The sequence below is a fragment of the Hemitrygon akajei genome, chromosome 2 (assembly GCF_048418815.1).
Source record: "Hemitrygon akajei chromosome 2, sHemAka1.3, whole genome shotgun sequence".
NCBI lineage: Eukaryota > Metazoa > Chordata > Chondrichthyes > Myliobatiformes > Dasyatidae > Hemitrygon > Hemitrygon akajei.
The window spans coordinates 53,652,744-54,223,783 of NC_133125.1; the positions used below are offsets into that span (position 1 = coordinate 53,652,744).

Consider the following 571,040-nt stretch of genomic DNA (forward strand, 5'->3'; position numbering starts at 1 on the left):
AGCCTTTTCCAGCGACTCCTTTAGCATGTGGGCTACCGTTTCTTGCAGCGATTCCATCTCCATTGCTATTGTTTGCTTAATTAGTATAGCTACTTCCTCAGATGAATCGCTAGCTTGGTGTTGTCTGCTGGTATCTTGTTTCCTGGTTGAGTTTGAATCTTTTTTTGAGGCCATGTCTTTAGTAAGATCTTTCTCCAACTCAACCTTGTACTAAGACCATCTATGAGCCCTAAAGAACTTGAAAAAGGAGGGTTATATGTCAGCGCTGAGTGCCGTGTTGCCATCTTGCCTCGTGCCTCACTGGAAGTCAATCGGAATACTTTTAAAATTTTTAATAAACTCCCAGCCCTTATTTGGAGAAAGTATCCTCTGTGGCTGAGAATCAGGAGGAAAAATTATCAAGCGAGTGGGGTAGCGGAGCGAAGGATGGCAATTTATTTTATACAATTCAGTCATGACTTCCCGGTATTTCCTTCTTTCAGCAAAAATCTCAGGAGGAAAATCTTCCACTATACGAATTTCAATTGAATTGTAGATCAGTTTCCTTCTTTTTCTAGACTCTCGGAGTATGGCTTCTTTGGTTGTATAATAATGGAAGCAAAATATGAGTGGTCTTGGACGAAGTTCCGATGAATGCCGAGATCTCGGAATTCTGTGCGCTCTGTTGAGGACAGGATTCGCTTCAAGGATCTCACTAAAAAGTGAATACAGCATATCAGAGAAGAACTTTAACAGGTTACCAGCTTCAGTATTTTCAGGCAAACCCAATATACGTAAATTCCTCCAGCGTGCTCTGCTGTCTAAATCATCATTTTCCCCTCGTTTTTGATAATTCCAAGGTATCTTCATTAATTTTCTTTTCCATAGATAACATTTTCAATTCCTTTTCATTGATAGTTTGCCTGAATCGTTTCTGTTCCCTCTCAATTTGATGGGTAGTCTGTTTGAGCGTCTGCAATTGAAAGTCCAAATTCTTCAGAGATTCTTGAATAGTAAAGATGGATTTTTCAGGCTTCCCTTTAGTATCCGTCAGTTTATCAATCTTAATGTTAAGTGAACCAAATTCAGATTTCATATCTTGTATTGAAGAGAATATTACTGCTAAAGTAACAGGTTCCTCCGACTTCTTTATTTGTTCCGTTTCCGGAAAAGTCTTGCCGCTTCTCAATTCAATACCAGATCGACTTCCTGCCATCATAATTAAGTCATAAATCCTTCAATAGAAATAATGAATCTTCAAACTTAAAATGAATCTATCAGTGGAATGTAAGATATAAAAAAAAAGTGGAACCGCGATAGAAACGCGTCTCACTCCATTCGCTGCAAAATGGAGTCTGCATCGCTTCTCAAAGTTGTCCTGGATACTACAGAGGCTAGTGCCCATGATGGAGCTGACTAAGTTTACAACTCTCTGTGGCTTATTTCAATCCTGTGCAGTAGCTCCGCATACCAGATAGTGATTCAACCAGTTAGAGTACTCTCCATGGTACATCTGTAGAAATTTGTAAGTGTCTTCGGTAACGTACCCAATCTCCTCAAACTCCTAATGAAATATAGCTGCTGTCGTGCCTTCTCTATAGCTGCATCAATATGTTGGGGCCCAGGATAGATCCTCAGAGAATTTGGCACCCACAAACTTAAAATTGCTCACTCTTTCCACTTCTGATTCCTCTATGAGGACTGATGTGTGTTCCCTCAATTTACCCTTTTGTTCTTTGGTCTTACTGACGTTGACTGCAAGGTTCTTGTTGTGACACTACTTAACTAGCTGATATATCTTACTTCTGTATGTCATCTCGTCACTATCGGAAACTCTGCTAACAATAGCAGAATCACAGAAATGGAGTGAGCATAGAAGTCCTTACTCAATGTATGCCTGGAGGTAGACATTGTTGAGCACATGGAGGTAGATCCTGTGTGCTCAATGCCCAGTAAAGGGGAGCAGGAGACCTGGGAGGGCCACTATTAGAAAGCTTGATAGAAGATTAGGGTTGTCAACACTCGGACCAATGTTGGTGCTATCCACATACCTTGGGTATAGTTCGTTAAGGAGGTGGGTTTTACAAATATACTGATCTTTTTATCCTGTCCTGATCATGTTTGGACAGAATTAATTGAGTATGTTAAGCAATTATTTATAAGAGCTGTGGTTTTAAGTATATACACTCACCAACAAAATGTTGTGAATGTAACTTGACAAGGCATGAAGAGATAGTTGCCTAAAGTGAGAGATTAACAAGACCAGGAACAGGAGAATCAATATTTCAGCACTGACCATTTAAAGTGTGTCTGTTAAGGCCAAGATTATTTGGGTAAGATTATTTGTTAATTGTTACATTACTTGAGAATTAAAAACTTCTTAACAACTACCACCTGTGGAACCAGAGGAGCCAACACACTTGACCACTGTTATATCACCAACATGAACACTTACTGTGCCATCCCACGGCCGCAATTTGTAAAGTCCAATTGCCTGGTTGTACTTCTACTCCCAACGTTCGCACAGAGACTAAAGACCACAAGACCAGTGGTGAGAACCAAGAGGTATGGTCAAGGGAGGACGAGTAGCACTTACAGGACTGCTTTGTATCGGTGGACTGGACAACATTCAGGGATTCATCTTTGAAGTTACATGAATAAACCACAGTTGTCATGGCATTTTTTCAAGACCCGTGTGGATGAGTGTGTGCCTTTGAGAACATATTGGACACACCCAAACCAAAAGCCATGGATGAACCAGGGGATTCATATTCTTCTGAGGGTTAGGTTTGTGGCAGAGAAGACTAGTGATCCAGAACGATACAAGACAACCAGGTACAACCTATGGAAGGCTATTTTAAGAGTGAAAAACCAATTCTGATTGAAGTTAGAGATGGAATCAAATTCATATTAGTCCTGTTAGGGTTTGTAGGCCATTATTTCCTACAAGGTGAAACCTAATAACCTGAATCGCTGTAATACTTCACTCTCGATGAGTTCAATGAATTTTATGCACTCTTTGAAAGGGAGAGTAAAACTACACCTGCAGGAATCCCTGCAGCATCTGGTGACCCTGTGATCTTTATCTTAGAAGCTGATGTCAGAACATCTCTCAAATGGATGAACACTGCCAAGTTGGGGCACTAGAAACCTGTGCCAACCAACTGGCAGAGTCTTCAAGGACATTTTCAGTCTCTCACTGCTGTAGTCAGAGGTTCACACCTGCTTCAAAAGTGCGATAATCATACCAGTGCCCATGAAGAGCTGGGGTAATGATATACTCCCAACCGCACCAGCTTCTGGGGTTTAGATGCTCTAACTCTCTGGAATATGGATAGCTGGCACGGCCCCTTTAATGATTCAGGACTGACCTGCTAATTGCCAGCTATGTTTTGACACCAGGATTGCAATATTTAAGGAACATCTGAATGGAGGTCCAGTGCTCATTTGTCAGCTCTACTTGGATTATCATCTGGCGACAAGTTTAGTATTCTGTTCTCGTTTCAGTCAGAAGTGGACCCAGTGGGGTATCAGAGTCTCTTGTTCGCTGTGGCCAGCCACTGTGAGAGGATTTCTAGGTAGAGCCTGGAGATACGTTACCTCCAGGTTGCCGTGTGCCAACTTTTGCAAGGGGGAGGCCAGAATCACTCAGGTGAGGCTTTGCTCTGCAGAGCAAATACATACTTTGACCCTGGAGAGATTCAGCCGAGACATGGGTTCTTGCAGCAGCTTCCTCACTCACTTCTCACTGGTGTTCAAACTCCAGCTGTCTCGTTTCACTTCAGAGTGTGGAAAGGTGGCCTTCGTTATCTCTCTCCTGACAGGGGGAGCCCTGGCCTGGGCCACCGCACATTGGGAACAGAGGTCGGAGGTAATGGAGGAATTTATGCCCGTCATCAGGAAGGTGTTCCATCATCCCACCGGAACAAGCCGAGTCTCGGACTGGCTGATGATGTGTCAGGGCAGATGGTCAGTGGCTGAATACGCTATCGAGTTTCAGACTTTGGCCCAAGAGAGTGGCTGGAACGGAGAAGCCTTGGCCAATCTATATCGCCATGAACTCTGGATGTCCTTGCTTTGGGAGAGCCATCACAGGATTTGTGGTTTCTGATCAACCTGTCCATCCACCTTGATAATCCTCTGGCAGAGCGAAGTTGGGACTACATCAAGAGTTCAAATAGGGGTAGCCCAAGCCAGGCCTCCCTCAACACATTGTAGTTCAACTCCCTGATCTTGGACACTGACCAGCCCATAGCCTGTTGAGCCTATGGAAATCGGCTGCACAAGACTCTCCGCCGATGGCATGTCCTGGTGTCGGAGGTGAGATGGCTGCTATTACTGCAGGGAAGCAGGTAACCTGTGGGCTGAATGTCTGAAGCTCCAGCCATTGGAGGAACTGCTAGGACTGGTTAATGTTGGGGGGACTGTGACAGTAGCCACCACCACTCTCAACCCCACAGCTTCTGGTGTCACACTGAAGGCTGAGATCCCCTGGGGTAAGAACTGAAGAGAGCTCCCTGCTTTTGTGGACTCTGGAGGAGCTGGTAATTTCTTGGACTTGGGGAACACACGTCGGCTCAACATAATGCTGCAGGAGTTAAGCCAGTCCATGCCCGCAACTGTCCTGGATGGCTGTCCACTAGGTTCTGGGCAGATCCAGCAGCAGATATTGGTTTCGTGGATGAGGATTGAGGATCATGTGGAGGACATTAGTTTCTACATCATCAATCTGCCTCTCATTCCCATGACTTTTGGACACCCTTAGCTGTCCTAGCATAAACCTTCCATGTACTGGAAGGAAGGAAGGATCATGATTGGTCCAGTCTTTGCAAAAGGGTATGTTTCCAACATGGTGTTCTGACCCCCAGACTCTCCCGAGACAAATGACCGACCAGGGAACAGACTTCAGTTCGAGGTAACCTGAAGCCTTCTGGAGACCCAGTCCTGCTCTTGAGAACAGACAAACTGGCTCTGGCCAACAAGACTATGCGAGTCCCAACTCTGTCTAGTCGCGGGCGTGCAGAGCTAGGGGGATCTCTGATTCAGGAGCAAACCAAGGAGATGCCCAAGCAGTCTGGAACTCTTAACAGCTCAGCCTAAGGTATTCAGTCACCAGGTCCTGACTACAGGAAAGACTGCTAAAGACTGCTAAACACAGAACCTTGGAGTCTGGTTCCTGGGGCACAAGGGTCACTTCTAATATCTCATTGGCATCGTCTGAGGATATGGACGATGATTTGGACTCTGATTTGTCCACTGTTTCAATGAAAGAGTCTAGTGAACCTAGGGAGGAGACTGAAGTCTGCCGAATCACCTCTGCCACCCAAGGAGCCTCAAGGATAGTCCTCAAAGAAAGGTTTGCAGTTAATTGAAACACCAAAACCAGGGTAAATCCCTTCCATCTACAAGGAGTTGGAAGAGGCCTTCAGCAAGAGAATGGCCTCAACTCTTCCACTGCACTGACCCTAAGACTGCGCTATAGATCCACTGCCCTGGTTCTTGACCTTCACGGGGTCGACTGTACCCACACTCATGCCCAGAGAGAAGTGCCAAGGAGGAATATGTAAAGGAGGCTCCTGCCATGGGATTCATTTGGCCCTCTACCTCACCAGCCGGTCAGAGATTGGCCACAACCATCCAATGTGAAACAGCTTCAGCTCAGTGGCGGCTCCGCTTACAGCTCCAACGAAGAGATCCATGTGCCCTTTAGATTGGGCTACCGAAGCAGAGGCTGCTTTCGCAGAGCTCAAACAGTGGCTCATGACAGCTCCCATTTTGGTTGTACCTAACCCGGACCTTCCCTTCCTCATGGAGGTGGATGCCTTGGGCGTCGGAGTGGGTTCAGTGCTGTTTCAATCGACACCTTTAGACAATAAACTGCACCCATGTTCATCCTTCTCCAGGCAGCTACCCCCGGCAGAGGTGAGGTATGACATCGGGAAAAGAGAATGGCTCACAGTCAATTTGGCTTCAGAGGAATGGCATCACTGGCTTGAGGGGGCCTAGAACCCTTTTATCGTTTAGACAGAGCACAAGAACCTGGCTTATATTCAAGTGGCTAAGAGACTGAATTCCTGGCAGGCCAGGTGGTTTCTTTTCTTTAACTGCTGTAATTTTGTCCTGACCTATCGACCGGGGTCAACGAGAAAATAAGCCAGATACCTCGTCCTGTCAGTTTGATGAACCCGAACGAGAGAAGCAGCCTACCACTATTTTCCCCAAGTCAAGGAGGTAGCACCATTTCATTGGGGAATTGACACACCTGTTCGCAAGGTCCAGGCACAAGCAGAGATTCTCAAGAACGGTACTGTGGGTCGGCTGTTCGTCTCAAATTCCGTCCAGTATCGGGTACTTCAGTGAGTATATACATCGAGAATGACCGCGCACCCAGGGGTTGCCAGGACCCCCACGTTCATCAAGAAAAGATACTGGTGGCTTGGAGTGGCGAGAGAGATCCAACAATATTTGCAAACGTGTGAGGTATGTGCTCAGAACAAGGAACCCCACACCCAATCTCAAGGGCTCCTTCACCCTCTGCCTGTTCTGGACAGACCGTGGGCGCACATCTTTACAGTATTCGTTGCACGGGATGTATCCATTCAAATGCCAATTTGGCTATTCTCTATTACTCTGCCCTGAACAGAGTTGGGGTACCTGTGGCTAAAGATCTCCTCTGATGCTACAAGCAGAAATGGATGAGTGCAAGGGAGATTTTGTTGGCCTCTACCTGGAAGGCTGAAGTAAAAGCTAACCACAAGAGAAGACAAGAACCAGATCTGCAGCCTGGGCAATAGGCTGATTGTCTACCCAGGAACTGCCTCGCTGGGTGGAGTCTAGGAAATTGATGCCCAAGTTCATTGGACCCTTTAAGGTTCTCAAAAAAAGTAAATCTGTTGGCTTACACCTTGCAGCTCCCCAAGACCCTCAAGATCATCCCATTTTCCATATTTCCAAATTAAAACCTGTGAAAACCAGCCTTTTAGCCCCACCACCATCAGTCCTGCCACCTCCCAGGTTTGTCAATGGGGAATAGGCCTTCATCATGAGAAGAACTTTGGGTTCACAAGCTTGGATAGACTACCATCTGTGGCAGAGAAGGTCGAAAGTGTTCTGCACCAGGTCTTCAGGATCCATGGCTTTCCGGTGGCCATTGTGTTGGATCGCGGTCCACAATTCACATTGTGGACCTGGGAAGGATTCGGACCTGAGGAATGGCGCTGGGTTCCTGTAAGGGTCATCTTGGACTCAGCTCTCGTCCACAACCACCATCACTACCTCTGAGCAACTAGTGCTGTCAGGAGTCGGCCATAGGGGAGGCGACCGGTTACAATGCACATCGAGACATGCCATCTTCCAGGGTTTGGATGCTCTAACTCTCCAGAATATGGCATGGCCACTAAGGATTCAGCGCCATCCCGCTATTTGGCAGCCATGTTTTGGCACCAGGATTTCAATATTCGGAAGCTCAGTGCTGAATCATCGGCTCTACTTGGATTACTGCCTAGCATCTCATTTAATATTCTGTTCTCATTTGAGTATTGCATCATGTCTCAATTCCAGCCTCAGATACTCGAGCACTTGGGTCCAACCATCCTTGCCTAGGTCGCTTGTCACACAGGGTAAGCTGCCACAATGACTGTTGCAGAGCTGCTCTCACATTTACTGCGATTGAGAGGTTGGTCATGGCCAGAGTCAATTCTTGCCTAAGCAAGGAACTGGATCTGCTGCAATTTGCCTATTGCCACAGTAAGTCTACAGATGATGCAATATCACTGGTTCTCCACTCAACCTTGGATCACCTGGACAATAACAACAATGATATCAGGCTGTTGTTTATTGATTACAACTCAGTGTTCAACATCATCATACTCTCAATACTTATCAATTTCATCCAAAACACGTGCCTCTGTACCTCCCTCTGCAAATGGATCCTTGACTTCCTCAATCGAGAGACCAAAGTCAGTGCAGATCAGAAATAACATCTCCTCCTCAGTGATATCAACACTAGTGCAACTCAAGCATAAGTGCACACTCATGACTGTGTGGCCAGGCACAGCTCAACCACCATCTATAACTTTGCCAATGGCACACCAATTGTTGACAACATTTCAGACGTGATGAGGTGGACTGCAGGAGTGAGAAAGATCAGCTGGTTGAATGGTGTTGAAATAACAACCTTACACTCAACCAAGGAATGGATCATGGACTTCAGGAAGAGGAAATCAAAGGAAAACACACCAGTCCTTAGAGGGATCAACAGTGGAATGGGTGAGTAGTTTCATGTTCCTGGTGTCAACATCTCTGAAGTTCTATTCTGGGCTCAACATACTAATGCAATCGCAGAGAAAGCATGACAGTGGCTATATTTCATTAGGAGTTTGTGGAGACTTGTTATGTCATCAAAGACTTCTACAAATGTTTACAGCTGTACCATGGAGAGCATTCCAACTGGGGCATCGCCATCTGCAATGGAGGACCGCTGCACAAGATCAGAAAAAGTTGCAGAAAACCGCAAACTTAACCAATTCCATCATGAGTCCTAGACCCCACCCCCGGCATCAAGGACATCTTCGAAAGGCGATGCCTCAAAATGTCAGCACCCATCACTAAGGACCCTTGCACCCAGGATATGCCCTCTACTCATTGCTAGCACCAAGGTGGTCACATGGGAGCCTGAAGACACACACTCAATGGTTTAGGAACAGCTTCTTCCTCTCTGAAAGGAGAATGAACCCATGTATACTATCTCACTTATTTTTACTTTCTCTTTGCACTACTTATTTAATTATATATATATTTATTTCTTGTTGTAATTTATAGTTTTTTATTATTATGTATTGCAATATACTGTTGCCATAAAACAACAATTTCATGACATGCTGCTAGAGGTTAGCATGACGCTATTATAGCCGGGGTGTCGGAGTTCAGAGTTCATATCAAGCGTCCTCTGTAAGGAGTTTGTACGTTCTCCCTGTGGGATACATGGCTTTTCTCCAGGTGCTCCGGTTTCTTTCCACAGTCCAAAGATGTACCGGTTAGTAAGTTGTAAATTGACCTGTAATTAGGATAGGGTTAAAGTGGGGTTGCTGGGCGGCATGGTTCAAAGGGCAGATTCTGTGCTGTATTGCCAAATAAATAAATAAACAATAAACCTGACTCTGTTTCTGTTGGCTGGGAAGATTCATATGATTTGTAGTTTACAAGGTAAGAGCATAGGTCTGGTGGTGCCAATAAAGATCACAAATATGATAAGATCATTCTTATCAGAATTGTTTTATAACAGCTATTTATATCAATTGAATAACACAGGACTCAGTCGGGATTTGTTTATGACCCACTGTGTGGCCAGCAATCTCAGTAGTTATAGGGGGTGAGTATTTCTAAGAATGGTACCCACACTTACATCTCTTTAGGTCAATGACAAAGTACCAGAAAACACGGCGGAGAGCTGAATGATCCAGCCTTCTAAAGGAAGGCCTGAGCCAGCCCACAGGATGTTTTAGATCTGTGGATTGCAGTGGGATTGACCGACCCAGTGATAGTACCATGGGCTGGTGAGATAGGCCAGAAGAGGGAGAAGTTGTTATGTAGCTGTAGTAAATGCAGCTACTGCGATGTCACAGAAGTCTTGCTCTGTGTGCTGTAACCAGGGCACCCAGCGACAAATTGCCAGAATTGACATAGAAGGGGAAAGGAGATAATTTATTACAGGTGGCTTCTCAGGCCATATTTGGCAGTGGTGTCCTAACAACATCATAATACCATAAGACATAAGAGCAAAATTAGGCCTTTCGGTCCTAAAATGGGAGGAAGGTGCAAGTGTCACCCACCATGCAGGCAGAAACCACAGTAGTACGCTCTCTGTTCAAGTTGACTGCCGACCAGATTATAGAGCTGGTGAGGATGGCATCCAGGACAGAGAAATGGCTGGCAGCAGCCTCCTTTGCCAGTAGTGGTCACCCATGCATATATACCATACAAGAGGTTTATTAGGGGGCCAGCAATGTGAAATGTTAGTGGACACGTGGTCGTTAGTATCGATAATTGATCTACCTGTCCATGGCTGGAGAGGTGATTTACGTTACCAATGCAAGAGGTGAAGTCATGAGAGAGAGTTAAGTCAGCCTCAGATCATTGAGATAGAGGGAGTGCAGCTTCCTGCGGATTTTTGTGTGTGCCCAAACAGTAAGGGTCCTATACTGGGGATAGACATGCTAAGTAAGGCAGGTGATATTGTTACGAACCCCGTAACTGGGTTACTTACCAGCAAAGATAGAGACATCTGTTGGAGTCTGGTGATACTATTTTAACAGTATTTATTAGTAAAAATACACAAAAATAATATCAATGCAAATATACAGATAATATACGTCGTCACTACTAAACCTAAAAGTGCGGGTATAATAATAATCAATAAGAAATAAGCTCTATCGTTGTCTAGGGGATAATGAATTGTCCGATGGAAATATAAAGTTCGCTGCAGTTCACACAAGCTGCCATCTTTTGGTTGTCGCAGTGTTGCAATTGTTGGAGAGAGAGAGAGAGATAGAGAAAAACTTGCCGACTTTCCTTTATGATTTTGATCCATCAGGTGTCTCGTTGTCGTGGCCGTTCAAGTGTGACCTCTCCTTTAGCTAAAGCGTTCTTCTGTGATGAGCCCGCCACCCAGGCAAGGGAGGATGCACACGAGCTCCCACCGGCTTTCGCTATAAAACGCTGTCACGGGATTTCTAGCGTTTCTCCTGGTGCGTCTAAAGGGGAGTTTCCCCAGACCCGTCTTTTATCCTCACTCACGGGGTCTCAGATGTCAATCAGGTTGGGATGATGCAATCCCTCAACCAGACCACTCTGATTGTCCCCTGAGGGGTTTCAATGAATAGTACAGTACTCAATACACAATTCCTTCTCCAAGGGATAATGGCAGTAATCAGTGGTTCCGTTCCGCGTTTGTTAGGAGACATTCCAAACCTTGTGTATTCTGTGTCCCTCTCTCTCTCATTTCCTGGGTCTCAGACTCGAAATAATAGTGATCTTGTGGTACTCAAAAAGGAGGGGGCGACTTTGTACCCTTCGGCCCCTTAGAGTTGCTCCACCTTTGTAACAATATAGACTTAGGAAAGGGAGTAATAACATGGACAAGACAGGGACAGAAAACATGTGTGATCCTCTGAACAGTGAACATGGCTCACAGTAAGACAGCAGCCCCAAGCACAGACAGCAGACAGGACAGCGTGTGTGTGTGAATTATGTCAGGGGCCAAACACAATCAAGAACTGTTAAAGCAGTGCAGCTGCCTGCAGAGGTAGCAGCATGAAAGGACACACCAGAAAGGGAAGAGAAAGCAGCAGAAAGGGATTGAGTAGTGGCCACCATCCTTTTTAACACCAAAATCCCCTAACTCGGCCTTAGTGAAAGGCAAGATCAACCCCAGATCAATTAGTTACACGCATGTGCACCAAGGCAGAAAAGACCGGAAGTAAAACCCCGCAACCCAGAAGTAGAAATAATGCATAAACACCAGGGGTACCCACCCTTTTTTTGCACCGCGGACTGGTTTAATATTGATAATATTCTTGCGGACCAGCCGACCGGGGCGGGGGGGGGGGGGTGTTAAACACAACCGGGTTCCCCATGAACATTCGGTGTGGTGAAGAGGTTCAGAGGCGGCGCTCATCTGTCCGCACACCAGGCCAGCAGCAATGGCACTTCCCGCTGGCCACGCTCCGGGCCAGTAACGTCGGCACTTCCCGCCAGCCGCACACCAGGCCAGCAGCAATGGCACTTCCTGCTGGCCACGCTCCGGGCCAGTAATGTCGGCACTTCCCACCAGCCGCGCTCCAGGCTAGTAGCGTCAGAGGTTCTCGCCGGCTGCGCAAGGCGAACACTGGCACGAGGGTGTCACTGCGATTAGGCGACTGATGACCTCGTGTGGGTTCAAGTTCAACAGACGCCGTGACAGGGATCGAGGAAAGATGCAGCTGACTCATATTGTTTCCTCGTGGCCCGGTGGTTAGGGACCACTGAAGTACACTGTGTAGTGTGGGGGAGCTACGCGCATGCGCACTGGGCAGAAAAAACGGAACTAAAACCCCGCAACCCGGAAACAATCTCTCAACAGTGTTTGTGTATTTCTTTTTCTTTTTTTTTGGGATCTGCTGGGAAAGCCTCAAAGATCGACCAGTCAATCACGATCGATGGGTTGGCGACCACTAGGATTGAGCGTGCAAACCCAAGGGCAAAGAGAGAAAAGTAGACAGAAATTACAAGTGTGGAGGAAGAAATCACCAGTGAATTGAGTATAATTATATGGGGATGTGAAGGACCATTGTAACCAGGTTAATACGCTGAGTGGCCAAGCGACAATGGTTGGAGAGTCCCTGAGGGAGATAAGATAGTCCTCCCACACTAGGTGGCCAGGTCATGGTAAGCACGATGCCTGAAAAGACAGGGTTTGCTCCCAGGTGGATAGGACTACAGCTGGTGCTCCAGACAAATGACCCCAGTATTTGTCTGCAGACCAGGCACAGCAGCCAGTGGAAACACTAGATTTAGGCTAAATGATTTGAGTCACCTTCTTTGTCATCCTCACAGACAGAGGGGATCAAATCTACCCAGTAACAATGTCAGCACAGTGAACTTACGTGCTGATGAACACCAGCCTGTTGCTTCACATCTGACCACTCCTGATTAAAGCAGATCTGCGGATGAAAGAGAATGGGGACGCGAGTGCAGAAGACACAGAGGGAGCGTATCAGCATGACATGAACAGCATGTAGAAGTATAATGTTAACTGTACTTTGTTTTGCCTGGATTCAATGTCCTTATGCTATGAAGTGAAAAAGCAGAGTCCAGTTTTGAATTGATAATACATCTATAGATATAATAAATTATTGGATGGACAATGCTCAATCTTAGCTGACAGAACTGTGGCCTGCTTCAACCTTGTTCTGATAATGGATTCACAAGGAATTAGTTACTGCCTGTTACATCACTGTGTTTAGGGCAGCAATAAAAGTCCTTCATCTCCATCTGTCCTCGGCCATCTGCTCTATGGTGCTTCAGGTGTGATTCAGGGTCCTCATTCCTGCCTCTGTGGTATGGTGCCAAGTTGTCTTTGGTCTCCCATGTTTCCTCCACCCTTCAACGGTCCAATAAGGTGCTGTCTTAATGATGGAGTTGGCCTTTCTTTTCACCACATGCCCAATCCATCTCCAACTTTTCCTCAGAATGATTGTGACCATGTCCTCTTGGTGACACTGAAGGAATAGAGCGTAGTTGGATATCTTTCTTGGCCAGAAACTATGGCGTATGGGATGACGAGAGCTTGACAGCTCTGCAATGCACCAGCATTCTGACCCATACAAGCATGTGGTCAGAACACAGCTCTGTTGTAGCTTCAACTTGGTATTGTCGCTGTACTTGGTTGATCCCCAAGTGTTGCTCATTGATCTGAAGACGTTTCTAACTTTGTTGAGTCTACACTGGATGTCGTCCTTGGTCCCACCATTCCGCAGAATGATGGTGCCCAGGTAGGTGAATCTGTCGGTGCTGGATAAGTTGATGCCATCTGCTTTGATGGGGGGAGGAGACTCTGCATTGAGGGTCATGGTCTCAGTCTCTCTCTGGTTGACTCTAACCTCACCAACAAAGGTACACAGGCACTGAGTTTTCTCATCCCTTTGTTGGTCTGTATGTGATAGTAATGCAAGGTCATCCGCAGAGTCAAGGTCTTCCAAAGTAGAGAATAGACATCACCTAATGCCTCTCTGCTTATCTGTTTGCCTCATGTGTTACGTACCCGTGGGTATCTTGTGCATGTCACATGACCATGATGTAAATGAGGCTATGCTGGGCATGAGGTAATGGTCTTATGATGGTGCAGTGACGTCATTTTCCCACCAGTGAGAGGTCATGTGATAGTATTTTTTCAGCAGGGTAAAAAAGAAGAACCCCTCCCTGTGATGTGGGGCAGTTCGTGGTTGAATTCGTTCAGTGACTCTGTTTTGCTGTGTATTCGATGTTATGACGTAGTTTTGTTTTAAAGTGGAGTTTTACTTTCTGCCTTAAGTCTCAAAGGTTATTGCCAGCAGTTCTGAAAATCACTGCCAGTTCAGTCAAGTGGAGAGTGAAGATTTATTGAAGTTTGGGAAGCTGAAGAATCGAGGAAAGTTGGTGTTGTCAGCTGTAAAGCAGGTTCGACCTTTATTTAATCTTTGTACGAAGAATTAGTAACTTGTGTCCATGATAACTCCTGCTTTGCCAAAAAAGAGCAGAAAGAGTTGGATGGAGAGTTTCGTCAAGGAAAGGTCAGTGCCTTTAAGCTGTTTTATTTCCTTCAATCATAAATCCCTTGGCAAAGCATACTTCAGCTGGGATCAGCAGTAACATCGCAAAAGAGAATTTATTACCTCAAGAAAAGTCTCTCCTAAGTGACTGTGTAAAACATTTGGACTTTCACAGTACTACTTCTAAGAACTGTTTTTGCATTATCGCTTTAAGAACTGTTCAAGCTGTTGTATCGCAGCCGACTTCCAGTTAAGTTAGTCATTTGTTTACTTTTGGGTTTTTTTTTAGCAATGTTTAATAAATGTTTTATTTGTTAATTAAAAAAAACCTGTCTCATTTATATATTCATTGTTGTTGGATCATAACATTTGGGGGCTCATCCGGGATCTGAATCCATTTTTGAGTTTAAATGCTTGTTTGATTTTTGATCGGTGTTTTGGAAAAGGGGAATACTCGATTCTTTTATTTGATTGGCTTGTGAGTAGTATTTGGCAACAATGAATATTGACGACTTCCTGGAATCGCCAGTTTCAGAGTTATTAGCAAAGGCGAGAAAGAGTGATGTGTTTGAGATTGCTAGCAGGTTGGAACTTGGTATTTCGAAAGATACAACAAAGCCTGTAATTTAGAGAAAAATCGCGGAACACTTTATAGAGTCGGGTGTTTTCAATGTATCAATTTTAAATAAGTTTCCTGTGAGTAAAGCTGCGACTCAGTTACACTTGGAACAAGAAACGTTAGAAAAGCTTAAAGTAGAAGCTGAATTAAAACAGAAGGAATTACAAGCTAACTTGGAATTAAGTCGATTAGAAGCTGAAAATAAAAAGAAACAATTGGAAGCTGATTTGGAATTAAGTCAATTAGTGATGGCGGAATTAAAGTTTGAGAGTCAGTCTCCTGGTTCTAAAAAAACATTTGTTGTTAGTCAGGAAATTAAATTGGTCCCTCCTTTTAATGAAACAGAAGTAGAGAAATATTTTCAACATTTTGAAACTGTTGCTCTGATTTCAGTGGCCAAAAGAGAAATGGTCAGTGTTGTTACAGAGTGTAATTAAAGGCAAAGCACAAGAAGTTTATACAGCCTTAACTGCTGAGCAAGCACTTGATTATGATACTGTGAAACTGCACATATTGAAAGCGTATGAGTTAGTCCCAGAAGCATGTAGTGAAAGATTTACAAATTTGAAGATATCTGTGGAGAAAACTTATGTGGAATTTGCCTATGATAAAGCTGTGTGTTTTGAGAATTGGGTTTCTTCTAAAAATGTAAATGGGGACTATAATAAATTGAAAGAGCTGATTTTAACGGAGGAATTTAAAAGGAGCATCCCTGTTGAAGTAAAGACATACTTAAATGAGAGAGATACTGCTACATTGCAGGACTCTGCTAAATTAGCTGATGAGTATGCTTTAAACCATAAGAATAAATTTCCTCAGGGCAGAACTTTTAAAAGGAAAAATAACACAGAGACTCAAGGTAAACCAGAAATTAAATCAGAAGTTGGTGAGAAAGGTAAGGAGGAAGGAAAACCTGTTAAGGAAAGACAGTTTGGTCCCATTTGTAATTATTGTAAGAAACCTGGTCATGTAATAGCTAACTGCTTCCGATTGAAAAGGAAGATGGAAGCAGTCCCAGATGCTTGTGTGCAACATATTGAAACACCTGTAAATCCACAGCGTTTGATGAACACAAATGAAGTTTTGTTAGAGTCTGACCAAGTTAGGAAGGGATATGATCATTTTATAACTGAAGGGTTTGTATCCTTGAAAGAAAGATCTACTCCGGTGCCAATAAAAATCCTTAGGGATACTGGAGCTTCTCAATCACTGATGCATTAAGGTTTAATGATGAGTCTGACACTGGTGAGGTAAATTATATACGAGGTTTTGGGCGTGCGCTTATGCCTGTACATCTGCACAAAGTAAATTTAAAGTCCGGGTTAGTTACAGGACTTGTTAAAATAGGACTACAACCTAGCTTACCTGTGAATGATATTTCTTTATTGTTAGGAAATGATTTGGCAGGTGGACAAGTTTTTCCTGAAGTGCATTTGCCAATAGAGTCAGAGGAACCACGGATGGATTCTAACACAGATTCTTCCTGTGTTGTAACTCGAGCTATGGCTAAAAAGATTGATGTGCAGAATGAGGTTGTTACCCATGATTGTTCAACTCAGGATTCGAGTTTTGAGGATGCGTCAGAAACTTTCTTACCTTCATTGTTTGAACAAGATTCTTGGAGTAAGTCTGACCATGAAGATTTGTCTCTGTCTCAGAAGATGATAGCAGAGCAGAATAGAGACCCTGAGATTATCAAATTAAAAGAACAAGCTCTTCCAGACAGTGAAATTGATAAGGTGCCAGTAGGATATTACTTTGAGAAAGGAGTGTTGATGAGGAAGTGGAGACTGCCTACAATTCTTGCAAGTGATGAATGGAATGTTGTTCACCGGGTAGTTGTTCCTAAAGTTTATCGAAATGAGATTTTAACTTTAGCCCAAAGAGTGCCCTTAGGTGGACATCAAGGGGTAAGGAAAACTGTGGACAAGATTTTAAAACATTTTTACTGGCCTGGTTTAAGAAAAGATGTGGCGATGTTTTGCAGAATGTGTCATACTTGCCAAATTGTGGGTAAACCAAATCAAGTTACACCAGTGGCTCCATTGCAACCTATTCCAGCATTCAGTGAACCGTTTACTAAAATTATTATAGATTGTGTAGGTCCATTACCAAAAACAAATACTGTTTATCAGTACTTGCTGACTATCATGTGCACTGCGTCTAGGTTTCCAGAGGCAGTACCACTTAGGAATATAACAACTAAAATGGTAATAAAGACTCTTATAAATTTTTTTACGTATTTTGGGTTACCTAAGGAAATGAAATTACTGCCCTGATCAGATTGTATGTCTGGATTGTTTCAACAGATAGTTTATAAATTGGGAGCTAAGCAAATCACTTCGTCTGCATATCTTCCAGAATCGCAAGGTGCCTTGGAGAGGTTTCATTCTACCCTCAAGTCTATGATTAGGACGTGTTGTGTGGAAAATGAAAGAGATTGGGATGAGGGTATTAATTTACTTCTATTTGTAGTAAAGGAGTCGGTACAGGAATCCTTAGGTTTCAGTCCAATTGAACTTGTATTTGGGCATAGAGTTAGAGGACCTTTAGCCTTATTAAAAGGATTAATAAAGAGGTACTCACTTATTTGTTGGACAATGTTTTAAAATTTAAAGACAGATTACATAAAGCTTGTAGCTTAACCAGGGAAAATTTTAAATTGGCTCAGGAGAAAATGAAATCCTGGTACGATAAAGAAGCTGGGATGAGGACGTTTAAGCCTGGAGATAAGGTGCTGGTTCTTTTCTCAGTGCAAACAAGTCCTTTACAAGCTAAATTTCACTGTCCTTATGAAATTGTGTCTAAAATCAATGATGTGGATTATGTGATTAAAAACTCCAGATCATACAAGGCCAACTCAACTTTGCCATATAAATATGATAAAACCATATTATGAGAAACAGTCTGCTACTATGACTGTTGTGGTCAATAATAATGAGTCTGATCTCACGAGGAACATAACAGATGATTCATCGAAACTCACTCTGAACCCAACATTGTTTCTGTCAGGTTACCAAACTCAACCATTTTGGAAAATATTGATGAGAAATTAGCACATTTACAGCCAGAGCAGAAGCAGCAGATGAAGCAATTAATTTTTAAATATAAGGATTTGTTTCCAGACATTCCTAGAACCACAGAAGCTTCACATCATGTAGATGTGGAGAAGCCAAACCCATTAAACAACATCCATATAGGATGAACATGGAAAAATGTGAACTTGCTGAGAAATAAATTAAATATATGTTACAGAATAATAATATTAGATCTTCTAACTCGAATTAGAGTTCACCTTGTGTTATGATGCCTAAATCAGACGGTAGTATTAGGTTTTGTACGGACTAGAGGAAGGTGAATGCTGTGATGAAAACAGATGCATATCCAATTCCTAGAGCAGATGATTGTGTAGATAAAGTGGGAAAAACAAAGTTCCTTACAGAGATTGATTTATTGAAAGGGTATTGGTGTTTTCCATTAATGGATAGAGGTAGAGAGATTTCTGCATTTGTAACTCCATCTGGGTTATATGAATATAATGTTCTTCCATTTGGGATGACGAGTGCCCCAGGTACTTTCCAGCGGATGATTAACACTGTGATTCAGGGATTAAAAGTGTTATGAACCCCGTAACTGGGTCACTTACCAGCAAAGATAAAGAGGTCCATTGAAGTCTGATGGTACTATTTTTAACAGTATTTATTAGTAAAAATACACAGAAATAATATCAATGCAAACATACAGATAATATACATCATCAATACTAAATCTAAAAGTGCGGGTATAATAATAATCAATAAGAAATAAGCTCTATCGTTGTCTAGGGGATAATGTATTGTCCGATGGAAATATAAAAGTCACTCAGTTCATGCAGGCTGCAGCCTTGGTTGGAGAGAGAGAGAGAGATTTTTGAGAAACTTGCCAATTTCTTTTATGATTTTGATCCGTTGGAGTCTCGTTAGTGTGGCCGTTCACTTGTGGCCTCTCCTTTAGCTAAGCCATTCTTCCATGATGAGCCTGCCACCCTGGCAAGGGAGGATGCACACACAAGCCCTCACCGGCGTTCTCTATAAAACGCTGTCACTGGATTTCCAGCGTTTCTCCTGGTGCGTCTAAAGGGGTTGTTCCCCAGACCCCTCTTTTATCCTTACTCACGGGGTCTCAGATGTCAATCAGGTTGGGATGATGCAATCTCTCAACCAGCCCACTCTGGTCGTCCCCTGAGGGCTTCAATGAATAGTACAGTACTCAATACACAATTCTGTCTCCAAGAGACAATAGCCGTTATATCAGGGGTTTTTGTTTCGCTGAGGCCAGGACACATTCCAAAACCTTGTGGATTCTCTCTCATTTCCTGGGTCCCAGACCCGAATTAATAGCGATCTTGCGATTCTCAAAAAGGAGGGGGTGACTTTGTACCCTTCGGCCCCTCAGAGTTGTGGCACATTCATAACAAAAGATACAGATGCTTATATTGATGATTTAGTGATAGGGAATGATACTTGGGAAGCACACATTACTGCAGTGGAGAAATTATTTGAAAGGCTTTCAAAAAGCTAGCTTAACTATTAAAATAGCTAAAAGTGAATTCGAACATACCACTGTAACTTACCTTGGTTATGTTGTGGGTCAAGGTAAGGTAGCTCCTGTTCAGGCAAAAGTTCAGGCAATTTTAGTGACCCCTACTCCAACTGGGAAAAAAACTCACATAAGATTCCTGGGAATGGTAGGATATTACTGAAGATTTTGTAAGAATTTTGCTAATATTGCCCTTCCATTAACTAATCTCTTGAAGAAGAATGAAAAGTTTGTGTGGACAGTGCCTTGTCAAGAAGCATTTGAAAAATTGAAAACTATGATATGTCAACAACCTGTGCTCAAGGCACCTGACTTTGAAAAACCTTTTTCATTAGCTGTAGATGCTAGTGATGAGGCTGCAGGAGCAGTATTAATGCAAAGGGATGAGGGTGATGAGGTTGATCGTCCCATAGCTTACTTTTCTAAGAAATTTAATAAGCATCAAAGAAACTATTCGACAATAGAAAAAGAATTGTTATCTCTTGTTTTGGCCTTAGAACATTTTGATGTGTATGTTGGTACAACTCAAAAGCCACTCATCGTCAACACCGACCATAATCCACTAGTGTTTCTGAGTAAGATGAAAAACAAAAATAGAAGGTTATTAAATTGGAATTTAATGTTACAGGAGTACAATATTTTGATAACTCATATTAAAGGTAAAGATAAAGTGCTGATTGTCTATCTTGATGTTGAATTACAATGTAGTTCTTTTTAATGGAGTGATACTTTAACACTTGTAACACTCCTGTGTAATAATTTGTAATGTGCTGTATGATAATACTATGTATACTGTGTATGTTGTAAATTTTATACATTTGTATTTTTTTCTTTTGTAAATAATTAATTGTTAAAATTTTGTTCATGACAGACCAAAATTTTTTTTTGGAGGGAAGTGTTACGTACCCATGAGTATCTTGTGCCTGTCACATGACCATGATGTAATTGAGGCTATGCTGGGCATGAGGTAATGGTCTTGTGATGGTGGAGTGATGTCATTTTCCCTGCCAGTGAGAGATCTTGAGATAGTTTTTTTTTCAAAAAGGGTATAAAAGGAGAACCCCTCCCAGTGACGTGGGGCAGTTCGTGGTTGAATTCGTTCAGTGACTCTGTTTTGCTGCATATTCGATGTTATGACACAGTTTTGTTTTAAAGTGGAGTTTTACTTTCTGCCTTAAGTCTCAAAGGTTATTGCCGGCAGTTCTGAAAATCACTACCAGTTCAGTCGAGTGGAGAGTGAAGATTTATCGAAGTTTGGGAAGCTGAAGAATCGAGGAAAGTTGGTGTTGTTGGCTGTAAAGCAGGTTTGACCTTTATTTAATCTTCATAAGAGGAATTAGTAACTTGGGTCCATGATAAATCCTGCTTTGCCAAAAAAGAGCAGAAAGAGTTGGATGCAGTGTTTCGTCAAGGAAAGGTCAGTGCCTTTAAGCCATTTTATTTCCTTCAATCGTAAATCCCTTGGCAAAGCATACTTCAACTGGGATCAGCAGTAACGTCGCAAAAGAGAATTTATTACCTCAAGGAAAGTCTCTCTTAAGCGACTGTGTAAAACACTTGGACTTTCGCAGTACTTCTTCTAAGAACTGTTTTTGCATTATCGCTTTAAGAACTGTTCAAGCTGTCGTATCGCAGCCGACTTCAGGTTAAGTTAGTTGTTTGTTTACTTTTGGGATTTTTTTAAGCAGTGTTTAATAAATGTTTTATTTGTTATAAAAAAAACCCTGTCTCATTTATATATTCATTGTTGCTGGATCATAACACATGACCCAGTCAATCACCAGGTTAAATGATGTATCGCCTGACTCCTGTCTTAACTTCAAAGCACAAATTACAGTCTCCACTTGTGCAGGTGAAGTTAGCACAGAGACTCTGGATAAGCTGGGCAATTTTGGAAGGGATCCTGTATGATCTGAGAATTTGCTTAATGCTCTCCCTGTGGATGGGATTAAAAGCCTTTTCAAAGTCCACAAAATTCACATAGCATTGTCTTTGCCACTCTGTGTACTGTTCTATGATGTTATGCAGTGTGAAGATCTGGTCGACAGGGTCTCTGTGTCTCTTGAAGCCAGCTTGCTCTTTCCGCAAGCACACACCAACAGCATCTGTAGTGCATGGGGCAATAACTTTGGTGAGAATCTTGCTGGGCACTGACAGAGGTGTGATGTCACACCAGTTGTTGCAATCACTTCGTGCTCCTTTCTTGGGGATCCTAATAATAATTCCCTTTGTCCAGTTCCTGGGTACTTGTCCCTGTTCCCAGATTATAGTAAACAGTGGTTGCAGAATTGCTGCTGAAACATTTGGTTCGGCTTTCATCATTTCAATGATCAAATGGTTATTTTTTGGAGCTTTGCTCTTCTTTAATGATCTCATCACAACAACAACCTGTTTTCTCTTGCATGGATCTGTATTGACATCGATGCCCTTGGTTGCCTCTTTTATGTCAGATTCTTCATTCGGTGATAGTCTATTAAGTAGTTCTCTGACGTACTCCATCCATTGTTCTTCTTGCTGTTCCGCAGTTGTCAAAAGCAGACCATTGTTATCTCTCATGGGACCACTGGATCTGGCCTGGAACTTTCCGCATACTAATTTTGAAATCTTGTATTTACAGTATTTTCCTGATCACCTTGATTGGCTGCTGCTTCTGTCTCCTCTGCAAGGTCTTCCATGTAGACTCTCTTATCCTTTCTTACAAGTCTCTTCACTTTTTTGTTAGCTTCAGTGTATGCTGGTTGAAGTTTCATCTTAACTTGTCTTGACTTTGCATCTAACACTTTTCTTCTCAATTTTCTGTCTTTCTAAGGCTGTCTGTGTTTCCCGTTGTATCGATTCTTTGTTCTTCTTTCCAGCTCTGTATCCTAGATATGCCGTGCTGCTCCCCTTGAAGACTGAGGCAATCCATTTCCACATTGCATTGTTTACTGACACATCCTCGTCAGGGTCTTGAAAGGTCTGGAATCTGCTCTTAAGCTGAATGGTGAAGGCTGATCTCACACTGGTGTCCTTGAGCTTTTCAACATGAAAACATCTTTGTTCATGTCTTCTGGTCCCAGTGCTTCTCAGCTTGAGTTTCATCACTGCTATAACAAGGTGATGATCACATCCTCTATCTCTCCTCTCTTCTCCATTACACCCTGCAAGGACAGTCTCCACGTACCATTAATTATTAAATGGTCCATCGGGTTCTTGTCACATCCACTGGGTGAGCACCACGTCAGTTTGTGGATTTCATGGTGTGGAAAGAGGATCCCTCCTGTGACCCGATTGTTCATGCCACAGAGCTCCACTGGTCTTGCACCATCGTTATACATATTCCATGTCCATGCGTGCCCATGACCCTAGTGAAGTGGGAGTTGTTACTTCCCATTTTGGTGATTAGATCTCCCATGATGATGATTATGTCATGGCGTGGTGTTAACTCTACGTCTCATTGCAGCTGTTCTTTAAATATATCCTTTTCTTCAATGTCACTATCGTTAGTTGGAGTATAGCACTGGATGACACTCATGGTCACTTGCTTCCCTTTCAGCCTGACTTTCTTCAGCCTACTGGGGCTTGGTTTCCTCTCCAGCAAGCACTTCTCAATGTCTTTCTTCAAAATCTACACCATCATAATACTGAGCATCTTCCCTTCCTGAGTATAAAACTGTTCCACCAGTTGCTGCCTGTAGTATGCCAGATGGACATCTGCTTTCACTGGCTCCCAGTATTTGAAGGTTACACCAACACATGTACATGGATCATACATTCCAAAAATCAATTTTGGTCTTAGTCTTGGCAGTGTTCAAGCCAAGAAGCTTCCTCTTGGCTTTCACTACTGTCCGTCATGCAAATTCCGAGTGGAGACTCAGGAATACTGTTGCACACAGGTATAGGATTCTTCATTGCTGTTTCTGTAACAATTTTTTTGACCAGATGGAGTTATTAACCCTGAGCTAAAACCCTGTACCTGGAAAACCGGTGGACCACTCTTAGCCTGTCCTCTGCCCTGTTTGGCATGGGTGACCCCACAAGGAGTTAAAACACAAGGCCCTGACTCCAGCCCACACAACTCTTTGGGTCATTGAGGTACACAAGCCTCCAAACCCTACAAGGTTGTGGTCCTCCTGGAGGACTTGGGAATTGAAAGTTCACTACATACCCAAGCTTTTAGTCACAGTGCTGAACATTCAGTAGAGTATAAAGAGATTATTGGTAAATTAGTTTATTTTCACATGAGGCAATACATGGGAAAATAACAGAATGTAGAATAAAGTGTTACAGTTACAGAGAAGACAATAAGACCATCATTATGTGCCATATTGTATGATGTGGGAAATCATGTTCTTTCCAAGACCATGATTGTTCTTGGCAAATTTTTCTACAGAAGTGGGTTGCCATTGCCTTCTGAGTAGTGTCTTTACAAGACGGGCAACCCCAGCTATTATCGATGCTCTTCAGAGATTATCTGCCTGGCATCACTGGTCGCATAACCAGGATTTGTGATGTGTACCAGCTGTTCGTACGACCATCCAGCACCAGCTCCCATGGCTTCAGATGACCCCAATCAGGGGTCAAAACAGGTGCTACACCTCGCCTGAGGGTGACCTACAGGCTAGCAGAGGGAAGGAGCACCTTACACCTCCTTTTGGTAGGGACACATCTTGACCCTGCCAGCCAAGATAAAGTGCAGGGTCATAATGAGGTAAATGAAGAAGAATACACAGTAACATGGGCTGCGGATTGCTCATAAGGGATGGTGAGTGTGATTTATTTCATGAAGCAAATAATTTGTGCCAATTATCAGTATCAGATTTATTATCACTTGCATGTGACGTGAAATTTGTTAAATTAGCAGCAGCAGTTCCCTGGGGACAAGTGCAGAGAGACAGGGGTGTAAAATGAGTGTAGAAGCAAAAAGTAGTAAGGTGAAAAGTAAAAATTGCAGGCAGACAAATCCAGGACAAAAATCAAAAAGGGCTACTTTTCAATATAATTGTTTAAGGGCTAAGAGTGTTGTAAAAACAAGTCTGAAGGCTTTGTGTGTCAATGCGAGGAGCATTCGTAACAAGGTGGATGAATTGAATGTGCAGATAGTTATTAATGAATATGATATAGTTGGGATCACAGAGACATGGCTCCAGGGTGACCAAGGATGGGAGCTCAACATCCAGAGATATTCAATATTCAGGAGGGATAGACAGGAAAGAAAAGGAGGTGGGGTAGCGTTGCTGGTTAGAGAGGAGATTAACGCAATAGAAAGGAAGGACATTAGCCTGGAGGATGTGGAATCAATATAGGTAGAGCTGCATAAGGGGCAGAAAACGCTGGTGGGAGTTGTGTACAGGCCACCTAACAGTAGTAGTGAGGTTGGGGATGGCATTAAACAGGAAGTTAGAAATGCGTGCAATAAAGGAACAGCAGTTATAATGGGTGACTTCAATCTAGGTATAGATTGAGTGAACCAAATTGGTAAGGGTGCTGAGGAAGAGGATTTCTTGGAATGTATGCGGGATGGTTTTCTGAACCAACAGGTTGAGGAACCAACTAGAGAGCAGGCCATTCTAGATTGGGTATTGAGCAATGAGGAAGAGTTACTTAGCAATCTTGTCGTGCGAGGCCCCTTGGGTAAGAGTGACCATAATATGGTGGAATTCTTCATTAAGATGGAGAGTGACATAGTTAATTCAGAAACAAAGGTTCTGAACTTAAAGAACAGTAACTTTGAAGGTATGAGACGTGAATTAGCTAAGATAGACTGGCAAATGATACTTAAAGGGTTGACGGTGGATTTGCAATGGCAAGCATTTAAAGATCACATGGATGAACTACAACAATTGTTCATCCCAGTTTGGCAAAAGAATAAACCAGGGAAGGTAGTGCACCCGTGGCTGACAAGGGAAATTAGGGATAGTATCAAGTCCAAAGAAGAAACATACAAATTAGCCAGAAAAAGTGGCACACCTGAGGACTGGGAGAAATTCAGAGTCCAGCAGAGGAGGACAAAGTGCTTAATTAGGAAAGGGAAAAAAGATTATGAAAGAAAGCTGGCAAGGAATATAAAAACTGACTGTAAAAGCTTTTATAGATATGTGAAAAGAAAAAGATTGGTTAAGACAAATGTCGGTCCCTTACAGTCAGAAACAGGTGAATTGATCATGGGGAACAAGGACATGGCAGACCAATTGAATAACTACTTTGATTCTGTCTTCACTAAGGAGGACATAAATAATCTTCCAGAAATAGTAGGGGACCGAGGGTCTAGTGAGATGGAGGAACTGAGGGAAATACATGTTAGTAGGGAAGTGGTGTTAGGTAAATTGAAGGGATTAAAGGCAGATAAATCCCCAGGACCAGATGGTCTGCATTCCAGAGTGCTTAAGGAAGTAGCCCAAGAAATAGTGGATGCATTAGTGATAATTTTTCAAAACTTAGATTCTGGATTAGTTCCTGAGGATTGGAGGGTGGCTAATGTAACCCCACTTTTTAAAAAAGGAGGGAGAGAGAAACCGGGGAATTATAGACCAGTTAGCCTGACATCGGTGGTGGGGGAAATGCTAGAGTCAGTTATCAAAGATGTGATAACAGCACATTTGGAAAGAAGGGAAATCATCGGACAAAGTCAGCATAGATTTGTGAAAGGAAAATCATGTTTGACAAATGTTATAGAATTTTTTGAGGATGTAACTAGTAGAGTAGATGGGGAGAACCAGTGGATGTGGTATATGTGGATTTTCAAAAGGCTTTTGACAAGGTCCCACACAGGAGATTAGTGTGCAAACTTAAAGCACATGTTATTGGGGGTATGGTATTGAAATGAATAGAGAATTGGTTGGCAGACAGGAAGCAAAGAGTGGATATAAACGGGACCTTTTCAGAATGGCAGGCAGTGACTAGTGGGGTACTGCAAGGCTCAGTGCTGGGACCCCAGTTGTTTACAATATATATTAATGATTTAGATGAGGGAATTAAATGCAGCATCTCCAAGTTTGCGGATGACACGAAGCTGGGCTGTGAGGAGGATGCTAAGAGGATGCAGGGTGACTTGGATAGGTTAGGTGAGTGGGCAAATTCATGGCAGATGCAATTTAATGTGGATAAATGTGAGGTTATCCACTTTGGTGGCAAGAACAGGAAAACAGATTATTATCTGAATGGTGGCCGATTAGGAAAAGGGGAGGTGCAACGAGACCTGGGTGTCATTGTACACCAGTCATTGAAAGTGTGCATGCAGGTACAGCAGGTGTTGAAAAAGGCAAATGGCATGTTGGCACTCATAGCAAGAGGATTCAAGTACAGGAGCAGGGAGGTTCTACTGCAGTTGTATAAGGCCTTAGTGAGACCACATCTGGAGTATTGTGTGCAGTTTTGTTCCCCTAATCTGAGGAAAGACATTCTTGCCATAGAGGGAGTACAAAGAAGGTTCATCAGATTGATTCCTGGGATGGCAGGACTTTCATATGAAGAAAGACTGGATCAACTGGGCTTATAGTCACTGGACTTTAGAAGATTAAGGGGGGATCTTATTGAAAAGTATAAAATTCTAAAGGGATTGGACAGGCTAGATGCAGGAAGATTGTTCCTGATGTTGGGGAAGTCCAGAACGAGGGGTCGCAGTTTAAGGATAAAGTGGAAGCCTTTTAGGACTGAGATGAGGAGAAACTTCTTCACACAGAGAGTGGTGAATCTGTGGAATTCTCTGCCACAGGAAACAGTTGAGGCCAGTTCGTTGGCTATATTTAAGAGGGAGTTAGATATGGCCCTTGTGGCTTAAGGGATCAGGGTGTATGGAGAGAAAGCAGGTACAGGGTTCTGAGTTGGATGATCAGCCATGATCATACTGAATGGTGGTGTAGGCTTAAAGGGCCGAATGGCCTACTCCTGCACCTGTTCTCTATGTTTCTAATGTAATACACAATCTAGCAGAGAAAAATAAAATAATATAAAAATATTAAACAATTAAATCAATTATGAATATTGAATAGATTTTTTAAATGTGCAAAAACAGAAATACTGTATATTAAAAAAAAGTGAGGTAGTGTCCAAAAATTCAATGTCCAATTAGGAATTGGATGGCAGAGGGGAAGAAGCTGTTCCTGAATCGCTGAGTGTGTGCCTTCAGGCTTCTGTACCTCCTACTGATGGTAACAGTGAGAAAAGAACATGCCCTGCATGCTGGAAGTCCTTACTAATGGACGCTATCTTTCTGAGACACCGCTCCCTAAAGATGTCCTTGGTACTTTGATGGAGCTGACACAATTTACAACCTTCTGCAGCTTCTGTTACAAATTATATTTGTATTATGGCATTTAATATTCACTTTCAGCCTTAATACCATTGTTCACATATAAAGTACATTCTTTGTCATCAACCACAACTGGGATCCTCAGAAAGAAGCTACATTAAAGCATCATGGCTAGATTTATCTCCAGATGTTACATCAGCCAGTGGTCATTGGCACAGGAGGCAGAGCTTTCCATTCCCGTGACCAGGGTTCAATTCTGATATCTGATGCCATCAGTGCAGAGTTTGCACAAACTCTTGGAGCTTAGGCATTCTGTTTTCCCCTCAAATCTTAGAAGAGAATGTGTAGGTGGAAGGTAAATTAGCTAGTGTAAATTCTCCCTAGTTGAAAGAAAGAATAAAATGGGCTTGGGTTGGATTAGGGTGCATGGGCAGTTGATGGTTGGCATGGAAGAGTCTAGTTCCTTGCTCTGTCTCTATATACAGTGGCATGCAAAAGTTTGGGCACCCCAGTCAAAATTTCTGTTACTGTGAATAGCTAAGTGAGTAAAAGATTACCTGATTTCCAAAAGGCATAAAGTTAAAGATGACACATTTCTTTAATATTTTAACCAAGATTACTTTTGTATTCCCATCTTTTAGAGTTTCAAAATAACAAAAAAGGACAAGGGCCCGAAGCAAAGTTTGGGCACTCTGCATGGTCAGTACTTAGTAACACCCCCTTTGGCAAGTATCACAGCTTGTAAACACTTTCTGTAGCCAGCTAAGAGTCTTTCAATTGTTGTTTGGGGGATTTTTGCCCATTCTTCCTTGCAAAAGGCTTCTAGTTCTGTGAGATTCTTGGGCTGTCTTGCATGCACTGCTCTTTTGAGGTCTATCCACAGATTTTCAATGATGTTTAGGTCAGAGGACTGTGAGGGCCATGGCAAAACCTTCAGCTTGCGCCTCTTGAGGTAGTCCATTGTGGATTTTGAGGTGTGTTTAGGATCATTATCCTGCTGTAGAAGTCATCCTCTTTTCATCGTCGGCTTTTTTTTTACAGACGGTGTGATGTTTGCTTCCAGAATTTGCTGGTATTTAATTGAATTCATTTTTCCCTCTACCAGTGAAATGTTCCCCGTGCCACTGGCTGCAGCACAAGCCCACAAGCATGATCAATTTACTCTCATTGCTTAACAGTTGGAGAGGTGTTCTTTTTATGAAATTCTGCACCCTTTTTTCTCCAAACATACCTTTGCTCATTGCAGTCAAAATGTTCTATTTTAATCCATCAGTCCACAGGACTTGTTTCCAAAATGCATCAGGCTTGTTTAGATGTTCCTTTGCAAACTTCCAACACTGAATTTTGTGGTGAGGATGCAGGAAAGGTTGTCTTCTGATGACTCTTCCATGAAGGTCATATTTGTGCAGGTGTTGCTGCACAGTAGAACAGTGCACCACCACTCCAGAGTCTGCTAAATCTTCCTGAACGTTTTTTGCAGTCAAATGAGGGTTTTGATTTGCCTTTCTAGCAATCCTACTAGCAGTTCTCTCGGAAAGTTTTCTTGGTCTTCCAAACCTCAACTTGACCTCCACTGTTCCTGTTAACTGCCATTTCTTAATTACATTACGAACTCAGTAAACAGCTACCTGAAAACGCTTTGCTATCTTCTTCTAGCCTTCTTGCTTTGTGGGCATCATTTATTTTAATTTTCAGAGTGCTAGGCAGCTGCTTAGAGGAAACATGGCTGCTGATTGTTGGGACAAGGTTTGAGGAGTCAGGGTATTTATAAAGCTTTGAAATTGCATCACCTGGCCTTTCCTAACGATGACTATGAACAAGCCACAGCCCTAACAAGCTAATTAAGGTCTGAGACCTTAGTAAAAGTTATCTGACAGCTCAAATCTCTTGGGGTGCCCAAACTTTTGCATTGTGCTCCTTTCCTTTTTTCCACTCTAAAATTGTACAGAACAAAAATAATACACTAATCTTGCTTAAAATGTTGAAAAGAATGTTTCATCTTTAACTTTATGACTTTTTGCAGATCAGTTCATTTTCTACTTACTTAACTATTCACAGCAACAGAAATTTTGACCAGGGGTGCCCAAACTTTTGCATGGCACTGTATATATTCTTAAAAATCCCTCTTTCCTGCAGATTTTATCACAGCAAAGGAGGTGGTCATTTTGGATGTAGGCTCACTGGGCAATCCCACTCTCAATGAAACAGAAAGCAATTGCTTCCATGGATGTCCCTAGGTGCCACTAGTTCCAACCCACACAGCAGCTGCCAAGAATGGAAGCAGTTTGCAGGACTTTGTACTTGTGCTATTCCCAGATATATGGTGGCAGAACGTAGCGATAGTAAGTCATTGAAAGATTCCAAAATCAAGATCTGCTGGCTCTCTTCCCCCACTGGCCCCCATCTAACCAAAACACCTCTGTAGTTTAACATGTACCAGGCACCCTGTTTACTCCACTCATTAAGTCTGCCCAAACTGGGTATTTGGCCAAATGGCTTGTTTTAACAACAGGTCAAGGAGTAGCCATTATATAATCAGAGTGAGATACCCTTGCAGGATAAGCATGTCTTAGTTACCTGTGAAATAACCTACTGTCTAGTTGCAGGTCAGGCAGAATGATCTGTTGACATCTGGCAATAGTAGCAAGGTGGTTGAAGAGTCTCCTGTTCTGGGATAGGTCATGGATTTAGAGAATTTGGAAATATTCAGTGGGAAATGGAGCAGGCCGGGGTATCTTGGTGAATGGAGGGTGATCAATCAGTGGTTGAAGGCAGGTGGGGAAGAACAGGGCATCTCTGGGGCAGAGCAAGCAGCTAAAGATTGGGGAATGGTGGATCATGGGATAGGGACAAGGGCAAAGACAAGACAGATGAAGATTATATTCTTGCGTCCACATGTGTGGTTTACGGCTGATCAGCAGCAGCTGGTTCCAATCACCTTCGTATGCCAGATGGTGCATAATGGCGATCTCGAAAGTAACATCACTTGAAGGAATGTTTGATCGTCAAATTATGTAAATTGGAAAATAGAGGCTAAATGCTAAATTGGATAAAAGATTTTTAAATTGGTAGACCCATCAAGGTGCGAGGAGGTGATCAATGTTAAGTAAACAAATTATGGAAAATGGAACCCCTCAGGGAAGTATTACTAGTCCATTATTATTGGCTACAATGATAAATGATATATTTTCTAATATAAATAGTAGTATTGGAGTATCAGTATTTGTGGATGATGGTCCACAAATGTATATATTTGAAAAAATATATACATGTGGAAAAGGGCTGGGAATGTTGAATGTATAATACAGAAACTTCAGGAGGAATTAGTTAAGGTGGAAAATTGAGCAGTAAAATGAGGATTCAGATTTTCAGCAGAAAAATCTAAAAATAATGTTTTTTTTATTAGTAAGAAGATAGAACAACACTTTAAAACTTTATGGTATAGAATTTGAAAATGTAGATACCTTTAAATTTTCAGGAATATAATTCCTAAATACAGGATGTAATTCAAAGACAAGCACTAAGGTTAATCAGTGGGGCAATCAGGACAACACCAGTGGTGGCAGTGCAGGTGGAGTTGGGAGAGATGCCTCTGGACGACAGCTTGTGTTAACATATTGAGCTAACCTACAAAAGCCTGGAGGAAATCACCTAACTAAACAGGTTTTAGATCATAGCTGGGAAAAGGAAAGAAAAGAATTCAAAGTTTTGCATGGACTATTGAAGGAAAAGCAGAAAGGACGGGAATTAGTAATTGTGGAGAAAACAATGAGATGAGGAGAGAACAGGAAGACATCTTTATAATATCCAGAAAGAAGTGGGATGGTCAAGGAGTACAGGAGACAGCAGGATGGAGGAGGATATAATATTGAGGTGTGGGCATGGGTTTAAATAGTATATTGTTTTAAAGAAGAAACACAATAATGGGAGGTGTGACTACTGTAATCAACAAGAAACAATCGAGCATGTACTGATGCAGACATAAATCAAGAGGGGATGGTTGATTTTAAAGTTAAAATTATCCCAGAAAGATATTATCCTTAAGAACATAGGTCTTTTTCATAGAAATTAAGTAAATATATAGGATTTAGATATCCTGACCCACACTCTAGTTCAGAAGATGGTGGTAATGCACCATAAAACCTCAGAAGATCATCACTCAGAACCAGTGATGAAGTCATTGAGTCAGAGGACAACTCAAGGAGGAGCACAGAGGTCTGACTGCCAAATTTTCCACCACCTTCTGGATTTGCTTTGCAATTTTACAACCAAGGAATGCTTAGGTCAGTCAAATCCTGATTCTGGCCCTTGTACACTCAGGGAAATTGCACGGGTAGAGAACAATTATTGTGCATAATACTGGTAGCCTGTTTAGCAGATGTTGCAGTCCCTTTCCTCTTCAAGTCATGACTAAGTAACTAAGAGAGGTGAGATTGTGTTCTAATTTTCCTACAACTATGGAGCGATGTCATCAACTACCTTAAACCATGCTCCCAAACGGTTTCTCTTTAATTAGTCCTGCTGACATACCTTTCACCAAGATTGTTCCCTTCAAAAGCTGTTCTTTCCACAAAGGTATTATTGAATGTATTTTCACCACTTAAACTCACTTTTACCCCAGGAATACAATCTCCAGTTATCATCACAGCTGAAAGATAAAGTGAGGCATGCTCCAGAAAGCAGAATATTCAACTGGGTGTAATCAGTTAAATTGCCCCTCCATCTCACTTGGGATAGAGGAGGAGTCAGTGTGAATGGAAGAAGTGAGACAAATGACAAATAGCGGCATATGCAATTTTATTCTGTTACAAAGTATTAAAATAAACTTTTTGACCAGACAGCAGCATTTCAATACAATGATCATCTCAATGCGATTTTGAATAAACCAGAAAAGTGTAGGTAATTTTGTTAACAGTACAAGACCAGTTTTGAAGATTCCACCTTGTTGATTAAGAAACCAGCTTTGGTTGCACTTAAAACATGTTCTGTTTCACTAGCCTTTATGCTAGTAATTAAATACTGATAAAACACATTAAACTGAATTTATGGCTTCTGCAATCAATCATTTTGGAAGGTTGGATTCTCAAAATTCATGATTTGCTGGGTCTTCTTTTGCCAATCCCGCCATTTAAAGTAGCCAGTCGCAACAGCCATGGTTACCAACACTAAAAAAAAATGAAGAGTCACTATAAGTTAATGGAATATATTCACTGATTGAGATGGTTAAATTCATTCTTCAGTTATGGGTACCCCTAAAACTACGTTATGTACTTTTTTGGCCAAATAACTGTTGTAGAAAATTGGATTTAAAAACTGCAGTGCCATTTCACACAATAGAAGACAGTGAGTGACTAGGATTTGATGTTTTCCCCTCTTGAAATACTTACGAATAACAAGAACAATCCAACCGGCACCAGAGCCATTCGTGGGTTTGTGCTCGAGGATAGCACTTGAATTTTTACCTGTTATGAATAGATAGCACAACTGAAATTTTGGTAATTTAGCAAGCCAGCAACTATAAAGGGCCCACAGGTCATTTGGAGTGAAAAGCCACATAAAATTAAAGTTTTACATAATGAGTATTGTACAGCTTAGAGCTCGAAATTTAAAAGCTGTGATTTAAAGCCTGAATCATAACAGCTTCTCATTACAAGTTCAAATGCTCTCACAAGAGCAAGTTCAGTAAGCATTACCTTCAGGCCACGTCACTGCCTTATGAAAATTAGAAGGCAACTGTTTTGAAGTAACAGAGGACAAGGCAGGCAGTGTTGTAGTTTCTGCAACAGTTACATTTTGTTTTGCTGTAAAGAAACAAACATTAAAATTAGTAAATACTGAAGTCGTGACCAGGCTGTCACAGCTGGAAAGAAAAAAAAACACACAATTGTGAGTATTTCTCATATGGTCAGGCAGCATCTAGAGGTGTCTGTGCAGTAAGGGTGGTAATAAAAATTGGTTAATCTTTCAATAATATAAAGGAAAAGTTTACAAAAATGTGGTAAGTAGGAGAAATAAGTTGAACGATGCAAATTCAGCATGTGGCTGAAAGCTCCATCACCCAAAATAAAACTGAAATTATAGAGGAAAGGACAAATATTGGATTAGTGAAGTCCTAGAAAAAAATCTGTACAAAGCCAGAAATACTAGGGAAATGGAATTCTTGCTGAAAGCGGAGATGCTGGTCAACACCCCAGTGAAATATTGGTTTGTAATTTAGATCAGTCTAACCAATTTGGTCTGGAGAGAGAAAAGACTTGGAGAAGACTCAACAGGCCAAATGGCCTGATTCTGGTCCTACGTTCTATGGTCTAAAACCTACAGAGGTGTTCTGCACCTTGTTTGAAGGGCAGTCAAGGGACCAGATAGAAGTGAAAAGTGACAGCAAGGTGCAGTGAAACCAGGTTCTGCAGGGCTGGAAACACAATGTAGGGATGAGTAGAAAAAATGCCAACAGTCAGGAGTCTTTCCTTGCCTCTCCCCTCAATTGCCACTTTAAACAGATCCTCTGCATTTCCATCATCTTCAAAGTGATGCTCCCTCTCTTTCTGGCATTCCAAAGGGAACGGCCCCTCCACCCTTCCATCTTGGCCAACATCTGCTCGTTACCTTTTACCATCCCGGGATCTGCATGAAGCAGCCGCTCACTTGCACTTCAATGTGCTTCACTCAGTGCTCAGTGGTTTCTTGTACATATGAGAAAGCAAGTGCTGACAGAACTCATTTGTAAATCACCTACATTCAGGCAGCCTGGCTTGCACCAGTGCCAGCATCTCCCCGTTTATCCATCCCCTTTTATACAGTGTGGCCCCTCTAAACAGGTCGGCCAAAATCAACAAACCTTCACTACACCCTGGGAGCACTTGTGGACACCACATCATAACCTTGTTTTCTACTCTCTTCCTCCTCTGCAACTTAGCATTTTCAGGTTGTAATGAACGTCAATTGACTAGTGTTCAGTTGCCTGACCATCGTTGCTTGCTTTTTAAAAAAACTGGATTATAGCATCTGACTTTTTTGTTTATTCAACAGCTTCTATTTTGTAACTAGGGAATATTCTGGAGTTATTGATTATGGAAGACATCAAACAAGAATAAGTCTTCAGCTCTTAATGTATATAGTAAATTGCAAGCATTAAATTGAAGTTAGAAACAGATATTTGGAAAGAAACAATACTGTCCGTGGAGCATAGGCACATTCCATTCCCATTCAAAGGCATGAAAAAGGTTTGTATTGGTGTCAAATCTAGGAACTATACTCTGACATGCCCTGTTGACACAAATATTGACACATTTCAATACTGTCTAACCAGTACTAGGACAAATAGTAACTTATTTGTTTTTTGTCAATTTTAAGCTGAAACTCTCCCTTCACTTTTTTTCTAACTGTACATTACTTAATTATCCTCTGCATTTGCTTTATTGAAGCAAACATCTATTTACCTTTTTCCTGTGAATATATTTAATTTCCTGTTCAATAAATGGCAGACACATTGGTTAATTAACTCAATTTGAAAGACCGTCCTCCTGAAGTTGAGTACCTACTGAACACAGACTTTACAGATAATGAATTTATATTGCAGAGTCATTACTATGAACGACATACATTTCATACCTCTTCTACACAGCCATCCATTCAGCTCCAGCTCTTTTCCAACTGGACACACGCATGTATATTTCTGTGACCAGCTATTAAACCAAGGAGCAGGGAGGCACATGAATTCACAGCCCTCTTTCTTTTTTATGCCACACCAATTTTTACCTATGAGCAGAAATTACAAAGCCTTACGTACAAAGTGAACTATAATTAAAGCAACATTTGCAGTGCACGTGCTCTTGTCAGATCAGCAGTTAACACTTCATACATTAGCAATGTGAGCCAAACCGTGCCATCTTTTACTGGGTTCCATTTGGAATCACTACATTCAGCTAGTCAAAGTACCTAATTTCCAAAGGTGCAAGGATCAGAAGATTCTTCAAGTTGCCTTGGACCCTAGCCCAAGCAACATTTGTTTGAGGATCAATGTTTGTGGGCATTACATTAAGAGGCAAGAATTATGGCCTCAAACGTAAGTTTGTTCCTTAAAAACCAATCATTTGCAACTGGCAGCACGCCAATACTTTAGGCTCAGAGATGTTTTGGGTCAAGGCATCTATGTTACTAGGATGCTGCCACAACCAAGACTCAATCTGTAAAGGCCAAGGCTGGCTATTCCATTCAGACTGGATAAATGCAGGCCCCAAATACAAAGGTAGTACAACATAACTGACCACTGACCTTTCCCAACGTTCAATGTTTAATACTAAAAAGCTAAAGTTGCATAAATTCAGTTTTTAATACCAGGTTAGGATAAATAGATATAATCCCATAAGCAAGACCTATGGCACAGGATGGATACCGTCAGGGCTAGATTTGTATATTAGAGTTGGATTAGCAAGATAGTGGATTACACTTGCTTTCTCAGCACAAATGTTTGGTTACTTGATTAAAACATTACAAACAAGATAATATCTGCAGATGCTGGAAATCCAAGGAACACACACAAAATGCTGGAGGAACTCAGCAGGCCAGGCAGCATCTATGGAAAAGAGTAAACAGTCCACGTTTTGGGCCGAGACCCTTCAGCAGGATCCTCGTCTCCCTCTGGTGCTCCTCCCTCCTTTTCTTTCTTTCAGGCCTTCTGTCCTCTGCTATCAGACTCCCTTTCTCCAGCCCTGTATCTCTTTCACCAATCAACCTCCCAGCTCTTTACTGCACCCAACCCCCCACCAGTTTCACCTATTACCTTGTGTTTCTCACTCCCCTCCCCCAACTTTCAAATCTATTCATCTCTTTTTCTTCAGTCCCTCTAAAGGGTTTCCACCCAAAACATCAACTGTCCATAGATGCTGTCTGGCCTGCTGAGTACCTCCAGCATTTTGTGTGTGTTCATTAAAACATTAACTGCTGGCTATTTTGGTGCCCTCATAGAAAGTTCATTCCATGGTCAACACCAGCAATTCTTGATGCAATTCTGCAACTCATTAGCAAATAGACATTCAAATCAATTTAGCAAAAATAAAGCCATTATGGCAATGAGATGGAGGAGTGCATTGTAAGTGTTCAGCTGTAATATTAACCCAAATGTAGATAATGTTTGTGCCCTGTGGGACAACTCCATTGTAATAAAATAGGTGAATAATTGGCAGAATGAATTTTCTGATACACAAAACCATGATAAAGATTAAATCATACCAAGTGGTTGTAATAGCTCACTGTAGACAATAATGTCCCGAGGTTCATGAAGGTTGGAAACCAGAACCACCACATTATCCCTTGCGTACTTGTCAAATTTATAGACTGCTTTAGTCGCCTTATCAGTCCAGAAGACAGTATCCTAGAACAGATCATTTAAACTCATACAGCAGCCTATTTAATTTTATCACTACACAGAATGTGCATTGATTTTATTCAGGAAGCAAATTATAATGTACAATTTAAATATTATCTTTCTCTGGTTTATCAAATAATTGTCATTGGTCTGTTTAAATATTGAAATTACATCATTTAATATATTGAACCAGTGGAAATCTTAAAGTTAAATTATTGTACTACGAGTGAAGTCAGTCTAAACTGGAGCCTTGTGAATATTAATTATTCAAAGAAATAGAACGTTTTACCTCAAATGCAGCAACAGCAGTAGGATGAACGAGGAACTCTAGTGACCGGAGCACTGTTCTTCTATCCTGACCATTTAAATCTACACTTGATAACATGTGCATCTTTGAATCAACCCAATACAAACGGCTTTTCACAAGATCTGTGGACAAAGGTTGAATGACTATACTATTCTAGCACAGGGCACGCGTTTCCTGAAAGTCATTCTTACCAAGTGTAATGCCAGATGGCCACTGAATCTCTGCGGTGACAAGTTGCTGGCGGTCAGCACCATTCATTCCTGCTTTTTCAATCATTGCTGGTTCACCACAGTCTGACCAGTAAACAAACCTTAAAGGACCAAAACCAAGTCAAAAGGCTTGAACTTTGACTGTCAAATGTGAATATTAACACTAACTTCAGTTTTGCACAAGGTACTGGGAATTCTGATCATGCAAACATTTTCTTCTTAATACAGCATATCTACAATTGGTAAAAAAAACCGCAAACATAAACTCAATGTGATATCACAGCCCTAGAAATATGCCATATTTAAATTCTCTCAAAGTTTTCTTTCTTCCCTCAAATGTTAATGATACTTCCTTTAAATCAGTCAGAAGAAAATCTACAGCTAGAGATAATCTCATTTGCTCAGAATGATTAAATCCTATAGCATAGCTAAAGCAATTTGAATATTCAGACATGAACATGTCAAACTACAGGAAAAGTTCCAATCCAAGTTTATAGTAGAGTGGAAATACTGAGGTGCCATAGGCTAAACTATAATAGAAAAGCACAGTCCTTCAAGCCTGCTTTGCCATTTTTCTACAATAATTTTAAAATCCCTCCATTCCCTTATACAGTTGCATAAAAATATTCCATACCCAGTTCGTGGATCAACTGCTATAGAAACTGGCTCCTTCAAATCTGTGTCAAAAAGAACTTTCTTTTTGCTTCCATCAAATGTAGCCACAGATATCGTCTTGTCACCTCGATCAGTCCAATAGATATGCTTGTAGATCCAATCCACTGCCATTCCTCCAGGGGATCCGGAAACCTTAATTTGGGAAATCAAAGTTGCATGTTCCCATTCATCCAAGGACACACTGCACAAAAAATGCAGATTGTAGTCTCATTAATTTTGTGTATACACCCCATTACTTTGAACGATTTTGTACAACTACAAACAAATGAGAAGCTAGATTTGAGTAGCTCTAGTTGAAGAATGAATGCTTACTGTAGCTATTAAATCAATTGACAATCCATTGAAATAATAAAATGGGGCCTCATCTAACATCGTATCACTAAGATAATGTTATTTTAATATTAAAGATTTTAGTAGTTCATATCAGGAAATGGAATTTGAACCCATCTTTAAACCAAAGCAAGTTGATTTATGGACTTAAAATTAATATCCAAACCATTCACAAAGTTGGCAAAACCAGTAGCCAAGAAACTCTTTGAGTCAATTGGTAAATTAGAAGGTGGGAGTTTTACTGTGTGCATTTCAATCTACTTTCATTCTCAGACATTAGACTGAATTGATGATTAGCTTCTCACTCAGTGATTTTTTTGTTAAGGATTGTTTTGTAACCAGGTAGAACGATTAATACATCCCATATTTGAAAGGCTTCATAACAGGCAGGAAATAAGTAAATTTAATGATGTAAACAACTTAAATTTAAAAGAAAAAAATAATTAAATTTAAACAATTTAAAGCAAAGTTTTATTTAAAACCTACTTACTGCAGATTTTGGGAGGTTAAATCTTCCTGCAGTTAACAAACATTCAAACATTTAAGCAAAATTATTTGAAATCAATGCAAAATAGTTACCCAAGAATAATTTGCTGTGCCAGGTCAACCCAGAAGATTCTCTGCTCTGCAACATCAGCATCCACTGCGATCGCATTTCCTGGCTGCAGAGGTAAGTGGGTGTACTCCTGGTGATGCAGCCCAAGCCTCCTGATATCATGGTGATTCGTGAAGATCAAGAAAGACTCCTTTCCTGTAAGATTTAGAAGAAATTGCAAACAGTCATCAAGCTGCAAAGACAGTTTCCTTTCATTATTACATAGTTATGCAGGTCTAGTGTGCAGTACACAACTGGAGCAAATTTTTGAAATGGAATCAAACTTAAGTGCATTTCTTATATCAAGATGAATTTGTACAGCTTTAGCAAACAGAGGCCAATGAAAACTCCACTGACATTTGCAGGCCTCTATTCACCCCCCCCCCCCCCCAACGGATTTCTTCTTGGAAATTAACAGAAGGAAAGGGTCAGAGGAAAATTAGCACAGGTTTTCTTTGGACACAAGAGCAGAATTAGGCCATTCAGCCCATTGAGTCTTTTCCTCCATTCCATCATGGCTGATCCTGGATCCCACTTAACCCCATATACCTGCCTTCTCACCATATCCTTTGATGCCTTGACCGATCAGGAAGCAGTCAACTTCCACCTTAAATATACACACGAACTTGGCTTCCACCATAGTCTGTGGCAGAGCATTCCATAGATTTACTACTCTCTGGCTAAAAATATTCCTCCTTACCTCTGACCTTGAGGGGCAACCCTTTATTTTGAGGTGGCGCCGTCTAGTTCTGGATACCCCCACCATAGGGAACATCCTCTCCACATCCACCCTATCTAGTCCTTTCAACATTCGGTAGCTTCCCCCTGCATCTTCTAAACTCCAGTGAGTACAGGCCCAAAGCTGCCAAACGCTCCTCATACATTAACCCCTCCATTCCTGGAATCATCCTTGTGAACCTCCTCTGGACTCTCTCCAATGATAACACATCCTTTCTGAGATATGGGACCCAAAACTGTTGACAACACTCCAAGTGCGGCCTGACTGATGTCTTGTAAAGATTCAGCATTATCTCCTTGCTTTTATATTCTATTCCCCTTGAAATAAATGCTAACATTGCATTTGCCTTCTTTATCACAGACTCAACCTGTAAATTAACTTTCTGGGATTCTTGCACGAGAACTCGTCCCTCTGCACCTCTGATGTTTGAACCTTCTCCCCATTTAGATAATAGTTCACGCTACTGTTCCTTTTATCAAAATTCATTATCATACATTTCCCAACACTGTATTCCATCTGCCACTTTTTGCCCATTCTTCCAATTTGTCTAAGTCCTGCTGCAATCACATTGCTTCCTCAGCACTATCTACCACTCCACATATCTTCGTATCATCTACAGACTTTGCCACAAAACCATTAATTCCATTTTCTAAATCATTGGCAAACAACGTGAAAAGCAGTGGTCCCAATACTGACCTCTGAGGAACACCACTAATCACCGGCAGCCAAAGAGAAAAGGCCCCTTTTATTCCCACTCGCTGCCTCCTGCCTGTCAGCCATTCTGCTATCCTTGCCAGCATCTTTCCTGTAATGCCATAGGATCTTATCTTGTTCAGCAGCCTCATCAAACCTTAACAAACGCCTTCTGAAAATCCAAGAAAATAACATCCACTACCTCTCCTTTGTCCACCCTGCATGATACGTCCTCAAAGAACTCCAACAGATTTGTTAGGCAAGATTTCCCTTTACAGAAATCATGCCGACTTTGACTTATTTTATCATTAGTCTCCAGGTACCTCAAAACCTCATCCTTAATTATAGACCCCAACAATTTCCCAACCTCTGAGGTTAGGCTAACTGACCCATAATTTCCTTTCTTTTGCCTTCCTCCCTTCTTAAAGAATGGAGTGACATTTGCAATCTTCCAGTCCTCCAGGGCCACATCAGGATCAAGTGATTCTTGGAAGATCATGACCAATGCAATCATTATCTCTTCCTTTTAGGAATCTGGGACATAGTCCATCTGGCCCAGGTGACTTATCCACCTTAAGACCTATCAGTTTGCCTAGCACTTTTTCTTTGTAATAGCAATGGCACTCCCTCCTGCTCCCTGACACTCACGGACCTCTGGCACACTCTTCCACAGTAAAAGCAGATACAAGGTACCCATTAAGTTCATCTGCCATTTCTTTGTTCCCCATTTTACCTCACCAGCATCACTTTCCAGTGGTCCAATATCAACTCTCACCTCCCTTTTACTCTTTATATAACTGAAAAACTTCTGGTATCCTGCTTTACATTATTGGATAGTCTGCCCTCATATTTCATCTTTCCCTTCTAAAAGCTTTTTTTAAGTTGCCTTTTGTTGGATTTTAAAAGCCTCCCAATCATCCAACTTTCCACTCACTTTTGCTACTTTATATGCCCTTTTCTTGGCTTTTATACAGTCCTTAACCTCCTTTGTTAGCTACAGTCGCTTACCCCTGCCATTTGAGAACTTCTGTAGGACAAATCAATCCTACACCTTGTGAACTATTCCCAGATACTTCAGCCATCTCTGATCCTCCATCATCTCTGCCAGTATCCTCCTGGGCAAGCTCTTCTCTATGCCTCTGTAATTCCCTTTATTCCATTGCGATACAGATACATGTGAGTTATGTTTCTCCCTCTCAAATTGCAGTATGAATTCAATCATATTATGATCGCGGCTTCCATTACGTTAAGCCCCCTAATAAAACCTGGTTTATTACACAACACCCAATCTTACAACCTGTTAGGCTACAGTTTAGCCATAAATAGAAAGTTCATGAATAGGAAGAGTTGGTGCAAAGTTACACGTTCCCACTTTTGTTTCTAGAATACATCTGTTCTCTCTAAACTAAACAATTGCTTTCATTACAAAGCATCCTGACAGACCAGCAGCCATGCTCCCTTTGAAAGCATACAGTGCGGCAGCTAGCAAGGGAGAATTTGAAGTCCCAGACTGAAGGAAGTGCTACATTATGCAGAGCATTCTATTGGAAACTTGAAAGCATGTATTTGCAAAGCAAGTTTGCTTGCTAACATCTGCTCCTTCTGCTACAACATGCAGGGTTTCCCAGTAGCCATACATTTTAATTCTACTTCCCATTCTCCTTCCAGCATGTCGGTCCATGGCCTCCTCTACTGCTGGAATGAGGCCACCACCACATTTGAGGAACAAAACCTCATATTCCACCTGGGGAAGTTCCAACCTGATGGCATGAACATTGAATTCTCTAACTTCAGGTAATTTTGTCTTCTCCCCCTTCTCTCTGTTCCATTCCCCATTCTGGCTCCCCTCTTAGCCCTTCCCTTCTCCTCACCTGCCAAACACCTACCTCTGGTGTCCCTCCTCTTTCCCTTTCTCCCAAGGTCAACTCTTCTCTCCTATCAGTCCTCTTCAGACCTTTACCTTTTCTATCACTTCCCAGCTTCTCACTTCATCTCCCCCTTCCCTACCCACCTGGCTTCACCTATCACCTGACAACTTGTACTCCTTCCTCTCCCCATAGCTTATTCTGGCTTCTCTCCCTTCCTCTCCAGCCCCAATGATGGGTCTCAGCCTGAAATGTTGACAGCCTGACCTGCTGAGTTCCTCCAGCATTGTTTATCATTCCCTCTCCCCTCTCCTCCCTCCATCCCTGGATTTACAGCACATGCAGAATCTTTTATGTCGGATATTAATCAACATTGTGTTCCTGGAAAGCCTCAAACTTTCAACATGACTCAGGCACAAATAGAATGGTGATGCCTGATTAATGGGACAAACAATACTCATGACAAAACCTGGACTGGAGACATATGACTATTTTTACCATGCCTTCAGAATGAACAGCTTCATGAATCCAAATATGTTGCCTGATAATCTGTAATCAATCATCTATGGCAGAGGTCAGTCAAAACATCTATATCCAGCTATACCATTTAAAAAGTAAATTCACCTATTGACTTGCAAACCAAATTAGCTGGATCCATATAATATCCTTCATAACATTCACACTTGTAGCTTCCATCCCAGTTAATACAAAGTTGACTGCAAGTTTCAGGATACTTGCATTCATCGATATCTAAAAATAAATTACATTATCTTAATTATCTTCCCTTATATACTATGGCCTACTCATAAACAAAACAGTCTAACTTACCTTTACATGTCATACCAACCAATTCAAAACCAAAAGGGCAATCGCATTCATAGCCAAAGACAAGGTCCTGACAGATGTGCGAACAACCTCCATTGTTTGACAAGCACTCATTCACATCTGGAGGGAATAAGAAGTGGGAACTCCATTTAGGATTACTCCCAAACCAGAATTGCAAGAATGGATGAAATTCCGATGCAAAAATCTTGCATCTGTACAAGTAGCATTATTCCAATTGATTCTCACACAGCAAAGTCAGAACTACTGTTTGACTGTATGCACCTTTAGAAATTCGATCCACAAAATACTTGCAAGGAATTTCCAAGTTTTCAAAGATGTGCTCAAATTCAACTTACACATTACCCAACTATGACATTCTCAGATTTTATTTTAAGTTAACTATTCCTAAAATTGAAAAGAACATCAAACTGCAAAATCATTAATATCCATTAACACTAAAGACCATCACTTAATAGAATTTAACATTTTGTGTATTGATATCCTTGTGGTTAAGAATTTAGTATCAACTGAAGGTGGTTAAGTGCAAGCACTTTCTCTCAAAACTGATTTGATGCTACCCCTGTTCATTTCATGTGGGACTCAAACCTGGTAAGACTGCAGAAAACCAAGCCAGAGCTGGATTAAAGCTGCTTCATCCACATGGGTACTCTAACAGAACTATTTCGTTGGAGGGAAGGAAAAAGGTGAAATTTAGCTGTTGGGTAAAGTACTGATTATGGCATGTTAGCCATTTGGGAATGGTTCATCCACAGGATCAAATCAGCTGAAATACATTTTGTTTACATGTGAAGGCGAGAACATTTTCCAATATTCCCCTGGGCTTTCACTCAATTTTAAACTTATTCCAAGACTTTCAGAAACAACATGTAGAACAACCTCAAGTAATCTTCAGGCTTTAAAAGTCCCTGTAGCAATCTGATGCAAGCATCGAGTACTTACACAAAGTATTGTCCTTTGAGGTACTATTTACCACTCGATAATACCAATAATGGACATAATTTCATCAGATACAAAGCTCAAGCAGGATATGCTTTGATGAAAAACAAAACTGATTTCTTGTTTTTAAATCAGTTTGTGATTAAAACAATACAATATTTGAAGATCATTACTGAAGTTAATGTTGATAAATCCTGAAGGACTATTGTTGGCATTATTGATCTTCCTTCAGGGATGAAAGTGAGGAAGGACAGAAAGCCACTAAATATTGGCTGTATTGCAACATTATCCCATCAGGAAACAGCATTTCCAGTTTCTCCATATAGACGTAATGACTGGATTAGTCACTTCGTTACAACGGTGGAGCCAAATGCAATCCTCTCCAAGACCCCGTGAAAGCAATACAACTGACAAATTGTTTCATTTGATTCCAGTTACGGGGGAAGGTTAAAAACTCCTAACTCTATTTAAATAAAAAGACCAAACTTGGATCAGATTAACCTCCAGCATTCTGCCAAATGTACTTACTACATTTTCCCAAGAGTTCATCACTCCAATCTTTGCAGTCCTGATGTTTATCACAGACTTGCACAATCTTTATGCATTCTCCACTTTGACACTTGAAGTCCATGGGCCCCGCACACTCCTCAGCTATCAAAACAAAAGTACAAGCAGTTTGAATGCTTCAAGTTCCTGAGGTCTGTGTGACAGTATAATTAAGCACTCACCCTTTTCACATGTGAGTTCATCACTACCATCAGCACAATCAGTAATTCCATTACATCGACTACTTCCAGTGATACATTTACCATCGCTACATTCAAAGTGATCTGGTCTGCAGGTCCGGGGAGCTGGAGAAAGAGGAAACCATGATCATGTATTACAACCACAAGTCTGCTCTTCCAATTCATCAAAGTTGACTATTTGCCATGCCATCCAATCAACACTTTTGTTCAAACTGCAGAATTGCTTACTTTATGATTATATGGGCAAAATTAAAAAATCTGTAGAAGTTAATTTTATTTCTTTTTATTTATTTAGAGAAACAGCACAGTAACAGGCCCTTCCAGCCCAACGAGCCTGCATCGCCCATTTACACCCATGTGATCAATTAACCTACTATCCCACGTCTTTGTAACTTGCAAGGAAACCTATGTGGTAATGGGGAGGATGCACAGATTCCTTACAGACAGCGGTGAAATGGAATCTGGGTCACTGGCACAATTAACTCCTATTGTCAGCCAGAAAGAACTAAAATCTACAAATAGTAAATAGGAATGAGGCAATGGCTGTGGAAACAGCCAAAGCAAAAGTCTTTGTTCTTGCCATGCGATTGAAGGAATGGAGGCAGCCATTTTGACAGATTGTTCTTGCTGCCATTTTGTGATACATTTGCTGAACTGATTCTTGCTCAGGGATAATTTAATCAGAGCAGTTTAATGTGGACACAGGAGTTTCTGCTCATGGTTTTCTAAATCTGAGACCATTTTCAGATAAAAAGCTCTTCATTATGTAAAACTGCAAGCTTGTAGAAGGAGTAGCTTGTGATCTGCTCAACTGGGCCCAGTGGTTGAATTGGTTTCAATCATTCTGAGATGGGAAGAACCAACAACATTACCTAAGCTGAAGGAGGGAGCCATAAAGCCATACTGCTCGTACCCTTGGACCATGTCCAATGAGAAGCTGACATCGGCCTGTCAGATGAGCTTGAGACAACAAAATGGAAAGATAACAGATCAATTTGATAAGGGAAAGAATAAGAGGGGAGGATTTTTGGGTGCAAAGGCAATAACAACTCTGTGGAGACCAACCACCGCAGAAGTGGTCACCCTGTGTCAGAAATGTGGAGTTTACATTGCGATCAAGAATAACACTTCACCAGCATAGACTCCTTTTCCCGGCCACTACCTTTTCTATTCTTTGTTCCTGGTGGACCAGGGAAACATAGTGGGTGTGCACACAGGTAACATACTTTTGCAAGTTCATGTGCTTTCTAAACTGAGCCTATGAAGGTACTTGTCAGTAAATATAGATTCTCCACGTGCTTAGCTGACCACAACTGTTGAAGTTTAACACTCGTAACACTATGCTACCATGCCACCCAGTATCTAGAATCTTCTTCAGGTAAACCTAACTTAGGGCATTCTGGAGTCAAAATTTAAATCCATTGTAGCTAATGAGACACTTAGCTCATCCTACCAGAAGCTCTGAATGCCATTTCCTTCCTGCCATTAACAGCTTGCACTTGTCATGATTTCTAAATAGTATTAGAATTTGCGTACAATTGCAAGTAGCAACACGTTAAAGGGTCCCACACAAGGGAAATCCAATCCAACTTTCTCATAGCATTTGCTATCACTTATACCAGCCTACTGCCTGTCAGTTATACCTCTCCTCAGCATACTGTCCTTCTGCAGACTGCTAAATGGGCCCTGAGGACCTCTGGTAGTATAGAGCACAGGGCCTGTCCCAGAACACTAAATTTTCTGAAGGCAATCTGGGGATGGAATTTCACTTCCAGCCAAAGTTATTTTTTAGATTTAAGATATTACAGTATCTGGTGTTTCTATATTGGAGCTGTGAAACCGAAGTGATATTGTTCCAATGTTATCTAAACTTGCTTTCTCCTTTGCTTTCCAATCCACTAGCCAGGAAACCCCACACTTCAGTGGGATCTCAGGTCTAGGCTATGACTGTGAGCTAAAAGACCTGTTCCTCCGTATATTGTTCTATGTTTATACCTGTTCCACCTGGAGTCCAACAATAGAGAAATGTGAGTAATGTTGCAAGCTTAGACTTTCCTGCAAATGGCTGAGTACAAGCACTTTAAGAACAATGGTGACCACCAGCAAGATTCAAGCTAGTATTGCATTGAAGCCATGGCCCACACAAATTGATAATACAAGGAAAAGATGCCTATGTTTGCTTTCAGGCATAGTTAAAATATAGAACTCACAGCATGGGGATAGGCCAATCTGCTCACAATGTTAACCCTGATTAGAAATCAAATACCCAACAAAACTAATCCCTTCTGCCTGCATAATGTCCATATCTCTCCTTATCCAACGCAATCCTGTGTCTAAGAGCATCTTGAATGCTATCCAATTAGCTCACAGTCATAGCCTAGACCTGAGATCCCACTGAAATGTGGGGTTTCCTGGCTAGTGGATTGGAAAGCAAAGGAGAAAGCAAGTTTAGATAACATTGGAACAATATCATTTCAGTTTCACAGCTCTGATATAGAAATGCCAACAGACAGTGCATTCCAGACACCCACCACCATGTAAAATATACATGCACCACAGACCTTAGACCTTCTCCCCTCTCAACCAACTGAATTCCCTCTGGTGCTAGACATACAAGTTAATCATTCTCATTTCTGCTTTTATACATCATGCATTGACCATTTGCAAACTGGAATCAGGAGACTCACAACCTGTGATATGTTCCATACTGGGCTACTGAACAACACTGCTTATGACTGCAATTCAAGAGTCTACAAGGACTGGAAATCATCCGCTAAGACTTGACGAATAATGTACAGTGCATGAATATGCAATTATATCACGTGGCATTTCAAGTAAACTTGGTTACTCTAAAGCAGGTCAAAAGTTTACTGAATAATCAATTTGCTAATTAGAAGCCAGTGAAAAATTTTAGCCCAATGACCCTTTTCCTGGAAATGGAGCAAAACTAGACATCATGGTCACCCCCCCCCCCTTTTCCAAATTGGGGGCTTTTCTTTTTCAAGTACCTTACTGACATTTCTTTGTATGATCTCTAGGACGGCACAGAATCTCACCTGTACGAAGTCTTCACCCTGTGTAACCATCTGATAAAGAACGGAAGATTGGCAACGTGCAAGGCTTGCACACTTGAAATGAGTTTTACACATGACTGTTCCACAAATAATCCAGGTGTACATATTTGGTGATAATTTTTAATATTTCCACTTCGTGGCAAAGGCAATATGCATCAGGACAAATGTAGAAAAGTCACTTACGACAGCTGGCTTCATCACTTCCATCCTTGCAGTCAGTATCCCCATCACAGCACCATTGGAAATGGATGCATTCACCTGAACCACACTGGAATTCATTTGGAGGACAAGTGACGAATGGAGCCTCTGTGTGACCACAGGTAGCTGGAGATTCATCAGATTGGTCAATACAATCAACACTGTGGTCACATACCCAATTCAGGGACATACACTCTGAAGAATTAAGGCACCGGAACTCATGTGGGCCACAGACTGGTGGAGAGCAGCCTTCTTCATCACTTCTGTCACCACAGTCATCTTCACCATTACATGCAAATTCCTTGGAAATGCTTCTGTGATTAGCACAAGTGAACTCTGATGGACTGCAATTAATTTCATCTGGAAAAAGAGGTTGAAGTCACACTTGAAGACTGCAGACGACAAATATACTTCACAATTCTAGCCAAGCCCATTCCTCCATTTACATACTACTTCATCTCCAAGCTGCTTTGTTGGCAAGATCTCAGCTCAAAGAATGAATATCTGCAGCTTGGGAGACAGAGGCATCAACAATTCCATTCTAACCCCAGTCACAACAGCTTGCCTTTTAAAAAAAACATGACTAGGTCCCTATTCTAAACCACAGGGTAAGCTGACAAATCTTGCCAAATACTTGTGATTTCTTTTCTCATTTTTGCAACCCAGGAAGATCAACATTCCAAAATTAGAGGTAGAACGAGCCTCTCCTTGATAAAGAATCAAATTTATGCTCTGCTAACTCAAATGAAAGAACATTGTTAATTAGATTTTAAAGGTATAAAGGCAGTGATTGCAAACCTATGGCACGTGTGCCCAAGATGACACGCACTCAGCATGCAGTGCTGCCCCTTGATTCTTTATAAACCCCACTCATAATAAAAGATACTACTCTGTCCTCACTCAAGAGTTTTCCTCGTTTTCCTAAACTAGGCAGACAGGCAACTCCACTCTCGGTATACTAGTAGTCAAAGGCAATTTCATTATTCCCAGCGTGTTTCAGCATGCAAGCAGCCGGTGTAAAAAGACTACTTCACAGCGTTCTTATGAAATGCAGATTCAAATATTGATTGAAATTCCTTCGACTTCTAACAAGTGCTTCTAATTACTAAATGAAATGTACAAAGTTATAAAATGGCCGACCTGATGATGGAGCTAATTGCTCAACAACACGATAATGAGCAATCGGCAGCTGTGAACCCACAAATAAGCAGTGAGATTTGCTAACTAGAAATGTTTCAGGAAAGACGTAACAGATATATTATGATTATCTTTACTGCCAAATGAAGCAGGAAATGATTTATTTAAACAACCTGAGAGCTGTGAGATGTTTTCACAGGTAATGTCTCACGTCAAATTGGCACCAGCTAGATGGCTGTGAGAAAATGTATGTTGGATGATTCGTTTTGAAATCCTCTCAGGCCTGGTGTACACATCAGTATTGGGAATATAAATAGTTGCAATAACAATATTATTTAGAAATGTTACATTTCAGTTGCTTTATTAAAAGATTAATAATTTTTGAACAGGTTTTCTAAAATGCTTCAATTATTTCAATCTATCTCTGTTATAAAACAGAAAGATACAGCACAGGAAAAGGTCCTGTGGCCCACAACGCTGTGCTGTTTCAATTAAATTAGTAATTATGTGGATTTAACCTAACTAACCTCTCTGCCTACACAATGTCCATATCCTTCCATAATCCTCACATTCATGTACCTATCTAAAATATATCTCTTGAAAGTCTCTAATATATCTGCCTCTACCACCACCACAGACAGCACAGTCCAGGCACCCAACTTTCTGTAAAAACTTGTCCCTCAAACCTTCTTTGAAATTACCCCATCTCACCTTAAATGCATGCCTTCTGGGATTAGGCATTTCAACCCTGTGAAAAAAATACTGTCTGTCTACTCTATCGATGCTTCTTATGAGCTTATAAATCTCTGTCAGATCTCCCCTCAGCCTCCTCTGTTCCAGAGAAAACAACACAAGTTTGTCTAACCTCTTGTCATTCTTCCTACTCTAAGCAGGATTCTGGTAAGCCTCTTTGGCACCCTCGCCAAACCCCCGACATCCTTCCTACAATGGGGAAACCAGGACTGTATGCAATTCTCCCAATGCAGCCCAACTAAAGTTTTAAGTTGCCACATAACTTCCTGAGTTTTGAATTCAATGTCTTGACTTATAAAGGCAAGCATTCCATGTGTCTTCTTATCTACCTTAGCATCCCATGTAGTTGCCTTTAGGGAGCTATGAACTTGGGCTCCAAGATCCCTCTGTTTTTCAAAATCGTTAAGAGTCTTGCCCTTAACAGTGACTATCTCTTCACATTTCACCTAATAAAGTTAAGTTTGTCTGAGTTAAACTTCATCTGCCATTTTTCTGCCCACAGCTGCAACTGATCTATATCCCATTCTCTTCATTGCCAGTCTCCTATAGTATCCATTCCACCACCAATCTTTGTATCACGTGCAGACTTACTAACCCACTCATCTACATTTTCATCCAGGTCAATACAGTATGTAGGGGGTTTTTTTTTGTTACTGCATATGTTGATCAAAATGGCTTCCTTGTTTTGTTAAAAGTAGGAATGCTTTTTTGTTAAGATAAGTGCTTTCTCTCGCAGTTTGTTTGGGTTTAGAATTTACTGATAACGAGAATTGTATTCATTTGTTAACCAATTGGGATTAATGTTATTCTCTCTCTTCTGAGTCTGTTATTGTTAGCGGCCTTTTGGGGAGTCGGCGCGAGGGGTGAGAGAGAGAGGACGTGATGCTGTAAGCTGGGTGACGGAATGGACCCCGAGTGGGGGGCTGAGACCAGGAGGTTCGGCGAGGAAAGGAGACGAAGACAGACGTGCCGGGGGTGCTTGGTTGATCACTTCGGGTAGTCCTGAGCTGTGAGTCGAGGAGGTCTGAGGGGATCGAGTGGTGCCAGAAGACTTCATTAATTGAGCTCCAACGGTTGTGCATGAAGTGGTTTGGACTTTGATAAGTTTGGCACCTTTTCTTTATTTTCTTTTCCTTCATATATACTGTATTGTTATTAATCACTTAGTTTTAGTAATCTCTATAAAGTGTAATCATTTAATCGCATGCGGTGTACTGTCTCTTGGTTGGCAGGGTGGGGACATCACACAGCATCCACACAAGCTGATTACCCACTTTGGCAGGGCCGAAGGCTGCTCCCCCTAGACGAAAGCGAGCTGAGCGAGCCTGAGGCTAGCCAGGGGGCTACAAGTATATCTACATCACAAACAGCAGAGTCCCAGTACAGATCCCTGCAGAGCACCACTAATCACAGATCTCCAGCTAGAATAAGACCCTGACCATTACCTTCTATCTTCTATGTGCAAGCCGGTTCTGAATTCAAATGGCCAAGTCACCATAGACTCCAGGAATCTTAATTTTCTGGATAAGCCTCCTATGAGGGATCTTGTCAAATGCCAAAAATAACATCCACAGCTCTACCTTCCATCACCTTCGTCAAAAAACTCAATCAAGCTGGTAAGACACTACTTGCCCCACACAATGCCGTGCTGGCTTTTCCTAATTAGGCCATGGTTCTCCAAATGCAAATAATTCCTGTCCCTAGTAATTCTCTCCAGTAACTTCTCTACCACTGATGTGAGACTCACCAGTCTATAGTTTCCCTATAGACAGAACATAGGAATAACATTAGCCACATTCTAGTCTTCTTGGACCTTGCCTGTGGCCAGAAAGGACACAAGAAAATGATCAAGGCTCCAGCAATCTCTTCTCTTGCCACTGTCAATAATGGGGGTATATCCAATCAGGCCTGAGGGATTTAGCCACCTTAATGCTCCTTAAGAAACCAACACTACCCCCCCCCCTTTACTTTGAAATGCCCAAGCATATTAATACACTTGGCACTGATCTCCCCATCCTCCACTTCCTTCTCCTTGGTAAATATTGATGTAAAATACTCGTTAGGAACCTCATCCACATCTTCTGCATTCAAGCAAATGTACACCCTTTTATCCTTGAGTAGTCCTATCCTCTTCCTAGTTATCCTCTTTATTTATATTTCAAATGTTTTAGACCTACTTGCCAACTAATTTTCATGGCCCCTCCTAGCTTTCCCAACTCCCTTCTTGAATTATTTTCTGGCTTTTTTTTTGTTGATATAATCCTCAAGGGCTCTTTGATTCTAGTTTAAGGTTTACATACTTTTCCTTTTTCTTCTTGGCTAAATTCATCACCTCTCTCAACATCCAACATTCTCAGACCTTGCCATTCTTGTCCTTCCTTCTGACTGGAAGATATCTGTCTTGTATTTTATGCAGCGCTCCATAAACACCTTCCGTGTGTTGGATGTGGACTTGTCCAAAAACAGCTATTCCCAGTTAACTCTCCCTAGTTCCTGCCTCATGATCTTGTAATTAGTCCCTGGTCCCTGCTCCAATTTAATAATTTCCTGCAAGGTCCATACATATCTTTAGGAATCTTAGAACTTGAGGAGTTGTGCTCACTGTTCCATAACTGCTCACCCACTGACAGGCTGGTCACCTGGCCAGGCTCATTACCCCACACCAGGTCCAGTACAGCCCCCTCCTCTTGTGGGACTATCTACATACTGAATTAAGAAACCCTCCTGGATACCCCTAAAAAACCTGACCCATTCGAAACCTCTTTCAGTCAGAAGGCCCCGATTTATATTGGGGACATTGAAGTCCCCCATGACAACAACTCTATTGTTTTTACAACATTCCTTAATCTGTCTACATAACTGTTTATTAGTTATTGGGGGAGGGGCTGTAGTGCAATCACATCAGAATGATTACATCCTTCCTACTTTTGAGTTCTACCCATATAGGCTCAAGTGGACAAGCCCTAAATTATGTCCTCTTTATGTGCAGCTGTGATATCGTCCCTGATTAGTGCAACTCAGAATGATGTTTAATAACACCGGCATATATCGTGAAATTTGTTGTTTTGTGGTAGCAGTACATTGCAATGCATAATGATGACTATAAATTACAATAATTATATATAAATAAATAAATAGTGCAAAAGCAGGGGAAAATACTGAGATATTGTTCATATGTTCATTGTCCATTTAGAAATCTGATGGTGGCGGGGAAGAAGCTGTCCCTGAAATGTTAAGTGTGTGTCTTCAGGCTTCTGTACCTCCTTGATAGTAGCCATATGAAGGCATGTCTTGGGTGACAGGGCTCCTTAATGATGGATGCCACGTTTCTGAGGCATCGCCTTTTGAAGAGGTCTTGGATGCCGGGGAGGCTGGTGCCCATGATGGAGCTGGCTGAGCTTACAACTTTCTGCAGCTTTTTCTGATCCTGTGCAGTGGGCTCTCCATACCAGACAGTGATGCAACCAGTTAGAATGCTTTCCACTGTATATCTATAGGAATTTGTGAGTGCCTTTGATGATATACCAATTCTTCTCAAACTCCTAATGAAAAATAGCTACTGTTGTACCTTCTTTGTAATTGCATCAATATGTTGGGCCCAGGATATATCCTCAGAGATGTTGACAGCAAGGAACTTGAAACTGTTCACCCTTTCCACTTCTGACCCCTCGATGAGGACTGGTGTGTGCTCCCTTCCTTTTCCCTTGCTGAAGTCCACTATCAATTCCCTTGTCTACTGACTTATGCTGCAACACCACTCAACCAGCTGATCTATCTCACTCCTGTATGCCTCATCGTCACCATCTGAAATTCTGCCAACAATAGTTGTGTCATTGGCAAATTTATAGATGGCTTTTGAACTATGCCTAACCACAGAAGCCAGGGTGTAGAGAGAGAGTAGAACAGTGGGCTAAGCATACATCCTTGAGGTATGACAGTGTTGACTGTCAGTGAGGAAGGGAACGTTACTTTTGATCCACACAGACTGTGGTCTCCCAGTGAGGAAGTCAAGGATCCAGTTGCAGAGGGAGGTACAGAGGACCGGGTTTTGGAGTTTCTTGACTAGAACTGAGAGTATGATTGTGTTGAACGCTGAGCTGTAGTCAATGAACAGCAGCCCAACACTAAGCATCCATTCCTGTCCATCTCTCAATCAATTCTCTACAATGGCCACAACATCACAGACCCATGTACCGATCCATGCTCTAAGTTTATCACCTTTCTCTCTAGCACTCCCGGAATTAAAATACACACACTTCAAACCATCTATCCTATCATATCCATTAGTTTGGTCCTGCCTGCTTTTACTGGCCCTGACATTTCTCTTCCTTTCCATCCCTCCACTGTGACCTGGTGGGCTGGTTTCCATCCTCCTGCCATGCTAGTTGAAACCCTTCCAGGCAGCACCAGTGAACCTCCCAGGCAGGGTATTTGTTCCCCTCCAGTTCAGGTGCAACTCATCCCTCTTGTACAAGTCACCTCTTCCCCGGAAGAGGTTCCAATGATCCAAGAACCTGAAACTCTGCCCCCTGCACCAGTTCCTTAGCCACTCATCATCTGTACTATCATCTTATTCCTGCCCAGTCTAGCACGTGGGAACCAGGAATGATCCAGAGGTGACTAACTTTGAGGTCCTGCTCTTCAGCTTCTTTCCTAAATCTTTACCCTCAATGCACAGGACCTCTTCCCCTTTGGTGACAATCCATAACATCACCTCTGGCTGCTCGTCCTCTCCCTTCAGAATATTCTGCAGCCACACTAAGACATCCTGCACCCTAGCACCTGGAAGACAACACACTAGCCTGGCCTCTCTGGTGTGGCCATGGTATCTCCTGTCCGTTCCCCTAACTATTGAGTTCCCTATCACTATCACTCTGCCTGACTTTGCCCTTTCCTGCTGAGCCTTCAAGCAGGCTACAGTGCCACTGGCTGCTGCTGCTGCTGCTGTGCCCTGTTAGGTTAATACCCCCCGTTAGCAGTATCCAAAGGGGTATGCTTGTTGCTAAGAAGAATGGCCACAGGGAAATCCCACACTAACTGTTTATTCCCCCTACTTCTCTTGATGGTCACTCTTCTACTATCTGAAGTCTGCACTCTGGGTGAGAAGTTGCATCTATGAGGCTTTCAGCCTCCCGGTTGGTCGTGAGTACATCCAGCTCCAGCTCCCCGACCAGGTCAGTGAGGAGTCAGAGTCATGTGCACTTCCCACAGACGTAGTCACTAGGGAGACGGTTCGGTAACCTGAAATCCCACATCTTACAGGAGGAATATTCCACCACCCTATCTCCACTGAATTAAGAACTAGAGCCTCACGGACAAAGAAGAAAGCTTACCTGCTCTTACCCATGCCTTCTCTGAAACCTTTAATTTCACACTCACTTAATTCACCTTCTCAGCTTCTCACCAAGCTTGTTATACCTTTCGCTCCAACTTCTCAAACGCCAGTTCCACAATCAAAGAAAATGTTAACAAGTGACTCAGCACCCTTAGTCTCTGCTTGTTATCACCAAAGCCTCCCACTCTTAACACTGGCCCACTCACACAATGGCCACTCTGCTTACAGCTCACTTCTTTTTATTGGCTCAAATAAAACTCACTCTCGACGAGACCTGTTGTTTTCAAATGGCAAAGAACATTGGAAAAATGTTGGTCTTTCACTCGTTACTTCAAATTCTGACTCGTTTCTGATGAGGTTTGTTCTTTTCAAACGTTCTTATGTTTCTGCCCTGTAACAATATCACTTCTTCACTTGCTACTTCAAATTATACTTACAAATTGTAAAACAATAAACAATGCACATCCCTTTTCTTTTAAAAAGGTCTGTAAGCATTGTTATCAATTCATTAATCAATGATAATCTGCTCAAAATTACCGGAGAATTTTTAAAAGATTATCACATTTGATCACGTGCTCTCAAAAAATTTGCCACTTCTGCAATCCGGCCTTCAGAGGTGATGTTAGTCAACTCACGTTAGGCAACAGACTAATGGTACATTTAATTGAAGTTTAACAAAGTATTTTACACCAGTATCAAATCTACCACCACATTACATGGAATCCGCTGGTAGACAGCAAAAAAACTTTCAGGACAACTTTACCATCCGTCACACCCAGTGTCAGAATTCTTGACCTGTGCTATACAGAAGATATCTCCAATTTGGTATATTTACCAGGGCTGGCAATGGGGAAAGCAACCTGAACTAATTTGCAGGTGTTGGTCTGATCTGGTCAATTACTGCAGAACAGGAGGAGCTTAGGAGAATTAATGGCGACTAACAGCGACTCCTTTGCTTGCGTCTACAAAAACAGCTCTCCTTCTATCTTTAATATCTCTGTTTTTCCCTATCAGGGTTCTTTTGAAGACCCTGACCTGGACTTGCATGCCGACTACAGTTCTTTACAGGAATGGGACCTGCTCTCCGGGTTTTACGACTGGCTGATATTCAGCACGCCAAGGGTGTGACCTAAGAGCTTCACTCTCCTTCGGAGATCCAAGATTTTGTGGCTCTGGAGACAGGGGGTATTGAGGGTGGCTGTCCTGGCAGGAGATCGGCATGTCATGGGAGTCGGATGATCTAAGGCTGTGTGCCCGGAGACCCGAGCTCTTTTGGCACAGAGCTCGGAAAAAGTGACGCAATGGACTTTTAACATCGTAAACCAGTGAGTTGTTTGTTATGTCTCCACCCTCATTGTGAAATGGAGACATCTCTTTCTCCCTTATTAGTGAGAGAGAGAGAGCGAGAGCCTGTGGTATGTCAAATACCGGGTGAACGAGCTGTCTTTGGCGTACTGCAAGTCTGTGTCTTTGCTGTTGCTTTTGCTGAATGCTTGAGTGACTGATGCTTTTTTTGCTTCCCCCTTGTGAAGGGGGAAGAAGGGATCACTGCTTGCTGCCCTTACGTACGGGAGGGAGGGGAACTGGGGGGATGACTTTGGGGTTCTAACATTTAACTGTCATTCATTCTTTAGGGGCACTCTATTTTTCGTGGATGGTTGCAAAGAAAAAGCATTTCAGGGTTTAAATTGTATACATTTCTCTGAAATTAAATGTACCTCTGAAACCTTTGGAGATTTGTAAGTACTGGACCAAGGAGAATTTAATAGTGTTTCAGGCAACAGCAGATCACCAGATTTAATCCAAATCCTTAACTTCATAATGAAACTTCCAGTAAATGAAACAGAATCCTTTCCAGTTTCTCTTTCCCATCACCAAAATGACTATTTTATGCATAATATAACTTAGCAAGATGATGGCTTACAAATACTCTTTAGCACCAATTGTCCAAATACATTTAAAGTTTAGCAGCTTTGCTACAAAACAAAGCTAGAGAAGGAAGTTATGCATTGGACTGGCAACCCAGCAAGGATGCTTCTTTCTTCCCAACTGCCCCCATTAACCCTGTCCCACACCCTAATTTTAAGTGAACCTTTAAAAAAGTTTCAAAATTCCCTACCCATCCGGTTTCCAGACTGTTCTTATACGGATATTAAGGCATTAAGAACTCCAGCAAACTACTAAGACTAGTCAATTTAAAGGTGGGTAATAAATGTCAAAAATTGTCAGAAATTCCCATGGCCTCAGAATATATTTAAAGCTATAAAAGGCCATTTTCTATTTATTCCCAAAAGCTCTGGAATGTTAACTTAACAGTTTAATTTCAAATAGCACCATGTGTAAACAAGGGCACTTACAATTCAATTATGCTACAGAAAAACATTATATTGTATCTGTTTTCAATTGTACAACCTGCGTTTTCAATAGAACAAACTGACGATAATAGGGAGTGGACCAAGTGAAGAGATCTGCACTCAGAATTTCCATTATCAACCTACCACAGCTTTCTTCATCACTGCCATCATCACAGTCTTCTACTCCATTGCATTTCCAGGAAACCGGAATACATTGAAGGAAATCAAAGCCACATTTTATTTCATTAGTGGGGCAATTTCTCAGATCTGAAATAAGAAACCAGATTTCAGATAAAGTATTTTTGAACAATTTAGTTTAAGCGCATTGTACCAATGATACTTCTTTGACAAATATTGTCTTTTTTTAAAAAAAAAACACAAGAGACTCCTGAATAAATCAGAACCAAAATCCAGGAGCCCAGAATTCTAAGAATAACCATTTCTGCAATTGAATCAACTATATGATTCTAATCTGCAAAGTATCATAAAAAATGAATAAACATTCCATGTTTTAACACAATATTGAGTAGTCAGAAGTTGAAGCTATAGAAGATGAAATGACCAAATAGCATAATGGGAAATGCACCAAGCTATTCTAGTACACAAAACCAAGCTTCCCAAATTAGATTCTTCATTTAGGTCAGTTTAAAAATGAGCAAACAAGTAACAATAATTGTCAGATATACAGACAGTAGAGGAAAATGTCAAAGTGAACCATCACGAGGTCTTTTTTTTGACAAATCTCAAACTTTTAAAAGTCACCTTGGCAACACATACTTAAAATAAATTTGTTTGTAACTATATTAGGAAAGACTTTTAAAAACAATGCAGAATCCATACAATATAAAATACTCACAACAAACATCATAACTTTCATCAGATCCATCACGACAATCATTTGTACCATCACACTGCCACCTACTTGGTATACATTGCCCATCTTCACACTTAAATTCAGTTGAGCCACAATTAGCTTTGGCTAAGATAAATGCAAGCAGATTAAACATTATCCAACAGAACTAGAAGTAAAATCTTACTTGAATACAATTAATTCAAGTGCTTAGATCCAAGTAACTATTGGTTAATTTACATTCGTGAATCTTCAACCTAGTTAACCACACCTTTCCCCATCCCAATGGTTTATTCCACTAGTTGTAGCAATAATTAAATAATCTAAGGCTTAAAGGAAAAATTGTAAATTAGATTTAACTTTATAGTTTTCAATTTCTCAAGCAGTTTGTTCAGCAAGAGATTTGTAAGTACTGGACCAAGGAGAATCTAATAGTGTTTCAGGCAAGAGCAGATCACCAGATTTAATCCAAATCCTTAATTTCATAATGAAACTTCCAGTAAATGAAACAGAATCCTTTCCAGTTTCTCTTTCCCATCACTGAAACGACTACATTATGCATAATATAACTTAGCACAAGATGATGGTCATCAACATAGCTAAATAGGATGGATATAATGTTGCAATACTGAACCATTAAACATGCTTCAACAACAGCAATACCAAGTGGCCAAGCGGATCCTGTGGTGATTAGACCAATGATCTGACTTGCTTCAATCTGGCAGATTAAACTGGTCCATAAAAATTGAGCTAATGCTACTTGTTAAAATTCAATATCTCCTTTTGAAACTACTTTATTGTATTTGTGAAATAAACAATTGGTCACACTGGTTCAATTCACACCAAGTAAAAATTAGACAAAATCGAATGACTTACACTGAATGTGGATAAGTTAACTTGCTCAGGTTATGAACATTGGTTCTCCTGCCTTCATGGTGGTGAACAAGTCTGATTCATTCCACCAGCAGCTCTCATTTGGGTAAAACAAAAGACCTATCAGCCCACCAAGAGATATCCCGGAAGGCTTTGTGACTGTTGTTAAGCAGGTTGACAGTATTGTTCAGAAGGCGTATGGTATGTTGGCCTTCATCAACTGTAGGATTGAGTTCAAGAGCCGTAAGGTGATATTACAGCTATACAAGACCTTGGTCAGACCCCACTTGGAGTTTTGTGTTCAGTTCTGGTCACCTCATTACAGGAAGGATGTGGATGCTATAGGGAGAGTGCAGAGGAGATTTACAAGGATATTGCCCGGATTGGAGAGCATGCCTTATGAGAATAGGCTGAGTGAACCTGGCCTTTTCTCCTTGGAGTGACAGAAGATGAGAGATGGACTGATAGAGGTGTATAAAATGATGAGAGGCTTTGATCGTGTGGATAGCCAGAGGCTTTTTCCCAGGCTGAAATGGCTAATACGGGGGCATAGTTTAAAGGTGCTTGGAAGTAGGTACAAGGGGGATGTCAGAGGTAAGTTTTTCAGACAGAGTGGTGGGTGCGTGGAATGCACTGCCAGTGAAGGTGGTAGAGGCGGATACAATAGGGTCTTTTAAGAGACTCTTAGATAGGTACATGGAGCTTAGAAAAATAGAGGGCTATGCAGTAAGGAAATTCCCGGCAACTTCTAGAGTAGGTTACATGGTCGGCACAACATTGTGAGTCGAAGCGCCTGTAATGTGCTGTAGGTTTTCTATGTTTCTATGTTCTATCTGTCCAGTGACCTCAGACATACATCACCGCTGAGATCCATTTCAAGGGCCTCAACAGGAAGCAAAACTAGGGGTAGTATTTTCATCTTGTACCAAACCATGACCATCTAAAAACTGAAGATAGCTGCTGCAAAAAAGGACACTAATTGCTGCTATTTCCTGATGATTCCAGGAAGGGAACATCCATTCCAATCCCATTGCCAGGTCTTAAAGGTGTATTACCAGAGGTGGATTCCCCAGTGCAACAATGGAATTCCAGCTCCACTTCCAAACTCAAAACAGAGCCCAAACATAGATACATGTTCCAGGATTCCAGAAGGTCCACAAATTTAGGACTTGTTACTTTGGAGTGGCTGACTGCTCCCCCTAGGGCTATCAACCACAACTACCATAACTCAAAACGCCATTAGGAAAACCTTCCATGGCTTCCATCTCACCAAAGTGGGGCCACAAATTTTGAAAGTGACGTGCATTCAAAAATTCACTTTAAGTGGACAAGTTTTCTATCACCAGCCCTGTTATTAACAGCATTTAGGAAGCTGGTGCTAACTTGTTATTTGACAATTTACAAGTCTTGGACTGGAAGTGCCTTTATGAAAGGTCTGAAAGTCACTTTATCACACCTGTAACTTCATCTTTTTCAGAATTCACAAAGAGTGGTTGAGGACAGTATGCCTTTTAAAATCAGTTTTGTTTCTAGATACATTGAGCAGTGAAAGAGGGGTTCCACAGGCAGTTGCAGAAGACCAAACTAGTTTCATACCTGTTGTGCAGTTCTGTCCATTCTGCAACTCCATCCCAAATGGACACGCACAGGTAAACTTTGGAGAGTGATTGTCTTTCTGAGGAGCTGGCAGACACATATATTTGCATCCTCCATTCTTCAAGTTTACATTACACCAATCTCTACCTGCAATATTTACAAAGGTCAATTGGGAAATGTCGTAGTAGTGATTTTAGTCTGCAATTGGAATTAAACATTTGTTTGCCATGCAGTGGACAAATTATTCCTTAAAAGCAACTACTATAGATGTGGCCAGCAGACTTCAAGGTAAAAGTACGATGGCTTCAGACCCAGAGCTGAGTAGAACACTACTTGGATAATGTGAACTTCATGGAATAGACCAGCTGTAACAAAGAAAATATTCTATTCATGTGGAAGAATAGCCAATAGTTGATATTTATTTTACAAGCTAGCTGAATTCAAAGAACCTGTGCTCATGAAAACATCCCAGTGGAAGACATCACAGCACTTCTGCAATCACTTTGCCAATTCTTTCTGCAGAGGACCACAGCGAAGTGCTGGATAGTTCAGTGGGACAGTACAAAGGGAGGGGAAGCCTGCAGTAGTGCCTCGAATTCAGCACCAGTACAGAGGCCCAGAATAGTGGCAGGTCAGGGAGTGGAGATTTGACTGGACATACACCAGAACTTCTGGTTTATATTAATTTCTCTCGAGAAATAAAATTCTCAGGGTGGAAACACTGCCCCTGTCCTCCAAGCAGCATTGCCTTCATGCTTGACCATTAAACAGTCAGTAATTACCCCCATTGTTAGATTAGGTTGGCTGCTGAATTAGAAGATAATATAATGGATTAACATTCTCCAGTAACAAGCATATTGTGGCTACAAATTCAGCACCTGTTTCCTACGAGTTTGATTTCACATTTCATGCTAGATTAGTTGCAACTGGAAGATTAGCAGGAGGAACTCAAGATCATTTTCTCCTCAAATGGTAAGTATTTGTATTAAAGAAAAATGTCCAGGTGGCCCAAAGGTTTAACATTTAGTATGAAGTCGTGTTTGAAAGGGAAGGAATAGGCATTTATAGAATTTTTTTGTATAAAAGTGACTGGACCAGGGCAACCCAAACTACCTTATTCTGGTGATTAACCAGCTTATTCTGTATTTCAATAATAACCAGTTAGGTACCCTGAATAAATCTTTGATTCTATCAAATTACTATAGAATTAAAGGATTTACTGATTTGACCAGTTTACCTTTAGAGACACAGAATGTGTGATATAATTTGTGCTTTACAAGGCAAACACATTTTAAAGAAGTCAGAAGATTTCTAATCTATGACTGATAAACTATAAATGATCTGTGGAAAGCAACTTGAGAATTAACATTGGTTTTGCTTTGAAAAAGTTTTCATTTGTTAGACATCCTACCTGCCGGCTGTGCTAGTTCATGATAGACAATTATATCATGAGCTTCCTTAAGGTTGGAGATTAAAGTCATTAGATTCTCTCCTGTAAATTTGTTAGCTCCATAAATAGCATTATTCTCCCAATTAGTCCAGAAGATTGAGTCCTGAAATGTGATTTGAAAGTTAGGGTTAGCCAAATGCAATGAATATTCATGATGCTTCACCTTTTCTAACAGTTTTCTGCGCTTTTGAATGGGCACCTCAAAATTCTTATGGGCTTGCTGGGTATCCACAACTTGCCTTACTTAAGATGAAACCATTAATTACTCAAGTGAGAAACGACAGTCACAGGCAATCTAAAACAACCAACAAATTGAACTGCAGGTTAGGCAGCAGCTGTGGAAATACTTACCAACTTAAGTTGAAGACTGATCAAGTATTTTCAGATTTTTTTTGAATTTCAAGCTGCAAATAATGCACCTAAAAGACTAATGATTATTATCTCCCCACTGTATTGGAACAGTTTCATTAATATATGACTATACACATGCTCCTGTATCAAAGTACTAATTTCTACTGGAGTCTGTTGCTTCCTGTACAAGCTGCTCAATTTACTATACCACCCGTCCTCAGCCAACTCTGTTTTAAAAGCTTTACTTCGGTTTTTACATACCTCAAACAAGGACACACCAAAAGGATAACCAAGAAATCTATGTGAAGACAACACAGTTCTTCTATCTTCTCCAAACACGTCTATACTTGACAGTGTGTGCAGCTTGGAGTCAACCCAATAGAGTCGGTTTTTCACAAGATCTGTGGGTGTTGAATTGAACAAACCAGGCTCCAACTTTTGTAAACTCAAGTCTACATTCATACATACAAATTTACTCACCGAGTGTAATGGCATTTGGCCATTGGATGTCTGTGGTCACGAGGAGCTTGCGATCAATACCATTCATTCCTGCTTTTTCAATTACTGCTGGTTCACCCCGGTCTGACCAATACATATACCTTAATGTTTAAAGTGCCAAAAAGAGCACATCAAATCATGCTTGACAACTGAACACATTAGAAGAAAGTACTAATTGTGGTATCCAGAATAACAATTTTTTCCCCACACCTCCAGTGGACTTGCCAACAGGCCCCTTTCAATCACTTATCGTCACCTGCACTTCAAAATGTCTAAAGGTTGCAAAAATCAAATCAACACTTGCACGCTTATAATGCAAAATGTCTCAGCTCAATCTTTCTAAAAAAAAATTCCAATCTAAATCAAGATTACATTCCCTAGCTCAGCATGACTTGAATAGAATGGAATTAATTTGACCTTTATTCAAAACGTGTCAAGATGTGTCTTGGTAGAATCAGCTGCGGAAAACTCAAAACTGCATGCTGTTCTTTTAACTGTACTTCAAAGAGGCAGTGTTATGGAATAAGGACAAATTTATTTGGTTGAAGTTGGGAATGGATGCATTCTTGTTAAAGGGGTAATTAGATTTAATAGTTAAAGCACAGGCAACCATTTGGTGAATCATGCTTATACCAGTGAGAGCAATCTAATTAGTTCCCCTCAACCTTGTACTGTTCTGAGAAGTCTCATATACTTTACCAGCTTAATTGATAGTACCAAATCTGCCTCCAGTCCCACCCCTGCAGCGCACTGCATCACAATGATTCAGCCCTCAAGTTTTAGCCAATCAGCTTCATTCTATCTCCTGAATGTCTTTCACTATATTCTTCAATTAACCACCTCAAATCACCTTCCAACCTCCTGTTCCAAGAGGAGTTAGTTAGTTAGCTGCTGACTGTTATGCCACTGGCACATAGGACAGCAATGAAGGTCCTCTATCTCTGTCTGTCCTTGGCCATCTTCTCTATCGTGCCCCAGGAGTGGTTCAGAGTCCTCATTCCTGCCTCTGTGGTACAACGCCAAGTTGTCTTTGGTCTCTTCCATCCTTCAGGGGGCCAATGAAGTGCTGTCTTGATGATGGAGTTGGCCTCTCTCCTCAAAACTTGCTCAATCCATCTCCAACGTTTCCTCATAATGATTGTAGCCATGTCCACTTTGGGACACCGAGGGAGTAGGGTGTGGTTGGAGATCTTCCTTGGCCAGAAAATACAGATGATTTTTTGGAGGCTTATGGTGTGGAATGGCAAGGTCATTTACCGTCATGCGCTAGTATTCTGACCTGTACAAGGGTACGGGCAGAATACAGCTTCGCCTTTGTGTAATCACTGTACTTGGCCGATCTCCATATGTTGCTCATCGATCTGAAGATGATTCTAGCTTTGCTGAGTCTGCACTAGATGTCGTCTTTGGTCCCACCATCCTGCCGAATGATGCTGCCCAGGCAGGTGAATCTGCCAGTGCTGGGTAATTTGATGCCATATGTCTTGACAGGAGGAGATGGCTCACGAGGGTCATGGTCTCAATCTCTCTCTGACAGACCCTGAGTCCAACCTGTCCACAGGTGCAGAGTTTTCTCTTGTCTATGCTGGCACGTACGTGAAAGTAATGTGAGGTCCTCCGCAAAGCCAAGGTTTTCTAAAGTAGAGAACAGAGTCCACCTAAAGCATCTCTGCTTATCTTCCGTATTTTGCCTCATAACCCAGTCAATCACTAGGTTAAATAATATCACCGACATCACACAGCCTTGCCTGACCCATCTTGACTTCAAAGCTCAAATTGCAGTCCCCAACTGTGCAGGTGAAGTTAGTGTGGTGCTAACACTACCTCCGAGTGCAGCTGTTCAGAGACAACGTCCTTCACTTCAATGTTACTTTCATTAGTTGGAGCACAACAGTGGATCACAGTTATGTTCTCTTGCTTCCCTTTCAGCCTGACTCTCATCAGCCAACTGTTGATTGGTTTCCACTCCAGCAAGCAATTCTCAATACCTCTCTTTACAATCATGATGCTGACTATCATCCCTTCCCAAGCATAAAATTGTTTCACCAGTAGGCAGCCAGACCCTGTCCATCTGTGCCACCTTGCCAGTGTTGTACATGGTTCGTACATTCCAAAGAACAACTTTGGTCTTTATCTTGGTGGTGTTCAGGGCATCCATCATCGTGCTGGTAGCTTCTTCTCGGTTTTTACGACTGTCAGTCATACAAACCCTAGGTGGAGACTCAGGAATACCGTCACACTCAGATATAGGATTCTTCATTGCCATTTCTGTAACAATTTTTTTTGACCAGTAGGGTTGTTAGCCCTGAGATGAACCATCAAACCTGGAAGACCGGTGGATCACTCTTAGTCTGACCTCCATCCTTTGACCTGTTTGGCATGAGTGACCCTACCAAGAGTCAAAGCGCGAGGCCCTGACTCCTGCCAACACAGCTCTCTGGGTCATTGAGAAAAACAAGCCTCCAAACCCAATGACAAGTTTGTGGTTCTCCTGGAGGTCCAAAAGGGAGAAACCTTGGCAAATTTCTTCTGCACTCAAACCTTACTTCCAATGCTCAGCAATAGACTATACTTGTGCCTAAGCTAGCAGATAAAAAAACAACACTCCAGGTACTGAATTTGAAAACAAACACTGGAAATGCACAAATCAGGTGGCAGCTGTGGAAAGAGATCTGGTGCAGGGGCTTGATACAAAATATTAACCATTCCCTTTTCTACAGATCCACTCAACCTTTCCTAATATTCTGCATGAAATAGACTGAGTGTCTTATACAAAGTTTGATGACGTTCCATTCCTCTTGCACTCTGACTCTATTTATAACCCTGGATCTGGTATGCTTTCACTGTTTTATTAACTTGCTTTGCCATTTTCAAAAAAACTGCACACAAAAGCATGCAAATGCAAACCTTCATAAGCAAAAAGGCTGTATGGTCATGACAAAAGAAAGGTTCTTGTGCTATTAGAACTGGAGAAATGGTGATACTTAGAATGAAGCAAAAACCACTAGAGAAAATCAGATGGTCAGGCAGCATCTATGGAGGAAAGGGCAGTGAACAGTGGAATGAAACACTTCATGTGGACTGAAAGATCGGGGGAGGGGGTGGTGGACAGCCAGTATCAAGGTAGTGAGAGGGAAGGGGTGGAGCAAGAACTAGCAAGTGATACGTGGAGCCAGGCAAGGGTTAGCAGGAAGATGGAGGATGGAAGAATGGAAAAAAGCAGAGACCTAGAGATTATAGGTGGAGGGAAACGGCTGCAGATGGAATCTGAACAGAATGTGGACCATGCACCCTAAACGAGGTGGGTAAGGGAGTGAGAAGAATGGGCGAGGCAGATGGAGGGCAAAAAAAAGCTGATAGATGTCCTTGCAAGGAGACCTTGCCCACGCCCAGGATTACGGCTGCACAGGTGGAAGGTCAACTGAGGAAGATCTGTACCAGCAAGGCGGCTGGACCGGATGGAGTATCCCCACGAGTACTGAGGGCCTGTGCGACTGAGCTGGGAGAACCCCTACAGCGCATCTTCAACATGAGCCTGGAGCAGAGAAGAGTACCCAGACAGTGGAAAACATCCTGTATTGTCCCGGTACTGAAGAAACCACAACCAAAGGAGTTGAATGACTTCAGACCTGTTGCCTTGACGTCGCACGTGATGAAGACCATGGAGCGGCTGATAATACAGAATCTGAGGCCACAAACCAGGCACGCCTGGGATCCTCTTCAGTTTGCGTATAAGGAGAAGGTGGGAGTGAAGGATGCTATCATGTATTTGCTGCACAAATCCCTCTCTCACCTGGATGGGGTCAGTGGTGCTGTGAGGATTACATTCCTGGACTTCTCTAGTGCCTTTAACACCATCCAGCCCAAGATCTTAAGGCACAAACTAACGGAGATGGGAGTAGACTCTCACATGGTGGATTGGATAGTGGACTACTTGACAGATAGACCTCAGTATGTGCGGTTGGGAGACTGTAGGTCTGACACGTTGGTCAGCAGCACAGGAGCGCCGCAGGGGACCGTGCTCTCTCCGGTCCTGTTCACCCTGTACACGTCAGACTTACAATATAACTCGGAGTCCTGCCATGAGCAGAAGTTCGCTGATGACACAGCCATAATGGGGTGTGTCAGGAATGGACAGGAGGAAGAGTATAGGAAGCTGATACAGGACTTTGTGATATGGTGCAACTCAAACTACCTGCGTCTCAATATCACCAAGACCAAGGAGATGGTGGTGGACTTTAGGAGATCTAGGCCTCATATGGAGCCAGTGATCATTAATGGAGAATGTGTGGAGCAGGTTAAGACCTACAAGTATCTGAGAGTGCAGTTAGATGAGAAGCTAGACTGGACTGCCAACACAGATGCCTTGTGCAGGAAGGCACAGAGTCGACTGTACTTCCTTAGAAGGTTGGCGTCATTCAATGTCTGCAGTGAGATGCTGAAGATGTTCTATAGGTCAGTTGTTGAGAGCGCCCTCTTCTTTGTGGTGGCGTGTTGGGGAGGCAGCATTAAGAAGAGGAACGCCTCACGTCTTAATAAGCTGGTAAGGAAGGCGGGCTCTGTCGTGGGCAAAGTACTGGAGAGTATAACATCGGTAGCAGAGCGAAGGGCGCTGAGTAGGCTACAGTCAATCATGGAAAACCCTGAACATCCTCTACATAGCACCATCCAGAGACAGATAAGCAGTTTCAGCGACAGGTTGCTATCGATGCAATGCTCCTCAGACAGGATGAAGAGATCAATACTCCCCAATGCCATTCGGCTTTACAATTCAACCGCCAGGAGTAAGATATGTTAAAGTGCTGGGGTTAGGACTCAATGTATTTAAGTAAACTACTTAAGAACTTTTTAAAAGCTATTTATTAATGCTTTTTGAGAGGGTGATTTTAGATGCATATCATATTTTTACTGAGTTAAGTATTGTATGTAATTAGTTTTGCTACAGTAAGTGTATGGGACATTGGAAAAAATGTTGAATTTCCCCATGGGGATGAATAAAGTATCTATCTACCTATCTATATAGGAGGAATGGGTAGATCATGAGGGGAGAGGAAAAGGGACAGGATCCTAAATTAGGGAATTCACTGTATTATGTCTAGTTTTGACAGGTGGAATATGAGATACTGTTCCTCTTAGAATACTTATAATAAACATTTTGTAATAAACATGGTAAAATTCTTCACCTTAGTGACAAAAATGTATCCAGAAATTGGGGCAAAAAGTGAGCTAGAAAGTGAGAATGCAGCGGACAATAACTTCTATTACAAACATAACAATACAAGTGTGGAAAAACAATTGTAGATGTGAACTGTACAGAAAAAGCATCTATGTTTATCAAATTAAAAACATTCCAGGTCAAAATTGGACCAGATGACTATTCAAGTGTGCAGATGGGTTACAGTACGTTAAAAGTAAGCTTCATACCCGGACAGTGGATCAACTGCTATAGAGGCTGGCTCCCTCAAGTTACTGTCAAACAGAGTCTTCATTTGTCTTCCATCATAGTTTGCTACGGATATAGTTCTGGCACCCATATCAGTCCAGTATATGTTGTTGTAAATCCAGTCCACTGCAATTCCCACATGAATGCGTATGTTGTTAATTATTCTGGAAATATCACGGTTGCCTTTGTTGCTGTCCATTAGCATACTGCAATAGTAAATGATCAGATAGGTATTTTGTGGCAAACAAAAAAAAATTACAAAATATTCAAGATGTCATTCATCCACCAATTTTGCTTCATTATTAATGCACAAAGGTAGTGGATTAGTAAAACCAAATTGTTTGCTTCACTGTGCAGTAAGCACCATTGAAAATTCTCCCTAGTTCAGTTTACATAATAAGAAAGATCAAAACACGTTATAGTCAAATACAGAACTTCACCAACTGATCTCATTGAAAATCCTATCAAAACAGTTTTACTATTATCACAAAAGGTGAAACATCAAAATGCCAAATCCAACATAAACTCCCAACAATTTCGGTCACAGAGTATTCAATACCAGTTCAGAATTTGTTCAATCAGCTCAAGTAATTTGGATAGCTACATGAAGATAAAACTAGCATTGATTTTACCTAAAGATTGCACGCTCTCCCATGTCAGCCCAGAAGATTCTCTTCTCTGCAATATCAGCATCGAGTGCAACAACATTTCTCAGGTGTGCAAGCACTGGCTCATACTCTTTGTGATGCAGACCAAGTTTCCTGATATCATGGCGATTGGTGAAGATTAGGTAAGGTTCTTCTCCTACAAAGGAACAGTGGCTCTTTGAAAGATGGAAAAAATATCCTATTGCAAGCTTCAATACATGATACTCCTCTTCAGACAAAATGTTTCCTCCTTTGAGAATATAGAGCAAACCAACTCAAATAGAAATCAGTGAAATGACTAATGTCATTAGGCCCTTTGTCCATTTTACTCCAAATCAGACGATAAAATTGCAGATTAACCACACATTACTGTGAATAGTGCCCAGGGTTTTCATTCACATTATTCTTTTGCTATTATAGACTAAAGTACCCATCAAGCAATTGAATCATGTCACACATCCCTCAAAAGCCACTTTGGTGGATAAAAGCTCAATTGCAAACAGCTTGGGCACATTTGCAAAGGAAGCCAGTTCTTGTTTTCACAGTCTTTCAAATTCAATGTACTGAAGTGTCAATCCATGCTTAACTGAATCAGAATACAATGGCTGAACAAAACATGTATAAATCAATTGGCTATTTAAAGTCAAACCTAATTAGATCAATATTGACTTTATTGGAGGCATAGTAGATTTCAAGTACATTCTCAGTGGAGATGCCTATTTGTACAAATTTGTGCAGCAAATTCAGATAAATTGCTGCAACTTGGTCAGAAATGACACTAGTAGGCCAAGAAGACTAGACATTATAGGAGGCTACAATTCAGTTCCCAACTATGGATTGACCAGTTTTATTTCTAGAGTCAGCTCTAGGTTACACTACAGGAATGAAATGGATTTGCTGCTAGTTAACGAGCACTTTCTCCCGGATCGGTGCATTAAGGCCGTACATGAATCCAGAGAAAGTAATGAGTGAGCACAATAGTTTTAAGTGTAGTAGATCACTCAGTGTCATCATTGGATTGTATCACTAATCTGCATCGGGGAGAGGAGATTTCCATGCAATGTTTAGACAAAGGCAAATGAAACCTCTTGCCCACTGAGAATCATTCATCAAGGACTACACAAATGGACATATCAGAGATTCATAAATGATGCACAAAAAGGATCGGAAGCAATGACTTCTGATCACTGGAATAAGCAACAGATCATTGGACATTTGCTACTGCTTGTCCCATTTCAAAAGTTGAATAGGATTGAGGAAATGAAATCTACCTAATGTTCCTACATACGTTGTCAAATAGTCCAAGTGACTGGCTTACAAATACAATTAGGGAATAAAGATTATTCAATAGATGACAAATGCAATGAAATAAGTTAAAGCAAAATTTTGTTTGGGCTGCAATAGAACTAGTGTAAATTCTTAACTGATAAAATTTTCCTGAGAGGAATGAAACTGCACCCCAGGAACAGTCCAACGTAAGAGATAGTACTTCAGAATTCAGATAGATGTTAACTTTGATTAAGGATGTGTGCACTATATTCAAGGCCAAGATATGATCCTGGGAACAGGAAAATAAATACAAAAATAAAACAGAATCAATCATCAACTTAATGAATGAGCCATGGCTTTCTACATGTTATAGAAACAGATCCCACTATACATCACTTTTGCTACCAAATTCATACTGTAGGTGAAACATGAAAAACATATCGACTGAATCACTCAAGAATGTCCTGTTAAAAAAAGGAGAAATTGTACAATTATCCAATACTCCCAATGTAGCCTCCTGTATATTGGCGATACCCGGTGTAGACTGGGAGACCGCTTCGCTGAGTGCCTACGATCCATCCGCCAGAAAAAGCGGGATCTTCCAGTGGCCACCTGTTTTAATTCCTCTTCCCATTCTGATAAGTCAGCCCATGGCCTCCTCTACTGTTGTGATGAGGCCACACTCAGGTTGGAGAAGCAATACCTTATATTCCAGCAGGGTAGCCTCCAACCTGATGACAGCAATTTCTCAAACTTCTGGTAATGAATCCCCACCCCACTTCAGCATTCCCCTTTCCCTCCACATGTATGAGGAGCTGCAGAAAATAAAGCTACCTCAATAACAGAATACCCACGTTCAAAATACAGCATCCAAAAAGCAGCAAGTACTGCTTAACTCCAACATCATCCAAATCAAACTAAAGTTTCTGCTCCCTTTGGGAAATACTGCACAAGCAGCATTTCAATTACTGCTAATCTCCATCAACTGCATTATCTCAGTGCTCAGTAATTAAATTCAAAATTGAGCAAATCAACACAATGAAAAATAGCAAAGTTTTCATGAGTTGACTGGACTGATATTTGGAAAGCATCTGTGTAATATTTATGCACTAGATGAGTTCTGAAGGGGAGTTGCAGGTGTCTTAGCACAAGCCAGCAAATGTCAGGGAGACAGAAGACAAATATCTAGGTCATTTAGCAGGATGTAATGCATGGCTAACTCAGATTTCTAAAATTTCACCTCACAGATTTGGAAATTGTACATCAAGATTGCAGAGGACAGTCAGTGAGCAGACACACTTAGTTAGCATTTCAGCAGGCAAATATGATTAAAGTACAATACAAGTGAAATTGGAATCAGCATTAAAATTATTAAAACTCAGTGTCTGTTAGGTAGTAAGTCCTCCAAACTATGCGACATTGTTTGTGGATACTTTAATGAGACTGGTTCTCAAATGCCTGAAACTTGATTCCATTGTTGATAAGGCTTCGGAAAAGACAATCGTAGAGCTATGGTGAAATTTTGAAAGCAACTTCTAAATTTATATTTCCAATTATCCAAATCCCAGTGTTGCTCAGTTTTATGTCACAATTGCAAAGTTGCCAACATTTTGCCGTCATTACCACCTCAATGAGTCAGAGGTGGTACAAACAAAATGGGGGAAAAATACCAACTGAACTTCACTGTTGGGGAAGTGCAAGATCATCCAGCTGGAAGTCAAGCATAGGCCACTCAAACCATCAATATAAATCAACTCTTGAAGAACAATCCAGTAAGTTCATGTCTGGCCCATTTATGCAAAGGTATCCAATGACCTGAGGCTACAACACTATTAGGCACTGCATTCCAAACCTAAACAATGACTGAAAACACAAAAATACAACTGCAGATGCTGTGGATCAAAGAATACGTACACAATGCTGGAAGAACTCCTCTTTTCTCATGGATGCTGCCTGGCCTGCTGAGTTCTTCCAGCATTGTGTACGTATTCCCTAAACAATGACTGGTTGTTTGTCAATCATACAGAACATGAACCTGTCCTTTCAGTCAAACCAAGCATCCTATTTACCAACAGCCAAGCAGCAACTCATCTATTCATATGCTCATCTGTATACTATTCGAATGGCAAGTACCTGCCTCAGTTACATTCAAGGATTTAAGGTTCCAGCCAGTCTCCAGATGATTAAAACACATTTTCCTCAGATCTCCTCTAAACCTTTCCCCACTCTCCTCCCCCCCCCCCCCCCCACAACCCCACACACTTACTGCAAAGACGCTCTATAGTTTGAGGTCTTGTTTTGGGGAACGATTCCTACTCTACCACATCCAAGTACTTAAATTTTGTATACCTAAAAATGACCTTCTGGTCCTTTCCAACACCTTAAAATCGCATCCTGTTGATTGGGGGGTTGGGGGGAGGGAGTTGAAATGTGTGGGGATTTGGGCAGAGTGCTACCAACTCAATTTATAAGCTAGCCATTGGGGAATCCTGCACTGGTACTCCCAAGTCCCAATTTACCTCTCATTTCTGAACTCCCTCCCCATTTACAAAATAGTCTACACCTTCTTTCCTTCTACCAAAGTGCACGACCATAAACTTCCCGATAATGTATTTCTTTGCCCATTTTCCTAATCTACCCAAATCCTTCTGCAGACCGCCACCTTCCTCAACACCACCTACCTCTCCACTTACCTCTGTATCATCTGCAAACTTAGCCACAAAGCCACCAATTCTGTCATCCAGATCATTGACATAACGTGAAAAGAAGCTGTCCCAGCACCACCTTCAGAACACAATTAGTCACTGACAGCCAATCAGAAAAGGCTCCTTTTATTCACCCTCTTTGCCTCCTGCCAGTCAGCCAATCTTCTATTCATGCCAGTATCTTTCCTGTAATGCCATAGGCTCTTAGGTAATGCAGTCTCATTGCAGCACCTTATCAAAGGACTCCTGAAGAACCAAGTGAACATCTACTGCCTCACCTTTGCCTGTCCGGCCTGTTATTTTCTCAAAAGAATTTTCAACAGATTTATTAGGCAAGATTTCCATATGCTGACCAGCCTATTTTATGACCTGCCTCCAAGTAGCCTTGGACGGATGCACATTGCTGACTCACTAGAACAAAGGCAAATTAAAATTGAGCTTACTTTCTTTTAGAAATCCAAGTATGAGCTTAGTTAAAATACTGACAGTGACTAGGCAGAGATAAAATGGGAATCTTCTGTGGTGGAATCTCAAATTAAAACTGTGTCTATGTCTTTTGAATCAATTTGAGGCACAAGTGGAAACCAGAAAACCTCTATTCAAAAAAGACATAGAATGATTTTTAAAAGAGTACGTGCTATCAGAATAAAAATTAAATAAAGTTGGTGTACAAATGAGCTATGATGTAATTGATTATGGAAAGTTTCAAGGGTCAACTGGTATTCCTGTTCCATCATTTGTTGGGTCTAATTAAATGGTGGCCAGTTTACATTAACGTGCATCCCTCACCCATATTTCTTTCTTCCCACCAGTCCTAAGCTCGTAGTTTCTTATGAACTGGTGTTTTTAAAAACTAGTAGTGTAAGAAGATAAATGACTTATGGCAAATTAATTTCATCAGTTCCATCTCTGCAGTCAGTATCTCCATCACAAAACCAATGACTGTGGATGCATTCGCCTGAACCACACTGAATCTCATTTGGAGGACAAGTCAATGGAGGAAGAATGTGTTTGCACTGGTCCAAAGATTCATCAGACTGATCAGCACAATCAGCATTAGTATCACATACCCAACTCAGCGGGATACATTCTGAACTATTGCAGTGAAATTCGTGTGGGCCACAGGAAGGTGGAGCACAGCCTTTTTCATCACTTCCATCGCCACAGTCATCTTCACCATTACATACAAATGTCTTGGATATGCATCGGCCATCAGAGCAGATCAACTCTGTTGGACTGCAGGTGAGGATGCCTAGAATGATTTTTAAAGTGCCATTTTATCCTGGAGTAATTCACAATTAGAACAATGAGTACAACAAAGCCATTACATTGCTAATCAGAGAAATAAGAGATTCGGCTGATGCTGGAAATCTTGAGCAATACACACAAAGTACTGGAGGAACTTAGTAAATCAGGCGTATCTATGGAGAAAATGAACAGTCTTAGTTTTGGGCCAAGACTGTTTATTTGCTTGCTATTTGGATTCATGCACCATATTTTACACTTTGGCACCAGCAGAACACCGCTTCGTTCTGCTGTATTCATGTAGGGCAAAATGATAATTGAACTTGAATTTAATTTTGATTTTAATTTGATCAGGACTTCTATAAATGCTGTCTGGCCTGCCGAATTTCTCCAGCACTGAGTGTTACATTGCTAATCCCTTCCCCACCTTCTCTCCTACTGAAACTCTGCAACTTTTTCCCAGTTCTGGGAACGTCAAAGGGCAAAATCATCGACTGCTTCCCTTTCCACTGATATTGCCTTACTCCATTCTTTTGTTACAGATTTCCAGTCTCTGCATTTGCTTTACCATTTACATTGCTCAAGATCTTCAATGAGATATTTACACAATTCTGCAGACACTATTAGAAGCCAAACATGGTTTTATTCCAAGTCTTTACCACAGTTCTCTTCATCACTGCCATTACCACAATCCTTTTGTCCATCACATTTCCAAGAGATAGGAATACATTGATGTGGTCCAGGGCCACAGCTGATTTCATGCATTTGGCAAAGTTCTGCATCTAAAATAAAGTCAAAGTGCATGAACAGGTACCTCAGAAAGATAAAGCAATTTGCTTTATACAACTATGCTAATGGCTGAAGGAAGCTTCCAAGTGAGTAAAGAAGCCAATCCATTACCCCTCACAGAAAAAAAATACTAGACATTTGATGAAAGCTGATTTCTGATTTGAAAATCTTATTCAAAGACTAGTGGAAGGTTGTTCTCTACCCACATCCCTTCCTGGCCATCTTTCCTCAGTCATTTCCTGGAGGCAGTAGTTTATGCACATGCCATGCACATCTTAGCTGTGCCCAATGGACTCAACACTTCAATATTTTCAATGTTCAGCAACACCCTGCTATCTATTCATGGAAACAAGTCCTTCCCCCCACCCACAAGCAATTATTACTTCCATTTCCAAAATGAGCCTCCTCTTTGCCTCTAAAGTAACTTCACTCCAAATCTGCAGAATACTAGTCTGAATGAACAATGGCAGTTGTTAACCCCAGATTCGGTGGGCTGTGTTAGTCTAGGGAAAAACACTCTCCAGCCCGCCAAAATTATGAAAGCTCATTTGTGTGGATGCTGCGTGATGTTTTCCCGTTACAAATCAGTACCAAGAATTAACAAACAGTAAACCATATGCAATTAAACGATTTACCTTTATAACTCTTAATTTGACTAGAGGGTTAGTAAAGAAAACAGAAAGGGCCCATTTTAATGAAATAGTCTAATGTGCACGTTGGACCTCACAGCTTTCCCGTCCGTTTGTTCGCTATCAATTTCCCTTGGGCCTAGTTAACTCCCGACCCCATTCCAAGTCCATTCCACCCTGCAGTCTATGACCTTTCCGTTCTGGCATCTTCTCTGCATCTTCCACCGAACAAAAGCCACCCGAATACTTTCTCTCAGACCCACAAGAAAGAAACCACATGTCTTCCATTAGATGGCGCACATTCCAAAGCCCCGTTATCTCTAGTCATAACCCAAACACTACAAAGAAACCATTACATTAGGAGTGAAACCTTACAGAGTGTTACACTCTCCCCCCACCAAATTTAGTCCTCGTGACATTGAGATAATCCGCCAACCCTTCGTGTAAAACACAAAGTCCAACCCAGGTGTAAAAGGCAGTGATATAGTTCCACAAAGCAGTAGGGACCACACTCTGTTCTCCTGGTGCCTATCCGGTGGTTGTCTCCTGATTCTGTGACACCTCCATACCCCCTCATCTACCTGTAACATGCTGTAAGGTTTCACTGCTAATGTAATGGCCTCTCTGTAATGCTCCACTACTAATGTAATGGTTTCTCTGTAGTAGCAATGTCTGGGTAATGACTAGAGATAACGGGGTTTTGGAATGTGGGGGCTATCCAACAAGAGAAATGTTGTTCTTTCTTGTGAGTCTGGAAGAGATTTTCGTGGTCTTTTGCCAGGGAGAGACAAGGAGAGAAGATGTGAATGGGGGGAGTTGGTAGACCGCCAGACGGAGTGGACTTGGAGCAAAGGTCTGAGGATTAGCGACAATCAGAGGAGATTGATGGTGGACAATCAGCTTATCAGTGAGCTCCAACATTTGCACATTTGACTGTTTCATGAGAAGGGGCCTTTTTCTTTTTTTGTTTTCTTTACTAACCATAGTCAAATTAAGAATTATAAAGCTCAACCGTTTAATTGTATGTTGTGTAATGTTTGTTATTTCGGGGTACAGATTTGTAACAGGGGACACATCGCGCAGCATCCACCCAAACGAGATTTCTTAAGTTTGGCTGGGTTGGGAGCTATCACCCCCTATATTAAGATGCTGCTGAAGTGAGATTTACATACCTCTTCATGTTCCGACACTACTGGGGATGCTTCTGGTCTACCTGGCGAGGCCTCCCCTGACCTATCACTCATGCCCACCTGCAACTCAGACCCCTCTGTCCCTTGGCTAAGCCCAGCTTCATCCCTTGCAGGGTCCCGCTGCAACCCAGACTGTCCACCCATAGCACCCCACCCCACCACCGATTTCAACTGAGTCAGCGGTTGGGAGTCTCATTGTTCAGCCCCTCATGCACACGTCGGGACAAAGCAGCTGCATCAATGTTCCTGCTTCCCAGCCGGTACTTCAGGCTGAAATCATAGGCAAACAACACCGCCAACCACCAATGGCCTATGGCATCCAATTTCACCGAGGTCAGGATATAAGTTAGGAGGTTGTTGTCCGTCCTCACCTCAGACTTAGCACTACAGAAGTAGTCACTCAACTCATCCACCAGAGCCCATTTCAACGCCAGAAGCTCCAACTTGTGTGTGGGACAGTTTTTCGTAGAGGGCGACAGACTCCGCTGACAAACTCATCAGTCCGCACCTGATGCCCTGATCCCGATACAAGATGTCCCCTAAGCCTGGCATCCAAATGTAGAACACACGGCAATCAGGGGTCTGAAAAGCCAGCACCGGCAGCTGGGTCAGCATCTCCTTCAGTGACTGAAAGGCCTCTTCACAATTCACATCCCACCTCTGTCCAAAGGGTTCCGATGGGCTAAGATACTTTCCACTCTCCTGTCCTTTTTCCCCCTTGCTTTCTTCCCCAAGGGAGGGTCACTGCACTGAAGCTGATTCAAAGGGTGACTCACTTTCGCATAGCCCTTTACGAATCCCCACTAGTAACCACAGAACCCAAGGAACGAGCACAGAGCGCTCACAGTCTGGGGCCTTGGCCGGGTGGTCACTGCCTCAATCTTAGCAGGATTGATAACTACTCCATACCATGAGACTATGTGCCCTATATAGCTAACAGACGCTTGGCAGAACTGGCACTTGTCCCGGGAAAGTTTTAACCCTTCAGCTTTCAGGTGGGTCCAGCACCTTCAGCAGCCTCACTTCATGTTCTTCCAAGGTGGACCCAAACACTATGAGGTCATCCAGATACACCAATACTTCAAACAAGTTCATATCCCCCACCATCTTCTCCATGATCCACTGGAAGGTTGCAGGGGCTCCCGAGATGCCCTGGGGCATCCTTTCAAACTGGAAAAATCCCAGTGGACATACAAATGCCGTCTTCTCTTTGTCAGCCTCACTCATGAGGATCTGGTAATATCCACCCCTCAAGTCCAGCACACTGAACCACTTCACACCACTCAGACAGGCCAGTGCATCTTCAATCCTCGGGACAGTATACTGGTCAGGGACGGTGCGCCTGTTCAGCGTCCTATAGTCTACACACATCCGTACCTTCCCATTCTTCTTCCTGGCCTCTACTATTGGGGACGCATAGGGGCTTCGGGACTCAGTGATGATCCCAGCTTCCTTCAACTTGCACAAATGCTGCCAAACGTCTTCCACTTCTGCAGGGGCCAGTCGCCGCGACCTCTCTCTGAATGGGGTTTCCTTGGTCACCTGGATAGTGTGACGCGTGCTCTTGGAACAACCCACATCAAACTCTTCAGCAGAAATGACACCTTCCAGCCTCAACATCTTCTCTACCAACCTCCTCTTCCAACCCACAGGAACTGGGGAGTCCCTGAAGTTGAATGACTCAGTGGTCAACTTTGCCCCTTTTTTCAATAGTTTCTCCCCGGCTTGTCTCACAGGGACACTAGACATTACCTTCACCGGGAACAAATGCGCCAGGGGTATCCCCCGCTTGAAGGTGACCTCCCTCTTCATAGTGTTCCTGACAATCACTGCCATCCTGCTCACTTGTACAACCGAGGGCTTCTGCAGTTCGGGTCTCACCTGTAACCCAGCAGGAAATCCTAACACCCTCTCATGGTCTTCCAGAGCATCCACTAAAGGGGCCTCACCCTCAGGCACTCTGGGAAACTTGGGGGTCCCCATCACTCTCGCTACTTCCCCAGGCTGTAACACTACTGTCTTCGACTGGGTGAACCACACAGTCCCTCGTCTAAAGTCGGTATCCGGCCTGATGCAGCCACGCCCTTCCTCAAAAGCAGCTCGAAACTCCGGGTGCAGGGACAATGTTCCCAGAAAGCTCTCTCCAGTCTTCTCCTTGTAGGCCCCCATCAGCCTCTTCACAAGAGGGGTGTTGGTCCCCACCAGGATTGAAACGCCACCCGTCTCAACGGGGTCCAGACAAACCAGCACCAATGTATCAAGGACCTCAGACTCTCCCACATCGGCCTCCGAGAACTCCAGTTTCACTGACAATTAACCGTCGTATGGATACTCACCAGCACCAAGACCCCAGATCTCCAGTGCATTGAATGGTGTCAATGGTAAATGTGTTAGATATCGGTTGTAAAATGAACAGAATAGCAACGTGACTTGTGACCTGGTGTCGAGTATGGCTTTAGTATAAATACTTTCTATCCAAAGCGATACACGGGAGCATGGACCCCACTGAGCCTTCAAGAATTGGGCCTTTCGCTTTCGGGGTTCCTTGGTACATTGCTGGGAATGTGCTCCCCCAGAGACACCAGGCCGTCCCCTCACTGGGTCTCCTCTAAGTTTTCCCAATGACTCTCTCTGCTGAGGTACCTAGGGCTCACTCCCCTTCTTGCATGACACTGGCTGCCTGCAGCACTCAGCATTGTTCATCCCCTTGGGGAATCCACCACCCCCCCATCAGCTCCATCATATGGGGAGTCACTCCTGCTGATAATAGCCGCAACAATTAAGCTCTCAACTGGGTCACAATCTCCTCTACCGCTCCCCGGGGCCAGCTATCCTCGGTTACTTCACCGCAGGGGACCGGTACTGAGGCCTGTACCATGCTGACTGAGGCCTCCCGCACTTCCGACACAATCTCCTCCTCTCGTACTTCTCTGATCAATTCAACAAAGGGACAGTCGGAGACCCCACGCAATCAGGTCCTGGGACTGGGCGCCCTTTGCTATCTGGTCCATTCTTAACTGAACCACCCCAGCCGCCTGAATGACCCCTCTGTGCCGCAAACAATTTAGATGCCTCTCTAGCCGAAAAATGCAGGCAGAAAGCTTCTCCTTCCACATGTTCTGAAATGCCTTTTCCATTGCCCCCATATAAGCTTTAGATACAGGGTACCGGAACTTCATGGCTCTCACCATGTCAGCAGCCCGCCCACTCAAACTTTCAACCAATCTCTGTCGCTTTACGTCATCCGAGCACTCCTACTCATCTAACAACTGACAGGTCTGCTCCGCCCAAGTCTCATACTCCTCCTCCCCTTTAGGGGTGAGCATTATTCCAGAGAATAGGAGGAGCCTACCATAGCTGGGTCTTTGAACCTGGCCATTTTTTCCATTTATTCGCCAGAGAGGCAAGGACGGATACTAACTCAGAATTCTCACTCTTCCCTGGGGGACGGGGACTAATTAGACATTCCAAATCCGACCACTCCTTCCCCTCATGCCTCAGAAATGACAGAACCTTGTCTTTGAAGTCAGCTACGGGAAACCCAACTTGTGATTTGGCCCACTCCGCTCTTGTTACGTCAGCGCTTGTACGCAGTAAAATGAGGTCTGTGCCCGCCATTTTATCAAACCTCTGCCTTACAATTTTAACAGTACTTAATAGGCGAATTAACAATTCCTCCGGAGTACAAATATCTACCCGACTCAATACACACGCATTAGTTACCGGTAACCTCTGTGGATGAACACCACCACTCCACTCCGACAGAATCCATACTAGCACAGGTTTAAAACACACATCCCACTGATTCAATGCTCAGGGCAATCACACAGCATCCAATGAGATCAATCACAGAGCGATACCCCCACAATTGTAACCCCCAGGATCGCTGGGCTACTCGCTCCATCTCCTCTCCAGTCTGAGCCTCTTTGTTCAGTTACCCAATTGGAAAATGCACCAAAATGCTCCCCAAATTTCTCCAGCAAAACTTCTAAAATCTATTTCTGAACAAGCTTGGTTGCTGTCGGAAATTCCTTGTGGCCATTTGCCCCAGCACCAGGACGTTACACTGGAGTGCCAAGGGAATGTTTTACTACACTTGAATTTTGAACTTTACCATTTTTAATGCAAAATAGCAGCTTGCACACAATAGTAATACACACAACGTGCTGGAGGAGCTCAGCAGTCAGGGGTATCTAATGATAGGGAATAAACTGTCAACAGTTCAGGCCAAGACTTTTCAGCAGGTGCACAACAGTTCCAGGTACAAAATCTAATTAGTCTAACCTGACAGTGCCAAATGTTTTGACTAATCATTGGAAGCAATTGTTATGTTACAGCTGCAGTTATCACTTCATTGGCTGGATGAGATTCCCTTCTTTGTATCATGAACAGAACCAGGCAGCACAAGAACAGATCTTCTGATAAATGAAGTCTTTGCCATGATGCAAATTTAAACTAATCCCATCTTCCTGAACATTGTCCGTACCCCTCCATTCCCATAACTGCTAGTGTTCTTGTCTGGTTCCATTTTTAATGGTTATTGTATCTGCTTCAACCACTTTCCCTGGTGGCATGTTCCAGGTACTTAACACGAAAATAAAACCTGCCATACACATCCTTACAACTTTTTACCCTCTCACCCCTAATTGGAGCCACTGGTATTTGGCACTTTTTACCCTAACCAATGAATCTCAATTTTACATCCTCTCTGCTCATCCTTCAGCCCCTGACCCTCCAGAGAAAGTGATCAAAAGGGACTGTAGCACTGACTGCAATGATCAATACTTTGCAGTTAGCAGCAATGTGGCTTTCACTACTAAAAGGAGTCTTCCCCACATTATGGCTTTGTATGTTATAATACCACAGGGGTTTTCTTTGAGTAGAGAATGTACTTTTGGTGTTCTTTTGCTATAGGTTCGAGAAAATGGAATAGATAGGTCGCCCAAGCTTTGCTCACAGCTATTTTGGAGATGTTAAGATCACAATCTAGTCAAAGCCAAACTATTTCATACAAATTTAGCTATGGATATGGATAGGACATCCTCATTACTGTGAAGAAACAAAGTAATCTACGCAATAGTAAGAGGACAATTGCCTGATGCAAGGTAACAAAGGGAGACTTGATAGGAGGTTTGGAGGTTTTCAAAGTTATGAACATAAATAGGATAGACAGCCAGGATCTTTTGCTCTAGGTACATAGGTATGTCAAGTACCAGAATTTATGCTTTATGTTTGGTTGGGGGGGGGGGGGGTGGTGGTAATGGTGATGTGAGTGTATTTTTTTTTAAAGAAACTCAGAGTGGTAGGTGCCTGGAGTGAGTTACTAGTGGTAGTAGTGGAAACAGGGATTCAAGCGGCTCTTAGATAGACAAGTGAATACAAAAAATGAGGAATACTGATGATATACAGGAAGAGGACATTTAATATAAATTAGCATCAAGAACAGCAAAACGTGAGCCTGTAAAACAAGAGTGGATAAGAGTTCAAATTATCACAAATAGGTATCATACCAACAACCTCTTGGTAAAGAACAGGTACCCCCCCCCTAAGGTTTGGTTAAATCTTCAGTTGTCAGTAAATTACTGATATACCTTTTCTACAGTATTGTCCATTTTCCAGCATCATTCCAGAAGGACACATACAGGTTGATTTTTCTGAATTGCTGCTAATTTGAGGTGCAGGCATACACATGTATTCACAAGGGGTATTTTTTGAATCCACTTTACACCAGTTTCTTCCTGTAAAGCAAAATCAATCGATCACTTAGACTTACAATACATTACAAACTGAATCTTACATTTTCAGTCTTCAATATTATTAGCTGCTGATACTAGCTGCAACATTTCAGGAAGCTTATTGTTGGTTGTAACAGATGATATGTAACATTTGACTAACTCAGTCAATTCATTTCCAATTCAACACTGTATCAGCAAGTGATATTGTGCATGCCTATTGTTATTTATAACCAGTATTACAATAAAAAGGAACATGTTCTCTTGCAGATCCATAACTAAGAAGCATTAAAATTTGACAAATTAGGACAGCAATATTTTGTGGGCCAGAAGATGACTTCCCTAAACTACTCAAAAATCAAAGTATCAATTCTCTTATTGGGTACAAAATTAAAAACTTGCCTGATGGCTGCATTACTTCATGATAGACAATAAGATCTTGCGGTCTATCCAGATTAGAGATCACAGTTGTAAGATCTTCTCCACTGAACTTGTTGGCTTTATAGATGGCTTCATTCATCCCATCAATCCAAAAGACAGTGTCCTGGAGCAGAAAAGTTGGAATTGGATCACTGACACATGTACGAGGGCACTGTGAACAATTGGTTTCATACCACCCATACAGATCATTTGATTACAACAGTGCATTGAGATAGTAAAAGGGAAAATAACAACATGGAATGAAGTGTTGTAGTGACAGAGAAAGCGCAGTGCAGGCAGGCAATAAGATGCAAGGTCATAATGAGGTAGATGAGGAGGTCAAGAGCCCATCTCATCATGCTAGGGAACCATTCAATAGAATCATAACACCACTGTCCTTGAGCCTGGGCACTTGCTTTCTGGTTCTTGCCTCTTCTGTCTGATGGGAGAGGGGAGAAGGGAAAATATCTGGGATGGGTGGGGCCATTGGCTGCTTTCCTGGGGCAGTGAGAAGTGTAGTCATAGCCCATGGGGAGGAGGCTAGTCTGTATGATATCCACAACTCTGCAATTTCTTGTGGTCTCAGGCAGAGCGGTTGCCGTACCAAGCCATGATACATCCAGATTGGAGGCTTTATCAGTCATTGCAAAATGCATGATTTAAGATATCAGGTGACCCCTAATAACCACATGTTTTTGTGGGCAATAGGTATAAATTCATACAATAACGTAAATATGCAGATCAATATCAGAACACTCAGGTCCCAAAATAGTGGAGTGGCCACCAATTAATAAAAACAGAGTTCACATCTGGAGGAACCAAGCTGCCGTTCAAGTCCAGGGAGGTTTCATCCAAATAAGAATGTGGTATTGGTGTTTCTTGTAGAACAGATAATCCAACAGCTTTAAGCACCATTTCTGCCTAGAAACTACAAAATGCAAATATCTTCACCTAGAAATAGTTTTCAAACATGAAGTTAAAATTGCACACTCTTGAAAAGGCTAAAATTAGCCTTTGAAACAAATCTTGCAAGATCTAGAACTGAAACACTGGGCTCTGGGTATCTTAGTTCAGTAATCATGCTTTCTATGTAAAAGAATATAACATTAGCAACATTACTGTAAAGTCCAGACCCTGGCCTGGAAAAGTGTGGCCTTTGAAGTATTCTAACTTAACATCCAAAATATGGCATTTCTTGGCTTTGAGATTTTGAAAGTAACATTGTTCTACCAACCAAGTATCACAATGTCAACACATACATTGACATTGAAGAGCAGCACAGTAGTGAAGTGGTTAGCACAATGCTTTACAGTACAGGTGACTCAGGTTCAATTCCCATTGCTGCCTGCAAGGAATTTGTACATTCTCCCCATGACTGTGTGGATTTCCTCCAGGTGCTCCAGTTTCCTCCCACAGTCCAAAGTCTTACCAGATGGTAGGGTAATTGGTCATTGTAAACTGCCGATGATGAGGCTAGGGTTATATCAGCAGATTGCTGGGTGGCATAGCTCGAAGGGCCAGAGGGGTCTGCTCCACACTGTATCTCAATAAATAAATAAACATCTTCACCGATGGAAAGTTAATCAGCCAGTGTGATTATGGCAATGTAACCCAATCAAACTTAGTTTGTTATTGTTCCATCTATAGAGCAAAAGTACTTCCATCATTTGCAGAAAGATTAGCCATCATGTAGAAAATGTTGCTCCAATTGCACAGCAAGGTTTGAGGCTCAAAAGCTTTCTATAAGTTGTACAGACATTTTGTACATGTTACAAAATGATGCCTTTCAAACCATTTTACTTCTGCAGATTTCTAACATTCAAACTTACTTGAAAAACAGAAAGTGACAAAGGATGAGCAAGGAATTCACGCAAATGCAGAACCGTGATTCTATCCCGACCACTCAGGTCAATGCTTGACAACGTATGAAGCTTGGAATCAACCCAATAAAGGCGGCCTTTCACAAGATCTGAGGTTGGGGGAGCAAGAGCACATCAGTTGAGATTCACTGGCATATTTCAAAACTCAAAATGGTTTCATAGAGATACTCACCGAGTGCTATGTCATTTGGCCACTCAATCTCCTTGGTAACCAGGAGCTGTCGATTATCACCATTCATTCCTGCTTTTTCTATCTTTGCTGATTCACCACAGTCCGACCAGTAAACAAACCTAGAAAGCAGCAAGCGGATGGAGCTACATTGAAACACCAAGCCATCAAATTTGAAAAGGCTCACCTCACTTCGACTCACTTACATACATCACATTAAGAGCTGGCTACTCCACCACTGGTGTGTTCTAATAAGATCATTTTCATACTAACCAGATACCTACTGTATGTTCAAAGTGTAAAAATACTGCTTCTACCACCAGAGAAAGGGAAATCTAAACAATTGTGAAGAATTGCCTTTTAAATTTGTGACCTTTTATTTTTAAAAACACCACAGGACTGTAAGATTGGTTTAAGATGGCACTGGTGATGCCCAGCAACTACCCATCAGTGGCAAAATACAAAACAAAAAACCTACTAAACACCTTATTAATAATAATCACCACTAACAATAGAGAGGCATGCAGAGGCGAGGCTGGGCAAGTGGAGGCAGAGGCATGAGTGAGGAAAGCCCTGATATCTGATTGATTTTAACACTGGGCCGAGTTCGGAAGGTCGGGTACAGGCTGAACCATGGCGGCAGAGCCCAGGCCCCAGGGCTGTCTGAGAACAAGGAATGTCGTGATGTTTGGGTGATTTAAGCACCGGGCCAGATCGAAAAGGTCAGGGTGTCAGAACTGGAGGTGAGAGATGGTCTGGCTCTGCTCGCTGCTCCATGATGTTTACTCAGCTCTGCGCTGAACTGAGGCTGTGGCCTGCTCTGCCTGCAGTGATGCCTGGCGCACGCATCTGTGGTCCCGTGATGTCTCCTCGGGTGTATGATGAATTGAGGCTGTGGTTTGCTCCAGCTGCAGTTGATGCCTGGCTTCATGTTTTTTTTTGCAAAAATTCAGTTCTGAATGCTATCTACTTAGTTATTGTTTGCACAATTTTCCTTCTCTCTGCACATTGGAAGTTCGACATTGGATTTTTTTTAATGGGTTCTTTTTGGGTTTCTTTGTTTTGTGACTGTCTATAAGATCAATCTCAAAGTTGTATAGCGTACACATACTTGGATAATAAATGTACTTTGAACTTTGATAAGGCCTAAGTCACAAGAGCACAATTAGGCCATTCGGCCTATTGAGTATAGTCTGTCATTCAATCATGGCTGATTTATTTTCCACTAACATTCAATCTCCTGCAATCTTTGAAACTCTTAGTAATCAAGAACTTATCAACCTCTGCTTTAAATAATACCCAATGACTTGGCTTCCACAGCAATGAATTCCACAGATTCACCACCCTCCAGCTGAAGAAATTTCTCGTGTTTTAAAAGGGATATCCTTTTATTCTAGGGCTCTACTCTCTGGTCCTAGACTTTCCCACTATTGGCAACATCCTCCCCACCTCCACTCTATTTAGGCCTTTCAATATTCAATAGGTTTCAATAAGAACCCCCTGAACTCTGGCAAGTACAAGCCCAGTGTCATTAAATGCTTCTTAAATGTTAACACTTTCATTCTCAGGTCATTCTTGAAAACCTCCTCTGAACTCTCTAATGATGGCACATTGTTTCTTAGATATGGGATCCAAGACTGCGCAGTACTCCAAATATGGTCAGATCAATGCCCCAAAAACCTCAGCGTTACATCCTCGTTTAATTCTAATCCTCTCGAGATGAATGGTATCATTAAGTCTGCCTTCCTTACTATAACTTAACTTGCAAGTTAACCTTTAGAGAATCCTGTACTACGGTTTCCAAGTCCCTTTTGCACCTCTGATTTCTCAATCCACTCCCCATTAAAAAAAATTGTCTACACTTTTATTCCTTCTATCAAAGTGCGTGAGCATACACGTCCTTACACTGTATTCCATCTGCCACTACTTTGCCCATTATCCTAATCTGTCGTAATCCTTCTGCAGCCTCCCTGTTTCGCCAACACTTCCTGCCCCTCCATCTATCTTTGTATTATCCTCACACTTGGCCACGATGCCATCAACTCCGACATCCAGGTGACAACCTTCGTGAAAAGTAGCATATCCAACAGCAACCCCTGCAGAACACCACTGGGCACAGACAGGCAAGTGGAAAAGGCTCCCTCTATTCCCACTCTTTGCCACCTGTCGGTCAGCCAATCTTCCTGTCCATGAGGATTATCTTTCCCGTAATACCATCTTGTTTAATAGCCTTGTGTGCAACACCTTGTCAAAGGCCTTTTGAAAATTCAAAAAGCTTCTGAGAAGGTCTTTTCCAGGTAAGATTTCCCTGTTTGGAAACCACATTGACTTCAGCCTCTATGTACCTTGCAACTTCATCCTTAATAATAAATACTGTGGCACTCCTTAATGATACTGTGACAGCCCGCCTCTGCATTTCTAATGACTAGCACTGTTTATTGTTCTTGTGTTAAAATGCTTTTGTGGGATTATTGGGGGAGGGAAGGGAGTTCCAGTTCATTTACTGTTACATTTTAGCTTGGGTTATTGATGCACCATCAACAACTCCTGGAGACGTGAGGCGAGATATAGGCTTTTATTGGCTGGAAGAAAGAACAAGCAGCAATTGACCACCACACTGCATCCTGGAGACTGAGGCCGGGGCGGAGTCCCCAATCGCCTTTATACCGGGGTCCGTGGGAGGAGCCACAGGAGCAGTCAGCGGGGGGGGGCGTGTCCAGACAGGTATATGTAGTTCACCACAGTTATACAGTTATTCGCTTATGTATTTGTGAGTCACCCTGAATGTAACCGGGGTATGCGATGGTCACCTCCCCTGTCTGTTTGAGACTGGTTGTGTTCTCTCTCCGGGCCACAGTGCCTGGTGCTCACACTCTGTTGGGAGAAAGGTTCAGTCCTAAATGACCTCCACTTCACTGTAATTGTTGCCCTGTACAAGAGCAAAGGGGATAAATCAGATTGCTCAAACTACAGGAGCGTTACTCTGCTGTCCACCGCCGGGATGAACCTCTCCAGAACTCTCCTGGACAGAACCATCCTTTCCAGTGCTGAACGCAACCTCAGAGAGAGTCAGTGTGGATTTAGAGTGAACAGACGCACATCCAACACGGTCTTCGTCCTGGCCAGATACAGGAGAAGGGCTGTGAACAGAACGTGGGACTGTACATGGTGTTCATTGACCTGACCAAGGCCTTTGGTACAGTCAATCGCGATGGTCTCTGGAAGATTCTGTCAAAGCTCAGCTGTCCCCCTAAATTCCTCACTATCCTGCAGCAGCTCCATGAAGGCCAAAGCAGTCAGGTAAAACACAACAATGACTGTCTGACCCATTCCCCATCAGTACCGGCGTGAAACAAGGCCATGTTTTGGTACCAATACTCTTTGCCATCTTTTCCAGCATGATGCTGTGGGAAGCGAAGGAAACCCCCTCGGAGAGCATCTAGATTCGGTTTCACACTGATGGAAATATCTTCAATCTCTGCCGACTTCTCACCCGATTGCAAGAGCCCATTCTTGAGCTACTCTATGCGGTTGACTGCGCTCTTCTCACGCACACCAAAGGTGCTACAGGCTGCAGTCACTCAGTTTGCCAAGGCTACAAGGGCTTTCGGGTTAACAGTCAGTCTGAAGAAAACAATAATCCTCCATCAGAAGCCCCCTCATGACGTTTATAACTCACCTCAGATCACCAATGACTACCACCCTCTCACCACAGTTGAGCAGTTCACCTACCTGGGCAGTGTTATCTCCAACAATGCTACAGTAGTAAGGGACATTGATAATCTACACAATGGGCAGCTGTGCTTTCCGGCGCCTACAGAAACATGTGGAAGAACCAACAGCTGCATGTCCACAAAAAAATCAAGTATACAGGACAGCCGTCATCACAGCCTGCTATTCAGCTGTGAAGCCTGAGTCTTGTACCGCAAGCAAATCTGGTTGCTCGAGCACCTCCATCAGCGCTGGTTCAGCTCCATCATGGGTGTCAGCTGGCAGGATCGTGTCTCCGACAATGAAGTCCTGAGAAGGCCCAACCTCCAAGCATAGAAGCCACTTTGCTGCCCAGGCAGCTCCGCTGGTCAGGCCACGTGTCTGGTACGGACAACTCCAGGTTACCGAAAGCAGTACTCTACAGAGAACTCTCTCAGGCCAAGAGAGATCCTGATCCCCGCAAAAGAGGTACAAAGACCAATTTAAGCAGCAGCTCTCTCAGGTAAATATCAAAGTCAATGAGTGGGAGCAGCTGGCTTGAGAGAGAGACCACTGGAGAACACTGATCCACAGAGCAGCCAAGAATTTTGAGGAATTCTGAAGAGGAGATGCAGGAAGGATCCTACTACCCAAATGTCCACATCTGCGCTGTTCCCGTGTCCCTACTACTCCAGAGTCTGCAGATCCAGAATTGGCCTCTACAGTCACCAACGATCGTGCTGTCACTCCTGAGGACTCTTCTTCCCTCCTGATCTTCACAAGTGAAGAACCAGCCATTAGTCTTCTGGAAACATTTGAGAACCTAGTGATTTTTGAAAAACCACAGGCAGGGGCAGTAAAACAAACTGATCTGGGAACACAGGTCCATAATTTATTGAAAGTGGTGTTGCAGCTTGAAAGGGTCATAAAGAAAGCTTTTGGCAAATTGGCCTTCATAAATCAAACTACTGAGTACAGGAGATGGGATGTTATGTTGAAGTTGTATAAGGCAGGGGTGAGGCCTAATTTGGAGTTTTGTTTGCAATTTTGGTCTCCTGCCTACCAGAAAGATGTCAATAAGGTTGAAAGAGTACAGAGAAAAGTTACAAAGATGGTGCTGGGTCTGAAATATCCAAGTTACATGGAAAGATAGAATAGGTTAGGAATTTTACCCTTGGAATGTACATAGAAGATTGAGAAGAGATTTGATAGGGGTATATAAAAATTATGAGGGGTACAGGTAAGGTAAGTGCAAGTAGGCTTTTTCCACTGAGGTTGGGTTGGAATATATTAAGAGGTCACGGGTTAAGGGTGAAAGGTGAATTTTTAACTATGGTCCCAGTGCAGGTCGATGGGAATAGGCAGTTTAAATGGTTCATCGTGGACTAGATGGGCCAAAGGGCCAGTTTCTGTGTTGTACTTTTCAATGATTATCACTGCTAATGCCTTCACAACCTCTGAAGTTGTTTCTTTTAAAACCTGGGGTGCAGTCCATCTGGGTCCAGGTGACCATCTACCTTCAGGTCTTTCAGCATCTTCTCCCTGGTGACTGTGACTAGACTCACCATTTTCCCCAGACACTCAACTTCCAGTATACTGATAGTGTAGAATGATCCAAAACATTATTCAGTTTGTTCACTATTTCCAATTCCCCCATTACTACATCTCCTCTTCTATATTATTGGCTACTTTAATCCAATTTTTAATCTTTTCTCTCCTTCTTGCTTGTTTTAGTTGCAATTTATTAGTTTTTAAAAGCTCTCTAATCATATAGCTTCCCATTATTTTTTGTTATATGGTGTGAACACAGATTTGTACTGTTGGCAACAGCATTAGGTTTATCCTACTTGACAAACACTTATGTTACACTATTACTGTGAGCTACAATTTGGAAGTGGAAACACTCAAGTGAAGATATCAGTTTATCGTATGGCTAATGAACAATAAAAAGCAGGTTAAGCTTTTCAAAAGCCCATTCCAGGCAGATTTGCATTTAGGAAAACAAATACTGCCTCTACTGTTTCTGACTTCAATATATTTCAAGAGGATATTCATGCCTTCCCCATTTTTGCATGAATCTAGTTCTACACTGATCAATGCGGAGTAGAGGTCGAGGAAGTTAAAATCCAGCGGACAAAAATATTCATGTATAAACATTATTGCATGTTCTACTGTATGTACAAGCACAAATTGAGGAAAAAGTCTGTACCCTGATAGTGGATCAACTGCAACAGAACCTGGCTCCTTCAAGTCAGTATCAATGAGGGTCAATCTTTTGCTTCCATCAAATAAGGCTGCAGATATTGTCTTTGAACCACGGTCAGTCCAGTACAGGTGCTTGTAAACCCAGTCCACAGCAATCGCTATAGGGAAGTCTATATCCTTGAGGACCTTGGAAACAACAACTCTGTTGATGGATGCACTACAACAGGATTAAGTGATATAAATATATTGCACCAAATCAGAACATATTCAATAAATGAACACAGTTGTTTTGTCTACAGCACAAGGTGTCTGATATAATTCAGCAAATTGTGGAAACTTCAAAGTTGATGTTGTGGCTTATACCCAATTTAATTTCTGTACTTGAAGATCAAAACATTAGTGTTAAGGATAAAATTAAATTAGTCACCATTCTTAATCTGAAATTCAACACCCGTTACATATTAAACAGTGTTTCATTCACTCAGACTGATCCACTTGTCGGTTCAATATTTTGGAAGACAAGTTGCAGTGTTAGTTATGGATTCAATGGTTTAGTTACCTGAAGACAGCCTGCTGATCCAAGTCAGCCCAGAAAATTAACTGTCCTGCAATATCAGCATCCAGTGCCACAGCATTTCTCAGCTGCACTGCCAACTGTGTGTACTTTTGGTGATGCAGACCTAGCTTCCTGATGTCATGGTGATTTGTGAAGATCAAATATGGCTCTTTCCCTGTGGATCATTAGAAATAATTGACCCAGAAGAACTAAATTTGGAAGCAATACAAGCCAATATCCTGACAAGCCCATTAGGAATAGGTTAAACAGCATTTTGTCTAGTAGTGAAGGCTACTCACAGTATATAGTTCATTTCAAGTATACCAGATATTGTCCTTACTGTACTCCCAAAATCAGAAATCAGTATCTTTCTTGTTTAATGGCAACGTTAATCTGCCTTCAGTACAAAGAATAATTCAGGAATTTCTGACACTAAGCTACAAATTTCAGTACAAACTTGAGGTTAATAAGTTCATTTATTAAGACTGTGTCAGTCCCAGTGAACTACATAATCAAAGTTCACAATGTGAATGACTTCTTGCAACTTTCTTCTGATGCAGAAGGTGCATTTAGGCATGCACCATTTCCTGCTCATTCTGATTTCCCTGAAAACTAGTTACCAAAATTCATCCTATTCAAGGAAAATTGTTTAAGATAGATTTTGACTCCTCCACTTGTGGGAGGAAATACAATAATGCCTCGTGGAACATGGCATTACCGATCTGTTACTTTAAGTTCATTGATTTAAACTGTACCAACACAAATAAAACTACACAGAACTGGATTACTGGTGTAAACACATTACTCACATCTGGTTAAGTATCCATAGCTAGAAGAAAATTATAATGATAAATTTAAATATTGTTTAAAAGTTTTTAAGTTTTAAAGCCACTTAAATGTTGAGCTCAAGTTGTACTTGCCAACTGCTTTGCAAATCCCAGTGGCCGGATCCATTTGATATCCTTGGTGACATTCACATTTGTAACTTCCTTCCAAATTGATGCAAATTTGACTACATGTTGCAAGATTTTGACATTCATCAACATCTGAAGAAAAGTAAAAATCATTTCATTCTTTAGCTGATTGATTTTGCTGTAACCTGCTTAGAAACTCAACCTACCTACACAGTTCCTTTCAACTAGCTGAAATCCTGCAGGACATCCACATTTGTATCCAATTAGGAGATCGATGCAGATATGAGAACAACCTCCATTGTTCATTAAACATTCATTTACATCTGTAGGAACAAGAAAGCCAAGTAACTATACACTTGCTCCTAATGCAATGTGCATTTACACTAGACTTTTCACAAAAGTTACTGCATGCGAATTTCAGCATCAACAGAAATTACATTTATTTTACCATACAGCATGGAGTAGGCCTTCTGGCCCTTCAAGAAACCCAATTAACCCTAACCTAATCATGGGAAAATTAAAATGACCAACTAACCTAGCAGGTATGTCTTTGGACTGTGTGAAGAAACCAGAGGACTCGAGAGAAAACCCATGCATTCCGTAGGGAGATATAGAAAGACTTCCCACAGAATGGTGCCAGAACTGAACTCTGGAAAACCCTGAGCTGTAATAGAGTCGCTTGAACCACTACGTTACCGTGGTGCCCTGCCACACACAAAAATAACTTTGTTTAAGTTACATAATTAGTAAGATAATCAATTCAGCCAAACCAAATATTAGAACTTAGGAGGATGATGCCTTACGGTGACTCCTTTGGTTCCATCTCTGGAAAGAGCTCTATTTCTATCTTTGATATCTCTTTTCTTCCCCCTTTCAAGGTTCTTATGAAGATCCTGACCTGGAGTTACACGCTGACTTTGGTTCTTTGCGGAAATGGGACCCACTGTCAGGGCCTCAGGACCATTCGCTTTTCGATATGCCATGATGCGGCCTGGAAGACTAGCGTGCCTTCAGAGTGCCAGATCACCATGGCTCAGGAGGTGGGCAGATTCAAGGCCGGTGCCGCTGCTGGATGCGTCGTGGGAGACGGAAAATCATAAGCAGCGATCTAGCTGCTGGCTGTGTACCCAGAGACCCGAGTTCTTTGGGCAGCGAGTTTGGAAAAAGCGACACAACAGATTTTAAACATTGTAAATCAGCGAGTTGCTTGTTATGCCTCCCCTCTCGCTGTGAAACAGGGACACCTCTTTTTCCATTATTAGGGAGACAGAGAGCCTGTGGTATGCCGAATTACCGGGTGAACGAGTACTCTTTGGGGTACTGCAAGTCGGTGTCTTTATTGATGGTTTGCTGCACACTTGAGTGATCGGTGGGGGGTGCTGATGCTTTTTTGCTGGTGGGGGAGGGTTCATTGCTTTGCTGCTGCTCATGTGTGGGAGGGGGAGCTGGGGGGGGCTTTTGGGGTTCTAATGTTTAACTGTCATTCATTCTTTGGGGTACTCCTCTGTTTTCATGGATGTTGGTGAAGAAAAAGAATTTCAGGATGTATACTGTATACATTTCTCTGACATTAAATGTACCTATTGAGCCTATTGAACTCATTTTCTCTAGATTAGACTTTAAAGCCATAAACATGAGAAAATCTGCAGATGCTGGAAATCCAAGAAGCACACACAAAATAGTGGAGGAACTCAGCAGGCCAGGGAGCATCTATAGAAAAGAGTACAGTTGGCGTTTCAGGCCGAGACCCTTCTTCAGGGCTGGAAAAGAAGGGGAAAGACACCAGCATAAAAAGGTGGGAGAAGGGGAAGGAAGACAATATAGAAGGTGATAGGTGAAGCTGGGTGGGTGGGAAAGCTAAAGGGCTGGAGAGGAAGGAATCTGATAGGAGTGGAGAGTGGACTACGGGAGAAAGGGGAGGAGACCGGGCATTGGGGGGAGCTCGGAGAGTATTCAACATAGCTGACAAAACTCTGGAGGAACTTGGCCGGCCAGGCAGCATCCACGGAAAAGAGTAAACAGCTGACGTTTCGGGCCGAGTCCCTTCACCAGGCCTGGAAAAACAAAGGCAAATGTCTAAAGAGTATGAAGGTGAGGGAGGGGTGGATATACAAGGTGGTTGGTGATAGGTGATTCCAGGAGAGGGAGGGGAACAGGTGAAGTAAAGAGATAAAAGGGTCACTTCCGGTAATTACCCTACCCTCTTTCACCTTCCCCTTTCTTCCATTGTCTTCAACCATTTCCTATCAGATTCCCCCTTCTCCAGCCCATTACCTCTTTCACCAACCGACTTCCTACTCTTTACTTAACCCTCCCCCCTCCGGGTTTCCCCTATCACCATGTATTTCTTCTTCCCCTCCCCCACTTTCTTACTCTGATTTCATTTTTTCTCAAGCCCTCATGCAGAGTCTTGGCCCAAAACACCAAACGTTTAGTCTGTCCATAGATGCTGCCTAACCTGCTGCGGTCCTCCAGCATTTTGTGTCTGTAAATGCTTGGATAATCTCCAACCTCCCCCAGTGCTCCTCCTCCTTCCCTTTCTCCTATGGTCCACTCTTATCTCCTTTACCTTTCCCATCTACATGGCTTCACCTATCACCTCCTAGCTATCCTCTTCCCCTTCCCCTACTTCTTATGCTTCTGCCTTCCTGCTTCCTTTCCAGTCATGAAGAAGGGTCTCGGCCCAAAATGTCAACTATTTACTCTTTTCCATAGATGCTGCCTGGTCTGCTGAGTTCCTCCGACATTTTGTGTGCGTGGCTTAGATTTTGAAGTACTTACTACATCCTTTAGAGGGTTCATCACTCCAGTCCTTGCAGTCTTGGTGTCGATTACACACTTGAGACACATCTATGCATTCTCCACTTTGACATCTGAAGTCATTTGATCCTGTGCAATCTAATATTAAGAGATTATCTAAATTTCAAGCCATTAATAAACTTAAACATTAGCTGATACTTTAGTGAATCAGCAACCTACCATTCTTGCAGATGGCTTCATCACTACCGTCAGGGCAGTCCCTAAATCCATTACACAGTTTACTTTGATGGACACAGTCACCGCTACCACATCTGAAATCATCTGGTCTGCATGTGAGCGAAGCTGGAATCAAAATGCAGTATTTGTAAAATCAATTCCTGCCGAGCATTGGGCTAGCATTTTAGGTACATAATTTGAACAGTTTAATAGCTGGCTGAAAATTTAGTTGCAGTAGATCTGAAAAGGATTTAGATTTTGGTCTTAAGCTGGATTTCATCTTTGTGGTTTCAAATGGACATGGTACAAGAATGCATGATGATAGGTATAGTCTACCTGGTCTCTCAAAGCCAGCACCACCATGTAACATTGCCACTACATATTCTGGCCTCAGCTCTCTTGTGCCATTCAAAGTACTGTAACCCTCAATTCCTTGACCTTTCATACATCTTCACCTTGAATACATCTACAATCCACCACCATCAGGGTAGAGTTCCAAAGATCTACCACTATCTGGTGCTCATTAAGCTTGTGCATCCACAAAACTTGAGAATGAGAAAGTTTTAGTTTAAAAAGTTAATTTAGAAAAATCGCTGGTTTACATTTGAGGTATAATTGATCAATTCCAGAGCACAGACCTGTAGAAATTGCAGCTTAGCTTTGGCATTGATGAACATTGAGAAGATTTTAGTTAAAAATCAGATTTATAAATACAAGGCTGGTATAAGGAAAAAAAGTATCAACTAAATTGTACTTGCAATGTATTGTGGCTGGGTGGGATAGCTCCAGATAGTTCACCTCACTGACTAGGACCAAGTTTACAAAATGAAACCTTACTGGAAAATAAACTTCAAAAGTAAAGTGGTCTAGAGTGACTTTTCCACGGAGTTCATGAATTTCAACAGTTATTCAGTAACAAGACAATTTTTGCTCCTGGGATGTTATTTTTGAAGTTCCCTTAGCAGAAAACAAGAAGTTGTACATCAAAAGTGACTGGGCAATTGGAATAAAAATTTAACGCATGCAGATACACTGCCAATACAAACCCAGATTAGAATGAGAGATGCAATGTAGAACCGGGAACATGGAATAGTATATCATAGCAGTAGAAGGGTTGGCTCACGACTGATCATGATGCACACCTAAACTACGCCTATCTGTCTGCATGTGCTATAGTTCCCTCTGTTCTCTAGCTCTTCATATGCCCATCCAAATGAGCCTTAAATGTTGCTATTTATCTGCTTCCACCACCTCCTCTGGAAGTGTTTCAGTACAGATTACTACAGAACCCTTGCAAATCACCCTTAAAGTAAAAAGATTAGCTTTATTTGCTACATGCACATTGAAACATGCAGTGAAATGTACTGTTTGCATCAACGACCAACACAGCAAAGTATGCAGGGGGCAGCCCATAGGTGTTGCATGCATCCAATGCCAACAAAGCATGCCCACAATTTATTAATCCTAACTTGTATGCCTCCTACATGTGAGAGGAAGCTGGAGAACCCAGAGGAAACCAATGCCGTTATGGGGAGGATGTGCAAACTCCTCACAGACAGAGGCGAGAACTGAATCCCAATCTCACAGTTGGTGGTGTAAAACGTAACGGTAACTCCTACGCTCCCGTGTCGCCCAATTAACGACACTTCCAATCCATGCAGTGGGAAAGAATATGACAAGTGAAATATAATTAAAATCATAATCATCCAGATATTCACAGAGAATGAATGTTGAGAAATGTTGCTCAAGTGGACACGAGTCACATTATACACAAGTCACTGAAAACTCACATTCCAAGTGAAGATTACTGACTGTTGGAGCAATTTGTACTGACATTTTATCAGGTTTTGTTCAGAAGGACCTGTGCTTTTGTGCAATTTATTCTCCTGCCCCAAAGTACAAATGAAAAACCGTGATGGATGCTTAACTGTATTCTCTAGGGTTAAAGAAAGAGGGATGATTCCATTGAAAAAAAAGAATTCTTACAGGGCTCAGAAAGGATGTAGGATGTTTCCCTGGTTTTGTTTCTAGAGAGATTAATGGTGGGGGCGGGGGCGGTGATGAGGTGAGGGTAGATTACAGAAGCATTTTCTAGAGTGGTGAATTTTTGGAATTCACATTTGCTGAGGATATTGATGCCTCAGTCAGAGTTCAGTTTTGGTAGATCTCTGCATAGAAGGGAATCGAAGGCTGTGCAGATAATGCAGGAAAATGGAGCCAATCACAAGCCTGAAAGGCAGAGCACAGGCTTAAAAGAAAGACGCCCACCCTGCCTTGTTTATTATGTTAGAGATTGAATCAAAATGTCTAATGTGAAGTATGATGTATGATGTACATGGGCTGGAAATTCACAGGTTCATGAAAGGAGTTCTGACAAGTAATGTGAAAATTGCTCTCCACAGATATTGCATGACCGGAGTAATTTAAGCATTGTTTAAATTACAGTAAATTAGAGAGTTTAACAGGAGGGCAAAGAGATAATGCACACACTGGAAATGAGCCAAGTGCATACGAAAATGAATAAATATACATAATGCAGCTAACTAGTGACAGCAATAACAGCTGTATTTTAAAAGGCAAACATCACAGCACAAATGGAGAATCAGAAATCCAGAGTAACAATTAATGTGTAGGCATAAATTAATCATTTGAATTGAAAGGTTCTGTAAAATCTCAACTGTTCCAATTTAATCAGATATCACAAACTTGTAGAAATCCAGATATCATTTCAGGAACTGTAACTGCTGACTGCCATTAAAGGGTACCTATCAACAATAAGTATATCAAGTTTACTGTTTTAAATTAATTTAGTTTTATACGGAGATACAGCACAGAATACCTTCTGGCCTACCAAGTCATGTTGCCCGGCAACTCACTTATTTAACCCCTAGCCTAATTACAGGACAATTTAGAATGACTAATTAACCTATTGACCAGTACATCTTTGGACTGTGGGAGGAAACCCACGCACATAAGGGAGGAACATATGAACATTTTACAGAGGACGCCGCGACTAAACCCTGAATTCCAACTCCTCGAGCTGTAATCGTGTCGCACTAATCACTGCGCTATTATAGCACCCTCGGTGGGAAACTAGCTTTTGCTCGTTCTTGACGAGATTAAGAGTTAAGCATTCATTACCTCCCCTCACCCCAACAATGACCTACCCCTGTGAAGCTTGTTCCCTAGCAGCCTCTGCTTTAGGATTATTAACAGATCTCCTGCATCATGTTATTCTCAGCACTTCAGTCAAAATGACCACATCCTTCTACACAGAGACAACCACAACCAACTTAAGTCGATGGTACATGGCGTGAAGACAGAGTTACTTAACACAATTGATTTCATCACTTCCATCTTGGCAGTCTGTATCACCATCACACTGCCACTTACTATGAATGCATTGACCAGAACCACAATGGAAATCACCAGGACAGCAAACCATAGGAGGAAGGGCAATATGCCCACAGCATTCAGGAGATTCATCGGATTGATCACTGCAATCAGCATTGGTGTCACATACCCAGCTCACGGGAATACACTGAGAACTATTGCACCGAAACTCATGTGGGCCACACTTGGAAGGAACACAACTCCTTTCGTCACTTCCATCACCACAGTCATCTTCACCATTGCACATGAATGATATCAAAATGCATTTGCCACTGGAGCAAGTAAATTCTTTTTGACTACATGTAAGGTTGTCTAGAACAAGACAAGGTAGATAATTTAGTTTGCTTGATAGGCTTAAGATCACGGCAAGAAGTCTTCCAAATCTCGCATCTTTTCTTCAAATTTTCACAGTATTAAATTTGAAGTTTGTCCTTTGGAAGAGATTAAGTGGACAACAGGGAAGAAGTGCTTTTCCTAGTTGCAAAATGTAAAGAGTGGTAACAAAGGACTGCAGATATTAGAATTTGGAGCAAAAAAAAACACAAACCACTGGAGGAAAACTGAGGACCAAGCAGCATCTGTGAGGGAAATGGACGGTCAACATTTCAAGTCTCAAGTGGTGTAGGGGCCTAGGACTTAAATTTCTGCAATTTATGAAATCTGCTGATGACAATTACAGGTGGCAGAGTTAGCTGTGAGAGGACACAAGGCTATAAAATCAAGAGGTACAAAGCTACACAGGTGTTGGAAACAATACTGGAAATGCCCAGATCAAGATGTTCAGTACTCTCATTATAGGTTTCCAACATTTTTTTCTAACTACTCAACCAGACGGAATCAATGATAAACTTTAAACAACCGTGATATGACCTCATCACAAAACTTCCCCACACCAGTGAATTTTCCTCACTTTGATACGAGGGCCATCGAGCTGAAACGTGACCATTTTTTCTCCAGATGCATTCTGACTTGTACAAGTTAGAGAGGGCAATGGTGAAAGGAGTGTGAGATGGAAAAGTAAAAAATTAATGAACAGAGCAGTATATATTAAATTGTCAAGATTGCAGGACTTGTGCTGTGCAGGAAGATAAGATGTCAAAGGGCATGGTTTGCAGAAGTAGTTTCTAAATTGGTATACCTAATAATCTTGACGGCAGGCAAATGTTATGTAGAGGGGATATACATAAAAATATAAATTATTTGCTTCTAAAAGCATTTGAGAGAATGCATTCTGCACAGGGCTTATTTGAGAATGGATGCTGATCTATAGGAAGGAGCACAAGAGTAGACTAATAGTTGGAATGTGTGGTAATCTTCCATTCACTGAAGATCAAGGCAACTTGACTGAAACAAAATCCCAAAGGAAATTGGCAAATGTGGAGTGCATGCTCTATTAATATGGTTACTATTCAAAACGAAAATGGCACCTGCTTTAGACAAGCCAGGCAGTCTCAAGGGTCACAAGCCTGCTTTATAAAGCACTGGTGAGGCCTCACTTGGATTATTGTGAGCAGTTTGGGGCCCTCATCTTAGAGAGGACAAGCTGAAACTGGAGAGGGTTCAAAGAAGGATCAAAAAATAATTCCAGGACTGAATGGTTTCTCATATGAAGAGCGTTTGATGGCTCTGGGATGGTATCCACTGACATTCAGAAGAATGGGGGGTGGGGGTGACCTCATTGAAACCTGTCGAATGGTGAAAGGCCTCGATAGAGTGGATGTGGAGGGGACGTTTCCTATGGTGGTAGAGTCGAAGACCAAATGACACAGCCTCAGAATAGAGGGGTGTCCTTTCAGAAAGGAGGTGAGGAAGAAGTTCTTTAGCCAGAGAGTGGTGAATCTGTGGAATTCGTTGCTACAGGCAGTTGAGTTGGCCAAGTTGTTATGTATATTTAAGGAAGAGGTTGATAGATTCCTGACTGGTCAGGGCATGAAGAGATATGGGGAGAAGGCAGGAGATTGGGGTTGAGAGGAAACCTGGATCAGCCGTGATGAAGTGGAGGTGCAGACTCAATGGGCCAAATGGACGAATTCTGCTCCTATATTTTATGGTCTAAGTCTCTGGAACCAGTCTTCAAAATGGATAAGTACGCAGAGTACAGAAAATTTAAGGCAAACAAAGGTAAATTTGTAATAAACTGAGGTAGGGTAGAGGGATGGGGTATTTCTGGAGTAGCAGGAACACATAGTGAAGATCAGTCAGATCAGCCATGTTTTTACTGTTACGTATTCGGGCAACAATAATACAGATGAGTTAGGCAAGGGGTTTTATAACGAATAACACGTTTATTAAACACTGATAACAAACCCCCTTCAAATGTAAACAAACCCAAACAATGGTCCGAGCTCAGCTGCTGGCAGCTGCTCAAACAGTCCTTAATAGCATTGCAGTCCCAAACAGTCTTTAAAGCGGTATTGAAAAGAACTCAGCTCTTTAAAGCGATATGCCGAAAGAAAACAGCATTTTAAAACGACATGCCTACAGTTCAAAAGCTCACGGTACTTTTAAAAGGAGAGACTTTTTAAAACGATGTAAATTCTCTTCCACGTCGATGTCCTTCGATTCCCAGCGTCGAACTCCCACGTCGAATTTTATTAAATATAACAACTTAAAGTGACTGACCTTCCTTCCACAATATTCTCAATCTCCCGCTTTTTCCAGCGGAGACTATCGTGAGAATAGTAAACGAAATCCTTCCGAATGAGGATCACACAAGGTCGAAGTCAATCCATCGAAAATCGATTCTTCTCTTCACTCTCCATTAGCAAAGAAACCGTTGGCTCTGACCTTTTAAACTTTAGGCATTATATAAAACTTCATTTTTAACTAAACTGCGTCATCACATTAAATCACACAGTAACATGAAGTCATCTTGGCAAATCCAGCCACGAACTGCCCCACCTGACAGGGTGGGTCTTCCTTTTATACCCTGTAGAAAAAACCTGTCACATGACCTCTACTGGCGGGAAAATGACATCACTCCACCATTACCTCATGTCCAGTATAACTTCAACCCCAGTCACGTGACAAGGGTACCACTGTCACGTGTCACGGGTACGTAACACCTCCCTCCAAAAAAAAACATTTTTGGTCTGTCAAGAACAAAAATTTTTAACAATTACTTACAAGAAAAAAAACAAATGTATAAATTATATAACATACACAATATACAATACAGTAGGAGTGTTACAATAAAAAAAAACCACTCCAAAAAAAAACATTGTACATTCAACATCGAGATAGACAATCAGCAACCACATTATCTTTACCTTTAATATGAGTTATCACAATATTGTACTCTTGTAACATCAAACTCCAATTTAACAATCTTCTGTTTTTGTTTTTCAGCTTACTCAGAAAAACCAACGGATTATGATCAGTGTAAACAATAAGTGGTTTTTGAGTTGTACCAACATATACCTCAAAATATTCCAAAGCTAAAACAAGAGATAACAATTCTTTCTCTATTGTTGAATAGTTTCTTTGATGCTTATTAAATTTCTTAGAAAAGTAAGCTACTGGATGATCAACCTCATCACCCTCATTCCTTTGCATCAATACTGCTCCCGCAGCTTCATCACTAGCATCTACAGCTAATGAAAAAGGTTTTTCAAAGTCAGGTGCCTTAAGCACAGGTTGTTCACATATCATTGTTTTCAATTTTTCAAATGCTTCCTGACAAAACACTGTCCACACAAACTTTACATTCTTCTGCAGAAGGTTAGTTAATGGAAGGGCAACATTAGCAAAATTCTTACAAAATTTTCGATAATATCCTACCATTCCCAAAAACCTTCTGAGAGTTTTTTTCCCCGTCGGAGTGGGAATTTCCAAAATTGCCTGAACTTTTGCCTGAACAGGAGCTACCTTACCTTGACCCACAACATAACCAAGGTAAGTCACAGTAGCATGTCCAAATTCACTCTTGGCTAAATTAATAGTCAAGTTAGCTTTTGAAAGCTTTTCAAACAATTTCTCCACCGCAATAATGTGTGCTTCCCAAGTATCATTTCCTGTCACTAAATCATCAATATAAGCATCAGTATCTTTCAAACCCTGAATCACAGAATTAATCATCCTCTGAAAAGTACCTGGGGCATTCTTCATCCCAAATGGAAGAACATTATACTCATATAACCCAGATGGAGTTACAAATGCAGAAATCTCTCTACCTCTGTCCGTTAGTGGAACACACCAATACCCTTTCAATAAATCAATCTTTGTAAGGAACTTTGCTTTTCCAACCTTATCTACACAATCATCCACTCTAGGAATTGGATATGCATCTGTTTTCGTTACAGCATTCACCTTTCTATAGTCCGTACAAAACCTAATACTACCATCAGGTTTTGGCACCATAACACATGGCGAACTCCAATTCGAGTTAGAATGTCTAATAATATCATTCTCTAACATGTATTCAATTTCTTTCTCAGCAAGTTCACATTTTTCCATGTTCATTCTATATGGATGTTGTTTAATAGGTTTGGCATCTCCAACATCTACATCATGTGAAGCTATAGTAGTCCTTCTCGGAACATCTGGAAACAAATCCTTATACTTAAAAATCAATTCCTTCATCTGTTGTTTCTGCTCTAGCTGTAAATGTGCTAATTTCTCATCCATATTTTCCAAAATAGTCGAATTAGGTAACCTAACAGAAACAATGTTAGATTTAGAATGAAAGTCAGATGAATCATCTATCATGTTCCCAGTTAAATCCAACTCATTCTCCCTAACCACAACAGTCACAGTATCAGATTGTTTCTCAAAATATGGTTTAATCATATTTATGTGGCAAAGTTGTGTTGACCTTCTACGATCTGGAGTTTTTATTACATAATCCACATCATTAACTCTAGACACAATTTCATAAGGTCCATGAAATCTAGCTTGTAAAGGATTTGTCTGCACTGGGAAAAAAACCAACACCTTATCTCCAGGCTTAAACATCCTCATCCTAGCTTCCTTATCATACCAAGTTTTCATTTTCTCCTGAGCCAACTTTAAATTTTCCTTGGCTAAGCTACAAGCTTTATGTAACCTGTCCTTAAATTTCAAAACATAATCCAACAAATTAGTATGCACTTCCTTACTAATCCACTGTTCCTTCAATAAAGCTAAAGGTCCTCTAACTCTATGTCCAAACACAAGTTCAAATGGACTAAACCCTAAAGATTCCTGTACCGATTCCCTTACTGCAAATAAAAGTAAGTTTATACTCTCATCCCAGTCACCTTCATTCTCCACACAATATGTCCTAATCATATTCTTGAGAGTAGAATGAAACCTCTCCAAAGCACCTTGCGATTCTGGATGGTATGCAGACGAAATAATTTGCTTAGCTCCCAATTTATAAACTATCTGTTGAAACAATCCAGACATAAAATTACTACCTTGATCAGTTTGTATTTCCTTAGGCAATCCAAAATAAGTAAAGAATTTTATAAGAGCCTTCGTCACAGTTTTAGCTTTTATATTCCTAAGTGGTACTGCCTCTGGAAACCTAGACGAAGTACACATGATAGTCAACAAATACTGATAACCAGTTTTTGTCTTTGGTAATGGACCAACACAATCTACAATAACTTTAGAAAACGGTTCACCGAATGCTGGAATAGGTTGTAATGGAGCTACTGGTGTAACCTGATTTGTTTACCCACAATTTGACAAGTATGGCACGTCTTACAAAACATCGCCACATCTTTTCTTAGACCAGGCCAGTAAAAATGTTTTAAAATCTTGTCCACAGTTTTCCTTACCCCTTGATGTCCACCTAAAGGCACACTATGAGCTAAAGTCAAAATCTCATTCTGATAAACTTTAGGAACAACCACCTGATAAACAACATTCCATTCCTCACTTGCAGGAATTGTAGGCGACCTCCACTTCCTCATCAACACTCCTTTTTCCAAATAATATCCTACTGACACCTTCTCAATTTCACTACCTAGTAAAGCTTGTTCCCTTAATTTTACAATCTCAGGATCTCTATTCTGCTCTGCTATCATCTCCTTCCGAGACAGAGATAAATCTTCATAGTCAGACTTACTCCCAGAACCTTGTTCAAACAACGAAGGTAAGAAAGTTTCTGACACATCCTCAAAACTCAAATCCTGAGTTGAACAGTCATGAGTAACAACCTCATTCTGCACATCAATTTTTTTAGTCATAGCTCTAGTCACAACACAAGAAAAATCTGTGTTAGAATTCACCTCAGGTACCTCTGATTCCATTGTCAAATGCACTTCAGGAAAAACTTGTCCACCTGCCAAGTCATTACCTAACAATAAAGAAATACCCTTCACAGGTAAGCTATGCTGTAATCCTACCTTAACAAATCCTGTAACTAACCCTGACTTTAAATTTACTTCATGTAAACGTACAGGCATAAAATCACTTCCAACACCTCTTATGTAATTTACCTCACCAGTATCACTCTCTTCATTAAACTTCAACACACTATCTAACATCAGTGATTGAGAAGCTCCAGTATCCCTAAGAATTTTTATTGGCACCAGAGTAGATCCTTCTTTCAAGGATACAAACCCTTCAGTTATAAAATGATCATATCCCTTTCTAACTTTGTCAGACTCTAACAAATCCTCATTTGTATTTACCAAACCCTGTAACTTTACAGGTGCTTCAGTATGTTGCACACAAGCATCCGGAACTGCTTCCTTCTCTTTCTTTTTCAATTTGAAACAGTTAGCTATTACATGGCCAGGCTTCTTACAATAGTTACAAATAAGACCAAACTGTCTTTCCTTCACAGGTTTTCCTTCCTCCTTACCTCTCTCATTAACCTCTAATTTAATTTCTGATTTACCTGGAGTCTCCATATTATTTTTCCTCTTGAAAATTCTACCCTGAGGAAATTTATTCTTATGGATTAAAACATACTCATCAGCTAATCTAGCACAGTCCTGCAATTTATCAGTATCCCTCTCATTTAAGTAGGTCCTTACTTCAACAGGAATGCTTCTTTTAAATTCCTCCATCAAAATCAGCTCTTTCAAAGTATCATAGTCCTCATTTACATTTTTAGAAGAAACCCATCTCTCAAAACACATAGCTTTATCATAGGCAAATTCCACATAAGTCTTTTCCACAGACTTTTTCAAACTCCTGAATCTTTCCCTGTACGCTTCTGGGACCAATTCATACGATTTGAGAATATTTTCTTTCACAATATCGTAATCTAATGCTTGTGCAGCAGTTAAAGCTGTGTAAACGTGTCTTGCCTTGCCTTTGATTACACTCTGTAATAACACTGACCATTTATCTTTCGGCCACTCTGACATCCGAGCAATAGTTTCAAAATGTTGAAAATATCTCTCCACTTCTGTTTCACTAAATGGAGGGACCAATTTAATTTCTTGGCTAGCAACAAACGGTTTTTTAGAATCAGAAGACTGTTCTACAGACCTTAATTTCTCCATTGCATATTCAAAATCTCTTTGCTTTTGTTCAGCTTCCAATTTACACCTTTCTAACATCATTTGTTCAATTTGCAACTGCATCTCCAGATTACTTATTGGAAACGATTCTAAAATCGATTCTTCAAAATGACCCGAAGCCACAAAATGTGATGCGATCTTTCTCTGTATTACAGCTTTTGACGTAGTTGGCAAAATCCCTTTAAGATGCAACCGATTAGCAAGTTCAGAGACTTCAGTTTTTTTCGCCTTCGCTAACAAATCCGCGACTGGCGAATCCAGAAACTCATCAATATTCATCGTTGCCGAATATCACTCACAAGCCAATCAAACAAAAAAAAAATCGAGCAATCCCCGTTACCAAAACACCGATTCAAAATTCAAAAAACTTTTTAAAATCAAATAATTCAATCCCGGACGAGCCCCCATAATTATGTTACGTATTCGGGCAACAATAATACAGATGAGTTAGGCAAGGGGTTTTATAACGAATAACACGTTTATTAAACACTGATAACAAACCCCCTTCAAATGTAAACAAACCCAAACAATGGTCCGAGCTCAGCTGCTGGCAGCTGCTCAAACAGTCCTTAATAGCGTTGCAGTCCCAAACAGTCTTTAAAGCGGTATTGAAAAGAACTCAGCTCTTTAAAGCGATATGCCGAAAGAAAACAGCATTTTAAAACGACATGCCGACAGTTCAAAAGCTCACGGTACTTTTAAAAGGAGAGACTTTTTAAAACGATGTAAATTCTCTTCCACGTCGATGTCCTTCGATTCCCAGCGTCGAACTCCCACGTCGAATTTTATTAAATATAACAACTTAAAGTGACTGACCTTCCTTCCACAATATTCTCAATCTCCAGCTTTTTCCAGCGGAGACTATCGTGAGAATAGTAAACAAAATCCTTCCGAATGAGGATCACACAAGGTCGAAGTCAATCCATCGAAAATCGATTCTTCTCTTCACTCTCCATTAGCAAAGAAACCGTTGGCTCTGACCTTTTAAACTTTAGGCATTATATAAAACTTCATTTTTAACTAAACTGCGTCATCACATTAAATCACACAGTAACATGAAGTCATCTTGGCAAATCCAGCCACGAACTGCCCCACCTGACAGGGTGGGTCTTCCTTTTATACCCTGTAGAAAAAACCTGTCACATGACCTCTACTGGCGGGAAAATGACATCACTCCACCATTACCTCATGTCCAGTATAACTTCAACCCCAGTCACGTGACAAGGGTACCACTGTCACGTGTCACGGGTACGTAACATTACAAATGGCAAGACAGGCAAGATCAGTGGCTTCCTCCAACTCCCAATTCATATGTTCATGTTCCACATTATCCTCAAGAAAATGCACAAGTTGTAAGGCTTGTTTTATTTTGACTGCATGCCCCACTTAGATTAATCTTCCCACTGTTCTCATCTTTTTCCTATCATTCTTTCAGGTATTCCTTCACAACCCAAGTACAAACATCCGCTGAAAGACTAATTGTGCATACTTTCTTAAAATGAAAATCTAACAGCAGCAGATCTTTGCAAACCAAAAGTGGTCAAGTTAACTTCATCAACTGAATTTGCACTTAACAGGTTAATCCATAAGCTGATATGCTTCCAAGAGGAAGAAATCTGATTAAATTGATTTCATTTATTGTGGCAATGCACAGCTTAGCAATGCTTTGTTAAAACTATTAGTATTACTTGCGTACATGTTACATATCTACCATTCTTGCCTCTTTAAAACACAGGATGCACTGATTTGATGATCTTCAAAGATTGATAGCTTATTAAACTTTTTTCCCTCCAAGGTGTTTTTCACTCAGACTTGCAGGCCAAGGTTCAAGTTGGTGTCAGGGTGAAGATTGAAAGGCAGTAGTTTCAACTTACCACAATTCTCTTCATCACTGCCTGAAATGCAATCCCTTTCACCGTCACATTTCCAGTGAACAGGAATACACTGAAGCCAATCAGTGCCACAGCTGATTTCATTCATCCGACAGGTTCTTTTGTCTAAAACGACAAGGCAGTTAGTTCAGATTCCAGAAGTGTACAATTCTGGCACAGTTAAGAACAAACTCATTCTGACCAAGGGATCCAGACCCAAAATATCAACCATTTCTTTCCCCAGGTGCTGCCTAACCCGCTGAGTGTTTCCAATATTTTGTTTTTAATAACACATATAGCTTGCTGATATTAACCAGAAGACTCACCCAACATTGTCACTATGAGGTTCTTCCATCAGAGGAAAAGACCAACTTAGGGGAAAGACTACAATCTTGGGCAGTTTATCGAATTTCAACTGGACCTGGATAAGGCTGCATTTTGGTAATAATATTTTTAATTTTCATTCTTTTGCTATTTAAAAACCTGGTATGTTTATTGCTAGTTTACAACATTATCCAAGTAAAACTTGCATTCAGTTTTATTAATTTGTAGTTTTTACTGTGCTTAAAAATTCAAATCAAAACTTATCCCATTTCACGGCAAACAGAGAAACCTTAAGAATTCCAAGCAGAACTTTAAACAATTGTTTGAAACTGCAAAATGCTCCCTTTGTTCTAAACCAAGTGAATTTAAGACTATGGTATCATCCAGAAACATGTTCAATGTTTTTAAAGGGGATAAACTACCTTTAAACCCACCAGGCAAATGTCAGTGACACATTTATCAAGTTGGGAGTTGAGCAGCAGCCGGGAAAATCCAAGTTAAATGCAATTGGCCTAACGATTTTGTAAAAGAATGATTCCCAGGAGCTTTTAAAGTGGACAATTTGCTCAATGTTTGGAAAACAAATGAATTTAGAGTACTCAAGACAAATACAAAGCTATAGAAATGTGATTACACAATATAGATAAAATCAAAAACTTACGACAGGTTTCGGGGGCCTCGTCAGACCCGTCTTCGCAGTCAGCACTGCCATCACACTGCCATTTACTGGGTATACATTGTCCATCAAGACAGGTGAAATCAGTCTTATGACAGGAAGCATTAGCTAGGAAAACAAATTTAATTCAAACAGTATTTAATAAGTCGTGTTTACTCAATTCAGCTGGCTGTTGGAAGTACCAGACTGATATTGCTAAATCTAATTTTTGATGGATACAATTACATTTGGCCTCAGTAAATGTTCTGCTGAAAATTTAATGATTGCCTTAGGTAATCATTCTCTTTTATTAAGCCAAAGATTTGGGGATTGGGGAAGATGAGGACAGAATAAAATAGAACATCCTTCTCATAACAATTGCACTAAAAAAACCCTTTAGATTCAAGTCATTGCTCCATCAGCAGCTTTTGAATTTACTAAAGTCTGGAAGAGAAAAGTCTAAAATTGAGCAAAAAAATAAAGCAGGTGTGGTGGAACCAGTGAGCCGGCTAATGGCGGCCGACAAGTTCTGCTTTTGCTTCTGGCCAGTGCTGGCAACATCAAGTTGAACCTGAGTTTTATCATCTACAGCTCTGAGTGCCTGGACCATTGATAAGGTAGAAGCTATATTTATACCCATAACAAACCACACAGAATACAAATACCTGGGGCATCTGGAAGAGCAACTGTTTTGGCGACCATTCAAAACCACCCACTCTGTTTCCTCCATAATGCAATGAACCTCATTTTCCCCAGCTTCTCTAGGCTCCTGTGCAGATTGCCTGTTTGGCCAGATACTTCTAACAACCGATACTTCACTTGAAGGATGATTGAGCAAATACTACAGGACACTGGGAAGTTAGTTCCCTTCATTTTTACCAACTTAAGATGGTGTTGTAAAGCTTTGGAGTTTTGGAGTTACTCAGCATGGAAACAGATCCTAAACCAGCCCAGCTCCCATAAACCAACCAAGCTGCACAACTGAGCTCAATACCTGTTCCATATCCCTCTCAGCCTTTCCAAATAATGTACCTGGCCAAATGTCTTTTCTCATTGTATCTGCCTCTACCATCTTCTCCAGCAGTTCTTTCCATACGTACACCATCACCTGTGAAACAAGTTCCACCTCAAATGCCTCCATGAATCTTTCCACTCTCACTTTTGCCCATGTCCTGTAGCGTTGGACTACCCTACCCAAGGGAAATGCCTGGGGCATTTAGAAAGTTCACCCGTCAGCCTCTTGCATTCCACAGAACCGAGTCCAAGCCTATCCAGCCTCACAACTCCAAACCTCGTCACGGCAGTATCCCCATATCATTTTTTTTTTGCACCTTTCAGTGTAATGACATCCTTCCTTTGGCAGGGTGACCAGAAACGCACTCGGCACTCCAAACGTGGAGTTACCAATGTCCTGTACAACTGTAACATGATGTCCAACTCCTGTACTCAATATCCTGACTAAAGAGGACCAAGTGCCTTTTTCAACACCCTGGCTACCAATGTCATCACTTTCAAAGAATTATGGAAATGTTCTACAACTCTCCATTTACGTTGCAAGTCCTGCCCTGGTTTTTCATACCAATGTGCCACACCGCACATCAGAGTCAAACTCTGGAACTTCAGAACACTGGCCTAGTTGATCAAGATGCTGCATTCATCTTAGATAACCCCACACAGGCTCTGTAATTACTTCCTAGACACATTTGAACAAGCCCCAAAGATGTATTGATCTTTATGTATTTTAAGACCTCCATGCCTCCTCTAATGTATACTCTTTTCAAGGTATCACTAACTTGGAGTCCCCCTCGTATCAATGACTTTCACTGGTAATACAGACAAATATTGATTAGGATCTCAACCCCCATTTCCTGTGGCTCCAAGCCGATTACCTTGTTTATCTTTAAGGAGCCCTATTCTCTCCCTAGTTATTTGCTTGGCCTCAATGCATTAGAAAATACAAAAAAAAAAGCATTACTTTACATTATCTGCCAAAACCATTTTGTGCTCCTTTTTGCCCTACCCCAATGATTTTCCTTGCATTCCACTCCTACATTCTAAACTCAAAGGATTCACTTGATCCCCAGCTGTCCATACCTGACACACACTCAGTGGCCACTTTATTAGGTACCTCCTGTAGGTTCAATGTGTTGTGTGTTCAGAGATGCTCTCAGCACACCATTGCTATAACTGTGGGTATCTGAGTTACCGTCACCTTTCTGTCAGCCTGAACTGGTCTGGCCATTCCCCTCTGACTTCTCATTAACAATACGTTTTTGCCCAGAGAACTGCCACTCACTGGATGTCTTTGTTTCTCACACCATTCTCTGTAAACTCGAGAGACTGTTTTGTGTGCAAATACCAGGAGATCAGTGGTTACTGAGATAGACAAACTACCCTGTCTGTCACCAGCAATCATTCCACAGTCAAAGTCATTTGATCACATTTTTCCACATTCTGATGTTTGGTCTGATCAACAACTGAACCTCGTGACCATGTCTGCATGCTTCTATGCATTAAAGTCCTGCCGCATGATTGATTGATTAAATATTTGCATTAATGAGAAGATCTGCCAGGCGATGCTGAGGATGTTCTATGAGTCTGTGGTGGCCAGTGCTATCATGTTTGCTGTTGTGTACTGGGGCAGCAGGCTGAGGGCAGCAGACACCAACAGAATCAACAAACTCATTCGTAAGGCCAGTGATGTTGTGGGGGTGGAACTGGACTCTCTGACAGTGGTGTCTGAAATGAGGATGCTGTCCAAGTTGCATGCTATCTTGGACAATGTCTCCCATTCAATCTATAATGTACTGGTTAGGCACAGGAGTACATTCAGCCAGAGACTCATTCCACCGAGATGTAACACTGAGCGTCATTGGAAGTCATTTCTTCCTGTGGCCATCAAACTCCTCCCTCGGAGTGTCAGACACCCTGAGCCAATAGGCTAGTCCTGGACTTACTTCCACTTGGAATAATTTACTTATCATTATTTAATTATTTATGGTTTTATATTGCTATATTTCTACACTATTCTTGGTTGGTGCGACTGTAACGAAACCCAATTTCCCTCGGGATCAATAAAGTATGTCTGTCTGTACCTAATAAAGTGGCCACAAAAAGTACGTCAAAGATTAATCCTTTTCCAAAATTAAATATCCTGTGAAACATTACTGCATCCAAAATCTTTCTCGTGGCTATTTCAATCACATGCCACTGAGGCATTTGCTCGATTCAATTGTGTACCTCCGGAAGTAAAGATATTCAGTATCTAGCAGGTTTAATAATCAATACAATAGCTGTTGGAATTAAATTGAAAAGGTAATTAAAGATGGAATAAGTGAAATATTCAACTAAGAATGACTTTACAGGAATAGTGTCATGGAACTGAAAATATATGATATAAAATCTTAAAAATGAAATCACTCAACTAACACAAATCAGTTCGTTCACACCTAATCTCATTGGGCCAATGACCCATTAATCTACTTCTTACAAATCTTTTCCAATTAAGCTTGAGCTTAAGATCTAATTCATTGTAACAGTTTCCAAAATCTTTACAAATACTTCTGCACCAAGTTTCTCCAGATGCAACAGTGCGCGTTTCAGAACAGTTTACCTGCATTACACTCCCTTTCGTTCTCCACATCCATTCCAGACGGACACACACAAGTGGATTTGGGGAACTGATCAGTGTGTGGAGCAGGGAGGCACAGGTACTTACAACCTCCATTTTTCAGCTTTTCATTGCACCGATTTTTGCCTGTATGAGCACGGAGAAATTTCAAAGTCAGTAATTTGGGAAATTTCAGAGTAGACCTTGGTAGAAGCAATTACTTATTTATGACAGCACACCATTATAATGGTGAAGATTTTCTCAAATTTACTGACATCGCGACGTTCAGTTCCATTTATCTGACGCAGGGGTTCAAACTTGTCAGCTATTGCTGGGTGATTAAATGGAGTAAAAAAAAAGATAATTGGGATAGCAGTTTTTGAATTGATTATTAGACATTGTGCTTTGAATAAACCAAGCCTAAGACTATTACAACAGCAGTGCTATGATTCAATGCATCCCGGTTAGTAACTTTATAGAAAAGGTGCCAGTCACACTGTGTGTCTTACCAGATGGCTGCAATAATGGATGAAATACAAAGACATCTTGAGGTTGATTAAGGTTGGAAACTAGAGTCTCCACATCTTCTCCTGTATATTTATTGGCTCCATAGATGGCTGCATTCATTTCATCAGTCCAGAATACACGATCCTGAAATGTGCGAAAAAAAATACGACGGGGGAAAGAGTAAGTGGAATCAGCTGAGTAACAGAATTCTCAGGAGTTTAAGATAACTTCTTGCAATAAGCAAACTTGAGAGTACAGATGTAGATCAAAGCGCTCCGCTGAAGACCATCTCAAGCACTTACACTCAAGATGAGAGCTAAAGTTTCCATCCAAGGGCAAACCTGGCTGATCACACAGGTTATAGGCCCTGACCTTTGTAAGACTTTGTGCTTAAAATTATTCTTAACCCATTTGGGAACTCAGCTGGGGGCCACATTATTCATTTATCTTCATGGTTTCCAATGCAGAGCTTAAAGGAAGACGGTTATTTCTTCAGTGGTTTGATCGCGGCACGACTGCGCAAGTGCGTGGACATCAGCCAGTGAGAACAGCGAGGTGTTTAAAAGGAGACACCTTATAGAGCGGGATTCCGAGTAGAGGGAGACAGAGTAGAAAGGCTTTGGCTCAACGAGGCTTTGGTGATAATGGGAGCTATAGGTAGGTAGTCACACTGGGACCTGGGGAGACAGATTAAATGGTTAATAGTCAGGAGAAGGAAGGGCAGGAGTCAGATGCTAGGGAGCACCCCTGTGGCTGTACCCCTTGACAATAAATACTCCTGCTTGAGTACTGTTGGGGAGTGGGGGGGACAGCCCACTGGGGGGGAAGCACAGTGGTCGTGCTTCTGGCACAGAGTCTGAGCCTGTGGCTCAGATGGGTAGGGAAAGGAAGAGGATGGCAGCAGTGATGGGGGACTCTGTAGTTAGGGGGTCAGACGGGCGATTCTGTGGACGCAGGAAAGAAGCACGGATGGTAGTTTGCCTCCCAGGTGTCAGGGTCCTGGATGTTTCTGATCGTGTCCACGATATCTTGAAGTGGGTAGTCTTCAAAATGAAGTGGGAAGGTGAACAGCCAGAGGCTGTGGCACATATTGGTACCAATGACATAGGGAAGAGGTCCTGAAAGCAGACTACGGGGAGTTAGGAAGGAAGTTGAGAAGCAGGACCTCAAAAGGTAGTAATCTCGGGATTACTGCCTGTGCCATGTGACAGTGAGTATAGGAATAGAGTGAGGTGGAGGATAAATGTGTGGCTGAGAGATTGGAGCAGGAGGTAGGGATTCAGATTTCTGGATTATTGGGACCTCTTTTGGGGCGTGTGTGACCTGTACAAAAAGGACAGGTTGCACTTGAATCCCAGGGGGACCAATATCCTGGCGGGGAGGTTTGCTAAGGCTACTGGGGGGAGTTTCAACCAGGATAGCTGGGGGGTGGGAATCAAACTGAAGAGACGGAGGAAGAGACTTAATGTTTAGGGGATACTTGCATGGAGTTCTACATTGGTACATTCCAATGAGACAGGGAAAGGATGGTAGGGTACAGGAACTGTGGTGTACAAAGGCTGTTGTAAATCTGGTCAAGAAGAAAAGAAGAGCTTATGAAAGGTTATAAGATTATAAGGCTAGCAGGAAGGATCTTAAGAAAGAAATTATGAAAGCCAGAAGGGGCCAAGAGAAGACCTTAGCAGACAGGATTAAGCAAAACCCCAAAGCATTCTACAAGTACATGAAGAGCAAGAGGATAAGATGTGAGAGAATAGGACCAATCAAGTGTTACAGTGGAAAAGTGTGTATGGAACAGGAGGAGATAGCAGAGGTACTTAACGCATACTTTGCTTCAGTATTCACTATGGAAATGAATCTAGGCAATTATAGGGATGATTTACAGTGGACTGAAAAGCTTGAGCATGTAGGTATTAAGAAAGAGGATGTGCTGGAGTTTTTGGAAGGCATCAAGTTAGGTAAGTCATTGGGACTGGACCAGATGAAAAGAACCCCAGGCTACTGTGGGAAGTGAGTGAGGAGATTGCTGAGCCTCTGGCAATGATATTTGCATCATCAATGGGGACGGGAGAGGGACGGTTAAGTTTCTGGAGGACTGAAGGGTTGCAGATGTTGTTCCATTATTCAAGAAAGAGAGCAGAGATAGCCAAGGAAATTATAGACCAGTGAGCCTTACTTCAGTGGTTGGTAAGTTGATGGAGAAGAACCTGAGAGGCAGGATTTATGAACATTTGGAGAGGTATAATATGATTAGGAATAGTCAGCATGGCTTTGTCAAAGGCAGGTCGTGCCTTACCAGACTGATTGAATTTTTTGAGGATGTGACTAAACAAATTGATGAAGGTAGAGCAGTAGAGGCAGCGTATATGGGTTTCAGCAAAGCATTTGACAAAGTACCCCATGCAAGGCTTATAGAGAAAGTAAGGAGGCATGGGATCCAAGAAGACATTAGTTTGTGGATCCAGAACTGGCTTGCCACAGAAGGCAAAGAGTGTTTGTAGACAGGTCATATTCTGCCTGGAGGTCAGCCACCAGTGATGCCTTAGGGATCTGTTCTGGGACCCCTAGTCTTCGTGATTTTTATAAGTGACCTGGATAAGGAAGTGGAGGGATGGGTTAGTAAATTTGCTGATGCCATAAAGGTTGGAGGTGTTGTGGATAGTGTGGAGGCCTGGCAGAGGTTACAGCGGGACATTAACAGGATACCAAACTGGGCTGAGAAGTGGCATATGGAGTTCCACCCAGGTAAGTGTGAGTTGTTTCATTTTGGTAGGTCAAATATTATGGCAGAATATAGTATTAATGGTAAGACTCTTGGCAGTGTGGAGGATCAGAGAGATCCTGGAGTCAGAATCCAGAGGACACTCAAAGCTGCTGTGCAGGTTGACTCTGTGGTTAAGAAAGCATACGGTGCATTGGCCTTCATCAATCATGGGAGTGAGTTTAGGAGCCGAGAGGTAACGTTGCAGCTATATAGGACCCTGGTCAGACCCCACTTGGAGTACTGTGCTCAGTTCTGGTCACTTCACTATAGGAAGGACATGGAAACCATAGAAAGGGTGCAGAGGAGATTTACAAGGCTGTTGCCTGGATTGGGGAGTATGCCTTATGAGAATAGGTTGAGTGAACTTGGCCTTTTTTCCTTGGAGTGACAAAGGATGCCAAGTGACCTGATAGAGATGTATAAGATAATGAGAGGTATTGACTGTGGATAGTCAGAGGCTCTTTCCCAGGGCTGAAATGGCTAGCACGAGAGGGCACAGCTTTAAGGTGCTTGGAAGCAGGTACAGAGGAGATGTCAGGGGCAAGTTGTGTTTTTTATGCAGAGAGTGGTGAGTGCATGGAATGGGCTGCCGGCGATGGTGGTGAAGGTAGATACGATAGGGTCTTTTAAGAGACTCCTGGACAGGTACATGGAGCTCAGATAAATAGAGGGCTATGGGTAACCCTAGGTAATTTCTAAAGTAAGGACATGTTCGGCACAGCTTTGTTTCTATGAGATTGTATCACCAAACTCTGCTACTAACTCGCTTGGGATGAGCCTTTGATACCACAAGCAATCATTAATGATTGGATAACACAGCTCAATATCAGCCCTTTCTATGAAATTGTAGTCCTGACCCATGAACTTGAGAGCACAGCTGCAATCTGCAGGCTTCTGGTCTACATTTTACTCCGTGATACAAGTTTCACGGAGAGACCCTAAACCACAACTCATATTGCACCAAGTTGCTTGTTTTCAAAGTAATATTTCTAAATTCCTACAGAAAATGTCCCAGACCTCAAAGAGTAGTGATTAATTTATAGCAGGAATTTGGTGCATTCTTACTGCATCCTCAAATTTTAGTTAATATAAAAATATTGCACTAAATTTTGTACAATTGCAGCAGGATAACTTTTTGAACTATGTTCCAATTATTCACTTCGGAGTATAAGCGAAGAGTAATAATACTTGCTCTTTAGTGAACAATTTGCAAATTATTAGATTAGTGGCAAGACTAAACTTTATTGACACAAGTAAATAAGCTTAAATCTTAACAGACTGACCGGCTCTGGAGTTCAGGTTCTCAGAGGCGTTGATGCAATCTGAAGCGTCAGCCATACAGCACAGAAACAGGCCCTTGAGCCCATCTTATCCATTCTAACCATCAAGTACACATTTACATTAATCTCAGACTACCAGATGATTTTCCCACCCAAATTATATTTAAACCTAAACCGTAAACAATGAAATAAATTAAAATTGGACTATTTGGTCAAGGACTTTTTACCTCAAATACTGCAACAGCACAAGGATGAGCAAGGAATTCCAAGGAGAAAAGCACTGTTCTTCTGTTTTGTCCATTGAAGTTAATATATGATAATGAGTGCAGTTTGGAGTCAACCCAATAAAGAGAACTTTTCACAAGATCTGTAGAGAAGCAAATTATTAACCATGTGCCAAAAGGGAAATGCAAGAAAGAAAACTACATGCCCACTTACCAAGTGCAATGCCATTTGGAGATTCAATCTCTGTATTAACCAGAAGCTGCCTGCTAATGCCATTCATACCAGCATTTTCTATCGTCGGAGGTACTCCTAGATCCGACCAGTAAATAAACCTTGCAAAGCAAAATAATGTAAAACAAATCATCTTTAAAATTAATCAAGACAAATGCATTATATATGGAACACCAAACTGATTGCTCATTGTCCAATTTTCAATATTCCTGGCATCAAGCGAAATTAAATCATTTTGTAGACTGCCCACTACAATTTCAGCCTTGTAGCTTTTTGTTCTTGAAAGCAAGAGTTTAGTTCCATCAGAATCAGAAAAAGGTTGAGGTCTGTGGACCTACACAGCCCAGGGAACTTTTATCTAGTCTAGCTGAACACAAGAGAGAGCCATTGTAATCAAACCATTAAAACAACGCCACACTGTTTAGCAGGAAAGGAAACATTTGATTTTGATCTTCAAGGTAGGCCATCATAAAACACACACTTAGATCAACATTTACCAATAACCTCATGAATTTGCCATACAAAATTTGGAAATAAATAAACATCTTTGAAAACAAAGTGATCAAATGTGGAGTGGTGAGGGAGTGGGCTTAAGAACTTTTTAAAAGCTATTATTAATGCTTTTTGAAATAGTGATTTAGATGCATATCATATTTTTTTTACTGAGTTAAGTATTGTATGTAATTAGTTTTGCTACAACAAGTGTATGGGACATTGGAAAAAAAAGTTGAATTTCCCCATGGGGATGAATAAAGTATCTATCTATCTATCTATCTATCAAAAGGGAATTAGAAGTGTTGGACAAACTGTGTTGAATAACCTATATGCTCATCCCCCAAAAAATTAAAGGTTAAATTAGTTGCATTGTTTAGTATTCCTTCGTTTCTTACAACCACAGCCGCCCATTCCAAAATGGATCCAATAAGAGATACGAGTGACAGTTAAATAGTAGAATAAATAAAAAACAATGTTAAGATTCTGTACCCCATCAATGGATCAACTGCCACAGATGCTGGCTCCCTCAGGCCAGTTTCAAAGAGGACCTTCCTTTTGGTTCCATTGAAAGTAGCCACAGATATAGTTTTAGATACATCATCAGTCCAGTAGATATGTTTATAGATCCAATCCACTGCAATTCCATTTGAATTGTTTACATCTTTAAGGATCCTTGAAACATCAAGAATTTTCTTCTCACGCATGGACAAGCTGAGGATGGTTTGGAGAAATAACACAACACATGACATTAAGTTGTTTTAATTGTGCGAGTATTAAGTTCTGAAATTGCTCAGGATTAGTACCACGCCAGAAAAGTTAAACTATCCACTTTCCAAATGAATACTTTAACAAGTGTGAAAGAAAAGGAACATTTGAAGCTAAGTTTGCAGCATGGTAATCTGCAGTAGTATTGAGGATTCATTACCTGAAGATAGCCTGCTGGCCCTTGTCAGCCCAAAATATTCTCCCCTCTGCAACATCAGCGTCCAGTGCCACAGCATTTCTCAGCTGTGCAGCAATTTGGGTGTACTCCTGGTGATGTAGTCCCAGCTTGTGGATGTCATGGTGATTTGTGAAGATCAAATAAGGCTCTTTGCCTAGAAGGGATTGCATTTAAATTGCTTTTTGTTAAAAGAAAGGATAAATGCAAGGGAAATTCAGTACAGCTGTTCCATCTGGGCTACTTTCTGGTCTCTTGAATTCAAGAATTTCAGGCAAGTATCAGGAGAAGCCATCTCCATTGCAAGTTTTTCTGTCTTTATCTCTTGACTGGTACTGTCTAGTTTATAGGGAATTTCAGTATTCACCTGTGATTTCAGGAACAGCCTGACCAGCATCTGCCAGCTTTAACACATTGTTTCTCTAACTGACCTCAGCCTATTGACCAGATCACTCCATAAACATCTAGACCATCTTAGTGACCCTGGTCTTGCCCTAAAAGAAGTTTTTCCTTTGTTCCATCCATCTCACTTTGCTGCAAGCTTGTTTTTTTCCCCACTTCCCCAGTTCAAATCAAGTGTCTTCAATCTGAAACACCTTCCGCAGATGCTGCCCAACCTGTGGTATGCTTCCAGTGGATGCAGTTTTGATTCCTGCACGTCTTCAGTGAAAAAACAGATACCAAAAATATATTGTTGACAGAAACAAGGACAATTTGAAGGACATTTTTAGATACCCAGGTTTGATGCATTAAACAGCATAGATTGCTTGAGAGGAAAAATCTATCCCCTGACTAAACGTACATGATGGTCAATGAAGTTACCTTCTCATTAACCATATATCCAAGAGCTCAAATCCCTCTTCAGCCTTGTCCCTCACCCCTATGCCTCAGTCCACGACCAGCAATCTTCAAACTTTGTTCTATTCAAAGTTCTTCCTTAGAATGAAGTTTTTCCCACTTATTCTGGTAGCAAAGAAAGTGCTGAACCTTCAAGAATTAGAACCATGTTCTGATAAAACAACTGGGAAATTTCAGGAACTTTTGATTAACAGCCCATACATGGCCTCCTCTACTGCCATGATGAGGCCAAACTCAGGTTAGAGGAGCAACACCTCATATACCGTCTGGGTAGTCTCCAGCCCCTTGGTATGAACATCGAATTCTCCAACTTCCGGTAATTCCCTCCCTCTCCCTTCCTTCCCCCTTCCCACTTTCACTTTGTCTCCTCTTCTAGCTACCTATCGCCTCTCTCATGACTCTGCCTTCTTCTACTACCCATAGTGCTTTCCCCTTACATTCCTTCTTCACCTTTCCTGCCTATCCCCTCCCTGCTTCCCCTCCCCCACCCCTTGATCTTTCCTCTGATTGGTTTTCCACCCTCCCCCCACCTTCTTTATGGGGCCCCTGCCCCCTCCTTCTTCAGTCCTGACGAAGGGTCTCGGCCCGAAACGTTGACTGCTCATTTCAACGGATGCTGTCCGACCTGCTGAGTTCATCCAGCTTGTTTGTACGAGCTAATTTTATGCCACTGCCCAAGTGCAGTTCAGCAAGATTTCCTGGAATAAATGCATGAACCAGTGCAACATAGTTTATTATATTATGGATTAGAACTATTTTCCAACACCCTACAGAAAAAGAAACTACATGCCAAAATTCAATACATTACTAGAATTTCCACCGCATTTGCCTCCAGTACCTGCTGTTCCAAAGTTCCTATTCTTTGTCCTCTTCCTTGATTACCAATAGCTACTAACTAAACCAAGATTAAAATGCAATACAGCTTTTAGATTCTAGCACAGCTTCAAGCACCTGAGATGAACTGTTTCTTACACTTCAAGCGCAGCCTGTTGAAGGGCTGTTTTAAATCGGAAGAATCCCAAGTTAGTGATATATCAGTGCAGCAAGTAACAAATGTTACCCAGATAATCACACTGGTTTTACTCTTGCTGTCAAGTTCAATTCAGCTCATTGTATCTCAGTCAAATTCTATTTTCCAAGTTCATAGTTTGAAGCAGAAACTGGTTGCAGTGATGTATTTGTGAAGTGCCTGAATACACATCAAAGGCTGTAAACTCCACTTCATGCAGATAGGAATTATCCAAACACCAGAAAATCTGCAGATGCTGGAAATCCAAAGCAACACAAAATGCTGGAGGAACTCAGCAGGCAAGGTAGCAACTGTCATAGAAACATAGAAAAAATACAGCACAATACAGGCCCTTCGGCCCACAAAGCTGTGCCGAACACGTCCCAACCTTAGAACCATCTAAGTTTTATCCATAGCCCTCTATTTTTCTAAGCTCCACGTAGCCATCCAGGGGTCTCTTGAAAGATCCTATTGTTTCTGCCTCCACCACTGCCACCGGCAGCCCATTCCACACACTCACCACTCTCTGCGTAAAAAACATACCCCTGACGTCTCCTCTGTACCTACTTCCAAACACCTTAAAACTGTGCCCTCTTGTCTAGCCATTTCAGCCCTGGGGAAAAGCCTCTGACTATCCACACGATCAGTGACTCTCATTGTCTTCTTCATTTCTATCAGGTCACCTCTCATTCGTCGTCACTCCAAAGAAAAACGGCTGAGTTCACTCGACCTATTCTCATAAGGCATGTTCCCCAATCCAGGCAACATCCTTGTAAATCTCCTCTGCACCCTTTCTATGGTTTCCACATCCTTCCTGTAGTGAGGCGACCAGAACTGAGCACGGTACTCCAAGTGGGGTCTGACCAGGGTCCTATATAGCTGCAACATTACCTCTCGGCTCTTAAGTTCAATCCCACGATTGATGAAGGCCAATGCACTGTATGTCTTCTTAACCACAGAGTCAACCTGCACAGCTGCTTTGAGTGTCCTATGGACTCAGACCCCAAGATCCCTCTGATCCTCCACACTGTCAAGTGTCTTACCATTAATGTTACTTTCTACCATCATATTTTACCTACCAAAATGAACCATCCCACACTTATCTGGGTTGAATTCCATCTGCCACTTCTCAGCCCAGTTTTGCATCCTATCAATGCCCTGTTGTAACCTCTGACAGCCCACCACACTATCCACAACACACCCAACCTTTGTGTCATCAGCAAATTTACTAACTCATCCCTCCACTTCCTCATCCAGGTAATTTATAAAAATCTCAAAGAGTAGGGGGTCCCAGAACAGATCCCTGAGGCACTCCACTGGTGACTGACCTCCATGCAGAATATGACCCGTCTACAACCACTCTTTGTCTTCTGTGGGCAAGTCAGTTCTGGATCCACAAAGCAATGTCCCCTTGGATCCCATGCCTCCTTACTTTCTCAGTAAGCCTTGCAAGGGGTACCTCATGAAATGCCTTGCTAAAATCCATACACACTACAGCTACGGCTCAACCTTCATCAATGTGTTTAGTCACATCCTCAAAAAATTCAATCAGGCTCAGAATGCACAACCTGCCCTTTACAAAACCGTGCTGAGTATTCCTAATCATATTATGCCTCTCCAAATGTTCATAAATCCTGTCTCTCAGGTTCTTCTCCATCAACTTACCAACCACTGAAGTAAGACTCACTGGTCTATAATTTCCTGGGCTATCCCTACTCCCTTTCTTGAATAAGGGAACAACCTCTGCAACCCTTCAATCATCTGGAACCTCTTCCATCCTCATTGATGATAGAAAGATCATTGCCAGAGACTCAGCAATCTAACTTCCTTGCTTCCCACAGTAGCCTGGGGTACATCCCTTCCTGTCCCGGTGACTTCTCCAACTTGATCCTTCTCAAAAACTCCAGCACATCCTCTTTCTTAATATTTGCATTCTCAAGCTTTTCAGTCCACTGCAAGTCATCCCTACAATCACCAAGATCCTTTTCCATAGCAAATACTAAAGCAAAGCACTCATTAAGTATCTCAGCTATTTCCTCTGGTTCCATACACACTTTTCCACTGTTACGCTTGATTGGCCCTATTCTCTAACATCTTATCCTCTTGCTCTTCACATACTTGTAGAATACCTTGGGGTTTTCCTTAATCTTGTCCACCAATGGCCCCTTCTGGCTCTCCTAATTTCTTTCTTAAGCTCTTTCCTGCTAGCCTTGTAATCTTCAAGATTCCTATCATTACCTAGTTTTTTGAACCTTTTGTAAGCTTTTCTTTTCTTCTTGATGAGATTTACAACAGCCTTTGTGCACCATGGATTTTGTACCCTACCATTCTTTCCATGTCTCATTGGAACGTACCTACTCAGAACCCCACACAGATATCCCCTGAACATTTGCTACAGTTGTTCTGTACATTTCCCTGAGAATATCTGTTTCCAATTTATGCTTCATTTTTCAATACCAGATCAAGTACAGCCTCTCCTCTTGTAGGCTTATCTACATATTGTGTCAAGAAACCTTCCTGAACATACCTAACAAACTTCATCCCATCTAAACTCCTCACTCCAGGGAGATGCCAAACAATATTTGGGAAATAAACATCTCCCATCATAACAACCCTGTTAATATTACTCCTTTCCAGAATCTGTCTCTCTATCTGCACCTCAATGTCCCTGTTACTATTGGGTGGTTTATAAAAAACACCCAGTAGTTACTGACCCCTTCCTATTCCTAACTTCCACCCACAGAGACTCTGTAGACAACCCTTCCATGACTTCCTCTTTTTCTGCAGCCATGACACTATCTCTGGTCAACAATGCCACAGCCCCACCTCTTTTGCCTCCCTCCCTGTCCTTTCTGAAACATCTAAAGCCTGGCACTTGAAGTAGCCATTCTTGCCCCTGCACCATCCAAGTCTCCGTAATGGCCACAACATTATAATTCCAAGTGCTGATCCACGCTCTAAGCTCATCCTCTTTATTCATGATACTCCTCGCATTAAAATAGACACATCTCAAACCATCAGTCTGAGTGTGTCCCTTCTCTATCAACTGCCTATCCTCCCTCTTGCACTGTCTCCAAGCTTTCTCTATTTGTGAGCCAACCTCCCTTTCCTCCGTCACTTCAGTTCAATTCCCACCCCTCAGCAATTCTAGTTTAAACTCTCCCAAATAGCCTTAGCAAACCTTCCCGCCAGGATATTGGTCCCCCTGGGATTCAAGTGCAACCCGTCCTTTTTGTACAGGTCACATCTGCCCCAGAAGAGGTCCCAATGATCCAGAAATTTGAATCCCTGCCCCCTGCTCCAATCCCTCAGCCACGCATTTATCATTCTTTTCCTATACTCACTGTCACGTGGCACAGGCAGTAATCCCGAGATTACTACCTTTGAGGTCCTGCTTCTCAACTTCTTTCCTAACTCCCTGTAGTCTGTTTTCAGGACCTCCTCCCTTTTCCTACCTGTCGTTGGTACCAATATGTATGACGACCTCTGGCTGTTCTCCTTCCCACTTCAGGATATTATGGACATGATTAGAAACACCCCAGACCCTGGGAGGCAAACTACCATCCGCGTTTCTTTCCTGCATCCATAGAATACCCTATCTGACCACCTAACTAGATAGCCCCCATCACTGTTGCCATCCTCTTCCTTTCCCTACCCTCTGAGCCACAGGGCCAGACTCTGTGCCAGAGGCGCGACAACTGTTTCTTCCCCCAGGTAGGCCGTCTCCCTTGACAGTACTCAAACAGGAGTACTTATTGTTAAGGGGGACAGCTACTGGGGTACTCTCTAGTACCTGCTTCTTGCCCTTCCCTCTCCTGTTACCCACTTCGCTGTCTCCTGTGGTCCTGGGCTGACTAGCTGCCTATAAACTCCTCTCTATCACCTCCTCACTCTCCCTGACCAGACGAAGATTACCAAGCTGCATCTCCACTTCCTTAACGTAGTCTCTAAGGAGCTGCAGCTCGACACACTTGGTGCAGATATGGTTGTCCAGGAGGGCAGGAGTCTCCAGGATCTCCCACATCTGACAACGAACACAGAAAACCAGCCTCACATACATACTGTCTTTATTTTAAACGGATAATCTACCTCGCCTCGACCCTTTATTGCCAAAGCCTTCCTACTCTGTCTCCCTCTACTCTGACGCCTGCTCTGTAATCTATCTTCCTTTTAAACTCTTCCCACTGTTCTCACTGGCCGACCGCCACGTGCTTGCGCAGTTGTCCTCCCGTTCAAACTACTGAAGGAACTTGATGAAGGGTCTCAGCCCAGAAGGTTGACTGTTTACTCTTTTCCGTCGGTGCTATCTGCTCTGCTGAGCTCCTCCAGTATTTTGTGTGTGTTGCTTTGGAACTATCCAAGGCCATTTCCCAAGCTCCAATGACTGCAGAAGTGGGGGCTAGTTAAAACCCAACAGTACTCGCCTCCTACTGCCTTGCAGACTTGATTAACTGGATCCATGCGATAGCCTGCAAAGCATCCACATTTGTAGCTTCCTTTTAAATTAATACAAACTTGACTGCAGATGCCAGGATTTTGACACTCATTAGTATCTGAAAAATTAAACACAAGCTTTTTAAAATTGTTAACCTTTGATTTGAAGCTGACTGTTTAAACCAGACTGGGTTCTTTTGCTAACAATTCCAATACACAAAGTTCAGATAGTTTTTCAAGATGCCTATTAACTGTCAGATCACTTTAGGTAACTTGCTTCAATCCAATACATGGAAACATATTCAACAGGATCAAATACAAAATTCCATCTTCCAATTGGACCATTCCGATTGCCAGGTGAAAGTGACTGGCTTACAAAAGACTGCAGGACTGTTTCGAATGCATGGACTGGAACATATTCAAGGAGGCAGTTATCTACAATCATCACCTCAACACTGGTGAATATCTGGGATCGGTGACTGTCCACATAGGCAAATGCATAGAGGATGTTGCCGTGATCAAGCACTACACTGCCAGGGCAAACCAGAAACTTTAGCTGACCACACTGTTTAGGAACTGAGACGCTGACTTCAGATTGAGGGTTAGGATGGCTCTCAGGTCAGCAAGAGCCGTACTCTCATGTGCCATCAAGGCAAAGCGAGAATACTCACAGAAAATTTACAGACACCTTTATAACACCAGGGACATGCGGCACATGCAGGAAGGTACGAATCCCTAACAGACTCTATCCACCCTGCATGTTAACCACAGCGATGCCTCCCTTCCTGATGGGCTGAATGCCTTCAATGCATGAATAGATGCAACAAATGATGTGACATTGAGGAAATGCCCCTCCCCCAGAGGGGGAGTGGTTGCAGCTGAGGTGATGAGGATCCTAGCCATGCAAAGCTGCTGGGCCGGACAACGTACCTGGTCAGGTGTTGAGGGATTGTGCGGCCCAACAGACATCTTTAGCATCTCTTTGCAACGGTCCACCGTTCCTGCAAGCTTCATGCTCTAGAGAGCGACAGTCACTGGCTAAATTATTACCACCCAGTGACAATGACCTCAACAATCATGAGGTGCTTTGAGTGGCTGGTAATGGAGCCTTTAAAATCCCACCGTCTGGCTACATTGGACCCTTTTCGGTTCACCTACCACTCAAACCGATGCACTGTTGATGCCATAGCCTCGGCCCTCCACTCCACCCTGTGCTACCTAGAAAACAATGCTTCATACACCAGAACCTTGGTATCGACTTCAGCTCGGCGTTTACCATGATCATCTATCAGAGGCTGGTTCGTAAACTGTCCTTGCTGGCTCTAAACACTCCTCTCTGTAACTGGATCTTGGACTATTTGACAGAAAGACCCTAGTCAGTGCGAGCTGGCAGCAACATCTGAAGATCCATCTGGTGCTCCCAGGGCTGTGCGCTCAGTCGCTGCTGATTCACCACTGCACTGCCAGTTCCAGCTCAAACCGCAGCCAAGTTTGCTGTTGACACAACAGTGGCTGGCTTCACCAGCAACAATACGTCGGCACACAGAGAGTAGGGAAAGAAATATGTGAGAACAACTACCCGAATGTCAAAGTGGACAAGACAAAAGAGACAATCGTGGACTTCAGTAAGGTACCGATTGACCACACTCCGTTGCACATCAATGGCTCTGCCGTGGAGAGAGTGAAGAGCACAACGTTTCTTGGTGTGCACAAAACGGACGATCTAAACTGCAGCCACAACATCTCCTCATTCATCAGGAAGGCAGAGCAGTGTCTACACTTTTTGAGGAGATTGAGGTGTGCACCCCTCTATATTCTACCAACTTTCTATGGGAACACCATCAAGGTTGTCCTGTCGTGTGGTACAGACGCTGCAAAGCATTGGCCCACAAGACCCTACAAAGGGTAATGAAAACTGCCAAGAGGATCACCCTACTGCCTACTTGTGATAGTTACCAAATGCCGTGAATACAAAGGGCTGAAGCATCGTTGAGAATCCCCTACCACGCATCCCACAATCTCCTTGACCTACTCCTGTCAGGATGGAGGTACAGGAGCATCAAGAACAGAACTGGCAGTCTGGGAAACAACTTCTTCCTTCAGGCTGATTGATGAATGGATACCCTGCCAACACCATGGACTGTACGCTGTTTACTGTACTGCTTACATGTGCTGAATGTGATACATGTTTTATGGGTGCACCATGGACCAGAGGAATGTTGTTTCGATTGGCTGAATGTATGTATAGTCAAATGGCATCAAACTTGAACTTGAAAAGGTGCCTTATTTGGTTGCAAATTCAAGAATTTTGACCGCCTGCAACTGCCATTGCCCTCAGTGGACAGCACAAGTTGAGGTGCTATTCAAACCCTCGGCATGTGGCAAAACTGATTCTTCCAGATAATTTCATTATAGCATGTTGGATCAAGAGGCAGGAAATCAGCCACTCTGGCAACATTTGGCTTGTTCTAGTAGATAGAGCTTTATGGCTTCTGTAGTAGCATTTCTGCTTAATGGCAGTCTTCCAATTTTAGTGAAGTCTGATGAACAGCCAAGGCTGTAGCCATTTACTATTGGATGTGAATATTGCCTGGTAGTAGGAATAGTCAGAGCACCTGCCCCCAGATCACCTCCTAATAACTATATTTGCCAAAAAGTTATATTAAAAATATCATCTTGTGCTGTGAATACAATGTAGAAACTATTAACACACCTGCACAGATTTTTCCATCAATCAACTCAAAGCCAGCAGGGCAATCACATTCATAGCCTAGGACCAGATCTCTGCAGATATGGGAGCAACCACCATTGTTCACCAAGCATTCATTTAGATCTGCGAAAACATAATGAGTTCATTTCACAGCCCAACTACCTTCACACAGGGTGATCAGTATTTTGCCAAAGAGTTCAAGCACAGGACAACTACAAACCAGAGTTTGTCACCATCTTGGTGAATCTACACATTTGCATTGAAGATTATAAATAATTTTGAGAGGTGGCCCATTTCAATCCTTCCTGTAGCCTTGCTAAAGATACTCTACAAGTAGAGGCCACATGATTGCTACAAATGACCTTGTTCAATTCCTGTAGTTTCTTCAAGTGTGCCGACTATACATTCACACCAATTGCACTGCTAATTTGAACCATTAATTGGTGGACTGAAAAGACAGTTTTTTTTTCCCCCAATCTTTTTATTTGTATTAAAAATATAATGAACAAAATACAGTTAATATATTAATAAAGGGATTACAAACATACAAATTCCCATTACACATGAAGGAATACATAAGCAATGAATACAGTATAAATAAGTTTTCCCAAAACATGAACCATATAGTATATATATGAACAAGGTAAATCTAGATATTTCATAATATATAATATATAAAAAAAAGAAAAATAAAAAAATATATATGCAAAATTACTAACCTACTAATCTAATATCTAAGGGAAAAAAAAGAAAACAAAAGAGAAAAAACTAGAGAAAAAGAAAAAAAAGGGCTGTTTATAGTATCTCACAAGAATACATAAACATCAATGTCGTCATCTCCGATCCTCTCAACATACATACAATTAAAGCTGAAAAAACCAATAAGCTTGGCACAGGGCCATATTACATCATATGAAAATATTGAATAAATGGTCTCTATATCTTTTCAAATTTAATAGAAGTATCAAATACAGCACTTCTAATTTTTTCTAAATTTAGACATATCATAGTTTGAGAAAGCCAATGAAATACCGTGGGAGGATTAATTTCCTTCCAATTCAACAAAATAGATCTTCTAGCCATCAAAGTGAGAAAAGCAATCATTCGACAGGCGGAAGGAGATAAATGGAGTGAGTCCATCATCGGTAAACCAAAAATTGCGGTAATAGGATGGGGTTGTAAATCGATGTTCAGTACCGCAGAGATGATATCAAAAATATCTTTCCAATATTTTTTCAAAAGCGGACATGACCAAAACATATGAGTTAAAGACGCAATTTCTAATTGACATCTGTCACAAATAGGGTTTATATAAGAATAAAAATGAGCTAATTTATCCTTGGACATATGGGCCCTATGTACAACCTTAAATTGTATTAATGAATGTTTGGCACATGTAGATGATGTATTAACTAATTGAAGAATTTTATCCCAATTCTCAATAGGAATAATAAGATTGAGCTCTCTTTCCCAATTATTTTTGGTCTTATCAAAGGGCACTGAACGTATCTTCATAATTATATTATAAAGTTTTGATATAAGCCCTTTTTGAAAAGGGTTTAATTCAAACAAACTCTCCAAAATATCTGAAGACACAAAATTTGGAAACGTAGGAAGTACCGTACTTAAAAAATGCCTAACCTGTAAGTATCTAAAAAAATGATATCTAGGCAAATTATATTTATTAGATAATTGCTCAAAAGACATAAAACAATTGTCCAAAAATAAGTCGGAAAATCTTAATAAACCCTTCGTTTTCCAAGCCGAAAAAGCTTGATCTATAATTGAGGGATGGAAAAAACAATTAGCTACAATAGGACTATTTAAAATGAATTGAGTCAACCCGAAAAATTTCCGAAATTGAAACCATATACGAAAGGTATATTTAACTATCGGGTTGTCAATTCGTTTCGGCAATTTAGAAAGAGCAAAAGGGAGAGATGTCCCTAAAATAGAACCCAGAGCATAACCTGATACCGATTTAGTTTCCTGACTCACCCAATGAGGGCCAAAAGGACCATCCCATTCTTTCAACCAACATAACAAATATCTAATATTAACTGCCCAATAATAAAATCTGAAATTAGGTAATGCCAATCCACCTTCCTTCTTTGTCTTCTGTAAGTATGTTTTACCTAACCTGGGATTTTTATTCTGCCATATATATGAGGAAATTTTTGAATCAACATTAGTAAAAAAGGATTTCGGAATAAAAATTGGTACCGCTTGTAAAATATATAAAAATTTAGGTAAAATAACCATCTTAATAGCATTAATCCTACCTATCAGAGATAAAGATAATGGTGACCACTTAGTAAACAATCCTTTAATCTGATCAATTAAGGGTAGAAAATTAAACCCAAATAATTCTTTATGGTTTTTTGTGATTTTAATCCCTAAGTAAGTAAAAGAATCATTAACTAATTTAAAAGGTAAAATATCATAGCTTGGGACCTGTCTATTCAAAGGAAACAATTCACTCTTATTAAGATTTAACTTATACCCAGAAAACTCACTAAATTGAGCCAACAATGATAAGACTGCTGGAATAGATTTCTCAGGGTTAGAGATGAATAATAATAAATCATCTGCGTACAAAGATACCTTATGAATATCTGTTCCACGATTAATACCCAAAATATCCTGTGATTCTCCGATGGTAATTGCCAAAGTTTCTAAAGTGATGTTAAATAGTAATGGACTAAGAGGACAACCTTGTCTAGTGCCCCGAAATAAACGAAAAAATGGAGATCTTTGATTATTAGTAAACACCGAGGCTACTGGAGTTTGATAAATCAGTTTAATCCAAGAAGTAAAGGTCGGACTGAAATTAAACTTCTCCAGCACATAAAATAAGTAAGGCCATTCAACTCTATCAAATGCTTTCTCTGCATCTAATGAAATAACACATTCTGAAGTGTTATGTGAAGGAGTATAAACAATATTCAGTAATCTCCTAATATTGAAAAAAGAATAGCGATTTTTAATAAAACCGGTTTGGTCTTCCGAAATAATTTGGGGTAATACCTTCTCCAACCTGGAAGCCAGTAACTTGGAAAAGATCTTAGAATCCATATTCAATAAAGATATTGGTCTATAAGATGCACAGTCAGTAGGGTCTTTGTCTTTCTTCAGTATTAAGGAAATGGAAGCTCTATAAAAAGATTGTGGCAAATTCCCCAATCTAATTGCTTCTTCAAAAACCTTGCATAGCCAAGGAGAGAGAGTAGCAGAAAAACATTTAAAAAATTCTACTGTATACCCATCTGGACCTGGTGCTTTCCCTGAATTCATTGAGGAAATAACCCCTTTAATTTCCGCATCCGTGAATGGAGTATCTAATACTGAAAGATCATCGGATGATAATTTTGGAAAATTCAATTTCCCAAGAAAATCACACATGGTATTATGATCCTGAGGGAATTCAGATTGATACAGGGAGGTATAAAAGTCTTGAAAAGACTTATTTATCTCATCATGGTTAACTGTCAAATCCCCATTCTGCTGACGAACCTTAGCGATTTGACGTTTAACCCAAACATTCTTCAGCTGACTAGCTAACAGTTTTCCCGATTTATCACTATGTATATAAAAATCAGATCTGGTTTTCATTAATTGATTTTCAATCGGAGATGTAAGTAATAAACTATGTTCCATTTGGAGTTCAACCCTCTGTTTGTAAAGCTCCCTACTAGGAGTAGTCGAATATTTCTTGTCAATCTCCTTAATTTTATCAACCAATAAAAGAGTTTCCTTCTTAATGCGTTTTCTCAGACCAACAGAGTAAGAAATAATCTGTCCACGTATATACGCTTTAAAGGTGTCCCAAAGTATTCCGCAAGAAATATCTTCTGTGGAATTAGTTGAAAAGAAGAAATCGATCTGCTCCTTCATAAATTTAATAAAGTCCGGCTCTTGCAATAAGGTAGAGTTAAATTGCCATTGTCTAGCACTTAATGCTGTATCCGTAAAATTAATAGAAAGTTTTAATGGAGCATGGTCAGAAATAGCTATAATATCATAATTACAACCAATTACCGATGGAATAAAACAAGAGTCAATAAAAAAATAATCAATTCTCGAATAGGAGTGATAAACATGTGAGAAAAAGGAAAACTCCTTATCATTAGGATGACGAAATCTCCAGATATCAAAAACTCCATTATCAGTCAAAAAGGAGTTAATACAAGTGGCCGACTTATTGGGTAAAGTCTGAATAGATGTAGATTTGTCCATCAAAGGATTTAGACAACAATTAAAGTCACCACCCATTATTAACTTATATTCATTTAAATTAGGTAAAGAAGTAAATAAGGACTTAAAAAAGTCAGGACAATCCACATTTGGAGCATAAACATTAACCATAGCAACCTTTTTATTACAAAGTAAACCCGTAATTAACAAAAATCTACCATTCGGATCCGAAAGGATATCATGTTGAACAAATGCAATAGAGGAGTCAATAAAAATTGAAACTCCCTTAACTTTGGCATTCGAATTCGAATGGTACTGTTGACCCCGCCAAGACCTAAAAAAGCGATATTTGTCCTCCTTCCTCACATGAGTTTCTTGTACAAAAATGAAATGAGCATTAAGTCTTTGGAATACTTTAAAAATCTTCTTTCGTTTAATCGGATGGTTTAAACCATTAGTATTCCAAGACACAAAGTTAATGGTTTGAGCCATGGTTCTAAAGTCATCCCTTTGGTATAGAAAGGGTTAACCATATTATAAACTCATGCACCCGGAAGAGGAACAAAAATAAAGAGCGGACCCGGAAGTGACGACATCGTAGACATATTTGTAGTTCAAGAACAGCCCGAGTGAAAAAACTAAAACAAATTGATAAAAGAAAAATAAAAAAGGAAAACAGACCAACCCCCACCCCCACATGAAAAAGAAAAAAAGCCAAAATATGGCTAAAAAAGGAAAAAATGAGACTAAATCTACCCCCATATCAGCGGCAGACCACTCCGTGTTTAAAGGATATATGAAAAAAAACCACCCCAACTTTAAGAATTATGATCGCAATACTAAAATCTGCGCTTCTTAATATGCTTAGTTGTAAAAAAAAGAGTATAATCACTAAAAGTTTACAAATCGGGTTATAACCCAAACAAATCAAGAAGTACTTAAACTATGATAAGCGATGCATTATAGGAAGAAGACGAAAAAAGAAACAATAACGCCATCTTAAACAAAACCAAGAATATTTTGCAAAAAACTACCATCTTGATAATAAAAAAAATTCCCTTCGAAAGGTTAAAAATATACCTTCAAGGGAACAAAAATAGTAGTCAAAAATATGGTATAGTGGTTAACGTGTATGAGACAGAGCGATTAATATAACGAAAGCACACTTTAACTTAAATATGAAGTGTAGGATAACCCTACACCAATAGCCAGAGACTAACCCTGGTTTAAGGAATCGAAAACCATCTTTCACGATCAGAATCACTCATTTATTAGGGAGTAGTGTCTATAGCAGTAGGGAAGTTCTCCTCCAAATACTTTTTCGCTTCAAAAGTCGAAAGGAAAACCAGACGAGGAGCGTTCGGCGGTGAGATCCTGAGCTTCGCCGGGTATAAGAGCGCAGGTTTTAGATTTTTCTCATAACATTCAGTCATCAGAGGTTTAAAAAGAAGCCTTTTCTTCATAATTTCAGAACTAAAATCTTCCACCAAATGGAAATAGTAATTTTGAAATCTAATCATCCCAGCCCTCCGAGCCTCACGAATGAGTTGTTCTTTGTCGTGTACATAGTGAAACCGGACAATTACCACCGGAGGTTTGGCTGAAGTACTCGATGAACGACTCCAAATTCTATGTGCTCGGTCAAGTACCGGGGGGTTCTCTGGAAAGACCGACGGAAACGCATCTTTTAAAAATTGAGCAAAATATTTCGAAGGACCGCCTTTTTCTATGCCATCTGGGAGACCAAGTATGCGTAGGTTCTGTCTTCTGGACCGATTCTCCAAATCGACACTCTTGGCTTTAAGTGTTTCCACCAGTTTAATGGTCGAAATTAAATCCTGTTGTAATTTTTCAATTGTCAAATCTCGTTTCCGAGCTTCTTCTTGCAAAGACGCGATAAGAAGTTGTTGCTGGTTAATTACTGAATCCGTCTTAACCATATAATCTTGAAAAGCCTTTATTTCTTGTTTAAAAACTTGATGTTGTTCCTCAAATTTTCTATCCAAAACCTCCATAAGCAGTTCATAAGTTAACTCAGTGCGTTGCGGTTGAGCTAGCTTCTTTCCATTACCGTTCGGGTTTCGCCCCGGTTCTCGTCCTTTGGATCTAAGAGCCATTTCTGTTTGCATATCTTCAAGAATTCACAATAAAATCTTAACGATAAGCCCGAGAAAGTAGCAAGAATCTTTTGGTGTAGGTAACAATAAGTTGAATAAGGGTGATCAAAGGTTAAAAAAAGTAAAGGTTATGGAGCGGATCTGAAACAGTACTCACTCCATGAGCGTCTCCCGCTGTTATCCAGTTTTGTTTGATTCTCAAGGCAACTCCAGCAGGTGACACTGGCCCAAAGATCGTGCACATGAAAATGACCGCAATGTTAACTCATATCATTTATAATTAATTAGACAATGACCTTAAAGAGATTACTTGGTTCAATTCCTAACATTGTTCTTTTTGGCAACAATACCAAGATGTCCTCATGTCAGAGACAAAATATATTCAACGTCTGACAGCCAGATAGTTGCCGTTTCTAACTTCACAATCTCAATAAGCCCCCAGTAAAATTACATCTCTTTGCCATTACATTTCTCCCAGGGAAAGCCACACTGCCCACATTTGACCCCATACCTTTTACTTCACCTGAGACTCTACCTTTTAGGAATATTAGACTCAATAAAATTGAGAGGGAAGGAAGATCTGGAAATTACAATCATTGCATGCAATTTTTTTTAGCTCAAAAAATTAATCTTATTTATTTATTGAAATACAGCACAGAATAGGCCCTTCCCCCTTCGAATCATGCTGCCCAGCAACCCCTGATTTAACCCTAGCCCAATCACGGGACAATTTACAATGGCCAATTTATCCACTAACTGGTATGTCTTAGACTGTGGGAGGAAACTGGAACAGATGGAGAAAATTCACAGATTCCACAGACTCCTTAAAGATGACATTAGAATTGAACTCTGAACTCTGACGTCGCAAGCTGTAACAGCATTGTGCTAACCACCATGCTACCATGGGAAATCAGAATAAAATAAAACACCAAAATGCAGCAAGGGTGATAAAGCTGCTTCCAAATTCAGTGACAGAACATGAAAGTTTTTGCTCTTAATATAAAGTACTAATTACCTGGTAAAATAATGCAATTTAAAATGGGATTTTACTGCTTTGCAAATTAAGTTTTGTGCTCCAGTATATGGTGTTTGAAGTGCAGTTACCAAAATCAATAGTTTAGTCAAGAAAAATAAAAGGTAATGATAGCTTCTATAAGGCAAATGCTAGCAGAGAGTAGGAGTAAACAGTCCCCATAACTGAAACTGCAGCCAGAATTGGCAATAATCAGCATACACAAGTCATGTTTGAGCTATAATCTACAACTATGTAGAGAGCAAGACAAAGCTAATCTTTTCTGAAGACCAAAATGTTGAAAACAAGAACAATAACAGGACTCAAGAATGAGCCTTGAAAGAACAGCAGTTAAGTAAGCAAGAGTGTTAAGGAGGCAGAGATATACAAAGTAGATACTTGAGCAATGTGAATAATAGGATAAGATGATAGGTGAAGGAGAAATGAACTGTTTTCTTGTATGCTGAATAGATTGTTGGTGGAGCCTAAAGTATTAACTTCTGATTTTCAGAATTAAGCAGAAAACAAAAAAGTAACAATCAAAAAAGAATGCAGAATCCAAAAACTAAGTGTAACAAAATTCATGATTAGGCAACATCTGTGGAACGACAAACATTTCAGATCGAAGTATAATTAACCAAGTATTTTCACCAGATAGAGAACACCAGTAATGTTGAAATTAGGAGAGCCAGATATTTTTGCTACAGGGCAACTACAGGAAAGATAGTTTCAGGACTTTTAGTGCAGAAGGTGACGTATGGAGATTCTGGGAGAATATGTAACAATTGTGTAAAGATACTCACGGCATAGCTTGAGGGGCTCGTCACTCCAGTCCTTGCAATCAGGATGCTGATTACACACTTTGATTTGATCTATGCACTCGCCACTTTGACATCTGAAGTCATTGGCTCCTGCGCATTCTTGAGAAAGAAAAGCAGGTCATAAAATTTCTAGTGACGTGCATTAAGTCCCACCTATTTGAATTCTATACTTGCCATTTTTGCAGTCCAGTTCATCCCTGCCATCAAGGCAGTCTTTAAATCCATTACACTGCTTGCTTTTTGAAATGCAATTGCCATTGCCACATTGCAAGGAACCTGGTCGGCACATCCGAGAAGCTAGAAAGACAACAGCCTGCATTCATGCTGGTTAACAGAAGGCAACCTTGCATCCAATTTTCCCCATTTCCAAGGCACAACAAACCTGCTCAATTTCTACTGAAAATGCACGGTTCCTTTTATATTGCCCCCGCCGTTTAATCTAGGTCAGATCGACATTTTCCTTATGAGACCAACTGCAACAAATTGTAAGTTACCACAGCTCTGATTATCTTTTATATCGAAAGTAATGAGAGGCTGATCTTTAGAACTAGATTTGATCACCGAGCATGTGCCATCATTTTAAGACAGACTAGTACTAAATTTGCTTAAAACAACTGCAGTACCAGCCCAATAATCTATAAAAGCAAAAGAAAAGACGAGTAATTCCTTCCTACATGCCCTATGGCCTCTTGTGCAGTTACATCACCTCTCAATCTTCCACTCCAGTGTACCCACCCATCCATCCTTTTTATTGTCCAGAGTGGAGGACTTCCAATATCTTCAGTAGATTTATTTAATCCTCATCATCATACCTCTGTGAAACTGCAGCCAGAAATCTGCTTTATACCTCCTTTGAACCATCAAGACATGCAAATGGATATGATTTTGGAAATGCATAAGACCTTAATTAAGGGCAGGATTCGTCCTTCAGATTTATTCCATCATTATGATCGTGTGGGCCTCACTGTCTACTATCCAATGCAATAACTTTTATCCTTTATGTCTCAAGGATCTACACACCTGTGTTTTGAGCTACAAAGAAACTCAAGTCAGTCTTAAGCGGGTGTCCTTTCAATTCTGCATCTCCCTAGTTCTACAGTCTTATGATGCATCACCCTCTACCCCCAACTACCCTATGAAGATCTCGCAATTCTGTTTTAATCAAGTCACCTCTCACATGATACTCCAGAGAATACAAGCCCTGCCCATACAACCTGTCAAGTTAACCTACCCATCCTAAGTACAAGCCCAGTAAATATTTTCCAAACTGCTTCCAACACATGACTATCTTCCAAAGGGATCAGAGCTCAATGTGTATTAGATTCCCTCAGGGAATAAACTGTTTATTACAACACTGAGGAAGCCAGTCCATCCATCAAGCCTACAATGGCTTCCGGTAGAAAAAATCCCATCAGGAACCGGGGTTGATCCCAAACTTGGACTACGTAGAGTTTGCACACTTCTGCCAGATGCTCAGATTTCTTCTGACAAACACATGCTAGAATATAAAAAGGGCAATTTATGGTCAGTTAGCATAGAGAACCAAAAATAAAAATGCCAGGCATTGAGGAATTACCAAGGGGTACAAGAAGGTGAAACTGCTCTGCTGGGAGTCAGTATGGGTTGTATCATCAAATGATGGGAATAATCTGCAGCTACAGTGATATTATATCTCTCAGCTTTGCATTCACTGAGAATGGAATTAGATTAATTCCTTTGTTTCATTCTTGCTTCTATTTCTGGATCGTTCTAACCAAATGCACTTATTTAGTGACAGCAAATAATGGTATTATAACACAATCTTAAAAAAAAGCTTTGATCCTTCACACCCTGGTCAATTGCATTCAGAACAACTACAAGTACTTACAGCAGCTGACTTCATCACTTTCATCTTTACAGTCTACATCACCATCACAGTACCATCTAATGTGGATGCATTCACCCGAGGCACAATGGAAGTCATTAGGAGAGCAGGTTTTAAGTGAAGGAATATGTCCACACTGTGCTGGGGATTCATCGGATTGGATTGATCAGCACAATCAACATCAAGATGGCGGCGCGACGACGCAGGGCGCAGCGGCCACTCCAGTAAGGAATATCCGTTATCTGTAAGTAGGGGCCGTGCACAATCCTGATTTGATTGAGACGGATGTGTGAAGCACGGAGGAACATCTGGCGAAACTTCTGACATGCCTGTGCTGCTGACGCTGCTACTGAGCGATCGGAGAGATCTCCAGAGAGGAAGGCCCCGAATCCTCGGCTTTGCCTGTTGCTTGGTGGCCGGAGCCGGGGTTGAAGCACTCGGCAGAGATGGTGCTCGGTGCTCGGTGTCGGAGGGCTGGTCGGAGGCACGAAGTTGTCGGAAGTTTTCGGACGGACTCACAGTTGCCACGTTGGAGGTTTCTTCCTTCTGCCATCTGCGTGAGATGATGGGCTATCTGGGACTTTGAGACTTTTTTTTACCGTGCCCATGGTCTGCTCTTATCAAATTATGGTATTGCTTTGCACTGTTGTAACTGTATGTTATAATTATGTGGTTTTTTTGGTCAGTTAGTCTTGGTCTGTCTTGTGTTTATGTGATATCATACTGGAGGAACATTGAATTTCCCCTTGGGGATGAATAAAGTATCTATCTATCATCTATCTATCTATCTACCCAACTGAAAGGAATGCATTCTGAACTGTTACAGTGAAACTCATGTGGACCACAGGAAAACGAAGGGCAGTTACTTTCGTCACTGCCATCACCACAGTCATCTTTGCCATTACACACAAATGCCATGGAAGTACACCTGCCAGTGGAGCAAGTGAACTCTTCTGCACTGCAAGACGGAGTGCCTGAAAAATATCGAACGTTTATTGTAAATGTTTCTACATAACTAAATTTCTTTACAGAAGTCTTCAAGAACCTTAAAATTTCAAAGGCCAATTTGAAAACATTTTAAACTGCTGATACCAGCTACAAGAATTCAGTTTGAGCTCCATATTAGTAAAGACTGAAGAGATAGCTGAGGATCAGAGACTGACTTTTTTGAGAATAAGAGGACAATTAGTGCATCACAAGGGATCTTGGGGTCCAAATCCATAGTAGTCACAGAGGTATATAGGGTGGTAAAGGCAGTGCTTTCATTGATCAGGGCACTGCCTACAAAAGTCAGGAAGTTATGTGCCACTGAACAAAATGTTAGAATGTATTTTGCAATATTGCCTTGCAGTTCTGGATGCCCAATTATAGTTAGGATGGAGGCTTTGAAAAAGGTACTGAAGTGTGTTATGCCCACAGCCCCCTCCTTTGTGAGAATCGCAAGAGCACTAGTGGGTTGGGTCAAAGGACCCAGGAAATGAGGGAGAGACGTGCAAATTGCCTCGTTCCCCGGCGATGTAAAGTCACGCGACATTGGCCATTGTCTCTTGGAGACACATTTGTGGATTGGGGACTATGCTACCTGCAAGCCCTCGGGCAAAGTGGGCTGGTTGAGAGAGAGATTGCATCACCCCCAACCTGATTGACATCCCCTCCCCTGCGAGTCAAGATAAAAGAGGGGCTGTAGAGACGGCCCCTCAGATGCACCAGAAGAAACGCTAGCGATCCCGTAATAGCGGGAAGCCATTTGAAGGAAGCCACGTGCGTTCGGTTCCCTTGCCTGGGAGCCGGTGGCGGGTACCACAGAAACGATTTTCTTGAACTAACAACGGGGAACCAGCCCCCCCGACTCAACGGATTGGCCTCATCAAAAGACCCGGGCAAGTTTCTTTTCTCACAAATCTCTCTCTCTCCAACAAGTGAAAACCCAGCAGTCCCCAAAGGCTGAAGCCTGCAGGAACTGAGTGACTTTTATATTTCCATCGGACAATATATTATCCCCTAGACAAACGATAGAGCTATTTCTTATTGATGATTGTTACTATACCCGCGCTTTTAGATTGAGTATTGACGTTGTATATTATCTGAATGTTTGTATTAATCTTATTTTTGTGCCCCTTTATAAATAAAGACTTTTAAAAATAGTACCATCAGACTTCAACGGACCTCTCTATCTTTGCTGGTAAGTGACCCAGTTACGGGGTACGTAACAAGTGGTTTACCAGGACATTGCCCAGATCAGGTGGGCATTAACTGTAATTAAGTTCACAAACTTGTGTTTTTTTTCCCTGGAGGCCACAGGGCGGCCTAATAGAAGTTCATAAAATTATGAGTGATGTACTGTAGATAGGTTAGATGAAATCCATGATAGAAATGTCAAATATTAAAGGATGCACAGTCAGAGAAGGGGAAAATTAAAAGGACACCTACAGACATATCTTTGCACAGGCTGCTAGGAGTAGTGGTGGATGATAGTGGTGTTTAAGAGATTTGGGTAGACAAATATGCAGGAAGTAGAGGAATAAGTATCTTGTGTGAGCAGCAGAGATTTAGTTTAATTTGGTATTGTGTTCGGCATGGACAGTGGGCCAAATGGCCCATTCCTGCACTGTACTGACCCAAGTTCTATGGCAAAGAAACAGTCCAGTGCTATCTTGGGGACAGGGGCCCAAAATTCATGCCCAATTTTCAAGATGATGGAGAAATCACGAGCTATGATAAACTTATAGGGAAATCATATGCTGACAAGAAGAATTAAAGCTGGTGCAATGCACAACTTATTATCAAAAATAAGAAAATTAGGATTCAAGTTACTTGACACGACTTCAGATGTTCTATTTATTTACCACAGTGCTCCTCATCATATCCGGTTTCACAGCCCTTTGCGCTGTCACACTTCCAGGATACTGGGATACACACAAGTGATCCAGGGCCACAGTGGATTTCATTAATAGCACAGGCACTCATGTCTAAAGAAAGCGCAACAAAACACAAACGTGGATTTATCAGGCAAGGATATTCTTAGACGTGCTGTCAGAGGAATTTTTAATTTGATCTCCTTAACCACTACTGCAACCTTCAAAATTTCATCACACCAATCTGTTTTCCTGAGCTTTTTGCTCCCAAGTACTAGTCAAGCAGACTTAAAATTCATACTGGAAATTTCAAACTAATTGAAGAACCTCACTAAATGTCTTTCTCTCATCATAGATACTATGTTGATTAAAGCTGGTCAGCAGTGTGAAAGTAGAAGTCATCAGCTGCTACCAAACATTCTTTTATTTCCCTTGAAAATCCGGTGACCAAGCAAATAACCCCAGGAGTCAGTCGAAGATGGCACCAAGCTGTGACATCTGTTGATTCACACCTCAGAATTAGTTGTGTTTTTAAAACCTTGGTTAATTCTTAATTTTTTGATTCATAAGAATGGTTTGAGGGACAGACAAGAGTTAGGGGTCAGGTTCATTTTCGGAAAAGGGATGTGGGGGAATTAGAGATCAGGACAAAGCCTAAGTCCCCACTCTGTGATTGAAGACACTGACATGGTCGGACTTGTGGTCAGATGGTGGACCAGCAAAAAGGCAGAGAGTTGAGAACCCATGCCCACTGTCAGCAGGTTCCAGAGTTGGAATTCTGTGTGGGCAGGAGCTCTGATGATCCCCTGGATTTATGAATCTGAGAGTTTGGAGTTCAAGGCCTGGTTTTTGGTGATCAGCATGTCCTAGGATCAATGTACAGTCGGCCCTCCTTATCCGCGAGGGATTGCTTCCAGGATCTCTGAGGGTACCAAAAAAACACGGATGCTCAAGTCCCTTATTTAAAATGGCATAGTATTTGCATATAACCGTCGCACATCCTCCCGTATACTTTAAGTCATCTCTAGATTACTTATAGAACCTAATACAATGTAAATAGTTGTTATACTGTAATGTTTAGGGAATAATGACAAGAAAAAAATGTATATGCTCCTCTTTCTCACAACACAAGCAACGAACGAACGAGATGCGAGGCGAACAATAATCAAACAATGAGTAAAGCTTGTAATACCTGTACAGTGTTTGTTACACTGTCTTGTTTAGGGAATAAGGACGCTTTGGAGAAGGCTCAATAATGCTAAAGTCAGGAACTGTGGAGGTTGAAGGCTGAGGATCTTCAAGACTTCAGAATTGTAGATGCTTTAGTTAGAAACATTGTTATAGGAAGCTGTCTCTTATTTTTCTTTGCATCATCAAACAAATCTTGCAAGGTAGCCTTTCTCTTCTATGAGTTTCTTAAGCTCCTCTGGGAACACTGCTGTGGCCTCGGCATTAGCCAGCTTTACATAGCCAGTCAGCCATTCCTTACTAGCCTTAAGTTCTTCTCTTTCGCTCTCATCAACCCCGTCACAGTAGTGCTCATAGAAAGTAGGAGCTTTTTCCATGTATAATTTGGCCATCAACAGGGATATGCTTCCGTGACATGTCCTCTAGCCACACAACTTGGCGAGAGATAGCACTTTACGCTCCCTCTTAGCCTTTGAGGAATTGCTTTGATCACGTAATTGCTTTTTAGGAGGCATTTTTTCCACAGGAACAAAGTAGCAAATGAACGAGACGCGAGACGAACAATGCTCAAACAACAAGTGCTGGAAGAACACTTCCGGATTTTCTCAATTCGCGGTTGGTTGAATTCGTGCATGTGGAACTCGTGGATAAGGAGGGCCGACTGTACTGGACTGAGGCCCAAGGACAAATTGGAGGCCCAGAATCCGAGGACTTTTGGCTGGAGGAAAGTCTGTGAATCTCTGCAAGTCTGTCGGGGATGATGAAGTCTGGTGTCTGCAGGCTTGTCCACCGAAGGCTTTTTAAAGGACTATGTATGTGTGCGGGTGGGAGATAGGGATGGGCTTGTTTTTGCTGTGTTGTTTATTGCTTCTTGTGTTCTGTGGTGCCCTGCTGAGCATTTGTGAACGTGCTACGTTGGCACTGGAATTTGCAGCAGCACTTGTGGGCTGTGGTTGTGGTCCGGTGCACTAGTTGTTAATGCAAATGGCACATTTCCGTATATTTCAATGTGCACTTGACAAATAAATTTGAATCTTGAGTCATGGAGTCCTAGAGCCCAGAAGCAGGCTCTTCAGCTCAAATGGCCTATGCCAATCAAGATTCGTGTCTAAGCTAGTCCCAATTGTCCCGTATCCCTCCAACCATATACCTTTTCAATATTGTTCATGTACCTGCCCCAACCACTTCCCACGGTAGCTCATTCTATATATTCTTATCCCTCAGGTTCCTATTAAATCTCTCCCATCTCCGCAAAGTGGAGTCAGAGTAGGGGCCCCAATAAACATTAGAAGATAAACCTTAAGGATCAACTGTTCAAGACAGCTTGGAAAGGGTTTAAAGCTTATCTAACTTCAAATGAATTACACAAAGGACTAATGAAATCCAGTTTCCTTGTAAAGAGTGTATTGATCCACTTAGTGTTCAATTGTGAACCTCTATTGAGATATCGAGGAGATACTAGCGGCAAAGTGCTGGAATTTCATCAGAACCGTCTTCACAATCGACATCACCATCACACTTCCATTTACCAGGTAAGCACTGGCCATTATGACATACAAAGTCTGATATTCTACAGGTGAGAGTTGAAGCTGATAAGATGAAACAGTCTATTAAAATAATGCTCTGGATAAAACATTATTGTGTTTAACTAACTTACAAGTAGGCAGGTAACTGCCCTAAGTACCTTTTCTGAACCAATTTTCATCTCTGTTCTTAGTTAGCTGCTATTAGTTAGCCTATTTGCTTCCTAAATTTTATGGAAAATTTAATGTTTATTTTCTATCCAGCAATTCATACCAGGGTAGCTCATATTTTGCCAAACACCCAAACAAAAACAGGCTTTAAAGCAGAAATCTGGTAAGACAAATGCTTACCTCAACTTGATAGACAAGGCTACACAAGATATTTACACTCTGGTCCATGCACTTCAAAGTGCTTGAAATGAATAAATAAATTTTAATATGTACTAATTAAGTATGATTTGTTGTATGAAATATGAATCTGAGTGGCTGAAGTTGAGAACAACAGAATTCACTTTAAACCAACTTCACATATTTTGCAGCACCGGAACCACCGTTTAGGACTCCCTGCAGAGTTTTCATTAGCATCTACAACTATTCAGAATAGATAGCACATCTTGCAATGAGAATTGGGCTATTGTTTTCTCCCCCCCCCCCCCCCCCCACAAATTGTATTCTCTTGCACCAATTATACTAAATAGACAAAGATCTCATCAATTAAACTGCCTTTTCCAGAGGCATTTGGCAAGTGTTCTCATCTGATTTCACTTCAAGATTTTGGAACCATTTTGCTCATATACATTAATAAAGTTCTTACATAAATTCTCTATTTTAAAAAAGAAGCTTTTCCAAATGCTGTGGTGTTTGCAGAGACCAGTATCAAGTAAATTAGGGATATCTACAAAGTGAAGATTCTGCTCCAAAGCGAACATCACACAGATTTCAGTCTTGGTCTCATGGTTGATTCCTAACAAGTGGAAATTCTGAAATAATAAAATAACTAGTGTTAAGTACACACTGGGTGGAAGTTTGCTCAAAGCATTCTCTCCCTGAAAAAGGATTAGAGCCTTCCCGGCGCATATGAGGAATAAACTCTTCTCTGGCTTCCAGCCAGTGCAACTATCAATTATAACCAATGTTTTGATGACAAACTCTGCTGCCTTCATTAGAGAGAAGAAGCTATTCATCATTCTCTCCCTGTCTACAATTTGACGTGGGACAGTGCCTGACAATTGAGCAGTGTTCACATTGGACTGAAGTTGAGCTCCGGACATGGTTTGCAATGACCAGCAGTCAATTAAACCTGCAAGTTGTGTCAGCTTCTCAGCCAGATATTTGTATTTGCTGAATCAAGTTTAATCATCCTTGATACTGAAATATAACCAACTATGAAAGCCACTGTTTATTGCACCTGAATCTCTTGTTTAAAAGAGCCTGGTTCATATTTCAACTCAATCTTACAGCAATTCTCTATGCATTTCCCTTGCTGTCCAAGTGGAAACCAAATTATAATACCCAATGACATGCATACTAATTGTAGTATTTACCACTGATACATTGTTTTCCATCTTCGAATAATTGCATACCATCTGAACAAACACAGGTGAATTTAGTCAAATTAATACTGCTCTGAGGAGCAGGGAGACACAGGTATTCACAGCCTCCATTAACATTGTCATTGCACCAGTTTCTGCCTGTTGAAAACAAAATTTCAATAGACTAATGTTATGAGAGCCTCTGATGTATATTGGAATTAAAATCAGTGCAATTGATAGAATTGAGAAAACAGGGCTTCCAATTAAACAAAATTGGAAGTTTACACACTTTACAAAGCCTAATTTACAAAATATAAATCAGCATTACCAAGATTCTATTTCAATTAGAAACCATATTAGTCCTTTGTCAATATAAGAAGACCCATTGATTATCTTTCAGCAATTTATGGCATGCAGAAAGGGAGGTTCAAGGGCAAAACATTCTAAATATTATAAATCTGAAGTGTAATACCATGCTATCGACAATTTAATGTCATATTTCAGTTTTATCAAGCAGCATGCAAGAATTGGGAGTATACCACAAACAGCTGACAACATTATTTAAATTCTGAGTTCAAATTTATTACCTGATGGCTGAATTAAATCGTGGTAAACAATAATATCATGAGGTTCATCAAGATTGGAGGCCAAAGGTACTACATCAGCTCCTGTGAACTTGTTGGCACTATAGATTTTTTCATTCTCGTTATCAATCCAAAAGACACGATCCTGAAAACAAATCCCATTTGGAATCAAACCACATTTGAGTGACCACCACTAAAGCAATAAAAATTACAGCAATACATACTCAGTCAATATCCCTTAGAATCAGAATTAAAACAGAATATTTTTATATGAAGTACTTGCAACTTTCTCATCCACAGTCAAACTCCAAGAATATCCAACAGCCCCTTACATATTTACTAGGTATATTTCAGTTGTCCAGTGATATTTTCAAACATTCCATACATCTCCAAGTAATGCACTTAATGGCCCATGACTTTGAAATACTACCACTTCCACTGTCACATTGAAAGATTGAAATCCAGCATTAGCATCATCACATCTTGGTTTTGGGTCTAAACATAGAAGAATGACAAAATTGCACACCAGCTTAACTTTGAATAAGAATTATTCTTGACTCTTCGTGAGACTCCAAACATCAATTTTATGTGTTTTACAGGCACTGGTCTCAGAGATAGCTAGATCATACTGGATTTAGTTTGGTGATGGACTTAACAATGAAGTCACTGCACCAACGCAGCTGCCAATCAAAAATCAGTATTGCCTCAGAATTGAGGCAAAAGCTTTTATGCATAGTTCTCCACTGCCAGCACTGAAATGGGCCAGAAACGTTAACTAATCCAGTTTACACAAATGATGAAGCCCAACATGAATATACTGGAGGCAGTGCCTGGGCCAGAACAGCGGACAGTTTCATATGGAACTGCCAGTTCTGTCCTATGTAATTATATTCTGCAGGAGTGCTCATATTCATAAGTCAATGATATGTAGATCAATAATGGTAACCAATTTAGTTACAGCCCAAGATCACAGAACACTCTGTAACAAAAGCACTGTCGCTATCTTACCTCAAACACAGATATAGCAAGAGGATGGCCAAGGAATTCTTCAGATTGCAATACATTTCTTCTATCCTGACCATTCAGATCCACGCTCGATAACATGTGCAATTTTGAATCAACCCAATAGAGGCGCCTTTTCACGAAGTCTAAGGAAGAATTAGGTGATGTATGAGGTTTTATTCACTTCACAGAATGAAAGTTCAGTTATCCACTTACCCAGTGCAACACCATTTGGCCACTGAATCTCTCTGGTAACCAACAGCTGGCGGGCAGCACCATTCATTCCTGCTTTCTCAATCTTTGCTGGCTCGCCCCAGTCTGACCAGAATATAAACCTTTCAATCCAAAGCAAGAACCAGCTTTTAATTAACAAAGTCTGCTTGGTTGCAGAGACTGTTCTTATGCTGTTACACAGCCACTACATTATAGTAAGAAAATAATCTAACACGCACTTCTAGTTGGTCAAGTTATCCATGCATGAAACATGCTCTCTTCTTCATTAAATTCATAAAGCAAGAGCCTATATGCAAACCAACGTGTTTTTATCCCCAAAAATATCTCAGACTGAAGCAATTCTACATCAGTCAGAAGCCTCCAAATTTGTTTTATTCAGAAAATATCATAAAAGTTTAGTTATCCACCTACCCAATGCTACTCCATTTGTCAACTGACTCTCTGGTAACCAACAACTGGCTACCAAATCTGCTTGCCCTCATTTAAAACGTGCAGTTCAGGATTCTGACAAAAGTTATTAGTACTGCTATCATTTTAACTACAAGTTATTTAACTACCCTGCATGTTTAATTTCCAACTGATCCTAAACACATTGTATTGGTATGTGGATAATCATTGAAAATTACCCAGACAGTGGATCAACAACTATGGATGCTGGTTCCTTCAGATCAGTTTGAAAAAGAATCTTCCTTTTTTTCCCATCAAAGTTAGCCACGGAGAGTGTTTTAGTGCCTGCATCTGTCCAATAAATGTTCTTGTAGATCCAGTCAATAGCAATTCCCACAGGGATTTTTACATCCTTAATAGCTCTGGCGACCGTCTTTTTACCATCGTGCTCATCCAATGATTTACTGCAAAAAGAAAAGTGGTTACAGTAATATACTTTAGAAGTATTCAAAATACATAAGCAGTTAAAACAAGCTAGCTGTTGCATTAATAGTCAAGTTGGAAGCAATAATTATGTTGTAGAAAGCAAGTATAAAATAGGCTGCTAGTTGAAAATAGAGGGGGAAAAGTTCTTCCATTGATAAATAAGGATTTATCCGAGGACAGATTTGTCCTATTTATGTTCATCCATCAGCATAATAGGACATTCATGAAGTAAACAGCTCGAAGTCTGAAAACTGTTAACTAGATTAATTAGATGCATGGCTGAGGAATAAACTGCACATAGAAAGGGCAGTTGCAAATTAAGTGATAGGCGTCAGTTTGCACAGGCACAATTCTTTTTTAGAGACACCATTGTAACTCGCTCTTCAGCCCAAAGAGCCCCATTGTCCAATTACACCCATCAGACCAACCAACCTACTAACCTGTACGTCTGTGGAATGTGAGAGGAAACCCATGTGGTCACATCAGTAACAAAGAGACTCCTTACAATCACAGAATTGAACCCAAACGCATGCGTTGTGACGACACACTATCCATTATGTTAGCCCTTGTAGAGGGGTGGAGAAGGAAAAAGACTGGGGAGATTGCAAACTATCTATGAAGAACACAGATCACTATACAGGTAGTCCCCGAGTTACGAACGTCCGACTTATGAACAACTCGTACCTACGAACCGAGAAAGGAGAACGCCGTCCTCCATTTTAAGTCAAATCGCAACACCGTCCACCATTTTAAGTCGTTGCTGTTGACACTGTGTTGAGTGTGTAAGTTTGTATTTGGCTTAAATTTTTCTTAGCAAGATTCACCCTGAACCCTGACTCCTCCCCCTTTCCGGTTGGCTGGTGGCGCAGTAAGATCAGCGCCAGGCTCGAGAATGGAGGTTTCCGAGTTCCATCCAGTGACAGATCACTTCCAAGCGCGCTCTCCATCCGTGCTGGGTTGATGTTGAGCTTGCAACTCGACCTCGTAAAAAAAAAAACACTGCCACCTCCAGTTTACATTCCCATGCGGAATATTGTGGAGGATGAAATACCCAAACCCAGCACAACCCCCACTTGTCCCATTTAACCTGTCTCAATGCGGTCAGTGGACTTTAGGACCTGGGGAATTCAGTGCGGTGGTCCTTAGGACCTGACGGAGCTCAGGAGCCGGTGAAGCTCGAGACCCCCCCCCCCCCCCCCCCCCCCCCGTTGACTAGGGCTCTTGTGATTCTCACAAAGGAGGGGGCCGAGGTCATAACACAGTCAATGATCAGAACAACTTTAAAGAATAAAGTGAGAATAATGGAGCATAGAACCATAGAACATTACATTACAGCACAGAAACAGGCCTTTTGGCCCTTCTTGGCTGTGCTGAACCATTTCTCTGCCTAGTCCCACTGACCTGCACCTGGACCATATCCCTCCAAACCCCTCTCATCTATATACCTGTCCAAGTTTTTCTTAAATGTCAATAGTGAGCCCGCATTTACCACTTCATCTGGCAGCTCATTCCACACTCCCACCACTCTGTGTGTGAAGAAGCCTCCCCTAATGTTCCCTTTAAACTTTTCCCCCTTCACCCTTAACCCATGTCCTCTTTTTTTTTCTCCTCTAGCGTCAGTGGAAAAAGCCTGCTTACATTCACTCTATCTATACCCATCATAATTTTATATACCTCTATCAAATCTCCCCTCATTCTTCGACACACCAGGAAATAAAGTCCTAGCCTATTCAGCCTTTCTCTGTAACTCAGTTTCTCAAGTCCCAGCAACATCCTTGTAAATCTTCACTGCACTCTTTCAACCTTATTACTATCCTTCCTGTAACTCAGTGACCAAAACTGCACATGGTACTCCAAATTCAGTCTCACCAATGCCTTATACAACCTAACCATAACATTCCAACTCTTATACTCAATACTTTGATTTATAAAGGTCAATGTACCAAAAGCTTTCTTTACTACCCTATCTACCTGTGACGCCACTTTTAGGGAATTTTGTATCTGTATTCCCAGATCCCTCTGTTCTTCTGCATTCCTCAGTGCCCTACCATTTACCTTGTATGTTCTACCTTGGTTTTTCCTTCCAAAGTGCAATAACTCACACTTGTCTGTACTAAACTCTACCTCCATTTTTCAGCCCATTTTTCGAGCTGGTCCAAATCCCTCTGCAGGCTTTGAGAACCTTCCTCACTGTCCACTACACCTCCAATCTTTGTAACATCAGCAAATTTGAAGATCCAGTTTACCACATTATCATCCAGATCATTGATATAAATGACAAATAACAATGGACCCAGCACTGATCCCTGTGGCACACCACTAGTCACAGGCCTCCACTCAGAGAAGCAATCCTCCACTACCACTCTCTGACTTCTCCCATTGAGCCAATGTCTAATCCAATTTACTACCTCACCATGTATACCTAGCGACTGAATCTTCCTAACTAATCTCCCATGCGGGACCTTGTCTAAGGCCTTACTGAAGTCCATGTAGACAACATCCACTGCCTTCCCTTCATCCACTTTCCTGGTAACCTCCTCGAAAAACTCTAACAGATTTGTTAAACATGACCTACCAAACACAAAGCCATGTTGACTCTCCCTAATAAGTCCCTGTCTATCTAAATACTTGTAGATCCTATCTCTTAGTACTCCTTCCAATAATTTACCTACTACCGACATCAAACTTACCGGCCTATAATTTCCCGGATTACTTTTAGAGCCTTTTTTAAACAACAGATCAACATGAGTTATCCTCCAATCCTCCAGTACCTCACCCATAGATACTGACATTTTAAATATATCTGCCAGAGCCCCTGCAATTTCAACACTAGTCTCCTTCAAGGTCCGAGGGAATACCCTGTCAGTTCCTGGGGATTTATCTACTCTGATTTTCCTCAAGATAGCAAGCACCTCCTCCTCTTCAATCTTTATAGGTTCCATGACCTCACTACTTGCTTGCCTTATTTCCATTGACTCCATGCCAGTTTCCTTAGTAAATACAGATGCAAAAAAACCATTTAAGATCTCCCCCATTTATTTTGGTTCCATACGTAGACGACCACTCTGATCTTCAAGAGGGCCAATTTTATCCCTTAGTGTCCTTTTGCTCTTAGTATACCTGTAGAACCTCTTTGGATTATCCTTCACCTTGACTGCCAAAGCTACCTCATGTCTTCTTTTAGCCCTCCTGATTTCTTTCTTAAGTTTTTTTTTTGCACTTTTTATACATCTCAAGTACCTTATTTGCTCCCTGTTTCCTATACATGTCATACATTTCTCTCTTCTTCTTTATCAGAGTTCCAATATCCCTAGAGAACTAAGGTTCCTTATTCTTATTCACTTTGCCTTTAATCCTGACAGGAACATACAAACTCTGCACTCTCAAAATTTCTCCTTTGAAGGCCTCCCACTTACCAATGACATCTTTGCCAGAGAACAACCTGTCCCAAACCACACTTTTTAAATCCTTTCTCATTTCTTCAAATTTGGCCTTTTTCCAGTTTAGAACCTCAACCCAAGGACCAGATTTATCTTTATCCATGATCAAGTTGAAACTAATGGTGTTATGATCACTGGAATCAAAGTGTTCCCCTACACACACTTCCGTCACCTGACCTAACTAGTTTCCTAATAGGAGATCTAATATTGCATCCTCCCTAGTCGGTACCTCTATATATTGATTTAGAAAACTTTCCTGGACACATTTTACAAACTCTAACCTATCTAGACCTTTAACATTATGGGAGTCCCAATCAATATGTGGAAAATTAAAATCCCCTACTATCACAACTTTGTTTCCTGCAGTTGTCTGCTATCTCTCTGCAGATTTGCTCCTCCAATTCTCGCTGACTATTGGGTGGTCCATAATACAACCCCACTAATGTGGTCATACCTTTCCAGTTTCTCAGCTCCACCTATATGGCCTCAGTAGACAAGCCCTCTAATCTGTCCTGCCTGAGCACTGCTGTAACATTTTCCGACTAGCAATGCCAACCCTCCCACCCTTCATCCCTCTGCCTCTATCACGTCTGAAACATCAGAACCCTGGAACATTAAGCTGCCAGTCCTGCCCCTCCTGTAGCCAAGTTTCACTAATGGCTACAATGTCATAATTCCACGTGTCAATCCACACCCTCAGCTCGTCAGCCTTCCCCACAATACTCCTCGCACTAAAATAGACACACCTCAGGAGATTATTACCAACACACACAACCCTTCTATTTGTGACTTTGCATGAACCGTTAAGATAATTTATTTTCACCCCTGCTCAACTATCTACTCTGGCACTCTGGTTCCCATCCCCCTGCAAATCTAGTTTAACCCCCCCCCCCCCCCCACCACCAATAGCACTAACAAACCTCCCTGCAAGGAACACAAAAATACAACTGCAGATGCTGTGGATCAAAAGAATCCCCTATCTCTATTACTGGGCTTCGGCCTCTCTTCCCCCCCCATTCCTGATGAAGGGTCTCAGCCCGAAACGTTGGCTGCTCTTTGCTCACGGATGCTGCCTGACCTGCTGAGTTCTTCCAGCATTGTGTACGTACCTGCAAGGATATTGGTCCCCTGTAAATCAGGTGTAACCGGTCTCTCTTGTACAGGTCCCACCTGCCCCAGAAGAGGTCCCAATGATCCTGAAATCTGAAATCCTGCCCCCTACATCAGTTCCTCAGCCATGTGTTCATCCTCCAGAGCGTCCTATTCTTACCCTCACTGGAACGTGGCACAGGGAGCAATCCTGGGATTACCACCCTTGAGGTCCTGCTTTTTAACTTCCTACCAAGCTCTCTATACTCAGTCTTCAGGACCTCCTCACTCTTCCTTCCTACGTCATTGGTACCGATGTGTACCATGACATCTGGCTGCTCACCCTCCCATTTCAGAATGCTGTGCACGTGATCAGAGACATCCCTGACCCTGGGAGGCAACAAATCATCCGGGAGTCTCTGTCGTGACCACAGAACCTCCTGTCTGTACCTCTAACTATTAAGTCCCCTATCACTAGCACTCTCCTCTTCTTCATGAGCATGTGAAAGGCCCTGCCCCGATGAAAGCTACAATTATTACTAAGCAACACAGTGGTTTAATTATTGAAATAGATATGTTTCTTAAGTGTTTTATACGCATAGAAAGGTAAAATATATACTATATACTAAGACAAACGTTTGACTAAGTGATGCTAAACAATACCGGATGTACTTGTTCCGACTTGCGTACAAATCTGACTTAAAGACAGACTCAGGATCGGAACTTGATCGTAACCCAGGGACTGCCTGTATACATTTAGGGGACAAAACCAGGTTACAATTTTCCAAAACGTGTTTATTGAGAATTGGAATATTGGGTACAGTTTTGGTACCCTGTCATAGGAAAGATGTCATTAAGCTGGAAAGAGTGCACTGGTTTATGAGAATATTCCTGGCATTCAATGGGCTGAATTATAGGAAAAGTTTGGGCAGGTTGGGGCTTTACTACATTGAGCATAACAGAATGACGTTCAGTCTTGTAGATGTATACAAAATTATGAGGGGCACAGATAAGGAGAATGACCCCTACAGAGAAAGGGAATTGAAACTAGAGGGCACATGTACAAGGTGAGGGAGAAGACATAAGAAGTTCAAAGGACATTTATCATCAAAGTACATATATGTCACCATATACAACCCTGAGATTCATTTTTTTGCAGGCATACTCAGTAAATCCAAGAACTACAACAGAATCAATGACTGCACCCAACAAGGTAAACGAACAACGAAAGTGGAATAGACAATAAACTGTACAAAGACAGTAGAAAAAAATAATTAGTAAATGATAAATAGTCCTTGAAAGTGAGTCCATAGGTTGTGGGAACAGCTTAGTGATGAGGCAAGTGATCCCCACTTGTCCAAGAGCCTGATGATTGAGGGGTAACAATTGTTCCTGAACAGGTGGTGAGAGTCCTGAAGCTCCTGTATCTTCTTCCAGATGCCAGCAGTGAGTGGAGAGCATGGCCTGGGTGGAGGGGGTCCCTGATAACGGATGCTGCTTTCCTGCAACAGCACTCCATGTAGGCATGCTCAATGGAGTGGACGACTTTACTGCTGATGGACTAGGCCATATCTACTACTTTTTTTTAAAAGGATTTTCCATTTAAAGGCATTGGTGTTTCTATACCAGGCTGTGATCAACCAGTCAACATACTCTCCACCACACATCTGTAAATGTTGGTCAAAGTATTAGCTGTCATGCTGAATCTCCGCAAACTTCCAAAGAAGAGGTGCTGCTGTGCTTTCTTCATAATTGTACTTATGTGCCGGGCCCAGGACAGATCCACTGAAATGATAACACCGAGGAATTTAAAGTTGAAATCCCTTCCACCTCTGATCCTCTGATGAGGACTGGCTCATGGACCTCTGGTTTCCTCCTCCTGAAGTCAATAATCATCTCTCCTTTGTCTTGCTGACACTAAGTGAGACGTTGTTGTGGCACCACTCAGCCAGATTTTCAATCTCCCTCCCACACGTTGATTCTCACCACCTTTGATTTGGAAAACGATAGGGATGGCATCAGAAAACTTAAATATGACATTGGACCTCCGCTTAGCCACACAGTCATAAGTATAAAGTGTTACGCCCGTGGCCCCCTCCTTTTTGAGAATGGCAGGATCGCTATTGATTCGAGTCAGGAGACCCAGGAAATGAGAGAAAGACATGCAGAACCCACAAAGAGTTTGGAATGTGTCCTGGCCTCCGAAAGGCGGAACCATTGATAACAGCTATTGTCTCTTGGAGACAGACTTGTGTATTGCATCCTGCACGATGCATCGAAGCCCCCAGGCAATGAACCGAGGGGGGGGGGGGGTTTGGTGGAGGGATTGCATCATCCCACCCTGATTGACATCTGAGACCCTGTGAGTCAGGATAAAAGAGGATCTGAGGAACAGCCCCTTCAGACGCACCCGAAGAAATGCTAGAACTCCTGTAACAGCGTACCAGCGAAAGCCAGTGGAACCAGCCCACGTGCGTCCTTTTCCATTTGCCTCGGAATTGGTGGATCTTGCCACGGAAGCACAGCTTTAGCTAACCTCGAAGGGGAAATCAGTCCCCCAACGACTCTCAAAGGATTGACATAATAAAAGGAATGGGCAAGTTAAACCTCCGTCTTTCTCTCCAACCAAAAAGCTGCAGCTTGAATGAACTACAGTGACTTTTATATTTCCATCGGACAATACATTATCCCCTAGACAACGATAGAGCTATTTCTTATTGATTATTATTATACCCGCGCTTTTAGATTTAGTATTGATGAAGTATATTATCTGTATGTTTGCATTGATATTATTTTGTGTATGTTTATCAATAAATACTGTAAAAAAATAGTACCATCAGACTTCAACGGACCTCTCTATCTTTGCTGGTAAGTGACCCAGTTACGGGGTACGTAACAAAAGTAACAAGAGCAAGGGGATAAGCTGACGGAGATTGTGAAGAAGATGTTGTTGCCAATCCAGATTGACTGGAGTCTGCGAGTGAGGAAATTGAGGATCCAATTGCACAAAGGAGTATTGAGGCCAGAGTTTTGAAGCTTATTGATTAGTTTTGAGGGGATGATCATATTGAACGCTGAGCTATAGTCGATATAGAGCATCCTGAAGTATGCATCTTTACTGCTCATATGTTCTAATGAAGAGCCAATGGAATGGCATCTGCTGTGGTCCTGTTGTAGGAAACAGGTAGGAAAACTGAAACGGATCTAAGTTGCTTCTCAGGCAGGAGTTGATGTGTTTCATCACCAACCTCTCAAAACACTTCATCACTGTGGATGTAAGGACTACTGGACGATACTCATTAAGGCAGGTTACAATGTTCTTCTGAGGCACCAGTTTGATTGAGGCTATTGGAGTATAAAAGTATAAATCCTAAGACTACTATTTGCTATGCATGTACCCAATTTAGTAGGAGAATGAAATCCTAAAAATGTAGAAGACAATGGTGTGTTAATGAGAGGTAGCTAAGAGATGTAGATTAGAACATGATTAAGTCAATTGGTAGAAACAATGGTGGCAAGATGTACATGTGGTACATGTGATACGCAACTATAGACCGATTACATATGCTAATGCAACTGGACCAGGAGATTGCTATAAAAAATGCTGTGTCCGAGGATCGGTGGGCAATCAGCGACTAGCTCAATGACTGTCTCAGCTTTGATTTGCAAATTAAAGTTTAACCCTTCTTGAAGAATCTTCTGCATCTCTTGGTCATTTGTGGGGCACGGCAAACCACGACAAGGCCTGCTTGAAGCAGGTGGGTACCCAAGACTGCCAAAGTGAGAAATGAAAGATATTGGTGAACACTCCAGTCAGTTGATCAGTACAGGTCTTTAGTACACAGCCAGGTACCCCATCTGGGCTGGATGCTTTCTCTCTCCAGAAGGATGCTCTCACATCAGCCTCAGAGACTGAAATCACAGTGTCATCAGGGCTGGGGGAGTTACTGAAGGTGCCTCCATGTTTTGATGGTCAAAACAAACATAGGAAAGGCTTAGATGGGCATTCTGATGATCATGGACAGGTTGAGCTAGAGTACAGCACAGAAACAGGCCCAATAACTGCCTACAGTTATACTTCATGATTCAAACTACAAATGTGATAGAACTGGACTCCTGCTTATCACAGGTGTTACTTACTATTTTCTCTTCCAGAAATTTTTACCTGAATATTGCTTGATATACCAAATCAGCCCAGAAGATTTTCCGAGTTCCAATGTCAACATCAAGTGCTACAGTGTTTCTTAACTGGTCAACAACTTGAGTGTATTCCAAATGCTTCAGTCCAATTTTCCTGATGTCATGGCCGTTGACAAAAATTAAAGTAGGTTCATCCCCTGTTTTAGAAAGAAACAAAAGCTACTCTCTCAGGGCTCCACAAGTTTAGATAACAGATAAAATACAGGAAGTTGCTGGTTTCTACTTTCTGAAGAGACCAATGTTACTAATAGAATCCCTTGTTCTTCCATACCCTACTCATCTTTGAGCGAGGATACAAAAGTGGGAAATTCATTTTATGAAAGGCAACACATGGCAGAAAAAGGAAGTCACTAAAATCTTTTACATAAATATATCCTTTTATGTCTGTCCAAACGGTGCATTAGATCCGGGATATTTTGTTTGTCTGCTATAAGATACAAATTCCAAGTTTTGTTCATTGGGTATACTACTTTACAAAGGATTCGGGCACCCAAGGAGACAAGATATTAACTAGACAGCTTATCTATAATAACGTTTCTAATGATGCAGAACCTGCTACCAAATCTACTAACCCATGTTAAGTGACGAGACATAATGGGATTTCATTGCCATCAGATTGTTCCTTCAGTTCAAAGGGTTCGGACTATACCCACTTAAGCTCTGATCGGACTGGAGTTGAAAATAATTCTAGCATTACTTCCTTAGACTAGAAGTGGAGAGGCCAATTTGTAGTAAGATGGCTTCAAAACTAAAAGGCTATCTAATTAATGAAGAATGAAATGAAACATTATTTTATCTAGGGAAAGTCAAGGCACCACATCGATGCTATGTGGAAAGTTAGTGGATAATTTGGCATGAAGAAAATAAAAACAGCAGTTCACTGTCCCACTTGGCTGGAGATGTTCTGCAAAATAAGTTCAAAATAGTCATTTAAGTGACACTTAACACGGTACGTACCTTGAGCCTTGCAACTCCCACTGAGTGGATCCAGATTATATCCTTTGTGACACTCACATTTAAAGCTCCCCTTTAAGTTGACACAGATTTGACTGCAGATCTCCAGATTCTGACATTCATCAACATCTGCAGGACAGAGAAAAACAAATACTTCATACTTATGTTCATGCTAATTTCCAAGGAGACAGTCAACTTGACTTGCCTGCACAAGAGTTTCTGCCAAGCAGTTCAAAGCCAGGAGGACAGTCACATTGATAACCAATGGGAAGATCTCTGCAGATGTGAGAACAGCCACCATTGCTCATCAAGCATTCATTCAAATCTGTAAAGAAAAAGAGTTTAATAGATTTATACTATAAAAATTAATTAGCAAACTTGAAGCAGAGAATCACACTGTGGAGACAAGGCTGATCTGGGATCATTTCCAACAGGCAGAACCATACTGGAACTAAGAGTCAGCCAAGAATCTTCTTTGCCCAGAGGTACTGAATTTTTGAAGTTCTCTACCATTGCAGTTCTGAGATATGTAAAATTGATTTTATGGATAGTGCAAATATAGGGTTAGTCCTGGACAAAATGGTCAAGAAACCAAGATCAGCAATTATCCTAATAAACACTGTAGGCACAAGGGGAAATATTTCATCCTCCTCCCATTTCTTGTATTCCTAAAATTAGAGTAGCCATTAGCCATCTGCATTTCATTAGGGAAAACACACTTTAAATAAATTTAATATTGTGATTATTCAAATAGGATCTTGACATTCATGTTGAATTTATTGTTGACTGCAGGTACAACACTGCCTTTGTAAGCTGTTTACAGTGAGAATTTATAATAAAATTGGGAAAAGACAAGATTTTAAACAGAATAACTGAGGAATAGTTCAAAAATAAATGTAACAAATCCAATTTGTTAGTAAAGCAAGCAAACTGACACACACACAATTTCACATTTAAATGAGGAATAGAGTTTCTGACTTAGGAAATGTCATGGAGACTCCATTTTGCAGCAAATGGAGTGAGATGTGTTTTATCGCGGCTCTGCTTTTTTATATATTCTACATTCCACTGACAGACTCGTTTTAAGTCTGAAGATTTATTACTTTTGTTGAAGGATTTATGATTTAATTACGATGGCCGGAAGTTGATCTGGCATTGAATTGAGAAGCTGCAAGACCTTTCCTGAAACAGAACAAACTGAACAAATAAAGAAATCGGAGGAATCCTGTTACTCTAGCAGAAATATTCTCCTCAATAAAAGATATGAAGTTTGAATTTGGATCGCTTAACACCAAGATCGATAAGCTGACGGATACTAATGGGAAGCTCGAAAAATCCATTTTTAATGTTCAAGAATCTCTGCAAAATTTGGACTTTCAATTTCAGACGCTCAAGCAGACTACTCATCGAATTGAGAGGGAACAGGAACAATTCAGGCAAACTATTAATGAACAAGAACTGAAGATGTCATCTATGGAAAAGAAAATTAATGAAGTTACCTTGGAATTATCAAGAACAAAGAAAAAAATGATTGATTTAGACAGCAGAGCAAGTTGGAGTAATTTACGTATATTAGGTTTGCCTGAAAATACTGAAACTGGTGACCTGTTAAAGTCCTTCTCAGATATGCTGTATTCACTTTTTAGTGAGGTACTTGAAGCAAGCCCTGTACTCGACAGGGTCCACAGAATTCCAGGATTTTGGCGTTCACCTGAATTACATACCCGGCCAATTGTACTTTGTTTGCGTTATTATACAACCAAAGAAGCTCTACTCTGGGAGGCTAGAAAAAGAGGGAAAATAATCTACAAGTCAACTGAAATTCATATAGTCGAAGATTTTGCTCCTGAGATTTTTGCCAAAAGGAGGAAATATTGGGAAGTGATGATAGAAATGTATTAAAAAAATGCCGTCAATCGCTTCGCTATCCTGCGCGGCTGGTAATTGTACCTCCTTATTCTCAGCCACAGAGGATTTTCTCCCCTGACGAAGGGTGGGAGTTTATTAAGAACTTCAAAGTTAAGCCGACTGTAACCTGAATAGGTAATTTTGACTTATGAGATGTTCACAGATGCTTTGAGGAAAGTCTATTCCATGCTTTATGGATGTCCATATGGGTTTTGGCTGATTTAATTCTTCTCTTTATGTGTTAATAATTACTATATATTCATAGTTGCTTTGAAGGAAACCCGTTTCATATTATGGATGTCCGCACAGAACCTGGTCTGAATTATTTTTTCTCTATCTTTTCGCTTGTCTTAACATTAATATAGTTTTAGGTTTGAGATATATATATATATTTACTTACTTTTTTGTACGACTTGTAAGTTTTTTTAAAAAGCAAGAACTTCAGTTGCAATATTATTTGCTTGGATTTATTCTTTTTTGAATATGTGGTTAATATACTTCAGATGAAGTTAAGATGGCCGTTGCCAGTTACGTTTTTATTATTGTTAGACATAACACTACAGTATTTGAAATTTGTTTATCTCATTTATTATGGCTAGAATCAGTGGGATAAATATTACATTTTTTTAATATAGCTGCAAAATAGAGGATGGGGTCGGGGCCATTAGGTTTAGCATGCAACTTTCTGATTGGTTGCTTCTTTCTTTTGGGCTTTGGGGGAGGGGAGAGCTATTAGAATAGGGTTTTTTTCGACTGGGCGGTTCTAATGAGGTTACATTTTCTCTCAATTATGTCGTCACTTCTGGTCAAATCAGTGCTGTTTTTTTCTTTTGGATTAGTGTGCGCTTGCGCAATAGCTTTTTTTATAAAACTTTAAATTAAATCTTAAACATGGATCCTAATAAAATTAATATAATCTCTTGGAACCTGAATGGCATGAATCATCCTATTAAGCATAAAAAGATTTTTTAAAAATTATAAACACTTAATGCGGATATTATTTTTGCGCAAGAAACTCATGTACGGAGACAGGATGAAGATCGCTTTTTCAAATTCTGGAAGGATTATAACTATAAGGATGTATCCAGAGATACCGGCCACGTGACAGATGCACTGCCACCTGGCTAGTCGGAGGACACACCACATGCCAATCAACATTTGGTCCCTCCCAGCTAATCAATGCACACCTAAATTATTGGTCACCTTAATTGGATTATCTCACCCAGCCCCATGCTATAAAAGGTGAGACTTGTGTCTGGCTCGGCCTCTCTTACAGACCACCTCATTGAAGGTAAGTGCATTGATTTATGTTTGAAAAGGTCTATCGTTTGTCCTGGTAAGGGAGCCACAGCTATCCAAGGTCAAGGGGGATAGCTGTCGTAGTGCTTTTCCCTTGTTCTTTGTTTGTGTAACCTTACCCTGTCCCCACACCACTTCCTGTGTATTGTAGTTGCTTGTGTTGACCCGACTTCCCCTTGTAAATAAATTCCTTATTATTAAAACTGTGTGTGTCCAGGCCTCTACTGTTGAGACTCAAAGAACCAGTTATTTTCCATCACAACGAAGATAATAATAATAATAATTATTATTATTATTATTATTATTATTATATATTATTTATATCACCTTATCGACAAATAAAGTTAGAGGGGTATCTATTTTTGTTAACTCTAAAATCCCTTTTGTACATATTAATACTACTACTGATACAATTGGAAGATATTTAATTGTCACTGGTTTATTACGTGGTCAAAAGGTAGCTTTGGTTCGTGTATACGCACCTAATTCAGACAGTCCTGAATTTTCTAAGAAGTTCTTTTCTGAGATACCGAATCTGAATGAATACAAGGTGATTATGGGCGGTGATTTTAACTGTTGTCTAAACCCGGCGATTGACAGGTCATCAACCAATCTGTCGCTTCCTAATAAAGTGGCGGCCTGTATTAATTCTCCTCTACTAGAATATGGCCTGGTCGATATCTGGAGATATAAACACCCTAATGACAAAGATTTTTCTTTTTTCTCACACATTCATCATAAATACTCAAGAATTTATTACTTTTTTCTTTTAGATACACAGTTGCTACACTCCGTTGTTGAGTGTGCGTATGACATCATTGCGCTGTTGGATTATGCGCCTGTGAAATTAACCCTGAAGCTCTCTGACAGTCTTTTGAAAATGTCACAGTGGAGATTGAATCCCGTATTGTTACAGGATCCAACCTTTGTTAGTTTTATCAAGGAGCAAATTTCTATATTTTTCAAACTTAATACAACTGAATGAATGTCAAATTTGGTTATATGGGATACGATGAAATCCTTTATCAGGTGACAGATAATTTCATATTCAGCAGCTTTAAGAAGGAAAACCAAAGCAGAACTTTTAGTGATTACTAATAAAATTAGAGAGATAAAGCGTATTCAGTAAGACCTACTGAAGATCTATATAAGGGTTGAACTTCAAACACAATATGATTTGCTTTTGACCTTTCCCATCGAGCAGCAAATTTTTAAATCCAGAAGTCTATTTTATATACATGGTGACAAATCAGGTAAACTGTTGGATGGTCAGTTAAAGGCAAACATGTTCAGAAGGCAGATTTTGAAAATACACAGACCAGATAGAACTGAAACAATAGACCCTTATGAAATTAATAACATATTTATGGATTTCTATTCCAATCTTTATCAATCTGAATTCCCTGACAATACTATTATTATGAACAGATTTTTGCAAAAATTAAATATACCTAAAATTTTGATCCAAGATATTGATACACTAGATGCACCTATTAAACAAGAGGAAATAACTAAGGCTATATCCTCTATGCAACTAGGGAAAGCTCCGGGACCAGATGGATAGAGTGTGGAATTTTATAAGACTTTCAATGAAATGCTTACACCACATCTTTGTCAAACTTTCACTGATTCTATATCTTCTGGGAATCTTCTGAAAACTTTTAATGAGGCGTTAATTTCATTGATTCCTAAAAAAGGAAAAGATCTATCTGAATGTGCATCCTATTGACCTATCTCCTTATTGAATGTGGATTTTAAAATTCTCTGTAAGATTTTAGCCAATAGACTTGAGAATGTTTTGCCTACTGTTATCTCAAATGATCAAACTGGATTTATTAAAAATAGGTATTCACATTTTAATATTCGAAGATTGTTAAATATTATTTATTCCCCCTCAGTTAAAGAATCTGAATGTATTCTGTCTCTGGATGCAGAGAAAGCTTTTGACAGGGTGGAATGGCCTTATTTGTTCCAGGTTTTGAGGAGGTTTAATTTTGGTCCGGGATGTATTTCCTGGATCAAACTGATTTATCAAGCTCCGATGGCTGCAGTTATAACCAATAATCAAGAATTTCCTTATTTTAGACTATATAGAGGAACCCATCAGGGTTGTCCTCTCAGTCCTTTATTACTTAATTTGGCTTTAGAACCACTTGATATTGCTCTTAGGGACTCTAATTCTGTTCAGGGTATTAAGAGAGGGGATAAACTACATAAGGTTTTGTTATATGCGGATGATTTATTAGTTTACATTTCAGACCCTAGGAAATCTATTCCCTCTATGCTAGCCATATTTACTGAATTTAGTATTTTCTCTGGATATAAATTAAATTTTCACAAAAGTAAATTATTTCCCATTATTAATTACTCTGATTGTTATGATCAAATACCTTTTAATATTGCTAAAAATTATTTTACCTATCTTGGTATTAAAATTACTAAAAATTTTAAAGACTTATACAAGTTTAATTTCCTTCTTCTAATTGAATATACACAACAAAAGTTTTCCAGATTATTGCCTATGATGATGTCATTAATTGGTCGAATATATGCTATAAATTTAATGGTAATTTTACAAAAATTTTTTATATATGTTTCAAGCAGTTCCATCCTTTGTCCCAAAAACGTTCTTTGACAGAATAGATTCTATGATCCTGTCATACATTTGGAATAATAAAAGTTCTAGCGTGCCAAAATCTTTATTGCAAAAATTAAAAAAAGATGGTGTTACCAAATTTTAGATTTTGTTATTGGGCAATTAATATTCATTACATCACCTTTTGGATTTACGATATAGATAATCAGGACTGTCCTTCATGGTTAGAATTGGAGGAGAACTCGGTAAGGGGGTTTTCTTTGGCTTCTTTACTGGGGGCTCCTCTTCCTTTTTTGTTCTCTGGGATAGGTAGACAAGGTCTTAGTCCTATTGTTAAACATACATTAAAAATTTGGTTTCAGTTTCGCAGATTTTTTGACTTAAATAACTTTCTTCTCTCTAGTTACATCCATTTTAACTTTTTTTTAAACCATTAATTCTGGATAAGGCTTTTTTAACATGGAAAACTAAGGGAATAAAAACTTTCTTAGATTTATTTTTAGAGGATTGTTTAATGTCCTTTTCGCAGTTAGTAGATAAATATGATATATCTAATGCACTATTTTTAGATACTTACAAGTTAGGAATTTTTTTACATGATTTCTTACCGAATTATCCATTTGTTCATTTACCAAATATGATAGATGCTATTTTTCAGCTCAAACCATTTCAAAAAGGATTGATAGCTATTATAAATAAACGCTTAATGAACTCACGTATGATACCTAATGATAAGGTTAATCGTGCTTGGGAAATGGAACTTCAGGACTCGCTTTCAGATGACCAATGGAATAAAATTTACTATTTAGTTAACAATTCATCTATCTGCACCCGTCACTCCTTGATTCAGTTCAAGGTAGTGCACAGGGCACATATGTCAAAAGATAAACTAGTGCATATTTTTTCTAAAATAGATCCCACTTGCGACAGATGCAACACTGAGGTGGCTACTCTAACTCGTATGTTTTGGTCTTGTATAAAGTTAAATAGTTTTTGGAGAGATGTTTTTAGAACGTTATCAAAAGTCATAGGTGTAGACATACAACCCAATTCACTTACTGCAATCTTTGGGATCACTCTGAAGGAAGCAGGAAGTGTTCCTGCTTCCACTCAACATGTGACAGCCTTTTCAACTTTATTGGCTAGGAGAGCCAATATAATTTTTTTAAATCAATAAAAAAAAGATTGAAAATGAAAAAAGGAAGTGTCATTAGGTACAAATTGCAGAATGGTTGGAAAAGGAATTAGAATTTCAAGGAACACTAGAGATTGAAGGCTTCAGGGCAAGAAAATGTTGATCTTCTAAATACACATTGGTGGAATAGAGCAAGCAGCTAGAGAGCTCATCCATTTTCAAAACATGTTGACATTTATTGCAACTTCTCAAATGTAAGAGCCACCTTTACAAGCCAAAGTCACTTACTACATTTATCACGTGGTTCATCACTCCAGTCCTTGCAATCTTGTTGCTGGTTACACAGTTTGGATGCATTTATGCATTCTCCGCTTTGGCATCTGAAATTAAAAGGGCCTGCACAGTCTGGAACTGGAAGGAGGAAGAGGTTTTATTTATAAATGAGTTGAAGCAAGGAATTAAAAGATAGTCAGAAAATAAATCACATACTTACTCTTGCAGTCAAATTCATCACTGCCATCCGGGCAATCCTTAAAACCATCACATTGCTTGCTTTCAGGAATACAGCTACCGCCACATTTAAAATAATCAGGCTTACAGATCTTAAGTGCTGAAATGAAAATTAAATTTAAAGATTAGGGACAAAACGCATCTTGTCTTTAAGATGCCTTTTTTAATACTTAATTTGAATATAAGGGACATTACAATATATCTAGAACATTCTCAAACAAAGTCAAAACTGAGGATCTTTTTCAAATAGATACTGTAATTTAAAAAATTGACATAGAAATAAAATCAATACAATTTAACACATTGTTTCTGGTGTGTCATATCTGAATATACTTCACGATATCAACTTTATCAATTTGTTAAATCCAGCTGTTCCACTCTACGCATGTAAAATGCTCCTGAAACAAAAACTGCATTTTAAAAATGATGGAAAAGTATTTTAAAAATGTATTTTAAGTAGTACAGACAATGTTTCGGGCCAAGACTCTCCGGTCCTACCAAAGGGTCTCAGCCTAAAATGGTGACTGTATTTTGTCCCCATAGGTGCTGCCTGGCCTGCTGAGTTCCGCCAGCATTTTGTGTGTGCTGCTTGGATTTCCAGCATCTGCAGGTTTTCTCTTGTTAGTGATGTTAAAAATTACTGTATATTTAACTTAAAAGGATCAAGTGCACTTACAACAATTGGCTTCATCACTTCCATCTTTGCAGTCACTATCACCATCGCAGGACCACAGATGATGAATGCATTCTCCAGAATCACACTGGAAGTCTGTAGGAGAACTGTAGGCAGCACATGCCCACAACGGTCTGGAGATTCATCCGACTGGTCAGCACAATCTGTGTGCCTATCACACAACCAGCTGAGGGGGATGCATTCAGAACTATTGCAGCGAAACTCATGGGAGCCACAGGAGTGTGGAATACAGCTGCCTTCATCACTTCCATCGCCACAGTCATCTACACCATTGCAGACAAATGTTTTGGAAACACATCTGCCACTGGAGCAAGTGAATGTATCTGGATGACAAACCAGGTCACCTGAAAAAATAACAATGAATTACAAGATGTGCAATTTAGAACAACGCTTCTGCTTGAAGTCTTGAATCATCGCCAATGTTCTGTGGTCTGCAGAACATTCTTCCAAAAATTCTATTTACCTAGTTCATTCTATTTACCCAAGGAGATCTGCTCTGTAATCCTGACCGCAGTTTACACACCAACAGTGGCCAGGTATATTCAAGTGCTCACAATACTGCCAAATGCCATCTCCAAACAAGAAACAGTCCATCCTGAAGCATTTTAAACCACAGTCGAAGACTTCAATCAAGCTTATTTGAAGAAAACCTTGTCCAATTACCATCATCACTAGAGGTCCTGACGTACTACACCACTGTTATACTAAGATAAGGAATGCCTACCGTTCCTTGCCCACACAGATACAGGCGGAGGCTACAGAGCAAAGCTCCTGAGATCAGAACAACAAGGAGGTGCTGCTGGGGTCGGAGGAGTGGTCACAGAATTGCTTTGTCGGTGGACTCAGCCGTGATCAAACACTCATTTAGAGATCTGAATAAAATTGCCATGGTTGTAATGCAGTTTATTAAAACAGCTGTAGATGAGTGTGTCCCCACTAAATCATTCAAAGTTTTCCCCAGTCAGAACCCCTAGTTGAAAAATGAGATTCAATATTTGCTGAGAGCCAGATTAGAGGTTTTCCAGGTGTAGAGACCAAAAAAGTTACAAGGGGTCCAGGTACAATCGCTGGAAAGCCAACTTACGAGTGAAGTGGAAACTCAGACTAGACTTGAATCAATAAAGGATGCTTGGCAGTTGTGGCAGGGCTTGAATACTATCACCTCTTATAAAGTTAAATCAAGTGACATGGGAGACAACAGGACTTCACTTCAAGATGAACTCAATGCTTTGTATGCTCACTTGACCATCAGAACGTGGAGGAACCATCACAAATTCCCACATCCACCAATAATAAGATTTCAGAGTCTGAAGCTGACATGCGGGCTGTTTTCAAGAGGGTGAACCCACGAAAAGCAATTAGACCTGATGTGCTACCAAGCCACATACTAAAGACCTGTGCTAATCAACTGGCTGGTGCAGTCACTGAGATCTTTACCCTCTCAATGCAGCAGTGTGTGCTATCCACCTGCTTCAATCAGAAGAGAACGGCGATCTGCCTCAATGATTATTGTCCAGTAACACTTACATCCACAGTGACGAAGTGTTTTGAGAGGTTGGTGATGAAACATATCAGCCCCTGCCAGAGAGGTGACTTGTGTCCACTCCAATTTACCTACTAGAGAAACAGGTCAACAGTAGATGCCATCTCATTGGCTCTTCACTCAACCCTGGAAAATCTGAACAGCAAAGGTGCACACATCAGGATGTTCCTTATTAGCTACAAATTAGCATTCAATACCATCATACCCTTAAAACTAATCAATAAGCTCCAAGACCCTACCTCAATACCTCCTTGTGCAATTGAATCCTGGATTTCCTCATTTGCAAACACCAGCCAGTTCAGACTGGCAACAGCACCTCCTCCATGATCCTGATCAGTATGTGCACCAAACAGCTGTGTGCTTAGCCCCCTGATCTACTCATGACTGTATGGCCAAGCACAGTTCTGATGCCATATTCAAGTTTGCTGACAACACCACTGTTGTGGGCCAAATCAAAGCATATAGGAGGGGAGACTGAAAATCTGGCTAAGTGGTGTCATAACAATAACCTCTCACTCAATGTCAGTGAGACCAAGGAACTGATTATAGACTTCAGGAGAGGGAAACCAGAGGTCATTAGAGGATAAGAGGTGGAGAGGGTCAGCAACTTCAAATTCCTTGGTGCTACTATTTTGAGGACCCATCTTGGGCCCAGCACACAAGTGCAATTACAAAGAAAGCATGGCAATACCTCTTCTTCCTTAAGAGTTTGCGGAGATTTGGCATGACATCTAAAACTTGGGCAAACCTCTATAGATGTGTAGTGGAGAGTGTATTGACTGGCTGTGTTACACTGTGGTATGGAAATACCAATGTCCTTGAACAGAAAATCCTACAAAAAGCAGAATATTCAGTTCAATACATCATGGTAAAGCCGTCCCAAACATTGAGCACATCTACATGAAATGCTGTCGTAGGAAAGCAGCATCCATCATTGGAGATCCCCACCACTCAGGACATGCGCTCTTCTCAATAGTGCCATCAGGAAGAAGGCACAAGAGCCTTAAGACTCATACCACCAGGTACAGAAACAATTACTACCCCTCAGCCATCAGGTTTTTGAACAAAAGGGGATAACCACTCACCTTCAATGGTCCCATCATTGAAATATTCCCCCAACCAATGGACTCACTTTCGAGGATTTTTCATCTCAGATCCTCTATATGTATTACTATTTATATTTCCATTTGCACTGTTTGTGGTCATTGAACACCATAGTTGGTTGATCTTTCATTGATTCTGTTACAGCTTCTATTCCATAAATTTAAACATAGAAAACTTACAGCACAAGACAGGCCCACAGCTCACTATTTTTCTAAGCTCCATGTACCTATCCAGGAGCCTCTTAAAAGACCCTATCGTATCCACCTCCACCACCATCGCTGGTAGCCCATTCCATGCACTCACTACACTGTGTTTATATTAAAAAAAACTTACCCCTGACATCTCCTCTGTATCTACTTCCAACTACCTTAAAACTGTGCCCTCTTGTGTTAGCCATTTCAGCTCTGGGGAAAAAGCCTCTGAATATCCACCTGATCAATGCCTCTCATCACCTTATACACCTCTATCAGGTAACCTCTCATCCTTCATCACTCCAAGGAGAAAAGGCCAAATTCACTCAACCTATTCTCATAAGGCATGATCCCCAATCCAGGCAACATCCTTATAAATCTCCTCTGCACCCTTTCTATAGTTTCCACATCCTTCCTATAGTAAGGTGATCAGAACTGAGAACAGTACTCCAAGTGGGGCCTGACCAGGGTCCTATATAGTTGCAACATTACCACTCAGCTCTTAAACTCAATCCCACTGTTGATGAAGGCCAATGCACCGTATGCTTTCTTAACCATAGAGTCAACCTGCACAGCAGCTTTGAGTGTCCTATGGACTCGGACCCCAAGATCTCTCTGATCCTCCACACTGCCAGGAGTCTTGCCATTAATACTATATTTTGCCATCACATTTGACCATATTTGTTGAGTACGCCTACAAGAAAATGACTCTCAGGATTAGATGGTGACATACATGTACTTTGACTATAACATTTACTTTGAACTTATTCTAAGAATCTTTAATATCTTCTAGCTTGAATTTGAATACAGCAATGTTTTATGAAGTTTGATCACAGGTACCATCACCAACTCAGAACACAAAATGAAGAGCTATGCAGCAAGTTAGTTACAAATGGCAAATCTAGTCTCTCGAGACATACCTGGACTCCTCTCCTATATGCTGATTCGTCATTCTTTGCTATTACAAAATAAGTCTTGAACCAAGTATCAAACATATCTACAATCTTTAGCACCATCTCATTTCCATTAGAATGGATTGCACTGTACAGGTCTAGAACAGTGCATTTCAATTAGTAACCATTTCTTCCCAGAACAGATGCATAACCAAATGAAGAGCAAGTTTCAGAAGGCATCTATTGAGTTAAATGTGATTAGTAATTTAACTTCCCCTTTCAAGGTGTAATTACAGGGGATCAAAACTGAAGGAAAATTTAGCTCAAATGGATTACAAAGTGGTTCAATCTATGGAGGCAGAAACAGAGCATACTCAAAGGGAACAAGTGTGCTTGCAAACATAACACAGCCAGACACAGGTGCAGCAAGCAAAAAAGGCAACAAATGATACCTTAGCCTTTACAATGGAATTTGAATGTAGCAGTAGGGGTAAATATGGTAATAACATAGGATCTTGGTGAGACCACACTGGAGCATTGTCCCAAGAGAGTAGGCTTGTACACTCCAGATTTTAAAAGAATGAGAGGAAATATTCAATATACAAATTCCTTATAGGTCTTAAGTTGTCTTGAATGTAGGGAAGGCAATACCACTAGCTGAATCATTTACATCACAGTCACAGAAATGATGAGACTGTGATGAAGCTTTAGAAGTCACTGGAGGGTAGTGGAGGCTCAGTTAGCAAATACATTTAAAAAACAGTTTGAAAGACTTCTGGATATGAAGGGAGTCGAGGGATGGGGCCAAGATTTTTGGCCAAAATGTTGAAGGATAAAGTAGGGCCAAAGGGCCTAAAATGTGCGCCCTTTTCTCAGGCTTTGGCCCCCTAGTTGCATCACTCAGGTTTCATCAGCTTCCAGGTCAATTAGACTAGTCTATGATTCCTATTGTGATCCAAGCTCCAATTCACCCATAGTTAATGCTCCCATAAAACAACTGTATCCAACTTCACTTCTGTAAGGAAAGAGTTCATATTAAACCCCCCCCCCCATGAGCAAAATGCAACTCAAAATGGTGTCAACTTGGAATGCTTCGAGAACGAACGGAAATACTGCTTAAAAACTTCGAGAATAGATAATGGTGTAAAAAAAAAACATGTTGTTCTGCAAAACCTTCTGTTTTTGTCTTTAATGCCTTGGCTGAAGGTCACAAGAGAATAACTACAGCCTGGTGCTGTGGTTACGTTAGGTGTTGAAAGGCATAAAAGGGGCAACTTTTCTCTGCAAGTTGAAGTCTTCTTGCGGGTTGGATCAGGACCCAGCACTGAGAGAAAGAGGAGATTATAGGAAGCTGTCGGCCACATTAGTTCAGTTAAGCCATAAGCTTGTAAGTATTATTTTATTTCCGTTTGTGTTTTATTCTTTGTATTAATCTAATAACGTAATTTCGTCTAACTGTTAACGCCTCCTTTGTTGCTGAATTAGTAAAGAAATAAAATATATTTCAAAATATTCGGTTACTTCAGAAAGAAAATGAGACCCGAATCACCTTGCCACTAGGGTAAAGACTAACTTCCCAGCAGCCTATTCTCACTTTCTTTCACTCAACAAGTCAAATTGAGGAATAGATTAGGAGTCAGCTTACCAAGAAGCTACCACCAGTACAAGAGGTTAAAGTGCAGGCTGGGTGCATGTATTTCTTCTAGAAAGACTCATCAATTGATATGTTCTTTAGATTATGCATCGTGCTGGCACCTATTTATTCTATTGACTTACTGACTTTGGAGTAGAGCGTTTGCAACTTATTTTGAAAACAAAGGGCAAGTTACATTGCCTACAAATAGGGTAATATGGTTACCATGGCCATCAAAGTTCATCGAAAAATTATAAGGTGTCTAAAGCGCCGTTTACAAGAAAATGTTACAATCTAATATTCACTTGCGACTCCATTGGAATAAATGGCTTTTCCCGCCGCCGATATTGTTTAAGCTAATTTCCTCTAGGCTGACGCCACTACCAGTTAGAAACAAAAATGACACTACTTACCATTTACACAGTTGGGCAAATGGGAACAAGCTGCCAGCAGCAATATAACCAACCGAAATGAAATCACGTCGCTGCTTTCACCTGAAGCAGGAATCCAAAAGCGGGAGCCCATAGCCAAGGGCAATATAGACTGTTTCTGCCTCTATTTCCCCATTCGGAAAACACATCTAAACAGAAAAACACAAACCACCGGTTTTTATCAATTTTCTTTTCGATCGTAACAACCATCCATTGGTCGTTGCGCGCCTCAAATCCCGATTTGTTGAGCAATGACTCTGTCACGCACCCTATCCGTATCGTTATTTCCATTGGATATCGTACACGTTGGGAATTTGCTGCAGCGATTTGCTGCAGGAACCCGAGCGAGCCAGGCAGCAACGGGGGCAGGAATAAGGTTTTCATAACCACTTGATGAAAACTAATGGATTAATTTTCGTCACTGGTCTCGTCCCTAATTTTAAGAATTCCTCCGATGTTAACTGATTTTTCATCTTTTACCTATTGGATGGAACGAAAATATTTCTCTCGGTGACTAGGTTTCAATGTGGAGCTTAAAGTTACATGATTGAAAATGTCAGTGTCTCGGTTATAGATAAGTAAGTTTCCAAATTGCACGGAACTATTTTGTGGAAATGGTTTGGGAATGTAGCATCGAATGCGTTCATTCTTTTGAATCATTGTATTCTAATGCTTTATCACATGCTGTTTGTAGTTAACCAGATAGACAGATGAGTTTTAAACGAGTAATGGATGTTTACAGTTTGTTAGGTGATACTGTATGTACTTAGTGAAATGAAATCTAAAATCTTAAGTATTATGCCTTAGATTTTTTTGAGAGTATGAAATTAAATAATTAGTGAAATTTTCAAATTGGACCCTAGATTTACCTAGAAAAATCTATTAACGATTTGAATGAGCATTTCAGCAGCAAATGGGCTGAATGAAGAAGATTCAGATGATGGTATAGATGCCAAATCATGAAGACAAAGTAGAGCCATGCCACCAAGTGAACAGTCTCCATCAGATCCTGCCCCTCAGCACTGTAAATATTTATACATTGCAGTTTGTAGTGGGGACCAAACAAAAAAGTGTGGAAATACACCCTATCCTCGTTACACGCGGGGGATACCTTCCTTGCAGTCGATGTATAATGTGAAAATGCGTAATGTGAATAATTGTTTAAATGGAGAAAATAGGGATGCGTTCCGGAGGGCTTCCTAAATATGTTTTATCTATAATTTATTCACATTTTCATCCCAATACGACACAAAAGCAGTACAAGACAAAATTCGTATTATATTTAATCAATTTAAGGTAATATTCAACGTAATAAATCATTGAATGTTAACATACTAGGGTGTACAGTACGCACCAGGTGTGTTCGCTCCAGGAGATGAGTGGGTGTTGGGATCATATCAAGCATAGCAAGGGGTGAAGAAAGACTCACAGAACTCTGAGAACTGCCGGCAGCAGGAGATGACACCGGTTTGAAGAAAGTGGTGAGGGTTGTTTGCTTGGCAGCATTTTGTTTTTCAGCATAAATTTGCTTGTAGGGAAGAAGGGTTGACGGCAGGGAACGACTGAAATGCTGACTCCCTTCTAAACTTGGGTCCACGTCCATCGGCATTTGTACCAAGGGTTCCGACTTCCACCATTCGTACACTCCCGGGATTTTCAAAATCGTCTATTGCTTGCAGCATCTGAAATAGTTCGCCGTAAAAAAAATACACCTTGAACATGGATCACACCTTGGTCGAGTGGCTGAATCAGCGATGATGTGTTAGGCGGCAGGAAACGCACTGTTATGTTGGGATGAATGCTGCCCAAATGTTTAGGATGGGCTGGCGCATTGTCAAGCAACAAAAGAACTTTAAAGGCAAGATTCTGTTCCCGGCAGTAGCGGCCCAGAGCTGTGTTACCTTCAGCTGATGCCGTGCTGTTTATAATTTCCAACTTGTATTCAAGTGTTAAAGCGGTTCTCTGCCGCTCGATTGATGGCCCAGGACATGACATCGGACGCTTAGGAGGCACAGTTAAACATTTCAAGCACAAAATCACTGTGCTGTAGGTAAAACCAAAAAAAACCAAAAAGAGCGCAAGATCGCGCATCCACAGCTTGCCAAAACCAAAGCGGGACTGGTGGGAGTGAGATAGTGAGGCGCGCGCACGTGACTTGTATTGGCAGAAAAGCAGTGCTCCTCTCGCAACTTTGAGTTTTGGACGCATATAAGGAGACGTTGGTAGAAATAGGTTCCCTGCATTACTGTGAATCCGCATAGTTGGAAGACGCATATAACGAGGATAGTGTGTATATCTCTAACCCTGAAGTCTTTATACATTTGTATTTTTTGTCAAATGTAATGTGACAAAATGGAACCTATGAAATCCCAGGATGCTTTGCTGGTTTGGATGGGAGGTTACAAGTCTGTGTGTGTTTTGTGACAAGTGATAAGTGCCGTAGGACTCTGGTATCTCCTTCCCGATGTTTCCAGCAAGAAGAGATCAATGGCCTGGGTGGTGGGGGTCCTTCATCATGGATGCTGCTTTCTTATAGCAGCAGTATTTGCAGATGTACACAATGGTGTGGAGGGTTTTGCTGTGATGAATTGGCCTGTATCCACCACTTATTGTAGGCTTTCCCATTCTTGTGTACTGGTGTGTCCATACCAGGCCATGATGTAATCACTCCACTGTGCTTCTGTAGAAGATCTTTTAACTTACTCTAATCTAATCATTCCCTTCCTCATAGCTGTCCTTTTTTCATTCATCCATCTAGCTGGAGGAAATTCTGCCAGATAAGCAAAGTAATAAATTAGCATGTGCTAAGGAAGCAAAAAGCAGTAGAATGAGACGTCATTTGGATAAATGTGAATATTAATGTGTTTTCTAATGGCAATAGTGTTGAGATGTTGGGTACGAATGCAATTAACAAGCATGACAAATGCTGCAGAGGAACTATGAATAATAAAGAATGATAGTTCTCCACAGTCACAGAACACACATGAACTCTAGAATATAGGAGCACAAGTAGGACATCTGGCCCCTCAAACCTAGCTTGTCATTCAATATGATCTTTGTTGATTGTTACTGTGCCAGTTTCCCATGGCCTTTAAGTTGTCAATCTTTCAAATATTTATCTGACTCCACCTTAAATATATCTAATGATCCGATCTCTATCACACTCTGAAGTAGAGAATTCCAGAGATCCATTACCCTCTGCAAGAAGAATGTTCAATACACCTCACTTATCAATGACCAGCTCCTTGTAACTGTGTCCCTTGGTTCATGGTTCTTCAATTAATTAAAACATTTTAGGGCTTGCCCTGTCGAGCTCCCTCAGGATCTGAAAAATAACTCATCCTTTATTCTTTTTATCTCTGTGGAGTACTGACTCAAACTGTCTCACTTCTCTTGACTGGACAGCCCTCTCATGCCAGGCATTAGCCTGGTGAATCTCCTTTGGATTATCTCCAGTGCTATGATATTTTCTTTCAGGAATATTTTGCTCATGTCAGAGGTAGATAAAATTTGAGGCCATTGGTTTAGGGTAAGGAGGAAAGGATTTAGAGGGGAGAGGGATCCTTTTTTCACCCAAAAAGTGGCAAGTGCCTGGAATGCCATTTTTGAGAGTTGATTGAAATTGGATTGCTGAGTTTACTTAAGGAATGTCTAGATGAGCCCTTGAATTGTTTAAGCACAGAGAGCTGTGGACCAAGTACTGAGAAATGGGATTAATACAGAAGGGTGCCCACTCGTTGGTCTGGTTGAGTTGGGTCAAATGCCTTATTTCAATGTTGTACAGTTCTATGATTATATGTAGCACCTTGTCAAATGACTTTTTAAAATCAAAATACACTACATCTACAGGTTACCCTTCTATTAAGTTCCCCTGTCATATCCTTAAAGAATTTGGGCAAAAAATGCCTACCTTTCATTACAGTATATCGACTAGGTTTTATTATGTACAGATTTTCTAAATGATTATGTATTTCCTCTTTGATTATTGATTCTAGCATTTTGCTAATAAAAGCTGTTAAAGTTACTAGTCAATAGTTCCCTGCCTTCTGTCATCCTCTCTTTCCATTCTTCTGGTGCTGTCCCGGAAATTAGCGAGTTTTGAAAATGTTCAATGACATGCAGTTTAATTTGAGATTCAGATTGAGTGCTTCAGTATAAAATTGTCCAGAACTCTCTTTTGTACCCTCTAGGAAGATCCTGGACAGAGAGCACAAACTTCATAGAAGTAAAATTTTCACGTACTTTGGAGGAGAATGGGAGAGTGGTATCACATGGAATTAATTTAATTAGCTGAAGATCAGTATTTGTGATGCTGAGGACTTCAAAAGTAAGTAGTGTCTCCCCGGGTCATTTCAGGATAGAGGTGGATGCAGACACATCGGTCTTATCCTCTGCACACATGCTACATTCTACCATTATGAAAGATGAGATACTTGTGATGACGTTACGTTCCAATAGTTGTTTAACAGCTAACATTCTGACCAGATGTAGCAAGTCTGCAAGGCTTTACTCCAATTTGATGGTTTTTGGGATTGCTTACTTCCTTTTATATGACTTCAACTCTTCCGCACATTTGTTCTCAATTTGCAATTCGATGGCTCCTCAGTTTTGATCCTGATACGCGCATTTACATTTTCCATTTTCCATCATACATTGGATTGGAATTTGACTGAGCCTGATGTTGGGAGTTGTTCTCAGCTGGAAGGGGAGCAGAGATAGCAGGAAGAGATGACGAAGATGGAAGTAGTGAACGGGAGGTGGTATTGGGTGATAGGAGTTGTAGGGAGGAAGGCGAATGGCAAGTTTCTGAGAAACAGAAACGTAAGTGGTGAATTGGGGATTGTAGTGGCTTATCATCCAGTGATGAAGGCAAGTAGGCAGGATTTAAATAAAAGAAGGAAGGAAGCGATTAAGGTTTTGTTGGTTTTTAAATGTGGACCTGTATGTGATATCAGTCCAATTAGATTAACTAAGGATTTCAAAATTGCATTAGGTGATATTGTGGGTGCAAGATCTTTAAGAGATTGGACACTCGATGTTTTGTAAAGATAGTAAGCAATGTGACAAAGCTTTAGGGTTAGAAGCTGAGGGAGGAAGGAAAATAACACTAAAGAACCACATTGAATGACAGAAATTCTGCAGATGCCAGAGATCCAAACAACACACACAAAATGCTGGAGCACCTCAGCAGGCCAGGCAGCATCGATGGAAAAGAGTAAACAGTTGAAGTTTCAGGCCAAAACCCTTCTTCAAGACTGGAAAGGAAGGGGAGAAGTCAGAGTAAGGAGGTGGGGGAGAAGGGGCAGAAGTACAAGGTGGCAAGTGCCAGGTGAAACCGGAGGAGGGAGAGGGGGTGAAGTAAAGAGCTGGGAAGTTGATGAAATAGATAAAGGGCTGGAGAAGGGGGAATCTGATAGCAGAAGATAGAAGACCAAGGAAGAAAGGGAAGGAGGAGAGCCATCAGAGGGAGGTGATGGGTAGGTAAGGAGATAAGGTGAGAGAGGGAAACAGGAATGGGGAAATGGTGAAGTAGGGGGAGATGTCAATTACCGGAATTTCGAGAAATTGATGTTCATGCCATCAGGTTGGCGCTACCCTAATGGAATAAAAGGTATTGCTACAGGGAGATCCCATTGTTCTGATGGACAGAGTGTAGGTGCTCGGTGAAGCGGTCTAACAATCTTCATCCAGTCTCCCTGATATACAGGAGACCACATTGGGAGCACTGGACAGTAGACCCACAGGTGAAGTGTTGCCTCAACAGGAAGGACTGTTTGGGGCCCTGAATGGTAGTGAAGGAGGAGGTGTAGGAGCAGGTGTGGCACTTGTTCTGCTTGCAAGGATAAGTACCAGGAGGGAGATCAGTGGGATGGAACGAGTGGACAAGGGCGTCACATAGGAAGTGATCCCTATGGAAAGCGGAAAGTGAAGGGGGATGGAAAGATGTGCTTTGTGGTGGGGTCCCAATGAAGATGGCGGAAGTTACAGAGAATTATGGCTGGACGCGAAGGCTAGTGTGGTGGGTGAGGACAGGAAGAATCCTATCCCTGTTGTGGTGGCGGGATGATAGGGTTAAGGTAAATGTGCACAAAATGGAAGAGATGCGGGTGAGGGCAGCATTGATAATGGAGGAAGGGAAGGAGGAGGACGCATCATTAGTTTGGGAATGAAAAGCTTCATCCTGAGAGCAGATGTGCAGAGATGGAGGAACTGAGAAAAGGGGGATGGCATTTTTACAAGTGACAGGGTGGAAAGAGGTATAATCTAGGTAGCTGTGAGAATCAGTGGGTTTATAAAAGATATCAGTAGGTAGACTGATATCCAGAGAGGGAGAGAGAAAGATCTAGAAAGGGAGGGAGGTCTTGGAAAGGAGGGCTATTAATGGTTTTTCTAATGTTACAATGGAATAGAGTGCCGATTACTCCACTGTAATACTGAAATGTCTGACATTAGCTTCTCTTACTTAGATTTCAGGGTGAATTCGATCATATTATGATCATGTCCCCTAAGGGTTTTTTTTTTACCTTAAGTTCTCTAATCAATTCAGTTCATTGCGCAACACCCAATCCACAATAGCTGATCCCCTAGTGAGCTCAACCATGAGCTGCTCTAAAACGCTTTCTTGTCGACATTCTAGAAAATCCCCGTCCTGAAATCTAGCACCAACCTGATTTTCCCAATCTACCTGCATATTGAAATCCCCCATGACCTTTGTAACATTGTCCTTTTGGCATGCATTTTCTATCTCCCATTGTAATTTGTAGACCACATCCTTACTACTGTTTGGGAGTCTGTATACATTTTTCTTTCTTCATTTCACAGCTACCCAGAGAAGAAGAATTTCAGAGTTGTATACTTTGACAATAAGTGAACCTTTGAACCTTCTGAGGTGAAGAATATTCAATTGAATTCAAGATATTTTGTGACAGGAAGATATGTTAGGGTGAGAATATCAATTACTAAGGAGCATGAAATAGAGAATGGGGCTTCACAGGGGAGTGTGTGTAGCCCACTCCTCTTTAACATTATGATTAATGATATTTAATAAAATGTTGCTCAGACATTTCCAATCATTATATGCTGATGAAGTTGCATTGTGGAAAAGAGGCAGGAATTTAAACTAGTTAGGAAAATAAAGACAGCTATTAATGATGTGAAGGAATGGGGATGTCAGTAGGGGTTTAAACTTTCTTTTGCAAAGACTCAAGTTATTTGTTTTCTAAAAGGAACATTACACCCACAATTGATCTCAAGTTATACAGTAAGCCTCCTAAACAAGAGTCAATGGTAAAGTTTCTGGGTATGTGGATGGACATAAGGCTAACATGGATGGTGTATGTGAATAAAATTCTATAAAAGTCTTTAAAAAAAAACCTTAGTACACTCAGCTACTTAATTGGCTGTGATTGGTCACCTAAATAAATGTATCTTGCTATGATCAGATCTATCTTTGATGACGAGTGTATTGCTTATGGGGTCAACTTCACCAGCGGTCTTAAAGCCCCTAGATAAAGTTCAAGCTTAAGCATTGAGATCATGTTGTTGTGCTATTAAATCATTTCCCAATTTTGGCATTATTGGTAGAAATGAGTGAATTACCTTTACATTTCTGCAAGTTACAGGGTTATAAGCAATGATTTATAGGATTAACACAAGAGGACATAAAGTTGATCATCCAATATTGGCAACATTAGTAGAATATTGGGAGCACCACATTTGTAAGGTCTTCAGTTTTGGCTGGATGGGAATAGACACAAAATCTTGTTTTTTTTTTAAAAGTGTGGAATATGGTCCCAGTATTTTGCTCTCTGCCAGTCATTCACGGTTTTTCCCTTTGCCCGTGGTTGATTTAAGCCTTCAAGAAAAGATCAAGGTGAGGAGTGATTGTTTATCAGTGGCACAGGAGGTTCAGCAATATATGCAAGGCAAACACGGATTTTTACACATCTACACAGATAGTTCAAAGAATCCAATCACAGGTCAATCAGTTGTTTTTGTTTATGTTTTAGGAGACTACTAAGAAAAGATTATCAAAGTATCAGTATTCATGTCTGATATGGTTGCTATCATTTTAGCCCTGGAATGGGTCAAAGAATTATACCCTGATTATGGACTTCTGTGCTCTGATTTGTTCTTTCTCAGTCTTGACATCTATTAAAACAGGCATTTCAATTTGTAGGCCAGACATTCTACATCTATTGAGTCTGCAGGGTCTTGGCTTACGTATCCATTTCTTTTGGATGCCCTTGCTGGGATCGAAGGAAACAAGGTGTCAGCTCTCACCAAGATATCACTAAAAATTAAGGATTTAAATGTTGTGGTGCCTTTGCATGAAGGGGAGGTGAAAGCCATAATTAAAAAGTTGGGATTAGGGAAAGAAGGACCTAATTCATATAACATTCTGAGAATGACGAGAGCTCAACTGGAAAATGGGGATAATAGGAGGAAAGAAGTCATACTTACACATTTACATACTGGACACACTAGGCTGAATAATTCCTTGTTCAGAATTAATATGCATGATACAGGAACTTGTAAGGAGTGCACTTGTCAAGAAATGGTGCAGCACATATTTGAATGCAGATCCTATGAGATGCAAAGGAAACTTTTAATTGTTAAATTGAGACCTTAGGTACAGACAGTTTAACATAGATATTTTGTTTCTCCCAGCCACATCAGTGGGTATAACGTACATTAAATTGTTGACCTTTTGTGTCAAGACTCTGCATCAGTTCTGATACCAGGTTTTCAACAATTCTTCTGCCCCCCACCATCCCTGCCAACAAGATGTCAATGTGCTTGAGATCCTAGCGTTTACAGTATTGGATCTACAGTAGACAAACTTCACTGTGTGACAACTCCCAAGAAAACTACAGGGAGCAATACCAGTCACCAAATATTACCTTAATCAACCATCCTAAAACTTTGACTTCATCAAATAAGGCGAGACTGTGAAATGTCCTTCTCGAATTCAGCTGCCTTTAGGAATGCCACTCCATATTCATTTGTTTCATGATGACATGCAAACCATAATACTAAACAGTGGGTCTATAACAGTATCAAAAATTGGTTAAATCAGTTATTTTATTACCCCAGCACTTCACTCAATCTTTCCTGCTGCAACATGGTGCCTCAACTCCAACAAGCTTCCCATGCAAGAGTAAGGATAATTTTCAGAATTAAGGAGAACCTATTTGATGTTCAGTGACCACAATCCAGAATGAAGGCCGAGCTGCAATATGCAGTTAGTTACTGCCCGTTACGCCGCTGGTGTTTAGGGCAGCAATGAAGGTCCTCCATCTCTGGCAATATACAGATAACCATGTTCAGAGGCCAAGCTCCAAGACACAGCTGACTCAAAGCATACTAGAAGATAGCTCCTACATATCTGCAAGACCAACCTGCCTTTGCTGCACTATTCTAATCTCTAACAAAAAAAGTAAGTAAACCTACAGATACAGAAATGAAGGTCAAGGAAAATGAGCCACACTCTACACATTTAAACAAATGGTAGTTTTGAAATATTTGCATGATTGGTTGAACTAAATACATTGTCTTGACTGTACAAAACAGGTTCATAGTCATAAGACACAGGAGCAAAATTAGGACATTCAGTCTGTTGAGTCTGTTTCACCATTCCAGCATGGCTGATCCTGGATCCCACTCAATCCCATTCCCTCTGATGCCCTGACCGATCAGCAACTTCCACCTTAAATATAATCATAGACTTAGCCTCCACTGCAGTCTATGGCAGAGCATTCTACAGATTCACTGCTCAGTTTAAAAAAGTTCCTCCTTACCCCTGTTCCAAAAGGTCACCCCTCAATTTTGAGGCTATGTTCTTAAGTTCTGTATACCCCCACCACAGTGAACATCCTCTCCACATCCACCATATCTAGTCAATGTTCGGTAGGTTTCAATGAGATCTTCTAAACTCCCCCCCCCCCATGCTAAATTCCAGTGAGTACAGGCCCAAAGCTGCCAAACGCTTTCGTATGTTAACCCCTTCATTCCCCTTCTGAACCCTGTCTAATGACATCACACATTTTCTAAGATATGGACCCCCAAAACTGTTGACAATACTCCAAGTGCAGCCTGTGTCTTATAAAGCCTCAGCATTATCTCCTTGCTTTTATATTCTATTCCCCTTGAAATAAATATCAACATTGCATTTGCCTTCTTTACCAAACTCAACCTGTAAATTAAGCTCCTGGGAGTTTTGCACAAGTCCCTCTGCTCCTCTGATATTTGCACCTTCTCTCCATTTAAATAATGTTCATTTAGTTATATTTATATATTTTATATTTATATTTATATTTATATATTGTTATGACCCCAGCCCCCTCCTTCCTGAGAATCACAAGATCGCTATTAATTTGGGTCTTGGACCCAGGAAATGAGAGACAATGCAACGGATTTTGACCATTGTTTCTTGGAGACACCCTTGTGGATAGCGACTCTATACTACGTGCCAGCTATCAGGGCTACATGGACACCCTTGGGCAATGTGGGGTGGGGATTGTATCACCCTACCTTGATTGACATCTACAACTCAAGATAAAAAGGGGACTGCAGGAGGCAGTACCCCAGCGACGCACCAGAAGGAGACACCATTGCTCATCGCTCCCGTGATGACGGGAAGCTATTCGGAAGCCACGTGTGGTTCGTTCCCCTAGCCTGGGGAACGAGTGGCTGATAACACCGAAAAGGACTTCGAACTGACAACGGGGAACCCACGTTCCCGATTCAACGATTTGAGTCCAAAAGGCTGGCAAGTTTATTTTCTCACCAAAAATTCTCTCTCTCTCCAACACGTGAAACCCAGCGGTCCCCAAAAGGCTAAAAGCCTGCATGAACTCCAGAGACTTTGATATTTCCATCGGACAATATTTTTACCCCTAGACAAACGATAGAGCTACTTCTTATTGTTGATTATTACTATACCCGCACTTTAGATTGAGTATTGACGACGTATATTATCTGAATGTTTGTATTAACCTTACTTTTGTGCCCCTTTCTAAATAAAAATGTTTAAAAATAGTACCATCAGACTTCAGCGGACCTCTCTATTTTTGCTGGTAAGTGACCCAGTTATGGGGTTCATAAAAACATATTCATTTATATATATTCATTCACTATTGTTCATTTTACCAAAATGCATTATCATAGATTTCCTAACACTGTATTCCACCTGCCACTTTTTTTGCTCATTCTTCCACTTTGTCCAAGTCCTGCTGCAATTGCATTGCTTCCACGGCACTACCTACCCCTCCAACTATCTTCATATAATCCACAAACCTTGCCACAAAGCTATCAATTCCATTATCCAAATCAATGACAAACAATGTGAAAAGCAGTGGTCCCAAAACTGACCCCTGAGGAACACCACTAGTCACTGGCAGCCAAAATCCATGTATTTCCAGATATGCTTTTTAGCTTAATACTTGTGATTAATTCCAAGTGAAATAAAAAAACAGCTATGTATCAGGTGTTCAAAATCCCTAATGTATAAAAACAAAAGACAGTGGAGTGTATTTAAGACAAATAATTACAATACTGAAAGAACATAATATTCTTAAATTATATAAATATTAAAAATGCTGCATGACATTTGTAGATTTATTATTTTTATTGACAAGTTTAAAATACACTTCTCTGACATATTGATAGATCAAAACTTTCACAAGCAATTACAATGAGAAAATGCAAGGAAACCGGTAACAAAATTATAACCACAATTTGAATTCAAACTATTAAAGAAATCACCATAAATGTACCATCACCCTCATACATTCAAGCTACATTTAATTTTAGTATTGCCAAGGTTCTTTCCTAAATAACTGTTCAAATTTGTACTGTATTTTTAAAAAAGAGGGTCTTTTTGAGTTCAAGTGGAAAAGTGATCTGCTCTATTTTTTTCTGATAATGAAGAACAGGCATCAAAGACTCAAGACAAGTGAAGTTTCCTGTTACACGATACATTAATTCTGTGTAACTTTTTACACAAAGCTTAAAAATAATTCACAAGGAAGTCACAAAATACATCTTTACAATTTTTTCATAAGATGACCTTTAATCTTGAGCTCAATAGTGGCAATACAAAATAACATTTTCAGGATTCCTCATTAAGTTTCCTAATCTTGCTAAATTTTTAATTAGTGCTTAAATGAACACAGACAAAAAAAAGTTTACCCTTTACAACTGAATTAGATTTTATTTGCCTTGGGCAATCAGTTACACCAAAGACATTGTGCAAAGAAAGCAAGAATTAAGTACACTTAAGGAAAAGCTTATTACCAGCACTGGTTGCAAAACAATATTTTCAAAACAAATTAACTAAAAAGGGATGTGCATATGAAGCAAATTTTCCACTTGAATTATATTTGTCAGAATTTAAAGCTGTGGAGACATTGACCCTCAAGACAACAAAACTGTCATTTTAATGTATATATAAACTGATACAATTCAAAAGCAATTTTTTACTCATTTTTGACAAGCTTAAAGCAAATATATGGTGATGCAAACAGATGTATAGCTATGAAATCATTTCCTTCGCTCATGCTTACATAAAACTAAAGATTATACAGTCGGCCCTCCTTATCTGCAAGGGATTGGTTCCGGGACCCCTCACGGATATCAAAATTCACGGATGCTCAAGTCCCTTATTCAACCTGTCTCAATGTGGTGGATCTTCAGACCCAGTGGAACCACAGACCTGTCTCAGTGCGGTGGACATTAGGACCCGGCACCAGAGCTCTGAATCCTCAGTGTTTCTGTTCACAAAAATAATCATGATCGAAAATAAAGTGGAAATAATTAAGCGATCGGAAGAGGTGAAACACCATCAGTCATTGGAAAAGCGTTAGGCTACGTCGGTCAATGATCGGAACAATTTTATAAGATAAAGTGAGAAATGCCCTGCCCGATGAAATCTACAATTATTACTAAACAACGCAGTGGTTTAATTATTGGGTTTTGGGGTTTTGGGGTTTTGAGTTTTTGATCCTGCACATCAACCCACCACAGATGGAGAGTGCACTCAAAAGTGGTCTGTCACTGGCTCACACTCGGGAACGGTTCCCGAGCCCAGCGCTGAAACATTCATTAAGTGTTTTATATGCATAGAAAGGTAAAATATATACTATATACTAAGACAAACGTTTGACTAACTGACGCTAAATAATACTGGGTGTACATGTTCTGACTTACTTAGTAAGAGAACATCCGATTTTTTTCGATCCCGATCCACGATAACCCGCACACATCCTCCTGTATACTTTAAATCATCTCTAGATTACTTATAATACCTAATACAATGTAAATACTATGTAAAATTGTTGTTATACTGCATTGTTTAGGGAATAATGACAAGAAAAAAAGTCTCTACATGCTCAAACAACAACTGCTAGAAGAGCACTTCCAGGTTTTCGCGATTCGCGGTTGGTTGAATTCACGGATAAGGAGGGCCGACTGTATACTGTTCTACTAACAGATTTACTTTTCAATAAAAAGACAATCCAAGGAAGTGAGAAGTAGGGAAGGAGAAATTATAAGTAGCTGTGCAACAAAACAGTTGGTAAAGTTACTGAAACAAAGATTTGTCCATGAAGCAATTCACATTCTTGTTATTAGTTCATTCATCTTCACTTCCACTGATATCAGATTGGTCCTGAGGAAGAGAAAAAAGACCGAGTTTTACATTTTCATACAATTGAAAACACTTGTATATCAGATTAATCTTGATACATTTGGCATAATATTCATCTGATTAAAAAAAATACATGCAACTTCTGAGATCAGAATACCCACCATCACGTGCAACCAATTCTTTGAGACTTAGTTAGCAATATAGTTCCCATCCCAAATTATTCATAAAATGATTCATTGCTGCTTACATCAAATTGTAGTAGAATGTTTTAAAAGAATTGAGGTGTTAAAGTTCATTCCATCTGAGAAAAGCAAATTACTAAATATCTTTTTACCAGAATATTTATAGTTCAGAATTATAGGAAAGACAAGCTATTTTCAAAGATGAAACCTTCCACAAAGGTGATAGAATAGGAGCTTTTGATTACTTTAGTCTTGTTGAATTTTTAAAAAAATAAATGTATATAATACATTTCTTTCATTCAATGTGACTAGATCTTAACCTTGAACTGATAAGTTAATTCCATTTCTTTCTGCACTGATGTTGCCTGATCAGACAGCATTTTCAGCTTGTGGTAGATTAGTACAGTCGTTTCCCAAATATGATGTGGAGAAACCAGGATTACTGATAGCAGTGTTAATATTTTGCCGCTTTATAAGTTGCAATTCGTGTCCTTATGACCATGAGTTGGTTCTTATATTATTACCATCACACTGTTATGCACGACACTTTGGAAATACACAGAGGGAGTAAAACATGTACACAGACAAATTATAACATCTATCCTTTATAAAAATTTGTGACCTTGAGAGTATTTACAAGCACATTCTGGCAGAAAAATCTGACACATTGTTCTGCCAGGAGGAAGGCCAATCTTAATAGAGGATCCAAACCTTTCTCGAAACGATTGCTCTTTTACAGCCTAAATTCCAACAGAATGCAAATTCAGTTTGATGTCACCAATGCCTCATTTGCAGCCTGTGAATCTAGGACCAGTCTAAAAAAATACTGAAAAGAACTTTTTGGTACGTATTTCTAAAGCTAATATAAATTTTCCTCACTCTTTTATAATAACAAAAAATTAAAGCCACTTTATTAAATGTAATCCTCTTATTGCTAATAATCCAAAAAAGTTATTGTTATAGGATGTGCCATTATTTGTTCAAGCCTCCAATGATGGGAATATTAAAGAAAACTTGACTTTAACAATACACAACAATAGACTAAGTCATGTGTAACAGGTCAAGCTGTACAGTATACGTTTTCAAGTCAGAAGCTTCAATGCAATTGGTAAAAAATGGAATCACTTAATTTACAAATTTTGACAATGGACTGTGAATGGGTGGGGGGTGGGGGGAAGAGCAGGATAACAGAGAAAAAAATATACCAAGCAGACAGACACCATTCAGGAAAACTTCCTTTTATGGAGTAAATAATCTTAGTGGTCATTTTATAATGGCTCAACTGAAGATACCTAGATTATATAGAAATAGTTTGCACAGTGAACATTTCTAAATTTCAAAATGCCTTTCAAGCAAAATTCTACAATAATAAATCACTCTAATCGAAAACTTATTGTTTTCTTGGTCATCATCACTAATGACGGGCTTGATTTTAGTACGAACCAGCCGTTTCCTACTTTTTCCTTTCTCACGACTTTTGTCACTGTCCTTTTGACCAAGTTTTATTTTAACTTTGACTGATTTTACTGCATTATACAGAAAATTATATTTATTCTTGAAGTTCCAGTCTATTTTTATTAAAAAGTGTTTAATAAATAATATGCACACATGACTTAAAGATGTTCTCAGCTTTATTTCCCAAATAGTACTCAATGAGCTGAGCAAGACAATTTTTGGTGAGAAGATTGAGAAGAGTCACAATGAATTAGAGAGCACAATTCTAAAGGGGCTTAAAAAAAAAACTGAATTATCTATGGTTTTTTATGTACTGTTGAGGAAAGGCCTGGCAATCTACTTCTATATCTTCGCATGAAAACCCTATGGACAACTACACTCTGTATAGGGTTGCCATGAGTCAACAACTCAATGGCACTCACAACAATATATGTACTGTATGCTTAACAGAAAATACAGCCAGGAGGAGCCTCATGTTCATTCAGATTACCTCACTCTTACTGTGCTCATAAACCTCTATGAACTACTGGTTCAGGCTATGCATGATTATCGGTGCAACACTCTAGGGAAGGAGAGGCTTGGCAGATCAAGCACTACAGACACAAAATTAATGTGATGGCAGAAGATCCAAATAAAACTAGAGGATTCCCCCCCCCCCCAACACACCATCACATAGGAATTGTTTAGGTGACCAGGGAATTGTCCAGGGAGTAGAGGAGACAGATTCAGTTGTAGTTTTGGCAGAGGGATGAGTGGTGGTAATAATCTGAATGATCTTAAATAGATTTGGTGTAGACCTCATGGGCTAAATGGCAGCCTCCGGTATTTTAACCATTCTGTAAATTCTATCAACTGATGGTCAGTCAGCACCACCACGCACCAAATTGCCTCCAAGACTTTTGTCACACCAGCCAATGAAATCAACTGGTTGTGAAAAGAAACTGAACCTCATGTGAGCAACCCTGATGACCTTTCAGCAACTTGTTGTTGTCAAAGGCCTTTAAACTACCGTTAAATATCTTTTATAAATCAAAAGCATTTAAAAACAATTCAAAGCGATATAAATAATTGAACTAAAAATAATGTTTAACTTAAAAATGAACACTGGAAATGAATTAAAATCAAAGAAAATTAAACAAACGACTTACATTTCTTAAGTCTGTGACCTCAGAAAATGTATGGGGCTACAATGCTTTTCTCATCCCTGGTATAAAGCAGATATGACAATACATCTGGCCCAACAGATCAGTATACCAGTGCCAGCCATCCCTTACTAGCCTTAAACAACTCCCTTCCTCTCGCTCACAACACAAGTAGCGAACGACTGAGACAAGGTGAACAATGCTTGACTTCTGGGATTTCCCAATCTGCGGTTGGTTGAATCCACGCACGCAGAACCCGAGGATAAAGAGGGCCAACTGTATACAAAATTTGAGTATAGATAAGGTAAGCACAAATAGGTTTTTTTCCACTGAGAGACTGGAACTAGAGGTCATTGGTTAAGGGTGAAGGGTGAAACACTTAAGGGGAATTTCACCCCGAGGGAGGTGATAGTGTTGAATCAGCTCTCAGCAGAAATGAATGTGGGTTCATTTTCAGCATTCAGGAAACTTGGGTAAATAAAATAGATGGGTGATGGTTCAAGTTCAGGATCAGATTGAAGGGATTTAGGCACAATAATAGTTTGGCATGGACCAGATGGGCCTGTTTCTGTTCTGTGGTGCTCTATGACTTTTAAGACCAACCCTGATGCAGGAATTGACCACAGTTATCGCTGTATCAATATCTACCAGCTTCTGCTTGAAGCAGGCTGAAGCTTTTATAAACAAAAGGAAACGTTAACATTGCAGAAGTCAGCTAGCATTTACACTCACCTTACGTTTTGTCACCACTTGAAGCATGAAGAGCAATCGCTGCTCAACATCGATGTGTCGTATCAAAGTCAGTACCAACTGAATGGAAAGCACTCAGACCGTGCTGTCTCCCCAGGGAGCAACTCCATTACATCCATTTTCACATTTTCTAGGAACTTACTTTCACATACAATCAACTCCTGATCGCCTTTGCCATGAACCTACCAGGGAAGGTTCCAGTAGCCAACTAATCTACAATATTATGGCAGGAATCTCACATGACCAGAGTGAAGTGTGCATGGCCCTTAGTATAATCAAAATCAAACCCAGTTCCTTGGGGCAGAAGGGCAACAGCTCTACCTGCTGTAACATCTCATGAACGGGCATTCTAACAGAATGGCCTGACAGTCAATACTTCAAAGCCAACCCTAAGAGACAAAGAGATGCCCAGCTCTTGTATCGGCATTGCAACCTACCACAATTCTCTTCGTCTCCACCATTATTACAATCTTGTTCACCATCACATCTCCAGGACACAGGGATACACTGAGTAGATCCAGGGTTGTAGCTGATTTCATTGACATGGCAAGTTCTCATGTCTATAGCCTTTTTTAAAATATTCTATCATTAGGAAATAAATTTTAAAACTGCAGGCAAAATAAGCAAGTGTGTTATACAAACAACCATTAACTAAGTCCTCAATTAAAAAGATTTGCAAAACACTCCATTGGTCAAGCAGCACTTGTCGAGACAAACTTGACACTTCTGGTATAATATCTTTTAGAACCCTTTACAGTCAATGACAGCTTGGAAACAGGCTCTTAATTCAGTTGTTTTTAAATACTAATACTATTCCAGCCAATTTTATTCTCCTCACGTTTCCATTGCCCTACCCAGAATGCAACATATATTTACACACCAGTTAATCTGTGCAATCACAAGGGTGTAAAACTCCATGGAAAGGTCAGAATGAACCCTGGCTGGAGGTGTGGCTCTTCTCTTCCTCCCTCACCTTCAGGTTTCAGGACTGCAGTACAAGACAGTCTTCTGTGCTATGGTGGAAACAGATAATGACATCTGCACAGCAGCTTGATTTGCATTACAGTAAACACAAAGTACACTGCAGATGTTGTGGTCAAAGGAACATGAACAACAAGCCGGAGAAACTCAGCAGGTCGGGCAGAATCCGCGGAAACGACGAGTCAACGTTTTATGCCGAGATCCTTCGTCAGGACAGGACTGACGAAGGGTCTCGGCCCGAAACGTTGACTACTCGTTTCCGCTGATGTTGCCTTACCAGCTGAGTCCATCCAGCTTGTTGTGCTTGTTGATTTGCAGTATAATGGCCCACAAAAGACATGCTGCTGAAGGTCACATGAGCAACTAATCTAATTTTAAACACCCATAATGATAGACGTGTACAAGCATTGCCAACATTTAATTTTTTGGCAATAAAGTATCCTGTTCCAATTGAGAATCCCCAAATGTATTAGAACTGAGTTTCATGAACCAACTTAGAGCAGAAACACTAACCCAAGTAGTTGAAATTCCAGACCTCTTAATCCAGAGTTGACTATGACTACATCCCCAGATCTAGTAGATTCAGCTCAATACTCACGACACACTTCTGGACTTTCATCTGATCCATCTGCACAGTCAGCTTCCCCATCACATTTCCACTTTCCAGCCACACAACGTCCATCACGGCATGTGAACTGAGAACTACCACAGGTTTTATTACCTAAGAAAATAGAATCCAGATTAGTACAAGACCCTGGGAAGATTAAACGTGTAAGTGTTCTTTAAGCAACTGGATTATGCCAAAGTCACCTGTTTGTACACAAGGAACTCTATGGAAGTTTGGTAAAAACCTAGGTTTTCTACATCCTTAAAAAAATTTAATTTTCGGCCAAATTTTATTCATTGGATTAAATTACTTTATTTATTTCCCTCCGCTCGGGTCCTTATTAATCTTCAGAATTCTAAACCCTATAAACTCCAACGTGGAACTAGACAAGGTTGTCCTTTGAGCCCTCTGCTTTTTGATTTGGCATTAGAGCCCTTAGCAATTGCTTTTCCAGAGTCTAAAGAGATTACTGGTATTTTAAGGAGAGGTACCATTCATAAAGTGTCCCCTCACCCCACCTTTTTCCATCCTGGCACGTTCTCCCTTCCTATCCAGACTTGAAGGGTCTCAGCCTGAAACATCAATTGTTTATTCATTTCCATAGATGCTGTTCCTCCAGTATTTAATGTGTTGCTTTAGATCGCCAACATCTACAGAATTTTCCGTGCTTGCAAGTCTACAACTAATTGTTCTTATACCTTACATATAGCAAAACCAAAGTAAAACACAAATACTGTGATCTTTTAATCTAAACACAGTATTGCAGGTGGAGACTGAAAGCCTGTTGTTGTTGTTCAACAGCTGATTCAGGTGTTCTCCCAATGTTGCTGTTGTTTCCCTGCACACATTATTATTTCATTATTAACACTATACAATAATTTTCACCATTAAGCACATGTGTGATGTACAAGTGTCAGACAAGGACTACTTACTGGTGGCATGCAAATTCAGAGTTGTGCATGGGGATCTCAAGCCATCTCATTATATATTCCAAAATCCAAAAAATAAAATTAAGTCCGAAACACTTTAGGCCCCAGGCATTTCAGAGATAATAGGTACTCAACCTGTACTTCCTAACCAGAGACGTTTCTTGGCTGGTCCTTTCCATGTCGCTCACTTTCACATGGTCCGCCCAAAACCTCATTACGACCTCCAAGTTTCATGACATATTATATTGGTTATTTGTGCAAGACCAGGGTGAGCTACCTCAACAACTATTGCTCACATCTACTGTGATGAAGCACTTTGAGGGATAGTGATGGCTCAAATTTACTACCTGAGCAAGGACCTGGAGCTGCTGTCATTTTCCTGCTACCAGAACAGATCTATAGTAGACAAAAATCTGACTTGTGTAAGGAGTTTCTCCTTCTATGTTACTGCTGAGGCTAATAAAATGGCTTCTTTGTTACGTCAAAATTAAAAATACTTCTTTGTTATGTTAACTGGTGAGAGAGCTTTCTCTCGCAGCTTGTTTGGGTTGTATTACTGATAAGGAGAATTGTATTCATTTGTTAACCAATTGGGATAGCTGTTAGTCTTTCTTGTGGTCTCTGTGTGCTAGTGTTGCGTGAGCTTTTGGGGGGGAATGCGTGGGGGGTTTAGACAGAGAAGGCGCGATGCTGTAAGCTGGGCGACAGAACAGACACCGAGCGGGAGTCCGAGGCCCAGTGTTTTCGGCGAGGACAGATTCGTGTGGAGCGTCTGGTCGACCACAGTTGTTGGTCCCAGGCGGCGGGTCGAGGAGGTCTGAGGGGATTGAATGGTGCCAAGAAGACTTCGTTAACTGAGCTCCAACGGTTGTGCACGAAGTGGTTGAACTTTGATAAGTTTGGCGCCTTTCACGTTTTCCTTTTATATTGTATCTTTATTAAGTACATAGTTCCAGTAAGATCTATAAACTGTAATCATTTAATCACATATGGTGTACTGTGTGTTATTTGGCGAGGTGGGGACATCACACAGTGTCTACACAAGCTGATTACCCAGTTTGGAGAGGCCGAAGTCTGCTCCCCCTAGACGGAAGCGAGCTGAGTGAGCCTGAGGCTTACCGGGGACTACACTGTGGGGGCTTATCCAGGATTGGATTCTGTGGAAGCTGTGTGATCGTCCTCTTTGAATAATGCATGCTGCGCGGATGGAAAGCTGGTGTGCCTCTGTGCGATTGGAAATAACTTCTCTTCCCTGATAATCACAGGTACACGTCAGGGACTGTGCTTCACCTACCATTCTGCACGTTACTGTAAAACTAGGCAAAGCTCAGACACCAGCTATAGATTTGCTGTTGACACCACCCCTGCTGGCAGAATCCCAGTTAGGGGGTGTACAGGGGTGAGATGAGCAGCTGGTTGAGTGGGGTCACAACAACCTTGCACTCAATGACAGAAAGAGCAAGGAACTGATTGTGGATTTCAGGACAAGGAAGTCGGAAGAACACGAGAATCCTCAATGGGTGAAAAAGGTCAGCAGCTTCAGCATAGAATGTTACAGCACAGTACAGGCCCTTCAGCCCATAATGTTCTGCCAAACCTTTACCCTACTCCAAGGTCTAATTCTTTCCTCCCACATAGGCCTTCATTTCTCTATCACCCATGTGTCCGAGTCGTAAATTTCTGTAATGTCCCCACCTCCACCTGACAGCATAAAAACTGACCTCCCCACCAGACTTGCCTCCTGTCACCTTAAAATGTCTGTCCAGAATTCCATTCAAATATTCCCAAAATAACCTGCACATTTCCATCCTGCATTCCCCCCCTTTGTCCCAGTACATCTGTTCCCAATTCACACTCCCAAGTTCCTCTCTAATTGCATCACGATGTCCCCATATTGTCTATTCCTATTCCTACGCCAAAGGTCAGGGAGTTGTGGTCACCGTCTCTGATATAGTCACCCAGAGAGATCTGACACCTGACCAGGTTCACTGTCTCGTGCCAGGCCATTCTGGATCTGGTTAGCAAATTTCTACAGGTGCACAGTGGACAGCGTTCTGACTGGTTGTATGGAGGCTTCAACGCACAGCATCAAAAGAGGCTGCACAGTCGCAGACTCAGCCACCTCTGTTGTGATCGCACACCTCCCTACCAAAGAGGAAATCTTCAAAAGGTGCTGCCTCAAGAAGGCAGCATCCACCCTTAAGGAGCCTCACCACTCAAGAAATGCCCTCTTCTCATTGCTACCATCTGCAAGGTACAGGAGCCTGAAGACCCACACTCAACATTTTAACAACTAACACACCACCATCAGATTTCTAAACAGTCCATGAACACCATCTCCCCATTTCTGTTCTGCACTGTTTTTAAAATGGTAACTCACTGTATTTTTGTCTTCACTACTGCCACAAAACAACAAATTTTACAGTGTCAGTGATAATAAACCCGATTCTCATTTACAAACTAGGCCATCCCAACTGTACCCCTCACCCTGCTATTTTGAAGGACTTGTATTTGTTTCTCCAACACTTGCATATTTTCCTGGTCATCTACCCCACTCAGCAGTGTTTTGGGGAGGGGGCGAGCACCTTCACTTTGCTGCCAGCTTTATTCCCATTGCAACATTCATGGGACTGTTCAATCCTCAGTTTCTGGTCTACACCTTCAGCTCTTCATGAAGTCCCATACGAAGGACTGAAGGAACTGCCCTAAAGCAGGAAGGATTGACCTTTAACCCCTTCCACAATCTGGGAATGGGAAACATTTCTGGCAGGCTAAGCAGCTGCTCACTTGTGAAGTGCATGGAGAATCATTGCCTGCAAAATGATGAATCATTTGATGTACAAGGGAAAGCCTCCATTTGTCTTTATCAATTCTTTAGCCACTGGCCTTAGGTTGCCGGCATCCTAATTTTTCAAGTGTCATTATAATCCTCAGCAACTTCAAATAATCAGCCTTTCTTTATACCGACAATCACGTGGGAATGTAGTTAATTGAGCAAGTGAATTTTATTTATATGCTAACTAGTGGTCTGAGTTAAGTACTCGTTATTTGCAAACGGCACCGAAACAGTCAAAGGGAATCAAGATGGCCTAATTTACCTACAGCAATTGTATTCCACAACAAGGAATTGCCCAGGGAGCGGGTTGTGTCCGAGGGTCTGTTTGTACACAGTGCAAAAATATTAAATTGAAGGTCATTAATGCTTTTGGCAAATCTAAAATGCAGTTCTTACTTTAAGTGCTGTTTCGCGCCAAATGTGAATTCAGGGGAAAACGCCAGCCTGAAGTATATGCACAGGCCATGCTTCAATAAAAATCCCTGGAGGAAGTGTGGCACTGAGAGTTACCATTGGACGATTAGTACAATTCGCTGACCAATCGCTTTCTGAGGCGGGTCTGCGGTTCAAGGCATCAAATAACAGAAGCAGGAATCGAGACCAACACGGTAACCTTCACTGTGTAGCGGTTTGCTACACCATAAGTGGGACACTAGACTAGAATGACATGTTCCGCCTCCCAGCCTGTACTGACCCATATTTCACAAATATTCACTCCAGCCAAGAAATCTAAGGCCTCAACCCTTTTATTTCAAGAGACAGTCGCGACGCGTTTGAAGCTACAATTACAAGGTCAAAAGTGAGGCAAGCCTCACGTTCAGGGCAAATACTTTAAAGTTTAACGCTCCAATTGAGCCATCTATTGTTATCAAAAAGCAAACCATGCACAAAGCAAAACGAGACCCCACGCGTTTACATTAACTACACTCAGAAGTTGCTGAAAGGGCAGGTGGAGGGGCAAACCAGTGAAGGGGTTTCATTTACTCCCTTGCGCCTTACTGCGAAGAAAGACCTGAATGTCATCAATGACACACCGACATCAAGTCCACTGTAGCAACTTCAACATGTGCACTGGTTCATTCACCTCTTATACCTGCGACTAATTAGGAACCCAATCTATTCATTGGACATCGCAACGCTGGCGAGGGCTTGCATCATACCGCTCAGGTTAGGGAGCAGGCACACCTCATGGATTTGCACAGCAGCCTAATTTGCATTACAGTAAACACAAAGTACACTGCAGATGTTGTGGTCAAAGGAACATGAACAACAAGCCGGAGAAACTCAGCAGGTCAGGCAGCATCCGTGGAAACGAACAGTCAACGTTTCGGGACGAGAACCTTCGTCAGGACAGGACTGACGAAGGGTCTCGGCCCGAAACGTTGACTACTCGTTTCCGCGGATGTTGCCTGACCAACTGAGTCCCTCCAGCTTGTTGTGCTTGTTGATTTGCAGCATAATGGCCCAAAAAAGACATGCTGCTGAAGGTCACATGAGCAACTAATTTTAAACACCCATAATGATAGAAGTGTACAAGCATTGCCAACATTTAATTTTTTGGCAATAAAGTTGCCAAAATTCTCATCCAATTGAGAATCCCCAAATGTATTAGACCTGAGTTTCATGAACCAACTTAGAGCAGAAACACTAACCCAAGTAGTTGAAATTCCAGACCTCTTAATCCAGAGTTGACTATGACTACATCCCCATATCTAGTAGATTCAGCTCAATACTCACGACACACTTCTGGACTTTCATCTGATCCATCTGCACAGTCAGCAACCCCATCACATTTCCGCTTTCCAGTCACACAACGTCCATCACGGCATGTGAACTGAGAGCTACCACAGGTTTTATTACCTAAGAAAATAGAATCCAGATTAGTACAAGACCCTGGGAAGATTAAACGTGTAAGTGTTCTTTAAGCAACTGGATTATGCCAAAGTCACCTGTTTGTACACAAGGAACTCTATGGAAGTTTGGTAAAAACCTAGGTTTTCTACATCCTTAGAAAAATTAAATTTGGACCAAATTTTATTCATTGGATTAAATTACTTTATTTATTTCCCTCCGCTCAGGTCCTTATTAATCTTCAGAATTCTAAACCCTATAAACTCCAACGTGGAACTAGACAAAGTTGTCCTTTGAGCCCTCTGCTTTTTGATTTGGCATTAGAGCCCTCAGCAGTTGCTTTTCCAGAGTCTAAAGAGATTACTGGTATTTTAAGGAGAGGTACCATTCATAAAGTGTCCCCTCACCCCACCTTTTAACATCCTGGCACGTTCTCCCTTCCTATCCAGACTTGAAGGGTCTCAGCCTGAAACATCAATTGTTTATTCATTTCCATAGATGCTGTTCCTCCAGTATTTTATGTGTTGCTTTAGATCGCCAACATCTACAGAATTTTCCGTGCTTGCAAGTCTACAACTAATTGTTCTTATACCTTACATATAGCAAAACCAAAGTAAAACACAAATACTGTGATCTTTTAATCTAAACACAGTATTGCAGGTGGAGACTGAAAGCCTGTTGTTGTTGTTCAACAGCTGATTCAGGTGTTCTCCCAATGTTGCTGTTGTTTCCCTGCACACATTATAATTTCATTATTAACACTATACAATAATTTTCACCATTAAGTACATGTGTGATGTACAAGTGTCAGACAAAGACTACTTACTGGTGGCATGCAGATTCAGAGTTGTGCATGGGGATCTCAAGCCATCTCATTATATATTCCAAACTCCAAAAAATAAAATTAAGTCCGAAACACTTTAGGCCCCAGGCATTTCAGAGATAATAGGTACTCAACCTGTACTTCCTAACCAGAGACGTTTCTTGGCTGGTCCTTTCCATGTCGCTCACTTTCACGTGGTCCGCCCAAAACCTCCTTACGACCTCCAAGTTTTATGACATATTATACTGGTTATTTGTGCAAGACCAGGGTGAGCTACCTCAAGAACTATTGCTCACATCTACTGTGATGAAGCACTTTGAGGAATAGTGATGGCTCAAATTCACTACCTGAACAAGAACCTGGAGCTGTTGTAATTTGCCCACCACCACAAAAGATCTATAGCAGACAAAAATCTGACTTGTGTAAGGAGTTTCTCCTTCTATGTTACTGCTGAGGCTAATAAAATGGCTTCTTTGTTACGTCAACATTAAAAATGCTTCTTTGTTATGTTAACTGGTGAGAGAGCTATCTCTCGCAGCTTGTTTGGGTTGTATTACTGATAAGGAGAATTGTATTCATTTGTTAACCTATTGGGATAGCTGTTAGTCTTTCTTGTGGTCTCTGTGAGCTAGTGTTGCATGAGCTTTTGGGGGGGAAAGACGTGGGGGGATTTAGAGAGAGAAGGCGCGATGCTGTAAGCTGGGCGACGGAACGGAAGTCGAGCGGGAGTCCGAGGCCCAGTGTTTTCGGCGAGGACAGATTCGTGTGGAGTGTCTGGTCGACCACTGTTGTTGGTCCCAGGCGGCGGGTCGAGGAGGTCTGAGGGGATTGAATGGTGCCAAGAAGACTTCGTTAACTGAGCTCCAACGGTTGTGCACGAAGTGGTTGAACTTTGATAAGTTTTGCGCCTTTTACGTTTTCCTTTTATATTGTACCTCTATTAAGTACATAGTTCCAGTAAGATATATAAAGTGTAATCATTTAATCGCATATGGTGTACTGTGTGTTTTTGGGCGAGGCGGGGACATCACACAGCATCTACACAAGCTGATTACCCAGTTTGGTGGGGCCGAAGCCTGCTCCCCCTAGACGGAAGCGAGCTGAGTGAGCCTGAGGCTTACCGGGGACTACACTGTGGGGGCTTATCCAGGATTGGATTCTGTGGAAGCTGTGTGATCGCCCTCTTTGAATTATGCATGCTGCAGGGATGGAAAGCTGGTGTGCCTCTGTGCGATTGGAAATAACTTCTCTTCCCTGATAATCACAGGTACACGTCAAGGACTGTGCTTCACCTACCATTCTGAACGTTACTGTAAAGCCAGGCAAATCTCAGACACCAGCTATAAATTTCCTGTTGACACCACCCCTGCTGGCAGAATCCCAGGTAGGGGGTGTACAGGGCTGAGATGAGCAGCTGGTTGAGTGGGGTCACAACAACCTTGCACTCAATGACAGAAAGAGCAAGGAACTGATTGTGGATTTCAGGACAAGGAAGTCGGAAGAACACGAGAATCCTCAATGGGCGAAAAAGGTCAGTAGCTTCAGCATAGAATGTTACAGCACAGTACAGGCCCTTCAGCCCATAATGTTCTGCCAAACCTTCACCCTACTCCAAGGTCTAATTCTTTCCTCCCACATAGGCCTTCATTTATCTATCACCCATGTGTCCAAGAGTCGTAAATGTCTGTAATGTTCCCACCTCCACCTGACAGCATAAAAACTGTCCTCCCCCCCAGACTTGCCTCCTGTCACCTTAAAATGTCTGTCCAGAATTCCATGGAAGTATTCCCAAAATAACCTGCACATTTCCATCCTGCATTCCCTCTTTGTCGCAGTACATCTGTTCCCAATTCACACTCCCACGTTCCTCTCTAATTGCATCACGATGTCCCCATATTGTCTATTCCTATTCCCACGGCAAAGGTCAGGGAGTTGTGGTCACCGTCTCTGATATAGTCACCCAGAGAGATCTGACACCTGACCAGGTTCACTGTCTCGTGCCAGGCCATTCTGGATCTGGTTAGCAAGTTTCTACAGGTGCACAGTGGACAGCGTTCTGACTGGTTGTATGGAGACTTCAACGCACAGCATCGAAAGAGGCTGCAGAGTCACAGACTCAGCCACCTCTGTTGTGATCACACACCTCCCTATCAAAGAGGAAATCTTCAAAAGGTGCTGCCTCAAGAAGGCAGCATCCACCATTAAGGAGCCTCACCACTCAAGAAATGCCCTCTTCTCATTGCTACCAACTGCAAGGTACAGGAGCCTGAAGACCCACACTCAACATTTTAACAGCTAACACACCACCATCAGAATTCTAAAGAGTCCATGAACACCATCTCCCCATTTCTGTTCTGCACTGTTTTTAAAATGGTAACTCACTGTATTTTTGCCTTTACTACTGCCACAAAACAACAGATTTTACAGTGTCAGTGATAATAAACCCGATTCTCATTTACAAACTTGGCCATCCCAACTGTACCGCTCACCCTGCTATTTTGAAGGACTTGTATAGTTTCTCCAACACTTGCATATTTTCCTGGTCATCTACCCCACTCAGCAGTGTTTTGGGAGGGGGCGAGCCCCTTCACTTTGCTGCCAGCTTTATTCCCATTGCAACATTCATGGGATTGTTCAATCCTCAGTTTCTGGTCTACACCTTCAGCTCTTCATGAAGTCCCATACGATGGACTGAAGGAACTGCCCTAAAGCAGCAAGGATTGACCTTTAACCCCTTCCACAATCTGGGAATGGGGAACATTTCTGGCAGGCTAAGCAGCTGCTCACTTGTGAAGTGCATGGAGAATCATTGCCTGCAAAATGATGATTCATTTGATGTACAAGGGAAAGCCTCCATTTGTCTTTATCAATTCTTTAGCCATTGGCCTTAGGTTGCCGGCATCCTAATTTTTCAAGTGTCATTATAATCCTCAGCAACTTCAAATAATCAGCCTTTCTTTATACCGACAATCACGTGGGAATATAGTTAATTGAGCAAGTGAACTTTTATTTACATGCTAACTAGTGGTCTGAGTTAAGTACTCATTATTTGCAACCAGCACCGAAACAGTCAAAGGGAATGAAGATGGCCTAATTTACCTACAGAAATTGTATTCCGCAACAAAGAATTGCCCAGGGAGCGGGTTGTGTCCGAGGGTCTGTTTGTACACAGTGCAAAAATGTTAACATGAAGGTCATTAATGATTTTTGGCAAATCTAAAATGTAGTTCTTACTTTAAGTGCCGTTTGACGCGAAACGGGAATTCAGGGGAAAACGCCAGCATGAAGTTTATGCACAGGCCATGCTTCAATAAAAATCCCTGGAGGAAGTGCGGCACCGAGAGTTACCATTGGACAGTTAGTACAATTCGCTGACCAATCGCTTTCAGAGGCGGGTCTGCAGTTCAAGGCATCAAATAACAGAAGCGGGAATCGAGTCCAACATGGTAACATTCACGGTGTAGCGGTTTGCTACACCACAAGTGGGACACTAGACTAGAATGGCATGTTCCGCCTCCCTGCCTGTACTGACCCATATTTCACAAATATTCACTCCAGCCAAGAAATCTAAGGCCTCAACCCTTTTATTTCAAGAGACAGTCGCGACGCGTTTGAAGCTACAATTACAAGGTCAAAAGTGAGGCAAGCCTCACGTTCAGGGCAAATACTTAAAAGTTTAACGCTCCAATTGAGCCATCTATTGTTATCAAAAAGCAAACCATGCACAAAGCAAAACGAGACCTCACGCGTTTACATTAACTACACTCAGAAGTTGCTGAAAAGGCAGGTGGAGGGGCAAACCAGTGAAGGGGTTTCATTTACTCCCTTGCGCCTTACTGCGAAGAAAGACCTGAATGTGATCAATGGCACACCGACATCAAGTCCACTGTCGCATCTTCAACATGTGCACTGGTTCATTCACATCTTATACCTGCGACTAATTAGGAACCCAATCTATTCATTGGACATCGCAACGCTGGCGAGGGCTTGCATCATACCGCTCAGGTTAGGGAGCAGGCACACCTCATGGATTTGCACAGCAGCCTGATTTGCATTACAGTAAACACAAAGTACACTGCAGATGTTGTGGTCAAAGGAACATGAACAACAAGCCGGAGAAACTCAGCAGGTCAGGCAGCATCCGTGGAAACGAACAGTCAATGTTTCAGGCCGAGACCCTTCGTCAGGACAGGACTGACGAAGGGTCTCGGCCCGAAACGTTGACTACTCGTTTCTACGGATGTTGCCTTACCAGCTGAGTCCCTCCAGCTTGTTGTGCTTGTTGATTTGCAGTATAATGGCCCAGTAAATACATGCTGCTGAAGGTCACATGAGCAACTAATCTAGTTTTAAACACCCATAATGATAGAAGTGTACAAGCATTGCCAACATTTAATTCTTTGGCAATAAAGTATCCTGTTCCAATTGAGAATCCCCAAATGTATTAGAATTGAGTTTCATGAACCGACTTAGAGCAGAAGCACTAACCCAAGTAGTTGAAATTCCAGACCTCTTAATCCAGAGTTGACTATGACTACCTCCCCAGATCTAGTAGATTCAGCTCAATACTCACGACACAGTTCTGGACTTTCATCTGATCCATCTGCACAGTCAGCATCCCCATCGCATTTCCACTTTCCAGCCACACAACGTCTATCACGGCATGTGAACTCAGAACTACCACAGGTTTTATTACCTAAGAAAATAGAATCCAGATTAGTACAAGACCCTGGGAGGATTAAACATGTAAGTGTTCTTTAAGCAACTGGATTATGCCAAAGTCACCTGTTTGTACAAAAGGAACTCTATGGAAGTTTGGTAAAAACCTAGGTTTTCTACATCCTTAGAAAAATTTAATTTTCGACCAAATTTTATTCATTGGATTAAATTACTTTATTTATTTCCCTCTGCTCAGGTCCTTATTAATCTTCAGAATTCTAAACCCTATAAACTCCAACGTGGAACTAGACAAGGTTGTCTTTTGAGCCCTCTGCTTTTTGATTTGGCATTAGAGCCCTTAGCAATTGCTTTTCCAGAGTCTAAAGAGATTACTGGTATTTGAAGGAGAGGTACCATTCATAAAGTGTCCCCTCACCCCACCTTTTTCCATCCTGGCATGTTCTCCCTTCCTATCCAGACTTGATGGGTCTCAGCCTGAAACATCAATTGTTTATTCATTTCCATAGATGCTGTTCCTCCAGTATTTTATGTGTTGCTTTAGATCGCCAACATCTACAGAATTTTCTGTGCTTGCAAGTCTCCAACTAATTGTTCTTATACCTTACATATAGCAAAACCAAAGTAAAACACAAATACTGTGATCTTTTAATCTAAACACAGTATTGCAGGTGGAGACTGAAAGCCTGTTGTTGTTGTTCAACAGCTGATTCAGGTGTTCTCCCAATGTTGCTGTTGTTTCCCTGCACACATTATAATTTCATTACTAACAGTATACAATAATTTTCACCATTAAGTACATGTGTGATGTACAAGTGTCAGACAAGGACTACTTACTGGTGGCATGCAAATTCAGAGTTGTGCATGGGGATCTCAAGCCATCTCATTATATATTCCAAAATCCAAAAAATAAAATTAAGTCCAAAACACTTTAGGCCCCAGGCATTTCAGAGATAATAGGTACTCAACCTGTACTTCCTAACCAGAGACGTTTCTTGGCTGGTCCTTTCCATGTCGCTCACTTTCACGTGGTCCGCCCAAAACCTCCTTACCTCCAAGTTTCATGACATATTATATTGGTTATTTGTGCAAGACCAGGGTGAGCTACCTCAACAACTATTGCTCACATCTACTGTGATGAAGCACTTTGAGGGATAGTGATGGCTCAAATTTACTAACTGAGCAAGGACCTGGAGCTGCTGTCATTTTCCTGCCACCACAACAGATCTATAGCAGACAAAAATCTGACTTGTGTAAGGAGTTTCTCCTTCTATGTTACTGCTGAGGCTAAGAAATTGGCTTCTTTGTTACGTCAAAATTAAAAATGCTTCTTTGTTATGTTAACTGGTGAGAGAGCTTTCTCTCGCAGCTTGTTTGGGTTGTATTACTGATAAGGAGAATTGTATTCATTTGTTAACCAATTGGGATAGCTGTTAGTCTTTCTTTGGTCTCTGTGAGCTAGTGTTACGTGAGCTTTTGGTGGGGGAAGACGTGGGGGGATTTAGAGAGAGAAGGCGCGATGCTGTAAGCTGGGTGACGGAACGGACGCCGAGCGGGAGTCCGAGGCCCAGTGTTTTCGGCGAGGACAGATTCGTGTGGAGTGTCTGGTCGACCACTGTTGTTGGTCCCAGGCGGCGGGTCGAGGAGGTCTGAGGGGATTGAATGGTGCCAAGAAGACTTCGTTAACTGAGCTCCAATGGTTGTGCACGAAGTGGTTGAACTTTGATAAGTTTGGCGCCTTTTACGTTTTCCTTTTATATTGTATCTCTATTAAGTACATAGTTCCAGTAAGATCTATAAAGTCTAATCATTTAATCGCATATGGTGTACTGTGTGTTATTTGGCGAGGTGGGGACATCACATAGCGTCTACACAAGCTGATTACACAGTTTGGAGAGACCGAAGTCTGCTCCCCCTAGACGGAGCGAGCTGAGTGAGCCTGAGGCTTACCGGGGACTACACTGTGGGGGCTTATCCAGGATTGGATTCTGTGGAAGCTGTGTGATCACCCTCTTGCATGCTGAGGGGATGGAAAGCTGGTGTGCCTCTGAGCGATTGGAAATAACTTCTCTTCCCGGATAATCACAGGTATACGGCAAGGACTGTGCTTCACCTACCATTCTGCACGTTACTGTAAAGCCAGGCAAAGCTCAGACACCAGCTATAAATTTGCTGTTGACACCACCCCTGCTGGCAGAATCTCAGTTAGGGGGTATACAGGGGTTAAATGGGGCAGCTGATTGAGTGAGGTCACAACAACCTTGCACTCAATGACAGTAAGAGCAAGGAACTGATTGTGGATTTCAGGACAAGGAAGTCGGAAGAACACGAGAATCCTCAATGGGTGAAAAAGGTCAGCAGCTTCAGCATAGAATGTTACAGCACAGTACAGGCCCTTCAGCCCATAATGTTCTGCCAAACCTTTACCCTACTCCAAGGTCTAATTCTTTCCTCCCACATAGGCATTCATTGTTCTATCACCCATGTGTCCGAGTTGTAAATGTCTGTAATGTCCCCACCTCCACCTGACAGCATCAAAACTGACCTCCGCCTCAGACTTGCCTCCTGTCACCTTAAAATGTCTGTCCAGAATTCCATGCAAGATTCCGTAAATAACCTGGACATTTCCATCATGCATTTCCCCCCTTTGTCCCAGTACATTTGTTCCCAATTCACACTCCCAAGTTCCTCTCTAATTGCATCACGATGTCCCCATATTGTCTATTCCTATTCCCACGGCAAAGGTCAGGGAGTTGTGGTCACCGTCTCTGATATAGTCACCCAGAGAGATCTGACACCTGACCAGGTTCACTGTCTTGTGCCAGGCCATTCTGGATCTGGTTAGCAAATTTCTACAGGTGCACAGTGGACAGCGTTCTGACTGGTTGTATGGAGGCTTCAACGCACAGCATCGAAAGAGGCTGCAGAGTCACAGACTCAGCCACCTCTGTTGTGATCACACACCTCCATACCAAAGAGGAAATCTTCAAAAGGTGCTGCCTCAAGAAGGCGGCATCCACCCTTAATGAGCCTCACCACTCAAGAAATGCCCTCTTCTCATTGCTACCATCTGCAAGGTACAGGAGCCTGAAGACCCACACTCAACATTTTAACAGCTAACACACCACCATCAGATTTCTAAAGAGTCCATTAACACCATCTCCCCATTTCTGTTCTGCACTGTTTTTAAAATGGTAACTCAGTTTTTTTGTCTTTACTACTGCCACAGAACAACAGATTTTACAGTGTCAGTGATAATAAACCCGATTCTCATTTACAAACTTGGCCATCCCAACTGTACCCCTCACCCTGCTATTTTGAAGGACTTGTATTTGTTTCTCCAACACTTGCATATTTTCCTGGTCATCTACCCCACTCAGCAGTGTTTTGGGGAGGGGGCGAGCCCCTTCACTTTGCTGCCAGCTTTATTCCCATTGCAACATTCATGGGACTGTTCAATCCTCAGTTTCTGGTCTACACCTTCAGCTCTTCATGAAGTCCCATACGAAGGACTGAAGGAACTGCCCTAAAGCAGCAAAGATTGACCTTTAACCCCTTCCACAATCTGGGAATGGGGAACATTTCTGGCAGGCTAAGCAGCTGCTCACTTGTGAAGTGCATGGAGAATCATTGCCCGCAAAATGATGATTCATTTGATGTACAAGGGAAAGCCTCCATTTGTCTTTATCAATTCTTTAGCCATTGCCCTTAGGTTGCCGGCATCCTAATTTTTCAAGTGTCATTATAATCCTCAGCAACTTCAAATAATCAGCCTTTCTTTATACCGACAATCACGCGGGAATGTAGTTAATTGAGCAAGTGAACTTTTATTTACATGCTAACTAGTGGTCTGAGTTAAGTACTCGTTATTTGCAAACGGCACTGAAACAGTCAAAGGGAACGAAGATGGCCTAATTTACCTACAGAAATTGTATTCCGCAACAAAGAATTGCCCAGGCAGTGGGTTGTGTCCGAGCATCTGTTTGTACAGAGTACAAAATGTTAACGTGAAGGTCATTAATGATTTTTGGCAAATCTAAAATATAGTTCTTACTTTAAGTGCCGTTTCACGCGAAATGGGAATTCAGGGGAAAACGCCAGCATGAAGTTTATGCACAGGCCATGCTTCAATAAAAATCCCTGGAGGAAGTGTGGCACCGAGAGTTACCATTGGACGGTTAGTACAATTCACTGACCAATCGCTTTCAGAGGCGGGTCTGCAGTTCAAGGCATCAAATAACAGAAGCAGGAATCGACTCCAACACTGTAACCTTCACTGTGTAGCGGTTTGCTACACCACAAGTGGGACACTAGACTAGAATGGCATGTTCCGCCTCCCAGCCTGTACTGACCCATATTTCACAAATATTCACTCCAGCCAAGAAATCTAAGGCCTCAACCCTTTTATTTCAAGAGACAGTCGCGACGCGTTTGAAGCTACAATTACAAGGTCAAAAGTGAGGCAAGCCTCACGTTCAGGGCAAATACTTAAAAGTTTAACGCTCCAATTGAGCCATCTATTGTTATCAAAAAGCAAACCATGCACAAAGCAAAACGAGACCTCACGCGTTTACATTAACTACACTCAGAAGTTGCTGAAAAGGCAGGTGGAGGGGCAAACCAGTGAAGGGGTTTCATTTACTCCCTTGCGCCTTACTGCGAAGAAAGACCTGAATGTGATCAATGGCACACCTACTTCAAGTCCACTGTAGCAACTTCAACATGTGCACTGGTTCATTCACGTCTTATACCTGCGACTAATTAGGAACCCAATCTATTCATTGGACATCGCAACGCTGGCGAGGGCTTGCATCATACCGCTCAGGTTAGGGAGCAGGCACACCTCATGGATTTGCACAGCAGCCTGATTTGCATTACAGTAAACACAAAGTACACTGCAGATGTTGTGGTCAAAGGAACATGAACAACAAGCCGGAGAAACTCAGCAGGTCAGGCAGCATCCGTGGAAACGAAGAGTCAACGTTTCAGGCCGAGACCCTTCGTCAGGACAGGACTGACGAAGGGTCTCGGCCCGAAACGTTGACTACTCGTTTCTACGGATGTTGCCTTACCAGCTGAGACCGTACAGCTTGTTGTGCTTGTTGATTTGCAGTATAATGGCCCACAAAAGACATGCTGCTGAAGGTCACATGAGCAACTAATCTAGTTTTAAACACTCATAATGATAGAAGTGTACAAGCATTGCCAACATTTAATTCTTTGGCAATAAAGTATCCTGTTCCAATTGAGAATCCCCAAATGTATTAGAATTGAGTTTCATGAACCGACTTAGAGCAGAAGCACTAACCCAAGTAGTTGAAATTCCAGACCTCTTAATCCAGAGTTGACTATGACTACATCCCCAGATCTAGTAGATTCAGCTCAATACTCACGACACACTTCTGGACTTTCATCTGATCCATCTGCACAGTCAGCATCCCCATCGCATTTCCACTTTCCAGCCACACAACGTCCATCACGGCATGTGAACTGAGAACTACCACAGGTTTTATTACCTAAGAAAATAGAATCCAGATTAGTACAAGACCCTGGGAGGATTAAACATGTAAGTGTTCTTTAAGCAACTGGATTATGCCAAAGTCACCTGTTTGTACACAAGGAACTCTATGGAAGTTTGGTAAAAACCTAGGTTTTCTACATCCTTAGAAACATTTAATTTTCGACCAAATTTTATTCATTGGATTAAATTACTTTATTTATTTCCCTCTGATCAGGTCCTTATTAATCTTCAGAATTCTAAACCCTATAAACTCCAACGTGGAACTAGACAAGGTTGTCTTTTGAGCCCTCTGCTTTTTGATTTGGCATTAGAGCCCTTAGCAATTGCTTTTCCAGAGTCTAAAGAGATTACTGGTATTTGAAGGAGAGGTATCATTCATAAAGTGTCCCCTCACCCCACCTTTTTCCATCCTGGCATGTTCTCCCTTCCTATCCAGACTTGAAGGGTCTCAGCCTGAAACATCAATTGTTTATTCATTTCCATAGATGCTGTTCCTCCAGTATTTTATGTGTTGCTTTAGATCGCCAACATCTACAGAATTTTCCGTGCTTGCAAGTCTACAACTAATTGTTCTTATACCTTACATATAGCAAAACCAAAGTAAAACACAAATACTGTGATCTTTTAATCTAAACACAGTATTGCAGGTGGAGACTGAAAGCCTGTTGTTGTTGTTCAACAGCTGATTCAGGTGTTCTCCCAATGTTGCTGTTGTTTCCCTGCACACATTATAATTTCATTATTAACACTATACAATAATTTTCACCATTAAGTACATGTGTGATGTACAAGTGTCAGACAAGGACTACTTACTGGTGGCATGCAAATTCAGAGTTGTGCATGGGGATCTCAAGCCATCTCATTATATATTCCAAAATCCAAAAAATAAAATTAAGTCCAATACACTTTAGGCCCAGGCATTTCAGAGATAATGGGTTCTCAACCTGTACTTCCTAACCAGAGACGTTTCTTGGCTGGTTCTTTCCATGTCGCTCACTTTCACGTGGTCCGCCCAAAACCTCCTTACCTCCAAGTTTCATTACATATTATATTGGTTATTTGTGCAAGACCAGGGTGAGCTACCTCAACAACTATTGCTCACATCTACTGTGATGAAGCACTTTGAGGGATAGTGATGGCTCAAATTTACTACCTGAGCAAGGACCTGGAGCTGCTGTCATTTTCCTGCCACCAGAACAGATCTATAGAAGACAAAAATCTGACTTGTGTAAGGAGTTTCTCCTTCTATGTTACTGCTGAGTCTAAGAAATTGGCTTCTTTGTTACGTCAACATTAAAAATGCTTCTTTGTTATGTTAACTGGTGAGAGAGCTTTCTCTCGCAGCTTGTTTGGGTTGTATTACTGATAACGAGAATTGTATTCATTTGTTAACCAATTGGGATAGCTGTTAGTCTTTCTTGTGGTCTCTGTGAGCTAGTGTTGCGTGAGCTTTTGGGGGGAAGGCGTGGGGGGTTTAGACAGAGAAGGCGCGATGCTGTAAGCTGGGCGACAGAACGGACACCGAGCGGGAGTCCGAGGCCCAGTGTTTTCAGTGAGGACAGATTCGTGTGGAGTGTCTGGTCGACTACTGTTGTTGGTCCCAGGCAACGAGTCGAGGAGGTCTGAAGGGGATTGAATGGTGCCAAGAAGAGTTTGTTAACTGAGCTCCAACGGTTGTGCACGAAGTGGTTGAACTTTGATAAGTTTGGCGCCTTTTACGTTTTCCTTTTATATTGTATCTCTATTAAGTACATAGTTCCAGTAAGATCTATAAAGTCTAATCATTTAATCGCATATGGTGTACTGTCTGTTATTTGGCGTGGTGGGGACATCACACAGCATCTACACAAGCTGATTACCCAGTTTGGAGAGGCCGAAGTCTGCTCCCCCTAGACGGAAGCGAGCTGAGTGAGCCTGAGGCTTACCGGGGACTACACTGTGGGGGCTTATCCAGGATTGGATTCTGTGGAAGCTGTGTGATCACCCTCTTTGAATTATGCATGCTGAGGGGATGGAAAGCTGGTGTGCCTCTGAGCGATTGGAAATAACTTCTCTTCCCTGATAATCACAGGTACACGGCAAGGACTGTGCTTCACCTACCATTCTGCACGTTACTGTAAAGCCAGGCAAAGCTCAGACAAATTTGCTGTTGACACCACCCCTCCTGGTAGAATCCCAGTTAGGGGGTGTACAGGGGTGAGATGAGCAGCTGGTTGAGTGGGGTCACAACAACCTTGCACTCAATGACAGAAAGAGCAAGGAACTGATTGTAGATTTCAGGACAAGGAAGTCGGAAGAAAACGAGAATCCTCAATGGGTGAAAAAGGTCAACAGCTTCAGCATAGAATGTTACAGCACAGTACAGGCCCATCAGCCCATAATGTTCTGCCAAACCTTTACCCTACTCCAAGGTCTAATTCTTTCCTCCCACATAGGCCTTCATTGTTCTATCACCCATGTGTCCAAGAGTCGTAAATGTCTGTAATGTCCCCACTTCCACCTGACAGCATAAAAACTGACCTCCCCACCAGACTTGCCTCCTGTCACCTTAAAATGTCTGTCCAGAATTCCATGCAAGATTCCCTAAATAACCTGGACATTTCCATCATGCATTTCCCCTTTTCTCCCAGTGCATTTGTTCCCAATTCACACTCCCAAGTTCCTCTCTAATTGCATCACGATGTCCCCATATTGTCTATTCCTATTCCTACGCCAAAGGTCAGGGAGTTGTGGTCACCGTCTCTGATATAGTCACCCAGAGAGATCTGACACCTGACCAGGTTCACTGTCTCGTGCCAGGCCATTCTGGATCTGGTTAGCAAATTTCTACAGGTGCACAGTGGACAGCGTTCTGACTGGTTGTATGGAGGCTTCAATGCACAGCATCGAAAGAGGCTGCACAGTCGCAGACTCAGCCACCTCTGTTGTGATCACACACCTCCCTACCAAAGAGGAAATCTTCAAAAGGTGCTGCCTCAAGAAGGCAGCATCCACCCTTAAGGAGCCTCACCACTCAAGAAATGCCCTCTTCTCATTGCTACCATCTGCAAGGTACAGGAGCCTGAAGACCCACACTCAACATTTTAACAACTAACACACCACCATCAGATTTCTAAACAGTCCATGAACACCATCTCCCCATTTCTGTTCTGCACTGTTTTTAAATGGTAACTCACTGTATTTTTGACTTCACTATTGCCACAGAACAACAGATTTTACAGTGTCAGTGATAATAAACCCGATTCTCATTTACAAACTAGGCCATCCCAACTGTACCCCTCACCCTGCTATTTTGAAGGACTTGTATTTGTTTCTCCAACACTTGCATATTTTCCTGGTCATCTACCCCACTCAGCAGTGTTTTGGGGAGGGGGCGAGCACCTTCACTTTGCTGCCAGCTTTATTCCCATTGCAACATTCATGGGACTGTTCAATCCTCAGTTTCTGGTCTACACCTTCAGCTCTTCATGAAGTCCCATACGAAGGACTGAAGGAACTGCCCTAAAGCAGCAAGGATTGACCTTTAACCCCTTCCACAATCTGGGAATGGGAAACATTTCTGGCAGGCTAAGCAGCTGCTCACTTGTGAAGTGCACGGAGAATCATTGCCTGCAAAATGATGAATCATTTGATGTACAAGGGAAAGCCTCCATTTGTCTTTATCAATTCTTTAGCCATTGGCCTTAGGTTGCCGGCATCCTAATCTTTCAAGTGTCATTATAATCCTCAGCAACTTCAAATAATCAGCCTTTCTTTATACCGACAATCACGCGGGAATATAGTTAATTGAGCAAGTGAACTTTTATTTACATGCTAACTAGTGGTCTGAGTTAAGTACTCGTTATTTGCAACCAGCACCTAAACAGTCAAAGGGAACGAAGATGGCCTAATTTATCTACAGCAATTGTATTCCGCAACAAAGAATTGCCCAGGGAGCGGGTTGTGTCTGAGGGTCTGTTTGTACACAGTGCAAAAATGTTAACGTGAAGGTCATTAATGATTTTTGGCAAATCTAAAAGGTAGTTCTTACTTTAAGTGCCGTTTCACGCGAAATGGGAATTCAGGGGAAAACGCCAGCATGAAGTTTATGCACAGGCCATGCTTCAATAAAAATCCCTGGAGGAAGTGCGGCACCGAGAGTTACCATTGGACAGTTAGTACAATTCGCTGACCAATCGCTTTCAGAGGCGGGGCTATGGTTCAAGGCATCAAATAACAGAAGCAGGAATCGAGTCCAACACGGTAACCTTCACGGTGTAGCGGTTTGCTACACCACAAGTGGGACACTAGACTAGAATGGCATGTTCCGCCTCCCAGCCTGTACTGACCCATATTTCACAAATATTCACTCCAGCCAAGAAATCTAAGGCCTCAACCCTTTTATTTCAAGAGACAGTCGCGACGCGTTTGAAGCTACAATTACAAGGTCAAAAGTGAGGCAAGCCTCACGTTCAGGGCAAATACTTAAAAGTTTAACGCTCCAATTGAGCCATCTATTGTTATCAAAAAGCAAACCATGCACAAAGCAAAACGAGACCCCACGCTTTTACATTAACTACACTCAGAAGTTGCTGAAAAGGCAGGTGGAGGGGCAAACCAGTGAAGGGGTTTCATTTACTCCCTTGCGCCTTACTGCGAAGAAAGACCTGAATGTGATCAATGGCACACCGACATCAAGTCCACTGTCGCATCTTCAACATGTGCACTGGTTCATTCACGTCTTATACCTGTGACTAATTAGGAACCAATCTATTCATTGGACATCGCAACGCTGGCGAGGGCTTGCATCATACCGCTCAGGTTAGGGAGCAGGCACACCTCATGGATTTGCACAGCAGCCTGATTTGCATTACAGTAAACACAAAGTACACTGCAGATGTTGTGGTCAAAGGAACATGAACAACAAGCCGGAGAAACTCAGCAGGTCGGGCAGCATCCGTGGAAACGAACAGTCAACGTTTCGGGACGAGAACCTTCGTCAGGACAGGACTGACGAAGGGTCTCGGCCCGAAACGTTGACTACTCGTTTCCGCGGATGTTGCCTGACCAACTGAGTCCCTCCAGCTTGTTGTGCTTGTTGATTTGCAGTATAATGGCCCAAAAAAGACATGCTGCTGAAGGTCACATGAACAACTAATCTAATTTTAAACACCCATAATGATAGAAGTGCACAAGCATTGCCAACATTTAATTTTTTGGCAATAAATTATCCTGTTCCAATTGAGAATCCCCAAATGTATTAGACCTGAGTTTCATGAACCAACTTAGAGCAGAAACACTAACCCAAGTAGTTGAAATTCCAGACCTCTTAATCCAGAGTTGACTATCACTACATCCCCATATCTAGTAGATTCAGCTCAATACTCACGACACACTTCTGGACTTTCATCTGATCCATCTGCACAGTCAGCAACCCCATCACATTTCCGCTTTCCAGTCACACAACGTCCATCACGGCATGTGAACTGAGAGCTACCACAGGTTTTATTACCTAAGAAAATAGAATCCAGATTAGTACAAGACCCTGGGAAGATTAAACGTGTAAGTGTTCTTTAAGCAACTGGATTATGCCAAAGTCACCTGTTTGTACACAAGGAACTCTATGGAAGTTTGGTAAAAACCTAGGTTTTCTACATCCTTAGAAAAATTAAATTTGGACCAAATTTTATTCATTGGATTAAATTACTTTATTTATTTCCCTCCGCTCAGGTCCTTATTAATCTTCAGAATTCTAAACCCTATAAACTCCAACGTGGAACTAGACAAAGTTGTCCTTTGAGCCCTCTGCTTTTTGATTTGGCATTAGAGCCCTCAGCAGTTGCTTTTCCAGAGTCTAAAGAGATTACTGGTATTTTAAGGAGAGGTACCATTCATAAAGTGTCCCCTCACCCCACCTTTTACCATCCTGGCACGTTCTCCCTTCCTATCCAGACTTGAAGGGTCTCAGCCTGAAACATCAATTGTTTATTCATTTCCATAGATGCTGTTCCTCCAGTATTTTATGTGTTGCTTTAGATCGCCAACATCTACAGAAATTTCCGTGCTTGCAAGTCTACAACTAATTGTTCTTATACCTTACATATAGCAAAACCAAAGTAAAACACAAATACTGTGATCTTTTAATCTAAACACAGTATTGCAGGTGGAGACTGAAAGCCTGTTGTTGTTGTTCAACAGCTGATTCAGGTGTTCTCCCAATGTTGCTGTTGTTTCCCTGCACACATTATAATTTCATTATTAACAGTATACAATAATTTTCACCATTAAGTACATGTGTGATGTACAAGTGTCAGACAAGGACTACTTACTGGTGGCATGCAAATTCAGAGTTGTGCATGGGGATCTCAAGCCATCTCATTATATATTCCAAAATCCAAAAAATAAAATTAAGTCCGAAACACTTTAGGCCCCAGGCATTTCAGAGATAATAGGTACTCAACCTGTACTTCCTAACCAGAGACGTTTCTTGGCTGGTCCTTTCCATGTCGCTCACTTTCACGTGGTCCGCCCAAAACCTCCTTACGACCTCCAAGTTTTATGACATATTATACTGGTTATTTGTGCAAGACCAGGGTGAGCTACCTCAACAACTATTGCTCACATCTACTGTGATGAAGCACTTTGAGGGATAGTGATGGCTCAAATTCACTACCTGAACAAGAACCTGGAGCTGTTGTAATTTGCCCGCCACCACAACAGATCTATAGCAGACAAAAATCTGACTTGTGTAAGGAGTTTCTCCTTCTATGTTACTGCTGAGGCTAATAAAATGGCTTCTTTGTTACGTCAACATTAAAAATGCTTCTTTGTTATGTTAACTGGTGAGAGAGCTTTCTCTCACAGCTTGTTTGGTTTGTATTACTGATAAGGAGAATTGTATTCATTTGTTAACCTATTGGGATAGCTGTTAGTCTTTCTTGTGGTCTCTGTGTGCTAGTGTTGCGTGAGCTTTTGGTGGGGGAAGACGTGGGGGGATTTAGAGAGAGAAGGCGCGATGCTGTAAGCTGAGCGACGGAACGGACGTCGAGCAGGAGTCCGAGGCCCAGTGTTTTCGGCGAGGACAGATTCGTGTGGAGCATCTGGTCGACCACTGTTGTTGGTCCCAGGCGGCGGGTCGAGGAGGTCTGAGGGGATTGAATGGTGCCAAGAAGACTTCGTTAACTGAGCTCCAACGGTTGTGCACGAAGTGGTTGAACTTTGATAAGTTTTGCGCCTTTTACGTTTTCCTTTTATATTGTACCTCTATTAAGTACATAGTTCCAGTAAGATATATAAAGTGTAATCATTTAATCGCATATGGTGTACTGTGTGTTTTTGGGCGAGGCGGGGACATCACACAGCATCTACACAAGCTGATTACCCAGTTTGGTGGGGCCGAAGGCTGCTCCCCCTAGACGGTAGCGAGCTGAGTGAGCCTGAGGCTTACCGGGGACTACACTGTGGGGGCTTATCCAGGATTGGATTCTGTGGAAGCTGTGTGATCGCCCTCTTTAAATTATGCATGCTGCGGGTATGGAAAGCTGGTGTGCCTCTGTGCGATTGGAAATAACTTCTCTTCCCTGATAATCACAGGTACACGTCAAGGACTGTGCTTCACCTACCATTCTGAACGTTACTGTAAAGCCAGGCAAATCTCAGACAACAGCTATAAATTTCCTGTTGACAAAACCGCTGCTGGTAGAATCCCAGTTAGGGGGTGTACAGGGGTGAGATGAGCAGCTGGTTGAGTGGGGTCACAACAACCTTGCACTCAATGACAGAAAGAGCAAGGAACTGATTGTGGATTTCAGGACAAGGAAGTCGGAAGAACACGAGAATCCTCAATGGGTGAAAAAGATCAGCAGCTTCAGCATAGAATGTTACAGCACAGAACAGGCCCTTCAGCCCATAATGTTCTGCCAAACCTTCACCCTACTCCAAGGTCTAATTCTTTCCGCCCACATAGGCCTTCATTGTTCTATCACCCATGTGTCCAAGAGTCGTAAATGTCTGTAATGTTCCCACCTCCACCTGACAGCATAAAAACTGACCACCCCCCCAGACTTGCCTCCTGTCACCTTAAAATGTCTGTCCAGAATTCCATGCAAGTATTCCCAAAATAACCTGCACATTTCCATCCTGCATTCCCTCTTTGTCGCAGTACATCTGTTCCCAATTCACACTCCCACGTTCCTCTCTAATTGCATCACGATGTCCCCATATTGTCTATTCCTATTCCCACGGCAAAGGTCAGGGAGTTGTGGTCACCGTCTCTGATATAGTCACCCAGAGAGATCTGACACCTGACCAGGTTCACTGTCTCGTGCCAGGCCATTCTGGATCTGGTTAGCAAATTTCTACAGGTGCACAGTGGACAGCGTTCTGACTGGTTGTATGGAGGCTTCAACGCACAGCATCGAAAGAGGCTGCAGAGAGTCACAAGCTCAGCCAGCTCCGTTATGATCACACACCTCCCTACCAAAGAGGAAATCTTCAAAAGGTGCTGCCTCAAGAAAGCAGCATCCACCCTTAAGGAGCCTCACCACTCAAGAAATGCCCTGTTCTCATTGCTACCATCTGCAAGGTACAGGAGCCTGAAGACCCACACTCAACATTTTAACAGCTAACACACCACCATCAGAATTCTAAAGAGTCCATGAACACCATCTCCCCATTTCTGTTTTGCACTGTTTTTAAAATGGTAACTCACTGTATTTTTGTCTTCACTACTGCCACAAAACAACAGATTTTACAGTGTCAGTGATAATATACCCGATTCTCATTTACAAACTTGGCCATCCCAACTGTACCCGTCACCCTGCTATTTTGAAGGACTTGTATAGTTTCTCCAACACTTGCATATTTTCCTGGTCATCTACCCAACTCAGCAGTGTTTTGGGGAGGGGGCGAGCACCTTCACTTTGCTGCCAGCTTTATTCCCATTGCAACATTCATGGGATTGTTCAATCCTCAGTTTCTGGTCTACACCTTCAGCTCTTCATGAAGTCCCATACGAAGGACTGAAGGAACTGCCCTAAAACAGCAAGGATTGACCTTTAACCCCTTCCACAATCTGGGAATGGGAAACATTTCTGGCAGGCTAAGCAGCTGCTCACTTGTGAAGTGCATGGAGAATCATTGCCTGCAAAATGATGATTCATTTGATGTACAAGGGAAAGCCTCCATTTGTCTTTATCAATTCTTTAGCCATTGGCCTTAGGTTGCCGGCATCCTAATTTTTCAAGTGTCATTATAATCCTCAGCAACTTCAAATAATCAGCCTTTCTTTATACCGACAATCACGTGGGAATGTAGTTAATTGAGCAAGTGAACTTTTATTTACATGCTAACTAGTGGTCTGAGTTAAGTACTCGTTATTTGCAACCGGCACTGAAACAGTCAAAGGGAATGAAGATGGCCTAATTTACCTACAGAAATTGTATTCCGCAACAAAGAATTGCCCAGGCAGTGGGTTGTGTCCGAGCATCTGTTTGTACAGAGTACAAAATGTTAACGTGAAGGTCATTAATGATTTTTGGCAAATCTAAAATGTAGTTCTTACTTTAAGTGCCGTTTCACGCGAAATGGGATTTCAGGGGATAACGCCAGCATGAAGTTTATACACAGGCCATGCTTCAATAAAAATCCCTGGAGGAAGTGTGGCACCGAGAGTTACCATTGGACGGTTAGTACAATTCACTGACCAATCGCTTTCAGAGGCGGGTCTGCGGTTCAAGGCATCAAATAACAGAAGCGGGAATCGAGTCCAACACAGTAACCTTCACTGTGTAGCGGTTTGCTACACCACAAGTGGGACACTAGACTAGAATGGCATGTTCCGCCTCCCTGCCTGTACTGACCCATATTTCACAAATATTCACTCCAGCCAAGAAATCTAAGGCCTCAACCCTTTTATTTCAAGAGACAGTCGCGACGCGTTTGAAGCTACAATTACAAGGTCAAATGTGAGGCAAGCCTCAAGTTCAGGGCAAATACTTAAAAGTTTAACGCTCCAATTGAGCCATCTATTGTTATCAAAAAGCAAACCATGCACAAAGCAAAACGAAACCCCACGCGTTTACATTAACTACACTCAGAAGTTGCTGAAAGGGCAGGTGGAGGGGCAAACCAGTGAAGGGGTTTCATTTACTCCCTTGCGCCTTACTGCGAAGAAAGACCTGAATGTCATCAATGGCACACCGACATCAAGTCCACTGTCGCATCTTCAACATGTGCACTGGTTCATTCACGTCTTATACCTGCGACTAATTAGGAACCCAATCTATTCATTGGACATCGCAACGCTGGCGAGGGCTTGCATCATACCGCTCAGGTTAGGGAGCAGGCACACCTCATGGATTTGCACAGCAGCCTGATTTGCATTACAGTAAACACAAAGTACACTGCAGATGTTGTGGTCAAAGGAACATGAACAACAAGCCGGAGAAACTCAGCAGGTCAGGCAGCATCCGTGGAAACGAACAGTCAATGTTTCAGGCCGAGACCCTTCGTCAGGACAGGACTGACGAAGGGTCTCGGCCCGAAACGTTGACTACTCGTTTCTACGGATGTTGCCTTACCAGCTGAGTCCCTCCAGCTTGTTGTGCTTGTTGATTTGCAGTATAATGGCCCAGTAAATACATGCTGCTGAAGGTCACATGAGCAACTGATCTAGTTTTAAACACCCATAATGATAGAAGTGTACAAGCATTGCCAACATTTAATTCTTTGGCAATAAAGTATCCTGTTCCAATTGAGAATCCCCAAATGTATTAGAATTGAGTTTCATGAACCGACTTAGAGCAGAAGCACTAACCCAAGTAGTTGAAATTCCAGACCTCTTAATCCAGAGTTGACTATGACTACATCCCCAGATCTAGTAGATTCAGCTCAATACTCACGACACACTTCTGGACTTTCATCTGATCCATCTGCACAGTCAGCATCCCCATCGCATTTCCACTTTCCAGCCACACAACGTCCATCACGGCATGTGAACTCAGAACTACCACAGGTTTTATTACCTAATAAAATAGAATCCAGATTAGTACAAGACCCTGGGAGGATTAAACATGTAAGTGTTCTTTAAGCAACTGGATTATGCCAAAGTCACCTGTTTATACACAAGGAACTCTATGGAAGTTTGGTAAAAACCTAGGTTTTCTACATCCTTAGAAAAATTTAATTTTCGACCAAATTTTATTCATTGGATTAAATTACTTTATTTATTTCCCTCCGCTCGGGTCCTTATTAATCTTCAGAATTCTAAACCCTATAAACTCCAACGTGGAACTAGACAAGGTTGTCCTTTGAGCCCTCTGCTTTTTGATTTGGCATTAGAGCCCTTAGCAATTGCTTTTCCAGAGTCTAAAGAGATTACTGGTATTTGAAGGAGAGGTACCATTCATAAAGTGTCCCCTCACCCCACCTTTTTCCATCCTGGCACATTCTCCCTTCCTATCCAGACTTGATGGGTCTCAACCTGAAACATCAATTGTTTATTCATTTCCATAGATGCTGTTCCTCCAGTATTTTATGTGTTGCTTTAGATCGCCAACATCTACAGAAATTTCCGTGCTTGCAAGTCTACAACTAATTGTTCTTATACCTTACATATAGCAAAACCAAAGTAAAACACAAATACTGTGCTTTTAATCAAAACACAATATTGCAGGTGGAGACTGAAAGCCTGTTGTTGTTGTTCAACAGCTGATTCAGGTGTTCTCCCAATGTTGCTGTTGTTTCCCTGCACACATTATTATTTCATTATTAACACTATACAATAATTTACACCATTAAGTACATGTGTGATGTACAAGTGTCAGACAAGGACTACTTACTGGTGGCATGCAAATTCAGAGTTGTGCATGGGGATCTCAAGCCATCTCATTATATATTCCAAAATCCAAAAAATAAAATTAAGTCCGAAACACTTTAGGCCCCAGGCATTTCAGAGATAATAGGTACTCAACCTATACTTCCTAACCAGAGACGTTTCTTGGCTGGTCCTTTCCATGTCGCTCACTTTCACGTGGTCCGCCCAAAACCTCCTTACCTCCAAGTTTCATGACATATTATACTGGTTATTTGTGCAAGACCAGGGTGAGCTACCTCAACAACTATTGCTCACATCTACTGTGATGAAGCACTTTGAGGGATTGTGATGGCTCAAATTTACTACCTGAGCAAGGACCTGGAGCTGCTGTCATTTTCCTGCCACCACAACAGATCTATAGCAGACAAAAATCTGACTTGTGTAAGGAGTTTCTCCTTCTATGTTACTGCTGAGGCTAAGAAATTGGCTTCTTTGTTACGTCAACATTAAAAATGCTTCTTTGTTATGTTAACTGGTGAGAGAGCTTTCTCTCGCAGCTTGTTTGGGTTGTATTACTGATAAGGAGAATTGTATTCATTTGTTAACCAATTGGGATAGCTGTTAGTCTTTCTTGTGGTCTCTGTGTGCTAGTGTTGCGTGAGCTTTTGGGGGGGAATGCGTGGGGGGTTTAGACAGAGAAGGCACGATGCTGTAAGCTGGGTGACGGAACGGACGCCGAGCGGGAGTCCGAGGCCCAGTGTTTTCGGCGAGGACAGATTCGTGTGGAGTGTCTGGTCGACCACTGTTGTTGGTCCCAGGCGGCGGGTCGAGGAGGTCTGAGGGGATTGAATGGTGCCAAGAAGACTTCGTTAACTGAGCTCCAATGGTTGTGCACGAAGTGGTTGAACTTTGATAAGTTTGGCGCCTTTTACGTTTTCCTTTTATATTGTATCTCTATTAAGTACATAGTTCCAGTAAGATCTATAAAGTCTAATCATTTAATCGCATATGGTGTACTGTGTGTTATTTGGCGAGGTGGGGACATCACACAGCGTCTACACAAGCTGATTACACAGTTTGGAGAGACCGAAGTCTGCTCCCCCTAGACGGAGCGAGCTGAGTGAGCCTGAGGCTTACCGGGGACTACACATTGGGGGCTTATCCAGGATTGGATTCTGTGGAAGCTGTATGATCACCCTCTTTGAATTATGCATGCTGAGGGGATGGAAAGCTGGTGTGCCTCTGTGCGATTGGAAATAACTTCTCTTCCCTGAGAGTCACAGGTACACGGCAAGAACTGTGCTTCACCTACCATTCTGAACGTTACTGTAAAGCCAGGCAAAGCTCAGACACCAGCTATAAATTTGCTGTTGACACCACCCCTGCTGGCAGAATCTCAGTTAGGGGGTGTACAGGGGTGAGATGAGCAGCTGGTTGAGTGGGGTCACAACAACCTTGCACTCAATGACAGAAAGAGCAAGGAACTGATTGTGGATTTCAGGACAAGGAAGTCGGAAGAACACGAGAATCCTCAATGGGTGAAAAAGGTCAGCAGCTTCAGCATAGAATGTTACAGCACAGTACAGGCCCTTCAGCCCATAATGTTCTGCCAAACCTTTACCCTACTCCAAGGTCTAATTCTTTCCTCCCACATAGGCATTCATTTTTCTATCACCCATGTGTCCGAGTTGTAAATGTCTGTAATGTCCCCACCTCCACCTGACAGCATCAAAACTGACCTCCGCCTCAGACTTGCCTCCTGTCACCTTAAAATGTCTGTCCAGAATTCCATGCAAGATTCCGTAAATAACCTGGACATTTCCATCATGCATTTCCCCCCTTTGTCCCAGTACATTTGTTCCCAATTCACACACCCAAGTTCCTCTCTAATTGCATCACGATGTCCCCATATTGTCTATTCCTATTCCCACGGCAAAGGTCAGGGAGTTGTGGTCACCGTCTCTGATATAGTCACCCAGAGAGATCTGACACCTGACCAGGTTCACTGTCTTGTGCCAGGCCATTCTGGATCTGGTTAGCAAATTTCTACAGGTGCACAGTGGACAGCGTTCTGACTGGTTGTATGGAGGCTTCAACGCACAGCATCGAAAGAGGCTGCAGAGTCACAGACTCAGCCACCTCTGTTGTGATCACACACCTCCATACCAAAGAGGAAATCTTCAAAAGGTGCTGCCTCAAGAAGGCGGCATCCACCCTTAATGAGCCTCACCACTCAAGAAATGCCCTCTTCTCATTGCTACCATCTGCAAGGTACAGGAGCCTGAAGACCCACACTCAACATTTTAACAGCTAACACAACACCATCAGATTTCTAAACAGTCCATGAACACCATCTCCCCATTTCTGTTCTGCACTGTTTTTAAAATGGAAACTAATTGTATTTTTGTCTTCACTACTGCCACAAAACAACAAATTTTACAGTGTCAGTGACAATAAACCTGATTCTCATTTACAAACTTGGCCATCCCAACTGTACCCCTCACCCTGCTATTTTGAAGGACTTGTATTTGTTTCTCCAACACTTGCATATTTTCCTGGTCATCTACCCCACTCAGCAGTGTTTTGGGGAGGGGACGAGCACCTTCACTTTGCTGCCAGCTTTATTCCCATTGCAACATTCATGGGACTGTTCAATCCTCAGTTTCTGGTCTACACCTTCAGCTCTTCATGAAGTCCCATACGAAGGACTGAAGGAACTGCCCTAAAGCAGCAAGGATTGACCTTTAACCCCTTCCACAATCTGGGAATGGGAAACATTTCTGGCAGGCTAAGCAGCTGCTCACTTGTGAAGTGCATGGAGAATCATTGCCTGCAAAATGATGATTCATTTGATGTACAAGGGAAAGCCTCCATTTGTCTTTATCAATTCTTTAGCCATTGCCCTTAGGTTGCCGGCATCCTAATTTTTCAAGTGTCATTATAATCCTCAGCAACTTCAAATAATCAGCCTTTCTTTATACCGACAATCACGTGGGAATGTAGTTAATTGAGCAAGTGAACTTTTATTTACATGCTAACTAGTGGTCTGAGTTAAGTACTCGTTATTTGCAACCGGCACCGAAACAGTCAAAGGGAACGAAGATGGCCTAATTTACCTACAGAAATTGTATTCCGCAACAAAGAATTGCCCAGGGAGCGGGTTGTGTCCGAGCATCTGTTTGTACAGAGTGCAAAAATGTTAACGTGAAGGTCATTAATGATTTTTGGCAAATCTAAAAGGTAGTTCTTACTTTACGTGCCGTTTCACGCGAAATGGGAATTCAGGGGAAAACGCCAGCATGAAGTTTATGCACAGGCCATGCTTCAATAAAAATCCCTGGAGGAAGTGTGGCACTGAGAGTTACCATTGGACGGTTAGTACAATTCGCTGACCAATCGCTTTCAGAGGCGGGTCTGCGGTTCAAGGCATCAAATAACAGAAGCAGGAATCGAGTCCAACATGGTAACATTCACGGTGTAGCGGTTTGCTACACCACAAGTGGGACACTAGACTAGAATGGCATGTTCCGCCTCCCTGCCTGTACTGACCCATATTTCACAAATATTCACTCCAGCCAAGAAATCCAAGGCCTCAACCCTTTTATTTCAAGAGCCAGTCGCGACGCGTTTGAAGCTACAATTACAAGGTCAAAAGTGAGGCAAGCCTCAAGTTCAGGGCAAATACTTAAAAGTTTAACGCTCCAATTGTTATCAAAAAGCAAACCATGCGCAAAGCAAAACGAGACCCCACGCGTTTACATTAACTACACTCAGAAGTTGCTGAAAGGGCAGGTGGAGGGGCAAACCAGTGAAGGGGTTTCATTTACTCCCTTGCGCCTTACTGCGAAGAAAGACCTGAATGTCATCAATGGCACACCGACATCAAGTCCACTGTAGCAACTTCAACATGTGCACTGGTTCATTCACGTCTTATACCTGCGACTAATTAGGAACCAATCTATTCATTGGACATTGCAAAGCTGGCGAGGGCTTGCATCATACCGCTCAGGTTAGGGAGCAGGCACACCTCATGGATTTGCACAGCGGCCTGATTTGCATTATAGTAAACACAAAGTACACTGCAGATGTTGTGGTCAAAGGAACATGAACAACAAGCCGGAGAAACTCAGCAGGTCAGGCAGCATCCGTGGAAACGAACAGTCAACGTTTCAGGCCAAGACCCTTCGTCAGGACAGGACTGACGATGACCAGATCTAGTAGATTCAGCTCAATACTCACGACACACTTCTGGACTTTCATCTGATCCATCCGCACAGTCAGCTTCCCCATCACATTTCTGCTTTCCAGGCAAACAACGTCCATCACGGCATGTGAACTCAGAACTTGCACAGGTTTTATTACCTAAGAAAATAGAAACCAGATTAGTACAGGACCCTGGGAGGATTAAATGTGTAAGTGTCATTTAAGCAACTGGATTATGCCAAAGTCACCTGTTTGTACACAAGGAACTCTATGGAAGTTTGGTAAAAACCTAGGTTTTCTACATCCTTAGAAACATTTAATTTTCAACCAAATTTTATTCATTGGATTAAATTACTTTATTTATTTCCCTCCGCTCGGGTCCTTATTAATCTTCAGAATTCTAAACCCTATAAACTCCAACGTGGAACTAGACAAGGTTGTCCTTTGAGCCCTCTGCTTTTTGATTTGGCATTCGAGCCCTCAGCAATTGCTTTTCCAGAGTCTAAAGAGATTACTGGTATTTTAAGGAGAGGTACCATTCATAAAGTGTCCCCTCAACCCACCTTTCTCCATCCTGGCACGTTCTCCCTTCCTATCCAGACTTGATGGGTCTCAGCCTGAAACATCAATTGTTTATTCATTTCCATAGATGTTGATCCTCCAGTATTTTATGTGTTGCTTTAGATCGCCAACATCTACAGAAGTTTCCGTGCTTGCAAGTCTACAACTAATTGTTCTTATACCTTACATATAGCAAAACCAAAGTAAAACGCAAATACTGTGATCTTTTAATCTAAACACAGTATTGCAAGTGGAGACTGAAAGCCTGTTGTTGTTGTTCAACAGCTGATTCAGGTGTTCTCCCAATGTTGCTGTTGTTTCCCTGCACACATTATTATTTCATTATTAACACTATACAATAATTTTCACCATTAAGTACATGTGTGATGTACAAGTGTCAGACAAGGTCTACTTACTGGTGGCATGCAAATTCAGAGTTGTGCATGGGGATCTCAAGCCATCTCATTATATATTCCAAAATCCAAAAAATAAAATTAAGTCCGAAACACTTTAGGCCCCAGGCATTTCAGAGATAATAGGTACTCAACCTATACTTCCTAACCAGAGACGTTTCTTGGCTGGTCCTTTCCATGTCGCTCACTTTCACGTGGTCCGCCCAAAACCTCCTTACCTCCAAGTTTCATGACATATTATATTGGTTATTTGTGCAAGACCAGGGTGAGCTACCTCAACAACTATTGCTCACATCTACTGTGATGAAGCACTTTGAGGGATTGTGATGGCTCAAATTTACTACCTGAGCAAGGACCTGGAGCTGCTGTCATTTTCCTGCCACCACAACAGATCTATAGCAGACAAAAATCTGACTTGTGTAAGGAGTTTCTCCTTCTATGTTACTGCTGAGGCTAAGAAATTGGCTTCTTTGTTACGTCAACATTAAAAATGCTTCTTTGTTATGTTAACTGGTGAGAGAGCTTTCTCTCGCAGCTTGTTTGGGTTGTATTACTGATAAGGAGAATTGTATTCATTTGTTAACCTATTGGGATAGCTGTTAGTCTTTCTTGTGGTCTCTGTGTGCTAGTGTTGCGTGAGCTTTTGGGGGGGAATGCGTGGGGGGTTTAGACAGAGAAGGCGCGATGCTGTAAGCTGGGTGACGGAACGGACGCCGAGCGGGAGTCCGAGGCCCAGTGTTTTCGGCGAGGACAGATTCGTGTGGAGTGTCTGGTCGACCACTGTTGTTGGTCCCAGGCGGCGGGTCGAGGAGGTCTGAGGGGATTGAATGGTGCCAAGAAGACTTCGTTAACTGAGCTCCAATGGTTGTGCACGAAGTGGTTGAACTTTGATAAGTTTGGCGCCTTTTACGTTTTCCTTTTATATTGTATCTCTATTAAGTACATAGTTCCAGTAAGATCTATAAAGTGTAATCATTTAATCGCATATGGTGTACTGTGTGTTATTTGGCGAGGTGGGGACATCACACAGCGTCTACACAAGCTGATTACACAGTTTGGAGAGACCGAAGTCTGCTCCCCCTAGACGGAAGCGAGCTGAGTGAGCCTGAGGCTTACCGGGGACTACACATTGGGGGCTTATCCAGGATTGGATTCTGTGGAAGCTGTGTGATCACCCTCTTTGAATTATGCATGCTGAGGGGATGGAAAGCTGGTGTGCCTCTGTGCGATTGGAAATAACTTCTCTTCCCTGAGAGTCACAGGTACACGGCAAGAACTGTGCTTCACCTACCATTCTGAACGTTACTGTAAAGCCAGGCAAAGCTCAGACACCAGCTATAAATTTGCTGTTGACACCACCCCTGCTGGCAGAATCTCAGTTAGGGGGTGTACAGGGGTGAGATGAGCAGCTGGTTGAGTGGGGTCACAACAACCTTGCACTCAATGACAGAAAGAGCAAGGAACTGATTGTGGATTTCAGGACAAGGAAGTCGGAAGAACACGAGAATCCTCAATGGGTGAAAAAGGTCAGCAGCTTCAGCATAGAATGTTACAGCACAGTACAGGCCCTTCAGCCCATAATGTTCTGCCAAACCTTTACCCTACTCCAAGGTCTAATTCTTTCCTCCCACATAGGCCTTCATTGTTCTATCACCCATGTGTCCGAGTTGTAAATGTCTGTAATGTCCCCACCTCCACCTGACAGCATCAAAACTGACCTCCGCCTCAGACTTGCCTCCTGTCACCTTAAAATGTCTGTCCAGAATTCCATGCAAGATTCCCTAAATAACCTGGACATTTCCATCATGCATTTCCCCCCTTTGTCCCAGTACATTTGTTCCCAATTCACACTCCCAAGTTCCTCTCTAATTGCATCACGATGTCCCCATATTGTCTATTCCTATTCCCACGGCAAAGGTCAGGGAGTTGTGGTCACCGTCTCTGATATAGTCACCCAGAGAGATCTGACACCTGACCAGGTTCACTGTCTCGTGCCAGGCCATTCTGGATCTGGTTAGCAAATTTCTACAGGTGCACAGTGGACAGCGTTCTGACTGGTTGTATGGAGGCTTCAACGCACAGCATCGAAAGAGGCTGCAGAGTCACAGACTCAGCCACCTCTGTTGTGATCACACACCTCCATACCAAAGAGGAAATCTTCAAAAGGTGCTGCCTCAAGAAGGCGGCATCCACCCTTAATGAGCCTCACCACTCAAGAAATGCCCTCTTCTCATTGCTACCATCTGCAAGGTACAGGAGCCTGAAGACCCACACTCAACATTTTAACAGCTAACACAACACCATCAGATTTCTAAACAGTCCATGAACACCATCTCCCCATTTCTGTTCTGCACTGTTTTTAAAATGGAAACTAATTGTATTTTTGTCTTCACTACTGCCACAGAACAACAAATTTTACAGTGTCAGTGATAATAAACCCGATTCTCATTTACAAACTAGGCCATCCCAACTGTACCCCTCACCCTGCTATTTTGAAGGACTTGTATTTGTTTCTCCAACACTTGCATATTTTCCTGGACATCTACCCCACTCAGCAGTGTTTTGGGGAGGGGGCGAGCACCTTCACTTTGCTGCCAGCTTTATTCCCATTGCAACATTCATGGGACTGTTCAATCCTCAGTTTCTGGTCTACACCTTCAGCTCTTCATGAAGTCCCATACGAAGGACTGAAGGAACTGCCCTAAAGCAGCAAGGATTGACCTTTAACCCCTTCCACAATCTGGGAATGGGAAACATTTCTGGCAGGCTAAGCAGCTGCTCACTTGTGAAGTGCATGGAGAATCATTGCCTGCAAAATGATGATTCATTTGATGTACAAGGGAAAGCCTCCATTTGTCTTTATCAATTCTTTAGCCATTGCCCTTAGGTTGCCGGCATCCTAATTTTTCAAGTGTCATTATAATCCTCAGCAACTTCAAATAATCAGCCTTTCTTTATACCGACAATCACGTGGGAATGTAGTTAATTGAGCAAGTGAACTTTTATTTACATGCTAACTAGTGGTCTGAGTTAAGTACTCGTTATTTGCAACCGGCACCGAAACAGTCAAAGGGAACGAAGATGGCCTAATTTACCTACAGAAATTGTATTCCGCAACAAAGAATTGCCCAGGGAGCGGGTTGTGTCCGAGCATCTGTTTGTACAGAGTGCAAAAATGTTAACGTGAAGGTCATTAATGATTTTTGGCCAATCTAAAAGGTAGTTCTTACTTTACGTGCCGTTTCACGCGAAATGGGAATTCAGGGGAAAACGCCAGCATGAAGTTTATGCACAGGCCATGCTTCAATAAAAATCCCTGGAGGAAGTGTGGCACTGAGAGTTACCATTGGACGGTTAGTACAATTCGCTGACCAATCGCTTTCAGAGGCGGGTCTGCGGTTCAAGGCATCAAATAACAGAAGCAGGAATCGAGTCCAACATGGTAACATTCACGGTGTAGCGGTTTGCTACACCACAAGTGGGACACTAGACTAGAATGGCATGTTCCGCCTCCCTGCCTGTACTGACCCATATTTCACAAATATTCACTCCAGCCAAGAAATCTAAGGCCTCAACCCTTTTATTTCAAGAGCCAGTCGCGACGCGTTTGAAGCTACAATTACAAGGTCAAAAGTGAGGCAAGCCTCAAGTTCAGGGCAAATACTTAAAAGTTTAACGCTCCAATTGTTATCAAAAAGCAAACCATGCGCAAAGCAAAACGAGACCCCACGCGTTTACATTAACTACACTCAGAAGTTGCTGAAAGGGCAGGTGGAGGGGCAAACCAGTGAAGGGGTTTCATTTACTCCCTTGCGCCTTACTGCGAAGAAAGACCTGAATGTCATCAATGGCACACCGACATCAAGTCCACTGTAGCAACTTCAACATGTGCACTGGTTCATTCACCTCTTATACCTGCGACTAATTAGGAACCCAATCTATTCATTGGACATTGCAAAGCTGGCGAGGGCTTGCATCATACCGCTCAGGTTAGGGAGCAGGCACACCTCATGGATTTGCACAGCGGCCTGATTTGCATTATAGTAAACACAAAGTACACTGCAGATGTTGTGGTCAAAGGAACATGAACAACAAGCCGGAGAAACTCAGCAGGTCAGGCAGCATCCGTGGAAACGAACAGTCAACGTTTCAGGCCAAGACCCTTCGTCAGGACAGGACTGACGATGACCAGATCTAGTAGATTCAGCTCAATACTCACGACACACTTCTGGACTTTCATCTGATCCATCCGCACAGTCAGCTTCCCCATCACATTTCAGCTTTCCAGGCAAACAACGTCCATCACGGCATGTGAACTCAGAACTTGCACAGGTTTTATTACCTAAGAAAATAGAAACCAGATTAGTACAGGACCCTGGGAGGATTAAATGTGTAAGTGTCATTTAAGCAACTGGATTATGCCAAAGTCACCTGTTTGTACACAAGGAACTCTATGGAAGTTTGGTAAAAACCTAGGTTTTCTACATCCTTAGAAACATTTAATTTTCAACCAAATTTTATTCATTGGATTAAATTACTTTATTTATTTCCCTCCGCTCGGGTCCTTATTAATCTTCAGAATTCTAAACCCTATAAACTCCAACGTGGAACTAGACAAGGTTGTCCTTTGAGCCCTCTGCTTTTTGATTTGGCATTCGAGCCCTCAGCAATTGCTTTTCCAGAGTCTAAAGAGATTACTGGTATTTTAAGGAGAGGTACCATTCATAAAGTGTCCCCTCAACCCACCTTTCTCCATCCTGGCACGTTCTCCCTTCCTATCCAGACTTGATGGGTCTCAGCCTGAAACATCAATTGTTTATTCATTTCCATAGATGTTGATCCTCCAGTATTTTATGTGTTGCTTTAGATCGCCAACATCTACAGAAGTTTCCGTGCTTGCAAGTCTACAACTAATTGTTCTTATACCTTACATATAGCAAAACCAAAGTAAAATGCAAATACTGTGATCTTTTAATCTAAACACAGTATTGCAAGTGGAGACTGAAAGCCTGTTGTTGTTGTTCAACAGCTGATTCAGGTGTTCTCCCAATGTTGCTGTTGTTTCCCTGCACACATTATTATTTCATTATTAACACTATACAATAATTTTCACCATTAAGTACATGTGTGATGTACAAGTGTCAGACAACGACTACTTACTGGTGGCATGCAAATTCAGAGTTGTGCATGGGGATCTCAAGCCATCTCATTATATATTCCAAAATCCAAAAAATAAAATTAAGTCCGAAACACTTTAGGCCCCAGGCATTTCAGAGATAATAGGTACTCAACCTGTACTTCCTAACCAGAGACGTTTCTTGGCTGGTCCTTTCCATGTCGCTCACTTTCACGTGGTCCGCCCAAAACCTCCTTACCTCCAAGTTTCATGACATATTATATTGGTTATTTGTGCAAGACCAGGGTGAGCTACCTCAACAACTATTGCTCACATCTACTGTGATGAAGCACTTTGAGGGATTGTGATGGCTCAAATTTACTACCTGAGCAAGGACCTGGAGCTGCTGTCATTTTCCTGCCACCACAACAGATCTATAGCAGACAAAAATCTGACTTGTGTAAGGAGTTTCTCCTTCTATGTTACTGCTGAGGCTAAGAAATTGGCTTCTTTGTTACGTCAACATTAAAAATGCTTCTTTGTTATGTTAACTGGTGAGAGAGCTTTCTCTCGCAGCTTGTTTGGGTTGTATTACTGATAAGGAGAATTGTATTCATTTGTTAACCTATTGGGATAGCTGTTAGTCTTTCTTGTGGTCTCTGTGTGCTAGTGTTGCGTGAGCTTTTGGGGGGGAATGCGTGGGGGGTTTAGACAGAGAAGGCGCGATGCTGTAAGCTGGGTGACGGAACGGACGCCGAGCGGGAGTCCGAGGCCCAGTGTTTTCGGCGAGGACAGATTCGTGTGGAGTGTCTGGTCGACCACTGTTGTTGGTCCCAGGCGGCGGGTCGAGGAGGTCTGAGGGGATTGAATGGTGCCAAGAAGACTTCGTTAACTGAGCTCCAATGGTTGTGCACGAAGTGGTTGAACTTTGATAAGTTTGGCGCCTTTTACGTTTTCCTTTTATATTGTATCTCTATTAAGTACATAGTTCCAGTAAGATCTATAAAGTGTAATCATTTAATCGCATATGGTGTACTGTGTGTTATTTGGCGAGGTGGGGACATCACACAGCATCTACACAAGCTGATTACACAGTTTGGAGAGACCGAAGTCTGCTCCCCCTAGACGGAGCGAGCTGAGTGAGCCTGAGGCTTACCGGGGACTACACATTGGGGGCTTATCCAGGATTGGATTCTGTGGAAGCTGTGTGATCACCCTCTTTGAATTATGCATGCTGAGGGGATGGAAAGCTGGTGTGCCTCTGTGCGATTGGAAATAACTTCTCTTCCCTGAGAGTCACAGGTACACGGCAAGAACTGTGCTTCACCTACCATTCTGAACGTTACTGTAAAGCCAGGCAAAGCTCAGACACCAGCTATAAATTTGCTGTTGACACCACCCCTGCTGGCAGAATCTCAGTTAGGGGGTGTACAGGGGTGAGATGAGCAGCTGGTTGAGTGGGGTCACAACAACCTTGCACTCAATGACAGAAAGAGCAAGGAACTGATTGTGGATTTCAGGACAAGGAAGTCGGAAGAACACGAGAATCCTCAATGGGTGAAAAAGGTCAGCAGCTTCAGCATAGAATGTTACAGCACAGTACAGGCCCTTCAGCCCATAATGTTCTGCCAAACCTTTACCCTACTCCAAGGTCTAATTCTTTCCTCCCACATAGGCATTCATTGTTCTATCACCCATGTGTCCGAGTTGTAAATGTCTGTAATGTCCCCACCTCCACCTGACAGCATCAAAACTGACCTCCCCACCAGACTTGCCTCCTGTCACCTTAAAATGTCTGTCCAGAATTCCATGCAAGATTCCGTAAATAACCTGGACATTTCCATCATGCATTTCCCCCCTTTGTCCCAGTACATTTGTTCCCAATTCACACTCCCAAGTTCCTCTCTAATTGCATCACGATGTCCCCATATTGTCTATTCCTATTCCCACGGCAAAGGTCAGGGAGTTGTGGTCACCGTCTCTGATATAGTCACCCAGAGAGATCTGACACCTGACCAGGTTCACTGTCTTGTGCCAGGCCATTCTGGATCTGGTTAGCAAATTTCTACAGGTGCACAGTGGACAGCGTTCTGACTGGTTGTATGGAGGCTTCAACGCACAGCATCGAAAGAGGCTGCAGAGTCACAGACTCAGCCACCTCTGTTGTGATCACACACCTCCATACCAAAGAGGAAATCTTCAAAAGGTGCTGCCTCAAGAAGGCGGCATCCACCCTTAATGAGCCTCACCACTCAAGAAATGCCCTCTTCTCATTGCTACCATCTGCAAGGTACAGGAGCCTGAAGACCCACACTCAACATTTTAACAGCTAACACAACACCATCAGATTTCTAAACAGTCCATGAACACCATCTCCCCATTTCTGTTCTGCACTGTTTTTAAAATGGAAACTAATTGTATTTTTGTCTTCACTACTGCCACAGAACAACAGATTTTACAGTGTCAGTGACAATAAACCTGATTCTCATTTACAAACTTGGCCATCCCAACTGTACCCCTCACCCTGCTATTTTGAAGGACTTGTATTTGTTTCTCCAACACTTGCATATTTTCCTGGTCATCTACCCCACTCAGCAGTGTTTTGGGGAGGGGACGAGCACCTTCACTTTGCTGCCAGCTTTATTCCCATTGCAACATTCATGGGACTGTTCAATCCTCAGTTTCTGGTCTACACCTTCAGCTCTTCATGAAGTCCCATACGAAGGACTGAAGGAACTGCCCTAAAGCAGCAAGGATTGACCTTTAACCCCTTCCACAATCTGGGAATGGGAAACATTTCTGGCAGGCTAAGCAGCTGCTCACTTGTGAAGTGCATGGAGAATCATTGCCTGCAAAATGATGATTCATTTGATGTACAAGGGAAAGCCTCCATTTGTCTTTATCAATTCTTTAGCCATTGCCCTTAGGTTGCCGGCATCCTAATTTTTCAAGTGTCATTATAATCCTCAGCAACTTCAAATAATCAGCCTTTCTTTATACCGACAATCACGTGGGAATGTAGTTAATTGAGCAAGTGAACTTTTATTTACATGCTAACTAGTGGTCTGAGTTAAGTACTCGTTATTTGCAACCGGCACCGAAACAGTCAAAGGGAACGAAGATGGCCTAATTTACCTACAGAAATTGTATTCCGCAACAAAGAATTGCCCAGGGAGCGGGTTGTGTCCGAGCATCTGTTTGTACAGAGTGCAAAAATGTTAACGTGAAGGTCATTAATGATTTTTGGCCAATCTAAAAGGTAGTTCTTACTTTACGTGCCGTTTCACGCGAAATGGGAATTCAGGGGAAAACGCCAGCATGAAGTTTATGCACAGGCCATGCTTCAATAAAAATCCCTGGAGGAAGTGTGGCACTGAGAGTTACCATTGGACGGTTAGTACAATTCGCTGACCAATCGCTTTCAGAGGCGGGTCTGCGGTTCAAGGCATCAAATAACAGAAGCAGGAATCGAGTCCAACATGGTAACATTCACGGTGTAGCGGTTTGCTACACCACAAGTGGGACACTAGACTAGAATGGCATGTTCCGCCTCCCTGCCTGTACTGACCCATATTTCACAAATATTCACTCCAGCCAAGAAATCTAAGGCCTCAACCCTTTTATTTCAAGAGCCAGTCGCGACGCGTTTGAAGCTACAATTACAAGGTCAAAAGTGAGGCAAGCCTCAAGTTCAGGGCTAATACTTAAAAGTTTAACGCTCCAATTGTTATCAAAAAGCAAACCATGCGCAAAGCAAAACGAGACCCCACGCGTTTACATTAACTACACTCAGAAGTTGCTGAAAGGGCAGGTGGAGGGGCAAACCAGTGAAGGGGTTTCATTTACTCCCTTGCGCCTTACTGCGAAGAAAGACCTGAATGTCATCAATGGCACACCGACATCAAGTCCACTGTAGCATCTTCAACATGTGCACTGGTTCATTCACGTCTTATACCTGTGACTAATTAGGAACCAATCTATTCATTGGACATTGCAAAGCTGGCGAGGGCTTGCATCATACCGCTCAGGTTAGGGAGCAGGCACACCTCATGGATTTGCACAGCGGCCTGATTTGCATTATAGTAAACACAAAGTACACTGCAGATGTTGTGGTCAAAGGAACATGAACAACAAGCCGGAGAAACTCAGCAGGTCAGGCAGCATCCGTGGAAACGAACAGTCAACGTTTCAGGCCAAGACCCTTCGTCAGGACAGGACTGACGATGACCAGATCTAGTAGATTCAGCTCAATACTCACGACACACTTCTGGACTTTCATCTGATCCATCCGCACAGTCAGCATCCCCATCACATTTCTGCTTTCCAGGCAAACAACGTCCATCACGGCATGTGAACTCAGAACTTGCACAGGTTTTATTACCTAAGAAAATAGAAACCAGATTAGTACAGGACCCTGGGAGGATTAAATGTGTAAGTGTCATTTAAGCAACTGGATTATGCCAAAGTCACCTGTTTGTACACAAGGAACTCTATGGAAGTTTGGTAAAAACCTAGGTTTTCTACATCCTTAGAAACATTTAATTTTCAACCAAATTTTATTCATTGGATTAAATTACTTTATTTATTTCCCTCCGCTCGGGTCCTTATTAATCTTCAGAATTCTAAACCCTATAAACTCCAACGTGGAACTAGACAAGGTTGTCCTTTGAGCCCTCTGCTTTTTGATTTGGCATTCGAGCCCTCAGCAATTGCTTTTCCAGAGTCTAAAGAGATTACTGGTATTTTAAGGAGAGGTACCATTCATAAAGTGTCCCCTCAACCCACCTTTCTCCATCCTGGCACGTTCTCCCTTCCTATCCAGACTTGATGGGTCTCAGCCTGAAACATCAATTGTTTATTCATTTCCATAGATGTTGATCCTCCAGTATTTTATGTGTTGCTTTAGATCGCCAACATCTACAGAAGTTTCCGTGCTTGCAAGTCTACAACTAATTGTTCTTATACCTTACATATAGCAAAACCAAAGTAAAACGCAAATACTGTGATCTTTTAATCTAAACACAGTATTGCAAGTGGAGACTGAAAGCCTGTTGTTGTTGTTCAACAGCTGATTCAGGTGTTCTCCCAATGTTGCTGTTGTTTCCCTGCACACATTATTATTTCATTATTAACACTATACAATAATTTTCACCATTAAGTACATGTGTGATGTACAAGTGTCAGACAAGGACTACTTACTGGTGGCATGCAAATTCAGAGTTGTGCATGGGGATCTCAAGCCATCTCATTATATATTCCAAAATCCAAAAAATAAAATTAAGTCCGAAACACTTTAGGCCCCAGGCATTTCAGAGATAATAGGTACTCAACCTATACTTCCTAACCAGAGACGTTTCTTGGCTGGTCCTTTCCATGTCGCTCACTTTCACGTGGTCCGCCCAAAACCTCCTTACCTCCAAGTTTCATGACATATTATATTGGTTATTTGTGCAAGACCAGGGTGAGCTACCTCAACAACTATTGCTCACATCTACTGTGATGAAGCACTTTGAGGGATTGTGATGGCTCAAATTTACTACCTGAGCAAGGACCTGGAGCTGCTGTCATTTTCCTGCCACCACAACAGATCTATAGCAGACAAAAATCTGACTTGTGTAAGGAGTTTCTCCTTCTATGTTACTGCTGAGGCTAAGAAATTGGCTTCTTTGTTACGTCAACATTAAAAATGCTTCTTTGTTATGTTAACTGGTGAGAGAGCTTTCTCTCGCAGCTTGTTTGGGTTGTATTACTGATAAGGAGAATTGTATTCATTTGTTAACCTATTGGGATAGCTGTTAGTCTTTCTTGTGGTCTCTGTGTGCTAGTGTTGCGTGAGCTTTTGGGGGGGAATGCGTGGGGGGTTTAGACAGAGAAGGCGCGATGCTGTAAGCTGGGTGACGGAACGGACGCCGAGCGGGAGTCCGAGGCCCAGTGTTTTCGGCGAGGACAGATTCGTGTGGAGTGTCTGGTCGACCACTGTTGTTGGTCCCAGGCGGCGGGTCGAGGAGGTCTGAGGGGATTGAATGGTGCCAAGAAGACTTCGTTAACTGAGCTCCAATGGTTGTGCACGAAGTGGTTGAACTTTGATAAGTTTGGCGCCTTTTACGTTTTCCTTTTATATTGTATCTCTATTAAGTACATAGTTCCAGTAAGATCTATAAAGTGTAATCATTTAATCGCATATGGTGTACTGTGTGTTATTTGGCGAGGTGGGGACATCACACAGCGTCTACACAAGCTGATTACACAGTTTGGAGAGACCGAAGTCTGCTCCCCCTAGACGGAGCGAGCTGAGTGAGCCTGAGGCTTACCGGGGACTACACATTGGGGGCTTATCCAGGATTGGATTCTGTGGAAGCTGTGTGATCACCCTCTTTGAATTATGCATGCTGAGGGGATGGAAAGCTGGTGTGCCTCTGTGCGATTGGAAATAACTTCTCTTCCCTGAGAGTCACAGGTACACGGCAAGAACTGTGCTTCACCTACCATTCTGAACGTTACTGTAAAGCCAGGCAAAGCTCAGACACCAGCTATAAATTTGCTGTTGACACCACCCCTGCTGGCAGAATCTCAGTTAGGGGGTGTACAGGGGTGAGATGAGCAGCTGGTTGAGTGGGGTCACAACAACCTTGCACTCAATGACAGAAAGAGCAAGGAACTGATTGTGGATTTCAGGACAAGGAAGTCGGAAGAACACGAGAATCCTCAATGGGTGAAAAAGGTCAGCAGCTTCAGCATAGAATGTTACAGCACAGTACAGGCCCTTCAGCCCATAATGTTCTGCCAAACCTTTACCCTACTCCAAGGTCTAATTCTTTCCTCCCACATAGGCCTTCATTGTTCTATCACCCATGTGTCCGAGTTGTAAATGTCTGTAATGTCCCCACCTCCACCTGACAGCATCAAAACTGACCTCCGCCTCAGACTTGCCTCCTGTCACCTTAAAATGTCTGTCCAGAATTCCATGCAAGATTCCGTAAATAACCTGGACATTTCCATCATGCATTTCCCCCCTTTGTCCCAGTACATTTGTTCCCAATTCACACTCCCAAGTTCCTCTCTAATTGCATCACGATGTCCCCATATTGTCTATTCCTATTCCCACGGCAAAGGTCAGGGAGTTGTGGTCACCGTCTCTGATATAGTCACCCAGAGAGATCTGACACCTGACCAGGTTCACTGTCTTGTGCCAGGCCATTCTGGATCTGGTTAGCAAATTTCTACAGGTGCACAGTGGACAGCGTTCTGACTGGTTGTATGGAGGCTTCAACGCACAGCATCGAAAGAGGCTGCAGAGTCACAGACTCAGCCACCTCTGTTGTGATCACACACCTCCATACCAAAGAGGAAATCTTCAAAAGGTGCTGCCTCAAGAAGGCGGCATCCACCCTTAATGAGCCTCACCACTCAAGAAATGCCCTCTTCTCATTGCTACCATCTGCAAGGTACAGGAGCCTGAAGACCCACACTCAACATTTTAACAGCTAACACAACACCATCAGATTTCTAAACAGTCCATGAACACCATCTCCCCATTTCTGTTCTGCACTGTTTTTAAAATGGAAACTAATTGTATTTTTGTCTTCACTACTGCCACAAAACAACAAATTTTACAGTGTCAGTGACAATAAACCTGATTCTCATTTACAAACTTGGCCATCCCAACTGTACCCCTCACCCTGCTATTTTGAAGGACTTGTATTTGTTTCTCCAACACTTGCATATTTTCCTGGTCATCTACCCCACTCAGCAGTGTTTTGGGGAGGGGGCGAGCACCTTCACTTTGCTGCCAGCTTTATTCCCATTGCAACATTCATGGGACTGTTCAATCCTCAGGTTCTGGTCTACACCTTCAGCTCTTCATGAAGTCCCATACGAAGGACTGAAGGAACTGCCCTAAAGCAGCAAGGATTGACCTTTAACCCCTTCCACAATCTGGGAATGGGAAACATTTCTGGCAGGCTAAGCAGCTGCTCACTTGTGAAGTGCATGGAGAATCATTGCCTGCAAAATGATGATTCATTTGATGTACAAGGGAAAGCCTCCATTTGTCTTTATCAATTCTTTAGCCATTGCCCTTAGGTTGCCGGCATCCTAATTTTTCAAGTGTCATTATAATCCTCAGCAACTTCAAATAATCAGCCTTTCTTTATACCGACAATCACGTGGGAATGTAGTTAATTGAGCAAGTGAACTTTTATTTACATGCTAACTAGTGGTCTGAGTTAAGTACTCGTTATTTGCAACCGGCACCGAAACAGTCAAAGGGAACGAAGATGGCCTAATTTACCTACAGAAATTGTATTCCGCAACAAAGAATTGCCCAGGGAGCGGGTTGTGTCCGAGCATCTGTTTGTACAGAGTGCAAAAATGTTAACGTGAAGGTCATTAATGATTTTTGGCAAATCTAAAAGGTAGTTCTTACTTTACGTGCCGTTTCACGCGAAATGGGAATTCAGGGGAAAACGCCAGCATGAAGTTTATGCACAGGCCATGCTTCAATAAAAATCCCTGGAGGAAGTGTGGCACTGAGAGTTACCATTGGACGGTTAGTACAATTCGCTGACCAATCGCTTTCAGAGGCGGGTCTGCGGTTCAAGGCATCAAATAACAGAAGCAGGAATCGAGTCCAACATGGTAACATTCACGGTGTAGCGGTTTGCTACACCACAAGTGGGACACTAGACTAGAATGGCATGTTCCGCCTCCCTGCCTGTACTGACCCATATTTCACAAATATTCACTCCAGCCAAGAAATCTAAGGCCTCAACCCTTTTATTTCAAGAGCCAGTCGCGACGCGTTTGAAGCTACAATTACAAGGTCAAAAGTGAGGCAAGCCTCAAGTTCAGGGCTAATACTTAAAAGTTTAACGCTCCAATTGTTATCAAAAAGCAAACCATGCGCAAAGCAAAACGAGACCCCACGCGTTTACATTAACTACACTCAGAAGTTGCTGAAAGGGCAGGTGGAGGGGCAAACCAGTGAAGGGGTTTCATTTACTCCCTTGCGCCTTACTGCGAAGAAAGACCTGAATGTCATCAATGGCACACCGACATCAAGTCCACTGTAGCAACTTCAACATGTGCACTGGTTCATTCACCTCTTATACCTGCGACTAATTAGGAACCAATCTATTCATTGGACATTGCAAAGCTGGCGAGGGCTTGCATCATACCGCTCAGGTTAGGGAGCAGGCACACCTCATGGATTTGCACAGCGGCCTGATTTGCATTATAGTAAACACAAAGTACACTGCAGATGTTGTGGTCAAAGGAACATGAACAACAAGCCGGAGAAACTCAGCAGGTCAGGCAGCATCCGTGGAAACGAACAGTCAACGTTTCAGGCCAAGACCCTTCGTCAGGACAGGACTGACGATGACCAGATCTAGTAGATTCAGCTCAATACTCACGACACACTTCTGGACTTTCATCTGATCCATCCGCACAGTCAGCTTCCCCATCACATTTCTGCTTTCCAGGCAAACAACGTCCATCACGGCATGTGAACTCAGAACTTGCACAGGTTTTATTACCTAAGAAAATAGAAACCAGATTAGTACAGGACCCTGGGAGGATTAAATGTGTAAGTGTCATTTAAGCAACTGGATTATGCCAAAGTCACCTGTTTGTACACAAGGAACTCTATGGAAGTTTGGTAAAAACCTAGGTTTTCTACATCCTTAGAAACATTTAATTTTCAACCAAATTTTATTCATTGGATTAAATTACTTTATTTATTTCCCTCCGCTCGGGTCCTTATTAATCTTCAGAATTCTAAACCCTATAAACTCCAACGTGGAACTAGACAAGGTTGTCCTTTGAGCCCTCTGCTTTTTGATTTGGCATTCGAGCCCTCAGCAATTGCTTTTCCAGAGTCTAAAGAGATTACTGGTATTTTAAGGAGAGGTACCATTCATAAAGTGTCCCCTCAACCCACCTTTCTCCATCCTGGCACGTTCTCCCTTCCTATCCAGACTTGATGGGTCTCAGCCTGAAACATCAATTGTTTATTCATTTCCATAGATGTTGATCCTCCAGTATTTTATGTGTTGCTTTAGATCGCCAACATCTACAGAAGTTTCCGTGCTTGCAAGTCTACAACTAATTGTTCTTATACCTTACATATAGCAAAACCAAAGTAAAACGCAAATACTGTGATCTTTTAATCTAAACACAGTATTGCAAGTGGAGACTGAAAGCCTGTTGTTGTTGTTCAACAGCTGATTCAGGTGTTCTCCCAATGTTGCTGTTGTTTCCCTGCACACATTATTATTTCATTATTAACAGTATACAATAATTTTCACCATTAAGTACATGTGTGATGTACAAGTGTCAGACAACGACTACTTACTGGTGGCATGCAAATTCAGAGTTGTGCATGGGGATCTCAAGCCATCTCATTATATATTCCAAAATCCAAAAAATAAAATTAAGTCCGAAACACTTTAGGCCCCAGGCATTTCAGAGATAATAGGTACTCAACCTATACTTCCTAACCAGAGACGTTTCTTGGCTGGTCCTTTCCATGTCGCTCACTTTCACGTGGTCCGCCCAAAACCTCCTTACCTCCAAGTTTCATGACATATTATATTGGTTATTTGTGCAAGACCAGGGTGAGCTACCTCAACAACTATTGCTCACATCTACTGTGATGAAGCACTTTGAGGGATTGTGATGGCTCAAATTTACTACCTGAGCAAGGACCTGGAGCTGCTGTCATTTTCCTGCCACCACAACAGATCTATAGCAGACAAAAATCTGACTTGTGTAAGGAGTTTCTCCTTCTATGTTACTGCTGAGGCTAAGAAATTGGCTTCTTTGTTACGTCAACATTAAAAATGCTTCTTTGTTATGTTAACTGGTGAGAGAGCTTTCTCTCGCAGCTTGTTTGGGTTGTATTACTGATAAGGAGAATTGTATTCATTTGTTAACCAATTGGGATAGCTGTTAGTCTTTCTTGTGGTCTCTGTGTGCTAGTGTTGCGTGAGCTTTTGGGGGGGAATGCGTGGGGGGTTTAGACAGAGAAGGCGCGATGCTGTAAGCTGGGTGACGGAACGGACGCCGAGCGGGAGTCCGAGGCCCAGTGTTTTCGGCGAGGACAGATTCGTGTGGAGTGTCTGGTCGACCACTGTTGTTGGTCCCAGGCGGCGGGTCGAGGAGGTCTGAGGGGATTGAATGGTGCCAAGAAGACTTCGTTAACTGAGCTCCAATGGTTGTGCACGAAGTGGTTGAACTTTGATAAGTTTGGCGCCTTTTACGTTTTCCTTTTATATTGTATCTCTATTAAGTACATAGTTCCAGTAAGATCTATAAAGTGTAATCATTTAATCGCATATGGTGTACTGTGTGTTATTTGGCGAGGTGGGGACATCACACAGCGTCTACACAAGCTGATTACACAGTTTGGAGAGACCGAAGTCTGCTCCCCCTAGACGGAGCGAGCTGAGTGAGCCTGAGGCTTACCGGGGACTACACATTGGGGGCTTATCCAGGATTGGATTCTGTGGAAGCTGTGTGATCACCCTCTTTGAATTATGCATGCTGAGGGGATGGAAAGCTGGTGTGCCTCTGTGCGATTGGAAATAACTTCTCTTCCCTGAGAGTCACAGGTACACGGCAAGAACTGTGCTTCACCTACCATTCTGAACGTTACTGTAAAGCCAGGCAAAGCTCAGACACCAGCTATAAATTTGCTGTTGACACCACCCCTGCTGGCAGAATCTCAGTTAGGGGGTGTACAGGGGTGAGATGAGCAGCTGGTTGAGTGGGGTCACAACAACCTTGCACTCAATGACAGAAAGAGCAAGGAACTGATTGTGGATTTCAGGACAAGGAAGTCGGAAGAACACGAGAATCCTCAATGGGTGAAAAAGGTCAGCAGCTTCAGCATAGAATGTTACAGCACAGTACAGGCCCTTCAGCCCATAATGTTCTGCCAAACCTTTACCCTACTCCAAGGTCTAATTCTTTCCTCCCACATAGGCCTTCATTGTTCTATCACCCATGTGTCCGAGTTGTAAATGTCTGTAATGTCCCCACCTCCACCTGACAGCATCAAAACTGACCTCCCCACCAGACTTGCCTCCTGTCACCTTAAAATGTCTGTCCAGAATTCCATGCAAGATTCCGTAAATAACCTGGACATTTCCATCATGCATTTCCCCCCTTTGTCCCAGTACATTTGTTCCCAATTCACACTCCCAAGTTCCTCTCTAATTGCATCACGATGTCCCCATATTGTCTATTCCTATTCCCACGGCAAAGGTCAGGGAGTTGTGGTCACCGTCTCTGATATAGTCACCCAGAGAGATCTGACACCTGACCAGGTTCACTGTCTTGTGCCAGGCCATTCTGGATCTGGTTAGCAAATTTCTACAGGTGCACAGTGGACAGCGTTCTGACTGGTTGTATGGAGGCTTCAACGCACAGCATCGAAAGAGGCTGCAGAGTCACAGACTCAGCCACCTCTGTTGTGATCACACACCTCCATACCAAAGAGGAAATCTTCAAAAGGTGCTGCCTCAAGAAGGCGGCATCCACCCTTAATGAGCCTCACCACTCAAGAAATGCCCTCTTCTCATTGCTACCATCTGCAAGGTACAGGAGCCTGAAGACCCACACTCAACATTTTAACAGCTAACACAACACCATCAGATTTCTAAACAGTCCATGAACACCATCTCCCCATTTCTGTTCTGCACTGTTTTTAAAATGGAAACTAATTGTATTTTTGTCTTCACTACTGCCACAAAACAACAAATTTTACAGTGTCAGTGATAATAAACCCGATTCTCATTTACAAACTTGGCCATCCCAACTGTACCCCTCACCCTGCTATTTTGAAGGACTTGTATTTGTTTCTCCAACACTTGCATATTTTCCTGGACATCTACCCCACTCAGCAGTGTTTTGGGGAGGGGGCGAGCACCTTCACTTTGCTGCCAGCTTTATTCCCATTGCAACATTCATGGGACTGTTCAATCCTCAAGTTCTGGTCTACACCTTCAGCTCTTCATGAAGTCCCATACGAAGGACTGAAGGAACTGCCCTAAAGCAGCAAGGATTGACCTTTAACCCCTTCCACAATCTGGGAATGGGAAACATTTCTGGCAGGCTAAGCAGCTGCTCACTTGTGAAGTGCATGGAGAATCATTGCCTGCAAAATGATGATTCATTTGATGTACAAGGGAAAGCCTCCATTTGTCTTTATCAATTCTTTAGCCATTGCCCTTAGGTTGCCGGCATCCTAATTTTTCAAGTGTCATTATAATCCTCAGCAACTTCAAATAATCAGCCTTTCTTTATACCGACAATCACGTGGGAATGTAGTTAATTGAGCAAGTGAACTTTTATTTACATGCTAACTAGTGGTCTGAGTTAAGTACTCGTTATTTGCAACCGGCACCGAAACAGTCAAAGGGAACGAAGATGGCCTAATTTACCTACAGAAATTGTATTCCGCAACAAAGAATTGCCCAGGGAGCGGGTTGTGTCCGAGCATCTGTTTGTACAGAGTGCAAAAATGTTAACGTGAAGGTCATTAATGATTTTTGGCAAATCTAAAAGGTAGTTCTTACTTTACGTGCCGTTTCACGCGAAATGGGAATTCAGGGGAAAACGCCAGCATGAAGTTTATGCACAGGCCATGCTTCAATAAAAATCCCTGGAGGAAGTGTGGCACTGAGAGTTACCATTGGACGGTTAGTACAATTCGCTGACCAATCGCTTTCAGAGGCGGGTCTGCGGTTCAAGGCATCAAATAACAGAAGCAGGAATCGAGTCCAACATGGTAACATTCACGGTGTAGCGGTTTGCTACACCACAAGTGGGACACTAGACTAGAATGGCATGTTCCGCCTCCCTGCCTGTACTGACCCATATTTCACAAATATTCACTCCAGCCAAGAAATCTAAGGCCTCAACCCTTTTATTTCAAGAGCCAGTCGCGACGCGTTTGAAGCTACAATTACAAGGTCAAAAGTGAGGCAAGCCTCAAGTTCAGGGCAAATACTTAAAAGTTTAACGCTCCAATTGTTATCAAAAAGCAAACCATGCGCAAAGCAAAACGAGACCCCACGCGTTTACATTAACTACACTCAGAAGTTGCTGAAAGGGCAGGTGGAGGGGCAAACCAGTGAAGGGGTTTCATTTACTCCCTTGCGCCTTACTGCGAAGAAAGACCTGAATGTCATCAATGGCACACCGACATCAAGTCCACTGTAGCATCTTCAACATGTGCACTGGTTCATTCACGTCTTATACCTGCGACTAATTAGGAACCCAATCTATTCATTGGACATTGCAAAGCTGGCGAGGGCTTGCATCATACCGCTCAGGTTAGGGAGCAGGCACACCTCATGGATTTGCACAGCGGCCTGATTTGCATTATAGTAAACACAAAGTACACTGCAGATGTTGTGGTCAAAGGAACATGAACAACAAGCCGGAGAAACTCAGCAGGTCAGGCAGCATCCGTGGAAACGAACAGTCAACGTTTCAGGCCAAGACCCTTCGTCAGGACAGGACTGACGATGACCAGATCTAGTAGATTCAGCTCAATACTCACGACACACTTCTGGACTTTCATCTGATCCATCCGCACAGTCAGCTTCCCCATCACATTTCCGCTTTCCAGGCAAACAACGTCCATCACGGCATGTGAACTCAGAACTTGCACAGGTTTTATTACCTAAGAAAATAGAATCCAGATTAGTACAGGACCCTGGGAGGATTAAACGTGTAAGTGTTATTTAAGCAACTGGATTATGCCAAAGTCACCTGTTTGTACACAAGGAACTCTATGGAAGTTTGGTAAAAACCTAGGTTTTCTACATCCTTAGAAACATTTAATTTTCAACCAAATTTTATTCATTGGATTAAATTACTTTATTTATTTCCCTCCGCTCGGGTCCTTATTAATCTTCAGAATTCTAAACCCTATAAACTCCAACGTGGAACTAGACAAGGTTGTCCTTTGAGCCCTCTGCTTTTTGATTTGGCATTCGAGCCCTCAGCAATTGCTTTTCCAGAGTCTAAAGAGATTACTGGTATTTTAAGGAGAGGTACCATTCATAAAGTGTCCCCTCAACCCACCTTTCTCCATCCTGGCACGTTCTCCCTTCCTATCCAGACTTGATGGGTCTCAGCCTGAAACATCAATTGTTTATTCATTTCCATAGATGTTGATCCTCCAGTATTTTATGTGTTGCTTTAGATCGCCAACATCTACAGAAGTTTCCGTGCTTGCAAGTCTACAACTAATTGTTCTTATACCTTACATATAGCAAAACCAAAGTAAAACGCAAATACTGTGATCTTTTAATCTAAACACAGTATTGCAAGTGGAGACTGAAAGCCTGTTGTTGTTGTTCAACAGCTGATTCAGGTGTTCTCCCAATGTTGCTGTTGTTTCCCTGCACACATTATTATTTCATTATTAACAGTATACAATAATTTTCACCATTAAGTACATGTGTGATGTACAAGTGTCAGACAACGACTACTTACTGGTGGCATGCAAATTCAGAGTTGTGCATGGGGATCTCAAGCCATCTCATTATATATTCCAAAATCCAAAAAATAAAATTAAGTCCGAAACACTTTAGGCCCCAGGCATTTCAGAGATAATAGGTACTCAACCTATACTTCCTAACCAGAGACGTTTCTTGGCTGGTCCTTTCCATGTCGCTCACTTTCACGTGGTCCGCCCAAAACCTCCTTACCTCCAAGTTTCATGACATATTATATTGGTTATTTGTGCAAGACCAGGGTGAGCTACCTCAACAACTATTGCTCACATCTACTGTGATGAAGCACTTTGATGGATTGTGATGGCTCAAATTTACTACCTGAGCAAGGACCTGGAGCTGCTGTCATTTTCCTGCCACCACAACAGATCTATAGCAGACAAAAATCTGACTTGTGTAAGGAGTTTCTCCTTCTATGTTACTGCTGAGGCTAAGAAATTGGCTTCTTTGTTACGTCAACATTAAAAATGCTTCTTTGTTATGTTAACTGGTGAGAGAGCTTTCTCTCGCAGCTTGTTTGGGTTGTATTACTGATAAGGAGAATTGTATTCATTTGTTAACCAATTGGGATAGCTGTTAGTCTTTCTTGTGGTCTCTGTGTGCTAGTGTTGCGTGAGCTTTTGGGGGGGAATGCGTGGGGGGTTTAGACAGAGAAGGCGCGATGCTGTAAGCTGGGCGACAGAACAGACACTGAGCGGGAGTCCGAGGCCCAGTGTTTTCGGCGAGGACAGATTCGTGTGGAGCGTCTGGACGACCACTGCTGTTGGTCCCAGGCAGCGGGTCGAGGAGGTCTGAGGGGATTGAATGGTGCCAAGAAGACTTCGTTAACTGAGCTCCAATGGTTGTGCACGAAGTGGTTGAACTTTGATAAGTTTGGCGCCTTTTACGTTTTCCTTTTATATTGTATCTCTATTAAGTACATAGTTCCAGTAAGATATATAAAGTCTAATCATTTAATCGCATATGGTGTACTGTCTGTTATTTGGCGTGGTGGGGACATCACACAGCATCTACACAAGCTGATTACCCAGTTTGGAGAGGCCGAAGGCTGCTCCCCCTAGACGGAAGCGAGCTGAGTGAGCCTGAGGCTTACCGGGGACTACACTGTGGGGGCTTATCCAGGATTGGATTCTGTGGAAGCTGTGTGATCGCCCTCTTTGAATTATGCATGCTGCGGGTATGGAAAGCTGGTGTGCCTCTGTGCGATTGGAAATAACTTCTCTTCCCGGATAATCACAGGTACACGTCAAGGACTGTGCTTCACCTACCATTCTGCACGTTACTGTAAAGCCAGGCAAAGCTCAGACACCAGCTATAAATTTGCTGTTGACACCACCCCTGCTGGCAGAATCTCAGTTAGGGGGTATACAGGGGTTAAATGGGGCAGCTGATTGAGTGAGGTCACAACAACCTTGCACTCAATGACAGTAAGAGCAAGGAACTGATTGTGGATTTCAGGACAAGGAAGTCGGAAGAACACGAGAATCCTCAATGGGTGAAAAAGGTCAGCAGCTTCAGCATAGAATGTTACAGCACAGTACAGGCCCTTCAGCCCATAATGTTCTGCCAAACCTTTACCCTACTCCAAGATCTAATTCTTTCCTCCCACATAGGCATTCATTGTTCTATCACCCATGTGTCCAAGAGTCGTAAATGTCTGTAATGTCCCCACCTCCACCTGACAGCATAAAAACTGACATCCCCACCAGACTTGCCTCCTGTCACCTTAAAATGTCTGTCCAGAATTCCATGCAAGTATTCCCAAAATAACCTGCACATTTCCATCAAGCATTCCCTCTTTGTCCCAGTACATCTGTTCCCAATTCACACTCCCAAGTTCCTGTCTAATTGCATCACGATGTCCCCATATTGTCTATTCCTACGGCAAAGGTCAGGGCTTTGTGGTCACTGTCTCTGATATAGTCACCCAGAGAGATCTGACACCTGACCAGGTTCACTGTCTCGTGCCAGGCCATTCTGGATCTGGTTAGCAAGTTTCTACAGGTGCACAGTGGACAGCGTTCTGACTGGTTGTATGGAGGCTTCAACGCACAGCATCAAAAGAGGCTGCAGAGAGTCACAAGCTCAGCCAGCTCCGTTATGATCACACACCTCCCTACCAAAGAGGAAATCTTCAAAAGGTGCTGCCTCAAGAAAGCAGCATCCACCCTTAAGGAGCCTCACCACTCAAGAACTGCCCTCTTCTCATTGCTACCATCTGCAAGGTACAGGAGCCTGAAGACCCACACTCAACATTTTAACAGCTAACACACCACCATCAGATTTCTAAAGAGTCCATTAACACCATCTCCCCATTTCTGTTCTGCACTGTTTTTAAAATGGTAACTCAGTTTTTTTTGTCTTTACTACTGCCACAGAACAACAGATTTTACAGTGTCAGTGACAATAAACCTGATTCTCATTTACAAACTAGGCCATCCCAACTGTACCCCTCACCCTGCTATTTTGAAGGACTTGTATTTGTTTCTCCAACACTTGCATATTTTCCTGGACATCTACCCCACTCAGCAGTGTTTTGGGGAGGGGGCGAGCACCTTCACTTTGCTGCCAGCTTTATTCCCATTGCAACATTCATGGGACTGTTCAATCCTCAGTTTCTGGTCTACACCTTCAGCTCTTCATGAAGTCCCATACGAAGGACTGAAGGAACTGCCCTAAAACAGCAAGGATTGACCTTTAACCCCTTCCACAATCTGGGAATGGGAAACATTTCTGGCAGGCTAAGCAGCTGCTCACTTGTGAAGTGCATGGAGAATCATTGCCTGCAAAATGATGATTCATTTGATGTACAAGGGAAAGCCTCCATTTGTCTTTATCAATTCTTTAGCCATTGCCCTTAGGTTGCCGGCATCCTAATTTTTCAAGTGTCATTATAATCCTCAGCAACGTCAAATAATCAGCCTTTCTTTATACCGACAATCACGTGGGAATATAGTTAATTGAGCAAGTGAACTTTTATTTACATGCTAACTAGTGGTCTGAGTTAAGTTCTCGTTATTTGCAAACGGCACCGAAACAGTCAAAGGGAACGAAGATGGCCTAATTTACCTACAGAAATTGTATTCCGCAACAAAGAATTGCCCAGGCAGTGGGTTGTGTCCAAGGGTCTGTTTGTACAGAGTGCAAAAATATTAACGTGAAGGTCATTAATGATTTTTGGCAAATCTAAAAGGTAGTTCTTACTTTAAGTGCCGTTTCACGCGAAATGGGAATTCAGGGGAAAACGCCAGCATGAAGTTTATGCACAGGCCATGCTTCAATAAAAATCCCTGGAGGAAGTGCGGCACCGAGAGTTACCATTGGACGGTTAGTACAATTCGCTGACCAATCGCTTTCAGAGGCGGGTCTGCGGTTCAAGGCATCAAATAACAGAAGCAGGAATTGAGTCCAACATGGTAACATTCACGGTGTAGCGGTTTGCTACACCATAAGTGGGACACTAGACTAGAATGGCATGTTCCGCCTCCCTGCCTGTACTGACCCATATTTCACAAATATTCACTCCAGCCAAGAAATCTAAGCCCTCAACCCTTTTATTTCAAGAGACAGTCGCGACGCGTTTGAAGCTACAATTACAAGGTCAAAAGTGAGGCAAGCCTCAAATTCAGGGCAAATACTTAAAAGTTTAACGCTCCAATTGAGCCATCTATTGTTATCAAAAAGCAAACCATGCACAAAGCAAAACGAGACCTCACGCGTTTACATTAACTACACTCAGAAGTTGCTGAAAGGGCAGGTGGAGGGGCAAACCAGTGAAGGGGTTTCATTTACTCCCTTGCGCCTTACTGCGAAGAAAGACCTGAATGTGATCAATGGCACACCGACATCAAGTCCACTGTAGCAACTTCAACATGTGCACTGGTTCATTCACGTCTTATACCTGTGACTAATTAGGAACCAATCTATTCATTGGACGTGGCAAAGCTGGCGAGGGCTTGCATCATACCGCTCAGGTTAGGGAGCAGGCACACCTCATGGATTTGCACAGCAGCCTGATTTGCATTACAGTAAACACAAAGTACACTACAGATGTTGTGGTCAAAGGAACATGAACAACAAGCCGGAGAAACTCAGCAGGTCGGGCAGAATCCGCGGAAACGACGAGTCAACGTTTTATGCTGAGACCCTTCGTCAGGACAGGACTGACGAAGGGTCTCGGCCCGAAACGTTGACTATTCGTTTCCGCGGATGTTGCCTTACCAGCTGAGTCCCTCCAGCTTGTTGTGCTTGTTGATTTGCAGTATAATGGCCCAGAAAATACATGCTGCTAACGGTCACATTACCAACTAATCTAATTTTAAACACCCATAATGATAGAAGTGTACAAGCATTGCCAACATTTAATTTTTTGGCAATAATCTATCCTGTTCCAATTGAGAATCCCCAAATGTATTAGAACTGAGTTTCATGAAACAACTTAGAGCAGAAACACTAACCCAAGTAGTTGAAAATCCAGACCTCATAATCCAGAGTTGACTATGACTACATCCCCAGATCTAGTAGATTCAGCTCAATACTCACGACACACTTCTGGACTTTCATCTGATCCATCTGCACAGTCAGCATCCCCATCACATTGCCACCTTCCAGGCAAACAACGTCCATCACGGCATGTGAACTCAGAACTTCCACAGGTTTTATTACCTAAGAAAATAGAATCCAGATTAGTACAAGACCCTGGGAGGATTAAACGTGTAAGTGTTCTTTAAGCAACTGGATTTTGCCAAAGTCGCCTGTTTGTACACAAGGAACTCTATGGAAGTTTGGTAAAAACCTAGGTTTTCTACATCCTTAAAAAAATTTAATTTTCGGCCAAATTTTATTCATTGGATTAAATTACTTTATTTATTTCCCTCTGCTCAGGTCCTTATTAATCTTCAGAATTCTAAACCCTATAAACTCCAACGTGGAACTAGACAAGGTTGTCCTTTGAGCCCTCTGCTTTCTGATTTGGCATTAGAGCCCTTAGTAATTGCTTTTCCAGAGTCTAAAGAGATTACTGGTATTTGAAGGAGAGGTACCATTCATAAAGTGTCCCCTCAACCCACCATTTTCCATCCTGGCACGTTCTCCCTTCCTATCCAGACTTGATGGGTCTCAGCCTGAAACATCAATTGTTTATTCATTTCCATAGATGCTGATCCTCCAGTATTTTATGTGTTGCTTTAGATCACCAACATCTACAGAAATTTCCGTGCTTGCAAATCTACAACTAATTGTTCTTATACCTCACATATAGCAAAACCAAAGTAAAACACAAATACTGTGATCTTTTCATCTAAACACAGTATTGCAAGTGGAGACTGAAAGCCTGTTGTTGTTGTTCAACAGCTGATTCAGGTGTTCTACCAATGTTGCTGTTGTTATGCTGCACACATTATAATTTCATTATTAACAGTATACAATAATTTTCACCATTAAGTACATGTGTGATGTACAAGTGTCAGACAAGGACTACTTACTGGTGGCATGCAAATTCAGAGCTGTGCATGGGGATCTCAAGCCATCTCATTATATATTCTAAAATCCAAAAAATAAAATTAAGTCCGAAACACTTTAGGCCCCAGGCATTTCAGAGATAATAGGTACTCAACCTGTACTTCCTAACCAGAGACGTTTCTTGGTTGGTCCTTTCCATGTTGCTCACTTTCACGTTGTCCGCCCAAAACCTCCTTACCTCCAAGTTTCATGACATAATATATTGGTTATTTGTGCAAGACCAGGGTGAGCTACCTCAACAACTATTGCTCACATCTACTGTGATGAAGCACTTTGAGGGATTGTGATGGCTCAAATTTACTACCTGAGCAAGGACCTGGAGCTGCAGTCATTTTCCTGCCACCACAACAGATCTATAGAAGAGAAAAATCTGACTTGTGTAAGGAGTTTCTCCTTCTATGTTACTGCTGAGGCTAAGAAATTGGCTTCTTTGTTACGTCAAAATTAAAAATGCTTCTTTGTTATGTTAACTGGTGAGAGAGCTTTCTCTCGCAGCTTGTTTGGGTTGTATTACTGATAAGGAGAATTGTATTCATTTGTTAACCAATTGGGATAGCTGTTAGTCTTTCTTGTGGTCTCTGTGAGCTAGTGTTGCGTGAGCTTTTGGTGGGGGAAGACGTGGGGGGATTTAGAGAGAGAAGGCGCGATGCTGTAAGCTGGGCGACGGAACGGACGCCGAGCGGGAGTCCGAGGCCCAGTGTTTTCGGCGAGGACAGATTCGTGTGGAGCGTCTGGTCAACCACTGTTGTTGGTCCCAGGCGGCGGGTCGAGGAGGTCTGAGGGGATTGAGTGGTGCCAAGAAGACTTCGTTAACTGAGCTCCAACGGTTGTGCACGAAGTGGTTGAAGTTTCATAAGTTTGGCGTCTTTTACGTTTTCCTTTTATATTGTATCTCTATTAAGTATATAGTTCCAGTAAGATATATAAAGTGTAATCATTTAATCACATATGGTGTACTGTGTGTTATTTGGCGTGGTGGGGACATCACACAGCATCTACACAAGCTGATTACCCAGTTTGGAGAGGCCGAAGGCTGCTCCCCCTAGACGGAAGCGAGCTGAGTGAGCCTGAGGCTTACCGGGGACTACACTGTGGGGGCTTATCCAGGATTGGATTCTGTGGAAGCTGTGTGATCGTCCTCTTTGAATTATGCATGCTGCGGGTATGGAAAGCTGGTGTGCCTCTGTGCGATTGGAAATAACTTCTCTTACCTGATAATCACAGGCACACGTCAAGGACTGTGCTTCACCTACCATTCTGCACGTTACTGTAAAACTAGGCAAAGCTCAGACACCAGCTATAAATTTGCTGTTGAAACCACAGCTGCTGGTAGAATCTCAGTTAGGGGGTGTACAGGGGTGAGATGGAGCAGCTGGTTGAGTGGGGTCACAACAACCTTGCACTCAATGACAGAAAGAGCAAGGAACTGATTGTGGATTTCAGGACAAGGAAGTCGGAAGAACACGAGAATCCTCAATGGGTGAAAAAGGTCAGCAGTTTCAGCATAGAATGTTACAGCACAGTACAGGCCCTTCAGCCCATAATGTTCAGAAAAACCTTTACCCTACTCCAAGGCCTAATTCTTTCCGCCCACATAGGCCTTCATTTTTCTATCACCCATGTGTCCAAGAGTCGTAAATGTCTGTAATGTCCCCACCTCCACCTGACAGCATAAAAACTGACCTCCCCCCCCAGACTTGCCTCCTGTCACCTTAAAATGTCTGTCCAGAATTCCATGCAAGTATTCCCTAAATAATCTGCACATTTCCATCATACATTCCCCACTTTGTCCCATTACATCTGTTCGCAATTCACACTCCCAAGTTCCAGTCTAATTGCATCACGATGTCCCCATATCGTCTATTCCCAAGGGAAAGGTCAGGGAGTTGTGGTCACCGTCTCTGATATAGTCACCCAGAGAGATCTGACACCTGACCAGGTTCACTCTTTCCTGCCAGGCCATTCTGGATCTGGTTAGCAAATTTCTACAGGTGCACAGTGGACAGCGTTCTGACTGGTTGTATGGAGGCTTCAACGCACAGCATCGAAAGAGGCTGCAGAGTCACAGACTCAGCCACCTCTGTTGTGATCACACACCTCCCTACCAAAGAGGAAATCTTCAAAAGGTGCTGCCTCAAGAAAGCAGCATCCACCCTTAAGGAGCCTCACCACTCAAGAAATGCCCTCTTCTCATTGCTACCATCTGCAAGGTACAGGAGCCTGAAGACCCACACTCAACATTTTAACAACTAACACACCACCATCACATTTCTAAACAGTCTATGAGCACCATCTCCCCATTTCTGTTCTGCACTGTTTTAAAATGGTAACTCACTGTATTTTTGTCTTCACTACTGCCACAGAACAACAGATTTTACAGTGTCAGTGATAATAAACCCGATTCTCATTTACAAACTTGGCCATCCCAACTGTACCCCTCACCCTGCTATTTTGAAGGACTTGTATTTGTTTCTCCAACACTTGCATATTTTCCTGGACATCTACCCCACTCAGCAGTGTTTTGGGGAGGGGGCGAGCACCTTCACTTTGCTGCCAGCTTTATTCCCATTGCAACATTCATGGGACTGTTCAATCCTCAGTTTCTGGTCTACACCTTCAGCTCTTCATGAAGTCCCATACGAAGGACTGAAGGAACTGCCCTAAAACAGCAAGGATTGACCTTTAACCCCTTCCACAATCTGGGAATGGGAAACATTTCTGGCAGGCTAAGCAGCTGCTCACTTGTGAAGTGCATGGAGAATCATTGCCTGCAAAATGATGATTCATTTGATGTACAAGGGAAAGCCTCCATTTGTCTTTATCAATTCTTTAGCCATTGCCCTTAGGTTGCCGGCATCCTAATTTTTCAAGTGTCATTATAATCCTCAGCAACTTCAAATAATCAGCCTTTCTTTATACCGACAATCACGTGGGAATGTAGTTAATTGAGCAAGTGAACTTTTATTTACATGCTAACTAGTGGTCTGAGTTAAGTACTCGTTATTTGCAACCAGCACCTAAACAGTCAAAGGGAACGAAGATGGCCTAATTTATCTACAGCAATTGTATTCCGCAACAAAGAATTGCCCAGGGAGTGGGTTGTGTCCGAGGGTCTGTTTGTACAGAGTACAAAATGTTAACGTGAAGGTCATTAATGATTTTTGGCAAATCTAAAAGGTAGTTCTTACTTTAAGTGCCATTTCACGTGAAATGGGAATTCAGGGGAAAACGCCAGCATGAAGTTTATGCACAGGCCATGCTTCAATAAAAATCCCTGGAGGAAGTGCGGCACTGAGAGTTACCATTGGACGGTTAATTCAATTCGCTGACCGATCGCTTTCAGAGGCGGGTCTGCGGTTCAAGGCATCAAATAACAGAAGCAGGAATCGAGTCCAGCACGGTAACCTTCACTGTGTAGGGTTTGCTACACCACAAGTGGGACACTAGACTAGAATGGCATGTTCCGCCTCCCTGCCTGTACTGACCCATATTTCACAAATATTCACTCCAGCCAAGAAATCTAAGGCCTCAACCCTTTTATTTCAAGAGACAGTCGCGACGCGTTTGAAGCTACAATTACAAGGTCAAAAGTGAGGCAAGCCTCAAGTTCAGGGCAAATACTTAAAAGTTTAACGCTCCAATTGTTATCAAAAAGCAAACCATGCACAAAGCAAAACGAGACCTCACGCGTTTACATTAACTACACTCAGAAGTTGCTGAAAGGGCAGGTGGAGGGGCAAACCAGTGAAGAGGTTTCATTTACTCCCTTGCACCTTACTGCGAAGAAAGACCTGAATGTCATCAATGGCACACCGACATCAAGTCCACTGTAGCAACTTCAACATGTGCACTGGTTCATTCACGTCTTATACCTGCGACTAATTAGGAACCCAATCTATTCATTGGACATTGCAAAGCTGGCGAGGGCTTGCATCATACCGCTCAGGTTAGGGAGCAGGCACACCTCATGGATTTGCACAGCGGCCTGATTTGCATTATAGTAAACACAAAGTACACTGCAGATGTTGTGGTCAAAGGAACATGAACAACAAGCCGGAGAAACTCAGCAGGTCAGGCAGCATCCGTGGAAACGAACAGTCAACGTTTCAGGCCAAGACCCTTCGTCAGGACAGGACTGACGATGACCAGATCTAGTAGATTCAGCTCAATACTCACGACACACTTCTGGACTTTCATCTGATCCATCCGCACAGTCAGCTTCCCCATCACATTTCCGCTTTCCAGGCAAACAACGTCCATCACGGCATGTGAACTCAGAACTTGCACAGGTTTTATTACCTAAGAAAATAGAATCCAGATTAGTACAGGACCCTGGGAGGATTAAACGTGTAAGTGTTATTTAAGCAACTGGATTATGCCAAAGTCACCTGTTTGTACACAAGGAACTCTATGGAAGTTTGGTAAAAACCTAGGTTTTCTACATCCTTAGAAACATTTAATTTTCGACCAAATTTTATTCATTGGATTAAATTACTTTATTTATTTCCCTCCGCTCGGGTCCTTATTAATCTTCAGAATTCTAAACCCTATAAACTCCAACGTGGAACTAGACAAGGTTGTCCTTTGAGCCCTCTGCTTTTTGATTTGGCATTAGAGCCCTCAGCAATTGCTTTTCCAGAGTCTAAAGAGATTACTGGTATTTTAAGGAGAGGTACCATTCATAAAGTGTCCCCTCAACCCACCTTTCTCCATCCTGGCACGTTCTCCCTTCCTATCCAGACTTGATGGGTCTCAGCCTGAAACATCAATTGTTTATTCATTTCCATAGATGCTGATCCTCCAGTATTTTATGTGTTGCTTTAGATCGCCAACATCTACAGAAATTTCCGTGCTTGCAAGTCTACAACAAATTGTTCTTATACCTTACATATAGCAAAACCAAAGTAAAACACAAATACTGTCATCTTTTAATCTAAACACAGTATTGCAAGTGGAGACTGAAAGCCTGTTGTTGTTGTTCAACAGCTGATTCAGGTGTTCTCCCAATGTTGCTGTTGTTTCCCTGCACACATTATTATTTCATTATTAACACTATACAATAATTTTCACCATTAAGTACATGTGTGATGTACAAGTGTCAGACAACGACTACTTACTGGTGGCATGCAAATTCAGAGTTGTGCATGGGGATCTCAAGCCATCTCATTATATATTCCAAAATCCAAAAAATAAAATTAAGTCCGAAACACTTTAGGCCCCAGGCATTTCAGAGATAATAGGTACTCAACCTATACTTCCTAACCAGAGACGTTTCTTGGCTGGTCCTTTCCATGTCGCTCACTTTCACGTGGTCCGCCCAAAACCTCCTTACCTCCAAGTTTCATGACATATTATATTGGTTATTTGTGCAAGACCAGGGTGAGCTACCTCAACAACTATTGCTCACATCTACTGTGATGAAGCACTTTGAGGGATTGTGATGGCTCAAATTTACTACCTGAGCAAGGACCTGGAGCTGCTGTCATTTTCCTGCCACCACAACAGATCTATAGCAGACAAAAATCTGACTTGTGTAAGGAGTTTCTCCTTCTATGTTACAGCTGAGGCTAAGAAATTGGCTTCTTTATTACGTCAAAATTAAAAATGCTTCTTTGTTATGTTAACTGGTGAGAGAGCTTTCTCTCGCAGCTTGTTTGGGTTGTATTACTGATAAGGAGAATTGTATTCATTTGTTAACCAATTGGGATAGCTGTTAGTCTTTCTTGTGGTCTCTGTGAGCTAGTGTTGCGTGAGCTTTTGGGGGGGAATGCGTGGGGGGTTTAGACAGAGAAGGCGCGATGCTGTAAGCTGGGCGACAGAACGGACACTGAGCGGGAGTCCGAGGCCCAGTGTTTTCGGCGAGGACAGATTCGTGTGGAGCGTCTGGTCGACCACTGTTGTTGGTCCCAGGCGGCCGGTCGAGGAGCTCTGAGGGGATTGAATGGTGCCAAGAAGACTTCGTTAACTGAGCTCCAATGGTTGTGCACGAAGTGGTTGAACTTTGATAAGTTTGGCGCCTTTTACGTTTTCCTTTTATATTGTATCTCTATTAAGTACATAGTTCCAGTAAGATATATAAAGTCTAATCATTTAATCGCATATGGTGTACTGTCTGTTATTTGGTGTGGTGGGGACATCACACAGCATCTACACAAGCTGATTACCCAGTTTGGAGAGACCGAAGGCTGCTCCCCCTAGACGGAAGCGAGCTGAGTGAGCCTGAGGCTTACCGGGGACTACACTGTGGGGGCTTATCCAGGATTGGATTCTGTGGAAGCTGTGTGATCGCCCTCTTTGTATTATGCATGCTGCGGGTATGGAAAGCTGGTGTGCCTCTGTGCGATTGGAAATAACTTCTCTTCCCGGATAATCACAGGTACACGTCAAGGACTGTGCTTCACCTACCATTCTGCACGTTACTGTAAAGCCAGGCAAAGCTCAGACACCAGCTATAAATTTGCTGTTGACACCACCCCTGCTGGCAGAATCTCAGTTAGGGGGTATACAGGGGTTAAATGGGGCAGCTGATTGAGTGAGGTCACAACAACCTTGCACTCAATGACAGTAAGAGCAAGGAACTGATTGTGGATTTCAGGACAAGGAAGTCGGAAGAACACGAGAATCCTCAATGGGTGAAAAAGGTCAGCAGCTTCAGCATAGAATGTTACAGCACAGTACAGGCCCTTCAGCCCATAATGTTCTGCCAAACCTTTACCCTACTCCAAGGTCTAATTCTTTCCTCCCACATAGGCATTCATTGTTCTATCACCCATGTGTCCAAGAGTCGTAAATGTCTGTAATGTCCCCACCTCCACCTGACAGCATCAAAACTGACCTCCGCCTCAGACTTGCCTCCTGTCACCTTAAAATGTCTGTCCAGAATTCCATGCAAGATTCCCTAAATAACGTGGACATTTCCATCATGCATTTCCCCTTTTCTCCCAGTGCATTTGTTCCCAATTCACACTCCCAAGTTCCTCTCTAACTGCTTCACGATGTCCCCATTTTGTCTATTCCTATTCCTACACCAAAGGTCAGGGCTTTGTGGTCACTGTCTCTGATATAGTCACCCAGAGAGATCTGACACCTGACCAGGTTCACTGTCTTGTGCCAGGCCATTCTGGATCTGGTTAGCAAATTTCTACAGGTGCACAGTGGACAGCGTTCTGACTGGTTGTATGGAGGCTTCAACGCACAGCATCGAAAGAGGCTGCAGAGAGTCACAAGCTCAGCCAGCTCCGTTATGATCACACACCTCCCTACCAAAGAGGAAATCTTCAAAAGGTGCTGCCTCAAGAAGGCAGCATCCACCCTTAAGGAGCCTCACCACTCAAGAACTGCCCTCTTCTCATTGCTACCATCTGCAAGGTACAGGAGCCTGAAGACCCACACTCAACATTTTAACAGCTAACACACCACCATCAGATTTCTAAAGAGTCCATTAACACCATCTCCCCATTTCTGTTCTGCACTGTTTTTAAAATGGTAACTCACTGTATTTTTGTCTTCACTACTGTCACAAAACAACAAATTTTACAGTGTCAGTGACAATAAACCTGATTCTCATTTATAAACTTGGCCATCCCAACTGTACCCCCCACCCTGCTATTTTGAAGGACTTGTATTTGTTTCTCCAACACTTGCATATTTTCCTGGTCATCTACCCCACTCAGCAGTGTTTTGGGGAGGGGGCGAGCACCTTCACTTTGCTGCCAGCTTTATTCCCATTGCAACATTCATGGGATTGTTCAATCCTCAGTTTCTGGTCTACACCTTCAGCTCTTCATGAAGTCCCATACGAAGGACTGAAGGAACTGCCCGAAAGCAGCAAGGATTGACCTTTAACCCCTTCCACAATCTGGGAATGGGAAACATTTCTGGCAGGCTAAGCAGCTGCTCACTTGTGAAGTGCATGGAGAATCATTGCCTGCAAAATGATGAATCATTTGATGTACAAGGGAAAGCCTCCATTTGTCTTTATTAATTCTTTAGCCATTGCCCTTAGGTTGCCGGCATCCTAATTTTTCAAGTGTCATTATAATCCTCAGCAACTTCAAATAATCAGCCTTTCTTTATACCGACAATCACGTGGGAATATAGTTAATTGAGCAAGTGAACTTTTATTTACATGCTAACTAGTGGTCTGAGTTAAGTACTCGTTATTTGCAAACGGCACCGAAACAGTCAAAGGGAACGAAGATGGCCTAATTTACCTACAGAAATTGTATTCCGCAACAAAGAATTGCCCAGGGAGCGGGTTGTGTCCGAGGGTCTGTTTGTACAGAGTGCAAAAATATTAACGTGAAGGTCATTAATGATTTTTGGCAAATCTAAAAGGTAGTTCTTACTTTAAGTGCCATTTCACGTGAAATGGGAATTCAGGGGAAAACGCCAGCATGACGTTTATGCACAGGCCATGCTTCAATAAAAATCCCTGGAGGAAGTGCGGCACCGAGAGTTACCATTGGACGGTTAGTACAATTCGCTGACCAATCACTTTCCAAGACGGGTCTGCGGTTCAAGGCATCAAATAACAGAAGCAGGAATCAAGACCAACACGGTAACATTCACGGTGTAGCGGTTTGCTACATCATAAGTGGGACACTAGACTAGAATGGCATGTTCCGCCTCCCAGCCTGTACTGACCCATATTTCACAAATATTCACTCCAGCCAAGAAATCTAAGGCCTCAACCCTTTTACTTCAAGAGACAGTCGCGACGCGTTTGAAGCTACAATTACAAGGTCAAAAGTGAGACAAGCCTCAAGTTCAGGGCAAATACTTAAAAGTTTAACGCTCCAATTGAGCCATCTATTGTTATCAAAAAGCAAACCATGCACAAAGCAAAACGAGACCCCACACGTTTACATTAACTACACTCAGAAGTTGCTGAAAGGGCAGGTGGAGGGGCAAACCAGTGAAGAGGTTTCATTTACTCCCTTGCGCCTTACTGCGAAGAAAGACCTGAATGTCATCAATGGCACACCGACATCAAGTCCACTGTCGCAACTTCAACATGTGCACTGGTTCATTCACGTCTTATACCTGCGACTAATTAGGAACCCAATCTATTCATTGGACGTGGCAAAGCTGGCGAGGGCTTGCATCATACCGCTCAGGTTAGGGAGCAGGCACACCTCATGGATTTGCACAGCAGCCTGATTTGCATTACAGTAAACACAAAGTACACTGCAGATGTTGTGGTCAAAGGAACATGAACAACAAGCCGGAGAAACTCAGCAGGTCGGGCAGAATCCGCGGAAACGACGAGTCAACGTTTTATGCTGAGACTCTTCGTCAGGACAGGACTGACGAAGGGTCTCGGCCCGAAACGTTGACTATTCGTTTCCGCGGATGTTGCCTTACCAGCTGAGTCCCTCCAGCTTGTTGTGCTTGTTGATTTGCAGTATAATGGCCCAGAAAATACATGCTGCTAACGGTCACATTACCAACTAATCTAATTTTAAACACCCATAATGATAGAAGTGTACAAGCATTGCCAACATTTAATTTTTTGGCAATAATCTATCCTGTTCCAATTGAGAATCCCCAAATGTATTAGAACTGAGTTTCATGAAACAACTTAGAGCAGAAACACTAACCCAAGTAGTTGAAATTCCAGACCTCATAATCCAGAGTTGACTATGACTACATCCCCAGATCTAGTAGATTCAGCTCAATACTCACGACACACTTCTGGACTTTCATCTGATCCATCTGCACAGTCAGCATCCCCATCACATTGCCACCTTCCAGGCAAACAACGTCCATCACGGCATGTGAACTGAGAACTTCCACAGGTTTTATTACCTAAGAAAATAGAATCCAGATTAGTACAAGACCCTGGGAGGATTAAACGTGTAAGTGTTCTTTAAGCAACTGGATTATGCCAAAGTCGCCTGTTTGTACACAAGGAACTCTATGGAAGTTTGGTAAAAACCTAGGTTTTCTACATCCTTAAAAAAATTTAATTTTCGGCCAAATTTTATTCATTGGATTAAATTACTTTATTTATTTCCCTCTGCTCAGGTCCTTATTAATCTTCAGAATTCTAAACCCTATAAACTCCAACGTGGAACTAGACAAGGTTGTCCTTTGAGCCCTCTGCTTTCTGATTTGGCATTAGAGCCCTTAGTAATTGCTTTTCCAGAGTCTAAAGAGATTACTGGTATTTGAAGGAGAGGTACCATTCATAAAGTGTCCCCTCAACCCACCATTTTCCATCCTGGCACGTTCTCCCTTCCTATCCAGACTTGATGGGTCTCAGCCTGAAACATCAATTGTTTATTCATTTCCATAGATGCTGATCCTCCAGTATTTTATGTGTTGCTTTAGATCGCCAACATCTACAGAAATTTCCGTGCTTGCAAGTCTACAACTAATTGGTCTTATACCTTACATATAGCAAAACCAAAGTAAAACACATATACTGTCATCTTTTCATCTAAACACAGTATTGCAAGTGGAGACTGAAAGCCTGTTGTTGTTGTTCAACAGCTGATTCAGGTGTTCTCCCAATGTTGCTGTTGTTTCCCTGCACACATTATAATTTCATTACTAAGAGTATACAATAATTTTCACCATTAAGTACATGTGTGATGTACAAGTGTCAGACAACGACTACTTACTGGTGGCATGCAAATTCAGAGTTGTGCATGGGGATCTCAAGCCATCTCATTATATATTCCAAAATCCAAAAAATAAAATTAAGTCCAAAACACTTTAGGCCCCAGGCATTTCAGAGATAATAGGTACTCAACCTATACTTCCTAACCAGAGACGTTTCTTGGCTGGTCCTTTCCATGTCGCTCACTTTCACGTGGTCCGCCCAAAACCTCCTTACCTCCAAGTTTCATGACATATTATATTGGTTATTTGTGCAAGACCAGGGTGAGCTACCTCAACAACTATTGCTCACATCTACTGTGATGAAGCACTTTGAGGGATTGTGATGGCTCAAATTTACTACCTGAGCAAGGACCTGGAGCTGCTGTCATTTTCCTGCCACCACAACAGATCTATAGCAGACAAAAATCTGACTTGTGTAAGGAGTTTCTCCTTCTATGTTACTGCTGAGGCTAAGAAATTGGCTTCTTTGTTACATCAAAATTAAAAATGCTTCTTTGTTATGTTAACTGGTGAGAGAGCTTTCTCTCGCAGCTTGTTTGGGTTGTATTACTGATAAGGAGAATTGTATTCATTTGTTAACCAATTGGGATAGCTGTTAGTCTTTCTTGTGGTCTCTGTGTGCTAGTGTTGCGTGAGCTTTTGGGGGGGGAAGGCGTGGGGGGTTTAGACAGAGATGGCGCGATGCTGTAAGCTGGGCGACAGAACAGACACTGAGCGGGAGTCCGTGGCCCAGTGTTTTCGGCGAGGACAGATTCGTGTGGAGCGTCTGGTCGACCACAGTTGTTGGTCCCAGGCGGCGGGTCGAGGAGGTCTGAGGGAATTGAATGGTGCCAAGAAGACTTCGTTAACTGAGCTCTAATGGTTGTGCACGAAGTGGTTGAACTTTGATAAGTTTGGCGCCTTTTACATTTTCCTTTTATATTGTATCTCTATTAAGTACATAGTTCCAGTAAGATATATAAAGTCTAATCAATTAATCGCATATGGTGTACTGTCTGTTATTTGGTGTGGTGGGGACATCACACAGCATCTACACAAGCTGATTACCCAGTTTGGAGAGGCCGAAGGCTGCTCCCCCTAGACGGAAGCGAGCTGAGTGAGCCTGAGGCTTACCGGGGACTACACTGTGGGGGCTTATCCAGGATTGGATTCTGTGGAAGCTGTGTGATCGCCCTCTTTGAATTATGCATGCTGCGGGTATGGAAAGCTGGTGTGCCTCTGAGCGATTGGAAATAACTTCTCTTCCCGGATAATCACAGGTACACGTCAAGGACTGTGCTTCACCTACCATTCTGCATGTTACTGTAAAGCCAGGCAAAGCTCAGACACCAGCTATAAATTTGCTGTTGACACCACCCCTGCTGGCAGAATCTCAGTTAGGGGGTATACAGGGGTTAAATGGGGCAGCTGATTGAGTGAGGTCACAACAACCTTGCACTCAATGACAGTAAGAGCAAGGAACTGATTGTGGATTTCAGGACAAGGAAGTCGGAAGAACACGAGAATCCTCAATGGGTGAAAAAGGTCAGCAGCTTCAGCATAGAATGTTACAGCACAGTACAGGCCCTTCAGCCCATAATGTTCTGCCAAACCTTTACCCTACTCCAAGGTCTAATTCTTTCCTCCCACATAGGCATTCATTGTTCTATCACCCATGTGTCCGAGTTGTAAATGTCTGTAATGTCCCCACCTCCACCTGACAGCATCAAAACTGACCTCCCCACCAGACTTGCCTCCTGTCACCTTAAAATGTCTGTCCAGAATTCCATGCAAGATTCCGTAAATAACCTGGACATTTCCATCATGCATTTCCCCCCTTTGTCCCAGTACATTTGTTCCCAATTCACACTCCCAAGTTCCTCTCTAATTGCATCACGATGTCCCCATATTGTCTATTCCTATTCCTACGCCAAAGGTCAGGGCTTTGTGGTCACTGTCTCTGATATAGTCACCCAGAGAGATCTGACACCTGACCAGGTTCACTGTCTCGTGCCAGGCCATTCTGGATCTGGTTAGCAAATTTCTACAGGTGCACAGTGGACAGCGTTCTGACTGGTTGTATGGAGGCTTCAACGCACAGCATCGAAAGAGGCTGCAGAGAGTCACAAGCTCAGCCAGCTCCGTTATGATCACACACCTCCCTACCAAAGAGGAAATCTTCAAAAGGTGCTGCCTCAAGAAGGCGGCATCCACCCTTAAGGAGCCTCACCACTCAAGAACTGCCCTCTTCTCATTGCTACCATCTGCAAGGTACAGGAGCCTGAAGACCCACACTCAACATTTTAACAGCTAACACAACACCATCAGATTTCTAAAGAGTCCATGAACACCATCTCCCCATTTCTGTTCTGCACTGTTTTTAAAATGGTAACTCAGTTTTTTTGTCTTCACTACTGCCACAGAACAACAGATTTTACAGTGTCAGTGATAATAAACCTGATTCTCATTTACAAACTTGGCCATCCCAACTGTACCCCTTCACCCTGCTATTTTGAAGGACTTGTATAGGTTCTCCAACACTTGCATATTTTCCTGGTCATCTACCCCACTCAGCAGGGTTTTGGGGAGGGGGCGAGCACCTTCACTTTGCTGCCAGCTTTATTCCCATTGCAACATTCATGGGATTGTTCAATCCTCAGTTTCTGGTCTACACCTTCAGCTCTTCATGAAGTCCCATATGAAGGACTGAAGGAACTGCCCTAAAGCAGCAAGGATTGACCTTTAACCCCTTCCACAATCTGGGAATGGGAAACATTTCTGGCAGGCTAAGCAGCTGCTCACTTGTGAAGTGCATGGAGAATCATTGCCTGCAAAATGATGATTCATTTGATGTACAAGGGAAAGCCTCCATTTGTCTTTATCAATTCTTTAGCCATTGCCCTTAGGTTGCCGGCATCCTAATTTTTCAAGTGTCATTATAATCCTCAGCAACTTCAAATAATCAGCCTTTCTTTATACCGACAATCACGTGGGAATGTAGTTAACTGAGCAAGTGAACTTTTATTTACATGCTAACTAGTGGTCTGAGTTAAGTACTCGTTATTTGCAAACGGCACCGAAACAGTCAAAGGGAACGAAGATGGCCTAATTTACCTACAGCAATTGTATTCCGCAACAAAGAATTGCCCAGGGAGCGGGTTGTGTCCGAGGGTCTGTTTGTACACACTGCAAAAATGTTAACGTGAAGGTCATTAATGATTTTTGGCAAATCTAAAAGGTAGTTCTTACTTTAAGTGCCATTTCACGTGAAATGGGAATTCAGGGGAAAACGCCAGCATGAAGTTTATGCACAGGCCATGCTTCAATAAAAATCCCTGGAGGAAGTGCGGCACCGAGAGTTACCGTTGGACGGTTAGTACAATTCGCTGACCAATCACTTTCAGAGGTGGGTCTGCGGTTCAAGGCATCAAATAACAGAAGCAGGAATCGAGTCCAACACGGTAACCTTCACTGTGTAGCGGTTTGCTACACCATAAGTGGGACACTAGACTAGAATGGCATGTTCCGCCTCCCAGCCTGTACTGACCCATATTTCACAAATATTCACTCCAGCCAAGAAATCTAAGGCCTCAACCCTTTTATTTCAAGAGACAGTCGCGACGCGTTTGAAGCTACAATTACAAGGTCAAAAGTGAGGCAAGCCTCAAGTTCAGGGAAAATACTTAAAAGTTTAACGCTCCAATTGAGCCATCTATTGTTATCAAAAAGCAAACCATGCACAAAGCAAAACGAGACCCCACGCGTTTACATTAACTACACTCAGAAGTTGCTGAAAGGGCAGGTGGAGGGGCAAACCAGTGAAGGGGTTTCATTTACTCCCTTGCGCCTTACTGCGAAGAAAGACCTGAATGTCATCAATGGCACACCGACATCAAGTCCACTGTCGCATCTTCAACATGTGCACTGGTTCATTCACGTCTTATACCTGCGACTAATTAGGAACCCAATCTATTCATTGGACGTGGCAAAGCTGGCGAGGGCTTGCATCATACCCCTCAGGTTAGGGAGCAGGCACACCTCATGGATTTGCACAGCAGCCTGATTTGCATTACAGTAAACACAAAGTACACTGCAGATGTTGTGGTCAAAGGAACATGAACAACAAGCCGGAGAAACTCAGCAGGTCAGGCAGCATCCGTGGAAACGAACAGTCAACGTTTCGGGACGAGAACCTTCGTCAGGACAGGACTGACGAAGGGTCTCGGCCCGAAACGTTAACTATTCGTTTCCGCGGATGTTGCCTTACCAGCTGAGTCCCTCCAGCTTGTTGTGTTTGTTGATTTGCAGTATAATGGCCCAGAAAATACATGCTGCTAACGGTCACATTACCAACTAATCTAATTTTAAACACCCATAATGATAGAAGTGTACAAGCATTGCCAACATTTAATTTTTTGGCAATAATCTATCCTGTTCCAATTGAGAATCCCCAAATGTATTAGAACTGAGTTTCATGAAACAACTTAGAGCAGAAACACTAACCCAAGTAGTTGAAATTCCAGACCTCATAATCCAGAGTTGACTATGACTACATCCCCAGATCTAGTAGATTCAGCTCAATACTCACGACACACTTCTGGACTTTCATCTGATCCATCTGCACAGTCAGCATCCCCATCACATTGCCACCTTCCAGGCACACAACGTCCATCACGGCATGTGAACTGAGAACTTCCACAGGTTTTATTACCTAAGAAAATAGAATCCAGATTAGTACAAGACCCTGGGAGGATTAAACGTGTAAGTGCTCTTTAAGCAACTGGATTATGCCAAAGTCGCCTGTTTGTACACAAGGAACTCTATGGAAGTTTGGTAAAAACCTGGGTTTTCTACATACTTAAAAAAATTTAATTTTCGGCCAAATTTTATTCATTGGATTAAATTACTTTATTTATTTCCCTCCGCTCAGGTCCTTATTAATCTTCAGAATTCTAAACCCTATAAACTCCAACGTGGAACTAGACAAGGTTGTCCTTTGAGCTCTCTGCTTTCTGATTTGGCATTAGAGCCCTTAGCAATTGCTTTTCCAGAGTCTAAAGAGATTACTGGTATTTGAAGGAGAGGTACCATTCATAAAGTGTCCCCTCAACCCACCATTTTCCATCCTGGCACGTTCTCCCTTCCTATCCAGACTTGATGGGTCTCAGCCTGAAACATCAATTGTTTATTCATTTCCATAGATGCTGTTCCTCCAGTATTTTATGTGTTGCTTTAGATCGCCAACATCTACAGAATTCGGTGTTGACACCACCCCTGCTGGCAGAATCTCAGTTAGGGGGTGTACAGGGGTTAAATGGAGCAGCTGATTGAGTGGTGTCACAACAACCTTGCACTCATTGACAGAAAGAGCAAGGAACTGATTGTGGATTTCAGGACAAGGAAGTCGGAAGAACACGAGAATCCTCAATGGGTGAAAAAGGTCAGCAGCTTCAGCATAGAATGTTACAGCACAGTACAGGCCCTTCAGCCCATAATGTTCTGCCAAACCTTTACCCTACTCCAAGGTCTAATTCTTTCCTCCCACATAGGCCTTCATTGTTCTATCTCCCATGTGTCCAAGAGTCGTAAATGTCTGTAATGTCCCCACCTCCACCTGACAGCATAAAAACTGACATCCCCACCAGACTTGCCTCCTGTCACCTTAAAATGTCTGTCCAGAATTCCATGCAAGTATTCCCAAAATAACCTGCACATTTCCATCAAGCATTCCCTCTTTGTCCCAGTACATCTGTTCCCAATTCACACTCCCAAGTTCCTGTCTAATTGCATCACGATGTCCCCATATTGTCTATTCCTACGGCAAAGGTCAGGGCTTTGTGGTCACTGTCTCTGATATAGTCACCCAGAGAGATCTGACACCTGACCAGGTTCACTGTCTCGTGCCAGGCCATTCTGGATCTGGTTAGCAAATTTCTACAGGTGCACAGTGGACAGCGTTCTGACTGGTTGTATGGAGGCTTCAATGCACAGCATCGAAAGAGGCTGCAGAGTCGCAGACTCAGCCACCTCTGTTGTGATCACACACCTCCCTACCAAAGAGGAAATCTTCAAAAGGTGCTGCCTCAAGAAGGCAGCATCCACCCTTAAGGAGCCTCACCACTCAAGAAATGCCCTCTTCTCTTTCTTTCTTTCTTTTCAAATCTTTTTATTAATTTTTAAAAAAAACAGAAGAAAAATATTATTACAAGACATTTGAGAGTACATAATAGATTAATTGACATTCAAATATATATTGATCAATACATAGAATCTCTCAAACTCATATTATAATATCAATGATTTAAGAGAAAAAAAACCCCCAAAAAAAAAACAACAACAACTAAATAAAAAAGAAACTAACCAACATGGGCAATCGCATAATGTTATATATATACACAGTAGTGCCTATGACTCCCAACCTCCATCCATACAATTCAGGATAGTGACAATAAGGTTCAGGATCAGACCGTTTAATTCATATGAAAATGCTGAATAAATGGTCTCCAAGTTTCCTCAAATTTAACTGAAGAATCAAAAACCACACTTCTAATTTTTTCTAAACTTAAACAGGAAATAGTTTGGGAAAACCACTGAAATACAGTTGGAGGGTTAGTTTCTTTCCAATTCAGTAAAATGGATCTTCTAGCCATTAGTGTAACAAATGCAATCATTCGTTGGGATGAAGCGGATAAACACTTATTATCTATCATTGGTAGGCCAAAAATTGCAGTAAAAGGATGTGGTTGGAGATTAATATTTAAAACTCTTGAAATAATATTAAAAATATCTTTCCAATATTTTTGTAAACAAGGACAAGACCAAAACATATGAGTCAACGAAGCTATATCAGAATGACATCTATCACAGGTTGAATTAACATACGAATAAAATCGAGCAAGTTTATCTTTAGACATGTGAGCTCTATGTACAACCTTAAATTGTATTAGAGCATGTTTAGCACAGATAGAGGATGAGTTTACCAATAATAAAATTTTTTCCCATTGCTCAATAGATATAGGGCAATGCAGTTCTTCCTGCCATTCCTTCTTAATTTTTTCTGATATATCTGGTTGTAGATTCATAATCATATTATAAATGATAGCAACTAAGCCCTTTTGACAAGGATTAAGAGCTAAAATTCTTTCTGTAATGTCCAATGGACATACTTTCGAAAAAGACTTTAGTTCATTATATAAAAAATTTCTAACTTGTAGATATCTAAAAAAATGGGTTTTAGATAAATTATATTTATTAGATAACTGTTCGAAGGACATAATGTTATCATCCAAAAACAGATCACGAAAACATGTTATACCTTTTGTTTTCCATTAAAAAAAGGCTTGATCTATGGAAGATGGTCGAAAAAAGTAATTAGATGTTATAGGACTTGACAGTATAAACTTATTCAAACCAAAAAATTTACGAAATTGAAACCAGATTCGTAATGTATACTTGACTATAGGATTAGTTATCTGTTTATTCATTTTAAATAACGAAAAGGGAAGTGAAGATCCTAAGATTGAAATCAATGAGAAATCTTGCACAGATTTACATTCCAAATTTACCCATTGTGGGCCAGCAACTGTAGTCAATTCTTGTATCCAAAATATCAAATACCGTATATTAACTGCCCAATAGTAAAATCTTAAATTTGGTAGAGCCAAGCCGCCCTCCTTCTTTGGCTTCTGTAAATATTTTTAGCTAACCTAGGATTTTTGTTCTGCCACAAATACGAAGATATTTTAGAATCAACTATATCAAAGAAAGATTTAGGAATAAAAATTGGTAATGCTTGAAATAGATATAGAAATTTAGGTAGTATCATCATCTTAATGGCATTAATTCTACCTACCAAAGACAAAGATAGTGGGGACCACCTATTAGCAAGTTGCTTAATTTGATCTATTAAAGGCAAAAAATTAGTTTTAAATAAATCTTTATGTTTTTTAGTAATTTTAATACCTAAATAAGTAAAATAGTCTGTGACAATTCTATATGGTACCCGATTATAAATTGAAGTGTGCATATTTAATGGAAAAAGTTCACTCTTATTAAAATTCAATTTATATCCAGAAAAGTTACTAAATTGAGCAAGCAAAGAAGAAATAGCAGGAATAGATCTTTCAGGATCAGATATATATAATAACAAATCATCCGCATATAATGATACCTTATACATCGTCTCCCCACGGGTAATACCTAAAATATTGGGTGATTCACGAATAGCTATAGCCAAGGGTTCCAAAGCAATGTCAAATAATAAAGGGCTTAAAGGACAACCTTGCCTTGTACCCCGAAATAACTGAAAAAAAGGGGATCTTTGATTATTAGTGAAAACCGAAGCTAAAGGTTTCTGATATATTAATTTAATCCATGATATAAATTTTGAACTAAAGTTAAAATGTTGCAAAGTATTAAATAAATATGACCATTCGACTCTATCAAATGCTTTTTCGGCATCTAAGGAAATGACACATTCTGGGATTTTAGATGAAGAAGTATAAGCGATATTAATTAATTTTCTAATATTAAAAGATGAATAACGATTTTTAATAAATCCAGTCTGATCCTCAGAAATAATCCGAGGCAATATATTTTCTAATCTAATAGCCAAAATTTTACTAAAAATCTTAAAATCCATATTCAGCAAAGATATAGGCCGATAAGATGCACATTCAGTGGGGTCTTTATCTTTTTTAAGAATTAAGGAAATAGAAGCTTCATAAAAAGATTGTGGTAGTTTACCTATACTTAATGCATCTTTAAAAATTTTACAAAGCCAAGGAGAAAGTATAGAAGAAAAGGATTTAAAAAATTCTGCAGAAAAACCATCTGGGCCCGAAGCTTTACCCGAGTTCATTAAGAAAATAGCCTTTTCTATTTCAGACTCCGTAATAGGTGTGTCCAAAAATACACTATCCTCAACAGTTACTTTTGGAATATTCAATTTCCTTAAAAATTCACTCATTATAGAAGAGTCTTTAGTACATTCTGATTGATATAAAGAATTATAAAAATCTTGAAAGGCTTTATTTATCTCTTTATGATCAATCGTCAGAGTACCATCTTGTTTACGAATCTTAGTAATTTGTCGCTTATCCGAAACAATTTTCAATTGGTTAGCTAGTAATTTACCAGACTTATCTCCATATGTATAAAATTGAGCTTTCGATTTAATTAACTGACTTTCAATCGAAGAGGTTAATAATAAACTATGCTCCATTTGAAGTTCCACCCTTTCTTTATAAAGTTCTTTACTAGGGGTCAATGCGTAAATCTTATCAATTGCCTTAATTTTATCAACTAATGTTGATATTTTAGAATTAGTTCGTTTCCTAACTCCGGCAGAATATGAAATAATCTGTCCACGAATATATGCCTTAAAAGTATCCCACAGAATTCCACTAGAGATGTCTGCTGTAGAATTTATTGAGAAAAACAAATCAATTTGCTGTTTAATAAAGTTAACAAAGTCAGAGTCCTGCAGTAAAACAGGATTAAACCTCCAACTTTTAGTACTAATATATGAATCCGTCACCTTAATAGATAACTTCAAAGGTGCATGATCAGATATAGCAATAGAGTCATATTTGCAATCCATAACATCTGTAAGTAAATGCTGATCAATGAAAAAGTAATCAATCCTTGAGTAATTATGATGCACATGGGAAAAGTATGAGAACTCTTTATCATTAGGGTGTAGAAAACGCCAAATTTCACAGATAGCTGAATCAATCATAAAAGAATTAATAAGAGAAGCCGATTTGTTCGGAAAAGTTTGAATGGGCTTGGATCTATCCATCAAAGGGTTTAAACAACAATTAAAATCCCCGCCCATTATCAATCTGTATTGATTCAGATTAGGAAAGGATGTAAATAAGCATTTAAAAAATTCAGGACAGTCAGTATTTGGAGCATAAACATTAACTAAAACAACTTTTTGATTAAAAAGTAAACCAGTAATAAGCAAAAATCTACCTTGCGGGTCTGAAATTGTTTCGTGATGTATAAAAGCAGTTGATGAGTCTATAAAAATAGAAACACCTCTCACTTTGGCTTGCGAATTTGAGTGATACTGTTGGCCCTTCCAAAACCTAAACAACCTCTGACTATCCACCTTCCTTACATGAGTCTCTTGTACAAAAATAACATTCGCATTCATTCTATGGAATACTTTGAATACTTTTTTCCGTTTGATCGGATGATTTAAACCATTAGTATTCCAAGAAACAAAGTTAATAGTCTTATCCATATTGACAATACATATTACAGTTAACATATAGGTTTGAAAGAAAAGTGAACTCATGAACCCGGAAGGGGGAAGTAAGTTCAAAGGGAAGCCGGAAGTCACAGCACCGCAGCCATTTTTGTAGTTTCATATAAGCCCATGAAATAAAACTAAGCAAAAAGCAAGCAGAAAAGAGAAAAAAAAGAAAAATCTCCCTCCCACCACCCTCAAGACCCCAGGAAAAAAGCCAAACAGAGGCAAGCGAGCGATCTAATACTAAAATTACCCCCTTGTCTCAAGACGGCAACTCAAACGTAACAAAGTTAAAAAAAATACAAACAACCCACATTATAAAAAAAGGGTTGATATAGCAAAAATTAAAATATAAAATTAATGTTATAAATGTATATAAACAAAAGGGTTAAAAAAAATTAAAACAATAAATGAAAGTTTAACACTTTCAAACAGATCAAAACAGTTATGACGCTACAAACACTGGAGTCTGTCGGGAAGAAGAAACGCCATTTTATTTTTTCCAAATCTTAATATTCAAATGCTAAAAATGTAAAAAAAAGAGCGTAAATCGATTAAAAAAAGAAAAAAAAAATAACCCTAATAGGTCATTTTCAACACTAATCGATTAATAGTATTTAAAAATATAAAATCAGAATAAGCCCGGTAGAAAAAAGAGAGCTTTAACCGTATATAAGAAATACATGTGAACCGTATCAAAAAAAAAACCCAAACGTCAATCTATAACAGATCCAAATCTATAGGCTAAATTACATTGATCAGCCCGATCAAATGTCATTGTTCCAGGAAACCTTGAGCATCCGCTGGCGATTTAAACAGCCGAAAAGATCCATCTTGAAGGGTGACTCTCAGGTGTGCTGGAAACAGCAACGCTTGCTTGTAGCCTTTCTGGTGAAAATTCGACATAACCGATCTGAAAGCCAGCCTAGCCCGTAGTACTTCGGGGCTATAGTCCTCCAGAATGCGAAAATTAAAATTTTGATAGGTTATCATACCTTTTTTACGAGCCGCACGAATCAGCCGTTCTTTGATATGAGGATAATGGATCCTGAGAATTATATGCCGTGGTTTCAGACTTGAATCTGCCCGATATCTAGAGACTCTGTGAGCCCGATCGATTATCAGGGGGTTATCCAGGACTTCTTCGCCCAGGACATCCACTAGAAATTTGGAGAAGAAAACGGTCAGATCACCGCTTTCAAATTTTTCCGGGATCCCAATTAACCGAAGATTTTGTCTTCGAGAACGATTTTCCAAATCAGTAATTTTAACTTTATAACGATCCATCTGTTGGATCGTCGAAGTTTGCTCTTCTTGCATTTTTTCGATTATACGATCCTTCTTACGAGCAGCTTCTTCAAGAACCAAAATGCTTGCTTGTTGTTCTTTTGATTCCCATGAAAGGGTCAGGAACTTTTCTTCGAGTGATCTCAAACGATCGTCATACTGTGAAAATCTTCCAAGTAATTTTTTCTCCAGCTCATCAAATTTAGCTTCTATAAACTTCACAACAACTTCTAAAGTTAACGGTTCTCTCGTCTGTTTCGGTTCTTTTGCTTTAGACATTTCAGCAAGTTGAGAATAATTCAAATAGTTTAAAAAAAATTCTACATGTTTAGACCCCTTTAAAATAAGTTTAAGGGGTGTTTGTAGGTTAAAAAAACGTAAAAGGTTTGGAGCAAAGCCTAGATGCGGTTTACTCCATGAGCGCCATCTTGAGACTCCGCCCTCTTCTCATTGCTACCATCTGCAAGGTACAGGAGCCTGAAGACCCACACTCAACATTTTAACAGCTAACACAACACCATCAGATTTCTAAACAGTCCATGAACACCATCTCCCCATTTCTGTTCTGCACTGTTTTTAAAATGGTAACTCAGTTTCTTTGTCTTCACTACTGCCACAGAACAACAGATTTTACAGTGTCAGTGATAATAAACCCGATTCTCATTTACAAACTTGGCCATCCCAACTGTACCCCTCACCCTGCTATTTTGAAGGACTTGTATAGTTTCTCCAACACTTGCATATTTTCCTGGTCATCTACCCCACTCAGCAGTGTTTTGGGGAGGGGGCGAGCACCTTCACTTTGCTGCCAGCTTTATTCCCATTGCAACATTCATGGGATTGTTCAATCCTCAGTTTCTGGTCTACATCTTCTGCTCTTCATGAAGTCCCATACGAAGGACTGAAGGAACTGCCCTAAAGCAGCAAGGATTGACCTTTAACCCCTTCCACAATCTGGGAATGGGAAACATTTCTGGCAGGCTAAGCAGCTGCTCACTTGTGAAGTGCATGGAGAATCATTGCCTGCAAAATGATGATTCATTTGATGTACAAGGGAAAGCCTCCATTTGTCTTTATCAATTCTTTAGCCATTGCCCTTAGGTTGCCGGCATCCTAATTTTTCAAGTGTCATTATAATCCTCAGCAACTTCAAATAATCAGCCTTTCTTTATACCGACCATCACGTGGGAATGTAGTTAATTTAGCAAGTGAACTTTTATTTACATGCTAACTAGTGGTCTGAATTAAGTACTCGTTATTTGCAACCGGCACCAAAACAGTCAAAGAGAATGAAGAAGCCCTAATTTACCTACAGAAATTGTATTCCGCAACAAAGAATTGCCCAGGCAGTGGGTTGTGGCCGAGGGTCTGTTTGTACAGAGTGCAAGAATATTAACGTGAAGGTCATTAATGAAATTTTGGCAATGCTTCAATAAAAATCCCTGGAGGAAGTGCGGCACCGAGAGTTACCATTGGACGGTTAGTACAATTCGCTGACCAATCGCTTTCAGAGGCGGGTCTGCGGTTCAAGGCATCAAATAACAGAAGCGGGAATCGAGTCCAACACGGTAACCTTCACTGTGTAGCGGTTTGCTACACCACAAGTGGGACACTAGACTAGAATGGCATGTTCCGCCTCTCAGCCTGTACTGACCCATATTTCACAAATTTTCGCTCCAGCCAATAAATCTAAGGCCTCAACCCTTTTTATTTCAAGAGATAGTCGCGACGCGTTTGAAGCTACAATTACAAGGTTAAAAGTGAGGCAAGCCTCAAGTTCAGGGCAAATACTTAAAAGTTTAACGCTCCAATTGAGCCATCTATTGTTATCAAAAAGCAAACCATGCACAAAGCAAAACGAAACTCCACGCGTTTACATTAACTACACTCAGAATTATTCCACTAACTGAGTGAAAAACATTAGACAATTACTCATGAATAAATCTGAAAAAGTTACTATTCCTTTAGTTTTCCAAATTGAGAAGGTCTGATCAAAAATTGAAGGTTTAAAGAAATAATTAAGAATAGATTTTACTAGAAAGAACAAAATTATTAAAGTCAAAGGATCTATGAAATTGAAACCAATTTTTAAATGTATGCTTAATAATATGATTATTATTCCAATTGAATGATCTCAAAAATTGCTGTAAGTAAATTCAGTTGTAGATCCAAATTCAAAACTTGGATTTGTCATCTTGTCGTGGTGGAGAAGCTTGTGTGGTCCTGAGATCCCAAGAGCGATGCCGTCTGGAGCTATGCTCCTGGTAGGGTCACCCATGGGGGTGAGGTCCCAGATAAAAAACAATCCAAACAAAACCTCAACAGTGGAACAGGTGGATGAAGTTTCTTCAAACTTAACGGCTGTGAAGGCGGATGAAGTCTGCAACAAATCCATCAGCTCCAATCGTCGTGGTTTCCATGCCATTGGAATCAGTTGGTTGATCTGTGAAGTATCGTGTGCTTCTTGGAGTGAAACATCAAGTACACGTTAAACAAATACACGCACCGGCGTCTTCACTCCGTAATAGATCAGTGGAATGAAGACCATCATCCTCGAACTCGAGGGATAGCCACGACGACAACGAATAGGATTAAGGTCTTGACTACCATTCTTAGAAAGCAAAAAAGGAAGAAGAGCTTGCAGTAAACAGGCCAAAGAATACCCCTTCACCGAGTTTTTCTCCAAATCCACCTATAAGGGACTGTCACGTATATTTGAAAAATGAATCCAAAAAGAGACATAATGAATGTTAATTGCCCAGTAGCACAATCTAAAGTTTGGCAAATCCATACCACCGTACTTGTTTAATTTCTGCAATAAAGGTTAACTCAATCTAGGATTTCTATTATTCTAAATAAAAGATAAAATTTTAGAATCCATTCTGTCAAAAAACAGGTTAGCAACAAAAAGAGGGGATTGCTTGGAATACATATAAAAACTTTGGTAACACTATCATTTTAATAGCATTAATACGGCCAATTAATAATAATGTCATAAGTGACCATTTTCCCCACCAGTGAGAGGTCATGTGATGGCCTATTTCAACAGGTATAAAACAAGGAAGACTTGCTGTGACGCAGGAGTTCCCGTTGGGACGTCGGATAAATTACTACGTTATGCTGCGTATTCATCTCATGATGCAGTTTTCTTTTAAAGTGGAGTTTTACTTCCTATCTTAAGTCTCAAAGGTTATCGCCGGCAGATTCGCCACAACACTGCCAGTATTATCCAGTCGGAGACTGAAGAATTTATTGAAGTATGGAAAACCCAAAGGATTGATAAACATTGGTGTTGTCGGCAGTAATACAGGATCGACTTTATTGAATCCTCGCTCAGAAGGTAGTAACCTGCATTTGAGATAGCCCCCTGCATTGTGAAAGCAGAAAGGGTTGGACGCAGCGGTTTGCCAAGAAAAACTTCAGTTCCTTTAAACCGTTTTTATTTCCTTCGTCACAAGTCCTTCAGGCAAGGCATATTTCAGCTGCGATCAGCAGCAACGTCACATCGTCAAGGAATTCGTTACTTCAGGAAAGTCTCTCCTAATTGACTGTGTAAATCATTTGGTCTTTTACATTTACCACTTTTAAGAACAGTGTTCGCAATTATCGCTTTAAGAACTGTTCGAGTTGCCGTTGTTACGTAACCTCGTAACCAGGTAACTTACCAGCAAAGATAGCAGGATCAGCTGAGTCGGATGCTACTATTTTCAAACGTTTTATTCAAAAAGGGGCACAAACGTATGGTTAATACAAAACATTCAGATCATATACATCGTCAAAACTCAATCTAAAACACCGGTGTAATAATAATCAATCAGAAATAAGCTCTATAGTTGTCTAGGGGGTAATACTGAGTCCAATTGAAATATAAAGAGTCACTCAGAAGTCTGCAGGCTTTTCCCTTTTGGGAACCGCTGGGGTTTCACGTTGTGGAGAGAGAGAGATGGTTGAGAAAGGATAAACACTTGCCCATTGTCTTTACAGAGCAAATCCTTGGAATCAGGGGAGCAGGCTTCCCCGTTGTTAGTTAAAAGCGGTCTTCCGATGGTTCTAGCCACAGATTCAAAATTTGGAATCTAACGCACGTGGCTTCCTTCAAAATGGCTTCCCGCTCCCACGGGAATCGGTATCGTGCTTCCTTGGTGTCTCCTTGGTGCGTCTGAGGGTTGTCCCCCCCTCAGACCCTCCTTTATACTTCTTCACGGGATCGCAGGTGTCAATCAGGTTGCAGGTGATGCGATCTCTCTCTCAACCAGCCCACTTTGCCTGAGGGCTTTTCACGTGGTCTTCATGAGACAATAGTCAATATCGCCTTTATTCTGCTTCTCGGGAGAACGTGGTCTTCCACACGTCTCTCTCTCTCTTGGGTCAGTTGACCCCCCCCTTGACTAGGGCTCTTGCGATTCTCACAAAGGAGGGGGCCGAGGTCATAACACTGTATAGCAGGTAACTTCCGGTTAAGTTAGTAGTTTGTTTTCTTTTGATTTGTCGTTGAGCTGAGTTTACATAAATGTTTCTTTGTTTATAAAAACCTGTCTCAATTCTATATTCATTGTTGCCACATCATAACAATACCTAGAACCTTATTGGAGACCGGAAGAGCAATAGCAAGAGGTTCTAAAGCCAGGTTGAATAACAACGGACTAAGAGGACAACCCTGCCGGATACCTCTATATAACCTAAAATAAGAGGATTTTTTTTTAAATTAGTTTTTTTTATACATTTTCTACATAGCTACAGATTAAAAAAAACCCGGATCAAAATGAAGAACATTGATACAGTGCAAAAATAAACATACAATAATAATATGATACAAAGAAAGATAATTGAGAAAGCACCCAAATTGAAGTCATGTAAAATTAGTATCCTCCCCAAGCCCCGCAACAAAAAAAAAAACTCCAGACCAACCACAACACAATATAGAGAATATAAATCAGGACAATCAAACCCCCAAAACTGTAAATACGCTTAGCAACAGAAGATATTAATGCCTACTACAAAAATAAAAGAGCTGAAAGCAAGGGACTGAAAAAATACCTTAGTTAAGAGGAAGGTTATGAAAGTACTCAATAAAAGGTCCCCAGACCTTATGGAACTTTAAATCCGAAATAAGGACTGAATAATGAATTTTTTCAAGGTCTAAGCAGGCCATAATATCGTTAAGTCATTGAGCATGTGTGGGCGGGGCAACATCTCTCCATCTAAGGAGGATTAAACATCTAGCCAGGAGAGAGGCAAAAGATAATATTCGACACTTAGTCGAACTCAGACGTAAATCTGTCTCACCCCAGAAACCGAACAAAGCAATTAAAGGGTTAGGTTCTAGGTGGTGATTCAGAATATACGATAACGTTATGAAGACATCTTTCCAAAATTTCTCCAAGCTAGGACAAAACCAGTACATATGAATGAGAGAGGCCTCGCCCCTTTTGCATTTATCACAAAGCGGACTGATGTTAGGGTAAAATCGAGATAATTTAGATTTAGACATATGGGCTCTATGAACAATCTTAAACTGTAAAGGGCAATGGCAAGCACAAAGAGAGGTTGAATTAACCGATTTGAGAACTGAGTCCCAAGTCTCATCGGATAAAGAGGTATTTAAATCATGCTTCCATGCCATTTTAATTTTATCCACAGGGGCACATCGTAGGGCTGCTAATTTATCATGAATAAATGATATTAAACCTTTACCTAGTGGATTAATAGAAAGAAATAAGTCCATAACATTTTTCTCAGGCATTTCAGGGAAGTTAGGGATTAAAGGAGTAATAAAGTGTCTAATTTGGAGATATCTAAAAAAATGAGCATTAGGCAGATTGAACTTAGCAGAGAGCTGTTGAAAAGAGGCGAAGCGATTATCAATAAAAAGATCTTCAAAATGTCTAATGCCCTTCCTATACCAATCATGGAAGGCTGAGTCATACGTAGTAGGTAAAAAAAGGTGATTATGTAAGATAGGGCTAGAAAAGGAAAAACCATGGAAACCATAAAATTTCCTAAACTGAGCCCATATACGCAAAGTGTGTCTGACAAGAGGATTAACTATTAATCTGGACAAACTACTAGGGAGTACAGAGCCGAGAAGTGCAGAGATAGATAATTCTTTAGTGGAGCTCAACTCCATTGCCACCCAATTAGGGCACTCGGGTTGGCCATGGAAAAAAGACCAAAAGGTAGCACAACGTATATTGGCTGCCCAATAATATAACCGAAAGTTAGGTAAAGCCATGCCACCCTCTTTTTTAGATTTTTGGAGATAAACTTTGTTAATTCTAGAGCGCTTATTCTTCCACAGATATGACAAAATAATAGAGTCTAAGGAATCAAAAAAAGATTTAGGAATAAAAATTGGAATTGATTGAAATAAATATAGAAGTTTAGGGAGAACATACATTTTAACAACATTAATACGACCTACCAAAGACATAGATAGAGGTGATCATTGTAACAGACTCTGTTTAATAGTATATGAAATATTGGGAAAATTTTCACGAAAGAGATCTTTAAACTTCCTTGTGACTGTAATCCCAAGATAAGTAAATTGATTGTGGACTACTTTAAAAGGGAGATCACAAAATGTTAATTCTTGTGCTTCTTTAATAATTGGGAAAAGTTCGCTCTTATGTAAATTAAGTTTATATCCAGAGAACTGGCTAAACTGGTCAAGAAGTGAAAACATTGGCGGTAAGGATGTAGATGGATTTGAAAGAAAAAGTAATAAGTCATCAGCATAAATAGAAACTTTATGCTCAACACCCCCTCTCCAAATCCCGGTCAGTTCAGGACAATTTCGAAAAGCTATCGCCAAAGGTTCTATAGCCAAATCAAAGAGAAAGGGACTTAAAGGGCATCCCTGACGGGTGCCACGTTTGAGGTTAAATAACTGGGATTTCTGAGAATTAGTTAAAACAGAGGCAGTAGGACACAAATACAGCAATTTGATCCAAGAAGAGGGACGCCTCACGTCTTAATAAGCTGGTAAGGAAGGCGGGCTCTGTCGTGGGCAAAGTACTGGAGAGTTTAACATCGGTAGCTGAGCGAAGGGCGCTGAGTAGGCTACGGTCAATTATGGATAACTCTGAACATCCTCTATATAGCACCATCCAGAGACAGAGAAGCAGTTTCAGCGACAGGTTACTATCGATGCAATGCTCTTCAGACAGGATGAAGAGGTCAATACTCCCCAATGCCATTAGGCTTTACAATTCTACCGCCAGGACTTAAGAACTTTTTAAAAGCTATTATTAATGCTTTTGAGATAGTGATTTAGATGCATATCATATTTTTTTTTTACTGAGTTAAGTATTGTATGTAATTAGTTTTGCTACAACAAGTGTATGGGACATTGGAAAAAAAGTTGGAATTTCCCCATGGGGATGAATAAAGTATCTATCTATCTATCTATCTAAGAGATAAAACTTTGACCGAAGTCAAATTTTTCTAAAACTGCAAAAAGGTAGTTCCACTCTATACGATCAAATGCTTTCTCCACATCAAGGGAAATAACACATTCAGGAATCCCAGTTGGAGGTGAATATAAAATGTTAAATAAACGCCGAATGTTAAAAAAAGGAAGACGGTTTTTAATAAAACCAGTTTGATCATCAGAAATAATAGAGGGAATAACAGTTTCTAATCTATAAGCCAAAACTTTGGCCAAGAGTTTAACATCAACATTAAGCAATGAAATCGGCCTATACGCAGAACACTCTGTTGGGTCTTTACCCTTTTTAAATAAAAGAATAATAGAAGCCTCATTAAAAGAGGGTGGCAATTTGCCGTAGTTAAACGAATCAGATAATACTGAAAGTAACTGAGGGGAGAGAAGTGAAGAGAATGATTTATAAAATTCTATGGGGAACCCGTCAGGTCCAGGAGATTTCCCTGAGGACAATGCAGAAATTGCAGAAGATATTTCTTCTGATGATATAGGCGCATTAAGTTTGGCTTTAAAATCAGATGAAAGTGAAGGAATATTCAGATTATTTAAAAAATGATCGATAAAGATATTGTCATTCAAAGATTCAGAGGAATAAAGTCGAGAATATAAATTTTTAAATGCGTCATTGATTTCTAAGTGATCCGATGTAAGGTCTCCATTCTCCTTCCAGATCTTTGTAATATGTTGTTTGGCTTTGGAATGCCTCAGCTGATTGGCTAGAAATTTACCAGATTTGTCACCATGAATATAAAAACGACTCTTACTTTCAAGAAGTTGGCGTTCGACAGTTTGAGTGGACAGAAGATTAAATTTAGTTTGAAGTTCTACACGTTTCTTGTATAGTTCAGGATTCTTAGTTTGAGCATACAGTTGATCCAATTCTTTAATCTGATTAATGAGGTCTAATCGATCTGCACAGGACTTTCTATTAAGATTTGTTGTATAAGAGATTATTTGACCCCTCAGATATGCTTTCATGGCATCCCAGACAATCTGGGATGACACTTCAGGTGATGTATTGGTGATAAAATAAAAGGTTACCTGATCCTTGATAAATTTTAGAAAATCATCATCCAATAGTAAAGTCGAGTCAAACCGCCAGTATTTATTCCTCTGAGGAAGGCCAAGAAAATTTAAAGACAGAGTAATTGGGGCATGGTCAGAGATTAGTATACTCTGATAATCACAAGAATAGACAAATGGAATGAGTTGATAGTCGAGTAAGAAGTAGTCAATTCTAGTAAAGGTATGGTGAACATGTGAAAAAAAAGAATAATCTCTCTCAGTAGGATGAAGGAAACGCCATATATCAGAGATACCATAATTAGAAAGAAACGATTGAATAGCTGAGGCAGATTTAGTAGGTGGTCTAGTAACAGAGGACGATCGATCTAAACTAGGATCTAACCAACAATTGAAATCACCACCCAGTATAAGAGAGTATGAGTTTAAGTCTGGTAGTGAGGAGAAAAAACGTTCAAAAAAATTAACATCATCAAAATTGGGGGCATACAGGTTTGCTAGTACAACTTTAGTATTATATAGTTTACCAGAAACAATAACAAAACGGCCATTTGTATCAGATATCTTATTATGGAGTTCAAAAGGAATATTTGAGTTAATAAGGATGGAGACCCCCCCCCCCTTAGCTTTGGCAGCAAAGGATGAATGAAAATGCTGACCTGCCCACTTTGACAAAAGCTGGGAGTTATCAGAACAACGAATATGAGTTTCTTGAAGGAAAGCAATGTCCGCTTTGAGTTGTTTAATATGTGAAAAGACCTTCCTTCTTTTAACAGGGTGATTCAATCCCTTTACATTCCAGCTCACAAATTTAAGTGTATTAACCATTATTAATTGTTAGTGCGTAGAAGGCAGCAGGCATATAAAAAGTCAAGCAGTACAATAACAGTCTGGGAGCAAAAATGTAAACATAGATTCATAGAATCAAAACAGAAACATGTCCTGAGTAACAGAGGAAAGCAAAGGAAACAGTGAGTGGCGTTGGAACTGGAGAACTCACCCCACCCTCCCAACCCAAAACTAGACGGCTACCAAAAAAAGCAGCTAGCTCTACCAAAACAATTAACCCAAGTATGACTTCCAGTTCTGTGTCGTTAACAACAGTTCCATATAAATACTATAGCAAATGGTAACTAGTTTATGCACTAGAAAACATAACAAATAGGAACAGCTTCAGCAGAAGTGTGAGACTTAATACAAAGAAAATCAAAAGAAAACCAAAACTAACTTACCCACGAAAAATTATAGAAGATTAAAAGAAAAAAAAGGGGAAGGAGAAAAGAGGGAAATTATAGATTCGAAAAGAGCACTTATCAACCATTTACAGAAAAAAAAGCAAAACTTAAACTATGAATCAACCAACAGGGAGGCCTTCAATAAAAACTCCCAACCTCCAAAATAAGTTAAAGTCAATTGTAGATCTCTATAGATAAAGTTATACAAAAATACAATAGATTGCACAAGTACAAACTAAACGTCCGCAGGGAAACATTAAACTCGGATTATCTATTTAGAAAAAATGCACCAAGTCCAGGGAGAGATTGTCCACAGCCCTTAGAGTCTCAATAGATAATGTCTGAATTATTCAAGTACAGTCTGAGTCAGGAAAAAAAATAGCTTTACTACGAGAGGTACTTATCCACCATTTTAGAAGGTCAGACCAGGTTCCTGAGATGACGGGATAGCCGGAAGACTTCCAACAAATGCCTCAGCATCCTTCACTGATTTAAACCACTTATATTCTCCAGTAGTAAGCGTAATTCGCAGGTCGGCTGGATTGCGAAGAGAGGGTCTAAAACCACGATCAAAAAGCACTTTCATTACACCTTTAAACTCAGCACGCATCTTCAGAACCTGGAGGGCAAAATCCTCCTCAAAACAAATGACTGTATTTTGAAAAGCAAAAGTACCTCTGCGGCGTGCCTCCATAATTAAACGGTTTTTCACCTGGTATTGATGAAAGCACAAAATTACCGGCCGTGGGCGGGAACCCAGAGTTGCACAGGGAACGTAGATCCTCTGTGCTCTTTCAAGCTCAGGTGGAGTCGGAAGAAATTCTTTCCCAAAAATCTCACAGAGAAAATTGGAAAAAAATTTCACGGGAGAGCCCTGTTTGGTGGCCTCTGGCAAACCAAGAATTCGTAGATTGCAACGTCTGCTACGGTTTTCAAGATCCACCATTTTGGAAAAAAGCTTACAAATCTGCTGCTCTAGGCTGGAGCAGAGGGTTTCCAGATATTGGACACGGCGTTTTAGATCTTCAGAAGTTGAGTCGATGCAAGATAAATGTTCGGCATGTTCGTCCACTCTAGCGTCGATCCGATCCAATTTGACATCCAGCTGGTTGAAAGAAGTTCTAAATTCCTTTAAAATATCTTGTCGATGCTGTTCCAAAGCAGCGAGAATGTCAACTGGTAAAGCCGTAGAAATTTCTTTTTTCCCGGATTTAGTACTTTTGTTAGACATTATAAGATATATGTGTTCGCAGGCAAGGAAGAGAAACCTAATAAAATACCTAACTAAGGTTTAAGAAGGAGACATATAGTGCAAAGGTAGGGAAAATGACGGAGCAAAAGTTCGGAACAGCTAAACAGTCGCCATCTTGCTGGAAGACCCCAAAGTTGCCGTATAGCAGGTAACTTCCGGTTAAGTTAGTAGTTTGTTTTCTTTTGATTTGTCGTTGAGCTGAGTTTACATAAATGTTTCTTTGTTTATAAAAAACCTGTCTCAATTCTATATTCATTGTTGCCACTTCATAACAATACCTAGACCTTTGCTGGAGAACAGAATAGCAATAGCAAGAGGTTCTAAAGCCAGGTTGAATAACAACGGACTAAGAGGACAACCCTGCCGGATACCTCTATATAACCTAAAATAAGAGGATTTTTGAATATTAGTTATAACTGCCATGATAGCGGCTTGATAAATCAGCTTAATCCAAGAAATAAAACCTGGACCAAAATTATACCTTTCTAAAACCTGAAATAAATAGGGTCATTCTACCCTATCAAAGGCTTTCTCCGTATCAAGAGAAACAACACATTCACATTCTTTAGATGGAGAGGAGTGAATGATGTTCAATAATCTCCGAATATTAAAATATGAATATCTATTCTTAACAAATCCAGTTTGATCCCTACATTCTCAAGCCAATTAGCCAAACTCTTAGAAAGAATTTTAGAATCTACATTTAATAAGGAAATTGGTCTGTAAGAGGTACATTCAAATCAATCTTTTCCTTTTTTGGGTATTAATGAAATTGATGCCTCATAAAAAGTTTTTGGGTCAGCTCAGGAAAATATCAGGTTATAAAATTAATGTAAAGAAAACTCAGGTTATGTCCCGAAATTATACAGCATCCAAAAAATTGCAGGATACATATGATCTTAAGTGGGAAGCTAAATCATTAAAATATTTAGAAATAACCCTGCCAATGTTCTCACAGGCAAATTATGAGCCATTAGCATCAGAGATAAAAAGCAGATATACATAGATGGAATCTTATCCCCGTTTTAAGTTTAAATTCAAGGATAAATATCATAAAAGTGAATATTCTCCCTTGGCTGCTTTACTTTTTACGGAATTTACCTTTGGAGGTAGTCGATAATCAATTTAGGGAATGGGACAAATGGATTTCCCGCTTTATCTGGCAAGGAAAGAAACCTAGAATCTGATTTAACACCTTACAGTTAGGAAAGGAAGGAGGAGGTATGGCACTTCCTTGCTTGAGAAATTATTTTTATGCTTCACAGATAAACCCTCTGTTATATCGGTGTAATGGGGAATACAAGGCTAGATGGAAGGAAGTAGAATTTGGATCGTTTGACAGCTTTCCTCTACAGGCCTCAACTGCAGACAAAGGATTGAAGGCACAATTGGAAAAGATTAAAAACAGGTGGATAAATCTCACATTAAAAGTATGGCAGAAGATGATTAATTTATGCAGAATTTACAACATGTTAAAACTTTTTAGATGGTGTGCTTATGATACCAAATTCTTTCCCAGCTGAGGATATAAAAGGTTTGAACTATGGATAAAGAAAGGTCTTACAACCTACCTGTCATTCACACATAAAAATGCATTACAAAGTTTTCAATCCTTGCAGGACAAACACGGCCTAGAACACAACGATTTTGTTTGGTACAACACTACTTTTACCAGAGTTGTAGATGTACAGACATATCAACAGCAGAATTAGAAATTTTCAAGATACAGCTCAATACCAAGTAAATCAATTTCTTGATTATATAAAGCCCTCTCTCATGCCAAAAGTGAAAACACATTGTAAATTAAAGTGAAGTGGGAGAAAGAAGCAGGGTTGGTACTTTCAGAGGAGGTTTGGGGGAACATGTGCAACTTTCAGTGGTCTTCAACTAACTCTTTGGTTTGTAGAGAACATCACTGGAAAAATATTGTAAGATACTTCAAGACCCCATACCAGGAAAAAAAAGACACAAACGTGGTGTGTTGGAGAAGATGTGGCTTCAAGGAGGCAATTCATTACCATGTTTTCTGGAATTGCCCTAAATTAAGTTTTTATTGGAAAGGTATTCACAGAACATTAGTTAAGGTATTTAAGATACAGATACCTCTGGACCTTGTGACTCTCTATTTGGGGCATGTATTATTTTAGGAACAGAAGAACAGTTTTCATCTTCCCCACAGATTTTTTGCACAAAAATAATATCAATTGAAATGTTTTCAATTTATTAAAGATCTTTCTACACTGAATAGGTTGATTCAAGCCATTCAGGTTCCAGGAATTTATATTAATTTCCTAAACTAAACTAATAGTTTAGAAACCTAAACTAATAGCCCCACCCTTCTCCCCCCAAAGCCAGAAAAAAACCATTCAATAGGCGGACAGCACGCTAAACTAAACACCCTAATCCCTTTGTCTCTAAAAGGCAGATTCTTTTTTTAAAAAACTTAAATGCTGACACCACTGACTAAAGACACATCAGATACGTAGAGAAAAAAAAATTGAGAAATTCAAAATATTATATTATGTCTAACAGAGGTTAAATCATCGTTAACAGTGGCCATCTTATATTTGTTTAATAAAAATTATTCATATAGTCAAAAAAAAGTAACCAAATCATATATGACTAATATTAAACTCTTCAGATCCTAGAAGAAAGCAGAAGAAAAAAAATAAAACCACCAAACGATATCTGGACCAACAAAAACGTAAATGAAACTTTCACCGATTCAGCTGTAGACGACTCTCAGCTGAAGAATAAATACAGTATTATGTCTAATAGACGTTAGCACGTAATTAACAGCGGCCATCTTAAATTCATTTAATAAAAAATTAATCATATATTCAGAAAAGTTAGGTTCAAGCAAATAATATGTTATGACTTATGTTGAGTTCATACAAATCTTAAAAAAAGAAAAAATACAAGAATAAAAGTGATGGCTATATAGACATGGAACATAGAATAAACTTTCAACAATTCAACTGCACATGATTATCAGCTAAGGATTAAATGTTGGAGTTGCTTGCAAAACAGTCTTGAACTCGTTGAGAAATTCCTCAGGAGAATAAAGATGTTTTGGACGAGTGGTAGGCGGAAAAATTATCATCCGGGTGGGATAGCACAGAGAGGGATGACAGTTTTTCTTATACAGTTCTGCCATCGCTTCCTGATATTTAATTCTTTCTGCATAACTTCTGGGGCAAAATCTTCAACTATACGGAACTCCACACCGTTGTAAGTTAACTTCCCCTGCTTCCTGGCATCTCGAAGAATTGCTTCTTTAGTAGCAAAATAGTGCAGACACAGAATCACCGCACGCGGTTTCATCTCAACCGATGGCTTGATGCCGGGGATTCGGTGAGCTCTGTCTATTAACGGAGAGGTGTCGAGTACCTCACAAAAAGGTGAGTATAACATGCTCGTTAAAGACTTTAAATGCTCACCGGTTTCCATATATCCGCAGCGCTTCTGTTCACGAAAATAATCACAATCACAATTGAAAATAAAGTGGAAGTAATAAAGCGATCGGAAAGAGGTGAAACGCCATCGGTCATCGGAAAAGTATTAGGCTACAGTCGGTCAACGATCGGAACAATTTTAATGGAGTATGTGAAAGGCCTGCCCTGATGAAAGCTACAATTATTACTAAGCAACGCAGTAGTTTAATTATTGAAATACATGCGTTTCTTAAGTGTTTTATATGCACAGAAAGGTAAAATGTATACTATATACAAAGTTAAACGTTTGACTAACTGATGCAAAATAGTACCGGATGTACCTGTTCTGACTTCAAATCCGTTTTAAAGACAGACTCAGGAACGGAACTCGTTCATAACCCGGGGACTGCCTGTACTTTTAAATCATCTCTGGATTACTTATAGTACCTAATACAATGCAAGTGCTATGTAAATATTTATACTGTATTGTTTAGGGAATAATGACAAGAAAAAATAGTTTGCACATGCTCAAATACCGAGTGCTGGAGGGAGCACCTCCGGGTTTTCCCAATCCGCGGTTCGCTGAATCCGCACATGCCGAACCCGCGGATAAGGAAGGCCAACTGTATATGTAAATTCATCCTTCGGCTTCTGCTTTCCAGATCGACCGTTTTCTTTTTAGATCTTGATAATTCCGACAAAACCTCAGCAATTCCTTTTTCCATGGTAGAGAACTTTAATTCCTGCTCTTTTATCACTTGATGTATTGTCTCCTGTTGTCTTCCGATTTTATTAGTATCCATTTAAGCATTTGATAATGAAATTCCAGATTCCTCAAAGATTCCTGGACGGCAGAAACAGTTTTTTCAAGGTTTTCATAAGCAACTGTCAGTTTATTAATTTTAGAATCCACCATTCCAATTTTGGTATTAGTATCTTGCATCAGTAAGAACATTCTTTCAGGAGTATAGGATTCTTCTACCTCCCTTGTAAATTCATTTTGTTCAGTTTCAGAAACAATTTTGCCACGTCTTAATTCCTTTCCAGTTGGGTTCCAGCCATCATAATTAAATCATAAATCCTTCACTAAAATAATGAATCTTCAAAGATTAAATAAAAGTAGCAGTGTAAATTACATTGTAAAAAGACAGAGAAGAGCCAACAAGCATCATACTCCGTGAGCTGCCCAGAAGAAGCTGCCCGTTATTCGATTTCTGATTCTGATTCTAAACATGATTTTTTAAATGTTATGGGAACCCGTTCTGAGTTATTTTCATAATCCTTGAATTGTGATTAAAGTATGGATCTCAGCCATTATTATTATTATATTATATGGTATGGTTTTTTTCCCTCTTTTTTCCCACTAACCAGCTCATTTTGGTAGTGGGGGTAGACTTTTTAATAAAATACAATTATTCTACTTTATTTCATTTCATATTTCAATCTTTTTTTCTACATGATTGATTTGGAATATGGGATACTGTGATCACATTACTGTGATTAAATGTTCATACTGTATTCCTATGAATTTTGTATTTGTAAGTGGAGCAGCTATTGTGGGAGTGGACCAGTGTTAGAGTGGGGGCTACAGCAAGAACAGGCAGAGGCTCCAAGTTTCTAGTATTTCTTTTCTCCCTTTGTCTAATAGTATATAATTAATGCATTAAGAGTAGATCTAGGGTTAATGGTATGTTCTTTGTGTGAGACGTGGTGACTCTGAGAGACTGCCAGTCTCCCTGATACTACACATAAAGTGCATCAGGCTGCAGCTCCTTCGAGATTGTGCCAAGGAAGACGTTTGGCTCACACGGGAGAATGAGGTAATAGATAGGAGCTACAGGGAGGTCGTCACCCCACAAGTTGCAGGAGGCAGGTAGCTGGGTGACTGTTAGGAGAGTGAAAGGGAATAGACAGCCAGTGCAGAGTGTACCTGTGGCCATTACCCGCAATAATAAGTACACTGCTTTGGGTAAGTACAGGTGTCTCTCGTTTTACTGAACGTTCACTTTACGACACCTCACTGTTACGAAAGACCTACATTAGTTACCTGTGTTTGCTAACAGAAGTTTTCTTCACTGTTACGAAAAAAGGCAGTGTGCGCGCTGAGCAGCCAAGCTCCTCCCTCGGAACTGCATTCTAGCCGGCATTGCTTAATCACGAGTCTGTGAGCATCTGTGCTTTATCTCGATTTATTTTGTGCATCCGTTAGCAAGATGAGTTCTAAGGTACCGGAAAAGCCTAAAAGAGCTTGTAAGGGTGTTAACACTCAGCGTAAAACTAGACATAATTAAGCGTTTCGATCGTGGTGAACAAAGTAAGGACATAGTGAATTTGGCTAAGGAGGCTGGGTTTGTAGAAGTTAACGTAGATGATGTTGAAGAGTTTTTGGCATTCCATGACCAAGAACTGACAGATGATGAGCTGATGAGATTGCAGAAGGAAAGAATAACAATCAAAACCGAACACAGTAGCGAACGGCCCGAAAGTGAAGTCATTCAGGAACTGAACGTGAAGCAATTGTATGAGATTTTCACTGCAATTGACAATGCTTCAATGATTGCAGAAAAGTATGACTTTAATTTTGAAAGGTTACGTAGGTTTAGGGCAGGTTTGCAGGATGGTTTGAGTGCTTACAAAGAAATGTATGATAGAAAAATATGCGAGGCTAAGCAGTCAAGCATACTGTCGTTTTTCAAGCCTTCCACATCAGCCACAGCAGACGACAAACCTGGACCTTCAACATCGAGGCAGGCAACACAGAAGAAGGTGACTTGCCTGCCCTGATGGAAACAGACGACGGTGAGATGACAGCCCAGTCTCCTCTACCTCCCACCACCCCAACCTCTGACGACTCAGCCTAACGCACCAGTGTGCTCGCTATCTTCCCGATATCAGTAAGTGAAACTACAGTGGACATACATTATTTCTACTTTATATAGGCTGTGTGTTTTTATGTGTTATTTGGTATGGTTTGGCAGCTTCATAGCTTAAAGGTTACTGGAGGGATTGCTTCTGCCGAGAGCTCTTGCGCCGAGTGTTTCTGTCGAGAGATTTTCACTACGGTGGACAGTGCGGCAATGATTGCAGAAAAGTGTTCCTACTTTTTATAGGCTGTGTATTTATCATATCATTTCTGCTTTTATTGTATGTTACCGTTAATTTAGGTTTTATGTGCTATTTGGTATGATTTGGTAGGTTATTTTTTGGGTCTGCGAATGCGAACAAATTTTTCCCATATAAATAAATGGTAAATTTTTCTTCACTTTACGACATTCCGGCTTACAAACTGTTTCATAGGTACACTCTACCCTCGGATAGAGGGGGAAACCTGTATACTGCTTTGGATTACTTTATGGGGGGGTGGTGGGGTCAACCTACCAGGGAAGCTGCAATAATCGGGCCTCCGGTACTGGGTCTGACTCTGTGGCTCACAAGGGAAAGGGGTGGGGAAGACATGCTGTAGTGATAAGGGATTCTATAGTTAGAGGAGAGGCAGGAGATTCTGTGAATGTGAAAGAGACACCTAGATGCCAGGGTCAGGGATGTCTCAGATTGGGTCCAAAGCATTCTAAAGGGCAAGGGTGAGCCGCTGGAAGTTGTAGTATGTATTGGTACCTAAGACATCGGAAGGAAAAGGGATGAGGTCCTGAAGAGAAAATATAGTTAGGTGGAAATGGTGAAAACAAGACCTCGAGGGTAGTAATCTCTGGATTGCTGCCTGTGCTACATGCCAGTGAGGGCATGATTAGGATGATTTGGCTGAGGAATTGGTGCAGGGGACAGGGTTTCAGATTTCTGGATCATTGGGATCTCTTCTGGGGAAAGTATGGCTTGCACAGAAAGGACATGTTACACCTGAACTCAAGGGGCACTAATATTCCTATGGGCAGGTTTGCTAGAGCTGTTGGGGAGGGTGTAAACTAATTTGACAGGGGATGGGAACTGGAGTGACAAGGCTGAGGATGGAGCAACTGCTCTACAGGTAGATGCAGTGTGCAGTGAGACTGAGGAAGAACAGGCAGATGATAAGGCAAAATTGCCATCAGTGGGAGGAGTTGAAGTATTATATGGGGTAAAATTGAAAAGGATGATGAATACAGCATATATTTGAATGCACATAGTACACAGAATAAGGTAGATGATCTTGTAAAGCAGTCAGAGATTGGCAGGTATTACATTGTGGGCATCACTAAGTAATGGCTGAAAGAAGATTATAGTTGGGAAGTTAACATCAAAAGGATACACCTTATAATCACAAGGACAGAAGGTAGTCAGAGAGAGAGGCGCGGTGTTATGATCCGGTCCGGAGCCCGCATTCCGGGTCTTGATCCGGTCCATGGACTCCGGGACTTGTAGCCATCCCTCCTTTCACCCCTGAGCCAATAGTCACACCTGTGGATCATCGTGGCTTGTTGGGACGCAAGGAGGCGTACCTGATGCACATCGGCTGGCAGTGTATATAGGGGGCTCTGGGACTGAGTCTAGGTGGTGGTGGTGGGGTCTCCTTACAGGTAGCCACAAAAAGAAAGCCAACTGAACCATTTTTAAAAAAACGCCCGTCAAACACCCAAAGTGCAGTAAAAAAAAAAACAAATTTGTGCAAACAAAAGCAAGTAACATTAAGAACTGAAGTTCATGGAAGTGAGTCCAGGGCCACGAAGCCAATCATCACTGCAGGCAATTCAAGAGCCTGTCTGGTGCAGGCCTTGGCTTCAGTTGAGCACAGGGACAAGTAAACCTCATGGAGCAGTGAGCCCTACCCCGGCCCATCCCTCGCCTTCAGCCTCAACACTGATCTTTTCAATCTGGCCCGGTGTTTAAATCAGCTGAACAGCAGGTTGATCCTTACTCTCGAACCCGAGCCTTGCCGCTTCAATAAGCTCTCAGGCCCGGAACCTGCTGCCTCAGTTTGGGTCATACCCAATCTTCCCAATTCAGCCCAGTGCTTAAAACAGTCAAACTTCAGCTTATTCCTCACTCTAGCCTAGCCCCACCTCCTCAACACCGCCTCACGCCAGCTCTACCGCTTTGAGTCACTTCCAAGTTCCCTCCTGCAGCCAAACATTGGCTCATTCCCCGTTCTCAGGCCCAGGCTCTGCCACCGTGGTTTGGCCCATATACGCCACACTACAACCATCCTGCGACTTTGAGACTTCGGTTCACGCTGCAGAAGTGCCAGGTTGCACAGGTGGTTCAAAAGCTCATCTACAAAAGGGAAGACACAGGCTATTGATTGCAGTGATCGTTTTCAAGAAAAAGGGTGATTAATGAAGTATTTAATAGTTGTGCTTGCTGTCAGCAAGTCTGTACTGCTGAAGCTCAACATCTTAAATTTGGACTTGGATTGTGAAAACTGGCAAAGATGTGGCAGAAAGAATAGTGTCGAGAAGTGTATGGTCATACACTTTAGTAGAAAGCACAAAGTTGTAGACCATTTCTAAACAGGGAGAAAGTAAAATCCAGAGGAGCAATGGAGTCCTTGGAACAAGATTCCCTAAAGGTTAACTTGCAGCTTCAGTCGGTGGTGAGGAAGGCAAATGCAATCTTGACATTCATTCCAAGAGGACTAGAATACAAGAGCAAGGATGAAATGCTGAGGCTTTAAGGCATTGGTCTGACCGCACTTGGAGCATTATGAGCAGTGTTGGGCCCTTTATCCAAAAAAAGGATCTGCTGGCATTGGAGAGGGTCCAGAGGTGGTTCAGGAGAGTGATTCTGCAATGAAAGGGTTAACATATGAGGACTGTTTCATGGCTCTGGGCCTGTACTTGCTGGAGTTTAGAAGAACAAGGGGGACCTAATTAAACCTTATTGAATATTGAAAGGGCTCGATAGAGTGGGCGCAGAGAGCATGTTTTCTATACGGGGGAGTCTCAGACCAGAAGACAGCCTCAGAATAGAGGGACGTCCATTAGAACAAAAACAAGGAGGAATTTCTTTAGCCAAAGAATGGTTAATCTGTAGAATTCTTTGTCGGACTGCCGTGGAGGCCAAGTCATTGTTAAACTGGAGGTTAATAGGTTCGTCATTAGGAATAATAATGAGTTTTGATGGAATAGCAGAGCAGACACGATGGGCTGAACAGTCTAATTCTGCTGCTATGCCTTAGTGCCAGTAACATTATACTGCCTTATATCAACGTGCTCCTTGCATTTCATGTCAAACCGTCAATCTTCAGGCCACGCATCTCGGACTTTTGCTAATATTATTTTGTGACGCATGTCTTGGATTGTAACTACAAGAGCTGCATGTGACTATATGTACCATGTTTTGCACCTTGGTCCTACAGGAACATTGTTTCGTTTAGTTGTCATACATGCATAAGGTTGAGTGACAATAAATATGAACTTCAGTATTAAAGTTTTGTATTAAAAGGATCAGTTTGCATAGAAGTATCTCACAGTATCAATTGGAAACAAACATTAGAATATCAATAGCTTCAAACTGAGAGTCTCAGTACAATGCCCAGCACAAAAAGTGAACCAATCATTTACAGACTTACCACAGGAACTTTCGTCACTTCCATCACTACAATCTTCATCACCATCACATTTCCACATCGTGGGGATGCAACGGCCATTTCTGCACTGAAATGCCCCTGACTTACAGGATACTTTCGAGCCTTGTAAGAAAGAAGGTACACACTATAATTAAACATCTAATTCAACGAAAACAAGTGCTGACCTTAGCATTATTTTTTGTACCGCAGGCCACTTGATCACTTTATTGTTGCTCATTTTAATGCACTTAAATTCTTAATAACTAGGCATTATTCATAAACTTGTGCATTCGCTGATAAAAGCACATTTGCATTAAGACATGCTCTATATAACAAATGCAAGTAGAGAAAGGAAATTAATTCTTATTAATTGGTAATTAATCTCAAACTGGAGTTAGAACATGCTGACAGCTCCTAACCACCCCGGAAATTGGGGTCCACTTGCAGCAAGCACCATAAAGTAATCAGATGGCAGCTTTGCCAGTCAGTTCCATAATGTCCCAAGGGGACAGAAACACTGACCTCATCCCTCTTGTGTTAGCATCAGTGGAGTCCCTCATTTGGAGGCAACTTCATATCCATTAGAAGTTACAATGAATTAAAACAAATTTGTTTTGAATTGAAATATTTACATCCTTCCCCTACACAAGGAGCAGAAATCTTTACGTTTCAGCTCCGTCTAAATGTGCAATCTATAGTAATTTGTAATAAATAGTATGTACAACAGGACAGTCAATACAGCATAGAAATACAGTTGTATCAGCGTTTTACACCTACACCTAACATCAAATGAAGATGTTTGGAAATAATGGAAAAAGCGAGTCATCAGGTTAATGGGGCAGGGACCATGCTGCCATCACTAGCAGTTTAGTCATTGATTGCCCACTACACCACCCCAAATATGCCAGAGCAAGGCCAACAAGGCACTGTAGCCCAGTTCCCAAACAGTAGCACTATACACATTCTGTAAGAAGCTAACATGACATGGGTTGGGTCCAGCTTGACCAGGCCAGACGGCCAACAGACTTGGTCACTTTAAGGCAATCGAAGGGAAATAAACTGGTAGACAGGCATCAGGAAATTTTTGCAAATGAAATTCAAAATGGAGATTGGCAAAGTTATTAGCTACCAACTGCCTGGAGCTGCAAAAAAAAACGAAAACCTGAACTGAGACATAGCACAATAAATATCTTAAGTCAGTGATAGAAACTCAGGTTATTTCGAAGCAAACTGTTGCTGTTTTAAACTTTAAAAGCCAGCTCATTCTGGTACAGCCTAGGAAAGCCAAATTCAATAGTTTTACTTAAAATAGTTCAAATAACTGTACTGTGTTTCAAAGGATTGGGTCCATTGGAATACTGAAAGAAGGTTAAAGCCAGAGAAGAGGGAGAGTTAAAGCAGTTATCCTTGCAGACTGAGGTGTTCTCAGAAACAGCACTACTTTGGTTTCAGACCTGTTCTAAACCCCCTGCCAGTGGGGTTTCTATTGATACTACAGGTTAAGTACACCCTTATCCAAAATTACACAATCCGACAACCTCTGGAATCTGAAATTTTTGAGCGCTGGACATGGTGTCACAAATGGAAAATACCACAAGGCACTGGGAAGGTTAACCACCGATGCGCAGATCTCTGCACATTAGACAGCTCTGAGAAGCGTCTTCACATGTAATGAACACAAGTTAATGAAATCATTTTCAGAAAAATTGCACAAGATGAAAAAAGTAAGATCTTGATCGTGTATTGAAAGTATGGATTTAGCAGTGAGGTGAAAATATGCCACATAACAGTCTGCTGATCATGAAACGAGCAGGTTTATCACAATGAACTGAAAATTGAAAGTAATTATAAATATTCAGCAGGCTGGATGCAGAAATTTAAGACATGACATTAATTTTTTTAAAGATTTAAAAAAATTTTTAAAGCTGAAGCACTGCTGATCATGAAGATGCAGAAATTCATTTGTCTTGGCAAACTCATCATCACTGATTATAATTGAACACCAGAACAAGTCTACAGTTATCTTGACTACACTTCTTCCCACCGCCTCCTGTAAAATGCTTTTCCCTTTTCTTAGTTCCTGCATCTCTGCCACATCTGGTCCTCTTGTCCTTAACCACCATCCCATGAGTCTCTGCATTGAACACACAATTCTCTTCAACTTCCACCACTGGGATCCTACCACCAAACATCTTTATCTCCTCCCTCTCTCCACTGTCCAGAGATTGCTCCCTCTGTGATTCCCTTGTCCATTTGTCCCTCTCCACTAATCCCCCTCCCGGGACTTATCCCTGCAAGTAGCTAGAAGTGCCACATCTGCCCATTCACCTCCTCCCTCACCTGCATTCAGGGCAACAAACAGTCCTTCCACGTGAGGCAACACTTCACCTGCAAATCTGCTGAGATCATCTATTGTGTCCAGTGCTCAATGTGACCTCCTATACATTGGTGAGACCTGTCGTAAATTGGGGGACTGCTTCGTCGAGCACCTCTGCTCCATCTGCCAAATTATCTTGTCAGAAATAGAATTGGAATTAAAATATTTGGCCAAGGTATAGACATGTCAGCCCATGGCCTCCTTGTGCTAAGATGAAGCCACCATCAGGCTGAAGCAGCAACACCTTATATTCTACCTGAATAGCTTCCAACCTGATGGCATGAATATCGATTTCACCTACCAGTAAAAAAAAATCAACTCCCTCTGCCTCCCCTTTTCTTCTATTCCCCCTCTGGCCTCTTATCTCTTCTCACCTGAGTCCCCACCCTCCTTCCCTTTCCCCTCTCTTATTAGACTCCTTCCTCTTCAGACATTTAGTTTTCCTAACCACCTTGCTGGATGCTGTTCCTCCAGTATTTTATGTGTTGCTTTAGATTTCCAGCATCTTCAGAATTTCTCGTGCTTGCAAGTCTACAACTAATTGTTTTTATACCTTACATATTGCAAAACCTAAGTAAAACAAATACTGTGATCTTTTAATCTAAACACAGTATTGTAGGTGGAGACTGAAAGCCTGTTGTTGTTCAACAGCTGATTCAGGTGTTCTCACAATGTTGCTGTTGTTTCCCTGCACACATTATAATTTCATTATTAACAGTATACAATAATTTTCACCATTAAGTACATGTGTGATGTACAAGTCTCAGACAAAGACTACTTACTGGTCGCACGCAAATTCAGAGTTCTGCATGGTAATCCCAAGTCATCTCATTATATATTCCAAGATCCAAAAAAAATTAAGTCCAAAATACTTTAGGCCCCAGGCATTTCAGAGATAATGGGTACTCACCTGTACTTCCTAACCAGAGACGTTACTTGGCTGGTCCTTTCCATGTCACTCACTTTCACGTGGTCCGCCCAAAACCTCCTTACGACCTCCAAGTTTCATGACATATTATATTGGTTATTTGTGCAAGACCAGGGTGAGCTACCTCAACAACTATTGCTCACATCTACTGTGATGAAGCACTTTGAGGAATAGTCAATGGGTGAAAAATGTCAGCAGCTTCAACACAGAACGTTACAGCACAGTACAGGCCCTTCAGCCCATGATGTTCTGCCAAACCTTTAACCTACACCAAGGTCTAATTCTTTACTCCCACATAGGCAACCCACATCAGTTGCCTCTGTACGCTCCAGTATTTATTTTTTCTTACTTTTAAGTTCTCTTGCACGAGAGCCAACAGCTGTCGATCATTTTAAGTTTTTCTAGTCTGCAACTACACAAATGCGCACTTTTACGGCAAGATTCCACACCAAACACATCGCTTGTTTTCGGTAGATGTGTCCTGCGCATGCGCAGGAGGAGGAGATTCACCAAAATCTCCGTTTCAATGTGGATAGAGATATTTTCAAAAACGCATAGTGTGGACGCCTATTGAAACCAGCATTTTCAAAATTATCCGGTCTAGGGTGGATGTACTCTGAGAATCCCCAAATGTATTAAAACTGAGTTTCGTGAACCAGCTTAGAGCAGAAACACTAACCCAAGTACAGTCGGCCCTCCTTACCCGTGAGGGGTTGGTTCCGGGACCCATCGCGGATACCAAAAAACACGGATGCTCAAGTCCCTTATTTAACCTGTCTCAGTGCAGTGGACATCAGGACCCGGTGCCAGAGCTCTGAATCCGCAGTGTTTCTGTTCACGAAAATAATCATGATCATGATTGAAAATAAGGTGGAAATAATAAAGCAATTGGAAAGAGGTGAAATGCCATCGGTCATTGGGAAAGTGTTAGGCTACGTCGGTCAACGATCGGAACAAATTTAAAGGATAAACTGAGAAAGGCTCCGCCCCGTTGAAAGCGACAATTATTGCTAAGCCACACAATGGTTTAATTATTGGGTTCTGGGGTTTTGGGTTTTTCATCCTCCATATCAACCCGGCACGGTGGAGAGTGCATGCTGCAGCAGTCTGTCACACGATAGAACTCGGGAAATTCCGTTCCCGAGCCCGGCACTGAAACATACGTTAGGTGTATTATATGCATAGAAAGCTAAAATATATACTATATACTAAGACAAACATTTGACTAACTGATGCTAAATAATACCGGATGTACCTGTTCCGACATACTTAGTAAGAGAACTTGCTATTTTTTTTCGATCCTGATCTCGTTAACCCATGCACATCCTCCCGTATACTTTAAATCATCACTATATTACTTATAATACCTAATACAATGTAAATGCTTTGTAAAATAGTTGTTATACTGCATTGTTTAGGGAATAATGACAAGAAAAAAAGTCTGTACATGCTCGAACAACAAGTCCTGGAAGAACACTTCCCAGTATTCGCGATTCACGGTTGGTTGAATTCGCGCATGCAGTTTTCGCGGATAAGGAGGGCTGACTGTAGTTGAAATTCCAGACCAGAGTTTGGAGTTGAGCCTTAATCCAGAGTTGACTATGACTACATCCCCAGATCTAGTAGATTCAGCTCAATACTCACGACACTCTTCTGGACTTTCATCTGATCCATCTGCACAGTCAGCATCCCCATCACATTTCCACTTTCCAGGCAAACAACGTCCATCACGGCATGTGAACTGAGAACTACCACAGGTTTTATTACCTAAGAAAATAGAATCCAGATTAGTACAAGACCCTGGGAGGATTAAACGTGTAAGTGTTCTTTAAGCAACTGGATTATGCCAAAGTCACCTGTTTGTACACAAGGAATTATATGGAAGTTTGGTAAAAACCTAGGTTTTCTACATCCTTAGAAAAATTTAATTTTGGACCAAATTTTATTCATTGGATTAAATTACTTTATTTCCCTCCGCTCGGGTCCATATTAATCTTCAGAATTCTAAACCCTATGAACTCCAACGTGGAACTAGACAAGGTTGTCTTTTGAGCCCTCTGCTTTTTGATTTGGCATTAGAGCCCTTAGCAATTGCTTTTCCAGAGTCTAAAGAGATTACTGGTATTTTACGGAGAGGTACCATTCATAAAGTGTCCCCTCACCCCACCTTTTTCCATCCTGGCACGTTCTCCCTTCCTATCCAGACTTGAAGGGTCTCAGCCTGAAACATCAACTGTTTATTCATTTCCATAGATGCTGTTTCTCCAGTATTTTATGTATTGCTTTAGATTGCCAACATTTCTGTGCTTGCAAGTCTACAACTAATTGTTCTTATACCTTACATATAGCAAAACTCAAGTAAAACACAAATATTGTGATCTTTTAATCTAAACACAGTATTGGAGGTGGAGACTGAAAGCCTGCTGATGTTGTTCAACAGCTGATCAGGTGTTCTCTCTATGTTGCTGTTGTTACCCTGCACACATTATAATTTCATTATTAACAGTATACAATAATTTTCACCATTAAGTACATGTGCGACGTACAAGTGTCAGACAAAGACTACTTACTGGTCGCACGCAAATTCAGAGTTGTGCATGGTGATCCCAAGCCATATATTCCAAAATCCAAAAAATAAAAATAAGTCCGAAACACTTTAGGCCCCAGGCATTTCAGAAATAATGGGTCCTCAACCTGTACTTCCAAACCAGAGACATTTCTTGGCTGGTCCTTTCCATGTTGCTCACTTTCACGTGGTCCGCCCAAAACCTCCTTACGACCTCCAAGTTTCATGACATATTATATTCGTTATTTGTGCAAGACCAGGTTGAGCTACCTCAACAACTATTGCTCACATCTACTGTGACGAAGCACTTTAAGGGGTAGTCATGGCTCAAATTTACTACCTGAACAAGAACCTGGAGCTGTTGTAATTTGCCCGCCACCACAACAGATCTATAGCAGACAAAAATCTGACTTGATCTCCACTCAGCGTTGGATCATCTGTACAACAATATCTACATTAGGCTGCTGTTTAATCCACTACAGTTTGCTATTCAACACCATCACCCCCTCAGTACTCAACAAGCTTCAAAATCTGGGCCTCTGTATCGCCCCCCCCCCCCACCCCCAGACTCCTGAAACTGGATCCTTGACTTCCTCAGAGAGCAGTCAGTGCAGATTAGTAATAACATCTCTTCCCTGATAATCACAGGCACACCTCAAGGACTGTGCTTCACCTACCATTCTACACATTACTGTACAACCAGGCAAAGCTCAGACAACAGCTATAAATTTCCTGTTGACACCACCCCTGCTGGTAGAATCCCAGTTAGGGGGTGTACAGGGGTGAGATGAGCAGCTGGTTGAGTGGGGTCACAACAACCTTGCACTCAATGACAGAAAGAGCAAGGAACTGATTGTGGATTTCAGGACAAGGAAGTCAGAAGAACACGAGAATCCTCAATGGGTGAAAAAGGTCAGCAGCTTCAGCATAGAATGTTACAGCACAGTACAGGCCCTTCAGCCCATAATGTTCTGCCAAACCTTTACCCTACTCCAAGGTCTAATTGTTTCCTCCCACATAGGCCTTCATTGTTCTATCACCCATGTGTCCGAGTTGTAAATGTCTGTAATGTCCCCACCTCCACCTGACAGCATAAAAACTGACCTCCGCCTCAGACTTGCCTCCTGTCACCTTAAAATGTCTGTCCAGAATTCCATGCAAGATTCCCTAAATAACCTGCACATTTCCATCATGCATTTCCCCCCTTTGTCCCAGTACATTTGTTCCCAATTCACACTCCCAAGTTCCTCTCTAATTGCATCACGATGTCCCCATATTGTCTATTCCTATTCCCACGGCAAAGGTCAGGGAGTTGTGGTCACCGTCTCTGATATAGTCACCCAGAGAGATCTGACACCTGACCAGGTTCACTGTCTCGTGCCAGGCCATTCTGGATCTGGTTAGCAAATTTCTACAGGTGCACAGTGGACAGCGTTCTGACTGGTTGTATGGAGGCTTCAACGCACAGCATCGAAAGAGGCTGCAGAGTCGCCGACTCAGCCACCTCTGTTGTGATCACACACCTCCCTACCAAAGAGGAAATCTTCAAAAGGTGCTGCCTCAAGAAGGCGGCATCCACCCTTAATGAGCCTCACCACTCAAGAAATGCCCTCTTCTCATTGCTACCATCTGCAAGGTACAGGAGCCTGAAGACCCACACTCAACATTTTAACAGCTAACACAACACCATCAGAATTCTAAACAGTCCATGAACAGCATCTCCCCATTTCTGTTCTGCACTGTTTTTAAATGGTAAATCACTGTATTTTTGTCTTCACTACTGTCACAAAACAACAAATTTTACAGTGTTAGTGACAATAAACCTGATTCTCATTTACAAACTTGGCCATCCCAACTGTACCCCTCACCCTGCTATTTTGAAGGACTTGTATTTGTTTCTCCAACACTTGCATATTTTCCTGGACATCTACCCCACTCAGCAGTGTTTTGGGGAGGGGGCGAGCACCTTCACTTTGCTGCCAGCTTTATTCCCATTGCAACATTCATGGGACTGTTCAATCCTCAGTTTCTGGTTTACACCTTCAGCTCTTCATGAAGTCCCATACGAAGGACTGAAGGAACTGCCCTAAAGCAGCAAGGATTGACCTTTAACCCCTTCCACAATCTGGGAATGGGAAACATTTCTGGCAGGCTAAGCAGCTGCTCACTTGTGAAGTGCATGGAGAATCATTGCCTGCAAAATGATGATTCATTTGATGTACAAGGGAAAGCCTCCATTTGTCTTTATCAATTCTTTAGCCATTGCCCTTAGGTTGCCGGCATCCTAATCTTTCAAGTGTCATTATAATCCTCAGCAACTTCAAATAATCAGCCTTTCTTTATACCGACAATCACGTGGGAATATAGTTAATTGAGCAAGTGAACTTTTATTTACATGCTAACTAGTGGTCTGAGTTAAGTACTCGTTATTTGCAACCGGCACCAAAACAGTCAAAGGGAATGAAGATGGCCTAATTTACCTACAGCAATTGTATTCCGCAACAAAGAATTGCCCAGGGAGCGGGTTGTGGCCGAGGGTCTGTTTGTACAGAGTGCAAAAATATTAAAGTGAAGGTCATTAATGAAATTTTGGCAATGCTTCAATAAAAATCCCTGGAGGAAGTGCGGCACCGAGAGTTACCATTGGACGGTTAGTACAATTCGCTGACCAATCGCTTTCAGAGGCGGGTATGCGGTTCAAGGCATCAAATAACAGAAGCAGGAATCGAGTCCAACACGGTAACCTTCACTGTGTAGCGGTTTGCTACACCACAAGTGGGACACTAGACTAGAATGGCATGTTCCGCCTCCCAGCCTGTACTGACCCATATTTCACAAATTTTCACTCCAGCCAAGAAATATAAGGCCTCAACCCTTTTATTTCAAGAGCCAGTCGCGACGCGTTTGAAGCTACAATTACAAGGTCAAAAGTGAGGCAAGCCTCACGTTCAGGGCAAATACTTAAAAGTTTAATGCTCCAATTGTTATCAAAAAGCAAACCATGCGCAAAGCAAAACGAAACTCCATGCGTTGACATTACTTTAACTACACTCAGAATTATTCCACTAACTGAGTGAAAAACATTAGACAATTACTCATGAATAAATCTGAAAAAGTTACTATTCCTTTAGTTTTCCAAATTGAGAAGGTCTGATCAAAAATTGAAGGTTTAAAGAAATAATTAAGAATAGATTTTACTAGAAAGAACAAAATTATTAAAGTCAAAGGATCTATGAAATTGAAACCAATTTTTAAATGTATGCTTAATAATATGATTATTATTCCAATTGAATGATCTCAAAAATTGCTGTAAGTAAATTCAGTTGTAGATCCAAATTCAAAACTTGGATTTGTCATCTTGTCGTGGTGGAGAAGCTTGTGTGGTCCTGAGATCCCAAGAGCGATGCCGTCTGGAGCTATGCTCCTGGTAGGGTCACCCATGGGGGTGAGGTCCCAGATAAAAAACAATCCAAACAAAACCTCAACAGTGGAACAGGTGGATGAAGTTTCTTCAAACTTAACGGCTGTGAAGGCGGATGAAGTCTGCAACAAATCCATCAGCTCCAATCGTCGTGGTTTCCATGCCATTGGAATCAGTTGGTTGATCTGTGAAGTATCGTGTGCTTCTTGGAGTGAAACATCAAGTACACGTTAAACAAATACACGCACCGGCGTCTTCACTCCGTAATAGATCAGTGGAATGAAGACCATCATCCTCGAACTCGAGGGATAGCCACGACGACAACGAATAGGATTAAGGTCTTGACTACCATTCTTAGAAAGCAAAAAAGGAAGAAGAGCTTGCAGTAAACAGGCCAAAGAATACCCCTTCACCGAGTTTTTCTCCAAATCCACCTATAAGGGACTGTCACGTATATTTGAAAAATGAATCCAAAAAGAGACATAATGAATGTTAATTGCCCAGTAGCACAATCTAAAGTTTGGCAAATCCATACCACCGTACTTGTTTAATTTCTGCAATAAAGGTTAACTCAATCTAGGATTTCTATTATTCTAAATAAAAGATAAAATTTTAGAATCCATTCTGTCAAAAAACAGGTTAGCAACAAAAAGAGGGGATTGCTTGGAATACATATAAAAACTTTGGTAACACTATCATTTTAATAGCATTAATACGGCCAATTAATAATAATGTCATAAGTGACCATTTTCCCCACCAGTGAGAGGTCATGTGATGGCCTATTTCAACAGGTATAAAACAAGGAAGACTTGCTGTGACGCAGGAGTTCCCGTTGGGACGTCGGATAAATTACTACGTTATGCTGCGTATTCATCTCATGATGCAGTTTTCTTTTAAAGTGGAGTTTTACTTCCTATCTTAAGTCTCAAAGGTTATCGCCGGCAGATTCGCCACAACACTGCCAGTATTATCCAGTCGGAGACTGAAGAATTTATTGAAGTATGGAAAACCCAAAGGATTGATAAACATTGGTGTTGTCGGCAGTAATACAGGATCGACTTTATTGAATCCTCGCTCAGAAGGTAGTAACCTGCATTTGAGATAGCCCCCTGCATTGTGAAAGCAGAAAGGGTTGGACGCAGCGGTTTGCCAAGAAAAACTTCAGTTCCTTTAAACCGTTTTTATTTCCTTCGTCACAAGTCCTTCAGGCAAGGCATATTTCAGCTGCGATCAGCAGCAACGTCACATCGTCGAGGAATTCGTTACTTCAGGAAAGTCTCTCCTAATTGACTGTGTAAATCATTTGGTCTTTTACATTTACCACTTTTAAGAACAGTGTTCGCAATTATCGCTTTAAGAACTGTTCGAGTTGCCGTTGTTACGTAACCTCGTAACCAGGTAACTTACCAGCAAAGATAGCAGGATCAGCTGAGTCGGATGCTACTATTTTCAAACGTTTTATTCAAAAAGGGGCACAAACGTATGGTTAATACAAAACATTCAGATCATATACATCGTCAAAACTCAATCTAAAACACCGGTGTAATAATAATCAATCAGAAATAAGCTCTATAGTTGTCTAGGGGGTAATACTGAGTCCAATTGAAATATAAAGAGTCACTCAGAAGTCTGCAGGCTTTTCCCTTTTGGGAACCGCTGGGGTTTCACGTTGTGGAGAGAGAGAGATGGTTGAGAAAGGATAAACACTTGCCCGTTGTCTTTACAGAGCAAATCCTTGGAATCAGGGGAGCAGGCTTCCCCGTTGTTAGTTAAAAGCGGTCTTCCGATGGTTCTAGCCACAGATTCAAAATTTGGAATCTAACGCACGTGGCTTCCTTCAAAATGGCTTCCCGCTCCCACGGGAATCGGTATCGTGCTTCCTTGGTGTCTCCTTGGTGCGTCTGAGGGTTGTCCCCCCCTCAGACCCTCCTTTATACTTCTTCACGGGATCGCAGGTGTCAATCAGGTTGCAGGTGATGCGATCTCTCTCTCAACCAGCCCACTTTGCCCGAGGGCTTTTCACGTGGTCTTCATGAGACAATAGTCAATATCGCCTTTATTCTGCTTCTCGGGAGAACGTGGTCTTTCACACGTCTCTCTCTCTCTTGGGTCAGTTGACCCCCCCTTGACTAGGGCTCTTGCGATTCTCACAAAGGAGGGGGCCGAGGTCATAACACCGTATAGCAGGTAACTTCCGGTTAAGTTAGTAGTTTGTTTTCTTTTGATTTGTCGTTGAGCTGAGTTTACATAAATGTTTCTTTGTTTATAAAAACCTGTCTCAATTCTATATTCATTGTTGCCACATCATAACAATACCTAGAACCTTATTGGAGACCGGAAGAGCAATAGCAAGAGGTTCTAAAGCCAGGTTGAATAACAACGGACTAAGAGGACAACCCTGCCGGATACCTCTATATAACCTAAAATAAGAGGATTTTTTTTTAAATTAGTTTTTTTTATACATTTTCTACATAGCTACAGATTAAAAAAAACCCGGATCAAAATGAAGAACATTGATACAGTGCAAAAATAAACATACAATAATAATATGATACAAAGAAAGATAATTGAGAAAGCACCCAAATTGAAGACATGTAATATTAGTATCCTCCCCAAGCCCCGCAACAAAAAAAAAACTCCAGACCAACCACAACACAATATAGAGAATATAAATCAGGACAATCAAACCCCCAAAACTGTAAATATGCTTAGCAACAGAAGATATTAATGCCTACTACAAAAATAAAGGAGCTGAAAGCAAGGGACTGAAAAAATACCTTAGTTAAGAGGAAGGTTATGAAAGTACTCAATAAAAGGTCCCCAGACCTTATGGAACTTTAAATCTGAATTAAGGACTGAATAATGAATTTTTTCAAGGTCTAAGCAGGCCATAATATCGTTAAGCCATTGAGCATGTGTGGGCGGGGCAACATCTCTCCATCTAAGGAGGATTAAACATCTAGCCAGGAGAGAGGCAAAAGATAATATTCGACACTTAGTCGAACTCAGACGTAAATCTGTCTCACCCCAGAAACCGAACAAAGCAATTAAAGGGTTAGGTTCTAGGTGGTGATTCAGAATATACGATAACGTTATGAAGACATCTTTCCAAAATTTCTCCAAGCTAGGACAAAACCAGTACATATGAATGAGAGAGGCCTCGCCCCTTTTGCATTTATCACAAAGCGGACTGATGTTAGGGTAAAATCGAGATAATTTAGATTTAGACATATGGGCTCTATGAACAATCTTAAACTGTAAAGGGCAATGGCAAGCACAAAGAGAGGTTGAATTAACCGATTTGAGAACTGAGTCCCAAGTCTCATCGGATAAAGAGGTATTTAAATCATGCTTCCATGCCATTTTAATTTTATCCACAGGGGCACATCGTAGGGCTGCTAATTTATCATGAATAAATGATATTAAACCTTTACCTAGTGGATTAATAGAAAGAAATAAGTCCATAACATTTTTCTCAGGCATTTCAGGGAAGTTAGGGATTAAAGGAGTAATAAAGTGTCTAATTTGGAGATATCTAAAAAAATGAGCATTAGGCAGATTGAACTTAGCAGAGAGCTGTTGAAAAGAGGCGAAGCGATTATCAATAAAAAGATCTTCAAAATGTCTAATGCCCTTCCTATACCAATCATGGAAGGCTGAGTCATACGTAGTAGGTAAAAAAAGGTGATTATGTAAGATAGGGCTAGAAAAGGAAAAACCATGGAAACCATAAAATTTCCTAAACTGAGCCCATATACGCAAAGTGTGTCTGACAAGAGGATTAACTATTAATCTGGACAAACTACTAGGGAGTACAGAGCCGAGAAGTGCAGAGATAGATAATTCTTTAGTGGAGCTCAACTCCATTGCCACCCAATTAGGGCACTCGGGTTGGCCATGGAAAAAAGACCAAAAGGTAGCACAACGTATATTGGCTGCCCAATAATATAACCGAAAGTTAGGTAAAGCCATGCCACCCTCTTTTTTAGATTTTTGGAGATAAACTTTGTTAATTCTAGAGCGCTTATTCTTCCACAGATATGACAAAATAATAGAGTCTAAGGAATCAAAAAAAGATTTAGGAATAAAAATTGGGATTGATTGAAATAAATATAAAAGTTTAGGGAGAACATACATTTTAACAACATTAATACGACCTACCAAAGACATAGATAGAGGTGACCATTGTAACAGACTCTGTTTAATAGTATATGAAATATTGGGAAAATTTTCACGAAAGAGATCTTTAAACTTCCTTGTGACTGTAATCCCAAGATAAGTAAATTGATTGTGGACTACTTTAAAAGGGAGATCACGAAATGTTAATTCTTGTGCTTCTTTAATAATTGGGAAAAGTTCGCTCTTATGTAAATTAAGTTTATATCCAGAGAACTGGCTAAACTGGTCAAGAAGTGAAAACATTGGCGGTAAGGATGTAGACGGATTTGAAAGAAAAAATAATAAGTCATCAGCATAAAGAGAAACTTTATGCTCAACACCCCCTCTCCAAATCCCGGTCAGTTCAGGACAATTTCGAAAAGCTATCGCCAAAGGTTCTATAGCCAAATCAAAGAGAAAGGGACTTAAAGGGCATCCCTGACGGGTGCCACGTTTGAGGTTAAATAACTGGGATTTCTGAGAATTAGTTAAAACAGAGGCAGTAGGACACAAATACAGCAATTTGATCCAAGAAGAGGGACGCCTCACGTCTTAATAAGCTGGTAAGGAAGGCGGGCTCTGTCGTGGGCAAAGTACTGGAGAGTTTAACATCGGTAGCTGAGCGAAGGGCGCTGAGTAGGCTACGGTCAATTATGGAAAACTCTGAACATCCTCTACATAGCACCATCCAGAGACAGAGAAGCAGTTTCAGCGACAGGTTACTATCGATGCAATGCTCCTCAGACAGGATGAAGAGGTCAATACTCCCCAATGCCATTAGGCTTTACAATTCTACCGCCAGGACTTAAGAACTTTTTAAAAGCTATTATTAATGCTTTTGAGATAGTGATTTAGATGCATATCATATTTTTTTTTACTGAGTTAAGTATTGTATGTAATTAGTTTTGCTACAACAAGTGTATGGGACATTGGAAAAAAAGTTGGAATTTCCCCATGGGGATGAATAAAGTATCTATCTATCTATCTAAGAGATAAAACTTTGACCGAAGTCAAATTTTTCTAAAACTGCAAAAAGGTAGTTCCACTCTATACGATCAAATGCTTTCTCCACATCAAGGGAAATAACACATTCAGGAATCCCAGTTGGAGGTGAATATAAAATGTTAAATAAACGCCGAATGTTAAAAAAAGGAAGACGGTTTTTAATAAAACCAGTTTGATCATCAGAAATAATAGAGGGAATAACAGTTTCTAATCTATAAGCCAAAACTTTGGCCAAGAGTTTAACATCAACATTAAGCAATGAAATCGGCCTATATGCAGAACACTCTGTTGGGTCTTTACCCTTTTAAAATAAAAGAATAATAGAAGCCTCATTAAAAGAGGGTGGCAATTTGCCGTAGTTAAACGAATCAGATAATACTGAAAGTAACTGAGGGGAGAGAAGTGAAGAGAATGATTTATAAAATTCTATGGGGAACCCGTCAGGTCCAGGAGATTTCCCTGAGGACAATGCAGAAATTGCAGAAGATATTTCTTCTGATGATATAGGCGCATTAAGTTTGGCTTTAAAATCAGATGAAAGTGAAGGAATATTCAGATTATTTAAAAAATGATCGATAAAGATATTGTCATTCAAAGATTCAGAGGAATAAAGTCGAGAATAGAAATTTTTAAATGCGTCATTGATTTCTAAGTGATCCGATGTAAGGTCTCCATTCTCCTTCCGGATCTTTGTAATATGTTGTTTGGCTTTGGAATGCCTCAGCTGATTGGCTAGAAATTTACCAGATTTGTCACCATGAATATAAAAACGACTCTTACTTTCAAGAAGTTGGCGTTCGACAGTTTGAGTGGACAGAAGATTAAATTTAGTTTGAAGTTCTACACGTTTCTTGTATAGTTCAGGATTCTTAGTTTGAGCATACAGTTGATCCAATTCTTTAATCTGATTAATGAGGTCTAATCGATCTGCACAGGACTTTCTATTAAGATTTGTTGTATAAGAGATTATTTGACCCCTCAGATATGCTTTCATGGCATCCCAGACAATCTGGGATGACACTTCAGGTGATGTATTGGTGATAAAATAAAAGGTTACCTGATCCTTGATAAATTTTAGAAAATCATCATCCAATAGTAAAGTCGAGTCAAACCGCCAGTATTTATTCCTCTGAGGAAGGCCAAGAAAATTTAAAGACAGAGTAATTGGGGCATGGTCAGAGATTAGTATACTCTGATAATCACAAGAATAGACAAATGGAATGAGTTGATAGTCGAGTAAGAAGTAGTCAATTCTAGTAAAGGTATGGTGAACATGTGAAAAAAAAGAATAATCTCTCTCAGTAGGATGAAGGAAACGCCATATATCAGAGATACCATAATTAGAAAGAAACGATTGAATAGCTGAGGCAGATTTAGTAGGTGGTCTAGTAACAGAGGACGATCGATCTAAACTAGGATCTAACCAACAATTGAAATCACCACCCAGTATAAGAGAGTATGAGTTTAAGTCTGGTAGTGAGGAGAAAAAACGTTCAAAAAAATTAACATCATCAAAATTGGGGGCATACAGGTTTGCTAGTACAACTTTAGTATTATATAGTTTACCAGAAACAATAACAAAACGGCCATTTGTATCAGATATCTTATTATGGAGTTCAAAAGGAATATTTGAGTTAATAAGGATGGAGACCCCCCCCCCCTTAGCTTTGGCAGCAAAGGATGAATGAAAATGCTGACCTGCCCACTTTGACAAAAGCTGGGAGTTATCAGAACAACGAATATGAGTTTCTTGAAGGAAAGCAATGTCCGCTTTGAGTTGTTTAATATGTGAAAAGACCTTCCTTCTTTTAACAGGGTGATTCAATCCCTTTACATTCCAGCTCACAAATTTAAGTGTATTAACCATTATTAATTGTTAGTGCGTAGAAGGCAGCAGGCATATAAAAAGTCAAGCAGTACAATAACAGTCTGGGAGCAAAAATGTAAACATAGATTCATAGAATCAAAACAGAAACATGTCCTGAGTAACAGAGGAAAGCAAAGGAAACAGTGAGTGGCGTTGGAACTGGAGAACTCACCCCACCCTCCCAACCCAAAACTAGACGGCTACCAAAAAAAGCAGCTAGCTCTACCAAAACAATTAACCCAAGTATGACTTCCAGTTCTGTGTCGTTAACAACAGTTCCATATAAATACTATAGCAAATGGTAACTAGTTTATGCACTAGAAAACATAACAAATAGGAACAGCTTCAGCAGAAGTGTGAGACTTAATACAAAGAAAATCAAAAGAAAACCAAAACTAACTTACCCACGAAAAATTATAGAAGATTAAAAGAAAAAAAAGGGGAAGGAGAAAAGAGGGAAATTATAGATTCGAAAAGAGCACTTATCAACCATTTACAGAAAAAAAAGCAAAACTTAAACTATGAATCAACCAACAGGGAGGCCTTCAATAAAAACTCCCAACCTCCAAAATAAGTTAAAGTCAATTGTAGATCTCTATAGATAAAGTTATACAAAAATACAATAGATTGCACAAGTACAAACTAAACGTCCGCAGGGAAACATTAAACTCGGATTATCTATTTAGAAAAAATGCACCAAGTCCAGGGAGAGATTGTCCACAGCCCTTAGAGTCTCAATAGATAATGTCTGAATTATTCAAGTACAGTCTGAGTCAGGAAAAAAAATAGCTTTACTACGAGAGGTACTTATCCACCATTTTAGAAGGTCAGACCAGGTTCCTGAGATGACGGGATAGCCGGAAGACTTCCAACAAATGCCTCAGCATCCTTCACTGATTTAAACCACTTATATTCTCCAGTAGTAAGCGTAATTCGCAGGTCGGCTGGATTGCGAAGAGAGGGTCTAAAACCACGATCAAAAAGCACTTTCATTACACCTTTAAACTCAGCACGCATCTTCAGAACCTGGAGGGCAAAATCCTCCTCAAAACAAATGACTGTATTTTGAAAAGCAAAAGTACCTCTGCGGCGTGCCTCCATAATCAAACGGTTTTTCACCTGGTATTGATGAAAGCACAAAATTACCGGCCGTGGGCGGGAACCCAGAGTTGCACAGGGAACGTAGATCCTCTGTGCTCTTTCAAGCTCAGGTGGAGTCGGAAGAAATTCTTTCCCAAAAATCTCACAGAGAAAATTGGAAAAAAATTTCACGGGAGAGCCCTGTTTGGTGGCCTCTGGCAAACCAAGAATTCGTAGATTGCAACGTCTGCTACGGTTTTCAAGATCCACCATTTTGGAAAAAAGCTTACAAATCTGCTGCTCTAGGCTGGAGCAGAGGGTTTCCAGATATTGGACACGGCGTTTTAGATCTTCAGAAGTTGAGTCGATGCAAGATAAATGTTCGGCATGTTCGTCCACTCTAGCGTCGATCCGATCCAATTTGACATCCAGCTGGTTGAAAGAAGTTCTAAATTCCTTTAAAATATCTTGTCGATGCTGTTCCAAAGCAGCGAGAATGTCAACTGGTAAAGCCGTAGAAATTTCTTTTTTCCCGGATTTAGTACTTTTGTTAGACATTATAAGATATATGTGTTCGCAGGCAAGGAAGAGAAACCTAATAAAATACCTAACTAAGGTTTAAGAAGGAGACATATAGTGCAAAGGTAGGGAAAATGACGGAGCAAAAGTTCGGAACAGCTAAACAGTCGCCATCTTGCTGGAAGACCCCAAAGTTGCCGTATAGCAGGTAACTTCCGGTTAAGTTAGTAGTTTGTTTTCTTTTGATTTGTCGTTGAGCTGAGTTTACATAAATGTTTCTTTGTTTATAAAAAACCTGTCTCAATTCTATATTCATTGTTGCCACTTCATAACAATACCTAGACCTTTGCTGGAGAACAGAATAGCAATAGCAAGAGGTTCTAAAGCCAGGTTGAATAACAACGGACTAAGAGGACAACCCTGCCGGATACCTCTATATAACCTAAAATAAGAGGATTTTTGAATATTAGTTATAACTGCCATGATAGCGGCTTGATAAATCAGCTTAATCCAAGAAATAAAACCTGGACCAAAATTATACCTTTCTAAAACCTGAAATAAATAGGGTCATTCTACCCTATCAAAGGCTTTCTCCGTATCAAGAGAAACAACACATTCACATTCTTTAGATGGAGAGGAGTGAATGATGTTCAATAATCTCCGAATATTAAAATATGAATATCTATTCTTAACAAATCCAGTTTGATCCCTACATTCTCAAGCCAATTAGCCAAACTCTTAGAAAGAATTTTAGAATCTACATTTAATAAGGAAATTGGTCTGTAAGAGGTACATTCAAATCAATCTTTTCCTTTTTTGGGTATTAATGAAATTGATGCCTCATAAAAAGTTTTTGGGTCAGCTCAGGAAAATATCAGGTTATAAAATTAATGTAAAGAAAACTCAGGTTATGTCCCGAAATTATACAGCATCCAAAAAATTGCAGGATACATATGATCTTAAGTGGGAAGCTAAATCATTAAAATATTTAGAAATAACCCTGCCAATGTTCTCACAGGCAAATTATGAGCCATTAGCATCAGAGATAAAAAGCAGATATACATAGATGGAATCTTATCCCCGTTTTAAGTTTAAATTCAAGGATAAATATCATAAAAGTGAATATTCTCCCTTGGCTGCTTTACTTTTTACGGAATTTACCTTTGGAGGTAGTCGATAATCAATTTAGGGAATGGGACAAATGGATTTCCCGCTTTATCTGGCAAGGAAAGAAACCTAGAATCTGATTTAACACCTTACAGTTAGGAAAGGAAGGAGGAGGTATGGCACTTCCTTGCTTGAGAAATTATTTTTATGCTTCACAGATAAACCCTCTGTTATATCGGTGTAATGGGGAATACAAGGCTAGATGGAAGGAAGTAGAATTTGGATCGTTTGACAGCTTTCCTCTACAGGCCTCAACTGCAGACAAAGGATTGAAGGCACAATTGGAAAAGATTAAAAACAGGTGGATAAATCTCACATTAAAAGTATGGCAGAAGATGATTAATTTATGCAGAATTTACAACATGTTAAAACTTTTTAGATGGTGTGCTTATGATACCAAATTCTTTCCCAGCTGAGGATATAAAAGGTTTGAACTATGGATAAAGAAAGGTCTTACAACCTACCTGTCATTCACACATAAAAATGCATTACAAAGTTTTCAATCCTTGCAGGACAAACACGGCCTAGAACACAACGATTTTGTTTGGTACAACACTACTTTTACCAGAGTTGTAGATGTACAGACATATCAACAGCAGAATTAGAAATTTTCAAGATACAGCTCAATACCAAGTAAATCAATTTCTTGATTATATAAAGCCCTCTCTCATGCCAAAAGTGAAAACACATTGTAAATTAAAGTGAAGTGGGAGAAAGAAGCAGGGTTGGTACTTTCAGAGGAGGTTTGGGGGAACATGTGCAACTTTCAGTGGTCTTCAACTAACTCTTTGGTTTGTAGAGAACATCACTGGAAAAATATTGTAAGATACTTCAAGACCCCATACCAGGAAAAAAAAGACACAAACGTGGTGTGTTGGAGAAGATGTGGCTTCAAGGAGGCAATTCATTACCATGTTTTCTGGAATTGCCCTAAATTAAGTTTTTATTGGAAAGGTATTCACAGAACATTAGTTAAGGTATTTAAGATACAGATACCTCTGGACCTTGTGACTCTCTATTTGGGGCATGTATTATTTTAGGAACAGAAGAACAGTTTTCATCTTCCCCACAGATTTTTTGCACAAAAATAATATCAATTGAAATGTTTTCAATTTATTAAAGATCTTTCTACACTGAATAGGTTGATTCAAGCCATTCAGGTTCCAGGAATTTATATTAATTTCCTAAACTAAACTAATAGTTTAGAAACCTAAACTAATAGCCCCACCCTTCTCCCCCCAAAGCCAGAAAAAAACCATTCAATAGGCGGACAGCACGCTAAACTAAACACCCTAATCCCTTTGTCTCTAAAAGGCAGATTCTTTTTTTAAAAAACTTAAATGCTGACACCACTGACTAAAGACACATCAGATACGTAGAGAAAAAAAAATTGAGAAATTCAAAATATTATATTATGTCTAACAGAGGTTAAATCATCGTTAACAGTGGCCATCTTATATTTGTTTAATAAAAATTATTCATATAGTCAAAAAAAAGTAACCAAATCATATATGACTAATATTAAACTCTTCAGATCCTAGAAGAAAGCAGAAGAAAAAAAATAAAACCACCAAACGATATCTGGACCAACAAAAACGTAAATGAAACTTTCACCGATTCAGCTGTAGACGACTCTCAGCTGAAGAATAAATACAGTATTATGTCTAATAGACGTTAGCACGTAATTAACAGTGGCCATCTTAAATTCATTTAATAAAAAATTAATCATATATTCAGAAAAGTTAGGTTCAAGCAAATAATATGTTACGACTTATGTTGAGTTCATACAAATCTTAAAAAAAGAAAAAAATACAAGAATAAAAGTGATGGCTATATAGACATGGAACATAGAATAAACTTTCAACAATTCAACTGCACATGATTATCAGCTAAGGATTAAATGTTGGAGTTGCTTGCAAAACAGTCTTGAACTCGTTGAGAAATTCCTCAGGAGAATAAAGATGTTTTGGAGGAGTGGTAGGCGGAAAAATTATCATCCGGGTGGGATAGCACAGAGAGGGATGACAGTTTTTCTTATACAGTTCTGCCATCGCTTCCCGATATATAATTCTTTCTGCATAACTTCTGGGGCAAAATCTTCAACTATACGGAACTCCACACCATTGTAAGTTAACTTCCCCTGCTTCCTGGCATCTCGAAGAATTGCTTCTTTAGTAGCAAAATAGTGCAGACACAGAATCACCACACGCGGTTTCATCTCAACCGATGGCTTGATGACGGGGATTCGGTGAGCTCTGTCTATTAACGGAGAGGTTTCGAGTACCTCACAAAAAGGTGAATATAACATGCTCGTTAAAGACTTTAAATGCTCACCGGTTTCCATATATCCGCAGTGCTTCTGTTCACGAAAATAATCACAATCACAATTGAAAATAAAGTGGAAGTAATAAAGTGATCGGAAAGAGGTGAAACGCCATCGGTCATTGGAAAAGTATTAGGCTACAGTCGGTCAACGATCGGAACAATTTTAATGGAGTATGTGAAAGACCTGCCCTGATGAAAGCTACAATTATTACTAAGCAACGCAGTCGTTTAATTATTGAAATACATGCATTTCTTAAGTGTTTTATATGCACAGAAAGGTAAAATGTATACTATATACAAAGTCAAACGTTTGACTAACTGATGCAAAATAGTACCGGATGTACCTGTTCTGACTTCAAATCCGATTTAAAGACAGACTCAGGAACGGAACTCGTTCATAACCCGGGGACTGCCTGTACTTTTAAATCATCTCTGGATTACTTATAGTACCTAATACAATGCAAGTGCTATGTAAATATTTATACTGTATTGTTTAGGGAATAATGACAAGAAAAAATAGTTTGCACATGCTCAAATACCGAGTGCTGGAAGGAGCACCTCCGGGTTTTCCCAATCCGCGGTTCGTTGAATCTGCACATGCCGAACCCGCGGATAAGGAAGGCCAACTGTATATGTAAATTCATCCTTCGGCTTCTGCTTTCCAGATCGACCGTTTTCTTTTTAGATCTTGATAATTCCGACAAAACCTCAGCAATTCCTTTTTCCATGGTAGAGAACTTTAATTCCTGCTCTTTTATCACTTGATGTATTGTCTCCTGTTGTCTTCCGAATTTATTAGTATCCATTTAAGCATTTGATATTGAGATTCCAGATTCCTCAAAGATTTCTGGACGGCAGAAACAGTTTTTTCAAACTTTTCATAAGCAACTGTCAGTTTATTAATTTTAGAATCCACCATTCCAATTTTGGTATTAGTATCTTGCATCAGTAAGAACATTCTTTCAGGAGTATAGGATTCTTCTACCTCCCTTGTAAATTCATTTTGTTCAGTTTCAGAAACAATTTTGCCACGTCTTAATTCCTTTCCAGTTGGGTTCCAGCCATCATAATTAAATCATAAATCCTTCACTAAAATAATGAATCTTCAAAGATTAAATAAAAGTAGCAGTGTAAATTACATTGTAAAAAGACAGAAGAGCCAACAAGCATCATACTCCGTGAGCTGCCCAGAAGAAGCTGCCCGTTATTCGATTTCTGATTCTGATTCTAAACATGATTTTTTAATGTTATGGGAACCCGTTCTGAGTTATTTTCATAATCCTTGAATTGTGATTAAAGTATGGATCTCAGCCATTATTATTATTATATTATATGGTATGGTTTTTTTCCCTCTTTTTTTCCCACTAACCAGCTCATTTTGGTAGTGGGGGTAGACTTTTTAATAAAATACAATTATTCTACTTTATTTCATTTCATATTTCAATCTTTTTTTCTACATGATTGATTTGGAATATGGGATACTGTGATCACATTACTGTGATTAAATGTTCATACTGTATTCCTATGAATTTTGTATTTGTAAGTGGAGCAGCTATTGTGGGAGTGGGCCAGTGTTAGAGTGGGGGCTACAGCAAGAACAGGCAGAGGCTCCAAGTTTCTAGTATTTCTTTTCTCCCTTTGTCCAATAGTATATAATTAATGCATTAAGAGTAGATCTAGGGTTAATGGTATGTTCTTTGTGTGAGACGTGGTGACTCTGAGAGACTGCCAGTCTCCCTGATACTACACATAAAGTGCATCAGGCTGCAGCTCCTTCGAGATTGTGCCAAGGAAGACGTTTGGCTCACACGGGAGAATGAGGTGATAGATAGGAGCTACAGGGAGGTCGTCACCCCACAAGTAGCAGGAGGCAGGTAGCTGGGTGACTGTTAGGAGAGTGAAAGGGAATAGACAGCCAGTGCAGAGTGTACCTGTGGCCATTACCCGCTTTGGGTAAGTACAGGTGTCTCTCGTTTTATGACACCTCACTGTTACGAAAGACCTACATTAGTTACCTGTGTTTGCTAACAGAAGTTTTCTTCACTGTTACAAAAAAAGGCAGTGCGCGCGCTGAGCAGCCAAGCTCCTCCCTCGGAACTGCATTCTAGCCGGCATTGCTTAAACACGTGTCTGTGAGCATCTGTGCTTTATCTCGATTTATTTTGTGCATCCGTTAGCAAGATGAGTTCTAAGGTACCGGAAAAGCCTAAAAGAGCTTGTAAGGGTGTTAACACTCAGCGTAAAACTAGACATAATTAAGCGTTTCGATCGTGGTGAACAAAGTAAGGACATAGTGAATTTGGCTAAGGAGGCTGGGTTTGTAGAAGTTAACATAGATGATGTTGAAGAGTTTTTGGCATTCCATGACCAAGAACTGACAGATGATGAGCTGATGCGATTGCAGGAGGAAAGGATAACAATCAAAACCGAACACAGTAGCGAACGGCCCGAAAGTGAAGTCATTCAGGAACTGAACGTGAAGCAATTGTATGAGATTTTCACTGCAATTGACAATGCTTCAATGATTGCTGAAAAGTATGACTTTAATTTTGAAAGGGTGCGTAGGCTTAGGGCATACTTGCAGGATGTTTTGAGTGCTTACAAAGAACTGTATGATAGAAAAATGCGCGAGGCTAAGCAGTCAAGCATACTGTCGTTTTTCAAGCCTTCCACATCAGCCACAGCAGACGACAAACCTCGACCTTCAACATCGAGGCAGGCAACACAGAAGAAGGTGACTTGCCTGCCCTGATGGAAACAGACAACGGTGAGATGACACCCCAGACTCCTCTACCTCCCACCACCCCAACCTCTGACGACTCAGCCTAACGCACCAGTGTGCTCGCTATCTTCCCGATATCAGTAAGTGAAACTACAGTGGACATACATTATTTCTACTTTATATAGGCTGTGTGTTTTTATGTGTTATTTGGTATGGTTTGGCAGCTTCATAGCTTAAAGGTTACTGGAGGGACTGCTTCTGCCGAGAGCTCTTGCGCCGAGTGTTTCTGTCGAGAGATTTTCACTACGGTGGACAGTGCGGCAATGATTGCAGAAAAGTGTTTCTACTTTTTATAGGCTGTGTATTTATCATATCATTTCTGCTTTTATTGTATGTTACTGTTAATTTAGGTTTTATGTGTTATTTGGTATGATTTGGTAGGTTATTTTTTGGGTCTGCGAATGCGAACAAATTTTTCCCATATAAATAAATGGTAAATTTTTCTTCACTTTACGACATTCCGGCTTACGAACTGTTTCATAGGTACACTCTACCCTCGGATAGAGGGGGAAACCTGTATACTGCTTTGGATTACTTTATGGGGGGGGTGGGGTCAACCTACCAGGGAAGCTGCAATAATCGGGCCTCCGGTACTGGGTCTGACTCTGTGGCTCACAAGGGAAGGGGGTGGGGAAGACATGCTGTAGTGATAAGGGATTCTATAGTTAGAGGAGAGGCAGGAGATTCTGTGAATGTGAAAGAGACACCTAGATGCCAGGGTCAGGGATGTCTCAGATTGGGTCCAAAGCATTCTAAAGGGCAAGGGTGAGCCGCTGGAAGTTGTACTATGTATTGGTACCTAAGACATCGGAAGGAAAAGGGATGAGGTCCTGAAGAGAAAATATAGTTTGGTGGAAATGGTGAAAACAAGACCTCGAGGGTAGTAATCTCTGGATTGCTGCCTGTGCTACATGCCAGTGAGGGCATGATTAGGATGATTTGGCTGAGGAATTGGTGCAGGGGACAGGGTTTCAGATTTCTGGATCATTGGGATCTCTTCTGGGGAAAGTATGGCTTGTACAGAAAGGACATGTTACACCTGAACTCAAGGGGCACTAATATTCCTATGGGCAGGTTTGCTAGAGCTGTTGGGGAGGGTGTAAACTAATTTGACAGGGGATGGGAACTGGAGTGACAAGGCTGAGGATGGAGCAACTGCTCTACAGGTAGATGCAGTGTGCAGTGAGACTGAGGAAGAACAGGCAGATGATAAGGCAAAATTGCCATCAGTGGGAGGAGTTGAAGTATTATATGGGGTAAAATTGAAAAGGATGATGAATACAGCATATATTTGAATGCACATAGTACACAGAATAAGGTAGATGATCTTGTAAAGCAGTCAGAGATTGGCAGGTATTACATTGTGGGCATCACCAAGTAATGGCTGAAAGAAGATTATAGTTGGGAAGTTAACATCAAAAGGATACACCTTATAATCACAAGGACAGAAGGTAGTCAGAGAGAGAGGCGCGGTGTTATGATCCGGTCCGGAGCCCGCATTCCGGGTCTTGATCCGGTCCATGGACTCCGGGACTTGTAGCCATCCCTCCTTTCACCCCTGAGCCAATAGTCACACCTGTGGATCATCGTGGCTTGTTGGGACGCAAGGAGGCGTACCTGATGCACATCGGCTGGCAGTGTATATAGGGGGCTCTGGGACTGAGTCTAGGTGGTGGTGGTGGGGTCTCCTTACAGGTAGCCACAAAAAGAAAACCAACTGAACCATTTTTAAAAAAACGCCCGTCAAACACCCAAAGTGCAGTAAAAAAAAACAAATTTGTGCAAACAAAAGCAAGTAACATTAAGAACTGAAGTTCATGGAAGTGAGTCCAGGGCCACGAAGCCAGTCATCACTGCAGGCAATTCAAGAGCCTGTCTGGTGCAGGCCTTGGCTTCAGTTGAGCACAGGGACAAGTAAACCTCATGGAGCAGTGAGCCCTACCCCGGCCCATCCCTCGCCTTCAGCCTCAACACTGATCTTTTCAATCTGGCCCGGTGTTTAAATCAGCTGAACAGCAGGTTGATCCTTACTCTCGAACCAGAGCCTTGCCGCTTCAATAAGCTCTCAGGCCCGGAACCTGCTGCCTCAGTTTGGGTCATACCCAATCTTCCCAATTCAGCCCAGTGCTTAAAACAGTCAAACTTCAGCTTATTCCTCACTCAAGCCTAGCCCCACCTCCTCAACACCGCCTCACGCCAGCTCTACCGCTTTGAGTCACCTCCAAGTTCCCTCCTGCAGCCAAACATTGGCTCATTCCCCGTTCTCGGGCCCAGGCTCTGCCACCGTGGTTTGGCCCATATACGCCACACTACAACCATCCTGCGACTTTGAGACTTCAGTTCACGCTGCAGAAGTGCCAGGTTGCACAGGTGGTTCAAAAGCTCATCTCCAAAAGGGAAGACACAGGCTATTGATTGCAGTGATCGTTTTCAAGAAAAAGGGTGATTAATGAAGTATTTAATAGTTGTGCTTGCTGTCAGCAAGTCTGTGCTGCTGAAGCTCAACATCTTAAATTTGGACTTGGATTGGGAAAACGGGCAAAGATGTGGCAGAAAGAATAGTGTCGAGAAGTGTATGGTCATGCACTTTAGTAGAAAGCACAAAGTTGTAGACCATTTCTAAACAGGGAGAAAGTAAAATCCAGAGGAGCAATGGAGTCCTTGGAACAAGATTCCCTAAAGGTTAACTTGCAGCTTCAGTCGGTGGTGAGGAAGGCAAATGCAATCTTGACATTCATTCCAAGAGGACTAGAATACAAGAGCAAGGATAAAATGCTGAGGCTTTAAGGCATTGGTCTGACCGCACTTGGAGCATTATGAGCAGTGTTGGGCCCTTTATCCAAATAAGGATCTGCTGGCATTGGAGAGGGTCCAGAGGTAGTTCAGGAGAGTGATTCTGCAATGAAAGGGTTAACACATGAGGACTGTTTCATGGCTCTGGGCCTGTACTTGCTGGAGTTTAGAAGAACAAGGGGGACCTAATTAAACCTTATTGAATATTGAAAGGGCTCGATAGAGTGGGCGCAGAGAGCATGTTTTCTATACGGGGGAGTCTCAGACCAGAAGACAGCCTCAGAATAGAGGGACGTCCATTAGAACAAAAACAAGGAGGAATTTCTTTAGCCAAAGAATGGTTAATCTGTAGAATTCTTTGTCGGACCGCCGTGGAGGCCAAGTCATTGTTAAACTGGAGGTTAATAGGTTCTTCATTAGGAATAATAATGAGTCTTGATGGAATAGCAGAGCAGACGCGATGGGCTGAACAGTCTAATTCTGCTGCTATGCCTTAGTGCCAGTAACATTATACTGCCTTATATCAACGTGCTCCTTGCATTTCATGTCAAACCGTCAATCTTCAGGCCACGCATCTCGGACTTTTGCTAATATTATTTTGTGACGCATGTCTTGGATTGTAACTACAAGAGTTGCATGTGACTATATGTACCATGTTTTGCACCTTGGTCCTACAGGAACATTGTTTCATTTAGTTGTCATACATGCATAAGGTTGAGTGACAATAAATATGAACTTCAGTATTAAAGTTTTGTATTAAAAGGATCAGTTTGCATAGAAGTATCTCACAGTATCAATTGGAAACAAATATTAGAATATCAATAGCTTCAAACTGAGAGTCTCAATACAATGCCCAGCACAAAAAGTGAACCACTCGTTTACAGACTTACCACAGGAACTTTCGTCACTTCCATCACTACAATCTTCATCACCATCACATTTCCACATCGCGGGGATGCAACAGCCATTTCTGCACTGAAATGCCCCTGACTTACAGGATACTTTCGAGCCTTGTAAGAAAGAAGGTACACACTATAATTAAACATCTAATTCAACGAAAACAAGTGCTGACCTTAGCATTATTTTTTGTACCGCAGGCCACTTGATCACTTTATTGTTGCTCATTTTAATGCACTTAAATTCTTAATAACTAGGCATTATTCATAAACTTGTGCGTTCGCTGATAAAAGCTCATTTGCATTAAGACATGCTCTATATAACAAATGCAAGTAGAGAAAGGAAATTAATTCTTATTAATTGGTAATTAATCTCAAACTGGCTCTAGAACATGCTGACAGCTCCTAACCACCCCGGAAATTGGGGTCCACTTGCAGCAAGCACCATAAAGTAATCAGATGGCAGCTTTGCCAGTCAGTTCCATAATGTCCCAAGGGGACAGAAACACTGACCTCATCCCTCTTGTGTTAGCATCAGTGGAGTCCCTCATTTGTACACAACTTTATATCATATAACCATATAACAATTATAGCACGGAAACAGGCCATCTCGGCCCTTCTAGTCCGTGCCGAACGCTTACTCTCACCTAGTCCCACTGACCCTGGTGTATGTGTTTAAAAGCTGGTGTAGTATGTTAGAGTCCAAAAAAAAAGATCCTGTACCAACTTGTTTTTAGCCGCTGGTAAAAAACTTTTAAGAGGGGAGGTGTCATGACCTCAGCCCCCTCCTTCAAGAGAATCGCAAGATCGCTATTAATTCGGGTCTTGGACCCAGGAAATGAGAGACAATGCCACGGAGTTGACCATTGTTCTTAGAGGCACCTGTGTGAATTGCAACTCTATAGTACGTGCCAGATATCAGGGACATGGACACCCTCGGGCAATGTGGTGTGGGGATGGCCTCACCCTACCTTGATTGACATTTACAAATCTTGCCAGCCATGATAAAAAGGAGACTGCTGGAGGCGGTACTCTAGCGACGCACTAGACGGACACCATCGCTCATCCCTCTCGTAATAACGGGAAGCTGCTCGGAAGCCACGTGTGATTTGGATCCCCTAGCTAGGGAATCAAGTGGCTAATAACCCCGAAAAGGATTTTGGACTGACAACGAGGAACTCCCGTTCTCGATCTCACGCTTTGAGTCCAGAAGGCTGGCAAGTTTATTTTCTCTATCCAACCCGTGAACACGCAGCGGTCCCTCAAGCGGCAAAAAGCATCCATGAACTGGCGAGACTTTTATATTTCAATTGGACAAATCGTTCAACCCCTAGACAACGATAGAGCTCATTTTTGATTGATTATTACTACACCTATGCTTTAGATTGAGTTTTGACAGTGTATATGATCTGAATGTTTTGTATTAACCATACGTTTGTGCCCCTTTATAAATAAAACGTTTGAAAATAGTAGCACCAGGCTCAGCGGACCCATCTATCTTTGCAGGTACATTACCCGGTTACTGGGGAATGTAACAAGTGGGTTGCTCGTCCCGGATTTGAAACAAAAGGGGAGGTTCAGTGAATCGGGCTGTAAGTCCAAACTTAAATCTGGTTACGCAGGCAGCCAGACAGGAAACCAGCAAAGATGGATGTGGGTGAATTTATGAGAAACCCGACGGTAGAGGCGCTAGGGACGGCTACCAAATCTGACTTGGTAAATCTGGCAAAGGGGTTAGACCTCGCAGAGGTGAGGTCTTCAATGAAAAAGCAGGAAGTGCGAGGGGTCATAAATCAGTATTACATTGAAAAGGAGGTGTTTGCAGCGGAGGATTTGGAAAATATCCCCGAAAAGAGATTAGCGAGTGGGACAGATCAGGTAGAGTTGGAGAAAGTAAGGTTGGAACATGATCTTAAAGTAAAGCAGCTAGAAGCAGCTGCAAAGGAAAAGGAACGGGCTGAGGAACGAGCTGCAAAGGAAAAGGAAAAGGAAAGGGAGCAGGTGTTCAAACTAAAGGAATTAGAGATGAAACAGGGTCATGAGCTCCAGCTAAAGCAGCTAGAAGCAGAAGCAGAAGAGAAAGAGAAACAAAGGAGCCATGAATTGGAGCTGGACAGGCGAAGGCAAGAGCGAAGAGCTCAAGGGGAAGAGAGAGAGGAGGGGTTTGATGTTAGTCGGGCGTTGAGGTTGGTCCCCCCCTTCGAGGAGACGGATGTTGATAGTTATTTCTTGCTTTTTGAAAAGGTGGCAGTGAATCAGAAGTGGCCCAGAGAGCAGTGGGTGGCGTTGTTACAAAGTGTGTTACGAGGGAAAGCACAGCGGGCATATGCCGCGTTGCCCCCAGAAGGGGAAGGGAATTATGATCAAGTAAAGGAGGCCATTCTCCGAGGTTATGAGTTAGTACCTGAGGCGTATAGACAAAGGTTCCGAAATTTAAGGAAAGGGTGGAATCAAACGTATACCGAGCTAGCCCATGAGAAGGGTGTGCTCTTGGACCGTTGGTGCACCGCGGAAAAGGTGGCCGAGAATTATGGGCGTATCAGGGAGTTATTTTTGATTGAGGAATTTAAAGGTTGTGTTCCGGAAGAGATCCGAATGTATTTAAATGAGAGGACGAATCAGTCCATCTCAGAAATTGCTAGGTTCGCAGATGAATATGCCCTAACCCACAAGACAAAGTTTTCCTCGCCAAAAAGTTACCCGAGAGACCATCGGAATGGTAGGGAAAGTCCGCCGGCGGAGGCGGAGATCCCGCCGGGAGCTAGCAGAAAAAGTGAGGATAACAGACAGGAAACCTGGAGATTTCCTGGTTTAACCTGTTTTAATTGTGGAAAGGTGGGTCATATTGCATCTAAATGCTTTGCTCAGAGAAAGGAGCCAGAGAGAGAGAGAGCAGCGATCCCTATTGGGTGTGCAGTGGTAATCAGAAAATCGGCAAGAGGGTCCCAGGGGAGCAGAGAGCGCGAGGGGTCGGAGATTTATCTGTCACACGGAACCGTGTCTGTGAGGAAGGGGGACCCGCCAATTCCCGTACGGATTTGGAGAGACACGGGGGCGGAGCTATCATTAATTAGCCGTAACGTATTACAATTCGGACCTCCGACGGGCGAGGTAGCCCTGAGAGGAATAGGAAAAGGGACAGAAAGGGTGTCTTTGCGTAGGGTCATTTTGGATTGTGAGCTGGTGTATGGATCAGTTGAAATGGGGGTGCCATCAGAATTCCCGAGAACTGACGTGGATGTCCTCCTTGGGAATGATTTAGCAGGAGGAAAAGTTTGGTCGGCCATGACTATGACCCGCCGACCGGTGCGTGTTGAGGCCCCGCCCATAGAGTCCCCGAGCTATCCCGCATGCGCGGACACTCGCAGCCTGTCGAGAGCGGCAGCTGAGAACAGGAGCAGCTTAAAATTGGTTCAGACGTTTTTACCGACCCTGTGCCACGAGGGTTTCGAGGGCGGTAGAACGAGGAATAGTAACGTAAAAGGGGGTAAGGGAGAGAAGGTAGATCCTCCCTTAGCGAAGAGAAAGGTCCTAGAGGTAGGAAACAAAGATGAGAAACAGATAAAGCTGTTAAAAGGTCCAGAATTGGACATGGATGATCTGTATGGGGTGGCAGCCCTGTTTGAAGAAGTTGAGAGTTATAAAGGTGTTCCCGATTATGAGATGAGGGCAGTCCTAGATGAAAAGGATGCCATTACCTTGAAGAAGTCTGCTGGGTTGGCAGATGGGGTTGTTTCAGCCCGTGGGGTTGAGGTTACTCCGGAAGTGAGTTGCCCAGAGCGTAACTGGGAGGATCAGGGGAATTTAGAATTTGAAAAGGGTACGGGTATTGAAAGCCTGGAAGAGGCCAATGCTCCGTTTGAGTGTGTCCAAGATGGGGATGCACGTGGTCCTGAACCTAGTCACGGAGCTCAGAAGAAGTCTGAGGTGTTTGACTCAGCTGGACGAGACGGCCGTCCTTTTGGATCAGATAGACTTGGTTCGGGAAAGATGGTTGTGCTGAAGGGAGTGTTCAGAGTTAATGTGGAGTTTACGAATGGGGAGATAACTGTTGTTGTGGAGGAGAACAGAAAATCTGTAGTTCCCAAATCGAAAGGGAAAAAGTTCAAGTCTAGATTGATGCCTGCGCATCGATTACAGGTTGATTTGGAATGTAAAGGGGCCTCACACGTTATTGTTATTCGAGAAAGCGCTGTGAGGAAGCCGAAATTTAAATGCGGCCGGAGAAAAAGGTTCGAACTAAAACACATCAGCCTGTATGGTCTTGACAAAAGGGTTAACTACCTGTGTAGCATTAAGGAATTGGGCAGAAATTCCCATGATGGACTAGGTTGGGGACACGGAGTTAAGAGGATAACCCTCGAGGATAGGAAAGGCGGGAGAGTACCTCGCCAAATTACTCAAGTTCCCCACGGGGGGACTCCCCGGGAAAGAGAAGAGGGTTAATAGAAATTGTCATTTTTAAACAGCGACGCCGGTTGTACGGGTTTGCGCCCAAGCCGGTGACTAATAAAGACAACCCTTTGGAGACCTGCCGGTGAAATAACACGACTGAAACGATTAGTATTTGTATAAACTTTTGTAGATGCACCGAAGCTAGGATCACACCTCCTTAGTTGTGTTGCTGAAGAAAATAGATAAAAATAGGTGGTTATTGAGCTGAAGTTTGGTGCTACCAGACTTTAGTACGGTACGTGATGTTAAGATATTAAAGAAAGGGGCATTGTAATTGTTACCTGTTTAGATACTGACTGGAATGTATAACGGTAGTACTCTGTGAAGAGAAAAGCTGGTGTAGTATGTTAGAGTCCAAAAAAAAAGATCCTGTACCAACTTGTTTTTAGCCGCTGGTAAAAAACTTTTAAGAGGGGAGGTGTCATGACCTCAGCCCCCTCCTTCAAGAGAATCGCAAGATCGCTATTAATTCGGGTCTTGGACCCAGGAAATGAGAGACAATGCCACGGAGTTGACCATTGTTCTTAGAGGCACCTGTGTGAATTGCAACTCTATAGTACGTGCCAGATATCAGGGACATGGACACCCTCGGGCAATGTGGTGTGGGGATGGTCTCACCCTACCTTGATTGACATTTACAAATCTTGCCAGCCATGATAAAAAGGAGACTGCTGGAGGCGGTACTCTAGCGACGCACTAGACGGACACCATCGCTCATCCCTCTTGTAATAACGGGAAGCTGCTCGGAAGCCACGTGTGATTTGGATCCCCTAGCTAGGGAATCGAGTGGCTAATAAGTCTGAAAAGGATTTCGGACTGACAACGAGGAACTCCCGTTCTCAATCTCACGCTTTGAGTCCAGAAGGCTGGCAAGTTTATTTTCTCTATCCAACCCGTGAACACGCAGCGGTCCCTCAAGCGGCAAAAAGCATCCATGAACTGGCGAGACTTTTATATTTCAATTGGACAAATCGTTCAACCCCTAGACAACGATAGAGCTCATTTTTGATTGATTATTACCGCACCTATGCTTTAGATTGAGTTTTGACGGTGTATATGATCTGAATGTTTTGTATTAACCATACGTTTGTGCCCCTTTATAAATAAAACGTTTGAAAATAGTAGCACCAGGCTCAGCGGACCCAACTATCTTTGCAGGTACATTACCCGGTTACTGGGGAACGTAACAAGGGGCATCAGGAAATTTTGGCAAATGAAATTCAAAATGGAGATTGGCAAAGTTATTAGCTACCAACTGCCTGGAGCTGCAAAAAAAAATGAAAACCTGAACTGAGACATAGCACAATAAATATCTTAAGTCAGTGATAGAAACTCAGGTTATGTCGAAGCAAACTGTTGCTGTTATAAACTTTAAAAGCCAGCTCATTCTGGTACAGCTTAGGAAAGCCAAATTCAATAGTTTTACTTAAAATAATTCAAATAACTGTACTGTGTTTCAAAGGATTGGGTCCATTGGAATACTGAAAGAAGGTTAAAGCCAGAGAAGAGGGAGAGTTAAAGCAGTTATCCTTGCAGACTGAGGTGTTCTCAGAAACAGCACTACTTTGGTTTCAGACCTGTTCTAAACCCCCTGCCAGTGGGGTTTCTATTGATACTACAGGTTAAGTACACCCTTATCCAAAATTACACAATCCGACAACCTCTGGAATCTGAAATTTTTGAGCGCTGGACATGGTGTCACAAATGGAAAATACCACACGGCACTGGGAAGGTTAACCACCGATGTGCAGATCTCTGCACATTAGACAGCTCTGAGAAGCGTATTCACATGTAATGAACACAAGTTAATGAAATCTTTTTCAGAAAAACTGCACAAGATGAAAAAATTAAGATCTTGATCGTGTATTGAAAGTATGGATTTAGCAGTGGGGTGAAAATATGCCACATAACAGTCTGCTGATCATGAAACAAGCAGGTTTATCACAATGAACTGAAAATTGAAAGTAATTATAAATATTCAGCAGGCTGGATGCAGCAATTTAAAAGACATGACATTACATTTTGAAAGATTTTACAAAATTTTTTAAAGCTAAAGCACTGCTGATCATGAAGATACAGAAATTCATTGATCTTGACAAACTCATCATCACTGATTAAAATTGAACACCAGAAAAAGTCTACAGTTATCTTGACTATACTTCTTCCCACCTTCTCCTGTAAAATGCTTTTCCCTTTTCTTAGTTCCTGCATCTCTGCCACATATAACCATATAACCATATAACAATCACAGCACGGAAACAGGCCATTCCGGCCCTCCTAGTCCGTGCCGAACTCTTAATCTCACCTAGTCCCACCTACCCACACTCAGCCCATAACCCTCCACTCCTTTCCTGTCCATATACCTATCCAATTTTACCTTAAATGACACAACTGAACTGGCCTCTACTACTTCTACAGGAAGCTCATTCCACACAGCTATCACTCTCTGAGTAAAGAAATACCCCTTCGTGTTTCCCTTAAACTTTTGTCCCCTAACTCTCAAATCATGTCCTCTCGTTTGAATCTCCCCTACTCTCAATGGAAACAGCCTATTCACGTCAACTCTATCTATCCCTCTCAACATTTTAAATACCTCGATCAAATCCCCCCTCAACCTTCTACGCTCCAATGAATAGAGACCTAACTTGTTCAACCTTTCTCTGTAACTTAAGTGCTGAAACCCAGGTAACATCCTAGTAAATCGTCTCTGCACTCTCTCTAATTTATTGATATCTTTCCTATAATTCGGTGACCAGAACTGTACACAATATTCCAGATTTGGCCTTACCAATGCCTTGTACAATTTTAACATTACATCCCAACTTCTGTACTCAATGCTCTGATTTATAAAGGCCAGCGTTCCAAAAGCCTTCTTCACCACCCTATCTACATGAGACTCCACCTTCAGGGAACTATGCACTGTTATTCCTAGATCTCTCTGTTCCACTGCATTCCTCAATGCCCTACCATTTACCCTGTATGTTCTATTTGGATTATTCCTGCCAAAATGTAGAACCTCACACTTCTCAGCATTAAACTCCATCTGCCAACGTTCAGCCCATTCTTCTAACCGGCATAAATCTCCCTGCAAGCTTTGAAAACCCACCTCATTATCCACAACACCTCCTACCTTAGTATCATCAGCATACTTACTAATCCAATTTACCACCCCATCATCCAGATCATTTATGTATATTACAAACAACATTGGGCCCAAAACAGATCCCTGAGGCACCCTGCTAGTCACCGGCCTCCATCCCGATAAACAATTATCCACCACTACTCTCTGGCATCTCCCATCTAGCCACTGTTGAATCCATTTTATTACTCCAGCATTAATACCTAACGACTGAACCTTCTTAACTAACCTTCCATGTGGAACTTTGTCAAAGGCCTTGCTGAAGTCCATATAGACTACATCCACTGCCTTACCCTCGTCAACATTCCTCGTAACTACTTCAAAAAATTCAATAAGGTTTGTCAAACATGACCTTCCACGCACAAATCCATGCTGGCTACTCCTAATCAGATCCTGTCTATCCAGATAATTATAAATACTATCTCTAAGAATACTTTCCATTAATTTACCCACCACTGATGTCAAACTGACAGGTCTATAATTGCCAGGCTTACTTCTAGAACCCTTTTTAAACAATGGAACCACATGAGCAATATGCCAATCCTCCGGCACAATCCCCGTTTCTAATGACATCTGAAAGATCTCCGTCAGAGCTCCTGCTATCTCTACACAAACTTCCCTCAAGGTCCTGGGGAATATCCTGGCCCTCTTGTCCTTAACTATCATCCCATGAGCCTCTGCGTCCAACACACAATTCTCTTCAACTTCCACCATTGGGATCCTACCACCAAACATCTTTATCTCCTCCCTCTCTCCACTTCCCAGATATTGCTCCCTCTGTGATTCCCTTGTCCATTCCTCCCTCCCCACTAATCTACCTCCCTGGACTTACCCCTGCAAGTAGCTAGAAGTGCCGCATCTGCCCATTCACCTCCTCCCTCACCTGCATTCAGGGCAAAAAACAGTCCTTTCACGTGAGGCAACACTTCACCTGCAAATCTGCTGAGATCATCTATTGTGCCCAGTGCTCAATGTGACCTCCTACACATTGGTGAGACCTGTCGTAAATTGGGGCAATGCTTCGTCGATCACCTCTGCTCCATCTGTGCTTCACCTATCATTCTACACATTACTGTACAGCTAGGCAAAGTTCAGACACCATCCATAAATTTGCTGTTGACACCACCCCTGATGGCAGAATCTCAGATGTCAGGTAGGGAATGTACAGGGGTGAGATGGAGCAGCTGATTGAGTTCCAGTCTAATTGCATCACGATGTCCCCATATTGTCTATTCCTACGGCAAAGGTCAGGGAGTTGTGGTCACCGTCTCTGATATAGTCACCCAGAGAGATCTGACACCTGACCAGGTTCACTGTCTCGTGCCAGGCCATTCTGGATCTGGTTAGCAAATTTCTACAGGTGCACAGTGGACAGCGTTCTGACTGGTTGTATGGAGGCTTCAACGCACAGCATCGAAAGAGGCTGCAGAGTCGCAGACTCAGCCACCTCTGTTGTGATTACACACCTCCCTACCAAAGAGGAAATCTTCAAAAGGTGCTGCCTCAAGAAGGCAGCATCCACCCTTAAGGAGCCTCACCACTCAAGAAATGCCCTCTTCTCATTGCTACCATCTGCAAGGTACAGGTGCCTGAAGACCCACACTCAACATTTTAACAGCTAACACACCACCATCACATTTCTAAAGAGTCCATGAACACCATCTCCCCATTTCTGTTCTGCAGTTTTTAAAATGGTAATTCACTGTATTTTTGTCTTCACTACTGCCACAGAACAACAGATTTTACAGTGTCAGTGATAATAAACCTGATTCTCATTTACAAACTAGGCCATCCCAACTGTACCCCTCACCCTGCTATTTTGAAGGACTTGTATTTGTTTCTCCAACACTTGCATATTTTCCTGGTCATCTACCCCACTCAGCAGTGTTTTGGGGAGGGGGCGAGCACCTTCACTTTGCTGCCAGCTTTATTCCCATTGCAACATTCATGGGACTGTTCAATCCTCAGTTTCTGGTCTACACCTTCAGCTCTTCATGAAGTCCCATACGAAGGACTGAAGGAACTGCCCTAAAGCAGCAAGGATTGACCTTTAACCCCTTCCACAATCTGGGAATGGGAAACATTTCTGGCAGGCTAAGCAGCTGCTCACTTGTGAAGTGCATGGAGAATCATTGCCTGCAAAATGATGATTCATTTGATGTACAAGGGAAAGCCTCCATTTGTCTTTATCAATTCTTTAGCCATTGATGCACCATCAATAACTCACGCTGAGACGTAGGAAACGAGGTATCGGCTTTTATTGACTGGAAGAATGAACAACACTACATCCTGGGGAATGAGGCAGGGCAACAGGTCACAGTCGCCTTTATACAGGGGTCTGTGGGAGGAGCCACAGGAGCAGCCCAGACAGGTATATCTAGTTCACCACAGCCATTGGCCTTAGGTTGCCGGCATCCTAATTTTTCAAGTGTCATTATAATCCTCAGCAACTTCAAATAATTAGCCTTTCTTTATACCGACAATCACGTGGGAATGTAGTTAATTGAGCAAGTGAACTTTTATTTACATGCGAACTAGTGGTCTGAGTTAAGTACTCGTTATTTGCAACCGGCACCGAAACAGTCAAAAGGGAACGAAGATGGCCTAATTTACCTACAGCAATTGTATTCCGCAACAAAGAATTGCCCAGGCAGTGGGTTGTGTCCGAGGGTCTGTTTGTACACACTGCAAAAATATTAAAGTGAAGGTCATTAATGATGTTTGGCAATGCTTCAATAAAAATCCCTGGAGGAAGTGCGGCACCGAGAGTTACCATTGGACGGTTAGTACAATTCGCTGACCAATCACTTTCCAAGACGGGTCTGCGGTTCAAGGCATCAAATAACAGAAGCAGGAATCGAGTCCAACACGGTAACCTTCACTGTGTAGCGGTTTGCTACACCACAAGTGGGACACTAGACTAGAATGGCATGTTCCGCCTCCCAGCCTGTACTGACCCATATTTCACAAATATTCACTCCAGCCAAGAAATCTAAGGCCTCAACCCTTTTATTTCAAGAGACAGTCGCGACGCGTTTGAAGCTACAATTACAAGGTTAAAAGTGAGGCAAGCCTCAAGTTCAGGGCAAATACTTAAAAGTTTAATGCTCCAATTGTTATCAAAAAGCAAACCATGCGCAAAGCAAAACGAGACCTCACGCGTTTACATTAACTACACTCAGAAGTTGCTGAAAGGGCAGGTGGAGGGGCAAACCAGTGAAGAGGTTTCATTTACTCCCTTGCACCTTACTGTGAAGAAAGACCTGAATGTCATCAATGGCACACCGACATCAAGTCCACTGTCGCATCTTCAACATGTGCACTGGTTCATTCACGTCTTATACCTGTGACTAATTAGGAACCCAATCTATTCATTGGACATCGCAACGCTGGCGAGGGCTTGCATCATACCGCTCAGGTTAGGGAGCAGGCACACCTCATGGATTTGCCTTTCAGACTTGCTAAGTTTCCCAAATAACCAGGACAGACAATTCCAAGTTAAAAGAGGTGGTATAAACGTCAGCAGGTGGGAACCATTACAATAATGTGCACGGTACTAAGAAATACATTAAAATTCGAGCATCTTAATCTAGGATTGAAATCAGCAATTTTTTTTAGAATGTTTTGTAAATGTATTTAAAATTGACATTTAACATGGTCTCGCGGTTCCCCATTTCGGTCCAACAATTATCAGTATCTTATTTATTCTAAAAGCTTTCCCGCACGATTATACGCAGCTTTATATTAAAAAAAGTAACAAGCGATTGTCAGTCAAAAGTAAACGAACGCAAGAAATGTGTACAAGCCCTCGAGACTGTTACAACAAAGACCATTTCAGATGTGCAGTCCGTCACGACCACAAATCACTCAACATTACGGCTTCAAAAGGGAACATGAAAACAGCACGAACCGTTCAGATCCACTCGTTCATGCCAATTTCTAAAGACTATTCTTTCCTTCTCCTGTGGATACGATACTGCCACCTGCGTCAGGTGACGGAGGTATGTGTCGGGGAGCACTTCGGGTCCAGTGATCACAATGCCATTAGTTTCAACATAATTATGGAGAAGGATAGGTCTGGACCCAGGGTTAAGATTTTTGATTGGAGAAAGGCTAACTTTGAGGAGATGCGAAAGGATTTAGAAGGAGTGGATTGGGACAATTTGTTTTATGGGAAGTATGTAATAGAGAAATGGAGGTCATTTAAAGGTGAAATTTTGAGGGTACAGGATCTTTATGTTCCTGTCAGGTTGAAAGGAAAGGTTAAAAGTTTGCGAGAACCATGGTATTCGAGGGATATTGGAAACTTGGTCCGGAAAAAGAGAGAGATCTGCAATAAATCTAGGCAAAATGGAGTAAATGAGGTGCTCGAGGAATATAAAGAATGGTAAAAAGAAGCTTAAGAAAGAAATTAGAAAAGCTAAAAGATGATAGGAGGTTGCTTTGGCAAGTAAGGTGAAACTAAATCCAAAGGGATTCTACAGTTATATTAATAGCAACAGGATAGTGAGGGATAAAGTTGGTCCTTAGAGAATCAAAGTGGACAATGGAGTCACTTACCGTCTTTACAGTAACCACTCGCTCAGCTCCAAGATAATGGAGTCACTTACCATTTACTTGTCTGCACCGATAGGAACACGCTGCCAACAGCAGCAAAACCACACGAACAGGAATCATCTCACCGCCTTCCGCCGGCCGAAAGCTAGCCTTTGCTCTCTAATGGTAGGGGGGGGGGGGGGGGGGGGAAATATTAGGTGTATGTGTGTGTGTGTGTGTGTGTGTGTGTGTGTGTGTGGGAGTTTTTTTTAATCCCTCGCTCTATCGGCAAACAGAAGATAGACAGCCACGCCAGAATGACGCAGGGACGTGCTCTTATATCATCCTTAAATGCATTCCCTCTGCTCTCTGGAACAACTGGTTGGTCGGTGTGTGTCTCCTAACCTAATTACATTGTTAAATAACTGCATGGCAAACCCAGACTTGTCGATACTGCTGCTTGGAAACCGGCTGATAATAATCGATTTAGCCGAACGTATTCCGTCCCTCGCACCTTTTCGCTTTTGTTGGTTAATGGCTCTTAGTGCCAATGTGTAATGTACTTGGCGAAGGGGGTTCACTATACAGTTATACCTCACCGTCCTTCTGATTGCGTGCAGCTCGGAGGTAGGTGAAAGTAAAAAGTTTATCTGCATTCCGATAGTCCACAGGTTTGGCCAAGAGGAACAAAATTATTTGTAATGACTAAAGTTATCTCGTGTCTACCTATGATTAGCAAAACCAGGCTGTATTGTCCATTCTATTTGATGTTGAGAGAGGTAGAAAGCCATCTTGTGGAACGGCTGCAGCCCATGTGAACGTGCCCCATTTTGCAACGGTGCGGGTAAACTCCAGTACCCTAACCCGCCGATGGTGAAGGAACAGCAACTGAGTGGTGTGTTATCCAGGATAAGGAAGTGACTATGAAATTATGAAGTGTTCTGTTCCTTTTACCTTGACTTGGGTGGCCGAGGTTGTGGGTCTTATGAACAAATCTCAGTGAATTGTGGTCCGTCTTGCCAAATTATGGACTGCAGACGCAGCTAGTCAGTCCCGGATCAGGCAATGTTTGAGGTGTTGGCTGGGGGTGGGTACTCTTCTATACTTGATGAATACGATCTTTTTGAATGTTGCTAGAGCTGCATTTACCCAGGCAAGTGGAAAAGTTATCCACTATATACTAATCTGCAGGTAATCCAGGGAGTCAAAAGGTAAACTTAGAAGGTATCTACATTATACACAAATTCTAACCTGTTGTAGCCACCCTATTTACTTAGCTGGTCAGTAAAGCTATTGCTAAAAGATGACTATCCCCCCCCCCACTTCTCCATCCATATAACCCCCCCATGAGAGACATAGTGGTGCACCAAATAGAGATGCTGCCTCACAGATCCATTGACCCAGGTTCAGTCCTGACCTCTCATGCTAATTGTGTGGTATTTGCATATTCTCGCTCTGACCCTGTAATGCATTTCCCAAGGTACTCCAGTCTTCCCCCCCCCCCCCAAAACGTACAGGTTGGTAAATTACTTGGTGACTGTAAATTTCTTTTACTATGTTTGATTAGGGAGCCTAAGGTAAAGGAACACATAGGAGGCAGTGATCATAATTCACCCTGCAGTTTGAAAGAGAAGGTAAAGTCAGATCTATCAGTATTATAGTGCAGTAAAGGGAATTAAAGAGGCATGAGAGAGGAGCTGGTCAAATTTGATTGGAAGGGGACATTAGCAGGGCTAATGGTAGAACAGCAACAACTGGAATTTCTGGAGGCAATTCAGAAAGTGCAGATAGATGCATTCCGAAGATAAAGTATTCTAAAGGGAGGATGAGGTAACTGTGGCTGACAAAAGAAGTTATAGACAGGATAAAAACAAAAGGGAGGGCATATAATACAGCAAAAATTAGTGGGAATGTAGAAGATTGGGAAGCATTTATAAAATAAAGGAATAGGAGAGAAGAGATGAAATATGAAGGTAAGTTAGCCAATACTATCAAAGAGGTTACCAAAAGGTTTTTCAGAAATATAAAGAGTAAAAGAGAGCCAAGAGTGGATATTGGACCATTGAAAAATGATGCTGGAGAGTTAATAATGAGGGACAAAGTAGTGGCAGATGAAGTTAAGACTACTACAGTCTTCACTGTTGAAGACACTAGCAGTATGCCAGATAATCAAGAGTGTTAGAGGGCAGAAATGAGTATTATTGAGGAGAAGTTGCTTGAGAAGCTGAAAGGTCTGAAGGTAGAAAAGTCATCAGGACCTGATAGACCACACCCCAGGGTTCTGAAAGAAGTCAATCAAGAGATTGTGGAGGTATTGGTAATGATCTTTCAAGAATGACTTGATTTTGGAATAGTTCTGGAGGACTGGAAAATTGCAAATGTCACTGCACTCTTTAAGGAAGGGAGGCAGAAGAAAGGAAATTATAGGCCAGTTAGCCTGATGTCCATGGTTGGGAAAATGTTGCCGTGCATTATTGAGGTTTTGGGGTACTTTGAGGCACATGATAAAGCAAGTCAAAGAGGGCATGGTTTCCTTAAGGGGAAATCTTGCCTGACAAATCTGCTGGAACCCTTTGAGGAAATAACAGGCAGAATAGACAAAGGAGAGTCAGTGAATATTGTTTACCTGGATTCTCAGAGGGCCTTTGACAAGATGCCATACATGAGGCTGCTTAACAAGATAAGAACCCATGATATTACAAGACAGATATTAGAATGGATAGATGATTTGCTGACTGGCAGGGGGCAGAGTCGGAATAAAGGGGGGCCTATTCTGATTGGCTTCCAGAGACTACTAGTGTGTGCAGGGGTTGGTACTGGGACTGCTTTTTTCACGTTATATGCCAGCAATTTCAATGACGGAATTGATGGTTTCGTGACCAAGTTTGCAAACGGTAGAAAGATCGGTGGAGGGGCAGGTAGTGTTGAGGAAGCAGGGTGTCTACAGAAGGACCTAGATAGATTAGGAGAATGGGCAAAGAAGTGGCAGATAGAATATAGTGTAGGAAAGTGTATGGTCAGGCACTTCGGTAGAAGGAATAAAGGTTTAGACTATTTTCTAAACTGGGAGCAAATTCAAAAATCAGAGGTGCAAAGGGACTTGGGAGTCCTTGTGCAGGATTCCCTAAAGTTTAACTTGCAAGCTGGGTTGGTGGTAAGGAAGGCAAATGCAATGTTAGCATGCATTTCGAGAGGACTAGAATACAAGAGCAAGGATGTGATGCTGAGGCTTTGTAAGCATTGGTCAGACCATATTTGGAATATTGTGAGCAGTTTTGGGTCCCTTATCTAAGAAAAGTGAAAGATGTGGTGGCACTGGCAAGGGCCCAGAGGACATTCATGAGAATGATTCCGGGAATGGAAGGGTTAACATATGAGGAGCATTTGATGACTCTGGGCCTGTAGTTGCTTGAACTTAGAAGAATGGTGGTGGGGGGGGGAGAAGATCTCATTGAAACTTACTGCATATTGAAAGGCTTAGTTAGCGTGGATGCGGAGAGGATGTTTCCTATAGTAAATGAGCCTCTGAATAGAGGGAAGTCCATTTAGAACAGAGATAAGAAGGAATTTCTTTAGCAAGAGGGTGGTGAATCTGTGGAATTATTTGCTGTAGAAGTCTGTGGAGACCAAGTCTTTGAGTACATTTAAAGCGGTGGTGGTTAGTAAGGGTGTCAAAGGTTACAGGAAGAAGGCAGGAGAATGGTGTTAGAAGGATATGATGGAATAGTGGAGCAGACTCAAATTGGCTGAGTGGCCTAATTCTGATCCTATGTCTTTTGGTCTTGTGGTTTTATGTTGGTGAGCAGTAGAGTCTGGTGGAGAGAGGTGGGGATTTGAGAATGTGGGGAGAATGAAATGAGTTGCAGGAGGAATAGTGCATTGGTACTACTTCATACACCCATGGCAGTTCCATCAACTTTGCATCTAACTTCCACCCTTCTCTTAAATTCACTTACATTTCTTGTATTAAATTAAGCGTCTTGGATTTCCAGCATCTGCAGACTTTCCCTTGTTTGTGCTTAAATTCACTTGGTCCATCTCTGACACCTCCCTCTCCTTTCTCAATCTGTCTGCCTCCATCTCTAGAGACAAACTGTCAACTGACATCTTTTATAAACTTACTGATTCCCATGGTTAACTTGACTGTACCTCTTCCCACCCTGTCACCTACATATATTTAAAAAAGAAGGGCTATTCACATTCTCAGTTCCTTCTACTCTGCTGCACCTTTTGCCAGATGTGGCTTTCCATTTCAGGACATTGGAGATATCCACCATCTTCAAAGAAGGGGTTCTCCTCTGTCCACCATTGATGCTGCCCTCACCCGCATCTCCTCATTTCCCATTCATCCACGCTCACGCCATCTTTCCACCGCCTTAACTGTTATACAGTTCCTCTTGTCCTTGACCTCCATCCCATGACCACTGCATCCAACACATCATTCTCCATCCACCATCTCCCAAGGGATCACACCACTAAACATATTTTTACCTCCCACCCCACCCCCCAGCTTTCCGCAAAGACTGCTTCCTCTGCAATTTCCTTGTCCGTTCATCCTTCTCTGCTAATCTCCCTCCCATTGCAAGTGGCCTACACCTGCCCATACATCCCCTCTCTCACCTCCATTCAGGGCCCCAAACAGTCCTTCCAGGTGAGGCAACATTTTGCCTGCGAATCTGCTGGGGCTGCCTATTGTTTCCGGTGCTCCCGAAGCAGCCTTCCCTACATTGGTGAGATCTGTTGTAAATTGGGGAACAACTTCATCAAACACCTTCCCAGAGGCCAAATGTTTTTATTCCCATTCCACCATTTCGATCCATGGCCTCCTCTTGTGCCAAATGAGGCCCCCCTCAGGGTGGAGGAGCAACAGCTTTCATTCTGTCCGGGTAGTCTCCAACCTGACAGCATGAGTATTGATTTCTCCTTCTGGTTAAAAAAAAATCCCCCCTCCCTCCACCCTTCCTGTATTCCCCACTGTGACCTTTTTCATCTCCTCACCTGCCAATCACCTTCCACCCCCCCCCCCCCCCAGGTCATTTCCTCATTCCCTTTCTCTCATGGTCCACTCTCCTTTCCTATCAGATTCCTTCTTCTCCAGCCCTTGACCTTTCCCACCAACCTGGCTTCACCTATCACCTTCCAACCCGTCCTCCTTCCCCTCCCCCTCCCCCCAGCCTTTTTATTCTGGCATCTTCCCCCTTCCCTCTCAGTCCTGAAGAAGTGTTGACAGTTTATTCATTCCTATAGATGCTGCCTGACATGCTGAGCTCCTCCAGCATTTTGTGCATGTTGTGTAACCATGGATACCTTGTAAATTGAATGGGATGAAGGGCTTATTTCCATGCTGTTATCTCTCTGTGAAACCCTTCCACCTCCCCCAGAATGTTCAAGCTGGAGATTTGAAATTGGAATCTAGTAAAATGTTAAAGGAGCTGCCTGATTTGTGTTCATTCAATGTCTTTTCCCACTCATTAGCCCAAACCGAAGCTTTATCCAGATCTTGTTGCACGTAGGCAGACTTCAACATTTAAGCTCTTTCTGAGAAATTTAGAAGTCTCTGATTACGAAGGTAAATTCCCGTATCCTACTGCCAAAGTGGCCGTGCTTCTGAAGGTAAACTTGTGAGTGGTAAAGTCATTCAAGTGGTGGTTGAGCCTGAAGGCTGATTTATATTTGCGCGTTGCATCTACACTGTAGGTACCGCGTACCCTACGCCATACCTACACTGTACCCTACACCGTAGGGTGATGTGCACCTCTATAGAAAAGTTACTCACTCATCGCAGTGACGCAGACCGCAACAACTGTGATTGGTCCACTTGGTAGCATTGCATTTCCTCTTACACATTTCCAGTTGCTTCTTTTCTGCCATGTCTGTACACCGATGCGAAATAGATGAACCAAGTTGTCAAATCTACCTGCCAACATGCGAAAATGTTTGAAATGCATTTCCTCGTCCATCTCTCTCACAAAGAAACTCAACACAGTGGCATAGAAACCCCACCGCCAACTAGCGTTTTGGCACACACCAACGCATGCTCGCTATGGCGTAGAGCAACGTAGAAATGAAAATCGGGGTTACGGCACAGCCCGTATGCACAAGTATAAATCAGCCTCAAGATTTTGCCCTGAGGGCTTTTTTCTGGTGGCGTCATCATCGAGAATGGCAGCTTAAGTCACTAGCTCCTCTGGAAAAACGCGTATTAAGCCCCGTTAACCCATCAAATATAATATTTTTCAAAAAACATTTGAACTAAAAAGAGGGGCAAGAATGGGGAAAAGGAATGGAAATAAAAAAAGCGACACTGTGGAGCCTGCGGCAGAGAGGAGTGCAGCGAGCGGCTCTCCAACCCGACCGCGTGCTAGCAAGGTGGACGCTGGGCCTCGTTCAGGTGAAGTGGCGAATATCTTCGAAATCCTGAAAGAAATAATGGAGGTCCAGAAAGATATAAAGCAGCAGCTCCGTGATATTAAGTCAGAGCTCGCCAGTGTCAATCAAAAAATAGCGGTGGCAGAGATTCAAATTGAGAAGGTGGAAGATCACATTCAAAACGTGGAACAGATACTGAGTAAGACAATAAAAATATTACATCACCAAGAAGGTAAACTGCTTGACCTGGAGGGAAGATCACGGCGGAAAAATATCAGAATTTACAATGTTCCCGAATGAGCGGAGGGCTCATCTATGATGGAGTTTGTCAGAGAGTTACAGCGGGACGCGCTGGATCTTCCCCCAGCTATGAAGCAGGGAGTCAAAAGAGTCCATTGCACGCTCATCCCGAAACCTACCCGGGATAGAAAGCCACACTCAATAATAATTAAATTCGTTCGGTACAGCACCAAGGCAGAGATTCTACGAAGGGCCTGGGGTAAGAAGAGAGTGTTTTTTGATGGTAAATTAATATATTTCGACCAAGATTACCCCCCCCCCCCGCGGTCCTGCAGAAACGCAAATAATACTCTGAAGTAAAGTGAGTACTAAAGCAAAATAAGATTAGATTTCAAACTCCGTACCTGCTAAGCTTCGAGTGTTTTATGACAACGGGACGCGGTTGTACCAGACAGTGGAAGAGGCGACTACAGACATGAAGGCCAGAGGGTTGCCCGTCAGCATGACCAAAACGAGGGAAAGCCTGGCTGAGGAATTATCCCGCTCGGCTTGGGAAATAGTGCGAGAAACAAGAAGGCAGGAGACAGGAGAAGGCTGAGAGAAACATATCAGGAAGAGACCGGGAGTTTCCCAAATACAGTCTTCACCCCCTTTAGAAGAGCCATAATGTTTGGCTAACTTTAAAAATGTTGAGAAGCTAAACGGAAGCAAAAGTACACGGTGAAATACCTATCTAGAGAAATACATTATAATGTGGATTTTATATTACTTAATTGTTATTCTTTATTTGCTCACTTACTCCTTTTACCCCACCAAAATGAGAATATATATATATATATATGCATTTATGTGTATGTATGTAATAAATGTGTGTGTGTGTGTATATATATTTGTGTGTGTATATATAGGAGTACACAGGGAAATCTTTTCTGTGTAATGGATTTGTTCACTGACTTTTATGAATACTGAGATGGGGGCCCTCAACTCACAAGTAGGAGGGGTTATCTCCCACAGCTAGACATTTCCTCTAGCTCAACGCAGGGTCATCTACTAGAGACCTCAGCCTTGGAATCACATGTTCATTGCCATTTTATTATTATTTGCGTTTCTTGGTTTTTATTTGTTCAGGGAGTAGATCGATTAAGTTTTATTCTAATTTCAATGATACATTGACAGATAAATACAGATGGCTAAGGACAAGGTAAAATTCATTTCATTTCATGTAAATGGGCTATTAAATCCAATCAAACATAAGAGAATTTTATCCAAAATGGAAAAAGAACAAGCCCATGCAGTATATTTACAGGAAACTCATTGAAGTGATAATGAGCATAAAAAACTAAAGAGAATGGGCTTCACTAATCGGTTTTTCTCTTTATATAAATCAGGACATAGGAGAGGAGTTGCTATTCTTATCTCAAGTAAGCTAAATTTTGAAAAAGTATTTGAAATGGGAGATAAAGAGGGCACATATATTCTGGTAAGGGGGAATATAGATGGAAATTTAGTTACTCTATTGAATATATACGCACCCCTGGGAAGTGATATTGGTTTCTTTCAGAAAATTACTGATATTATGGTAACAAAAACAGAAGGTCTCCTGATATGTGGGGGAGACTTAAATTTACAATTACAACCAAACTTGGGTTTTTCTATTGGAAGAGTCTATGAAAAAATCTTTAGATAAGAAAGTTAATACACTTTTTGAGGATGTTGGTTTAATTGATATATGAAGGGACCTTTTCCCTGACAGAAGGGATTACACTCATTATTCTGCTTCACATTCTGTATAGACAAGAACAGACTATTTCATAACATTTGGAAAAGACAAAGACAAAATAAACACCTGTGGAATTGGGACAATAGATGTAAGTGACCATGTACCTATATATTCATCTGTTGATTTTGACTTACAACCAAAGAATACTATTTGGAAACTAAATTCAAGTCTACTCAATGATCCGTACTTTAAAGAACAAATTAAAAAAAGAAATTGGTCTCTACTTAGAATTTAATGATAATGGAGAGGTTTCACCTCCCATTTTATGGGATACTCTGAAGGTGGTCTTAAGAAGGAAAATTATAGTGATATCTTCATATAAGAAAAAAATAAGGAATAAAACATTAGAGGAATTACAAAATAGGCTGAAATAACTAGAGACAAAACACAAATTGAATTTGGCACAGGATACATTAGGGGAAATTAAAAGAATTAGGAATGAAATAAATAGTTTGGCTATGTTGAATTTCCCCATGGGGATGAATAAAGTATCTATCTATCTATCTATGCAAGAAATCAGGAAAAACTTGCTGTTTCTGAAACAGAGACATTATGAAAGTGGATCGAAATCTATGAAAATACTGGCTTGGAAATTGAAAAAAAAGATAGCAGAAAATACAATTCATAGAATTGGGGACTCGAGCAAAAATGATTTTAAAAAAAATAAGCTAAGTGAAATTCAAGAAGCTTTTCAAGTGTTTTACAAAACAGGGGAAGCATAACCCAAATTGACACCTTCTTGAATTCTCTAGAGTTACCCACTTTAAGTGAAGAAGAAAATAGAATGATGACTGCTGACATAACTGAAGTTGAATTAAAAGCTGCAATTAGTAGGCTTAAATTAAGCAAGTCACCAAGATCAGATGGATATACGGCAGAGTGGCGCAAAGAACTTAAAAATAAATTAATTCCTGTTTTACTCCCCACACTGAACTGAGCTCTAAAAAAGGCACAAATGCCACCCAGTTGGAAGGAAGCGATAATCTCAACTATACCAAAAGGAGGCAATGATAAAATGGAATGCGGGTCATTTAGATCAATATCTGTTCTTAATGTGGATTATAGATGATTTACCTCCATCATGGCCAAACGACTAGAGGAGTTTCTACCCATACTGATACGTAATGATCAGACAGGTTTTATATGACAACGCCAGACTCAAGACAATATACGAAGGACACTTCACATTATGGATCATATACAAAAAAAAAATAAAATCGAAGCAATAGTGATAAGCGTAGACGCTGAAAAAGCATTTGATTCAGTTAATTGAAATTTTCTTTACAGAGTTTTACATAGATTTGGTTTCCAAGACACAATTATTAAAACTATACAGACACTATATGACAATCCTACTGCTAGGATTAAAATCAATGGATATTTATGAAATAGTCTTACCCTAGAAAGGGGCATGAGACAGGGTTGTGCATGGTCACCACTAATCTTCGCATTATATCTGGAACCATTAGCTCAATACATCAGACAAAATGAAGATATCAGGGGAATTACTATTAAAGGGACAGAGCATAAATTGGCTTGTTATGCGGATGACATTTTGATCTATCTAGGGTAACCAACATACTCTTTACCTAAATTGATGCAATCCTTTGAACAATATGGTCAATTATTAGGATACAAGATCAACATAGATAAAACCCAATTACATACATATTACTATAGCCCACCAAGAGAAATTGAAAGTTGGTACCGCTGGGCATGGCACACAGAGTCTTTCAAATATTTGGGCATCATTATGCCAAAAGATTTGGCAAAATTATCAGAATGTAATTATCAGCCTTTATATTAAAAAATTAAGGAAGTTGTGGCAAGATGGAACCCAATTCCTTTTTTCAGTCTCAGTTCAAGGATTGAGTCTATTAAAGTGAATATACTGCCCAGACTGTTATATCTCTTTCAGACCCTACCAATAGAGATTAATCAAAATCAATTCAATGAATGGAACAAGAGCTATCAAGGTATATTTGGCAGGGTAAAAGGCCTAGAGTTCATCTCAAAACTTTGCAATTAGCAAAGGAAAAGGGGGGATGGGGCCTACCTTCTCTTAGAGATTATTATTTTGCAGCACAGTTGAGAACTATGATGTGTTGGTGCAACCCATCATATGACACTCAATAGAAAAACATTGAGGAGCGGGTACTTCCCATCCCCGTAGAAGCAATTTTGGCTGATAATAACTATTGATAATCCATGGGTGAAATTGACTCTTAAAATATGGAAAACTACTATAAAAGGATATAATCTAGAGGGAGATATTGCAATTCTTAAATGGTGTGCATATGACTCGGATTTTACACCAAATAAATTGGATGCTAGATTTAAGGACTGGACAGCTAAAGGAATAACAGTTCTTTGCAACATAATGAAAGAAGGAAGACTGTTCAGTTTTGAAATGCTTAAAGAGAAACACTTATTAGAAAAACAAGATTTTTATCGGTATTTACAGATGCGACAATATGGGGTTTTCAAATCTTAAAACACATTCAACTTCATATATTAAAACAAAATGGGAGAAGGAAGGAGGGATAATTATATCTGAGGAAGAATGGACAACAATATGGAGGTATCAATGGAAGTATACCAGTTCACAGAAATGGAGGGAGTTTGGATGGAAAAGCTTGATAAGATATTTTATTACACCCTCTCAGAAATCCCATTATGATAGTAACCTCTCTGCTGGAGAAATTGTGGAAATCAAAACGCAAATCATTATCATATTTTTTGGGACTGCCCTGTTATCAAAAACTATTGGAGGGGGATACACAATGCCCTACAAGACATCTTTAAATATGGAATACCCTTAGAGAGTAAGACCATATATTTTGGATATATACCTCAAGAATGGTTGAAAAGAGATAAATATTTAATGAATATACTGTTGGTGGCTGGTAAAAAGACTCTTACTAGGAAATGGTTATCACAGGAGAGCCCAACTTTAAATACATGGATGGAAATTACAATGGACATTTACAAAATGGAGAAGATAACAGCATCTGTTAATCATAAGCTGGAACAATTTGATTCATACTGGGAAAAATGGTTTAACTACGTAATGCCTCATAGGCCTGATTTTATTCCGACAAATCAATGAATCTGTTGGTAAAAAAAAGATCACTCCCTACTTTTACATAGTTCTTTCCTTTTGCTTGTTTTTTCTTTCCACTCTTTTCTATAAGTGTATACCCCAGATAAATACTTTGTGGATATTTGTGATATATATGATTATATGATATATATGTACAATGTCTGAAACACATCTTATGGAAATGTTTGATGATGAACTTCAATAAAAAAATAAATTACAAAAAAAAAGATTTTGCCCTGAGGAACTCATATCCTCAAAAAATTACTAACTTCAAAAAACCTCCATCAGTTTCCCTCCTTACTTGGTGCATGAAATGTGACTCTGTGACCTTTTAGTGGTCATTGGTTACACAAATAGGAAGAGATAACGTTGAACGTACAGGTGACCCCAATTTATGTGTATTACCCAATTGTCATTTCCCTTGTAAAATTACAGTGAAGTACAGTAATCAGTATTCAGTGCAAAGGTCGCCTAGTCATAACAAAAGGGAAGAGCCTCCCAGCCGTGCTAATTTAAGGGATTATCCAATTATTCACAGATCTATTTTGGAATCATAGGGTCTGGAGTTCATTCCTTTCTGATGATAGAAATCTGCAGTTACAGTGCTGTGTTTGTTTCTTTACTTCTAATGGGAGCGGTGGTGGAATTCTCCTTGCGTGCAGGGGTAAAGGAGATAATGTAACTGAAAATGTGTGGAAGATCCCTGGCTAGGCGAGCTGAATGCTGTACCAAGAGGAATATATTAATCTCTCTGGCTATGCATCTAGGGCTATGGCCATGGTTTCTCAAGCCAGCTGAGCTGATATAAGAAAGGTGGAGGGACAGTCTCACATTTGGAGGTCAAGTATGTTTGAGCCTGAGGAAGAGATAGTATGAGGTGGTTTGTGAGAATATAGACATGAAGTTGTGGTTATCTTCTCTAATGCTGGCCACTATATCGTCTCCAAATATCTGAATGAGAAAGGGAGGAGGAACAGGGGGGTGTTTGAGTAGACAAAAAGAGAGTTATGAGTGAATGTGTGTGTCCAATAATGATAATTATGTGAGAAGGCTGTGTGTTTGCATATTATTGCTCATGGTGGCTGAAAATAAAAGCTGTTTCAATTAAATTAAGTCATGAATGTGCATTCAGTTAATCAATTAATCACTTAATCAGAGCCTGGACTGACACTTTGCCCTATTGTCCTGTTTATCATTTATTGTAATGCCTGCACTGTTTTTGTACACTTTACGCAGTCCTGTGTAGGTCTGTAGTCTAGTGTAGCTTTCTTCATGTTTTTTTACGTTGTTCAGTCTAGTTTTTGTACTGTGTCATGTAACACCATGGTCCTGAAAAACATTCTGTCATTTTTACTATGTACTGTACCAGTAGTTATGGTCGAAATGACAATAAAAGTGACTTAACTTGACTTCCTGCAGAGACCTCTGACAGCTTTGCCTGCATTGATCTTTCTGACCATCTGGTCCCAGTGGCCATTATTAGAGTCTGGCTGGCATTCACCCAATCCCTTCCGCTAAGACTTTGAGATGTGTTGATTAATGAGTTTTGTTTTATCTTGCCCTGCTGCTGTAATATGCTTCCCAAGATGCACAGTGACCTCCAATAGCTTTAGATCTCCAATAGTGATAGTATTCAGTACCCATCTCCTCTTTCAGGAGAAGTAGTCAGTGACGAACATCCTTACGAATGGTCTTGACCCAAGATGTCAACCTTCCATTTCTCTCCATTGGTGCTGCCTGTTCTGCTAAGTTCCTCCAGTACTTTGTGAGTTGTTGTAGATTTTCCAGCACCTGCAGGCTTTCTTGTGTCTCGTTTCCACTGCAAAGTCTCTTCAAGGTACACCTACACTGAAGAAGATTTCCTTCTCTTTTTGACAGGGGTTCTGTGAGATGTGCTCTCACTGCCCCCCCCCCCCCCCCGGTGAGTAATGCTGTTCTTCGACTCTTTGACCATGTCCTCACCTAGACTCGCTTCTACAGTCATGTGTCCTTCCTGGGCGCTTGTCTCCACCACCATGTTGTGCTATCTGGCTTCCGGGCCTCCCAGTTTGTCTTCAGCAAGGAATCCATGTACTTGTGTTCCACTGACGGCACCTCTCTCTGCCACTCCTTCTGCGATCCTGATGAAGGCTCTCAACCCAAAATATCAACTGCCCATTTCCCTCTATAGATGCTACTTGACCTACTGAGTTCCTCCAACATTTTGTGTGTTGCTTCAGATTTCCAGCATCCACAGTTTTCCTTGTGTTTCCATAGAGATTCTGCAGTTAAACTAATTACAATGAACTCTTGCAGGTGAAAATATGGAAAGGTTCACAATCACCCTCTGCACTGCACGTATGTTTGCACAAAATACAAATGAAAACCTTGCATGATCATCGTAAGGAGAATTGTCAGAGATCCCCCACTAAGGGTCATTTTGGCTCATGCTTTCATGGGCTACTGGGGTACAACCTCTATAAAATATCTGATGCAATGTAAATAAATTTGAAGTCTTTGATCTCAAAATCCACCAGGAGAAACATAAAATTTCATTGTTTAATGCAGTCTTGAAGAGTAAGTTTGCTCTGACAATAGTACTTAAATAAAATTAACAATATCTCAATGCCTCGAACATAAAATGATTGCTGATATAGTGAAAAAATAATTTCATGGCAACAGCCATAGGCAAATAATTTACTTGTTAGTTCTGTCTTCATTTACCCATTCTCTTTATCTAGAAATAATATTTCAAATTTACTAACACTCATTGAAGATCTTGTGTCATATAAAGACCTTGGTTTGGACAGTCTTCTCTAAAAACACACTTCATCAAGTAGAAGGCAGTGTTGTGATTTTGGTCTACATTATCTCCTGTGTCTTGATGACCATATCTTGATACAACCCTCGTAGTGCAAATGCAGCTTTATATTGGCTGAGTTGTAGAGTCATAGTAAAGTACAGCATAGAAACAGGCCATTCAGCCCAACTAGTCTGTGCTGGACCATTTAAACTGTCTACTCCCATCAACCAGAACCACAGCCCTCCATACCCCTTAACATCCATACACCTATCCAAATTTCTCATAAATGTTGAGACTGAAATGTGTAAGAAACTACAGGTGCAGGGTAACTGAAGATTTAAAAAAAGATAAAATACTGGAAATACCAGAGTGAGGAAAAGATAGAAAACAAATATGGTTTAAGTTCCAGAAGAGGAAGAGTGATAGAGAGAACGTGAAGGATGGAGACCAGGAGAGACTGAACAATGGTGGTGGTGAGGACTTATTAAATGCAGGTGGCTTGTTTGATGAGAGCCGAAAAACAAAATAAAATGAATGAGGACAGGGAAATGACGGCAATCAGTGCAGAAAATGTGAGATACAGAGGGCAGCAATTGATGTAAATCTGAAATAAAAGAGAATGCTGGAAATGCCCAGCGGATTGGTCACCCAATCTGCATTTGATTTCTCTGATGTATAGGAGACCATATTGTGAGTACAGAAACAGGTCTTTAGACCTATCCGGCTCATACCAACCAAGATGCCCAACTAACCTAGTCCCATGTATCAGAGTTTCACCCATTAAACTTCTACAGCTATCCTTTCCATGTACCAGTCCAATTACTTTTCAAAAACACTCAGTGATGTTCACAAAATTGGAAAATGTACAAGTACTGCTTCGCTGGCAGGAAATTAGGGTCCCCATACAGTAGGAGAGATGTTCTGTATCCTGCAGGAAGGTGCTGCAAGAAGGGAAGTGGTTGATGAAGATGGAAGACAGAACCATGATGCCATAGAGTCAAAGAAAAGTACAGCATAGAAACAGGCCCTTTGGCCCATCCTGTCCATGCAGACCTATTTAAGCTGCCTACTTCCATTGACCTGCACTGTGACCATATCCCTACCATCCATGTACCAATCCAAAATTCTCTTAAACATTGAAATCAAGCTTGCATGGAGTACCTGTGCTGGCAGCTCATTCCGCACTCTCACGATCCACTGAGTGAAGAAGTTTCCCCTCATGTTCCCTTTAAACTTTTCAACTTTCACCCTTAACCCATGACCTCTGGTTGTAGTCCCACCCAGCCTCAATGTAAAAAGCCTGCTTGCATTTACCCTATCTATACCCCTCCCAATTTTATATACCTCTTATCAAATCTTCCAATCTTTGATGTTCCAAGGAATATAATCCTAAGGAATATAGTCCCTTCAGAATGCTAAAAGAGAGGAAAAGAGTGATTGGTAGAGGAATTGCAATGAAATTGGCAGAAATTGCAGGGGATGTTTTGTTGAATATGGAGATAGAGGGTTTGAAGGTGAAGTGATGATTCACCTTGATTTCTTCATACACTAACTGTAGTCAGAGCATTGAACACTGAGTGATTAAAAATTCTTGTAGGATCCATAGAAAACCCAGAAAAATGATTTAAATTCCACTTATGCACTTCTGCAGCTCTTTCATCAGTTACGTAGATGATTGAAACACTGCTTTGTCAATTGTATCTAAATGCAAGATTGTGTTGATCTTTATCATTGCACAAAGGCAAACAGACAACTTGTTAGCCTTTTGATTGTAGCTGTATCCGCCTACTGGCTTTTTATGCTTTATGTACTACAGGAAGGATGTGGTAGCAGGAAGTGTGCAGAAGAGATTCACCAGGATGTTGCCTGGAATGGAGGGCTTTAGTTATAGAGAGAGAATAGATAGGTTGGGTTTATTCTTGGTGGAATTCAGGTGAGAAGCGACCTTGTAGAGCTTCATAAAATAATGAGAGGCATCGATAAGGTAGATAGAGTGTTTTTGCTGGAGTTGGGTGTGTCAGGAATGGACAGGAGGAGGAGTATAGGAAACTGATACAGGACTTTGTAATATGGTGCAACTCAAACTACCTGCGTCTCAATATCACCAAGACCAAGGAGATGGTGGTGGACTTTAGGAGATCTAGGCCTCATATGGAGCCAGTGATCATTAATGGAGAATGTGTGGAGCAGGTTAAGACCTACAAGTATCTGGGAGTACAGTTAGACGAGAAGCTAGACTGGACTGCCAACACAGATGCCTTGTGCAGGAAGGCACAGAGTCGACTGTACTTCCTTAGAAGGTTGGCGTCATTCAATGTCTGTAGTGAGATGCTGAAGATGTTCTATAGGTCAGTTGTGGAGAGCGCCCTCTTCTTTGTGGTGGCGTGTTGGGGAGGAAGCATTAAGAAGAGGGACGCCCCACGTCTTAATAAGCTGGTAAGGAAGGCGGGCTCTGTCGTGGGCAAAGTACTGGAGAGTTTAACATCGGTAGCTGAGCGAAGGGCGCTGAGTAGGCTACGGTCAATTATGGAAAACTCTGAACATCCTCTACATAGCACCATCCAGAGACAGAGAAGCAGTTTCAGCGACAGGTTACTATCGATGCAATGCTCCTCAGACAGGATGAAGAGGTCAATACTCCCCAATGCCATTAGGCTTTACAATTCAACCGCCAGGACTTAAGAACTTTTTAAAAGCTATTATTAATGCTTTTGAGATAGTGATTTAGATGCATATCATATTTTTTACTGAGTTAAGTATTGTATGTTATTAGTTTTGCTACAACAAGTGTATGGGACATTGGAAAAAAAAAAGTTGAATTTCCCCATGGGGATGAATAAAGTATCTATCTATCTATCTATCTAAGACAGGAGGGCATGGATTAAGGTGGAGGGGAGAAAGTTAAAGGAGATCTGAGGGTGCTGATTGAGGGAATGAGCTGCCGGAGGAAGTGATAGTGACAGATATACTTTTAATGTTAGAAAGGAATTTGGACAGGAGATAGGTGGAGAGATATGAGCCTAATGCAGGCAAAATAGATTAGAATGGATAAGCATCACTGTCAGCATTGTACAGTTTAGGCTAAAGGGTCTATCAACCACATATGGATTTGATATTTGTGAGGTCTTCACTGATCATAAATTTAGAGGGAGAGAGATATATAAACTCATTGGTTGTCAGGACTACAGGAAAAACGATGCCACTTAAAACACTCCTGCAAGGGGTTAGGAAATCCCACATGCTTTCCTGTCCTTTTTGTCACCTGGATCCTGTCCACATCAGAAATGAAGCAAAGTGAATTATTTTGCAGGTATTACACACTTAAGCAAGAAATATGAAATTATTTGAAGAGCTTGGTGATTAATGATAATATAAAAAAGGGTTAAGATGAAGTTTGGGGGAAAGATATTATGTAATTGTGTTGTGAACTGAATAATGTTTGATATTCCTATTTCAGCTTGTGATTTGATTACTTATGTTTGGTTTATTGAAAATGAACAGTGAAATCACAATACAGAATATGGAATCCCACACTGAATATGAAAATTGATCTGCCCGCACATCCTGATGTGGATCTAGTGTAAGAGGCAGAAGTGAGTTGTGTAGGGTTAAGAAACTGAGGCTTGAGACCACGAAAGGAAGATCTCTGAGGAAGTGAAGCCCTTGATGGTCTTGGAGACGACAGCTTGATCCTAACCTCTTTACCATGGATCTATCTATCCATCCACACAAACATCCTCCAGTTCCACTCTACAAACACAATCATCAGCGTGGTGACCATGGTTTCAGATTGAACAAGTTTTCCTTCAGTTCCATTCATTAAAGTGGGATGGGATGGCTATGAGCCCAAGCTACAGTGGATACATGGAACAATCCATGTGGTGCTTCCGTTTCTCATAAAGAACTCGGCATTTTCATTGCATCCTGCACCTGTGTCCATCTGATCCATTGCTGAGTCTTCCATTCCCTATTTTCATCTCTCTGTCTCTATCTCAGGGTATAGGATATTCGCAAACATCCGTTAAACGCCAACATTCTCCCATTGCTTTATTGACAGTACTGGCTCCTGTAAGGACTCCATTCCATTCTCCCCCTTGCTCTTTTTCCATTGTATCTGCTCTGCTGATGAAACTTCCCACATGGGTGCTTCTTAACTATAGCTTTTCTCATACCTTTTTTCTAATGGACATAGTCCTTAAACCTATCTCACCTATATTTTGCTCCTCTGATCTCACATTCTATACTGGACAGAGCAAGTGAAGAGTTCCCCTAGTTCTCACCTCCACCAGCCTCTGCATTCGATGAATCATTATTTGGAATTTCCATCACCTTCTGTGAGATTCCACCACCAAGTCTTCCCCTCCCTGATTAGTATTCCAAAAGAGCCACTCTCCTTTATGACTCCCTGATGTATTCTTCTATTTTCAGTGATCACTCCCCTTCTTGTGACAGTTTTCACACTGATGCACCATCAATAACTCTCTGAGACGTGAGGCGAGATATCGGCTTTTATTGACTGGAAGAAACAGCAAGCAGTAGTTGACCACCATACTACATCCTGGAGACCGCAGGCAGGGCTCAGGCCTCAATCGCCTTTATACTGGGGTCAGTGGGAGGAGCCACAGGAGCAGTCAGCGGGGGGGGCGTGTCCAGACAGGTATATGTAGTTCACCACACACACGTAACCACAGGAAATGCAATCGTGCCCTATTGCTCAGAATCCAGGAGGACCAACACAGTTCTTTCAGGTGGAGAACTGGTTTACTCGCACTTCTGTCATCACTCAGTGCTCATGATATGTTCTCCTCTACGCTGGATACTGTTGGCCATGGGAGGAGGATGCGAATCCACAATCCTTGTGATTAGTTGTGTCCAACAAGGATCAAAAGTGAGATTTTTACAGTTTGTAATATGGATTGATTGACTTGGATGTTCGATAAGTTTGCTGATGACACAGAGATTGTCAGCAGAAAGATAGTGATGCATTGGTGAAAAGAGGGGACAAGTAGCAGTGGAGTTTAATTCAGACAGATGTGAGGTGATGCATTTTGGGAGGACTCGAGGTGAGGAGATGCACCGTGAATGCTATGGTCTTGGGGAGCAATGAAGAACAGAGGGACCCTGGAATACATCCATTGATCCTTTAAAAGTGGCAACACAGATACGTAATGTGGTTCGGTAACTAGTGACCTGAAGCACTTTGGAGCACTCAATGTTTTAAGAACTGCTCCTTCCCTACCGCCATCAGATTTCAGAATGGACAATGAACTCATGTACACTACCTCACCTTCTTTTGGCACTATTTAGTGTGTGTATATATTTTTTTAATTATGATTCATAGTTTTTTTTTGTGTATTGCAATGTACTACTGCCGCAAAACAACATTTTTCACGACACTTGCCAGTAATATTAAATCTGATTCTGTAGCTAGTGTGATTTGATGTTGGGCATTTAATTATTTGGTTTTTATTAATGGTATATATTCAGAGGTGTGCAGTGCCTAGACGCTTATATCGTCCACTTATCAATATGTCCTGGACTCCCAACATGAGGCTTAATTACCATTTTTTCTTCACCTTCACTCACAGGAAAATTTTAAACTTTTATTTTCCTTGACCCTAGAGAGATTTTTGCACACTGGACCTCAGCACAAAGATCTCACGCATTCAGCACCAATCCCAATGTAAATTTGCTAAATTCGCCCAGTCTGAAGGTCAATGATAAAGCAGTTTCATAATCAATTCAAGGTTAGCTTTTGGCACTGCACTGAGTACATAAAATGCAGTTGTTGAGTTTACTTTATATCAGATGTTCCATGCCAATTATAAGTCATCTGATGTACTTTCATCTGTGTTTTCAGAACCAAAATCAACTGAAGCACCAATTGACAGGAGAGAACAGGGAATGAGTGAAAGTATTAAGTCAATTTAGCACCAGATTTTCTCAGCTCTAGATGTGTTCTTGAGATTTTGAATGGATGTTTGATGGCATCATTGGCCTCTCCTGGACTTGGAGTTCTATCATCCAGGCATCACGGGAATAATTCTGTTGCTGTGCTAAATTTAGAAAAAAGCAAACTTTCATAGGCCCATTCCACAAACAGCATCACTATTTTGCTGCCTAGCTTTATTGTGATAACACTGGGCAGCAAATTTTTTTCGAAGTTTTGCTTCCTCACATTTTTTTTGGCTTATGATAAATTGCTTGAAGCTGAACACAAATATAATTTCATACTATTTGTATCATTTTGGAGTTTGGAGAAACAAAAATGAACTTTTATTGAATATAATGCATCTAATTACTAATGGTGCAGACACTTTTCAATAGTTTAACTAAGCTAAAAATGTTTTGTTGATGATTTTCATTTGTACTCAGTGTCTGAGGTTTCTTGCTCAAGTGTCCAACAATATTCAGCCAGCATTGTCTTGGTGAAACCTTTCACCGAAATCATCACTGACAGCACCAGGATTTGCAGGGAAGAAGTCTAAATGGAAAGCAGAAAATGAATCTTTCATGATCTGCTGAACTTCATGGTTTTGTATGCTTGAAGCATGTTGTCAACCAGCTGCACATAGTTTGGTGCTCTGAAGTTGCCAAGAAAATTTGTAACAACATTGATGGCCTTCCATGTGATTTTTCTCCAGCCCCACTAGAAGTTCTTCGAATTGCCTGTCATTGATGTCCTGTTTGTTTTGTGGATGAACAAAAATGCCTTCCTTAACCTTGGCATCAGTTATTCTGAGAAATTTCTAAATCAGAAATCGAAACCCTTCATGGAAATTTACAGGTTTTAAAAACCTCCCCTGTCATGCAGCATTTGGCATGCCCGGACAAAATAGAAAAAATTTCAGCTTGCATTGTGGGCAACATTTTACTACTTCTTCATAATTTCAGTTCTTGACAAGAAATCCTGCTCCCATAGCCTGCTTGTTTCAAGCATGGGATGAATATCACTCCAGTGATACATTTCATAAATGAGAGAGGTTTTAAAACCAAGCTGTTTAGTTAATGTAGAGAGAGCCCAAAATGAATTGTACTGCCAATGCACTCAAGCAGAATTTCAACCCAAACTATACTCATATATTGTATCAATTTGTAATAACTTTTACGTTGAGCAGAAGGTAAGGCTTTGGAGTTATTAATCTTTTGGCTGAATACACGGGAAGAAATGCAGCTTTATTTGCTGAGCCTGTGGATTAAGTGCTGCTGTGGTAGCGTTTTCTTTTGATTTGCTGATCCTGTCTCTCAACCCCTCCTCCGTCTCACGAAGGTGAGGTGAGGATGTATGGGGGGGGGGGGGGGGAGGGTTTTCTTCGGTATTCACTAAGGAGAAGGATATTGAATTGTGTAAAGTAAGGGAAACGAGTAGGTTAGTTATTGCAACTATGATGAATAAAGAAGAGGTAGTACTGGCACTTTTAAAGAATATAAAAGCGGATAAATCTCCAAGTCCTGACAGGATCTTCCCTAGGACCTTGAGGGAAGTTAATATAGAAATAGCAGGGGCTCTGACAGAAATATTTCAAATGTCATTAGAGATGGGGATGGTGCCGGAGGATTGGTGTATTGCTCATGTGGTTCCATTGTTTAAAAAGGGTTCTAAGAGTAAACCTAGCAATTATCGGCCTGTAAGTTTGACGTCAGTGTTGGGTAAGTTAATGGAAAGTATTCTTAGAGATGGTATATATACAAACGTTTGTAATTATCTGGATAGGCAGGGTCTGATTAGGAACAGTCAACATGGATTTGTGCGTGAAAGGTCATGTCTGACAAATCTTATTGAATTTTTTGAAGAGATTACAAGTAAAGTTGATGAGGGTAAAGCAGTGGATGTTGTCTACATGGACTTCAGTAAGGCCTTTGACAAGTTTCCACTCGAAAGGTTAGTTAGGAAGGTTCAATCATTCGGTATTAATATTGAAGTAGTAAAATGGATTCAACAGTGGCTGAATGGGAGATGCCAGAGAGTAGTGGTGGATAACTGTTTGTCAGGTTGGAGGTCGGTGACTAGCTGTGTGCCTCAGGGATCAGCACTGGGTCCAATGTTGTTTGTCATATACATTAATGATCTGGATGATGGGGTGGTAAATTGGATTCGTAAGTATGTAGATGATACTAAGGTAGGTGGCATTGTGGATAATGAAGTAGGTTTTCAAAGCTTGCAGAGAGATTTAGGCCAGTTAGAAGAGTGGGCTGAAAGATGGCAGATGGAGTTTAATGCTGATAAGTGTGAGGTGCTACAATTTGGTAGGAATAATCCAAATAGGACATACATGGTAAATGGTTAGGGCATTGAGGAATGCAGTAGAACAGTGTGATCTAGGAATAATGGTGCATAGTTCCCTGAAGGTGGAATCTCATGTGGATAGGGTGGTGAAGAAAGCTTTGGGTATGCTGGCCTCTATAAATCAGAGGATTGAGTATAGGAGTTGGGATGTAATGTTAAAATTGTACAAGGCATTGGTGAGGCCAAATTTGGAGTATTGTGTACAGTTCTGGTCACCGAATTATAGGAAAGATGTCAACAAAATAGAGAGAGTACAGAAGAGAATTACTAGAATGTTACCTGGGATTCAGCACCTAAGTTACAGGGAAAGGTTGAACAAGATAGGTCTTTATTCTTCGGAGCGTAGAAGGTTAAGGGGGGACTTGATCGAGGTATTTAAAATTATGAGGAGGATAGATAGAGTTGATATGGATCGGCTTTTTCCATTGAGAGCAGGGGAGATTCAAACAAGAGGACATGAGTTCAGAGTTAAGGGACAAATGTTTAGGGGTAACACAAGGGGGAACTTCTCTACTCAGAGAGTGGTAGCTGTGTGGAATGAGCTTCCAGTAGAAGTGGTAGAGGCAGGTTCGATTTTGTCATTTTAAAAAAGGTTGGATAGGTATATGGACAGGAAAGGAATGGAGGGTTATGGGCTGAGTGCAGATAAGTTGGACTAGGTGAGAGTAAGCGTTCAGCACAGACTAGAAGGGCCGAGATGGCCTGTTTCCATGCTGTAATTGTTTTATGGTTATATGGGTGGTGGTAAAATAACATTGTATAATCAACTGGGAACACATTTGAAAAACGTGAGCCAGACAGAAACTACATCAATAGCGTAGTTCCATTTATAGGGACTTCTGAAACTAGGTTATTCTCAATAATGGATTGAAAATCTGACACCTTGAAAGTGCTTGCCCAGTTATATATTTAAAATGAACTTGTCTCTGGATTCACAATAGAGGAGTTAGTTTGAGAAATGGATAACAAGTTCTTTAAAAGTCCCTCTAGTCCGACCCACCCTTCACTCAGTACAAGAAGTGTGTGGCCTGTGGTCATGTGGATTGTGGATGGGTAACACAAGTTGGGGTCCCTGGTTCTTTTCTCCCCCCCCCCCCCCGCTTTTTGTGGAGAGAAAGTTCTACCTGACTCCCTACTCCACTGATCTCCCTCCTGGCACTTACCTCTGTGACCATGACAAGTGCTACACCTGCCCATACACCTACTCCCGCAGGGTCCCAAAATGTCCTTCCAGATGAGGTGGCATTTCCTGCGAGTCTCTCGGTGTAGCCTCCACTACATTGGTGAGACCCGGCTTAGATTGGAGGATTAGTTCGCCAAGTATCTTTCTGCCGGAAAAAGCAGGATCTCTTTTTAAAAATTTTTTTTTATTGAGTTTTCAAATGGTTACAGAAAGAAAAAAAATTGTCAACCCTTCCCCCCCTCCCCCCTAACATATCCCTATAGAAAGAGGGGGGGGAAAGAGAGAAAAGAAAATAGAAAGAAAGAAAGAATGCCTGGATATCCGAAGATCCCCACATGCTCCATGGAGTTCATAATAGCTTTAGTATATATATTTATTTCTTTCCCCAGATAACCAGTAATTTTATCTTCAGAGCACCTATATATTTAATCCTATCTTTTGTAAATAAGGGCGCCAAATTTTCAGAAATATTTCATATTTATCTCTTAAATTATAAGTATTTTTTTCAAGTGGAATACAGCTAAAAATTTCATTCTTCCAACAATCTATACTTAAGTATGAATCCGATTTCCAAGTAACTACAATAGCCTTTTTGGCTACTGCCAATGCAATTTTTATGAATTCTTTCTGATATTTATTCAATTTGGGTTTCGGTTTTATCCCTTCAATGTCGCATAGTAAAAATAATGTTGGGTTATGTGGAAGTTGTGTTCCAATAATTTGTTCCAGTAAAACTCTTAAATTTGTCCAAAAAGGTTGAATTTTAAAACAAGAACAAGTAGAATGTAAAAAAGTACCAATTTCTTGATTACATCGGAAACATTGATCAGATAAATTTGGGTTTAATTTATTTATTTTTTGTGGTGTAATATATAATTGATGTAAAAAATTATATTGCGCTAATCTTAACCGGACATTTGTTGTATTTGTCATACTGTCAAGACGTAGTCTTGACCAACTTGTTTCTTCAATTTTAATATTCAAATCAGTTTCCCATTTTTGTCTTGATTTATGAATTCCTTGTTTAATTGCCTGTTTCTGAATCAAACCATACATACAAGAAATAATTTTTTTAATTTTTCCTTTTTGAATTAAAGTTTCTATTTCATTAGGTTTCGGCAATAACATTGTTTGACCCAGTTTATTGTTTGGTATTTTATATTTATTCTTTAATTGATCAAATGACATTAATATACCTCCTTCAAAACAGTCTCCTATATATCTAATCCCTTTTTGAAACCAGTTGTATAAAAGTTGGTTTAACATTGTAAAAGGAATAAGTTTATTTTGAATTAAAGGTCTCTTTGCTAATAAAGATTTCTTTATCTCATCGTCAACATTTATCTTATTCCATAAATCAATCAAATGTTTTAATATAGGAGATTCTTTCTTTTCCCGTATCCATTTAGATTCCCACTTATATATAAAATCTTCTGGTATGTTTTCTCCTATTTTGTCTAATTCTATTCTAATCCATGCTGGCTTATCTTCATCAAAAAAAGATGCAATAAATCTAAGTTGATTTGCTTTATAATAATTCTTAAAGTTTGGAAGTTGTAACCCTCCTAAATCAAATTTCCATGTCAATTTTTCCAACGATATTCTTGACATCTTACCTTTCCAAAGGAACTTCCTCACACATTTATTTAACTCTTGAAAAAACTTCTGCGGTAATTGTATTGGTAATGTTTGGAATAAATATTGTAATCTAGGGAATATATTCATTTTTCCAGCATTTACTCTACCTACTAATGTTATTGGTAACATCATCCATTTATCAAGATCTTCTTGAATTTTTTTCAATAATGGTAAATAATTTAATTTATATAAATTCTTTATATCAAAAAAGCAGGATCTCTTGACTTCTCATTCCCATTCCAACGTGTCTGTCCATGGCCTTCTCTACTGCGACAATGAGGTCAAACTTGGACTGGAAGAGAAACACCTCGTATTCTGCATGGGAAACCCCCAACTTCATGGCATAAACGTCAATTTCTCTAACTTCTGGTAAATACTCTCCTCTATTTGCATTCCCACCCCCTTCTCTATTTTTCTATTCTTTATTCTGATTACCCTATCTTTTCCTCTGCCCTCATGACCTGTCCATTACCTCCTTTGGTTTTCCACTTCCTTCCCTTACTCCATGGTCCATTGTCCTCCCCTATTAGATCCCTCCTCCTTCATCCCTTTATCTCATCCACCTATCACCTTCCAGCTTATTGCATTACTTCCCCCTTCTCCAACCCCCCCCCCCCCCCAACCGTCCCAGTCACCTAGCCTTTCCCATCATCCCCTGGCTTGTACCCCTCTCCCCAGCTCCTCACCCTTCCTTTCCTGTCCTGATGAAGGGTCTTTGATGAAACATTGGCTGTTTATTCCCCTTCATAGACGGTGCCTGACCTGCTGAGTTCCTCCAGCATTTTGTGTGTGTTTGTTGCTCAAAATTTCCAGCATGTACAGAATCTCATGTGTGTAACTGATCAAGACATTGGCTTATCACAGCTGATTGTGGCTGTACATTCAGAGACAGGTCATTGATCCTGAGCTAGAGATATTCCCAATTTAATGCCAACTTCCATGAGAACTCCACCTCATCTTTAGTCCCTTTTAACCATGTACTTCTGAATATAACTACTAAAATGTTTAGCAAACAGGGGAGTAAATCATTCTGAACCCAGACAAATAGGGCTTACAAAATAACAATTTTAAGAAATAACAACACTTGCACAAAGACTTAAGCAAGTCCTATTCATTTTTCCAATTATTCCTCATTATGCTGTTTTCCACTAGATTTGAGATATGAAATAGTGATTCAACCAAGAAATATGGCCATGATATTAAACTCCACTTAAAATAATAAAATATTTGTGGATTTACTTGAGTGGTCTCAAACGTTTCACCTCAGTTGAGACGTCCTGGTGGCAGTAATGATATCAACTGTAATGGCTATCTATTGGCCCTGAACTTGTTGCACACCGGAAAATAAATAAGGGGATAAGATGTTGGGGTGTACTCTTGAGTTAGGGTATATAACAAATATTAATTTCAACTACAGCCATTCTGCATATTTGAATGTGGATTCCAGACTGAATTTAAAATGCAGCTCAGAACAATGGGCTTCCAGGAGCTGCAGGTTGGAGTCAACTGCAAACAAAGAAATCCTCCACTTAGACCTCAAATGCTTACGTATACATTAATGCAGCCTAGAGTGGGAGGGAATTAACATTCATTTTGGGAGTCTGGAGTGTTGGTGCGAAGAAGGTGTTTGAAAATTACAGTATATGTAATTCAAAGGAAGTACTGTAGATACATTGTAACTATAGAATTGTGTTTTGATCTTCAGCATATAAAAATATCATGTAATATTGGTTAAAGGAGATCTCTTCTTCCAAGAGTGCCACAAATTCTGAATAAAAACTTTTATATCCACTAGCTTCAGTGTCTCTCTGGTGACTTTGCTCACAGTTACAACAGAAGGTTTTATTGGTTGGACCAACAAAGAGCTCCCACGATACACTTAACGGAATTAATCTCCTTTTGTGCTGTAAAATTCAATGATTTAATGATGTGCAGTTCAGTCCCAGTTTGCTTGCTGGAAAACAACAAGATCTCTGGCATATTTCTATAGAAGTTGAAGTTCCTTCTGTAACGAGTTACAGTATATAACCATTTGATCAATTCACTAATACAACAGCATTGGTGATCCACATCTTTCTACAGGAGAAACTTTGCTATTATCCCATCACATGAGAGAGCATACTAGGTTGGTAAAATCTTGCAGGTGAATGCAAGTGATCGTTCATTATGTCAGATCAGACGCAAAATTATTGTCAAGTTATTAATTTAAAATAAGTTATCAAAACAAATAACTTCCAGAGCACATGAAATAATGTCTACACACTTTTATCATTATGCCTACTTATGATGTGTAGAAGTTAGGTTACGTAACGCCATGTTTTTAAGTGATCCACTTTAAATAAAAAGTAAAACATTAATGGAAATCAATGACTTACTGCAGAGATTGTGAAGTCAGCAAATATTTTTCTTGGGTCCTTTGAGCATTCTAACTCTGGAGGACCCTGTTCATGTGGACGGGTTTTGAATGACAGACTGTCTGTGCCTGGATACCACCCCTGGGGTTTGCACCCCTGCATGGGTCACTGGTTACTTCTACAGATGCAGGATTTCAGTAAGTTTTCAACAGCTCGATTAATAACAAAGAAATGTCTACAATGTACGACCTGAAATTTTTGTACTCCATAGATATCCATGAAGATAGAAGAGTGCCCCAAAGAATGAGGGCAATGGTATATATAATTATCTGGATAGACAGGGTCTGATTAGGAATAGTCAGCATAGATTTGTGTGTGGAAGGTCATGTTTGACAAATCTTATTGAATTTTTCGAAGAGGTTATGAGGAAAATTGACGAGGGTAAGGCAATGGATGTTGTCTATATGGACTTCAGTAAGGTCTTTGACAAGGTTCCACACGGAAGGTTAGTTAGGAAGGTTCAATCGTTGGGTATGAATATTGAAGTAGTAAAATGGATTCAACAGTGGCTGGATGGCAGATGCCAGAGAATAGTGGTGGATAACTGTTTGTCAGGTTGGAGGCCGGTAACTAGCTGTGTGCCTCAGGGATCTGTATTGGGTCCAATGTTGTTTGTCATATACATTAATGATCTGGATGATGGGGTGGTAAATTGGATTAGTAAGTATGCAGATGATACTAAGGTAGGTGGCGTTGTGGATAATGAAGTAGATTTTCAAAGCTTGCAGAGAGATTTAGGCCAGTTGGAAGAGTGGGCTGAACGCTGGCAGATGCAGTTTAATGCTGATAAATGTGAGGTGCTACATTTTGGTAGGACTAATCCAAATAGGACATACATCGTAAATGGTAGGGTGTTGAAGAATGCAGTAGAACAGAGTGATCTAGGAATAATGGTGCATAGTTCCCTGAAGGTGGAATCTCATGTGGATAGGGTGGTGAACAAAGCTTTTGGTATGCTGGCCTTTATAAATCAGAGCATTGAGTATAGGAGTTGGGATGTAATGTTAAGATTGTACAAGACATTGGTAAGGCTGAATTTGGAGTATTGTGTACAGTTCTGGTCACCAAAATATAGGAAAGATATCAACAAAATGGAGAGAGTCAGAGAAGATTTACCAGAATGTTACCTGGGTTTCAGCACCTAAGTTACAGGGAAAGGCTGAATAAGTTGGGTCTTTGTTCTTTGGAGCGTAGAAGGTTGAGGGGGGACTTGATAGAGGTATTTAAAATTGAGGGGGATAGATAGAGTTGACGTGGATAGGCTTTTTCCATTGAGAGTTGGGGAGATTCAAACAAGAGGACCTGATTTGAGAGTTAGGGGGCAAATGTTTAACGGTAGCACGAGGTGGAATTTCTTTACTCAGAGAGTGGTAGCTGTGTGGAACGAGCTTCCAGTAGAAGTGGTAGAGGTAGGTTCAGTATTGTCATTTAATCCATAATTGGATAGGTATATGGACAGGAAAGGAATGGAGGGTTATGGTCTGAGTGCGGGCCAATGGGACTAGGTGAGAGTAAGCGTCGGCACGGACTAGAAGGGCCGAGATGGTGTGTTTCCGTCCTGTAATTGTTATATGGTTATATGGTTAATGAGTTACAGTAAAAGATCATGAGAACCCTGCAGCACCCTCCACTCACCTCTCCCACACACAAGCAGCAGCTTTGCCCCACCCACTTCAGGGAAAAAAAGCATCAGCACCAAGCAAGTAATAGCAAAGCCCCCAAGAAAGATAAAAAAAAATCCAATTGTTCACTTGGCCATTTGACATGCCACAGTTTCTCTCCCTCATCTCTCTCCCCTTCTGCCCAATAAAGGGACAGAGAGGTTACAGCCATTCACAGCGAGAGGGGAGACCTAAACAAAAAATAACTCACTGATTGACAATATTAAAGTCTCCTGCATCCCCTCCCCAGTTCTGACTCCAGAATAGGCAACAGACTCTCCCCCACCAATGAGAAAGAGAGCAATCGGTTTGCTGAGTACAGAGCCCCCAACAGCTGATCCACTGTTCCTGATGTTCCCTTTTCTCCTGTAGCGATTCTGTTGGCAGCACCAGCATAGAGTCGGCCTGTCCACGGGGCCATGAAGCCTCAGAACATCGAAGGTACACTCGTCTTCTAGACCATGTCCTTGGGATATCAAAAAACGGCCCGTTATGAGCCCCCGGGAGTAGGTCGTACTACCACAAAGTACCAAGGTCTGAGTGTAAGTCTAGGTCAGGGTTTCCACCAGAAATCCATCCACCTTGAAAAGGAGAAGGAGAGACATTTGAAGGTAGAAATTAAGCTGCTTCTGCAGATAAGCTTGAAGGTGTCACTGAAATCACACTGAAAAGTCTCACAAGGCAGATGGGAGAAGCTATGATGGCTCTTAACAATGTGTGTTGGGTTTGCTAATGTACAACTTAAAGCAGATTTCCATGGGTAGGTTCCTTGGTATTGATGCTAACTGAATTGAGGGTGGGTTTTCAGAAAGTAAAAGTAAATTTCATTCCTCGTCCCTCCTCTGGGCACCTCCAAGCCCTCTGTGGTGCTTACCCAGACACCCCAAGCTCACAGTCCTGATTTGACCTCCTTCCATTGCCCCATTCTACAAATGCCCCTTTAAAACACCTTTTAGTGTTCCATTTCCCAGGGTCACTTCAAATTTACCAGGGACTCTTTTCTGCTTTCCTTTTAAACTCAACAGTGGCCTTTGCCCCACATTTACTCTAAACTTGCCAGGACCCTTTTCCTATGTGTTTAACTCTCCCCTGGGTCCTGTTCATCCTGCTCACCTGAAACTCATCAGGGACATTCTTCCTACTCTACCTTTTAACTTACTGGGTTCACTGGAGAATTTGTTATACTACCATGTAATAAAAAAAAATAAAAATGTGTTGATATATTGCCATCCAGTAGCCCTGAAAATTTGCCAACTTGGCATCACCAATGGTCCAAATATTCTAGGCTAACAGCATTTTACTGTAGTTGCTACCTTAAGGAGATGAATTTCTAGGCAGATTCTTTTTACAATTAGGGTCGTAGAATGCAAAAGCAAAAACTGAAGATGAATTTATGCAAAATACTATGTTGTAGAGTATGCTGTGGCATTGAAGGCATTCTAATACAGGAAGGTTATGAGAGCCTAAAAGATGTTCACTATTAGGTTCACAAAGTTGCCACCAGGGATAGTTGTAAGAAATCCTCAAGCTATTGGGTCTATTACATCTGCAGTGGCTAAAGCTTTAGAGATTTAAGAGTCCTGATTAAGGATCTCGGCTGAAATATCAACTGCCTCACTTGCTGAGTTCCTCCAGCACTTTGTCTGTGTGAGTGAGAGTTGCTGGAAATTTAATAGGGAGTTAAAACTGTGAAAGATTTGATAAAGTGACAAAGGAAGGGCCATTTTCTTTGGCTGAGGAAAAAGAAATAGGGAGTTATAAATTTGAAATCCTCACAAAGATAATGAGGAAAGTCTTTGGAAGACATTTCTTTCCCTAGAAGAATGCTGGAGTACGGTTTACTTTGCTTCAGGGAATGGTTGAGGGAGGAGGTCACTATAGGGAGCAAATTAGGAGAAAACAATCCTGTGACTCATTAAAAATTTAACAGCTTTCGAAAATAATACCCAGGAAAAGAGAGATTATTTTTCTTAACCACTTTCATATCATAGCAGTTAATAGCAGTTTGTGGGGAAAAACAATCTTGTTACAATTTCTGTCATAAATCACTTGAAGTTATCATGGTTTAAAATAGTTAAGCACATTTCCATTAGGGAATCAATGATAACATTCTTGTGTTCTCAGCTGACCTGCGCTGCAAGTAACTACTGCTTGTCAAATCACATCACTGCACAATTGTAAAGGATTGGTCTTGCTAGGAATGTGAGACTTGTGCAAATAAAAGACATTTCTGAAATTGGCAACTGTCCCTTTATAGAACATTTTATACAGTCAATATTTGCGTGTTGAAACCTACCGAGCTGCAAAACTATTGCTGAATAATACAAATATGTTCTCAACATTTTAATTAACAGCCTCCGTATTGAGAACAACACTGCACTGGGTACAGTCTGTTGTTTTAAAATTATTGTGACTGTTGCCATTGATTTTTCTAAAAAGTTATTCCTGTTGATCGCATTTGATGACGTCCATGATAATCACGTTACTTGAGAGCAACCAGAGTGTTGAACCTTGTCCTACTGATTGCACAATTCTTCTGAAAGGCTGAGTTATGTGTACTGTGGCCTAGACCGTTTAAAGTTGGAATTTAGTTGGTATAAATAGTTCCTGATTTTATTTACCATTATGTGGCCTTGGGCCAGGTGGCTTTTGTTAGTTATATTATGCTATTTGAGCTTCGAAAAGGAACCCATGAAAATTATTTTAATCAACATTTTTAAATAATTTCCAAGATATTATAAATAAATGGTGGAAAATCTACCTTATTCCGTTGTTATTTGTCATCTATATCAATGATCTGGATGATAATGTGGTAAATTGGATCAGCAAATTTGCTGATGTTACAAAGATTGGATGTGTTTTGGTCAGTGAGGAAGGTTTTCAAAGTTTGCAGAGGGATTTGGACCAGCTGGAAAAACGGGCTGAAAAATGGCAGATAGAGTTTAATACAGACAAGTGTGAGGTATTGCACTTTGGAAGGACAAACCAAGGTAGAACATACAAGGTTCTGAGAAGTGCAGTAGAACAAAGGGATCTGGGAATACAGATACAAAATTCCCTAAAAGTGGCATCACAGGTAGATAGGGTCATAAAGAGAGCTTTTGGTACATTGCCCTTATAAATCAAAGTATTGAGTATAAGAGTTGGAATGTTATGGTGAGGTTGTATAAGGCATTGGTGAGGCATTGGCCAAATTTGGAGTATTGTGTGCAGTTTTGGTCACCTAATTACAGGAAGGATATTAATAAGGTTGAAAGAGTGCAGAGAAGGTTTACAAGGATGTTGCTGGGACTTGAGAAACTGAGTTAAAGAGAAAGTTTGAATAGGTTAGGACTTAACTCCCTGGAGCGTAGATGAATGAGGGGAGACTTGATAGAGGTATGTAAAATTATGGTGAGTATAGATAGAGTGAATGCAAGCAGGCCTTTTCCACTGAGGCTAGGGGAGAAAAAAACCAGAGGACATGGGTTAAGGGTGAAGGGGAAACAGTTTAAAGGGAACAGATGAAGTGGTAAATGCGGGCTCACTTTTAACATTTAAGAAAAACTTGGACGGGTACATGCATGAGAGGTGTATGTAGGGATATGGGCTGGATGCAGGTCAGTGGGACCAGGCAGAAAAATGGTTCGGCACAGCCAAGAAGGGCCAAAAGGCCTTTTTCTGTGCTGTAATGTTCTATGGTTTTAACAGTGAACTTGGATATTGGAATTAGGTGTAGCATTGGCCAGTGGCAAGGAAAATCTATAATAAACCTTAACACCAACATCAGTATTCTGTGTTGCAATGGCCTGACTTACTAGCTTGAATTTTATGGCTGGTAAAACAAAAAAAATGACAAGTGTTTTCCAACTTGCAACTGATAGCAAATTTCAGATTTCCACACTTGCACAATTTAATATGGAAATTATATAGCTTCTTTTCATGATTTTCACTCTATTATATGCCACATATGGATCTACAGTTGAGAGGGTGAGTAGTTACAAGTTCCTCAGTACCTTACCTGGACTTGCAAATTAACCTTTAGAGAATCCTGCATGAGGACTCCCAAGTCCCTTTGCACCTTGGATTTTTTGAATTTTCTACCAGTTTAGAAAACAGCCTATGTTTATGTTCCTTCTGCCAAAGTGCCCGACCATACACTTCTCAACACTGTATTCCATCTGCCACTTTCTTGCCCATTCTCCTAATCTAAGTCCTTTTGCTGACTCCCTGATTCCTCAACACTATCTGCCCCTCCACCTATAATCCTATCGACCGCAAACCTGGCCACAAAGCCATCAACTCCATTATTCAAATCATTGACATGCAACGTTGAAAGAAGAAAATATTGAGGCATCAACCGCTCGACGTGCCATGTTTTAAAATGTTTCGGGAAGATGGATAGTTGAAGAGCTGCACAAGTCAAGTACGGACAGTGAAGGTGTTAAATACATTGGAGATTGTCATTACCTCATCTTAATGGATAACTCTGTGAGTGAGACTGTCAGGGAAGTTGCAGCTTGCACATTCACAATGACTTTTATGGAAACGATCAGTGATTATTCCAAGGAAAAATGCCTGTAAGGTTCTTAAGTCTCTGTGGCAATGAGGACCAACATTCTATCAATAGATTTCCCTGGATATTTGTATTCATTTTGATAACAGCATGTGGTCTTGGCTGCCAATTATCAACTGCATGATCTGGCAAAAATGACTCTGCAAATGCTTTAGTTATTTGAACATCATGCTGGTATCATGATCAAATCAGCAAGATGAAAGATTTTCCAGAGAACATACAGTTAATATATGTAAGCTCAATCACAAATGGATGGATTGCCAAAGGGTTTAGAGATGAATTTTAAAGAATAGATTTTTCTTTATTGATAAATGGTCTTTTTCTTTTATCTCTCCTGAAAGGGTCACATGGCTGTGACAGGAAATGGTAATGAAGCAACATGGAAGAAGGAGGTGCCCCAACATCATGACGCTCCTGGTTTGATGAACCTTGGCAGGTTTTATGGTCCAGCTAAAGATTTTTTGCCTGCCACTTTTATATGTGCATAACTTGCATTGTAAAGATGGCCTTTGGAACAGGAACAGTTGCTATATTCTCCCTTGTCAGGCATTCAAACTTCTTCCTCCCGATGGATTGGTCATGTTGAATTAAGCACTTTTTATATTTTGTGTTTCAAAATTTTGTCAATCAGGAATTGTTTGATCTTGTGCATATTTGTACCATGGTTGGCTATGAAATTCAGGCAAAAGTGTAAAAATAACAACCATATTTTTATAGTGCCCCAAAATTCTGCAAGAAGAGGAATTCTGAAGCAGGTTCAACAAGCATACTTCATCGTCTTGAATGTAAAAAATTAAAGGATCCAAAAAGACTTGGTTATTTCCTCTCTGTTTTGCTGGATCTGTTTTACACTTTCTACTTAGCGCAGTTGAAATAAATTGGGATTTCACACTACTGCAGAACAATCCCATTCTCACTACTGCCATCAGGAAGAAGGTACAGGAGTCTCACAACTCTCACATCCAGGTTTAGGAACAGTTATTACCCCTCAACCATCAAGGTCTTGAAACAGTGGGGATAACTTTATTCACCCCATCACCGAACTGTCCCCACAACCTATGGGCTCACTTTCAAGGACTCATTAACTCATGTTCTCGATATTTATTGCTTATTTATTTATATTTTATTTATTCTCTTTTGTATCTGCACAGTTTGATGTCTTTTACACATTGTTTATCCACCTGTTGGGTGCTGTCTTTCATTGCCTCTATCATGGTCCTTTGATTTACTGAGTATGCCCGCAAAAAAACGATTCTTGGAGTTGACATATATGTACTTTGATAATAAATTTACTTTGAACTTTGATAAACACCCATCTCTATATTTTAGGACACAACATTGTTAGAGCAGAACCATGTCTCCTAAAGGCAGGAATACTTTCTCCAGCTATTCCTAACATTCCAGATTCTGTAAGAAATAATCTATAATTTGTTTGCCATCTGAAAAAAATCTATTTTGTGCACCATGCCATTGATGGTCTTTTTTTGTACCATGACATCACTTTATACAGACTATATATTTTAGACCTTAAAACCAATCTGCACACAACCACTGTGGGTTGGTTTCAGTTTGTTATTTTCAGACGATTATTTTGAAATTACAGTTTAAAATGTACATCTGTAGATTGCATCACGTTTATTTTCAAACTTAGGCTAAAAATATAATGTGAGTGTTTTATATTTTACATAAGTATATTCAACAACTCTGACTGCAGTGGGCACTGCCAAACTTTGAGACCCACCTAAAACTCTTGCCACTCTTTCAAAATCTCAACAGTCAAGAAGTCATCTTGATGATTTGTAAAAAAAAACACCAAATCTTTCATCTCACCTTTCAGCACCCAGAAAATGGCAGGATAGACTCCTTCTCCGATGCTGGGGATCATCGTCAAATAGCTTCCATGGTGCCCTCCTGCCTTCCTGCTTGGTCAAACTATGTAGAGGAGTTGTGTCACCTGTTTTATTTGAAAGGTGAGAGAAGTTGTTCCTGAAAAACAGGTATAGTGATGCATTTATGAAATTGTCAGAGAATTGAGCCAGTCAAAAAAACTCAAATATGTCATCAAGCACATCCTAAAAATATTTTCAATGTTTCATTATAAGAGCACAAGACATACTGTAGGAGCAGAACTAGGCCACTTGGCCCATTGAATCTGCTGCAACAACTGATTATGGCTGATTCATATTCCCTCTCAATTCCTGTCTTCTCCCCGTAACATTTGACGCCCTTATAAATTCAAGAACCTATCAACCTCTGCATTAGCCTCTAGGGCTGCCTGTGGCAAGGAACTTGACAGATTCCCCACCCTCTGGCTAAAGAAATTCCTCCTCGTTTCTGTTCAAAAGAGGCATCGTCCTATTCTGAGGCTGTGCCCTTTTGTCCTCGGTCCTCGATTGGAAAAACATCCTCTCCCTGTCCATCGGGTCCAGGTTTTTCAATGTCATATGTTAATTGGTGGCATTTATATTTAGCAGTATTTTTATATATTTATATGGAAATAAACAACAATAACAGAATTAAAGCCTTTCAGCTTAGCTTTCAGACACATTAATACTCTGCATTATATCTATCTCCAGTCAGAGCCACTTTCTGCTCCCCTCAGCGCTCTGAGTTCCTTATTCTTCACCTGGTCTTTGAACATCCACCATTAAACAGAAAGACTATCACTGAGATTTACCTTCTGTGTTTCCATTGCCCAGCCAACGTATATGTGGCCATTCAGTTCTAATATACCCAAATCTCCACACAATATTTTTCTGATTCCTCTGCAGAGTTTTTTTTTTAGCTTTTTAGGAAGTAAAAGCAAAATACTGCAGTTGTTGGAAATCCAGCATTAAAGAAGCATAATTAATGATACTAGACCTGAAATATTAGTTCTATTTGCCTCGCAGTGGGCACCGTCTGGCCTGCTGTATTTTCAGCTTGCATTTCAAAAGGCTTTTGTTTTATATAATGACAGACATGATGAACAATGGACCGCCCCTCACTGGCTGGCATTGGAGTTTAACAGTACAAGGTGACCATTTCAATACTGCTCCAGCCTACAGTCCTCTCAGTGGATAAGAAGGGTAACGTGGCTAAGAATTCTCTTCATAAACAGGTAGTTTATTAAAGGTTAGGACATTCTTCTTTGGGATTGTCAAAGTTGTTGTAGTGTAATTTATTTATATCAAAGACAGAATACTCATTAATTGTAAAATGTTTGAGATATACAGGGCAATCATTATTTTTATTATTAATTTGTACTTTGCAATTACTGCCCAAAATTATAATCTCAAGAAAAATCACTATATTACAAAGTTGCATGGCAATTTAATTATAATTTTTATTTATTTAATGTGACACAGCACAGGATACACCTTCTGGTCCTTTGAGCCATGCCACCCAGCAATCCCCGGATCCAATCCTAGCCTAACCACGGAACAATTTACAATGTCCAATTAACCTACAATCAGTACACCTCTGTACTGTAGGGGGAAACCAGAGCACCCAGAGGACCCACGCACTCACGGGGAAAACGTACAAACTCCTTACAGACAGCAGTGGGAATCGAACATAGGTCGCAAGTACTGTAAAGCCAAGTGTACTGGCCAAGTGGTTAAGGTGTTGGTCTAGTGATCTGAAGGTCGCTATTTCAAGCCTCAGCTAAGGTAGCGTGTTTTGTCTTTGAGCAAGGCACTTAACCACACATTGCTCCGCAACATCACCGGTGCCAAACTGTATTGGCCCTTACCCTTCCCTTGGACAACATCGGTGGTGTGGAGAGGGGAGACTTGCAGCTTGGGCAACTGCCGGTCTCCCATACAACCCTGCCCAGGAAACTTTCCAAGGCACAAATCTATGGTTTCTCGAGACTAATGGATGCCTATTTAACCACTGCTATTATGCCGCCCCATGAAGCAAATTTTATGAAGTAAACTATTTCACTGCAGGACATTTATATGTGCAGCCATTATTCAGGCTTGGGAGGGTGTTGAAAAGTTAAGCCAAACTGCTTGACCTTCAGCCCTCCATTTTGAATGTAAAAAAGATTCTTGTTGTTTTTAACTGGAACAGCAACTGAAATAAGTGTAAAAAGGAAGGGTTTGCCCAGACAAGTGTTGACTAACTTTAGAAGTGTGGTCCGTTTGTCCTTCTGGAGATATACTGTTTAATTTTGCTCCACATAATATAACAACTTAGGTACAAAGTATCATGTAGGTATAACTTTTTTTTAAAGCCGACTAACTAAATTTGACTATTGGCCAAAATACACAGAGGCAAGTTAAAAACCTTTTAAGTTCAAGTCCATCTTTTTCATTAGAAAGTTTTTGACGAGAACAGGCTATTTGACCCAACAAAGCTTGCCAAGTTCCTATTTATTACCCTGAATTACCGTGTTACCTAGAAAGCATCTTTTACTGCAGTGTTGATAAGAAGAATGTGGTAAGTCTCAATTATTATCTGATTTGTTAAAAGAGTTATATGACATTTCACTAAAACACGATTAAAAATGATTTAGATATACACACAATGTAATTGAAAACAAAAGCTCAGGTTGGAACTGTGAAAGGCTTTACAATTTCCCTGTCACCTGTTCTTTCATAAAATACCAAGCAAGCCTGCCAGTTTAGATTTAAGGTTTTCTTTAACCATACATGGCAACTATAGGGTAAAGTAACTGGTGGAAATGTACATAATTCACAGCCACCAACAATGAGTTGGGGTTCACTTTAAGAGGCTGTTCTGATGTGATGATGTAATCAGTAAAGTACTTTTATCGCACTTTGTGTTCAGGTTTTGGAGTAAATTAAATGAGCTGTTATGGTTTTCCTTAAACATAAAATGTCTCCGCCATGTTTATTTGTGAAACCTACATTGGTGACCCCAATGCTATAGGACGAGTCCAGAGTTACTGAACGTGTTGGTCAATGCAGTTGCATTGAAACTGCCAGTTTTGGGAGCAAATTGCCTTTGCTTGGTTTGTACAAGATGAGACCCAATTCGCTCTGTGGGAAATTTCTGCTGACAACACCAAATATCTCTATGTAGTAGTGTCGCTCAGTAATCCCATGGCCGCGAGGGTGGTGAGTCTACTTGAACACACACCTCAACACAATAAATACTGATCACTGAAAACATACCTTTCACAGAATTTTGAACTATCAGTGTCTGAGCACATCGAACAGTCGCTCTCCTTGACCAACCTTGGCGACACTCGGCCTTCAGAGCTAATGGACCACGATTTCTTTCCCGGGAAATCACCATCCTTGTTTAAAGTACTCTTCATGCAGCAAATGCTTGATCAAGTTTGCAAAGCCCTCACGAATGCACCCATGAAGGACTATACGGAGCTTACTAAATTGGCTGATAGTCCACACTCATCCCGGCAGTGGTGCATAATTCCTCCTCTTTTCGTTACCTCAATAAGTCTGGTCAGTAAGGCCCCAGCATAAGGACGCCAGCATCTGTGAAACAGACGTCACCGGGCCTGTGTTTTTACCACACTTGTTTTGGTATGAATGCCAGGAAGTGCCAACCACTTTGCAGCTTCAACAGTACCAGAGCATCAGGACATCAGAGGTCTGTGACCACCATGGGTTCCAGCTGGAGGATCATCTAAGGACACCCTTTCAGAGTGTTTATTACCAACCCCCTTTCAGGGTGACCCTTCCTCTGTGACATGGGTGCTCAAGTGAGTGTGCTGCCAGCATCACCTATTGATGAAAAGGCAACGGGTGACGAAACCTCACTGGAGGCCGCCAAGGGCAGCAGGATCCAGATTTAAAGGACATGATGGGTGACGCACCGCACTGCTTCAGTGGGTAATGTTACACATTGTGTTAATGGTAAGACTCTTGGCAGTGTGGAGGATCAGAGGGATCTTGGGCCTGAGTCCATAGGACACTCAAAGCTGCTGTGCAGGATGACTCTGTGGTTTAGAAAGCATATGGTGCATTGGCCTTCATCAATTGTGGGATTGAGTTTAGGAGCTGAGAGGTAATGTTGCAGCTATATAGGACCCTGGTCAGACCCCACTTGGAGTACTGTGCTCAGTTCTGGTCACCTCACTATAGGAAGGATGTGGAAAACATAGAAAGGGTGCAGAGGAGATTTACAAGGATGTTGCCTGGATTGGGGAGCATGCCTTATGAGAATAGGTTGAGTGAACTCGGGCTTTTCTCCTTGGAGTGAAGGAGGATGAGATGTGACCTGATAGAGGTGTATGAGATGATGAGAGGCATTGATCGTGTGAATAGTCAGAGGCTTTTTCCCAGGGCTGAAATAACTAACACGAGAGGGCACAGTTTTAAGTTGCTTGGAAGTAAATAGAGAGGAGATGTCAGGGTTAAGTTTTTTATGCAGAGAGTGGTGACTGCATGGAATGGGCTGCCAGTGATGGTGGTGGAGTCAGAAATGATAGAGTCTTTTAAGAGACTGGACAGGCACATGGAGCTTAGAAAAATAGAGGGCTATGGGTAACCCTAGATAATTTCTAAGCTTAGGACAGGTTCAGCATAGCTTTGTGGGCCGAAGGGCCTGTATTGTGCTGTAGGTTTTCTATGTTTCTCTGGGACTTCATCCTCGCTAGAGTGGCTATACCTCTGCTAGGTACAGATTTCCTGTGTGCCCAAGCACTGTTAGTCAATCTTAAGAACTGCTGGCTTGTGGATGTGATGGGTTTTGGGTTGTTACCCTGCTCCCTCAGTAATTTCCCCACAACGACTCTGTCAAGCACATGCTCCACCGCATGTGAGTTTACTCGACTGCTGGGTGAATTCCCAAACCTCCCCGAGCCCATATTCTCCTCTAGAGTCACAGAACCTGGGGCTGAGCACCACATTCTCCAAACTGACCCACCAGTTCATGCCCACATGCGTAGATTGACCCAGAAAACCTGGCAACTGCGAAGACTGAGTTTGGCAACATGGAAAGACTTGGCATTGTACACCGGTTGAACAGCCCCTGGGCTTCGTACCTCCATATGGTCCCTAAGTCCGATGGTGATACCCAGTCCCACACATTCAAGACTTCTTGGCATATTCATCTGTAAAGTTAATTTTTCCCAAAGGTGATTTAACTAGGGACTACCATCGAGTGCCTGTGAGCTCGGAGGACATTCCGAACACAGCTGTCATGACCCATTTGGCCTTTTTTGAGTTTCTGCGTGCCATTTGGCCTGAAAAATGCAGCACAGATTTTCCAATGACTCGGTAGTAAAAGATTTAGAGTTTCTTTTCATTTACCTGGATGACAGTTGTTGCCAGTGCATGCAAACCCAAAGAAATATCTCACCTCTGCACGTTTCGAACGCTTAAGCCAAGACAGGTTGCTTATTAACCCTGCTGAATGCCAGTTTGGGCTGTCGATCATTGGTTTTCTCGGCCATCACATCTCCGCAGAAGGTTGAAAGCTTTCCCATCAAAAGTAGCCATCATTATGGATTTCCCACCACTAAAAAATGACAGGAGCTTTTAGGTATTTCTATCACTGCTTCATTCTGCGAGCTGCTGACTTATACTTTCCCTGTATAGTGCACTTAAAGATACCAAACACTCTCTTTCCAATGTGACCCTGCTGGCAGACCTGCTCCCCAGTGCATCCATCGCCATTACTACTGGCACCTCGGACTATGCCGTGGGTGCTGTGCATGAGCGGTTGGTCGAAGGCACGTGGCAGCTGTTTACCTTCTTCAGCTGACAGCTCCACCCCATTCCCCCCCCCTCCCCGAAAGGAAGTACAGCACGTTTGACCATGAGCTTCTCGGGCTCCGTCTGGCTGTCTGTCATTTTTGTTTTCATCTGGAGTGTCCACAAACCCTCGTTGACCACAAATACCTCGTGCACGTGACGGCCAAAATATCAGACTCTTGGTCTGCATGGCAGCAACACCACCTGCCCTACATATCAGAAGTCACAGCTTATCAAGGGGAAAAATAACGCTGTGACTGATTACCTCTCACGGCCAGTCACGGAGGCCACACACAAAGGGGTTGACTGTACCGGCATGGTAGCTGACCGTTACTGACCCAGAGATCCAGGCTTACTGAACTTTAGTCACAGGCCTGCAGTTGGCTGACATTAAATTCAGGTAAGTAAGGGTTTCTCTCCTGTGCGATGTCTCGACTGGTCATCCTCCCCCCATAGTGCCCGCAAACTGGAGGCAGACTGTTTTTGACTTCGTACTGGGCCAGAAGGCCTCACAGAAACTGGTTGCACTAAAGTTTGTGTGGCACAGCCTTAGAAAGGACTTGCGTGATTGGACTGCAGCCTGTGTGGAGAGCCAGTGGGCAAGAATTAGCCGTCGTGTTCAGGTGCCATTGGTACCTTTCAAGGTCCCTGAGCGACTGTTTGACCATGGCAACGTGAACCTTTTGGGTCCCCACCCCCCACAATTTCACACACCTCCTTGCCATGGTGGACCGTACCACCAGTTGGCCAAAGGTCGTCCTTCTAGCATCGATGACGGCCTCAAATGTGGCTCAGGCATCCATCAGTACCTGGGCTGTTCAATTTGGCACCCCGTCTGAAATTTTCTCTGGCCACAGTGCCCAATTCATATCAGACCTCTGGGCTGCGATGGCCCAGAACCTTGGTGTTAGGCTACATCACACCACCGCAAATCACCCACAGTTCAATGGCCTTTGTGAGCAATTTCACCGCTCCTTAAAGGCTGCTCCGAGGGCTTCTCTGATGGATGAGTGTTGACATGATCGTCTCCCGTGCATCTTGCTGGGGCTCAGAACAGCGAACTGCAGTTTACCGTGGCTGAATTGGTTTGCAAGCTGCCATTGCAGATGCTTGGTGATTTTATTCCTGACACCACCACTGCCTGGGTCGGCTTCTCAACAGTGTTTCACCCTCTTCAGTAAATTCAATTCCTTTGCACCTATTCTTACCTCCCAACATGGCCTACAGCACTCTTGGATTCCTGTTCACCTACAATCTTCCTCATTTGTTTTTTTGTCCGTCATAAAGCACATCAACATCCCCTTAGGCCCCTGTACAAAGGCCCGTTCCATGTTTTGGAACGGAGAGAAAAAGACTTTTATCACAGATAAGAGGGGTAAACCAGAATGTATTATAGTAGATCGCTTTACACCAGCCCACCAAGATTTGGAGGATTCCGCTACCATCACAACATGACCATGAGTGTGTCAACACACCTCTGGATGAGCCGGAGGCATCTGCTGTTCCTCCACCCATGAAACACAGGACCAGGGCCAGGCAGGTTGACCGAGCTCTGGACTGGCTCACAACGCTGGTTTTAGTGAATTCTTGGGTGGGGGGTGGGGGGGAAGATCATACATAATTTACAGCCACTGACATTGAGTTGGGGTTCACGTTGAGATACTGATCTGACATTATGATGTAATCATGTAAAGTACTTCTACCACGCTTTGTATTCAGGTTTTGGATTACAATAAGTGAGCTGTTCTGGTTTTCCTTAAACATAAAACGCCTGTCATTTTTATTTGGGAAAACCTGCACAACCACAGAAAGGGCTTTGTAGTGTTTTAACAGATTAATTAGCATATTAACCATAACTCAGCGTACCGCATAATGGTCCCAGGGCTTTGTTACTCTCTCCATTCAGTACCAGACAGCAAATAGCTTCTCTCAACTTCTCGAACTGATACTCACATACACACCACTCAAATGGAATACCCATCACTTAACTTTCTTTTGCAGGGATATTGCATCCAGTCACTACCTGACCCCACACAGTGTAGTCGCTCTGTTATCCAAGTTGCATCTTGTCCATTCCTAGATTTTATTGTACATTTTACAATAAGCACCTGCATTATCTTATGAAGTACTTTAGAAATAGATTCTCTTTTTAACATGCTGTAAGATTTTGTTTTTCAAACTTCAACATTTGATTTACTCAACTAGAAAATGCTCCACAATTTACAAACACAAAGCTCTGTAGAGTAACCCTTCAATCAATCTTTCCTTGTTGCAGATGCTGACAGGTCTTCTGTAATACATTTCTAGCTTTTCTGTTCTTATTTCAGATTTTGAACATCTCCAATTGTTCCTTTTTATTGCAAAGGTAATTGCTGTGTCCATTGGAATCATTCTCGCGAGAGGCCGTCAACCATATTGTTGACTCTCTTTCTACGTCTCTCCACAGATGCTGCCTGTATGTTTGTAGACATAAGTTTCAACTGACCAAGAAATATTTGTGATCCTGAGATGAATTTCTACAAATCGCAAACACGAAAAGATCTGCAGATGCTGGAAATCTAAAGTAACACACACAAAATGCTGGAGGATCTCAGCAGGTCAGGCAAAGTGTCTATGGAAACGAGGCAAGAGTCAATGTTTCAGGCCAAGACCCTTCAGCTCTACACATCTCAGCTGGTTATATGACAGAACCAATGGTACCTGATTCGGAGAGGTTTACAATTTCTTGCACATTTAGGGAGAAGGATTATGAACTCAGAGGGGAGGGGAACCAGCAGAGAGAAAGTTACTATTCAGCTGAGGAGTAGTGACAATGCACTCATTCACATCTTAACATTAGTCCAGAGTACTGCTGTTGATTTAAAAACAAATCTGTAGCAGACTGAAACAGATATCAGCAAAGATCTTAATACAGGGTCCTTACTTGGTACCAGAATCAGGGGAAATGTTAACAGCCATCAGTGACCTGATAGAATATGTGTAAGTATTTGTGCTCCAATTACTGGTGGAAGTAACCATTCTATAATAATTGTAATAAATCATGTCACATTAAGAAATGTAAGGTATTGAATGAGACATCATCTGGTTCAGCACTTAATTAACAGGACATATGGTTAATGTTCAGAGGATGGAAGAAGATGGTGAATATTACTGGAAGCTTTGTCATTCTGTGAAGTAATGATTTTTGATTGTGTTAATTTTGTTAGCTCTTTAACGATGCTGCAGAAAGTTAATTGGAAATGTGTCTGTGAAAAGTGAATGTATTTAAGTAATTGTTTATGGGCACATGTAGGACTAACAATCATCAGGTGGACATTTAAACACAGGAAATTCAATAAATAAAATATTTCTACTTGGAGAAAATATGAAAAATTATGGAGAACTAATTAAAACATAATTGCATAATTTGCAACACTGTATATTAAAACTACCAATGCAGAAGGTAATGACATGGAACATGAAAGTATTGAATTTGCCAAACATCTGGGTCTTCTAGATAAATGTTCACATTTTCAGTGTAGCTAAATCCATGCATATTTATCCTCCAGACAAGTTTCTTTTGGAGACAGTGGAAGATATTTTAATTTAATGAGTTTACGAGAGAGAGGTGCCGTTACAGCCAATTAAAGTTACAATTTCAACACACTGATATTGCTTCACAGTTGAATCCTGGGTGTGTGTGGGCATACCCTCAGGAGAGGCAGATTGACAATTATGTTAGTGACTGTCAAAACAATATGACAGCAAGTTATCAGCTTAACATGTAGACAATGAGTTTCACAGTCCTACTGAATTTGGGTGGTAGAAACAAGGAATGTACTCTATTCCAATTGATTGGATCAATCAATCTCGGGAAAATTTCTGTGTTGACCATCATCAACTGATCGAGGTTAGACAACTCTTAATTAATCAAAGCTTGCACTTTATTGTCTCTGCATAAATATCAATGTAATTATGTTGACCCCGGGCCAACAACACAAATTCTACTGTTCTCTCTGCACTAATACTCACTCAGCCCTCTTCTCCAATTTCTAACACTGAAATAGGGGATCTCCCTTTGGCCAAACAATTGATCCTCCTTCTCCCAGCACCTGGCACGGGATTTTCCTTATGATAGTTTCTGGAGTTCTCACTACTTTGCGTTCAAAGCCCCTCATCCTTATACCCTTTCTTTATCCAGTTCAAATGCTGTTTTGATCTCATTGGCTCGGGCCTATCTGGCCTACGAGTCTGACCTTCCCATTGGCTCTGATCATTTTATTGCCTTTCTCGCAAGTAGCAACTTGTAATTAATGTCTCTTTGTTCTGAAACAGAGCAGATCAGCAGGTTATTCAGCTCAGACACAGTCTTCCCTATTCATAAACCTGCATATTTTATCTTACCGAACAACAGCTCACAAGTAACTTCGTATTTGGAAATCATCTCTAGTTCAGCAGATTATCATTACTTTAAAGCACTTTAATACAACTATTCCTGAGCAAAACCAGTTCACAAAATGGAGGTTACAGAGCAGTTTTGCAAAATGGTAGCCTCCAATCCTTCAACCACATGGCAAAAACAAAGACATTCGCTTTGTCTACTTCCACTTCCCTCAACTCATTCAAGTTCAATATTTTTGTCCATATTTTAATGTCTCCATGGCAACCAATCTAGACACTTGATTTCTTACTAAACTGTGAATGGGTTTTCACAGGAATTTTGTTGGATGGTTGACTTTCTCCACTCAGATTTGGTCTCCCAGTTCAGTTTGGCGGTCTTGGATTGGGCATTAACTGAGGAGAAAAGAACCACCAATGATCTGAAGGTAAGTGATACAGCAGTAGGTAGGGAAAGAAGGATGAGAAGGGAGATACAGAGTGGCAGGACATTAGGTTGCACATTGTGACAGGGCAGCAGTGCCTCTGGTGTAGGTCATTGAATGATTTGGTACAGACCACTGCAGCCTGTTGGAACAAGACCAATTGTCATTTTGGATTAGTTTTTAATGCCTCTGTACCCTTCTAAGGCTTTCTGGAGATGCAGCAGAATTGTTTCACGCATGTGACTGATTTTCCAAAGTAAACAGTTATGTTAACCTAGCCCATGAATATGCCAGGGTTCTCGAGTTTTCTTTTCTGTCTGGTTTTCCATGGCTTCAGGGCATTACCGACTGTGCACAATGGCAATTAAGAGGCCTTCAATTAATCCAGGAATACTTGTAAAACCGTCTGCTCCATCCTCATGACAACAGGGATCATTCAATAGGTGTCCTGGAAGTCTTTGACAGTTTCTTTTGATTTTCAGTAGTTCCCCTCCCTGATATCCTCACATTAGAGAACAGAGTGACTAGCTGTTCACTCAAACATACCCTTTTCATATTTGGCTGATGGAATTGCATTGGAATCTGAGAATGCAGGACTAGCACAATCTTTACCACATCAGCTATGCGTCATTGCGCGATCCCATGGCATGCTTACAGAACACCTCTTAGGTTAGACCAGATGTGGAGACACCAAGAATAAGTGCAGAAATACAAGTCAGATCACTTTTGGAGGGCTCGCAACTGTCTGTTCCACCTCCTACTTTTCTGCTCTCCGCCCCATTCCTTCCAACTGGAGGAAGGATGGCAACGTTCTCTTTTGTTTAAGATGCAAGCAAATATTGTGCGGTGTCTCCCACAGCTTCAGCATGGATTCTCTTTCCTTTTGTCTCATCCATCTCCTTTCACTTACACCCCCAGACAGATTATTTGCAATTAAGATGAGAGATTCTGCAGATGCAGGAAATCTTGAACAATGCATACACAAAATACTGTAGGAACTCAGCAGGTCAGGCAGCAAGCATCTATGAAGGGAATAAACAGTTTGTGTTCCAGGCTGAAACCCTTTATCAGGACTGGAGGGGAGAGAAATTGCCAGAAGTTGGAGAAATTGATGTTCATTCCATTAGGTTGGAGGCTACCCAAACAGAAACCTGAGTTTGGCCTTCAGTAATTATGTTTAGTGCACCATGCCTATGTTATATAACCTTTGAAAGGATCTAATTGTCAGCAAAGCCCTGTTTTTGTTGTGTCTGTGCACAAATACATATCTTTTCTTTTCAAATCTTTTTATTATATTATTCAAAAATAACACAAGTACATGGAAGTGACAACTCTTACAATGCCTCAAGGAAAAAAAATTATCTTAAAGATTAAAAATTTTGTGAATAAAAAAACCCTACTGAGCAAAAAAGTGGGGGGAAAACCCATTGGGGTACAACGCCGGAGGAATGCGGCATAGTAAAAGCTTCTAAAAATAAACATCAAACCGCCAGCAAGAAAGAAAAATATATCAAAAAAAATTACAATTAAATTGTGGAGAAGATCTATCAATTAGCTCAAATGATAATAGCGAGCAAATGAGCCCCATCTTTTCTCAAAATCAAATAAAGGTTCAAAGGTTCAACTTCTAATTTTCTCCAAGGTAAGATACAGCATGACTTGAGAGAACCATTGTGACAAAGTAGGAGCTGATATATCCTTCCACTTCAACAAAATGGCCCTCCTAGCTATCAATGTAACAAACGCAATAACATGTTGGTCAGACACAGAAATACCATGGATATTTTGAGGAATTATTCCAAAAAGCGCAGTCAATTTATTAGGTTGTAGGTTAATTCTGAGTGCTTTATAAATTGTCGAAAAGACTGACTTCCAGTATAGAACATGACCAGAACATATGTGTCAGTATAGCTATCTCAGTTTTACATCTATCACAGTAACTATCAACATTGGGAAATATTTTAGAAAGTCTCTCCTTCGTCAAATGGTAACGATGTACAATTTTAAACTGAATCAGTTAATGACTAGCACAGATCGAAGAACGGTTAACCAGCTTCAGAATCCGCGCCCAATCCTTCCATATAAAAGTCAAATTGAGTTCCTTTTCCCAATCCTGTTTAATCTTAAATAAAGGACGCTTATCCCATTGTAATAATAAATTATAATTTCTTCCAATAGAACCCTTCATCGAAGGGTTCATACTCATAATAGTATCTAACAGGTCAGCCTCCAATATGTAAGGAAAATTACTCGAATATTTTTGTAAAAAATGTCTAACTTGAAGGTATTGTAAAAAGTAACTCTGAACATCCTCTACATAGCACCATCCAGAGACAGAGAAGCAGTTTCAGCGACAGGTTACTATCGATGCAATGCTCCTCAGACAGGATGAAGAGGTCAATACTCCCCAATGCCATTAGGCTTTACAATTCTACCGCCAGGACTTAAGAACTTTTTAAAAGCTTTTATTAATGCTTTCTGAGATAGTGATTTAGATGCATATCATATTTTTTACTGAGTTAAGTATTGTATGTAATTAGTTTTGCTACAACAAGTGTATGGGACATTGGAAAAAAAGTTGAATTTCCCCATGGGGATGAATAAAGTATCTATCTATCTATCTATCTAAGTGTGAGTATGAGAGAGAATACTTATCAACTAATTGTTCAAAAGACATCAATCTGCCTTCTTTAAATAAATCCAAAAAAAAAATTAGTACCTTTATTTTTCCAAAGTAAAAAGATTGGATCACTCAAAGAAGGTTTAAAAAAGTATTTACGATAAATTGAACTACAAAGTTTAAATTTTTTAAGATTAAAAAAATTGCGGAACTGGAGCCAGATTTGTAAAGAGTGCTTAACTGCAGGATATAGGTTTAAATTAGAAACTTTAGCTAACTGTATAGGTAGAGCAACTCCTAATAACGAAGTTAAATAAAACTGTTTCACAGCTCTCAGTTCCAGGTCTACCCAAATTGGCCGATCATTCCTATCACCCCAATATAACCAAAACGACATGTATCGCAAATTAACAGCCCAGTAATCCATTCTTAGATTAGGCAAAGCAAGACCTCCATCCTTTTTCAACTTTAAAACATTACATTTACTAATTCTTGGTCTTTTATTATTCCAAATAAAAGATAGAATAATAGAATCAATCTGATCAAAAACTTCTTAGTCAAAAAAATAGGAATATTCTGAAATCAATATAAAAATTTTGGTAAAATCATCATTTTACCTATATGAATGCGACCAACAAGTGAAAATGTAAGTGGACTCCATCTACTAAATAAATACTTCATAAAGTCCACTAAGGGAACAAAATTGGCTTTATAAAGATCCTTATGTTTTTTAGTAATTATAACACCTAAATATCTAAAAGAATCCACAACTTTAAAGAGAATATTATCATATATAGAGACAGATTCATTTAAAGGAAGCAATTCACTTTTACTAAAATTTATTTTATATCCTGAATAATCTCCAAATTCATTAAATAATTTTAGAAAAGCAGGAATAGATTCATTAGGCTTAGATATATAAACCAATAAATCGTCAGCATAAAGAGTGATCTTGTGCATGGTCTCATTCACAAAAATCCCATGAATATTTTTGGCTTCACAAAGAGCAACAGCAAGGGGTTCTAATATTAAATTAAATAACAAAGAACTTAATAGATTACCTTGTCTTGTCCCCATGATAGCTGAAAAAAAGGAGACCTACTGTTGTTAATAACAACAGTAGCAATAGGAGCTTTATATATCGTTTTAATCCACTTATTAAAATTAACACCAAAACCAAATTTTTTTTAAAACATTGAATAAATATTTCCATTCCACTTGATCAAATGCTTTTTCAGCATCCAAGGATACAACACATAGTGGAGTTTTAGAAGAGGGTGAATATATAATGTTAAATAGTCTCCGAACATTTGAAAAAGAATAGCGACCCTTTTTGATCTTTTAAAAATGAATTTACCCAAAATACTCTCCAACCAATTGCCCATTATCATTGACAGAATCTTGGCATCAACATTCAATAATGAAATAGGTCTGTATGAGGCACAATCAGTAGGATCTTTATCTTTTTTAAGAATTAAAGAAATAGAAGCCTCATAAAAAGTAGAGGGTAAATCACGTTTCACAAAAGAATCTTTAAGCATCTCCAACATATATGGAGAAAGCAATTTTCCAATTTTTTTTAAAATTCTATAGGATAACCATCAAATCCAGGGGCCTTATCAGATTGCATTGAAAAAATAGCTTTATGAATTTCGGATTTAGTAATTTGGGCATCGAGAGTTTTTTGATCCTCAACAGTAATTTTAGGAAAAGCAATCTTTCATAAAAAAGCATTCATTTCAGAAGAATCTACTGGACATTGAGATTTATAAAGTTAAGTATAAAAATCTTGAAAAATCTTATTAATTTCTTCATATTCCTGAGCCATGGTACCATCCTTTCTACGATTTTCAAAATTTTCCTTTTGGTTCCAGCCGTTTTTAATTGAGATGCAAGCAGTTTGTTATTTTTATCTCCAAACATATAAAATTGGCTCCTTAACTTAAGTAAATAGCCTTCAATTAGATGAGTTAATTATAAGTTATATTGTGATTGAAGTTCCACCCTTTGTTTAAATAAATCAATATTAGGGGAAGTCACATAGATATTATCTAAATCTTTAACTTGTTTTGAAATTTTATCTAATTCTACTTTAGTCTGTTTTTTAAGTTTAGCTGAATAAGAAATAATCTGACCACGTAAAAATGCTTTAAATCTATCCCATATAATTAATTTGGACATACCCCCTATATCATTAAAAAGAACAAATTCTATTAAATGGTTTTCAATAAAACTGACAAAATCAGAGTTTTGCAATAAAGTCTGAGACATGTGCCATGGTGGATGGGCAAGAATGACATCATCAAATTCAAAGAACAAACTTAAAGGCGCATGATCAGATATAGCAATAGTGTCATATTCACAATTTTTAACACTAGGCAAAAAGTGGGGATCAATTATAATATAATCAATCCTCAAATATTTTTTATAAACATGCAAAAAAAAGGAATATTCTCTGTTATCGGGGTGCAAATGCATCCATAATTCGATCAACCCAAAATCGATCAAAAAGGAATTAATAAGTGATGCGGAATGATTTGGAAGTCGCTGATTAGTTGAGCTCTTGTCAATCATAGGATTTAAACAACAGTTAAAAAAGGCAAGTGAACTAAGATAGAATACAAAGCCAAGGACCACTTTGTCAGTCTCCTCTCTCCCTCCCCCCAACCAGCACAAAAAAATAAAATGCTCTTGCAAGAAAGACGGTAAAGTCTCAGCAAAAGAAAGTATTTACATTCCATCATCTATTAAACAAAAAAGAACCAAAATAATATAATCTCTTAGAGAGAAAAACCAGCGCCAACTTAAGTTTAACCTTAAATCTCTAAAAAAAAACTTTAAATTTGGTTATAAGATGCTATAATAAAACAGAGATAAAAAAGGTTAATAGTATATTTAACCGAACTAAATTTACAAAAATATTAATTAATAATATCATAAGTAATTAAACCCTCCCAAATATATATCAAGTCAAGTCAACTTTTATTGTCATTTCAACCATAACTGCTGGTACAGTGCATAGTAAAAATGAGACAACGTTTTTCAGGATCATGGTTTACATGACACAGTACAAAAACTAGACTGAACTACGTAATTAAAAAAACACAGAGAAAGCTATACTAGACTACAGACCTACACTGGACTGCATAAAGTTCACAAAAACAGTGCAGGCATTACAATAAATAATAAACCGGACAGTAGGGCAAGGTGTCAGTCCAGGCTTCCGGTATTGAGGAATCTGATAGCTTGGGGGAAGAAACTGTTACATAGTCTGGTCGTGAGAACCCGAATGCTTCGGAGCCTTTTCCCAGACGGCAGGAGGGAGAAGAGATTGTATGAGGGGTGCATGGGGTCCTTCATAATGCTGTTTCCTTTGCGGATGCAGCATGTAGTGTAAATGTCTGTGATGGCAGGAAGATGATCTTCTCAGCTGACCTCACTATCCGCTGCAGGGTCTTGCGATCCGAGATGGTGCAATTTCCGAACCAGGCAGTGATGCAGTTGCTCAGGATGCTCTCAATATAACCCCTGTAGAATGTGATGAGGATGGGGGGTGGGAGATGGACTTTCCTCAGCCTTCGCAAAAAAGTAGAGACGCTGCTGGGCTTTCTTTGCTATGGAGCTGGTGTTGAAGGGACCAGGTGAGATTCTCCGTCAGGTGAACACCAAGAAATTTGGTGCTCTTTACAATCTCTACCGAGGAGCAGTCGATGTTCAGCGGGGAGTGGTCACTCCGTGCCCTCCTGAAGTCAACAACCATCTCTTTTGTTTTGTTCACATTAAGAGACAGGTTGTTGGCTCTACACCAGTCCGTTAGCCGCTGCACCTCCTCTCTGTAAGCTGACTTGTCGTTCTTGCTGATGAGACCCACCATGGTCATGTCATCGGCGAACTTGATGATGTGGTTCGAGCTGTGTGTTGCAGCACAGTCGTGGGTCAGCAGAGTGAACAGCAGTGGACTGAGCACACAGCCCTGGGGGGACCCCATGCTCAGTGTGATGGTGTTGGAGATGCTGCTCCCAATCCGGACTGACTGAGGTCTCCCAGTCAGGAAGTCTAGGATCCAGTTGCAGAGGGAGGTGTTCAGGCCCAGTAAGCTCAGCTTTCCAATCAGTTTCTGAGGGATGATTGTGTTGAATGCTGAACTGAAGTCTATGAACAGCATCCGAATGTATATGTCTTTTTTGTCCAGGTGGGTTAGGGCCAGGTGGAGGGTGGTGGCAATGGCATCGTCTGCTGAACGGTTGGAACGGTACGCAAACTGCAGGGGGTCCAGTGAGGGGGGCAGCAGGGTCTTGATATGCCTCATGACGAACCTCTCAAAACACTTCATGATGATGGATGTAAGTGCAATGGGACGGTAGTCATTTAGGCAGGACACTGAAGACTTCTTCAGCACGGAGATGATGGTGGCGGCCTTGAAGCACGTTGGAATGGTGGCGCTGCTCAGGGAGATGTTGAAGATGTCAGTGAGAACATCTGCTAGCTGGTCTGCACATCCTCTGAGCACTCTACCAGGGATGTTGTCTGGTCCAGCAGCCTTCTGTAGGTTGACCCTGCACAGGGTTCTTCTCACATCAGCCACGGAGAGAAACAGCACCTGGTCATTTGTAGGAGGGGTGGATTTCCTTGCTGCCACGTCATTTCCACCTCAAATCGGGCGTAGAAGTTATTCCGCGCATTTGGGAGTGAGGCATCACCTGCACAGTCAGGTGATGTTGTCTTGTAATTGGTGATGTCCTGGATGCCCTTCCACATGCGCCGCGTGTCGCTGCTGTCCTGGAAGTAACTGTGGATTAGCTGGGCGTGTGCACGCTTTGCCCCTCTGATGGCTCGGGACAGTTTGGCCCTTGCTGTTGTTAGAGCTGCCCAGTCGCCTGCTCTGAAGACGGAGTAGCGGGTCCACAGCAGCGCACGCACCTCTGCGGTCATCCATGGCTTCTGGTTAGCGCGTATAGTGATGGTCTTGGACAGAGTAACATCATCAATGCACTTGCTGATGTAGCTGGTCACTGATGCTGTGTACTCCTCTAAGTTGGTAGAGTCACCATCGGTTGCAGCCTCCCTGAACATGTGCCAGTCAGTGTGCTCAAAGCAGTCTTGAAGAGCAGAGATGGCTCCTGCTGGCCAGGTTTTCACCTGCTTCTGAACTGGTCTGGAGTGCCTGACGAACGGTCTGTATGCTGGGATTAGCACAACAGAGATGTGGTCTGAGTATCCGAGGTGGGGGCGGGGCTCTGCCCGGTACGCGTCGGGGATGTTTGTGTAAAACCAGGTCCAACACGTTCTCCCCCCTCATTACAAAGTCCACATACTGATGGAATTTGGGGAGCACTGACTTAAGGTTCGTGTGGTTAAAATCACCGACGACAATAAACAGTGTGTGCATTCTGCAATTCACTAATAGCCCCGTACAGTTCACAGAGCGTCTCCTTAGCATTAGCGCTGGGGGGAATGTAGACACCGAATATAAGGACAGAGGTGAATTCCCGTGGCAACTAAAATGGTCTGCATCGAGCTGCTACAAACTCCACTAACGATGAGCAGTGTCTGGAAACCAGCACAGAGTTCCTACACCATTCCGTGTCGATGTAAACACAGACACCGCCACCGCAAACCTTACCGGAGACAGCTGCATCTCTGTCCGAACGAAACAAATCTAGCCCGTCTAGCTGGATGGCAGCGTCCGAAATCCCATCAGTGAGCCATGTCTCTGTGAAGACATACGCGGAGCAAACTCTGTACTCCCGCCGAGTATTACGTTGGAGTCGGATGTAGTCCATTTTATTGACCAGGGAGCGAACATTGGAGAGCAGAATGGACGGGAGAGTCGGCCGGCTAGGGTTTGCTTTTAGCCTGGCACAGACCCCTGCCCGTTTGCCTCGCTTCTGCTTCCTCGCACATCGCTTTCGACATCTCCATCTCCGGCTACCAACATCAGGTGAGTAAAGTAGGAACGTAGGCCCGTTCCCCTCAGCAAGCCGAGGACACGTAATTCAGCCAGCAGATCTTTGTGGAGGTTTGTTTTTGGGCGATCTCTGTATTGTAGTAGTATCTGGCGATGGTAGATAGCCACTCTGCTATCCATGTGCCCTAATCGAAAATTGTGTATCTGATGCACCATCAATAACTCTCTCTGAGACGTGAAGGCGAGATATCGGCTTTTATTGACTGGAAGAAAGAACAAGCAGTAGTTGACCACCATACTACATCCTGGAGACTGAGGGCCGGGCTCAGGCCTCAATCGCCTTTATACCGGGGTCTGTGGGAGGAGCCACAGTCAGTGGGAGGGGCCACAGGAGCAGTCAGCAGGGGGCGTGTCCAGACAGGTATATGTAGTTCACCACATTCACCCCCCCTCTTTGTTTTAGAAGTGAGTCCCCATGGGGCGAAGTTTCTTACAAGTATATTTACAGGTTAAGTCTATCAGGTGGTCGAATCTGTCGCTGCGATCTACGTAGCACCGGCTGTGATTGCACAGGTGCTGGTGGTGATTGCACCGGAGATGGTGGTTGTGCTGGTTCCGGCCTAACTGGAGGTGTCAGCCCACTAGGCGTCAGTGATCCCTCATGCGTGTGCGAGGCGCCTGGTATATGCGCGTACGAGATGCCCGGTATAGGAGTGTCGTGAGGGGTCTGTGTAGGGCTCGGTGTGCGCGGTGTCACCTCGGGTACAGGGTTCATAGTAACCGTGGAGTGTTCGGGGTAGTGGTCTGCTGCTCCTGCGGGTGCCAGGTCGCGGACGGAGACCGTGTCCTCCCGCCCATCAGGTAAGACCACGTAAGCATACTGGGGGTTCGTATGTAGAAGGTGAACCCTCTCGACCAGCGGGGAGTATTTATTGCTCCTCACGTGTTTCCGGAGCAGCACTGGCCCTGGGGACGTCAGCCAAGCTGGAAGGGTGGTCCCAGTGGCAGACTTCCTGGGAAAAGCGAATAGGCGCTTGTGAGGGGTGGCATTGGTGGACGTACATAACAGGGAGCGGATAGAGTGGAGTGCCTCAGGGAGGACCTCCTGCCATCGAGAGACCGGCAACCCTTTTGACTTAAGGGCTAAAAGTGTGGCCTTCCACACTGTGGCATTCTCCCTCTCCACCTGTCCATTTCCCCAGGGATTATAACTCGTGGTCCGACTAGTCGCAATGCCCCTAGCCAGCAGGTACTGGCACAGCTCGTCACTCATAAAGGAGGACCCTCTATCACTGTGGATATAGCAGGGATATCCGAACAGAGTGAAGAGCTGGCGCAGGGCTTTTATGACGGACGTGGCAGTGGTGTTGGGGCAGGGGATGGCAAAGGGGAACCACGAGTACTTGTCGATAATGTTGAGAAAGTAAGACATTGCGGTCGGTGGAGGGAAGGGGGCCCTTAAAGTCAACACTCAGTCGCTCAAAGGGGCGGGTGGCCTTGATAAGTTGCGCCTTGTCAGGACGGTAGAAGTGCGGTTTGCGCTCAGTGCAGACTTGGCAGTCCCTGGTCATCGTCCTGATGTCCTCAAGGGAGTACGGCAGGTTCCGGGCTTTCACGAAATGGTAAAATCGGGTGACCCCCGGATGGCAAAGATGTGCATTGAGGGCGTATAGCTGGTCGAGCTGTGCGCTGGCACACGCTCCCCGGGATAGGGCATCAGGGGGCTCATTGAGCCTTCCAGGCCGGTACAGGATATCATAATTGTAGGTGGAGAGTTCTATTCTCCACCGCAAAATTTTATCATTTTTTATTTTGCCCCGCTGTTGGTTGCTGAACATGAACGCAACTGAGCATTGGTCGGTCAGCAAGGTGAACCTTTTGCCGGCGAGATAGTGCCTCCAGTGCCTAATAGCTTCCACTATGGCCTGGGCTTCTTTCTCCACCACGGAGTGCCGAATTTCAGAGCCTTGAAGGGTACGAGAGAAGAATGCTACCGGCCTGCCTGCCTGATTGAGGGTAGCAGCAAGCGCGAAATCAGAGGCGTCACTCTCTACTTGGAAGGGAATGGTCTCGTCCACGGCATGCATCGTTGCTTTGGCAATGTCCCCTTTAATGCAGCTGAAGGCCGCGCGGGCCTTGGTTGAGAGGGGAAATGCGGTGGACTTGACCAGGGGGCGGGCCTTGTCTGCGTAATGGGGGGCCCATTGAGCGTAATAGGAAAAGAAGCCCAGGCACCGTCTGAGGGCTTTGAGAGTGGTGGGAAGAGGGAGTTCTAACAGGGGGCGCATACGGTCGAGATCAGGGCCAATGACCTCGTTTTCCACGACATACCCAAGGATAGCGAGTCGGGTGGTTCCGAACACACACTTGTCCCTATTATAAGTAAGGTTCAGGGCTTTGTCCACTTGGAAAAATCGTTGGAGGTTGGCGTTGTGATCCAGCCAGTCGTGACCACAGATGGTGATGTTATCCAGATAGGGAAATGTGGCCTTCAGTTGGCGATGTTATCCAGATAGGGAAATGTGGCCTTCAGTTGGCACTGGTCCACCATCCGGTCCATTTCCCTCTGGAAGACCGAGACACCATTTGTGACACCGAATGGGACGCGCAGGAAGTGATAGAGCCTGCCGCCCGCCTCAAAGGCGGTGTAGGGGCAGTCCTCTGGGCGGATGGGGAGCTGGTGATAAGCGGATTTCAGATCTATTGTCGAGTACACCTTGTACTGAGCTATCTGGTTGACCATATCCGCGATGCGGGGTAGGGGGTACGCGTCAAGCTGCGTGAACCTATTGATGGTTTGACTATAGTCCACGACCATCCTATTTTTCTGCCCGGTCCGAACAACAACCACCTGGGCCCTCCAAGGGCTTGTGCTTGGCTCAATGATCCCCTCCCTGAGCAGCCGCTGCACCTCTGACTGAATGAAGGCCCTGTCCCCCGCGCTGTACCTCCTGCTTTTAGTTGCCACAGGTTTACAGTCGGGGGTCAGGTTGGCGAACAGCAGTGGGGGAGGGATCTTGAGGGTGGAGAGGCTGCAAGTGGTGTCAGTAGCGCAGCTGTCAGCATGGTGCTGGGTGGGATGTGTGGGTCGGTGTGTGTGTGTGGTCAGTAGTGGGGTATATGACAAAGTCCCACCAAACTGAGGATTCCTGACAGTGAGTGGTGGGAGGGGCCCGTCATATGCCATAGTCACACTTTCGAGATGGTTCTGGAAGTCCAGCCCCAATAGCACAGGCGCGCACAGTTGAGGCATGACCAGTAACGCAAAGTCCCGATATTCTGTGCCCTGCACCACCAATGTCGCTACACAACCCGCCCGGATGTCTGTGGAATACGACCCAGAAGCCAAGGTGACCCTCTGGCTTACCAGCCGTGTCACGAGTCCACAGCGTTGCACTGTGTCCGGGTCAATAAAACTCTCAGTGCTGCCCGTGTCAAACAGGCAGCTAGTCCTGTGCCCCTCCACCAGGATGTCCATCATTGACCTTGCTAGCTGGTGTGGGGCGCTTTGGTCGAGGGTTACGGAGGCCAGAGTTGAACCGCCGTCTTGGTGCCCGGTAAGCATCAGTGGGTCGGGGGCGGGGCGAGGTGGCGCCGACAAAGATGGCCGCCCCCATCCGGGCAGGCAAGATGGCAGCCCCCATGCCTCGCACGCAGCGCTGCCCGACCCCGCTCGTGGTTCAGACTTACAGACCTTGGCGAAATGGCCCTTCTTCCCGCAGCTGGAGCAGGTCGCTTCTCGGGCCGGGCAGTGTTTTCGGGGGTGCTTTTCGAGTCCGCAGAAGTAACACTGCGTGGACTTGCAACTGGCAGCAGCTGTGGTCGGGTTCGGGGAGTTCGTGGAATCACGACTGGCAGTGGCGTTGGCGAATTCGCTCGCGGGAACCGGCGGCGGCGGGGTCTGAGGTGTCCACGGAACCGGCGGGGGATCGCGCAGCTGGACAGCGTCAGCGTTGTGCAGAGCAGCCTCCAGCGTGTCGGCCGTCTCGATCGCCAAGCGTAAGGTAAGATCGGCATTTTCCAGCAGCCGCTGGCGTACGTACACTGACCTGATTCCTGTAACAAAGGCGTCTTGTACAAGGAGCTCCGCATGCTGTTCCGCTGTGAGAGTTTTGCAGTCGCAAGTTCGCACGAGTGTCTGTAGGGCTCGGAGAAACTGGGCGCTCGACTCTGCAGGCCGCTGTCGTCGCATAGCTAAGCGATGTCTTGCATAGACGGTGTTCACCGGCCGCAGGTACTGTATTTTGAGGGTGTCCAGTGCCCCTTCGTAGGTCGGCAGGTCCCTGATAAGTGAGTAAACTTTTGGGGTGACCCTCGAGAGGAGAATTCGATACATAACAGCGGGTTCAGTTGCACTAACCTCCTCCAAGTATGAGTGGAAGCATGCAAGCCAGAGTTCAAAGGCAAGAGCTGCTTCAGGGTCTTGGGGGTCCAAATCCAATCTTTCTGGACGTAAAATGCTTTCCATGTTTTAAAACTTCCAGTCAATAAAATTGATGCACCATCAATAACTCTCTCTGAGACGTGAAGGCGAGATATCGGCTTTTATTGACTGGAAGAAAGAACAAGCAGTAGTTGACCACCATACTACATCCTGGAGACTGAGGGCCGGGCTCAGGCCTCAATCGCCTTTATACCGGGGTCTGTGGGAGGAGCCACAGGAGCAGTCAGCAGGGGGCGTGTCCAGACAAGTATATGTAGTTCACCACAGTATCAAACTTAAAATAGAAAATTAAATTAAAGTAACACCAGGTCTGAAAGGCCACTGCTGCCGTGCCGCGCTGCCTCATGGATATATATAAAAAGAAACCCTATTAATTGAAGAAAACTACCAATTAGTTAATTAAGAAACAACAACAAAACCATCAAACCAAATATTAAACAAAAGGAACAAATCCCTTTATCCTCTTTTCTCAGTCAAACATCTGAATAGCAATTTAAACAGTCAAACTTGAACCATAAATCTTCTTTCCAAAAAATATCCAATAATATGCAATAATGAATGTCTTCTTATCTTCTTTTATTAATCTCTCGATGAAATATCCAAATAACCTTCATATATCTTCTTTTTGAAATGTGAATAACATACAGATAATCAAAACAACTCTTCAGATAGTTCATTCGGTAGCGACAGCAGGTATAGTCTGAACAAAGTCCAGTGCGGCTTTTGGATCAAAGAATGTGCGAGGAGAGAATTAGGAGGAAAAACTTTAATTCTTGTCGGGTAACGGAAAGAGGGAAACAATTTCTTATCATATGCTTGTTTCATTACCAAAGCAAATCTTGATCTTTGTTCAATTACTTCTTTCGGATAATCTTCATAAAAACAGAGCTCAGACTCGTTGAATCTGAAAACTCTCTGTTTTCTTGCCTGTCGCATTATTTGATCTTTAATTTTAAAGTGATGAAAACAAACCAGAATAGATCTTGGTCTGCTTGAATCCTTAAATTCCGAAGTAAACGCTCAAGGTGCTCTTTTAATAGCAGGCGGCTGTGATAAAATAGTAGGAAATAGAATATGAAAAAGCTTACCAAAGTAAACCGTTAAATCTCCATCTTCAGCTCCTTCCTGCAATCCAACAATTTGCATGTTCTTACAACGAGACCTAGTTTCCAGGTCTATAATCTTATTTTGATATCTTTCCAAACGGGTTGTGGTTTCAGACAATTTTTGCTTAGTTAACTTCAGTTCCTCTTCATGTTTAGTAACTTGAGTTTCCACGTCTTTAAGTTTTCCCAGAAATGACTACATTTCATTATATTCTTTTCTAGTTGGTCTTTAATTGCCCTATTCTGACCTTGAATTGAATTCAGTGTCCGAACGATATCTTCAGCCCATGCTGGCATTTCATGAGATCTTTCCTTTGGCATCTTTCCTTTTCCATTACCTTTGTCACTAGGTTCAGACAGATTCTCCTCACTCCTCGTAGACATAGACATATTACTCCCCTTCAAGAATCACCAATTAAAAATTTTAAATTCAAAATTTAAACTAGGGGGAGAGAGAGAAAACTAAGAGCAGCACAAAATTACTGCTACTCCATCGACAGACAGAGGCAGTCTCCTGTATCAATTAAATAAAGGCAAGCACGTGGGAGCTGGCTTTAACTGGTGCATTCACCTTGGAGAGTCAGAGGGAAATGTGCATGCGTAGACAATAGATGAATATGCATGCAGAACAATCCATATGTAGTGCCAAGGGGAGTCATTGCTTTAAAAGAAATAGATCCATACATTACACTTCCTCCCCCTTTACCGAGTAAATCTGTCCCAATTTATGCTCCCACATTCCTGCCTAGCAACATAATTAACCCTCTCCCAATTACATGCTTCCCCATACTGTTTGCTCTTAACCTTGTCAACAGCTATGTAAAGGTCAAAGGGTTGTGGTCACTGTCTCTGAAATGCTCACCACTAAGAGATCTGTCACCTGATCACATCCACTGCTTAGTACCAGATCCAGTGTGACCTCCTGATACACCCTAAATAAACCTGCCCCATCTAAGACTTTTGTACTAAGGAGATGCCAATCAGTATTAGGGAAGTTGAAGTCAACCAAGATAATAACCCAATTATTTTTGTACCTTTTCAAAACCTGCTTTCGATCTGCTTCCCAGCACTGAGAGGCTTTTAAGAGAAGTTTAGATTGACACATGGATGTAAGGAAGATGGGGGGATATGGACATTGTACAGATGGGAGGGATTAGTGTCTGGGCACTTTTGATATGCTTTTTAAGCTGGTTTGGCACAACGTTGTGAGCCAAAGGGCCTGTTCCTGGGCTGTGCTGTTCTATTAGTAAATGGGCTTTACACAGATAGAGTCTTCAAATAAAGGAGAAAGGCTTACAAATGGTAAAGATGGCCCAAAGTACTGTTGATTCTTTGCGTGTCTTTCCAAGTGAAGTATTCAAACTTGCATCTAAAAATCAAAAGCAAACGTTTCATCATTCCATATACAAGAAACCCAGACACAGTAAAGTTAGTAGCATATTTTACTTAAAAAAACAATAAATTGCATCTATCAATTCTATTCATATGGTAGCACAAAACAGTTCTGAACTTGAAAGCAAGCTGTAGTAGCAAGATCTCGGACTCATCGACTAGATTAAACTGGAGTTCCAAACAACGAGGCAAATAAAGAGTTTGTACAATATCTTACTTTACACATAGAATGTGGCAGAGTTTGAATATTACCAATCATTGTTATAAATATACCCAACTGGTATTCTAGGGTTGAGGTCGAAAGGCCAGTATAAATGAAACTAAGGCACGGGATAAAGATTGGTTTAAAAGGATTGAAAAATTTCTGCTTGTTACTGCATTACCTTTGGGATTCGCCAGAATTGTTGACAAGTTGGTGTGTGACCTGACAAACACTTCTGAAGCCACAACTGCAGACCTCTTTGTTGGAGTTGTACGTTCATTTACTGTAAAGGAACAGGATAGTTATATACTAATATTCATGTTAACGACCAGTGGATGGGTTTAAAAAATGTTTGTCATCTTCTTTGCACTTCACTAGTCTTTAGATTAATAGCCTACAGTAACAAAACTCAAACGTTGTGTTGGCCAGAATGAACTACAGTCTACAAATCAGTGAATCTGAATGAACCAAGGACAGTGGAAGTAGACAAACCAATTGTCTTCGTTCTAGCCATGTGCTTGAAGGAGATGAAGTTGGCCATTTTGTGAGACTACCCTTGCAGCCCCCTACCCCCACTTTGTGAAATCTTTGATCAGTTAATCTAATCAGAGTAAATTTGGACACGAGGAATTTCAGCTAATTACCTGCCAAATTTCAGCTAATTACCTGCCAAACCTGAGACCCTCTCAGGTGAGTAGCTATTTATTATGTAAAGTGAGAGGTTTGCAGGAGAAGCAGTCTGTAATCTCGTTAGACTTGTGTGTCTGGGCCACCTAGTTTAACTGGTTTGAGTGAGTCAGAGTTGAAAAGAATACGGGCATGGGGATTGGGGGGGGGGAGAGACCATCGAGCAATGCTGGTTGTCGCCCTTCAGCAGAGCCACTAAGAAGGTGACCCAGGTAGGTTAAGTCAGTGGTCCCCAACAAAGCATGTGCTACAGGGCCGCGAGGAAACAAAATGATTTGGTGCTATGAAACGATATGAGTCAGCTGCACGTAAAAACACGCTGGAGGAACTCAGCAGGTCGGGCAGCATCCGTGGAAACGAGCAGTCAACGTTACGGGCCGAGACCCTTCGTCAGCTGCTCGTTTCCACGGATGCTGCCCGATCTGCTGAGTTCCTCCAGCATGTTTGTACGTGTTGATTTGACCCCAGCATCTGCAGTGTACTTTATGTTTTTTTTATAAACTTTTTTTACTGAGTTTTCAAATAATTGCAGAAATAAAAGAAAATATAAAAAAATATATATATATACCCTTCCCCCTCCCCTTAACCCCTCCTCCCTAACATCCCTATAGAAAAAAGAAAGAAAGAAAAAAAAGAAAGAGTGCCTGGATATCGGAAGATCCCCACATGCTCCATGGAGTTCGTAATAACTTTAGTATATATATTTCTTTCCCCAAATAACCAATTATTTCATCTTCGGAGCACCTATATATTTAATCCTGTCTTTTGTAAATAAGGGTGCCAAATTTTCAAAAATGTTTCATATTTATCTCTTAAATTATAAGTAATTTTTTCAAATGGAATACAGCTATAAATTTCCTTCTTCCAACGATCTATACTTAAATATGTATCCGATTTCCAAGTAACTGCAATAGACTTTTTGGCTACTGCCAGTGCAATTTTTATAAATTCTTTCTGATATTTATTCAATTTGGGTTTCGGTTTTATCCCTTCAATATCGCCTAGTAAAAATAATATAAAATAATAAAAATAATAAAACTCTTAAATTTGTCCAAAAAGGTTGAATTTTAGAACAAGACCAAGTAGAATGTAAAAAAGTACCAATTTCTTGGTTACATCAGAAACACTGATCGGATAAATTTGGGTTTAATTTATTTATTTTTTGTGGTGTAATATATAATTGATGTAAAAAATTATATTGCACTAATCTTAACTGGACATTTATTGTATTTGTCATACTATCAAGACATAGTCTTGACCAATTTGTTTCTTCAATTTTAATATTCAAGTCACTTTCCCATTTTTGTCTTGACTTATGGACTCCTTGTTTAATTGCCTGTTTTTGAATCAAATTATACATACAAGAGATAAATTTTTTAATCTTTCCTTTTTGAATTAAAGTTTCTATTTCATTAGATTTCGGCAATAACATTGTTTGACCTAATTTTTCTCTTAAATAAGCCCTTAGTTGGAAGTAACAAAAAAGAGTGTTGTTTGATACTTTATATTTATTCTTTAATTGATCAAATGACATTAATATACCTCCTTCAAAACAATCTCCTATATATCTAATCCCTTTTTGAAACCAATTATATAAAAGTTGATTATCCATTGTAAAAGGAATAAGTCTATTTTGAATTAAAGATCTCTTTGCTAATAAAGATTTCTTTGTCTCATCATCAACATTTATCTTATTCCATAAGTCAATCAAATGTTTTAATATAGGAGATTCTTTCTTTTCCCATATCCATTTAGATTCCCATTTATATATAAAATCTTCTGGTGTATTTTCTCCTATTTTATCTAGTTCTATTCTAATCCATGCCAGTCTATCTTTCTCAGAAAAAGATGCAATAAATCTAAGTTGATTTGCTTTATAATAATTCTTAAAATTTGGAAGTTGTAACCCTCCTAGATCAAATTTCCATGTCAATTTTTCCAACGATATTCTTGACATCTTACCTTTCCAAAGAAACTTCCTCACATATTTGTTTAACTCTTGAAAAAACTTCTGGGGTAGTTGTATTGGTAGTGATTGAAATAAGTATTGTAGTCTAGGGAATATACTCATTTTTATGATATTTACTTTACCTACTAATGTTATTGGTAATACCAGCCATTTATCAAGATCTTCTTGAATTTTTTTCAATAATGGTAAGTAATTTAATTTATATAAGTTCTTTATATCATTATCAACTCTTATACCTAAATATTTTATACCATTTGCCGGCCATCTAAATTGAGTTATTAATCAACATTGACTATAATCTCCTTTAGTAAGAGGTAAGATTTCACTTTTATCCCAATTTATTTTGTAACCTGATATTTTCCCATATTCTTTTAATCTATAGGATAATTTACGCAACGAGTGCAATGGGTTTGTTAAATAAAGCAGAACATCATCAGCAAATAAGTTAATCTTGTATTCTTCCTGATTAACTCTGAAACCCTTAATATCAGGGTCCATTCTAATTAATTCAGCTAATGGTTCTATCGCCAACACGAATAAGGCAGGTGATAATGGACGACCTTGCCTAGTTGACCTTGTTAACTGAAATGGTGATGAAATTTGACCATTCGTCACTACTTTAGCTTTGGGATTAGTATTTAAGGTTTTAATCCATTTTATAAAAGATACTCCTAAGCCATATTTTTCCAATACCTTAAATAAAAAATCCCACTCCAATCTATCAAATGCTTTTTCTGCATCTAAAGCAACTGCCACACTCATTTCCTCCTTCTTTTGCGCCAAATGAATTATACTAAATAACCGAGTTACATTATCTGCCGATTGTCTATTTTTAATAAATCCTGTTTGATCCATATGTACTAATTTTGGTAAGTATTTAGATAATCTGTTAGATAAGATTTTTGCTATTATTTTATAATCAGTGTTTAATAAAGAAATAGGTCTATATGATGCTGGCTTTAAAAGATCTCTATCTTTTTTTGGCAATACTATTAAAATAGCTGTTGAAAAAGATTCTGGAAGTTTATGCGTTCTTTCTGCTTGATGTATTAACTCCATAAAAGGAGGAATTAATAAATCTTTAAAATTTTTATAAAATTCAGGCGGAAAACCATCTTCTCCTGGAGATTTATTACTTTGAAGTGATCCTAGGGCTTCTTCGAGCTCTTTCAATGTAAAAGGCATATCTAATCCCTTCTGTTCTTCTGAATTCAATTTTGGAAGTTATTTGTGATAAAAATCTTTCTATCTTGACATTATCATTTTGTGATTCTGATTTATACAACTCAGAATAAAAATTCTAAAAAGTTTCAATAATTTCTAAAGGTTTATAAGTAATTTTATTTACTCTTGTTCGAATTGCATTTATTGTTTTAGAAGTCTGGTCTGTTTTTAACTGCCATGCAAGGACCTTATGTGATCTTTCACCTAGTTCATAATATCTCTGTTTAGTTCTCATAATTGCTTTTTCTGTTCGATATGTCTGGAGTGTATTATATTGTAACTTCTTATTAATAAGTTGTCTTCGTTTTTCTTCTGTCATATTTCTTTGAGATTCTTTTTCTAATTTTGTAATCTCTTTTTCCAATTGATCTATTTCTATCATATATTCCTTCTTAATTTTAGAAGTATAACTTATTATCTGACCTCTCAAATATGCCTTCATTGCTTCCCACAATATAAATTTATCATCAACTGAATGTGAATTTGTATCTAAAAAGAACTGAATCTGCTTTTTCATAAAATCACAAAAATCTTGATGTTTTAGTAATATTGAATTAAATCTCCATCTATAAATTGATTCCTCTTTATCTATCATTATCATTGTCATTATCAAAGGAGAATGATCTGACATTATTCTCGCTTTATATTCCATATTTTTCACTCTATCTTGAATATTTGTTGATAATAGGAAAAAATCTATCCTTGAATATGTTTTATGTCTATTTGAATAAAATGAATAATCTCTTTCTTTTGGATTAATTCTTCTCCATATATCAATCAAATTTAAGTCTTTCATCAATGATAGAGTTAATTTTACTACTTTTGATTTTGTGACAACCTTTGTTGATCTATCTAAAACTGGATCTAGACAAAAGTTAAAATCTCCACCTATTAATATTTTGTCATGTGCGGTACCCAAATTCAAAAAGACCTCTTGTATAAATTTTACATCATTTTCATTTGGTGCATACATATTCATAAAAGTCTATAGTTCTGAAAAAATTTGACAATGTATAATTACATATCTCCCCGCCGAATCAATTAATATGTTTTGTATTTTAATTGGTAAATTTTTATTAACCAAAATTGCAACTCCTCTCGCCTTTGAATTAAATGAAGCTGCAATAACATCTCCAACCCAGTCTCTTTTTAATTTCTGATGTTCTATGTCTGTTAAATGTGTTTCTTGTAAAAAAAGCTATATCTGTTTTCATTTTTTTTAATGTATGTTAAAGTTCTTTTTCTTTTTACTGGTCCATTAAGCCCATTAACATTAAAACTTTAAAAATTCAGTAAATTAGTCATTATTTTTAATTATGTTACTCCAATCTATAATAATACCTAATCTTTCAACTTTCGTGGTATCTTGGGAAATCTTTTTAAAATTCTCCATGTTGCTATATGTGTCCCCACCAATCATCCAGGCAGAAAGATAGAAGAAAAATAGAGTATAAAGAAAAAAACAAAATACACCCCTACTAATGTTGTGAAAAAAAAAGAACACAACATTACCCCCCTCTTTTGTACGGGTCATGGCGATCGCCATGATTACACACGTGAATCCCGCAGTAACCGATCCAAAGCTCCCCGGCCCCCCCGCAACATAAAAAAGTATATATATAAGAAGAAAAAAAAATATTATTCTCAATTAGTATTTCTGAAATTTTGCTTTTCTCTCCTGTATCATCCTTAAATGTCCATCACTTCCATTCACTGTCTCTATCTTCATCTTTAATCCATTACGCTTGGAAGTCTCTATGTGTAATTAGCGAATAAATGGAAGTTTTTGTGCGAACTCCTCCGCTTCTCGATAATCAGTAAAAAATCTTCTTTTTCCCTCCTCCAAAAAAATTATCAGTGTTTCTGGGTGACGCATTATAAATTTATAACCCTTTTCCCATAAGACTTTTTTCGCTGGGTTAAATTCCTTCTTTCTCTTCAAAAGGTTATAACATATCAGGATAAAAAAGAACTGCCTTCCCTGCTATCATCAATGGCCCATTTCTCTTTTTGGCACATTGGGCAGCCGCCTTCAGGATCTTTTCTTTATCTTGGTATCTTAAGCATTTTATCAAAATTGATCGTGGATTTTGATCAGATTGAGGTCTTGACCTTAAGGATCTATGAGCCCTTTCAATCTCAATTAGAGTTTCTCCTTCCATTTCCAATTCTTCAGGGATTCATTTTTGAAAAAAATTTATTGGATCTTCTCCTTCTATATCTTCTTTGAGTCCAACAATTTTAATATTGTTTCGTCTACTAAAATTTTCAAGCTTATCAATTTTTTCCATAAATTGTTTTCTTTCTGATGTCCAGGCAGTAATATCATCTTCCATTTTATTCATTCTTTCAACCATGTCTTCCATTGTAGTTTCCAAATCTATAATTCTCTTTTCCATTTTTTCCTGTCTTTTTGTCATTTTATCAAACATAATCTCCATATTTGTCATTTTTCTTTTGATTACTTTTAATGCGCCTAATTTACGCATTACTTGCATCAAAGTCTTTTCTATATTTCCAGAAAAACTTTTACTTCTATCTTCATCTGATTTTTCCAGAGAATCTGACTCTCCCTCAGATTCACTTTCACTTTCGGTTTCAGTCGTAACTGGGATTTGTAGTTCTGGTTCCTCTCGTTTGCGCATGCTCCTTCCTTCACGTTTGCGCAGTTCTTGTTGGTCTTTTTCTTTAGAAATGGTCGATGTTGCCGCAGTTTCCTGTTCTGTATTGCCAGAGGTGAAATGTACCTGAGCCCGCGGTTCTTTGGCAGAAGTGGGCCTTGATTCTGTTCCAACTTGCGTTGTCTTCACGGTAGTAGTTTTCTTCATCTTCTGTTTGTGAGGCATAACTTGAAACAATCCGGAGTAGTTTATAAGTAACTTTTCAGAGAAGGATTTTTTGGAGAAGGACTTCTGAGAATCGGAGCAAGAGTGAGGCGGAAGCCATTTTGAATTTTACCGGTTTTCATCGAAGTTGAGAGAGGCGGGACTGCGCAGGCGTGTGACGTCGGGCAGTGAAGTGCGGGAGATTTAAAAGGAACACAGCCGGATACAGCGGGCAGTGTCGTTGCGGGCAGTGGAGTGAGCCGGGAGTAGAGTGGAGGCCTAAGGGCTTTGGCTCAATGGGCTTCGGCGGAACCGGACGAGGCGAGGAAGACCGGAGCTGCAGAGCTCTCACAGCTAGTTGCTTGGTAAGTATTGGTAAGTAGTCCTGCTTCCTTTTACACTTATAACTTTAAAAGTATTGTTAAATAGTGTGATAGTTAGCTGTATTGGGGCAAAGGGTTCTTGCATAACTAATACTAGTACATTAAATTAACTATATAGCATGGAGCAGGTGATGTGTTACTGCTGCGAGATGTGGGAACCGGTAGACCCCATTGAGGGACACAGCGACTACATTTGCAGCAAGTGTTTGTTGCTCGAGGAACTCCAGCTTCATATTGATGAGCTGCAGTCCGAGCTTCAGACACTGCGACACATCAGGGAGGGGAAAGTTACCTGGACTCTGTGTACCAGGAGATAGCCACACCTAATAGATTAACTAATGTAAATTGCAGTCAAGCACAGGATGGTGTGGCTTTGAGTGAGGCAAGTAGGGGAATCCAGGAGGTGGGGCTGGAGGAAATGCAGGCCTTGCTCTTGTCCAACAGATTCGAGGCTTTAACTCCCTGTGAGGGCAGGAGCGGGGACTGTGGGGAGGATGAGCAACCTGCCCATAGCACCATGGAGTGGGGGGCCATTCCAGAGGGGGGAGTCAATAGAAATGTTGTAGTAATAGGGGACAGTATCATCAGGGGGATAGATAGGGTTCTCTGCAACCGAGAGCGAGAGTCCCGAAGGCTATGTTGCCTGCCTGGTGCCAGGGTTAAGGACATCTCTTCTGGGCTGGAGAGAAACTTGCAGTGGAAGGGGGAGGATCCAGTTGTCTTAGTACACGTCGGTACTAATGACATAGGTAGGACAAGGAAGAAGGTTCTGTTACAGGAATATGAACAGCTAGGGGTCAAATTAAAAAACAGAACCTCAAGGGTAATAATCTCTGGATTATTACCTGAGCCACGAACAAATTTGGCTAGGTTAAATAAAATTAGGGAGTTAAACGCGTGGCTCAAAGACTGGTGTGGGAGAAGTGGGTTTTGCTTCTTGGGACACTGGCACCAGTACTGGGACAAGAGAGAACTGTTCCGGAGGGACAGACTTCACCTGAACCGGGCTGGGGTTAGTGTCCTGGCGAATCATATAACTAGGGCTGCAGAGAGGTCTTTAAACTAACTAGTGGGGGGGAGGATTCTAGAGAGCAAATAATTAAAAAGACAATGGAGAAGATAATGGATGTAGGTAAAAGTGGAGGAATAAAAAGACAGAGTGTGTCAGGAGGGGAAAGAATGTACGGAGATAAGTGTAAAGTTGTACAAAAGGAAAAGGTAGGAAATAAGTGTCAAACATATTTGCAAGTCCTTTATTTGAATGCACGTAGTATTAGGAATAAAATTGATGAGTTGATGGTACAAATAATTACGTATGGTTATGATATTGTGGCAATTACAGAAACATGGCTGCAGGGTGACCAGGACTGGGAATTAAACATACAAGGGTATTCGACAATTAGGAGAGACAGGCAAGAAGGAAAAGGAGGTGGGGTGGCTATGTTAATAAAGCAAGAAATCACTGCAATTAAGCGAAATGATATTGGCTCAAAGGATCAGGATAACAAAACAATTTGGGTAGAAATAAGAAATAGTAAAGGGAAAAAAGCAGTGGTGGGAGTAGTCTATAGGCCTCCAAACAGCTGTAACTCAGTTGGTCGGAGCATAAATCAGGAAATAGTTGGGGCTTGTAATAAGGGAACAGCTATAATTATGGGGGATTTTAACTTTCATATTGACTGGACTAATCAAGTCGGACACGGCAGCCTTGAAGAAGAGTTTATTGAGTGTATTCGGGATGGGTTCCTTGAACAATGCGTTACTGAGCCGACAAGGGGGCAAGCAGTCTTAGATCTGGTCCTGTGTAATGAGACAGGACTAATAAAAAATGTCCTAGTAAAGGATCCCCTTGGAATGAGTGACCATAACATGGTTGAATTCCATATTCAATTAGAGGATGAGAGGGTTGGATCTCAAACAAGCGTACTGAGCTTAAATAAAGGAGACTATGATGGTATGAGAGCGGAATTGCTTAAGATGGATTGGGAAAATAGATTAAAGGGTAGATTGGTACTTGATCAGTGGTGTATATTTAAGGAGTTATTTTACAACTATCAAGAAAAATATATTCCACTGAAGAAAAAAGGGTGTAAAAGAAAAAATAGTTATCCGTGGCTAAGTAAAGAAATAAAGCAAAGTATACGACTAAAAAGAAAGTTATATAAGGTAGCTAAATCTAGTGGGAAGATTGAAGATCAAGAAGCTTTTAAAGATCAGCAGCAAATAACAAAAAGATTGATTAAGAAGGGGAAGATAGATTATGAAAGTAAATTGGCGAAAAACATAAAAGCAGATAGTAAGAGTTTTTATAGTTACATAAAAAGAAAAAGGGTGGCTAAAGTAAATGTTGGTCCCCTAGAAGATGAGACCGGGAAATTAATGGTAGGGGACATGGAGATAGTGGAAACGCTGAACAAATATTTTGTATCAGTTTTTACAGTAGAGGACACTCAAAATATCCCAACACTGGATAAATAGGGGGCTCTAGGGAAGAGAAGCTAACTACGATTCAAATCACCAAGGAAATGGTACTTGATAAATTAATGGGACTGAAGGTGGATAAATCCCCTGGACCGGATGGCTTGCATCCTAGGGTCTTAAGGGAAGTGGCGGTCGGGATTGTGGATGCATTAGTGATAATTTTTCAAAACTCGCTGGACTCGGCAATGGTCCCGGCAGATTGGAAAAATGCTAATGTAACTCCTTTATTTAAAAAGGGCAATAGACAGAAGGCTGGGAATTATAGGCCAGTTAGCCTAACATCTGTGGTTGGCAAAATGTTGGAATCGATAATTAAGGAAACAGTAACAGGGCATTTGGATAAACATAGCTTAATAGGACAAAGTCAGCATGGCTTTACAAAAGGGAAGTCATGTTTGACAAATTTGTTGGAGTTCTTTGAGGACATAACATATAGGGTAGATGAAGGGGAACCAGTGGATGTGGTGTATTTGGACTTCCAAAAGGCATTTGACAAGGTGCCACACCAAAGATTATTACTTAAAGTAAAAAATCATGGGATTGGGGATAATATTCTGGCATGGGTGGAGGATTGGCTTTCTAACAGAAAACAAAGAGTTGGGATAAATGGTTTATTCTCAGACTGGCAGTTGGTAACTAGTGGTGTTCCGCAGGGGTCGGTGTTGGGACCCCAACTCTTTACAATCTATATTAATGATTTGGAGAAAGGGACTAAGTGCAACGTATCGAAGTTTGCTGATGACACAAAGATGGGAGGGAGTGTAATGAGTGCGGAGGACATTGAAACTCTGCAGGGGGACATAGATAGGCTGAGTGATTGGGCAGACATTTGGCAGATGAAATATAATACTGACAAGTGTGAGGTCTTGCACTTTGGCAGGAAAAATAATAGAGCAAGTTATTATCTAAATGGAGAGAAACTGGAAAGTGCTTCTGTGCAAAGGGATCTGGGGGTCCTGGTGCAGGAAACACAAAAAGTTAGTATGCAAGTGCAGCAGGTGGTCAAGAAGGCCAATGGAATGCTGGCTTTTATTGCTAGGGGGATGGAGTATAAGAACAGGGAGGTCTTACTGCAGTTGTACCGGGTATTGGTGAGACCACACCTGGAGTACTGCGTGCAGTTCTGGTGTCCATATTTAAGAAAGGACATACTGGCTCTCGAGGCAGTGCAGAGAAGGTTCACTAGGTTAATTCCGGGGATGGGTGGGTTGATGTATGATGAGAGGTTGAGTAGATTGGGACTCTACTCATTGGAGTTCCAAAGAATGAGAGGCGATCTTATTGAAACATATAAGATTGTGAAGGGGCTTGATCGGGTGGATGCGGGGAGAATGTTCCCAATGATGGGTGAAACTAGGACTAGGGGGCATAATCTTAAAATAAGGGAATGCCGTTCCAAGGACTGAGATGCGGAGAAATTTCTTCATTCAGAGGGTAGTGGGGCTGTGGAATTTACTGCCCCAGAGAGCTGTGGAAGCTACTACACTCAATAAATTCAAAACGGAGATAGACATTTTCCCGGATAAAAATGGCATTAGGGGATACGGTGAGCAAGCAGGTAAGTGGACATGAGGCTAGGTTTAGATCAGCCATGTGATCTCCTGGACCAGTTTTTGATAGCCTGGATGGGTCGGAGAGGAATTTTCCAGATTTTTTCTCCTCAATTGGCAACTCGGTTTTTTTTTCCCTGGGTGATCACATGGGTTTGGGCGGGATGAATAATAAAATAAAATGGGCGGCATGGTGCCCTGTTGGTTGGCACTGTTGCCTTGTGGGATTCGGTGAAAACTAGAGTTAAGATTGGATCAGCCATGATCTTGTTGAATGGCGGAGCAGGCTTGAGGGGCCGATTGGCCTACTCCTGCTCCTATCTCTCTCTCTTATGTTCTTTTAGAAAGTATTGACTAACTTTTCTTCACTTAAACATTAGTTTATTGATTTTTTACAGGAGAGCTGGGTTCCAGCATCTCGATCCTATGTCATCACGTGACATCCCCCGTGTACTTTGTGTTTGAGTCAGCTGCACCTTTTTTGAGTCCCTGTCACGCCCACTGTTGAACTTGAACGCGCGCGAGTTCATTACCCATGCGAGGTCATCAATTGGTCATTAACCTACAACTACTTGAGTAAAAAACAAACGTCGCTTAAGAGTTTCTTTGGAAGTGGTGGTAGGGGACATAAAAGGCCTAACGATGATGATAACGCAGAGACAGCTTACGCCAAGACTGCAAAAGAAAAGAAAGCTTCCTTCAACAGAAAATACGACAAGTCGTACATAAAATATGGCTTTAATGAGACTGGTGATTCTCACACTCCAAGCCCCCTGTGTGTGATATTGAAACACAGCTGTTGGAATGTCTTAATGAGTCACCATGGTATGCTATCCAGTTCAACGAGTCTACCGATGTCGACAACAAGGCAATACTGCTGGTTTATGTGCGATATATATTTCAAGATGATGTGCACGAGGATATGTTGTGTGCACTGCCACTGCCAACTTGAGTTAAGAGTGCCGCTACAGAGATTTCTTCCTGGGAAAAAAGTCACCACTGGCAGCACACTTCAGTGATGAGGAGTTCATCTCGCTTATCTGTGTGACATCTTCAACCTGCTCAGTGAACTCAATTTGTCACTTCAGGGGAGAATGACAACTGTCTTCAAGTTGGCAGATAAAGTGTCTGCTTTCAAAGCCAAACTGGAACTGTGGGGACAGCAGGTGGACAGGGGCATATTTGACATGTTCCCAACATTAGCTGGGATTTTGGGAGAGACTGAGGCTACACCGTCCTTCTCACAGCTGGTGTGCGATCACCAATCTTCACTGTCGACAGAATTCGAGCGTTACTTCCCAACCACAAATGACCCAAGACTGCAAAGGAATGGGTCAGTGACCCATTTGTGAATGTCACCGGTGAATCATCCATGTCAGCGCGGGAAGAAGATCAACTCCTCGAGCTTGCAAATGGCGGTGGGCTGAAAAGTATGTTTGACACAACATCTCTGCTGGCATTCTGGATCAAAGTCAAGGCTGAATATCTTAAGATAGCCACAAAAGCACTGAAAACGTTGCTTCCATTTCCAAAATAATATCTCTGCGAAGCGGGGTTTTCTGCAATGAATGCAACAAAAACTGAATTGCGGAATAGACTGGACATAAGGAACCTCCATTGAGTATCGCTGTCACCCATCACGCTTCGTTGCAAGGAAACAAGCCCAGGACTCCCACTGATTCAGCGATATTGGTGTGTTGCAATGATTTTCTATGTTCATACGAGGAAAATATGGCTCTATGTGTTTAATAACCAAATGTTACTTAAAATGTTATGATGCTATAAGTGACTTATAAATGACTTACCACTATATTCACGCAAGGAGAATATGCGTTGTGTGTTTAATATTAAATTCATTAGATAAACCCTTTTAGAAACAAAATTGAATGTATTAACCACTTATAAGTGACTTATAGTTGACTTATCACCTATATTCCGGTTGTGATTAACACCTCCCACCCCCCGCAGCTGGTCCGCAAGAATATTGTCAATATTGAACTGGTCCACGGTGCAAAAAAGGTTGGTGACCCCTAGGTTAAGTGACCTTGAGCCAACAGAATGGAGACGCATCATTTGATCTAGAATGCTGGAAGAGGTGAGGGTATGATCTCCAGAAAGCCACCTCACGGACGAAGTGAAGAATTCAGACAAGACTGGAATCAATGAGGTATGCCCGACAGCTGTGGCAAGGTTTGAATGCCATAACCTCCTACAAAGTTAAATGCCTTCTATGCTCACTTTGACTGTCAGAACAAAAAGGAACTACCGTGCATCCCCACATCTCCTGATGATCCTTTGGCCTCAGTATCTGAAGATGACATGCAGGCTGCCTTCAAGAGAGCAAATCCATGGAAACCATCAGATCCTGTACAGAGTACCTGACCATGTATGAAGACCTATGCTGACCAACTGCCTGGTGTATTCATGGACATCTTCTATCTCTCATTTTCGCAGTAATTGGTACCCATCTACTTCAAGCAGGCTTCAAACATAATGGTGCCCAAGAAGAGCGTGGTAACCTGCCTCAATGACTATCACCCAGTGGCACATACATCCACAGTGATGAAGTGTTTTGAGGCACTAGTGTCCGGGCGGCAACTTAGATCTGCTTTAATTTGTCTACTGGAGCAACAGATGCTATCTCATTGGCTTGTCACACAACGCTGGAACATCTGGACTAAGATGCAGACATCAGGATGCTTTATTGATTACAGTTCAGCATTTAATATTATCACCCCCGCAGAACTTATCAGTAAACTCCAAGACCTGGGCCTCAATACCCTCTTCAGTGATTGGATCTTGGATTTCCTCACTTGTAAACCCCAGTCTGTCTGGATTGGCAAAAGCATCCCCTCCACAATCTCTGTCAGCACAGGAGTACCGCAGGGATGTTACTTAGCCCCCTGCTCTACTCGCTTTACACCAATGACAGTGTGGCCAAGTACAGCCCCAACACCATATACAAGTTTGCAGATGACACCACTGTTGTGGGCTGTTTCAAAGGGTGTGATGAATCAGCATACAGGAGGGAGACTGAAAATTTGGCTGAGTGGTGTCATAACAACAACCTCTCACTCAATATCAGCAAGAGCAAGGAACTGCTTGTAGACTTCAGGAGAGGGAAACTAGAGGTCCATGAGCCAGTCCTCAGAGGATCAAGATCACAGGTGGAGAGGGTCAGTAACTTTAAATTTCTATGTGTCACCATCTGAGAAGACCTGTCCTAGACCCATCAAATGAATGTAATTGTAAAGAAAGCACAAGTCTCTACTTCCTCAGGAGTCTGCAGAGATTCGGCAAGACTTCAAAAACCTTGACTATCTTGTATAGATGTGTAGTAGAAAGTGTACTGACTGGCTGCATTACAGCCTGGTATGGGAACACCAATGCCTTTGGGTGGAAAATCCTACAACAGGTAGTGGATTCAGCACAGTACATCATGGGTAAAGTCCTCCCGTTGAGCACATCTACATGAAACACTGTCGTAGGAAAGCAGCACCCATCATCAGAGATCCCCACCACCCAGGCCATGCTCTTTACTCACTGGTGCCAACTGTTAGAATGTACAAGTGCCTTCGGACTCACATCAGCAGGCTCAAGAAATGTTACTATCCCTTAACCATCAGGCTGTTGAACAAGAGAGTAACTACACTCTTCTATTGAGATGGTCCTACGATCGATGATCACACTTTAAGGACACTTTATCTTGTTATTTCATGCTCTTGTTATTTATTGGTAATTATCTATATTTACATTTGCGGTTTGTTGTCTTCTATGCTCCGCTTGATCTTTCATTGATCTTGTTTCCAGTTACAATTCTATAGATTAGCTGAGTATGCCCGCTGGAAAAAGAATCTCAGTGTTGAATGTGGTGAAATAATAAATTGATAATAAATTTTACTTTGAACTTTAATGAGGAACACAATGAGAGTTATAGAAGCTTCACATGTGATAAGAGCGATAACCAACCACCAAAGACCCACGATCACGGACGTGTAGTACCCCATGGACACATGGAGATCGGAGTGGGACTACAAGAAACACATGGACCTCCATTTTCCAGTATTTCCTTTTCTAGTCTTTGACTGTTCATGGAGGGTCAGGAAAACTCAGTAGGTGTGCACACAGATACTCTGTTGTGCAAGTTCACATGTTCTTCCGTTGAGACAACAAAGATACTCATCGCTAATTACAGATTCTTTCTGTGCCTCCCTGATTACTAAGGAGTAAATACTTATAACAATATTTCCTTCAACCAAGAGTTTAAAAATAACAATTCAACTCCATTAACTGTTCTGTAGTTTAATTTAGGTTTGCGGTAGGAGGGAGATAATTTACACCAAGTAGTGTACATAGCCATGCCCAGTAAGCTTGCACTAAGCTGGTTGTCAGCTGTCTTAGGCTACTGGTACAAATTGTAGCTCCCCCTCCCCACCCATTTATTTTCAGTTCTCAACTGAGGGAGGAGAGCACAGTTCTCTGGCAAATAGCAGGATCACTCGACACCTGTGAGCACCCAAGAAATGCCCCAATCAACAGTATAAACATCAACACTTAAGTATGGTAAAGCGTACATTTAACATGAAAAGCTAAGATGAATTTTGAAGGACTGTGCAATGTCTACCAAGGCAGACCCTGAGTGGAACTGAACAAGGGTACACACACCATGTGAGATGTGCTTAGGAAATATTAATGCACATGATCTCACTATAGATCAAGTTTTTCTGCTGCAGCTCAAGGATTTAGAAAAAAGAATTGACAGGATCTAAAAATCTGATTCTCAACTACATAGATAGTACAGTGAATTATGAGAATCATGTTTACTCCATGTTAGGCCAACCTCAATTAGGGCACCATGGTAGGGAAGTGGTTAGCGCAATGCTATTACAACTCAGGATGTCAGAGTTCACTTCCAGTGCTGTCTGGAAGGAGTTTGTACGCACTCCCCCTGACCACATGGAGTTCCTCTCGGTGCTCCAGTTTCCTCCTACAGTTCAAAGACTTACAGGCTAGTAAGTTAATTAGTCATTGTAGATTGTCCTGTCATCAGGCTAGGGTTAAGTAAGTGGGTTGCTGGGTGGCGCGGGTCATTGGGTCAGAAGGGCCTCTTCCGGACTATGTCACTAAATAAGATCATAAACTGAAGCCAAACGTTACCTTCAGTACAATGCTGTTCATCATCCTTCAACACCATTCCAGTTGGACACACACAGGTATATTTTGGTGACTGACTGTTAATTTGAGGAGCAGGAAGGCACATGTGCTCACAGTTTCCAAACTCTGCACACCAGCTTTTGCCTAGAAAAAGCACCAAATAAGTCAACATTTCAGAAACAATCAATTTCGGCAATCAGCTTTAACCAGTGCACTGGTTCCACTCCACTTGCTTCGTGATTGTGGGACAATAGGGATAATCAGCACGTGATCATTCAAAATAAAAAGCTTACAGGATAAAGTTTGTCATTACTGTCAGCCTTTAGGAAATTAAGTTGTGTAGTTTCTCGATTGAAATTAGGCTTGAAGAGTCAAGAAAATTTGAAGAGTACTCACTCAAATTTTTGCATGCAATAAATTTTTCTATAAAAAATTGAACTGGAAGGCCTGCTGTAATACATGACTAAATCTGGCAAGTTAACTATTCTTAAATTATCCCACAAATCTGAATAATATCAACAGTCCTGCATTAAGGAAAATTGTGTGCTAAATATCAGCAGGAACCAAGTAAGTTACACCACATAAAATAGTCTACAGATTGCTTACCAGATGGCTGTATCAGCTCATGGTAGATTATGATGTCCCCAGGGTCAACATTAGAGGCCAGAAGGTTCACATTATCTCCAGTATACTTATTGGCTCCATAAATTCCTTTCCCCTCATCAGCCCAATAAACACGATCCTGGAAATGAATATTTTGGGGAAAATGTCACTCCATTAATCCATGGGAGACTTTAGTCCAAGTTTAACAACTCCCTGCATGTAAACTGTTAAATTGCTGGGAATAATTTGAGATCAAACTTGCAAACAACATTATTATTCTTGGCTTCAACTGAAACCATAAGCTTCAGTCACCGAATTTCTGATGCAACTGCTATGAAGAGCTGATATAAACAAAATCTGACATTTATCAATTTGTATTATCGCACAAGCACTTCCTTACGGAACACATTTATTCTGTACCTTCAATGGCTACTGTTGAAAGCAATGTGGCATGAAGGACAATAGTGTGAACTATTCATAGAGTCATAGACACCACAGCACAAAAACAGGCCTTTCAGCCCATCTAGGGTGCCAAAGTATCATAAGGGTTAGGATGACACTATTACAACTCAGCGTGGAGTTCAGAGTTCAATTCTGGCACCGTCTGTAAGGAGTTTGTACGTTTTCCCATGACCACATGGCTTTCCTCTGGGTACTTTGATTTCCTCCCACAGTCCAAAGATGTACTGTTGATAGGTTAGTCGATCATTGTAAATTGTCCTGTGATTAGGTGGGCTACTGGACAGTACTGGTCATCTGGCTGGAAGGGTCTGTTATGTACTGAATTCAAAACAATCTGTGCCAAGCTACAAATCTGCCTAGTCCCATCGGCCCACACGTGGACCATGGCCTTTCATTCCCATCCCATACAGTGCCCATTGGGGCTGGAGATTGTTTACATCAGCTCTTCAAAGTAGAAGAATCAGATTTTCAGTGACCAAACTTTACGGTTTCATTTGAAGCCTAGGATTATAAGTTTAGTTGCAAGCTTGATCTCAACTTATTCCCAGTGCTTATAAAAAGCATTCACCCCCCTTGGAAAATGTTCATTTTTTATTGTTTTACAACATTGAATTACAGTGGATTTAATTTGGCTTTTATTGACACTGATCAAAGGAAAAAGACCCTTTTGTGTCACAGTGAGAACAGATCTCTACAAAGTTATCTAAATTAATTACAAATGTAAAACACAAAATAATTGATTGCATAAGTATTTACCCCTTTCAAGTCAGTTTTTAGTAGATGCACCTTGGGCAGCAATTACACCCTTGAATCTGTGGTGGATAGGTCTCTATCAGCTTTGGACACTGCAATTTTTCCCCATCCTTCTTTACAAAACTGCTCAAGCTCTGTCAGATTGCATGGGGATCATGAGTGAACAGCCCTTTAAGTCGATCCACAAATTCTCGGTTGGATTGAGGTCTGGTCCCTTATCTATACCCCTCATAATTTTGTATACTTCTATCAAATCTCTCCTCACTCTCCTACAATTCAGGGAATGAAGTCCTAACCTATTCAACTTTTCCCTATAACTTGGGCCCTCAAGTCCTAGCAATAACCTTGTAATTTTTTTTCTCTACTCTTTCAATCTTATTGATTTCTTTCCTGTAGGTAAATGACCAGAACTACACACAATACCTCAGATTAGGTCTCACTTACATCTTATACAATTTCATTTGAAAACAAATCTTGAAAAACATTACCTCAAACAGAGCTATAGCACGAGGATGTAGAAGGAATTCTTGTGACCGTAAAACTGTTCTTCTGTCCTGTCCATTGAGATCCATACTTGATAATGTGTGCAACTTTGCATCAATCCAATATACGCGCCTTTTCATGTGGTCTGTGGAAAAACATGTTTCAAGGCAAGGTTAACAAAGCCCAATACCAGTCAGTGCACCATTAAAAAGGCCACCTTACTTACCAAGTGCAATGCCTTTTGGCCTCTCAATTTTGGTGCCAAGCAAAAGTTGGCGATTAATACCATTCATGCCTGCTTTCTCAATCTTTGCCGGAGTGCCACAGTCAGACCAGTAAATGAACCTTGAAGGAAAGAGATCACATTTTAAACAAGTCTTCGAGTAGATCCAGTAAGTGCAGTTCCTACTGCAATACACAATAATTTGTAATTGCTTAGTAGAAAGACCATTTTTAGCCAAGCAGAAGTTTGTCTTGGAACACAAAATAGACTGGCTCACCAGAATACAAGTGCTAAATAAAATGCTAGATTACATTGAGCCAATGTTGGCCCACGTGCTCTCTGTTATTTGTATTAATGTTTTGCATAGAGGAACAGAGGTTATTTACTGAATCCCACAGTAAGTTACTTTCACCTTCTCTTTCCTAGTTCCACCTAGGAGATTCAGTTAATTTGAATGTGCACTACCACTATTTGGTTGGAAAATGGCATCTGTCAGTTTGACTTGATAAGTAAACACAAAGTACACTGCAGATGCTGTGGTCAAATCAACACGTACAAACAAGCTGGAGGAACTCAGCAGGTCGGGCGGCATCCGTTGAAATGAGCAGTCAATGTTTCGGGCCGAGACCCTTCGACATTGTCATTGTCATTCATTGACTGCTCATTTCAACGGATGCTGCCCGACCTGCTGAGTTCGTCCAGCTTGTTTGTATGTGTTGACTTGCTAAGCACTTTGAAGATGATAATGGCATTTATGAAAGCTTGAAAACACTTGACAAATTCAAAAATCAGTGCTAGTAAATTACAAAACAGCCAAAGCAAGAAGTACCCTGACAGTGGATCAACCACAACTGAAGCTGGTTCCCTCAAGTCCGTATCAAAAAGAATCTTCCCCTTTGTTCCATCAAAATTAGCCACAGATAATGTTTTCATGCCACGATCAGTCCAGTAAAGAAGTTTATTGATCCAGTCCACAGCAATTCCTCCAGGGATTTGCAGGCCATTAATTATGGATGTTCCAGCTGCACCATCCTTTTCATTCAGTGACGTGCTACAACAAAAATACAAGACAATTAGTAAGATCGTCAATATTTGCTACCAAGTTATTCCTAGAAGGACTGGACTTTGCAAACCAGTAATAGTGAAATAATAGGGACAGAGGAGACTGTGGATACTAGAAACTGGAACAACACACAAGTTGGAGGAACTCAGTGGTCAGACAAAATCTATGGAGGGAGATGAACAGCTGATATAGAGCAGAATCACTCAATACCAACCTTGAAACTACTCAAGTTCCTGGTTCATGCATCCATAAATTCCACCCTGCAAATATTGTGCTATCTGCAAGTAAAACAGAACTATAGCTCATGCAATCGGGGGTCAGGGAGCAGGATGGTTAGAAGCTACTTCCGTTGTTTATATTGGGAACCATCTCAACCTGGAGAACAGTGCGTAACTAATAATTTGAGGAGCATCATGACTTGTGGCCATCTGAATGGTGAGCAAATACATCCTATCACTGGAACTTTAATAGATTACATTTAATGCAAAAGGCATATTACCTGAATATTGCCCGCTGCCCCATATCAGCCCAGAAGAGCCTCCCCTCTGCAACATCAGCATCCAGCGCCACAGCGTTCCTCAGCTGCACAGCAACTTGGGTGTACTCCCGGAGATGCAGTCCCAGCTTCCTGATGTCATGGTGGTTTGTGAAGATCAAATAAGGCTCTGTGCCTAAATTTCAAAGTTGGACTCTTAGCTCAAATTCCAATAAAATGCTGTTCATTCAATATTTGTTTTTAACAAGCTAAACTACACAATTTATTAATTATGAAACCTTTCATTTTATTGGCAATTTTTCATGAGATTATATCAAGCCTGCCATTTTAATCCAAGGTGTTTCATTTCTGACAGCATACTTTCAATACTTTTATTAATGTACCCAACCCAAAATCTCCCCCACCCCCATATTTAGGTTGTTACGAGCCCCGTAACTGGGTCACTTACCAGCAAATATAGAGACGTCCGTTGAAGTCTGATGATACTATTTTTAACAGTATTTATTAGTAAAAATACACAAAAATAATATCAATGCAAATATACAGATAATATACGTCGTCAATACTAAATCTAAAAGTGCGGGTATAATAATAATCAATAAGAAATAAGCTCTATCGTTGTCTAGGGGATAATGAATTGTCCGATGGAAATATAAAGTTCACTGCAGTTCCACAAGCTGCCGTCTTTTGGTTTTCGCTGGGTTGCAATTGGTGGAGAGAGAGAGAAATAGGAATAGAATGGGAACAGTTACCGCTACGGGTTTTTCCAACCTTCCTTTATGATTTCGATCCGTCAAGTGTCTCGTTGTTGTGGCCGTTCAATTGTGACCTCTCCTTTAGTTAAACCGTTCTTCCGTGATGAGCTCGCCACCCAGGCAAGGGAGGACGCACACGAACCCCCACCGGCTTTCACTATAAAACACTGTCACGGGATTTCTAGCGTTTCTCCTGGTGCGTCTAAAGGGGTTGTTCCCCAGACCCCTCTTTTACCCTTACTCACGGGGTCTCAGATGTCAATCAGGTTGGGATGATGCAATCCCTCAACCAGACCACTCTGGTTGTCCCCTGAGGGGCTTCAATGAATAGTACAGTACTCAATACACAATTCCTTCTCCAAGAGACAATAGCAGTTATCAGTGGTTCCGTTCCACTGATGTCAGGACACATTCCAAACCTTGCATATTCTGGATGTCTCTCTCTCATTTCCTGGCTCTCAGACCCGAAATAATAGCGATCTTGCGATTCTCAAAAAGGAGGGGGCGACTTTGTACCCTTTGGCCCCTCAGAATTGCTTCACATTCGTAACAAGGTGAACTTAAGTTTGTGTAATTAATAGGAAATTGAATAGATGTTGTTACGTACCCATGACACGTGACAGTGGTACCCTTGTCACTTGACTGGGGTTGAAGTTATACTGGACTTGAGGTAATGGTCTTGTGATGGTGGAGTGACGTCATTTTCCCGCCAGTAGAGGTCATGTGACAGGTTTTTTTTACAGGGTATAAAAGGAAGACCCCACCCTGTCAGGTGGGGCAGTTCGTGGCTGGATTTGCCAAGCTGACTTCATGCCACTGCGTGATTTAATGTGATGACGCAGTTTAGTTGGAAAATGAAGTTTTATCTAATGCCTAAAGTTTAAAAGGTCATTGCCAGCAGTTTCTTTACTGTGGAGAGTGAAGATAAAAGTTTGGAAGTTAAAGATCGAGGAGAATCGATTTTTGACGGTGGAATGGCTTCGACCTTGTGTGATCCTCATTCGGAAGGATTTCGTTGACTATTCTCGTGTTAATCTCTGCTGGGAAAGCAGGAGATTGAGAATAGTGTGGAAGAAGAGGTCAGTGCCTTTAAACCGTTACGTTCCATAAAATTATACGTGGGAAGAGTTCGACGCCGGGGATCGAAGGACAACGACGTGGAAGAGAATTTAAATCGCCTTAAAAAGTCTCTCCTTTTAAATGGACTGGGAGCATTTTGAACTTTCGGCATACCGCTTTAAAGAACTGTTTTTTTTCAATACCGCTTTAAGAACTGTTAGAGCTGCATCGCTTTAAGAACTGTGAAGTTGCCGCACAGCAGCTGTTTTCCGGTTACGTTAGTGTTTGTTTACTTTTGGGGGGTTTGTTTTCAGTGTTTAATAAACGTGTTATTTGTTGTAAAAACCCTTGCCTAACTCACATATATTTATTGTTGCCTGAATACATAACATAAATATGGGGGCTGCGTCCGGATTGGATTGTTTGAGTTTAAATGCTTGTTAACTTTTGAGTCAGTATTTTGGTAACGGGAATACTCGATTCTTTTGTTTGATTGGCTTGTGAGTGGTATTCGGCAACAATGAATATTGATGAGTTTCTGGATTCACCAGATGCGGACTTGTTAGCGAAGGCGAAAAAAACTGATGTATCTGAGATAGCTCATAGATTGCAACTTAAAGGTATTTTGCAGACTACATCAAAGGCTGTAATACAGAGAAAAATCGCATCACACTTTGTGGCTTCGGGTGGTTTTGATGAATCGATTTTAGAATCGTTTCCAATAAGTAATATGGAGATACAGTTGCAAATTGAACAAATGAAGTTGGATCAAAGTAAAGCAGAATTGGAGCGTTATAAATTGGAAGCTGAACAGAAAAAGAGAGAGTTTGAATATGCAATGGTGGAATTAAGGTCTGGGAAACAGTCTTCTGGTCCTAAAAAACCGTTTGTTGCTAGTCAAGAAATTAAATTGGTCCCTCCATTTAGTGAAACAGAAGTGGAAAGATATTTTCAACATTTTGAAACTATTGCTCGGATGTCAGAGTGGCCGAGAGATAAATGGTCAGTGTTGTTACAGAGTGTAATTAAAGACAAAGCACAACAAGTTTACACAGCTTTAACTGCTGCGCAAGCATTAGATTATGATATTGTGAAAACGCATATTCTCAAAGCATACGAATTAGTCCCAGAAGCATATAGAGAAAGATTCAGAAGTTTGAAAAAGTCTGTAGAAAAGACTTATGTGGAATTTGCCTATGATAAAGCTGTGTGTTTTGAGAGATGGGTTTCTTCTAAAAATGTAAATGGGGACTATGATACATTGAGAGAGCTGATTTTAATGGAGGAATTTAAAAGAAGCATTCCTGTTGAAGTAAGGACCTACTTAAATGAAAGGGATACTGATAAATTGCAGGACTGTGCTAGATTAGCTGATGAGTATGTTTTAATCCATAAGAATAAATTTCCTCAGGGTAAAATTTTTAAGAGTAAAAATAATATGGAGACTCAAGGTAAATCAGAAATTAAATCAGAGGTTAATGAGAAAGGTAAGGAGGAAGGAAAACCTGTGAAGGAAAGACAGTTTGGTCTTATTTGTAACTATTGTAAGAAGCCTGGCCATGTAATAGTTAACTGTTTCAAATTGAAAAAGAAAGAGAAGGAAACAGTTCCAGATGCTTGTGTGCAACATACTGAAGCACCTGTAAAATGAGGATTTGTTAGAGTCTGACCAAGTTAGAAAGGGATATGATCATTTTATAACTGAAGGGTTTGTATCCTTGAAAGAAGGATCTACTCTGGTGCCAATAAAAATTCTTAGGGATACTGGAGCTTCTCAATCACTGATGTTGGACAGTGTGTTGAAGTTTAATGAAGAGAGTGATACTGGTGAGGTAAATTACATAAGAGGTGTTGGGAGTGATTTTATGCCTGTACATTTACATAAAGTAAATTTAAAGTCAGGGTTAGTTACAGGATTTGTTAAAGTAGAATTACAGCATAGCTTACCTGTGAAGGGTATTTCTTTATTGTTAGGTAATGACTTGGCAGGTGAACAAGTTTTTCCTGAAGTACATTTGACAATGGAGTCAGAGGAACCAGAGATGAATTCTAACACAGATTCTTCCTGTGTTGTGACTAGAGCTATGGCTAAAAAGATTGATGTGCAGAATGAGGTTGTTACTCATGACTGTTCAACTCAGGATTCGAGTTTTGAGGATGTGTCAGAGATTTTCTTACCTTCGTTGTTTGAACAAGATTCTGGGAGTAAGTCTGACTATGAAGATTTATCTCTGTCTCGGAAGGAGATGATAGCAGAGCAGAATAGAGATCCTGAGATTATAAAATTAAGGGAAACAAGCTTTACTAGGTAGTGAAATTGAGAAGGTGTCAGTAGGATATTACTTGGAAAAAGGAGTGTTGATGAGGAAGTGGAGGTCGCCTACAATTCCTGCAAGTGAGGAATGGAATGTTGTTTACCAGGTAGTTGTCCCTAAAGTTTATCAAAATGAGATTTTGACTTTAGCTCATAGTGTGCCTTTAGGTGGACATCAAGGGGTAAGGAAAACTGTGGACAAGATTTTAAAACATGTTTACTGGCCTGGTCTAAGAAAAGATGTGGCGATGTTTTGTAAAACGTGCCATACTTGTCAAATTGTGGGTAAACCAAATCAGGTTACACCAGTAGCTCCATTACAACCTATTCCAGCATTTGGTGAACCGTTTTCTAAAGTTATTGTAGATTGTGTTGGTCCATTACCAAAGACAAAAACTGGTTATCAGTATTTGTTGACTATCATATGTACTTCGTCTAGGTTTCCAAAGGCAGTACCACTTAGGAATATAAAAGCTAAAACTGTGACAAAGGCTCTTATAAAATTCTTTACTTATTTTGGATTGCCTAAGGAAATACAAACTGATCAAGGCAGTAATTTTATGTCTGGATTGTTTTAACAGATAGTTTATAAATTGGGAGCTAAGCAAATCACTTCGTCTGCATACCATCCAGAGTCGCAAGGTGCCTTGGAGAGGTTTCATTCTACCCTCAAGAATATGATTAGGACATATTGTGTGGAAAATGAAAGTGACTGGGATGAGGGTATAAACTTACTTTTATTTGCAGTAAGGGAATCGGTACAGGAATCTTTAGGTTTTAGTCCATTTGAACGTGTTTGGGCATAGAGTTAGAGGACCTTTAGCTTTATTGAAGGAACAGTGGATTAGTAAGGAAGTGCACACTAATTTGTTGGACTATGTTTTGAAATTTAAAGATAGGTTACATAAAGCTTGTAGCTTAGCCAAGGAAAATTTAAAGTTGGCTCAGGAGAAAATGAAAACTTGGTATGATAAAGAAGCTAGGATGAGGATATTTAAGCCTGGAGATAAGGTGTTGGTTCTTTACCCAGTGCAGACAAATCCTTTACAAGCTAGATTTCATGGTCCTTATGAAATTGTGTCTAAAATCAATGATGTGGATTACATAATAAAAACTCCAGATCGTAGAAGGTCAACACAACTTTGCCACATAAATATGATAAAACCATATTTTGGGAAACAATCTGATACTGTGACTGTTGTGGTTAGTGAGAATGAGTTTGATGTAACTGGGAACATGATAGATGATTCATCTGACATTCATTCTAAATCCAACATTGTTTCTGTTAGGTTACCTAATTCGACCATTCTGGAAAATATGGATGAGAAATTAGCACATTTACAGCTAGAGCAGAAACAACAGATGAAGGAATTGATTTTTAAATATAAGGATTTGTTTCCAGATGTTCCGAGAAGGACTACTATAGCTTCACATGATGTAGATGTTGGAGATGCCAAACCTATTAAACAACATCCATATAGGATGAACATGGAAAAATGTGAACTTGCTGAGAAAGAAATTGAATACATGTTAGAGAATGATATTATTAGACATTCTAACTCAAATTGGAGTTCGCCATGTGTTATGGTGCCAAAACCAGATGGTAGTATTAGGTTTTGTACGGACTATAGGAAGGTGAATGCTGTAACGAAAACAGATGCATATCCAATTCTTAGAGTAGATGATTGTGTAGATAAAGTTGGAAAAGCAAAGTTCCTTACAAAGATTGATTTATTGAAAGGGTATTGGTGTGTTCCATTAATGGACAAAGGTAGAGAGATTTCTGCATTTGTAACTCCATCTGGGTTATATGAGTATAATGTTCTTCCATTTGGGATGAAGAATGCCCCAGGTACTTTCCAGAGGATGATTAACTCTGTGATTCAGGGATTGAAAGATACTGATGCTTATATTGATGATTTAGTGACAGGAAATGATACTTGGGAAGCACACATAATTGCGGTGGAGAAATTGTTTGAAAGGCTTTCAAAAGCTAACTTAACTATTAATTTAGCTAAGAGTGAATTTGGACATGCCACTGTGACTTACCTTGGTTATGTTGTGGGTCAAGGTAAGGTAGCTCCTGTTCAGGCAAAAGTTCGGGCAATTTTAGAGATTCCCACTCCAACGGGGAAAAAAACTCTTAGAAGATTTTTGGGAATGGTAGGATATTATCGAAAATTTTGTAAGAATTTTGCTAATGTTGCCCTTCCATTAACTAACCTTTTGCAGAAGAATGTGAAGTTTGTGTGGACAGTGTCTTGTCAAGAAGCATTTGAAAAATTGAAAACAATGATATGTCAACAACCTGTGCTTAAGGCACCTGACTTTGAAAAACCTTTTTCATTAGCTGTAGATGCTAGTGATGAGGCTGCGGGAGCAGTATTAATGCAAAGGAATGAGGGTGATGAGGTTGATCATCCAGTAGCTTACTTTTCTAAGAAATTTAATAAGCATCAAAGAAATTATTCAACAATAGAGAAAGAATTGTTATCTCTTGTTTTCGCTTTAGAATATTTTGAGGTATATGTTGGTACAACTCAAAAACCACTTATTGTTTACACTGATCATAATCCGTTAGTTTTTCTGAGTAAGATGAAAAACAAAAACAGAAGATTATTAAATAGGAGTTTGATGTTACAGGAGTACAATATTGTGATAACTCATATTAAAGGTAAAGATAATGTGGTTGCTGATTGTCTATCTCGATGTTGAATGTACAATGTAATTTTTTTTTGGAGGGGTTATTTTTCTGATTGTAACACTCCTACTGTATTGTGAGTTGTAAGATGTTATATGATGGTGTTGTATATGGTGTATGTTATATAATTTATACGTTTGTTTTTCTTGTAAGTAATTGTTAAAATTTTTGTTCTTGTCAGACCAAAAATGTTTTTTTTGGAGGGAGTGTTACGTACCCGTGACACGTGACAGTGGTACCCTTGTCACGTGACTGGGGTTGAAGTTATACTGGACTTGAGGTAATGGTCTTGTGATGGTGGAGTGACGTCATTTTCCTGCCAGTAGAGGTCATGTGACAGGTTTTTTTTACAGGGTATAAAAGGAACACCCCACCCTGTCAGGTGGGGCAGTTCGTAGCTGGATTTGCCAAGCTGACTTCATGCCACTGCGTGATTTAATGTGATGACGCAGTTTAGCTGGAAAATGAAGTTTTATCTAATGCCTAAAGTTTAAAAGGTCATTGCCAGCACTTTCTTTACTGTGGAGAGTGAAGATAAAAGTTTGGAAGTTAAAGATCGAGGAGAATCGATTTTCGACTGTGGAATGGTTTCGACCTTGTGTGATCCTCATTCAGAAGGATTTCGTTGACTATTCTCGTGTTAATCTCTGCTGGGAAAGCAGGAGATTGAGAATAGTGTGGAAGAAGAGGTCAGTGCCTTTAAACCGTTACGTTTCATAAAATTATACGTGGGAAGAGTTCGACGCCGGGGATCGAAGGACAACAACGTGGAAGAGAATTTAAATCTCCTTAAAAAGTCTCTCCTTTTAAATGGACTGTGAGCATTTTGAACTTTCGGCATACCGCTTTAAAGAACTGTTTTTTTTTCAATACCGCTTTAAGAACTGTTAGAGCTGCATCGCTTTAAGAACTGTGAAGTTGCCGCACAGCAGCTGTTTTCCAGTTACGTTAGTGGTTGTTTACTTTTGGGGGGTTTGTTTTCAGTGTTTAATAAACGTGTTATTTGTTGTAAAAACCCTTGCCTAACTCACATATATTTATTGTTGCCTGAATACATAACAATGTCAAGCCCTACAGGTAGCTTTGTGCCAATGTTAATGACAAGATGTTATTGAATAATTTGGTATTAGTATAAACCAGATTTGGAATGTCAGCTCAAGTTCAACCAATTGAATGATAACAGGATACAAGAGGGAACATCCCAGTTCTTTAACTTGTATGATAAGACTGAATTTACCAAAACCAAAGTAGCCAGAAAATACAATCTTTGATATTAATCCGTTCTTCAGTGAAAAGCCTCATCAATAAAAAAAAGTACTTAGTTGCAAGGAGTTTAGGTCTGCAAATCAGATCCACTCAAATGACTGCAAACACATTAAGCCATTCCTACACTTGGAAATGAACCAGAGGTATACTATTTGGGTTTTTTTATGCCCCAGAAATGTGGTATACCCAAAGTTATACAAGTTCTGAAGGGTTTCCAAGTACAGTAAAGCCCTCGGAATGGGTTGTTCAGCTCGCAGGGGTCTTCCATACTTCCTTAAAACCCAACAGGTTTACTGAACAATAATAAATATAGCATCCAAAAACTTGACGTGGGAGGTGTTAACAAGAGTAACACCCAATAGTCTGAAAAATTAGATTTGACTGTAAAACAGGAGCCTGAATTGCTCAATGATTCAGGAACTACTTCTTCCCCTCTGCCAGATTTCTGAATGTACATTGAACTATAAAAACTAACCCACTACTTTTCCCCCTCTTTTTACACTACTTTAATTTTTTAAAATATATTTATACTTACTACTGTAATTCAGTTGTTATGTATTGCAATGTACTGCCTCCACATAACAAATTTCAAGTCAATGTCAGTCATGTTAAACTTGATTCTGAAAACTCTGACACTAATCTTGCAACAGGCCGGTCAAGGAAACCTACCTCCACAGGTAGTCTTGTCAATCAAATCATAACCAGCAGGGCATTCGCATTCATAACCAATGACGAGATCATGGCATATGTGGGAGCAGCCACCATTGTTCTTTAAACATTCATTTTTTATCTACAGAGAAACACATTGGTGCCAACATTTAGTGTTAAGACCCCAGTAAATATCCTCAAGCAAAGAAACAGAAACCAATACAGTCGGCCCTCCTTATCCGCGAGTTCCGTATGCGCGAATTCAACCAACCACTTATTGAGAAAACCCGGAAGCGCTCTTCCAGCACTTGTTGTTCGAGCATGTACAGACTTATTTTTCTTGTCTTATTCCCTAAACAATGCAGTATAACAACTATTTTACATAGCATTTACATTGTATTAGGTATTATAAGTAATCTAGAGATGACTTAAAGTATACGGGAGGATGTGCGTAGGTTACCATGGATTGGGATCGGAAAAAAATCAGAAGTTCTCTTACTAAGTAAGTCGGAACAGGTACAAAACAGGTACATCCAGTATTATTTAGTGTCAGTTAGTCAAATGTTCATCTTAGTATATAGTATATATTTTACCTTTCTATGCATATAGAGCACTTAAGAACGTATGTTTCAGCGCCGGGCTCAGGAACAGAAATTCACGAGTTCGATCCAGTGACAGACCACTTCTGAGCGCGCTCTCCATCCGTGCCTGGTTGATGTGGAGGATCAAAAACCCAAAACCCAATAATTAAACCACTGCGTTGCTTAGTAATAATTGTAGCTTTCATTGGGGCAGGGTCTTTCTCATTTTATCCTTTAAAATTGTTCCAATCGTTGACCGACTATAGCCTAACACTTTTCCAATGACTGATAGTGCTTCACCTCTTTCTGATTGCTTTATTATTTCCACTTTATTTTCAATCATGATTGTGATTATTTTCGTGAACAGAAACACTTCGGATTCAGAGCTCCGCCGCCGGGTCCTAATGTCCACCGTACTGCAACAGGTTAAATAAGGTCTGGGGTTCCGCTGGGTCCTAACGTCCACCATATTGAGACAGGTTGAATAAGGGACTTGAGCATCCGCGTCTTTTGGTATCTGCCAGGGGTCCCGGAACCAATCCCCTGTGGATAAGGAGGGCCGACTGTACAGTTCACAAGGAAACTTCTGCATTTCATTTGGATATTTTACTTAAGCAATTCCATAACAATCACTAGTACGTTATTTTGGAAAAGGAAATCTAAACTTAGTGCAAGTGGAGTCACCTCAATGATAATGGGTACCATTTCAGGATTACAGTTTTAGTTCACCCATGATTAGAATTGCCTGATCAACTCTAAACCAGTACATTTCTGTATATCTATTTTCCACAACTGAGAACATCTCAGTTGCAATAGTCAGAAAACTGAATGGAACTGCAGGATTTCATTATGCATTTCTAGCACAGTTTAAAGTCAAATTTGCATGTTCAAAGTATAGTTTAAGGCAATGTCACTTACTACATTAATCTAAGCAGAAGTATTTGACAATGTTATTCCAATCAATTTTTGCCATTTAAAACATCCCAGATGCAAATCAAAAGAATTAGTGTTGATGTCAGTAACATGGGGAAATTTCTTCACATTAGCATTGGTTTCGGTACTATTTTATTGTCAAGTTGGAAAGATTTGGCATTCTTGGCAACTCAGCAGCTGATATTCCCTGAAATCAGTCCTGAAAGGAACATTCCAGCACTCCCTATAACAACTGCAGCTGCAACATGGGGTACGGAAGTGGGAGTAGACTTCCAGGATCATCGGGGGACTGGGAAGATTGGTAAGGAACAAGTCTGCTCTTTCTTAACTTGTGAAGCAGTGGCCACAGATCCTTCAAGTGCCCAAAGGTTAAGTCGCATGGGAAGATCTCTTCAAGGAAGTGAGTGTCCATGTCTGTTCTGGGGGGGAGTGGGGTGCTGAAGAGTAAAGATAAGCCCCTTGGGAGGGTGTGTGATGTCACTAATTCAGCAACACTGAGCAGCAGAGTCCAGGCAGATAATCAGCAGCAGCTCAAAACTCTAACACCAAAAAAAAACCAAGTGGCTTAAAATTAGAGGGTCACAGGCCTAGTAGTCCAGACAAACTGATTAAGTTTGAGCTTTCAGATCAGGATAAATGCTGTTTAAGGGCCACTATACAAACAGAATGGCTTCAAAGGGAAATTGGTTAGCAAAAGGTGGTTGCTCTCCAAGCAGCACTTTTTCAGAATAGATCAAAGTACCATTGCAAAGAAGATTTTGCATTTAACATTTTTGTTCACGCAAAATGCCAAAATAGCATCTAGGCAATTTATAAAAACCCCTGCCAAATCCAGAATAGTACCCAGAAAGTGCGCATTATCACTTTGCTCCAGATTAATTTTTTCAACTTTTTTTTAAGTGGAGCAACTTTTTAAACCTATATGACTGAACAAAAAAAGCATGCCCACTTACTTTCCTGACAGTTGAGTTCATCACCACCATCACTACAGTCTCTGAACTGATTGCATCTCTTTTTCCCAGGAATACAACTGCCATCATTACATTGGAAGTGATCAGGCCTACATGTGCGAGGAGCTAAAAAGTAGAATGAAGATTTATAACCGTAATCATTATTTATTAATTGCAAGATCTTAAAGCTAGGTCTGCAAAAGTCTCAGTGCCACACTTGGTAACCACGTACATATATTTTGATCAGGCAGGAACGTGGAAGCAGGGAGCTTCTGGAACTAGCAACACGCTCAGGTAGTATCTGTGCCGAAAATTTTCTTACATGTAAGTGTTGCTCTGACATGTGGTTTTCTCATGTTAAACATCCTCAAACTCAAGTTTATCAAATACTGTTTTAACAAAAGGTAAATTGTGTTGATAAGTTTAATTTTGGAGATTTTCCAGATGATTAGCATTTCCTGATTGGTATTTTGGCAATAATACTATTAAAACTAGTCTGTTCCCTGCCTTCATATTGGTCTTTTTCTAATCTTCCACTACCCTCATGGTAGTTTAGTATTTTATGAAAATTTTCAACTAATGAGTCCACTATCTCCACACCCTTTAAATAACTCCAACATGAGGTCCTGGTAATTTCTTCACCCTTAGTAACTCAACCACTGAGTCTCTCCAGGATCATCCCTTGTAATTAGGATTTTTTAAAGCTCACCATTTTTGTTTAAATTAGCCTATTGCTATCTTGAGTCATCTAGTGATGACAAGCAAAAATTTATTCCCCTCATCATTACCTGGCCAGTCATTTATATTCACCAGCTTTGTTGAGGCCCCACATTAACCCTCAAAGCCTTTTTCCGTTTAAAAATTGATGGAAACCAATGCTGTTTAAAACAAAAGCACATGCAAATTCTCTCTCAAAATTTGGTAGTCACTTGAACTTTTTGGACATGATGCTGGTTCCCAAAAGCTTTCTAGTCTTCTGATCTACCATTATCCACAGTTTTTGTACATCCTAGATAACTCCTCCTTTTGCATTTTCATTGCACTTGTTCAGATTGAAGACCCTTGTTATCTATCCATGCAGTTTACTCTCAAACTACCATTTGGAGTTCCATTATATTGCGCCCATTAATCGCCAGGAGATCTTTGGTGACTCGGCTCATTAATATTTTATTACTTAATCTAAAGTTGCCTGATCCCAGGTAGACTCTGAAATGTCCTGCTCTAATAAAATCATCCAATATTTGCATAACTTCTATGATACGCTTCTTTGGGTCAATTGTTGTAGATTAAAATGTGTACACAAGGAGATAAACTTACGGCAATTAGCTTCATCACTTCCGTCTTTGCAGTCAACATCACCATCGCAGAACCAACGAGCGTGAATGCATTCGCCCGAGGCACACAGGAAGTCATTAGGAGAGCAGGCCAAAGGAGGAAGAGTGTACCCACAGTAGTCTGAAGATTCATCGGATTTATCTGTACAATCTACACTGTTATCACACACCCAGTTTAAAGGTATGCATTCTGAGTTATTGCACTGAAACTCATGAGCACCACAAGTAGATAGAGCACAGTTCTTTTCGTCACTTCCGTCACCACAATCATCCATCCCGTTGCAGACAAACGTCTTGGCAATGCACCTCCCACTGGAGCAAGTGAATTCCAAAGGATCACAAGTAATTTGACCTGGGGGGTGGGGGGGGAATGGATTTTACAACAGGTGATATTGTGAGTATAACATAGTTTTCCCATATAGCTTTGCCAATTAGACACATTCAAAGATGCTGACTAGCTAGACAGGAAGCATTTAAGCACAGTCCTTTTGATGATAAATCGATGTAGCCATCTGTTGTATTTTAAACAAAAACCTACTTATTCACTTTATAACACCTGAATTGAGAACCATGTAGTAACTAGACTTCACAATGGTGCACAAGCGGTTTATGGGTTCAGAGCTGATTGAGCGAAGAATTTGTTTTACATTGAATACAATACCTCATTTGGCAAAACAGATGCCAGATTAGTTGCACAGATATTACGTGATTTAAGACAATTCAGATCCACCAGGATACTTGCCGGAATAGAAAACATAAAATGCAGGTTAGAAGAGCCAAGGCACCAAAATCTTTAATACCTTGAAGTTTAGAATGAAGTGGCATCAATAAACACTTTAGAGAAGAAACTTATTCGTATCACAGGACCAGTAGGTAGAACAACTTTCTGGAAGCATGAATAACATCAAATTGGCTATGTGGTCAATTTGTTAATAAAGATGCATATTACAGCTACCAAGTCAAAGTCATGTAAGCACTTCAGTTTGTGTTAATGTTGCAAAAGCTTTTCCCCAGCATGAACTCAAGTTTGCCTCCTGTGAAATGGCATGGATATCAATCTGAAGTTTGTTCTCAATAGTCTGGAGATGAGTTAACCTACCACAATCAATCTCATCACCATTATTATGGCAGTCCTTCTCTCCATCACATTGCCATGCAGCAGGAATGCACTGCAAAGATCCAGGTCCACAGCTGATTTCATGGCTAAGGCACGCTCTTTGATCTAGGGGAAAATACTGATATGTCATTCTGAATCTGCATTTCAGCTGAAAAGTCAGTAACTGGAGCGGCAGGCAATTGTGACCTTGAGCACTCAATATCACGAGTTCTGGAGCAGGAGTGGTCAAGTTATCTATTTAGAGAATCAGCATAGAATAGGCCCTTCTGGCCCTTTGAGCCTCATTGCCCCACAACCCCTGAAAACCCCAATTTAACCCTAACCTAATCATAGAACCATTTATAGTGACCAACCTCCTGCCATCTGGTGGAGATACAGAAACATCTTAGCCAAGACAGTTGGAGTGTAAAACAGCTTCTTCCCGAGGATTGTTGTGCAGCTGAATAATGTTACATCCCAGCTTGCCAGTTGAGAATGAATACAAGGGAAAGTTGAACAAAACTACTGACTTCAATGTTACCTAGCTCCCTTTAAGGACAAATTACAAGTCAGGAACATTGTCAAAGTTTACCTGATGATTGAGTCAGCTCATGATAAGCAATGAGGTCTCGAGGCTCATGAAGATTGGCAGCTAAACGCACTATATCTGAACCTGTAAATTTGTTTGTTCCATAAAGTGCTTTGCTTGCCCCATCAATCCAGAATACATTATCCTAAAATGAAAGCAGGTCAAATCTGTTAATAGATACAAACACAATTTCCTGTGACAGAATCACACCATGTGTAGTTTGAACCTTTGATCGTAGTTAGTAATTCAAAGCAATTGTATGATAGTAGCAGTGATCCACAATTGATCAAAGTCAGCATCAATTTCAACTAAATACTGTAGTTTAAGAATGGAGAGGAAGAGAGAAACCAGAGGTCTGTGAGCCAGTCATCATTGGAGGATCAGAGATGGGAAGGGGCAGTAACCTTAAATTCCTGGGTGTCATTTTTTCAGATATATAGCACACAGTACCTCTACTTCCTCAGGATCTGGAGACATTTGGCACGTCATCGAAGGCTTTGGCAAACATCTATAGATGTGTGGTGGAAACTGTGCTGAATGGTTGCATTACGGCCTGGTATGGGAACACCAATGCCTTTGAGTGGAAAATCCTACAAAAGGTAGTGGTTTTGGCCCAGTACATCACAGGTAAAACCCTCCCAACCATTGGGCACATCCTCATGAAATGTTGCCATAAAACAGCAGCATCCATTATCAAAGAACCTCACACCCAGGCCATACTCCTTCCTCGCTGCTGCCATCAGGGAGAAAGCACAAGAGCCTCAGGACTCACACCACCAGGTTCAAGAACAGTTGCTACACCTCAACCATCAGGCTCTTGAAACAAAACAAGGGATAACTACACTCATTTAAAGACTCTTTTATCTTGTTATTTCATACTCATTATTCATTGCTATTGATTTCTATCTGCATTTGCACAGTTTGTTTACAGTTAACAATTCCTAATGTTTACAGTTACTGTTCTATAGATTTGCTAAGTATGCCAGCAGAAACAGAATCTCAGGGTCTTTAAATGTGCTGACATGTATCTACCCTGATAGTAAATTTTACTTTAAACTTTGAAGAATGGCCTCAAGGTTGTCTCTCCTGCCCGCTGCCAATTATCATCCAACCTCATCCCCTCCGTTGCCTAGATACACTAAACATTTGCTCACATTTGGAAACCCCGATTCCCCTTCCTGCAAATAGCCCAGATAACAAATAGTATATATTTATCTGTAAAAGATTGGCAGTAAAAAGTAAAACAGTGATGTAGGTTGGAAGGAGAAAATTCTGATGACAAAAGGGCTATATTTAAATAAGATTCAGGATTTGGTCCTTTTGCACATCAAGTGATTCTGCTTGTTGCAGAGGCCAGAAATGAAGTTTTAGAATACTGAAAGATGAAGGGGTGGGAAGTTGTGGGGGTGGACACAAAGCATGGTGATGGCAACCTTGTTTGTGCATGGGAAGTCACTGCAGAAAGGAAATCTTGTTCTGGACACTCAAAATGCTGTTTTGGGAAGTAGAGGGGAAGTAATACTAGAAGGTCTGATTTTATAAGGTGACATCAGCATGTGCAACGGAGTGATCCTGGGTGAAAGGAACAGAATCCTAACAGCAGGTCAATGGGTAATCTGTACATTTGTGATGGAAATGTTACTGGACTATTTCAGACCACAAGGAGGTTAGTAGAGAAGTCATGTGACACATTAAATACATGGATCGGATCAGACCATCACCCAGACTTGCCTCAAAAATGGTAATTGCAAAAGCATGAGCAAGGAATTCCTTTGACACCAACACAACTCTTCGGTCTTGACCATTTAAATCTACACTTGATAACGTATGCAGCTTTGAGTCAACCCAATAGTGACGGCCCTTCACAAGATCTGTAGCAGAGGGGGAAATTCACTGCATTACGAAATGAAGTGACAAATAGAACATGCTCTTGTCACGATTAGCAGCCTACTTACCCAAAGCAATGCCATGCGGCCATTCGATATCTCTTGTAACCAGAGCACTACGACCATAGCCATTCATTCCTGCTCTTTCAATCGTTGCTGGCTCACCCCAGTCTGACCAGTAAACAAACCTAGAAATACAGCAGGAATATTAATTCAAGCACTTCAAAATGGTCACCAAGAATTAATATGGAGTTAAAGCTTTTCCCCCCTCCAAAATTCAACCCATCTATTCTTGACAATTACCATCATAACCAAATATTAAACTTCTAAGTAGAGCTCCTGTTTAAAAAAATCTCAGCATTTCTGAAATACTCATTGTAATGTTGTCTCTATCCTACAGACCAAGGGGTCTATTTCAATCCCATTGATCCTCAATCAGGACACAAAAGCTTTAATATTTTCAAATCAACTCCTTCCTTGTTAGTTACTACTCTCAATTTATAAAATACAGCTCCAGGAATTGTCAAAAACTTCTATAGACTGAGGCTGGAAAAACAGAAGCTAAAAAGTCAGCTGAGAACAGTCAAAGTTGCAGTCTTCCAAAATAAAAGTAGCAAAGACACGAAACAAGTTAAATAATTCATTACCCAGAGAGTGGATTAACAACTATGGAAATTGGATCTCTCAGGTCTGTATCAAAAAAGATTTTCCTTTTAGTGCCATCATATTTCACAACGGAAATCGTCTTAGTGCCGCTATCAATGCAGTAGAGATGCTTATAGATCCAGTCCACAGCAATTCCCACGGGAGCTCCTAGATCTTTGACTATGTTGGATTTATGAGCTGAGTTTCCACGTTTATCCATGGACACACTGTTGAGAGTAATTAAGATTTGGAAATGTACCGGTTAGAACTTCCCCTTAAAAGTGTAATCCATTTTGAGAGTTTCTAACTTGCAGGAGTACAGACAAGGGAAGAACACCATCTTCTCAACTATGAGCACAAAAAGGAGGAATAAAGTTAATTTACTGAATTTGTTATTTATGCCCAAGAGCAAAGCTCATAATTGGATGTATCTATGGAATAGAACAGCATTTAATTAATGTTGACATTGATTTAGGAAGTAAGTTAATCAAGTTATTTCAGGACAGAACATTGCACACCAACCACTTGAGCCCTCTTGTCCAAACGCAACTACCAACCTGTTTGAATTAACTGTTCAGACTGTAAATAACAATGGTTTCAATGCAGTGGCTAGGAAGTACATAACACCTACAAGAATACCCACTTCTTAAATGTAATCTTATGCCCTACCTATTTACATCAAAAAGACATGCGGACTGGGTCCATACCATCCATTTCCAGAATCCAGCCGCTCAGTGTTAATGCCACAGTCTAAGTATTAGAAACTCGCACAGTTTAGGATAAGCTGTTAAAAACCTTGAAACTGAATGCTCTGCAGTTTCTTAAACAATGCATTCTGAGCATCAAATCTACCAGAAGGTTTCAGCAAGGCTGCCTGTGGCACAATGTTAATGGAATCCAAAGGGCAATGCCAAATTGGATTCTCAAGTTGCTCAGCAGTGAGCAGCAAGATAGAAGCCGGATGTTCATATTGTGACCAGTCTGTTACTAATGGAGGACCAAGGCCTAGCCTTTTGCTTTCTAACACACAGAATTAACTTAGGCTTGAATATAGCAGCAAGGATTACAAAAATTACTTGTTATTAGTAAGGAAAACAGACTGCATTAAGATACAGATAATAGGGGAAAAGGGGCAAAATGAACTTAATCTAGAGAATTCACTATTATTTGTTGGGGAGGTTCAACAGTGTTGAAGAGTGACACATTACCATAGCAATATTACAGCAATAGTGACCCAGGTTCAATTCCACCGCTATTCCTAAGGAGTTTGTACATTCTGGTTTCTTCCTGGTGCTCTGGCTTCTTCCTGTATGCCTACTCGTGTTAGTAGGTTAATTGGTCACAAGCGTGTAATTGGGCAGCGTAGGTTTGTTGGGCTGGAAGGGCATGCTACCATGCTGTATTTCTAAATTTAAAATAAATAAAAGGTTGAGTGTTGGAGAGGATCAAACGGCTCTGCGTGAACACCCAATGACCTTAAGGTGGCAAACTATCTTAGTTAAAATCACACACACACACACACACACACACACACACACACACACACACACACACACACACACACACACACACACACACACACACACACACACACACACACACACACACACACACACACACACACACACACACCCCTACCTAGTTACGGCTCAAGTTCAAAGCAAATTTATTATCAAATTACATGAATGTCACCATATAACAGATTCATTTCTTGTTTTTACTGTGCATGCCCACAAGAAACACCATAGAAACAATGAAAGAATTCCCCAAAAGGGACAGACAAACAATATGCAAAAGATAGCAAACTTTGTAAATGCAAGACAAGTAAAAAGAAATTAAATAATAAATATTGAGAAAATGAGTTGTCGAGTCTGTGAAAGTGCATCCATAGGTTATGGTAACAGTTCGGTGATGGGGCACGAGGAGTTGTGAGGTTATCCCCTCTGGTTCAAGACCCCATGGTTGTGGGATGATAACTGGTCCTGAACCTGGTGGCGTGGGGCCTGAGGTTCCTGTAATTTCTTCCTGAAGGCAGCAATAAAAAGAGCATGATCTGGATGGTGGGAGTCTTTGATGATGGATGCTGCTTTCCTGCAATAGAGTTCCATGTAGATGTGCTCAGTGGTGGGGGGGGGGGGGAAACTTTACCTATGATGGCTGGGCTGAATCTACTACTTTTGTAGTATTTTCTATTCAAGGGCGTTTGATTTCCATAGCAGGCGGTGATGCAACCAGTCAATATACTCTCCACTGCATACCTAGAGAAATTTGTCAAAGTTTTAGATGATATGCCAAATGTTTGCAAACTTCTAAGGAAGTAGAGACACTGCCGTGCTTTCTTCATAATGGCACTGTGCTATTACGTGCTGAACCCAGGTCAGATCATCCAAAATGATAATAGCGAGCAATTTAAAATTAGCTGACCATCTCCACCTCTGATGCCTCCGATAAGAACTGGCTGATGCACTTCCAACTTACGCCTCCTGAAGTCAATAATCAGCTCCTTGATCTTGCTGACATTGAGTGATAGAATACAAGAACAGGGAATTATTGCTGGGTCTGTGTCAAAAATATTAGACCGCAAAACTGCTTAAATTAAAAGCTTGAAGAAGTTGCACTGAAGATGTAGGGGAGTTGACAAGGTTGTCAGAAGTGGAAGATTGTACCTTTAAAATTCTTAAGCTAGGACAGCTTTCCAAGGAACAGCTTAAACATTGGAGATAGAGCAATGGAGAAGTTCAGAAAGGATATAAAAATGTAGCAAATCTGCACAAGGCAATAGCAGCGGATAGGGAAGTGAAATTTTCAGATCAAAATCAATGTTACTGGACTTCTAGCATCTGTAGTTCTTGGCTTTAAATGTGTGCCCATTCATATTTAAATAGGCAGTGGAAGGAGGAGAGTGGGATAAGGGGATAAGAGATGCAGAACCTCCACTTTTGAATTTTCAAAGCTGTCATATACAAGGCTGTAGAGCTAGTTCAAGAAGTTGTGAGAAGATAGTGGCCTTTTCCCCTTCCTTCTGCCTCCACATTCCCAATTTGAATGGACACAAGGCTGAGTAGTCTTGTGCAATATACCTGATGCACCATCAATAACTCTCTCTGAGACGTAAAGGCGAGATATCGGCTTTTATTGACTGGAAGAAAGAACAAGCAGTAGTTGACCACCATACTACATCCTGGAGACAGAGAGGCCGGGCTCAGACCTCAATCGCCTTTATACCGGGGTCTGTGGGAGGAGCCACAGGAGCAGTCAGCAGGGGGTGTGTCCAGACAGGTATATGTAGTTCACCACAATACCCCAATTCTAAAACACACAAACATTTCCCCAAACATGATACCATGGCAGATTTGGACACCAAGTCAATGCACGTTTACTTGACGAATGCATTTCAATGAATTAGTCATTATCCAGATGACCATGTTCAAATCTCAAAAGGCGACCTTAGTTTAAATTCACAAAAACATACCTAAATATTGCTTGCTGTGTCAAGTCAGCCCAGAAGATGGTCTGTGTTGCAACATCTACATCAAGAGCTACAGCATTTCTCAATTGCCACGCAATCTCTGTGTATTCCATTTTATGCAAACCAATTTTCCTAATTTCTTGATGGTTAGTGAAAAGCAAATAAGGCTCTTCACCTGTAAAGAAACCTTTAGTAAGCAAATTGAAGCCTAGAAAAATTAATATTCCGAATTACATTTGCAGCTGCTGTACCAAGTAACAACTTATTCAAAGTCTGCAAAATAATATTGGTTAACCATTTACTGTTCAAAATACTATATAAAATTTACCTCATTTCTAGAGGACCATTTAAGAATATGCCAACTGAAATAGCAATTTCTTTAAGAGTTAAGCATTGCTGAAAATTAAAGTTGCAACTACAATGGTGTTCCATGGCTTCTAGAGGTGCTGTCCATCTGTATGACCTTGTTTCGTACAAACATCACTTCTTGCTTGTAAGCTGTTTTTAAGACATCACTTCTTGCGCAGGCTAAATCAGATTTCAGCTTGAAGCACGGAGTAGAAAGACATCTGTCTGCATATGCCCCTGAAACAGCAATATCTGTGTGTGTAAGCTTTCTTAATATTGGTAAACATTGAGTAAAGGTTCTTTGAAGGAAATATTATATTTATCATTCATCGCTATTAAACTATTGTCGTGGCACGAGTTCATTCTGGTCCACAGCATAGCTAGAGAATGTTGCATGTGTGCATTACTTTGTTTAACACTGTTCATGAGAATAATCAAAAATATTAGTATATTCAGGTATATGATAATTCTGTATTGAATCTAATACGTGTTATACTTAACTTTCTGCAGTTTCTCTTTAAAAACACCAAAGGAAGCTTTTGATTTGGGAGATTTTTGGGAAGGTGGTGAACTTCCTGCCTAGCCTTGTACACAATGCACTGCTAGGGCAGTAGAGTGAGAAGGTAACCAACTAGTCTTCAAGGGATTGCCGCAGACTGGAGATGCGTCTGAATGCTGTACACTACAACAACAGCTTCCGACACCTGTTACGTCAATCGCTGAGCCCTGGAAGTTCAGGTCAGAATGAAGTGCATCGATCATGTCTTCGAGACGCTCAAGCAAAACCCCATTTAGCATAGTTGCAGCATGAGCCCACCCCAGAGATGAAGTGGCAAAAGTGAGAGCAGGGTATGCCAAGTGCAAAGCTGAAATACTAGTTGGAGAAAGCTCAGGGAGACATGGAGGAAGCATGCATAGACACAGGGAAAGCTCATGTAGAAGCTACATTGAGTGCACTCGAGGAGTGTGAAGCTGATGCTGCCCTAGCAGATGCAAAAGTATATGAAGCAGCAGCAATCATCTCTCTGGGAAGATGACTGAAGAACTGACCATCGATGCAAGTCTTCTAATACAACATGGTTGCTCAGAGGATGAAATCGAAGAGGCAGGCACAGATAGGAACCAACTTGCATGCATCACAGCAAATTTTTACCAGTCCTCCTCCTGAACTTGCATCCTCCGCTTCAGATTCAAACCCAAAGATGAGCTTTCATTAAGTGAGAAGTGCTCAAAATCAACCATCTTGGAAACACATGGGTGCTCACCACTTAATAGGAGCAGACAAGGGCCAAGCAGTGCTCCAAGTGGCTCACCTTTCAACAGAAGCTACCATGGAACCAACTGCACGGCCCTCACTTGCTGCACCAGGCGGTGGTGATAAATCACCATTGGACAACAGTTGGGTGAGATGCTGAGCTTGGCCACAGAAGCCTAGAGGGAGAGGTAGATCATGCTGAATGGGGACAAGATGGTCATCTGGAGAGTGGTGGAGAATCTGAAGAGAGTAGCAAGGAGAGCTGGAGAAGCAGTAACAAAATATTGCAGAACACAGATGGACACACGGTGCAGCAAGCGCCAGTGGTCTCCAGGGAACTGAGCCAAGAACCTATTGACACTTCAGATAGAGCTGTAAGTTCAGGAACTTCACCTTGGGCCTCTGCTTCCAGCAGACCCGCAGCAGAGCCGGGAGGGGAGCCAGCTGAGCATCCATCAGATGTAGCTACAGCCCCGTAAATTTGAAAGACATTTTCTGGAACATCAGAAGTTTCCCCGCCAACTCTCATAGAGTGCGACTATATTCCCAACAACAGGGATGAAATCCTAACTCCTGAAGCAGAACATGGTTGTTCACATCTTAAGGACATAGCTGTCAAAATCTCTCTACTGGTGAGATTCTCCTGTTGCTTGGCAGAGACACCTTCCATGCACATAGAATTTAGAATTTATTTAAATCTTATACCCATCCCACAACGCGAAGGATTAAAACTCTTCATGCTATGACCCTGTTGCAATGTATAGACATGTGAATTAATTAGTCTAATGGCTTGTAGAAAGCAGCTGTCCCGTAGCCAGTTGGTCCTGGCTTGAATGCTGCCGTACCATATGCCCCATGGAAGCAGCTGAAACAGTTTATGGTTGGGGGACTGGTGTCCCCAGTGATCTTCCAACCCTTCTTTTGGCACCTGCTGCTATAAGTGATGCCATTTGTGGGAAGTTCACATCCACAGGTGCACTGGGCAGTCTGTACCAGACTCTGCAGTGTCCATTGATGAAGGATGGTGCAGTTCCCGTACCAGACGATGATACAACCAGTCAGTATGCTCTCAGTGGTGCCCTGTAGAAGGCCTTGAGGGTTTGGGGGCCCATGCCGAACTTCTTCAGTCACTTGAGGCGGAAGAGACGCTGTTGTTCTTTATTTTGACACAGACCTGGTGTGTACAGCGCAATGGTTGGTACGATGTATGTTATGCCCACTGACAGGACCTCGGTTGGGTCATAGTGGGTGAAATCTGCCTTGATGGTGCTCATCAGCCCACTGCCAGTGCAATTAAAACTAATGTCCTAAAGAGAAGATAACCAAGTCATTTCAGAACCTGAGAGAGTTGAATCTGTACGAAAGTCAAGATTGTAGGAATAGCCAATAATAGCCTCTGCAGCGGTTAGTACATCTGTAAGCAATCTGTCAACACAGAGCAACTGAGTCAGGCAAAGGTTAGAGTCCTTCTTGTTGTTCAAAGAAAGGTGCATGCAGAGGAAGTACTGTGCACTACAAAGCAGGAACCTCTTCCAATCCAAAGTTACTTCAGTGAATTCTGCTTCTTTCTTGGCTCCGAGGGGCTGTGGTGGGTTGGAGGATGTATGAAAGAGGCACAACTCGGTTCAGCGGGACCTCGCCCAATCGTCATTCTGGGTGAGCACCATCGCACTGATCTGCTCATCAGACACCACCTCAAGCACGTGCGTCACCAAGGGCGGCATTTTCAAAGTGAGAAGTTACAGACTGCGTAGCAAGTCTGTTTCAAAACCAGCCACTGAGATTGTCCATTTGTTTGCCAAAGGCCAAATGAAACGATCATTTGACTTTTAGTTTCAGTAGTTAAGATCGATATTGTGGATGTCAGGCAGAGTGTTTTGCCTCTAGAGGCGCTGTTCCTTTTGTATGTATTTTGTTTTGAATAAATATCAATTTCTGTTTTTAAGCTTGCTTTTTTAAAACCTCACTTCCTGTGCAGGTTAGTTTGGATTTTTACTTGAAGCACATGGTAGAAAGATGTCCATCTCCATCTAATATTTGCCCTTGAAACAGCAATATGTGAGACTTAAGCTTTCTTAATATTGATGAACATTTAGTAGATGTACTTTGAAGCAAATAGCATACTTATTGTTCACTATTGAGCTACCATAGTGCCAGGAGTTCACTCTCGTCCACGGCATAGCTATAGAATGCTGTATGTGTGTAATATCTTGTTTAATGCAAACTGTGAGAATAATCGATAATATTAGTATATTCAGGTGTGTGACAATTCTGTATTGAATCTAATGTGCATTTTACTACACTTTCTGCAGTTTGACAAAGTTTTCTCATTAAAAACCCTGAAGAAAGTTGACTTGGGTGATTTTTGAGAAGGCGTTTAACTCCTTGCCCAGCTTTGTACACAACACACTACCAGGGCAGTAGAATGGCTGAAGAACAAGTGCTGCATTCTAATAAAAATATTTTATCAGCACCTGGCAAAGATAAACATGAGTTTGAAGAGATATTCTACTTACCCAGTGCTTTACAAATCCCTTTCGCTGGATCCATTTGGTATCCTTTGTGACACAAGCATTCATAACTCCCCACTTTGTTGATACAAGTTTGACTGCAAGCTCCGGGATTTTGACATTCATCAATGTCTAGGTTGAAATAACCAATATTCAGTGTTATCAGTGTCAAACACAGGAAATGGATCCTTCAGCCCATCATATATATGCCATCCTCATTTTCCTTTGCTATCCCTCTTTAATGGACACAGCCCTACCCCCACAACTGGACCAGAGGGGAATTACAGTTGCAATTAACCCGTCAATCTCAGAACGAAACCACCACAGTTTCACTTACCTCTGCAGAGTCTTTCCTCAAACAGCTCAAACCCTCGAAGGCATCCACATTCGTAGCCAATGAGAAGATCATGGCAAATGTGCAAACATCCACCATTGTTCACTAGACATTCGTTCACATCTGGAAATTTACAATTACAGTCTCACATTCATTGGAAGCAGCACAAACCAGAGCAAACATGAAGCTGTACAGGTCGAGCTACCGGAGTATCATTTGGCCTTTGGATAACAGCATCTTTTGTAGGAGGTATTGGAGACATCTTAGGTCAGAACCCAGAAGAGTTTTGACTCAAAATGATATTCTTAAATGAATCCTTCGTCTGTATTTACTGTAGAGAGGTTAGTATATTTAAGGAGGAAACAGTGATACAACGGAGATCAGAAATGTTGGTAGTCTATTGCTCAGCGGATTCCACTTACTCTTTCCCCCGTCGTGTTTTCTTTCGCACATTTCAGGATCGTGTATTCTGGACTGATGAAATGAATGCAGCCATCTATGGAGCCAATAAATATACAGGAGAAGATGTGGAGACTCTAGTTTCCAACCTTAATCAACCTCAAGATGTCTTTGTATTTCATCCATTATTGCAGCCATCTGGTAAGACACACAGTGTGACTGGCACCTTTTCTATAAAGTTACTAACCGGGATGCATTGAATCATAGCACTGCTGTTGTAATAGTCTTAGGCTTGGTTTATTCAAAGCACAATGTCTAATAATCAATTCAAAAACTGCTATACCAATTATCTTTTTTTCACTCCATTTAATCACCCAGCAATAGCTGACAAGTTTGAACCCCTGTGTCAGATAAATGGAACTGAACGTCGCGATGTCAGTAAATTTGAGAAAATCTTCGTCATTATAATGGTGTGTTGTCATAAATAAGTAATTGCCTCTACCAAGGTCTACTCTGAAATTTCCCAAATTACTGACTTTGAAATTTCTCCGTGCTCATACAGGCAAAAATCGGTGCAATGAAAAGCTGAAAAATGGAGGTTGTAAGTACCTGTGCCTCCCTGCTCCACACACTGATCAGTTCCCCAAATCCACTTGTGTGTGTCCGTCTGGAATGGATGAGGAGAACGAAAGGGAGTGTAAAGCAGGTAAACTGTTTTGAAACGCGCACTGTTGCATCTGGAGAAACTTGATGCAGAAGTATTTGTAAAGATTTTGGAAACTGTTACAATGAATTAGATCTTAAGCTCAAGCTTAATTGGAAAAGATTTGTAAGAAGTAGATTAATGGGTCATTGGCCCAATGAGATTTGGTGTGAACGAACTGATTTGTGTTAGTTGAGTGATTTCATTCTTCAGATTTTATATCATATATTTTCAGTTCCATGACACTATTCCTGCAAAGTCATTCTTAGTTGAAGATTTCACTTATTCCATCTTTAATTACCTTTTCCAATTTAATTCCAACAGCTATTGTATTGATTATTAAACCTGCCAGATACTGAATATCTTTACTTCCGGAGGTACACAATTGAATTGAGCAAATGCCTCAGTGGCATGTGATTGAAATAGCCACGAGAAAAATTTTGGATGCAGTAATGTTTCACAGGATATTTAATTTTGGAAAAGGATTAATATTTGACGTACATTCAGTGGCCACTTTATTAGGTACATCTTCTCGTTAATGCAAATATTTAATCAACCAATCATGCGGCAGCACTTTAATGCATAAAAGCATGCAGACATGGTCAAGAGGTTCAGTTGTTGATCAGACCAAACATCAGAATGTGGAAAAATGTGATCAAATGACTTTGACTGTGGAATGATTGCTGGTGACAGACAGGGTAGTTTGTCTATCTCAGTAACCACTGATCTCCTGGTATTTGCACACAAAACAATCTCTCAAGTTTACAGAGAATGGTGTGAGAAACAAAGACATCCAGTGAGTGGCAGTTCTCTGGGCAAAAACGTATTGTTAATGAGAAGTCAGAGGGGAATGGCCAGACCAGTTCAGGCTGACAGAAAGGTGACGGTAACTCAGATACCCACAGTTATAGCAATGGTGTGCTGAGAGCATCTCTGAACACACAACACATTGAACCTACAGGAGGTACCTAATAAAGTGGCCACTGAGTGTGTGTCAGGTATGGACAGCTGGGGATCAAGTGAATCCTTTGAGTTTAGAATGTAGGAGTGGAATGCAAGGAAAATCATTGGGGTAGGGAAAAAAGGAACACAAAATGGTTTTGACAGATGATGGAAAGTAATGCTTTTTTTTGTATTTTCTAATGCATTGAAGCCAAGTAAATAACTAGGGAGAGAATAGGGCTCCTTAAAGATAAACAAGGTCATCGGCTTGGAGCCACAGGAAATGGGGGTTGAGATCCTAATCCATATTTGTCTGTATTACCAGTGAAAGTCATTGATACGAGGGGGACTCCAAGTTAGTGATACCTTGAAAAGAGTATACATTAGAGGAGGCATGGAGGTCTTAAAATACATAAAGATCAATACATCTTTGGGGCTTGTTCAAATGTGTCTAGGAAGTAATTACAGAGTCTGTGTGGGGTTATCTAAGATGAATGCAGCATCTTGATCAACTAGGCCAGTGTTCTGAAGTTTCGGAGTTTGATTCTGATGTGCGGTATGGAACGTTGGTATGACAAACCAGGGCAGGACTTGCAACGTAAATGGAGAGTTGTAGAACATTTCCATAATTCTTTGAAAGTGATGACATTGGTAGCCAGGGTGTTGAAAAAGGCACTTGGTCCTCTTTAGTCAGGATATTGAGTACAGGAGTTGGACATCATGTTACAGTTGTACAAGACATTGGTAACTTCACATTTGGAGCGCCGAGTGCGTTTCTGGTCACCCTGCCAAAGGAAGGATGTCATTACACTGAAAGGTGCAAAGAAAAATGATATGGGGATACTGCTGTGACGAGGTTTGGAGTTATGAGGCTGGATAGGCTTGGACTCGGTTCTGTGGAATGCAAGAGGCTGACGGGTGAACTTTCTAAATGCCCCAGGCATTTCCCTTGGGTAGGGTAGTCCAACGCTACAGGACATGGGCAAAAGTGAGAGTGGAAAGATTCATTGAGGCATTTGAGGTGGAACTTGTTTCACAGGTGGTGGTGCACGTATGGAAAGAACTGCTGGAGAAGATGGTAGAGGCAGATACAATGAGAAAAGACATTTGGTGAGGCACATTATTTGGAAAGGCTGAGAGGGATATGGAACAGGTATGGGCAAGTTTGAGCTCAGTTATGCAGCTTGGTTGGTTTAGGGTCTGTTTCCATGCTGAGTAACTCCAAAACTCCAAAGCTTTACAACACCATCTTAAGTTGGTAAAAGTGAAGGGAACTAACTTCCCAGTGTCCTGTAGTATTTGCTCAATCATCCTTCAAGTGAAGTATCGGTTGTTAGAAGTATCTGGCCAAACAGGCAATCTGCGCAGGAGCCTAGAGAGGCTGGGGAAAATGAGGTTCATTGCATTATGGAGGAAACAGAGTGGGTGGTTTTGAATGGTCGCCAAAACTGCTGCCCTTCCAGATGCCCCAGGTATTTGTATTCTGTGTGGTTTGTTATGGGTATAAATAAAGCTTCTACCTTATCAATGGTCCAGCCACTCAGAGCTGTAGATGATAAAACTCAGGTTCAACTTGATGTTGCCAGCACTGGCCAGAAGCAAAAGCAGAACTTGTCGGCCGCCATTAGCCGGCTCACTGGTTCCACCACACCTGCTTTATTTTTTTGCTCAATTTTAGACTTTTCTCTTCCAGACTTTAGTAAATTCAAAAGCTGCTGATGGAGCAATGACTTGAATCTAAAGGTCTTTTTAGTGCAATTGTTATGAGAAGCATGTCCTATTTTATTCTAACCTCATCTTCCCCAGTCCCCAAATCTTTAGCTTAATAAAAGAGAATGATTACCTAAGGCAATCATTAAATTTTCAGCAGAACATTTACTGAGGCCAAATGTAATTGTATCCATCAAAAATTAGATTTAGCAATATCAGTCTGGTACTTCCAACAGCCAGCTGAATTGAGTAAACACTACTTATTAAATACTGTTTGAATTAAATTTGTTTTCCTAGCTAATGCTTCCTGTCATAAGACTGAATTCACCTGTCTTGATGGACAATGTATACCCAGTAAATGGCAGTGTGATGGCAGTGCTGACTGCGAAGACGGGTCTGACGAGTCCCCCGAAACCCGTCGTAAGTTTTTGATTTTATCTATATTGTGTAATCACATTTCTATAGCTTTGTATTTGTCTTGAGTACTCTAAATTCATTTGTTTTCCAAACATTGAGCAAATTGTCCACTTTAAAAGCTCCTGGGAATCATTCTTTTACAAAATCGTTAGGCCAATTGCATTTAACTTGGATTTTCCCAGCTGCTGCTCAACTCCCAACTTGATAAATGTGTCACTGACATTTGCCTGGTGGGTTTAAAGGTAGTTTATCCCCTTTAAAAACATTGAACATGTTTCTGGATGATGCCATAGTCTTAAATTCACTTGGTTTAGAACAAAGGGAGCATTTTGCAGTTTCAAACAATTGTTTAAAGTTCTGCTTGGAATTCTTAAGGTTTCTCTGTTTGCCGTGAAATGGGATAAGTTTTGATTTGAATTGTTTAAGCACAGTAAAAACTACAAATTAATAAAACTGAATGCAAGTTTTACTTGGATAATGTTGTAAACTAACAATAAACATCCAGGTTTTTAATTGCAAAAGAATGAAAATTAAAAATATTACCAAAATGCAGCCTTATCCAGGTCCAGTTGAAATTCGATAAACTGCCCAAGATTGTAGTCTTTCCCCTAAGTTAGTCTTTTCTTCTGATGGAAGAACCTCATAGTGGCAATGTTGGGTGAGTCTTCTGGTTAATATCAGCAAGCTATTTGTGTGTGTGTATGTGTGTATATATATATATATATATATATATATATATATATATATATATATATGTATTGTTACGTATCCCGTAACTGGATCACTTACCAGCAAAGATAGAGAGGTCTGCTGAAGTCTGATGGTACCATTTTTAAACGTTTTTATTTATAAAGGGGCACAAAAGGAAGGTTAACACAAACATTTTGATAACATACGTCGTCAATACTCAATCTAAAGCGCAGGTATAGTAATGATCAATCAGAAATAAGCTCTATCGTTGTCTAGGGGATAATATCTTGTCCATTTGGAACTATAACAGTCATTCAAAAGTCGGCAGGCTTCAGCCTTTTGGGAACCGCTGGGTTTCCCGTGTTGGAGAGAGAGAGAGAGATTGGTGAGAAAAGGAACACTTGCCCGGGTCCTTACGAAGCAAAACCGTGGAATCAGTGGAGCCGGCTTTCCTGTTGTTAGTTAAAAGCGATTTTCTGTGATTCCAGCCACATACTCCCGATTCGGAATCTAACGCACGTGGCTTCCTTCAAAATGGCTTCCCGCTACGAGGGGATCGCTATCGTGTCTCCTTGGTGCGTCTGGAGGGGTCGTCCCCCCCAGACCCTCCTTTATACTTCCTCACGGGATCGCAGGTGTCAAATCTCTCTCTCAACCAGCCCACTTTGCCCGAGGGCTTTACACGTGGTCTTCATGAGACAATAGTCAAGGTCGCTTTATTCTGCATCCTGGTGGAACGCGGTATTCAGCACGTCTCTCTCTCTCTTGGGTCATTGACCCCCCCCCCCCTTCACTAGGGCTCTTGCGATTCTCACAAAGGAGGGGGCTGGTATCATAACACCTCCCCTCTTAAACATTTTTTACCAGCAGTTAAAAACAGTGGTATAGAGTCTTACAGGATTTTTGAATCTACCGCAATACACAAGCTTTTCTTTTCACAGAGTACTACTGTTATACATTCAAGTCAGTATCTAAACAGTTAACAATTACAGTGTCCCTTTCTTTAATATCGCGTACCGTACTAAAAATCTTGTAGCATCAGACTTCAATTCAATAACCACCTATTTTTTTTCTTCAGCAACAAAACTAAGGAGGTGTGATCTTAGCTTAGGTGCATCTACAAAAGTTTATGCAAATACTAATCGTTTTGGTCGTTTCACTTCACCGGCAGGTCTCCAAAGGGGCTGTCTTTATTATTCACAGGCTTTGGCGCAACCCCGTACAACCTGCTTTGCTGTTTTAAAAAAATGGCATCCGCATTAACCGTCGCCTCTTTTTCGGTGAGTCCCCCCGTGGGGAACTTGAGTAATTTGGCGTGGTGAACTCCCGCCCGTCTCGTTCATTGGGGTCATCTTATCAACACCACTTAGACCATTTCCACCCAATTCTGTAATTTTACCCAGGTGGCTAGCCCTTTTGTCAGGACCATGCAGGCTGATGGGTTTCAGTTCGAACCTTTCCCTCAGGCCGCATTTAAATTTCGGTTTTTTCACAGCGCTCTCTTGAATAACAACAGCGTGTGGGGCACCTTTACATTCCAAATCAACCTGTAATCGATGCGCAGGCACCGCGTTACCAAGCCCTCGTTTCTGTAGCTTGGTTGCTTCTTCTGACACCAATCTAAACTTTAAATTTTCTTCATTCGATTTGGGATCTACAAACTTCCCGTTCCCTTCAATAACAATGTTTATTCCCCCTTGGTCGAGTTCCACTTTAAGGTTCACCACCCCTTCGTGTACCAACACCTGGGAACCCTCCCTTCCCCCAATTACCAGGGTTAACCCTGTCTTCACTGAACCCAGTCCATCTGACCCACAGGGACTGCATTCCTTTTCAACTGAATCAAATACCTCAGACTTTTTCTGAGCTCCATTACTAGGTTCAGTACCACGTGCATCCACATCTTGGACACACTCAAACGGGACATCTGCCTCTTCCAGACTTTCAATACCTGTACCCTTTTCAAATTCTAAATTCCCCTGATCCTCCCAGTTCCTCTCTGGGCAACTCCCTTCCGGAGTAAACTCAACCCCGCGGGCTGAAACAACCTCGTCTGCCAACCCAGCAGACCTCTCCAAGGTAATGGCATCCTTTTCATCTAGGACTACCTTCATCTCATTATCCGGAACACCTTGATAACTCTCAACTTCTTCAAACAGGGCTGCCACCCCCGACAGATCATCCATGTCCAACTCTGGACCTTTTAACAGCTTTTTCCGTTTCTCATCTTTATTTCCTAACCCTAGGACCTTTCTGTTCGCTAAGGGTAGATCTCGCTCCTCTCCCTTAACCCCTTTCACTTTACTACTCTTCGGTTTACCACCCTCAGAACCCTCGTGGTACAGGGTCGGTAGGACCGTCTCGGCCAAATCAATACTGGCCAGATTTAAACTGCTCGCTTTCTCAGCTGCCTTTCTTGACAGGCTGTGAATGCTCGCACCTGTGGTACAGACTGGAGATGCGAGGGGCGGGGCTGCAATCCTCACAGGCTGTTTGAGCCGTGTCCAAACCTGCCCCCCGGCTAAATCATTTCCGAGGAGGACGTCCGCGTCAGTTCTCGGGAATTCTGATGGCACCCCTATTTCGACTGGTCCAGATACCAGCTCACAATCCATAATTACCTGATGTAGGGGCACCATTTCTATTCTTGTACCTATCCCCTTCACGGCGACCATTCCCCTTCTCCGACCGAAATCTAGTATCTCACGGCGGATCAACGACAGCTCCGCCCCGGTGTCTCACCAGATTCGGACGGGAATGGGTGGGTCTCCCCCCTTTACGGACACAGTTCCGGGTGACAGCCAGGTCTCTGACCCTTCTCATACTCTGTCTACCCAGGGCTCTCTCGTCAATTTACTGATTACCACGGCACACCCGATAGGGACCGCTGCTCTCCCTTTTTCTGGCTCCTTTCTCGGAGCAAAGCACCTAGATGCAATATGTCCTCCCTTCCCACAATTAAAACAGTTCAAGCCCGGAAATCTCGAGCCGCCTGGCCTTTCCCCCTCAACCTTACCACTCGCTCCCGGCGGGACCTCTGCCTCAGCCGGCGGACTTTCCCTACCGTTCCGACGGTCTCTCGGGTAACCTTTTGGCGAGGAAATCTTTATCCTGTGGGTGAGGGCATATTCATCTGCGAACCTAGAAATTTCTGAGATGGACTTATTCGCCTTCTCATTCAAATACATCTGGATTTCCTCCGGAACACACCCTTTTAATTCCTCAATCAGAAATAACTCCCTGATACGCCCATAATCCCCATCCACCTGTTCCACGGTGCACCAACGGTCCAAGAGCACACCCTTTTCATAGGCTAGCTCGGTATAGGTTTGATTCCACCCTTTCCGTAAATTTCTGAACCTTTGTCTATACGCTTCAGGTACTAGCTCGTAACTCTGGAGAATGGCCACTTTTACTTTGCCAAGGCCGCATATGCTCGTTGTGCCTTCCCCTTTAACACACTTTGTAACAGCGCCACCCACTGATCTCTGAGCCACTTCTGATTTACTGACACCTTTTCAAAAAGCAAGAAATAACTATCAACATCCGACTCTTCGAATGGAGGTACTACCCTCAACTCCCGACTAACATTAAACCTCTCCTCTCGTTCTAACCCTAGATCTTTTCACTCTTTCTTTAACTTCTCCATCTCAAAGTCATGTTCCCTCTGTTCTTGTCTCTCCTCATACTCTCTTTGCTTTTCGGCTCGTTTCCTCTCGTTCTCGGCTCGTTCCCTCTTGTTCTCGGCTACTTCTAGCTCTTTTAGCTGAATTTCATGCTGTCTTTGCTTTTCAGCTTGGTCCCGCTCTTTTTCCACCTCTAACTCCTTTAGTTGGAGCTCCTGGTTCCTTTCTTTCTCTCTCTCAGCCCGGTCTTTCTCTCTCTCAGCCGCTTCCAGCTGCTTCATTTTAAATTCATGTTCCAACCTTAATTTCTCCAACTCTAGCTGATCCATTCCACTCACTGGTACTTTTTCAGGGATATTTTCCAAGACCTCAGCTTCGAACACTTTCTTCCCAATGTAATACCGAGTTATGACCCCTCGCACCTCCCGCTTTTTCATGGACGACCTCATTTCTGTGAGGTCCAATCCCTTCGCCAAATTTAACAAGTCTGATTTGGTGGCCGCCTCTAGCGCCTCCACAGTCGGGTTTTTCATAAATTCATCCATGTCCATCTTTGCTGGTTTCCCGTCTGGCTACCCGCGTACCAGATCCAATTTATTTTTATTTATTTATTTTTTTTACTTACAAACCCAATTCACTGCCCTCCCAATTAGGTTTCACATCTCGAGACGAGGCACCCACGTTGTTATGTATCCCGTAACTGGATCACTTACCAGTAAAGATAGAGAGGTCCGCTGAAATCTGATGGTACCATTTTTAAACGTTTTTATTTATAAAGGGGCACAAACGGAAGGTTAACACAAACATTTTGATAACATACGTTGTCAATACTCAATCTAAAGCGCAGGTATAGTAATGATCAATCAGAAATAAGCTCTATCGTTGTCTAGGGGATAATATCTTGTCCATTTGGAACTATAACAGTCATTCAAAAGTCGGCAGGCTTCAGCCTTTTGGGAACCGCTGGGTTTCCCGTGTTGGAGAGAGAGGGAGAGAGATTGGTGAGAAAAGGAACACTTGCCCAGGTCCTTACGAAGCAAAACCGTGGAATTAGGGGAGCCGGCTTTCCTGTTGTTAGTTAAAAGCGATTTTCCGTGATTCCAGCCACAGACTCCCGATTCGGAATCTAACGCACGTGGCTTCCTTCAAAATGGCTTCCCGCTACGAGGGGATCGCTATCGTGTCTCCTTGGTGCGTCTGGAGGGGTCGTCCCCCCCAGACCCTCCTTTCTACTTCCTCACGGGATCGCAGGTGTCAATCTCTCTCTCTCAACCAGCCCACTTTGCCCGAGGGCTTTACGCGCGGTCTTCATGAGACAATAGTCAAGGTCGCTTTATTCTGCATCCCGATGGAACACGGTATTCAGCACGTCTCTCTCTCTCTTGGGTCATTGACCCCCCCCCCTTCACTAGGGCTCTTGCGATTCTCACAAAGGAGGGGGCTGGTATCATAACAGTATATATAGGAGGAGTACACAGGGAAATCTTTTCTGTGTAATGGATTTGTTCACTGACTTTTATGAATACTGCATTGGGGGCCCTCAACTCACAAGTAGGAAGGGGTTATCCCCCACAGCTAGACATTTCCTCTAGCTCAACGCAGGGTCATCAGTGACCTCACTAGTGACCTCAGCCTTGGAATCACACGTTTGTTGCCATTTTTGATATTATCCGCGTTTCTTGGTTCGTATTTGTTCAGGGAGTAGATCGATTAAGTTTTATTCTAATTTCAATGATACATTGACAGATAAATACAGATGGCTAAGGACAAGGTCAAATTCATTTCTTTTAATGTCAATGGGCTATTAAATCCAATCAAACGTAAGAGATTTTTATCCAATTTGGAACAATTTGATTCATACTGGAAAAAATGGTTTAACTAAATAATGCCTCATAGGCCTGACTTTATTCTCACAAATCAATGAATCTGCTGCAAAAACAAAAGATCACTCCCTACTTGTACATAGTTCTTTCCTTTTGCTTGTTTTTTTCTCTCCACTCTTTTCTATAAGTGTGTACCTCAGATAAATACTTTGTGGAGATTTGTGACATATATGATTATATGATATATAGGTACAATGTCTGAAACATGTCTTATGGAAATGTTTGTTTGATGATGAACTTCAATAAAAAAATAAATTACAAATGAAAAAAATATTGGAAACACTCAGTGGGTTAGGCAGCACCTGGGGAAAGAAGTGGTTGATATTTTGGGTCTGGATCTCTTGGTCAGAATGAGTTTGTTCTTAACTGTGCCAGAATTGTACACTTCTGGAATCTGAACTAACTGCCTTGTTTTAGACATAAGAACCTGTCGGATGAATGAAATCAGCTGTGGCACTGATTGGCTTCAGTGTATTCCTGTTCGCTGGAAATGTGACGGTGAAAGGGATTGCATTTCAGGCAGTGATGAAGAGAATTGTGGTAAGTTGAAACCACTGCCTTTCAATCTTCACCCTGACACCAACTTGAACCTTGGCCTGCAAGTCCGAGTGAAAAACACCTTGGAGGGAAAAAAGTTTAATAAGCTATCAATCTTTGAAGATCATCAAATCAGTGAATCCTGTGTTTTAAAGAGGCAAGAATGGTAGATATATAACATGTACGCAAGTAATACTAATAGTTTTAATAAAGCATTGCTAAGCTGTACATTGCCACAATAAATGAAATCAATTTAATCAGATTTCTTCCTCTTGGAAGCATATCAGCTTATGGATTAACCTGTTAAGTGCAAATTCAGTTGATGAAGTTAACTTGACCACTTTTGGTTTGCAAAGATCTGCTGCTGTTAGATTTTCATTTTAAGAAAGTATGCACAATTAGTCTTTCAGCGGATGTTTGTACTTCGGTTGTGAAGGAATACCTGAAAGAATGATAAGAAAAAGATGAGAACAGTGGGAAGATTAATCTAAGTGGGGCATGCAGTCAAAATAAAACTAGCCTTACAACTTGTGCATTTTCTTGAGGATAATGTGGAACATGAACATATGAATTGGGAGTTGGAGGAAGCCACTGAATTCCTCAAGTCTGTCTTGCCATTTGTAAAAACATGGCTGATCTGACTGATCTTCACTATGTGTTCCTGCTACTCCAGAAATACCCCATCCCTCTACCCTACCTCAGTTTATTACAAATTTACCTTTGTTTTCTGTACTCTGCTTATTTATCCATTTTGAAGACTGGTTCCAGAGACTTAGACCATAAAATATAGGAGCAGAATTCGTCCATTTGGCCCATTGAGTCTGCACCTCCACTTCATCACGGCTGATCCAGGTTTCCTCTCAGCCCCAATCTCCTGCCTTCTCCCCATATCTCTTCATGCCCTGACCAGTCAGGAATCTATCAACCTCTTCCTTAAATATACATAATAACTTGGCCAACTCAACTGCCTGTAGCAATGAATTCCACAGATTCACCACTCTCTGGCTAAAGAAATTCCTCCTCACCTCCTTTCTAAAAGGACACCCCTCTATTCTGAGGCTGTGTCATTTGGTCTTCGACTCTACCACCATAGGAAACGTCCCCTCCACATCCACTCTATCGAGGCCTTTCACCATTCGACAGGTTTCAATGAGGCCACCCCCACCCCCCCATTCTTCTGAATGTCAGTGGATACCATCCCAGAGCCATCAAACGCTCTTCATATGAGAAACCATTCAGTCCTGGAATCATTTTTGTGATCCTTCTTTGAATCCTCTCCAGTTTCAGCTTGTCCTTTCTAAGATGAGGGCCCCAAACTGCTCACAATAATCCAAGTGAGGCCTCACCAGTGCTTTATAAAGCAGGCTTGTGACCCTTGAGACTGCCTGGCTTGTCTAAATCAGGTGCCATTTTCGTTTTGAATAGTAACCATATTAATAGAGCATGCACTCCACATTTGCCAATTTCCTTTGGGATTTTGTTTCAGTCAAGTTGCCTTGATCTTCAGTGAATGGAAGATTACCACACATACCAATTATTAGTCTACTCTTGTGCTCCTTCCTATAGATCAGCATCCATTCTCAAATAAGCCCTGTGCAGAATGCATTCTCTCAAATGCTTTTAGAAGCAAATAATTTATATTTTTATGTATATCCCCTCTACATAACATTTGCCTGCCGTCAAGTTTATTAGGTATACCAATTTAGAAACTACTTCTGCAAACCATGCCCTTTGACATCTTATCTTCCTGCACAGCACAAGTGCTGCAATCTTGACAATTTCATAATATGCTGCTCTATTCATTAATTTTTTACTTTTCCATCTCACACTCCTTTCACCATTGCCCTCTCTAACTTGTACAAGTCAGAATGCATCTGGAGAAAAAATGGTCACGTTTCAGCTCGATGGCCCTTGTATCAAAGTGAGGAAAATTCACTGGTGTGGGGAAGTTTTGTAATGAGGTCATATCATGGTTGTTTAAAATTGATCATTGATTCTGTCTGGTTGAGTAGTTAGAAAAAAAAAGTTGGAAACTTATAATCAGAATACAGAACATCTTGATCTGGGCATTTCCAGTATTGTTTCCAACACCTGTGTAGCTTTGTACCTCTTTATTTTATAGCCTTGTGTCTTCTCTTTTTCTTTTCAAATCTTATTATTATTATTATTATTATTATTATTCAAAAATAACACAGGTACATCGAAGTAACAACACTTACAATGCCTCAAAATAAGAAATTATCTTAAAGATTGAAAAATTTTGTGAATTAAAAAACCCTACTAAGCAAGAAAAGTGAGAAATAAAAAGAAACCCATTGGAGGTACAACCCTGGAGTCATGTGTCATACAGAAAGCTGCTAAGAATAAACATCAAACTGCCAACAAGAAAGAAAGATGTATCAAAAAAATTTACACTTAGATCATGGAGGAAATCTATCAGTTAACTGAAAAGATAATAACGAGCAAATGAGCCCCATCTCTTCTCAAAATCAAATAAAAGCTCAAAGGTTCGACTGCTAATTTTCTCCAAGCTAAGATACAGCATGACTTGAGAGAACCATTGTGACAAAGTAGAAGCTGATATATCCTTCCACTTCAACAAAATGGCCCTCCTAGCTATCAATGTAACAAACGCAATAACATGTTGGTCAGACACAGAAATACCATGGATATTTTGAGGAATTATTCCAAAAAGCACAGTCAATTTATTAGGTTGTAAGTTGATTCTGAGTGCTTTAGAAATTGTCGAAAAGACTGACTTCCAAAACGGTTTTAATATAGAACATGACCAGAACATATGTGCCAGTGTAGCAATCTCAGTTTGCATCTATCACAATACTTGTCAACATTGGGAAATATTTTAGGAAGTCTCTCCTTCGTCAAATGGTAACGATGTACAATTTTAAACTGAATCAGTAAATGACTAGCACAGATCAAAGAAGAGTTAACCAGCTTCAGAATCCGAGTCCAATCCTCCCATATAAAAGTCAAAATCAGTTCCTTCCCCCAATCCTGTTTAATCTTAAGTAAAGGATGCTTATCCCATTGTAATAATAAATTATAAATTCTTCCAATAGAACCTTTCATCGAAGGGTTCATATTCATAACAGTATCTAACAAGTCAGCCTCCAATATGTAAGGAAAATTACTTAAATATTTTTGTAAAAAATGTCTAACTTGAAGGTATTGTAAAAAGTGTGAAAATGAGAGGAATATTTATCGACTAATTGTTCAAAAGACATCAATTTGCCTTCTTTAAATAAATCCAAAAAAGAATTAATACCTTTATTGTTCCAAAGTAAAAAAAATTGGATCACTCCAGGAAGGTTTAAAAAAGTAATTACGATAAATTATACTACAAAGTTTAAATTTTTTAAGATTAAAAAAATTGCGGAACTGGAGCCAAATTTGTAAAGAGTGCTTAACTACAGGATATAGGTTTAAATTAGCAACTTTAGCTAACTGCTTAGGTAGAGCAACCCCTAATAACGAAGTTAAATAAAACTGTTTCACAGCTCTCAGTTCCAGGTCTACCAAAATGGCCGATCATTCCTATCACCCCAATATAACCAAAAGGACATGTATCGCAAACTAACAGCCCAGTAATCCATTCTTAGATTAGGCAAAGCGTGACCTCCATCCTTTTTCAACTTTTGTAAATGACATTTACTAATTCTTGCTCTTTTATTATCCCAAATAAAAGATAGAATAATAGAATCAATCCGATCAAGAAACTTCCTACTCAAAAAAACAGGAATATTCTGAAATAAATACAAAAATTTTGGTAAAATCATCATTTTAACTACATGAATACGACCAACAAGTGAAAATGTAAGTGGGCTCCATCTACTAAATGAATACTTCATAGAGTCCACTAAAGTAGGAAAATTGGCTTTATAAAGATCCTTATGTTTTTTAGTAATTATGACACCTAAATATCTAAAAGAATCCATAACTTTAAAAGGAATATTATCATATATAGAGACAGATTCATTTAAAGGAAGTAATTCACTTTTACTAAAATTTATTTTATATCCTGAAAAGTCTCCAAATTTGTCAAATAATTTTAGCAAAGCAGGAATAGATTCTTCAGGCTTAGATATATATACCAATAAATCATCAGTGTAAAGGGAGATCTTGTGCATGGTCTCATTCACAAAAATCCTATGAATATTTTTGGCTCCATGAAGAACAACAGCAAGGGGTTCTAATATTAAATTCAATAACAAAGGACTTAACGGACAACCTTGTCTTGTCCCCCGTGATAGCTGAGAAACAGGAGACCTACAGTTATTAGTGACAACAGTAGCAATAGGAGCTTTATATATCATTTTAATCAAAATGATTAAAATTAACACCAAAAACAAATTTTTCTAAAACATTAAATAAATATTTCCATTCGACTCAATCAAACGCTTTTTCAGCATCCAAGGATACAAGCATTGTGGAGTTTTAGAAGAGGGCGAATATATAATGTTAAATAGTCTCCAAACATTTGAAAAAGAATAACGACCATTTATAAAGTCTGTTTGATCTTTAAAAATGATTTTACCCAAAATACTCTCCAACCAATTGGCCATTATCATTGACAGAATCTTAGCATCAACATTCAATACTGAAATAGGTCTGTATGAGGCACAATCAGTAGGATCTTTATCCTTTTTGAGAATTAAAGAAATAGAAGCCTCATAAAAAGTAAAGGGTAAATCACTTTTCACAAAAGAATCTTTAAGCATCTCCAACATAAATGGAGAAAGCAATTTTCCAAATTTTTTATAAAATTCTACAGGATAACCATCAAATCCAGGGGCCTTACCAGATTGCATTGAAAAAATAGCTTTATGAATTTTGGATTCAGTAATTTGGGTACCAAGAGTTTTTTGATCCTCAGCAGAAATTTTAGGAAAAGCAATATTTCATAAAAAAAGCATTCATTTCAGAAGAATCTACTGGGCATTGAGAATTATAAAGTTCAGTATAAAAATCTTGAAAAATCTTATTAATTTCTTCATATTCCCGAGCCAGGGTACCATCCTTTCTACAAATTCTCAAAATTTGCCTTTTGGCTCCAGCTGATTTTAATTGAGATGCAAGCAGTTTATTATTTTTATCTCAAAACATATAAAATTGGCTCTTTAACTTAAGCAGATAGCCTTCAATTGGATGAGTTAATAATAGGTTATATTGTGATTGAAGTTCCACCCTTTTTTTAAATAAGTCAATATTAGGGGAGGTCACATAGATATTATCTAAATCTTTAATTTGTTTTGAAATTGTATCTGATTCTGCTTTAGTCTGTTTTTTAAGTTTAACTGAATAAGAAATAATCTGGCCACATAAAAATGCTTTAAATGTATCCCATATAATTAATTTGGAATTACCTCCTATATCACTAAAGAGAAAAAATTCTTTTATCTGGCTTTCAATAACACTGATAAAATCAGAGTTTTGCAATAAAGTCTGAGACATGTGCCATGGTGGACAGGCAAAAATGACATCATCAAATTCAAAGGACAAACTCAAAGGAGCATGATCAGATATAGCAATAGCATCATATTCACAGTTTTTAACATTAGGAAAAAGGCAGGGATCAATTATAATATAATCAATCCTCGAATATTTTTATAGACATGCGAAAAAAATGAATATTCTCTGTTATCTGGGTGCAAATGCCTTCATAATTCGATCAACCCAAAATCGGTCAAAAAGGAGTTAATAACTGATGCAGAACGATTTGGAAGTTGCTGATTAGTTGAGCTCCTGTCAATCCTAGGATTTAAACAACAGTTAAAATCTCTACCCATTATCAACATATATTCATTTAAATCCGGCAATAAAGCAAACACTTTTTTTTTAAAAAAAAAAGGATCACCTAAATTAGGACCATACAAATTGACCAAAACAACCTTTCTATTACAAATCACTCCTTTAACAATTAGAAATCTACCATTAGAATCTGATTCAATATCCTCTTGAGTAAATATATTGCATTTAATAAAGATAGATACGCCTTTAGTTTTACTCTGAGAAGTAGCATGGAGCTGTAAGTCACTCCACCATCCAAAAAACCTATTTTGATCTCCCGCCCTGATATGTGTCTCCTGAGCAAAAATTATATCAGGTTGGAATCGATTAATAATTTTAAAAGTCTTTATTCGTTTAATAGGATGATTCCAACCTCTTTCATTCTAACTTATTACATTAATCTGTTTAACTGCCATACTATAATTTTATTCCAATTTACTTTATACATGCACAGAACACATACCAATACGGGATGATCAAAAATGGCGGTGATGAAGAATACAACCATATAAAAATCACGCATGCTCCGGAACCACCCAATGGGAAAAAACTCCTAACTCTTAACCCACCCACCCTCCCAAAAGCCCGGAAAAAAGGCAGGCAAACTAAGATAGAATACAAACCCATGAGCCGCTCTGTCGGTCTCGTCTCTCCCTCCCCCCAGCCAGCACACAAAAAACTAAAATGACCTTGCAAGAAAGACAGTAACGTCTCAACAAAGGAGATTGTTTACATTCCATCATGTATTAAACAAAAAAAGAACCAAAATAATATAATCTCTTAGAGAGAAAAACCAGCTTTAAGTTTAGCGTTAAATCACTAAGAAAACTTTAAATTTGGTTATAGGAAGCTATAATAAAACAGATAAGCAAGAGGTTAATAGTATATTTAACCAAACTAAATTTACAAAATTATTAATTAGTAATATCATAAGTAACTGAACCCTCCCAATATATATATATATAAAAAGAAACCCTATTAGTAGAAAAATAACTACCAATTAGTAAATTACGAAACAACAAAAAGAAACATCAAACCAAATAGTAGATAAAAGGAACAAATCCTTTTATCCTCTTTTCTCAGTCAAATATTTAATTAGCTATTTAAACAGTCAAACTTGAACCGTAAATCTTCTTTCCAAAAAAATCCAATAGGATGCAATAATGAGCAGGTTTTTTATCTTCTTTTATTAATCTCTCAATGAAATATCCAAATAACCTTCATATATCTTTTCAAAATGTGAGTAATATACAGATAATCAAACATCTTTTCAGATAGTTCATTCGGTAGTAATGTCAATGATGTTGACAGGTATAGCCTGAACAAAATCCAGTGCGGCTTTTGGGTCAAAGAAAATGCGTGGAGAAGAATTAGGAGGAAAAACTTTTATTCTTGTTGGGTAACTCAAAGAGGGACATAGTTTCTTATCATATGCTTGTTTCATTACCAAAGCAAATCTTGATCTTTGTTCCATTACTTCTTTTGGATAATCTCCATAAAAACAGAGCTCAGACTCGTTGAATCTGAAAACTCTCTGTTTTCTTGCCTGTTGCATTATTTGATCTTTAATTTTAAAGTGATGAAAACAAACCAGAATAGATCTTGGTCTGCTTGAATCCTTAAATTCCGAAGTAAACACTCTATATGCTCTTTCAATAGCAGACGGCTGTGATAAAATAGTCGGAAATAGAATATGAAAGAGTTTACCAAAGTAAACCATCAAATCTCCATTTTCAGCTCCTTCTTGCAATCCAACAATTCGTATATTGTTTCAGCGAGACCTAGTTTCCAGGTCTATAATCTTATTTTGATATTTTTCCAAATGGGTTGTAGTTTCAGACAATTTTTCTTAGTTAACTTCAATTCCTCTTCATGTTTAGTAACTTGAGTTTCCACATTTTTAAGTTTTCCCAGAAATAACTTCATTTCCTTACATTCTTTTCCATTTGATCTTTAATTGCCCTATTCTGATCTTGAATTGAATTCAGTGTCCGAACGATATCTTCAGCTCATGATGGCATTTCATCAGATCTTTCCTTTGGCATCTTTCCTTTTCCATTACCTTTGTCAGTAGGTTCATGCAGATTCTTCCCACTTCTCGTAGACATAGACATATTACTCCCCTTCAAGAATCAACAATTAAAAATTTTAAATTCAAAATTGAAACTGGGGAGAGAGAGAGAAAACTAAGAGAAGCACAAAATTACTGCTACTCCATCGACAGACAGAGGCGGTCTCCCAGCCTTGTGTCCTCTCACAGCTAACTCTGCCACCCATAACTGTCATCAGCAAATTTCATAAATTGCAGCAATTTAAGTCCTAGGCCCCAACACCACTTGAGACTTGAAATGTTGACCGTCCATTTCCCTCACAGATGCTGCTTGGCCCTCAGTTTTCCTCCAGCGGTTTGTGTTTTTTTTTGCTCCAAATTCTAATATCTGCAGTCTTTTGTTACCACTCTTTACATTTTGCAATGAGGAAAGCTCTTCTTCCCTGTTGTCCACTTAATCTCTTCTAAAGGACAAACTTCAAATTTAATACTGTGAAAATTTGAAGAAAAGATGTGAGATTTGAAAGACTTCTTGCCGTGATCTTAAGCCTATCAAACAAACTAAATTATCTACCTTGTCTTGTTTTTGACATGTAGTCAAAAAGAATTTACTTTCTCCAGTGGCAAATGCATTTTGATATCATTCATGTGCAATGGTGAAGATGACTGTGGTGATGGAAGTGACGAAAGGAGTTGTGTTCCTTCCAAGTGTGGCCCACATGAGTTTCGGTGCAATAGTTCTCAGTGTATTCCCGTGAGCTGGGTATGTGACACCAATGCTGATTGCAGTGATCAATCCGATGAATCTCCTGAACGCTGTGGGCATATTGCCCTTCCTCCTATGGTTTGCTGTCCTGGTGATTTCCATTGTGGTTCTGGTTAATGCATTCATAGTAAGTGGCAGTGTGATGGTGATACAGACTGCCAAGATGGAAGTGATGAAATCAATTGTGCTAAGTAGCTCTGTCTTCACGCCATGTACCATCGACTTAAGTTGGTTGTGGTTGTCTCTGTGTAGAAGGATGTGGTCATTTTGACTGAAGTGCTGAGAATAACATGATGCAGGAGATCTGTTAATAATCCTAAAGCAGAGGCTGCTAGGGAACAAGCTTCACAGGGGTAGGTCATTGTTGGGGTGAGGGGAGGTAATGAATGCTTAACTCTTAATCTCGTCAAGAACGAGCAAAAGCTAGCTTCCCACCGAGGGTGCTATAATAGCGCAGTGATTAGTGCGACACGATTACAGCTCGAGGAGTTGGAATTCAGGGTTCAGTCGCGGCGTCCTCTGTAAAATGTTCATACGTTCCTCCCTTATGTGTGTGGGTTTCCTCCCACAGTCCAAAGATGTACTGGTCAATAGGTTAATTAGTCATTCTAAATTGTCCTGTAATTAGGCTAGGGGTTAAATAAGTGAGTTGCTGGGCAACATGACTTGCTAGGCCGGGAGTTATTCTGTGCTGTATCTCCGTATAAAACTAAATTAATTTAAAACAGTAAACTTGATATACATATTGTTGATAGGTACCCCTTAATGGCAGTCAGCAGTTACAGTTCCTGAAATGATATCTGGATTTCTACAAGTTTGTGATAGCTAATTAAATTAAGCAGTTGAGATTTTACAGAACCTTTCAATTCAAATGATTAATTTATGCCTACACATTAATTGTTACTCTGGATTTCTGATTCTCCATTTGTGCTGTTATGTTTGCCTTTTAAATTACAGCTGTTATTGCTGTCACTAGTTAGCTGCATTATGTATATTTATTCATTTTCGTAAGCACTTGGCTCATTTCCAGTGTGTGCATTATCTCTTTGCCCTCCTGTTAAACTTTCTAATTTACTGTAATTAAAACAATGCTTAAATTACTCCGGTCATGCAATATCTGTGGAGAGCAATTTTCACATTACTTGTCAGAACTCCTTTCATGAACCTGTGAATTTCCAGCCCATGTACATCATACATCATACTTCACATTAGACATTTTGATTCAATCTCTAACATAATAAACAAGGCAGGGTGGGCGTCTTTCTTTTAAGCCTGTGCTCTGCCTTTCAGGCTTGTGATTGGCTCCATTTTCCTGCATTATCTGCACAGCTCTCAATTCACTTCTATGCAGAGATCTACCAAAACTGAACTCTGACCGAGGCATCACTATCCTCAGCAAATGTGAATTCCAAAAAATCACCACTCTAGAAAATGCTTCTGTAATCTACCCTCACCTCATCACCGCCCCCCCGCCCCCACCATTAATCTCTCTAGAAACAATACCAGGGAAACATCCTACATCCTTTCTGAGCCCTGTAAGAATTCTTTATTTTCAATGGAATCATCCCTCTTTCTTTAACCCTAGAGAATACAGTTAAGCATCCATCACTGTTTTTCATGTGTACTTTGGGGCAGGAGAATAAATTGCACAAAAGCACAGGTCCTTCTGAACAAAACCTGATATAATGGCAGTACAAATTGCTCCAACAGTCAGTAATCTTCACTTGGAATGTGAGTTTTCAGTGACTTGTGTATAATGTGACTCGTGTCCAATTGAGCAACATTTCTCAACATTCATTCTCTGTGAATATCTGGATGATTATGATTTTAATTATATTTCACTTGTCATATTCTTTCCCACTGCATGGATTGGAAGTGTCGTTAATTGGGCGACACGGGAGCGTAGGAGTTACCGTTACGTTTTACACCACCAACTGTGAGATTGGGATTCAGTTCTCGCCTCTGTCTGTGAGGAGTTTGCACATCCTCCCCATAACGGCATCGGTTTCCTCTGGGTTCTCCAGCTTCCTCTCACATGTAGGAGGCATACAAGTTAGGATTAATAAATTGTGGGCATGCTTTGTTGGCATTGGATGCATGCAACACCTATGGGCTGCCCCCTGCATACTTTGCTGTGTTGGTCGTTGATGCAAACAGTACATTTCACTGCATGTTTCAATGTGCATGTAGCAAATAAAGCTAATCTTTTTACTTTACTTTAAAGGTGATTTGCAAGGCAGGGTTCTGTAGTAATCTGTACTGAAACACTTCCAAAGGAGGTGGTGGAAGCAGATAAATAGCAACATTTAAGGCTCATTTGGATGGGCATATGAAGAGCTAGAGAACAGAGGGAACTATAGCACATTCAGACAGACAGGCGTAGTTTAGGTGTGCATCATGATCAGTCGTGAGCCAACCCTTCTACTGCTATGATATACTATTCCATGTTCCCGGTTCTACATTGCATCTCTCATTCTAATGTGGGTTTGTATTGGCAGTGTATCTGCATGCGTTTAAATTTTTATTCCAATTGCCCAGTCACTTTTGATGTACAACTTCTTGGTTTCTGCTAAGGCAACTTCAAGAATAATATCCCAGGAGCAAAAATTGTCTTGTTACTGAATAACTGTTGAAATTCATGAACTCCGTGGAAAAGTCACTCCAGACCACTTTACTTTTGAAGTTTATTTTCCAGTAAGGTTTCATTTTGTAAACTTGGTCCTAGTCAGTGAGGTGAACTATCTGGAGCTATCCCACCCAGCCACAATACATTGCAAGTACAATTTAGTTGATACTTTTTTTCCTTATACCAGCCTTGTATTTATAAATCTGATTTTTAACTAAAACCTTCTCAATGTTCATCAATACCAAAGCTAAGCTGCAATTTCTACAGGTCTGTGCTCTGGAATTGATCAATTATACCTCAAATCTAAACCAGCGATTTTTCTAAATTAACTTCTTTTTAAACTAAAACTTTCTCATTCTCAAGTTTTGTGGATGCACAAGCTTAACGAGCACCAGATAGTGGTAGATCTTTGGAACTCTACCCTGATGGTGGTGGATTGTAGATGTATTCAAGGTGAAGATGTATGAAAGGTCAAGGAATTGAGGATTGAGGGGCGTCACGTGATGACGTAGGGTCGAGACATTGGGAATCCAGCTCCCTCGTAAAAAGTAATGAAATAGGGTTTAAATGAAGAAGAGTTAACAAATATCTATTAGAAACGATTTATAAGCAACTCGGGATTATCTTTTGATATGGCTCCTAAATTGAAACAGAAGAAAGCTATTACTTCGAAGACTGCGCAAATCGGTGGGGAAAAAGGCCTAACCGTTTCGGCGAAGCATCGGACTCAAGTTAGATCTCCTCCCGGCGAAGTGCATGGCACTTCTGATGATGCGGGGAAGGAAGTTGCAGCAATGTCGGCGGTCTCTAAGAAGAAACGGCAGGAACGCATGCGCGAAAGTGTGTATGAAAAGATATCAACAAAACTACAAATCCCAACTACGGCTGGAAGTGAAATTGGATCTGGATCGGAAGTAGAAACAGACTCTTTGGGAAATTCGGAGGAAGAAGAAGAGGAAAAGAAGAAAGAGATTAAAGGAGACATAAAAGATATCCTGATATATATGACGAATGAATTAAAAGCTACAAGAATAGATATGACGAATGAATTAAAAGCTATAAGAAAAGATATAAAAAGAATGCAGAATACACTTGGTAACGTGGTGGAAAAACAAAAGAAGATGGAGAAGAAAGTTAAAGAGATAGAAGTAAAAGTGGAAGAAAATACTGAAAAAATAGAAAATGATAATCTTGTCTGGACAGCAAAAATAAAACGGATGTTTGAAAAAATGGATGCGCTTGAGAACTCTAGTAGATGAAATAATATTAAAATTGTTGGTCTTATGGAAGGTACAGAGGGAGAAAATCCAATAAAATTCTTTCAAAATTGGATTCTGAAAATTTTGGAAATGAAAGAAGGAAGTCAAGTAATTGAAATTGAAAGAGCACATAGAGCTTTAAGACCAAGATCTCAACAAGATCAAAATCCAAGATCAATTTTGATAAAATGCTTAAGGTATCAAGATAAAGAAATGATCTTGAAGGCAGCTACTCAGGGTGCTAAAGAGAGAAATGGGCCATTGATAATAAAAGGGAAAAGAGTTTTTTTTTATCCAGACATAAGTTACGATCTTCAGAAGAGGCGGAAAGAATTTAATCCAGTGAAAAAATCTTTATGGGAAAAGGGCTATGAATTTTTATTGAGCTACCCAGCAAAACTGATAATTTTCCTGGAAAATGGAGAAAGAAGCTTTTTTGTTGACTACCGGAAAGCAGAGAAATTTGTACAAGAACTACCTGATGTTCATGAAGAGGACTAAAGAATTATAGAAATGAAATGGACTAATGATGAAGATTGAAACAAGGTTAGACTTGATGGACATTCATAAGGAAAAAATAGTCGAGGAGAATTAATTGGGAGTAGAGACATTAATTATTTTCCTTTTTTTCTTCATTAATATTTTTTTTCTTTTTGCGGGGGAGCTGGAGGAGCTCCTGATCGATGGCTGTGAGTTTCACATGTACAATCATGGCGACTGCCATGACCCGTAAAATGGGGGGGGGGGGTAATGTTGTGTTCTTTTTATTCACAACATTAGTGGGGGGGTATTTTGTTTTTTTTTCTTATATATTAGTAATCTTTTTTATATTTTTCTTCTTTTTTGTCTGGATGGTTGGGGAGAGACTCATAGCAACATGGAGAATTTTAAAGAGTTCCCAAGGTACTATGAATGATTAATTTGCTTAATTTATTAAGTTTTAATGTTAATGGAATTAATGGACCTGTGAAAAGAAAAAGAGTTTTAACATATATTAAGAAAATGAAAGGAGACATAGCTTTTTTACAAGAAACGCATTTAACAGAAACAGAACATAAGAAATTAAAGAGAGATTGGGTTGGAAATGTTATTGCAGCTTCATTTAATTCAAAATCGAGAGGAGTTGCAATTTTGGTTAATAAATCTTTACCAATTAAAATACAAAATGTAATAATTGATTCTGGGGGGAGATATGTAATTATACATTGTCAAATTTTTTCAGAATTATGGACTTTTATGAATATTTATGCACCAAATGAAAACAATGTAAAATACATACAAGAAGTTTTTTTGAAATTGGCTGATGCACATGATAAAATATTAATAGGTGGAGATTTTAATTTTTGTTTGGATCCAGTTTTGGATAGGTCAACTAAAGTTGCTACAAAATCAAAAGTAACAAAATTAACTTTATCATTAATGAAAGATTTAAACTTGATTGATATATGGAGAAAAATTAATCCAAGAGAAAGAAATTATTCATTTTATTCAAATAGACATAAAACTTACTCAAGGATTGATTTTTTTTATTATCAAAAAATATTCAAGATAGAGTGAAAAGTGTGGAATATAAAGCAAGAATACTGTCAGATCATTCTCGCTTGATAATGACAATGATAATGATGTATAAGGAGGAATCGATTTATAGATGGAGATTTAATTCAATTCTATTAAAACGTCAAGATTTTTGTGATTTTATGAAAAAACAAATTCAATTTTTTTTGGATACAAATTTACATTCAGTAGAAGATAAAATTGTAATATGGGAAGCGATGAAAGCATATTTAAGGGGTCAGATTATAAGTTATACATCTAAAATTAAGAAGGAATACGCAGCAGAAATAGATCAGTTGGAAAAAGATATTATAAAGTTAGAAAAAGAATCTCAAAGATGCATGACAGAAGAAAAACGAAGACAACTTGTTAACAAAAAACTACAATATAATACGCTCCAGACGTATCGTACAGAAAAAGTAATCATGAGAACTAAACAGAAATATTATGAATTAGGTGAAAGATCACATAAAATTCTTGCTTGGCAGTTGAAAACAGAACAGGTTTCTAAAACAATAAATGCAATTAGAACAAGTGTAAATAAGGTTACTTATAAGCCTTTAGAAATAAATGAAACTTTTAAAAAATTTTACACTGAACTATATCAATCAGAATCAAAAAATAAGATTGCTGAGATAGATAAATTTTTATCACAAATAACCCTTCCAAAATTAAATTTGGAAGAACAGAAAGGATTAGATATGCCCTTTACATTAAAAGAGGTTGAAGAAGCTTTAGGATCACTACAGAGTAATAAATCTCCAGGAGAAGATGGTTTTCCTCCTGAGTTTTATAAAAAATTTAAAGATTTATTAATTCCTCCTTTTATGGATTTAATATATCAAGTGGAAAGAATGCATAAACTCCCACAATCTTTTTTAACAGCGATCATAACTGTACTGCCAAAAAAAGATAGAGATCCTTTAAAACCAGCATCATATAGGCCTATTTCTTTGTTGAATACAGATTATAAAATAATAGCAAAAATTTTATCTAATAGAATATCTAAATATTTACCAAAATTAATACATATGAACCAAACAGGTTTTATTAAAAATAGACAATCAATGGATAATATAACCCGGTTAATTAGTATAATTCATTTGGCACAAAAAAGAGAGGAAATGAGTGTGGCAGTTGCTTTGGATGCAGAAAAAGCATTTGATAGATTGGAATGGGATTTTTTATTTAAGGTATTGGAAAAATATGAATTAGGAAAATCTTTTATACAATGGATCAAAATTTTAAATACTAATCCTCAAGCTAAAGTAGTTACAAATGGTCAGATTTCAACACCATTTTGTTTAACGAGGTCAACTAGACAAGGCTGCCCATTATCACCTGCTTTATTTGTATTGGCAATAGAACCATTAGCTGAATTAATTAGAACAGATTCAGATATTGGGGGCTTTAGAGTTAATCAAGAAGAATATAAGATTAACTTATTTGCTGATGATGTTTTGATTTACTTAACAAACCCATTGCAATCTTTGCAAAAATTATCTTTTAGATTGGAAGAATATGGGGAAGTATCGGGTTATAAAGTAAATTGGGATAAAAGTGAAATTTTACCCCTTACCAAAGGAAATTATAATCAATGTCGATTAGTAACTCAATTTTGATGGTCAATAAATGGGATAAAATATTTAGGTATTAGAGTTAATAATGATGTAAAAAATTTATATAAACAAAATTATTTGCCATTATTAAAAAAAGAGGATTTTGATAAATGGATGATGTTACCAATAACTTTAATAGGTAGAGTTAATGTAAAAATGAATATATTTCCTAGATTGCAATATTTATTTCAAACTTTACCAATACAATTACCTCAGAAGTTTTTTCAAGAACTGAATAAATATGTAAGGAAATTTCTTTGGAAAGGAAAGATGTCAAGAATATCATTGGAAAAATTGACATGTAAATTTGATTTAGGAGGGTTACAACTTCCAAACTTTAAGAATTATTATAAAGCAAATCAACTTAGATTTATTGCATCTTTTTTTGATGAAGAAAAACCGGCATGGATTAGAATAGAATTAGATAAGATAGGAGAAAATATACCAGAAGATTTTATATATAAATGGGAATCCAAATGGATACGGGAAAAAAAAGAATCTCCTATATTAAGACATTTGATTGATTTATGGAATAAGGTAAATATGGATGATGAGTTAAAGAAATCTTTATTAGCAAAAAGGACTTTAATTCAAAATAGGCTGATTCCTTTTACAATGGATAATAAACTTTTACATAATTGGTTTCAAAAGGGGATTAAATATATAGGTGACTGTTTTGAAGGAGGTATATTGATGTCGTTTGATCAATTAAAAAATAAATATAAAATATCAAATAACATTCTTTTCTGTTATTTTCAATTAAAAGCCTATTTATGAGAAAAGCTGGGACAAACAATGTTGATGCCAAAACCTAGTGAAATAGAAATATTAATTCAGAAAGGAAAAATTAAAAAATTTACATCTTGAATGTATAATCTGATTCAAAAGCAGACAATTAAATTAGGAATTCATAAATCAAGACAAAAATGGGAATCTGATCTGAATGTTAAAATTGATGGAAAAAATTGATCAAGATTATGTTCTGATAGTATGAGAAATACAATAAATGTTCGACTTAGATTAATACAATATAATTTTTTACATCAATTATATATAACACCACAGAAAATAAATAGATTAAATTCAAATATGTCTGACCAATGTTTTCGATGTCAACAAGAAATTGGTACTTTTTTACACTCTACTTGGTCTTGTTTTAAAATTCAACCATTTTGGATTAATTTAAGACTTTTATTGGAACAAATTATTGGAGTACAACTCCCACATAGTCCATTATTATTTTTATTAGGAGACATTGAAGGGACAATAACGAAATTTAAATTGAATAAGTATCAGAAAAAATTTATAAAAATTGCTTTGGCAGTAGCCAAAAAAGTTATGGCAGTTACTTCGAAATCTGATTTAAATTTAACTATGGATCATTGGAATAATGAAATACATAGTTGTATTTCACTTGAAAAAATTATGTATAATCTAAGAAATGAATATGATATATTTTTGAAAATTTGGTCCCCATACTTACAAAAGATAGGATTAGATACATAGGTCCTTTGAAGATAAAATTATAGTAATTGGGGAAAGTGAAAATAAATATCAAAATTATTTTGAACTCCATGGAGCATGTGGGGATCCTCCGATATCCAGGCAATCTTTCTTTTCTTTCTTTTTTTTTTCTTTTTTTAGATAAGGGTTAAGGGGGGGAGGGTTAAGGGGAGGGGGAGGGTTAATATCATTTTTCTCACTATTTTATCACCACATTTACTCTTTGTAATCTCTAAAATTTAATAAATAAATAATATTTTAAAAAAAGGAATTGAGGGTTACAGTATTTTGAATGGCACAAGAGAGCTGAGGCCAGAATATGTAGTGGCAATGTTGCATGGTGGTGCTGGCTTTGAGAGACCAGGTAGACTATACCTATCATCATGCATTCTTGTACCATGTCCATTTGAAACCACAAAGATGAGATCCAGCTTAAGACCAAAATCTAAATCCTTTTCAGATCCACTGCAACTAAATTTTCAGCCAGCTATTAAACTGTTCAAATTATGTACCTAAAATGCTAGCCCAATGCTCGGCAGGAATTGATTTTACAAATACTGCATTTTGATTCCAGCTCCGCTCACATGCAGACCAGATGATTTCAGATGTGGTAGCGGTGACTGTATCCATCAAAGTAAACTGTGTAATGGATTTAGGGACTGCCCTGACGGTAGTGATGAAGCCATCTGCAAGAGTGGTAGGTTGCTGATTCACTAAAGTATCAGCTAATGTTTAAGTTTATTAATGGCTTGAAATTTAGATAATCTCTTAATATTAGATTGCACAGGGTCAAATGACTTCAGATGTCAAAGTGGAGAATGCATAGATGTGTCTCAAGTGTGTAATCGACACCAAGACTGCAAGGACTGGAGTGACGAACCCTCGAGAGGATGTAGTAAGTACTTTAAAATCTAAGCCACGCACACAAAATGTCGGAGGAACTCAGCAGGCCAGGCAGCATCTATGGAAAAGAGTAAATAGTTGACATTTCGGGCCGAGACCCTTCTTCATGACTGGAAAGGAAGCAGGAAGGCAGCAGCATAAGAAGTAGGGGAAGGGGGAAGAGGATAGCTAGGAGGTGATAGGTGAAGCCATGTAGGTGGGAAAGGTAAAGGAGATAAGAGTGGACCATAGGAGAAAGGGAAGGAGGAGGAGCACTGGGGGAGGTTGGAGATTATCCAAGCATTTACAGACACAAAATGCTGGAGGACTGCAGCAGGTTAGGCAGCATCTATGGACAGACTAAACGTTTGGTGTTCTGGGCCAAGACTCTGCATGAGGGCTTGAGAAAAAATGAAATCAGAGTAAGAAAGTGGGGGAGGGGAAGAAGAAATACATGGTGATAGGGGAAACCCGGGGGGGTGGGAGGGGGAGGGTAAAGTAAAGAGTAGGAAGTCGGTTGGTGAAAGAGATAATGGGCTGGAGAAGGGGGAATCTGATAGGAAATGGCTGAAGACAATGGAAGAAAGGGAAAGATGACAGAGGGTAGGGTAATTACCGGAAGTGACCCTTTTATCTCTTTACTTCACCTGTTCCCCTCCCTCTCCTGGAATCACCTATCACCAACCACCTTGTATATCCACCCCTCCCTCACCTTCATACTCTTTAGACATTTGCCTTTGTTTTTCCAGGCCTGGTGAAGGGACTCGGCCCGAAACGTCAGCTGTTTACTCTTTTCCGTGGATGCTGCCTGGTTGGCCGAGTTCCTCCAGAGTTTTGTCAGCTATGTTGAATACTCTCCGAGCTCCCCCCAATGCCCGGCCTCCTCCCCTTTCTCCCGTATTCCACTCTCCACTTCTATCAGATTCCTTCCTCTCCAGCCCTTTAGCTTTCCCACCCAGCCAGCTTCACCTATCACCTTCTATATTGTCTTCCTTCCCCTTCTCCCACCTTTTTATGCTGGTGTCTTTCCCCTTCTTTTCCAGCCCTGGAGAAGGGTCTCGGCCTGAAACGCCAACTGTACTCTTTTCTATAGATGCTCCCTGGCCTGCTGAGTTCCTCCACTATTTTGTGTGTGCTTCTTGGATTTCCAGCATCTGCAGATTTTCTCATGTTTATGGCTTTAAAGTCTAATCTAGAGAAAATTAGTTCAATAGGCTCAATAGGTACATTTAATGTCAGAGAAATGTATACAATATACATCCTGAAAATTTTTCTTCACCAACATCCATGAAAAGAGGAGTACCCCAAAGAATGAATGACAGTTAAACATTAGAACCCTAAAAGCCCCCCCCAGCTCCCCCTCCCATGCATAAGCAGCAGCAAAGTAATGAACCCTCCCCCACCAGCAAAAAAGCATCAGCACCCCCCACCGATCACTCAAGTGTGCAGCAAACCATCAATAAAGACACCGACTTGCAGTACCCCAAAGAGTACTCGTTCACCCGGTAATTCGGCATACCACAGGCTCTCTCTCTCCCTAATAATGGAAAAAGAGGTGTCCCTGTTTCACAGCGAGAGGGGAGGCATAACAAGCAACTCGCTGATTTACAATGTTTAAAATCTGTTGTGTCGCTTTTTCCAAACTCGCTGCCCAAAGAACTCAGGTCTCTGGGTACACAGCCAGCAGCTAGATCGCTGCTTATGATTTTCCGTCTCCCACGACGCATCCAGCAGCGGCACCGGCCTTGAATCTGCCCACCTCCTGAGCCATGATGATCTGGCACTCTGAAGGCACGCTAGTCTTCCAGGCCGCATCATGGCATATCGAAAAGCGAATGGTCGTGAGGCCATTTCCGCAAAGAACCAAAGTCAGCGTGTAACTCCAGGTCAGGATCTTCATAAGAACCTTGAAAGGGGGAAGAAAAGAGATATCAAAGATAGAAATAGAGCTCTTTCCAGAGATGGAACCAAAGGAGTCACCGTAAGGCATCATCCTCCTAAGTTCTAATATTTGGTTTGGCTGAATTGATTATCTTACTAATTATGTAACTTAAACGAAGTTATTTTTGTGTGTGGCAGGGCACCACGGTAATGTAGTGGTTCACGCGACTCTATTACAGCTCAGGGTTTTCCAGAGTTCAGTTCTGGCACCATTCTGTGGGGAGTCTTTCTATATCTCCCTACGGAATGCATGGGTTTTCTCTCGAGTCCTCTGGTTTCCTCACACAGTCCAAAGACATACCTGCTAGGTTAGTTGGTCATTTTAATTTTCCCATGATTAGGTTAGGGTTAATTGGGTTTCTTGAAGGGCCAGAAGGCCTACTCCATGCTGTATGGTAAAATAAATGTAATTTCTGTTGATGCTGAAATTCACATGCAGTAACTTTTGTGAAAAGTCTAGTGTAAATGCACATTGCATTAGGAGCAAGTGTATAGTTACTTGGCTTTCTTGTTCCTACAGATGTAAATGAATGTTTAATGAACAATGGAGGTTGTTCTCATATCTGCATCGATCTCCTAACTGGGTACAAATGTGGATGTCCTGCAGGATTTCAGCTAGTTGAAAGGGACTGTGTAGGTAGGTTGAGTTTCTAAGCAGGTTACAGCAAAATCAATCTGCTAGAAAATGAAATGATTTTTACTTTTCTTCAAATACTGATGAATGTCAAAATCTTGCAACATGTAGTCAAATTTGCATCAATTTGGAAGGAAGTTACAAATGTGAATGTCACCAAGGATATCAAATGGATCCAGCCACTGGGATTTGCAAAGCAGTTGGCAAGTACAACTTGAGCTCAACATTTAAGTGGCTTTAAAACTTAAAAACTTTTAAACAATATTTAAATTTATCATTATAATTTTCTTCTAGCTATGGATACTTAACCAGATGTGAGTAATGTGTTTACACCAGTAATCCAGTTCTGTGTAGTTTTATTTGTGTTGGTACCGTTTAAATCCATGAACTTAAAGTAACAGATCGGTAATGCCATGTTCCACGAGGCATTGTTGTATTTCCTCCCACAAGTGGAGGAGTCAAAATCTATCTTAAACAATTTTCCTTGAATAGGACGAATTTTGGTAACTGGTTTTCAGGGAAATCAGAATGAGCAGGAAATGGTGCATGCCTAAATGCACCTTCTGCATCAGAAGAAAGTTGCAAGAAGTCATTCACATTTTGAACTTTGATTATGTAGTTCACTAGGACTGACACAGTCTTAATAAATAAACTTATTAACCTCAGGTTTGTACTGAAATTTGTAGCTTAGTGTCAGAAATTCCTGAATTACTCTTCGTTCTGAAGGCAGATTAACGTTGCCATTAAACAAGAAAGATACTGATTTCTGATTTTGGGAGTACGGTAAGGACAATATCTGGTATACTTGAAATGAACTATAAACTGTGAGTAGCCTTCACTACTAGACAAAATGCTGTTTAACCTATTCCTAATGGGCTTGTCAGGATATTGGCTTGTATTGCTTCCAAATTTAGTTCTTCTGGGTCAATTATTTCTAATGATCCACAGGGAAAGAGCCATATTTGATCTTCACAAATCACCATGACATCAGGAAGCTAGGTCTGCATTTCCAAAAGTACACACAGTTGGCAGTGCAGCTGAGAAATGCTGTGGCACTGGATGCTGATATTGCAGGACAGTTAATTTTCTGGGCTGACTTGGATCAGCGGGCTGTCTTCAGGTAACTAAACCACTGAATCCATAACTAACACTGCAACTTGTCTTCCAAAATATGGAACCAACAAGTGGATCAGTCTGAATGAATAAAACACTGTTTAGTATGTAATGGTTGTTGAATTTCAGATTAAGAATGGTGACTAATTTAATTTTATCCTCAATACTAATGTTTTGATTTTCAAGTACAGAAATTAAATTGGGTATAAGCCACAACATCAACTTTGAGGTTTCCACAATTTGCTGAATTATATCAGACACCTTGTGCTGTAGACAAAACAACTGTGTTCATGTATTGAATATGTTCTGATTTGGTGCAATATATTTATATCACTTAATCCTGTTGTAGTGCATCCATCAACAGAGTTGGTGTTTCCAAGGTCTTCAAGGAGATAGACTTCCCTATAGCGATTGCTGTGGACTGGGTTTACAAGCACCTGTACTGGACTGACCGTGGTTCAAAGACAATATCTGCAACCTTATTTGATGGAAGCAAAAGATTGACCCTCATTGATACTGACTTGAAGGAGCCAGGTTCTGTTGCAGTTGATCCACTATCAGGGTACAGACTTTTTCCTCAATTTATGCTTGTACATACAGTAGAACATGCAATAATGTTTATACATGAATATTTTTGTCCGCTGGATTTTAACTACCTCGACCTCCACTCCACATTGATCAGTGTAGAACTAGATTCATGCAAAAATGGGGAAGGCATGAATATCCTCTTGAAATATATTGAAGTCAGATACAGTAGAGGCAGTATTTGTTTTCCCAAATGAAAATCTGCCTGGAATGGGTTTTTGAAAAGCTTAACCTGCTTTTTATTGTTCATTAGCCATACGATAAACTGATATCTTCACTTGAGTGTTTCCACTTCCAAATTGTAGCTTACAGTAATAGTGTAACATAAGTGTTTGTCAATTAGGATAAACCTAATGCTGTTGCCAACAGTACAAATCAGTGTTCACACCATATAACAAAAAATAATCGGAAGCTATATGATTAGAGAGCTTTTAAAAACCAATAAATTGCAACTAAAACAAGCAAAAAGGAGAAAAAAGATTACAAATGAATTAAGGCAGCCAATAATATATAAGAAGGTATCAAAATGTTTATTTCCAGATACAAGTAAAAGAACAGGAAGAGTAGACATTAGATCAGTGTAAAAATGACACTGGAGACGTAGTAATGGGGGAATAGAAAATGGTGCATGAACTGAATAATGTTTTGGATCATTCTACACTATCAGTATGCCAGAAGTTGAGTGCCTGGGGGAAATAGTGAGTGTAGTCATGGTTACCAGGGAAAAGGTGCTTCAGATGCTGAAAGACCTGAAGGTAGATGGTCACCTGGACCAGATGGACTGCACCCCAGGTTGTAAAAGAAACAACTGAAAAGGTTGTGAAGGCATTAGCAGTGATAGTCATTGAAAAGTACAACACAGAAATAGGCCTTTTGGCCCATCTAATCCATGATGAACCATTTAAACTGCCTACTCCCATCGACCTGCACTGGGACCATAGTTAAAGTTTTCACCTTTCACCCTTAACCCGTGACCTCTTAATATACTCCAACCCAACCTCAGTGGAAAAAGCCTACTTGCACTTACCCTACCTGTACCCCTCATAATTTTTATATACCCCTTTCAAATCTCTTCTCAATCTTCTATGTACATTCCAAGGGTAAAATTCCTAACCTATTCTATCTTTCCATGTAACTCGGATATTTCAGACCCAGCACCATCTTTGTAACTTTTCTCTGTACTCTTTTGACTTTATTGACATCTTTCTGGTAGGCAGGAGACCAAAGTTGCAAACAATACTCCAAATTAGGCCTCACCCCTGCCTTATACAACTTGAACATAACATCCCATCTCCTGTACTCAGTAGTTTGATTTATGAAGGCCAATTTGCCAAAAGCTTTCTTTATGACCCTTTCAAGCTGCAACACCACTTTCAATAAATTATGGACCTGTGTTCCCAGATCATTTTTGTTTGTTTTACTGCCCATGGTTTTCCAAAAAATCACTAGGTTCTCAAATGTTTCCAGAAGACTAATGGCTGGTTCTTCGCTTGTGAAGATCAGGAAGGAGGAAGAGTCCTCAGGAGTGACAGCACGATCATTGGTGACTGTAGAGGCCAATTCTGGATCTGCAGACTCTGGAGTAGTAGGGACACAGGAACAGCTGGGATGTGGGCGCTTGGGTAGTTGGATCCTTCCTGCATCTCCTCTTCTCTTCATCAGTCACTCTTCTGGATCTCTCAAAATTGCTGGCTGCTCTGTGGATCAGCGTTCTCTAGTGGTCTCTGTCTCAAACCAGCTGCTCCCACTTGTTCACTTCGATATTTACCTGAGAGAGCTGCTGCTTAAGTTGGTCTTTGTACCTCTTTTGCGGGGATCAGGATCTCTCTTGGCCTGAGAGAGTTCTCTGTAGAGTACTGCTTTCGGTAACCTGGAGTTGTCTGTACCAGACACGTGGCCTGACCAGCCGAGCTGCCTGGGCAGCAAAGTGGCTTCTATGTTTGGAAGTTGGGCCTTCTCAAGACCTCATTGTTAGAGACACAATCCTTCCAGATAACACCCATGACCCAGCGCTGATGGAAGTGCTCGAGCAACTGGATTTGCTTGCGGTACAAGACCCAGGTTTCACAACCAGTCAGCAGGGTTGTGATGAATGCAGCCCATTGAGTTGATTATCAATGTCCCTTACTACCCTAGCGTTGTTGGAGATAACATTGCCCGGGTAGGTGAACTGCTCAACTGTGGTGAGAGGGTGTGGTCAGCTGTGGTCAACATCCTTCATAAGGCCGATCAGCACAATGTCATTGTCAATGTCTCCCAATTGACCGACATGTAACTGTGGTCATCATTGATGATCTGAGGTGAATTGTAAACATCACGAGGGGGCTTCTGATGGAGGATCATTGTTTTCTTCAGACTGGCCATTAACCTGAAAGCCCTTGTAGCCTTGGTAAACTGAGTGACTGCAGCCTGTAGCGCATCTTTGGTGTGCGTGAGAAGAGCGCAGTTGACTGCATATAGTAGCTGAAGAATGGGCTCTTGCAATCGGGTGAGAAGTCGGCAGAGATTGAAGATATTTCCATCAGTGTGGAACCAAATGTAGATGCTCTCCGAGGTGATTTATTTCGCTTCCTGTAGCATCATGCTGGAAAATATGGCAAAGAGCATTGATGCCAAAACACAGCCTTGTTTTATACTGGTACTGATGGGGAATGGGTCAGACATGTCACTATTGTATTTAACCTGACTGCTTTGGCCTTCATGGAGCTACTGCAGGATGGTGAGGAATTTAGGGGGACAGCTGAGCTTTGACAGAATCTTCCAGAGGCCATCGCGATTGACTGTACCAAAGGCCTTGGTCAGGTCAATGAACACCGTGTACAGTCCCACGTTCTGTTCACAGCCCTTCTCCTGTATCTGGCCAGGACGAAGACCGTGTTGGATGTGCGTCTGTTCACTCTAAATCCACACTGACTCTCTCTGAGGTTGCGTTCAGCACTGGAAAGGATGGTTCTGTCCAGGAGAGTTCTGGAGAGGTTCATCCCAGCGGTGGACAGCAGAGTAACGCTCCTGTAGTTTGAGCAATCCGATTTATCCCCTTTGCTCTTGTACAGGGAAACAATTACAGTGAAGTGGAGGTAATTTGGGACTGAACCTTTCTCCCAACAGAGTGTGAGCACCAGGCACTGTGGCCCGGAGAGAGAACACAACCAGTCTCAAACAGACAGGGGAGGTGACCATCGCATACCCCGGTTACATTCAGGGTGACTCACAAATACACAAGCGAATAACTGTCTAACTGTGGTGAACTACATATACCTGTCTGGACACGCCCCCCCGCTGACTGCTCCTGTGGCTCCTCCCACGGACCCCGGTATAAAGGCGATTGGGGACTCCGTCCCGGCCTCAGTCTCCAGGATGCAGTGTGGTGGTCAATTGCTGCTTGTTCTTTCTTCCAGCCAATAAAAGCCTATATCTCGCCTCACGTCTCCAGGAGTTGTTGATGGTGCATCAATAACCCAAGCTAAAATGTAACAGTAAATGAATTGGAACTCCCTTCCCTCCCCCAATAATCCCACAAAAGCATTTTAACACAAGAACAATAAACAGTGCTAGTCATTAGAAATGCAGAGGTGGGCTGTCACAGTATCATTAAGGAGTGCCACAGTATTTATTATTAAGGATGAAGTTGCAAGGTACATAGAGGCTGAAGTCAATGTGGTTTCCAAACAGGGAAATCTTACCTGGAAAAGACCTTCTCAGAGGCTTTTTGAATTTTCAAAAGGCCTTTGACAAGGTGTTGCACACAAGGCTATTAAACAAGATGGTATTACGGGAAAGATAATCCTCATGGACAGGAAGATTGGCTGACCGACAGGTGGCAAAGAGTGGGAATAGAGGGAGCCTTTCCCACTTGCCTGTCTGTGCCCAGTGGTGTTCTGCAGGGGTTGCTGTTGGATATGCTACTTTTCACGATGTAGGGTTGTCACCTGGATGTCGGAGTTGATGGCATCGTGGCCAAGTGTGAGGATAATACAAAGATAGATGGAGGGGCAGGAAGTGTTGGCGAAACAGGGAGGCTGCAGAAGGATTACGACAGATTAGGATAATGGGCAAAGTAGTGGCAGATGGAATACAGTGTAAGGGCATGTATGCTCACGCACTTTGATAGAAGGAATAAAAGTGTAGACAATTTTTTTTAATGGGGAGTGGATTGAGAAATCAGAGGTGCAAAAGGGACTTGGAAACCGTAGTACAGGATTCTCTAAAGGTTAACTTGCAAGTTAAGTTAGTAGTAAGGAAGGCAGACTTAATGATACCATTCATCTCGAGAGGATTAGAATTTAAAAGTGAGGGTGTAACACTGAGGTTTTTGGGGCATTGATCTATCCATATTTGGAGTACTGCGCAGTCTTGGATCCCATATCTAAGAAACAATGTGCCATCATTAGAGAGTTCAGAGGAGGTTTTCAAGAATGACCTGGGAATGAAAGTGTTAACATTTAAGGAGCATTTAATGACACTGGGCTTGTACTTGCCAGAGTTCAGGGGGTTCTTATTGAAACCTACTGAATATTGAAAGGCCTAAATAGAGTGGAGGTGGGGAGGATGTTGCCAATAGTGGGAAAGTCTAGGACCAGAGAGTAGAGCCTTAGAATAAAAGGATATCCCTTTTAGAACAGACGAGGAATTTCTTCAGGCAGAGGGTGAATCTGTGGAATTCATTGCCACAGATGGCTGTGGAAGCCAAGTCATTGGGTGTTATTTAAAGCAGAGGTTGATAAGTTCTTGATTATTAAGGGTTTCAAAGATTACAGGAGGAAGTAGGAAAATGACGTTGAGTGGAAAATAAATCAGCCATTATTGAATGGCAGACCGTACTCAATAGGCTGAATGGCCTAATTGTGCTCCTATGACTTATGGTCTTATCAAAGTTCAGAGTACATTTATATCAAAGTATGTGTACGCTATACAACTTTGAGATTCATCTAACAGGTAGTCACAAAACTAAGAAACCCCAAAAAGAACCCATTAAAAAAATATCCAAAGATCCAATGTCGAACTTCCAATGTGCAGAGAGAAGGAAAATTGTACAAGCAATAACTGTAAGTAGATAGCATTCAGAACTGAATTTTTGCTAAAAACATGAAGCCAGGCATCAGGTGTAGCTGGAGCAAACCACAGCCTCAGTTCATCATAAACCCGAGTAGACATCACGGTATCACAGACACGTGCGCCAGGCATCAACTGCAGACACAGCAGCCCACAGCCTCAGTTCATCATAAACCCGAGTAATCATCACAAAACCACAGAGCAGGCCACAGCCTCAGACTACGTCCGCACTAGACCGGATAATTTTGAAAACACCGGTTTCGCATAAAAATGACAGGCGTCCACACTAGGCCTTTTTAAAAATACCTCTGTCCACATTAAAATGGATATTTGGGCAAATTTCCTCCTACTGGGCATGCGCAAGACACACAGAAAACAAGCGAAGAGGAAACGGTATACTTGGTGTGCGTTTGTTCAGCAACATTTCCTACAGCCATAGTCTCTTCACCGATGAAAGGGACGACAGCTACAACTAAATGCAGTAAGGCTTGTTACCGTGCAAAAGTGAAATTTGCTGTTACCTCATTTGTTTGCCTTTATTTTTCCCATGTCTGTGTGTATTATTTTGCTGTATTTAACATGTACAATAAAATGAGTTACTGGGCAAAAGGGACAATTGCATCTATTGAATGTTTGCACAAGCAATACATTAATAAGGCACGTTGTTAAATGTATAAAACTTGTCTTCATCAGTGTTATCTTGTATTTCCACACAACGTTACATTAGGATGTTACACATCTATTGTCAGATATTGTTGTGGTGTTGGAGGTTGCGTTCAAGAAAACAATGAAATGCCCCGCTGCCGCCACCATTTATTCCAGCACGTCATGACAGCGGTTTCAAAAATAGCCGGTTACCCCATACACACTACGCTGCATATCAGGCGTTTTCAGATTTATTCACTCTGGAGAGTGTTTCTGAAAATCTCCGTTTTTGGGGGAGGAAAATGCCGTTTCAGTGTGGACGGAGGGTCAAAACAGCTTTGGTTACAGATTTATCCGGTCTAGTGTGGACGTAGCCTCAGGCAACATCCACACTACACCAGATAAATCTGTAACCGAAGCTTTTTCTCTTCGTTTTTACGCTCCGTCCACACTAAAATGGCATTTTCATCCCCCGAAACCGGAGCTTTTCAGAAACGCTTTCCAGGCTGGATATTTTTGAAAACGTTGTTCGGGCAGATCATTGTGGAGGGGATAACCGGAGACTTTTGAAAATGTTATCAGACAGCAGCGTGCTATTTTATTGTTTTCTTGAATGCAATCTAACAATTTCAGAACAGACGCCAATGAGACTGAAGCCAGAAGAGTTAGAAATGTACTCACCAAATACTTTGACCCATAACTTGCTGAATAAATAAATATACTGTGCTCACTTTGCTGTTTTCTGTCCTTGCTCGTATGAAGGTGGTTTACCTATTTATGCAAGTACTTCTCTGACAATAGATGTGTAACAGCCTAATGTAACATTGTATGGAAATACAAGGTAACACTGATGCAGACATGTTTTATACATTTAACAAGGTGCTTTATTAATGCAACAGAGTTAGTCAGTTTTTCAATGTTAGTCATCAGCCGGGTCCATCTGTCATTGAACTCCCTGTCGGTTGCCGCCGTACGCTCCAGTATTTGTTGTTGTTTAGTTTTAAGTTCTCCTGCGCGAAAGCCAACAGCTGTCCATTGTTTTAAGTTTTTCTAGTCTGTACCTACACAAATGCGCACTTTTACGGCGAGATTCGACCCCAAACATGTCGCATGTTTTCGGTAGATGTGTCCTGCGCCTGCGCAGTAGGAGTGTGGATAGAGATATTTTCAAAAACGCATTGTGTGGATACCTATCGTTCTTACGCGAAACCGGCATTTTCAAAATTATCTGGTCTAGTGTGGATGTAGCCTCAGTTTAGCGCAGAGCTGAGTAAACATCGCGGAGCTACGAGCGGAGCCAGCCTGTCTCTCACCTCCAGTTCTGACTTTTCGATCTGGCCCAGTGCATAAATCACCCAAACATCACGTCATTCCTCGCTCTCAGACAGCCCTGGGGCCTGGACCTGACCTTCTGAATTCAGCCTGGTGCTTAAATCAATCAGTCATCAGGGCTTTCCTCACTCTTGCCTCTGCCTCCATTTGCCCAGACTCGCCTCTGCACGCCTCTATTGTTAGTGGTGATTATTATTAATAAGGTGTTTAGTAGGTTTCTTTGTTTTGCAATCTGCCACTGATGGGTAGTTGTTGGGCATCACCAGTGCCATCTTAAACCGGTCTTACAGTCCTGTGGTATTTTAAAACAAAAAGTCACATATTTAAAAGGCAATTCTTCACAATTGTTTAGATTTCCCTTTCTCTGGTGGTAGAAGCAGTATTTTTACACTTTGAACGTACAGTAGGTATCTGGTTAGTATGAAAATGATCTTATTAGAACACACCAGTGGTGGAGTAGCCAGCTCTTAATGTGGTGTATGTAAGTGAGTCGAAGTGAGGTGAGCCTTTTCAAATTTGATGGCTTGGTGTTTCAATGTAGCTCCATCCGCTTGCTGCTTTCTAGGTTTGTTTACTGGTCGGACTGTGGTGAATCATCAAAGATAGAAAAAGCAGGAATGAATGGTGATAATCGACAGCTCCTGGTTACCAAGGAGATTGAGTGGCCAAATGACATAGCACTCGGTGAGTATCTCTATGAAACCATTTTGAGTTTTGAAACATGCCAGTGAATCTCAACTGATGTGCTCTTGCTCCCCCAACCCCAGACCTTGTGAAAGGCCGCCTTTATTGGGTTGATTCCAAGCTTCATACGTTGTCAAGCATTGACCTGAGTGGTCGGGATAGAATCACGGTTCTGCATTTGCGTGAATTCCTTGCTCATCCTTTGTCACTTCCTGTTTTTCAAGTAAGTTTGAATGTTAGAAATCTGCAGAAGAAAAATATTTTGAAAGGTATCATTTTGTAATGTGTACAAAATGTCTGTACAACTTATAGAAAGCTTTTGAGCCTCAAACCTTGCTGTGCAATTGGAGCAACATTCTCTACATGATGGCTCATCTTTCTGCAAATGATGGAAGTACTTTTGCTCTATAGATGGAACAATAACAAACTAAGTTTGATTGGGTTACATTGCCATAATCACACTGGCTGATTAACTTTCCATCGGTGAAGATGTTTATTTTATTTATTTATTGAGATACAGTGTGGAGCAGACCCCTCTGGCCCTTCGAGCTATGCCACTCAGCAATCCCCTGATATAACCCTAGCCTCATCATCGGCAGTTTACAATGACCAATTACCCTACCATCTGGTAAGACTTTGGACTGTGGGAGGAAACTGGAGCACCTGGAGGAAATCCACACAGTCATGGGGAGAATGTACAAATTCCTTGCAGGCAGCGATGGGAATTGAACCTGAGTCACCTGTACTGTAAAGCATTGTGCTAACCACTTCGCTGCTGTGCTGCTCTTCAATGTCAATGTATGTGTTGACGTTGTGATACTTGGTTGGTAGAACAATGTTACTTTCAAAATCTCAAAGCCAGGAAATGCCATGTTTTGGATGTTAAGTTAGAATACTTCAAAGGCCACACTTTTCCAGGCCAGGGTCTGGACTTTACAGTAATGTTGCTAATGTTACATTCTTTTACATAGAAAGCACGATTACTGAACTAAGATACCCAAAGCCCAGTGTTTCAGTTCTAGATCTTGCAAGATTTGTTTCAAAGGCTAATTTTAGCCTTTTCAAGAGTGTGCAATTTTAACTTCAGGTTTGAAAACTATTTCTAGGTGAAGATATTTGCATTTTGTAGTTTCTAGGCAGAAATGGTGCTTAAAGCTGTTGGATTATCTGTTCTACAAGAAACACCAATACCACATTCTTATTTGGATGAAACCTCCCTGGACTTGAACGGCAGCTTGGTTCCTCCAGATGTGAACTCTGTTTTTATTAGTTGGTGGCCACTCCACTATTTTGGGACCTGAGTGTTCTGATATTGTTCTGCATATTTACATTATTGTATGAATTTATACCTATTGCCCACAAAAACGTGTGGTTATTAGGGGTCACCTGATATCTTAAATCATGCATTTTGCAATAACTGATAAAGCCTCCAATCTGGATGTATCATGGCTTGATATGGCACCGCTCTGCCTGAGACCACAAGAAATTGCAGAGTTGTGGACATCATACAGACTAGCCTCCTCCCCATGGGCTATGTCTACACTTCTCACTGCCCCGGGAAAGCAGCCAATGGCCCCACCCATCCCAGACATTTTCCCTTCTCCCCTCTCCCATCAGACAGAAGAGGCAAGAACCAGAAAGCAAGTGCCCAGGCTCAAGGACAGTGCTGTTATGATTCTATTGAACGGTTCCCTAGCATGATGAGATGGGCTCTTGACCTCCTCATCTACCTCATTATGACCTTGCATCTTATTGTCTGCCTGCACTGCGCTTTCTCTGTCACTACAACACTTCATTCCATGTTGTTATTTTCCCTTTTACTGTCTCAATGCACTGTTGTAATCAAATGATCTGTATGGGTGGTATGAAACCAATTGTTCACTGTGCCCTCGTACATGTGTCAGTGATCCAATTCCAACTTTTCTGCTCCAGGACACTGTCTTTTGGATTAATGGGATGAATGAAGCCATCTATAAAGCCAACAAGTTCAGTGGAGAAGATCTTACAACTGTGATCTCTAATCTGGATAGACCGCAAGATCTTATTGTCTATCATGAAGTAATGCAGCCATCAGGCAAGTTTTTAATTTTGTACCCAGTAAGAGAATTGATACTTTGATTTTTGAGTAGTTTAGGGAAGTCATCTTCTGGCCCACAAAATATTGCTGTCCTAATTTGTCAAATTTTATTGCTTCTTAGTTATGGATCTGCAAGAGAACATGTTCCTTTTTATTGTAATACTGGTTATAAATAACAATAGGCATGCACAATATCACTTGCTGATATAGTGTTGAATTGGAAATGAATTGACTGAGTTAGTCAAATGTTACATATCATCTGTTACAACCAACAATAAGCTTCCTGAAATGTTGCAGCTAGTATCAGCAGCTAATAATATTGAAGACTGAAAATGTAAGATTCAGTTTGCTATATATTGTAAATCTAAGTGATCGATTGATTTTGCTTTACAGGAAGAAACTGGTGTAAAGTGGATTCAAAAAATACTCCTTGCGAATACACGTGTATGCCTGCACCTCAAATTAGCAACAATTCAGAAAAATCAACCTGTATGTGTCCTTCTGGAATGATGCTGGAAAATGGACAATACTGTAGAAAAGGTATATCAGTAATTTACTGACAACTGAAGATTTAACCAAACCTTAGGGGGGTACCTGGTCTTTACCAAGAGGTTGTTGGTATGATACCTATTTGTGATAATTAGAACTCTTATCCACTCTTGTTTTACCGGCCCACGTTTTGCTGTTCTTGATGCTAATTTATACTAAATGTCCTCTTCTTGTATATCATCAGTATTCCTCATTTTTTGTATTCACTTGTCTATCTAAGAGCCGCTTGAATCCCTGTTTCCACTACTACCACTAGTAACTCACTCCAGGCACCTACCACTCTGAGTTTCTTTAAAATAAAATCCACTCACATCACCTTTACCACCACCCCCCGCCCCCCAACCAAACATGAAGCATAAATTCTGGTACTTGGCACATCTACGTACCTAGAGCAAAAGATCCTGGCTGTCTATCCTATCTATGTTCATAACTTTGAAAACCCCCTATCAAGTCTCCCCTTGTTACCTTGCATCAGGCAATTGTCCTCTTACTATTGCGTAGATTACTTTGTTTCTTCACTGTAATGAGGATGTCCTATCCATATCCATAGCTAAATTTGTATGAAATAGTTTGGCTTTGACTGGATTGTAATCTTAACATCTCCAAAATAGCTGTGAGCAAAGCTTGGGTGACATATCTATTCCATTTACTTGAACCTATAGCTAAACAACACCCTTTAACTGTAATGGGTGATTGATGTAGGCTAGTGGTCACCAACCTCTTTAAGCCCAAGATCCCCTACCTCGGCCTTAGTTAAAGGCAAGATCTACCCCAAATCAATTAGTTACACGCATGCGCTCCGGGGCAAAAAAGACCGGAAGTAAAACCCCGCAACCCGGAAGTAGAAATAATGTATAAACACCAGGAGTATCCACCCTTTTTTTGCACCGCGGACCAGTTTAATATTGACAATATTCTTGCAGACCAGCCAACCGGGTGGGGGGGTGGGTATTAAACACGACAGGAATACAGCGATACTCGAAGCAGGTTCCTTATGCCTGGTTTATTCCGCAATTTAGCTTTCGCAGCTCTCAGCATTTAGTTTCTGTCCCCCCTGCTCACATTTTTTTCTGCTCACAAAACTCAACGGGTTTGTCTTTCTTTCTTTTCAAATTTTTAAATTATTATTATTCAAAAATAGCACAAGTACATCAAAGTAACAACACTTACAATGCCTCAAAAAAGAAGAAATTATCTTAAGGATTGAAAATTTTGTGAATAAAAAAAACACTACTAAGCAAAAAAAGTGAGGAAAAAAAAGAAACCCATTGGGGGTGCAACCCTGGAGTCATGCGTCATACAGAAAGCTTCTAAAAACAAACATCAAACCGCCAACAAGAAAAAAAGATATATCAAAAAAAAATTTACACTTAGGTCGTGGAGGAAATCTATCAGTTAACTGAACTGATAATAACGAGCAAATGAGCCCCATCTCTTCTCAAAATCAAATAAAGGCTCAAAGGTTCAAATTCTAATTTTCTCCAAGCTAAGACACAGCATGACTTGAGAGAACCATTGTGACAAAGTAGGAGCTGATATATCCTTCCACTTCAACAAAATGGCCCTCCTAGCTATCAATGTAAAAAAAGCAATAACATGTTGGTCAGACACAGAAATACCATGGGTATTTTGAGGAATTATTCCAAAAAGCACAGTCAATTTATTAGGTTGTAAGTTGATTCTGAGTGCTTTAGAAATTGTCGAAAAGACTGCCTTCCAAAACTGTTTTAATATAGAACATGATCAGAACATATGTGTCAGTGTAGCTATCTCAGTTTTACATCTATCACAATACTTGTCAACTTTGAGAAATATTTTAGAAAGTCTCTCCTTCATCAAATGGTAACGATGTACAATTTTAAATTGGATCAGTGAATGAGTAGCACAGATCGAAGAAGAATTAACCAGCTTCAGAATCTGCGTCCAATCCTCCCATATAAAAGTCAAATTGAGTTCCTTCTTCCAATCCTGTTTAATCTTAAGTAAAGGACGCTTATCCCATTGTAATAATAAATTATAAATTCTTCCAATAGAACCTTTCAACGAGGGGTTCGTATTCATAATAGTATCTAACAAGTCAGCCTCCAATATGTAAGGAAAATTACTTAAATATTTTTGTAAAAAATGTCTCTCTTGAAGCTATTGTAAAAAGTGTGAATATGAGAGAGAATACTTATCGACTAATTGTTCAAAAGACATCAATCTGCCTACTTTAAATAAATCCAAAAAAGAATGAATACCTTTATTTTTCCAAAGTAAAAAAATTGGATTGTTCAGGGAAAGTTTAAAGAAGTCATTACGATAAATTATACTACAAATTTTAAATTTTTTAAGATTAAAAAAATTGCGGAACTGGAGCCAGATTTGTAAAGAGTGCTTAACAACAGAATATAGGTTTAAATTAGCAACTTTAGCTAATTGTATATGTAGAACAACTCCTAATAATGAAGTTAAATAAAACTGTTTCACAGCTCTCAGTTCCAGGTCTACCCAAATTGGCCGATCATTCCTATCACCCCAATATAACCAAAAGGATATATATTGCAAATTAACAGCCCAATAATACATTCTTAGATTATACAAAGCAAGACCTCCATCCTTTTTCAACTTTTGCAAATGACATTTACCAATTCTTGGTCTTTTATTATACCAAATAAAAGATAGAATAATAGAATCAATCCGATCAAAAAACTTCTTAGTCAAAAAAACAGGAATATTCTGAAATAAATATAAAAATTTTGGTAAAATCATCATTTTAACTACATGAATACGACCAACAAGTGAAAATATAAGTGGGCTCCATCTACTAAATGAATACTTCATAGAGTTCACTAAAGGAGGAAAATTGGCTTTATAAAGATCCTTATATTTTTTAGTAATTATAACACCTAAATATCTACAAGAATCCATAACTTTAAAAGGAATATTATCATATATAGAGACAGATTCATTTAAAGGAAGTAACTCACTTTTACTAAAATTTATTTTATATCCTGAGAAGTCTCCAAATTTGTCAAATAATTTTAGCAAAGCAGGAGTAGATTCTTCAGGCTTAGATATATATACCAATAAATCATCAGTGTAAAGGGAGATTTTGTGCATGGTCTCATTCACAAAAATCCCATGAATATTTTTGGCTTCACGAAGAGCAATAGCAAGGAGTTTTAATATTAAGTTAAATAACAAAGGACTTAATGGACAACCTTTTCTTGTCCCCTGTGATAGCTGAAAAAGAGGAGACCTTCAGTTATTAGTGACAACAGTAGCAATAGGAGCTTTATATATCATTTTAATCCAATTATTAAAATTAATACCAAAACCAAATTTTTCTAAAATATTAAATAAATATTTCCATTTGACTCAATCAAATGCTTTTTCAGCATCCAAAGATATAACGCATTGTGGAGTTTTAGAAGAAGGTGAATATATAATGTTAAATAATCTCTGAACATTTGGAAAAGAATATCGACCCTTTATAAAGCCTGTTTGATCTTTAAAAATGATTTTACCCAAAATACTCACCAACCTATTGGCCATTATCTTTGAGAGAATCTTAGCATCAACATTCAATAATGAAATAACTCTGTATGAGGCACAATCAGTCGGATATTTATCCTTTTTGAGAATTAAAGAAATAGAAGCTTCATTAAAAAGTAGAGGGTAAATCACTTTTCACAAAAGAATCTTTAAACATCTCCAACATATATGGAGAAAGCAATTATCCAAATTTTTTATAAAATTCTACAGGATAACCATCAAGTTCCGGGGCCTTACCAGATTGCATTGAAAAAATAGCTTTATGAATTTCAGTTTCAGTAATTTGGGCATCAAGAGTTTTTTGATCCTCAGCAGAAATTTTAGGAAAAGCAATCTTTCATAAAAAAAAAAGCATTCATTTCAGAAGAGTCTACCAGACATTGAGATTTATAAAGTTCAGTATAAAAATCTTGAAAAATCTTATTATTTCCTTCATATTCCCGAGCCAGGATACCATCTTTTCTACAAATTTTCAAAATTTGCCTTTTGGCTTCAACCAATTTTAACTGAGATGCAAGTAGCTTATTATTTTTATCTCCAAACATATAAAATTGGCTCTTTAACTTAAGTAGATAACCTTCAATTGGATGAGTTAATAATACGTTATATGGTGATTGAAGTTCCACCCTTTTTTTAAATAAGTCAATATTAGGGGAAGTCGCATAGATATTATCTAAATCTTTAATTTGTTTCGAAATTTTATCTGATTCTGCTTTAGTCTGTTTTTTAAGTTTAGCTGTATAAGAAATAATCTGACCATGTAAAAATGCTTTGAATGTAACCCATATAATTAATTTAGACACACCTCCTATATCATTAAAAAGAAAAAAAATCTTTTATCTGGCTTTCAATAAAACTGATAAAATCAGAGTTTTGCAATAAAGTCTGAGACATGCGCCATGGTGGACGGCCAAAAATGACATCATCATATTCACAGTTTTTAACATTAGGCAAAAGGCGGGGATCAACTATAATATAATCAATCCTCAAATATTTTTTATAAACATGTGAAAAAAAGGAATATTCTCTGTTATCAGGGTGTAAATGCCTCCATAATTTGATCAACCCAAAATCAATCAAAAAGGAGTTAATAACTGATGCAGAAAGATTTGGAAGTTGCTGATTAGTTGAGCTCTTGTCAATCATAGGATTTAAACAACAGTTAAAATCTCCACCCATTATCAACATATACTCATTTAAATCTGGCAGTAAAGCAAATATTTTTTTCAAAAAAGTAGGATCCTAAATTAGGACCATGCAAATTAACCAAAATATCCTTTCTATTCCAAATCACTCCTTTAACAATTAAAAATCTGCCATCAGAATCGGATTCAATATCCTCTTGAGTAAATATATTAGATTTAATAAAGATAGACATGCCTTTAGTTTTACTTTGAGAAGTTGGATGGAACTGTAATCCATTCCACCAGCGAAAAAATCTATTTTGATCTCCCACCCTGATATGTGTCTCCTGAGCAAAAATTATATCAGGTTGGAATCGATTAATAATTTTAAAAGTCTTTTTTCGTTTAATAGGATGATTCTATCCATGTACATTCCAACTTATTACATTAATCCGTTTAACTGCCATACTATAATTTTATTCCAATTTACTTTATGCATGCGCAGAACACATACCAATACGGGATTATCAAAGATGGTGGTGATGAAGAATTCAGCCATACAGAAAACATGCATGCTCTGGAACCACCCAATGGGAAAAACTCGTAACTCTAAACCCACCCACCCTCCCAAAAGCCCGAAAAAAAGGCAAGCGAACTAAGATAGATGCGAAGCCATGGGCCGCTCTGTCGGTCTCGTCTCTCCCTCCCCCAAGCCAGTACATAAACAAAAATAAAATGACCTTGCAAGAAAGACAGTAACGTCTTGACAAAGGAGAGTGTTTACATTCCATCATGTATTAAACAGAAAAAGAACCAAAATAATATAATCTCTTAAAGAGAAAAACCAGCACCATCTTAAATTTAGCTTAAATCCCTAAGAAAACTTTAAATTAGGTTATAGGGCGCTATAATAAAACAGATAAAAAAAGGTTAATAGTATATTTAATCGAACTAAATTTACAAAAATATTAATTAGTAATATCATAGTAACTAAACACTCCCAGATATATATATATAAAAAGAAACCCTATTGGTAGGAAAAAAAAACTACCAGTTAGTAAGTTAAGAAACAACAAAAAAAATCAAACCAAATATTAGTTAAAAGGAACAAATCTTTTTATCCTATTTTCTCAGTCAAATATGTAATTAACCATTTGACATTTAACCATTAACCATTATTTAACTATTAACATTAACCAAATATGTAATTAACCACAGTCAAATTTGAACCGTAAATCTTCTTTCCAAAAAAAAATCCAGTAGGATGTAATGATGAGCAGGTTTTCTTATCTTCTTTTATTAATCTGTCAATGAAATATCCAAATAACCTTCATATATCTTTTCAAAATGTGAGTAATATACAGATAATCAAACAGCTTTTCAGATAGTTCATTCAGTAGTAACATCAGTGGCGGTGACAGGTATAGCCTGAACAAAATCCAGCGCGACTTTTGGGTCAAAGAAAGTACGCGGGGAAGAATTAGGAGGAAAAACTTTCATTTTTGTCGGGTAACTCAAAGAGGGAAATAGTTTCTTATCATATGCTTGTTTCATTACCAAAGCAAATCTTGATCTTTGTTCCATTACTTCTTTAGGATAATCTTCATAAAAACGGAGCTCAGACTCGTTGACTCTGAAAACTTACTGTCTTCTTGCCTGTCGCATTATTTGATTTTTAATTTTAAAGTGATAAAAACAAACCAAAATAAACCTTGGTCTGGTTGAGTCTTTAAATTTCGAAGTGGACAGCCTGTGCGCTCTTTCAATAGCAGGTGGCTGTGATAAAATAGTCAGAAGTAGATCATGAAAGAGCTTACCAAAGTAAACCATTAAGTCTCCATTTTCAGCTCCTTCTTGCAATCCAACGATTCATATGTTGTTGCGGCGAGACTTAGTTTCCAGATCAATAATCTTATTATGATATTTTTCTAAACAGGTTGTAGTTTCAGACAGTTATTGCTTAGTTGACTTCAATTCCTCTTCACATTTAGTAACTTGAGTTTCCACATCTTTAAGTTTTCCCAGAAATAACTTCATTTCATTATTATTCTTTTCCAGTTGATCTTTAATTGCCCTATTCTGATCTTGAATTGAATTCAGTGTCCGAACGATATCGTCAGCCCATGCTGACATTTCATCAGATCTTTCCTTCGGCATCTTTCCTTTTCCATTACCTTTGTCAGTAGATTCATGCAGATTCTTCCCACTTCTCGTAGACATAGACATATTACTCCCCTTCAAGAATCACAATTAAAAATTTTAAATTCAAAATTCAAACTGGGGGAGAGAGAGAGAAAACTAAGAGCAGCACAGAATTAGTGCCAATCCATCGACAGACAGAGGCGGTCTCCCGGGTTTGTCTTTATGTGCACGGTACTTGGACTCAGGGTACCGAAGCAGTTTTGAGTGATTCATTGCCTCATTGGACAGCCTCCCCTCCGGGCCCGAACTCCACCCTCCTGCCCGCCCGCTGCCTTGGCCAGGTGCGGTTAGTCTTGGGTTGGGTGAGAGGACAAGGTCAGGGCCGGAGGTCCCTGTGCCAGGGCCGCGGCGGTCGCAGTCCGGAGAGAGCGAGCGACCGAGTGAGGAGTACGACAGGACGCGCCTGCCCATCTTGTAGGATAGATCGGCCGACAAAAGTTTGTTTCAGTAGATCGCAGCAAGGTAGCTGCTCTAATACTTACGAAACTCTGAGCCCAAATTAGGTCGGCTGTGAATATTTTAGCACCAAATTTCCCACGAACATTCAGTGTGTTAAACAGGTTTAGAGGCAGCGCTCCAGGCCAGTAGTGACGGCACTTCCCACCGGCCGCGCGAGGCCAACCAGTGATCCCTGACGCGAGGGTGTCACTGCGGTTAGGCAACTGATGACCTTGCATGCATTCAAGTTCAACAGTGGGTGTGACAGGGAATAAGGAAAGGTGCAGCTGACTCATATCGTTTCCTCGTGCAGTTCATCTGACATTGAGTGCCTTAGTGGACAATGTGTGCCCAATAAGTGGAAATGTGATGGCAAAGCTGATTGTGAAGATGGATCTGATGAAAATTCAGAAATCTTTTGTGAGTATTTTTCGAAGTGTCGTCTTTCCTGTAATTAAAATGCTTGATGCTTGGTTTATGCTGTTTGTGGGGTTCAGTTTGGAACACTATTTACTTGTGTTTATTGTTTGCACAATAGGTTTTTTCTCCTCTGCATATTGCATTTTTGACTCTTTTTATGGGTTCTTTTGGGTGTCTTGTTTTGTGCCCACCTGTTAGGAAACAAATCTCAAGATTGTATGAAGTATACATACTTTGATAATAAATGTACTTTGAGCTGTATGTTATGAAAATTTTATGTTTAATTTTGGTGGTCTAAGAGCAATTTGACAGTGATTTGCTGCATGTGTGGTTAAATGTGGCATCAGTATTAGCTGTCAGTGCTTTAGCACAGGTTTGTAGCATTCTTGGCACAATGCAACTTTAAGTTTATAAGCTATTCTCCCCTCAAAGAAAACCCCTGTGGTATTATAACATACAAAGCCATAATGTGGGGAAGACTCCTTTTAGTAGTGAAGGCCACATTGCTGCTAACTGCAAAGTATTGATCATTGCAGTCAGTGCTACAGTCCCTTTTGATCACTTTCTCTGGAGGGTCAGGGGCTGAAGGATGAGCTGAGAGGATGTAAAATTCAGATGTATTGGTTAGGGTAAAAAATGCCAAATACCAGTGGCTCCGATTAGGGGTGAGAGGGTAGAAAGTTGTAAGGATGTGTATGGCAGGTTTTATTTTCACGTTAAGTACCTGGAACATGCCACCAGGGAAAGTGGTTGAAGCAGATACAATAACCATTAAAAATGGAACCAGACAAGAACACTAGCAGTTATGGGAATGGAGGGGTACGGACAATGTTCAGGAAGATGGGATTAGTTTAAATTTGCATCATGGCAAAGACTTCATTTATCAGAAGATCTGTTCTTGTGCTGCCTGGTTCTGTTCATGATACAAAGAAGGGAATCTCTCATCCAGCCAATGAAGTGATAACTGCAGCTGTAACATAACAATTGCTTCCAATGATTAGTCAAAACATTTGGCACTGTCAGGTTAGACTAATTAGATTTTGTACCTGGAACTGTTGTGCACCTGCTGAAAAGTCTTGGCCTGAACTGTTGACAGTTTATTCCCTATCATTAGATACCCCTGACTGCTGAGCTCCTCCAGCACGTTGTGTGTATTACTATTGTGTGCAAGCTGCTATTTTGCATTAAAAATGGTAAAGTTCAAAATTCAAGTGTAGTAAAACATTCCCTTGGCACTCCAGTGTAACGTCCTGGTGCTGGGGCAAATGGCCACAAGGAATTTCAGACGGCGACCAAGCTTGTTCAGAAATAGATTTTAAAAGTTTTGCTGGAGAAATTTGGGGAGAATTTTGGTGCATTTTCCAATTGGGTGACTGAACAAAGAGGCTCAGACTAGAGAGGAGATGGAGCGAGTAGCCCGGCGATCCTGGGGGTTCAGATCCAGTGGAGATCTGGGGTCTTAGTCCTGGTGATTATCTATACGTTGGTTATTTGTCAGTGAAGATGGAGTTTGCGGAGGCCGATGTGGGAGTGGCTTGATACATTGGTGCTGGTTTGTCCGGACCCCATTGAGAAGGGCAGCGTTTCGGTCCTGGTGGGGACCAACACTCCTCTGGTGAGGAGGGCCTTGGGGTCCTGCAAGGAGAAGAAACGGGGAGAAGGGGGAAAGTTGACCGCTGAATCATTCAACTTCAGGGATTCCCCAGTTCCTGTGGGTTGAAGAAGGAGGTTGGTAGAGAAGATGTTGAGGCTGGAAGATGTCATTTCTACTGATGAGTTTGATGTGGGTTGTTCCAAGAGCATGCGTCACACTATCCAGGTGACTGAGGATACTCTGTTCAGAGAAAGGTCGCGGCGACTGGCCCCTGCAAAAGTGGAAGATGTTTGGCAGCACTTGTGTAAGTTGAAGAAAGCTGGGATCATCACCAAGTCCCAAACCCCCTATACGTCCTAAATAGTAGTGACCAGAAAGAAGAATGGGAAAGCATGGATGTGTGTGGACTATAGAACTCTGAACAGGCATACTGTCCCTGACCAGTAAACAGTCCCATGGGTTGAAGAAACACTGGCCTGTCTGAGTGGTGTGAAGTGGTTCACTGTGCTAGACTTGAGGATCAGATATTACCAGATCCCCATGAGTGACGCCAACAAAGAGAAGACGGCATTTATATGTCCCCTGGGATTCTTCCAGTTCGAAAGGATACCCCAGGGCATATCAGGAGCCCCTTCAACCTTCTAGCGGATCATGGAGAAGACAGTAGGGGATATGAACTTGCTTGAGGTATTGGTGTATCTGGATGACCTCATAGTGTTTGGGTCCACCTTGGAAGAACATGAAGTGAGGCTGCTGAAGGTACTGGGCCACCTGAAAGCTGAAGGGTTAAAACTTTCCCTGGACAAGTCAGTTCTACAAGACGTCTGTTAGTTAGGATGGGCATATAGTCTGACGGGATGGAGTAGCTACAGACCCAGCTAAGATTGAGGCAGTGATCACTTGGCCAAGGCCCCAGACTGTGAGCACTCTGTGCTTGTTCCTCGGGTTCTGTGGTTACTATTGAAGATTCATGAAGGGCTACGCAAAAGTGAGTCACTCGTTGAATCAGCTTCTGTGCAGTTACCCTCCCTTGGGGAAGAAAGGGAGGGGGAATAAAGGACAGGAGAGTGGAGAGTATCTTAGCCCATCGGAACCCTTTGGACCAAGGTGGGATGCGAATTGTGAAGAGGCCTTTCAGTCACTGAAGGAGATGCTGACCCAGCTGCCGGTGCTGGCTTTTGCAAACATCTGACTGCCGCGTGTTCTACATTTGGATGCCAGGCTTAGGGGACATCTTGTATCAGGATCAGGGCATCAGGTTCGGACAGATGAGTTTGTCAGCGGAGTCTGTCGCCCTCTAAGAAAAACTGTCCCACACACAAGTTGGAGTTCCTGGCATTGAAATAGGCTCTGGTGGATGAGTTGAGTGACTACTTCTGTAGTGCTAAGTCTGAGGTGAGGACGGACAACAATCCCATAACTTGGGATGGTGTTCTTTGGCTTGCAAGCCTCCCCCCTTTTCCTCCAAACATAACCATGGTCACTATGGCCAAACAGTTCAATTTTTATTTCATCAGACCAGAGGACATTTCTCCAAAAAGTAAGATCTTTATCCCCATGTGAACTTGCAAACTGTAGTCTGCCTTTTTATGGCAGTTTTGGAGCAGTGGCTTCTTCCTTGCAGAGCAGCCTTTCAGGAAAAAGGGTGAGGTTTGCAAGCCAAAGAACACCATCCCAACCGTGAAGCATGGGGGTGGCAGCATCACGTTGTGGGGGTGCTTTCCTGCAGGAGGGACTGGTGCACTTCACAAAATAGATGGCATCATGAGGAAGGAAAATTATGTGGGGATATTGAAGCAACATCTCAAGACATCAGCCAGGAAGTTAAAGCTCGGTCGCAAATGGGTCTTCCAAATGGACAATGAGCCCAAGCATACCTCCAAAATTGCGGCAAAATTGCATAAGGACAACAAAGTCAAGGTATTACAGTGGCCATCACAAAGCCCTGATCTCAATCCGATGGAAAATTTGTGGGCAGAACTGAAAATGAGTGTGCGAGCAAGGAGGTCTACAAATCTGACTCAGTTACACAGTTCTGTCTGGAGGAATGGAACAAAATTCCAGCACCTTACTGTGGGAAGCTTGTGGAAGGCTACCCAAAACGTTTCATCCAAGTTAAACAACTTAAAGGCAGTGCTACCAAATACTAACAAAGTGTATGTAAACTTCTAACCCACTGGGAATATGATGAAAGAAATAAAAGCCGAAATAAATCATTCTCTCTACTATTATTCTGACATTTCACATTCTTAAAATAAAGTAGTGATCCTAACTGACCTAAGACAGGGAATGTTTTCTAGGATTAAATGTCAGGAATTGTGAAAAGCCGAGTTTAAGTGTATTTGGCTAAGGTGTATGTAAACTTCTGACTTCAACTGTATATCGTGACCTCAGTGAAATTGGATGCCACAGGCCATGGGTGGTTGGCGGTGTTGTCTGCCTCTGATTTCAGCCTGAAGTACCGGCCGGGAAGCAGGAACATTTACGCTGATGCTTTGTCCTGACGTGTGCATGAGGGGCTGGACAGGGACTATGAATAGGAGTGCGTTCCTGCCCCGGAGGTGAAGGTCATGTGTCACTTTGCCATCACATGCAGACGGAAAGCAGGGGCACGATCAAGTGGTAGATCAATTGGGAGCTTCTGATGACGCCATTCCACAAGTTTACTGTAACCTGACTGCTCCGAAGACAAATCAGTTGCCGGAATTGAGTTCTGGGGAAGTGGCAGCGGCTCAGCGAGATGACCCGGTCATCGGTACCATTTGGTCAGCGGACGGAAACAGAGACAAGGCTCAGGCGGAGAAGTCGAAACATGCCACGGTGCCTCCATTACTGAGAGAATGGCCCCGGTTGGAGTTGCGGAGCCAGATCCTATATCGGATCACATCACCGCCGGACTGACCTCGGCGTTCCCAGCTGGTTCTGCCAGAGAAGCATCGGAGGATTGTGTTGAAGTCACTTTGTGATGGTTCTGGACATTTGGGGGTGGAAAAGACCTATGGATTGCTCAGAGACTGGTTTTACTGGCCCCGAATGAAGTCGGAGGTTGAAGAATACTGCAAGTTGTGCTTTCGCTGCATACGGCATAAGACACTGTCTACGCGGGCAGCTGCCCGATCCCATTTGCAGAGTGTGGGGCCCTGGACCTGGTGTGTATGGATTTCCTGTCAATAGAACCTGATGCCAGCAACACAGCAAATGTCTTTGTCATCACAGACCACTACACCAGATATGCTCAGGCTTTCCCTACCAAGGACCAGAGGGCGTCCATGGAGGCCAAAGTGTTATGGGAGAAGTATTTCATTTATTAGAGCCTCCCCAGGTGGATATGTAGTGATCATGGATTGGATTTCGAAAGCAGGCTCATCCATGAGTTACTGGGCATGCTTGGAATCAAGGACCATTCCCTGTCATCCGCAGGGTGATCCCCAGCACGAGAGGTTTAATCAGACCTTGCTAGACATGCTCAGGACCTTGGAGATCAGCAACAAGAGCAGGTGGAGTCAACATATTGGACATCTGGTGCACAGTTACAACTGTACCCGAAATGAAACTACCGGATACTCGCCGTACTATCTGATATTTGAGCACGGGGTGAGGTTGCCCATTGACCTTTGTTTTGGGACGGACGAGGATGATGTATCACCCAAGACTTATCTGAAGTATGTGTCTGACATGAGAAGGGAGTTGAAAACGGCCTTATGAATTAACTGGGGTCGCGGCTGCCAAGCAGAATCAAGGAAATAAGAGGAGGTATGATCAAAAGGTGAGGTTCTCCCAATTCCTGCCGGGAGACCGAGTCCTCATAAGGAATTTGGGACGACCTGGAAAGCATAAGTTGGCTGACCACCGGGCAGCTACGCTCTATGTGGTGGAGAGTCAGATGCCAAAGCTACCAGTTTTCCGGGTGAAGCCAGAAGATGAGAATGTGTCTGATAGGATTCTCCATCGGAACCACCTTCTGCCTCTGGGACAAGAGATGCAGGTCAACCCAGAGCCCGACCTGGAGCCTACACCTAGTAAGAGGACTCTGTGGTGACGTGAGGCAACTGCGGGGCCAACAGCAGTAGAGGGTAGGCCAGCCCCTGCCGCTGAGAGGGATACTGATTCAGAGGATGAGGACCTGGAGGTGTGGTATATGCTGCCTTTTGCTAACACCCCATTGATTGAGGAAGAGACTCCCAGCCCTTCTCCCACTGAGGTAGGTGAAATTGGGGGGGAGCAGGGCACTATTTGTGGACAGCCTGGGTTACAGCAGGACCCTGCAAGGGATGAAGTGAGGTCAAAGGACAGAGGGGTCTGAGTTGCAGGTGGGCACAAGTGATAGGTCAGGGGAGGCCTCGCCAGGTAGACCAGAAGCATCCCCAGTAGTGTCGGAACATGAAGAGGTATGTAAATCTCACTTCAGCAGCATCTTAATATAGGGGGTGATAGCCCCCAACCCAGCCAAACTTGAAATCTCGTTTGGGTGGATGCTGCGCGATGTGTCCCCTGTTACAAATCTGTACCCCGAAATAACAAACAGTACACAATATACAATTAAACGGTTGAGCTTTACAATTCTTAATTTGACTATGGTTAGTAAAGAAAACAAAAAAAGAAAAAGGCCCCTTCTCATGAAACAGTCAAATGTGCAAATGTTGGAGCTCACTGATAAGCTGGTTGTCCACCATCGATCTCCTCTGATTGTCGCTAATCCTCAGACCTTTGCTCCAAGTCCACTCCGTCCGGCGGTCTACCATTCACATCTTCTTTCCTCGTCTCTCCCTGATGAAAGACCGTGAAAATCTCTCTTCCAGACTCACAAGAAAGAACAACATTTCTCTTGTTGGATAGCCCCCACATTCCAAAACCCCGTTATCTCTAGTCATTACCCAGACATTGCTACCACAGAGAAACCATTACATTAGTAGTGAAGCATTACAGAGAGGCATGGTACAGGTAGATGAGGGGGTATGGAGGTCTCACAGAATCAGGAGACAACCACTGGATAGGCTGGCCTATGTAGCACTGGGAGAACAGAGTGTGGTCCCTACTGCTTTGTGGAACTATATCACTGCCTTTAACACCTGGTTTGTACTTTGTGTTTTACAGGAAGGGTTGGCAGATTATTTCAATGTCATGAAGACGAGGACTAAATTTGGTGGGGGGAGAGTGTGACACTCTGTAAGGTTTCACTCCTAATGTAATGGTTTCTCTGTAGCAGCAGTGTTTGGGTTATGACTAGAGATAACGGGGCTTTGGAATGTGCACCACCTAATGAGAGACGTGTGTTTTCTTTCTTGTGAGTCTGAGAGAAAGTATTCGGGTGGCTTTTGTTCGGTGTAAGATGGAGAGAGAAGATGCCAGAACGGAGAGGTCATAAACTGCAGGATGGAATGGACTTGGAATGGGGTCGGGAGTTAACTAGGCCCAAGGGAAATTGATAGAGAACAAACAGATGAGAAAGCTGTGAGCTCCAATGTGCACATTAGACTATTTCATTAAAATGGGCCATTTTCTTTCTGTTTTCTTTACTACCCTCTAGTCAAATTAAGAGCTATAAAGGTAAATCGTTTAATTGCATATGGTTTACTGTTTGTTAATTCTTGGTACTGATTTGTAACGGGAAAACATCATGCAGCATCCACACAAATGAGCTTTCATAAGTTTGGCGGGCTGGAGAGTGTTTTTCCCTAGACTAACGCAGCCCACCGAATCTGGCATTAGCAACTGCCATTGTTCATTCAGACTAGTATTCTGCAGATTTGGAGTGAAGTTACTTTAGAGGCAAAGAGGAGGCTCATTTTGGAAATGGAAGTAATAATTGCTTGTGGGTGGGGGGAAGGACTTGTTTCCATGAATAGATAGCAGGGTGTTGCTGAACATTGAAAATATTGAAGTGTTGAGTCCATTGGGCACAGCTAAGATGTGCATGGCATGTGCATAAACTACTGCCTCCAGGAAATGACTGAGGAAAGATGGCCAGGAAGGGATGTGGGTGGAGAACAACCTTCCACTAGTCTTTGAATAAGATTTTCAAATCAGAAATCAGCTTTCATCAAATGTCCAGTATTTTTTTTTCTGCGAGGGGTAATGGATTGGCTTCTTTACTCACTTGGAAGCTTCCTTCAGCCATTAGCACAGTTGTATAAAGCAAATTGCTTTATCTTTCTGAGGTACCTGTTCATGCACTTTGACTTTATTTTAGATGCAGAACTTTGCCAAATGCATGAAATCAGCTGTGGCCCTGGACCACATCAATGTATTCCTATCTCTTGGAAATGTGATGGACAAAAGGATTGTGGTAATGGCAGTGATGAAGAGAACTGTGGTAAAGGACTTGGAATAAAACCATGTTTGGCTTCTAATAGTGTCTGCAGAATTGTGTAAATATCCCATTGAAGATCTTGAGCAATGTAAATGGTAAAGCAAATGCAGAGACTGGAAATCTGTAACAAAAGAATGGAGTGAGGCAATATCAGTGGAAAGGGAAGCAGTCGATGATTTGGCCCTTTGACGTTCCCAGAACTGGGAAAAAGTTGCAGAGTTTCAGTAGGAGAGAAGGTGGGGAAGGGATTAGCAATGTAACACTCAGTGCTGGAGAAATTCGGCAGGCCTGACAGCATTTATAGAAGTCCTGATCAAACTAAAATCAAAATTAAATTCAAGTTCAATTATCATTTTGCCCTACATGAATACAGCAGAACGAAGCGGTGTTCTGCTGGTGCCAAAGTGTAAAATATGGCGCATGAATCCAAATAGAGAGCAAATAAACATCTTGGCCCAAAACTAAGACTGTTCATTTTCTCCATAGATACGCCTGATTTACTAAGTTCCTCCAGTACTTTGTGTGTATTGCTCAATATTTCCAGCATCAGCCGAATCTCTTATTTCTCTGATTAGCAATGTAACGGCTTTGTTGTACTCATTGTTCTAATTGTGAATTACTCCAGGATAAAATGGCACTTTTAAAAATCATTCTAGGCATCCTCACCTGCAGTCCAACAGAGTTGATCTGCTCTGATGACCGATGCATATCCAAGACATTTGTATGTAATGGTGAAGATGACTGTGGCGATGGAAGTGATGAAAAAGGCTGTGCTCCACCTTCCTGTGGCCCACACGAATTTCACTGCAATAGTTCAGAATGTATCCCGCTGAGTTGGGTATGTGATACTAATGCTGATTGTGCTGATCAGTCTGATGAATCTCTGGACCAGTGCAAACACATTCTTCCTCCATTGACTTGTCCTCCAAATGAGATTCAGTGTGGTTCAGGCGAATGCATCCACAGTCATTGCTTTTGTGATGGAGATACTGACTGCAAAGATGGAACTGATGAAATTAATTTGCCATAAGTCATTTATCTTCTTACACTACTAGTTTTTAAAAACACCAGTTCATAAGAAACTACGAGCTTAGGACTGGTGGGAAGAAAGAAATATGGGTGAGGGATGCACGTTAATGTGAACTGGCCACCATTTAATTAGACCCAACAAATGATGGAACAGGAATACCAGTTGACCCTTGAAACTTTCCATAATCAATTACATCATAGCTCATTTGTACACCAACTTTATTTAATTTTTATTCTGATAGCACGTACTCTTTTAAAAATCATTCTATATGTCTTTTTTGAATAGAGTTTTTCTGGTTTCCACTTGTGCCTCAAATTGATTCAAAAGACATAGACACAGTTTTAATTCGAGATTCCACCACAGAAGATTCCCATTTTATCTCTGCCTAGCCACTGTCAATATTTTAACTAAGCTCATACTTGGATTTCTAAAAGAAAGTAAGCTCAGTTTTAATTTAAAGAGCAAACATGAGGAAATCTGCAGATGCTGGAAATTCAAACAACACACACAAAATGCTGGTGGAACACAGCATTTTATGTATGTTGTTACAGTTTTAATTTGCCTTTGTTCTAGTGAGTCAGCAATGTGCATCCGTCCAAGGCTACTTGGAGGCAGGTCATAAAATAGGCTGGTCAGCATATGGAAATCTTGCCTAACAAATCTGTTGAAAATTCTTTTGAGAAAATAACAGGCCGGACAGGCAAAGGTGAGGCAGTGGATGTTCACTTGGTTTTTCAGGAGTCCTTTGATAAGGTGCTGCAATGAGACTGCATTACCTAAGAGCCTATGGCATTACAGGAAAGATACTGGCATGAATAGAAGATTGGCTGACTGGCAGGAGGCAAAGAGTGTGAATAAAAGGAGCCTTTTCTGGTTGGCTGCCAGTGACTAATTGTGTTCTGAAGGTGGTGCTGGGACAGCTCCTTTTCACGTTATGTCAATGATCTGGATGACAGAATTGGTGGCTTTGTGGCTAAGTTTGCAGATGATACAGAGGTAAGTGGAGAGGTAGGTGATGTTGAGGAAGGTGGCGGTCTGCAGAAGGATTTGGGTAGATTAGGAAAATGGGCAAAAAAATACATTATCGGGAAGTTTATGGTCGTGCACTTTGGTAGAAGGAAAGAAGGTGTAGACTATTTTGTAAATGGGGAGGAAGTTCAGAAATGAGAGGTAAATTGGGACTTGGGAGTACCAGTGCAGGATTCCCCAATGGCTAGCTTATAAATTGAGTTGGTAGCACTCTGCCCAAATCCCCACACATTTCAACTCCCTCCCCCCAACCCCCCAATCAACAGGATGCGATTTTAAGGTGTTGGAAAGGACCAGAAGGTCATTTTTAGGTATACAAAATTTAAGTACTTGGATGTGGTAGAGTAGGAATCGTTCCCCAAAACAAGACCTCAAACTATAGAGCGTCTTTGCAGTAAGTGTGTGGGGTTGTGGGGGGGGGGGGGGGGGGGGGGGGGAGGAGAGTGGGGAAAGGTTTAGAGGAGATCTGAGGAAAATGTGTTTTAATCATCTGGAGACTGGCTGGAACCTTAAATCCTTGAATGTAACTGAGGCAGGTACTTGCCATTCGAATAGTATACAGATGAGCATATGAATAGATGAGTTGCTGCTTGGCTGTTGGTAAATAGGATACTTGGTTTGACTGAAAGGACAGGTTCATGTTCTGTATGATTGACAAACAACCAGTCATTGTTTAGAGAATACGTACACAACGCTGGAAGAACTCAGCAGGCCAGGCAGCATCCGTGAGAAAAGAGGAGTTCTTCCAGCGTTGTGTACGTATTCTTTGATCCACAGCATCTGCAGTTGTATTTTTGTGTTTTCAGTCATTGTTTAGGTTTGGAATGCAGTGCCTAATAGTGTTGCAGCCTCAGGTCATTGGATACCTTTGCATAAATGGGCCAGATATGAACTTACTGGATTGTTCTTCGAGTTGATTTATATTGATGGTTTGAGTGGCCTATGCTTGACTTCCAGCTGGATGATCTTGCACTTCCCCAACAGTGAAGTTCAGTTGGTATATTTCCCCCATTTTGTTTGTACCACCTCTGACTCATTGAGGTGGTAATGACGGCAAAATGTTGGCAACTTTACAATTGTGACATAAAACTGAGCAACACTGGGATTTGGATAATTTCAAATTTAAATATTACAAGTTGCTTTCAAAATTTCACCATAGCTCTACAATTGTCTTTTCCGAAGCCTCATCAACAATGGAATCAAGTTTCAGGCATTTGAGAACCAGTCTCATTAAAGTATCCACAAACAATGTCGCATAGTTTGGAGGACTTACTACCTAACAGGCACTGAGTTTTAATAATTTTAATGCTGATTCCAATTTCACTTGTATTGCACTTTAATCATATTTGCCTGCTGAAATGCTAACTAAGTGTGTCTGCTCACTGACTGTCCTCTGCAATCTTGATGTACAATTTGCAAATCAGTGAGGTGAAATTTTAGAAATCTGAGTTAGCCATGCATTACATCCTGCTAAATGACCTAGATATTTGTCTTCTGTCTCCCTGACATTTGCTGGCTTGTGCTAAGACACCTGCAACTCCCCTTCAGAACTCATCTAATGCACAAATATTACACAGATGCTTTCCAAATATCAGTCCAGTCAACTCATGAAAACTTTGCTATTTTTCATTCAGTGTTGATTTGCTCAATTTTGAATTTAATTACTGAGCACTGAGATAATGTAGTTGCTAGAGATTAAAGTAATTGAAATGCTGCTTGTGCATTATTTCCCAAAGGGAGCAGAAACTTTAGTTTGATTTGGATGATGTTGGAGTTAAGCAGTACTTGCTGCTTTTTGGATGCTGTATTTTGAACATGGGTATTCTGTTATTGAGGTAGCTTTATTTTCTGCAGCTCCTCATACATGTGGACCAGATCACTTCAGGTGTGGTGTTGGTGCCTGCATTCAGAATTACAGGAAGTGTAATGGACAAAGAGACTGTCTTGATGGGAGTGATGAAGTTGGTTGTGGAAGTGGTAAGTGCTGAATGTTCTGGTTTTTTTTTCAAATATCTTTTGTATTCTACATTAAACATTCTTTTTCCCCCTTCCAGCTGCAGTGTGCAATGGACGTACTGACTTCAGATGTGGAAGTGGAGAATGTATTAATATAACAGAAGTGTACAATCGACATCAGGACTGCAGAGACTGGAGTGATGAACCTGCCCAAAAATGTAGTAAGTAGTGAACTTGTTATGTAGAGTTTAATTACTTCTAGTTTTAAATATCCCTCAAGCTTAACATGCTTGAAGCACAACAAACAATTTGTGTTTTGACATTCAGAATTTTAAATGTTATAGACAATAGACAATAGGTGCAGGAGTAGGCCATTCGGCGCTTTGAGCCAGCACCACCATTCAATGTGATCATGGCTGATCGTCCACAATCAGTACTCCGTTCCTGCCTTCTCCCTATTATGTTTTATATAATCAACTAATTTGGGCTTTATTATTTTGATTTCAAAAATCTTCAGCCTTATCCTTGAAACAAGTGGATATTAGTGATTTAATGATGTTAAGTCTGTAGAGTTTCAAATGATCAACAATCAGATGTAGCATGTTACTAACGTCAAAGTCGTCATTGGGTGGGCATCACAAAGCACCATTAGAGCACCTTTGCAACAGCTTTTTAGCCAGAATGTGAATCGTGGCTAAGCAACACGTTTGACCACTTAATCGATTCTTCCCACTTATATTTTGGTGCCCAGCCCCGCACTGGTATTGTAAGAAGAAACATTGGGGGTGATGGAAATTAGAATCTCTTGGAGATCCTTCATCGCATTTGAGGCTTACCTGTGATTCCATGTTGAGTAGATATTATGGACTTTGTCAGGACTTGAAAGAGGTATTTTTAGTCGTGATTTAACTGGGAGATGCAGAGTGATTGTTTTTTTTCCAGATGTGAATGAATGTCTACTGAATCAAGGTGGCTGTTCTCATATCTGCAAGGATCTGGTTATTGGCTATGAATGTGATTGGCCTGCGGGTTTTGAGTTAAATGAGAAAACCTGTGTTGGTAAGTTGACTCTGATTCCTTTTCCACAAGTTGATTGATCCATGGCTCGTTGTGTAAAAGTTCAAGGTAATTGATGTTTTACTTGTAGATGTTGATGAGTGTGAAAATCCTGGAGCCTGCAGTCAAACCTGCATCAACTTGGAAGGAAGCTTTCTGTGTGAATGCCAAAGTGGATATCACGTTGATCCAGCGAATGGAACTTGCAAAGCTATGGGTAAGTGTTCATTGAAACCCTGAGGACTGTGCAGTGTACCGCACTTCGCTGAAGTTCACAGTTTTGTTCTAACTGTATTTCTCACAACACAGACTTGGTAGTTTTGGTAACAAGTTTCTGCAGATGATGGAAATCTGGAACAAGTCAGATTACTGGAGGAACTCAGTGGGTTAGTAGCATCTGTAGAGGTAAAAGAATTGTTGATATTTTGCACCTTGCTCACAGAGTTCCTCAGACAGTTTGGTGTATTATGTAACTCTGCTGAAAGCCACAAGTTGAAAATTCATTCCAGAAGGGCTCTCCTGACCTTCATTTGTTCTGTTTTGGTGGAAAACTATCAATTCTGTTCAACTTGGCACAGATACACTTGATACTTATACCCTTCAGTACCAAATAAATTCATGTGAACTAAGTTCCAACCTCTTTTCTGGCTTCTGATGACCAGAGCACCTTGACTGATCTTTCTCCCCCTCACCTCAGCTCCAAACCTATTTGACTGGAACACACTCAATGCTGAGGGAGCTCAGCAGGTCAGGCAGCATCGATGGAAAAGAGTACAGTTGACGTTTCGGGCCGAGACCCTTCATCAGGACTGGAGAGAAAATGATGAGGAGCCAGAGTAAGAAGGTGGGGGAGGGGAGGAAGAAACACAGGGTGATCGGTGAAACCAGGAAGTGGGGAAGAGGGGTGAAGTAAAGAGCTGGGGAGTCATTTGGTGAAAGGGATAAAGAGCGGGAGAAGGGGTCATCTCCTAGAGGACAGAAGGCCATGGAAGAAAGAAAAGGGAGGAGGAGCCCCAGATGGAGGTGATGGATAGGTAAGGAGATGAGGCGAGGGAGGGAATGGGGAATGCTGAAGTGGGGTGGGGGTTCATTACCGGAAGTTTGAGAAATTGCTGTCATTCCATCAGGTTGGAGGCTACCCTGCTGGAATATAAGGTATTGCTTCTCCAACCTGAGGGTGGCCTCATCACAACAGTAGAGAAGGTCATGGGCTGACTTATTGGAATGGGAATGGGAAGTGGAATTAAAATGGGTGGCCACTGGAAGATCCCCCTTTTTCTGGCGGATGGATCGTAGGCGCTCAGCGAAGCGGTCTCCCAATCTACACCGGGTATCGCCAATATACAGGAAGCTACACTTGGAGGACTGGATAATTGTACAATTTCTCCTTTTATAACAGGACATTCTTGAGTGATTCAGTCAATATGTTTTTCATGTTTCACCTACAGTATGAATTTGGTAGCAAAAGTGATGTATAGTGGGATCTGTTTCTATAACAGATAGAAAGCCATAGCTCATTCATTAAGTTGATGATTGATTCTGTTTTATTTTTGTATTTATTTTCCTGTTCCCAGGATCATATCTTGGCCTTGAATATAGTGCACACATCCTTAATCAAAGTTAACATCTATCTGAATTCTGAAGTACTATCTCTTACGTTGGACTGTTCCTGGGGTGCAGTTTCATTCCTCTCAGGAAAATTTTATCAGTTGAGAATTTACACTAGTTCTATTGCAGCCCAAACAAAATTTTGCTTTAACTTATTTCATTGCATTTGTCGTATATTGAATAATCTTTATTCCCTAAATGTATTTGTAAGCCAGTCACTTGGACTATTTGACAACGTATGTAGGAACATTAGGTAGATTTCATTTCCTCAATCCTATTCAACTTTTGAAATAGGACAAGCGGTAGCAAATGTCCAATGATCTGTTGCTTATTCCAGTGATCAGAAGTCATTGCTTCCGATCCTTTTTGTGCATCATTTATTAATCTCTGATATGTCCATTTGTGTAGTCCTTGATTAATGATTCTCAGTGGGCAAGAGGTTTCATTTGCCTTTGTCTAAACATTGCATGGAAATCTCCTCTCCCCAATGCAGATTAGTGATACAATCCAATGAAGACACTGAGTGATCTGCTACACTTAAAACTATTGTGCTCACTCATTACTTTCTCTGGATTCATGTACGGCCTTAATGCACCGATCCGGGAGAAAGTGCTCGTTAACTAGCAGCAAATCCATTTCATTCCCGTAGTGTAACCAAGAGCTGTCTCTAGAAACAAAACTGGTCAATCCATAGTTGGGAACTGAATTGTAGCCTCCTATAATGTCTAGTCTTCTTGGCCTACTAGTGTCATTTCTGACCAAGTTGCAGCAATTTATCTGAATTTGCTACACAAATTTGTACAAATAGGCATCTCCACTGAGAATGTACTTGAAATCTACTATGCCTCCAATAAAGTCAATATTGATCTAATTAGGTTTGACTTTAAATAGCCAATTGATTTATACATGTTTTGTTCAGCCATTGTATTCTGATTCAGTTAAGCAAGGATTGACACTCCCAGTACATTGAATTTGAAAGACTGTGAAAACAAGAACTGGCTTCCTTTGCAAATGTGCCCAAGCTGTTTGCAATTGAGCTATTATCCACCAAAGTGGCTTTTGAGGATGTATGACATGATTCAATTGCTTGATGGGTACTTTAGTCTATAATAGCAAAAGAATAATGTGAATGAAAACCCTGGGCACTATTCACAGTAATATGTGGTTAATCTGCATTTTCATCGTCTGATTTGGAGTAAAATGGACAAAGGGCCTAATGACATTAGTCATTTCACTGATTTCTATTTGAGTTGGTTTGCTCTATATTCTCAAAGGAGGAAACATTTTGGTCTGAAGAGGAGTATCATGTATTGAAGCTTGCAATAGGATATTTTTCCATCTTTCAAAGAGCCACTGTTCCTTTGTAGGAGAAGAACCTTACCTAATCTTCACCAATCGCCATGATATCAGGAAACTTGGTCTGCATCACAAAGAGTATGAGCCAGTGCTTGCACACCTGAGAAATGTTGTTGCACTCGATGCTGATATTGCAGAGAAGAGAATCTTCTGGGCTGACATGGGAGAGCGTGCAATCTTTAGGTAAAATCAATACTAGTTTTATCTTCATGTAGCTATCCAAATTACTTGAGCTGATTGAACAAATTCTGAACTGGTATTGAATACTCTGTGACCAAAATTGTTGGGAGTTTATGTTGGATTTGGCATTTTGATGTTTCACCTTTTGTGATTGCAGTGAAACTGTTTTGATAGGATTTTCAATGAGATCAGTTGGTGAAGTTCTGTATTTGACTATAACGTGTTTTGATCTTTCTTATTATGTAAACTGAACTAGGGACAATTTTCAATGGTGCTTACTGCACAGTGAAGCAAACAATTTAGTTTTACTAATCCACTACCTTTGTGCATTAATGATGAAGCAAAATTGGTGGAAGCATGACATCTTGAATATTTTGTAAACATTTTTTTGTTTGGCACAAAATAACTATCTGATCATTTACTATTGCAGTATGCTAATGGACAGCGACAAAGGCAACCGTGATATTTCCAGAATAATTAACAACATACGCATTCATGTGGGAATTGCAGTGGACTGGATTTACAACAACATATACTGGACTGATATGGGTGCCAGAACTATATCTGTAGCAAACTATGATGGAAGACGAATGAAGACTCTGTTTGACAGTAACTTGAGGGAGCCAGCCTCTATAGCAGTTGATCCACTGTCCGGGTATGAAGCTTACTTTTAACATACTGTAACCCATCTGCACACTTGAATAGTCATCTGGTCCAATTTTGACCTGGAATGTTTTTAATTTGATAAACATAGATGTTAATTCTTTACAGTTCATGTCTACAATTGTTTTTCCATACTTGTATTGTTATGTTTGTAATAGATGTTATTGTCCGCTGCATTCTCACTTTCTAGCACACTTTACGCCCCAATTTCTGAATACATTTTTGTCAGTAAGGTGAAGAATTTTACCATGTCCATTTTAATTTCCCTCTAATCCTGCCCTACAACAAAATGTTTATTATAAGTATTCTAAGAGGAACAATATCTCATATTCCACCTGTCAAAACTAGACATAATACACTGAATTCCCTAATTTAGGATAAGTTACTTCAACACTGTCCCTTTTCCTCTTTCCTCATGATCTACCATTCCTCCTATATGGCATCTATCAGCTATTTTTTTGCCCTCCATCTGCCTCACCCACTCTTCTCACTCCCCTACCCACCTCGTTTAGGGTGCATGGTCCACAATCTGATCAGATTTCATCTGCAGCCATTTCCCTACACCTATAATCTCTCGGTCTCTGCTTTTTTCCATTCTTCCATCCTCCATCTTCCTGCTAACCCTTGCCTGGCTCCACGTATCACTTGCTAGTTCTTGCTTCACCCCTTCCCTCTCACTACCTTGATACTGGCTGTCCACCACCCCCTCCCCCTGATCTTTCAGTCCACATGAAGTGTTTCATTCCACTGTTCACTGCCCTTTCCTCCATAGATGCTGCCTGACCATCTGATTTTCTCTAGTGGTTTTTGCTTCATTCTAAGTATCACCATTTCTCCAGTTCTAATAGCACAAGAACCTTTCTTTTGTCATGACCATACAGCCTTTTTGCTTATGAAGGTCTGCATTTGCATGCTTTTGTGTGCAGTTTTTTGAAAATGGCAAAGCAAGTTAATAAAACAGTGAAAGCATACCAGATCCAGGGTTATAAATAGAGTCAGAGTGCAAGAGGAATGGAACAACATCAAACTTTGTATAAGACACTCAGTCTATTTCATGCAGAATATTAGGAAAGGTTGAGTGGATCTGTAGAAAAGGGAATGGTTAATATTTTGTATCAAGCCCCTGCACCAGATCTCTTTCCACAGATGCCATCTGATTTGTGCATTTCCAGTGCTTATTTTTAAATTCAGTACCTGGAGTGTTTTACTTATTTGCTTGCTTAGGCACAAGGATAGTCTATTGCTGAGCATTGGAAGTAAGGTTTGAGTGCAGAAGAAATTTGCCAAGGTATATCCCATTTGGACCTCCAGGAGAACCACAAACTTGTCATAGGGTTTGGAGGCTTGTTTTTCTCAATGACCCAGAGAGCTGTGTTGGCAGGAGTCAGGGCCTCGCGCTTTGACTCTTGGTAGGGTCACCCATGCCAAACAGGTCAAAGGATGGAGGTCAGACTAAGAGTGATCCACCGGTCTTCCAGGTTTGATGGTTCATCTCAGGGCTAACAACCCTACTGGTCAAAAAAATTGCATGACTGACAGTCGTAAAAACCGAGAAGAAGCTACCAGCATGATGAGGGAAGCCCTGAACACCATCAAGATAAAGACCAAAATTGTTTTTTGGAATGTACGAACCATGTACAACACTGGCAAGGTGGCACAGATAGACAGGGTCTGGCTGCCTAAAGGCAGCAACTGGTGAAACAATTTTATGCTTGGGAAGGGATGATAGTCAGCATCATGATTGTGAAGAGAGGTATTGAGAATTGCTTGCTGGAGTGGAAACCAATCAACAGTTGGCTGATGAGAGTCAGGCTGAAAGGGAAGCAAGAGAACATAACTGTGATCCACTGTTGTGCTCCAACTAATGAAAGTAACATTGAAGTGAAGGATGTTGTCTCTGAACAGCTGCACTCGGAGGTAGTGTTAGCACCACACTAACTTCACCTGCACAGTTGGGGACTGCAATTTGAGCTTTGAAGTCAAGATGGGTCAGGCAAGGCTGTGTGATGTCGGTGATATTATTTAACCTAGTGATTGACTGGGTTATGAGGCAAAATACGGAAGATAAGCAGAGATGCTTTAGGTGGACTCTGTACTTTAGAAAACCTTGGCTTTGCGGAGGACCTCGCATTACTTTCATGTATGTGCTAGCATAGACAAGAGAAAACTCTGCACCTGTGGACAGGTTGGACTCAGGGTCTGTCAGAGAGAGATTGAGACCATGACCCTCGTGAGCCATCTCCTCCTGTCAAGACATATGGCATCAAATTACCCAGCACTGGCAGATTCACCTGCCTGGGCAGCATCATTCGGCAGGATGGTGGGACCAAAGACGACATCTAGTGCAGACTCAGCAAAGCTAGAATCATCTTCAGATCGATGAGCAACATATGGAGATCGGCCAAGTACAGTGATTACACAAAGGCGAAGCTGTATTCTGCCCGTACCCTTGTACAGGTCAGAATACTAGCGCATGATGGTAAATGACCTTGCCATTCCACACCATAAGCCTCCAAAAAATCATCTGTATTTTCTGGCCAAGGAAGATCTCCAACCACACCCTACTCCCTCGATGTCCCAAAGAGGACATGGCTACAATCATCATGAGGAAACTTTGGAGATGGATTGGGCAAGTTTTGAGAAGAGAGGCCAACTCCATCATCAAGACAGCACTTCATTGGCCCCCTGAAGGATGGAGGACATGCAGGAGACCAAAGACACCTTGGCGCCGTACCACAGAGGCAGGAATGAGGACTCTGAACCACTCCTGGGGCACCATAGAGAAGATGGCCAAGGACAGACAGAGATAGAGGACCTTCATTGCTGTCCTATGTGCCAGTGGCATAACAGTCAGCAGCTAACTAACTAACTCCTCTTGGAACAGGAGGTTGGAAGGTGATTTGAGGTGGTTGATTGAAGAATATAGTGAAAGGCATTCAGGAGATAGAATGAAGCTGATTGGCTAAAACTTGAGCGCTGAATCATTGTGATGCAGTGCGCTGCTGGGGTGGGACTGGAGGCAGATTTGGTTCTATCAATTAAGCTGGTAAAGTATATGAGACTTTTCAGAACAGTGCAAGGTTGAGGGGAACTAATTAGATTGCTCTCACTGGTGTAAGCATGATTCACCAAATGGTTGCCTGTGCTTTAACTATTGAATCTAATTACTCCTTTAACAAGAATGCATTGTTATGATCCCAGCCCCCTCCTTTGTGATAATCGCCAGAGCCCTAGTGAAGGGGGGGGTCAATGACCCAAGAGAAGAGAGATATACGTGCGGCGTCCCTCGTTTCACGGTGAGGCAAAGCTGGCGCTGGTGGTCATTGTCTCGTGGAGACACCTTTTGTGAATTGGGAACTGTACTACGTGTATACCCTCGGGGCAACGTGGGTGGAGAGACGGAGAGAGATTGCATCATCCCAACCTGATTGACATCTGAGACCCCGTGAGTTCAGATAAAAGAGGGGTTGTAAAGACGGCCCCCCAGACGCACCAGAAGACTCGCTAGAAATCCTGCAACAGCATTTAATAGCGACAGCCGGTGGGGGGGGTTCGTGTGCGTCTTTTCCTTGCCTGAGATTGGTGACCTCACCACGAAAGAACGGCTTTAGCTACCGGAGAGGCCACAAGTGAACGGCCACCCCCCAACGAGACTCCGACGGATCGAACTCCTAAAGGTTGGAAAAAACCCGCTGGGTAACTGTTTCATTCAATCTCTATCTCTCTCTCTCTAACAAAGTGCACCACCGCGACACCCCAGAAGACGGCAGCTGGTGGAACTGCAGTGAACGCAAGAGACTTTTAGATATACAGCGGACAATATATACCTTACCCCTAGACAACGATAGAGCTTATTTCTTATTGATTATTACTATACCTGCGCTTTAGATTGAGTATTGACGACGTATGTTATCTGAATGTTTGTATTAACCTTACGTTTGTGCCCCTTTATAAATAAAAACGTTTAAAAATAGTACCATCAGACTTCAGCGGACCTCTATCTTTGCTGGTAAGTGATCCAGTTACGGGATACGTAACAGCATGCATTCCCAAATTCAACCAAACAAATTTGTCCTTATTCCATAGCACTGCCTCTTTGAAGTACAGTTAAAAGAACAGCATGCAGTTTTGAGTTTTCCGCAGCTGATTCTATCAAGACACATCTTGACACGTTTTGAATAAAGGTCAAATTAATTCCATTCTATTCAAGTCATGCTGAGCTAGGGAATGTAATCTTGATTCAGATCGGAATTTTTTTTTAGAAAGATTGAGCTGAGACATTTTGCATTATAAGCGTGCAAGTGTTGATTTGATTTTTGCAACCTTTAGACATTTTTAAGTGCAGGTGACGATAAGTGATTGAAAGGGGCCTGTTGGCAAGTCCACTGGAGGTGTGGGGAAAAAATTGTTATTCTGGATACCACAATTAGTACTTTCTTCTAATGTGTTCAGTTGTCAAGCATGATTTGATGTGCTCTTTTTGGCACTTTAAACATTAAGGTATATGTATTGGTCAGACCGGGGTGAACCAGCAGTAATTGAAAAAGCAGGAATGAATGGTATTGATCGCAAGCTCCTCGTGACCACAGACATCCAATGGCCAAATGCCATTACACTCGGTGAGTAAATTTGTACGTATGAATGTAGACTTGAGTTTACAAAAGTTGGAGCCTGGTTTGTTCAATTTAACACCCACAGATCGTGTGAAAAACCGACTCTATTGGGTTGACTCCAAGCTGCACACACTGTCAAGTATAGACGTGTTTGGAGAAGATAGAAGAACTGTGTTGTCTTCACATGGATTTCTTGGTTATCCTTTTGGTGTGTCCTTGTTTGAGGTATGTAAAAACCGAAGTAAAGCTTTTAAAACAGAGTTGGCTGAGGACGGGTGGTATAGTAAATTGAGCAGCTTGTACTGGAAGCAACAGACTCCAGTAGAAATTAGTACTTTGATACAGGAGCATGTGTATAGTCATATATTAATGAAACTGTTCCAATACAGTGGGGAGATAATAATCCTTAGTCTTTTAGATGCATTATTTGCTGCTTGAAATTCAAAAAAAATCTGAAAATACTTGGTCAGTCTTCAACTTAAGTTGCTAAGTATTTCCACAGCTGCTGCCTAACCTGCAGTTCAATTTGTTGGTTGTTTTAGATTGCCTGTGACTGTCGTTTCTCACTTGAGTAATTAATGGTTTCATCTTAAGTAAGGCAAGTTGTGGATACCCAGCAAGCCCATAAGAATTTTGAGGTGCCCATTCAAAAGTGCAGGACACTGTTAGAAAAGGTGAAGCATCATGAATATTAGAACCATAGAACCAGAGAACATTACAGCACAGAAACTGGCCTTTTGGTCTTTTTTGGCTGTGCCAAACCATTTTTCTGCCTAGTCACACTGACCTGCACCTGGGCCATATCCCTCCATACACCTCTCATCCATGTTCCTCTCCAAGTTTTTCTTAAATGTCAAAAGTGAGCCCGCATTCACCACTTCATCTGGCAGCTCATTTCACACTCCCACAACTCCCTGTGTGAAGAAGCCCCCCCTAATGTTCCCTTTAAACTTTTCCCCCTTCATCCTTAACCCATGACCTCTGTTTTTTTTCCTCCCCTGGCCTCAGAGGAAAAAGCCTGCTTACATTCACTCTAACTATACCCATCATAATTTTATACACCTCTATCAAATCACCCCTCATTCTCCTACGCTCCGGGGAATAAAGTCCTAACCTATTCAACCTTTCTCTGTAACTCAGTTTCTCAAGTCCCGGCAACATCCTTGTCAACCTTCTGTGCACTCTTTCAACCTTATTAATATCCTTCCAGTAATTAGGTGACCAAAACTGCACACAATACTCCAAGTTCGGCCTCATCAATGTCTTATACAACTTCACCATAGCATTCCAACTCTTATATTCAATACTTTGATTTATAAAGGCCAATGTACCAAAAGCTCTCTTTACGACTCTATCTACTTGTGACGCCACTTTTAGGGAATTATGTATCTGTACTCCCAGATCCCTCTGTTCTACTGCACTCTTCAGTGTCCTACCATTTACCTTGTGTGTTCTACCTTGGTTTGACCTTCCAAAGTGCAATACCTCACACTTGTCCGCATTAAACTCCATCTGCCATTTTTCAGCCCATTCCTCCAATTGGTCCAAATCCCTCTGCAAGCTTTGAAAAACTTCCTCACTGTGCACTACACCTCCAATCTTTGGATCATCAGCAAATTTGCTGATCCAATTTACCACATTATCATCCAGATCATTGATATAGGTGACAAATAACAATGGACCCAGCACTGATCCCTGTGGCACACCACTAGTCACAGGCCTCCACTCAGAGAGGCAATCCTCCACTACCACTCTCTGGCTTCTTCCATTGAGTCAACGTCTAATTCAATTTACTACCTCTCCATGTATACCTAGCGACTGAATGTTCCTAACTAACCTCTCATATGGGACCTTGTCAAAGACCTTACTGAAGTCCATGTATACAATATCCACTGCCTTCCTTTCATCCACTTTCCTGGTAACTTCCTCAAAAAACTCTAATAGATTGGTTAAACATGACCTACCACGCACGAAGCCATGCTGACTTTTTCATAATAAGTCCCTGTCTATCCAAATACTTGTAGATCCTATCTCTTAGTATTCCTTCCAATAATTTACCTACTACCGATGTCAAACTTACCAGCCTATAATTTCCCGGCTTACTTTTTGAGCCTTTTTTAAACAACGGAACTACATGAGCTATCCTCCAATCCTCCGGCACATGACCCGTGGATATCGACATTTTAAATATTTCTGCCAGGGCCTCTGCAATTTCAACACTATATTCATTGCATTTGGCTAACCTTAACTTTCAGATCACATTTCAGGACTCAATCTTCTGGACTAATTGGGAGAATAATGCTATTTATGGAGCTAACAAATTTACAGGAGAGAATCTAATGACTTTAATCTCCAACCTTAAGTAAGTTCATGATATAATTGTCTATCATGAACTAGCACAGCCGACAGGTAGGATGTATAATAAATGAAAACTTTTTCAAAGCAAAACCAATGCTAATCCTCAAGTTGCTTTCCACAGATCATTTATAGTTTAGCAGTCATAGATTAGAAATCTTCTGACTTCTTTAAAATGTGTTTGCCTTATAAAGCACAAATTATATCTCACATTCTGTGTCTCTAAAGGTAAACTGGTCAAATCAGTAAATCCTTTAATTCTATAGTAATTTGATAGAATCAAAGATTTATTCAGGGTACCTAACTGGTTATTATTTAAATACAGAATAAGCTGGATAATCACCAGAATAAGGTAGTTTGCGTTGCCCTGGTCCAGTCACTTTTATACAAAAAAATTCTATAAATGCCTATTCCTTCCCTTTCAGACACGACTTCATACTAAATGTTAAACCTTTGGGCACCTGGACATTTTTATTTAATACAAATACTTGCCATTTGAGGAGAAAATGATCTTGAATTCCTCCTGCTAATCTTCCAGTTGCAACTAATCTAGCGTGAAATGTGAAATCAAACTCGTAGGAAACAGGTGCTGAATTTGTAGCCACAATATGCTTGTTACTGGAGAATGTTAATCCATTATGTTATCTTCTAATTCAGCAGCCAACCTAATCTAACAATGGGGGTAATTACTGGCAGTTTAATGGTCAAGCATGAAGGCAATGCTGCTTGGAGGACAGGGGCAGTGTTTCCACCCTGAGAATTTTATTTCTCGAGAGAAATTAATATAAACCAGAAGTTCTGGTGTATGTCCAGTCAAACCTCCACTCCCTGACCTGCCACTATTCTGGGCCTCTGTACTGGTGCTGAATTCGAGGCACTACTGCAGGCTTCCCCTCCCTTTGTACTGTCCCACTGAACTATCCAGCACTTCGCTGTGGTCCTCTGCAGAAAGAATTAGCAAAGTGATTGCAGAAGTGCTGTGATGTCTTCCACTGGGATGTTTTCATGAGCACAGGTTCTTTGAATTCAACTAGCTTGTAACATAAATATCAACTATTGGCTATTCTTCCACATGAATAGAATATTTTTTTTGTTACAGGTGGTCTATTCCATGAAGTTCACATTATCCAAGTAGTGTTCTGCTCAGCTCTGGGTCTGAAGCCATTGTACTTTTACCTTGAAGTCTGCTAGCCACATCTATAGTAGTTGCTTTTAAGGAATAATTTGTCCACTGCATGGCAAACAAATGTTTAATTCCAATTGCAGACTAAAATCACTACTACGACATTTCCCAATTGACCTTTGTAAATATTGCAGGTAGAGATTGGTGTAATGTAAACTTGAAGAATGGAGGATGCAAATATATGTGTCTGCCAGCTCCTCAGAAAGACAATCACTCTCCAAAGTTTACCTGTGCGTGTCCATTTGGGATGGAGTTGCAGAATGGACAGAACTGCACAACAGGTATGAAACTAGTTTGGTCTTCTGCAACTGCCTGTGGAACCCCTCTTTCACTGCTCAATGTATCTAGAAACAAAACTGATTTTAAAAGGCATACTGTCCTCAACCACTCTTTGTGAATTCTGAAAAAGGTGAAGTTACAGGTGTGATAAAGTGACTTTCAGACCTTTCATAAAGGCACTTCCAGTCCAAGACTTGGTAATTGTCATATAACAAGTTAGCATCAGCTTCCTAAATGCTGTTAATAACAGGGCTGGTGATAGAAAACTTGTCCACTTAAAGTGAATTTTTGAATGTATGTCACTTTCAAAATTTGTGGCCCCACTTTGGTGAGATGGAATCAATGGAAGGTTTTCCTAATGACGTTTTGAGTTATGGTAGTTGTGGTTGATAGCTCTAAGGGGAGCAGTCAGCCACTCCAAAGTAACAAGTCCTAAATTTGTGGATCTTCTGGAATCCTGGACCATGTATCTATGTTTGGGCTCTGTTTTGAGTTTGGAAGTGGAGCTGGAATTCCATTGTTGCACTGGGGAATCCACCTCTGGTAATACACCTTTAAGACCTGGCAATGGGATTGGAATGGATGTTCCCTTCCTGGAATCATCAGGAAATAGCAGCAATTAGTGTCCTTTTTTGCAGCAGCTATCTTCAGTTTTCAGATGGTCATGGTTTGGTACAAGATGAAAATACTACCCCTAGCTTTGCTTCCTGTTGAGGCCCTTGAAATGGATCTCAGCGGTGATGTATGTCTGAGGTCACTGGACAGATAGAACATAGAAACATAGAAAACCTACAACTCATTACAGGCGCTTCGACTCACAATGTTGTGCCGACCATGTAACCTACTCTAGAAGTTGCCGGGAATTTCCCTACCACATAGCCCTCTATTTTACTAAGCTCCATGTACCTATCTAACAGTCTCTTAAAAGACCCTATTGTATCCGCCTCTACCACCTTCACTGGCAGTGCATTCCACGCACCCACCACTCTGTCTGAAAAACTTACCTCTGACATCCCCCTTGTACCTACTTCCAAGCACCTTTAAAACTATGCCCCCGTGTTAGCCATTTCAGCCTGGGAAAAAGCCTCTGGCTATCCACACGATCAAAGCCTCTCATCATTTTATACACCTCTATCAGTCCATCTCTCATCTTCTGTCACTCCAAGGAGAAAAGGCCAGGTTCACTCAGCCTATTCTCATAAGGCATGCTCTCCAATCCGGGCAATATCCTTGTAAATCTCCTCTGCACTCTCCCTATAGCATCCACATCCTTCCTGTAATGAGGTGACCAGAACTGAACACAAAACTCCAAGTGGGGTCTGACCAAGGTCTTGTATAGCTGTAATATCACCTTACGGCTCTTGAACTCAATCCTACAGTTGATGAAGGCCAACATACCATACGCCTTCTGAACAATACTGTCAACCTGCTTAACAACAGTCACAAAGCCTTCCGGGATATCTCTTGGTGGGCTGATAGGTCTTTTGTTTTACCCAAATGAGAGCTGCTGGTGGAATGAATCAGACTTGTTCACCACCATGAAGGCAGGAGAACCAATGTTCATAACCTGCACAAGTAAACTTATCCACATTCAGTGCAAGTCATTCGATTTTGTCTAATTTTTATTTGGTGTGAATTGAACCAGTGTGACCAATTGTTTATTTCACAAATACAATAAAGTAGTTTCAAAAGGAGATATTGAATTTTAACAAGTAGCATTAGCTCAATTTTTATGGACCAGTTTAATCTGCCAGATTGAAGCAAGTCAGATCATTGGTCTAATCACCACATGATCCGCTTGGCCACTTGGTATTGCTGTTATTGAAGCATGTTTAATGGTTCAGTATTGCAACATTATATCCATCCTATTTAGCTATGTTGATGACCATCATCTTGTGCTAAGTTATATTATGCATAAAGTAGTCATTTTGGTGATGGGAACGAGAAACTGGAAAGGATTCTGTTTCATTTACTGGAAGTTTCATTATGAAATTAAGGATTTGGATTAAATCTGGTGATCTGCTCTTGCCTGAAACACTATTAGATTCTCCTTGGTCCAGTACTTACAAATCTCTTGCCGAACAAACTGCTTGAGATATTGAAAACTATAAAGTTAAATCTAATTTACAATTTTTCCTTTAAGCCTTAGATTATTAATTATTGCTACAACTAGTGGAATAAACCATTGGGATGGGGAAGGGTGTGGTTAACTAGGTTGAAGATGCACGAATGTAGATTAACCAATAGTTACTTGGATCTAAGCACTTGAATTAAGCATATTCACATTAAGATTTTGCTTCTAGTTCTGCTGGATAATGTTTAATCAGCTTGCATTTATCTTAGCCAAAGCTAATTGTGGCTCAACTGAATTTAAGTGTGAAGATGGGCAATGTATACCAAGTAGGTGGCAGTGTGATGGTACAAATGATTGTCGTGATGGATCTGATGAAAGTTATGATGTTTGTTGTGAGTATTTTATATTGTATGGATTCTGCATTGTTTTAAAAGTCTTTCCTAATATAGTTACAAACAAATTTATTTTAAGTATGTGTTGACCAGATGACCTTTAAAAGTTTGAGATTTGTCAAAAAAAAGAACTCGTGATGGTTCACTTTGACATTTTCCTCTACTGTCTGTATATCTGACAATTATTGTTACTTGTTTGCTCATTTTTAAACTGACCTAAATGAAGAATCTAATTTGGGAAGCTTGGTTTTGTGTACTAGAATAGCTTGGTGCATTTTCCATTATGCTATTTGGTCATTTCATCTTCTATAGCTTCAACTTCTGACTACTCAATATTGTGTTAAAACATGGAATGTTTATTCATTTTTTATGATGTTTTGCAGATTAGAATCATACAGTTGATTCAATTACAGAAATGGTTATTCTTAGAATTCTGAGCTCCTGGATTTTGGTTCTGATTTATTCAGGAATCTCTTGTGTAAAATAAACACAATACTTGTCAAAAAAGTATCATTGGTACAATGAGCTTTAACTAAATTTTTCAAAAATACTTTAACTGAAATCTGGTTTCTTATTTCAGATCTGAGAAATTGCCCCACTAATGAAATAAAATGTGGCTTTGATTTCCTTCAATGTATTCCGGTTTCCTGGAAATGCAATGGAGTAGAAGACTGTGATGATGGCAGTGATGAAGAAAGCTGTGGTAGGTTGATAATGGAAATTCTGAGTGCAGATTTCTTCACTTGGTCCACTCCCTATTATCGTCAGTTTGTTCTTTTGAAAACGCAGGTTGTACAATTGAAAATAGATGCAATATAATGTTTTTCTGTAGCATAATTCAATTGCAAGTGCTCATGTTTTCACATGGTGCCATTTGAAATTAAACAGTTAAATTAACATTCCAGAGCTTTTGAGAATAAATAGAAAATGGTCTATTTTAGCTTTAAATATATTCTGAAGCTGTGGGAAATTCCGGCAATTTTTGACATTTATTACCCACCTTTAAATTGATTAGTCTTAGTAGTTTGCTGGAGTTCTTAATGCCTTAATATCCGTATGAGAACAGTCTGGAAACCAGATGGGTAGATTGTCAGGGAATTTTGAAACTTTTATTTTGAAGGTTGACTTAAAATTAGGGTGTGGGACAGGGTTGATGGAGGCAGTGGGAAGAAAGAAGCATCCTTGTTGGGTTGCCAGTCCAATGCATAACTTCCTTTTCTAGCTTTGTTTTGTAGCAAAGCTGCTAAACTTTAAATGTATTTGGACAATTGGTGCTAAGGAGCAAAGTTCAGTATTTGTAAGCTAAGATGTTTCGAAGGTTTCAGAGGTACATTTAATGTCAGAGAAATGTATACAATTTAAACCCTGAAATGCTTTTTCTTTGCAACAATCCACAAAAAAACAGAGGTGTGCCCCTAAAGAATGAATGACAGTTAAATGTTAGAACCCCAAAGTCCCCCCCCCCAGTTCCCCTCCCTCCCGTACGTAAGGGCAGCAAGCAGTGATCCCTTCTTCCCCCTTCACAAGGGGGAAGCAAAAAAAGCATCAGTCACTCAAGCATTCAGCAAAAGCAACAGCAAAGACACAGACTTGCAGTATGCCAAAGACAGCTCGTTCACCCGGTATTCGACATACCACAGGCTCTCTCTCTCTCACTAATAAGGGAGAAAGAGATGTCTCCGTTTCACAATGAGAGGGGAGACATAACAAACAACTCACTGGTTTACGATGTTAAAAGTCCATTGAGTCACTTTTTCCAAGCTCTGTGCCCAAAGATCTCGGGTCTCCGGGCACACAGCCTTAGATCATCCAACTCCCACGACACGCCGATCTCCTGCCAGGACAGCCACCCTCAATACCCCCTGTCTCCAGAGACACGAAATCTTGGATCTCCGAAGGAGAGCGAAGCTCTTAGGTCACACCCTTGGCGTGCTGAATATCGGCCAGTCGTAAAACCCTGAGAGCAGGTCCCATTCCTGTAAAGAACTGTAGTCGGCATGCAAGTCCAGGTCAGGGTCTTCAAAAGAACCCTGATAGGGAAAAACAGAGATATTAAAGATAGAAGGAGAGCTGTTTTTGTAGATGCAAGCAAAGGAGTCGCTGTTAGTCGCCATTGATTCTCCTAAGCTCCTCTTGTTCTGCAGTAATTGACCAGATCAGACCAACATCTGCAAATTAGTTCAGGTTGCTTTCCCCATTGCCAGCCCTGGTAAATATACCAAATTGGAGATATCTTCTGTATAGCACAGGTCAAGAATTCTGACACTGGGTGTGACGGATGGTAAAGTTGTCCTGAAATGTTTTTGCTGTCTACCAGCGGATTCCATGTAATGTGGTGGTAGATTTGATACTGGTGTAAAATACTTTGTTAAACTTCAATTAAATGTACCATTAATCTGTTGCCTAACGTGAGTTGACTAACATCCCTCTGAAGGCCGGATTGCAGAAGTGGCAAATTTTTTGACAGCACGTGCTCAAACTTGTGATAAAATTCTTTTAAAATTCTCTGGTAATTTTGAGCAGATTATGATTGATTAACGAATTGATAACAATGATTACAGACCTTTTTAAAAGAAAAGGGATGTGTATTGTTCATTGTTTTACAATTTGTAAGTAAACAGTTGGCCCTCCTTATCCCTGAGGGATTGGTTCCGGGACCCCTTGCGGATACCAAAATTCGCAGATGCTCAAGTCCCTTATTCAACCTGTCTCAATGCGGTGGATCTTCAGACCCAGTGGAACCCCAGACCTTAATTAACTTGTCTCAGTGCGGTGGACATTAAGACCTGGCAGTAGAGATCTGAATCTGCAGTGTTTCAGTTCGCGAAAATAATCATGGACACGATTGAAAATAAAGTGGAAATAATAAAGCGATTGGAAAGAGGTGAAACGCTATCAGTCACTGGAAAAGCGTTAGGCTACGTTGGTCAATAATCAGAACAATTTTAAAGGATAAAGTGAGAAAGGCTCTGTCCCGATGAAAGCTACAATTATTACTCAGCAATGCAGTGGTTTAATTATTGGGCTTTGGGGTTTTGGGTTTTTGATCCTCTACATCAACCCGGCATGGTGGAGAGACAATCTGTCCCAAGTCCCGAGAATTTCCATTCCCGAGCCCAGTGCTGAAGTATACGTTCTTAAGTGTTTTATATGCATAGAAAGGTAAAATATATACTATACACTAAGGCAAACGTTTGACTAACTGGCGCTAAATAATACCAGATGTACATGTTCCGATTTACACAGTAGGAGAACTACCGATTTTTTTCGATCCCAATCCATGATAACCCACGTACATCCTCCCGTATACTTTAAATCATCTCTAGATTAATTATAATACCTAATACAATGTAAATGCTATGTAAAATGGTTGTTATACTGCATTGTTTAGGGAATAATGACAAGAAAAAAGAAGTCTGTACATGCTCGAACAACAAGTGCTGGAAGAACATGTCCGGGTTTTCGCGATTCGCGGTTGATTGAATTTGCGCATGCGGAATTCATGGATAAGGAGTGCCGACTGTAATTTGAAGTAGCAAGTGAAGAAGTGATATTGTTACAGGGCAGAAACATAAGAACATTTGAAAAGAACAAACCTCATCAGAAACGGGTCAGAATTTGAAGTAACGAGTGAAAGACCAACATTTTTCCAATGTTCTTTGCCATTTGAAAACAACAGGTCTCGTCGAGAGTGAGTTTTATTTGAGCCAATAAAAAGAAGTGAGCTGTAAGCAGAGTGGCCATTGTGTGAGTGGGCCAGTGTTAAGAGTGGGAGGCTTTGGTGATAACAAGCAGAGACTAAGGGTGCTGAGTCACTTGTTAACATTTTCTTTGATTGTGGAACTTGTGATTGAGAAGTTGGAGCGAAAGGTATAACAAGCTTGGTGAGAAGCTGAGTAGGTGAATTAAGTGAGTGTGAAATTAAAGGTTTCAGAGAAGGCATGGGTAAGAGCAGGTAAGCTTTCTTCCTTGTCCGTGAGGCTCTAGTTCTTAATTCAGTGGAGGTAGGGTGGCGGAATATTCCTCCTGTAAGATGTGGGATTTCAGGTTACCGAACCGTCTCCCTAGTGACTACGTCTGTGGGAAGTGCACATGACTCCGACTCCTCACTGACCTGGTCGGGGAGCTGGAGCTGGATGTACTCACGACCAACCGGGAGGCTGAAAGCCTCATAGATGCAACTTCTCACCCAGAGTGCAGACTTCAGATAGTAGAAGAGTGACCATCAAGAGAAGTAGGGGGAATAAACAGTTAGTGTGGGATTTCCCTGTGGCCATTCCTCTTAGCAACAAGCATACCCCTTTGGATACTGCTAACGAGGGGTATTAACCTAACAGGGCACAGCAGCAGCAGCAGCCAGTGGCACTGTAGCCTGCTTGAAGGCTCAGCAGGAAAGGGCAAAGTCAGGCAGAGTGATAGTGATAGGGAACTCAATAGTTAGGGGAACGGACAGGAGATACCATGGCCACACCAGAGAGGCCAGGCTAGTGTGTTGTCTCTCAGGTGCTAGGGTGCAGGATGTCTTAGTGTGGCTGCAGAATATTCTGAAGGCAGAGGACGAGCAGCCAGAGGTGATGTTATGGATTGTCACCAAAGGGGAAGAGGTCCTGTGCATTGAGGATAAAGATTTAGGAAAGAAGCTGAAGAGCAGGACCTCAAAGTTAGTCACCTCTGGATCATTCCCGGTTCCCACGTGCTAGACTGGGCAGGAATAAGATGATAGTACAGATGATGAGTGGCTAAGGAACTGTTGCAGGGGGAAGAGTTTCAGGTTCTTGGATCATTGAAACCTCTTCCAAGGGAGAGGTGACTTGTACAAGAGGGATGAGTTGCACCTGAACTGGAGGGGAACAAATACCCTGCCTGGGAGCTTCGCTGGTGCTGCCTGGAAGGGTTTCAACTAGCATGGCAGAAGGATGGAAACCAGCCCACCAGGTCACAGTGGAGGGATGGAAAGAAAGAGAAATGTCAGGGCCAGTAAAAGCAGGCAGGACCAAAGTAATGGATATGATAGGATAGATGGTTTGAAGTGTGTGTATTTCAATTCCGGGAGTGCTAGAGAGAAAGGTGATAAACTTAGAGCATGGATCGGTACATGGGTCTGTGATGTTGTGGCCATTGTAGAGAATTGATTGAGAGATGGACAGGAATGGATACTTAGTGTTGGGCTGCTGTTTATTGACTACAGCTCAGCGTTCAACACAATCATACTCTCAGTTCTAGTCAAGAAACTCCAAAACCCAGTCTGCTGTACCTCCCTCTGCAACTGGATCCTTGACTTCTGCACTGGGAGACCACAGTCTGTGTGGATCAAAAGTAACGTTCCCTTCCTCACTGACAGTCAACACTGTCATACCTCAAGGATGTATGCTTAGCCCACTGTTCTACTCTCTCTCTACACCCTGGCTTCTGTGGTTAGGCATAGTACAAAAGCCATCTATAAATTTGCCGATGACATAGCTATTGTTGGCAGAATTTCAGATGGTGACGATGAGGCATACAGGAGTGAGATAGATCAGCTGGTTGAGTGGTGTTGCAGCAAAAATCAGTAGACAAGGGAATTGATAGTGGACTTCAGCAAGGGAAAAGGAAGGGAGCACACACCAGTCCTCATCGAGGGGTCAGAAGTGGAAAGGGTGAACAGTTTCAAGTTCCTTGCTGTCAACATCTCTGAGGATATATCCTGGGCCCAACATATTGATGCAATTACAAAGAAGGTACAACAGTAGCTATATTTCATTAGGAGTTTGAGAAGAATTGGTATATCATCAAAGACACTCACAAATTCCTATAGATATACAGTGGAGAGTATTCTAACTGGTTGCATCACTGTCTGGTATGGAGAGCCCACTGCACAGGATCAGAAAAAGCTGCAGAAAGTTGTAAGCTCAGCCAGCTCCATCATGGGCACCAGCCTCCCCAGCATCTAAGACCTCTTCAAAAGGCGATGCCTCAGAAACGTGGCATCCATCATTAAGGAGCCCTGTCACCCAAGACATGCCTTCATATGGCTACTATCAAGGAGGTACAGAAGCCTGAAGACACACACTTAACATTTCAGGGACAGCTTCTTCCCCGCCACCATCAGATTTCTAAATGGACAATGAACATATAAACAATATCTCAGTATTTTTCCTCCTTTTGCACTATTTATTTAATTTATTTTTATATCTGCTTATTGTCATTTATAGTCATTATGCATTGCAATGTACTGCTACCACAAAACAACAAATTTCACAATATATGCCGGTGTTATTAAACATCTTTCTGAGTTGCACTAATCAGGGACGATATCACAGCTGCACATAAAGAGGACATAATTTAGGGCTTGTTCACTTGAGCCTGTATGGGTAGAACTCGAAAGTAGGAAGGATGTAATCATTCTGATGTGATTGCACTACAGCCCCTCCTCCAATAACTAATAAACAGTTATGTAGACAGATTAAGGAATTTTATAAAAACATTAGAGTTGTTGTCATGGGGGATTTCAATGTCCCTAATATAAATCGGGGCCTTCTGACTGAAAGAGGTTTCGAATGGGTCAGGTTTTTTAGGGGCATCCAGGAGGGTTTCTTAATTCAGTATGTAGATAGTCCCACAAGAGGAGGGGGCTGTACTGGACCTGGTGTGGGGTAATGAGCCTGGCCAGGTGACCAGCTTGTCAGTGGGTGGGCAGTTAGGGGACAGTGAGCACAACTCCTCAAGTTTTAAGATTCCTAAAGATAAGTATGGACCTTGCAGGAAATTATTAAATTGGAGCGGGGACCAGGGACTAATTACAAGATCATGAGGCAGGAACTAGCGAGAATTAACTGGGAATAGCTGTTTTTGGACAAGTCCACATCCAACACACGGAGGGTGTTTCTGGACCGCTGCATAAAATACAAGACAGATATCTTCCAGTCAGAAGGAAGGACAAGAATGGCAAGGTCTGAGAATGTTGGATGTTGAGAGAGGTGATGAATTTAGCCAAGAAGAAAAAGGAAAAGTATGTAAAACTTAAACTAGAATCAAACAGAGCCCTGTTTTATATCAACAAAAAAAGCCAGAAAATAATTCAAGAAGGGAAATAGGAAAGCTAGGAGGGGCCATGAAAATTAGTTGGCAAGTAGGTCTAAAACATTTGAAATATAAATGAAGAGGATAACTAGGAAGAGGATAGGACTACTCAAGGATAAAAGGGTGTACATTTGCTTGAATGCAGAGGATGTGGAGGAGGTCCCAAATGAGTATTTTACATCAATATTTACCAAGGAGAAGGAAGTGGAGGATGGGGAGATCAGTGCCAAGTGTATTAATATGCTTGGGCATTTCAAAGTAAAGGGGGGGGGGGGTAGTGTTGGTTTCTTAAGGAGCATTAAGGTGGCTAAATCCCTCAGGCCTGATTGGATATACCCCCATTATTGACAGTGGCAAGAGAAGAGATTGCTGGAGCCTTGATCATTTTCTTGTGTCCTTTCTGGCCACAGGCAAGGTCCAAGAAGACTAGAATGTGGCTAATGTTATTCCTATGTTCTGTCTATAGGGAAACTATAGACTGGTGAGTCTCACATCAGTGGTAGAGAAGTTACTGGAGAGAATTACTAGGGACAGGAATTATTTGCATTTGGAGAACCATGGCCTAATTAGGAAAAGCCAGCATGGCATTGTGTGGGGCAAGTAGTGTCTTACCAGCTTGATTGAGTTTTTTGATGAGGGTGATGGAAGGTAGAGCTGTGGATGTTATTTTTGGCATTTGACAAGATCACTCATAGGAGGCTTATCCAGAAAATTAAGATTCCTGGAGTCTATGGTGACTTGGCCATTTGAATTCAGAACCAGCTTGCACATAGAAGATAGAAGGTAATGGTCAAAGGAACTTATTCTAGCTGGAGGTCTGTGATTAGTGGTGCTCTGCAGGGATCTGTACTGGGACTCTGCTGTTTGTGATGTAGATATATTGACCTGGATGAAAATGTAGATGACTGGGTTAGTAAGTCTGCACGTGATACAAAGATTGGTGGTGGAATGGATACTATAGGAGACTGGCAATGAAGAGAATGGGATATAGATCAGTTGCAGCTGTGGGCAGAAAAATGGCAGATGAAGTTTAACTCAGACAAATTTGACTTTATTAGGTGAAATGTGAAGAGATAGTCACTGTTAAGAGCAAGACTCTTAACGATTTTGAAGAACAGAGGGATCTTGGAGCCCAAGTTCATAGCTCCCTAAAGGCAACTACACGGGATGCTAAGGTAGATAAGAAGGCACATGGAATGCTTGCCTTTCTAAGTCGAGACATTGAATTCAAACCTCAGGAAGTTATGTGGCAACTTAAAACTTTAGTTAGGCTGCATTGGGAGAATTGCATACAGTTCTGGTTGCCCCATTTTAGGAAGGATGTCGGGGGTTTGGCGAGGGTGCCAAAGAGGCTTACCAGAATCCTGCTTAGAGTAGGAAGAATGACAAGAGGTTAGACAAACTTGTGTTGTTTTCTCTGGAACAGAGGAGGCTGAGGGGAGATCTGATAGAGATTTATAAGGTCATAAGAAGCATCGATAGAGTAGACAGACAGTATTTTTTTTCCCAGGGTTGAAATGCCTAATCCCAGAAGGCATGCATTTAAGGTGAGATGGGGTAATTTCAAAGAAGGTTTGAGGGGCAAGTTTTTACAGAAAGGTGGGTGCCTGGACTGTGCTGTCTGTGGTGGTGGTAGAGGCAGATATATTAGAGACTTTCAAGAGATATTTTTTAGATAGGTACATGAATGTGAGGATTATGGAAGGATTGTGTAGGCAGAGAGGTTAGTTAGGTTAAATCCACATAATTACTAATTTAATTGAAACAGCACAGCGTTGTGGGCCACAGGACCTTTTCCTGTGCTGTATCTTTCTGTTTTATAACAGAGATAGATTGAAATAATTGAAGCATTTTAGAAAACCTGTTCAAAAATTATTAATCTTTTAATAAAGCAACTGAAATGTAACATTTCTAAATAATATTGTTATTGCAACTATTTATATTCCCAATACTGATGTGTACACCAGGCCTGAGAGGATTTCAAAACGAATCATCCAACATACATTTTCTCACAGCCATCTAGCTGGTGCCAATTTGACGTGAGACATTACCTGTGAAAACATCTCACAGCTCTCAGGTTGTTTAAATAAATTATTTCCTGCTTCATTTGGCAGTAAAGATAATCATAATATATCTGTTACGTCTTTCCTGAAACATTTCTAGTTAGCAAATCTCACTGCTTATTTGTGGGTTCACAGCTGCTGATTGCTCATTATCGTGTTGTTGAGCAATTAGCTCCATCATCAGATCGGCCATTTTATAACTTTGTACATTTCATTTAGTAATTAGAAGCACTTGTTAGAAGTCGAAGGAATTTCAATCAATATTTGAATCTGCATTTCATAAGAACGCTGTGAAGTAGTCTTTTTACACCGGCTCCTTGCATGCTGTAACACGCTGGGAATAATGAAACTGCCTTTGACTACTAATATACCGAGAGTGGAGTTGCCTGTCTGCCTAGTTTAGGAAAACGAGGAAAACTCTTGAGTGAGGACAGAGTAGTATCTTTTATTATGAGTGGGGTTTATAAAGAATCAAGGGGCAGCACTGCATGCTGAGTGCGTGTCATCTTGGGCACACGTGCCATAGGTTTGCGATCACTGCCTTTATACCTTTAAAATCTAATTAACAATGTTCTTTCCTTTGAGTTAGCAGAGCATAAAGTTGATTCTTTATCAAGGAGAGGCTCGTTCTACCTCTAAGTTTGGAATGTTGATCTTCCTGGGTTGCAAAAATGAGAAAAAAATCATAAGTATTTGGCAAAATGTGTCACCTTACCCTGTGGTCTGGAATAGGGGCCTAGTAATGATATTTTTAAAAGGCAAGCTGTTGTGACTGGGGTTAGAATGGAATTGTTGATGCCTCTGTCTTCCAAGCTGCAGATATTCATTCTTTGAGTTGAGATCTTGCCAACAAAACAGCTTGGAGATGAAGTAGTATGTAAATGGAGGAATGGGCTTGGCTAGAATTGTGAAGTATATTTGTAGTCTGCAGTCTTTAAGTGTGACTTCAACCTCTTTTTCCAGATGAAATTAATTGCAGTCCATCAGAGTTCACTTGTGCTAATCACAGATGCATTTCCAAGGAATTTGCATGTAATGGTGAAGATGACTGTGGTGACAGAAGTGATGAAGAAGGCTGCTCTTCACCAGTCTGTGGCCCACATGAGTTCCGGTGCCTTAATTCTTCAGAGTGTATATCCCTGAATTGGGTATGTGACCACAGTGTTGACTGTATTGACCAATCTGATGAATCTCCACCTACCTGTGGTCACACAGAAGCTCCATTTGTCACTTGTCCTCCAAATGAATTCCAGTGTGGTTCAGGTGAATGCATCCATTTCCAATGGTACTGTGATGGGGATACTGACTGCAATGATGGAAGCGATGAAGCCAGCTGTCGTAAGTGACTTTTCTACATTTGTCCTGATGCATATTGCCTTTGCCACAAAGTGGAAATATTAAAAATTATCACCAAATATGTACACCTGGATTATTTGTGGAACAGTCATGTGTAAAACTCATTTCAAGTGTGCAAGCCTTGCACGTTGCCAATCCTCTGTTTTTTATCAGATGGTTACACAGGGTGAAGACTTCATGCAGGTGAGATTCTGTGCCGTCCTAGAGATCATACAAAGAAATGTCAGTCAGGTACTTGAAAAAGAAAAGCCCCCAATTTGGAAACGGGGTGGGGGGGGGGGGTGTCCATGATGTCTAGTTTTGCTCCATTTCCAGGAAAAGGGTCATTGGGCTAAAATTTTTCACTGGCCTCTAATTAGCAAATTGATTATTCAGTAGAGTTTTGACCTGCTTTAGAGTAACCAAGTTTACTTGAAATGCCACGTGATATAATTGCATATTCATGCACCGTACATTATTCGTCAAGTCTTAGCGGATGATTTCCAGTCCTTATAGACTCTTGAATTGCAGTCATAAGCAGTGTTGTTCAGTAGCCCAGTATGGAACATATCACAGGGTTGTGAGCCCCCCGATTCCAGTTTGCAAATGGTCAATACATGATGTATAAAAGCAGAAATGAGAATGATTAACTTGTATGTCTAGCACCAGAGGGAATGCATTTGGTTGAGAGGGGAGAAGGTCTAAGGTCTGTGGTGCATGTATATTTTACATGGTGGTGGGTGTCTGGAATGCACTGTCTGGTGGCTGATGGTGGTGGCTAATTGGATAGCATTCAAGATGCTCTTAGACATAGGATTGTGTTGGAAAAGGAGAGATATGGACAGTATGCAGGCAGAAGGGATTAGTTTTGTTGGGTATTTGATTTCTAATCAGGGTTAACATTGTGAGCAGATTGGCCTATCCTCGTGCTGTCAGTTCTATATTTTAACTATGCCTGAAAGCAAACATAGGCATCTTTTCCTTGTATTATCAATTTGTGTGGGCCATGGCTTCAATGCAATACTAGCTTGAATCTTGCTGGTGATCACCATTGTTCTTAAAGTGCTTGTACTCAGCCATTTGCAGGAAAGTCTAAGCTTGCAACGTAACTCACATTTCTCTATTGTTGGACTCCAGGTGGAACAGATATAAACAGAGAACAGTATACAAAGGAAGAGGTCCTTTAGCTCACAGTCATAGCCTAGACCTGAGATCCCACTGAAATGTGGGGTTTCCTAGCTAGTGGATTGGAAAGCAAAGGAGAAAGCAAGTTTAGATAACATTGGAACAATATCACTTCAGTTTCACAGCTCCGATATAGAAACGCCAGATACTGTAATATCTTAAATCTAAAAAATAACTTTGGCTGGAAGTGAAATTCCATCCCCAGATTGCCTTCAGAAAATTTAGTGTTCTGGGACAGGCCCTGTGCTCTATACTACCAGAGGTCCTCAGGGCCCATTTAGCAGTCTGCAGCAGGACAGTATGCTGAGGAGAGGTATAACTGACACGCAGTAGGCTGGTATAAGTGATAGCAAATGCTATGAGAAAGTTGGATTGGATTTCCCTTGTACGGGACCCCTTAACGTGTTGCTACTTGCAATTGTACGTAAATTCTAATACTATTTAGAAATCATGACAAGTGCAAGCTGTTAATGGCAGGAAGGAAATGGCATTCAGAGCTTCTGGTAGAATGAGCTAAGTGTCTCATTAGCTACAATGGATTTAAATTTTGACTCCAGAATGCCATAAGGGGGGTTTAAGTGAAGAAAATTCTAGATACAGGGTGGCATGGTAGCGTAGTGTTACGAGTGTTAAACTTCAACAGTTGTGGTCAGCTAAGCACGTGGAGAATCTATATTTACTGACAAGTACCTTCATAGGCTCAGTTTAGAAAGCACATGAACTTGCAAAAGTATGTTACCTGTGTGCACACCCACTATGTTTCCCTGGCCCACCAGGAACAAAGAATAGAAAAGGTAGTGGCCGGGAAAAGGAGTCTATGCTGGTGAAGTGTTATTCTTGATCGCAATGTAAACTCCACATTTCTGACACAGGGTGACCACTTCTGCGGTGGTTGGTCTCCACAGAGTTGTTATTGCCTTTGCACCCAAAAATCCTCCACTCTTATTCTTTCCCTTATCAAATCGATTTGTTATCTTTGCATTTTGTTGTCTCAAGCTCATCTGACAGGCCGATGTCAGCTTCTCATTGGACGTGGCCCAAGGGTACGAGCAGTATGGCTTTATGGCTCCCTCCTTCAGCCTAGGTAATGTTGTTGGTTCTTCCCATCTCAGAATGATTGAAACCAATTCAACCACTGGGCCCAGTCGAGCAGATCACAGGCTACTCCTTCTACAAGCTTGCAGTTTTACATAATGAAGAGCTTTTTATCTGAAAATGGTCTCAGATTTAGAAGACCATGAGCAGAAACTCCTGTGTGCACATTAAACTGCTCTGATTAAATTATCCCTGAGCAAGAATCAGTTCAGCAAACGTATCACAAAATGGCAGCAAGAACAATCTGTCAAAATGGCTGCCTCCATTCCTTCAATCGCATGGCAAGAACAAAGACTTTTGCTTTGGCTGTTTCCACAGCCATTGCCTCATTCCTATTTACTATTTGTAGATTTTAGTTCTTTCTGGCTAACAATAGGAGTTAATTGTGCCAGTGACCCAGATTCCATTTCACCGCTGTCTGTAAGTAATCTGTGCATCCTCCCCATTACCACATAGGTTTCCTTGCAAATTACAAAGACATGTGGGATAGTAGGTTAATTGATCACATGGGTGTAAATGGGCGATGCAGGCTCGTTGGGCTGGAAGGGCCTGTTACTGTGCTGTTTCTCTAAATAAATAAAAAGAAATAAAATAAACTTATACAGATTTTTAAATTTTGCCCATATAATCATAAGGTAAGCAATTCTGCAGTTTGAGCAAAAGTGTTGATTGGATGGCATGGCAAATAGTCAACTTTGATAAATTGGAAGAGCAGACTTGTGGTTGTAATACATGATTATGGTTTCCTCTTTCTCCAGCTCCCCGGACCTGCAGACCAGATCACTTTGAATGTAGCGATGGTAAATGTATCACTGGAAGTAGTCGATGTAATGGAATTACTGATTGTGCTGATGGTAGTGATGAACTCACATGTGAAAAGGGTGAGTGCTTAATTATACTGTCTCACAGACCTCAGGAACTTGAAGCATTCAAACTGCTTGTACTTTTGTTTTGATAGCTGAGGGGTGTGCGGGGCCCATGGACTTCAAGTGTCAAAGTGGAGAATGCATAAAGATTGTGCAAGTCTGTGATAAACATCAGGACTGCAAAGATTGGAGTGACGAACTGTTGGGAAAATGTAGTAAGTACATTTGGCAGAATGCTGGAGGTTAATCTGACCCAAGTTTGGTCTTTTTATTTAAATAGAGTTAGGAGCTTTTAACCTTCCCCCGTAACTGGAATCAAATAAAACAATTTGTCAGTTGTATTGCTTTCACGGGGTCTTGGAGAGGATTGCATTTGGCTCCACCGTTGTAACGAAGTGACTAATCCAGTCATTACGTCTATATGGAGAAACTGGAAATGCTGTTTCCTGATGGGATAATGTTGCAATACAGCCAATATTTAGTGGCTTTCTGTCCTTCCTCACTTTCATCCCTGAAGGAAGATCAATAATGCCAACAATAGTCCTTCAGGATTTATCAACATTAACTTCAGTAATGATCTTCAAATATTGTATTGTTTTAATCACAAACTGATTTAAAAACAAGAAATCAGTTTTGTTTTTCATCAAAGCATATCCTGCTTGAGCTTCGTATCTGATGAAATTATGTCCATTATTGGTATTATCGAGTGGTAAATAGTACCTCAAAGGACAATACTTTGTGTAAGTACTCGATGCTTGCATCAGATTGCTACAGGGACTTTTAAAGTCTGAAGATTACTTGAGGTTGTTCTACATGTTGTTTCTGAAAGTCTTGGAATAAGTTTAAAATTGAGTGAAAGCCCAGGGGAATATTGGAAAATGTTCTCGCCTTCACATGTAAACAAAATGTATTTCAGCTGATTTGATCCTGTGGATGAACCATTCCCAAATGGCTAACATGCCATAATCAGTACTTTACCCAACAGCTAAATTTCACCTTTTACCTTCCCTCCAACGGAATAGTTCTGTTAGAGTACCCATGTGGATGAAGCAGCTTTAATCCAGCTCTGGCTTGGTTTTCTGCAGTCTTACCAGGTTTGAGTCCCACATGAAATGAACAGGGTAGCATCAAATCAGTTTTGAGAGAAAGTGCTTGCACTTAACCACCTTCAGTTGATACTAAATTCTTAACCACAAGGATATCAATACACAAAATGTTAAATTCTATTAAGTGATGGTCTTTAGTGTTAATGGATATTAATGATTTTGCAGTTTGATGTTCTTTTCAATTTTAGGAATAGTTAACTTAAAATAAAATCTGAGAATGGCATAGTTGGGTAATGTGTAAGTTGAACTTGAGCACATCTTTGAAAACTTGGAAATTCCTTGCAAGTATTTTGTGGATCGAATTTCTAAAGGTGCATACAGTCAAACAGTAGTTCTGACTTTGCTGTGTGAGAATCAATTGGAATAATGCGACTTGTACAGATACAAGATTTTTGCATCGGAATTTCATCCATTCTTGCAATTCTGGTTTGGGAGTAATCCTAAATGGAGTTCCCACTTCTTATTCCCTCCAAATGTGAATGAGTGCTTGTCAAACAATGGAGGTTGTTCGCACATCTGTCAGGACCTTGTCTTTGGCTATGAATGCGATTGCCCTTTTGGTTTTGAATTGGTTGGTATGACATGTAAAGGTAAGTTAGACTGTTTTGTTTATAGTATATAAGGGAAGATAATTAAGATAATGTAATTTATTTTTAGATATCGATGAATGCAAGTATCCTGAAACTTGCAGTCAACTTTGTATTAACTGGGATGGAAGCTACAAGTGTGAATGTTATGAAGGATATTATATGGATCCAGCTAATTTGGTTTGCAAGTCAATAGGTGAATTTACTTTTTAAATGGTATAGCTGGATATAGATGTTTTGACTGACCTCTGCCATAGATGATTGATTACAGATTATCAGGCAACATATTTGGATTCATGAAGCTGTTCATTCTGAAGGCATGGTAAAAATAGTCATATGTCTCCAGTCCAGGTTTTGTCATGAGTATTGTTTGTCCCATTAATCAGGCATCACCATTCTATTTGTGCCTGAGTCATGTTGAAAGTTTGAGGCTTTCCAGGAACACAATGTTGATTAATATCCGACATAAACAAAAGATTCTGCATGTGCTGTAACTCCAGGGAGGGAGGGAGGAGAGGGGAGAGGGAATGCTAGACAATGCTGGAGGAACTCAGCAGGTCAGGCTGTCAACATTTCAGGCTGAGACCCATCATTGGGGCTGGAGAGGAAGGGAGAGAAGCCAGAATAAGCTATGGGGAGAGGAAGGAGTACAAGTTGTCAGGTGATAGGTGAAGCCAGGTGGGTAGGGAAGGGGGAGATGAAGTGAGAAGCTGGGAAGTGATAGAAAAGGTAAAGGTCTGAAGAGGACTGATAGGAGAGAAGAGTTGACCTTGGGAGAAAGGGAAAGAGGAGGGACACCAGAGGTAGGTGTTTGGCAGGTGAGGAGAAGGGAAGGGCTAAGAGGGGAGCCAGAATGGGGAATGGAACAGAGAGAAGGGGGAGAAGACAAAATTACCTGAAGTTAGACAATTCAATGTTCATGCCATCAGGTTGGAACTTCCCCAGGTGGAATATGAGGTTTTGTTCCTCAAATGTGGTGGTGGCCTCATTCCAGCAGTAGAGGAGGCCATGGACCGACATGCTGGAAGGAGAATGGGAAGTAGAATTAAAATGTATGGCTACTGGGAAACCCTGCATGTTGTAGCAGAAGGAGCAGATGTTAGCAAGCAAACTTGCTTTGCAAATACATGCTTTCAAGTTTCCAATGGAATGCTCTGCATAATGTAGCACTTCCTTCAGTCTGGGACTTCAAATTCTCCCTTGCTAGCTGCCGCACTGTATGCTTTCAAAGGGAGCATGGCTGCTGGTCTGTCAGGATGCTTTGTAATGAAAGCAATTGTTTAGTTTAGAGAGAACAGATGTATTCTAGAAACAAAAGTGGGAACGTGTAACTTTGCACCAACTCTTCCTATTCATGAACTTTCTATTTACGGCTAAACTGTAGCCTAACAGGTTGTAAGATTGGGTGTTGTGTAATAAACCAGGTTTTATTAGGGGGCTTAACGTAATGGAAGCCGCGATCATAATATGATTGAATTCATACTGCAATTTGAGAGGAAGAAACATAGCTCGCATGTATCTGTATCGCAATGGAATAAAGGGAATTACAGAGGCATAGAGAAGAGCTTGCCCAGGAGGATACTGGCAGAGATGATGGAGGATCAGAGATGGCTGAAGTATCTGGGAATAGTTCACAAGGTGTAGGATTGATTTGTCCTACAGAGGAAGAAGTTCTCAAATGGCAGGGGTAGGCGACCGTAGCTAACAAAGGAGGTTAAGGACTATATAAAAGCCAAGAAAAGGGCATATAAAGTAGCAAAAGTGAGTGGAAAGTTGGATGATTGGGAGGCTTTTAAAATCCAACAAAAGGCAACTTAAAAAAAGCTAAAAGAAGGGAAAGATGAAATATGAGGGCAGACTATCCAATAATGTAAAGCAGAATACCAGAAATTTTTCAGTTATATAAAGAGTAAAAGGGAGGTGAGAGTTGATATTGGACCACTGGAAAGTGATGCTGGTGAGGTAAAATGGGGAACAAAGAAATGGCAGATGAACTTAATGGGTACTTTGCATCTGCTTTTACTGTGGAAGACACTAGCAGTGTGCCAGACGTCCGTGAGTGTCAGGGAGCAGGAGGGAGTGCCATTGCTATTGTAAAGAAAAAGTGTTAGGCAAACTGATAGGGCTTAAGGTGGATAAGTCACCTGGGCCAGATGGACTACATCCCAGATTCCTAAAAGGAAGAGATAATGATTGCATTGGTCATGATCTTCCAAGAATCACTTGATCCTGATGTGGCCCTGGAGGACTGGAAGATTGCAAATGTCACTCCATTCTTTAAGAAGGGAGGAAGGCAAAAGAAAGGAAATTATGGGTCAGTTAGCCTAACCTCAGAGGTTGGGAAATTGTTGGGGTCTATAATTAAGGATGAGGTTTTGAGGTACCTGGAGACTAATGATGAAATAAGTCAAAGTCGGCATGATTTCTGTAAAGGGAAATCTTGCCTAACAAATCTGTTGGAGTTCTTTGAGGACGTATCATGCAGGGTGGACAAAGGAGAGGTAGTGGATGTTATTTTCTTGGATTTTCAGAAGGCGTTAGATAAGGTTTGATGAGGCTGCTGAACAAGATAAGATCCTATGGCATTACAGGAAAGATACTGGCAAGGATAGCAGAATGGCTGACAGGCAGGAGGCAGCGAGTGGGAATAAAAGGGGCCTTTTCTCTTTGGCTGCCGGTGATTAGTGGTGTTCCTCAGAGGTCAGTATTGGGACCACTGCTTTTCACATTGTTTGCCAATGATTTAGAAAATGGAATTAATGGTTTTGTGGCAAAGTCTGTAGATGATACGAAGATAGGTGGAGTGGTAGATAGTGCTGAGGAAGCAATGTGATTGCAGCAGGACTTAGACAAATTGGAAGAATGGGCAAAAAGTGGCAGATGGAATACAGTGTTGGGAAATGTATGATAATGAATTTTGATAAAAGGAACAGTAGTGTGAACTATTATCTAAATGGGGAGAAGGTTCAAATATCAGAGGTGCAGAGGGATGAGTTAACATGCAAGAATCCCAGAAAGTTAATTTACAGGTTGAGTCTGTGATAAAGAAGGCAAATGCAATGTTAGCATTTATTTCAAGGGGAATAGAATATAAAAGCAAGGAGATAATGCTGAATCTTTACAAGACATCAGTCAGGCCGCACTTGGAGTGTTGTCAACAGTTTTGGGTCCCATATCTCAGAAAGGATGTGTTATCATTGGAGAGAGTCCAGAGGAGGTTCACAAGGATGATTCCAGGAATGGAGGGGTTAATGTATGAGGAGCATTTGGCAGCTTTGGGCCTGTACGCACTGGAGTTTAGAAGATGCAGGGGGAACCTACCGAATGTTGAAAGGACTAGATAGGGTGGATGTGGAGAGGATGTTCCCTATGGTGGGGGTATCCAGAACTAGATGGCGACACCTCAAAATAAAGGGTTGCCCCTCAAGATCAGAGGTAAGGAGGAATATTTTTAGCCAGAGAGTAGTAAATCTATGGAATGCTCTGCCACAGACTATGGTGGAAGCCAAGTTCGTGTGTATATTTAAGGTGGAAGTTGACTGCTTCCTGATCGGTCAAGGCATCAAAGGATATGCTGAGAAGGCAGGTATATGGGGTTAAGTGGGATCCAGGATCAGCCATGATGGAATGGAGGAAAAGACTCAATGGGCTGAATGGCCTAATTCTGCTCTTGTGTCCAAAGAAAACCTGTGCTAATTTTCCTCTGACCCTTTCCTTCTGTTAATTTCCAAGAAGAACTCCGTTGGGGGGGAGGGGGGTGAATAGAGGCCTGCAAATGTCAGTGGAGTTTTCATTGGCCTCTGTTTGCTAAAGCTGTACAAATTCATCTTGATATAAGAAATGCACTTAAGTTTGATTCCATTTCAAAAATTTGCTCCAGTTGTGTACTGCACACTAGACCTGCATAACTATGTAATAATGAAAGGAAACTGTCTTTGCAGCTTGATGACCGTTTGCAATTTCTTCTAAATCTTACAGGAAAGGAGTCTTTCTTGATCTTCACGAATCACCATGATATCAGGAGGCTTGGGCTGCATCACCAGGAGTACACCCACTTACCTCTGCAGCCAGGAAATGCGATCGCAGTGGATGCTGATGTTGCAGAGCAGAGAATCTTCTGGGTTGACCTGGCACAGCAAATTATTCTTGGGTAACTATTTTGCATTGATTTCAAATAATTTTGCTTAAATGTTTGCATGTTTGTTAACTGCAGGAAGATTTAACCTCCCAAAATCTGCAGTAAGTAGGTTTTAAATAAAACTTCGCTTTAAATTGTTTTAATTTAATTATTTTTTTCTTTTAAATTTAAATTGTTTACATCGTTAAATTTACTTATTTCCTGCCTGTTATGATGCCTGTCAAATATGGGATGTATTAATCGTTCTACCTGGTTACAAAACAATCCTTAACAAAAAAATCACTGAGTGAGAAGCTAATCATCAATTCAGTCTAATGTCTGAGAATGAAAGTAGATTGAAATGCACACAGTAAAACTCCCATCTTCTAATTTACCAATTGACTCAAAGAGTTTCTTGGCTACTGGTTTTGCCAACTTTGTGAATGGTTTGGATATTAATTTTAAGTCCATAAATCAACTTGCTTTGGTTTAAAGATGGGTTCAAATTCCATTTCCTGATATGAACTACTAAAATCTTTAATATTAAAATAACATTATCTTAGTGATACGATGTTAGATGAGGCCCCATTTTATTATTTCAATGGATTGTCAATGTGATTTAATAGCCACAGTAAGCATTCATTCTTCAACTAGAGCTACTCAAATCTAGCTTCTCATTTGTTTGTAGTTGTACAAAATCGTTCAAAGTAATGGGGTGTATACACAAAATTAATGAGACTACAATCTGCATTTTTTATGCAGTGTTTCCTTGGATGAATGGGAACATGCAACTTTGATTTCCCAAATTAAGGTTTCCGGATCCCCTGGAGGAATGGCAGTGGATTGGATCTACAAGCATATCTATTGGACTGATCGAGGTGACAAGACGATATCTGTGGCTACATTTGATGGAAGCAAAAAGAAAGTTCTTTTTGACACAGATTTGAAGGAGCCAGTTTCTATAGCAGTTGATCCACTAACTGGGTATGGAATATTTTTATGCAACTGTATAAGGGAATGGAGGGATTTTAAAATTAATGTAGAAAAATGGCAAAGCAGGCTTGAAGGACTGTGCTTTTCTATTATAGTTTAGCCTATGGCACCTCAGTATTTCCACTCTACTATAAACTTGGATTGGAACTTTTCCTGTAGTTTGACATGTTCATGTCTGAATATTCAAATTGCTTTAGCTATGCTATAAAATTTAATCATTCTGAGCAAATGAGATGATCTCTAGCTGTAGATTTTCTTCTGACTGATTTAAAGGAAGTATCATTAACATTTGAAGGGAGAAAGAAAACTTTGAGAGAATTTGAATATGGCGTATTTCTCGGGCTCCACACACAAAATGCTGGTGGAACACAGCAGGCCAGGCAGCATCTATAGGAAGAAGCACTGTTGACAATATTTCTTGGGCTGTTGAGTTACTGTTTGCATTTTTTTTTTACCAATTGTAGATTTGCTGTATTGAGAAGAAAATGTTTGCATGATCAGAATTCCCAGTACCTTGTGCAAAACTGAAGTTAGTGTTAATATTCACATTTGACATTCAAAGTTCAAGCCTTTTGACTTGGTTTTGGTCCTTTAAGGTTTGTTTACTGGTCAGACTGTGGTGATCCAACAATGATTGAAAAAGCATGAATGAATGGTGCTGACCGCCAGCAACTTGTCACCGCAGAGATTCAGTGGCCATCTGGTAAGAATGACTTTCAGGAAATGCGTGCCCTGTGCTAGAATAGTTCAGTCATTCAACTTTTGTCCACAGATCTTGTGAAAAGCCGTTTGTATTGGGTTGATCCAAAGATGCACATGTTATCAAGTGTAGACCTAAATGGTCAGGATAGAAGAACAGTGCTCCGGTCACTAGAGTTCCTCGTTCATCCTACTGCTGTTGCTGCATTTGAGGTAAAACATTCTATTTCTTTGAATAATTAATATTCACAAGGCTCCAGTTTAGACCGACTTCACTCGTAGTACAATAATTTAACTTTAAGATTTCCACTGGTTCAATATATTAAATGATGTAATTTCAATATTTAAACAGACCAATGACAATTATTTGATAAACCAGAGAAAGATAATATTTAAATTGCACATTATAATTTGCTTCCTGAATAAAATCAATGCACATTCTGTGTAGTGATAAAATTAAATAGGCTGCTGTATGAGTTTAAATGATCTGTTCTAGGATACTGTCTTCTGGACTGATAAGGCGACTAAAGCAGTCTATAAATTTGACAAGTACGCAAGGGATAATGTGGTGGTTCTGGTTTCCAACCTTCATGAACCTCGGGACATTATTGTCTACAGTGAGCTATTACAACCACTTGGTATGATTTAATCTTTATCATGGTTTTGTGTATCAGAAAATTCATTCTGCCAATTATTTACCTATTTTATTACAATGGAGTTGTCCCACAGGACACAAACATTATCTACATTTGGGTTAATATTACAGCTGAACACTTACAATGCACTCCTCCACCTCATTGCCATAATGGCTTTATTTTTGCTAAATTGATTTGAATGTCTATTTGCTAATGAGTTGCAGAATTGCATCAAGAATTGCTGGTGTTGACCATGGAATGAACTTTCTATGAGGGCACCAAAATAGCCAGCAGTTAATGTTTTAATGAACACACACAAAATGCTGGAGGTACTCAGCAGGCCAGACAGCATCTATGGAAACGTGTACAGTTGATGTTTTGGGTGGAAACCCTTTAGCGGGACTGAAGAAAAAGAGATGAATAGATTTGAAAGTTGGGGGAGGGGAGTGAGAAACACAAGGTAATAGGTGAAACTGGTGGGGGGGGGTTGGGTGCAGTAAAGAGCTGGGAGGTTGATTGGTGAAAGAGATACAGGGCTGGAGAAAGGGAGTCTGATGGCAGAGGACAGAAGGCCTGAAAGAAAGAAAAGGAGGGAGGAGCACCAGAGGGAGACGAGGATCCTGCTGAAGGGTCTCGGCCCGAAACGTGGACTGTTTACTCTTTTCCATAGATGCTGCCTGGCCTGCTGAGTTCCTCCAGCATTTTGTGTGTGTTCCTTGGATTTCCAGCATCTGCAGATATTCTCTCGTTTGTAATGTTTTAATCAAGTAAACAAACATTTGTGCTGAGAAAGCAAGTGTAATCCACTATCTTGCTAATCCAACTCTAATATACAAATCTAGCCCTGACGGTATCCATCCTGTGCCATAGGTCTTGCTTATGGGATTATATCTATTTATCCTAACCTGGTATTAAAAACTGAATTTATGCAACTTTAGCTTTTTAGTATTAAACGTTGAACTTTGGGAAAGGTCAGTGGTCAGTTATGTTGTACTACCTTTGTATTTGGGGCCTGCATTTATCCAGTCTGAATGGAATAGCCAGCCTTGGCCTTTACAGATTGAGTCTTGGTTGTGGCAGCATCCTAGTAACTTAAATGCCTTGGCCCAAAACATCTCTGAGCCTAAAGTATTGGCGTGCTGCCAGTTGCAAATGATTGGTTTTTAAAGAACGAACTTACATTTGAGGCCATAATTCTCGCCTCTTAATGTAATGCTTACAAACATTGATCCTCAAACAAATGTTGCTTGGGATAGGGTCCAAGGCAAGTTGAAGAATCCTCTGATCCTTGCACCTTTGGAAATTAGGTACTTTGACTAGCTGAATGTAGTGATTCCAAATGGAACCTAGTAAAAGATGGCACGGTTTGGCTCACATTTCTAATGTATGAAGTGTTAACTGCTGATCTGACAAGAGCACGTGCACTGCAAATGTTGCTTTAGTTATAGTTCACTTTGTACATCAGGCTTTGTAATTTCTGCTCATAGGTAAAAATTGGTGTGGCATAAAAAAGAAAGGGGGCTGTGAATTCATGTGCCTCCCTGCTCCTTGGTTTAATAGCTGGTCACAGAAATATACATGCGTGTGTCCAGTTGGAAAAGAGCTGGAGCTGAATGGACGGCTGTGTAGAAGAGGTATGAAATGTATGTCGTTCATAGTAATGACTCTGCAATATAAATTCATTATATGTAAAGTCTGTGTTCAGTAGGTACTCAACTTCAGGAGGACGGTCTTTCAAATTGAGTTAATTAACCAAAGTGTCTGCCATTTATTGAACAGGAAATTAAATATATTCACAGGTAAATGTAAGTAATAGATGTTTGCTTCAATAAAGCAAATGCAGAGGATAATATTTAAGTAATGTGAAGGGAGAGTTTCAGCTTAAAATTGACAAAAAAACAAGTTACTATTTGTCCTAGTACTGGTTAGACAGTATTGAACTGTGTCAATATTTGTGTCAACAGGGCATGTCAGAGTATAGTTCCTAGATTTGACACCAATACAAACCTTTTTAATGCTTTTGAATGGGAATGGAATGTGCCTGTGCTCCACGGACAGTATTGTTTCTTTCAAAATATCTGTTTCTAACTTCAATTTAATGCTTGCAATTTACTATATACATTAAGAGCTGAAGACTTATTCTTGTTTGATGTCTTCCATAATCAATAACTCCAGAATATTCCCTAGTTACAAAATAGAAGCTGTTGAATAAACAAAAAAGTCAGAAGCTATAATCCAGTTTTTTTAAAAAGCAAGCAACGATGGTCAGGCAACTGAACACTAGTCAATTGACGTTCATTACAACCTGAAAATGCTAAGTTGCAGAGGAGGAAGAGAGTAGAAAACAAGGTTATGATGTGGTGTCCACAAGTGCTCCCAGGGTGTAGTGAAGGTTTGTTGATTTTGGCCGACCTGTTTAGAGGGGCCACACTGTATAAAAGGGGATGGATAAACGGGGAGATGCTGGCACTGGTGCAAGCCAGGCTGCCTGAATGTAGGTGATTTACAAATGAGTTCTGTCAGCACTTGCTTTCTCATATGTACAAGAAACCACTGAGCACTGAGTGAAGCACATTGAAGTGCAAGTGAGCGGCTGCTTCATGCAGATCCCTGGATGGTAAAAGGTAACGAGCAGATGTTGGCCAAGATGGAAGGGTGGAGGGGCCGTTCCCTTTGGAATGCCAGAAAGAGAGGGAGCATCACTTTGAAGATGATGGAAATGCAGAGGATCTGTTTAAAGTGGCAATTGAAGGGAGAAGCAAGGAAAGACTCCTGACTGTTGGCATTTTTTCTACTCATCCCTACATTGTGTTTCCAGCCCTGCAGAATCTGGTTTCACTGCACCTTGCTGTCACTTTTCACTTCTATCTGGTCCCTTGACTGCCCTTCAAACAAGAGGCAGAACACCTCTGTAGGTTTTAGACCATAGAACGTAGGACCAGAATCAGGCCATTTGGCCTAGAAAACATAGAAAAAACATAGGAAAAAACCTATAGAACAATACAGGCCCTTCGGCCCACAAAGTTCTGCCAAACACGTCCCTACCTTAGAAATTACTAGGCTTACCTATAGCCCTCTATTTTACTAAGTTCCATGTACCTATCTAAAAGCCTCTTAAAAGACCCTATCGTATCCACCTCCACCACTGTCGCCGGCAGCCCATTCCACGCACTCCCCACTCTCTGAGTAAAAAACTTACCCCTGACATCTCTTCTGTACCTACTCCCCAGCACCTTAAACTTGTGTCCTCTTGTGGCAACCATTTCAGCCCTGGGGGAAAAAGCCTCTGACTATCCACATGATGAATGCCTCTCATCATCTTGTACATCTCTATCAGGTCACCTCTCATCCTCTGTCCCTTCAAGGAGAAAAGGCCAGGTTCACTCAACCTATTCTCATAAGGCATGCTCCCCAATCCAGGCAAAATCCTTGTACATCTCCTCTGCACCCTTTCTATGGCTTCCATATCCTTCCTGTAGCGAGGCGACCAGAACTGAGCACAGTACTCCAAGTGGGATCTGACTGGGGTCCTATATAGCTGCAACATTACTTTTCGGCTCCTAAATTCAATTCCACAATTGATGAAGGCCAATACACCATATGCCTTGTTAACCACAGTGTCAACCTGCACAGCTGCTTTGAGTGTCCTATAGACTCGGACCCCAAGATACCTCTGATCCTCCACACTGCCAGGAGTCTTACCATTAATACTATATTCTGCCATCATATTTGGCCTGTTGAATCTTCGCCAAGTCTTTTCTCTGTCCAGCCCAAATTGGTTAGACTGATCTAAATTACAAACCAATATTTCACTGGGGTGTTGACCAGCATCTCCGCTTTCAGCAAGAATTCCATTTCCCTAGTCTTTCTGGCTTTGTACAGTTTTTTTTCTAGGACTTCACTAATCCAATATTTGTCCTTTCCTCTATAATTTCAGTTTTATTTTGGGTGACGGAGCTTTCAGTCACATGCTGAATTTGCATCGTTCAACTTATTTCTCCTACTTATCACATTTTTGTAAACTTTTCCTTTATATTATTGAAAGATTAACCAATTTTTATTACCACCCTTACTGCACAGACACCTCTAGATGCTGCCTGACCATATGAGAAATACTCACAATTGTGTGGTTTTTTTTCTTTCCAGCTGTGACAGCCTGGTCACGACTTCCGTATTTACTAATTTTAATGTTTGTTTCTTTACAGCAAAACAAAATGTAACTGTTGCAGAAACTACAACACTGCCTGCCTTGTCCTCTGTTACTTCAAAACAGTTGCCTTCTAATTTTCATAAGGCAGTGATGTGGCCTGAAGGTAATGCTTACTGAACTTGCTCTTGTGAGAGCATTTGAACTTGTAATGAGAAGCTGTTATGATTCAGGCTTTATATCACAGCTTTTAAATTTTGAGCGCTAAGCTGTACAATACTCATTATGTAAAACTTTAATTTTATGTGGCTTTTCACTCCAAGTGACCTGTGGGCCCTTTATAGTTGCTGGCTTGCTAAATTACCAAAATTTCAGTTGTGCTATCTATTCATAACAGGTAAAAATTCAAGTGCTATCCTCGAGCACAAACCCACGAATGGCTCTGGTGCCGGTTGGATTGTTCTTGTTATTCGTAAGTATTTCAAGAGGGGAAAACATCAAATCCTAGTCACTCACTGTCTTCTATTGTGTGAAATGGCACTGCAGTTTTTAAATCCAATTTTCTACAACAGTTATTTGGCCAAAAAAGTACATAATGTAGTTTTAGGGGTACCCATAACTGAAGAATGAATTTAACCATCTCAATCAGTGAATATATTCCATTAACTTATAGTGACTCTTCATTTTTTATTAGTGTTGGTAACCATGGCTGTTGCGACTGGCTACTTTAAATGGAGGGATTGGCAAAAGCAGACCCAGCAAATCATGAATTTTGAGAATCCAACCTTCCAAAATGATTGATTGCAGAAGCCATAAATTCAGTTTAATGTGTTTTATCAGTATTTAATTACTAGCATAAAGGCTAGTGAAACAGAACATGTTTTAAGTGCAACCAAAGCTGGTTTCTTAATCAACAAGGTGGAATCTTCAAAACTGGTCTTTTACTGTTAACAAAATGACCTACACTTTTCTGGTTTATTCAAAATCGCATCTAGATGATCATTGCATTGAAATGCTGCTATCTGGTCAAAAAGTTTATTTTAATACTTTGAAACAGAATAAAATTGCATATGCCGCTATTTGTCATTTGTCTCACTTCTTCCATTCACACTGACTCTTCCTCTATCCCAAGTGAGATGGAGGGGCAATTTAACTGATTACACCCAATTGAATATTCTGCTTTCTGGAGCATGCCTCACTTTATCTTTCAGCTGTGATGATAACTGGAGATTGTATTCCTGGGGCAAAAGTGAGTTTAAGTGGTGAAAATACATTCAATAATACCCTTGTGGAAAGAACAGCTTTTGAAGGGAACAATCTTGGTGAAAGGTATGTCAGCAGGACTAATTAAAGAGAAACCGTTTGGGAGCATGGTTTAAGGTAGTTGATGACATCGCTCCATAGTTGTAGGAAAATTAGAACACAATCTCACCTCTCTTAGTTACTTAGTCATGACTTGAAGAGGAAAGGGACTGCAACATCTGCTAAACAGGCTACCAGTATTATGCACAATAATTGTTCTCTACCCGTGCAATTTACCTGAGTGTACAAGGGCCAGCATCAGGATTTGACTGACCTAAGCATTCCTTGGTTGTAAAATTGCAAAGCAAATCCAGAAGGTGGTGGAAAATTTGGCAGTCAGACCTCTGTGCTCCTCCTTGAGTTGTCCTCTGACTCAATGACTTCATCACTGGTTCTGAGTGATGATCTTCTGAGGTTTTATGGTGCATTACCACCATCTTCTGAACTAGAGTGTGGGTCAGGATATCTAAATCCTATATATTTACTTAATTTCTATGAAAAAAACCTGTGTTCTTAAGGATAATATCTTTCTGGGATAATTTTAACTTTAAAATCAACCATCCCCTCTTGATTTATGTCTGCATCAGTACATGCTCGATTGTTTCTTGTTGATTACAGTAGTCACACCTCCCATTATTGTGTTTCTTCTTTAAAACAATATACTATTTAAACCCATGCCCACACCTCAATATTATATCCTCCTCCATCCTGCTGTCTCCTGTACTCCTTGACCATCCCATTTCTTTCTGGATATTATAAAGATGTCTTCCTGTTCTCTCCTCATCTCATTGTCTTCTCCACAATTTTTGGATTTTACTTTTAATGTTTTTCATTTCTCCTTTACTGTAACTTATTTGAATGTCCACCTCCACTCGTCTAGTTGCCTCCTTTGCTAATTTACCCACTTGCTCATTCCCTCTCATACCAAAATCTGCTGGGAACCACAGAAAACATAAACAGAGTCCCATCATTTTAAGAGTAAATGAGGTTTACTCTCACACATAATGTCTGGTCTTTGCCTCTGACCGTAAATCATTTAGACTCCTGACTGTTGTGTTTGAATCAGACAATATTACAACTCTCATCAGTTTCACTTCCTCCATCCACTGCAAAGCGAATCATCCAGCTGTCATTTCACCCAAATCCACCAAGAAATCATCATTTATCCTCACCGGCTTTTCAATGTTAAAATCAGGTGCTACCAATCCTACCCCTCATCTACTATTACCATTTTGACAGCATCTGTGTATATTTGTAACTATCCATATTAATTATTATTTACATAAAATTCAACCATATCTTGATTTTTAAATCACTTGCTACTTTATTTTTCTGTCTCCTTTTGAATAATTTAAGATCCACCTCTGGTGCTTCACACAGCCATGGAGATGCCCTAGGAAAATGCACTGGAACATTTACTGCCTTATTACTAATTCCTGTCCTTTCTGCTTTTCCTTCAATAGTCCATGCAAAACTTTGAGTTCTTTTCTTTCCTTTTCCCAGCTATGATCCAAAACCTGTTTAGTTAGATGATTTCCTCCAGGCTTTTGTAGGTTAACTCAATATGTTAACACAAGCTGTCATCCAGAGGCATCTCTCCCAACTCCACCTGCATTGCCACCACTGGTGTTGTCCTGATTGCCCCACTGGTTAACCTTAGTGCTTGACTTTGAATTATATCCTGTATTTAGGAATTATATTCCTGAAAATTTAAAGGTATCGACACTTTCAAATTCTATACCATAAAGTTTTAGTTTTAAGTGTTGTTCTATCCTCTTACTAGTGAAAAAACATTATTTTAGATTTCTCTGCTGAAAATCTGAATCCCCATTTTACTGCCCAATTTTCCACCTTAACTATTTCCTCCTGAAGTTTCCGTATTATACATTCAACATTCCCAGCCCTTTTCCACATGGCACCATCATCCACAAATACTGATACTCCAATACTACTATTTATATTAGAAAATATATTATTTATCATTGTAGCTAATAATAATGGACTAGTAATACTTCCCTGAGGGGTTCCATTTTCCATAATTTGTTTACGTGACATTGATTTCCCTTCTCGCACCTTGATGGGTCTACCAATTTAAAAATTTTTAGCATTCAGCCTGTAATTTCCAATCAAACATTCCTTCAAGTGATGATGCTTTCATCTGTGTATTCTTTTAATATGAGATGGCCATTATGCACCATCTGGCATTTAACTAAGCAAAGTCTTGAGCCAATGGCAAGATAGACGAAGGTGATTGGAACCAGCTGCTGCTGATCAGCTGTAAACCACTCTCGTGGACGCAAAGAATATAATTATCACCTGTCTCATCTTTGCCCTTGTCCTTATCCCATGATCCACCATTCTCCAATCTTTAGATGCTTGTTCTGCCCCAGAGACGCCACGTTCTTCCCCACCTGTCTTCCAACCACTGATTGATCACCCTCCATTCTCCAATATACCCTGCCCTGCTCCATTTCCCACTGAATATTTCCAAATTCTCTAAATCCATGACCTAACCCAGAGCATTTGTACCTTTCCCAGAACAGGAGACTCTTCAACCACCTTGCTGTTATTGCCAGATGTAAACAGATTGTTCTGCCTGACCTGCAACTAGATGGTAGGTTATTTCACAGGTAACTAAGACATGCTTATCCTGCAGGGGTATCTCACTCTGATTATATAATGGCTACTCCTTGACCTGTTGTTAAAACAAGCCATTTGGCCAAATACCCAGTTTGGGCAGACTTAATGAGTGGAGTAAACTGGTAGATGTTAAACCTCAGAGGTGTTTTGGTTAGATGGGGGGAGAGAGCCAGCAGATCTTGTCTTCAGATACTTTCAATTATTTAGTACCTCTGCATTCTGCCGCCATATATCTGGGAATAGCACAAGTACAAAGTCCTGCAACCCACTTCTATTCTTGACAGCTGCTGTGTGGGTTGGAACCAGTGGCACCTAGGGACATCCATGGAAGCAATTGCTTTCTGTTTCAGTGATTGCCCAGTGAGCCCGCATCCAAAATGACCACCTCCTTTGCTGTGGTGAAATCTGTAGGAAAGAGGGATCTTTTTTATATATAGAGATAGATCATTCTCCTGCCTGACCTGCAACTAGATGGTTGCCCATGCACCCTAATCCAACCCAAGCCCATTTTATTCTCCCCTCATTTCTTTCAACTAGGGAGAATTTACACTAGCTAATTTACCTTCCACCTACACATTCTCTTCTAAGATTTGAGGTGAAAACAGAATGCCTAAGCTCCAAGAGTTTGTACAAACTCTGCACTGATGGTATCAGAGATCAGAATTGAACCCTGGTCACAGGAGCGGAAAGCTCTGCCTCCTGCGCCAATGACCACTGGCTGACGTAACATCTGGAGATAAATCTAGCCATGATGCTTTACTGTATCATCTTTCTGAGGATCCCAATTGTAGTTGATGATAAACAAAGAATGTGCTTTATATGTGAACAATGGTATTAAGGCTGAAAATGAATATTAAATGCCATGACACAAATAAAATTTGTAAAAGAAGCTGCAGAAGGTTGTAAATTGAGTCAGCTCCATCTTGGGTACTAGCCTACAAAGTACCCAGGACACCTTCAGAGAGCGGTGTCTCAAAAAGGCAGCGTCCATTATTAAGGACCTCCAGCATGCAGAGCATGTCCTTTTCTCACTGTTACCATCAGTAGGAGGTACAGAAGCCTGAAGGCACACACTCACTGATTCAGGAACAGCTTCTTCACCTCTGCCATCCAATTCCTGAATGGACATTGAATTTTTGGACACTACCTCACTTTTTTTTAATATACAGTATTTCTGTTTTTGCACATTTAAAAAAATCTATTCAATATTCATAATTGATTTAATTGTTTAATATTTTTATTTTATTTTATTTTTTCTCTGCTAGATTATGTATTGCATTGAACTGCTACTGCTGAGTTAACAAATTTCACATCACATGCAAGTGATAATAAATCTGAATCTGATAATTGGCACAAATTATTTGCTTCATGAAATAAATCACACTCACCATCCCTTATGAGCAATCCGCAGCCCATGTTACTGTGTATTCTTCATCATTTACCTCATTATGACCTTGCACCCTATCTTGGCTGGCAGGGTCAAGATGTGTCCCTACAGAAAGGAGGTGTAAGGTGCTCCTTCCCTCTGCTAGCCTGCAGGTCACCCTCGGGCGAGGTGTAGCACCTGTTTAGACTTCCAATCAGGGTCATTTGAAGCCATGGGAGCTGGTGCTGGATGGTCGTACGAACAGCTGCTACGTATCACAAATCCTGGTTATGCGACCAGTGATGCCAGGCAGATAATCTCTGAAGAGCATCGATAATAGCTGGGGTTGCCCGTCTTGTAAAGACACTACTCAGAAGGCAATGGCAACCCACTTCTGTAGAAAAATTTGCCAAGAACAATCATGGTCTTGGAAAGAACATGATTTCCCACATCATACAATATGGCACATAATGATGGTCTCATTGTCTTCCCTGTAACTGTAACACTTTATTCTACATTCTGTTATTTTCCCATGTATTGCCTCATGTGAAAATAAACTAATTTACCAATAATCTCTTTATACTCTACTGAATGTTCAGCACTGTGACTAAAAGCTTGGGTATGTAGTGAACTTTCAATTCCCAAGTCCTCCAGGAGGACCACAACCTTGTAGGGTTTGGAGGCTTGTGTACCTCAATGACCCAAAGAGTTGTGTGGGCTGGAGTCAGGGCCTTGTGTTTTAACTCCTTGTGGGGTCACCCATGCCAAACAGGGCAGAGGACAGACTAAGAGTGGTCCACCGGTTTTCCAGGTACAGGGTTTTAGCTCAGGGTTAATAACTCCATCTGGTCAAAAAAATTGTTACAGAAACAGCAATGAAGAATCCTATACCTGTGTGCAACAGTATTCCTGAGTCTCCACTCGGAATTTGCATGACAGACAGTAGTGAAAGCCAAGAGGAAGCTTCTTGGCTTGAACACTGCCAAGACTAAGACCAAAATTGATTTTTGGAATGTATGATCCATGTACATGTGTTGGTGCAACCTTCAAATACTGGGAGCCAGAGAAAGCAGATGTCCATCTGGCATACTACAGGCAGCAACTGGTGGAACAGTTTTATACTCAGGCAGGGAAGATGCTCAGTATTATGATGGTGTAGATTTTGAAGAAAGACATTGAGAAGTGCTTGCTGGAGAGGAAACCAAGCCCCAGTAGGCTGAAGAAAGTCAGGCTGAAAGGGAAGCAAGTGACCATGAGTGTCATCCAGTGCTATACTCCAACTAGCGATAGTGACATTGAAGAAAAGGACATATTTAAAGAACAGCTGCAAAGAGACGTAGAGTTAACACCACGCCATGACATAATCATCATCATGGGAGATCTAATACCAAAATGGGAAGTAACAACTCCCACTTCACTAGGGTCATGGGGATGCATGGAGGTGGAATGATGAATAATGATGGTGAGAGGCCAGTGGAGCTCTGTGGCATGAACAATCGGGTCACAGGAGGGACTGTGGTAAACTACATATACCTGTCTGGACACGCCCCTCTGCTGACTGCTCCTGTGGCTCCTCCCACAGACCCCTGGATAAAGGCGATTGGAGGCACTGCTCCTCCCTCAGTCTCCAGGATGTTGTGTGGTGGTCTCTTGCTGCTAATAAAAGCCTATCGTTCGCCTCCTGTCTCCGAGAGTTATTGATGGTGCATCAGGGACCCTCTTTCCACACCTTGAAATCCACAAACTGACATGGTGCTTTCCCAATGGATGTGACAAGAACCCAATTGACCATTTAATAATTAATGGTACGTGGAGACTGTCCTTGCAGGGTGTAATGGAGAAGAGAGGAGAGATAGAGGATGTGATCATCACCTTGTTATAGCAGTGATGAAACTCAAGCTGAGAAGCACTGGGACCAGAAGACATGAACAAAGACGTTTTCATGTTGAAAAGCTCAAGGACACCAGTGTGAGATCTGCCTTCACCATTCAGCTTAAGAGCAGATTCCAGACCTTTCAAGACCCTGACGAGGATGTGTCAGTAGACAGGATCAATGCAATGTGGAAATGGATTGCCTCAGTCTTCAAGGGGGGCAGCACGGCATATCTAGGATACAGAGCTGGAAAGAAGAACAAAGAATCGATACAACAGGAAAAACGGTCAGCCTTAGAAAGACAGAAAATTAAGAAGAAAGTGTTAGATGCAAAGTCAAGACAAGTTAAGGTGATGTTTAAGTTATGATGTTATGCAGTGTGAAGATCTGGCATACACTGAAAACTAGCATACACTGAAGATAACAAAAAAGTGAAGAGACTTGTAAGAAAGAATAAGAGAGTCTACATGAAAGACCTTGCAGAGGAGACAGAAGCGGCAGCCAGTTGCGATGATCTTGGAAATATATACAATATTTTGAAATTAGTATGCCAAAAGTTCCAAGCCAGATCCAGTGGTCCCATGAGAGATAACAATTGGCTGCTTTTGACAACTGCGGAACAGCAAAAAGCACAATGGATGGATTATTTCAGAAAATTACAGAATAGACCACCACCACTAAATGAAGAACCTGACATAAAAGAGACAGCAGAGGGCATCGACATCAATACAGATCCATGCAAGAGAAAAGAGATTGTTGTTGTGATGAGATCATTAAAGAAGAGAAAAGCTCCAGAAAATAACCATTTGAACATTGAAATGATGAAAGCCGAACCAAATGTTTCAGCAGCCATTCTGCAACCACTGTTTACTATAATCTGGGAACAGGGACAAGTACCCAGGAACTGGACAAAGGGAATTATTATTAGGATCCCCAAGAAAGGAGCACAAAGTGATTGCAACAACTGGTGTGACATCACACCTCTGTCAGTGCCCAGCAAGATTCTCACCAAAGTCATTGCCCCATGCACTACAGATGCTGTTGGTGTGTGCTTGCGGAAAGAGCAAGCTGGCTTCAAGAGACACAGAGACCCTGTCGACCAGATCTTCACACTGCATAACATCATAGAACAGTACACAGAGTGGCAAAGACAACGCTATGTGAATTTTGTGGACTTTGAAAAGGCTTTTAATCCCATCCACAGGGAGAGCATTAAGCAAATTCTCAGATCATACAGGATCCCTTCCAAAATTGCCCAGCTTATCCAGAGTCTCTGTGTTAACTTCACCTGCACAGTTGGCGACTGTAATTTGTGCTTTGAAGTTAAGACAGGAGTCAGGCGATACATCATTTAACCTGGTGATTGACTGGGTTATGAGGCAAACAATGAAGGATAAGCAGAGAGGCGTTAGGTGAAGTCTATTCTCTACTTTGGAAGACCTTGACTCTGCGGATGACCTTGCATTACTATCACATACAGACCAACAAAGGGATGAGAAAACTCAGTGCCTGTGTACCTTTGTTGGCGAGGTTAGAGTCAGCCAGAGAGAGACTGAGACCATGACCCTCAATGCAGAGTCTCCTCCCCCCGTCAAAGCAGACGGCATCAACTTATCCAGCACCGACAGATTCACCTACCTGGGCACCATCATTCTGCGGAATGGTGGGACCAAGGACGACATCCAGTGTAGACTCAACAAAGTTAGAAATGTCTTCAGATCAATGAGCAACACTTGGGGATCAACCAAGTACAGCGACAATACCAAGTTGAAGCTGCAACAGAGCTGTGTTCTAACCACATGCTTGTATGGGTCAGAATGCTGGTGCATTGCAGAGCTGTCAAGCTCTCGTCATCCCATACACCATAGTTTCTGGCCAAGAAAGATATCCAACTACGCTCTATTCCTTCAATGTCACCAAGAGGACATGGTCACAATCATTCTGAGGAAAAGTTGGAGATGGATTGGGCATGTGGTGAGAAGAAAGGCCAACTCCATCATTAAGACAGCACCTTATTGGACTGTTGAAGGGTGGAGGAAACGTGGGAGACCAAAGACAACTTGGCACCATACCACAGAGGCAGGAATAAGGACCCTGAACCACTCCTGGGGCACCATAGAGAAGATGGCCGAGGACAGATGGAGATGAAGGACTTTCATTGCTGCCCTAAACACCAGTGGCATAACGGGCAGTAACTTATGAACAATTCCATGCAAATCCATTATCAGAACAAGGTTGAAGCAGGCCACAGTTCTGTCAGCTATAGCTTGAGCATTGTCCATCCAATAATTTATTATATCTATAAAGGTATTATTTATCAATTTAAAACTGGACCCTGCTTTTTCACTTCATAGCATAAGGACATTGAATCCAGGCAAAACAAAGTACAGTTAACATTATACTTCTACATGCTGTTCGTGTCATGCTGATACGCTCCCTCTGTGTCTTCTGCACTCGCGTCCCCATTCTCTTTCATCCGCAGATCTGCTTTCATCAGGAGTGGTCAGATGTGAAGCAACAGGCTGGTGTTCATCAGCACGTAAGTTCACTGTGCTGACATTGTTACTGGGTAGATTTGATCCCCTCTGTCTGTGAGGATGACAAAGAAGGTGAGTCAAATGGTTTAGCCTAAATCTAGTGTTTCCACTGGCTGCCGTGCCTGGTCTGCAGACAAATACTGGGGTCATTTGGCTGGAGCACCAACAGTCATCCTATCCACCTGGGAGCAAACCCTGCCTTTTCAGGCATCGTGCCTACCATGACCTGGCCACCTAGCTGTGCGAGGACTATCTTATCTCCCTCAGGGACTCTCCAACCATTGTTGATTGGCCACTCAGTGTATTAACCTTGTTACAATGGTCCTTCGCATCCCCATATAATCATACTCAATTCGCTGGTGATTTCTTCCTCCACACTTGTAATTTCTGTCTACTTTTCTCTCTTCGCCCTTGGGTTTGCACACTCAATCCATATCTGCTGCTTTCTCGTCCCTTTCTGGTGTGTCCTTGCTTGTTGCTACCTCTGCAGGCAGCTGCACTGCTTTAACAGTTCTTGACTGTGTTTGGCCCCTGACATAATTCACACACACACGCTGTCCTGTCTGCTGTCTGTGCTTGGGGCTGCTGTCTCTCTGTGAGCCACGTTCTCTGTTCTGGGTACCACACATGTTTCTATCCCTGTCTTGTCCACATTATTACTCCCTTTCCTCAGTCTATGATATCACCTGCTTTACGTAGCATGTCTACCCCCAGTACAGGACCCTTACTGTCTGTGCACACCCAAACATCTGCAGGAAGCTGCACTCCCTCTATCTCAATGACCTGAGGCTGACTTAACTCTCTCTCATGGTTTCACCTCTTGCATTGGTAACGTAAATCACCTCTCCAGCCATGGACAGGGCAGATCAATTATCGATACTAATGACCACGTGTCCACTAACATTTCACATTGCTGGCCCCCTAATAAACCTCTTGTATGGTATATATGCATGGGTGACCACTACTGGCAAAGGAGGCTGCTGCCAGCCATTTCTCTGTCCTGGATGCCATCCTCACCAGCTCTATAATCTGGTCGGCAGTCAACTTGAACAGAGAGCGTACTACTGTGGTTTCTGCCTGCATGGTGGGTGACACTTGCACCTTCCTCCCATTTTAGGACCGAAAGGCCTAATTTTGCTCTTATGTCTTATGGTATTATGATGTTGTTAGGACACCACTGCCAAATATGGCCTGAGAAGCCACCTGTAATAAATTATCTCCTTTCCCCTTCTATGTCAATTCTGGCAATTTGTCGCTGGGTGCCCTGGTTACGGCACACAGAGCAAGACCTCTGTGACATCGCAGTAGCTGCACTTACTACAGCTACATAACAACTTCTCCCTCTTCTGGCCTATCTCACCAGCCCATGGTTTAATCCCACTACAATCCACGGATCTAAAACATCCGGTGGGCTGGCTCAGGCCTTCCTTCAGAAGGCTGGATCATTCAGCTCTCCGCCGTGTTTTCTGGTACTTTGTCATTGACCTAAAGAGATGTAAGTGTGGGTACCATTCTTAGAAATACTCACCCCCTATAACTACTGAGATTGCTGGCCACACAGTGGGTCATAAACAAATCCTGACTGAGTCCTGTGTTATTCAATTGATATAAATAGCTGTTATAAAACAATTCTGATAAGAATGATCTTATCATATTTGTGATCTTTATTGGCACCACCAGACCTATGCTCTTACCTTGTAAACTACAGATCATATGAATCTTCCCAGCCAACAGAAACAGAGTCAGGTTTATTGTTTATTTATTTATTTGGCAATACAGCACAGAATCTGCCCTTTGAACCATGCTGCCCAGCAACCCCACTTTAACCCTATCCTAATTACAGGTCAATTTACAACTTACTAACCGGTACATCTTTGGACTGTGGAAAGAAACCGGAGCACCTGGAGAAAAGCCATGTATCCCACAGGGAGAACATACAAACTCCTTACAGAGGACGCTAGATATGAACTCTGAACTCCGACACCCCGGCTGTAATAGTGTCATGCTAACCTCTAGCAGCATGTGATGAAATTGTTGATTTATGGCAACAGTATATTGCAATACATAATAATAAAAATACTATAAATTACAACAATAAATAAATATATATATAGTTAAATAAGTAGTGCAAAGAGAAAGTAAAAATAAGTGAGATAGTATACATGGGTTCATTCTCCTTTCAGAGAGGAAGAAACTGTTCCTAAACCATTGAGTGTGTGTCTTCAGGCTCCTGTATGACCACCTTGATGCTAGCAATGAGTAGAGGGCATATCCTGGGTGCAAGGGTCCTTAGTGATGGGTGCTGACATTTTGAGGCATCGCCTTTCGAAGATGTCCTTGATGCCGGGGGCGGGGGGGGGGGGTGGTCTAGGACTCATGATGGAATTGGTTAAGTTTGCGGTTTTCTGCAACTTTTTCTGATCTTGTGCAGCGGTCCTCCATTGCAGATGGCAATGCCCCAGTTGGAATGCTCTCCATGGTACAGCTGTAAACATTTGTAGAAGTCTTTGATGACATAACAAGTCTCCACAAACTCCTAATGAAATATAGCCACTGTCATGCTTTCTCTGTGATTGCATTAGTATGTTGAGCCCAGAATAGAACTTCAGAGATGTTGACACCAGGAACATGAAACTACTCACCCTTTCCACTGTTGATCCCTCTAAGGACTGGTGTGTTTTCCTTTGATTTCCTCTTCCTGAAGTCCATGATCCATTCCTTGGTTGAGTGTAAGGTTGTTATTTCAACACCATTCAACCAGCTGATCTTTCTCACTCCTGCAGTCCACCTCATCACGTCTGAAATGCTGCCAACAATTGGTGTGTCATTGGCAAAGTTATAGATGGTGGTTGAGCTGTGCCTGGCCACACAGTCATGAGTGTGCACTTATGCTTGAGTTGCACTAGTGTTGATATCACTGAGGAGGAGATGTTATTTCTGATCTGCACTGACTTTGGTCTCTCGATTGAGGAAGTCAAGGATCCATTTGCAGAGGGAGGTACAGAGGCACGTGTTTTAGAGGAAATTGATAAGTATTGAGGGTATGATGATGTTGAACACTGAGTTGTAATCAATAAACAACAGCCTGATATCATTGTTGTTATTGTCCAGGTGATCCAAGGTTGAGTGGAGAACCAGTGAGATTGCATCATCTGTAGACTTACTGTGGCAATAGGCAAATTGCAGCAGATCCAGTTCCTTGCTTAGGCAAGAATTGACTCTGGCCATGACCAACCTCTCAATCGCAGTAAATGTGAGAGCAGCTCTGCAACAGTCATTGTGGCAGCTTACACTGTGTGACAAGAGACCTAGGCAAGGATGGTTGGACCCAAGTGCTCGAGTATCTGAGGCTGGAATTGAGACATGATGCAATACTCAAATGAGAACGGAATATTAAAAGAGATGCTAGGCAGTAATCCAAGTAGAGCCGATGACTCAGCACTGAGCCTCCGAATATTGAAATCCTGGTGCCAAAACATGGCTGCCAATTAGCGGGATGGCGCTGAATCCTTAGAGGCCATGCCATATTCTGGAGAGTTAGAGCATCCAAACCCTGGAAGATGGCATGTCTCGATGTGCATTGTAACCGGACGCCTCCCCTATGGCCGACTCCTGACAGCACTAGTTGCTCAGAGGTAGTGATGGTGGTTGTGGACGAGAGCTGAGTCCAAGATGACCCTTACAGGAACCCAGCACCATTCTTCAGGTCCGAATCCTTCCCAGGTCCACAATGTGAATTGTGGACCGCGATCCAACACAATGTCCACCGGAAAGCCATGGATCCTGAAGACCTGGTGCAGAACACTTTCGACCTTCTCTGCCACAGATGGTAGTCTGTCCAAGCTTGTGAACCCAAAGTTCTTCTCATGATGAAGGCCTATTCCCCATTGACAAACCTGGGAGGTGGCAGGACTGATGGTGGTGGGGCTAAAAGGCTGGTTTTCACAGGTTTTAATTTGGAAATATGGGAAGTGGGATGATCTTGAGGGTCTTGGGGAGCTGCAAGGTGTAAGCCAACAGATTTACTTTTTTTGAGAACCTTAAAGGGTCCAATGAACTTGGGCATCAATTTCCTAGACTCCACCCAGCGAGGCAATTCCTGGGTAGACAATCAGCCTATTGCCCAGGCTGCAGATCTGGTTCCTGTCTTCTCTTGTGGTTAGCTTTTACTTCAGCCTTCCAGGTAGAGGCCAACAAAATCTCCCTTGCACTCATCCATTTCTGCTTGTAGCATCAGAGGAGATCTTTAGCCACAGGTACCCCAACTCTGTTCAGGGCAGAGTAGTAGAGAATAGCCAAATTGGCATTTGAATGGATACATCCCGTGCACCGAATACTGTAAAGTATTGTGGGCGACCTCTGCTCACACCAAATGGTTTCACCACTCGTCCAGTCTTTCTGAGGCCAGGCATCTTAGGGTTCGTTCCAAATCTTGGTTCACCTGCTCCATCTGGACGTCGGACTATGGGTGAAACCCAGACAAAAGACTCGCTATTTCTCCAATCAGCTTACAAAACACTCTCCAAAAACATGATTCGAAATGTGGACTGTGATCCAACACAATGTCCACGGGAAAACCATGGATCCTGAAAACCTGGTGCAGAACAATTCTGGCCATCTCTGCCACAGATGGTAGGTGATGAATCTGCAGGCCTTCAAAAAACAGTCATCAATTACCATGATGATGGTCTTACCCTTGGAAGTAGAAAGTCCCATGACAAATTCAATGGAGATGTGCGCCCACGGTCTGTCCAGAACAGGCAGAGGGTGAAGGAGCCCTTGAGATTGGGTGTGGGGTTCCTTGTTCTGAGCGCATACCTCACACGTTTGCAAATATTGTTGGATCTCTCTCGCCACTCCAAGCCACCAGTATCTTTTCTTGATGAACGTGGGGGTCCTGGCAACCCCTGGGTGCGCGGTCATTCTCGATGCATATACCCACTGAAGTACCCGATACCGGACGGAATTTGAGACGAACAGCCGACCCACAGTACCGTTCCTGAGAATCTCTGCTTCTGCCTGGACCTTGCGAACAGGTGTGTCAATTCCCCAATGAAATGGTGCTACCTCCTTGACTTGGGGAAAATAGTGGTAGGCTGCTTCTCTCGTTCGGGTTCATCAAACTGACAGGACGAGGTATCTGGCTTCTTTTCTCGTTGACCCCGATCGATAGGTCAGGACGAAATTACAGCAGTTAAAGAAAAGAAACCACCTAGCCTGCCAGGAATTCAGTCTAAATTAAAATTCAGGAGTTGTTATCTAAACGATAAAAGGGTTCTAGGCCCCCTCAAGCCAGTGATGCCATTCCTCTGAAGCCAAATTGACTGTGAGCAGTTCTCTTTTCCCGATGTCATACCTCACCTCTGCCGGGGGTAGCTGCCTGGAGAACGATGAACACTGGTGCAGTTTATTGTCTAAAGGTGTCGATTGAAACAGCACTGAACCCACTCTGACGCCCAAGGCATCCACCTCCATGAGGAAGGGAAGGTCCGGGTTAGGTACAACCAAAATGGGAGCTGTCATGAGCCACTGTTTGAGCTCTGCGAAAGCAGCCTCTGCTTCGGTAGCCCAATCTAAAGGGCACATGGATCTCTTAGTTGGAGCTGTAAGCAGAGCCGCCACTGAGCTGAAGCTGTTTCACATTGGGTGGTTGTGGCCAATCTCTGACCAGCTGGTGAGGTAGAGGGCCAAATGAATCCCATGGCAGGAGCCTCCTTTATACATTCCTCCTTGGCGCTTCTCTCTGGGCATGAGTGTGGGTACAGTCGACCCCGTGAAGGTCAAGAACCAGGGCAGTGGATCTATAGCACAGTCACAGGGTCAGTGCAGTGGAAGAGTTGAGGCCATTCTCTTGCTGAAGGCCTCTTCCAACTCCTTGTAGATGGAAGGGATTTAGCCTGGTTTTGGTGTTTCAATTAACTGCAAACCTTTCTTTGAGGACTATCCTTGAGGCTCCTTGGGTGGCAGAGGTGATTCGACCGACTTCAGTCTCCTCCCTAGGTTCACTAGACTCTTTCATTGAAACAGTGGACAAATCAGAGTCCAAATCATAGTCCATATCCTCAGACGATGCCAATGAGATATTAGAAGTGACCCTTGTGCCCCAGGAACCAGACTCCAAGGTTCTGTGTTTAGCAGTCTTTCCTGTAGTCGGGACCTAGTGACTGGATACCTTAGGCTGAGCTGTTAGAGTTCCAGACTGCTTGGGCACCTCCTTGGTTTGCTCCTGAATCAGTGATCCCCCTATCTCTGCATGCCCGCGACTAGACAGAGTCGGGACTCGCACAGTGTTGTTGGCCGGAGCCGGTTTGTCTGTCCTCAAGGGCAGGACTCGATCCCCAGAAGGCTTCAGGTTACCTCGAACTGAAGTCTGTTCCCTGGTCGGTCATTTGTCTCGGGAGAGTCTGGGGGTCAGAACACCATGTTGGAAACATACCCTTTTGCAAAGACTGGACCAATCATGATCCTTCCTTCCTTCCAGTACATGGAAGGTTTATGCTAGGACAGCCAAGGGTGTCCAAAAGTCATGGGAATGAGAGGCAGATTGATGATGTAGAAACTAATGTCCTCCACATGATCCTCAATCCTCATCCACGAAACCAATATCTGCTGCTGGATCTGCCCAGAACCTAGTGGACAGCCATCCAGGACAGTTGCGGGCATGAACTGGCTTAACTCCTGCAGCATTATGTTGAGCCGACATGTGTTCCCCAAGTCCAAGAAATTACCAGCTCCTCCAGAGTCCACAAAAGCAGGGAGCTCTCTTCAGTTCTTACCCCAGGGGATCTTAGCCTTCAGTGTGACACCAGAAGCTATGGGGTTGAGAGTGGTGGTGGCTACTGTCACAGTCCCCCCAACACTAACCAGTCTTAGCAGTTCCTCCAATGGCTGCAGCTTCAGACATTCAGCCCACAGGTTACCTGCTTCCCTGCAGTAATAGCAGCCATCTCACCTCCGACACCAGGACACGCCATCGGCGGAGAGTCTTGTGCAGCCGATTTCCATAGGCTCAACAGGCTATGGGCTGGTCAGTGTCCAAGATCAGGGAGTTGAACTGCAATGTGTTGAGAGAGGCCTGGCTTGGGCTACCCCTATTTGAACTCTTGATGTAGTCCCAACTTCGCTCCGCCAGAGGATTATCAAGGTGGATGGACAGGTCGATCAGAAACCACAAATCCTGTGATGGCTCTCCCAAAGCAAGGACATCCAGAGTCCATGGTGATATAGATTGGCCAAGGCTTCTCCGTTCCAGCCACTCTCTTGGGCCAAAGTCTGAAACTCGATAGCGTATTCAGCCACTGACCATCTGCCCTGACACATCATCAGCCAGTCCGAGACTCGGCTTGTTCCGGTGGGATGATGGAACACCTTCCTCATGGCGGGCATAAATTCCTCCATTACCTCCGACCTCTGTTCCCAATATGCGGTGGCCCAGGCCAGGGCTTTCCCTGTCAGGAGAGAGATAACGAAGGCCACCTTTCCACACTCTGAAGTGAAACGAGACAGCTGGAGTTTGAACACCAGTGAGAATTGAGTGAGGAAGGTGCTGCAAGAACCAGGATCTCCGTCAAAGCTCTCCAGGGTCAAAATATGTATTTGCTCTGCAGAGGGATCGAAAGCCTCACCTAAGTGATTCTGGCCTCCCCCTTGCAAAAGTTGGCATATGGCAACCTGGAGGTCATGTATCTTCAGGCTCTGCATAGAAATCCTCCCACTGTGGCTGCCACAGCAAATAAGAGACTCTGGTACCCCACTGGGTCCACTTCTGACTTAATCGTACTGTGATGAGAGACCGAGGCGAGGATGGTTGGATCCGAGCACTGGAGTATCTGAGGCTGGAATCAAGATACGATGCGAGACTGAAACGAGAACAGAATACTAAACTTGACGCCAGATGATAATCCAAGTAGAGCTGACAAGAGAGCACTGGACTTCCATTCAGATGCTCCTTAAGTATTGCAATCCTGGTGCCAAAACATAGCTGACAATTAGCGGGTCAGTCCTGAATCATTAAAGGGGCCGTGCCAGCTATCCATATTCCAGAGAGTTAGAGCATCTAAACCCCAGAAGCTGGTGCGGTTGGGAGTATATCGTTACTCCCACCCTTCGTGGGCAGTGGTACAATTATCGTGCCTTTGAAGCAGGTGTGAACCTCTGACTACAGCAGTGAGAGACTGAAAATGTCCTTGAAGACTCTGCCAGTTGGTTGGCACAGGTTTCTAGTGCCCCAACTTGGCAGTGTTCATCCACTTGAGAGATGTTCTGACATCAGCCTCTAAGATAAAGATCACAGGGTCACCAGATGCTGCAGGGATTCCTGTAGGTGTAGTTTTACTCTCCCTTTCAAAGAGTGCATAAAATTCATTGAACTCATCGAGAGTGAAGTATTACAGCCATTCATGATATTAGGTTTCACCTTGTAGGAAATAATGGCCTACAAACCTTAGCAGAGCTAACATGAATTTGATTCCATCTCTAACTTCAATCAGAATTGATTTTTCACTCTTAAAATAGCCTTCCGTAGGTAGTACCTGGTCATCTTGAATCGTTCTGGATCACCAGTCTTCTCTGCCACAAACCTAACCCTCAGAAGAATATGAATCCCCTGGTTCATCCATGGCTTTTTGGTTTCGGTGTGTCCAATCTGTTCTCAAAGGCACACAATCATCCACACGGGTCTTGAAAAAATGCCATGACAACTGTGACATATTCATGTAACTTCAAAGATGAATCCCTGAATATTGTCAGTCCACCGATACAAAGCAGTCCTGTAAGTGCCACTCCCCTCCTTGACCATACCTCTTGGTTCTCACCACTGGTCTTGTGGTCTTCAGCCTCTGTGCGAACGTTGGGAGTGGAAGTACAGCCAGGCAATTGGACTTTCCAAATTGCGGCCGTGGGATGGTACAGTAAGTGTTCATGTTGGTGATATAACAGTGGTCAAGTGTGTTGGCTCCTCTGGTTCCACAGGTGGTAGTTGTTAAGAAGTTTTTAATTCTCAAGTAATGTAACAATTAACAAATAATCTTACCCAAATATTCTTGGCCTTAACAGACACACTTTAAATGGTCAGTGCTGAAATATTGATTCTCCTGCTCCTGGTCTTGTTAATCTCTACTTTAGGCAAATATCTCTTCATGCCTTGTCAAGTTACATTCACAACATTTTGTTGGTGAGTGTATATACTTAAAACCACAGCTCTTATAAATAATGGCTTAACATACTCAATTAATTCTGTCCAACCATGATCAGGACAGGATAAAAAGATCAGTATATTTGTAAAACCCACCTCCTTATCGAACTATACCCAAGGTATGTGGATAGCACCAACATTGGTCCGAGTGTTGACAACCCTAATCTTCTATCGAGCTTTCTAATAGTGGCCCTCCCAGGTCTCCTGCTCCCCTTTACTGGGCATTGAGCAGACAGGATCTACCTCCATGTGCTCAACAATGTCTACCTCCAGGCATACATTGAGTAAGGACTTCTGTGCTCACTCCATTTCTGTGATTCTGCTATTGTTAACAGAGTTTCAGATGGTGACAGGAGAGCATACAGAAGTAAGATAGTTAAGTAGTGTCACAACAACAACCTTGTAGTCAATGTCAGTAAGACCAAAGTACAGAAAGGGGTAAGTCGAGGAAATACACATCAGTCCTCATAGAGGGATCAGAAGTGGAAAGAGTGAGTAATTTTAAGTTTGTGGGTGCCAAATTTTCTGAGGATCTATCTTGGGCCCCAACATATTGATGCAGCTATAGAGAAGGCACGACAGCAGCTATATTTCATTAGGAGTTTGAGGAGATTTGGTATGTTACCAAAGACACTTACAGATGTACCGTGGAGAGTACTCTAACTGGTTGAACCACCGTCTGGTATGCGGAACTACTGCACAGAATTGAAATAAGCTGCAGAGAGTTGTTAGCTCCATCATGGGCACTAACCTCTGTAGTATCCAGGACAACTTCAAGGAGTGATGCCTCAAAAAGGTGGCATCCATCACTAAAGACCGCCATCACCCAGGACATGCCCTGTCCTCTCTGCTTCCATCAGAAAGGAGGTACAAAAGCCTGAAGGCACATATTCAACTGCTCAGAGCTTCTTCCCCTCCGCCACCCGATTTCTGGATGGACTTTGAACCCATGAACGCTACCTCACTACTTTTTTTATTTCTATTATTGTACTACATATTTAGTTGAACTATTTATTATGTATATACTTACTGCAATTCATTGTTGTCTTCTCTATTAATTGGTACTGCATTGTACTGCTGCCATAAAGACAACAAATTTCATGATATATGCCGGTGATATTAAACTTGATTCTGATTCTGTTGATGATTGCCAAGGGGAGTGTGGTGGAAAGGCTTCTGACCTTCTCTGACCATTCTTCTAGCAGAGTCAATGGTTGTGCTGAACTGAGTGAGATCCCATTGGGAACTTCATCTTTCCTGTTTCAAAAGCTTCTTTCTGGCTGCAAACCACCTTAAGCTATTTCAAATGTCCTTGACTGCTTTTGGATTTTTCTTTTAAGGGAATCCATTTTGGCTCAAATACAAAATGTTTTAACCCACAATTGGACAAAATCTAATTTCTGGGCAGCTGTAGCCAAACAAATACAGAAATAGTGGGAGAGAAGTTTGGCAGCACCCATGGAAAGTGTGATAGGGTCAGTGTTAATGACCCTTGATCACAATTGGAGTGGTTGCTTGAGTTGAAACGGCAATCTGGGTGCCAAAGGGAATATACCCTTTGCATTGTTGAAAGATAGAGAAAGGGAAGATGTGTCTGGTGGTGAAATCCCATTGAAGTGGTGGAAAATACAGTAGATGATCAATTGATGGGGAAGAAGGTGAGGACAAAGGGAACCTTACACTAGAAGGAGATGGGATGGGAGCAGAAGTGTAAGAGGAGGTGTGGTTGACAGTCCCATTGATGATGAAATAATCAACGTAAGAATTGAGGAGAAAGGAATTTATCTTCATAGCAGGGGGTTGAAAAGTCTCATTAACAAAACAGATGCAACAGAGATGGACACACCAGAGGAAAGAAGTGATGTTCAGACAAAAAGATGAGTGAGATTAGGTGAAATTTGGTAGCTGGAGTGTGTGGGTTTACTGAGGATATTGATCACTTACCTATTCTCTGTGAATGAGCTAAAGATCTTAAGAAAATGTGGAGTCTGAAATAGAACACATGGTGGTGACTGTGGGGCTCCACCCCACTCATGACACCCCAAAAGCTACAAAACTTAAGCAATCCTCAGCTGCTTCCTGTCATAGAGAACTCTTCCGTCAGATGAGAAGCCAAGCTATCACATTGTGCTGACTTCGCCATCAGGAATCAAAACAATCCTCAAATAATAAACATCCTGACCTCAAGGTTTCCAAGTCAGAATTGTTCTTGCTGCTTCAAACCCCAAACTCAGTGAATGTTGGGAGGCTGGAAACCAGTACCTTATTGCCTCATTAGAGCCCATGGACAACAGTAGAGATGCAATGAGAAAGCAAACTCCTGAATGAAGAATGAATCTTCAGAATCAGGATCCGGGTTGTTATCACTCATATGTTGTGAAATGTATTGTTTGTGGCTGCAGTACAGTGCAGACATAAAATTACTATAAATTACAAAATTAATAAGTAGTGCTAAAATAGGAATGAGTCAAAAGTGTTCATGGGTCTGTGGAATGTCCAGAAATCTGATGGTGTAGAGGAAGAAGCAGTTCCTAAATTGTTAACTCTGGGTTTTCAGGCTTCTGTACCTCCTTCCCGATGGTAGTAATGAGAAAAGGCTATGTCCTGGATGGTGAGGGTCCTTGGTAACTTCTTGAGGCACCGCCTTTTGAAGATATCCTCAGTGGTAGGGAGGGTGGTGCCCATGATGGAACTAGCTGAATCTGCAACCTTCCGAACAGTCTCTTGTCATCCTGTGCATTGGAGGCCCCATGCTAGGCTGCAATGAAACCAATCAGAATGCTTTCTGCAATGCAGCTATATAAATTTACAAGAGTCTTTATAATCTTACTATGTAAAATGTTCAAGCTTAAATTAGGAATATTGCATTAACATTCTTAATTCTCTGGTTTTTTAAACAATATATTTAAGGGCATATTAAATACAGTATATGTAAAACAGACAATGCAACATATGTATGAACAATCATCTTTAATTAGTGTTTATAATAAATGTAAGTACAAAACCATTCTCTCAAGGACTTGATGTTTCCTTTAGGATGTATTATTTCCTTTAATACATGTTGCTATGATAAATATTGTTGCCAAAAGACATCCTTAAAGGACAATAACAATGCTTGTAGTTCCCACAATGTTCTCAGTCCTGGGCAGAACTCAATCCACTACTGTTGTTAGAAAAACACTATTTTGTATATTTCAATATACAAAATAGTGTTTTAATTACTACCTTGCTTTAAGTGACAAATAGTTAAATCTTCTATATTGTAAAATAAATGAAATATTCATTTGATTTAACTATCTGACATTAAAAGGTAAGTAATAACACTGGACATCAAATTTTTTTGGAAGTGTTAATTCCTCAGAATTTTTTGTGGTTATGATAGACCCCAGAAGCCAAACAGAAATGTAATTTCGGACTATGTGTATCACATGGGAATTTGCAGAAACAAGAGATCAACTTTTATTGAGTATAATGTGTTTAATTGCATAATAGTGCTGGCTAAAAATGTTCTATTGATGATTTTCATTTGTACACAGTGTCTGAGGCTTTATGCTTAAGTGCCCAAAAATAATCAGCCAGCATTGATGGATTCCAGTTGCTCTGATACCATTTCTCCATGACTGCAATGTCTTGATGAAACCCTTCACCATGCTTTTCATTGACAATGCCAAGATTTGCAGGGAAGAAGTCTAAATGGAAATGTAGAAAATGAAGCTTTAGTGACATGGTGTTGTGCGTTTGAAGCATGTTGTCTACCAGCTTCACGTAGTTTGGTGCTCTGTAGTTGCCAAGAGAATTTTCAACAACATGCTTGAAGGCCTTCCATGCCATTTTCTCCATTGTGCAGCACAGGTCTCGTAGCTGAAGGGAGACTGTGATATTCAATGGATTTCTTGTTTTCAGCAGAAAAACTAGACACATTGGTCAGACAGAAGTAGCAGTCCTTCACATGGTCCTTCTCCTCTCATCAGGACAGTGAACGGCATTGACTCCCGAGTACCTCTGAGCCAAGCTCTAAGATCGACAAATGTATGGAGCCCAGGCTTTGCCTTGTTTGCCAGTTTTACACCCAAAGCAGAGGGCATAAGCTTTCTTAAGAAGAGGAGTAATGCTCTGTCTTCGAGACTCAAGTGTGTACTCACCACAAATATAACAGAAAGTATTGTGGCTGTTGCAACATTGGCAAGACATTTTGCTATCACAACTACTCCAGAAAATACAGTTACTTTATTATAATGAGTACACGCAATATGCTCTGCACATAGAGCATATGCATCAATGTGACAGCAAACTGTAAACACAATGTATAGAACTGTGTGTGTGTGAGAGAGTGATGCATTTATAGCCTTTCTGCAACCTGTCCTACCATGCAGCATCTGCTCTGCCTAAGCATACCCAGGCGTGCCTGGACAAGATAGAGAACTTTTCAGCTTACATGTGGGCAACATTTCAATTGACTTAAATTATGAATTGAAATCAGAAATACAGGTGATTTTAAAAAGATGCGTGATTGGAAAATTTCATGGTGATTTTCATGATCAGCAGCCCAAAAATCCATTAGAAGCACCTAAATATATTCAGGAAGCAAAATCTTTGTTGTCCAGGGTAACAGTATTTTTAAAACAGTGCACAGAAAATGTGTGGATGTTTCTTGCTGTGTTAGTTGAATATGTAGCTAGGTACAACGATCTTTGGGAGAAGGCCTAAAATCACTGAATATTAATTACCAGAATATAATTTCTAAACAACTTGGCACTTTAGAATCTAATTGTAAATAATTAAATAGCTTCAAGATTACAGCTACATTTTCAGTAGAGGCATGGTGAAGAAATTTCAGTTCAGAGTAATAAGCTAACCAAAGTTGTATACAAAGCCTACCATTGAGGAAAGACAATGTTTCCCAAAATGTACTGCCTAGCTCATAATTTGTTTTAATACATCTATTTAATTTGGCAGGTGTGATATTAAGAGGAAAGTGTTGTAAGCAAGTGGTAGAAAAACAAATGAACCTAGCACAAAGAAAAGCAGAATGAACTATAATTCATGAGCCTCTTTATAACTAGATTGAACTGTAACAAACTGTCTTATCAGCAGGTGGAGTATTAGCAAGTGCACTTGCTCTCAGAAGCAATTCTCAACTCTGTAAGTGAGATAATGCAAAACGCTTAATCATTTATACAATTAGCTTACAGGTAATGTACTCTTGTCCAGTCTCCATATCTTCACCTACACATATTACACAAATATTGGGAGTAGATTTGCCTATTTCTGACTGCAAAGAACACCATCAGACATCCATTCACTATTTCATATTAGAGTTATCAGAGTGAAATTAGAACCTATATCTGTCATATACAGGAATAAGAATGGCATTTGTTTTGCTACAACTTTACCTTGCTAGCTTTTATATGACTTGCTAAAGAAGTGAATATAATCCACTTTAATTGAAATGCTTTAGTTGCCATTCTGTACGTTCATATTCAAACACAATATTTTAGTTCTCTTTTATTTTATTAGGCTTATTACTAATGTACACCACTCATCATTCATTTCAATCGCATTCTTTTATACCTATCTGTTTATGACACATAATTACATACAGAAATTAAACACACTACTTACAGTTTTAATCAGATGCATAGTAGTGTTTAAATTTGTGAATTATATTTTTTACCCATTAGAAATAAAAAGTTTTAATTCTAAAATGTGTTACCTTCATTCTAAACAGTTCCACAAACACAAGGAACCCCTACAGATGTTTGAGAAAATTTGAGTCCTTTCAGTTTTGTACATCTTGGAAGCCTATATATTTGTTAGAATTATCTATATTAAAATACTTGCAGTTATGTTGTGTATTTCACTTCCTCCATTGTTTTATAGTACCCTTAAAGGAAAAATAACTATTTTAGTGTTGGAAATGTGTCAGCCAGTTTGAGTATCACAGGATCCCCATAACAGACATAATCTGTTTTAGTAACATTGGCGGAGGGAAATGTGGCCAGTTAAAAGAGCAACATATCAGCTCTTCTTCAAAACATTTCTATAAAATTGTGTACAGGGATGTAAGAGAGTAGTTAAAGTCAGTTTGATATTTTATCGGAAAGACGGGACATTTTTAACACATTTTCCGTATTGTTTTAAAGTATGATAAATCTTTCTGATTCAGAGGCATGCGGTGTCGAATGAACGACAACTGACCACCATCTCCGCTCCAACTGACTGTATCACTTCCGAAACACATGACGAAGTGAGAATTCCCTGACGGTGTTAAAAAAAAAAAGTGGGAAAACTGGACTAATACTTTCAGAGTTAAACCACTTCTGCGAAACTCTTTCACCGTGTACTAATAAGTAATTAGCAAGGAATC

General features: G+C 41.2%; 5 protein-coding genes across 5 annotated transcripts; 1 reads left to right on the plus strand and 4 right to left on the minus strand.

The window, feature by feature from the left end:
• Window positions 1–32,491: 32,491 nt before the first annotated feature.
• LOC140741831 (prolow-density lipoprotein receptor-related protein 1-like) lies at window positions 32,492–141,697 on the minus strand. Its single transcript, XM_073072279.1, is given in 50 exon segments — window positions 32,492–32,856; window positions 33,079–33,153; window positions 33,385–33,492; window positions 35,303–35,449; window positions 36,923–37,064; window positions 37,348–37,487; window positions 37,557–37,675; window positions 38,209–38,430; window positions 39,159–39,330; window positions 43,096–43,221; window positions 43,300–43,416; window positions 44,782–44,913; window positions 44,916–45,104; window positions 48,257–48,631; window positions 57,995–58,117; window positions 58,707–58,829; window positions 61,170–61,316; window positions 62,581–62,722; window positions 63,232–63,371; window positions 63,451–63,569; window positions 68,893–69,117; window positions 69,544–69,715; window positions 82,977–83,119; window positions 83,516–83,661; window positions 85,367–85,506; window positions 85,590–85,708; window positions 91,486–91,698; window positions 92,041–92,212; window positions 92,958–93,083; window positions 93,158–93,274; window positions 95,733–95,867; window positions 95,931–96,053; window position 97,547; window positions 99,262–99,632; window positions 108,655–108,777; window positions 109,637–109,759; window positions 113,244–113,387; window positions 113,750–113,891; window positions 118,019–118,158; window positions 118,230–118,348; window positions 119,232–119,437; window positions 119,634–119,839; window positions 125,965–126,102; window positions 128,697–128,816; window positions 136,820–136,936; window positions 137,012–137,134; window positions 138,705–138,861; window positions 138,864–138,885; window positions 139,474–139,675; window positions 141,548–141,697. Coding segments are annotated over 50 exon segments (7,371 nt in total). The 5' UTR covers window positions 141,669–141,697; the 3' UTR covers window positions 32,492–32,749.
• Window positions 141,698–144,180: 2,483 nt separating this feature from the next.
• On the minus strand, window positions 144,181–333,899 carry LOC140720674 (uncharacterized). Its single transcript, XM_073035523.1, is given in 32 exon segments — window positions 144,181–144,314; window positions 145,812–145,958; window positions 146,387–146,528; window positions 147,392–147,531; window positions 147,602–147,720; window positions 148,246–148,470; window positions 157,187–157,358; window positions 158,179–158,304; window positions 158,381–158,500; window positions 165,402–165,518; window positions 165,607–165,723; window positions 166,300–166,407; window positions 166,410–166,661; window positions 189,727–189,849; window positions 190,869–190,991; window positions 196,380–196,502; window positions 201,890–202,012; window positions 207,387–207,509; window positions 212,883–213,005; window positions 218,395–218,517; window positions 223,548–223,670; window positions 228,705–228,827; window positions 233,860–233,982; window positions 239,015–239,137; window positions 244,171–244,293; window positions 249,674–249,796; window positions 254,828–254,950; window positions 260,339–260,461; window positions 265,848–265,970; window positions 298,644–298,766; window positions 321,573–321,692; window positions 333,783–333,899. Coding segments are annotated over 32 exon segments (4,197 nt in total). The 5' UTR covers window positions 333,850–333,899.
• A 51,643-nt stretch (window positions 333,900–385,542) lies between these two features.
• On the minus strand, window positions 385,543–430,008 carry LOC140720690 (very low-density lipoprotein receptor-like). The gene is made up of 13 exons (XM_073035524.1): window positions 429,861–430,008; window positions 428,745–429,113; window positions 427,431–427,553; window positions 416,224–416,395; window positions 415,491–415,712; window positions 414,665–414,783; window positions 414,444–414,583; window positions 412,744–412,879; window positions 412,141–412,281; window positions 396,046–396,147; window positions 395,568–395,639; window positions 394,253–394,444; window positions 385,543–385,556 (listed from the first exon to the last, which is right to left on the minus strand). The coding sequence occupies exons 1-13, from the start codon at window positions 430,006–430,008 to the stop codon at window positions 385,543–385,545; spliced, it is 1,950 nt and encodes a 649-aa protein (XP_072891625.1).
• Window positions 430,009–430,438: 430 nt separating this feature from the next.
• On the minus strand, window positions 430,439–441,155 carry LOC140720703 (very low-density lipoprotein receptor-like). The gene is made up of 8 exons (XM_073035533.1): window positions 441,065–441,155; window positions 440,897–441,016; window positions 440,566–440,691; window positions 436,450–436,621; window positions 432,980–433,204; window positions 432,402–432,520; window positions 432,178–432,317; window positions 430,439–430,591 (listed from the first exon to the last, which is right to left on the minus strand). Exons 1-8 carry the CDS (start codon window positions 441,153–441,155, stop codon window positions 430,439–430,441), a joined length of 1,146 nt encoding a protein of 381 aa, XP_072891634.1.
• Window positions 441,156–441,375: 220 nt separating this feature from the next.
• LOC140720709 (uncharacterized) lies at window positions 441,376–546,584 on the plus strand. Its single transcript, XM_073035543.1, is given in 43 exon segments — window positions 441,376–441,493; window positions 441,855–441,998; window positions 444,945–445,067; window positions 451,681–451,807; window positions 460,241–460,605; window positions 469,557–469,676; window positions 469,743–469,877; window positions 472,326–472,442; window positions 472,517–472,642; window positions 473,388–473,559; window positions 473,902–474,114; window positions 481,732–481,850; window positions 481,934–482,073; window positions 483,783–483,928; window positions 484,325–484,467; window positions 492,054–492,197; window positions 499,982–500,104; window positions 500,758–501,129; window positions 504,018–504,137; window positions 504,215–504,337; window positions 505,059–505,175; window positions 505,264–505,389; window positions 508,148–508,319; window positions 508,747–508,971; window positions 513,480–513,598; window positions 513,678–513,817; window positions 515,860–516,001; window positions 517,265–517,411; window positions 519,753–519,875; window positions 520,456–520,578; window positions 529,961–530,335; window positions 533,371–533,493; window positions 533,571–533,697; window positions 535,035–535,174; window positions 535,242–535,367; window positions 539,150–539,321; window positions 540,051–540,272; window positions 540,878–541,193; window positions 541,477–541,618; window positions 543,103–543,249; window positions 545,821–545,928; window positions 546,160–546,234; window positions 546,457–546,584. Coding segments are annotated over 43 exon segments (6,804 nt in total). The 3' UTR covers window positions 546,564–546,584.
• The last annotated feature ends 24,456 nt before the right edge of the window (window positions 546,585–571,040 follow it).

Coding starts and splice junctions, on each gene's coding strand:
- LOC140720690 (XM_073035524.1), bottom strand. CDS start 430,008: ATGACATATCAGTATTTTCCCCTAGATCAAAGAGCGTGCCTTAGCCAT. Junction 415,713..416,223: donor GGGCAGCGGGCAATATTCAG/GTAATATGCCTT, acceptor TTTTTGTTGTAG/CACGTCACTGAATGAAAAGG. Junction 412,880..414,443: donor GTGCTATAGCTCTGTTTGAG/GTAATGTTTTTC, acceptor ATTCATTTCCAG/GATCGTGTTTATTGGGCTGA.
- LOC140720703 (XM_073035533.1), bottom strand. CDS start 441,155: ATGTCTCCAATACCTCCTACAAAAGATGCTGTTATCCAAAGGCCAAAT. Junction 441,017..441,064: donor ACAGCTTCATGTTTGCTCTG/GTTTGTGCTGCT, acceptor GTAAATTTCCAG/ATGTGAACGAATGTCTAGTG. Junction 430,592..432,177: donor TTGCAATTACCATTTTTGAG/GCAAGTCTGGGT, acceptor CTTTCATTTTAG/GATAATGTATTCTGGATTGA.